At 37.5% G+C, this 576,716-nt stretch overlaps 1 protein-coding gene and 1 long non-coding RNA gene across 2 annotated transcripts; one reads left to right on the top strand and one right to left on the bottom strand.

Annotated features, from left to right (window-relative positions):
- Positions 1 to 375,800: 375,800 nt before the first annotated feature.
- Positions 375,801 to 377,408, bottom strand: LOC130647295 (uncharacterized). The gene is made up of 2 exons (XR_008982843.1): positions 376,554 to 377,408; positions 375,801 to 376,486 (listed from the first exon to the last, which is right to left on the bottom strand). It is a non-coding gene; the product is annotated as an uncharacterized LOC130647295 (long non-coding RNA).
- A 164,020-nt stretch (positions 377,409 to 541,428) lies between these two features.
- LOC130647425 (uncharacterized) lies at positions 541,429 to 544,352 on the top strand. The gene is made up of 2 exons (XM_057453277.1): positions 541,429 to 542,907; positions 542,961 to 544,352. Exons 1-2 carry the CDS (start codon positions 541,429 to 541,431, stop codon positions 544,350 to 544,352), a joined length of 2,871 nt encoding a protein of 956 aa, XP_057309260.1.
- Positions 544,353 to 576,716: the final 32,364 nt, after the last annotated feature.

Consider the following 576,716-nt stretch of genomic DNA (forward strand, 5'->3'; position numbering starts at 1 on the left):
TGGACTCCAAGAAATATCATTCTTCTTAATTTGACATGATTGCCGGAACTCAGCGATTACACTGGGCGCTGTGGCAGCGCTTCATTTAAGAATTTAGATAAATAAGTCATTTTTTACTGAGGGACCAATCCTATCCGTTATCGCGGGTGGAAGAAATAGCGACAGTTTCAAAAACTACATTTCATTGTCTTTCTAACAGTGTCAGTCCGTTTGAGTTACATCGGTTGGGTCACATATTCGTACCAACATGTATTTAGCGATATTTTTTGATATTACTAGGTTGTATCGCTTTTAACAATAAAACGATTGACTGTGGGACTTAATTGAACTGATTATGGACTGTGACCTTAAAAATGTTATAAGTGAGACAAGCGGACTCAAAGAAGTAACATTCTTTTTAATTTGACATGATTGCCGGAACTCAGCAATTACACCGGGCGCTGTGGTAGCGCTTCATTTAAGAATTTAGATAAATTAGTCATTCTTAACTGTGGGACCAATCCTAGCCGTTATCGCGGGTGGAAGAAATAGCGACAGTTTCAAAAACTACATTTCATTGACGTTCTAAGAGTATCAATCCGTTTGAGTTACAACGGTTGAGTCAAATATTCGTACCAACATGTGTTTAGCGATATTTTTTTGATATTACTAAGTTGCATCGCTTTTAACAATGAAACGAATGACTGTGGGACTTAATTGAACTAACTTTGGACTTTAAAATGATAAATGTGATAAATGAGACAGCTGGACTGCAAGAAATAACATTCTTCTTAATTTGACATGATTGCCGGAACTCAGCCATTACACTTGGCGCTGTGGTAGCGCTTAATTTAAAAATTTAGATAAATAAGTCAATTTTTACTGAGGGACCAATCCTATCCGTTATCGCGGGTGGAAGAAATAGCGACAGTTTCAAAAACTACATTTCATTGTCTTTCTAAAAGTGTCAGTCCGTTTGAGTTACATCGGTTGGGTCACATATTCGTACCAACATGTATTTAGCGATATTTTTTGATATTACTAGGTTGTATCGCTGGTAACAATAAAACGATTGACTGTGGGACTTAATTGAACTGATTATGGACTGTGACCTTAAAAATGTTATAAGTGAGACAAGCAGACTCAAAGAAATAACATTCTTTTTAATTTAACATGATTGCCGGAACTCAGCAATTACACCGGGCGCTGTGGTAGCGCTTCATTTAAGAATTTAGATAAATTAGTCATTCTTAACTGTGGGACCAATCCTAGCCGTTATCGCGCGCTGAAGAAATAGCGACAGTTTCAAAAACTACATTTCCTTGACTTTCTAAGAGTATCAATCCGTTTGAGTTACAACGGTTGAGTCAAATATTCGTACCGACATGTATTTCGTGATATTTTTTCGGTACTACTAGGTTGTATGGCTTTTAACAGTGAAACCATTGACTGTGGGACTTAATTGAACTGATTATGGACTGTGACCTTATAAATGTTAAAGTGAGACAATTGGGCTCCAAGAAATAACATTCTTCTTAATTTGACGGGATTTCCGGAACTCAGCTATTACACTGGGCGCTGTGGTAGCGCATCATTTAAAAATTTAGATAAATAAGTCATTCTTTACTGTGGGACCAGTCCTAGCCGTTATCGCGCTCTGAAGAAATATCGGCAGTTTCAAAAACTAAATTTCATTGACTTTCTAACGGTGCCAGTCCGTTTGAGTTACAACGGTTGGGTCACATATTCGTACCAACATGTATTTAACGATATTTTTTTGATATTACTAAGTTGCATCGCTTTTAACAATGAAACGAATGACTGTGGGACTTAATTGAACTAACTTTGGACTGTGACCTGATAAATGTGATAAATGAGACAACTGGACTCCAAGAAATAACATTCTTCTTAATTTGACCTGATTGCCGGAACTCAGCGATTACACTTGGCGCTGTGGTAGCGCTTCATTTAAGAATTTAGATAAATACGTCATTCTTTACTGTGGGACCAATCCTATCCGTTATCACGCGCTGAAAAATTAGAGACAGTTTCAAAAACTACATTTCATTGACTTTTTAAAGGTGTCAGTCCGTTTGAGTTACAACGGTTGGGTCACCTATTCGTACCAACATGTGCTTAGCGATATTTTTCTAATATTACTAGGTTGCATCGCTTTTAACAATGAAACGATTGACTGTGGGACTAAGTTAAACTGATTTTGGACTGTCACCTTATAAATGTTATAAGTGAGACAATTGGACTCCAAGAAATAACATTCTCCTCAATTTGACATGATTGCCGAAACTCAGCGATTACACTGGGCGCTGTGGTAGCGCTTTATTTAAGAATTTAGATAAATAAGTCATTCTTTACTGTGGGACCAATCCTAGCCGTTATCGCGCGCTGAATAAATAGCGACAGTTTCAAAAACTACATTTCATTGGCTTTCTAACAGTATCATCCGTTTGAGTTACAACGGTGGAGTCACATATTCATACCAACATGTATTTCGTGCTATTTTCCGGTATTACTAGGTTGTATGGCTTTTACCAGTGAAACGATTGACTGTTCGACTTAATTGAACTGATTATGGACTGTGACCTTAAAAATGTTACAAGTGAGACAAGCGGACTCAAAGAAATAACATTCTTTTAATTTGACATGATTGCCGGAACTCAGCGATTACACTGGGCGCCGTGGTAGCCCTTCATTAATGAATTTAGATAAATTAGTCATTCTTAACTGTGGGACCAATCCTAGCCGGTTTCGCGCGCTGAAGAAATAGCGAGAGTTCCAAAAATTTCATTTCATTGACTTTCTAAGAGTATCAATCCGTTTGAGTTACAACGGTTGAGTCACATATTCGTACCAACATGTATTTCCTGATATTTTTCTGGTACTACTAGCTTGTATGGCTTTTAACAGTGAAACGATTGACTGTGGGACTTAATTGAACTGATTATGGACTGTGACCTTATAAATGTTAAAGTGAGACAATTGGACTCCAAGAAATTTCATTCTTCCTAATTTGACATGATTGCCGGAACTCAGCGATTACACTGGGCGCTGTGGTAGCGCTTCATTTAAGAATTTAGATAAATAACTCATTCTTTACTGAGGGACAAATCCTATCCGTTATCGCGCGTGAAAGATTTAGCGACAGTTTCAAAAACTACATTTCATTGTCTTTCTAACAGTGTCAGTCCGTTTGAGTTACATCGGTTGGGTCACCTATTCGTACCAACATGTGCTTAGCGATATTTTTCTGATATTACTAGGTTGCATCGCTTTTAACAATGAAACGATTGACTGTGGGACTTAATTGAACTAACTTTTAACTGTGACCTGATAAATGTGATAAATGAGACAATTGGACTCCAAGAAATAACATTCTTCTTAATTTGACGGGATTTCGAGAACTCAGCGATTACACTGGGCGCTGTGGTAGCGCATCATTTAAAAATTTAGATAAATAAGTCATTCTTTACTGTGGGACCAATCCTAGCCGTTATTGCGCGCTGAAGAAATAGCGACAGTTTCAAAAACTACATTTCCTTGACTTTCTAAGAGTATCAATCCGTTTGAGTTACAACGGTTGAGTCAAATATTCGTACCGACATGTATTTCGTGATATTTTTTCGGTACTACTAGGTTGTATGGCTTTTAACAGTGAAACCATTGACTGTGGGACTTAATTGAACTGATTATGGACTGTGACCTTATAAATGTTAAAGTGAGACAATTGGGCTCCAAGAAATAACATTCTTCTTAATTTGACGGGATTTCCGGAACTCAGCTATTACACTGGGCGCTGTGGTAGCGCATCATTTAAAAATTTAGATAAATAAGTCATTCTTTACTGTGGGACCAGTCCTAGCCGTTATCGCGCTCTGAAGAAATATCGGCAGTTTCAAAAACTAAATTTCATTGACTTTCTAACGGTGCCAGTCCGTTTGAGTTACAACGGTTGGGTCACATATTCGTACCAACATGTATTTAACGATATTTTTTTGATATTACTAAGTTGCATCGCTTTTAACAATGAAACGAATGACTGTGGGACTTAATTGAACTAACTTTGGACTGTGACCTGATAAATGTGATAAATGAGACAACTGGACTCCAAGAAATAACATTCTTCTTAATTTGACCTGATTGCCGGAACTCAGCGATTACACTTGGCGCTGTGGTAGCGCTTCATTTAAGAATTTAGATAAATACGTCATTCTTTACTGTGGGACCAATCCTATCCGTTATCACGCGCTGAAAAATTAGAGACAGTTTCAAAAACTACATTTCATTGACTTTTTAAAGGTGTCAGTCCGTTTGAGTTACAACGGTTGGGTCACCTATTCGTACCAACATGTGCTTAGCGATATTTTTCTAATATTACTAGGTTGCATCGCTTTTAACAATGAAACGATTGACTGTGGGACTAAGTTAAACTGATTTTGGACTGTCACCTTATAAATGTTATAAGTGAGACAATTGGACTCCAAGAAATAACATTCTCCTCAATTTGACATGATTGCCGAAACTCAGCGATTACACTGGGCGCTGTGGTAGCGCTTTATTTAAGAATTTAGATAAATAAGTCATTCTTTACTGTGGGACCAATCCTAGCCGTTATCGCGCGCTGAATAAATAGCGACAGTTTCAAAAACTACATTTCATTGGCTTTCTAACAGTATCATCCGTTTGAGTTACAACGGTGGAGTCACATATTCATACCAACATGTATTTCGTGCTATTTTCCGGTATTACTAGGTTGTATGGCTTTTACCAGTGAAACGATTGACTGTTCGACTTAATTGAACTGATTATAGACTGTGACCTTATAAATGTTAAAGTGAGACAATTGGACTCCAAGAAATTTCATTCTTCCTAATTTGACATGATTGCCGGAACTCAGCGATTACACTGGGCGCTGTGGTAGCGCTTCATTTAAGAATTTAGATAAATAACTCATTCTTTACTGAGGGACAAATCCTATCCGTTATCGCGCGTGAAAGATTTAGCGACAGTTTCAAAAACTACATTTCATTGTCTTTCTAACAGTGTCAGTCCGTTTGAGTTACATCGGTTGGGTCACCTATTCGTACCAACATGTGCTTGGCGATATTTTTCTGATATTACTAGGTTGCATCGCTTTTAACAATGAAACGATTGACTGTGGGACTTAATTGAACTAACTTTTAACTGTGACCTGATAAATGTGATAAATGAGACAATTGGACTCCAAGAAATAACATTCTTCTTAATTTGACGGGATTTCGAGAACTCAGCGATTACACTGGGCGCTGTGGTAGCGCATCATTTAAAAATTTAGATAAATAAGTCATTCTTTACTGTGGGACCAATCCTAGCCGTTATTGCGCTCTGAAGAAATATCAGCAGTTTCAAAAACTAAATTTCATTGACTTTCTAACCGTGTCAGTCCGTTTGAGTTACAACGGTTGGGTCACATATTCGTACCAACATGTATTTCGTGCTATTTTCCGGTATTACTAGGTTGTATGGCTTTTACCAGTGAAACGATTGACTGTGGGACTTAATTGAACTGATTATGGACTGTGACTTTAAAAATTTTATAAGTGAGACAAGCGGACTCAAAGAAATAACATTCTTTTTAATTTGACATGATTGCCGGAACTCAGCGATTACACTGGGCGCCATGGTAGCGCTTCATTTATGAATTTAGATAAATTAGTTATTCTTAACTGTGGGACCAATCCTAGCCGTTATCGCGCGCTGAAGAAATAGCGAGAGTTTCAAAAACTTTATTTCATTGAATTTCTAAGAGTATCAATCCGTTTGAGTTGCAACGGTTGAGACACATTTTCGTACCAACATGTATTTCCTGATATTTTTCCGGTACTACTAGCTTGTATGGCTTTTAACAGTGAAACGATTGACTGTGGGACTTAATTGAACTGATTATGGACTGTGACCTTATAAATGTTAAAGTGAGACAATTGGACTCCAAGAAATTTCATTCTTCCTAATTTGACATGATTGCCGGAACTCAGCGGTTACACTGGGCGCTGTGGTAGCGCTTCATTTAAGAATTTAGATAAATAACTTATTCTTTACTGAGGGACAAATCCTATCCGTTATCGCGCGTGGAAGAAATAGCGACAGTTTCAAAAACTACATTTCATTGACTTTTTAAAGGTGTCAGTCCGTTTGAGTTACAACGGTTGGGTCACCTATTCGTACCAACATGTGCTTAGCGATATTTTTCTAATATTACTAGGTTGCATCGCTTTTAACAATGAAGCGATTGACTGTGGGACTAAGTTAAACTGATTTTGGACTGTCACCTTATAAATGTTATAAGTGAGACAATTGGACTCCAAGAAATAACATTCTTCTCAATTTGACATGATTGCCGAAACTCAGCGATTACACTGGGCGCTGTGGTAGCGCTTTATTTAAGAATTTAGATAAATAAGTCATTCTTTACTGTGGGACCAATCCTAGCCGTTATCGCGCGCTGAATAAATAGCGACAGTTTCAAAAACTACATTTCATTGGCTTTCTAACAGTATCATCCGTTTGAGTTACAACGGTGGAGTCACATATTCATACCAACATGTATTTCGTGCTATTTTCCGGTATTACTAGGTTGTATGGCTTTTACCAGTGAAACGATTGACTGTTCGACTTAATTGAACTGATTATGGACTGTGACCTTAAAAATGTTACAAGTGAGACAAGCGGACTCAAAGAAATAACATTCTTTTAATTTGACATGATTGCCGGAACTCAGCGATTACACTGGGCGCCGTGGTAGCGCTTCATTAATGAATTTAGATAAATTAGTCATTCTTAACTGTGGGACCAATCCTAGCCGGTTTCGCGCGCTGAAGAAATAGCGAGAGTTCCAAAAATTTCATTTCATTGACTTTCTAAGAGTATCAATCCGTTTGAGTTACAACGGTTGAGTCACATATTCGTACCAACATGTATTTCCTGATATTTTTCTGGTACTACTAGCTTGTATGGCTTTTAACAGTGAAACGATTGACTGTGGGACTTAATTGAACTGATTATGGACTGTGACCTTATAAATGTTAAAGTGAGACAATTGGACTCCAAGAAATTTCATTCTTCCTAATTTGACATGATTGCCGGAACTCAGCGATTACACTGGGCGCTGTGATAGCGCTTCATTTAAGAATTTAGATAAATAACTCATTCTTTACTGAGGGACAAATCCTATCCGTTATCGCGCGTGAAAGATTTAGCAACAGTTTCAAAAACTACATTTCATTGTCTTTCTAACAGTGTCAGTCCGTTTGAGTTACATCGGTTGGGTCACCTATTCGTACCAACATGTGCTTAGCGATATTTTTCTGATATTACTAGGTTGCATCGCTTTTAACAATGAAACGATTGACTGTGGGACTTAATTGAACTAACTTTTAACTGTGACCTGATAAATGTGATAAATGAGACAATTGGACTCCAAGAAATAACATTCTTCCTAATTTGACGGGATTTCCGGAACTCAGCGATTACACTGGGCGCTGTGGTAGCGCATCATTTAAAAATTTAGATAAATAAGTCATTCTTTACTGTGGGACCAATCCTAGCCGTTATTGCGCTCTGAAGAAATATCAGCAGTTTCAAAAACTAAATTTCATTGACTTTCTAACCGTGTCAGTCCGTTTGAGTTACAACGGTTGGGTCACATATTCGTACCAACATGTATTTCGTGCTATTTTCCGGTATTACTAGGTTGTATGGCTTTTACCAGTGAAACGATTGACTGTGGGACTTAATTGAACTGATTATGGACTGTGACTTTAAAAATGTTATAAGTGAGACAAGCGGACTCAAAGAAATAACATTCTTTTTAATTTGACATGATTGCCGGAACTCAGCGATTACACTGGGCGCCATGGTAGCGCTTCATTTATGAATTTAGATAAATTAGTTATTCTTAACTGTGGGACCAATCCTAGCCGTTATCGCGCGCTGAAGAAATAGCGAGAGTTTCAAAAACTTTATTTCATTGAATTTCTAAGAGTATCAATCCGTTTGAGTTGCAACGGTTGAGACACATTTTCGTACCAACATGTATTTCCTGATATATTTCCGGTACTACTAGCTTGTATGGCTTTTAACAGTGAAACGATTGACTGTGGGACTTAATTGAACTGATTATGGACTGTGACCTTATAAATGTTAAAGTGAGACAATTGGACTCCAAGAAATTTCATTCTTCCTAATTTGACATGATTGCCGGAACTCAGCGGTTACACTGGGCGCTGTGGTAGCGCTTCATTTAAGAATTTAGATAAATAACTCATTCTTTACTGAGGGACAAATCCTATCCGTTATCGCGCGTGGAAGAAATAGCGACAGTTTCAAAAACTACATTTCATTGTCTTTCTAACAGTGTCAGTCCGTTTGAGTTACATCGGTTGGGTCACATATTCGTACCAACATGTATTTAGCGATATTTTTTGATATTACTAGGTTGTATCGCTTTTAACAATGAAACGATTGACTGTGGGACTTTATTGAACTAACTTTGGACTGTGACCTGATAAATGTGAATAATGAGACAATTGGACTCCAAGAAATAACATTCTTCTTAATTTGACGGGATTTCCGGATCTCAGCGATTACACTGGGCGCTGTGGTAGCGCATCATTTAAAAATTTAGATAAATAAGTCATTCTTTACTGTGGGACCAATCCTAGCCGTTATTGCGCTCTGAAGAAATATCGGCAGTTTCAAAAACTAAATTTCATTGACTTTCTAACCGTGTCAGTCCGTTGGAGTTACAACGGTTGGGTCACATATTCGTACCAACATGTATTTAGCGATATTTTTTTGATATTACTAAGTTGCATCGCTTTTAACAATGAAACGAATGACTGTGGGACTTAATTGAACTAACTTTGGACTGTGACCTGATAAATGTGATAAATGAGAAAATTGGACTCCAAGAAATAACATTCTCCTCAATTTGACATGATTGCCGAAACTCAGCGATTACACTGGGCGCTGTGGTAGCGCTTTATTTAAGGATTTAGATAAATAAGTCATTCTTTACTGTGGGACCAATCCTAGCCGTTATCGCGCGCTGAAGAAATAGCGAGAATTTCAAAAACTTCATTTCATTGACTTTCTAAGAGTATCAATCCGTTTGAGTTACAACGGTTGAGTCACATATTCGTATTAACATGTATTTCCTGATATTTTTCGGTACTACTAGCTTGTATGGCTTTTAACAGTGAAACGATTGACTGTGGGACTTAATTGAACTGATTATGGACTGTGACCTTATAAATGTTAAAGTGAGACAATTGGACTCCAAGAAATTTCATTCTTCCTAATTTGACATGATTGCCGGAACTCAGCGGTTACACTGGGCGCTGTGGTAGCGCTTCATTTAAGAATTTAGATAAATAACTCATTCTTTACTGAGGGACAAATCCTATCCGTTATCGCGCGTGGAAGAAATAGCGACAGTTTCAAAAACTACATTTCATTGTCTTTCTAACAGTGTCAGTCCGTTTGAGTTACATCGGTTGGGTCACATATTCGTACCAACATGTATTTAGCGATATTTTTTGATGTTACTAGGTTGTATCGCTTTTAACAATGAAACGATTGACTGTGGGACTTAATTGAACTAACTTTGGACTGTGACCTGATAAATGTGAATAATGAGACAATTGGACTCCAAGAAATAACATTCTTCTTAATTTGACGGGATTTCCGGATCTTAGCGATTACACTGGGCGCTGTGGTAGCGCATCATTTAAAAATTTAGATAAATAAGTCATTCTTTACTGTGGGACCAATCCTAGCCGTTATTGCGCTCTGAAGAAATATCGGCAGTTTCAAAAACTAAATTTCATTGACTTTCTAACCGTGTCAGTCCGTTGGAGTTACAACGGTTGGGTCACATATTCGTACCAACATGTATTTAGCGACATTTTTTTGATATTACTAAGTTGCATCGCTTTTAACAATGAAACGAATGACTGTGGGACTTAATTGAACTAACTTTGGACTGTGACCTGATAAATGTGATAAATGAGAAAATTGGACTCCAAGAAATAACATTCTCCTCAATTTGACATGATTGCCGAAACTCAGCGATTACACTGGGCGCTGTGGTAGCGCTTTATTTAAGGATTTAGATAAATAAGTCATTCTTTACTGTGGGACCAATCCTAGCCGTTATCGCGCGCTGAAGAAATAGCGAGAATTTCAAAAACTTCATTTCATTGACTTTCTAAGAGTATCAATCCGTTTGAGTTACAACGGTTGAGTCACATATTCGTATTAACATGTATTTCCTGATATTTTACGGTACTACTAGCTTGTATGGCTTTTAACAGTGAAACGATTGACTGTGGGACTTAATTGAACTGATTATGGACTGTGACCTTATAAATGTTAAAGTGAGACAATTGGACTCCAAGAAATTTCATTCTTCCTAATTTGACATGATTGCCGGAACTCAGCGATTACACTGGGCGCTGTGGTAGCGCTTCATTTAAGAATTTAGATAAATAACTCATTCTTTACTGAGGGACAAATCCTATCCGTTATCGCGCGTGAAAGATTTAGCGACAGTTTCAAAAACTACATTTCATTGTCTTTCTAACAGTGTCAGTCCGTTTGAGTTACATCGGTTGGGTCACCTATTCGTACCAACATGTGCTTAGCGATATTTTTCTGATATTACTAGGTTGCATCGCTTTTAACAATGAAACGATTGACTGTGGGACTTAATTGAACTAACTTTTAACTGTGACCTGATAAATGTGATAAATGAGACAATTGGACTCCAAGAAATAACATTCTTCTTAATTTGACGGGATTTCCGGAACTCAGCGATTACACTGGGCGCTGTGGTAGCGCATCATTTAAAAATTTAGATAAATAAGTCATTCTTTACTGTGGGACCAATCCTAGCCGTTATTGCGCTCTGAAGAAATATCAGCAGTTTCAAAAACTAAATTTCATTGACTTTCTAACCGTGTCAGTCCGTTTGAGTTACAACGGTTGGGTCACATATTCGTACCAACATGTATTTCGTGCTATTTTCCGGTATTACTAGGTTGTATGGCTTTTAACAGTGAAACGATTGACTGTGGGACTTAATTGAACTGATTATGGACTGTGACCTTTTAAATGTTAAAGTGAGACAATTGGACTCCAAGAAATTTCATTCTTCCTAATTTGACATGATTGCCGGAACTCAGCGGTTACACTGGGCGCTGTGGTAGCGCTTCATTTAAGAATTTAGATAAATAACTCATTCTTTACTGAGGGACAAATCCTATCCGTTATCGCGCGTGGAAGAAATAGCGACAGTTTCAAAAACTACATTTCATTGTCTTTCTAACAGTGTCAGTCCGTTTGAGTTACATCGGTTGGGTCACATATTCGTACCAACATGTATTTAGCGATATTTTTTAATATTACTAGGTTGTATCGCTTTTAACAATGAAACGATTGACTGTGGGACTTAATTGAACTAACTTTGGACTGTGACCTGATAAATGTGAATAATGAGACAATTGGACTCCAAGAAATAACATTCTTCTTAATTTGACGGGATTTCCGGAACTCAGCGATTACACTGGGCGCTGTGGTAGCGCATCATTTAAAAATTTGGATAAATAAGTCATTCTTTACTGTGGGACCAATCCTAGCCGTTATTGCGCTCTGAAGAAATATCGGCAGTTTCAAAAACTAAATTTCATTGACTTTCTAACCGTGTCAGTCCGTTGGAGTTACAACGGTTGGGTCACATATTCGTACCAACATGTATTTAGCGATATTTTTTTGATATTACTAAGTTGCATCGCTTTTAACAATGAAACGAATGACTGTGGGACTTAATTGAACTAACTTTGGACTGTGACCTGATAAAGGTGATAAATGAGAAAATTGGACTCCAAGAAATAACATTCTCCTCAATTTGACATGATTGCCGAAACTCAGCGATTACACTGGGCGCTGTGGTAGCGCTTTATTTAAGGATTTAGATAAATAAGTCATTCTTTACTGTGGGACCAATCCTAGCCGTTATCGCGCGCTGAAGAAATAGCGAGAATTTCAAAAACTTCATTTCATTGACTTTCTAAGAGTATCAATCCGTTTGAGTTACAACGGTTGAGTCACATATTCGTATTAACATGTATTTCCTGATATTTTTCGGTACTACTAGCTTGTATGGCTTTTAACAGTGAAACGATTGACTGTGGGACTTAATTGAACTGATTATGGACTGTGACCTTATAAATGTTAAAGTGAGACAATTGGACTCCAAGAAATTTCATTCTTCCTAATTTGACATGATTGCCGGAACACAGCGATTACACTGGGCGTTGTGGTAGCGCTTCATTTAAGAATTTAGATAAATAACTCATTCTTTACTGAGGGACAAATCCTATCCGTTATCGCGCGTGAAAGAATTAGCGACAGTTTCAAAAACTACATTTCATTGTCTTTCTAACAGTGTCAGTCCGTTTGAGTTACATCGGTTGGATCACATATTCGTACCAACATGTATTTAGCGATATTTTTTGATATTACTAGGTTGTATCGCTTGTAACAATAAAACGATTGACTGTGGGACTTAATGGAACTGATTACGGATTGTGACCTTAAAAATGTTATTAGTGAGACAATTGGACTCCAAGAAATAACATTCTTCCTAATTTGACATGATTGCCGAAACTCAGCAATTACATTGGGCGCTGTGGTAGCGCTTCAATTAAAAATTATGATAAAAAAGTCATTCTTTACTGTAGGACCAATCTTAGCCGTTATCGCGCGCTGAAGAATTAGAGACAGTTTCAAAAACTACATTTCATTGACTTTTTAACGGTGTCAGTCCGTTTCAGTTACAACGGTTGGGTCACCTATTCGTACCAACATGTGCTTAGCGACATTTTTCTGATATTACTAGGTTGCATCGCTTTTAACAATGAAACGATTGACTGTGGGACTTAATTGAACTAACTTTGGACTGTGACCTGATAAATGTAATAAATGAGAAAATTGGACTCCAAGAAATAACATTCTTCTTAATTTGACGGGATTTCCGGAACTCAGCGATTACACTGGGCGCTGTGGTAGCGCATCATTTAAAAATTTAGATAAATAAGTCATTCTTTACTGTGGGACCAATCCTAGCCGTTATTGCGTTCTGAAGAAATATCGGCAGTTTCAAAAACTAAATTTCATTGACTTTCTAACCGTGTCAGTCCGTTTGAGTTACAACGGTTGGGTCACATATTCGTACCAACATGTATTTCGTGCTATTTTCCGGTATTACTAGGTTGTATGGCTTTTACCAGTGAAACGATTGACTGTGGGGCTTAATTGAACTGATTATGGACTGTGACTTTAAAAATGTTATAAGTGAGACAAGCGGACTCAAAGAAATAACATTCTTTTTAATTTGACATGATTGCCGGAACTCAGCAATTACACTGGGCGCCGTGGTAGCGCTTCATTTATGAATTTAGATAAATTAGTCATTCTTAACTGTGGGACCAATCCTAGCCGTTATCGCGCGCTGAGGAAATAGCGAGAGTTTCAAAAACTTCATTTCGTCGACTTTCTAAGAGTATCAATTCGTTTGAGTTACAACGGTTGAGTCACATATTCGTACCAACATGTATTTCCTGATATTTTTCCGGTACTACTAGCTTGTATGGCTTTTAACAGTGAAACGATTGACTGTGGGACTTAATTGAACTGATTATGGACTGTGACCTTATAAATGTTAAAGTGAGACAATTGGACTCCAAGAAATTTCATTCTTCCTAATTTGACATGATTGCCGGAACTCAGCGGTTACACTGGGCGCTGTGGTAGCGCTTCATTTAAGAATTTAGATAAATTAGTCATTCTTAACTGTGGGACCAATCCTAGCCGTTATCGCGCGCTGAGGAAATAGCGAGAGTTTCAAAAACTTCATTTCGTTGACTTTCTAAGAGTATCAATTCGTTTGAGTTACAACGGTTGAGTCACATATTCGTACCAACATGTATTTAGCGATATTTTTTGATATTACTAGGTTGTATCGCTTGTAACAATAAAACGATTGACTGTGGGACTTAATTGAACTGATTACGGACTGCGACCTTAAAAATGTTATAAGTGAGACAATTGGACTCCAAGAAATAACATTCTTCCTAATTTGACATGATTGCCGAAACTCAGAAATTACATTGGGAGCTGTGGTAGCGCTTCAATTAAAAATTAAGATAAAAAAGTCATTCTTTACTGTGGGACCAATCTTAGCCGTTATCGCGCGCTGAAGAATTAGAGACAGTTTCAAAAACTACATTTCATTGACTTTTTAACGGTGTCAGTCCGTTTGAGTTACAACGGTTGGGTCACCTATTCGTACCAACATGTGCTTAGCGATATTTTTCTGATATTACTAGGTTGCATCGCTTTTAACAATGAAACGATTGACTGTGGGACTTAATTGAACTAACTTTGGACTGTGACCTGATAAATGTGATAAATGAGACAATTGGACTCCAAAAAATAACATTCTTCTTAATTTTACGGGATTTCCGGAACTCAGCGATTACACTGGGCGCTGTGGTAGCGCATATTTAAAAATTTAGATAAATAAGTCATTCTTTACTGTGGGACCAATCCTAGACGTTATCGCGCTCTGAAGAAATATCGACAGTTTCGAAAACTAAATTTCATTGACTTTCTAACCGTGTCAGTCCGTTTGAGTTACAACGTTTGGGTCACATATTCGTACCAACATGTATTTAGCGATATTTTTTTTGATATTGCTAAGTTGCATCGCTTTTAACAATGAAACGAATGACTGTGCGACTTAATTGAACTAACTTTGTACTGTGACCTGATAAATGTGATAAATGAGACAACTGGACTCCAAGAAATAACATTCTTCTTAATTTGACATGATTGCCGGAACTCAGCGGTTACACTGGGCGCTGTGATAGCGCTTCATTTAAGAATTTAGATAAATAAGTCATTCTTTACTGTGGGACCAATCCTATCCGTTATCGGCGCTGAAGAAATAGCGACAGTTTCAAAAACTACATTTCATTGTCTTTCTAACAGTGTCAGTCCGTTTGAGTTACATTGGTTGGGTCACATATTCGTACCAACATGTATTTAGCGATATTTTTTTGATATTACTAGGTTGTATCGCTTTTAACAATGAAACGATTGACTGTGGGACTTAATTGAACAAACTTTGGACTATCACCTAATAAATGTGATAAATGAGAAAATTGGACTCCAAGAAATAACATTCTCCTCAATTTGACATGATTGCCGAAACTCAGCGATTACACTGGGCGCTGTGGTAGCGCTTCATTTAAGAATTTAGATAAATAAGTCATTCTTTACTGTGGGACCAATCCTAGCCGTTATCGCGCGCTGAATAAATAGCGACAGTTTCAAAAACCACATTTTATTGGCTTTCTAACAGTATCAATCCGTTTGAGTTACAACGGTTGAGTCACATATTCGTACCAACATGTATTTCGTGCTATTTTCCGGTATTACTAGTTGTATGGCTTTTACCAGTGAAACGATTGACTGTGGGATTTAATTGAACTGATTATGGACTGTGACCATAAAAATGTTATAAGTGAGACAAGCGAACTCAAAGAAATAACATTCTTTTTAATTTGACATGATTGCCGGAACTCAGCGATTACACTGGGTGCCGTGGTAGCGCTTTATTTAAGAATTTAGATAAATTAGTCATTCTTAACTGTGGGACCAATCCTAGCCGTTATCGCGCGCTGAAGAAATAGCGACAGTTTCAAAAACTTCATTTTATTGACTTTCTAAGAGTATCAATCCGTTTGAGTTACAACGGTTGAGTCACATATTCGTACCAACATGTATTTAGCGATATTTTTTGATATTGCTAGGTTGTATCGCTTGTAACAATAAAACGATTGACTGTGGGACTTAATTGAACTGATTATGGACTGTGACCTTAAAAATGTGATAAGTGAAACAAACGGACTCAAAGAAATAACATTATTTTTAATTTGACATGATTGCCGGAACTCAGCGATTACACCGGGTGCTGTGATAGCGCTTCATTTAAGAATTTAGATAAATTAGTCATTCTTAACTTTGGGACCAATCCTAGCCGTTATCGCGCGCTGAAGAAATAGCGACCGTTTCAAAAACTACATTTCAATGACTTTCTAAGAGTATTAATCCGTTTGAGTTACAACGGTTGAGTCACATATTCGTACCAGCATGTATTTCGTGATATTTTTTCGGTACTACTAGCTTGTATGGCTTTTAACAGTGAAACGATTGACTGTGGGACTTAATTGAACTGATTATGGACTGTGATCTTGTAAATGTTAAAGTGAGACAATTGGACTCCAAGATATAACATTCTTCTTAATTTGACATGATTGTCGGAACTCAGCGATTACACTGGGCCCTGTGGTAACGCTTCATTCAAAAATTTAGATAAATAAGTCATTCTTTACTGTGGGACCAATCCTAGCCGTTATTACACGCTGAAGAAATAGCGACAGTTTTAAAAACTAGATTTCATTGACTTTCTAAGAGTATCAATCCGTTTGAGTTACAACGGTTGAGTCACATATTCGTACCAACATGTATTTCGTGATATTTTTCCGGTATTACTAGCTTGTATGGCTTTTAACAGTGAAACGATTGACTGTGGGACTTAATTGAACTGATTATGGACTGTGACCTTATAAATGTTAAAGTGAGACAATTGGACTCCAAGCAATTTCATTCTTCCTAATTTGACATGATTGCCGGAACTCAGCGATTATACTGGGCGCTGTGGTAGCGCTTCAATTAAAAATTAAGATAAAAAAGTCATTCTTTACTGTGGGACCAATCTTAGCCGTTATCGCGCGCTGAAGAATTAGAGACAGTTTCAAAAACTACATTTCATTGACTTTTTAACGGTGTCAGTCCGTTTGAGTTACAACGGTTGGGTCACCTATTCGTACCAACATGTGCTTAGCGATATTTTTCTGATATTACTAGGTTGCATCGCTTTTAACAATGAAACGATTGACTGTGGGACTTAATTGAACTAACTTTGGACTGTGACCTGATAAATGTGATAAATGAGACAATTGGACTCCAAAAAATAACATTCTTCTTAATTTTACGGGATTTCCGGAACTCAGCGATTACACTGGGCGCTGTGGTAGCGCATATTTAAAAATTTAGATAAATAAGTCATTCTTTACTGTGGGACCAATCCTAGACGTTATCGCGCTCTGAAGAAATATCGACAGTTTCAAAAACTAAATTTCATTGACTTTCTAACCGTGTCAGTCCGTTTGAGTTACAACGTTTGGGTCACATATTCGTACCAACATGTATTTAGCGATATTTTTTTTGATATTGCTAAGTTGCATCGCTTTTAACAATGAAACGAATGACTGTGCGACTTAATTGAACTAACTTTGTACTGTGACCTGATAAATGTGATAAATGAGACAACTGGACTCCAAGAAATAACATTCTTCTTAATTTGACATGATTGCCGGAACTCAGCGGTTACACTGGGCGCTGTGATAGCGCTTCATTTAAGAATTTAGATAAATAAGTCATTCTTTACTGTGGGACCAATCCTATCCGTTATCGGCGCTGAAGAAATAGCGACAGTTTCAAAAACTACATTTCATTGTCTTTCTAACAGTGTCAGTCCGTTTGAGTTACATTGGTTGGGTCACATATTCGTACCAACATGTATTTAGCGATATTTTTTTGATATTACTAGGTTGTATCGCTTTTAACAATGAAACGATTGACTGTGGGACTTAATTGAACAAACTTTGGACTATCACCTAATAAATGTGATAAATGAGAAAATTGGACTCCACAAAATAACATTCTCCTCAATTTGACATGATTGCCGAAACTCAGCGATTACACTGGGCGCTGTGGTAGCGCTTCATTTAAGAATTTAGATAACTAAGTCATTCTTTACTGTGGGACCAATCCTAGCCGTTATCGCGCGCTGAATAAATAGCGACAGTTTCAAAAACCACATTTTATTGGCTTTCTAACAGTATCAATCCGTTTGAGTTACAACGGTTGAGTCACATATTCGTACCAACATGTATTTCGTGCTATTTTCCGGTATTACTAGGTTGTATGGCTTTTACCAGTGAAACGATTGACTGTGGGATTTAATTGAACTGATTATGGACTGTGACCATAAAAATGTTATAAGTGAGACAAGCGGACTCAAAGAAATAACATTCTTTTTAATTTGACATGATTGCCGGAACTCAGCGATTACACTGGGTGCCGTGGTAGCGCTTTATTTAAGAATTTAGATAAATTAGTCATTCTTAACTGTGGGACCAATCCTAGCCGTTATCGCGCGCTGAAGAAATAGCGACAGTTTCAAAAACTTCATTTTATTGACTTTCTAAGAGTATCAATCCGTTTGAGTTACAACGGTTGAGTCACATATTCGTACCAACATGTATTTAGCGATATTTTTTGATATTGCTAGGTTGTATCGCTTGTAACAATAAAACGATTGACTGTGGGACTTAATTGAACTGATTATGGACTGTGACCTTAAAAATGTGATAAGTGAAACAAACGGACTCAAAGAAATAACATTATTTTTAATTTGACATGATTGCCGGAACTCAGCGATTACACCGGGTGCTGTGATAGCGCTTCATTTAAGAATTTAGATAAATTAGTCATTCTTAACTTTGGGACCAATCCTAGCCGTTATCGCGCGCTGAAGAAATAGCGACCGTTTCAAAAACTACATTTCAATGACTTTCTAAGAGTATTAATCCGTTTGAGTTACAACGGTTGAGTCACATATTCGTACCAGCATGTATTTCGTGATATTTTTTCGGTACTACTAGCTTGTATGGCTTTTAACAGTGAAACGATTGACTGTGGGACTTAATTGAACTGATTATGGACTGTGATCTTATAAATGTTAAAGTGAGACAATTGGACTCCAAGATATAACATTCTTCTTAATTTGACATGATTGTCGGAACTCAGCGATTACACTGGGCCCTGTGGTAACGCTTCATTCAAAAATTTAGATAAATAAGTCATTCTTTACTGTGGGACCAATCCTAGCCGTTATTACACGCTGAAGAAATAGCGACAGTTTTAAAAACTAGATTTCATTGACTTTCTAAGAGTATCAATCCGTTTGAGTTACAACGGTTGAGTCACATATTCGTACCAACATGTATTTCGTGATATTTTTCCGGTATTACTAGCTTGTATGGCTTTTAACAGTGAAACGATTGACTGTGGGACTTAATTGAACTGATTATGGACTGTGACCTTATAAATGTTAAAGTGAGACCATTGGACTCCAAGCAATTTCATTCTTCCTAATTTGACATGATTGCCGGAACTCAGCGATTATACTGGGCGCTGTGGTAGCGCTTCATTTAAGAATTTAGATAAATAAGTCATTCTTTACTGTGGGACCAATCCTAGCCGTTATTGCACGCTGAAGAAATAGCGACAGTTTTAAAAACTACATTTCATTGACTTTCTAAGAGTATCAATCCGTTTGAGTGACAACGGTTGAGTCAAATATTCGAACCAACATGTATTTCGTGATATTATTTCGGTACTACTAGGTTGTATGGCTTTTAACAGTGAAACGATTGACTGTTGGACTTAATTGAACTGATTATGGACTGTGACCTTATAAATGTTAAAGTGAGACAATTGGGCTCCAAGAAATAACATTCTTCCTAATTTGACATGATTGCCGAAACTCAGCAATTACATTGGGCGCTGTGGTAGCGCTTCAATTGAAAATTAAGATAAAAAAGTAATTCTTTGCTGTGGGACCAATCTTAGCCGTTATCGCGCGCTGAAGAATTACAGACAGTTTCAAAAACTACATTTCATTGACTTTCTAAGGGTGTCAGTCCGTTTGAGTTACAACAGTTGGGTCACCTATTCGTACCAACATGTGCTTAGCGATATTTTTCTGATATTACTAGGTTGCATCGCTTTTAACAATGAAACGATTGCCTGTGGGACTTAATTAAACTAACGTTGGACTGTGACCTAATAAATGTGATAAATGAGACAATTGCACTCCAAGAAATAACATTCTTCTTAATTTGACGGGATTTCCGGAACTCAGCGATTACACTGGGCGCTGTGGTAGCGCATCATTTAAAAATTTAGATAAATAAGTCATTCTTTACTGTGGGACCAATCCAAGCCGTTATTGCGCTCTGAAGAAATATCGGCAGTTTCAAAAACTAATTTTCATTGACTTTCTAACCGTGTCAGTCCGTTTGAGTTACAATAGTTGTGTCACATATTCGTACCAACATGTATTTAGCGATATTTTTTTTGATATTACTAAGTTGCATCGGTTTTAACAATGAAACGAATGACTGTGGGACTTAATTAAACTAACTTTGGACTACCACCTAATAAATGTGATAAATGAGAAAATTGGACTCCAAGAAATAACATTCTTCTCAATTTGACATGATTGCCGAAACTCAGCGATTACACTGGGCCCTGTGGTAGCGCTTCATTTAAGAATTTAGATAAATTTGTCATTCTTAACTGGGGGACCAATCCTAGCCGTTATCGCGCCCTGAATAAATAGCGACAGTTTCAAAAACTTCATTTCATTGACTTTCTAAGAGTATCAATCCGTTTGAGTTACAACGGTTGAGTCACATATTCGTAACAACATGTATTTCGTGATATTTTTCCGGTACTACTAGCTTGTATGGCTTTTAACAGTGAAACGATTGACTGTGGGATTTAATTGAACTGATTATGGGCTGTGACCTTAAAAATGTTATAAGTGAGAGAAGCGGACTAAAAGAAATAACATTCTTTTTAATTTGACATGATTGCCGGAGCTCAGCGATGACACTTGGCGCTGTGGTAGCGCTTCATTTAAGATTTTAGATAAATTAGTCATTCTTAACTGTGGGACCAATCTTAGCCGTTATCGCGCGCTGAAGAAATAGCGACAGTTTCAAAAACTACATTTCATTGACTTTCTAAGAGTATCAATCCGTTTGAGTTACAACGGTTGAGTCACATATTCGTACCAACGTGTATTTCGTGATATTTTTCCGGTACTACTAGCTTTTATGGCTTTTAACAGTGAAACGATTGACTGTGGGACTTAATTGAACTGATTATGGACTGTGACCTTATAAATGTTAAAGTGAGACAATTGGACTCCAAGAAATAACATTCTTCCTAATTTGACATGATTGCCGAAACACAGCGATTACACTGGGCGCTGTGGTAGCGCTTCAATTAAAAATTAAGATAAAAAAGTCTTTCTTTACAGTGGGACCAATCTTAGCCGTTATCTCGCGCTGAAGAATTAGCGACAGTTTCAAAAACTACATTTCATTGACTTTTTAACGGTGTCAGTCCTTTTGAGTTACAACGGTTGGGTCACCTATTCGTACCAACATGTGTTTAGCGATATTTTTCTGATAATACAAGGTTGCATCGCTTTTAACAATGAAACGATTGACTGTGGGACTTAATTGAACAAAACTTGGACTACGACCTAATAAATGTGATAAATGAGAAAATTGGACTCCAAGAAATAACATTCTTCTCAATTTGACATGATTGCCGAACCTCAGCGATTACACTGGGCGCTGTGGTAGCACTTCATTTAAGAATTTAGATAAATAAGTCATTCTTTACTGTGGGACCAATCCTAGCCGTTATCGCGCGCTGAATAAATAGCGACAGTTTCAAAAACTACATTTCATTGGCTTTCTAACAGTATCAATCCGTTTGAGTTACAACGGTTGAGTCACATATTACTACCAACATGTATTTCGTGCTATTTTCCGGTATTACTAGGTTGTATGGCCTTTACCAGTGAAACGATTGACTGTGGGACTTAATTGAACGGATTATGGACTGTGACCTTAAAAATGTTATAAGTGAGACAAGCGGACTCAAAGAAATAACATTCTTTTTAATTTGACATGATTGCCGGAACTCAGCGATTACACTGGGAGCTGTGGTAGCGCTTCAATTAAAAATTAAGATTAAAAAGTCATTTTTTACTGCGGGAGCAATCCTAGGCGTTATCGCGCGCTAAAGAAATAGCGACAGTTTCGAAAACTACATTTCATTGACTTTTTAACGGTGTCAGTCCGTTTGAGTTACAACGGTTGGGTCACCTATTCGTACCAACATGTGTTTAGCGATATTTTTCTGATATTACTAGGTTGCATTGCATTTAACAATGAAACGATTGACTGTGAGACTTAATTGAACTAACTTTGGACTGTGACCTGATAAATGTGATAAATGAGACAATTGGACTCCAAGAAATAACATTCTTCTTAATTTGACGGGATTTCCGGAACTCTTTTTTCTTTTTTTTTTTCAATTTATTTAAAGTCGATTATTCGCATATTTACAATAGTTTCCAAAAAAAAAAAGCAATTAAGAAAACTAATCTAAATCGACTAAATTTTTTTATGTTTACAATAAAAAAAAATCATTTTTTTATTTATATAAACAATAATAACAACAAAGTTCTATAAAGGGACCTTACATTCATCACAGTTACATTTAGATCCGTCCCACATTTTAATCATGCTTTTAAAAACTTTAAGGTTGTCACATCGTTTCAAATGTGATGGTAGGTTATTCCAAATCTTTGGTCCCAGGGCTGATAAGCTATTAGTTCCAAAAGTCGCGGTCCTTTTCTTTGAGACTACCAAATTATTTTTATTTTGTTCTCTGACTGTCCTACCGTTATCATTTAAACAAAATATATCTTTCATAAAAAGAGGGCTGCTGTTATTTATAGTTTTAGAGATTTCTATACACAATGACCGTAAGCGATTTACATTCATGTGACTCTTGCTGGAATTTTTAAGTAAATTTTGGTATGTACTTACCGTATCATTATACAGAAATCTTAATGCTCGTTTTTGTATCATTTCGACTTTAGATAAAGATTTAGAAGAAGAAAAATGCCATATAAGGGAACAATAATTGAAATTTGCGTAGATAAAACTTTGAACTAAAATATATTTTGCTTGAAAGGATAAGAAACTTCTAAATCGAAATAAGGCATTTAGTTGGGCTGATGCTTTGCGACACAAATCACTAACGTGTCTGTCAAAATTTGATTTATTGTCTATAGTCACACCTAGTAATTTCACGTTATTTTCACTTTCAATAGTTTTATTTCCTATGTTAAATTTTAGACCTAAATTATCTGCCTTATTCTTTGTCAGAATTATCGAGTAAAACTTTTCAGGGTTTGCAATCATTTTATTCTCTTTTAACCAGGAGAGGGCAGTTTTAGCTTCGTTTTCTAAAGTATTTATCAAATTAGGAATAGAATTTGAGAAGTTGGATATTGTGTTATCATCAGCGTAATTATGTAGCTTATATTTTTCTATAAAAAGAAACAAATCATTTATAAATATATTGAATATGATAGGTCCCAAAATAGAACCTTGTGGTACACCAGATAAGATAATTTGAAATAGACTATAGATCCCATTTATTCGAGTGGCTTGCTCTCTATCAGTAAGATAAGATAGAATGAATTGAAGAGACTTATTGTCAAATCCGTAAGCAGCTAATTTCGCAATTAGTAAGTCATGTGGTACACAGTCAAAAGCTTTTGAAAGATCCATCAAGATCGCACCCACCACATAATTCTTATCAAGTTTACTCTTCCATTCCTCTATTAAGCGAATTAATACTTGTTGGGTACTATAGCATTTCCTATAGGCGGAGAGAAAGGTCGACAATTTTGATTCCATATAAGCGGTTATTTGTTCTTTCATAACCCTTTCGTAAAATTTAGAAAAAACATTTAAAACACTGACAGGCCTGTAGTTTGATATTTTAGTTTTATCTTTTCCTCCCTTATCCAATGGCGTTACAGCAGCTCGCTTAGCTTTGCTTGGAAATTTGTTTGAAACTATGCTACTATTTATAGCATCTGTTAGTGGCGTTACTAGGTGCCTTTTTGCTAATTTTGTCAGCTTTGATGGTATTGTATCTTCACCTGTTGATACTTTGGTGTTTAAATCATTAAACAGTTTAGAAATTGTATTTTCATCAACTTCTTGGAATGTGAAGTTCTCATTGTTGTTAGAATCATTGATTTCCTTTATTTTAATGATACTTGGATGATTTTCAAAACTATCAACAATTTCTTCAATCATTTTTGACTTATCATTTACATTCTTATATTTTATAGGATTTGGTTTCATGCCACAATAATTTTCTAAAATATTGATGTAGTATTCGTTGAAAAGTTTGGTTAGCTGTTTTTTATCAGTAACTAAACTTTCATTTTGAACGATCGCTATATCTCCTTTGCTTATTCCACTTTTATTTGATATCAAGGGTTTAACAGTTTCCCAAAACGTTTTTTTGGAAATAAAACCTGATTCTGTTACCCTTTTGAAATGGTTTTTGATAGCCTTTTTGCGTAAATTTACACACTTGTTTCTCTGTTTCTTGTACGTGATTTTGTTTTCAGAAGTAGGATTTTTATTGTATTTATTTTTGAACCTAGACCTTGTATATATGGCCTTTTTTAACTCTTTTGTCATAAATGGTGCCTCGTTTCCACGCAGAGTTTTTTGCTTCTGTGGGGCATGCTTTTCTATGATAGATGTGAAAACATTGGTGAGGTTTTCATAATTCAGTTCAGGATCTTTACTATTACAAATAAAATTTGCGTTCTCAACATCACGTAAAAAGTTGGCTTCATTAAAATTTTTGTAACTTCTGTAAATAATTTTCTTGGATGCTAAGCGTGCTAAATGAGATTTTAAAAATGTTGTTACCATTTGATGATGATCACTTAATCCTGTTTCACATGTTAGTGTGTGTTGAAAACATCTGGGTCTATTTGTAAGAATGACATCAATAGCTGTTCCGTTAGGACTAGCAAAACAACTTTTGTTTTTGACAAGATTTTCAAGACTAAAAATATCACAGAAATTATTTAAGGTTTCGAAACCAGAATCGTTCGAGTTATGGCAATCGATATTTATATCACCCATAATTATTATGTTTTCGACTTTAGATAGAGCTTTATTTAAAGCTATCTCTAATTCCTCAAAAAAGTTGTTTAAGTTTGAATAATGAGGTGGTCTATAAATACTGATAACTGTCCATGTCCACTCAGCGATTACACTGGGCGCTGTGGTAGAGCTTCATTGAAAAATTTATATAAATAAGTCATTCTTTACTGTGGGACCAATCCTAGCCGTTATCGCGCGCTGAAGAAATATCGACAGTTTCAGAAACTAAATTTCATTGACTTTCTAACGGTGTCAGTCCGTTTAAATTACAACGGTTGGGTCACATATTCGTACAAACATGTATTTAGCGATATTTTTTTTGATATTACTAAGTTGCATCGCTTTTAACAATGAAACGAATGACTGTGGGACTTAATTGAACTAACTTTGGACTGTGACCTGATAAATGTGACAAATGAGACAACTGGACTCCAAGAAATAACATTCTTCTTAATTTGACGTGATTGCCGAAACTCAGCGATGACACTGGGCGCTGTGGTAGCGCTTCATTTAAGATTTTAGATAAATTAGTCATTCTTAACTGTGGGACCAATCTTAGCCGTTATCGCGCGCTGAAGAAATAGCGACAGTTTCAAAAACTACATTTCATTGACTTTCTAAGAGTATCAATCCGTTTGAGTTACAACGGTTGAGTCACATATTCGTACCAACATGTATTTCGTGATATTTTTCCGGTACTACTAGCTTTTATGGCTTTTAACAGTGAAACGGTTGACTGTGGGACTTAATTGAACTGATTATGGACTACGACCTAATAAATGTGATAAATGAGAAAATTGGACTCCAAGAAATAACATTCTTCTCAATTTGACATGATTGCCGAACCTCAGCGATTACACTGGGCGCTGTGGTAGCACTTCATTTAAGAATTTAGATAAATAAGTCATTTTTTTACTGTGGGACCAATCCTAGCCGTTACCACGCGCTGAACAAAGAGCGATAGTTTCAAAAGCTACATTTCATTGACTTTCTAACGGTGTCAGTCCGTTTGAGTTACAACGGTTGGGTCACATATTCGTGCCAACATGTATTTAGCGATATTTTTCTGATATTACTAGGTTGCATTGCTTTTAACCATGAAACGATTGACTGTGGAACTTAATTGAACTAACTTTGCACTGTCACCTGATAAATGTGATAAATGAGACCATTGGATTCCAAGAAATAACATTCTTCTTAATTTGACGTGATTGTTGGAACTCAGCGATTGCACTGGGCGGTGTGGTAGCGCTTCATTTGAAAATTTAGATATGTAAGTCATTCTTTAATGTGCGAGCAATCCTATCCGTTATCGCGCGCTGAACAAAGAGCGATAGTTTCAAAAGCTACATTTCATTGACTTTCTAACGGTGTCAGTCCGTTTGAGTGGCAACGGTTGGGTCACATATTCGTACCAACATGTATTTAACGATATTTTTCTGATATTACTAGGTTGCATTGCTTTTAACTATGAAACGATTGACTGTGGGACTTAATTGAACTAATTTTGCACTGTCACCTGATAAATGTGATAAAGGAGACAATTGGACTCCAAGAAATAACGTTCTTCTTAATTTGACATGATTGCCGAAACTCAGCGATTACTCTGGGCGCTGTGGTAGCGCTTCATTTAAGAATTATGCCAAAAAAACTCATTTTTTTACTGTGGGACCAATCCTAGCCGTTAACGCGCGGTGAAGAAATTGCAATAGTTTCAAGAACTATATTTCATTGACTTTCTAACGGTGTCAGTCCGTTTGAGTTACAACGGTTAGGTCACATATTCGTACCAACATTTATTTAGCAATATTTATCTGATATTACGAGGTTGCATCGCTTTTAACAGTGAAACGATTGCCTGTGGGACTTAATTGAACTAACTTTGGACTGTAACCTGATAAATGTGATAAATGATACAATTGAACTCCAAGAAATAACATTCTTCTTAATTTGATGTGAATGCCGAAACACAGCGATTACACTGGGCGCTGTTGTAGCGCTTCATTTAAAAATTTGGATAAATAAGTCATTCTTTACTGAGATCCAATCCTAGCCGTTAACGCGCGGTGAAGAAATAGCAATAGTTTCAAGAACTATATTTCATTGACTTTCTAACGGTGTCAGTCCGTTTGAGTTACAACGTTAGGTCACATATTCGTACCAACATGTATTTAGCAATATTTATCTGATATTACGAGGTTGCATCGCTTTTAACAGTGAAACGATTGACTGTGGGACTTAATTGAACTAACTTTGGACTGTAACCTGATAAATGTGATAAATGATACAATTGAACTCCAAGAAATAACAATCTTCTTAATTTGATGCGAATGCCGAAACACAGCGATTACACTGGGCGCTGTTGTAGCGCTTCATATAAAAGTTTGGATAAATAAGTCATTCTTTACTGTGGGACCAATCCTTTCTATTATCGCGCGCTGAAGAAATAGCGATAGTTTCAAAAACTACATTTCATTGACTTTTCTAACGGTGTCAGTCCGTTTGAGTTACAACGATTGGGTCACATATTCGTGCCAACATGTATTTAGCGATATTTTTCTGATATTACTAGGTTGCATCGCTTTTAACCATGAAACGATTGACTGTGGGACTTAATTGAACTAACTTTGCACTGTGACCTGATAAATGTGATAAATGAGACCATTGGATTCCAAGAAATAACTTTCTTCTTAATTTGACGTGATTGTTGGAACTCAGCGATTGCACTGGGCGCTGTGGTAGCGCTTCATTTAAAATTTTAGATATGTAAGTCATTCTTTAATGTGCGACCAATCCTATCCGTTATCGCGCGCTGAAGAAATAGCGAGAGTTTCAAAAACTACATTTCATTGACTTTCTAACGGTGTCAGTCCGTTTCAGTTACAACGGTTGGGTCACATATTCGTGCCAACATGTATTTAGCGATATTTTTCTGATATTACTAGGTTGCATCGCTTTTAACCATGAAACGATTGACTGTGGAACTTAATTGAACTAACTTTGCACTGTCACCTGATAAATGTGATAAAGGAGACAATTGGACTCCAAGAAATAACATTCTTCCTAATTTGACATGATTGCCGAAACTCAGTGATTACACCCGGCGCTGTGGGAGCGCTTCATTTAAGAATTAAGCTGAAAAAGTCATTTTTTTACTGTGGGACCAATCCTAGCCGTTACCACGCGCTGAACAAAGAGCGATAGTTTCAAAAGCTACATTTCATTGACTTTTTAACGGTGTCAGTCCGTTTGAGTGGCAACGGTTGGGTCACATATTCGTACCAACATGTATTTAGCGGTATTTTTCTGATATTACTAGGTTGCATCGCTTTTAACTATGAAACGATTGACTGTGGGACTTAATTGAACTAATTTTGCACTGTCACTTGATAAATGTGATAAAGGAGACAATTGGACTCCAAGAAATAACGTTCTTCTTAATTTGACATGATTGCCGAAACTTAGCGATTACTCTGGGCGCTGTGGGAGCGCTTCATTTAAGAATTATGCCAAAAAAAGTCATTTTTTTACTGTGGGACCAATCCTAGCCGTTAACGCGCGGTGAAGAAATAGCAATAGTTTCAAGAATTACATTTCATTGACTTTCTAACGGTGTCAGTCCGTTTGAGTTACAACGGTCGGGTCACATATTCGTACCAACATGTATTTAACAATATTTATCTGATATTACTAGGTTGCATCGCTTTTAACAGTGAAACGATTGACTGTGGGACTTAATTGAACTAACTTTGGACTGTAACCTGATAAATGTGATAAATGATACAATTGAACTCCAAGAAATAACATTCTTCTTAATTTGATGTGAATGCCGAAACACAGCGATTACACTGGGCGCTGTTGTAGCGCTTCATTTAAAAATTTAGATAAATAAGTCATTCTTTACTGTGGGACCAATCCTTTCCATAATCGCGCACTGAAGAAATAGCGATAGTTTCAAAAACTACATTTCATTGACTTTTCTAACGGTGTCAGTCCGTTTGAGTTACAACGGTTGGGTCACATATTCGTGCCAACATGTATTTAGCGATATTTTTCTGATATTACTAGGTTGCATCGCTTTTAACCATGAAACGATTGACTGTGGGACTTAATTGAACTAACTTTGCACTGTCACCTAATAAATTTTATAAAGGAGACAATTGGACTCCAAGAAATAACATTCTTCTTAATTTGACATGATTGCCGAAACTCAGTGATTACACTGGGCGCTGTGGTAGCGCTTCATTTAAGAATTAAGCTAAAAAAGTTATTTTTTTACTGTGGGACCAATCCTAGCCGTTAGCACGCGCTGAACAAAGAGCGATAGTTTCAAAAGCTACATTTCATTGACTTTCTAACGGTGTCAGTCCGTTTGAGTGGCAACGGTTGGGTCACATATTCGTACCAACATGTATTTAGCGATATTTATCTGATATTACTAGGTTGCATCGCTTTTAACTATGAAACGATTGACTGTGGGACTTAATTGAACTAACTTTGCACTGTCACCTGATAAATGTGATAAAGGAGACAATTGGACTCCAAGAAATAACATTCTTCTTAATTTGACATGATTGCCGAAACTCAGTGATTACACTGGGCGCTGTGGTAGCGCTTCATTTAAGAATTAAGCTAAAAAAGTCATTTTTTACTGTGGGACCAATCCTAGCCGATAACACGCGCTGAACAAAGAGGGATAGTTTCAAATCTACATTTCATTGACTTTCTAACGGTGTCAGTCCGTTTGAGTGGCAACGGTTGGGTCACATATTCGTACCAACATGTATTTAGCGATATTTTTCTGATATTACTAGGTTGCATCGCTTTTAACTATGAAACGATTGACGGTGGGACTTAATTGAACTCATTATGCACTGTCACCTGATAAATGTGATAAAGGAGACAATTGGACCCCCCAGAAATATCGTTCTTCTTAATTTGACATGATTGCCGAAACTTAGCGATTACTCTGGGCGCTGTGGTAGCGCTTTATTTAAGAATTATGCCAAAAAAGTCATTTTTTTACTGTGGGACCAATCCTAGCCGTTAGCGCGCAGTGAAGAAATAGCAATAGTTTCAAGAACTACATTTCATTGACTTTCTAACGGTGTCAGTCCGTTTGAGTTACAACGGTTGGGTCACATATTCGTACCAACATGTGTTTAGCAATATTTATCTGATATTACTAGGTTGCATCGCTTTTAACAGTGAAACGATTGACTGTGGGACTTAATTGAACTAACTTTGGACTGTAACCTGATAAATTTGATAAATGAGACAATTGAACTCCAAGAAATAACATTCTTCTTAATTTGATGTGAATGCCGAAACACAGCGATTACACTGGGCGCTGTTGTAGCGCTTCATTTAAGAATTAAGCTAAAAAAGTTATTTTTTTACTGTGGGACCAATCCTAGCCGTTTGCACGCGCTGAACAAAGAGCGATAGTTTCAAAAGCTACATTTCATTGACTTTCTAACGGTGTCAGTCCGTTTGAGTGGCAACGGTTGGGTCACATATTCGTACCAACATGTATTTAGCGATATTTATCTGATATTACTAGGTTGCATCGCTTTTAACTATGAAACGATTGACTGTGGGACTTAATTGAACTAATTTTGCACTGTCACCTGATAAATGTGATAAAGGAGACAATTGGACTCCAAGAAATAACGTTCTTCTTAATTTGACATGATTGCCGAAACTCAGCGATTACTCTGGGCGCTGTGGTAGCGCTTTATTTAAGAATTATGCCAAAAAAGTCATTTTTTTACTGTGGGACCAATCCTAGCCGTTAGCGCGCAGTGAAGAAATAGCAATAGTTTCAAGAACTACATTTCATTGACTTTCTAACGGTGTCAGTCCGTTTGAGTTACAACGGTTGGGTCACATATTCGTACCAACATGTGTTTAGCAATATTTATCTGATATTACTAGGTTGCATCGCTTTTAACAGTGAAACGATTGACTGTGGGACTTAATTGAACTAACTTTGGACTGTAACCTGATAAATTTGATAAATGAGACAATTGAACTCCAAGAAATAACATTCTTCTTAATTTGATGTGAATGCCGAAACACAGCGATTACACTGGGCGCTGTTGTAGCGCTTCATTTAAGAATTAAGCTAAAAAAGTTATTTTTTTACTGTGGGACCAATCCTAGCCGTTTGCACGCGCTGAACAAAGAGCGATAGTTTCAAAAGCTACATTTCATTGACTTTCTAACGGTGTCAGTCCGTTTGAGTGGCAACGGTTGGGTCACATATTCGTACCAACATGTATTTAGCGATATTTATCTGATATTACTAGGTTGCATCGCTTTTAACTATGAAACGATTGACTGTGGGACTTAATTGAACTAATTTTGCACTGTCACCTGATAAATGTGATAAAGGAGACAATTGGACTCCAAGAAATAACGTTCTTCTTAATTTGACATGATTGCCGAAACTCAGCGATTACTCTGGGCGCTGTGGTAGCGCTTCATTTAAAAATTTAGATAAATAAGTCATTCTTTACTGTGGGACTAATCCTTTCCATTATCGCGCGCTGAAGAAATAGCGATAGTTTCAAAAACTACATTTCATTGACTTTTCTAACGGTGTCAGTCCGGTTGAGTTACAACGGTTGGGTCACATATTCGTGCCAACATGTATTTAGCGATATTTTTCTGATATTACTAGATTGCATCGCTTTTAACCATGAAACGATTGACTGTGGGACTTAATTGAACTAACTTTGCACTGTCACCTGATAAATGTGATAAAGGAGACAATTGGACTCCAAGAAATAACATTCTTCTTAATTTGACATGATTGCCGAAACTCAGTGATTACACTGGGCGCTATGGTAGCGCTTCATTTAAGAATTAAGCTAAAAAAGTCATTTTTTTACTGTGGGACCAATCCTAGCCGATAACACGGGCTGAACAAAGAGGGATAGTTTCAAATCTACATTTCATTGACTTTCTAACGGTGTCAGTCCGTTTGAGTGGCAACGGTTGGGTCACATATTCGTACCAACATGTATTTAGCGATATTTTTCTGATATTACTAGGTTGCATCGCTTTTAACTATGAAACGATTGACGGTGGGACTTAATTGAACTCATTATGCACTGTCACCTGATAAATGTGATAAAGGAGACAATTGGACTCCAAGAAATATCGTTCTTCTTAATTTGACATGATTGCGGAAACTTAGCGATTACTCTGGGCGCTGTGGTAGCGCTTCATTTAAGAATTATGCCAAAAAAGTAATTTTTTTACTGTGGGACCAATCCTAGCCGTTAAAGCGCAGTGAAGAAATAGCAATAGTTTCAAGAACTACATTTCATTGACTTTCTAACGGTGTCAGTCCGTTTGAGTTACAACGGTTGGGTCACATATTCGTACCAACATGTGTTTAGCAATATTTATCTGATATTACTAGGTTGCATCGCTTTTAACAGTGAAACGATTGACTGTGGGACTTAATTGAACTAACTTTGGACTGTAACCTGATAAATTTGATAAATGAGACAATTGAACTCCAAGAAATAACATTCTTCTTAATTTGATGTGAATGCCGAAACACAGCGATTACACTGGGCGCTGTTGTAGCGCTTCATTTTAAAATTTAGATAAATAAGTCATTCTTTACTGTGGGACCAATCCTTTCCATTATCGCGCGCTGAAGAAATAGCGATAGTTTCAAAAACTACATTTCATTGACTTTCTAACGGTGTCAGTCCGTTTCAGTTACAACGGTTGGGTCACATATTTGTGCCAACATGTATTTAGCGATATTTTTCTGATATTACTAGGTTGCATCGCTTTTAACCATGAAACGATTGACTGTGGAACTTAATTGAACTAACTTTGCACTGTCACCTGATAAATGTGATAAAGGAGACAATTGGACTCCAAGAAATAACATTCTTCCTATTTTGACATGATTGCCGAAACTCAGTGATTACACTGGGCGCTGTGGGAGCGCTTCATTTAAGAATTAAGCTAAAAAAGTCATTTTTTTACTGTGGGAACAATCCTAGCCGTTACCACGCGCTGAACAAAGAGCGATAGTTTCAAAAGCTACATTTCATTGACTTTTTAACGGTGTCAGTCCGTTTGAGTGGCAACGGTTGGGTCACATATTCGTACCAACATGTATTTAGCGATATTTTTCTGATATTACTAGGTTGCATCGCTTTTAACTATGAAACGATTGACTGTGGGACTTAATTGAACTAATTTTGCACTGTCACCTGATAAATGTGATAAAGGAGACAATTGGACTCCAAGAAATAACGTTCTTCTTAATTTGACATGATTGCCGAAACTTAGCGATTACTCTGGGCGCTGTGGTAGCGCTTCATTTAAAAATTTAGATAAATAAGTCATTCTTCACTGTGGGACCAATCCTTTCCATTATCGCGCGCTGAAGAAATAGCGATAGTTTCAAAAACTACATTTCATTGACTTTTCTAACGGTGTCAGTCCGTTTGAGTTACAACGGTCGGGTCACATATTCGTGCCAAAATGTATTTAGCGATATTTTTCTGATATTATTAGGTTGCATCGCTTTTAACCATGAAACGATTGACCGTGGGACTTAATTGAACTAACTTTGCACTGACACCTGATAAATGTGATAAATGAGACCATTGGATTACAAGAAATAACATTCTTCTTAATTTGACGTGATTGTTGGAACTCAGCGATTACACTGGGCGCTGTGGTAGCGCTTCATTTAAAAATTTAGATATATAAGTCATTCTTTAATGTGCGACCAATCCTATCCGTTATCGCGCGCTGAAGAAATAGCGAGAGTTTCACAAACTACATTTCATTGACTTTCTAACGGTGTCAGTCCGTTTCAGTTACAACGGTTGGGTCACATATTCGTGCCAACATGTATTTAGCGATTTTTTTCTGATATTACTAGGTTGCATCGCTTTTAACCATGAAACGATTGACTGTGGGACTTAATTGAACTAACTTTGCACTGTCACCTGATAAATGTTATAAAGGAGACAATTGGACTCCAAGAAATAACATTCTTCTTAATTTGACATGATTGCCGAAACTCAGTGATTACACTGGGCACTGTGGTAGCGCTTCATTTAAGAATTAAGCTAAAAAAGTTATTTTTTTACTGTGGGACCAATCCTAGCCGTTAGCACGCGCTGAACAAAGAGCGATAGTTTCAAAAGCTACTTTTCATTGACTTTCTAACGGTGTCAGTCCGTTTGAGTTACAACGGTTGGGTCACATATTCGTACCAACATGTGTTTAACAATATTTATCTGATATTACTAGGTTGCATCGCTGTTAACAGTGAAACGATTGACTGTGGGACTTAATTGAACTAACTTTGGACTGTAACCTGATAAATGTGATAAATGATACAATTGAACTCCAAGAAATAACATTCTTCTTAATTTGATGTGAATGCCGAAACACAGCGATTACACTGGGCGCTGTTGTAGCGCTTCATTTAAAAATTTAGATAAATAAGTCATTCTTTACTGTGGGACCAATCCTTTCCATTATCGCGCGCTGAAGAAATAGCGATAGTTTCAAAAAGTACATTTCATTGACTTTTCTAACGGTGTCAGTCCGTTTGAGTTACAACGGTTGGGTCACATATTCGTGCAAACATGTATTTAGCGATATTTTTCTGATATTACTAGGTTGCATCGCTTTTAACCATGAAACGATTGACCGTGGGACTTAATTGAACTAACTTTGCACTGTCACCTGATAAATGTGATAAATGAGACCATTGGATTACAAGAAATAACATTCTTCTTAATTTGACGTGATTGTTGGAACTCAGCGATTGCACTGGGCGCTGTGGTAGCGCTTCATTTAAAAATTTAGATATATAAGTCATTCTTTAATGTGCGACCAATCCTATCCGTTATCGCGCGCTGACGAAATAGCGACAGTTTCAAAAACTACATTTCATTGACTTTCTAACGGTGTCAGTCCGTTTCAGTTACAACAGTTGGGTCACATATTCGTGCCAACATGTATTTAGCGATATTTTTCTGATATTACTAGGTTGCATCGCTTTTAACCATAAAACGATTGACTGTGGGACTTAATTGAACTAACTTTGCACTGTCACCTGATAAATGTTATAAAGGAGACAATTGGACTCCAAGAAATAACATTCTTCTTAATTTGACATGATTGCTGAAACTCAGTGATTACACTGGGCGCTGTGGTAGCGCTTCATTTAAGAATTAAGCTAAAAAAGTTATTTTTTTACTGTGGGACCAATCCTAGCCGTTAGCACGCGCTGAACAAAGAGCGATAGTTTCAAAAGCTACATTTCATTGACTTTCTAACGGTGTCAGTCCGTTTCAGTGGCAACGGTTGGGTCACATATTCGTACCAACATGTATTTAGCGATATTTATCTGATATTACTAGGTTGCATCGCTTTTAACTATGAAACGATTGACTGTGGGACTTAATTGAACTAATTTTGCACTGTCACCTGATAAATGTGATAAAGGAGACAATTGGACTCCAAGAAATAACGTTCTTCTTAATTTGACATGATTGCCGAAACTCAGCGATTACTCTGGGCGCTGTGGTAGCGCTTCATATAAAAATTTAGATAAATAAGTCATTCTTTACTGTGGGACCAATCCTTTCCATTATCGCGCGCTGAAGAAATAGCGATAGTTTCAAAAACTACATTTCATTGACTTTTCTAACGGTGTCAGTCCGTTTGAGTTACAACGGTTGGGTCACATATTCGTGCCAACATGTATTTAGCGATATTTTTCTGATATTACTAGATTGCATCGCTTTTAACCATGAAACGATTGACTGTGGGTCTTAATTGAACTAACTTTGCACTGTCACCTGATAAATGTGATAAAGAAGACAATTGGACTCCAAGAAATAACATTCTTCTTAATTTGACATGATTGCCGAAACTCAGTGATTACACTGGGCGCTGTGGTAGCGCTTCATTTAAGAATTAAGCTAAAAAAGTCATTTTTTTACTGTGGGACCAATCCTAGCCGATAGCACGCGCTGAACAAAGAGGGATAGTTTCAAAAGCTACATTTCATTGACTTTCTAACGGTGTCAGTCCGTTTGAGTGGCAACGGTTGGGTCACATATTCGTACCAACATGTATTTAGCGATATTTTTCTGATATTACTAGGTTGCATCGCTTTTAACTATGAAACGATTGACGGTGGGACTTAATTGAACTCATTATGCACTGTCACCTGAATAATGTGATAAAGGAGACAATTGGACTCCAAGAAATATCGTTCTTCTTAATTTGACATGATTGCCGAAACTCAGCGATTACTCTGGGCGCTGTGGTAGCGCTTCATTTAAGAATTATGCCAAAAAAAGTCATTTTTTTACTGTGGGACCAATCCTAGCCGTTAGCGCGCAGTGAAGAAATAGCAATAGTTTCAAGAACTACATTTCATTGACTTTCTAACGGTGTCAGTCCGTTTGAGTTACAACGGTTGGGTCACATTTTCGTACCAACATGTATTTAGCAATATTTATCTGATATTACTAGATTGCATCGCTTTTAACAGTGAAACGATTGACTGTGGGACTTAATTGAACTAACTTTGCACTGTCACCTGATAAATGTTATAAAGGAGACAATTGGACTCCAAGAAATAACATTCTTCTTAATTTGACATGATTGCCGAAACTCAGTGATTACACTGGGCGCTGTGGTAGCGCTTTATTTAAGAATTAAGCTAAAAAAGTTATTTTTTTACTGTGGGACCAATCCTAGCCGTTAGCACGCGCTGAACAAAGAGCGATAGTTTCAAAAGCTACATTTCATTGACTTTCTAACGGTGTCAGTCCGTTTGAGTGGCAACGGTTGGGTCACATATTCGTACCAACATGTATTTAGCGATATTTATCTGATATTACTAGGTTGCATCGCTTTTAACTATGAAACGATTGACTGTGGGACTTAATTGAACTAATTTTGCACTGTCACCTGATAAATGTGATAAAGGAGACAATTGGACTCCAAGAAATAACGTTCTTCTTAATTTGACATGATTGCCGAAACTCAGCGATTACTCTGGGCGCTGTGGTAGCGCTTCATTTAAAAATTTAGATAAATAAGTCATTCTTTACTGTGGGACCAATCCTTTCCATTATCGCGCGCTGAAGAAATAGCGATAGTTTCAAAAACTACATTTCATTGACTTTTCTAACGGTGTCAGTCCGTTTGAGTTACAACGGTTGGGTCACATATTCGTGCCAACATGTATTTAGCGATATTTTTCTGATATTACTAGATTGCATCGCTTTTAACCATGAAACGATTGACTGTGGGACTTAATTGAACTAACTTTGCACTGTCACCTGATAAATGTTATAAAGGAGACAATTGGACTCCAAGAAATAACATTCTTCTTAATTTGACATGATTGCCGAAACTCAGTGATTACACTGGGCGCTGTGGTAGCGCTTCCTTTAAGAATTCAGCTAAAAAAGTTATTTTTTTACTGTGGGACCAATCCTAGCCGTTAGCACGCGCTGAACAAAGAGCGATAGTTTCAAAAGCTACATTTCAGTGTCTTTTCTAACGGTGTCAGTCCGTTTGATTTACAACGGTTGGGTCACATATTCGTACCAACATGTATTTAGCGATATTTTTCTGATATTACTAGGTTGCATCGCTTTTAACTATGAAACGATTGACTGTGGGACTTAATTGAACTAAATTTCGACTGTGACCTGATAAATGTGATAAAGGAGACAATTGGATTCCAAGAAATAACATTCTTCTTAATTCGACATGATTGCCGAAATTCAGCGATCAAACTGGGCGCTGTGGTACCGCTTCATTTAAGAATTAAGATAAAAAAAGTCATTTTTTTATTGTGGGACCAATCCTAGCCATTTGCGCACGTTGAATAAATAGAGACAGTTTCAAATACTACATTTCACTGACTTTCTAACGGTGTCAGTCCGTTTGAGATTCAACAGTTGGGTCACATATTCGTACGAACATGTATTTAGCGATATTTTTCTCATATTACTAAATTGCATCGATTTTAACAGTAAAACGATTGACTGTGGGACTAAATTGAACTGATTTTGGACTGTGACCTAATAAATGTTATAAGTGAGACAAGTTGACTCCAAGAAATAACATTCTTCTTAATTTGACATGATTACCGGAACTCAGCGATTACACTGGGCTCTGTTGTAGCGCTTTATTTAAAAATTTAGATAAATAAGTCATTCTTTACCTTCGGATTTATCCTATCCGTTATCGCGCGCTGAAGAAATAGCGACAGTTTAAAAAACTACATTTCATTGACTTTGTAACGGTGTCAGTCCGTTTGAGTTATAACGGTTGGGTCACATATTCATACCAACATGTATTTAGCGATATTTATCTGATATTACTAGGTTGCATCGCTTTTAACAGTGAAACGATTGACTGTGGGACTTAATTGAACTACCTTTGGACTGTGACCTGATAAATGTGATAAATGAGAAAATTGAACTTCAAGAAATAACATTCTTCTTAATTTGACATGATTGCCGGAACTCAGCGATTACACTGGGCGCTGTGGTAGCGCTTTATTTAAACATTTAGATTAATAAGTCATTTTTTACTGTGGGACCAATCCTAGCCGTTATAGCGCGCTGAAGAAATAGCGACAGCTTCAAAAACTACATTTCATTGAATTTCAAACAGTATCAATCCGTTTGAGTTACAACGGTTGAGTCACATATTCGTAGCAACATGTATTTTTTGATATTTTTCAGGTATTACTAGGTTGTATGGCTTTTAACATTGAAACGATTGACGTTGGGACTTAATTTAACTAACTTTGGACTGTGACCTGATAAATGTGATAAATGCGATAATTGGATTCCAAGAAATAAAATTCTTCTTAATTTGACATGATTGCCGGAATTTAGCGATTACACTGGGAGCTGTGGTAACGCTTCAATTAATAATTAAGATAAAAAAGTCATCTTTTGCTGTGGGACTAATCCTGGCCGTTAGCGCGCTGAGAAATAGCGACAGTTTCAAAAACTTCATTTCATTCCTTTTCTAACGGTGTCAGTCCGTTTGAGTTACAACGGTTGGGTCACATATTCGTACCATCCATGTATTTAGCGATATTTTTCTGATGTTACTAGGTTGCATCGCCTTTAACAATGAAACGATTGACTGTGGGACTTAATTGAACTAACTTTGGATTGTGACCTGATAAATGTGATAAAGGAGACAATTGGACTCCAAGAAAAAACATTCTTCTTAATTTGACATGATTGCCGAAACTCAGCGATTACACTTGGCGCTGTGGTAGCGCTTCATTTAAGAATTAAGATAAGAAAGTCATTTTTTCTTACTGTGGGACCAATCCTAGCCGTTATCGCGCGCTGAAGAAATAGCGACAGTTTCAAAAACTACAGTTTATTGACTTTCTAACGGTGTCAGTCCGTTTGAGTTACAACAGTTGGGTCATATATTCGCACCAATATGTATTTAGAGACATTTTTCTGATATTACTAGGTTGCATCGCTTTAAACAATGAAACGATTAACTGTGGGACTTATTTGAACTAACTTTGGACTGTGACCTGATAAATGTGATAAATGAGACAATTGGACTACAAGAAATAACATTCTTCTTAATTTGACGTGATCGCCGGAACTCAACGATTACACTAGGCTCTGTGGTAGCGTTTCATTTAAGAGTTTAGATAAATAAGCCATTCTTTACTGTGGGACCAATCCTAGCAGTTATCGCGCGCTGAAGAAATAGCGACAGCTTCAAAAACTACATTTCATCGAATTTCAAACAGTTTCAATCCGTTTGAGTTACAACGGTTGAGTCACATATTCGTAGCAACATGTATTTTTTGATATTTTTCAGGTATTACTAGGTTGTATGGCTTTTAACATTGAAACAATTGACGTTGGGACTTAATTGAACTAACTTTGGACTGTGACCTGATAAATGTGATAAAGGAGACAATTGGACTCCAAGAAAAAACATTCTTCTTAATTTGACATGATTGCCGAAACTCAGCGATTACACTGGGCGCTGTGGTAGCGCTTCATTTAAGAATTAAGATAAGAAAGTCATTTTTTTTACTGTGGGACCAATCCTAGCCGTTATCGGGCGCTGAAGAAATAGCGACAGTTTCAAAAACTACAATTCATTGACTTTCTAACGGTGTCAGTCCGTTTGAGTTACAACAGTTGGGTCATATATTTGCACCAATATGTATTTAGAGACATTTTTCTGATATTACTAGGTTGCATCGCTTTCAACAATGAAACGATTAACTGTGGGACTTATTTGAACTAACTTTGGACTGTGACCTGATAAATGTGATAAATGAGACAATTGGACTCCAAGAAATAATATTTTTCTTAATTTGACGTGATTGCCGAAACTCAGCGATTACACCGGGCGCTGTGGAAGCGCTTCAATTAAAAATTAAGAAAAGAAAGTCATTTTTTACTTAGGCACCAATCCTAGCTGTTAGCGCCCGCCGAAGAAATAAAAACAGTTTCAAATATTACATTTCACTGACTTTCTAACGGTGTCAGTTCGTTTGAGTTTCAACTCTTGGGTCACATATTCGTACCAACATGTATTTAGAGATATTTATCTGATATTACTAGGATGCATCGCTTTTAACAGTGAAACGATTGACCGTGGGACTTAATTGAACTAACTTTGGACTGCGACCTGATCAATGTGATAAATGAGAAAATTGAACTGCAAGAAAAAAACATTCTTCTTAATTTGACAAGATTGTCGAAACTCAGCGATTACACTAGGCGCTGTGGTAGCGCTTCATTTAAGAATTAAGATAAAAAAAGTCATTTTTTTACTGTGGGACCAATCCTAGCCGATAGCACGCGCTGCACAAAGAGGGATAGTTTCAAAAGCTACATTTCATTGACTTCTAACGGTGTCAGTCCGTTTGAGTGGCAACGGTTGGGTCACATATTCGTACCAACATGTATTTAGCGATATTTTTCTGATATTACTAGGTTGCATCGCTTTTAACTATGAAACGATTGACGGTGGGACTTAATTGAACTCATTATGCACTGTCACCTGATAAATGTGATAAAGGAGACAATTGGACTCCAAGAAATATCGTTCTTCTTAATTTGACATGATGGCCGAAACTCAGCGATTACTCTGGGCGCTGTGGTAGCGCTTCATTTAAGAATTATGCCAAAAAAAGTCATTTTTTTACTGTGAGCCCAATCCTAGCCGTTAGCGCGCAGTGAAGAAATAGCAATAGTTTCAAGAACTACATTTCATTGACTTTCTAACGGTGTCAGTCCGTTTGAGTTGCAACGGTTGGGTCACATATTCGTACCAACATGTATTTAGCAATATTTATCTGATATTACTAGGTTGCATCGCTTTTAACAGTGAAACGATTGACTGTGGGACTTAATTGAAATAACTTTGGACTGTAACCTGATAAATTTGATAAATGAGACAATTGAACTCCAAGAAATAACATTCTTCTTAATTTGATGTGAATGCCGAAACACAGCGATTACACTGGGCGAAAGAAGAAATAGCGACAGTTTCAAAAACTACATTTCATTGACTTTCTAACAGTATCAATCCACTTCAGTTACAACGGTTGCGTCACATATTCGTACCAACATGTATTTAGCGATATTTATCTCATATTACTAGGTTGCATCGCTTTTAACAGTGAAACGATTGACTGTGTGACTAAATTGAACTGATTTTGGACTGTGACCTTGTAAATTTTATAATTTGACATGATTGCCGGAACTCGGCGATTACTCTGGGCGCTGTGGTAGCGCTTCATTTAAGAATTATGCCAAAAAAGTCATTTTTTTACTGTGGGACCAATCCTAGCCGTTAGCGCGCGGTGAAGAAATAGCAATAGTTTCAAGAACTACATTTCATTGACTTTCTAACGGTGTCAGTCCGTTTGAGTTACAACGGTTGGGTCACGTATTCGTACCAACATGTATTTAACAATATTTATCTGATATTACTAGGTTGCATCGCTTTTAACAGTGAAACGATTGACTTTGGGACTTAATTGAACTAACTTTGGACTGTAACCTGATAAATTTGATAAATGAGACAATTGAACTCCAAGAAATAACATTCTTCTTAATTTGATGTGAATGCCCAAACACAGCGAATACACTGGGCGCTATTGTAGCGCTTCATTTAAAAATTTAGATAAATAAGTCATTCTTTACTGTGGGACCAATCCTTTCCATTATCGCTCGCTGAAGAAATAGCGATAGTTTCAAAAACTACATTTCATTGACTTTTCTAACGGTGTCAGTCCGTTTGAGTTACAACGGTTGTGTCACATATTCGTGCCAACATGTACTTAGCGATATTTTTCTGATATTACTAGGTTGCATCGCTTTTAACCATGAAACGATTGACTTTGGGACTTAATTACACTAACTTTGCACTGTCCCATGATAAATGTGATAAATGAGAAAATTGGACTTCAAGAAATAACATTCATTTTTATTTGACATGATTGCCGGAACTAAGAGATTACACTGGGCGCTGTGGTAGCGCTTCGATTCAAAATTAAGCTAAAAAAGTTATTTTTTTACTGTGGGACCAATCCTAGCCGTTAGCACGCGCTGAACAAAGAGCGATAGTTTCAAAAGCTACATTTCATTGACTTTCTAACGGTGTCAGTCCGTTTGAGTGGCAACGGTTGGGTCACATATTCGTACCAACATGTATTTAGCGATATTTATCTGATATTACTAGGTTGCATCGCTTTTAACTATGAAACGATTGACTGTGGGACTTAATTGAACTAATTTTGCACTGTCACCTGATAAATGTGATAAAGGAGACAATTGGACTCCAAGAAATAACGTTCTTCTTAATTTGACATGATTGCCGAAACTCAGCGATTACTCTGGGCGCTGTGGTAGCGCTTCATTTAAAAATTTAGATAAATAAGTCATTCTTTACTGTGGGACCAATCCTTTCCATTATCGCGCGCTGAAGAAATAGCGATAGTTTCAAAAACTACATTTCATTGACTTTTCTAACGGTGTCAGTCCGTTTGAGTTACAACGGTTGGGTCACATATTCGTGCCAACATGTATTTAGCGATATTTTTCTGATATTACTAGATTGCATCGCTTTTAACCATGAAACGATTGACTGTGGGACTTAATTGAACTAACTTTGCACTGTCACCTGATAAATGTTATAAAGGAGACAATTGGACTCCAAGAAATAACATTCTTCTTAATTTGACATGATTGCCGAAACTCAGTGATTACACTGGGCGCTGTGGTAGCGCTTCCTTTAAGAATTAAGCTAAAAAAGTTATTTTTTTACTGTGGGACCAATCCTAGCCGTTAGCACGCGCTGAACAAAGAGCGATAGTTTCAAAAGCTACATTTCATTGACTTTCTAACGGTGTCAGTCCGTTTGAGTGGCAACGGTTGGGTCACATATTCGTACCAACATGTATTTAGCGATATTTATCTGATATTACTAGGTTGCATCGCTTTTAACTATGAAACGATTGACTGTGGGACTTAATTGAACTAATTTTGCACTGTCACCTGATAAATGTGATAAAGGAGACAATTGGACTCCAAGAAATAACGTTCTTCTTAATTTGACATGATTGCCGAAACTCAGCGATTACTCTGGGCGCTGTGGTAGCGCTTCATTTAAAAATTTAGATTAATAAGTCATTCTTTACTGTGGGACCAATCCTTTCCATTATCGCGCGCTGAAGAAATAGCGATTATTTCAAAAACTACATTTCATTGACTTTTCTAACGGTGTCAGTCCGTTTGAGTTACAACGGTTGGGTCACATATTCGTGCCAACATGTATTTAGCGATATTTTTCTGATATTACTAGATTGCATCGCTTTTAACCATGAAACGATTGACTGTGGGACTTAATTGAACTAACTTTGCACTGTCTGAAGAAATAGCAATAGTTTCAAAAACTACATTTCATTGACTTTTCTAACGGTGTCAGTCCGTTTGAGTTACAACGGTTGGGTGACATATTCCTGCCAACATGTACTTAGCGATATTTTTCTGATATTACTAGGTTGCATCGCTTTTAACTATGAAACGATTGACTGTGGGACATAATTGAACTAATTTTGCACTGTCACCTGATAAATGTGATAAAGGAGACAATTGGACTCCAAGAAATAACGTTCTTCTTAATTTGACATGATTGCCGAAACTCAGCGATTACTCTGGGCGCTGTGGTAGCGCTTCATTTAAAAATTTAGATAAATAAGTTATTTTTTGCTGAGGAACCAATCCTAGCCGTTAGCGCGCGCTGAAGAAATACCCATATTTTCAAAAACTACATTTCAGTGTCTTTTCTAACGGTGTCAGTCCGTTTGATTTACAACGGTTGGGTCACATATTCGTACCAACATGTATTTAGCGATATTTTTCTGATATTACTAGGTTGCATCGCTTTTAACTATGAAACGATTGACTGTGGGACTTAATTGAACTAAATTTTGACTGTGACCTGATAAATGTGATAAAGGAGACAATTGGATTCCAAGAAATAACATTCTTCTTAATTCGACATGATTGCCGAAATTCAGCGATCAAACTGGGCGCTGTGGTACCGCTTCATTTAAGAATTAAGATAAAAAAAGTCATTTTTTTATTGTGGGACCAATCCTAGCCATTTGCGCACGTTGAAGAAATAGAGACAGTTTCAAATACTACATTTCACTGACTTTCTAACGGTGTCAGTCCGTTTGAGATTCAACAGTTGGGTCACATATTCGTACCAACATGTATTTAGCGATATTTTTCTCATATTACTAAATTGCATCGATTTTAACAGTAAAACGATTGACTGTGGGACTAAATTGAACTGATTTTGGACTGTGACCTAATAAATGTTATAAGTGAGACAAGTTGACTCCAAGAAATAACATTCTTCTTAATTTGACATGATTACCGGAACTCAGCGATTACACTGGGCTCTGTTGTAGCGCTTTATTTAAAAATTTAGATAAATAAGTCATTCTTTACCTTCGGATTTATCCTATCCGTTATCGCGCGCTGAAGAAATAGCGACAGTTTAAAAAACTACATTTCATTGACTTTGTAACGGTGTCAGTCCGTTTGAGTTATAACGGTTGGGTCACATATTCATACCAACATGTATTTAGCGATATTTATCTGATATTACTAGGTTGCATCGCTTTTAACAGTGAAACGATTGACTGTGGGACTTAATTGAACTACCTTTGGACTGTGACCTGATAAATGTGATAAATGACAAAATTGAACTTCAAGAAATAACATTCTTCTTAATTTGACATGATTGCCGGAACTCAGCGATTACACTGGGCGCTGTGGTAGCGCTTTATTTAAACATTTAGATTAATAAGTCATTTTTTACTGTGGGACCAATCCTAGCCGTTATAGCGCGCTGAAGAAATAGCGACAGCTTCAAAAACTACATTTCATTGAATTTCAAACAGTATCAATCCGTTTGAGTTACAACGGTTGAGTCACATATTCGTAGCAACATGTATTTTTTGATATTTTTCAGGTATTACTAGGTTGTATGGCTTTTAACATTGAAACGATTGACGTTGGGACTTAATTTAACTAACTTTGGACTGTGACCTGATAAATGTGATAAATGCGATAATTGGATTCCAAGAAATAAAATTCTTCTTAATTTGACATGATTGCCGGAATTTAGCGATTACACTGGGAGCTGTGGTAACGCTTCAATTAATAATTAAGATAAAAAAGTCATCTTTTGCTGTGGGACTAATCCTGGCCGTTAGCGCGCTGAGAAATAGCGACAGTTTCAAAAACTTCATTTCATTCCTTTTCTAACGGTGTCAGTCCGTTTGAGTTACAACGGTTGGGTCACATATTCGTACCATCCATGTATTTAGCGATATTTTTCTGATGTTACTAGGTTGCATCGCCTTTAACAATGAAACGATTGACTGTGGGACTTAATTGAACTAACTTTGGACTGTGACCTGATAAATGTGATAAATGAGACAATTGGACTACAAGAAATAACATTCTTCTTAATTTGACGTGATCGCCGGAACTCAACGATTACACTAGGCTCTGTGGTAGCGCTTCATTTAAGAGTTTAGATAAATAAGCCATTCTTTACTGTGGGACCAATCCTAGCAGTTATCGCGCGCTGAAGAAATAGCGACAGCTTCAAAAACTACATTTCATCGAATTTCAAACAGTTTCAATCCGTTTGAGTTACAACGGTTGAGTCACATATTCGTAGCAACATGTATTTTTTGATATTTTTCAGGTATTACTAGGTTGTATGGCTTTTAACATTGAAACGATTGACGTTGGGACTTAATTTAACTAACTTTAGACTGTGACCTGATAAATGTGATAAATGCGATAATTGGATTCCAAGAAATAAAATTCTTCTTAATTTGACATGATTGCCGGAATTTAGCGATTACACTGGGAGCTCTGGTAGCGCTTCAATTAATAATTAAGATAAAAAAGTCATCTTTTGCTGTGGGACTAATCCTGGCCGTTAGCGCGCTGAAGAAATAGCGACAGTTTCAAAAACTTCATTTCATTGACTTTCTAACGGTGTCAGTCCGTTTGAGTTACAACGGTTTGGTCACATATTCGTACCAACATGTATTTAGCGATATTTTTCTGATGTAACTAGGTTGCATCGCCTTTAACAATGAAACGATTGACTGTGGGACTTAATTGAACTAACTTTGGACTGTGACCTGATAAATGTGATAAAGGAGACAATTGGACTCCAAGAAAAACATTCTTCTTAATTTGACATGATTGCCGAAACTCAGCGATTACACTGGGCGCTGTGGTAGCGCTTCATTTAAGAATTAAGATAAGAAAGTCATTTTTTTTACTGTGGGACCAATCCTAGCCGTTATCGGGCGCTGAAGAAATAGCGACAGTTTCAAAAACTACAATTCATTGACTTTCTAACGGTGTCAGTCCGTTTGAATTACAACAGTTGGGTCATATATTTGCACCAATATGTATTTAGAGACATTTTTCTGATATTACTAGGTTGCATCGCTTTCAACAATGAAACGATTAACTGTGGGACTTATTTGAACTAACTTTGGACTGTGACCTGATAAATGTGATAAATGAGACAATTGGACTCCAAGAAATAATATTTTTCTTAATTTGACGTGATTGCCGAAACTCACCGATTACACCGGGCGCTGTGGAAGCGCTTCAATTAAAAATTAAGAAAAGAAAGTCATTTTTTACTTAGGCACCAATCCTAGCTGTTAGCGCCCGCCGAAGAAATAAAAACAGTTTCAAATATTACATTTCACTGACTTTCTAACGGTGTCAGTTCGTTTGAGTTTCAACTCTTGGGTCACATATTCGTACCAACATGTATTTAGAGATATTTATCTGATATTACTAGGATGCATCGCTTTTAACAGTGAAACGATTGACCGTGGGACTTAATTGAACTAACTTTGGACTGCGACCTGATCAATGTGATAAATGAGAAAATTGAACTGCAAGAAAAAAACATTCTTCTTAATTTGACAAGATTGTCGAAACTCAGCGATTACACTAGGCGCTGTGGTAGCGCTTCATTTAAGAATTAAGATAAAAAAAGTCATTTTTTTACTGTGGGACCAATCCTAGCCGATAGCACGCGCTGCACAAAGAGGGATAGTTTCAAATGCTACATTTCATTGACTTCTAACGGTGTCAGTCCGTTTGAGTGGCAACGGTTGGGTCACATATTCGTACCAACATGTATTTAGCGATATTTTTCTGATATTACTAGGTTGCATCGCTTTTAACTATGAAACGATTGACGGTGGGACTTAATTGAACTCATTATGCACTGTCACCTGATAAATGTGATAAAGGAGACAATTGGACTCCAAGAAATATCGTTCTTCTTAATTTGACATGATGGCCGAAACTCAGCGATTACTCTGGGCGCTGTGGTAGCGCTTCATTTAAGAATTATGCCAAAAAAAGTCATTTTTTTACTGTGAGCCCAATCCTAGCCGTTAGCGCGCAGTGAAGAAATAGCAATAGTTTCAAGAACTACATTTCATTGACTTTCTAACGGTGTCAGTCCGTTTGAGTTGCAACGGTTGGGTCACATATTCGTACCAACATGTATTTAGCAATATTTATCTGATATTACTAGGTTGCATCGCTTTTAACAGTGAAACGATTGACTGTGGGACTTAATTGAAATAACTTTGGACTGTAACCTGATAAATTTGATAAATGAGACAATTGAACTCCAAGAAATAACATTCTTCTTAATTTGATGTGAATGCCGAAACACAGCGATTACACTGGGCGAAAGAAGAAATAGCGACAGTTTCAAAAACTACATTTCATTGACTTTCTAACAGTATCAATCCACTTCAGTTACAACGGTTGCGTCACATATTCGTACCAACATGTATTTAGCGATATTTATCTCATATTACTAGGTTGCATCGCTTTTAACAGTGAAACGATTGACTGTGTGACTAAATTGAACTGATTTTGGACTGTGACCTTGTAAATTTTATAATTTGACATGATTGCCGGAACTCGGCGATTACTCTGGGCGCTGTGGTAGCGCTTCATTTAAGAATTATGCCAAAAAAGTCATTTTTTTACTGTGGGACCAATCCTAGCCGTTAGCGCGCGGTGAAGAAATAGCAATAGTTTCAAGAACTACATTTCATTGACTTTCTAACGGTGTCAGTCCGTTTGAGTTACAACGGTTGGGTCACATATTCGTACCAACATGTATTTAGCAATATTTATCTGATATTACTAGGTTGCATCGCTTTTAACAGTGAAACGATTGACTGTGGGACTTAATTGAACTAACTTTGGACTGTAACCTGATAAATTTGATAAATGAGACAATTGAACTCCAAGAAATAACATTCTTCTTAATTTGATGTGAATGCCCAAACACAGCGAATACACTGGGCGCTATTGTAGCGCTTCATTTAAAAATTTAGATAAATAAGTCATTCTTTACTGTGGGACCAATCCTTTCCATTATCGCTCGCTGAAGAAATAGCGATAGTTTCAAAAACTACATTTCATTGACTTTTCTAACGGTGTCAGTCCGTTTGAGTTACAACGGTTGTGTCACATATTCGTGCCAACATGTACTTAGCGATATTTTTCTGATATTACTAGGTTGCATCGCTTTTAACCATGAAACGATTGACTTTGGGACTTAATTACACTAACTTTGCACTGTCCCATGATAAATGTGATAAATGAGAAAATTGGACTTCAAGATATAACATTCATTTTTATTTGACATGATTGCCGGAACTAAGAGATTACACTGGGCGCTGTGGTAGCGCTTCGATTCAAAATTAAGATAAAAAAGTTATTTTTTGCTGAGGAACCAATCCTAGCCGTTAGCGCGCGCTGAAGAAATAGCCATATTTTCAAAAACTACATTTCAGTGTCTTTTCTAACGGTGTCAGTCCTTTTGATTTACAACGGTTGGGTCACATATTCGTACCAACATGTATTTAGCGATATTTTTCTGATATTACTAGGTTGCATCGCTTTTAACTATGAAACGATTGACTGTGGGACTTAATTGAACTAACTTTCGACTGTGACCTGATAAATGTGATAAAGGAGACAATTGGATTCCAAGAAATAACATTCTTCTTAATTCGACATGATTGCCGAAATTCAGCGATCACACTGGGCGCTGTGGTACCGCTTCATTTAAGAATTAAGATAAAAAAAGTCATTTTTTTATTGTGGGACCAATCCTAGCCATTTGCGCGCGTTGAAGAAATAGAGACAGTTTCAAATACTACATTTCACTGACTTTCTAACGGTGTCAGTCCGTTTGAGATTCAACAGTTGGGTCACATATTCGTACCAACATGTATTTAGCGATATTTTTCTCATATTACTAGATTGCATCGTTTTTAACAGCAAAACGATTGACTGTGGGACTAAATTGAACTGATTTTGGACTGTGACCTAATAAATGTTATAAGTGAGACAAGTTGACTCCAAGAAATAACATTCTTTTTAATTTGAAATGATTACCGGAACTCAGCGATTACACTGGGCTCTGTTGTAGCGCTTCATTTAAAAATTTAGATAAATAAGTCATTCTTTACTGTCGGATTTATCCTATCCGTTATCGCGCGCTGAAGAAACAGCGACAGTTTAAAAAACTACATTTCATTGACTTTGTAACGGTGTCAGTCCGTTTGAGTTATAACGGTTGGGTCACATATTCATACCAACATGTATTTAGCGATATTTATCTGATATTACTAGGTTGCATCGCTTTTAACAGTGAAACGATTGACTGTGGGACTTAATTGAACTACCTTTGGACTGTGACCTGATAAATGTGATAAATGAGAAAATTGGAATTCAAGAAATAACATTCATTTTTATTTGACATGATTGCCGGAACTAAGAGATTACACTGGGCGCTGTGGTAGCGCTTCGATTCAAAATTAAGATAAAAAAGTTATTTTTTGCTGAGGAACCAATCCTAGCCGTTAGCGCGCGCTGAAGAAATAGCCATATTTTCAAAAACTACATTTCAGTGTCTTTTCTAACGGTGTCAGTCCTTTTGATTTACAACGGTTGGGTCACATATTCGTACCAACATGTATTTAGCGATATTTTTCTGATATTACTAGGTTGCATCGCTTTTAACTATGAAACGATTGACTGTGGGACTTAATTGAACTAACTTTCGACTGTGACCTGATAAATGTGATAAAGGAGACAATTGGATTCCAAGAAATAACATTCTTCTTAATTCGACATGATTGCCGAAATTCAGCGATCACACTGGGCGCTGTGGTACCGCTTCATTTAAGAATTAAGATAAAAAAAGTCATTTTTTTATTGTGGGACTAATCCTAGCCATTTGCGCGCGTTGAAGAAATAGAGACAGTTTCAAATACTACATTTCACTGACTTTCTAACGGTGTCAGTCCGTTTGAGATTCAACAGTTGGGTCACATATTCGTACCAACATGTATTTAGCGATATTTTTCTCATATTACTAGATTGCATCGATTTTAACAGCAAAACGATTGACTGTGGGACTAAATTGAACTGATTTTGGACTGTGACCTAATAAATGTTATAAGTGAGACAAGTTGACTCCAAGAAATAACATTCTTCTTAATTTGACATGATTACCGGAACTCAGCGATTACACTGGGCTCTGTTGTAGCGCTTCATTTAAAAATTTAGATAAATAAGTCATTCTTTACTGTCGGATTTATCCTATCCGTTATCGCGCGCTGAAGAAACAGCGACAGTTTAAAAAACTACATTTCATTGACTTTGTAACGGTGTCAGTCCGTTTGAGTTATAACGGTTGGGTCACATATTCATACCAACATGTATTTAGCGATATTTATCTGATATTACTAGGTTGCATCGCTTTTAACAGTGAAACGATTGACTGTGGGACTTAATTGAACTACCTTTGGACTGTGACCTGATAAATGTGATAAATGAGAAAATTGAACTTCAAGAAATAACATTCTTCTTAATTTGACATGATTGCCGGAACTCAGCGATTACACTGGGCGCTGTGGTAGCGCTTCATTTAAACATTTAGATTAATAAGTCATTTTTTACTGTGGGACCAATCCTAGCCGTTATAGCGCGCTGAAGAAATAGCGACAGCTTCAAAAACTACATTTCATTGAATTTCAAACAGTATCAATCCGTTTGAGTTACAACGGTTGAGTCACATATTCGTAGCAACATGTATTTTTTGGTATTTTTCAGGTATTACTAGGTTGTATGGCTTTTAACATTGAAACGATTGACGTTGGGACTTAATTTAACTAACTTTGGACTGTGACCTAATAAATGTGATAAATGCGATAATTGGATTCCAAGAAATAAAATTCTTCTTAATTTGACATGATTGCCGGAATTTAGCGATTACACTGGGAGCTGTGGTAGCGCTTCAATTAATAATTAAGATAAAAAAGTCATCTTTTGCTGTGGGACTAATCCTGGCCGTTAGCGCGCTGAGAAATAGCGACAGTTTCAAAAACTTCATTCATTGACTTTCTAACGGTGTCAGTCCGTTTGAGTTACAACGGTTGGGTCACATATTCGTACCAACATGTATTTAGCGATATTTTTCTGATGTTACTAGGTTGCATTGCCTTTAACAATGAAACGATTGACTGTGGGACTTAATTGAACTAACTTTGGACTGTGACCTGATAAATGTGATAAAGGAGACAATTGGACTCCAAGAAAAAACATTCTCCTTAATTTGACATGATTGCCGAAACTCAGCGATTACACTGGGCGCTGTGGTAGCGCTTCATTTAAGAATTAAGATAAGAAAGTCATTTTTTTTACTGTGGGACCAATCCTAGCCGTTATCGGGCGCTGAAGAAATAGCGACAGTTTCAAAAACTACAATTCATTGACTTTCTAACGGTGTCAGTCCGTTTGAGTTACAACAGTTGGGTCATATATTCGCACCAATATGTATTTAGAGACATTTTTCTGATATTACTAGGTTGCATCGCTTTCAACAATGAAACGATTAACTGTGGGACTTATTTGAACTAACTTTGGACTGTGACCTGATAAATGTGATAAATGAGACAATTGGACTCCAAGAAATAATATTCTTCTTAATTTGACGTGATTGCCGAAACTCACCGATTACACCGGGCGCTGTGGAAGCGCTTCAATTAAAATTAAGAAAAGAAAGTCATTTTTTACTTAGGCACCAATCCTAGCTGTTAGCGCGCGCCGGAGAAATTAAAACAGTTTCAAATACTACATTTCACTGACTTTCTAACGCTGTCAGTTCGTTTGAGTTTCAACGCTTGGGTCACATATTCGTACCCACATGTATTTAGAGATATTTATCTGATATTACTAGGATGCATCGCTTTTAACAGTGAAACGATTGACCGTGGGACTTAATTGAACTAACTTTGGACTGCGACCTGATCAATGTGATAAATGAGAAAATTGGACTGCAAGAAAAAAACATTCTTCTTAATTTGACAAGATTGTCGAAACTCACCGATTACACTAGGCGCTGTGGTAGCGCTTCATTTAAGAATTAAGATAAAAATAGTCATTTTTTTACTGTGGGACCAATCCTAGCCCTTAGCGCGCGCTGAAGAAATAGCGACAGTTTTAAAAACTACATTTCATTGACTTCCTAACGCTGTCAGTCCGTTTGAGTTTAAACGGTTGGGTCACATATTCGTACCAACATGTATTTCTTGATACTTTTCGGGTATTACTAGGTTGAATGGCTTTTAACAGCGAAACGATTGACTGCGGGACTTAATTGATCTGATTATGGACTGTGACCCTGTAAATGTGAAAGCGAGACAATTGGACTTCAAGAAATAACATTCTTCTTAATTTGAAATGATTGCCGAAACTCACCGATTACACCGGGCGCTGTGGAAGCGCTTCAATTAAAAATTAAGATAAGAAAGTCATTTTTTACTTAGGCACCAATCCTAGCTGTTAGCGCGCGCCGAAGAAATAAAAACAGTTTCAAATACTACATTTTACTGACTTTCTAACGGTGTCAGTTCGTTTGAGTTTCAACGCTTGGGTCACATATTCGTACTAACATGTATTTAGAGATATTTATCTGATATTACTAGGATGCATCGCTTTTAACAGTGAAACGATTGACCGTGGGACTTAATTGAACTAACTTTGGACTGCGACCTGATCAATGTGATAAATGAGAAAATTGGACTGCAAGAAAAAAACATTCTTCATAATTTGACATGATTGTCGAAACTCAGCAATTACACTAGGCGCTGTGGTAGCGCTTCATTTAAGAATTAAGATAAAAAAAGTCATTTTTTTACTGTGGGACCAATCCTAGCCGTTAGCGCGCGCTGAAGAAATAGCGACAGTTTCAAAAACTACATTTCATTGACTTCCTAACGGTGTCAGTCCGTTTGAGTTTAAACGGTTGGGTCACATATTCGTACCAACATGTATTTCTTGATACTTTTCGGGTATTACTAGGTTGAATGGCTTTTAACAGCGAAACGATTGACTGCGGGACTTAATTGATCTGATTATGGACTGTGACCCTGTAAATGTGAAAGCGAGACAATTGGACTTCAAGAAATAACATTCTTCTTAATTTGAAATGATTGCCGAAACTCAGCGATTACACTGGGCGCTGTGGTAGCGCTTCATTTAAGAATTAAGATAAAAAAGTCATTTTTTTACTGTGGGACCAATCCTAGCCGTTATCGCGCGCTGAAGAAATAGCGACAGTTTCAAAAACTACATTTCATTGAATTTCTAACGGTGTCAGTCCGTTTGAGTTTAAATGGTTGCGTCACATATTTGTACCAGCATGAATTTAGCGATATTTCTCTGATATTATTAGGTTGCATCGCCTTTAACAATGAAACCATTGACTGTGGGACTTAATTGAACTAACTTTGGACTGTGACCTGATAAATGTGATAAAGGAGACAATTGGACTCCAAGAAAAACAATTCTTCCTAATTTGACATGATTGCCGAAACTCAGCGATTACACTGGGCGCTGTGGTAGCGCTTCAATTCAGAATTAAGATAAGAAAGTCATTTTTTACTGAGGGACCAATCCTAGCCGTTAGCGCCCGCTGAAGAAATAGTGAAAGGTTCAAAAACTACATTTCATTGACTTTCTAACGGTGTCAGTCCGTTTAAGTTTCCACGGTTGGGTCATATATTCGTACCAACATGTATTTAGCGATATTCATCTGACATTACTAGACTTCATCGCTTTTAACAGCAAAACGATTGACTGTGGGACTTAATTGAACTAACTTTTGACTATGACCTGATAAATGTGATAAATAAAAAAATTGGACTCCAAGAAATAGCATTCTTCTTAATTTGACATGATTGCATAAATTCAGCAATTACACTGGGCGCTGTTGTAGCGCTTCATTTAAAAATTTAAATTAATAAGTCATTTTTTACTGTGGGACCAATCCTAGCCGTTATCGCGCCCTGAAGAAATAGCGACAGTTTCAGAAACTTCATTTCATTGACTTTCTAACGGTGTCAGTCCGTTTGAGTTACAACGGTTGCGTAACATATTCGTACCAACATGAATTTAGCGATATTTTCCTGATATTACTAGGTTTCATCGCCTTTAACAATAAAATGATTTACTGTGGGACTTAATTGAACTAAATTTTGACTGTGACCTGATAAATGTGATAAATGAAAAAATTGGACTCCAAGAAACAGCATTCTTCTTAATTTGATATGATTGCCTAAACTCAGCGTTTACACTGGGCGCTGTTGTAGCGCTTCATCTAAAAATTTAAATTAATAAGTCATTTTTTACTGTGGGACCAATCTTAGCCGTTATCGCGCACTGAAGAAATAGGGACAGTTTCAAACTTCTTTTCTTTGACTTTCTAACGATGTCAGTCCGTTTGAGTTTCAACGCTTGGGTCACATATTCGTACCAACATGAATTTAGCGATATTTTTCTGATATTACTAGGTTGCATCGCCTTTAACAATGAAACGATTGACTGTAGGACTTAATTAAACTAACTTTGGACTGTGACCTGATAAATGTGATAAATGAGACAATTGGACTCCAAGAAATAACATTCTTCTTAATTTGACGTGATTGCCGGAACTCAACGATTACACTAGGCTCTGTGGTAGCGCTTCATTTAAGAATTTAGATAAATAAGACATTCTTTACTGTGGGACCAATCCTAGCAGTTATCGCGCGCTGAAGAAATAGCGACAGCTTCAAAAACTACATTTCATTGAAATTCAAACAGTATCAATCCATTTGAGTTACAACAGTTGAGCCACATATTCGTAGCAACATGTATTTTTTGATATTTTTCAGGTATCACTAGGTTGTATGGCTTTTAACATTGAAACGATTGACGTTGGGATTTAATTTAACTAACTTTGGACTGTGAACTGATAAATGTGAACTCAGCGATTGCACTGGGTGCTGTGGTAGCCGTTATCGCGCGCTGAAGAAATAGCGACAGTTTCAAAAAATACATTTCATTGACTTTCTAACGGTGTCAGTCCGTTTTAGTTACAACGGTTGGGTCACATATTCGTACCAACATGTATTTCTTGATACTTTTCGGGTATTACTAGGTTGTATGGCTTTTAACAGCGAAACGATTGACTGCGGGACTTAATTGAACTGACTATGGACTGTGACCCTGTAAATGTGAAAGCGAGACAATTGGACTTCAAGAAATAACATTCTTCTTAATTTGAAATGATTGCCGAAACTCACCGATTACACCGGGCGCTGTGGAAGCGCTTCAATTAAAAATTAAGATAAGAAAGTCATTTTTTAATTAGGCACCAATCCTAGCTGTTAGCGCGCGCCAAAGAAATAAAAACAGTTTCAAATACTACATTTCACTGACTTTCTAACGGTGTCAGTTCGTTTGAGTTTCAACGCTTGGGTTACATATTCGTACCAACATGTATTTAGAGATATTTATCTGATATTACTAGGATGCATCGCTTTAAACAGTGAAACAATTGACCGTGGGACTTAATTGAACTAACTTTGGACTGCGACCTGATCAATGTGATAAATGAGAAAATTGGACTGCAAGAAAAACAATTCTTCTTAATTTGACATGATTGCCGAAACTCAGCGATTACACTGGGCGCTGTGGTAGCGCTTCAATTCAGAATTAAGATAAGAAAGTCATTTTTTATTGAGGGACCAATCCTAGCCGTTAGCGCGCGCTGAAGAAATAGTGAAAGGTTCAAAAACTACATTTCATTGACTTTCTAACGGTGTCAGTCCGTTTAAGTTTCCACGGTTGGGTCATATATTCGTACCAACATGTATTTAGCGATATTCATCTGACATTACTAGATTTCATCGCTTTTAACAGCGAAACGATTGACTGTGGGACTTAATTGAACTAACTTTTGACTATGACCTGATAAATGTGATAAATAAAAAAATTGGACTCCAAGAAATAGCATTCTTCTTAATTTGACATGATTGCATAAACTCAGCGATTACACTGGGCGCTGTTGTAGCGCTTCATTTAAAAATTTAAATTAATAAGTCATTTTTTACTGTGGGACCAATCCTAGCCGTTATCGCGCCCTGAAGAAATAGCGACAGTTTCAGAAACTTCATTTCATTGACTTTCTAACGGTGTCAGTCCGTTTGAGTTACAACAGTTGCGTAACATATTCGTACCAACATGAATTTAGCGATATTTTCCTGATATTACTAGGTTTCATCGCCTTTAACAATAAAATGATTGACTGTGGGACTTAATTGAACTAAATTTTGACTGTGACCTGATAAATGTGATAAATGAAAAAATTGGACTCCAAGAAATAGCATTCTTCTTAATTTGATATGATTGCCTAAACTCAGCGTTTACACTGGGCGCTGTTGTAGCGCTTCATCTAAAAATTTAAATTAATAAGTCATTTTTTACTGTGGGACCAATCTTAGCCGTTATCGCGCACTGAAGAAATAGGGACAGTTTCAAACTTCTTTTCATTGACATTCTAACGATGTCAGTCCGTTTGAGTTTCAACGCTTGGGTCACATATTCGTACCAACATGAATTTAGCGATATTTTTCTGATATTACTAGGTTGCATCGCCTTTAACAATGAAACGATTGACTGTAGGACTTAATTAAACTAACTTTGGACTGTGACCTGATAAATGTGATAAATGAGACAATTGGACTCCAAGAAATAACATTCTTCTTAATTTGACGTGATTGCCGGAACTCAACGATTACACTAGGCTCTGTGGTAGCGCTTCATTTAAGAATTTAGATAAATAAGACATTCTTTACTGTGGGACCAATCCTAGCAGTTATCGCGCGCTGAAGAAATAGCGACAGCTTCAAAAACTACATTTCATTAAAATTCAAACAGTATCAATCCGTTTGAGTTACAACAGTTGAGCCACATATTCGAAGCAACATGTATTTTTTGATATTTTTCAGGTATCACTAGGTTGTATGGCTTTTAACATTGAAACGATTGACGTTGGGATTTAATTTAACTAACTTTGGACTGTGACCTGATAAATGTGAACTCAGCGATTGCACTGGGCGCTGTGGTAGCCGTTATCGCGCGCTGAAAAAATAGCGACAGTTTCAAAAAATACATTTCATTGACTTTCTAACGGTGTCAGTCCGTTTTAGTTACAACGGTTGGGTCACATATTCGTACCAACATGTATTTCTTGATACTTTTCGGGTATTACTAGGTTGTATGGCTTTTAACAGCGAAACGATTGACTGCGGGACTTAATTGAACTGACTATGGACTGTGACCCTGTAAATGTGAAAGCGAGACAATTGGACTTTAAGAAATAACATTCTTCTTAATTTGAAATGATTGCCGAAACTCACCGATTACACCGGGCGCTGTGGAAGCGCTTCAATTAAAAATTAAGATAAGAAAGTCATTTTTTACTTAGGCACCAATCCTAGCTGTTAGCGCGCGCCGAAGAAATAAAAACAGTTTCAAATACTACATTTCACTGACTTTCTAACGGTGTCAGTTCGTTTGAGTTTCAACGCTTGGGTCACATATTCGTACCAACATGTATTTAGAGATATTTATCTGATATTACTAGGATGCATCGCTTTTAACAGTGAAACAATTGACCGTGGGACTTAATTGAACTAACTTTGGACTGCGACCTGATCAATGTGATAAATGAGAAAATTGGACTGCAAGAAAAACAATTCTTCTTAATTTGACATGATTGCCGAAACTCAGCGATTACACTGGGCGCTGTGGTAGCGCTTCAATTCAGAATTAAGATAAGAAAGTCATTTTTTACTGTGGGACCAATCCTAGCAGTTATCGCGCCCTGAAGAAATAGCGACAGTTTCAGAAACTTCATTTCATTGACTTTCTAACGGTGTCAGTCCGTTTAAGTTACAATGGTTGCGTAACATTTTCGTACCAACATGAATTTAGCGATATTTTCCTGATATTACTAGGCTTCATCGCCTTTAACAATAAAATGATTGACTGTGGGACTTAATTGAACTAAATTTTGAGTGTGACCTGATAAATGTGATAAATGAAAAAATTGGACTCCAAGAAATAGCATTCTTCTTAATTTGATATGATTGCCTAAACTTAGCGTTTACACTGGGCGCTGTTGTAGCGCTTCATTTCAAAATTAAAATTAATAAGTCATTTTTTACTGTGGGACCAATCTTAGCCGTTATCGCGCGCTGAAGAAATAACGACAGTTTCTAAAACTTCTTTTCATTGACTTTCTAACGATGTCAGTCCGTTTGAGTTACAACGGTTGTGTCACATATTTGTACCAGCATGAACTTAGCGATATTTTTCTGATAATACTAGGTTGCATCGCCTTTAACAATGAAACGATTGACTGTAGGACTTAATTAAACTAACTTTGGACTGTGACCTGATAAATGTGATAAATGAGACAATTGGACTACAAGAAATAACATTTTTCTTAATTTGACGTGATTGCCGGAACTCAACGATTACACTAGGCTCTGTGGTAGCGCTTCATTTAAGAATTTAGATAAATAAGACATTCTTTACTGCGGGACCAATCCTAGCAGTTATCGCGCGCTGAAGAAATAGCGACAGCTTCAAAAACTACATTTCATTGAATTTCAAACAGTATCAATCCGTTTGAGTTACAGCGGTTGAGCCACATATTCGTAGCAACATGTATTTTTTGATATTTTTCAGGTATTACTAGGTTGTATGGCTTTTAACATTGAAACGATTGACGTTGGGATTTAATTTAACTAACTTTGGACTGTGACCTGATAAATGTGAACTCAGCGATTGCACTGGGCGTTGTGGTAGCCGTTATCGCGCGCTGAAGAAATAGCGACAGTTTCAAAAACTACATTTCATTGACTTTCTAACGGTGTCAGTCCGTTTGAGTTACAACGGTTGGGTCACATATTCGCACCAACATGTATTTCTTGATACTTTTCGGGTATTACTAGGTTGTATGGCTTTTAACAGCGAAACGATTGACTGCGGGACTTAATTGAACTGACTATGGACTGTGACCCTGTAAATGTGAAAGCGAGACAATTGGACTTCAAGAAATAATATTCTTCTTAATTTGAAATGATTGCCGAAACTCACCGATTACACCGGGCGCTGTGGAAGCGGTTCAATTAAAAATTAAGATAAGAAAGTCATTTTTTACTTAGGCACCAATCCTAGCTGTTAGCGCGCGCCGAAGAAATAAAAACAGTTTCAAATACTACATTTCACTGACTTTCTAACGGTGTCAGTTCGTTTGAGTTTGAACGCTTGGGTCACATATTCGTACCAACATGTATTTAGAGATATTTATCTGATATTACTAGGATGCATCGCTTTTAACAGTGAAACAATTGACCGTGGGATTTAATTGAACTAACTTTGGACTGCGACCTGATCAATGTGATAAATGAGAAAATTGGAATGCAAGAAAAACAATTCTTCTTAATTTGACACGATTGCCGAAACTCAGCGATTACACTGGGCGCTGTGGTAGCGCTTCAATTTAGAATTAAGATAAGAAAGTCATTTTTTACTGAGGGACCAATCCTAGCCGTTAGCGCGCGCTGAAGAAATAGTGAAAGGTTCAAAAACTACATTTCATTGACTTTCTAACGGTGTCAGTCCGTTTAAGTTTCCACGGTTGGGTCATATATTCGTACCAACATGTATTTAGCGATATTCATCTGACATTACTAGATTTCATCGCTTTTAACAGCGAAACGATTGACTGTGGGACTTAATTGAACTAACTTTTGACTATGACCTGATAAATGTGATAAATAAAAAAATTGGACTCCAAGAAATAGCATTCTTCTTAATTTGACATGATTGCATAAACTCAGCGATTACACTGGGCGCTGTTGTAGCGCTTCATTTAAAAATTTAAATTAATAAGTCATTTTTTACTGTGGGACCAATCCTAGCCGTTATCGCGCCCTGAAGAAATAGCGACAGTTTCAGAAACTTCATTTCATTGACTTTCTAACGGTGTCAGTCCGTTTGAGTTACAACGGTTGCGTAACATTTTCGTACCAACATGAATTTAGCGATATTTTCCTGATATTACTAGGCTTCATCGCCTTTAACAATAAAATGATTGACTGTGGGACTTAATTGAACTAAATTTTGAGTGTGACCTGATAAATGTGATAAATGAAAAATTTGGACTCCAAGAAATAGCATTCTTCTTAATTTGATATGATTGCCTAAACTTAGCGTTTACACTGGGCGCTGTTGTAGCGCTTCATTTAAAAATTTAAATTATTAAGTCATTTTTTACTGTGGGACCAATCTTAGCCGTTATCGCGCGCTGAAGAAATAACGACAGTTTCTAAAACTTCTTTTCATTGACTTTCTAACGATGTCAGTCCGTTTGAGTTACAACGGTTGTGTCACATATTTGTACCAGCATGAACTTAGCGATATTTTTCTGATATTACTAGGTTGCATCGCCTTTAACAATGAAACGATTGACTGTAGGACTTAATTAAACTAACTTTGGACTGTGACCTGATAAATGTGATAAATGAGACAATTGGACTCCAAGAAATAACATTTTTCTTAATTTGACGTGATTGCCGGAACTCAACGATTACACTAGGCTCTGTGGTAGCGCTTCATTTAAGAATTTAGATAAATAAGACATTCTTTACTGCGGGACCAATTCTAGCAGTTATCGCGCGCTGAAGAAATAGCGACAGCTTCAAAAACTACATTTCATTGAATTTCAAACAGTATCAATCCGTTTGAGTTACAGCGGTTGAGCCACATATTCGTAGCAAGATGTATTTTTGATATTTTTCAGGTATTACTAGGTTGTATGGCTTTTAACATTGAAACGATTGACGTTGGGATTTAATTTAACTAACTTTCGACTGTGACCTGATAAATGTGAACTCAGCGATTGCACTGGGCGTTGTGGCAGCCGTTATCGCGCGCTGAAGAAATAGCGAGAGTTTCAAAAACTACATTTCATTGACTTTCTAACGGTGTTAGTCCGTTTGAGTTACAACGGTTGGGTCACATATTCGTACCAACATGTATTTCTTGATACTTTTCGGGTATTACTAGATTGTATGGCTTTTAACAGCGAAACGATTGACTGCGGGACTTAATTGAACTGACTATGGACTGTGACCCTGTAAATGTGAAAGCAAGACAATTGGACTTCAAGAAATAACATTCTTCTTAATTTGAAATGATTGCCGAAACTCACCGATTACACCGGGCGCTGTGGAAGCGCTTTAATTAAAAATGAAGATAAGAAAGTCATTTTTTACTTAGGCACCAATCCTAGCTGTTAGCGCGCGCCGAAGAAATAAAAACAGTTTCAAATACTACATTTCACTGACTTTCTAACGGTGTCAGTTCGTTTGAGTTTGAACGCTTGGGTCACATATTCGTACCAACATGTATTTAGAGATATTTATCTGATATTACTAGGATGCATCGCTTTTAACAGTGAAACAATTGACCGTGGGACTTAATTGAACTAACTTTGGACTGCGACCTGATCAATGTGATAAATGAGAAAATTGGAATGCAAGAAAAACAATTCTTCTTAATTTGACATGATTGCCGAAACTCAGCGATTACACTGGGCGCTGTGGTAGCGCTTCAATTCAGAATTAAGATAAGAAAGTCATTTTTTACTGAGGGACCAATCCTAGCCGTTAGCGCGCGCTGAAGAAATAGTGAAAGGTTCAAAAACTACATTTCATTGACTTTCTAACGGTGTCAGTCCGTTTAAGTTTCCACGGTTGGGTCATATATTCGTACCAACATGTATTTAGCGATATTCATCTGACATTACTAGATTTCATCGCTTTTAACAGCGAAACAATTGACTGTGGGACTTAATTGAACTAACTTTTGACTATGACCAGATAAATGTGATAAATAAAAAAATTGGACTCCAAGAAATAGCATTCTTCTTAATTTGACATGATTGCATAAACTCAGCGATTACACTGGGCGCTGTTGTAGCGCTTCATTTAAAAATTTAAATTAATAAGTCAATTTTTACTGTGGGACCAATCCTAGCCGTTATCGCGCTCTGAAGAAATAGCGACAGTTTCAGAAACTTCATTTCATTGACTTTCTAACGGTGTCAGTCCGTTTGAGTTACAACGGTTGCGTAACATATTCGTACCAACATGAATTTAGCGATATTTTCCTGATATTACTAGGCTTCATCGCCTTTAACAATAAAATGATTGACTGTGGGACTTAATTGAACTAAATTTTGACTGTGACGTGATAAATGTGATAAATAAAAAAATTGGACTCCAAGAAATAGCATTCTTCTTAATTTGATATGATTGCCTAAACTCAGCGTTTACACTGGGCGCTGTTGTAGCGCTTCATTTAAAAATTTAAATTAATAAGTCATTCTTTACTGTGGGACCAATCTTAGCCGTTATCGCGCACTGAAAAAATAGCGACAGTTTCAAAAACTTCTTTTCATTGACTTTCTAACGATGTCAGTCCGTTTGAGTTACAACGGTTGTGTCACATATTTGTACCAGCATGAACTTAGCGATATTTTTCTGATATTACTAGGTTGCATCGCCTTTAACAATGAAACGATTGACTGTAGGACTTAATTAAACTAACTTTGGACTGTGACCTGATAAATGTGATAAATGAGACAATTGGACTCCAAGAAATAACATTCTTCTTAATTTTACGTGATTGCCGGAACTCAACGATTACACTAGGCTCTGTGGTAGCGCTTCATTTAAGAATTTAGATAAATAAGACATTCTTTACTGTGGGACCAATCCTAGCAGTTATCGCGCGCTGAAGAAATAGCGACAGCTTGAAAAACTACATTTCATTGACTTTGTAACGGTGTTAGTCCGTTTGAGTGTAAACGGTTGGGTCACATATTCCTACCAACATTTATTTAGCGATATTCCTCTGACATTACTAGATCGCATCGCTCTTAACAGTGAAATGATTGACTGTGGGACATAATTAAACTAACTTTGGACTGTGACCTGATAAATGTGATAAATGAGAAAATTGAAATTCAAGAAATAACATTCTTCTTAATTTGACATGATTGCCGGAACTCAGCGATTACACTGGGCGCTGTTGTAGCGCTTCATTTAAAAATTTAAATTAATAAGTCATTTTTTACTGTGGGACCAATCCTAGCCGTTATCGCGCCCTGAAGAAATAGCGACAGTTTCAGAAACTTCATTTCATTGACTTTCTAACGGTGTCAGTCCGTTTGAGTTACAACGGTTGCGTAACATTTTCGTACCAACATGAATTTAGCGATATTTTCCTGATATTACTAGGCTTCATCGCCTTTAACAATAAAATGATTGACTGTGGGACTTAATTGAACTAAATTTTGAGTGTGACCTGATAAATGTGATAAATGAAAAATTTGGACTCCAAGAAGTAGCATTCTTCTTAATTTGATATGATTGCCTAAACTTAGCGTTTACACTGGGCGCTGTTGTAGCGCTTCATTTAAAAATTTAAATTATTAAGTCATTTTTTACTGTGGGACCAATCTTAGCCGTTATCGCGCGCTGAAGAAATAACGACAGTTTCTAAAACTTCTTTTCATTGACTTTCTAACGATGTCAGTCCGTTTGAGTTACAACGGTTGTGTCACATATTTGTACCAGCATGAACTTAGCGATATTTTTCTGATATTACTAGGTTGCATCGCCTTTAACAATGAAACGATTGACTGTAGGACTTAATTAAACTAACTTTGGACTGTGACCTGATAAATGTGATAAATGAGACAATTGGACTCCAAGAAATAACATTTTTCTTAATTTGACGTGATTGCCGGAACTCAACGATTACACTAGGCTCTGTGGTAGCGCTCCATTTAAGAATTTAGATAAATAAGACATTCTTTACTGCGGGACCAATTCTAGCAGTTATCGCGCGCTGAAGAAATAGCGACAGCTTCAAAAACTACATTTCATTGAATTTCAAACAGTATCAATCCGTTTGAGTTACAGCGGTTGAGCCACATATTCGTAGCAAGATGTATTTTTGATATTTTTCAGGTATTACTAGGTTGTATGGCTTTTAACATTGAAACGATTGACGTTGGGATTTAATTTAACTAACTTTGGACTGTGACCTGATAAATGTGAACTCAGCGATTGCACTGGGCGTTGTGGCAGCCGTTATCGCGCGCTGAAGAAATAGCGAGAGTTTCAAAAACTACATTTCATTGACTTTCTAACGGTGTTAGTCCGTTTGAGTTACAACGGTTGGGTCACATATTCGTACCAACATGTATTTCTTGATACTTTTCGGGTATTACTAGATTGTATGGCTTTTAACAGCGAAACGATTGACTGCGGGACTTAATTGAACTGACTATGGACTGTGACCCTGTAAATGTGAAAGCAAGACAATTGGACTTCAAGAAATAACATTCTTCTTAATTTGAAATGATTGCCGAAACTCACCGATTACACCGGGCGCTGTGGAAGCGCTTTAATTAAAAATTAAGATAAGAAAGTCATTTTTTACTTAGGCACCAATCCTAGCTGTTAGCGCGCGCCGAAGAAATAAAAACAGTTTCAAATACTACATTTCACTGACTTTCTAACGGTGTCAGTTCGTTTGAGTTTGAACGCTTGGGTCACATATTCGTACCAACATGTATTTAGAGATATTTATCTGATATTACTAGGATGCATCGCTTTTAACAGTGAAACAATTGACCGTGGGACTTAATTGAACTAACTTTGGACTGCGACCTGATCAATGTGATAAATGAGAAAATTGGAATGCAAGAAAAACAATTCTTCTTAATTTGACATGATTGCCGAAACTCAGCGATTACACTGGGCGCTGTGGTAGCGCTTCAATTCAGAATTAAGATAAGAAAGTCATTTTTTACTGAGGGACCAATCCTAGCCGTTAGCGCGCGCTGAAGAAATAGTGAAAGGTTCAAAAACTACATTTCATTGACTTTCTAACGGTGTCAGTCCGTTTAAGTTTCCACGGTTGGGTCATATATTCGTACCAACATGTATTTAGCGATATTCATCTGACATTACTAGATTTCATCGCTTTTAACAGCGAAACAATTGACTGTGGGACTTAATTGAACTAACTTTTGACTATGACCAGATAAATGTGATAAATAAAAAAATTGGACTCCAAGAAATAGCATTCTTCTTAATTTGACATGATTGCATAAACTCAGCGATTACACTGGGCGCTGTTGTAGCGCTTCATTTAAAAATTTAAATTAATAAGTCAATTTTTACTGTGGGACCAATCCTAGCCGTTATCGCGCTCTGAAGAAATAGCGACAGTTTCAGAAACTTCATTTCATTGACTTTCTAACGGTGTCAGTCCGTTTGAGTTACAACGGTTGCGTAACATATTCGTACCAACATGAATTTAGCGATATTTTCCTGATATTACTAGGCTTCATCGCCTTTAACAATAAAATGATTGACTGTGGGACTTAATTGAACTAAATTTTGACTGTGACGTGATAAATGTGATAAATAAAAAAATTGGACTCCAAGAAATAGCATTCTTCTTAATTTGATATGACTGCCTAAACTCAGCGTTTACACTGGGCGCTGTTGTAGCGCTTCATTTAAAAATTTAAATTAATAAGTCATTCTTTACTGTGGGACCAATCTTAGCCGTTATCGCGCACTGAAAAAATAGCGACAGTTTCAAAAACTTCGTTTCATTGACTTTCTAACGATGTCAGTCCGTTTGAGTTACAACGGTTGTGTCACATATTTGTACCAGCATGAACTTAGCGATATTTTTCTGATATTACTAGGTTGCATCGCCTTTAACAATGAAACGATTGACTGTAGGACTTAATTAAACTAACTTTGGACTGTGACCTGATAAATGTGATAAATGAGACAATTGGACTCCAAGAAATAACATTCTTCTTAATTTTACGTGATTGCCGGAACTCAACGATTACACTAGGCTCTGTGGTAGCGCTTCATTTAAGAATTTAGATAAATAAGACATTCTTTACTGTGGGACCAATCCTAGCAGTTATCGCGCGCTGAAGAAATAGCGACAGCTTGAAAAACTACATTTCATTGACTTTGTAACGGTGTTAGTCCGTTTGAGTGTAAACGGTTGGGTCACATATTCCTACCAACATTTATTTAGCGATATTCCTCTGACATTACTAGATCGCATCGCTCTTAACAGTGAAATGATTGACTGTGGGACTTAATTAAACTAACTTTGGACTGTGACCTGATAAATGTGATAAATGAGAAAATTGAAATTCAAGAAATAACATTCTTCTTAATTTGACATGATTGCCGGAACTCAGCGATTACACCGGCCGCTGTGGTAGCGCTTCAATTCAAAATTAAGATAAAATACTCATTTTTTGCTGAGGGACCAATCCTAGCCGTTAGCCCGCGCTGAAGAAATAGTGAAAGGTTCAAAAAATACATTTCATTGACTTTCTAACGGTGTTAGTCCGTTTAAGTTTCAACGGTTGGGTCATATATTCGTACCAACATGTATTTAGCGATATTCATCTGATATTACAAGGTTGCACCGCTTTTAACAGTGAAACGATTGACTGTGGGACTTAATTGAACTAACTTTTGACTATGACCTGATAAATGTGATAAATGAAAAAATTGGACTCCAAGAAATAGCATTCTTCTTAATTTGACGTGATTGCATAAACTCAGCGATTACACTGGGCGCTGTTGTAGCGCTTCATTTAAAAATTTAAATTAATAAGGCATTTTCTACTGTGGGACCAATCCTAGCCCTTATCGCGCCCTGAAGAAATAGCGACAGTTTCAGAAACTTCATTTCATTGACTTTCTAACGGTGTCAGTCCGTTTGAGTTACAACGGTTGCGTAACATATTCGTATCAACATGAATTTAGCGATATTTTCCTGATATTACTAGGTTTCATCGCCTTTAACAATAAAACGATTGACTGTGGGACTTAATTGAACTAACTTTTGACTGTGATCTGATAAATGTGATAAATGAAAAAATTGGACTCCAAGAAATAGCATTCTTCTTAATTTGATATGGTTGCCTAATTCAGCGTTTACACTGGGCGCTGTTGTAGCGCTTCATTTAAAAAGTTTAAATTAATAAGTCATTTTTTACTGTGGGACCAATCCTAGCCGTTGTCACGCACTGAAGAAATAGCGACAGTTTCAAAAACTTCTTTTCATTGACTTTCTAAAGATGTCAGTCCGTTTGTGTTACAAGGATTGCGTCACATATTTGTACCAGCATGAACTTAGCGATATTTTTCTGTATTACTAGGTTGCATCGCCTTTAACAATGAAACGATTGACTGTAGGACTTAGTTAAACTAACTTTGGACTGTGACCTGATAAATGTGATAAAGGAGACAATTGGACTCCAAGAAAAAACATTCTTTTCAATTTGACATGATTGCCGAAACTCAGCGATTACACTGGGCGCTGTGGTAGCGCTTCATTTAAGAATTAAGATAAGAAAGTCATTTTTTACTGTGGGACCAATCCTAGCCGTTATCACGCGCTGAAGAAATAGCGACAGTTTCAAAAACTACATTTCATTGACTTTCTAACGGTGTCAGTCCGTTTGAGTGTAAACGGTTGGGTCACATATTCCTACCAACATGTTATTAGCGATATTCCTCTGACATTACTAGATCGCATCGCTTTTAACAGTGAAATGATTGACTGTGGGACTTAATTGAACTAACTTTGGACTGTGACCTGATAAATGTGATAAATGAGAAAATTGGAATTCAAGAAATAACATTCTTTTTAATTTGACATGGTTGCCGGAACTCAGCGATTACACCGGCCGCTGTGGTAGCGCTTCAATTCAAAATTAAGATAAAAAACTCATTTTTTGCTGAGGGACCAATCCTAGCCGTTAGCGCGCGCTGAAGAAATAGTGACAGTTTCAAAAACTACATTTCACTGACTTTCTAACGGTGTCAGTCCGTTTAAGTTTCAACGATTGGGTTCATATATTCGTACCAACATGTATTTAGCGATATTCATCTGATATTACTAGGCTGCACCGCTTTTAACAGTGAAACGATTGACTATGGGACTTAATTGAACTAACTTTTGACTGTGACCTTATAAATGTGATAAATGAAGAAATTGGACTCCAAGAAATAGTATTCTTCTTAATTTGACATGATTGCATAAACTCAGCGATTACACTGAGCGCTGTTGTAGCGCTTCATTTAAAAATTTAAATTAATAAGTCATTTTTTACTGTGGGACCAATCCTAGCTGTTATCGCGCCCTGAAGAAATAGCGACAGTTTCAGAAACTTCATTTCATTGACTTTCTAACGGTGTCAGTCCGTTTGAGTTACAACGGTTGCGTCACATATTCGTACCAACATGAATTTAGCGATATTTTTCTGATATTACTAGGTTTCATCGCCTTTAACAATAAAATGATTGACTGTGGGACTTAATTGAACTAACTTTTGACTGTGACCTGATAAATGTGATGAATGAAAAAATTGGACTCCAAGAAATAGCATTCTTCCTAATTTGACATGATTGCCTAAACTCAGCGTTTACACTGGGCGCTTTTGTAGCGCTTCCTTTAAAAATTTAAATTAATAAGTCATTTTTTACTGTGGGACCAATCCTAGCCGTTATCGCGCCCTGAAGAAATAGCGACAGTTTCAAAAACTTCTTTTCATTGACTTTCTAACGGTGTCAGTCCGTTTGAGTTACAACGGTTGCGTCACATATTCGTACCAACATGAATTTAGCGATATTTTTCTGATATTCCTAGGTTGCATCGACTTTAACAATTAAACGATTGACTGTGGGACTTAATTGAACTAACTTTGGACTGTGACCTGATAAATGGGATAAATGAGAAAATTGGAATTCAAAAAATAACATTCTTCTTAATTTGACATGATTGCCGGAAATCAGCGATTACACCGGCCGCTGTGGTAGCGCTTCAATTCAAAATTAAGATAAAAAACTCATTTTTTGCTGAGGGACCAATCCTAGCCGTTAGCGCGCGCTGAAGAAATAGTGACAGTTTCAAAAACTACGTTTCACTGACTTTCTAACGGTGTCAGTCCGTTTAAGTTTCAACGGTTGGGTCATATATTCGTACAAACATGTATTTCTTGATATTTTTCAGGTATTACTAAGTTGTATGGCTTTTAACAGCGAAACGATTGACTGTGGGAATTAATTGAACTGAGAATGGACTGTGACCGTATAAATATGAAAGTGAGACAATTGGACTCCAAGAAATAACATTGTTCTTAATTTGACATGATTGCCGAAACTCAGCGACTACACTGGTCGCTGTGGTAACGCTTCATTTAAGAATTAAGATGAAAAAGTCATTTTTTTACTGTGGTACCAATCCTAGCCGTTATCGCGCGCTGAAGAAATAGTGACAGTTTCAAAAACTACATTTCATTGACTTTCTAACGGTGTCAGTCCGTTTGAGTTTCAACGGTTGGGTCACATATTCGTACCAACATGTATTTAGCGATATTTTTCCGATATTACTAGGTTGCATCGCCTTTAACAATGAAACGATTGACTGTGGGACTTAATTGAACTAACTTTGGACTGTGACCTGATGAATGTGATAAATGAGACAATTGGACTCCAAGAAATAACATTGTTCTTAATTTGACATGATTGCCGAAACTCAGCGACTACACTGGTCGCTGTGGTAGCGCTTCATTTAAGAATTAAGATGAAAAAGTCATTTTTTTACTGTGGTACCAATCCTAGCCGTTATCGCGCGCTGAAGAAATAGTGACAGTTTCAAAAACTACATTTCATTGACTTTCTAACGGTGTCAGTCCGTTTGAGTTTCAACGGTTGCGTAACATATTCGTACCAACATGTATTTAGCGATATTTTTCCGATATTACTAGGTTGCATCGCCTTTAACAATGAAACGATTGACTGTGGGACTTAATTGAACTAACTTTGGACTGTGACCTGATGAATGTGATAAATGAGAAAATTGGACTCCAAGAAATAGCATTCTTCTTAATTTGACATGATTGCATAAACTTAGCGATTACACTGAGCGCTGTTGTAGCGCTTCATTTAAAAATTTAAATTAATAAGTCATTTTTTACTGTGGGGCCAATCCTAGCCGTCATCGCGCCCTGAAGAAATAGCGACAGTTTCAGAAACTTTATTTCATTGACTTTCTAACGGTGTGAGTCCGTTTGAGTTACCACAGTTGCCTCACATATTCGTACCAACATGAATTTAGCGATATTTTTCTGATATTACTAGGTTTCATCGCCTTTAACAATAAAATGATTGATTGTGGGACTTAATTGAACTAACTTTTGACTGTGACCTGATAAATGTGATGAATGAAAAAATTGGACTCCAAGAAATAGCATTCTTCTTAATTTGACATGATTGCCTAAACACAGCGTTTACACTGGGCGCTGTGGTAGCGCTTCATTTAAGAATTAAGATAAGAAAGTCATATTTTACCGTGGGACCAATCCTAGCCGTTATCATGCGCTGAAGAAATAGCGACAGTTTCAAAAACTACATTTCATTGACTTTCTAACGGTGTCAGTCCGTTTGAGTTTAAACGGTTGGGTCACATATTCGTACCAACATGTATTTAGCGATATTCATCTGACATTACTAGGTTGCATCGCTTTTAACAGTGAATTGATTGACTGTGGGACTTAATCGAACTAACTTTGGACTGTGACCTGATTAATGTGATAAATGAGAAAATTGGAATTCAAGATAAATCATTCTTCTTAATTTGACATGATTGCCGGAACTCAGCGATTACACCGGCCGTTGTGGTGGCGCTTCAATTCAAAGTTAATATAAAAAACTCATTTTTTGCTGAGGGACCAATCCTAGCCGTTAGCGCGCACTGAAGAAATAGTGACAGTTTCAAAAACTACATTTCATTGACTTTCTAACGGTGTCAGTCCGTTTAAGTTTCAAAGGTTGGGTCATATATTCGTACCAACATGTATTTAGCGATATTCATCTGATATTACTAGGTTGCACCTCTTTTAACAGTGAAACGATTGACTGTGGGACTTAATTGAACTAACTTTTGACTGTGACCTGATAAATGTGATAAATGAAAAAATTTGACTCCAAGAAATAGCACTCGTCTTAATTTGACATGGTTGCCTAAACTCAGCGATTACACTGGGCGCTGTTGTAGCGCTTCATTTAAAAATTTAAATTAATAAGTCAATTTTTACTGTGGGACCAATCCTAGCCGTTATTGCGCCCTGAAGAAATAGCGACAGTTTCAAAAACTACATTTCATTGACTTTCTAACGGTGTCAGTCCGTTTGAGTTGCAACGGTTGCGTCACATATTCGTACCAACATGTATTTAGCGATATTTTTCCGATATTACTAGGTTGCATCGCCTTTAACAATGAAACGATTGACTGTGGGACTTAATTGAACTAACTTTGGACTGTGACCTGATGAATGTGATAAATGAGAAAATTGGACTCCAAGAAATAGCATTCTTCTTAATTTGACATGATTGCATAAACTTAGCGATTACACTGAGCGCTGTTGTAGCGCTTCATTTAAAAATTTAAATTAATAAGTCATTTTTTACTGTGGGGCCAATCCTAGCCGTCATCGCGCCCTGAAGAAATAGCGACAGTTTCAGAAACTTTATTTCATTGACTTTCTAACGGTGTGAGTCCGTTTGAGTTACCACAGTTGCCTCACATATTCGTACCAACATGAATTTAGCGATATTTTTCTGATATTACTAGGTTTCATCGCCTTTAACAATAAAATGATTGATTGTGGGACTTAATTGAACTAACTTTTGACTGTGACCTGATAAATGTGATGAATGAAAAAATTGGACTCCAAGAAATAGCATTCTTCTTAATTTGACATGATTGCCTAAACACAGCGTTTACACTGGGCGCTGTGGTAGCGCTTCATTTAAGAATTAAGATAAGAAAGTCATATTTTACCGTGGGACCAATCCTAGCCGTTATCATGCGCTGAAGAAATAGCGACAGTTTCAAAAACTACATTTCATTGACTTTCTAACGGTGTCAGTCCGTTTGAGTTTAAACGGTTGGGTCACATATTCGTACCAACATGTATTTAGCGATATTCATCTGACATTACTAGGTTGCATCGCTTTTAACAGTGAATTGATTGACTGTGGGACTTAATCGAACTAACTTTGGACTGTGACCTGATTAATGTGATAAATGAGAAAATTGGAATTCAAGATAAATCATTCTTCTTAATTTGACATGATTGCCGGAACTCAGCGATTACACCGGCCGTTGTGGTGGCGCTTCAATTCAAAGTTAATATAAAAAACTCATTTTTTGCTGAGGGACCAATCCTAGCCGTTAGCGCGCACTGAAGAAATAGTGACAGTTTCAAAAACTACATTTCATTGACTTTCTAACGGTGTCAGTCCGTTTAAGTTTCAAAGGTTGGGTCATATATTCGTACCAACATGTATTTAGCGATATTCATCTGATATTACTAGGTTGCACCTCTTTTAACAGTGAAACGATTGACTGTGGGACTTAATTGAACTAACTTTTGACTGTGACCTGATAAATGTGATAAATGAAAAAATTTGACTCCAAGAAATAGCACTCGTCTTAATTTGACATGGTTGCCTAAACTCAGCGATTACACTGGGCGCTGTTGTAGCGCTTCATTTAAAAATTTAAATTAATAAGTCAATTTTTACTGTGGGACCAATCCTAGCCGTTATTGCGCCCTGAAGAAATAGCGACAGTTTCAAAAACTACATTTCATTGACTTTCTAACGGTGTCAGTCCGTTTGAGTTGCAACGGTTGCGTCACATATTCGTACCAACATGTATTTAGCGATATTTTTCCGATATTACTAGGTTGCATCGCCTTTAACAATGAAACGATTGACTGTGGGACTTAATTGAACTAACTTTGGACTGTGACCTGATGAATGTGATAAATGAGAAAATTGGACTCCAAGAAATAGCATTCTTCTTAATTTGACATGATTGCATAAACTCAGCGATTACACTGAGCGCTGTTGTAGCGCTTCATTTAAAAATTAAAATTAATAAGTCATTTTTTACTGTGGGGCCAATCCTAGCCGTCATCGCGCCCTGAAGAAATAGCGACAGTTTCAGAAACTTCATTTCATTGACTTTCTAACGGTGTGAGTCCGTTTGATGTACCACAGTTGCGTCACATATTCGTACCAACATGAATTTAGCGATATTTTTCTGATATTACTAGGTTTCATCGCCTTTAACAATAAAATGATTGATTGTGGGACTTAATTGAACTAACTTTTGACTGTGACCTGATAAATGTGATGAATGAAAAAATTGGACTCCAAGAAATAGCATTCTTCTTAATTTGACATGATTGCCTAAACACAGCGTTTACACTGGGCGCTGTGGTAGCGCTTCATTTAAGAATTAAGATAAGAAAGTCATATTTTACCGTGGGACCAATCCTAGCCGTTATCATGCGCTGAAGAAATAGCGACAGTTTCAAAAACTACATTTCATTGACTTTCTAACGGTGTCAGTCCGTTTGAGTTTAAACGGTTGGGTCACATATTCGTACCAACATGTATTTAGCGATATTCATCTGACATTACTAGGTTGCATCGCTTTTAACAGTGAATTGATTGACTGTGGGACTTAATCGAACTAACTTTGGACTGTGACCTGATTAATGTGATAAATGAGAAAATTGGAATTCAAGATAAATCATTCTTCTTAATTTGACATGATTGCCGGAAGTCAGCGATTACACCGGCCGTTGTGGTGGCGCTTCAATTCAAAGTTAATATAAAAAACTCATTTTTTGCTGAGGGACCAATCCTAGCCGTTAGCGCGCGCTGAAGAAATAGTGACAGTTTCAAAAACTACATTTCATTGACTTTCTAACGGTGTCAGTCCGTTTAAGTTTCAAAGGTTGGGTCATATATTCGTACCAACATGTATTTAGCGATATTCATCTGATATTACTAGGTTGCACCTCTTTTAACAGTGAAACGATTGACTGTGGGACTTAATTGAACTAACTTTTGACTGTGACCTGATAAATGTGATAAATGAAAAAATTTGACTCCAAGAAATAGCACTCGTCTTAATTTGACATGGTTGCCTAAACTCAGCGATTACACTGGGCGCTGTTGTAGCGCTTCATTTAAAAATTTAAATTAATAAGTCAATTTTTACTGTGGGACCAATCCTAGCCGTTATTGCGCCCTGAAGAAATAGCGACAGTTTCAAAAACTACATTTCATTGACTTTCTAACGGTGTCAGTCCGTTTGAGTTGCAACGGTTGCGTCACATATTCGTACCAACATGAATTTAGCGATATTTTTCTGATATTACTAGGTTGCATCGCCTTTAACAATGAAACGATTGATTGTGGGACTTAATTGAACTAACTTTGGACTGTGACATGATGAATGTGATAAATGTGACAATTGGACTCCAAGAAATAACATTGTTCTTAATTTGACATGATTGCCGAAACTCAGCGACTACACTGGTCGCTGTGGTAGCGCTTCAATTAAGAATTAAGATGAAAAAGTCATTTGTTTACTGTGGGACCAATCCTAGCCGTTATCGCGCGCTGAAGAAATAGCGACAGTTTCAAAAACTACATTTCATTGACTTTCTAACGGGGTCAGTCTGTTTGAGTTTTAACGGTTGGGTCACATATTCGTACCAACATGTATTTAGCGATATTTTTCCGATATTACTAGGTTGCATCGCCTTTAACAATGAAACGATTGACTTTGACTTAATTGAACTAACTTTGGACTGTGACCTGATGAATGTGATAAATGAGACAATTGGACTCCAAGAAAAAAACATTGTTCTTAATTTGACATGATTGCCGAAACTCAGCGACTACACTTGGCGCTGTGGTAGCGCTTCATTTAAGAATTAAGATGAAAGAGTCATTTTTTTACTGTGGGACAAATCCTAGCCCTTATCGCGCGCTGAAGAAATAGCGACAGTTTCAAAAACTACATTTCATTGACTTTTAAACAGTATCAATCCGTTTGAGTTACAACGCTTGAGTCACATATTCCTACCAACATGTATTTCTTGATATTTTTCAGGTATTACTAAGTTGTATGGCTTTTAACAGTGAATTGATTGACTGTGGGACTTAATTGAACTAACTTTGGACTGTGACCTGATTAATGTGATAAATGAGAAAATTGGAATTCAAGATAAAACATTCTTCTTAATTTGACAAGATTGTGACTGTGTTAGCGCTTCATTTAAGAATTAAGATAAAAAACTCATTTTTTGCTGAGGGACCAATCCTAGCCGTTAGCGCGCGCTGAAGAAATAGTGACAGTTTCAAAAACTACATTTCACTGACTTTCTAACGGTGTCAGTCCGTTTAAGTTTCAACGGTTGGGTCATATATTCGTACCAACTTGTATTTCTTGATATTTTTCAGGTATTACTAAGTTGTATGGCTTTTAACAGCGAAACGATTGACTGTGGGAATTAATTGAACTGAGAATGGACTGTGACCTTATAAATATGAAAGTGAGACAATTGGACTCCAAGAAATAACATTGTTCTTAATTTGACATGATTGCCGAAACTCAGCGACCACACTGGTCGCTGTGGTAGCGCTTCATTTAAGAATTAAGATGAAAAAGTCATTTTTTTACTGTGGTACCAATCCTAGCCGTTATTGCGCGCTGAAGAAATAGTGACAGTTTCAAAAACTACATTTCATTGACTTTCTAACGGTGTCAGTCCGTTTGAGTTTCAACGGTTGGGTCACATATTCGTACCAACATGTATTTAGCGATATTTTTCCGATATTACTAGGTTGCATCGCCTTTAACAATGAAACGATTGACTGTGGGACTTAATTGAACTAACTTTTGACTGTGACCTTATAAATGTGATAAATGAAAAAATTGGACTCCAAGAAATAATATTCTTCTTAATTTGACATGATTGCATAAACTCAGCGATTACACTGAGCGCTGTTGTAGCGCTTCATTTAAAAATTTAAATTAATAAGTCATTTTTTACTGTGGGACCAATCCTAGCCGCTATCGCGCCCTGAAGAAATAGCGACAGTATCAGAAACTTCATTTCATTGACTTTCTAACGGTGTCAGTCCGTTTAAGTTTCAACGGTTGGGTCATATATTCGTACCAACTTGTATTTCTTGATATTTTTCAGGTATTACTAAGTTGTATGGCTTTTAACAGCGAAACGATTGACTGTGGGAATTAATTGAACTGAGAATGGACTGTGACCTTATAAATATGAAAGTGAGACAATTGGACTCCAAGAAATAACATTGTTCTTAATTTGACATGATAGCCGAAACTCAGCGACTACACTGGTCGCTGTGGTACCGCTTCATTTAAGAATTAACATGAAAAAGACATTTTTTTACTGTGGTACCAATCCTAGCCGTTATCGCGCGCTGAAGAAATAGTGACAGTTTCAAAAACTACATTTCATTGACTTTCTAACGGTGTCAGTCCGTTTGAGTTTCAACGGTTGGGTCACATATTCGTACCAACATGTAGTTAGCGATATTTTTCCGATATTACTAGGTTGCATCGCCTTTAACAATGAAACGATTGACTGTGGGACTTAATTGAACTAACTTTGGACTGTGACCTGATGAATGTGATAAATGAGACAATTGGACTCCAAGAAAAAACATTGTTCTTAATTTGACATGATTGCCGAAACTCAGCGACTACACTGGTCGCTGTGGTAGCGCTTCATTTAAGAAATAACATGAAAAAGTCATTTTTTTACTGTGGGACCAATCCTAGCCGTTATCGCGCTCTGAAGAAATAGCGACAGTTTCGAAAACTAAATTTCATTGACTTTCTAACGGTGTCAGTCCGTTTGAGTTTTAATAGTTGGGTCACATATTCGTACCAACATGTATTTAGCGATATTCATCTGATATTACTAGGTTGCACCGCTTTTAACAGTGAAACGATTGACTGTGGGACTTAATTAAACTAACTTTTGACTGTGACCTGATAAATGTGATAAATGAAAAAATTGGACTCTAAGAAATAGCATTCTTCTTAATTTGACATGATTGCCTAAACACAGCGTGTACACTGGGCGCTGTGGTAGCGCTTCATTTAAGAATTAAGATAAGAAAGTCATATTTTACCGTGGGACCAATCCTAGCCGTTATCATGCGTTGAAGAAATAGCGACAGTTTCAAAAACTACATTTCATTGACTTTCTAACGGTGTCAGTCCGTTTGAGTTTAAACGGTTGGGTCACATATTCGTACCAACATGTATTTAGCGATATTCATCTGACATTACTAGGTTGCATCGCTTTTAACAGTGAATTGATTGACTGTGGGACTTAATTGAACTAACTTTGGACTGTGACCTGATGAATGTGATAAATGAGACAATTGGACTCCAAGAAATAACATTGTTCTTAATTTGACATGATTGCCGAAAGTCAGCGACCACACTGGTCGCTGTGGTAGCGTTTCATTTAAGAATTAAGATGAAAAAGTCATTTTTTACTGTGGTACCAATCCTAGCCGTTATCGCGCGCTGAAGAAATAGTGACAGTTTCAAAAACTACATTTCATTGACTTTCTAACGGTGTCAGTCCGTTTGAGTTTCAACGGTTGGGTCACATATTCGTACCAACATGTATTTAGCGATATTTTTCCGATATTACTAGGTTGCATCGCCTTTAACAATGAAACGATTGACTGTGGGACTTAATTGAACTAACTTTGGACTGTGACCTGATGAATGTGATAAATGAGACAATTGGACTCCAAGAAATAACATTGTTCTTAATTTGACATGATTGCCGAAACTCAGCGACTACACTGGTCGCTGTGGTAGCGCTTCATTTAAGAATTAAGATGAAAAAGTCATTTTTTTACTGTGGTACCAATCCTAGCCGTTATCGCGCGCTGAAGAAATAGTGACAGTTTCAAAAACTTCATTTCATTGACTTTCTAACGGTGTCAGTCCGTTTGAGTTTCAACGGTTGGGTCACATATTCGTACCAACATGTATTTAGCGATATTTTTTCGATATTACTAGGTTGCATCGCCTTTAACAATGAAACGATTGACTGTGGGACTTAATTGAACTAACTTTGGACTGTGACCTGATGAATGTGATAAATGAGACAATTGGACTCCAAGAAAAAACATTGTTCTTAATTTGACATGATTGCCGAAACTCAGCGACTACACTGGTCGCTGTGGTAGCGCTTCATTTAAGAATTAACATGAAAAAGTCATTTTTTTACTGTGGGACCAATCCTAGCCGTTATCGCGCTCTGAAGAAATAGCCACAGTTTCGAAAACTACATTTCATTGACTTTCTAACGGTGTCAGTCCGTTTGAGTTTTAATAGTTGAGTCACATATTCGTACCAACATGTATTTAGCGATATTCATCTGATATTACTAGGTTGCACCGCTTTTAACAGTGAAACGATTGACTGTGAGACTTAATTGAACTAACTTTTGACTGTGACCTGATAAATGTGATAAATGAAAAAATTGGACTCTAAGAAATAGCATTCTTCTTAATTTGACATGATTGCCTAAACACAGCGTGTACACTGGGCGCTGTGGTAGCGCTTCATTTAAGAATTAAGATAAGAAAGTCATATTTTACCGTGGGACCAATCCTAGCCGTTATCATGCGTTGAAGAAATAGCGACAGTTTCAAAAACTACATTTCATTGACTTTCTAACGGTGTCAGTCCGGTTAAGTTTCAACGGTTGGGTCATATATTCGTACCAACATGTATTTAGCGATATTCATCTGATATTACTAGGTTGCACCTCTTTTAACAGTGAAACGATTGACTGTGGGACTTAATTGAACTAACTTTTGACTGTGACCTGATAAATGTGATAAATGAAAAAATTTGACTCCAAGAAATAGCATTCGTCTTAATTTGAGATGGTTGCCTAAACTCAGCGATTACACTGGACGCTGTTGTAGCGCTTCATTTAAAAATTTAAATTAATAAGTCATTTTTTATTGTGGGACCAATCCTAGCCGTCATTGCGCCCTGAAGAAATAGCGACAGTTTCAAAAACTACATTTCATTGACTTTCTAACGGTGTCAGTCCGTTTGAGTTGCAACGGTTGCGTCACATATTCGTACCAACATGTATTTAGCGATATTTTTCCGATATTACTAGGTTGCATCGCCTTTAACAATGAAACGATTGACTGTAGGACTTAATTGAACTAACTTTGGACTGTGACCTGATGAATGTGATAAATGAGACAATTGGACTCCAAGAAAAAAACATTGTTCTTAACTTGACATGATTGCCGAAACTCAGCGACTACACTTGGCGCTGTGGTAGCGCTTCATTTAAGAATTAAGATGAAAAAGTCATTTTTTTACTGTGGGACAAATCCTAGCCGTTATCGCGCGCTGAAGAAATAGCGACAGTTTCAAAAACTACATTTCATTGACTTTTTAACAGTATCAATCCGTTTGAGTTACAACGCTTGAGTCACATATTCCTACCAACATGTATTTCTTGATATTTTTCAGGTATTACTAAGTTGTATGGCTTTTAACAGTAAATTGATTGACTGTGGGACTTAATTGAACAAACTTTGGACTGTGACCTGATTAATGTGATAAATGAGAAAATTGGAATTCAAGATAAAACATTCTTCTTAATTTGACATGATTGCCGGAACTCAGCGATTACTCTGGCCGTTGTGGTGGCGCTTCAATTCAAAATTAATATAAAAAACTCATTTTTTGCTGAGGGACCAATCCTAGCCGTTAGCGCGCGCTGAAGAAATAGTGACAGTTTCAAAAACTACATTTCATTGACTTTCTTACGGTGTCAGTCCGTTTGAGTTGCAACGGTTGCGTCACATATTCGTACCAACATGAATTTAGCGATATTTTTCTGATATTACTAGGTTGCATCGCCTTTAACAATGAAACGATTGACTGTGGGACTTAATTGAACTAACTTTGGACTGTGACCTGATTTCATTGTTAAAGGCGATGCAACCTAGTAATATCGGAAAAATATCGCTAAATACATGTTGGTACGAATATGTGACCCAACCGTTAAAACTCAAACGGACTGACACCGTTAGAAAGTCAATGAATTGTAGTTTTTGAAACTGTCGCTATTTCTTCAGCGCGCGATAACGGCTAGGATTGGTGCCACAGTAAAAAAAATGACTTTTTCATCTTAATTCTTAAATGAAGCGCTACCACAGCGACCAGTGTAGTCGCTGAGTTTCGGCAATTATGTCAAATTAAGAACAATGTTATTTCTTGGAGTCCAATTGTGTCATTTATCACATTCATCAGGTCACAATCCAAAGTTAGTTCAATTAAGTATCACAGTCAATCGTTTCATTGTTAAAGGCGATGCAACCTAGTAATATCAGAAAAATATCGCTAAATTCATGTTGGTACGAATATGTGACGCAACCGTTGTAACTCAAACGGACTGACACCGTTAGAAAGTCAATGAAATGTAGTTTTTGAAACTGTCGCTATTTCTTCAGGGCGCAATAACGGCTAGGATTGGTCCCACAGCAAAAAAATGACTTATTAATTTAATTTTTTAAATAAAGCGCTACAACAGCGCCCAGTGTAAACGCTGAGTTTAGGCAATCATGTCAAATTAAGAAGAATGCTATTTCTTGGAGTCCAATTTTTTCATTTATCACATTTATCAGGTCACAGTCAAAAGTTAGTTCAATTAAGTCCCACAGTCAATCATTTCACTGTTAAAAGCGATGCAACCTAGTAATGTCAGATGAATATCGCTAAATACATGTTGGTACGAATATGTGACCCAACCGTTTAAACTCAAACGGACTGACACCGTTAGAAAGTTAATGAAATGTAGTTTTTGAAACTGTCGCTTTTTTTTAGCGCGAGATAACGGCTAGGATTGGTCCCACGGTAAAATATGACTTTCTTATCTTAATTCTTAAATGAAGCGCTACCACAGCGCCCAGTATAATCGCTGAATTTCGGCAATCATGTCAAATTTAGAAGAATATTTTTTCTTGGAGTCCAATTGTCTCATTTATCACATTCATCAGGTCACAGTTCAAAGTTAGTTCAATTAAGTCCCACAGTCAATCGTTTCATTGTTAAAGGCGATGCAACCTAGTAATATCGGAAAAATATCGCTAAATAAATACATGTTGGTACGAATATGTGACCCAACCGTTAAAACTCAAACGGACTGACACCGTTAGAAAGTCAATGAAATGTAGTTTTTGAAACTGTCGCTATTTCTTCAGCGCGCTATAACGGCTAGGATTGGTCCCACAGTAAAAAAATGACTTTTTCATGTTAATTCTTAAATGAAGCGCTACCACAGCGACCAGTGTAGTCGCTGAGTTTCGGCAATCATGTCAAATTAAGAACAATGGTTTTTCTTGGAGTCCAATTGTCTCATTTATCACATTCATCAGGTCACAGTCCAAAGTTAGTTCAATTAAGTCCCACAGTCAATCGTTTCATTGTTAAAGGCGATGCAACCTAGTAATATCGGAAAAATATCGCTAAATACAAGTTGGTACGAATATGTGACCCAACCGTTGAAACTCAAACGGACTGACACCGTTAGAAAGTCAATGAAATGTAGTTTTTGAAACTGTCGCTACTTCTTCATAGGCGAGAACGGCTAGGATTGGTACCACAGTGAAAAAATGACTTTTTCATCTTAATTCTTAAATGAAGCGCTACCACAGCGACCAGTGCAGTCGCTGAGTTTCGGCAATCATGTCAAATTAAGAACAATGTTATTTCTTGGAGTCCAATTGTCTCACTTTCATATTTATAAGGTCACAGTCCATACTCAGTTCAATTAATTCCCACAGGCAATCGTTTCGCTGTTAAAAGCCATACAACTTAGTAATACCTGAAAAATATCAAAAAATACATGTTGGTAGGAATATGTGACTCAAGCGTTGTAACTCAAACGGATTGATACTGTTAAAAAGTCAATGAAATGTAGTTTTTGAAACTGTTGCTATTTCTTCAGCGCGCGATAACGGCTAGGATTTGTCCCACAGTAAAAAAATGACTTTTTCATCTTAATTCTTAAATAAAGCGCTACCACAGCGCCAAGTGTAGTCGCTGAGTTTCGGCAATCATGTCAAATTAAGAACAATGTTTTTTTCTTGGAGTCCAATTGTCTCATTTATCACATTCATCAGGTCACAGTCCAAAGTTAGTTTAATTAAGTCCCACAGTCAATCGTTTCATTGTTAAAAGCGATGCAACCTAGTAATATTGGAAAAATATCGCTAAATACATGTTGGTACGAATATGTGACCCAACCGTTAAAACTCAAACGGACTGACACCGTTAGAAAGTCAATGAAATGTAGTTTTTGAAACTGTCGCTATTTCTTCAGCGCGCGATAACGGCTAGGATTGGTCCCACAGTAAAAAAATGACTTTTATATGTTAATTCTTAAATGAAGCGCTACCACAGCGACCAGTGTAGTCGCTGAGTTTCGGCAATCATGTCAAATTAAGAACAATGTTTTTTCTTGGAGTCCAATGGCCTCATTTAAGAAAAAACATTATTCTTAGTTTGACATGATTGCCGAAATTCAGCGATTACACTGGGCGCTGTGGTAGCCCCTCATTTAAGAATTAAGATAAGAAAGTCATATTTTTACTGTGGGACCAATCCTAGCCGTTATCGCGCCCTGAAAAAATAGCGACAGTTTCAAAAACTACATTTCATTGACTTTCTAACGGTGTCAGTCCGTTTGAGTTTAAACGGTTGGGTCACATATTCGTACCAACATGTATTTAGCGATATTCATCTGACATTACTAGGTTGCATCGCTTTTAACAGTGAAATGATTGACTGTGGGACTTAATTGAACTAACTTTGGACTGTGACCTGATGAATGTGACAAATGAGACAATTGGACTCCAAGAAAAAACATTGTTCTTAATTTGACATGATTGCCGAAACTCAGTGACTACACTTGGCGCTGTGGTAGCGCTTCATTTAAGAATTAAGATGAAAAAGTAATTTTTTACTGTGGGGCCAATCCTAGCCGTTATCGCGCGCTGAAGAAATAGCGACAGTTTTAAAAACTACATTTCATTGACTTTTTAACAGTATCAATCCGTTTGAGTTACAACGGTTGCGTCACATATTCGTACCAACATGAATTTAGCGATATTTTTTTGATATTACTAGGTTGCATCGCCTTTAACAATGAAACGATTGACTGTGGGACTTAATTGAACTAACTTTGGACTGTGACCTGATGAATGTGATAAATGAGACAATTGGACTCCAAGAAATAACATTGTTCTTAATTTGACATGATTGCCGAAACTCAGCGACTACACTGGTCGCTGTGGTAGCGCTTCATTTAAGAATTAACATGAAAAAGTCATTTTTTTAATGTGGGACCAATCCTAGCCGTTATCGCGCGTTGAAGAAATAGCGACAGTTTCAAAAACTACATTTCATTGACTTTTTAACAGTATCAATCCGTTTGAGTTACAACGCTTGAGTCACATATTCCTACCAACATGTATTTCTTGATATTTTTCAGGTATTACTAATTTGTATGGCTTTTAACAGCGAAACGATTGACTGTGGGAATTAATTGAACTGAGTATGGACTGTGACCTTATAAATATAAAAGTTAGACAATTGGACTCCAAGAGAAAACATTGTTTTTAATTTGACATGATTGCCGAAACTCAGCGACTACATGTATGCAAATTTTAATTATTGTCCCTTAGTTTGGCATTTCTCTTCTTCGAAATCTCTATTGAAAATTGAAAAACTCCACAACAGGGCTTTAAGTTTTATTCATGATGACCCAAGACCAGTTGATTGCTTCCCAAATAAACATTATATGGAATTACTAAGGCACAGATATTTATGCATAGAAATATTTAAAATTCGCAGAAACATCAGTCCTTCTTTCATGAAAGATATTTTCCTTTTTGAGGAAACTGATAGGCCAGTAAGAAGTCAAAACATGAACAACCATCAGTGTAAAAACAAGAGCCTTTGGTCTAAACAGTTTGCGATGTTTAGCCCCAAAAGTTTGGAATAAACGTCCTTTTCATACGAAGAGTTGCAAAGATCTAGTTAAATTTAAGCAAATGATTAAAAAATGGAATGGCTCTCACTGTTCATGCACAGAGTGTCGGCAACTGATTCCATAACTTGCGTAATCAATACGAAAATGGCAGAGGGGGAATGTTTATCCTTTATTTATTATTTATTCATTATTTATCTATTATAGTTTTCATCTAAATTGTAAATATATAAAAATATTTGGTCGGTTTTGATTAGTTTTTTGCAAAATATTACTTTTTTTAAAGAACTATTGTATATAATAACCGACGGTAAATAAATTAAATCAATCAATCAATCAATCAATCATTTGGCGCTGTGGTAGCGCTTCATTTAAGAATTAAGATAAAAAAGTCATTTTTTACTGTGGGACCAATCCTAGCCGTTATCGCGCGCTGAAGAAATAGCGACAGTTTCAAAAACTACATTTCATTGACTTTCTAACGGTGTCCGTACGTTTGAGTTACAACGGTTGCGTCACATATTCGTACCAACATGAATTTAGCGATATTTTTCTGATATTACTAGGTTGCATCGCCTTTAACAATGAAACGATTGACTGTGGGACTTAATTGAACTAACTTTGGACTATGACCTGATGAATGTGATAAATGAGACAATTGGACTCCAAGAAATAACATTGTTCTTAATTTGACATGATTGCCGAAACTTAGCGACTACACTGGTCGCTGTGGTAGCGCTTCATTTAAGAATTAACATGAAAAAGTCATTTTTTACTGTGGGACCAATCCTAGTCGTTATCGCGCGCTGAAGAAATAGCGACAGTTACAAAAACTACATTTCATTGACTTTCTAACGGTTTCAGTCCGTTTGAGTTTTAACGGTTGGGTCACATATTCGTACCAGCATGTATTTAGCGATAATTTTCCGATATTACTAGGTTGCATCGCCTTTAACAATGAAACGATTGACTGTGGGACTTAATTGAACTAACTTTGGACTGTGACCTGATGAATGTGATAAATGAGACAATTGGACTCCAAGAAATAACATTGTTCTTAATTTGACATGATTGCCGAAACTTAGCGACTACACTGGTCGCTGTGGTAGCGCTTCATTTAAGAATTAACATGAAAAAGTCATTTTTTTACTGTGGGACCAATCCTAGCCGTTATCGCGCGCTGAAGAAATAGCGACAGTTACAAAAACTACATTTCATTGACTTTCTAACGGTTTCAGTCCGTTTGAGGTTTAACGGTTGGGTCACATATTCGTACCAGCATGTATTTATTCAGTTTCAAAAACTACATTTCATTGACTTTCTAACGGTGTCAGTGTGTTTGAGTTTTAACGGTTGGGTCACATATTCGTACCAACATGTATTTAGCGATATTTTTCCGATATTACTAGGTTGCATCGCCTTTCACAATGAAACGATTGACTGTGGGACTTAATTGAACTAACTTTGGACTGTGACCTGATGAATGTGATAAATGAGACAATTGGACTCCAAGAAAAAATATTCTTCTTAATTTGACATAATTGCCAAAATTCAGCGATTATACTGGGCGGTGTGGTAGCGCTTCATTTAAGAATTAAGATAAGAAAGTCATATTTTACCGTGGGACCAATCCTAGCCGTTATCTCGCGCTGAAAAAAAAGCGACAGTTTCAAAAACTATATTTCATTGACTTTCTAACGTTGTCAGTCCGTTTGAGTTTAAACGGTTGGGTCACATATTTGTACCAACATGTATTTAGCGATATTCATCTGACATTACTAGGTTGCAACGCTTTTAACAGTGAAACGATTGACTGTGGGACTTAATTGACCTAACTTTGGACTATGACCTGATGAATGTGATAAATGAGACAATTGGACTCCAAGAAATAACATTGTTCTTAATTTGACAGGATTGCCGAAACTTAGCGACTACACTGGTCGCTGTGGTAGCGCTTCATTTAAGAATTAACATGAAAAAGTCATTTTTTTTACTGTGGGACCAATCCTAGACGTTATCGCGCGCTGAAGAAATAGCGACAGTTACAAAAACTACATTTCATTGACTTTCTAACGGTTTCAGTCCGTTTGAGTTTTAACGGTTGGGTCACATATTCGTACCATCATGTATTTAGCGATATTTTTCCGATATTACTAGGTTGCATCGCCTTTAACAATGAAACGATTGACTGTGGGACTTAATTGAACTAACTTTGGACTGTGACCTGATGAATGTGATAAATGAGACAATTGGACTCCAAGAAAAAACATTGTTCTTAATTTGACATGATTGCCGAAACTCAGCGACTACACTGGTCGCTGTGGTAGCGCTTCATTTAAGAATTAACATGAAAAACTCATTTTTTTACTGTGGGACCAATCCTAGCCGTTATCGCGCGTTGAAGAAATAGCGACAGTTTCAAAAACTACATTTCATTGACTTTTTAACAGTATCAATCCGTTTGAGTTACAACGCTTGAGTCACATATTCCTACCAACATGTATTTCTTGATATTTTTCAGGTATTACTAAGTTGTATTGCTTTTAACAGCGAAACGATTGACTGTGGGAATTAATTGAACTGAGTATGGACTGTGACCTTATAAATATAAAAGTGAGACAATTGGACTCTTAGAAATAACATTCTTCTTAATTTGACATGATTGCCGAAACTCAGCGATTACACTGGGCGCTGTGGTAGCGCTTCATTCAAGAATTAAGATAAGAAAGTCATTTTTTGCTGTGGGACCAATCCTAGCCTTTATTGCGCCCTGAAGAAATAGCGACAGTTTCAAAAACTACATTTCATTGACTTTCTAACGGTGTCAGTCCGTTTGAGTTACAACGGTTGCGTCACTTATTTGTACCAACATGAATTTAGCGATATTTTTTTGATATTACTAGGTTGCATCGCCTTTAACAATGAAACGATTGACTGTGGGACTTAATTGAACTAACTTTGGACTGAGACCTGATGAATGTGATAAATGAGACAATTGGACTCCAAGAAATAACATTGTTCTTAATTTGACATGATTGCCGAAACTCAGCGACTACACTGGTCGCTGTGGTAGCGCTTCATTTAAGAATTAACATGAAAAAGTCATTTTTTTACTGTGGGACCAATCCTAGCCGTTATCGCGCGCTGAAGAAATAGCGACAGTTTCAAAAACTACATTTCATTGACTTTCTAACGGTGTCAGTCCGTTTGAGTTTCAACGGTTGGGTCACATATTCGTACCAACATGTATTTAGCGATATTTTTCCGATATTACTAGGTTGCATCGCCTTTAACAATGAAACGATTGACTGTGGGACTTAATTGAACTAACTTTGGACTGTGACCTGATGAATGTGATAAATGAGACAATTGTACTCCAAGAGAAAACATTGTTTTTAATTTGACATGATTGCCGAAATTCAGCGACTACATGTATGCAAATTTTAATTATTGTCCCTTAGTTTGGCATTTCTCTTCTTCGAAATCTCTATTGAAAATTGAAAAACTCCACAACAGGGCTTTAAGTTTTATTCATGATGACCCAAGACCAGTTGATTGCCTCCCAAATAAACATTATATGGAATTACTAAGGCACAGATATTTATGCATAGAAATATTTAAAATTCGGAGAAACATCAGTCCTTCTTTCATGAAAGATATTTTCCTTTTTGAGGAAACTGATAGGCCAGTAAGAAGTCAAAACATGAACAACCATCGGTGTAAAAACAAGAGCCTTTGGTCTAAACAGTTTGCGATGTTTAGCCCCAAAAGATTGGAATAAACTTCCTTTTCATACGAAGAGTTGCGAAGATCTAGTTAAATTTAAGCAAATGATTAAAAAATGGAATGGCTCTCACTGTTCATGCACAGAGTGTCGGCAACTGATTCCATAACTTGCGTAATCAATACGAAAATGGCAGAGGGGGAATGTTTATCTTTTATTTATTATTTATTCATTATTTATTTATTATAGTTTTCATCTAAATTGTAAATATATAAAAATATTTGGTCGGTTTTGATTAGTTTTTGCAAAATATTATTTTTTTTAAAGAACTATTGTATATAATAACCGACGGTAAATAAATTAAATCAATCAATCAATCAATCATTTGGCGCTGTTGTAGCGCTTCATTTAAGAATTAAGATAAAAAAGTCATTTTTTACTGTGGGACCAATCCTAGCCGTTATCGCCCGTGAAGAAATAGCGACAGTTTCAAAAACTACATTTCATTGACTTTTTAACAGTATCAATCCGTTTGAGTTACAACGGTTGCGTCACATATTCGTACCAACATGAATTTAGCGATATTTTTCTGATATTACTAGGTTGCATCGCCTTTAACAATGAAACGATTGACTGTGGGACTTAATTGAACTAACTTTGGACTGTGACCTGATGAATGTGATAAATAAGACAATTGGACTCCAAGAAAAACATTGTTCTTAATTTGACATGATTGCCGAAACTCAGCGACTACACTGGTTGCTGTGGTAGCGCTTCATTTAAGAATTAACATTATTATTATTATTATTATTATTATTATTATTAAACATATATTTGGCATCCATAATTTACAAATGGTTCTTCTGCCTACAAAAAAATAAAAACTATAAAAATCTATAAAATCTTTAAGATCAGTAAAAAAATATATTGAATCTAAGTGCATAATGAAATAAATGGGCTCACAGAGTACGAAATGGTGCCGGTAGAGTAAGTAGACACATTGAACAAGAAAAAAAAAAAAAAAAAAAAGAAGAGACTAATTAAAAATAAATAAATTGATGGCACCGATGTAAGGACACACAAAAAAGGTAGAACTATAATGAAAAGATGGGGGGAAATAGGTAGCCTACATGCATAGAGTTATTCACATTATTTGGATAAAAGTTTGCACAAAGCACTATCGTGTAAAAATAATTTGACTTTTTTGATAAATTCTTTATGGTTGACAACGGAACGAATATTGCCAGGAAGATCATTAAACAACGCTGATGAGCAATCCATAAACGTTTTTCGGAATGTGTCGCTTTGTAGTTTATTTTTGTTTTCTGCATCAGATCGCGGGCTTCGACCATTTTTGTACCATTTCAGTGTAAGGTATTCAGGTGAGCATTCGTCATACAACACCTTGTGTGCCAGTTTTAGTATCGATAAATTTACACGCTCTTGCACTGGCAGCCATTTCAGTATTACTAACACATCGTTAGTGGAAGCATATCTCTGAAGAACAAAGCTGGAAGCGACATTTAGAACTCTTTGTAACCTTTTCATCTGATATTGTGGAATATTATTATAGACAAGATTTCCGTAGTCTATCTTTGATAATATCAGTGCTTCAGCGAGATTCTTTCTCACGTGAAAAGGTGCCAAACGTTTCAATCGCTTTAATGTCTAAATCGTAGCGTATGATGATCTAATGATGTTATTCACATGTGTAGACCACGTCATATGTTCATCGAATGTTATGCCCAGTATTTTGAGAGAGGATACCCGCTCAATCTCAGCACCATTACTATGGAATTTGAATAAGTTACTGAAGTTTAAATTATTTATACAGCTTAACTGGCTTGTCGAGTACATAATTGATTTTGTCTTTATGGAATTAAACATCAGATTGTTTATCTTTGACCATGTTGTTATTTGGTTAATGTCACTTTGAAGCTTTGCTGTTGCGATATCCATTTCTTTTAGTTTGAAGTGTATGTAAAGATTTGTGTCATCTGCGTACTGGATAGAATTACACGACGAATTCAACGATAGGTCAGAGACATAGATGTTGAACAAGATCGGACCAAGAATAGATCCCTGGGGAACACCGTATTTGATCAGCAAGGTGTCCGATTTTTTGTCATCAATTTGCACAAACTGCTGGCGATTTGACAAATAGTTAGAGATCAAATTGATGAATGCAGGAGACATTTGGAGTTTCTTCAACTTATTAATCAGAACGTCATATTTCACAGTATCAAATGCTTTGGAGTAATCTGCTGACACTGATAAAGTTACTTCACCTCTTTGCATAGCCTTCAAAATGTCGTCCTTTAATTTTAAGAGTATCGTGATGCACGAGTGACCTTTGCGAAAACCAGATTGAGTTGAAGCGTAAATGTTATATCTATCAATGAAGTCACAAAGCTGTGATAAAATGACTTTCTCATATACTTTCGACAGTACAGGAAGTATTGATATTGGACGAAAATCTTCTAGTTGTGAAGCACCTGGAACTTTAGGTACCGGACAGATACGTGATTTCTTCCAGCATGTTGGAAATACGTTTGCATCGATGCAGTTATTCAAAATCTTTGTTAGGACTGGCGACAATTGGGCTGCGACTGGTTTTATGAATTTCGCTGGTATGTTATCACCACCAGTAGAGCAATCACTTCTCAATGAATTCAAATGTTTGAGAACATCCTCTTGGGTAGCGTGACGAAGGTCAAATAAATCCATTGCCGGTACAGCCTCATCATTCATGGTGGGAGAAATGTTTAACTCATTTGTATTGCTTAACTTTATTGCAATGGAATTGAAATAATCATTGATGGTATCGGGATTCTGCCTGATTTGTTTAAACTGTGGTTAAATAATAGTTCTTATGGTTTTCCATACTTCCTTTGAACGGTTACTTGATAAAGCCTTTTGATAGAAGGTTCTTCTAGAGTGTTTGATAGCCTTCTTCAATTTATTTCTCGTTTCAACATACTCATGTTTAGCCTCTCTGTCATCACAAGATTTTAATTCACTACGAAGTTCATCAAGTTTCAGTTTCGACGATACAATGGATGGGTCCTTCATCCAGGGAGCTGGTGGTCGTGTAAATTTACACCTTTTCAAAGGAGCATGGCTATTAATGCAGGACAGTATGAGTTCATTCATAACATACAGTTGATCTTCCGGATCATCAAAAGTATCTATCAAGGAAAAAGGAATCTTCTCGATATCACTAATATATTCATCGATGTTCAACTGCTTCTCGTCACGTATAAATTTGTATCGTTTTTCGAATTTATCCTTTTTGATATTCATAACGATATGCGGGGCATCATGGTCAGAAATTTCATCGCACAATAAAACGTTCTCACTAACTACCTTTTCCGGTATATTACTAATAACATGATCAATAAGGGATGTCGATTTTCGGGTTGGTTTTGTAATATGTTGTTTTAGGTCATAAGTCATAAGTGTATCTTGATATAATTCGATTGTGGATTTATCACCTTGTAATAAGTCGATATTGAAGTCACCTGTAATTATGATAATACCGTCCCATTTTGCGGTGATGTGACGCAAAAGAATATCAAATCGTTCTAGCCAATCTTTTTTTTCTCTTTCTATAGAAGATGGCTGATAAAATGTTCCAACTAGATATGAGTAATTTTTATTTCTACCTTTCACTTCGATCCAGACATGTTCGATAGAATTGTCGAGTTTGGTTATGTCGTCTCTAGTTTTGTAAATAAGTTCGTCCTTGATGTACATTCCAACACCACCTCCTCGTTTATCAGTTCTGTTTTTATATTCAAATTGGTATCCTGGAATGTTTACATAATCAATCAATACCTGATTATTTTTTAACCATGTCTCGGACAACGTGATTATGTCAAATTTATGACATTCGAGCATGTATGAGAACTCGTCAAATGTGCTCGGTAAGGATTGCGTATTTAGATGGCAAATTTTCGTATGTTTTGGATTGCTTGGTATGGTTATTAATTCCTCGTATTCACCACCATCACTCAGAATAGATGAGTACAATGCGCAAACATCACGTATATTCGAAAAGGGAAGCACAGTAAAATGGCAATCTGAACAGGTCCAATATTTCGGAATTCTACCATTGAGTACTAAATTTGATTGGTTCAAACAAGCAGCGTGAGTGGTTTCCCAGCATGTATCACAAATGAATCGTCTTTGATTGCATTTAACACATTTCTCACAGATTGAACAAGATGGAGCTTTCAATCCGCGTTGGAGTGCGGGACCAGGATTGCTTTCAACATCGCCACTCATTACAAGTTGTTGCGTGGCACAATGGTTAGCATAATACAATACACGAGATTTACATCTCTTCACTTTTCCGCCATTAGGGGTTTGCGATATAGTATGCTGTTGATCAGTGATAGCAAAATCTGACCCATCGCGATAATTAAATATCAATAGAACTAAAATAATCTGAAAAACACTTGAACTCCATCGTAGATGATTTGTTGCGTGAAGAAAATTATGACAAACTTTTTCGTTTACGTTATTTTACTTTCCATGAGTCAAAAACTGTAATTCTGTAGACAACCAACGATCATAAACCCACTGAATAATAATATCAACTGAATAATAATATCAAATACCAACTAAATCAATATTAATAGTTGCAAGTTCGTGAGTGATTATTATTTGTAGAATGTTCAACAAACATGAAAACATGAAAATATATATATATATATATTTAACATGAAAAAGTCATTTTTTTACTGTGGGACCAATCATAGCCGTTATAGCGCGCTGAAGAAATAGCGACAGTTACGAAAAATACATTTCATTAACTTTCTAACGGTTTCAGTCCGTTTGAGTTTTAACGGTTGGGTCACATATTCGTACCAGCATGTATTTAGCGATATTTTTCCGATATTACTAGGTTGCATCGCCTTTAACAATGAAACGATTGACTGTGGGACTTAATTGAACTAACTTTGGACTGTGACCTGATGAATGTGATAAATGAGACAATTGGACTCCAAGAAAAAATATTCTTCTTAATTTGACATGATTGACAAAATTCAGCGACTATACTGGGCGCTGTGATAGCGCTTCATTTTAGAATTAAGATAAGAAAGTCATATTTTACCGTGGGACCAATCCTAGCCGTTATCTCGCGCTGAAAAAAAACGACAGTTTCAAAAACTATATTTCATTGACTTTCTAACGGTGTCAGTCCGTTTGAGTTTAAACGGTTGGGTCACATATTCGTACCAACATGTATTTAGCGATATTCATCTGACATTACTAGGTTGCATCGCTTTTAACAGTGAAATGATAGACTGTGGGACTTAATTGAACTAACTTTTGACTGTGACATGATAAATGTGATAAATAAAAAAATTGGACTCCAAGAAATAGCATTCTTCTTAATTTGTCATGATTGCCTAAACACAGCGTTTACACTGGGCGCTGTTGTAGCGCTTCATCTAAAAAGTTAAATTAATAAGTCATTTTTTTGCTGTGGGACCAGTCCTAGCCGTTATTGCGCCCTGAAGAAATAGCGACAGTTTCAAAAACTACATTTCATTGACTTTCTAACGGTGTCAGTCCGTTTGAGTTACAACGGTTGGGTCACATGTTCGTACCAGCATGTATTTTGCCATATTTTTCCGATATTACTAGGTTGCATCGCCTTTAACAATGAAACGATTGACTGTGGGACTTAATTGAACTAACTTTGAACTGTGACCTGATGAATGTGATAAATGAGACAATTGGACTCCAAGAAAAAACATTGTTCTTAATTTGACATGATTGCCGAATCTCAGCGACTACACTGGTCGCTGTGGTAGCGCTTTATTTAAGAATTAACATGAAAAAGTCATTTTTTTACTGTGGGACCAATCCTAGCCGTTATCGCGCGCTGAAGAAATAGCGACAGTTTCAAAAACTACATTTCATTGAATTTCTAACGGTGTCAGTCCGTTTGAGTTTTAACGGTTGGGTCACATATTCGTACCAACATGTATTTAGCGATATTTTTCCGATATTACTAGGTTGCATCGCCTTTAACAATGAAACAATTGACTGTGGGACTTAATTGAACTAACTTTGAACTGTGACCTGATGAATGTGATAAATGAGACAATTGGACTCCAAGAAATAACATTGTTCTTAATTTGACATGATTGCCGGAACTCAGCGACTACACTGGGCTGTGGTAGCGCTTCATTTGAAAATTTAAATAAATAAGTCATTTTTACTGTGGGACCAATCCTAGCCGTTATCGCGCGCTGAAGAAATGGCGACAGTTTCAAAAACTACATTTCATTGACTTTCTAACGGTATTAATCCGCTTCAGTTACAACGGTTGCCTCACATATTCGTACCAACATGTATTTAGCGATATCTTTTTCATATTACTAGGTTGCATCGCTTTTAACAGTGAAACGATTAACTGTGGGACTTAATTGAACTGATTTTGGACTGTAAACTTATAAATGTTATAAGTGAGACAATTTGACCCCAAGAAATAACATTCTTCTTAATTTGACATGATTGCCGGAAGTCAGCGATTACACTGGGCGCTGTGGTAGCGCTTTATTTGAAAATTTAGATAAATAAGTCAATGTTTATTGTGGGACGAATCCTAGCCCTTAGCGCGCCCTGAAGAAACAGAGACAGTTTCAAATACTACATGTCATTGATTTTCTAACGGTATCAGTCCGTTTCAACTACAACAGTTGCGTCACATATTCGTACCAACATGTATTTAGTGATTGTTACCGATATTACTAAGTTGTATCGCTTTCATCAGTGAAACGAGTGACTGTGGGACTTAATTGAACTGATTTTGGACTATGACCTTATAAATGTAATAAGTAAGACAATTGGATTCCAAGAAATAACATTTTTCCTAATTTGACATGATTGCCAGAACTCAGCGATTACACTGAGCGCTGGAGTAGCACTTAATTTAAAAATGTAGATAAATAAGTCATTTTGTACTGGGGGACCAATCCTAGCCGTTATCGCGCGTTGACGAATTAGCGACATTTTCAAAAAGTGCATTTCATTGACTTTCTAACGGTGTCAGTTCCTTTGAGTTACAACGGTTGGGTCACATATTCGTACCATCATGTATTTAGCGGTATTTTTCTGGTATTACTAGTTTGCATTGTTTTTAACAATGAAACGATTGACTGTGGGACTTAATTGATCTAACTTTGGACTGTGACGTTATAAATGTTATAAGTGAGACAATTGGACTCCAAGAAATAACATTCCTTTTAATTTGACATGATTGCCGGAACTCAACGATTACACATTGGCGCTGTGGTAGCGCTTCATTTAAAAATTTAGATAAAAATGTCAATTCTCACTGTGGGACCTATCCTAGCCGTTATCGCGCGCTGACGAATTAGCGACAGTTTCAAAAAGTGCATTTCATTGACTTTCTAACGGTTTCAGTTCGTGTGAGTTACAACGGTTGCGTCACATATTCGTACCAACATGTATTTAGCGATATTTATCTGTTAATACTAGGTTGCATCGCTTTTAACAGTGAAACGAATGAATGTGGGACTTAATTGAACTATCTTTGGACTGTGACCTTATGAATGTGATAAATAAGACAATTGGACTCTAAGAAGTAACATTCATCTTAATTTGACATGATTGCCGGAACTCAGCGACTACACTGGGCGCTGTGGTAGCGCTTCATTTAAAATTTAGATAAATAAGTCATTCTTTACCGTGGGACCAATCCTAGCCGTTATTGCGCGCTGAAGAAATGGCGACAGTTTCAAAAACTACATTTCATTGACTTTCTAACGGTATCAATCCGCTTCAGTTACAACGGTTGCGTCACATATTCGTACCAACATGTATTTAGCGATACTTTTTTCATATTACTAGGTTGCATCGCTTTTAACAGTGACACGATTGACTGTGGGAATTAATTGAACTAACTTTGGACTGTGACCTTATAAATGTGATAAATAAGCCATTTGGACTGCAAGAAAAAACATTCTTCTTAATTTGAAGTGATTGCCGGATCTCAGCGATTACACTGGGCGCTGTGGTAGCGCTTCATTTGAAAATTTAAATAAATAAGTCATTTTTACTGTGGGACCAATCCTAGCCGTTATCGCGCGCTGAAGAAATGGCGACAGTTTCAAAAACTACATTTCATTGACTTTCTAACGGTATTAATCCGCTTCAGTTACAACGGTTGCGTCACATATTCGTACCAACATGTATTTAGCGATATCTTTTTCATATTACTAGGTTGCATCGCTTTTAACAGTGAAACGATTGACTGTGGGACTTAATTGAACTGATTTTGGACTGTAAACTTATAAATGTTATAAGTGAGACAATTTGACCCCAAGAAATAACATTCTTCTTAATTTGACATGATTGCCGGAAGTCAGCGATTACACTGGGCGCTGTGGTAGCGCTTTATTTGAAAATTTAGATAAATAAGTCAATGTTTATTGTGGGACCAATCTTAGCCCTTAGCGCGCCCTGAAGAAACAGAGACAGTTTCAAATACTACAAGTCATTGATTTTCTAACGGTATCAGTCCGTTTCAACTACAACAGTTGCGTCACATATTCGTACCAACATGTATTTAGTGATTGTTACCGATATTACTAAGTTGTATCGCTTTCATCAGTGAAACGAGTGACTGTGGGACTTAATTGAACTGATTTTGGACTATGACCTTATAAATGTAATAAGTAAGACAATTGGATTCCAAGAAATAACATTTTTCCTAATTTGACATGATTGCCAGAACTCAGCGATTACACTGAGCGCTGGAGTAGCACTTAATTTAAAAATGTAGATAAATAAGTCATTTTGTACTGGGGGACCAATCCTAGCCGTTATCGCGCGTTGACGAATTAGCGACATTTTCAAAAAGTACATTTCATTGACTTTCTAACAGTGTCAGTTCCTTTGAGTTACAACGGTTGGGTCACATATTCGTACCATCATGTATTTAGCGGTATTTTTCTGGTATTACTAGTTTGCATTGTTTTTAACAATGAAACGATTGACTGTGGGACTTAATTGATCTAACTTTGGACTGTGACGTTATAAATGTTATAAGTGAGACAATTGGACTCCAAGAAATAACATTCCTTTTAATTTGACATGATTGCCGGAACTCAACGATTACACATTGGCGCTGTGGTAGCGCTTCATTTAAAAATTTAGATAAAAATGTCATTTTTTACTTTGGGACCAATCCTAGCCGTTATCGCGCGCAGAAAAAATAGCGACAGTTTCAAAAACTACATTTCAGTGACTTTCTAACGGTGTTAGTCCGTTTGAGTTACAACAGTTGCGTCACTTACTTGTACCAACATGTATTTAGCAATATTTCTCCCATATTACTAGGTTGCATCGCTTTTAACAGTAAAACGATTGACTGTGGGACTTAATTGAACTGATTTTGGACTGTGACGTTACAAATGTTATAAGTGAGACAATTGGACTCCAAGAAAAAACATTCTTCTTAATTTGACGTGATTGCCGGAACTCAGCGATTACACTGGGCGCTGTGGTACCGTTTCAGTTAAAAATTTAGATAAATAAGTCAATTCTCACTGTGGGACCTATCCTAGCCGTTATCGCGCGCGGACGAATTAGCGACAGTTTCAAAAAGTGCATTTCATTGACTTTCTAACGGTTTCAGTTCGTTTGAGTTACAACGGTTGCGTCACATATTCGTACCAACATGTATTTAGCGATATTTATCTGTTATTACTAGGTTGCATCGCTTTTAACAGTGAAACGAATGAATGTGGGACTTAATTGAACTAACTTTGGACTGTGACCTGATAAATGTGATAAATGAGCCATTTGGACTCCAAGAAATAACATTCTTCTTAATTTGAAGTGATTGCCGGATCTCAGCGATTACACTGGGCGCTGTGGTAGCGCTTCATTTGAAAAATTTAGATAAATAAGTCATTTTGTACTGGGGGACCAATCCTAGCCGTTATCGCGCGTTGACGAATTAGCGACATTTTCAAAAAGTGCATTTCATTGACTTTCTAACAGTGTCAGTTCCTTTGAGTTACAACGGTTGGGTCACATATTCGTACCATCATGTATTTAGCGGTATTTTTCTGGTATTACTAGTTTGCATTGTTTTTAACAATGAAACGATTGACTGTGGGACTTAATTGATCTAACTTTGGACTGTGACGTTATAAATGTTATAAGTGAGACAATTGGACTCCAAGAAATAACATTCCTTTTAATTTGACATGATTGCCGGAACTCAACGATTACACATTGGCGCTGTGGTAGCGCTTCATTTAAAAATTTAGATAAAAATGTCATTTTTTACTTTGGGACCAATCCTAGCCGCTATCGCGCGCAGAAAAAATAGCGACAGTTTCAAAAACTACATTTCAGTGACTTTCTAACGGTGTTAGTCCGTTTGAGTTACAACGGTTGCGTCACTTACTTGTACCAACATGTATTTAGCAATATTTCTCTCATATTACTAGGTTGCATCGCTTTTAACAGTAAAACGATTGACTGTGGGACTTAATTGAACTGATTTTGGACTGTGACGTTACAAATGTTATAAGTGAGACAATTGGACTCCAAGAAAAAACATTCTTCTTAATTTGACGTGATTGCCGGAACTCAGCGATTACACTGGGCGCTGTGGTACCGTTTCAGTTAAAAATTTAGATAAATAAGTCAATTCTCACTGTGGGACCTATCCTAGCCGTTATCGCGCGCGGACGAATTAGCGACAGTTTCAAAAAGTGCATTTCATTGACTTTCTAACGGTTTCAGTTCGTTTGAGTTACAACGGTTGCGTCACATATTCGTACCAACATGTATTTAGCGATATTTATCTGTTATTACTAGGTTGCATCGCTTTTAACAGTGAAACGAATGAATGTGGGACTTAATTGAACTAACTTTGGACTGTGACCTGATAAATGTGATAAATGAGCCATTTGGACTCCAAGAAATAACATTCTTCTTAATTTGAAGTGATTGCCGGATCTCAGCGATTACACTGGGCGCTGTGGTAGCGCTTCATTTGAAAAATTTAGTTAAATAAGTCATTTTTTACTTTGGGACCAATCCTAGCCGTTATCGCGCGCTGAAGAAATGGCGACAGTTTCAAAAACTACATTTCATTGACTTTCTAACGGTATCAATCCGATTTAACTACAACAGTTGCATCACATATTCGTACCAACATGTATTTAGTGATTGTTACCGACATTACTAAGTTGTATTGCTTTTAACAGTGAAACGATTGACTGTGGGACTTAATTGAACTGATTTTGGACTGTAATTTTATAAATGTAATAAGTAAGACAATTGGATTCCAAGAAATAACATTTTTCCTAATTTGACATGATTGCCGGAACTCAGCGATTACACTGAGCGCTGGGGTAGCACTTAATTTAAAAATGTAGATAAATAAGTCATTTTGTACTGGGGGACCTATCCTAGCCGTTATCGCGCGCTGACGAATTAGCGACATTTTCAAAAGGTGCATTTCATTGACTTTCTAACGGTGTCAGTTCGTTTGAGTTACAACGGTTGGGTCACACATTCGTACCATCATGTATTTAGCGGTATTTTTCTGGTATTACTAGTTTGCATCGCTTTTAACAATGAAACGATTGACTGTGGGACTTAATTGATCTAACTTTGGACTGTGACGTTATAAATGTTATAAGTGAGACAATTGGACTCCAAGAAATAACATTCCTCTTAATTTGACATGATTGCCGGAACTCAACGATTACACATTGGCGCTGTGGTAGCGCTTCATTTAAAAATTTAGATAAAAATGTCATTTTTTACTTTGGGACCAATCCTAGCTGTTATCGCGCGCAGAAAAAATAGCGACAGTTTCAAAAACTACAATTCATTGACTTTCTAACGGTGTTAGTCCGTTTGAGTTACAACGGTTGCGTCACATACTCGTACCAACATGTATTTAGCAATATTTCTCCCATATTACTAGGTTGCATCGCTTTTAACAGTAAAACGATTGACTGTGGGACTTAATTGAACTGATTTTGCACTGTGACGTTATAAATGTTATAAGTGAGACAATTGGACTCCAAGAAATAACATTCTTCTTGATTTGACATGATTGCCGGAACTCAGCGATAACACTGGGCGCTGTGGTAGCGCTTCATTTAAAAATTTAAATAATTAAGTCATTTTTTACTGTGGGAGCAATCCTAGTTGTTATCCCGCGCTAAAGAAATAGAGACAGTTTCAAAAACTACATTTCATTAACTTTCTAACAGTATCAATCCGTTTGTGTTACAACAGTTGAGTCACATATTCGTACCAACATGTATTTTGTGATATCTTTCCGGTATTACTAGGTTGTATCGCTTTTAACAGTGAATCGATTGACTGTGGGACTTAATTGAACTGATTTTGGACTGTGACGTTATAAATGTTATAAGTGAGACAATTGGACTCCAAGAAATAACATTTTTCCTAATTTGACATGATTGCCGGAACTCAGCGATTACACTGGGCTCTGTGGTAGCGCTTCATTTAAAAATTTAGATAAATAAGTCATTTTTTACTGTGGGACCAATCCTAGCCGTTATCGCGCGCTGAAGAAATGGCGACAGTTTCAAAAACTACATTTCATTGACTTTCTAACGGTATCAATCCGATTTAACTACAACAGTTGCATCACATATTCATACCAACATGTATTTAGTGATTGTTACCGATATTACTAAGTTGTATTGCATTTAACAGTGAAACGATTGACTGTGGGACTTAATTGAACTGATTTTGGACTATGACCTTATAAATGCAATAAGTAAGACAATTGGATTCCAAGAAATAACATTTTTCCTAATTTGACATGATTGCCGGAACTCAACGATTACACATTGGCGATGTGGTAGCGCTTCATTTAAAAATTTAGATAAAAATTTCATTTTTTACTTTGGGACCAATCCTAGCCGTTATCGCGCGCAGAAAAAATAGCGACAGTTTCAAAAACTACATTTCATTGACTTTCTAACGGTGTTAGTCCGTTTGAGTTACAACGGTTGCGTCACATACTCGTACCAACATGTATTTAGCAATATTTCTCCCATATTACTAGGTTGCATCGCTTTTAACAGTAAAACGATTGACTGTGGGACTTAATTGAACTGATTTTGCACTGTGACGTTATAAATGTTATAAGTGAGACAATTGGACTCCAAGAAATAACATTCTTCTTGATTTGACATGATTGCCGGAACTCAGCGATAACACTGGGCGCTGTGGTAGCGCTTCATTTAAAAATTTAAATAATTAAGTCATTTTTTACTGTGGGAGCAATCCTAGCCGTTATCCCGCGCTAAAGAAATAGAGACCGTTTCAAAAACTACATTTCATTAACTTTCTAACAGTATCAATCCGTTTGTGTTACAACAGTTGAGTCACATATTCGTACCAACATGTATTTTCTGATATCTTTCCGGTATTACTAGGTTGTATCGCTTTTAACAGTGAATCGATTGACTGTGGGACTTAATTGAACTGATTTTGGACTGTGACGTTATAAATGTTATAAGTGAGACAATTGGACTCCAAGAAAAAACATTCTTCTTGATTTGACATGATTGCCGGAACTCAGCGATTATACTGGGCTCTGTGGTAGCTCTTCATTTAAAAATTTAGATAAATAAGTCATTTTTTACTGTGGGACCAATCCTAGCCGTTATCACGCGCTAAAGAAATGGCGACAGTTTCAAAAACTACATTTCATTGACTTTCTAACGGTTTCAATCCGATTTAACTACAACAGTTGCATCACATATTCGTACCAACATGTATTTAGTGATTGTTACCGATATTACTAAGTTGTATTGCTTTTAACAGTGAAACGATTGACTGTGGGACTTAATTGAACTGATTTTGGACTATGACCTTATAAATGTAATAAGTGAGACAATTGGACTCCAAGAAATAACATTTTTCCTAATTTGACATGATTGCCGGAACTCAGCGATTACACTGAGCGCTGGGGTAGCATTAATTTAAAAATGTAGATAAATAAGTCATTCTGTACTGGGGGACCAATCCTAGCCGTTATCGCGCGCTGACGAATTCACGACAGTTTCAAAAAGTGCATTTCATTGACTTTCTAACGGTGTCACTTCGTTTGAGTTACAACGGTTGGGTCACATATTCGGACCATCATGTATTTAGCGGTATTTTTCTGGTATTACTAGGTTGCATCGCTTTTAACAATGAAACGATTGACTGTGGGACTTAATTGATCTAACTTTGGACTGTGACGTTATAAATGTTATAAGTGAGACAATTGGACTCCAAGAAATAACATTCCTCTTAATTTGTCATGATTGCCGGAACTCAACGATTACACATTGGCGCTGTGGTAGCGCTTCATTTAAAAATTTAGATAAAAATGTCATTTTTTACTGTGGGACCAATCCTAGCCGTTATCGCGCGCAGAAAAAATAGCGATAGTTTCAAAAACTACATTTCATTGACTTTCTAACGGTGTTAGTCCGTTTGAGTTTCAACGGTTCCGCCACATACCCGTACCAACATGTATTTAGCAATATTTCTCCCATATTACTAGGTTGCATCGCTTTTAACAGTAAAACGCCTGACTGTGGGACTTAATTGAACTGATTTTGGACTGTGACGTTATAAATGTTATAAGTGAGACAATTGGACTCCAAGAAATAACATTCTTCTTGATTTGACATGATTGCCGGAACTCAGCGATTACACTGGGCGCTGTGGTAGCGCTTCATTTAAAAATTTAGATAAATAAGTCAATGTTTATTGTGGGACCAATCCTAGCCCTTAGCGCGCCCTGAAGAAACAGAGACAGTTTCAAATACTACATTTCATTGATTTTCTAACGGTATCAGTCCGTTTCAACTACAACAGTTGCGTCACATATTCGTACCAACATGTATTTAGTGATTGTTACCGATATTACTAAGTTGTATCGCTTTTATCAGTGAAACGATTGACTGTGGGACTTAATTGAACTGATTTTGGACTATGACCTTATAAATGTAATAAGTAAGACAATTGGATTCCAAGAAATACCATTTTTTCTAATTTGACATGATTGCCAGAACTCAGCGATTACACTGAGCGCTGGAGTAGCACTTAATTTAAAAATGTAGATAAATAAGTCATTTTGTACTGGGGGACCAATCCTAGCCGTTATCGCGCGCTGATGAATTAGCGACATTTTCAAAAAGTGCATTTCATTGACTTTCTAACGGTGTCAGTTCGTTTATGTTACAACGGTTGGGTCACATATTCGTACCATCATGTATTTAGCGGTATTTTTCTGGTATTACTAGGTTGTATCGCTTTTAACAGTGAATCGATTGACCGTGGGACTTAATTGAACTGATTTTGTGCTGTGACCTTATAAATGTAAAAGTGAGACAATTGGACTTCAAGAAATAACATTCTTCTTAATTTGACATCATTGCCGCAACTCAGCGATTACACTGGGCGCTCTGGTAGCGCTTCATTTGAAAATTAAGATAAAAAAGTCATTTTTAACTGTTCGACGAATCCTAGCCGTTAGCGCGCGCTGAAGAAATAGAGACAGTTTCAAATGCTACATTTCATTGACTTTCTAACGGTGTTAGTCCGTTTGAGTTACAACGGTTGCCTCACATACTCGTACCAACATGTATTTAGCAATATTTCTCCCATATTACTAGGTTGCATCGCTTTTAACAGTAAAACGCCTGACTGTGGGACTTAATTGAACTGATTTTGGACTGTGACGTTATAAATGTTATAAGTGAGACAATTGGACTCCAAGAAATAACATTCTTCTTGATTTGACATGATTGCCGGAACTCAGCGATTACACTGGGCGCTGTGGTAGCGCTTCATTTCAAAATTTAGATAAATAAGTCAATGTTTATTGTGGGACCAATCCTAGCCCTTAGCGCGCCCTGAAGAAACAGAGACAGTTTCAAATACTACATTTCATTGATTTTCTAACGGTATCAGTCCGTTTCAACTACAACAGTTGCGTCACATATTCGTACCAACATGTATTTAGTGATTGTTACCGATATTACTAAGTTGTATCGCTTTTATCAGTGAAACGATTGACTGTGGGACTTAATTGAACTGATTTTGGACTATGACCTTATAAATGTAATAAGTAAGACAATTGGATTCCAAGAAATACCATTTTTTCTAATTTGACATGATTGCCAGAACTCAGCGATTACACTGAGCGCTGGAGTAGCACTTAATTTAAAAATGTAGATAAATAAGTCATTTTGTACTGGGGGACCAATCCTAGCCGTTATCGCGCGCTGACGAATTAGCGACATTTTCAAAAAGTGCATTTCATTGACTTTCTAACGGTGTCAGTTCGTTTATGTTACAACGGTTGGGTCACATATTCGTACCATCATGTATTTAGCGGTATTTTTCTGGTATTACTAGTTTGCATCGCTTTTAACAATGAAACGATTGACTGTGAGACTTAATTGATCTAACTTTGGACTGTGACGTTATAAATGTTATAAGTGAGACAATTGGACTCCAAGAAATAACATTCTTCTTGATTTGACATGATTGCCGGAACTCAGCGATTACACTGGGCGCTGTGGTAGCGCTTCATTTAAAAATTTAAATAATTAAGTCATTTTTTACTGTGGGACCAATCCTAGCCGTTATCCGCGCTAAAGAAATAGAGACAGTTTGTGATATCTTTCCGGTATTACTAGGTTGCATCGCTTTTAACAATGAAACGATTGACTGTGGGACTTAATTGATCTAACTTTGGACTGTGACGTTATAAATGTTATAAGTGAGACAATTGGACTTCAAGAAATAACATTCCTCTTAATTTGACATGATTGCCGGAACTCAACGATTACACATTGGCGCTGTGGTAGCGCTTCATTTAAAAATTTAGATAAAAATGTCATTTTTTAATTTGGGACCAATCCTAGCCGTTATCGCGCGCAGAAAAAATAGCGACAGTTTCAAAAACTACATTTCAGTGACTTTCTAACGGTGTTAGTCCGTTTGAGTTACAACGGTTGCGTCACATACTCGTACCAACATGTATTTAGCAATATTTCTCCCATATTACTAGGTTGCATCGCTTTTAACAGTAAAACGATTGACTGTGGGACATAATTGAACTGATTTTGGACTGTGACGTTATAAATGTTATGAGTGAGACAATTGGACTCCAAGAAATAACATTCTTCTTGATTTGACATGATTGCCGGAACTCAGCGATTACAATGGGCGGTGTGGTAGCGCTTCATTTAAAAATTTAAATAATTAAGTCATTTTTTACTGTGGGACCAATCCTAGCCGTTATCCGCGCTAAAGAAATAGAGACAGTTTGTGATATCTTTCCGGTATTACTAGGTTGTATCGCTTTTAACAGAGAATCGATTGACTGTGGGACTTAATTGAACTGATTTTGGGCTGTGACCTTATAAATGTAAAAGTGAGACAATTGGACTCCAAGAAATAACACTCTTCTTAATTTGACATCATTGCCGCAACTCAGCGATTACACTGGGCGCTCTGGTAGCGCTTCATTTGTAAATTAAGGTAAAAAAGTCATTTTTAACTGTGGGACGAATCCTAGCCGTTAGCGCGCGCTGAAGAAATAGAGACAGTTTCAAAAACTACATTTCATTGACTTTCTAACGGTGTTAGTCCGTTTGAGTTATAACGGTTGCGTCACATACTCGTACCAACATGTATTTAGCAATATTTCTCCCATATTACTAGGTTGCATCACTTTTAACAGTAAAACGCCTGACTGTGGGTCTTAATTGAACTGATTTTGGACTGTGACGTTATAAATGTTATAAGTGAGACAATTGGACTCCAAGAAATAACATTCTTCTTGATTTGACATGATTGCCGGAACTCAGCGATTACATTGAGCGCTGGGGTAGCACTTAATTTAAAAATGTAGATAAATAAGTCATTTTGTACTGGGGGACCAATCCTAGCCGTTATCGCGCGCTGACGAATTAGCGACAGTTTCAAAAAGTGCATTTCATTGACTTTCTAACGGTGTCAGTTCGTTTGAGTTACAACGCTTGGGTTACATATTCGTACCATCATGTATTTAGCGGTATTTTTCTGGTATTACTAGGTTGCATCGCTTTTAACAATGAAACAATTGACTGTGGGACTTAATTGATCTAACTTTGGACTGTGACATTATAAATGTTATAAGTGAGACAATTGGACTCCAAGAAATAACATTCTTCTTAATTTGACATCATTGCCGCAACTCAGCGATTACACTGGGCGCTCTGGTAGCGCTTCATTTGTAAATTAAGGTAAAAAAGTCATTTTTAACTGTGGGACGAATCCTAGCCGTTAGCGCGCGCTGAAGAAATAGAGACAGTTTCAAAAACTACATTTCATTGACTTTCTAACGATGTTAGCCCGTTTGAGTTATAACGGTTGCGTCACATACTCGTACCAACATGTATTTAGCAATATTTCTCCCATATTACTAGGTTGCATCACTTTTAACAGTAAAACGCCTGACTGTGGGACTTAATTGAACTGATTTTGGACTGTGACGTTATAAATGTTATAAGTGAGACAATTGGACTCCAAGAAATAACATTCTTCTTGATTTGACATGATTGCCGGAACTCAGCGATTACATTGAGCGCTGGGGTAGCACTTAATTTAAAAATGTAGATAAATAAGTCATTTTTTACTGTGGGACCAATCCTAGCCGTTATCCGCGCTAAAGAAATAGAGACAGTTTGTGATATCTTTCCGGTATTACTAGGTTGCATCGCTTTTAACAATGAAACGATTGACTGTGGGACTTAATTGATCTAACTTTGGACTGTGACGTTATAAATGTTATAAGTGAGACAATTGGACTTCAAGAAATAACATTCCTCTTAATTTGACATGATTGCCGGAACTCAACGATTACACATTGGCGCTGTGGTAGCGCTTCATTTAAAAATTTAGATAAAAATGTCATTTTTTAATTTGGGACCAATCCTAGCCGTTATCGCGCGCAGAAAAAATAGCGACAGTTTCAAAAACTACATTTCAGTGACTTTCTAACGGTGTTAGTCCGTTTGAGTTACAACGGTTGCGTCACATACTCGTACCAACATGTATTTAGCAATATTTCTCCCATATTACTAGGTTGCATCGCTTTTAACAGTAAAACGATTGACTGTGGGACATAATTGAACTGATTTTGGACTGTGACGTTATAAATGTTATGAGTGAGACAATTGGACTCCAAGAAATAACATTCTTCTTGATTTGACATGATTGCCGGAACTCAGCGATTACACTGGGCGCTGTGGTAGCGCTTCATTTAAAAATTTAAATAATTAAGTCATTTTTTACTGTGGGACCAATCCTAGCCGTTATCCGCGCTAAAGAAATAGAGACAGTTTGTGATATCTTTCCGGTATTACTAGGTTGTATCGCTTTTAACAGAGAATCGATTGACTGTGGGACTTAATTGAACTGATTTTGGGCTGTGACCTTATAAATGTAAAAGTGAGACAATTGGACTCCAAGAAATAACATTCTTCTTAATTTGACATCATTGCCGCAACTCAGCGATTACACTGGGCGCTCTGGTAGCGCTTCATTTGTAAATTAAGGTAAAAAAGTCATTTTTAACTATGGGACGAATCCTAGCCGTTAGCGCGCGCTGAAGAAATAGAGACAGTTTCAAAAACTACATTTCATTGACTTTCTAACGGTGTTAGTCCGTTTGAGTTATAACGGTTGCGTCACATACTCGTACCAACATGTATTTAGCAATATTTCTCCCATATTACTAGGTTGCATCACTTTTAACAGTAAAACGCCTGACTGTGGGACTTAATTGAACTGATTTTGGACTGTGACGTTATAAATGTTATAAGTGAGACAATTGGACTCCAAGAAATAACATTCTTCTTGATTTGACATGATTGCCGGAACTCAGCGATTACATTGAGCGCTGGGGTAGCACTTAATTTAAAAATGTAGATAAATAAGTCATTTTGTACTGGGGGACCAATCCTAGCCGTTATCGCGCGCTGACGAATTAGCGACAGTTTCAAAAAGTGCATTTCATTGACTTTCTAACGGTGTCAGTTCGTTTGAGTTACAACGCTTGGGTTACATATTCGTACCATCATGTATTTAGCGGTATTTTTCTGGTATTACTAGGTTGCATCGCTTTTAACAATGAAACAATTGACTGTGGGACTTAATTGATCTAACTTTGGACTGTGACATTATAAATGTTATAAGTGAGACAATTGGACTCCAAGAAATAACATTCCTCTTAATTTGTCATGATTGCCGGAACTCAACGATTACACATTGGCGCTGTGGTAGCGCTTCATTTAAAAATTTAGATAAAAATGTCATTTTTTACTGTGGGACAAATCCTAGCCGTTATCGCGCGCAGAAAAAATAGCGACAGTTTCAAAAACTACATTTCATTGACTTTCTAACGGTGTTAGTCCGTTTGAGTTACAACGGTTGCCTCACATACTCGTACCAACATGTATTTAGCAATATTTCTCCCATATTACTAGGTTGCATCGCTTTTAACAGTAAAACGCCTGACTGTGGGACTTAATTGAACTGATTTTGGACTGTGACGTTATAAATGTTATAAGTGAGACAATTGGACTCCAAGAAATAACATTCTTCTTGATTTGACATGATTGCCGGAACTCAGCGATTACACTGGGCGCTGTGGTAGCGCTTCATTTAAAAATTTAGATAAATAAGTCATTTTTTACTGTGGGACCAATCCTAGCTGTTATCCCGCGCTAAAGAAATAGAGACAGTTTCAAAAACTACATTTCATTGACTTTCTAACAATATCAATCCGTTTGTGTTACAACAGTTGAGTCACATATTCGTACCAACATGTATTTCGTGATATCTTTCCGGTATTACTAGGTTGCATCGCTTTTGACAGTGAATCGATTGACTGTGGGACTTAATTGAACTGATTTTGGACTATGACCTTATAAATGTAATAAGTAAGACAATTGGATTCCAAGAAATACCATTTTTTCTAATTTGACATGATTGCCAGAACTCAGCGATTACACTGAGCGCTGGAGTAGCACTTAATTTAAAAATGTAGATAAATAAGTCATTTTGTACTGGGGGACCAATCCTAGCCGTTATCGCGCGCTGACGAATTAGCGACATTTTCAAAAAGTGCATTTCATTGACTTTCTAACGGTGTCAGTTCGTTTATGTTACAACGGTTGGGTCACATATTCGTACCATCATGTATTTAGCGGTATTTTTCTGGTATTACTAGTTTGCATCGCTTTTAACAATGAAACGATTGACTGTGGGACTTAATTGATCTAACTTTGGACTGTGACGTTATAAATGTTATAAGTGAGACAATTGGACTCCAAGAAATAACATTCTTCTTGATTTGACATGATTGCCGGAACTCAGCGATTACACTGGGCGCTGTGGTAGCGCTTCATTTAAAAATTTAAATAATTAAGTCATTTTTTACTGTGGGACCAATCCTAGCCGTTATCCGCGCTAAAGAAATGGAGACAGTTTGTGATATCTTTCCGGTATTACTAGGTTGCATCGCTTTTAACAATGAAACGATTGACTGTGGGACTTGATTGATCTAACTTTGGACTGTGACGTTATAAATGTTATAAGTGAGACAATTGGACTTCAAGAAATAACATTCCTCTTAATTTGACATGATTGCCGGAACTCAACGATTACACATTGGCGCTGTGGTAGCGCTTCATTTAAAAATTTAGATAAAAATGTCATTTTTTACTTTGGGACCAATCCTAGCCGTTATCGCGCGCAGAAAAAATAGCGACAGTTTCAAAAACTACATTTCAGTGACTTTCTAACGGTGTTAGTCCGTTTGAGTTACAACGGTTGCGTCACATACTCGTACCAACATGTATTTAGCAATATTTCTCCCATATTACTAGGTTGCATCGCTTTTAACAGTAAAACGATTGACTGTGGGACATAATTGAACTGATTTTGGACTGTGACGTTATAAATGTTATAAGTGAGACAATTGGACTCCAAGAAATAACATTCTTCTTGATTTGACATGATTGCCGGAACTCAGCGATTACACTGGGCGCTGTGGTAGCGCTTCATTTAAAAATTTAAATAATTAAGTCATTTTTTACTGTGGGACCAATCCTAGCCGTTATCCGCGCTAAAGAAATAGAGACAGTTTGTGATATCTTTCCGGTATTACTAGGTTGTATCGCTTTTAACAGAGAATCGATTGACTGTGGGACTTAATTGAACTGATTTTGGGCTGTGACCTTATAAATGTAAAAGTGAGACAATTGGACTCCAAGAAATAACATTCTTCTTAATTTGACATCATTGCCGCAACTCAGCGATTACACTGGGCGCTCTGGTAGCGCTTCATTTGAAAATTAAGGTAAAAAAGTCATTTTTAACTGTGGGACGAATCCTAGCCGTTAGCGCGCGCTGAAGAAATAGAGACAGTTTCAAAAACTACATTTCATTGACTTTCTAACGGTGTTAGTCCGTTTGAGTTATAACGGTTGCGTCACATACTCGTACCAACATGTATTTAGCAATATTTCTCCCATATTACTAGGCTGCATCACTTTTAACAGTAAAACGCCTGACTGTGGGACTTAATTGAACTGATGTTGGACTGTGACGTTATAAATGTTATAAGTGAGACAATTGGACTCCAAGAAATAACATTCTTCTTGATTTGACATGATTGCCGGAACTCAGCGATTACATTGAGCGCTGGGGTAGCACTTAATTTAAAAACGTAGATAAATAAGTCATTTTGTACTGGGGGACCAATCCTAGCCGTTATCGCGCGCTGACGAATTAGCGACAGTTTCAAAAAGTGCATTTCATTGACTTTCTAACGGTGTCAGTTCGTTTGAGTTACAACGCTTGGGTTACATATTCGTACCATCATGTATTTAGCGGTATTTTTCTGGTATTACTAGGTTGCATCGCTTTTAACAATCAAACGATTGACTGTGGGACTTAATTGATCTAACTTTGGACTGTGACGTTATAAATGTTATAAGTGAGACAATTGGACTCCAAGAAATAACATTCCTCTTAATTTGTCATGATTGCCGGAACTCAACGATTACACATTGGCGCTGTGGTAGCGCTTCATTTAAAAATTTAGATAAAAATGTCATTTTTTACTGTGGGACAAATCCTAGCCGTTATCGCGCGCAGAAAAAATAGCGACAGTTTCAAAAACTACATTTCATTGACTTTCTAACGGTGTTAGTCCGTTTGAGTTACAACGGTTGCGTCACATACTCGTACCAACATGTATTTAGCAATATTTCTCCCATATTACTAGGTTGCATCGCTTTTAACAGTGAAACGATTGACTGTGGGACTTAATTGAACTGATTTTGGACTGTGACGTTATAAATGTTATAAGTGAGACAATTGGACTCCAAGAAATAACATTCTTCTTGATTTGACATGATTGACGGAACTCAGCGATTACACTGGCCGCTGGGGTAGCGCTTCATTTAAAAATTTAGATAAATAAGTGATTTTTTACTGTGGGACCAATCCTAGCCGTTATCCCGCGCTAAAGAAATAGAGACAGTTTCAAAAACTACATTTCATTGACTTTCTAACAGTATCAATCCGTTTGTGTTACAACAGTTGAGTCACAAATTCGTACCAACATGTATTTCGTGATATCTTTCCGGTATTACTAGGTTGAATCGCTTTTAACAGTGAATCGGTTGACTGTGGGACTTAATTGAACTAATTTTGGGCTGTGACCTTATAAATGTAAAAGTGAGACAATTGGACTCCAAGAAATAACATTCTTCTTAATTTGACGTGATTGCCGGAACTCAGCGATTACACTGGGCGCTGTGGTACCGCTTCAGTTAAAAAATTAGATAAATAAGTCAATTCTTACTGTGGGACTTATAAATGTTATTTTCAACAATATTTATGAAGTGGCTATTCAATGTTGTTGCCACTTCATTTTCATCTGTAATCAAATTATCGTTTTGGATTATCGTAATATTTGCATTACTTAAGCAATTTTTATTGGTTACAAAAGGTTTCATAACTTTCGAAAAATTTTTATTTTCGACTGCTCCGGCCTGGGTTATTTTTTTAAAATATTCCTTTAGAGCTATATTTCGTAATTTTACGCATTTTTTTCTTTGTCTTTTATAATTGGCATTGTTTTCCTCAGTTTTATCATTGTTATATTTATTTTTAAACCTTGACCTAGAGTATATAGTCTTTCTTAATTCTTTATTCATGAAGGGAGCATCGTTTCCACGCAATGTTTTCTGTTTCAAAGGAACATGTTTATCTACAATATTTCTAAAAATTACTTGAAGATTTTCATAGTTCAAATCAGGATCGGCAGTGTCACAACAAAAGTCTGCAGCTTTTACATCAGCCAAAAACGTCTTTTCATCGAAATTTTTATAGTTTCTATAGAATATTTTCTTTGGCTGTAAACGGGCTAGATGCATTTTTAAAAATGTAGTTATCATTAGATGATGGTCACTTAACCCTGTTTCAAACGCTGAACTATTTTGAAAAGACCTATACCTGTTTGTCAATAAGACATCAATTGAAGAGCCTTCTGTTCCTGCAAAGCATGTTTTATCTTTAATGAGGTTTTTGAGATTGAAAATATCACAAAGTGACTGCATCTGCCCATAGCCACTATCACTTGGATTATAAAAATCTATATCAATATCACCCAGAACAATAATATTGTCACATTTAGAAAGAGCATTGTTTAGAATTTTTTCCAATTTATAGAAAAATTGTGTTAAGTTCAAATATGAAGGTGGCCGATAAATGCTAATTATAATCCATTTTTTATTTCTAATAGTAATTTCAGAACAGATAATTTCATTCTCTACAATTCCAATATTGTGTAACTGTTTACAAATGACCCCTTCCCAACATACTCAATTAAACCTCCTCCATGTATGTGTCTGTCCTTTCGGGTTCTAATTTCATATCCGTCAATATTAAATTGAGCAGTTGGAAAAGATTCATCCAGTTTAGTTTCTGCAAGTACGAAATAGTCAGGAGAAAATTTAGACATGATCTCTCTGACGTCTATATATATTTAATTTGTTTATATTTAAGTAACCTAAAAGAGGATTATCGGGATTAGCAACTCTAAGTTTACAGATACTATCGAGCGGGCTATCAGGTTCGGAATTTGAATTATGTGTTTGGTTAAGATCATCAATTTCATTTTGTAATAACAAAGGGCCATTTTGTGTTTCACTTGAATCTGAAAAAACTTGTGCCTCTTGTGGTGTCTGAGTGCAAGGACCTATACCCAAGACTGGAAGTGCATGTTGTGGTATAAAAAATGATTAAGATAATATAAATAATTTTTCGCTAACATAGTCTTACCATCGTCTGTAAGGTGGATTCCATCTTTCCATAAAGAAGAGCTTTTTATGTTGTCATTATCAATAAAGGTAACATCTAAAGCCTCGCATCTTTCCTTTAACAATCGGTTAATTTCATCGATTCGACTTTCGTCAACTCGTGAACACGTTATCAAGCTGGATATAAAAACCTCTTCCACACCAGAGTTTGTACATTTTTCCGCAATTTTAATTAATCCGTTCACTATTTCGACATTAGATGCTGCACTTAGATTTTTCGACAGCAAATTATTGATACCGCCATGAATGATAACAATGTCTGGTTGTTCCTCTTCTAGTGTTGGGGTTGAATAATAGTTTAAATGTTGTATGTTGGCACCCGGAAAACATTTCATTCGCGCATAGCCATTATTGAGTACACGGTTGAATTCTTTCAATCTTATCCCCTTTGGAATACTATCGGATATTATTCTGACGACTTTACTCTTTTTATCTTTAAATTTTTTCTGATTATCGTTCCGATTTTGGTTACCAAAGAAATCTTCCCGCTCCGGGTAAGGATTGATGACAGGATTCGGACGTCGACTATTTTTGTTTTGAAATTCATTTTTGTTAGTGTTATTAATTCTACAATTTTCTTTGTCATAATCGTTGACTTGAGGATTCGGGTCTTCGTTGTAAAGACTTTTAAAACGATTATCTACATTAATTTCGCTTTTTGTATGCAAAACCCCCGAAGGAGCTTTTCTAATACTTTTCCATTCATTAGAGGTGTTTGACGGTTTTAGATCACTTGACTGCTTTTTATTAATATTGTTAAATATATCTCGAACAAGACATCGTAGATCTTTGAGTTCGTCTTTCAGAAAACTATTTTCCTCTTTCAAACGATCAACGAGAAAACTCGATTCCTTTGCTCTCAATTTATTTACCTCGTATCCAATATACTCCTTTAAGTCGTTCGTAACTCTAACAAAATTACTTAACAAATCAAAATTTCTGGACTCATTTACCTCGTGATCTAAAATACCATTATCGTAAATTTCTTCCCTATCCAAGTTTTCTTCTGGTTCTTGTAATTCTTCTTCGTGTAAAACATTTTCTACATCGACGACAAAACGGTAACTCGGTAATCCAGATCTTTCAGTTAATTTAATAACATTTTTGTCACATAAATCATCTAAAACTTTGTTTACAACTTCTACATCAAACTTTGTTATCGTTGTATTTATAACATCCTTGCTTGCTCTTTTCTTTTTCCCATGTATTTCTTTTATAGCTTGTATAACATTCAATTCTTCTACTGTATAATCTTCAGCCATATTTCAAAATAAAAATTAAACAAAAGTTATGATTTTTTAAACACGTCAAAACGTGACCGCTCTCCCGAACGAATTTCTCAATATGAAAATAAGATATATATGATAAAATATGATAAAAAGCCTAAGGGGGTCGTCTTTTCTAGAAGAGATGAAGATTTAATAAGAAAGTATCTAACTGTACACCATTTACGGCTTTTTTACCGGTCTACGCAACTTAATATATTACTAAGTTGTATCGCTTTTAACAGTGAAAGGATTGACTGTGGGACTTAATTGAACTGATAAGTGAGACAATTGGATTCCAAGAAATAACATTCTTTTTAATTTGATATGATTGCCGGAACTCAGCGATTACACTGAGCGCTGGGGTAGCACTTTATTTAAAAATGTAGATAAATAAGTCATTTTGTACTGAGGGACCAATCCTAGCCGTTATCGCGCGCTGAAGAATTAGCTACAGTTTCAAAAAGAACACTTCATTGACTTACTAACGGTGTCAGTTCGTTTGAGTTACAACGGTTGGGTCACATATTCGTACCATCATGTATTTAGCGGTATTTCTCTGGTATTACTAGGTTGCATCGCTTTTAACAATGAAACAATTGACTGTGGGACTTAATTGATCTAACTTTGGACTGTGACCTGATAAATGTGATAAATGAGACATTTGGATTCCAAGAAATAACATTCTTCTTAATTTGACGTGATTGCCGGAACTCAGCGATTACACTGGGCGCTGTGGTAGCGCTTCATTTGAAAAGTTAAATAAATAAGTCATTTTTACTGCGGGACCAATCCTAGCCGTTATTATGCGCTGAAGAATTAGCGACAGTTTCAAAAACTACATTTCATTGACATTCTAACGGTGTCAATCCGCTTCAGTTACAACGGTTGCGTCACATATTTGTACCAACAGGTATTTAGCGATATTTTTCTCATAAAACTAGGTTGCATCGCTTTTAACAATGAAACGATTTACTGTGGGATTTAATTGAACTAACTTTGTACTGTGACCTGATAAATGTAATAAATGAGACATTTGGATTCCAAGAAATAACATTCTTCTTAATTTGACGTGATTGCCGGAACTCAGCGATTACACTGGGCGCTGTGGTAGCGCTTCATTTGAAAAGTTAAATAAATAAGTCATTTTTACTGCGGGACCAATCCTAGCCGTTATTACGCGCTGAAGAATTAGCGACAGTTTCAAAAACTACATTTCATTGACATTCTAACGGTGTCAGTTCGTTTGAGTTACAACGGTTGCGTCACATATTTGTACCAACAGGTATTTAGCGATATTTTTCTCATAAAACTAGGTTGCATCGCTTTTAACAATGAAACGATTTACTGTGGGATTTAATTGAACTAACTTTGTACTGTGACCTGATAAATGTAATAAATGAGACATTTGGATTCCAAGAAATAACATTCTTCTTAATTTGACGTGATTGCCGGAACTCAGCGATTACACTGGGCGCTGTGGTAGCGCTTCATTTGAAAAGTTAAATAAATAAGTCATTTTTACTGCGGGACCAATCCTAGCCGTTATTACGCGCTGAAGAATTAGCGACAGTTTCAAAAACTACATTTCATTGACATTCTAACGGTGTCAATCCGCTTCAGTTACAACGGTTGCGTCACATATTTGTACCAACAGGTATTTAGCGATATTTTTCTCATATTACTAGGTTGCATCGCTTTTAACAATGAAACGATTTACTGTGGGACTTAATTGAACTAACTTTGTACTGTGACCTGATAAATGTGATAAATGAGACATTTGAATTCCAAGAAATAACATTCTTCTTAATTTGACGTGATTGCCGGAACTCAGCGATTACACTGGGCGCTGGAGTAGCGCTTCATTTAAAAATTTAGATAAATAAGTCAATTTTTACTGTGGGACCAATTATAGCCGTTAGCGCGCGCTGAAGAAATAGAGACAGTTTCAAATACTACATTTCATTGATTTTTTAACGGTGTCAGTCCGTTTGAGTTACAACGGTTGGGTCACATATTCGTACCGGCATGTATTTAGTGATTGTTACCCATGTTACTAAGTTGTATCGCTTTTAACAATGAAACGATTGACTGTGGGACTTAATTGATCTAACTTTGGACTGTGACCTGATAAATGTGATAAATGAGACAATTGGACTTCAAGAAATAACATTCTTCTTAATTTGACGTGATTGCCGGAACTCAGCGATTACACTGGGCGCTGTGGTAGCGCTTCATTTAAAAAATTAGATAAATAAGTCATTTTTTACTGTGAGACCAATCCTAGCCGTTATAGTGCGCTGAAGAATTAGCGACAGTTTCAAAAAGTACATTTCATTTACTTTCTAACGGTGTCAGTCCGTTTGAGTTACAACGTTTGGGTCACATATTCGTACCAACATGTATTTAGCGATATTTTTCTGATATTACTAAGTTACATCGCTTTTAACAATGAAACGATTTACTGTGGGACTTAATTGAACTAACTTTGGATTGTGACCTGATAAATGTGATAAATGAGACATTTGGACTCCAAGAAAAAACATTCTTTTTAATTTGACGTGATTGTCGAAACTGAGCGATTACACTGGGCGCTGTGGTAGCGCTTCATTTGAAAAGTTAAATAAATAAGTCATTTTTACTGTGGGACCAATCCTAGCCCTTATTGCGCGCTGAAGAAATAGCGACAGTTTCAAAAACTACTTTTCATTGACTTTCTCACGGTGTCAATCCGCTTCAGTTATAACAGTTGCGTCACATATTCGTACCAACATGTATTTAATGATTTTTACCGTTATTACTAAGTTGTATCGCTTTTAACAGTGAAAGGATCGACTGTGGGACTTAATTGAACTCATTTTGGACTATGACCTTAGAAATGTGATAACTGAGACAATTGGACTTCAAGAAATAACATTCTTCCTAATTTGACATGATTGCCGGCACTCAGCGATTACACTGAGCGCTGGGGTAGCACTTTATTTAAAAATGTAGATAAATAAGTCATTTTTTACTGTGAGACCAATCCTAGCCGTTATCGTGCGCTGAAGAATTAGCGACAGTTTCAAAAATTACATTTCATTGACTTTCTAACGGTGTCAGTCCGTTTGAGTTACAACGGTTGGGTTACATATCCGTACCAACATGTATTTAGCGATATTTTTCTGATATTACTAGGTTGCATCGCTTTTAACAATGAAACGATTTACTGTGGGACTTAATTGAACTAACTTTGGATTGTGACCTGATAAATGTGATAAATGAGACATTTGGACTCCAAGAAATAACATTCTTCTTAATTTGACGTGATTGCCGGAACTCAGCGATTACACTGGGCGCTGTGGTAGCGTTTCATTTGAAAAGTTGAATAAATAAGTCATTTTTACTGTGGGACCAATCCCAGCCGTTATCGCGCGCTGAAAAAATAGCGACAGTTTTAAAAACTACATTTCATTGACTCTCTAACGATGTCAATCCGCTTTAGTTACAACGGTTGCGTCACATGTTCGTACCATCATGTATTTAGCGATATTTTTCTGGCATTACTAGGTTGCATCGCTTTTAACAATGAAACGATTGACTGTGGGACTTAATTGATCTAACTTTTGACTGTGACCTGATAAGTGTGATAAATGAGACAATTGGACTCCAAGAAATAACATTCTTCTTATTTTGACGTGATTGCCGAAACTCAGCGACAACATTGGGCGCTGTGGTAGCGCTTCATTTAAAAATTTAGATAAATAAGTTATTTTTACTGTGGGACCAATCCTTGCCGTTATCGCACGCTGAAGAAATAGCGACAGTTTCAAAAACTACATTTTGTTGACTTTCTAACGGTGTTAGTCCGTTTGAGTTACAACGGTTGCGTCACATACTTGTACCAACATGTATTTAGCAATATTTCTCCCATATTACTACGTTGCACCACTTTTAACAATAAAACGATTGACTGTGGGACTTAATTGATCTAACTTTGGACTGTGACCTTATAAATGTGATAAATGAGACAATTGGACTCCACGAAATAACATTCTTCTTAATTTGACGTGATTGCCGGAACTCAGCGATTACACTGGGCGCTGTGGTAGCGCTTCATTTGAAAGGTTAAATAAATAAGTCATTTTTACTGCGGGACCAATCCTAGCCGTTATTACGCGCTGAAGAATTAGCGACAGTTTCAAAAACTACATTTCATTGACTTACTAACGGTGTCAGTTCGTTTGAGTTACAACGGTTGGGTCACATATTCGTACCATCATGTATTTAGCGGTATTTCTCTGGTATTACTAGGTTGCATCGCTTTTAACAATGAAACAATTGACTGTGGGACTTAATTGATCTAACTTTGGACTGGGACCTGATAAATGTGATAAATAAGACTATTGGACTCCAAGAAATAACATTCTTCTTAATTTGACGTGATTTCCGGAACTCAGCGATTGCACTGGGCGCTGTGGTAGCGCTTCATTTAAAAATTTGGATAAATAAGTCATTTTTTACTGTGAGACCAATCCTAGCCGTTATCGCGCGCTGAAGAATTAGCGACAGTTTCAAAAAGTACATTTCATTGACTTTCTAACGGTGTCAATCCGCTTCAGTTACAACGGTTGGGTCACATATTCGTACCATCATGTATTTAGCGATATTTTTTTGGTATTACTAGGTTGCATCGCTTTTAACTATGAAACGATTGACTGTGGGACTTAATTGATCTAACTTTGGACTGTGACCTGATAAATGTGATAACTGAGACAATTGGACTCCAAGAAATAACATTCTTCTTAATTTGACGTGATTGCCGGAACTCAGCGATTACACTGGGCGCTGTGGTAGCGTTTCATTTGAAAAGTTGAATAAATAAGTCATTTTTACTGTGGGACCAATCCCAGCCGTTATCGCGCGCTGAAAAAATAGCGACAGTTTTAAAAACTACATTTCATTGACTCTCTAACGATGTCAATCCGCTTTAGTTACAACGGTTGCGTCACATGTTCGTACCATCATGTATTTAGCGATATTTTTCTGGCATTACTAGGTTGCATCGCTTTTAACAATGAAACGATTGACTGTGGGACTTAATTGATCTAACTTTTGACTGTGACCTGATAAGTGTGATAAATGAGACAATTGGACTCCAAGAAATAACATTCTTCTTATTTTGACGTGATTGCCGAAACTCAGCGACAACATTGGGCGCTGTGGTAGCGCTTCATTTAAAAATTTAGATAAATAAGTTATTTTTACTGTGGGACCAATCCTTGCCGTTATCGCACGCTGAAGAAATAGCGACAGTTTCAAAAACTACATTTTGTTGACTTTCTAACGGTGTTAGTCCGTTTGAGTTACAACGGTTGCGTCACATACTTGTACCAACATGTATTTAGCAATATTTCTCCCATATTACTACGTTGCACCACTTTTAACAATAAAACGATTGACTGTGGGACTTAATTGATCTAACTTTGGACTGTGACCTTATAAATGTGATAAATGAGACAATTGGACTCCACGAAATAACATTCTTCTTAATTTGACGTGATTGCCGGAACTCAGCGATTACACTGGGCGCTGTGGTAGCGCTTCATTTGAAAGGTTAAATAAATAAGTCATTTTTACTGCGGGACCAATCCTAGCCGTTATTACGCGCTGAAGAATTAGCGACAGTTTCAAAAACTACATTTCATTGACTTACTAACGGTGTCAGTTCGTTTGAGTTACAACGGTTGGGTCACATATTCGTACCATCATGTATTTAGCGGTATTTCTCTGGTATTACTAGGTTGCATCGCTTTTAACAATGAAACAATTGACTGTGGGACTTAATTGATCTAACTTTGGACTGGGACCTGATAAATGTGATAAATAAGACTATTGGACTCCAAGAAATAACATTCTTCTTAATTTGACGTGATTTCCGGAACTCAGCGATTGCACTGGGCGCTGTGGTAGCGCTTCATTTAAAAATTTGGATAAATAAGTCATTTTTTACTGTGAGACCAATCCTAGCCGTTATCGCGCGCTGAAGAATTAGCGACAGTTTCAAAAAGTACATTTCATTGACTTTCTAACGGTGTCAATCCGCTTCAGTTACAACGGTTGGGTCACATATTCGTACCATCATGTATTTAGCGATATTTTTTTGGTATTACTAGGTTGCATCGCTTTTAACTATGAAACGATTGACTGTGGGACTTAATTGATCTAACTTTGGACTGTGACCTGATAAATGTGATAACTGAGACAATTGGACTCCAAGAAATAACATTCTTCTTAATTTGACGTGATTGCCGGAATTCAGCGATTGCACTGGCTGCTGTGGTACCGCTTCATTTAAAAATGTAGATAAATAAGTCATTTTGTACAGGGGGACGAATCCTAGCCGTTATCGCGCGCTGAAGAGTTAGCGACAGTTTCAAAAAGTACATTTCATTGACTTTCTAACGGTGTCAGTACGTTTGAGTTACAACGGTTGCGTCACATATTCGTACCATCATGTATTTAGCGATATTTTTTTGGTATTACTAGGTTGCATCGCTTTTAACAATAAAACGATTGACTGTGGGACTTAATTGATCTAACTTTGGACTGTGACCTGATAAATGTAATAAATGAGACAATTGGATTCCCAGAAATAACATTCTTCTTATATTGACGTGATTGCCGGAACTCAGCGATTACTGTGAGCGCTGGGGTAGCGCTTCATTTAAAAATTTGGATAAATAAGTCATTTTTTACTGTGAGACCAATCCTAGCCGTTATCGTGCGCTGAAGAATTAGCGACAGTTTCAAAAATTACATTTCATTGACTTTCTAACGGTGTCAGTCCGTTTGAGTTACAACGGTTGGGTTACATATCCGTACCAACATGTATTTAGCGATATTTTTCTGATATTACTAGGTTGCATCGCTTTTAACAATGAAACGATTTACTGTGGGACTTAATTGAACTAACTTTGGATTGTGACCTGATAAATGTGATAAATGAGACATTTGGACTCCAAGAAATAACATTCTTCTTAATTTGACGTGATTGCCGGAACTCAGCGATTACACTGGGCGCTGTGGTAGCGTTTTTTGAAAAGTTGAATAAATAAGTCATTTTTACTGTGGGACCAATCCCAGCCGTTATCGCGCGCTGAAAAAATAGCGACAGTTTTAAAAACTACATTTCATTGACTTTCTAACGATGTCAATCCGCTTTAGTTACAACGGTTGCGTCACATGTTCGTACCATCATGTATTTAGCGATATTTTTCTGGCATTACTAGGTTGCATCGCTTTTAACAATGAAACGATTGACTGTGGGACTTAATTGATCTAACTTTTGACTGTGACCTGATAAATGTGATAAATGAGACAATTGGACTCCAAGAAATAACATTCTTCTTATTTTGACGTGATTGCCGAAACTCAGCGACAACATTGGGCGCTGTGGTAGCGCTTCATTTAAAAATTTAGATCAATATGTCATTTTTTACTGTTAGACCAATCCTAGCCGTTATCGCGCGCTGAAGAATTAGCAACAGTTTCAAAAAGTACATTTCATTGACTTTCTAACGGTGTCAGTACGTTTGAGTTACAACGGTTGCGTCACATATTCGTACCAACATGTATTTAGCGATATTTTTCTGATATTACTAGGTTGCATCGCTTTTAACAATGAAACGATTTACTGTGGGACTTAATTGAACTAACTTTGTACTGTGACCTGATAAATGTGATAAATGAGACATTTGGATTCTAAGAAATAACATTCTTCTTAATTTGACGTGATTGCCGGAACTCAGCGATTACACTGGGCGCTGTGGTAGCGCTTCATTTGAAAAGTTAAATAAATAAGTCATTTTTACTGTGGGACCAATCTTAGCCGTTATTACGCGCTGAAGAATTAGCGACAGTTTCAAAAACTACATTTCATTGAATTTCTAACGGTGTCAATCCGCTTCAGTTACAACGGTTGCGTCACATATTTGTACCAACAGGTATTTAGCGATATTTTTCTCATATTACTAGGTTGCATTGCTTTTAACAATGAAACTATTTACTGTGGGACTTAATTGAACTAACTTTGTACTGTGACCTGATAAATGTGATAAATGAGACATTTGGATTCCAAGAAATAACATTCTTCTTAATTTGACGTGATTGCCGGAACTCAGCGATTACACTGGGCGCTGGAGTAGCGCTTCATTTAAAAATTTAGATAAATAAGTCAATTTTTACTGTGGGACCAATTATAGCCCTTAGCGCGCGCTGAAGAAATAGAAACAGCTTCAAATACTACATTTCATTGATTTTCTAACGGTGTCAGTCCGTTTGAGTTACAACGGTTGGGTCACATATTCGTACCAACATGTATTTAGTGATTGTTACCCATGTTACTAAGTTGTATCGCTTTTAACAATGAAACGATTGACTGTGGGACTTAATTGATCTAACTTTGGACTGTGACCTAATAAATGTGATAAATGAGACAATTGGACTCAAAGAAATAACATTCTTCTTAATTTGACGTGATTGCCGGAACTCAGCGATTACACTGGGCGCTGTGGTAGCGCTTCATTTAAAAAATTAGATAAACAAGTCATTTTTTACTGTGAGACCAATCCTAGCCGTTATCGTGCGCTGAAGAATTAGCGACAGTTTCAAAAAGTACATTTCATTGACTTTCTAACGGTGTCAGTCCGTTTGAGTTACAACGGTTGGGTCACATATTCGTACCAACATGTATTTAGCGATATTTTTCTGATATTACTAAGTTGCATCGCTTTTAACAATGAAACGATTTACTGTGAGACTTAATTGAACTAACTTTGGATTGTGACCTGATAAATGTGATAAATGAGACATTCGGACTCCAAGAAATAACATTCTTCTTAATTTGACGTGATTGTCGAAACTGAGCGATTACACTGGGCGCTGTGGTAGCGCTTCATTTTAAAAGTTATATAAATAAGTCATTTTTACTGTGGGACCAATCCTAGCCGTTATCGCGCGCTGAAGAAATAGCGACAGTTTCAAAAACTACTTTTCATTGACTTTCTAACGGTGTCAATCCGCTTCAGTTACAACAGTTGCGTCACATATTCGTACCAACATGTATTTAATGATTTTTACCGATATTACTAAATTGTATCGCTTTTAACAGTGAAAGGATTGACTGTGGGACTTAATTGAACTGATTTTGGACTATGACATTAGAAATGTGATAACTGAGACAATTGGACTTCAAGAAATAACATTCTTCTTAATTTGACATGATTGCCGGAACTCAGCGATTACACTGAGCGCTGGGGTAGCGCTTCATTTAAAAAATTAGATAAATAAGTCATTTTTTACTGTGAGACGAATCCTAGCCGTTATCGTGCGCTGAAGAATTAGCGACAGTTTCAAAAAGTACATTTCATTGACTTTCTAACGGTGTCAGTCCGTTTGAGTTACAACGGTTGGGTCACATATTCGTACCAACATGTATTTAGCGATATTTTTCTGATATTACTAAGTTGCATCGCTTTTAAGAATGAAACGATTTACTGTGGGACTTAATTGAACTAACTTTGGATTGTGACCTGATAAATGTGATAAATGAGACATTTGGACTCCAAGAAATAACATTCTTCTTAATTTGACGTGATTGTCGAAACTGAGCGATTACACTGGGCGCTGTGGTAGCGCTACATTTGAAAAGTTAAATAAATAAGTCATTTTTACTGTGGGAGCAATCCTAGCCGTTATCGCGCGCTGAAGAAATAGCGACAGTTTCAAAAACTACTTTTCATTGACTTTCTAACGGTGTCAATCCGCTTCAGTTACAACAGTTGCGTCACATATTCGTACCAACATGTATTTAATGATTTTTACCGATATTACTAAGTTGTATCGCTTTTAACAGTGAAAGGATTGACTGTGGGACTTAATTGAACTGATTTTGGACTATGACCTTAGAAATGTGATAACTGAGACAATTGGACTTCAAGAAATAACATTCTTCTTAATTTGACATGATTGCCGGAACTCAGCGATTACACTGAGCGCTGGGGTAGCACTTTATTTAAAAATGTAGATAAATAAGTCATTTTGTACTGGGGGACCAATCCTAGCCGTTATCGCGCGCTGAAGAATTAGCGACAGTTTCAAAAAGTGCCTTTCATTGACTTTCTAACAGTGTCAGTTCGTTTGAGTTACAACGGTTGCGTCACATATTCGTACCAACATGTATTTAGCGATATTTATCTGTTATTACTAGGTTGCATCGCTTTTAACAGTGAAACGAATGAATGTGGGACTTAATTGAACTAACTTTGGACTGTGACCTGATGAATGTGATAAATAAGACAATTGGACTCTAAGAAGTAACATTCATCTTAATTTGACATGATTGCCCGAACTCAGCGATTACACTGGGCGCTGGAGTAGCGCTTCATTTAAAAATTTAGATAAATAAGTCAATTTTCACGGTGGGACCAATTATAGCCCTTAGCGCGCGCTGAAAAAATAGAGACAGTTTCAAATACTACATTTCATTGATTTTCTAACGGTGTCAGTCCGTTTGAGTTACAACGGTTGGGTCACATATTCGTACCAACATGTATTTAGTGATTGTTACCCATGTTACTAAGTTGTATCGCTTTTAACAGTAAAACGATTGACTGTGGGACTTAATTGATCTAACTTTGGACTGTGACCTGATAAATGTGATAAATGAGACAATTGGACTCCAAGAAATAACATTCTTCTTAATTTGACGTGATTGCCGGAACTCAGCGATTACACTGGGCGCTGTGGTAGCGCTTCATTTAAAAAATTAGATAAATAAGTCATTTTTTACTGTGAGACCAATCCTAGCCGTTATCGTGCGCTGAAGAATTAGCGACAGTTTCAAAAAGTACATTTCATTGACTTTCTAACGGTGTCAGTTCGTTTGAGTTACAACGGTTGGGTCACATATTCGTACCAACATGTATTTAGCGATATTTTTCTGATATTACTAAGTTGCATCGCTTTTAACAATGAAACGATTTACTGTGGGACTTAATTGAACTAACTTTGGATTGTGACCTGATAAATGTGATAAATGAGACATTTGGACTCCAAGAAATAACATTCTTCTTAATTTGACGTGATTGTCGAAACTGAGCGATTACACTGGGCGCTGTGGTAGCGCTTCATTTGAAAAGTTAAATAAATAAGTCATTTTTACTTTGGGACCAATCCTAGCCGTTATCGCGCGCTGAAGAAATAGCGACAGTTTCAAAAACTACTTTTCATTGACTTTCTAAATGTGTCAATCCGCTTCAGTTACAACAGTTGCGTCACATATTCGTACCAACATGTATTTAATGATTTTTACCGATATTACTAAGTAGTATCGCTTTTAACAGTGAAACGATTTACTGTGGGACTTAATTGAACTAACTTTGTACTGTGACCTGATAAATGTGATAAATGAGACATTTGGATTCCAAGAAATAACATTGTCCTTAATTTGACGTGATTGCCGGAACTCAGCGATTACACTGGGCGCTGTGGTAGCGCTTCATTTGAAAAGTTAAATAAATAAGTCATTTTTACTGTGGGACCAATCCTAGCCGTTATTACGCGCTGAAGAATTAGCGACAGTTTCAAAAACTACATTTCATTGACTTTCTAACGGTGTCAATCCGCTTCAGTTACAACGGTTGCGTCACATATTTGTACCAACAGGTATTTAGCGATATTTTTCTCATATTACTAGGTTGCATCGCTTTTACCAATGAAACTATTTACTGTGGGACTTAATTGAACTAACTTTGTACTGTGACCTGATAAATGTGATAAATGAGACATTTGGATTCCAAGAAATAACATTCTTCTTAATTTGACGTGATTGCCGGAACTCAGCGATTACACTGGGCGCTGGAGTAGCGCTTCATTTAAAAATTTAGATAAATAAGTCAATTTTTACTGTGGGACCAATTATAGCCCTTAGCGCGCGCTGAAGAAATAGAGACAGCTTCAAATACTACATTTCATTGATTTTCTAACGGTGTCAGTCCGTTTGAGTTACAACGGTTGGGTCACATATTCGTACCAACATGTATTTAGTGATTGTTACCCATGTTACTAAGTTGTATCGCTTTTAACAATGAAACGATTGACTGTGGGACTTAATTGATCTAACCTTGGACTGTGACCTGATAAATGTGATAAATGAGACAATTGGACTCAAAGAAATAACATTCTTCTTAATTTGACGTGATTGCCGGAACTCAGCGATTACACTGGGCGCTGTGGTAGCGCTTCATTTAAAAAATTAGATAAACAAGTCATTTTTTACTTTGAGACCAATCCTAGCTGTTATCGTGCGCTGAAGAATTAGCGACAGTTTCAAAAAGTACATTTCATTGACTTTCTAACGGTGTCAGTCCGTTTGAGTTACAACGGTTGGGTCACATATTCGTACCAACATGTATTTAGCGATATTTTTCTGATATAACTAAGTTGCATCGCTTTTAACAATGAAACGATTTACTGTGAGACTTAATTGAACTAACTTTGGATTGTGACCTGATAAATGTGATAAATGACACATTCGGACTCCAAGAAATAACATTCTTCTTAATTTGACGTGATTGTCGAAACTGAGCGATTACACTGGGCGCTGTGGTAGCGCTTCATTTTAAAAGTTATATAAATAAGTCATTTTTACTGTGGGACCAATCCTAGCCGTTATCGCGCGCTGAAGAAATAGCGACAGTTTCAAAAACTACTTTTCATTGACTTTCTAACGGTGTCAATCCGCTTCAGTTACAACAGTTGCGTCACATATTCGTACCAACATGTATTTAATGATTTTTACCGATATTACTAAATTGTATCGCTTTTAACAGTGAAGGATTGACTGTGGGACTTAATTGAACTGATTTTGGACTTTGACATTAGAAATGTGATAACTGAGACAATTGGACTTCAAGAAATAACATTCTTCTTAATTTGACATGATTGCCGGAACTCAGCGATTACACTGAGCGCTTGGGTAGCGCTTCATTTAAAAAATTAGATAAATAAGTCATTTTTTACTGTGAGACCAATCCTAGCCGTTATCGTGCGCTGAAGAATTAGCGACAGTTTCAAAAACTACTTTTCATTGACTTTCTAACGGTGTCAATCCGCTTCAGTTACAACAGTTGCGTCACATATTCGTACCAACATGTATTTAATGATTTTTACCGATATTACTAAATTGTATCGCTTTTAACAGTGAAAGGATTGACTGTGGGACTTAATTGAACTGATTTTGGACTATGACATTAGAAATGTGATAACTGAGACAATTGGACTTCAAGAAATAACATTCTTCTTAATTTGACATGATTGCTGGAACTCAGCGATTACACTGAGCGCTGGGGTAGCGCTTCATTTAAAAAATTAGATAAATAAGTCATTTTTTACTGTGAGACCAATCCTATCCGTTATCGTGCGCTGAAGAATTAGCGACAGTTTCAAAAAGTACATTTCATTGACTTTCTAACGGTGTCAGTCCGTTTGAGTTACAACGGTTGGGTCACATATTCGTACCAACATGTATTTAGCGATATTTTTCTGATATTACTAAGTTGCATCGCTTTTAAGAATGAAACGATTTACTGTGGGACTTAATTGAACTAACTTAGGATTGTGACCTGATAAATGTGATAAATGAGACATTTGGACTCCAAGAAATAACATTCTTCTTAATTTGACGTGATTGTCGAAACTGAGCGATTACACTGGGCGCTGTGGTAGCGCTACATTTGAAAAGTTAAATAAATAAGTCATTTTTACTGTGGGACCAATCCTAGCCGTTATCGCGCGCTGAAGAAATAGCGACAGTTTCAAAAACTACTTTTCATTGACTTTCTAACGGTGTCAATCCGCTTCAGTTACAACAGTTGCGTCACATATTCGTACCAACATGTATTTAATAATTTTTACCGATATTACTAAGTTGTATCGCTTTTAACAGTGAAAGGATTGACTGTGGGACTTAATTGAACTGATTTTGGACTATGACCTTAGAAATGTGATAACTGAGACAATTGGACTTCAAGAAATAACATTCTTCTTAATTTGACATGATTGCCGGAACTCAGCGATTACACTGAGCGCTGGGGTAGCACTTTATTTAAAAATGTAGATAAATAAGTCATTTTGTACTGGGGGACCAATCCTAGCCGTTATCGCGCGCTGAAGAATTAGCGACAGTTTCAAAAAGTGCATTTCATTGACTTTCTAACGGTGTCAGTTCGTTTGAGTTACAACGGTTGCGTCACATATTCGTACCAACACGTATTTAGCGATATTTATCTGTTATTACTAGGTTGCATCGCTTTTAACAGTGAAACGAATGAATGTGGGACTTAATTGAACTAACTTTGGACTGTGACCTGATGAATGTGATAAATAAGACAATTGGACTCTAAGAAGTAACATTCATCTTAATTTGACATGATTGCCCGAACTCAGCGATTACACTGGGCGCTGGAGTAGCGCTTCATTTAAAAATTTAGATAAATAAGTCAATTTTCACTGTGGGACCAATTATAGCCCTTAGCGCGCGCTGAAGAAATAGAGACAGTTTCAAATACTACATTTCATTGATTTTCTAACGGTGTCAGTCCGTTTGAGTTACAACGGTTGGGTCACATATTCGTACCAACATGTATTTAGTGATTGTTACCCATGTTACTAAGTTGTATCGCTTTTAACAGTAAAACGATTGACTGTGGGACTTAGTTGATCTAACTTTGGACTGTGACCTGATAAATGTGATAAATGAGACAATTGGACTCCAAGAAATAACATTCTTCTTAATTTGACGTGATTGCCGGAACTCAGCGATTACACTGGGCGCTGTGGTAGCGCTTCATTTAAAAAATTAGATAAATAAGTCATTTTTTACTGTGAGACCAATCCTAGCCGTTATCGTGCGCTGAAGAATTAGCGACAGTTTCAAAAAGTACATTTCATTGACTTTCTAACGGTGTCAGTCCGTTTGAGTTACAACAATTGGGTCACATATTCGTACCAACATGTATTTAGCGATATTTTTCTGATATTACTAAGTTGCATCGCTTTTAACAATGAAACGATTTACTGTGGGACTTAATTGAACTAACTTTGGATTGTGACCTGATAAATGTGATAAATGAGACATTTGGACTCCAAGAAATAATATTCTTCTTAATTTGACGTGATTGTCGAAACTGAGCGATTACACTGGGCGCTGTGGTAGCGCTTCATTTGAAAAGTTAAATAAATAAGTCATTTTTACTTTGGGACCAATCCTAGCCGTTATCGCGCGCTGAAGAAATAGCGACAGTTTCAAAAACTACTTTTCATTGACTTTCTAAATGTGTCAATCCGCTTCAGTTACAACAGTTGCGTCACATATTCGTACCAACATGTATTTAATGATTTTTACCGATATTACTAAGTAGTATCGCTTTTAACAGTGAAAGGATTGACTGTGGGACTTAATTGAACTGATTTTGGACTATGACCTTAGAAATGTGATAACTGAGACAATTGGACTTCAAGAAATAACATTCTTCTTAATTTGACATGATTGCCGGAACTCAGCGATTACACTGAGCGCTGGGGTAGCGCTTCATTTAAAAAATTAGATAAATAAGTCATTTTTTACTGTGAGACCAATCCTAGCCGTTATCGTGCGCTGAAGAATTAGCGACAGTTTCAAAAAGTACATTTCATTGACTTTCTAACGGTGTCAGTCCGTTTGAGTTACAACGGTTCGGTCACATATTCGCACCAACATGTATTTAGCGATATTTTTCTGATATTACTAAGTTGCATCGCTTTTAACAATGAAACGATTTACTGTGGGACTTAATTGAACTGATTTTGGACTATGACCTTATAAATGTGATAAGTGAGTCAATTGGACTCCAAGAAATAACATTCTTCTAAATTTGACATGATTGTCGGAACTCTGAGATTATACTGGGCGCTGTGGGAGCGCTTCATTTAAAAATTTAGATAAAAGAGTCATTTGTTACTGTGGGACTAATCCTAGCCGTTAGCGCGTGCTGAAGAAATAGAGGCAGTTTCAAATGCTACATTTCACTGACTTTCTATCGATGTCAGTCTGTTTGAGTTACAACGGTTGTGTCACATATTTGTACCAACATGTATTTAGCGATGTTTATCTGTTATTACTAGGTTGCATCGCTTTTAACAGTGAAAGGATTGAAAGTGGGACTTAATAGAACTAAATTTGGACTGTAACCTGATAAATGTGATAAATGGGACAATTGGGCTCCAAGAAATAACATTCATCTTAACTTGACATGATTGCCGGAACTCAGCGATTACACTGAGCGCTGTGGTAGCGCTTCATTTAAAAATTTAGATAAATAAGTCATTCTTTACCGTGGGACCAATCCTCGCCGTTATCGCGCGCTGAAGAAATAAAGACAGTTTCAAAAACTACATTTCATTGACTCTCGATTGGTGTCAATGCGTTTGAGTTACAACGGTTGGGTCACATATTCGTACCAACATGTATTTAGCGATATTTTTCGGATATTACTAGGTTGCATCGCTTTTAACAAAGAAACGATTTACTGTGGGACTTAATTGAACTAACTTTGGATTGTGACCTGATAAATGTGATAAATGAGACATTTGGACTCCAAGAAATAACATTCTTCTTAATTTGAATGATTGCCGGAACTCAGCGATTACACTGGGCGCTGTGGTAGCGCTTCATTTAAAAATTTAGATAAGTAAGTCATTTTTTACTGCAAGACCAATCCTAGCCGTTATCGTGCGCTGAAAAATTAGCGACAGTTTCAAAAAGTACATTTCATTGACGTTCTAACGGTGTCAGTCCGTTTGAGTTACAACGGTTGCGTCACATTCTCGTACCAACATGTATTTAGCGATAATTTCCTCATATTACTAGGTTGCATCGCTTTCAACAGTGAAACGATTGACTGTAAGACTTAATTGAACTGATATTGGACTGTGACGTTATAAATGTTATAAGTGAGACAATTGGACTCCAAGAAATAACATTCTTCTAAATTTGACATGATTGCCGGAACTCAGCGATTACACTGGGCGCTGTGGGAGTGCTTAATTTAAAAATTTGGATAAAAAAGTCATTTGTTACTGTGGGACCAATCCTAGCCGTTAGAGCGCGCTGAAGAAATAGAGACAGTTTCAAATGCTAAATTTCACTGACTTTCTATCGATGTCAGTCCGTTTGAGTTACAACGGTTGGGTCACATATTCGTACCAACATGTATTTAGCGATGTTTATCTGTTATTACTAGGTTGCATCGCTTTTAACAGTGAAACGATTGAAAGTGGGACTTAACAGAACTAAGTTTGGACTGTGACCTGATAAATGTGATAAATGAGACAATTGGACTCCAAAAAATAACATTCATCTTAATTTGACATGATAGCCGGAACTCAGCGATTACACTGAGTGTTGTGGTAGCGCTTTATTTAAAAATTTAGAAAAGTAAGTCATTTTTTACTGCGAGACCAATCCTAGCCGTTATCGTGCGCTGAAAAATTAGCGACAGTTTCAAAAAGTACATTTCATTGACGTTCTAACGGTGTCAGTCCGTTTGAGTTACAACGGTTGCGTCACATTCTCGTACCAACATGTATTTAGCGATAATTTCCTCATATTACTAGGTTGCATCGCTTTCAACAGTGAAACGATTGACTGTGGGACTTAATTGAACTGATTTTGGACTGTGACGTTATAAATGTTATAAGTGAGACAATTGGACTCCAAGAAATAACATTCTTCTAAATTTGACATGATTGCCGGAACTCAGCGATTACACTGGGCGCTGTGGGAGTGCTTAATTTAAAAATTTGGATAAAAAAGTCATTTGTTACTGTGGGACCAATCCTAGCCGTTAGAGCGCGCTGAAGAAATAGAGACAGTTTCAAATGCTAAATTTCACTGACTTTCTATCGATGTCAGTCCGTTTGAGTTACAACGGTTGGGTCACATATTCGTACCAACATGTATTTAGCGATGTTTATCTGTTATTACTAGGTTGCATCGCTTTTAACAGTGAAACGATTGAAAGTGGGACTTAATAGAACTAAGTTTGGACTGTGACCTGATAAATGTGATAAATGAGACAATTGGACTCCAAAAAATAACATTCATCTTAATTTGACATGATAGCCGGAACTCAGCGATTACACTGAGTGTTGTGGTAGCGCTTTATTTAAAAATTTAGAAAAGTAAGTCATTTTTTACTGCGAGACCAATCCTAGCCGTTATCGTGCGCTGAAAAATTAGCGACAGTTTCAAAAAGTACATTTCATTGACGTTCTAACGGTGTCAGTCCGTTTGAGTTACAACGGTTGGGTCACATATTCGTACCAACATGTATTTAGCGATATTTTTCGTATATTACTAGGTTGCATCGCTTTTAACAAAGAAACGATTTACTGTGGGACTTAATTGAACTAACTTTGGATTGTGACCTGATAAATGTGATAAATGAGACATTTGGACTCCAAGAAATAACATTCTTCTTAATTTGACGTGATTGCCGGAACTCAGCGATTACACTGGTCGCCATGGTAGCGCTTCATTTGAAAAGTTAAATAAATAAGTCATTTTTACTGTGGGACCAATCCTAGCCGTTATCACGCGCTAAAGAAATAGTGACAGTTTTAAAAACTACATTTCAATGACTTTCTAACGATGTCAATCCGCTTTAGTTACAACGGTTGCGTCACATATTCGTACCATCATGTATTTAGCGATATTTTTCTAGCATTACTAGGTTGCATCGCTTTTAACAATGAAACGATTGACTGTGGGACTTAATTGATCTAACTTTAGACGGTGACCTGATAAATGTGATAAATGAGACAAATGGACTCAAAGAATTAACATTCTTCTTATTTTGACGTGATTGCCGAAACTCAGCGACAACATTGGGCGCTGTGGTAGCGCTTCATTTAAAAATTTTGATAAATAAGTTATTTTTACTGTGGGACCAATCCTTGCCGTTATCGCACGCTGAAGAAATAGCGACAGTTTCAAAAACTACATTTTATTGACTTTCTAACGGTATCAATCCGCTTCAGTTACAACGGTTGCGTCACATTCTCGTACCAACATGTATTTAGCGATAATTTCCTCATATTACTAGGTTGCATCGCTTTTAACAGTGAAACGATTGACTGTGGGACTTAATTGAACTGATTTTGGACTGTGACGTTATAAATGTTATAAGTGAGACAATTGGACTCCAAGAAATAACATTCTTCTAAATCTGACATGATTGCCGGAACTCAGCAATTACACTGGGCGCTGTGGTAGCGCTTCATTTAAAAATTTAGATAAAAAAGTCATTTGTTACTGTGGGACCAATCCTAGCCGTTAGAGCAAGCTGAAAAAATAGAGACAGTTTCAAATGCTAAATTTCACTGACTTTCTATCGATGTCAGTCCGTTTGAGTTACAACGGTTGGGTCACATAATCGTACCAACATGTATTTAGCGATGTTTATCTGTTATTACTAGGTTGCATCGCTTTTAACAGTGAAACGATAGACTGTGGGACTTAATTGAACTGATTTTGGACTGTGACGTTATAAATGTTATAAGTGAGACAATTGGACTCTAAGAAATAACATTCTTCTAAATTTGACATGATTGCCGGAACTCAACGATTACACTGGGCGCTGTGGGAGCGTTTCATTTAAAAATTTAGATAAATAAGTCAATTTTTACTGTGGGACCAATCCTAGCCCTTAGCGCGCGCTGAAGAAATAACGACAGTTTCAAAAACTACATTTCATTGATTTTCTAACGGTATCAGTCCGTTTCAACTACAACAGTTGCGTCACATTATCGTACCAACATGTATTTAGTGATTTTTACCGATATTACTAAGTTGTATCGCTTTTAACAGTAAAAGTATTGACTGTGGGACTTAATTGAACTGATTTTGGACTATGACCTTAGAAATGAGATAAGTGAGACAATTGAACTTCAAGAAATAACATTTTTCTTAATTTGACATGATTGTCGGAACTCAGCGATTACACTGAGCGCTGGGGTAGCACGTTATTTAAAAACTAGCCGGGAAACCCGGCGTCGAAACGCCGAGTTAAGCCACAAGTAAAGGTGTGATCCGGCATTGAACACTCTGTGGAGCGCTTAATAAGAGCCGTAAACTGTCCCACACGATCAGGTGGAGCGCTTTAGTACAGGTATACAGTATGTCGTTAATCATTTGAAGCGCATACACCATTATAGTGTGCGACTGTAACATATTTTTCAAAAAATAACTTTCCCGCAACGATAACTGATATAAAAACAGAGTTTACAAAGTGTTGTTACTCCATCATAGCAAAAACAATCGGTCAATATTATTTTATTTTGTGGAAAAGTCTTTTTAAAAGTTAAAAAATTAATTGTGACACTGGGCTGAGCGCTTAGTACAGTTAAACCGTGTTGCACAGCGTATAGGAATAATACCCTTTTGAAAAAAACTTTCTCGCAGACACAGGGCTGAGCGGTTAGTCCAGGCGTGATTCCCAAGAAAGTTTAAAAATTAATTGTCACAGTGGTGGGCTGACCTTAGTATATACAGGTAAACGGTGTTGCACATGCCCATAGGCGTAACAGCCTTTTACAAAAAACAGTCTGTTTTTAACACTGGGCTAACCGCTTAGTACAGTTAAACACAGTTGAACAGGCGCATAAGGCGTATTACCCTTTTCCAAAAATGTTCATTGCAACTTCGGTTTAAACAAAAACACAGGGAACAGCCTGTCGTTACTCGTCCAGCCAAAACAATCGCTCAGCCATTTCATTTGCAGAAAAATAATAAAATATGTAGCTATACCTAGCTAGCTAACTGCATTTAGCATAAAAATTATATATTGCTTAAGAATATTGTTGTAGCCAAACTGCATTTTTATACTTTCACTTTTTAAGGAGCTAGCTAAATAGCCACAGCCTCAACATAAAAATAAATGTTAGCTAGGATAAAAAGCTCTTATACCATACAGAATAGCAATACGTGAGGCTCTAGCTAGCTAGTAGCTATAGCTAGCTAATCTTCGTTCCTAGCCAAACATCCTAAAACTGGTGCGTTTAAGATCTGTACGTGGCTAAAAAACGTGACAATATATTTATCCTAACATTGAAAACAAACAGAAAACAAATATTACAAATATATAAGGCTTTTAGAAGATAAAAAAGTCAAACAGGCCTACAAACCTCACACACTGACCACAAACACGACCATTATCAAAATGGCCTTCGTTCCGCGAAGATCTTTGATTCTTTCTGGTCGCGAAAATCTTGGTTTTTTTTTAAAGAATCAGGCGTTGTGAATGGTGTTCCACGCGCGAGCGGTCAAAACAAAGTCGGTAAAAATATATCGCATTTGGTATTGGTGCACATTTTAAAAATTTCGTGTTTCCGTTAGGGGACGCGGCTTTCGCGGACACACAGACAGAATACGGCTATTATTAAAGAGATGTAGATAAATAAGTCATTCTATACTGGGGTACCAATCCTAGCCGTTAGCGCGCGCTGAAGAATTAGCAACAGTTTCAAAAAGAACATTTCATTGACTTATTAACAGTGTCAGTTCGTTTGAGTTACAACGGTTGGGTCACATATTCGTACCATCATGTATTTAGCAATATTTTTCTGGCATTACTAGGTTGCGTCGCTTTTAACAATGAAACGATTGACTGTGGGACTTATTTGATCTAACCTTTGACTGTGACCTGATAAATGTGATAAATGAGACAATTGGACTCCAAGAAATAACATTCTTCTTATTTTGTCGTGATTGCCGAAACTCAGCGATTACACTGGGCGCTGTGGTAGCGCTTCATTTAAAAAATTAGATAAATAAGTTATTTTTACTGGTCCCACAGTAAAAATGACTTATTTATTTAAATTTATAAATGAAGCGCTAATACAGCGCCCAGTGTAATCGCAGAGTTCCGGCAATCACGTCAAATTAAGATGAATGTTACTTCTTAGAGTCCAATTGTCTTATTTATCACATTCATCAGGTCAAAGTCCAAAGTTAGTTCAATTAAGTCCCACATTCATTCGTTTCACTGTTAAAAGCGATGCAACCTAGTAATAACAGATAAATATCGCTAAATACATGTTGGTACGAATATGTGACGCAACCGTTGTAACTCAAACGAACTGACACCGTTAGAAAGTCAATTAAATGCACTTTTTGAAACTGTCGCTAATTTGTCAGCGCTGGATAACGGCTAGGATAGGTCCCACAGTAAGAATTGACTTATTTATCTAAATTTTTAACTGAAACGGTTCCGTAGCGCCCAGTGTAATCGCTGAGTTCCGACAATCACGTCAAATTAAGAAGAATGTTATTTCTTGGAGTCCAATTGTCTCTCTTTTACATTTATAAGGTCACAGCCCAAAATCAGTTCAATTAAGTCCCACAGTCAATCGATTCACTGTTAAATGCGATACAACCTAGTAATACCGGAAAGATATCACGAAATACATGTTGGTACGAATATGTGACTCAACTGTTGTAACACAAACGGATTGATACTGTTAGAAAGTCACTGAAATGTAGTTTTTGAAACTGTCTCTATTTCTTTAGCGCGGGATAACGGCTAGGATTAGTCCCACAGTAAAAAATCACTTATTTATCTAAATATTTAAATGGAGCGCTACCACAGCGCCCAGTGTAATCGCTGACTTCCGGCAATCATGTCAAATTAAGAATAATGTTATTTCTTGGAGTCAAATTGTCTCACTTATAACATTTATAAGGTCACAGTCCAAAATCAGTTCAATTAAGTCCCACAGTCAATCGTTTCACTGTTAAAAGCGATGCAACCTAGTAATATAAAAAAATATCGCTAAATACATGTTGGTACAAATATGTGACGCAACCGTTGTAACTGAAGCGAATTGATACCGTTAGTAAGTCAATGAAATGTAGTTTTTGAAACTGTCGCCATTTCTTCAGCGCGCGATAACGGCTAGGTTTGGTCCCACAGTAAAAATGACTTATTTATTTATTTTTCAAATGAAGCGCTACCACAGCGCCCAGTGTAATCGCTGAGTTCCGGCAATCACGTCAAATTAAGAAGAATGTTATTTCTTGGAGTCCAAATGTCTCATTTATCACATTTATCAGGTCACAGTCCAAAGTTAGTTCAATTAAGTCCCACAGTAAATCGTTTCATTGTTAAAAGCGATGCAACCTAGTAACATCAGAAGAATATCGCTAATACGAATATGTGACCCAACCGTTGTAACTCAAACGAACTGACACCGTTAGAAAGTCAATGAAATGTAGTTTTTGAAACTGTCGCTATTTCTTCGGCGCGCGATAAGGGCTAGGATTGGTCCCACGGTAAAGAATGACTTATTTATCTAAATTTTAAATGAAGCGCTACCACAGCGCCCAGTGTAATCGCTGACTTCCGGCAATCATGTCAAATTAAGATGAATGTTATTTCTTGGAGTCCAATTGTCTCATTAATCACTTTCATCAGGTCACAGTCCAAAGTTAGTTCAATTAAGTCCCACATTCATTCGTTTCAATGTTAAAAGCGATGCAACCTAGTAATAACAGATAAATATCGCTAAATACATGTTGGTACGAATATGTGACGCAACCGTTGTAACTCAAACGAACTGACACCGTTAGAAAGTCAATTAAATGCATGTTTTGAAACTGTCGCTAATTTGTCAGCGCGCGATAACGGTTAGGATAGGTCCCACAGTAAAAATTGACTTATTTATCTAAGTTTTTAACTGAAGCGGTACCACAGCGCCCAGAATAATCGCTGAATTCCGGCAATCACGTCAAATTAAGAAGAATGTTATTTCTTGGAGTCCAATTGTCTCACTTTTACATTTATAAGGTCACAGCCCAAAATCAGTTCAATTAAGTCCCACAGTCAATCGATTCACTGTTAAATGCGATACAACCTAGTAATACCGGAAAGATATCACGAAATACATGTTGGTACGAATATGTGACTCAACTGTTGTAACACAAACGGATTGATACTGTTAGAAAGTCAATGAAATGTAGTTTTTGAAACTGTCTCTATTTCTTTAGCGCGGGATAACGGCTAGGATTAGTCCCACAGTAAAAAATCACTTATTTATCTAAATATTTAAATGGAGCGCTACCACAGCGCCCAGTGTAATCGCTGACTTCCGGCAATCATGTCAAATTAAGAATAATGTTATTTCTTGGAGTCAAATTGTCTCACTTATAACATTTATAAGGTCACAGTCCAAAATCAGTTCAATTAAGTCCCACAGTCAATCGTTTCACTGTTAAAAGCGATGCAACCTAGTAATATAAAAAAATATCGCTAAATACATGTTGGTACAAATATGTGACGCAACCGTTGTAACTGAAGCGAATTGATACCGTTAGTAAGTCAATGAAATGTAGTTTTTGAAACTGTCGCCATTTCTTCAGCGCGCGATAACGGCTAGGTTTGGTCCCACAGTAAAAATGACTTATTTATTTATTTTTCAAATGAAGCGCTACCACAGCGCCCAGTGTAATCGCTGAGTTCCGGCAATCACGTCAAATTAAGAAGAATGTTATTTCTTGGAGTCCAAATGTCTCATTTATCACATTTATCAGGTCACAGTCCAAAGTTAGTTCAATTAAGTCCCACAGTAAATCGTTTCATTGTTAAAAGCGATGCAACCTAGTAACATCAGAAGAATATCGCTAATACGAATATGTGACCCAACCGTTGTAACTCAAACGAACTGACACCGTTAGAAAGTCAATGAAATGTAGTTTTTGAAACTGTCGCTATTTCTTCGGCGCGCGATAAGGGCTAGGATTGGTCCCACGGTAAAGAATGACTTATTTATCTAAATTTTAAATGAAGCGCTACCACAGCGCCCAGTGTAATCGCTGACTTCCGGCAATCATGTCAAATTAAGATGAATGTTATTTCTTGGAGTCCAATTGTCTCATTAATCACTTTCATCAGGTCACAGTCCAAAGTTAGTTCAATTAAGTCCCACATTCATTCTTTTCAATGTTAAAAGCGATGCAACCTAGTAATAACAGATAAATATCGCTAAATACATGTTGGTACGAATATGTGACGCAACCGTTGTAACTCAAACGAACTGACACCGTTAGAAAGTCAATTAAATGCATGTTTTGAAACTGTCGCTAATTTGTCAGCGCGCGATAACGGTTAGGATAGGTCCCACAGTAAAAATTGACTTATTTATCTAAGTTTTTAACTGAAGCGGTACCACAGCGCCCAGAATAATCGCTGAATTCCGGCAATCACGTCAAATTAAGAAGAATGTTATTTCTTGGAGTCCAATTGTCTCACTTTTACATTTATAAGGTCACAGCCCAAAATCAGTTCAATTAAGTCCCACAGTCAATCGATTCACTGTTAAATGCGATACAACCTAGTAATACCGGAAAGATATCACGAAATACATGTTGGTACGAATATGTGACTCAACTGTTGTAACACAAACGGATTGATACTGTTAGAAAGTCAATGAAATGTAGTTTTTGAAACTGTCTCTATTTCTTTAGCGCGGGATAACGGCTAGGATTGGTCCCACACTAAAAAATCACTTATTTATCTAAATTTTTAAATGGAGCGCTACCACAGCGCCCAGTGTAATCGCTGACTTCCGGCAATCATGTCAAATTAAGAAGAATGTCATTTCTTGGAGTCAAAATGTCTCATTTATCACATTTATCAGGTCACAGTCCAAAGTTAGTTCAATTAAGTCCCACACTAAATCGTTTCATTGTTAAAAGCGATGCAACCTAGTAATATCAGAAGAATATCGCTAATACGAATATGTGACCCAACCGTTGTAACTCAAACGAACTGACACCGTTAGAAAGTCAATGAAATGCAATTTTTGAAACTGTCGCTAATTCGTCAGCGCGCGATAACAGCTAGGATTGGTCCCCCAGTACAAAATGGCTTATTTATCTACATTTTTAAATTAAGTGCTAGCCCAGCGCTAAGTGTAATCGCTGAATTCCGGCTATCATGTCAAATTAAGAAAAATGTTATTTCTTGGAGTCCAATTGTCTCACTTATTACATTTATAAGGTCATAGTCCAAAATCAGTTCAATTAAGTCCCACAGTCAATCGTTTCACTGTTAAAAGCGATGCAACCTAGTAATATGAAAAAAATATCGCTTAATACATGTTGGTACGAATATGTGACGCAACCGTTGTAACTGAAGCGGATTGATACCGTTAGAAAGTCAATAAAATGTAGTTTTTGAAACTGTCGCCGTTTCTTCAACGCGCAATAACAGCTAGGATTGGTCTCACAGTAAAAATGACTTACTTATTTTAATTTTCAAATGAAGCGCTACCACAGCGCCCAGTGTAATCGCTGAGTTCCGGCAATCACGTCAAATTAAGAAGAATGTTATTTCTTGGAGTCCAATTGTCTCACTTTTACATTTATAAGGTCACAGCCCAAAATCAGTTCAATTAAGTCCCACAGTCAATCGATTCACTGTTAAATGCGATACAACCTAGTAATACCGGAAAGATATCACGAAATACATGTTGGTACGAATATGTGACTCAACTGTTGTAACACAAACGGATTGATACTGTTAGAAAGTCAATGAAATGTGGTTTTTGAAACTGTCTCTATTTCTTTATCGCGGGATAACGGCTAGGATTGGTCCCACACTAAAAAATCACTTATTTATCTAAATTTTTAAATAGAGCGCTACCACAGCGCCCAGTGTAATCGCTGACTTCCGGCAATCATGTCAAATTAAGAAGAATGTTATTTCTTGGAGTCCAAATGTCTCATTTATCACATTTATCAGGTCACAGTCCAAAGTTAGTTCAATTAAGTCCCACAGTAAATCGTTTCATTGTTAAAAGCGATGCAACCTAGTAATATCAGAAGAATATCGCTAATACGAATATGTGACCCAACCGTTGTAACTCAAACGAACTGACACCGTTAGAAAGTCAATGAAATGCAATTTTTGAAACTGTCGCTAATACGTCAGCGCGCGATAACAGCTAGGATTGGTCCCCCAGTACAAAATGGCTTATTTATCTACATTTTTAAATTAAGTGCTACCCCAACGCTAAGTGTAATCGCTGAATTCCGGCTATCATGTCAAATTAAGAAAAATGTTATTTCTTGGAGTCCAATTGTCTCACTTATTACATTTATAAGGTCATAGTCCAAAATCAGTTTAATTAAGTCCCACAGTCAATCGTTTCACTGTTAAAAGCGATACAACTTAGTAATATCGGTAACAATCACTAGATACTTGTTGGTACGAATATGTGACGCAATTGTTGTAGTTGAAACGGACTGATACCGTTAGAAAGTCAATAAAATGTAGTATTTGAAACTGTATCTATTTCTTTAGCGCGCGCTAAAGGGCTAGGATTGGTCCCACAATAAAAATTGACTTATTTATCTAAATTTCTAAATGAACCGCTACCACAGCGCCCAGTGTAATCGCTGAGTTCCGGCAATCATGTCAAATTAAGAATAATGTTATTTCTTGGAGTCAAATTGTCTCACTTATAACATTTATAACGTCACAGTCCAAAATCAGTTCAATTAAGTCCCACAGTCAATCGTTTCACTGTTAAAAGCGATGCAACCTAGTAATATGAAAAAAATATCGCTAAATACATGTTGGTACGAATATGTGACGCAACCGTTGTAACTGAAGCTGATTGATACCGTTAGAAAGTCAATCAAAATGTAGTTTTTGAAACTGTCGCCGTTTCTTCAACGCGCAATAACGGCTAGGATTGGTCTCACAGTAAAAATGACTTACTTATTTAAATTTTCAAATGAAGCGCTACCACAGCGCCCAGTGTAATCGCTGAGTTCCGGCAATCACGTCAAATTAAGATGAATGTTACTTCTTAGAGTCCAATTGTCTTATTTATCACATTCATCAGGTCAAAGTCCAAAGTTAGTTCAATTAAGTCCCACATTCATTCGTTTCACTGTTAAAAGCGATGCAACCTAGTAATATCAGAAGAATATCGCTAATACGAATATGTGACCCAACCGTTGTAACTCAAACGAACTGACACCGTTAAAAAGTCAATGAAATGCAATTTTTGAAACTGTCGCTAATTCGTCAGCGCGCGATAACAGCTAGGATTGGTCCCCCAGTACAAAATGGCTTATTTATCTACATTTTTAAATTAAGTGCTACCCCAGCGCTAAGTGTAATCGCTGAATTCCGGCTATCATGTCAAATTAAGAAAAATGTTATTTCTTGGAGTCCAATTGTCTCACTTATTACATTTATAAGGTCATAGTCCAAAATCAGTTCAATTAAGTCCCACAGTCAATCGTTTCACTGTTAAAAGCGATACAACTTAGTAATATCGGTAACAATCACTAAATACTTGTTGGTACGAATATGTGACGCAATTGTTGTAGTTGAAACGGACTGATACCGTTAGAAAATCAATGAAATTTAGTATTTGAAACTGTCTCTATTTCTTTAGCGCGGGATAACGGCTAGGATTGGTCCCACAGTAAAAAATCACTTATTTATCTAAATTTTTAAATGGAGCGCTACCACAGCGCCCAGTGTAATCGCTGACTTCCGACAATCATGTCAAATTAAGAAGAATGTTATTTCTTGGAGTCCAAATGTCTCATTTATCACATTTATCAGGTCACAGTCAAAAGTTAGTTCAATTAAGTCCCACATTCATTCGTTTCACTGTTAAAAGCGATGCAACCTAGTAATAACAGATAAATATCGCTAAATACATGTTGGTACGAATATGTGACGCAACCGTTGTAACTCAAACAAACTGACACCGTTAGAAAGTCAATTAAATGCATGTTTTGAAACTGTCGCTAATTTGTCAGCGCGCGATAACGGTTAGGATAGGTCCCACAGTAAAAATTGACTTATTTATCTAAGTTTTTAACTGAAGCGGTACCACAGCGCCCAGAATAATCGCTGAATTCCGGCAATCACGTCAAATTAAGAAGAATGTTATTTCTTGGAGTCCAATTGTCTCACTTTTACATTTATAAGGTCACAGCCCAAAATCAGTTCAATTAAGTCCCACAGTCAATCGATTCACTGTTAAATGCGATACAACCTAGTAATACCGGAAAGATATCACGAAATACATGTTGGTACGAATATGTGACTCAACTGTTGTAACACAAACGGATTGATACTGTTAGAAAGTCAATGAAATGTAGTTTTTGAAACTGTCTCTATTTCTTTAGCGCGGGATAACGGCTAGGATTGGTCCCACAGTAAAAAATCACTTATTTATCTAAATTTTTAAATGGAGCGCTACCACAGCGCCCAGTGTAATCGCTGACTTCCGACAATCATGTCAAATTAAGAAGAATGTTATTTCTTGGAGTCCAAATGTCTCATTTATCACATTTATCAGGTCACCGTCCAAAGTTAGTTCAATTAAGTCCCACAGTAAATCGTTTCATTGTTAAAAGCGATGCAACCTAGTAATATCAGAAGAATATCGCTAATACGAATATGTGACCCAACCGTTGTAACTCAAACGAACTGACACCGTTAGAAAGTCAATGAAATGCAATTTTTGAAACTGTCGCTAATTCGTCAGCGCGCGATAACAGCTAGGATTGGTCTTCCAGTACAAAATGGCTTATTTATCTACATTTTTAAATAAAGTGCTACCCCAGCGCTAAGTGTAATCGCTGAATTCCGGCTATCATGTCAAATTAAGAAAAATGTTATTTCTAGGAGTCCAATTGTCTCACTTATTACATTTATAAGGTCATAGTCCAAAATCAGTTCAATTAAGTCCCACAGTCAATCGTTTCACTGTTAAAAGCGATACAACTTAGTAATATTGGTAACAATCACTAAATACTTGTTGGTACGAATATGTGACGCAATTGTTGTAGTTAAAACGGACTGATACCGTTAGAAAATCAATGAAATGTAGTATTTGAAACTGTCTCTATTTCTTTAACGCGCGCTAAGGGCTAGGATTGGTCTCACAATAAAAATTGACTTATTTATCTAAATTTTTAAATGAAGCGCTACCACAGCGCCCAGTGTAATCGCTGAGTTCCGGCAATCATGTCAAATTAAAAATAATGTTATTTCTTGGAGTCAAATTGTCTTACTTATAACATTTATAAATACACAGTCCAAAATCAGTTCAATTAAGTCCCACAGTCAATCGTTTTACTGTTAAAAGCGATGCAACTTAGTAATATCGGTAACAATCACTAAATACTTGTTGGTACGAATATGTGACGCAATTGTTGTAACTGAAGCGGATTGATGCCGTTAGAAAGTCAATGAAATGTAGTTTTTGAAACTGTCGCCATTTCTTCAACGCGCAATAACGGCTAGGATTGGTCTCACAGTAAAAATGACTTACTTATTTAAATATTCAAATGAAGCGCTACCACAGCGCCCAGTGTAATCGCTGAATTGCGGCAATAACGTCAAATTAAGAAGAATGTTATTTCTTGGAGTCCAAATGTGTCATTTATCACATTTATCAGGTCACAGTCCAAAATAAGTTCAATTCAGTCCCACAGTAAATCGTTTGTTAAAAGCGATGCAACCTAGTAATATCAGAGGAATATCGCTAATACGAATATGTGACCCAAACGTTGTAACTCAAACGGACTGACACTGCTAAAAAGTCAATGAAATGTAGTTTTTGAAACTGTCGCTATTTCTTCAGCTCGCGATAAGGGCTGGGATTGGTTCCACGGTAAAGAATGACTTATTTATCTAAATTTTAAATGAAGCGCTACCACAGCGCCCATTGTAATCGCTGAGTTCCGCAATCATGTCAAATTAAGATGAATGTTACTTCTTAGAGTCCAATTGTCTTATTTATCACATTCATCAGGTCACAGTCCAAAGTTAGTTCAATTAAGTCCCACATTCATTCGTTTCACTGTTAAAAGCGATGCAACCTAGTAATAACAGATAAATATCGCTAAATACATGTTGGTACGAATATGTGACGCAACCGTTGTAACTTAAACGAACTAACCCCGTTAGAAAGTCAATGAAATGCACTTTTTGAAACTGTCGCTAATTCGTCAGCGCGCAATAACGGCTAGGATTGGTCCCCCAGTACAAAATGACTTATTTATCTACATTTTTAAATTAAGTGCTACCCTAGCGCTCAGTGTAATCGCTGAGTTCCGGCAATCATGTCAAATTAAGAAGAATGTGAGTTCTTGGAGTCCAATTGTCTCAATTATCACATTTATAAGGTCATAGTCCAAAATCAGTTCAATTAAGTCCCACAGTCAATCGTTTCACTGTTAAAAGCGATACAACTTAGTAATATCGGTAACAATCACTAAATATATGTTGGTACGAATATGTGACGCAACTGTTGTAGTTGAAACGGACTGATACCGTTAGAAAATCAATGAAATGTAGTATTTAAAACTGTCTCTATTTCTTCAGCGCGTGCTAAGGGCTAGGATTGGTCCAACAATAAAAATTGACTTATTTATTTAAATTTTTAAATGAAGCGCTATCACAGCACCCAGTGTAATCGCTGACTTCCGGCAATCATGTCAAATTAAGATGAATGTTATTTCTTGGAGTCCAATTGTCTCATTAATCACTTTCATCAGGTCACAGTCCAAAGTTAGTTCAATTAAGTCCCACATTCATTCGTTTCACTGTTAAAAGCGATGCAACCTAGTAATAACAGATAAATATCGCTAAATACATGTTGGTACGAATATGTGACGCAACCGTTGTAACTCAAACAAAGTGACACCGTTAGAAAGTCAATTAAATGCATGTTTTGGAACTGTCGCTAATATGTCAGCGCGCGATAACGGTTAGGATAGGTCCCACAGTAAAAATTGACTTATTTATCTAAGTTTTTAACTGAAGCGGTACCACAGCGCCCAGAATAATCGCTGAATTCCGGCAATCACGTCAAATTAAGAAGAATGTTATTTCTTGGAGTCCAATTGTCTCACTTTTACATTTATAAGGTCACAGCCCAAAATCAGTTCAATTAAGTCCCACAGTCAATCGATTCACTGTTAAATGCGATACAACCTAGTAATACCGGAAAGATATCACGAAATACTTGTTGGTACGAATATGTGACTCAACTGTTGTAACACAAACGGATTGATACTGTTAGAAAGTCAATGAAATGTAGTTTTTGAAACTGTCTCTATTTCTTTAGCGCGGGATAACGGCTAGGATTGGTCCCACACTAAAAAATCACTTATTTATCTAAATTTTTAAATCAAGCGCTACCACAGCGCCCAGTGTAATCGCTGACTTCCGGCAATCATGTCAAATTAAGAAGAATGTTATTTCTTGGAGTCCAAATGTCTCATTTATCACATTTATCATGTCACAGTCCAAAGTTAGTTCAATTAAGTCCCACACTAAATCGTTTCATTGTTAAAAGCGATGCAACCTAGTAATATCAGAAGAATATTGCTAATACGAATATGTGACCCAACCGTTGTAACTCAAACGAACTGACACCGTTAGAAAGTCAATGAAATGCAATTTTTGAAACTGTTGTTAATTCGTCAGCGCGCGATAACAGCTAGGATTGGTCCCCCAGTACAAAATGGCTTATTTATCTTCATTTTTAAATTAAGTGCTACCCCAGCGCTAAGTGTAATCGCTGAATTCCGGCTATCATGTCAAATTAAGAAAAATGTTATTTCTTGGAGTCCAATTGTCTCACTTATTACATTTATAAGGTCATAGTCCAAAATCAGTTCAATTAAGTCCCACAGTCAATCGTTTCACTGTTAAAAGCGATACAACTTAGTAATATCGGTAACAATCACTAGATACTTGTTGGTACGAATATGTGACGCAATTGTTGTAGTTGAAACGGACTGATACCGTTAGAAAATCAATAAAATGTAGTATTTGAAACTGTCTCTATTTCTTTAGCGCGCGCTAAGGGCTAGGATTGGTCCCACAATAAAAATTGACTTATTTATCTAAATTTCTAAATGAAGCGCAACCACAGCGCCCAGTGTAATCGCTGAGTTCCGGCAATCATGTCAAATTAAGAATAATGTTATTTCTTGGAGTCAAATTGTCTCACTTATAACATTTATAAGGTCACAGTCCAAAATCAGTTCAATTAAGTCCCACAGTCAATCGCTTCACTGTTAAAAGCGATGCAACCTAGTAATATGAAAAAAATATCGCTAAATACATGTTGGTACGAATATGTGACGCAATTGTTGTAACTGAAGCGGATTGATGCCGTTAGAAAGTCAATGAAATGTAGTTTTTGAAACTGTCGCCATTTCTTCAACGCGCAATAACGGCTAGGATTGGTCTCACAGTAAAAATGACTTACTTATTTAAATATTCAAATGAAGCGCTACCACAGCGCCCAGTGTAATCGCTGAATTGCGGCAATAACGTCAAATTAAGAAGAATGTTATTTCTTGGAGTCCAAATGTCTCATTTATCACATTTATCAGGTCACAGTCCAAAATAAGTTCAATTCAGTCCCACAGTAAATCGTTTGTTAAAAGCGATGCAACCTAGTAATATTAGAGGAATATCGCTAATACGAATATGTGACCCAAACGTTGTAACTCAAACGGACTGACACTGCTAGAAAGTCAATGATATGTAGTTTTTGAAACTGTCGCTATTTCTTCAGCTCGCGATAAGGGCTGGGATTGGTTCCACGGTAAAGAATGACTTATTTATCTAAATTTTAAATGAAGCGCTACCATAGCGCCCAGTGTAATCGCTGAGTTCCGCAATCATGTCAAATTAAGATGAATGTTACTTCTTAGAGTCCAGTTGTCTTATTTATCACATTCATCAGGTCACAGTCCAAAATCAGTTCAATTAAGTCCCACAGTCAATCGTTTCACTTTTAAAAGCGATGCAACCTAGTAATATGAAAAAAATATCGCTAAATACATGTTGGTACGAATATGTGACGCAATTGTTGTAACTGAAGCGGATTGATGCCGTTAGAAAGTCAATGAAATGTAGTTTTTGAAACTGTCGCCATTTCTTCAACGCGCAATAACGGCTAGGATTGGTCTCACAGTAAAAATGACTTACTTATTTAAATATTCAAATGAAGCGCTACCACAGCGCCCAGTGTAATCGCTGAATTGCGGCAATAACGTCAAATTAAGAAGAATGTTATTTCTTGGAGTCCAAATGTCTCATTTATCACATTTATCAGGTCACAGTCCAAAATAAGTTCAATTCAGTCCCACAGTAAATCGTTTGTTAAAAGCGATGCAACCTAGTAATATTAGAGGAATATCGCTAATACGAATATGTGACCCAAACGTTGTAACTCAAACGGACTGACACTGCTAGAAAGTCAATGAAATGTAGTTTTTGAAACTGTCGCTATTTCTTCAGCTCGCGATAAGGGCTGGGATTGGTTCCACGGTAAAGAATGACTTATTTATCTAAATTTTAAATGAAGCGCTACCATAGCGCCCAGTGTAATCGCTGAGTTCCGCAATCATGTCAAATTAAGATGAATGTTACTTCTTAGAGTCCAGTTTTCTTATTTATCACATTCATCAGGTCACAGTCCAAAGTTAGTTCAATTAAGTCCCACATTCATTCGTTTCACTGTTAAAAGCGATGCAACCTAGTAATAACAGATAAATATCGCTAAATACATGTTGGTACGAATATGTGACGCAACCGTTGTAACTTAAACGAACTAACCCCGTTAGAAAGTCAATGAAATGCACTTTTTGAAACTGTCGCTAATTCGTCAGCGCGCAATAACGGCTAGGATTGGTCCCCCAGTACAAAATGACTTATTTATCTACATTTTTAAATTAAGTGCTACCCTAGCGCTCAGTGTAATCGCTGAGTTCCGGCAATCATGTCAAATTAAGAAGAATGTGAGTTCTTGGAGTCCAATTGTCTCAATTATCACATTTATAAGGTCATAGTCCAAAATCAGTTCAATTAAGTCCCACAGTCAATCGTTTCACTGTTAAAAGCGATGCAACCTAGTAATATAAAAAAAATATCCCTAATTACATGTTGGTACGAATATGTGACGCAACCATTGTAACTGAAGCGGATTGATACCGTTAGAAAGTCAATGAAATGTAGTTTTTGAAACTGTCGCCATTTCTTCAACGCACGATAACGGCTGGGATTGGTCTCACAGTAAAAATGACTTATTTATTTTAATTTTCAAATGAAGCGCTAGCACAGCGCCCAGTGTAATCGCTGAGTTCCGACAATCACGTCAAATTAAGAAGAATCTTATTTCTTGGAGTCCAAATGTCTCATTTATCACATTTATCAGGTCACAGTCCAAAGTTAGTTCAATCAAGTCCCACAGTAAATCCTTTCATTGTTAAAAAGAAAGCAACCTAGTAATATCAGAAGAATATCGCTAATACGAATATGTGACCCAACCGTTGTAACTCAAACGGACTGACACTGTTAGAAAGTCAATGAAATGTAGTTTTCGAAACTGTCGCTATTTCTTTAGCGCGCGATAAGGGCTAGGATTTGTCCCACGGTAAAGAATGACTTATTTATCCAAATTTTAAATGAAGCGCTACTGCAGCGCCCAGTGTAATCGCTGAGTTCCGGCAATCATGCCAAATTAAGATCAATGTTACTTCTTAGAGTCCAATTGTCTTATTTATCACATTCATCAGGTCACAGTCCAAAGTTAGTTCAATTAAGTCCAGCATTCATTCGTTTCACTGTTAAAAGCGATGCAACCTAGTAATAACAGATAAATATCGCCAAATACATGTTGGTACGAATATGTGACGCAACTGTTGTGACTCAAACGAACTGACACCGTTAGAAAGTCAATGAAATGCACTTTTTGAAACTGTCGCTAATTCGTCAGCGCGCAATAACGGCTAGGATTGGTCCCCCAGTACAAAATGACTTATTTATTTATATTTTCAAATGAAGCGCTACCACAGCGCCCAGTGTAATCGCTGAGTTCCGGCAATAACGTCAAATTAAGAAGAATGTTATTTCTTGGAGTCCAATTGTCTTATTTATCACATTCATCAGGTCAAAGTCCAAAGTTAGTTCAATTAAGTCCCACATTATTCGTTTCACTGTTAAAAGCGATACAACCTAGTAATGCCGGAAAGATATCACGAAATACATGTTGGTGCGAATATGTGACTCAACTGTTGTAACACAAACGGATTGACACTGTTAGAAAGTCAATGAAATGTAGTTTTTGAAACTGTCTCTATTTCTTTAGCGGGGGATAACGGCTAGGATTGTTCCCACAGTAAAAAATCATTTATTTATCTAAATTTTTAAATGGAGCGCTACCACAGCGCCCAGTGTAATCGCTGACTTCCGGCAATCATGTCAAATTAAGAAAAATGTTATTTCTTGGAGTCCAAATGTCTCATTTATCACATTTATCAGGTCACAGTCCAAATTTAGTTCAATTAAGTCCCACAGTAAATCGTTTCATTGTTAAAAGCGATGCAACCTAGTAATATCAGAAGAATATCGCTAATACGAATATGTGACCCAACCGTTGTAACTCAAACGAACTGACACCGTTAGAAATTCAATGAAATGCAATTTTTGAAACTGTCGCTAATTCGTCAGCGCGCGATAACAGCTAGGATTGGTCCCCCAGTACAAATTGGCTCATTTATCTACATTTTTAAATGAAGTGCTACCCCAGCGCTAAGCGTAATCGCTGAATTCCGGCTATCAGGTCAAATTAAGAAAAATGTTATTTCTTGGAGTCCAATTGTCAAACTTATTACATTTATAAGGTCATAGTCCAAAATCAGTTCAATTAAATCCCACAGTCAATCGTTTCACTGTTAAAAGCGATACAACTTAGTAATATCGGTAACAATCACTAAATACATGTTGGTACGAATATGTGACGCAACTGTTGTAGTTGAAACGGACTGATACCGTTATTAAATCAATGAAATGTAGTATTTGAAACTGTCTCTATTTCTTTAGCGCGCGCTAAGGGCTAGGATTGGTCCCACAATAAAAATTGACTTATTTATCTAAATTTTTAAATGATGGGCTACCACAGCGCCCAATGTTATCGCTGACTTCCGGCAATCATGTCAAATTAAGAAAAATGTTACTTCTTGAAGTCAAATTGTCTCACTTATAACATTTATAAGGTCACAGTCCAAAATCAGTTCAATTAATTCCCACAGTCAATCGTTCACTGTTAAAAGCGATACAACCTAGTAATATGAAAAAAATATCGCTAAATACATGTTGGTACGAATATGTGACGCAACCGTTGTAGCTGAAGCGGATTGATACCGTTAGAAAGTCAATGAAATGTAGTTTTTGAAACTGTCGCCGATTCTTCAACGCGCAATAACGGCTAGGATTGGTCTCACAATAAAAATGACTTACTTATTTAAATTTTAAATGAAGCGCTACCACAGCGCCCAATGTAATCGCTGACTTCCGGCAATCATGTCAAATTAAGAAGAATGTTACTTCTTGGAGTCAAATTGTCTCACTTATAACATTTATAAGGTCACAGTCCAAAATAAGTTCAATTAAGTCCCACAGTAAATCGTTTCATTGTTAAAAGCGATGCAACCTAGTAATATCAGAAGAATATCGCTAATACGAATATGTGACCCAAACGTTGTAACTCAAACGGACTGACACAGTTAGAAAGTCAATGAAATGTTGTTTTTGAAACTGTCGCTATTTCTTCAGCGCGCGATAAGGGCTGGGATTGGTCCCACGGTAAAGAATGACTTATTTATCTAAATTTTAAATGAAGCGCTACCACAGCGCCCAGTGTAATCACTGAGTTCCGCAATCATGTCAAATTAAGATGATTGTTACTTCTTAGAGTCTAATTGTCTTATTTATCACATTCATTAGGTCACAGTCCAAAGTTAGTTCAATTAAGTCCCACATTCATTCGTTTCACTGTTAAAAGCGATGCAACCTAGAAATAACAGATAAATATCGCTAAATACATGTTGGTACGAATATGTGACGCAACCGTTGTAGCTCAAACGAGCTAACACCGTTAGAAAGTAAATGAAATACACTTTTTGAAACTGTCGCTAATTCGTCAGCGCGCAATAACGGCTAGGATTGGTCCCCCAGTACAAAATGACTTATTTATCTACATTTTTAAATTAAGTGCTACCCTAGCGCTCAGTGTAATCGCTGAGTTCCGGCAATCATGTCAAATTAAGAAGAATGTGATTTCTTTGAGTCCAATTGTCTCAATTATCACATTTATAAGAGTAAAGATGACTTATTTATCTACATTTTTAAATAAAGGGCTACCACAGCGCCCAGTGTAATCGCTGAGTTCCGGCACTCACGTCAAATTAAGAAGAAAGTTATTTCGTAGAGTCCAATTTTCTTATTTATCACATTCATCAGGTCACAGTCCAAAATTAGTTCAATTAAGTCCCACAGTAAATCGTATCATTGTTAAAAGCGATGCAACCTAGTAATATCAGAAGAATATCGTTAATACGAATATGTGACCCAACCGTTGTAACTCAAACGGACTGACACCGTTAGAAAGTCAATGAAATGTAGTTTTTGAAACTATCGCTATTTCTTCAGCGCGCGATAAGGGCTAGGATTGGTCCCACGGTAAAGAATGACTTATTTATCTAAATTTTAAATGAAGCGCTACCACAGCGCCCAGTGTAATCGCTGAGTTCCGGCAATCATGTCAAATTAAGATGAATGTTACTTCTTAGAGCCCAATTGTCTTATTTATCACAATCATCAGGTCACAGTTCAAAGTTAGGTCAATTAAGTCCCACATTCATTCGTTTCACTGTTAAAAGCGATGCAACCTAGTAATAACAGATAAATATCGCTAAATACATGTTGGTACGAATATGTGACGCAACCGTTGTAGTTAAAACAGACTGATACCGTTAGAAAGTCAATGAAATGTAGTTTTTGAAACTGTCGCTATTTCTTCAGCTCGCGAAAACGGCTAGGATTGGTCCCACGGTAAAGAATGATTTATTTATCTAAATTTTTAAATGAAGCGCTACCACAGCGCTTAGTGTAATCGCTGAGTTCCGCAATCATGTCAAATTAAGATGAATGTTACTTCTTAGAGTCCAATTGTCTTATTTATCACATTCATCAGGTCACAGTCCAAAGTTAGTTCAATTAAGTCCCACAGTAAATCGTTTCATTGTTAAAAGAGATGCAACCTAGTAATATCAGAAGAATATCGCTAATACGAATATGTGACCCAACCGTTGTAATTCAAACGGACTGACACCGTTAGAAAGTCAATGAAATGTAGTTTTTGAAACTGTCGCTATTTCTTCAGCGCGCGATAAGGGCTAGGATTGGTCCCACGGTAAAGAATGACTTATTTATCTAAACTTTAAATGAAGCGCTACCACAGCGCCCAGTGTAATCGCTGAGTTCCGGCAATCATGTCAAATTAAGATGAATGTTACTTCTTAGAGCCCAATTGTCTTATTTATCACAATCATCAGGTCACAGTCCAAAGTTAGGTCAATTAAGTCCCGCAGTCAATCGTTTCACTGATAAAAGCGATACAACTTAGTAATATCGGTAACAATCACTAAATACATGTTGGTACGAATATGTGACGCAACTGTTGTAGTTAAAACGGACTGATACCGTTAGAAAGTCAATGAAATGTAGTTTTTGAAACTGTCGCTATTTCTACAGCGCGCGATAACGGCTAGGATTGGTCCCATGGTAAAGAATGACTTATTTATCTAAATTTTTAAATGAAGCGCTACCACAGCGCCCAGTGTAAACGCTGAGTTCCGGCAATCATGTCAAATTAAGATGAATGTTATTTCTTGGAGTCCAATTGTCTCATTAATCACATTCATCAGGTCACAGTCCAAAGTTAGTTCAATTAAGTCCCACATTCAATCGTTTCACTGTTAAAAGCGATGCAACCTAGTAATAACAGATAAATATCGCTAAATACACGTTGGTACGAATATATGTGACGCAACCGTTGTAACTGAAGCCGATTGATACCGTTAGAAAGTCAATGACGTGTAGTTCTTGAAAGTGCGCTACTTCTTCAGTGCGCGATAACGGCTATGATTGGTCCCACAGTAAAGATGACTTATTTATCTACATTTTTAAATAAAGGGCTACCACAGCGCCCAGTGTAATCGCTGAGTTCCGGCAATCACGTCAAATTAAGAAGAATGTTATTTCTTAGAGTCCAATTGTCTTATTTATCACATTCATCAGGTCACAGTCCAAAATTAGTTCAATTAAGTCCCACAGTAAATCGTATCATTGTTAAAAGCGATGCAACCTAGTAATATCAGAAGAATATCGTTAATACGAATATGTGACCCAACCGTTGTAACTCAAACGGACTGACACCGTTAGAAAGTCAATGAAATGCACTTTTTGAAACTGTCGCTAATTCGTCAGCGCGCAATAACGGCTAGGATTGGTCCCCCAGTACAAAATGACTTATTTATCTACATTTTTAAATTAAGTGCTACCCCAGCGCTCAGTGTAATCGCTGAGTTCCGGCAATCATGTCAAATTAAGAAGAATGTTATTTCTTGGAGTCCAATTGTCTCAATTATCACATTTATAAGGTCATAGTCCAAAATCAGTTCAATTAAGTCCCGCAGTCAATCGTTTCACTGTTAAAAGCGATACAACTTAGTAATATCGGGAACAATCACTAAATACATGTTGGTACGAATATGTGACGCAACTGTTGTAGTTAAAACGGACTGATACCGTTAGAAAGTCAATGAAATGTAGTTTTTGAAACTGTCGCTATTTCTACAGCGCGCTATAGCGGCTAGGATTGGTCCCACGGTAAAGAATGACTTATTTATCTAAATTTTTCAATGAAGCGCTACCACAGCGCCCAGTGTAATCGCTGAGTTCCGGCAATCATGTCAAATTAAGATGAATGTTTTTTCTTGGAGTCCAATTGTCTCATTAATCACATTCATCAGGTCGCAGTCCAAAGTTAGTTCAATTAAGTCCCACATTTAATCGTTTCACTGTTAAAAGCGATGCAACCTAGTAATAACAGATAAATATCGCTAAATACATGTTGGTACGAATATATGTGACGCAACCGTTGTAACTGAAGCGGATTGATACCGTTACAAAGTCAATGACGTGTAGTTCTTGAAAGTGCGCTACTTCTTCAGTGCGCGATAACGGCTATGATTGGTCCCACAGTAAAGATGACTTATTTATCTACATTTTTAAATAAAGGGCTACCACAGCGCCCAGTGTGATCGCTGAGTTCCGGCAATCACGTCAAATTAAGAAGAATGTTATTTCTTAGAGTCCAATTGTCTTATTTATCACATTCATCAGGTCACAGTCCAAAATTAGTTCAATTAAGTCCCACAGTAAATCGTATCATTGTTAAAAGCGATGCAACCTAGTAATATCAGAAAAATATCGCAAAATACATGGTGGTACGAATATGTGACCCAAACATTGTAACTCAAACGGACTGACACCCTTAGAAAGTAAATGAAATGTAGTTTTTGAAACTGTCGCTATTTCTTCAGCTCGCGATAACGGCTAGGATTGGTCCCACGGTAAAGAATGACTTATTTATCTAAATTTTTAAATGAAGCGCTACCACAGCGCCCAGTGTAATCGCTGAGTTCCGCAATCATATCAAATTAAGATGAATGTTACTTCTTAGAGTCCAATTGTCTTATTTATCGCATTCATCAGGTCACAGTCCAAAGTTAGTTCAATTAAGTCCCACATTTATTCGTTTCACTGTTAAAAGCGATGCAACCTAGTAATAACAGATAAATATCGCTAAATACATGTTGGTACGAATATGTGACGCAACCGTTTTAACTCAAACAAAGTGACACCGTTAGAAAGTCAATGAAATGCACTTTTTGAAACTGTCGCTAATTCGTCAGCGCGCAATAACGGCTAGGATTGGTCCCCCAGTACAAAATCGCTTATTTATCTACATTTTTAAAATAAGTGCTATCCCAGCGCTCAGTGTAATCGCTGAGTTCCGGCAATCATGTCAAATTAAGAAGAATGTTATTTCTTGGAGTCCAATTGTCTCAATTATCACATTTATAAGGTCATTGTCCAAAATCAGTCCAATTAAGTCCCACAGTCAATCGTTTCACTGTTGAAGGCGATACAACTTAGTAATATCGGTAACAATCACTAAATACATGTAGGTACGAATATGTGACTCAACTGTTGTAGTTGAAACGGACTGATACCGTTAGAAAGTCAATGAAATGAAGTTTTTGAAACTGTCGCTATTTCTACAGCGCGCGATAACGGCTAGGATTGGTCCCACGGTAAAGAATAACTTATTTATCTAAATTTTTAAATGAAGTGCTACCACAGCGCCCAGTGTAATCGCTGAGTTCCGGCAATCATGTCAAATTAAGATGAATGTTATTTCTTGGAGTCCAATTGTCTCATTAATCACATTCATCAGGTCACAGTCCAAAGTTAGTTCAATTAAGTCCCACATTCAATCGTTTCACTGTTAAAAGCGATGCAACCTAGTAATAACAGATAAATATCGTTAAATACATGTTGGTACGAATATATGTGACCCAACCGTTGTAACTGAAGCGGATTGATACCGTTAGAAAGTCAATGAAATGTAGTTCTTGAAAGTGCGCTATTTCTTCAGTGCGCGATAACGGCTCTGATTGGTCCCACAGTAAAGATGACTTATTTATCTACATTTTTAAATGAAGCGCTACCACAGCGCCCAGTGTAATTGCTGAGTTCTGCAATCATGTCAAGTTAAGATGAATGTTACTTCTTAGAGTTCAATTGTCTTATTTATCACATTCATCAGGTCACAGTCCAACGTTAGTTCAACTAAATCCCACATTCATTCGTTTTACTGTTAAAAGCAATGCAACCTAGTAATAACAGATAAATATTGCTAAATACATGTTGGTACGAATATGTGACGCAACCGTTGTAACTCAAACAAACTGACACCGTTAGAAAGTCAATGAAATGCACTTTTTGAAACTGTCGCTAATTCGTCAGCGCGCAATAACGGCTAGGTTTGGTCCCCCAGTACAAAATGGCTTATTTATCTACATTTTTAAAATAAGTGCTATCCCAGCGCTCAGTGTAATCGCTGAGTTCCGGTAATCATGTCAAATTAGGATGAATGTTATTTCTTGGAGTCCAATTGTCTCATTAATCACATTCATCAGGTCACAGTCCAAAGTTAGTTCAATTAAGTCCCACATTCAATCGTTTCACTGTTAAAAGCGATGCAACGTAGTAATAACAGATAAATATCGCTAAATACATGTCGGTACGAATATATGTGACGCAACCGTTTTAGATAGATAGATAGATGTGCATATTTTACATGGCTAGCCTCACAAATATCGAGGGATATACCTTGTCTATTATTTCCAGGAGGGGCCATGTCTTAGATGGAGAGTCCCAGAGTATTTAATGCTCATTTTAAGCTACGCAGACCCAATTAGTAGGGCCCACGCTCTACTAGATAACTCCCGGCAACATCCAACGGCCCACACAGTGTGCCATCTCCCCAATTTCCCTCAAATGGCTTGGGTTAACCCGGGGCTATAGTAACATTCACTCGCCCATGTTGAATCGCCGTCAAGAGGAATCGAACCCCGGTCTCCCGCACAGAGTACGAAAGCTATAACCACTAATCTACGGCGCCACTGACTGAAGCGGATTGATACCGTTAGAAAGTCAATGACGTGTAGTTCTTGAAAGTGCGCTACTTCTTCAGTGCGCGATAACGGCTATGATTGGTCCCACAGTAAAGATGACTTATTTATCTACATTTTTAAATGAAGAGCTACCACAGCGCCCAGTGTAATCGCTGAGTTCCGGCAATCACGTCAAATTAAGAAGAATGTTATTTCTTGGAGTCCAATTGTCTCATTTCTCACATTTATCAGGTCACAGTCCAAAGTTAGTTCAATTAAGTCCCACAGTAAATCGTTTCATTGGTAAAACCGATGCAATCTAGTAATATCAGAAAAATATCGCAAAATACATGTTGGTACGAATATGTGACCCAACCATTGTAACTCAAACGGATTGACACCCTTAGAAAGTAAATGAAATGTAGTTTTTGAAACTGTCGCTATTTCTTCAGGTCGCGATAACAACTAGGATTGGTCCCACGGTAAAAAATGACTTATTTATCTAAATTTTTTAAATGAAGCGCTACCACAGCACCCAGTGTAATCGCTGAGTTCCGCAATCATGTCAAATTAAGATGAATGTTACTACTTAGAGTCCAATTCTCTTATTTATTGCATTCATCAGGTCACAGTCCAAAGTTAGTTCAATTAAGTCCCACATTCATTCGTTTCACTGTTAAAAGCGATGCAACCTAGTAATAACAGATAAATATCGCTAAATACATGTTGGTACGAATATGTTACGCAACCGTTGTAAGTCAAACGAACTGACACCGTTAGAAAGTCAATTGAATGTAGTTTTTTTAAACTGTCGCTATTTCTTCAGCACCGGATAAAGGCTACGATTGGTCCCGCGGTAAAGAATGACTTATTTATCTAAATTTTAAATGAAGCGCTACCGCAGCGCCCAGTGTAATCGCTGAGTTCCGGCAATCAGGTCAAATTAAGATGAATGTTATTTCTTGGAGTCCAATTGTCTCATTAATCACATTCATCAGGTCATAGTCCAAAATCAGTCCAATTAAGTCCCACAGTCAATCGTTTCACTGTTAAAAGCGATACAACTTAGTAATATCGGTAACAATCACTAAATACATGTTGGTACGAATATGTGACGCAACTGTTGTAGTTGAAACGGACTGATACCGTTAGAAAGTCAATGAAATGTAGTTTTTGAAACTGTCGCTAATTCTACAGCGCGCAATAACGGCTAGGATTGGTCCCACGGTAAAGAATGACTTATTTATCTAAACTTTAAATGAAGCGTTACCACAGCGCCCAGTGTAATCGCTGAGTTCCGCAATCATGTCAAATTAAGAAGAATGTGATTTCTTGGAGTTCAATTGTCTCAATTATCACAGTAATAAGGTCATAGTCCAAAATCAGTTCAATTAAGTCCCACAGTCAACCGTTTCACTGTTAAAAGCGATGGAACTTAGTAATATCGGTAACAATCACTAAATACATGTTGGTACGAATATGTGACGCAAGTGTTGTAGTTGAAACGGTCTGATACCGTTAGAAAATCAATGAAATGTAGTATTTGAAACTGTCTCTATTTCTTCAGCGCGCGCTAAGGGCTAAGATTGGTCCCACAATAAAAATTGACTTATTTATCTAAATTTTTAAATGAAGCGCTACCACAGCGCCCAATGTAATCGCTGACTTCCGGCAATCATGTGAAATTAAGAAGAATGTTATTTCTTGGAGTCCAATTGTCTCAATTATCACATTTATAAGGTCATAGTCCAAAATCAGTTCAATTAAGTCCCACAGTCAATCGTTTCACTGTTAAAAGTGATGCAATTTAGTAATATCGGTAAAAATCACTAAATACATGATGGTACGAATATGTGACGCAAGTGTTGTAGTTGAACCGGTCTGATACCGTTAGAAAATCAATGAAATGTAGTATTTGAAACTGTCTCTATTTCGTCAGCGCGGGCTAAGAGCTAGGATTGGTCCCACAATAAAAATTGACTTATTTATCTAAATTTTTAAATGAAGCGCTACCACAGCGCCCAGTGTAATCGCTGACTTCCGGCAATCATGTGAAATTAAGAAGAATGTTATTTCTTGGAGTCAAATTGTCTCATTTATCACATTTATCAGGTCACAGTCCAAAGTCAGTTCAATTAAGTCCCACAGTCAATCGTTTCATTGTTAAAACCGATGCAACCTAGTAATATGAAAAAAATATCGCTAAATACATGTTGGTACATATATGTGACGCAACCGTTGTAACTGAAGGGGATTGATACCGTTAGAAGGTCAATAAAATGTAGTTTTTGAAACTGTCGCCATTTCTTCAGCGCACGATAACGGCTAGGATTGGTCTTACAGTAAAAATGACTTATTTATTTAAATTTTCAAATGAAGCGCTACCACAGCGCCCAGTGTAATCGCTGAGTTCCGGCAATCACGTCAAATTAAGAAGAATGTTATTTCTTGGAGTCCAAATGTCTCATTTATCACATTTATCAGGTCACAGTCCAAAGTTAGATCAATTAAGTCCCACAGTATATCGTTTCATTGTTAAAAGCGATGCAACCTAGTAATAACAGATAAATATCGCTAAATACATGTTGGTACGAATATATGTGACGCAACCGTTGTAACTGAAGCGGATTGATACCGTTAGAAAGTCAATGACGTGTAGTTGTTGAAAGTGCGCTACTTCTTCAGTACGCAATAACGGCTATGATTGGTCCCACAGTAAAGATGACTTATTTATCTACATTTTTAAATGAAGCGCTACCACAGCGCCCAGTGTAATCGCTGAGTTCCGGCAATCACGTCAAATTAAGAAGAATGTTATTTCTTGGAGTCCAATTGTCTCATTTCTCACATTTATCAGGTCACAGTCCAAAGTTAGTTCAATTAAGTCCCACAGTCAATCGTATCATTGCTAAAACCGATGCAATCTAGTAATATCAGAAAAATATCGCAAAATACATGGTGGTACGAATATGTGACCCAACCATTGTAACTCAAACGGACTGTCACCCTTAGAAGGTAAATGAAATGTAGTTTTTGAAACTGTCGCTATTTCTTCAGCTCGCGATAACGGCTAGGATTGGTCCCACGGTAAAGAATGACTTATTTATCTAAATTTTTAAATGAAGCGCTACCACAGCGCCCAGTGTAATCGCTGAGATCCGCAATCATGTCAAATTAAGATGAATGTTACTTCTTAGAGTCCAATTGTCTTATTTATCGCATTCATCAGGTCACAGTCCAAAGTTAGTTCAATTAAGTCCCACATTCATTCGTTTCACTGTTAAAAGCGATGCAACCTAGTAATAACAGATAAATATCGCTAAATACATGTTGGTACGAATATGTGACGCAACCGTTTTAACTCAAACAAACTGACACCGTTAGAAAGTCAATGAAATGCACTTTTTGAAACTGTCGCTAATTCGTCTGCGCGCAATAACGGCTAGGATTGGTCCCCCAGTACAAAATCGCTTATTTATCTAAATTTTTAAATGAAGCGCTACCACAGCGCCCAGTGTAATCGCTGAGTTCCGGCAATCACGTCAAATTAAGAAGAATGTTATTTCTTGGAGTCCAAATGTCTCATTTATCACATTTATCAGGTCACAGTCCAAAGTTAGATCAATTAAGTCCCACAGTAAATCGTTTCATTGTTAAAAGCGATGCAACCTAGTAATAACAGATAAATATCGCTAAATACATGTTGGTACGAATATATGTGACGCAACCGTTGTAACTCAAACGAACTGACACTGTTAGAAAGTCAATGAAATGCACTTTTTTAAACTGTCGCTAATTCGTCAGCGCGCAATAACGGCTAGGAATGGTTCCCCAGTACAAAATGACTTATTTATCTACATTTTTAAATTAAGTGCTACCCCAGCGCTCAGTGTAATCGCTGAGTTCCGGCAATCATGTCAAATTAAAAAGAATGTGATTTCTTGGAGTCCAATTGTCTTAATTATCACATTTATAAGGTCATAGTCCAAAATCAGTTCAATTAAGTCCCACAGTCAATCGTCTCACTGTTAAAAGCGATGCAACTTAGTAATATCGGTAACAATCACTAAATACATGTTGGTACGAATATGTGACGCAAGTGTTGTAATTGAAACGGTCTGATAAAGTTAGAAAATCAATGAAATGTAGTATTTGAAACTGTCTCTATTTCTTCAGCGCGCGCTAAGGGCTAGGATTGGTCCCACAATAAAAATTGACTTATTTATCTGAATTTTTAAATGAAGCGCTTCCACAGTCCCCAGTGTAATCGCTGAGTTCCGGCAATCATGTCAAATTAAGATGAATGTAACTTCTTAGAGTCCAATTGTCCTATTTATCACATTCATCATGTCACAGTCCAAAGTTAGTTCAATTAAGTCCCACATTCATTCGTTTCACTGTTAAAAGCGATGCAACCTAGTAATAACAGATAAATATCGCTAAATACATGTTGGTACGAATATATGTGACGCAACCGTTGTAACTGAAGCGGATTGATACCGTTAGAAAGTCAATGAAATGTAGTTCTTGAAAGTGCGCTATTTTTTCAGTGCGCGATAACGGCTATGATTGGTTCCACAGTAAAGATGACTTATTTATCTACATTTTTAAATGAAGCGCTACCACAGCGCCCAATGTAATTGCTGAGGTCCGGCAATCACGTCAAATTAAGAAGAATGTTATTTCTTGGAGTCCAATTGTCTCATTTCTCACATTTATCAGGTCACAGTCCAAAGTTAGTTCAATTAAGTCCCACAGTCAATCGTTTCATTGTTAAAACCGATGCAATCTAGTAATATCAGAAAAATATGGCAAAATACATGTTGGTACGAATATGTGACCCAACCATTTTAACTCAAACGGACTAACACCCTTAGAAAGTAAATGAAATGTAGTTTTTGAAACTGTTGCTATTTCTTCAGCTCGCGATAACGGCTAGGAGTGGTCCCACGGTAAAAATGACTTATTTATCTAAATTTTTATATGAAGCGCTACCACATCGCCCAGTGTAATCGCTGAGTTCCGCAATCATGGCAAATTAAGATGAATGTTACTTCTTAGAGTTCAATTGTCTTATTTATCACATTCATCAGGTCACAGTCCAAAGTTAGTTCAACTAAGTCCAACATTCATTCGTTTTACTGTTAAAAGCGATGCAACCTAGTAATAACAGATAAATATCGCTAAATACATGTTGGTACGAATATGTGACGCAACCGTTGTAACTCAAACGAACTGACACCGTTAGAAAGTCAATGAAATGCACTTTTTTAAACTGTCGCTAATTCTTCAGCGCGCAATAACGGCTAGGATTGGTTCCCCAGTACAAAATGACTTATTTATCTACATTTTTAAATTAAGTGCTACCCCAGCGCTCAGTGTAATTGCTGAGTTCCGGCAATCATATCAAATTAAGAAGAATGTGATTTCTTGGAGACCAATTGTCTCAATTATCATATTTATAAGGTCATTGTCCAAAATCAGTTCAATTAAGTCCCACAGTCAATCGTCTCACTGTTAAAAGCGATACAACTTAGTAATATCGGTAACAATCACTAAATACATGTTGGTACGAATATGTGACGCAAGTGTTGTAGTTGAAACGGTCTGATACCGTTAGAAAATCAATGAAATGTAGTATTTGAAACTGTCTCTATTTCTTCAGCGCGCGCTAAGGGCTAGGATTGGTCCCACAATAAAAATTGACTTATTTATCTAAATTTTTAAATGAAGCGCTACCACAGCGCCCAGTGTAATCGCTGACTTCCGGCAATCATGTGAAATTAAGAAGAATGTTATTTCTTGGAGTCACATTGTCTCACTTATAACATTTATAAGGTCACAGTCCAAAATCAGTTCAATTAAGTCCCACAGTCAATCGTTTCACTGTTAAAAGCGATGCAACCTAGTAATATCAGAAGAATATCGCTAATACGAATATGTGACCCAACCGTTGTAACTCAAACGGACTGACACCCTTAGAAGGTAAATGAAATGTAGTTTTTGAAACTGTCGCCATTTCTTCAGCGCACGATAACGGCTAGGATTGGTCCCACGGTAAAAATGACTTATTTATCTAAATTTTTATATGAAGCGCTACCACATCGCCCAGTGTAATCGCTGAGTTCTGCAATCATGTCAAATTAAGATGAATGTTACTTCTTAGAGTTCAATTGTCTTATTCATCACATTCATCAGGACACAGTCCAAAGTTAGTTCAACTGAATCCCACATTCATTCGTTTTTCTGTTAAAAGCGATGCAACCTAGTAATAACAGATAAATATCGCTAAATACATGTTGGTACGAATATGTGACGCAACCGTTGTAACTCAAACGAACTGACACCGTTAGAAAGTCAATGAATTGCACTTATTTAAACTGTCGCTAATTCGTCAGCGCGCAATAACGGCTAGGATTGGTTCCCCAGTACAAAATGACTTATTTATCTACATTTTTAAATTAAGTGCTACCCCAGCGCTCAGTGTAATCGCTGAATTCCGGCAATCATGTCAAATTAAGAAGAATGTGATTTCTTGGAGTCCAATTGTCTCAATTATCACATTTATAAGGTCATAGTCCAAAATCAGTTCAAGTAAGTCCCACAGTCAATCGTTTCACTGTTAAAAGCGATGCAACCTAGTAATATGAAAAAAATATCGCTAAATGCATGTTGGTACGAATATGTGACGCAACCGTTGTAACTGAAGCGGATTGATACCGTTAGAAAGTCAATGAAATGTAGTTTTTGAAACTGTCGCCATTTCTTCAGCGCACGATAACGGCTAGGATTGGTCTCACAGTAAAAATGACTTATTTATTTAAATTTTCAAATGAAGCGCTACCACAGCGCCCAGTGTAATCGCTGAGTTCCGGCAATCACGTCAAATTAAGAAGAATGTTATTTCTTGGAGTCCAAATGTCTCATTTATCACATTTATCAGGTCACAGTCCAAAGGTAGTTCAATTAAGTCCTACAGTAAATCGTTTCATTGTTAAAAGCGATGCAACCTAGTAATATCAGAAGAATATCGCTAATTCGAATATGTGACCCAACCGTTGTAACTCAAACGGACTGACACCCTTAGAAGGTAAATAAAATGTAGTTTTTGAAACTGTCGCCATTTCTTCAGCGCACGATAACGGCTAGGATTGGTCTCACAGTAAAAATGACTTATTTATTTAAATTTTCAAATGAAGCGCTACCACAGCGCCCAGTGTAATCGCTGAGTTCCGGCAATCACGTCAAATTAAAAAGAATGTTATTTCGTGGAGTCCAAATGTCTCATTTATCACATTTATCAGGTCACAGTCCAAAGGTAGTTCAATTAAGTTCTACAGTAAATCGTTTCATTGTTAAAAGCGATGCAACCTAGTAATATCAGAAGAATATCGCTAATACGAATATGTGACCCAACCGTTGTAACTCAAACGGACTGACACCGTTAGAAAGTCAATGAAATGTAGTTTTTAAAACTGTCGCTATTTCTTCAGCGCGCGATAAGGGCTAGGATTGGTCCCACGGTAAAGAATGACTTATTTATCTAAATTTTAAATGAAGCGCTACCACAGCGCCCAGTGTAAACGCTGAGTTCCGGCAATCATGTCACATTAAGATGAATGTTACTTCTTAGAGTCCAATTGTCTTATTTATCACATTCATCAGGTCACAGTCCAAAGTTAGTTCAATTAAGTCCCACATTCATTCGTTTCACTGTTAAAAGCGATGCAACTTAGTAATAACAGATAAATATCGCTAAATACATGTTGGTACGAATATGTGACGCAACCGTTGTAACTCAAACGAACTGACACCGTTAGAAGGTAAATGAAATGTAGTTTTTGAAACTGTCGCTATTTCTTCAGCTCGCGATAACGGCTAGGATTGGTCCCACGGTAAAGAATGACTTATTTATCTAAATTTTTAAATGAAGCGTAAACCCAGTGTAATCGCTGAGTTCCGGCAATCATGTCAAATTAAGAAGAATGTGATTTCTTGGAGTCCAATTGTCTCAATTATCACATTTATAAGGTCATAGTCCAAAATCAGTTCAATTAAGTCCCACAGTCAATCGTTTCACTGTTAAAAGCGATACAACTTAGTAATATCGGTAACAATCACTAAATACATGTTGGTACGAATATGTGACGCAACTGTTGTAGTTGAAACGGACTGATACCGTTAGAAAATCAATGAAATGTAGTATTTGAAACTGTCTCTATTTCTTCAGCGCGCGCTAAGGGCTAGGATTGGTCCCACAATAAAAATTGACTTACTTATCTAAATTTTTAAATGAAGCGCTACCACAGCGCCCAGTGTAATCGCTGACTTCCGGCAATCATGTCAAATTAAGAAGAATGTTACTTCTTGAAGTCAAATTTTCTCACTTATAACATTTATAATGTCACAGTCCAAAATCAGTTCAATTAAGTCCCACAGTCAATCGTTTCACTGTTAAAAGCGATGCAACCTAGTACTGTGAAAAAAAATATCGCTAAATACATGTTGGTACGAATATGTGACGCAACCGTTGTAACTGAAGCGGATTGATACCGTTAGAAAGTCAATGAAATGTAGTTTTTGAAACTGTCGCCATTTCTTCAGCGCACGATAACGGCTAGGATTGGTCTCACAGTAAAAATGACTTATTTATTTAAATTTTCAAATGAAGTGCTACCACAGCGCCCAGAGTAATCGCTGAGTTCCGGCAATCACGTCAAATTAAGAAGAATGTTATTTTTTGGAGTCCAAATGTCTCATTTATCACATTTATCAGGTCGCAGTCCAAAGTTAGTTCAACTAAGTCCCACAGTAAGTCGTTTCATTGTTAAAAGCGATGCAACCTAGTAATATCAGAAGAATATCGCTAATACGAATATGTGACGCAACTGTTGTAGTTGAAACAGACTGATACCGTTAGAAAATCAATGAAATGTAGTATTTGAAACTGTCTCTATTTCTTCAGCGCGCGCTAAGGGCTAGGATTGGTCCCACAATAAAAATTGACTTACTTATCTAAATTTTTAAATGAAGCGCTACCACAGCGCCCAGTGTAATCGCTGAGTTCCGGCAATCATGTCAAATTAAGAACAATGTTATTTCTTGGAGTCCAATTGTCTCAATTATCACATTTATAAGGTCATAGTCCAAAATCAGTTCAATTAAGTCCCACAGTCAATCGTTTCACTGTTAAAAGCGATACAACTTAGTAATATCGGTAACAATCAATAAATACATGTTGGTACGAATATGTGACGCAACTGTTGTAGTTGAAACGGACTGATACCGTTAGAAAGTCAATGAAATGTAGTTTTTGAAACTGTCGCTATTTCTACAGCGCGTGATAACGGCAAGGATTGGTCCCACGGTAAAGAATGACTTATTTATCTAAATGTTTAAATGAAGCGCTACCACAGCGCCCAGTGTAATCGCTGAGTTCCGGCAATCATGTCAAATTAAGATGAATGTTACTTCTTAGAGTCCAATTGTCTCATTAATCACATTCATCAGGTCACAGTCCAAAGTTAGTTCAATTAAGTCCCACATTCAATCGTTTCACTGTTAAAAGCGATGCAACCTAGTAATAACAGATAAATATCGCTAAATACTTGTTGGTACGAATATGTGACGCAACCGTTGTAACTCAAACGAACTGACACCGTTAAAAAGTCAATGAAATGCACTTTTTGAAACTGTCTCTATTTCTTCAGCGCGCGCTACGGTCTAGGATTGGTCCCACAATAAAAATTGACTTATTTATCTAAATTTTTAAATGAAGCGCTACCACAGCGCCCAGTGTAATCGCTGACTTCCGGCAATCATGTCAAATTAAGAAGAATGTTATTTCTTGGAGTCCAATTGTCTCACTTATAACATTTATAATGTCACAGTCCAAAATCAGTTCAATTAAGTCCCACATTTAATCGTTTCACTGTTAAAAGCGATGCAACCTAGTAATATGAAAAAAATATCGCTAAATACATGTTTGTACGAATATGTGACGCAACCGTTGTAACTGAAGCGGATGGATACCGTTAGAAAGTCAATGAAATGTAGTTTTTGAAACTTCGCCATTTCTTCAGCGCGCGATGACGGCTAGGATTGGTCTCACAGTAGAAATGACTTATTTATCGACATTTTTAAATGAAGCGCTACCGCAGCGCCCAGTGTAATCGCTGAGTTTCAGCAATCATGTTAAATTAAGATGAATGTTACTTCTTAGAGCCCAATTGTCTTATTTATCACATTCATCAGTTCACAGTCTAAAGTTAGGTCAACTAATTCCCACATTCATTCGTTTCACTGTTAAAAGCGATGCAACCTAGTAATAACAGATAAGTATCGCTAAATACATGTTGGTACTAATATGTGACGCAACCGTTGTAACTCAAACGAACTGACACCGTTAGAAAGTCAATGAAATGCACTTTTTGAAACTGTCGCTAATTCGTCAGCGCGCAATAACGGCTAGGATTGGTCCACCAGTACAAAATGACTTATTTATCTACATTTTTAAGTTAAGTGCTACCCCAGCGCTCAGTGTAATCGCTGAGTTCCGGCAATCATGTCAAATTAAGAACAATGTTATTTCTTGGAGTCCAATTGTCTCAATTATCACATTTATAAGGTCATAGTCCAAAATCAGTTCAATTAAGTCCCACAGTCAATCGTTTCACTGTTAAAAGCGTTACAACTTAGTAATATCGGTAACAATCAATAAATACATGTTGGTACGAATATGTGACGCAACTGTTGTAGTTGAAACGGACTGATACCGTTAGAAAGTCAATGAAATGTAGTTTTTGAAACTGTCACTATTTCTACAGCGCGTGATAACGGCAAGGATTGGTCCCACGGTAAAGAATGACTTATTTATCTAAATGTTTAAATGAAGCGCTACCACAGCGCCCAGTGTAATCGCTGAGTTCCGGCAATCATGTCAAATTAAGATGAATGTTACTTCTTTGAGTCCAATTGTCTCATTAATCACATTCATCAGGTCACAGTCCAAAGTTAGTTCAATTAAGTCCCACATTCAATCGTTTCACTGTTAAAAGCGATGCAACCTAGTAATAACAGATAAATATCGCTAAATACATGTTGGTACGAATATATGTAACGCAACCGTTGTAACTGAAGCGGATTGATACCGTTAGAAAGTCAATGAAATGTAGTTCTTGAAAGTGCGCTATTTCTTCAGTGCGCGATAACGGCTATGATTGGTCCCACAGTAAAGATGACTTATTTATCGACATTTTAAAATGAAGCGCTACCTCAGCGCCCAATGTAATCGCTGAGTTCCGGTAATCACGTCAAATTAAGAAGAATGTTATTTCTTGGAGTCCAATTGTCTCATTAATCACATTCATCAGGTCACAGTCAAAAGTTAGTTCAATTAAGTCCCACATTCAATGGTTTCACTGTTAAAAGCGATGCAACCTAGTAATAACAGATAAATATTGCTAAATACATGTTGGTACGAATATATGTGACGCAACCGTTGTAACTGAAGCGGATTGATACCGTTAGAAAGTCAATGAAATGTAGTTCTTGAAAGTGCGCTATTTCTTCAGTGCGCGATAACGGCTATGATTGGTCCCACAGTAAAGATGACTTATTTATCTACATTTTTAAATGAAGCGCTACCACAGCGCCCAGTGTAATCGCTGAGGTCCGGCAATCACGTCAAATTAAGAAGAATGTTATTTCTTTGAGTCCAATTGTCTCATTTCTCACATTTATCAGGTCACAGTCCAAAGGTAGTTCAATTAAGTTCTACAGTAAATCGTTTCATTGTTAAAAGTGATGCAACCTAGTAATATCAGAAGAATATCGCTAATACGAATATGTGACCCAACCGTTGTAACTCAAACGGACTGACACCGTTAGAAAGTCAATGAAATGTAGTTTTTAAAACTGTCGCTATTTCTTCAGCGCGCGATAAGGGCTAGGATTGGTCCCACGGTAAAGAATGACTTATTTATCTAAATTTTAAATGAAGCGCTACCACAGCGCCCAGTGTAAACGCTGAGTTCCGGCAATCATGTCAAATTAAGATGAATGTTACTTCTTAGAGTCCAATTGTCTTATTTATCACATTCATCAGGTCACAGTCCAAAGTTAGTTCAATTAAGTCCCACATTCATTCGTTTCACTGTTAAAAGCGATGCAACCTAGTAATAACAGATAAATATCGCTAAATACATGTTGGTACGAATATGTGACGCAACCGTTGTAACTCAAACGAACTGACACCGTTAGAAGGTAAATGAAATGTAGTTTTTGAAACTGTCGCTATTTCTTCAGCTGGCGATAACGGCTAGGATTGGTCCCACGGTAAAGAATGACTTATTTATCTAAATTTTTAAATGAAGCGTAAACCCAGTGTAATCGCTGAGTTCCGGCAATCATGTCAAATTAAGAAGAATGTGATTTCTTGGAGTCCAATTGTCTCAATTATCACATTTATAAGGTCATAGTCCAAAATCAGTTCAATTAAGTCCCACAGTCAATCGTTTCACTGTTAAAAGCGATACAACTTAGTAATATCGGTAACAATCACTAAATACATGTTGGTACGAATATGTGACGCAACTGTTGTAGTTGAAACGGACTGATACCGTTAGAAAATCAATGAAATGTAGTATTTGAAACTGTCTCTATTTCTTCAGCGCGCGCTAAGGGCTAGGATTGGTCCCACAATAAAAATTGACTTACTTATCTAAATTTTTAAATGAAGCGCTACCTTAGCGCCCAGTGTAATCGCTGACTTCCGGCAATCATGTCAAATTAAGAAGAATGTTACTTCTTGGAGTCAAATTTTCTCACTTATAACATTTATAAGGTCACAGTCCAAAATCAGTTCAATTAAGTCCCACAGTCAATCGTTTCACTGTTAAAAGCGATGCAACCTAGTACTGTGAAAAAAAATATCGCTAAATACATGTTGGTACGAATATGTGACGCAACCGTTGTAACTGAAGCGGATTGATACCGTTAGAAAGTCAATGAAATGTAGTTTTTGAAACTGTCTCTATTTCTACAGCGCGTGATAACGGCAAGGATTGGTCCCACGGTAAAGAATGACTTATTTATCTAAATGTTTAAATGAAGCGCTACCACAGCGCCCAGTGTAATCGCTGAGTTCCGGCAATCATGTCAAATTAAGATGAATGTTACTTCTTAGAGTCCATTTGTCTCATTAATCACATTCATCAGGTCACAGTCCAAAGTTAGTTCAATTAAGTCCCACATTCAATCGTTTCACTGTTAAAAGCGATGCAACCTAGTAATAACAGATAAATATCGCTAAATACATGTTGGTACGAATATGTGACGCAACCGTTGTAACTCAAACGAACTGACACCGTTAAAAAGTCAATGAAATGCACTTTTTGAAACTGTCTCTATTTCTTCAGCGCGCGCTACGGTCTAGGATTGGTCCCACAATAAAAATTGACTTATTTATCTAAATTTTTAAATGAAGCGCTACCACAGCGCCCAGTGTAATCGCTGACTTCCGGCAATCATGTCAAATTAAGAAGAATGTTATTTCTTGGAGTCCAATTGTCTCACTTATAACATTTATAAGGTCACAGTCCAAAATTAGTTCAATTAAGTCCCACATTTAATCGTTTCACTGTTAAAAGCGATGCAACCTAGTAATATGAAAAAAATATCGCTAAATACATGTTTGTACGAATATGTGACGCAACCGTTGTAACTGAAGCGGATGGATACCGTTAGAAAGTCAATGAAATGTAGTTTTTGAAACTTCGCCATTTCTTCAGCGCGCGATGACGGCTAGGATTGGTCTCACAGTAAAAATGACTTATTTATCGACATTTTTAAATGAAGCGCTACCGCAGCGCCCAGTGTAATCGCTGAGTTTCAGCAATCATGTCAAATTAAGATGAATGTTACTTCTTAGAGCCCAATTGTCTTATTTATCACAATCATCAGGTCACAGTCTAAAGTTAGGTCAACTAATTCCCACATTCATTCGTTTCACTGTTAAAAGCGATGCAACCTAGTAATAACAGATAAGTATCGCTAAGTACATGTTGGTACTAATATGTGACGCAACCGTTGTAACTCAAACGAACTGACACCGTTAGAAAGTCAATGAAATGCACTTTTTGAAACTGTCGCTAATTCGTCAGCGCGCAATAACGGCTAGGATTGGTCCCACGGTAAAGAATGACTTATTTATCTAAATTTTTAAATGAAGCGTAAACCCAGTGTAATCGCTGAGTTCCGGCAATCATGTCAAATTAAGAAGAATGTGATTTCTTGGAGTCCAATTGTCTCAATTATCACATTTATAAGGTCATAGTCCAAAATCAGTTCAATTAAGTCCCACAGTCAATCGTTTCACTGTTAAAAGCGATACAACTTAGTAATATCGGTAACAATCACTAAATACATGTTGGTACGAATATGTGACGCAACTGTTGTAGTTGAAACGGACTGATACCGTTAGAAAATCAATGAAATGTAGTATTTGAAACTGTCTCTATTTCTTCAGCGCGCGCTAAGGGCTAGGATTGGTCCCACAATAAAAATTGACTTACTTATCTAAATTTTTAAATGAAGTGCTACCACAGCGCCCAGAGTAATCGCTGAGTTCCGGCAATCACGTCAAATTAAGAAGAATGTTATTTCTTGGAGTCCAAATGTCACATTTATCACATTTATAAGGTCACAGTCCAAAATCAGTTCAATTAAGTCCCACAGTCAATCGTTTCACTGTTAAAAGCGATGCAACCTAGTAATAACAGATAAATATCGCTAAATACATGTTGGTACGAATATGTGACGCAACCGTTGTAACTCAAACGAACTGACACCGTTAGAAGGTAAATGAAATGTAGTTTTTGAAACTGTCGCTATTTCTTCAGCTCGCGATAACGGCTAGGATTGGTCCCACGGTAAAGAATGACTTATTTATCTAAATTTTTAAATGAAGCGTAAACCCAGTGTAACCGCTGAGTTCCGGCAATCATGTCAAATTAAGAAGAATGTGATTTCTTGGAGTCCAATTGTCTCAATTATCACATTTATAAGGTCATAGTCAAAAATCAGTTCAATTAAGTCCCACAGTCAATCGTTTCACTGTTAAAAGCGATACAACTTAGTAATATCGGTAACAATCACTAAATACATGTTGGTACGAATATGTGACGCAACTGTTGTAGTTGAAACGGACTGATACCGTTAAAAAGTCAATGAAATGCACTTTTTGAAACTGTCTCTATTTCTTCAGCGCGCGCTACGGTCTAGGATTGGTCCCACAATAAAAATTGACTTATTTATCTAAATTTTTAAATGAAGCGCTACCACAGCGCCCAGTGTAATCGCTGACTTCCGGCAATCATGTCAAATTAAGAAGAATGTTATTTCTTGGAGTCCAATTGTCTCACTTATAACATTTATAAGGTCACAGTCCAAAATCAGTTCAATTAAGTCCCACATTTAATCGTTTCACTGTTAAAAGCGATGCAACCTAGTAATATGAAAAAAATATCGCTAAATACATGTTTGTACGAATATGTGACGCAACCGTTGTAACTGAAGCGGATTGATACCGTTAGAAAGTCAATGAAATGTAGTTTTTGAAACTGTCGCCATTTCTTCAGCGCACGATAACGGCTAGGATTGGTCTCACAGTAAAAATGACTTATTTATTGACATTTTTACATGAAGCGCTACCGCAGCGCCCAGTGTAATCGCTGAGTTTCGGCAATCATGTCAAATTAAGATGAATGTTACTTCTTAGAGCCCAATTGTCTTATTTATCACATTCATCAGGTCACAGTCCAAAGTTAGGTCAATTAAGTCCCGCAGTCAATCGTTTCACTGATAAAAGCGATACAACTTAGTAATATCGGTAACAATCACTAAATACATGTTGGTACGAATATGTGACGCAACTGTTGTAGTTGAAACGGACTGATACCGTAAGAAAGTCAATGAAATGTAGTTTTTGAAACTGTCGCTATTTCTACAGCGCGTGATAACGGCAAGGATTGATCCCACGGTAAAGAATGACTTATTTATCTAAATGTTTAAATGAAGCGCTACCACAGCGCCCAGTGTAATCGCTGAGTTCCGGCAATCATGTCAAATTAAGATGAATGTTACTTCTTAGAGTCCAATTGTCTCATTAATCACATTCATCAGGTCACAGTCCAAAGTTAGTGCAATTAAGTCCCACATTCAATCGTTTCACTGTTAAAGGCGATGCAACCTAGTAATAACAGATAAATATCGCTAAATACATGTTGGTACGAATATATGTAACGCAACCGTTGTAACTGAAGCGGATTGATACCGTTAGAAAGTCAATGAAATGTAGTTCTTGAAAGTGCGCTATTTCTTCAGTGCGCGATAACGGCTATGATTGGTCCCACAGTAAAGATGACTTATTTATTGACATTTTTAAATGAAGCGCTACCTCAGCGCCCAATGTAATCGCTGAGTTCCGGCAATCATGTCAAATTAAGAAGAATGTTATTTCTTGGAGTCCAATTGTCTCATTAATCACATTCATCAAGTCACAGTCCAAAGTTAGTTCAATTAAGTCCCACATTCAATCGTTTCACTGTTAAAAGCGATGCAACCTAGTAATAACAGATAAATATCGCTAAATACATGTTGGTACGAATATATGTGACGCAACCGTTGTAACTGAAGCGGATTGATACCGTTAAAAAGTCAATGAAATGTAGTTCTTGAAAGTGCGCTATTTCTTCAGTGCACGATAACGGCTATGATTGGTCCCACAGTAAAGATGACTTATTTATCTACATTTTTAAATGAAGCGCTACTACAGCGCCCAGTGTAATCGCTGAGGTCCGGCAATCACGTCAAATTAAGAAGAATGTTATTTCTTTGAGTCCAATTGTCTCATTTCTCACATTTATCAGGTCACAGTCCAAAGTTAGTTCAATTAAGTCCCACAGTCAATCGTTTCATTGTTAAAACCGATGCAATCTAGTAATATCAGAAAAATATGGCAAAATACATGTTGGTACGAATATGTGACCCAACCATTTTAACTCAAACGGACTAACACCCTTAGAAGGTAAATGAAATGTAATTTTTGAAACTGTCGCTATTTCTTCAGCTCGCGATAACGTCTAGGATTGGTCCCACGGTAAAAATGACTTTTTTATCTAAATTTTTATATGAAGCGCTACCAAAGCGCCCAGTGTAATCGCTGACTTCCGGCAATCATGTCAAATTAAGAAGAATGTTATTTCTTGGAGTTCAATTGTCTCACTTATAACATTTATAAGGTCACAGTCCAAAATCAGTTCAATTTAGTCCCACATTCATTCGTTTCACTGTTAAAAGCGATGCAACCTAGTAATAACAGATAAATATCGCTAAATACATGTTGGTACGAATATGTGACGCAACTGTTGTAGTTGAAACGGACTGATACCGTTAGAAAATCAATGAAATGTAGTATTTGAAACTGTCTCTATTTCTTCAGCGCGCGCTAAGGGCTAGGATTAGTCCCACAATAAAAATTGACTTAGTTATCTAAATTTTTAAATGAAGCGCTACCACAGCGCCCAGTGTAATCGCTGACTTCCGGCAATCATGTCAAATTAAGAAGAATGTTACTTCTTGGAGTCAAATTTTCTCACTTATAACATTTATAAGGTCACAGTCCAAAATCAGTTCAATTAAGTCCCACAGTCAATCGTTTCACTTTTAAAAGCGATGCAACCTAGTACTGTGAAAAAAATATCGCTAAATACATGTTGGTACGAATATGTGACGCAACCGTTGTAACTGAAGCGGATTGATACCGTTAGAAAGTCAATGAAATGTAGTTTTTGAAACTGTCGCCATTTCTTCAGCGCACGATAACGGCTAGGATTGGTCTCACAGTATAAATGACTTATTTATTTAAATTTTCAAATGAAGTGCAACCACAGCGCCCAGAGTAATCGCTGAGTTCCGGCAATCATGTCAAATTAAGATGAATGTTACTTCTTAGAGTCCAATTGTCTTATTTATCACATTCATCAGGTCACAGTCCAAAATCAGTTCAATTAAGTCCCACATTTAATCGTTTCACTGTTAAAAGCGATGCAACCTATTAATATGAAAAAAATATCGCTAAATACATGTTTGTACGAATATGTGATGCAACCGTTGTAACTTAAGCGGATGGATACCGTTAAAAAGTCAATGAAATGTAGTTTTTGAAACTTCGCCATTTCTTCAGCGCGCGATGACGGCTAGGATTGATCTCACAGTAAAAATGACTTATTTATCGACATTTTTAAATGAAGCGCTACCACAGCGCCCAGTGTAATCGCTGAGTTTCGGCAATCATGTCAAATTAAGATGAATGTTACTTCTTAGAGCCCAATTGTCTTATTTATTACATTCATCAGTTCACAGTCTAAAGTTAGGTCAACTAAGTCCCACATTCATTCGTTTCACTGTTAAAAGCGATGCAACCTAGTAATAACAGATAAGTATCGCTAAATACATGCTGGTACGAATATGTGACGCAACCGTTGTAACTCAAACGAACTGACACCGTTAGAAAGTCAATGAAATACACTTTTTGAGACTGTCGCTAATTCGTCAGCGCGCAATAACGGCTAGGATTGGTCTCCCAGTACAAAATGACATATTTATCTACATTTTTAAGTTAAGTGCTACACCAGCGCTCAGTGTAATCGCTGAGTTCCGGCAATCTTGTCAAATTAAGAACAATGTTATTTCTTGGAGTCCAATTGTCTCAATTATCACATTTATAAGGTCATAGTCCAAAATCAGTTCAATTAAGTGCCACAGTCAATCGTTTCACTGTTAAAAGCGATACAACTTAGTAATATCGGTAACAGTCAATAAATACATGTTGGTACGAATATGTGACGCAACTGTTGTAGTTGAAACGGACTGATACCGTTAGAAAGTCAATGAAATGTAGTTTTTGAAACTGTCGCTATTTCTACAGCGCGTGATAACGGCAAGGATTGGTCCCACGGTAAAAAATGACTTATTTATCTAAATGTTTAAATGAAGCGCTACCACAGCGCCCAGTGTAATCGCTGAGTTCCGGCAATCATGTCAAATTAAGATGAATGTTACTTCTTAGAGTCCAATTGTCTCATTAATCACATTCATCAGGTCACAGTCCAAAGTTAGTTCAATTAAGTCCCACATTCAATCGTTTCACTGTTAAAACCGATGCAACCTAGTAATAACAGATAAATATCGCTAAATACATGTTGGTACGAATATATGTAACGCAACCGTTGTAACTGAAGCGGATTGTTACCGTTAGAAAGTCAATGAAATGTAGTTCTTGAAAGTGCGCTATTTCTTCAGTGCGCTATAACGGCTATGATTGGTCCCACAGTAAAGATGACTTATTTATCGACATTTTTAAATGAAGCGCTACCTCAGCGCCCAATGTAATCGCTGAGTTCCGGCAATCACGTCAAATTAAGAAGAATGTTATTTCTTGGAGTCCAATTATCTCATTAATCACATTCATCAGGTCACAGTCCAAAGTTAGTTCAATTAAGTCCCACATTCAATCGTTTCACTGTTAAAAGCGATGCAACCTAGTAATAACAGATAAATATCGCTAAATACATGTTGGTACGAATATATGTGACGCAACCGTTGTAACTGAAGCGGATTGATACCGTTAGAAAGTCAATGAAATGTAGTTCTTGAAAGTGCGCTATTTCTTCAGTGCGCGATAACGGCTATGATTGGTCCCACAGTAAAGATGACTTATTTATCTACATTTTTAAATGAAGCGCTACCACAGCGCCCAGTGTAATCGCTGAGGTCCGGCAATCACGTCAAATTAAGAAGAATGTTATTTCTTTGAGTCCAATTGTCTCACTTATAACATTTATAAGGTCACAGTCCAAAATCAGTTCAATTAAGTCCCACATTTAATCGTTTCACTGTTAAAAGCGATGCAACCTAGTAATATGAAAAAAATATCGCTAAATACATGTTTGTACGAATATGTGACGCAACCGTTGTAACTGAAGCGGATGGATACCGTTAGAAAGTCAATGAATGTAGTTTTTGAAACTGTCGCCATTTGTTCAGCGCGCAATGACGGCTAGAATTGGTCTCACAGTAAAAATGACTTATTTATTGACATTTTTAAATGAAGCGCTACCACAGCGCCCAGTGTAATCGCTGAGTTCCGGCAATCATGTCAAATTAAGATGAATGTTACTTCTTAGAGCCCAGTTGTCTTATTTATCACATTTATCAGGTCACAGTCCAAAGTTAGGTCAATTAAGTCCCACATTTATTCGTTTCACTGTTAAAAGCGATGCAACCTAGTAATAACAGATAAGTATCGCTAAATACATGTTGGTACGAATATGTGACGCAACCGTTGTAACTTAAACGAACTGACACCGTTAGAAAGTCAATGAAATGTAGTATTTGAAACTGTCTCTATTTCTTTAGCGCGCGCTAAGGGCTAGGATTGGTCCCACAATAAAAATTGACTTACTTATCTAAATTTTTAAATGAAGCGCTACCACAGCGCCCAGTGTAATCGCTGACTTCCGGCAATCATGTCAAATTAAGAAGAATGTTATTTCTTGGAGTCAAATTGTCTCACTTATAACATTTATAAGGTCACAGTCCAAAATCAGTTCAATTAAGTCCCACATTCAATCGTTTCACTGTTAAAAGCGATGCAACCTAGTAATATGAAAAAAATATCGCTAAATACATGTTGGTACGAATATGTGACGCAACCGTTGTAACTGAAGCGGATTGATACCGTTAGAAAGTCAATGAAATGTAGTTTTTGAAACTGCCGCCATTTCTTCAGCGCACGATAACGGCTAGGATTGGTCTCACAGTAAAAATGACTTAATTATTTAAATTTTTAAATGAAGCGCTACCACAGCGCCCAGTGTAATCGCTGAGGTCCGGCAATCACGTCAAATTAAGAAGAATGTTATTTCTTGGAGTCCAAATGTCTCATTTATCACATTTATCAGGTCACAGTCCAAAGTTAGTTCAATTAAGTCCCACAGTAAGTCGTTTCATTGTTAAAAGCGATGCAACCTAGCAATATCAAAAGAATATCGCTAATACGAATATGTGACCCAACCGTTGTAACTCAAACGGACTGACACCGTTAGAAAGTCAATGAAATGTAGTTTTTGAAACTGTCGCTATTTCTTCAGCGCGCGAAAAGGGCTAGGATTGGTCCCACGGTAAAGAATGACTTATTTATCTAAATTTTAAATGAAGTGCTACAACAGCGCCCAGTGTAATAGCTGAGTTCCGGCAATCATGTCAATTTAAGATTAATGTTACTTCTTGGAGTCCAATTGTCTTATTTATCACATTCATCAGGTCTCAGTCTAAAGTTAGTTCAATTAAGTCCCACATTCATTCGTTTCACTGTTAAAAGCGATGCAACCTAATAATAACAGATAATTATCGCTAAATACATGTTGGTACAAATATGTGACGCAACCGTTGTAACTCAAACGAACTGACACCGTTAGAAAGTCAATGAAATGCACTTTTTGAAACTGTCTCTATTTCTTCAGCGCGCGATAACGGCTAGGATTGGTCTCACAGTAAAAATGACTTATTTATTTAAATTTTCAAATGAAGCGCTACCACAGATCTCAGTGTAATCGCTGAGTTCCGGCAATCACGTCAAATTAAGATGAATGTTATTTCTTGGAGTCCAAATGTCTCATTTATCACATTTATCAGGTCACAGTCCAAAGATAGTTCAATTAAGTCCCACAGTAAATCGTTTCATTGCTAAAAGCGATGCAACCTAGTAATATCAGATAAATATCGCTAAATACATGTTGCTACGAATATGTGACGTAACCGTTGTAACTCAAACAAACTGACACCGTTAGAAAGTCAATGAAATGCAATTTTTGAAACTGTCGCTAAATCGCCAGCGCGCAATAACGGCTAGGATTGGTCCCCCAGTAAAAAATGACTTATTTATCTACATTTTTAAATTAAGTGCTACCCCAGCGCCCAGTGTAATCGCTGAGTTCCGGCAATCATGTCAAATTAAGATGAATGTTATTTCTTGGAGTCCAATTGTCTCATTATTCACATTCATCAGGTCACAGTCCAAAGTTAGTTCAATTAAGTCCCACATTCAATCGTTTCACTGTTGAAAGCGATGCAACCTAGTAATAACAGATAAATATCGCTAAATACATGTTGGTACGAATATATGTGACGCAACCGTTGTAACTGAAGCGGATTGATACCGTTAGAAAGTCAATGAAATGTAGTTCTTGAAAGTGCGCTATTTTTTTCAGTGCGTGATAACGGCTATGATTGGTCCCACAGTAAAGATGACTTATTTATCTACATTTTTAAATGAAGCGCTAAAACAGCGCCCAGTGTAATCGCTGAGGTCCGGCAATCACGTCAAATTAAGAAGAATGTTATTTCTTGGAGTCCAAATGTCTCATTTCTCACATTTATCAGGTCACAGTCCAAAGTTAGTTCAATTAAGTCCCACAGTCAATCGTTTCATTGTTAAAAGCGATGCAACCTAGTAATATCAGAAGAATATCGCTAATACGAATATGTGACCCGACCGTTGTAACTCAAACGGACTGACACCGTTAGAAAGTCAATGAAATGTAGTTTTTGAAACTGTCGCTATTTCTTCAGCGCGCGATAAGGGCTAGGATTGGTCGCACGGTAAAGAATGACTTATCTATCTAAATTTTAAATGAAGCGCTACCACAGCGCCCAGTGTAATCGCTGAGTTCCGGCAATCATGTCAAATTAAGATGAATGTTACTTCTTAGAGCCCAGTTGTCTTATTTATCACATTTATCAGGTCACAGTCCAAAGTTAGGTCAATTAAGTCCCACAGTCAATCGTTTCATAGTTAAAAGCGATGCAACCTAGTAATAACAGATAAGTATCGCTAAATACATGTTGGTACGAATATGTGACGCAACCGTTGTAACTTAAACGAACTGACACCGTTAGAAAGTCAATGAATTGTAGTATTTGAAACTGTCTCTATTTCTTCAGCGCGCGCTAAGGGCTAGGATTGGTCCCACAATAAAAATTGACTTACTTATCTAAATTTTTAAATGAAGCGCTACCACAGCGCCCAGTGTAATCGCTGACTTCCGGCAATCATGTCAAATTAAGAAGAATGTTATTTCTTGGAGTCAAATTGTCTCACTTATAACATTTATAAGTTCACAGTCCAAAATCAGTTCAATTAAGTCCCACATTCAATCGTTTCACTGTTAAAAGCGATGCAACCTAGTAATATGAAAAAAATATCGCTAAATACATGTTGGTACGAATATGTGACACAACCGTTGTAACTGAAGCGGATTGATACCGTTAGAAAGTCAATGAAATGTAGTTTTTGAAACTGTCGCCATTTCTTCAGCGCACGATAACGGCTAGGATTGGTCTCACAGTAAAAATGACTTAATTATTTAAATTTTTAAATGAAGCGCTACCACAGCGCCCAGTGTAATCGCTGAGGTCCGGCAATCACGTCAAATTAAGAAGAATGTTATTTCTTGGAGTCCAAATGTCTCATTTATCACATTTATCAGGTCACAGTCCAAAGTTAGTTCAATTAAGTCCCACAGTAAGTCGTTTCATTGTTAAAAGCGATGCAACCTAGTAATATCAGAAGAATATCGCTAATACGAATATGTGACGCAACCGTTGTAACTCAAACGGACTGACACCGTTAGAAAGTCAATGAAATGTAGTTTTTGAAACTGTCGCTATTTCTTCAGCGCGCGAAAAGGGCTAGGATTGGTCCCACGGTAAAGAATGACTTATTTATCTAAATTTTAAATGAAGTGCTACAACAGCGCCCAGTGTAATAGCTGAGTTCCGGCAATCATGTCAATTTAAGATTAATGTTACTTCTTGGAGTCCAATTGTCTTATTTATCACATTCATCAGGTCTCAGTCTAAAGTTAGTTCAATTAAGTCCCACATTCATTCGTTTCACTGTTAAAAGCGATGCAACCTAATAATAACAGATAATTATCGCTAAAATACATGTTGGTACGAATATGTGACGCAACCGTTGTAACTCAAACGAACTGACACCGTTAGAAAGTCAATGAAATGCACTTTTTGAAACTGTCTCTATTTCTTCAGCGCGCGCTACGGTCTAGTATTGGTCCCACAATAAAAATTGACTTATTCATCTACATTTTTAAATGAAGCGCTACCACAGCGCCCAGTGTAATCGCTGACTTCCGGCAATCATGTCAAATTAAGAAGAATGTTATTTCTTAGAGTCCAATTGTCTCACTTATAACATTTATAAGGTCACAGTCCAAAATCAGTTCAATTAAGTCCCACATTTAATCGTTTCACTGTTAAAAGCGATGCAACCTAGTAATATGAATATCGCAAAATACATGTTGGTACGAATATGTGACGCAACCGTTGTAACTGAAGCGGATCGATACCGTTAGAAAGTCAATGAAATGTAGTTTTTGAAACTGTCGCCATTTCTTCAGCGCGCGATGGCGGCTAGGATTGGTCTCACAGTAAAAATGACTTATTTATTTAAACTTTCAAATGAAGCGCTACCACAGCGTCCAGTGTAATCGCTGAGTTCCGGCAATCACGTCAAATTAAGAAGAATGTTATTTCTTGGAGTCCAAATGTCTCATTTATCACATTTATCAGGTCACAGTCCAAAGTTAGTTCAATTAAGTCCCACAGTAAATCGTTTCATTGTTAAAAGCGATGCAACCTAGTAATATCAAAAGAATATCGCTAATACGAATATGTGACGCAACCGTTGTAACTCAAACGAACTGACACCGTTAGAAAGTCAATGAAATGCACTTTTTGAAACTGTCTCTATTTCTTCAGCGCGCGATAACGGCTAGGATTGGTCTCACAGTAAAAATGACTTATTTATTTAAATTTTCAAATGAAGCGCTACCACAGATCTCAGTGTAATCGCTGAGTTCCGGCAATCACGTCAAATTAAGAAGAATGTTATTTCTTGGAGTCCAAATGTCTCATTTATCACATTTATCAGGTCACAGTCCAAAGATAGTTCAATTAAGTCCCACAGTAAATCGTTTCATTGCTAAAAGCGATGCAACCTAGTAATATCAGATAAATATCGCTAAATACATGTTGGTACGAATATGTGACGTAACCGTTGTAACTCAAACAAACTGACACCGTTAGAAAGTCAATGAAATGCAATTTTTGAAACTGCCGCTAAATTGCCAGCGCGCAATAACGGCTAGGATTGGTCCCCCAGTAAAAAATGACTTATTTATCTGCATTTTTAAATTAAGTGCTACCCCAGCGCCCAGTGTAATCGCTGAGTTCCGGCAATCATGTCAAATTAAGATGAATGTTATTTCTTGGAGTCCAATTGTCTCATTAATCACATTCATCAGGTCACAGTCCAAAGTTAGTTCAATTAAGTCCCACATTCAATCGTTTCACTGTTGAAAGCGATGCAACCTAGTAATAACAGATAAATATCGCTAAATACATGTTGGTACGAATATATGTGACGCAACCGTTGTAACTGAAGCGGATTGATACCGTTAGAAAGTCAATGAAATGTAGTTCTTGAAAGTGCGCTATTTTTTTCAGTGCGTGATAACGGCTATGATTGGTCCCACAGTAAAGATGACTTATTTATCTACATTTTTAAATGAAGCGCTAAAACAGCGCCCAGTGTAATCGCTGAGGTCCGGCAATCACGTCAAATTAAGAAGAATGTTATTTCTTGGAGTCCAAATGTCTCATTTCTCACATTTATCAGGTCACAGTCCAAAGTTAGTTCAATTAAGTCCCACAGTAAATCGTTTCATTGTTAAAAGCGATGCAACCTAGTAATATCAGAAGAATATCGCTAATACGAATATGTGACCCGACCGTTGTAACTCAAACGGACTGACACCGTTAGAAAGTCAATGAAATGTAGTTTTTGAAACTGTCGCTATTTCTTCAGCGCGCGATAAGGGCTAGGATTGGTCGCACGGTAAAGAATGACTTATCTATCTAAATTTTAAATGAAGCGCTACCACAGCGCCCAGTGTAATCGCTGAGTTCCGGCAATCATGTCAAATTAAGATGAATGTTACTTCTTAGAGCCCAGTTGTCTTATTTATCACATTTATCAGGTCACAGTCCAAAGTTAGGTCAATTAAGTCCCACAGTCAATCGTTTCATAGTTGAAAGCGATGCAACCTAGTAATAACAGATAAGTATCGCTAAATACATGTTGGTACGAATATGTGACGCAACCGTTGTAACTTAAACGAACTGACACTGTTAGAAAGTCAATGAAATGTAGTATTTGAAACTGTCTCTATTTCTTCAGCGCGCGCTAAGGGCTAGGATTGGTCCCACAATAAAAATTGACTTACTTATCTAAATTTTTAAATGAAGCGCTACCACAGCGCCCAGTGTAATCGCTGACTTCCGGCAATCATGTCAAATTAAGAAGAACGTTATTTCTTGGAGTCAAATTGTCTCACTTATAACATTTATAAGTTCACAGTCCAAAATCAGTTCAATTAAGTCCCACATTCAATCGTTTCACTGTTAAAAGCGATGCAACCTAGTAATATGAAAAAAATATCGCTAAATACATGTTGGTACGAATATGTGACGCAACCGTTGTAACTGAAGCGGATTGATACCGTTAGAAAGTCAATGAAATGTAGTTTTTGAAACTGTCGCCATTTCTTCAGCGCACGATAACGGCTAGGATTGGTCTCACAGTAAAAATGACTTAATTATTTAAATTTTTAAATGAAGCGCTACCACAGCGCCCAGTGTAATCGCTGAGGTCCGGCAATCACGTCAAATTAAGAAGAATGTTATTTCTTGGAGTCCAAATGTCTCATTTATCACATTTATCAGGTCACAGTCCAAAGTTAGTTCAATTAAGTCCCACAGTAAGTCGTTTCATTGTTAAAAGCGATGCAACCTAGTAATATCAGAAGAATATCGCTAATACGAATATGTGACCCAACCGTTGTAACTCAAACGGACTGACACCGTTAGAAAGTCAATGAAATGTAGTTTTTGAAACTGTCGCTATTTCTTCAGCGCGCGAAAAGGGCTAGGATTGGTCCCACGGTAAAGAATGACTTATTTATCTAAATTTTAAATGAAGTGCTACAACAGCGCCCAGTGTAATAGCTGAGTTCCGGCAATCATGTCAAATTAAGAAGAATGTTATTTCTTGGAGTCAAATTGTCTCACTTATAACATTTATAAGTTCACAGTCCAAAATCAGTTCAATTAAGTCCCACATTCAATCGTTTCACTGTTAAAAGCGATGCAACCTAGTAATATGAAAAAAATATCGCTAAATACATGTTGGTACGAAAATGTGACGCAACCGTTGTAACTGAAGCGGATTGATACCGTTAGAAAGTCAATGAAATGTAGTTTTTGAAACTGTCGCCATTTCTTCAGCGCACGATAACGGCTAGGATTGGTCTCACAGTAAAAATGACTTAATTATTTAAATTTTTAAATGAAGCGCTACCACAGCGCCCAGTGTAATCGCTGAGGTCCGGCAATCACGTCAAATTAAGAAGAATGTTATTTCTTGGAGTCCAAATGTCTCATTTATCACATTTATCATTTCACAGTCCAAAGTTAGTTCAATTAAGTCCCACAGTAAGTCGTTTCATTGTTAAAAGCGATGCAACCTAGTAATATCAGAAGAATATCGCTAATACGAATATGTGACCCAACCGTTGTAACTCAAACGGACTGACACCGTTAGAAAGTCAATGAAATGTAGTTTTTGAAACTGTCGCTATTTCTTCAGCGCGCGAAAAGGGCTAGGATTGGTCTCACGGTAAAGAATGACTTATTTATCTAAATTTTAAATGAAGTGCTACAACAGCGCCCAGTGTAATAGCTGAGTTCCGGCAATCATGTCAAATTAAGAAGAATGTTATTTCTTGGAGTGAAATTGTCTCACTTATAACATTTATAAGTTCACAGTCCAAAATCAGTTCAATTAAGTCCCACATTCAATCGTTTCACTGTTAAAAGCGATGCAACCTAGTAATATGAAAAAAATATCGCTAAATACATGTTGGTACGAATATGTGACGCAACCGTTGTAACTGAAGCGGATTGATACCGTTAGAAAGTCAATGAAATGTAGTTTTTGAAACTGTCGCCATTTCTTCAGCGCACGATAACGGCTAGGATTGGTCTCACAGTAAAAATGACTTAATTATTTAAATTTTTAAATGAAGCGCTACCACAGCGCCCAGTGTAATCGCTGAGGTCCGGCAATCACGTCAAATTAAGAAGAATGTTATTTCTTGGAGTCCAAATGTCTCATTTATCACATTTATCAGGTCACAGTCCAAAGTTAGTTCAATTAAGTCCCACAGTAAGTCGTTTCATTGTTAAAAGCGATGCAACCTAGTAATATCAGAAGAATATCGCTAATACGAATATGTGACCCAACCGTTGTAACTCAAACGGACTGACACCGTTAGAAAGTCAATGAAATGTAGTTTTTGAAACTGTCGCTATTTCTTCAGCGCGCGAAAAGGGCTAGGATTGGTCCCACGGTAAAGAATGACTTATTTATCTAAATTTTAAATGAAGTGCTACAACAGCGCCCAGTGTAATAGCAGAGTTCCGGCAATCATGTCAATTTAAGATTAATGTTACTTCTTGGAGTCCAATTGTCTTATTTATCACATTCATCAGGTCTCAGTCTAAAGTTAGTTCAATTAAGTCCCACATTCATTCGTTTCACTGTTAAAAGCGATGCAACCTAATAATAACAGATAATTATCGCTAAATACATGTTGGTACGAATATGTGACGCAATCGTTGTAACTCAAACGAACTGACACCGTTAGAAAGTCAATGAAATGCACTTTTTGAAACTGTCTCTATTTCTTCAGCGCGCACTACGGTCTAGGATTGGTCCCACAATAAAAATTGACTTATTCATCTACATTTTTAAATGAAGCGCTACCACAGCGCCCAGTGTAATCGCTGACTTCCGGCAATCATGTCAAATTAAGAAGAATGTTATTTCTTAGAGTCCAATTGTCTCACTTATAACATTTATAAGGTCACAGTCCAAAATCAGTTCAATTAAGTCCCACATTTAATCGTTTCACTGTTAAAAGCGATGCAACCTAGTAATATGAATATCGCAAAATACATGTTGGTACGAATATGTGACGCAACCGTTGTAACTGAAGCGGATGGATACCGTTAGAAAGTCAATGAAATGTAGTTTTTGAAACTGTCGCCATTTCTTCAGCGCGCGATGGCGGCTAGGATTGGTCTCACAGTAAAAATGACTTATTTATATAAACTTTTAAATGAAGCGCTACTACAGCGTCCAGTGTAATCGCTGAGTTCCGGCAATCACGTCAAATTAAGAAGAATGTTATTTCTTGGAGTCCAAATGTCTCATTTATCACATTTATCAGGTCACAGTCCAAAGTTAGTTCAATTAAGTCCCACAGTAAATCGTTTCATTGTTAAAAGCGATGCAACCTAGTAATATCAGAAGAATATCGCTAATACGAATATGTGACCCAACCGTTGTAACTCAAACGGACTGACACCGTTAGAAAGTCAATGAAATGTAGTTTTTGAAACTGTCGCTATTTCTTCAGCGCGCGATAACGGCTAGGATTGGTCTCACAGTAAAAATGACTTATTTATTTAAATTTTCAAATGAAGCGCTACCACAGCGCCCAGTGTTATTGCTGAGTTCCGGAAATCACGTCAAATTAAGAAGAATGTTATTTCTTGGAGTCAAAATGTCTCATTTATCACATTTATCAGGTCACAGTCCAAAGTTAGTTCAATTAAGTCCCACAGTAAATCGTTTCATTGTTAAAAGCGATGCAACCTAGTAATATCAGAAGAATATCGCTGATACGAATATGTGACCCAACCGTTGTAACTCAAAGGAACTGACACCGTTGGAAAGTCAATGAAATGCACTTTTTGAAACTGTCTCTATTTCTTCAGCGCGCGCTACGGTCTAGGATTGGTCCCACAATAAAAATTGACTTATTCATCTACATTTTTAAATGAAGCGCTACCACAGCGCCCAGTGTAATCGCTGACTTCCGGCAATCATGTCAAATTAAGAAGAATGTTATTTCTTAGAGTCCAATTGTCTCACTTATAACATTTATAAGGTCACAGTCCAAAATCAGTTCAATTAAGTCCCACATTTAATCGTTTCACTGTTAAAAGCGATGCAACCTAGTAATATGAAAAAAATATCGCAAAATACATGTTGGTACGAATATGTGACGCAACCGTTGTAACTGAAGAGGATGGATACCGTTAGAAAGTCAATGAAATGTAGTTTTTGAAACTGTCGCCATTTCTTCAGCGCGCGATGACGGCTAGGATTGGTCTCACAGTAAAAATGACTTATTTATTTAAACTTTCAAATGAAGCGCTAACACAGCGTCCAGTGTAATCGCTGAGTTGCGGCAATCACGTCAAATTAAGAAGAATGTTATTTCTTGGAGTCCAAATGTCTCATTTATCACATTTATCAGGTCACAGTCCAAAGTTAGTTCAATTAAGTCCCACAGTAAATCGTTTCATTGTTAAAAGCGATGCAACCTAGTAATATCAGAAGAATATCGCTAATACGAATATGTGACCCAACCGTTGTAACTCAAACGGACTGACACCGTTAGAAAGTCAAAGAAATGTAGTTTTTGAAACTGTCGCTATTTCTTCAGCGCGCAATAACGGCTAGGATTGGTCTCACAGTAAAAATGACTTATTTATTTAAATTTTCAAATGAAGCGCTACCACAGCGCCCAGTGTAATCGCTGAGTTCCGGAAATCACGTCAAATTAAGAAGAATGTTATTTCTTGGAGTCAAAATGTCTCATTTATCACATTTATCAGGTTACAGTCCAAAGTTAGTTCAATTAAGTCCCACAGTAAATCGTTTCATTGTTAAAAGTGATGCAACCTAGTAATATCAGAAGAATATCGCTAATACGAATATGTGACCCAACCGTTGTAACTCAAACGGACTGACACCGTTGGAAAGTCAATGAATTGTAGTTTTTGAAACTGTCGCTATTTGTTCAGCGCGCGATAAGGGCTAGGATTGGTCGCCACGGTAAAGAATGACTTATTTCTCTAAATTTTAAATGAAGCGCTACAACAGCGCCCAGTGTAATCGCTGAGTTCCGGCAATCATGTTAAATTAAGATGAATGTTACTTCTTAGAGTCCAATTATCTTATTTATCACATTCATCAGGTCACAGTCCAAAATGAGTTCAATTAAGTCCCACATTCATTCGTTTCACTATTAAAAGCGATGCAACCTAGTAATAACAGATAAATATCGCTAAATACATGTTGGTACGAATATGTAACGCAACCGTTGTAACTCAAACGAACTGACACCGTTAGAAAGTCAATGAAATGCACTTTTTGAAACTGTCGGTAATTCGTCAGCGCGCAACAACGGCTAGGATTGGTCCCCCAGTACAAAATGACTTATTTATCTGCATTTTTAAATTAAGTGCTACCCCAGCGCTCAGTGTAATCGCTGAGTTCCGGCAATCATGTCAAATTAAGAAGAATGTTATTTCTTGGAGTCCAATTGTCTAAATTATCACATTTATAAGGTCATGGTCCAAAATCAGTTCAATTAAGTCCCACAGTCAATCGTTTCACTGTTAAAAGCGATACAACTTAGTAATATCGGTAACAATCACTAAATACATGTTGGTACGAATATGTGACCCAACGGTTGTAACTCAAACGGACTGACACCGTTAGAAAGTCAATGAAATGTAGTTTTTGAAACTTTCGCTATTTCTTCAGCGCGCGATAACGGCTAGGATTGGTCTCACAGTAAAAATGACTTATTTATTTAAATTTTCAAATGAAGCGCTACCACAGCGCCCAGTGTAAGCGCTGAGTTCCGGAAATCACGTCAAATTAAGAAGAATGTTATTTCTTGGAGTCAAAATGTCTCATTTATCACATTTATCAGGTCACAGTCCAAAGTTAGTTCAATTAAGTCCCACAGTAAATCGTTTCATTGTTAAAAGTGATGCAACCTAGTAATATCAGAAGAATATCGCTAATACGAATATGTGAACCAGCCGTTGTAACTCAAACGGACTGACACCGTTGGAAAGTCAATGAATTGTAGTTTTTGAAACTGTCGCTATTTGTTCAGCGCGCTATAAGGGCTAGGATTGGTCGCCACGGTAAAGAATGACTTATTTCTCTAAATTTTAAATGAAGCGCTACCACAGCGCCCAGTGTAATCGCTGAGTTCCGGCAATCATGTCAAATTAAGATGAATGTTACTTCTTAGAGTCCAATTATCTTATTTATCACATTCATCAGGTCACAGTCCAAAGTTAGTTCAATTAAGTCCCACATTCAATCGTTTCACTGTTAAAAGCGATGCAACCTAGTAATATCAGATAAATATCGTTAAGTACATGTTGGTACAAATATATGACCCAACCGTTGTAACTCAAACGGACTGACATCGATAGAAAGTCAGTGAAATGTAGCATTGGAAACTGTCTCTATTTCTGCAGCGCGCGCTAACGGCTAGGATTCGTCCCACAGTTAAAAATGAGTTTTTTATCTTAATTTTCAAATGAAGCGCTACCAGAGCGCCCACTGTAATCGCTGAGTTTCGGCAATCATGTCAAATTAAGAAGAATGTTATTTCTTGGAGTCTAATTGTCTCACTTTTACATTTATAAGGCCACAGCCCAAAATCAGTTGAATTAAGTCCCACATTTAATCGTTTCACTGTTAAAAGCGATGCAACCTAGTAATATGAAAAAAATATCGCAAAATACATGTTGGTACGAATATGTGACGCAACCGTTGTAACTGAAGCGGATGGATACCGTTAGAAAGTCAATGAAATGTAGTTTTTGAAACTGTCGCCATTTCTTCAGCGCACGATGACGGCTAGGGTTGGTCTCACAGTAAAAATGACTTATTTATTTAAACTTTCAAATGAAGCGCTACCACAGCGTCCAGTGTAATCGCTGAGTTCCGGCAATCACGTCAAATTAAGAAGAATGTTATTTCTTGGAGTCCAAATGTCTCATTTATCACATTTATCAGGTCACAGTCCAAAGTTAGTTCAATTAAGTCCCACAGTAAATCGTTTCATTGTTAAAAGCGATGCAACCTAGTAATATCAGAAGAATATCGCTAATACGAATATGTGATTCAACCGTTGTAACTCAAACGGACTGACACCGTTAGAAAGTCAATGAAATGTAGTTTTTGAAACTGTCGCTATTTCTTCAGCGCGCGATAACGGCTAGGATTGGTCTCACAGTAAAAATGACTTATTTATTTAAACTTTCAAATGAAGCGCTACCACAGCGCCCAGTGTAATCGCTGAGTTCCGGCAATCACGTCAAATTAAGAAGAATGTTATTTCTTGGAGTCCAAATGTCTCATTTATCACATTTATCAGGTCACAGTCCAAAGTTAGTTCAATTAAGTCCCACAGTAAATCGTTTCATTGTTAAAAGCGATGCAACCTAGTAATATCAGAAGAATATCGCTAATACGAATATGTGACCCAACCGTTGTAACTCAAACGGACTGACACCGTTGGAAAGTCAATGAGTTGTAGTTTTTGAAACTGTCGCTATTTCTTCAGCGCGCGATAAGGGCTAGGATTGGTCGCCACGGTAAAGAATGACTTATTTCTCTAAATTTTAAATGAAGCGCTACCACAGCGCCCAGTGTAATCGCTGAGTTCCGGCAATCATGTCAAATTAAGATGAATGTTACTTCTTAGAGTCCAATTATCTTATTTATCACATTCATCAGGTCACAGTCCAAAGTTAGTTCAATTAAGTCCCACATTCCTTCGTTTCACTATTGAAAGCGATGCAACCTAGTAATAACAGATAAATATCGCTAAATACATGTTGGTACGAATATGTGACGCAACCGTTGTAACTCAAACGAACTGACACCGTTAGAAAGTCAATGAAATGCACTTTTTGAAACTGTCGCTAATTCGTCAGCGCGCAACAACGGCTAGGATTGGTCCCCCAGTACAAAATGACTTATTTATCTACATTTTTAAATTAAGTGCTACCCCAGCGCTCAGTGTAATCGCTGAGTTCCGGCAATCATGTCAAATTAAGAAGAATGTTATTTCTTGGAGTCCAATTGTCTCAATTATCACATTTATAAGGTCATAGTCCAAAATCAGTTCAATTAAGTCCCACAGTCAATCGTTTCACTGTTAAAAACGATACAACTTAGTAATATCGGTAACAATCACTAAATACATGTTGGTACGAATATGTGACGCAATTGTTGTAGTTGAAACGGACTGATACCGTTAGAAAGTCAATGAAATGTAGTTTTTGAAACTGTCGCTATTTCTACAGCGCGCGATTACGGCTAGGATTGGTCCCACGGTAAAGAATGGCTTATTTGTCTAAATTTTTAATTGAAGCGCTACCACAACGCCCAGTGTAATCGCTGGGTTCCGGCAATCATGTCAAATTAAGAGGATTGTTATTTCTTGGAGTCCAATTGTCTCATTAATCACATTCATCAGGTCACAGTCCAAAGTTAGTTCAATTAAGTCCCACATTCAATCGTTTCACTGTTAAAAGCGATGCAACCTAGTAATAACAGATAAATATCGCTAAATACATGTTGGTACGAATATATGTGACGCAACCGTTGTAACTGAAGCGGATTGATACCGTTAGAAAGTCAATGAAATGTAGTTTTAGAAGCTTTCGCTATTTCTTCAGCTCGCGATAACGGCTAGGATTGGTCCCACGGTAAAGAATGACTTATTTATCTAAATTTTTAAATGAAGCGCTACCACAGCGCCCAGTGTAATCGCTGAGTTCTGACAATCATATCAAATTAAGATATATGTTATTTCTTGGAGTCCAATTGTCTCATTTATCACATTTATTAGGTCACAGTCCAAAGTTAGTTCAATTAAGTCCCACATTCAATCGTTTCACTGTTAAAAGCGATGCAACCTAGTAATATCAGATAAATATCGTTAAGTACATGTTGGTACGAATATGTGACCCAACCGTTGTAACTCAAACGGACTGACATCGATAGAAAGTCAGTGAAATGTAGCATTGGAAACTGTCTCTATTTCTGCAGCGCGCGATAACGGCTACGATTGGTCCCACGGTAAAGAATGACTTATTTATCTAAATTTTTAAATGAAGCGCTATTACAGCGCCCAGTGTAATCGCTGAGTTCCGGCAATCATGTCAAATTAAGAAGAATGTTATTTCTTGGAGTCAAATTGTCTCACTTATAACATTTATAAGGTCACAGTCCAAAATCAGTTCAATTAAGTCCCACAGTCAATAGTTTCATTGTTAAAACTGATGCAATCTAGTAATATCAGAAAAATATCGCAAAATAGATGTTGGTACGAATATGTGACCCAACCATTGTAACTCAAACGGACTGACACCCTTAGAAAGTAAATGAAATGTAGTTTTTGAAAATGTCGCTATTTCTTCAGCTCGCGATAACGGCTAGGATTGGTCCCACCGTAAAGAATGACTTATTTATCTACATTTTTAAATGAAGCGCTACCACCGCTCCCAATGTAATCGCTGAGTTCCAACAATCATGTTAAATTAAGATATATGTTATTTCTTGGAGTCCAATTGTCTCATTTATCACATTTATCTGGTCACAGTCCAAAGTTAGTTCAATTAAGTCCCACAGTCAATCGTTTCACTGTTAAAAGCGATGCAACCTAGTAATATGAAAAAAATATCGCTAAATACATGTTGGTACGAATATATGTGACGCAACCGTTGTAACTGAAGCGGATTGATACCGTTAGAAAGTCAATGAAATGTAGTTTTAGAAGCTTTCGCTATTTCTTCAGAGCGCGATAACGGCTAGGATTGGTCTCACAGTAAAAATGACTTATTTATTTAAATTTTCAAATGAAACGCTACCACAGCGCCCAGTGTAATCGCTGAGTTTCGGCAATCACGTCAAATTAAGAAGAATATTATTTCTCGGAGTCCAAATGTCTCATTTATCACATTTATCAGGTCACAATCCAAAGTTAGTTCAATTAAGTCCCACAGTCAATTGTTTCACTGTTAAAAGCGATGCAACCTAGTAATATGAAAGAATATCGCTAAATACATGTTGGTACGAATATGTGACGCAACCGTTGTAACTGAAGCGGATTGATACGGTTAGAAAGTCAATGAAATGTAGTTTTTGAATCTGTCGCCATTTCTTCAGCGCGCGATAACGGCTAGGATTGGTCTCACAGTAAAAATGACTTATTTATTGAAATTTTCAAATGAAGCGCTACCACAGCGCCCAGTGTAATCGCTGAGTTCCGGCAATCACGTCAAATTAAGAAGAATGTTAATTCTTGGAGTCCAAATGTCTCATTTATAACATTTATCAGGTCACAGTCCAAAGTTAGTTCAATTAAGTCCCACAGTAAATCTTTTCATTGTTAAAAGCCATGCAACCTAGTAATATCAGAAGAATATCGCTAATACGAATGTGTGACCCAACCGTTGTAACTCAAATGGACTGACACCGTTAGAAAGTCAATGAAATGTAGTTTTTGAAACTGTCGCTATTTCTTCAGCGCGCGATAAGGGCTAGGATTGGTCGCCACGGTAAAGAATGACTTATTTATTTAAATTTTTAAATGAAGCGCTACCACAGCGCCCAGTGTGATCGCTGAGTTCCGGCAATCACGTCAAATTAAGATGAATGTTACTTCTTAGAGTCCAATTGTCTTATTTATAACATTCATCTGGTCACAGTCCAAAGTTAGTTCAATTAAGTCCCACATTCATTCGTTTCACTGTTAAAAGCCATGCAACCTAGTAATAAAAGATAAATATCGCTAAATACATGTTGGTACGAATATGTGACCCAACCGTTGTAATTCAAACGGACTGACACCGTTAGAAAGTCAATGAAATGTAGTTTCTGAAACTGTCGCTATTTCTTCAGCGCGCGATAAGGGCTAGGATTGGTCGCCACGGTAGAGAATGACTTATTTATCTAAATTTTAAATGAAGCGCTACCACAGCGCCCAGTGTAATCGCTGAGTTCCGGCAATCATGTCAAATTAAGATGAATGTTACTTCTTAGAGTCCAATTGTCTTATTTATCACATTCATCAGGTCACAGTCCAAAGTTAGTTCAATTAAGTCCCACATTCATTCGTTTCACTGTTAAAAGCGATGCAACCTAGTAATAAAAGATAAATATCGCTAAATACATGTTGGTACGAATATGTGACGCAACCGTTGTAACTCAAACGAACTGACACCGTTAGAAAGTCAATGAAATATAGTTCTTGAAAGTGTGGCTATTTCTTCAGTGCGCGATAACAGCTATGATTGGTCCCATAGTAAAGATGACTTATTTGTCTACATTTTTAAATGAAGCGCTACCACAGCGCCCAGTGTAATCGCTGAGTTCCGGCAATCATGTCAATTTAAGAAGAATGTTATTTCTTGGAGTCAAATTGTCTCACTTATAACATTTATAAGGTCACAGTCCAAAATCAGTTCAATTAAGTCCCACAGTCAATAGTTTCATTGTTAAAACTGATGCAATCTAGTAATATCAGAAAAATATCGCAAAATAGATGTTGGTACGAATATGTGACCCAACCATTGTAACTCAAACAGACTGACACCCTTAGAAAGTAAATAAAATGTAGTTTTTGAAAATGTCGCTATTTCTTCAGCTCGCGAAAACGGCTAGGATTGGTCCCACGGTAAAGAATGACTTATTTATCTACATTTTTAAATGAAGCGCTACCACAGCTCCCAGTGAAATCGCTGAGTTCCAACAATCATGTTAAATTAAGATATATGTTATTTCTTGGAGTCCAATTGTCTCATTTATCACATTTATCTGGTCACAGTCCAAAGTTAGTTCAATTAAGCCCCACAGTCAATCGTTTCACTGTTAAAAGCGATGCAACCTAGTAATATGAAAAAAATATCGCTAAATACATGTTGGTACGAATATGTGACGCAACCGTTGTAACTGAAGCGCATTGATACCGTTAGAAAGTCAATGAAATGTAGTTTTTGAAACTGTCCCCATTTCTTCAGCGCGCGATAACGGCTAGGATTGGTCTCACAGTAAAAATGAGTTATTTATTTAAATTTTCAAATGAAACGCTACCACAGCGCCGAGTGTAATCGCTGAGTTTCGGCAATCACGTCAAATTAAGAAGAATATTATTTCTTGGATTCCAAATGTCTCATTTATCACATTTATCAGGTCACAGTCCAAAGTTAGTTCAATTAAGTCCCACAGTCAATTGTTTCACTGTTAAAAGCGATGCAACCTAGTAATATGACAGAATATCCCGAAATACATGTTGGTACGAATATGTGACGCAACCGTTGTAACTGAAGCGGATTGATACCGTTAGAAAGTCAATGAAATGTAGTTTTTGAAACTGTCGCTATTTCTTCAGCGCGCGATAAGGGCTAGGATTGGTCGCCACGGTAAAGAATGACTTATTTATCTAAGTTTTAAATGAAGCGCTACCACAGCGCCCAGTGTAATCGCTGAGTTCCGGCAATCATGTCAAATTAAGATGAATGTAATTTCTTAGAGTCCAATTGTCTTATTTATCATATTCATCAGGTCACAGTCCAAAGTTAGTTCAATTAAGTCCCACATTCATTCGTTTCACTGTTAAAAGCGATGCAACCTAGTAATGAAAGATAAATTTCGCTAAATACATGTTGGTACGAATATGTGACGCAACCGTTGTAACTCAAACGAACTGACACCGTTAGAAAGTCAATGAAATGCAGTTTTTTAAACTGTCGCTATTTCTACAGCGCGCAATAACGGCTAGGATTGGTCCCACGGTAAAGAATGACTTATTTATCTAAATTTTTAAATGAAGCGCTACCACAGCGCCCAGTGTAATCGCTGAGTTCCGGCAATCATGTCAATTTAAGAAGAATGTTATTTCTTGGAGTCAAATTGTCTCACTTATAACATTTATAAGGTCACAGTCCAAAATCAGTTCAATTAAGTCCCACAGTCAATAGTTTCATTGTTAAAACTGATGCAATCTAGTAATATCAGAAAAATATCGCAAAATAGATGTTGGTACGAATATGTGACCCAACCATTGTAACTCAAACAGACTGACACCCTTAGAAAGTAAATAAAATGTAGTTTTTGAAAATGTCGCTATTTCTTCAGCTCGCGAAAACGGCTAGGATTGGTCCCACGGTAAAGAATGACTTATTTATCTACATTTTTAAATGAAGCGCTACCACAGCTCCCAGTGAAATCGCTGAGTTCCAACAATCATGTTAAATTAAGATATATGTTATTTCTTGGAGTCCAATTGTCTCATTTATCACATTTATCTGGTCACAGTCCAAAGTTAGTTCAATTAAGCCCCACAGTCAATCGTTTCACTGTTAAAAGCGATGCAACCTAGTAATATGAAAAAAATATCGCTAAATACATGTTGGTACGAATATGTGACGCAACCGTTGTAACTGAAGCGCATTGATACCGTTAGAAAGTCAATGAAATGTAGTTTTTGAAACTGTCCCCATTTCTTCAGCGCGCGATAACGGCTAGGATTGGTCTCACAGTAAAAATGAGTTATTTATTTAAATTTTCAAATGAAACGCTACCACAGCGCCGAGTGTAATCGCTGAGTTTCGGCAATCACGTCAAATTAAGAAGAATATTATTTCTTGGATTCCAAATGTCTCATTTATCACATTTATCAGGTCACAGTCCAAAGTTAGTTCAATTAAGTCCCACAGTCAATTGTTTCACTGTTAAAAGCGATGCAACCTAGTAATATGACAGAATATCCCGAAATACATGTTGGTACGAATATGTGACGCAACCGTTGTAACTGAAGCGGATTGATACCGTTAGAAAGTCAATGAAATGTAGTTTTTGAAACTGTCGCTATTTCTTCAGCGCGCGATAAGGGCTAGGATTGGTCGCCACGGTAAAGAATGACTTATTTATCTAAGTTTTAAATGAAGCGCTACCACAGCGCCCAGTGTAATCGCTGAGTTCCGGCAATCATGTCAAATTAAGATGAATGTAATTTCTTAGAGTCCAATTGTCTTATTTATCATATTCATCAGGTCACAGTCCAAAGTTAGTTCAATTAAGTCCCACATTCATTCGTTTCACTGTTAAAAGCGATGCAACCTAGTAATGAAAGATAAATTTCGCTAAATACATGTTGGTACGAATATGTGACGCAACCGTTGTAACTCAAACGAACTGACACCGTTAGAAAGTCAATGAAATGCAGTTTTTTAAACTGTCGCTATTTCTACAGCGCGCAATAACGGCTAGGATTGGTCCCACGGTAAAGAATGACTTATTTATCTAAATTTTTAAATGAAGCGCTACCACAGCGCCCAGTGTAATCGCTGGGTTCCGGCAATCATGTCAAATTAAGATGAATGTTATTTCTTGGAGTCCAATTGTCTCATTAATCACATTCATCAGGTCACAGTCCAAAGTTAGTTCAATTAAGTCCCACACTCAATCGTTTCTCAGTTAAAAGCGATGCAACCTAGTAATAACAGATAAATATCGCTAAATACATGTTGGTACGAATATATGTGACGCAACCGTTGTAACTGAAGCGGATTGATACCGTTAGAGAGTCAATGAAATGTAGTTCTTGAAAGTGTGGCTATTTCTTCAGTGCGCGATAACGGCTATGATTGGTCCCATAGTAAAGATGACTTATTTGTCTACATTTTTAAATGAAGCGCTACCACAGCGCCCAGTGTAATCGCTGAGTCCCGGCAATCACGTCAAATTAAGAAGAATGTTATTTCTTGGATTCCAAATGTCTCATTTATCACATTTATCAGGTCACAGTCCAAAATTAGTTCAATTAAGTCCCACATTCATTCGTTTCACTGTTAAAAGCGATGCAACCTAGTAAAAACAGATAAATATCGCTAAATACATGTTGGTACGAATATGTGACGCAACTGTTGTAGTTGAAACGGACTGCTACCGTTAGAAAGTCAATGAAATGTAGTTCTTGAAAGTGTGGCTATTTCTTCAGTGCGCGATAACGGCTATGATTGGTCCCATAGTAAAGATGACTTTTTTGTCTACATTTTTAAATGAAGCGCTACCACAGCGCCAAGTGTAATCGCTGAGTTCCGGCAATCACGTCAAATTAAGAAGAATGTTATTTCTTGGAGTCCAATTGTCTCATCTCTCACATTTATCAGGTCACAGTCCAAAGTTAGTTCAATTAAGTCCCACAGTCAATCGATTCACTGTTAAAAGCGATACAACCTAGTAATACCGGAAAGATATCACGAAATACATGTTGGTACGAATATGTGACTCACCTGTTGTAACACAAATCGATTGATACTGCTAGAAAGTCAATGAAATGTAGTTTTTGAGACTGTCTCTATTTCTTTAGCGAGGGATAACGGCTAGGATTGGTCCCACAGTAAAAAATGACTTATTTATCTAAATTTTTAAATGAAGCGCTACCACAGCGCCAATGTGTAATCGTTGAGTTCCGGCAATCATGTCAAATTAAGAAGAATGTTATTTCTTGGAGTCCAATTGTCTCACTTATAACATTTATAACGTCACAGTCCAAAGTTAGATCAATTAAGTCCCACAGTCAATCGTTTCATTGTTAAAAGCGATACAACTTAGTAATATCGGTAACAATCACTAAATACATGTTGGTACGAATATGTGACGCAAACGTTGTAACTGAAGCGGATTGATACCGTTAGAAAGTCAATGAAATGTGGTTTTTGAAACTGTTGCCATTTCTCCAGCGCGCGATAACGGGTAGGATTGGTCCCACAGTAAAAATGACTTATTTATTTAAATTTTCAAATGAAGCGCTTCCACAGCGCCCAGTGTAATCGCTGAGTTCCGGCAATCACGTCAAATTAAGAAGAATGTTATTTCTTGGAGTCCAAATGTCTTATTTATCACATTTATCAGGTCACAGTCCAAAGTTAGTTCAATTAAGTCCCACAGTAAATCATTTCATTGTTAAAAGCGATGCAACCTAGTATTATTAGAAGAATATCGCTAATACGAATATGTGACCCAACCGTTGTAACTCAAACGTACTGACACCGTTAGAAAGTCAATGAAATGTAGTTTTTCAAACTGTCGCTATTTCTTCAGCGCGCGATAAGGGCTAGGATTGGTCGCACGGTTAAGAATGACTTTTTTATCTAAATTTTAAATGAAGCGCTACCACAGCGCCCAGTGTAATCGCTGAGTTCCGGCAATCATGTCAAATTAAGATGAAAGTTACTTCTTAGAGTCCAATTGTCTCATTTATCACATTCAGCAGGTCACAGTCCAAAGTTAGTTCAATTAAGTCCCATATTCATTCGTTTCACTGTTAAAAGCGATGCAACCTAGTAATAACAGATAAATATCGCTAAATACATGTTGGTACGAATATGTGACGCAACTGTTGTAGTTGAAACGGACTGATACCGTTAGAAAATCAATGAAATGTAGTATTTGAAACTGTCTCTATTTCTTCAACGCGCGCTAAGTGCTAGGATTGGTGCCACAATAAATATTGACTTATTTATCTAAATTTTTAAATGAAGCGCTACCACAGCGCCCAGTGTATTCGCTGAGTTCCGGCAATCATGTCAAATTAAGAAGAATGTTATTTCTTGGAGTCCAATTGTCTCATTTCTCACATTTATCAGGTCACAGTCCAAAGTTCGTTCAATTAAGTCCCACAGTCAATCGTTGCATAGTTAAAAGCGATGCAATCTAGTAATATCAGAAAAATATCGCTAAATACATGTTGGTACGAATATGTGACCCAACCATTGTAACTCAAACGGACTGACACTGTTAGAAAGTCAATGAAATGTAGCATTTGAAACTGTCTCTATTTCTTCAGCGCGCGCTAACGGCTAGGATTCGTCCCGCAGTTAAAAAGTGACTTTTTCATCTTAAGTTTCAAATGAAGCGCTACCACATCGCTCATTGTAATCGCTGAGTAGCGGCAATCATGTCAAATTAAGAAGAATGTTATTTCTTGTAGTCTAATTGTCTCATTTCTCACATTTATCAGGTCACAGTCGAAAGTTAGTTCAATTAAGTCCCACAGTCAATCGTTTCATTGTTAAATGCGATGCAACCTAGTAATATCAGAAGAATATCGCTAATACGAATATGTGACCCAATCGTTGTAACTCAACCGGACTGACACCGTTAGAAAGTCAATGAAATGTAGTTTTTGAAACTGTCGCTATTTCTTCAGCGCGTGATAAGGGCTAGGATTGGTCCCACGGTAAAGAATGACTTATTTATCTAAATTTTAAATGAAGCGCTACCACAGCGCCCAGTGTAATATCTGAGTTCCGGCAATCACGTCAAATTAGAAAGAATGTTATTTCTTGGAGTCCAAATGTCTCATTTATCACATTTATCATGTCACAGTCCAAAGTTAGTTCAATTAAGTCCCACAGTCAATCGTTTCACTGTTAAAAGCGATGCAACCTAGTAATATGAAAAAAATATCGCTAAATACATGTTGGTACGAATATGTGACGCAACCGTTGTAACTGAAGCGCATTGATACCGTTAGAAAGTCAATGAAATGTAGTTTTTGAAACTGTCCCCATTTCTTCAGCGCGCGATAACGGCTAGGATTGGTCTCACAGTAAAAATGAGTTATTTATTTAAATTTTCAAATGAAACGCTACCACAGCGCCCAGTGTAATCGCTGAGTTTCGGCAATCACGTCAAATTAAGAAGAATATTATTTCTTGGATTCCAAATGTCTCATTTATCACATTTATCAGGTCACAGTCCAAAGTTAGTTCAATTAAGTCCCACAGTCAATTGTTTCACTGTTAAAAGCGATGCAACCTAGTAATATGACAGAATATCCCGAAATACATGTTGGTACGAATATGTGACGCAACCGTTGTAACTGAAACGGATTGATACCGTTAGAAAGTCAATGAAATGTAGTTTTTGAATCTGTCGCCATTTCTTCAGCGCGCAATAACGGCTAGGATTGGTCTCACAGTAAAAATGACTTATTTATTTAAATTTTCAAATGAAGCGCTACCACAGCGGCCAGTGTAATTGCTGAGTTCCGGCAATCACGTCAAATTAAGAAGAATGTTAATTCTTGGAGTCCAAATGTCTCATTTATCACACTTATCAGGTCACAGTCCAAAGTTAGTTCAATTAAGTCCCACAGTAAATCGTTTCATTGTTAAAAGCGATGCAACCTAGTAATATCAGAAGAATATCGCTAATACGTATATGTGACCCACCCGTTGTAACTCAAACGGACAGACACCGTTAGAAAGTCAATGAAATGTAGTTTTTGAAACTGTCGCTATTTCTTCAGCGCGCGATAAGGGCTAGGATTGGTCGCCACGGTAAAGAATGACTTATTTATCTAAGTTTTAAATGAAGCGCTACCACAGCGCCCAGTGTAATCGCTGAGTTCCGGCAATCATGTCAAATTAAGATGAATGTAATTTCTTAGAGTCCAATTGTCTTATTTATCACATTCATCAGGTCACAGTCCAAAGTTAGTTCAATTAAGTCCCACATTCATTCGTTTCACTGTTAAAAGCGATGCAACCTAGTAATGAAAGATAAATATCGCTAAATACATGTTGGTACGAATATGTGACGCAACCGTTGTAACTCAAACGAACTGACACCGTTAGAAAGTCAATGAAATGTAGTTTTTTAAACTGTCGCTATTTCTACAGCGCGCAATAATGGCTAGGATTGCTCCCACGGTAAAGAATGACTTATTTATCTAAATTTTTAAATGAAGCGCTACCACAGCGCCCAGTGTAATCGCTGGGTGCCGGCAATCATGTCAAATTAAGATGAATGTTATTTCTTGGAGTCCAATTGTCTCATTAATCACATTCATCAGGTCACAGTCCAAAGTTAGTTCAATTAAGTCCCACACTCAATCGTTTCTCAGTTAAAAGCGATGCAACCTAGTAATAACAGATAAATATCGCTAAATACATGTTGGTACGAATATATGTGACGCAACCGTTGTAACTGAAGCGGATTGATACCGTTAGAGAGTCAATGAAATGTAGTTCTTGAAAGTGTGGCTATTTCTTCAGTGCGCGATAACGGCTATGATTGGTCCCATAGTAAAGATGACTTATTTGTCTACATTTTTAAATGAAGCGCTACCACAGCGCCCAGTGTAATCGCTGAGTCCCGGCAATCACGTCAAATTAAGAAGAATGTTATTTCTTGGAGTCCAAATGTCTCATTTATCACATTTATCAGGTCACAGTCCAAAATTAGTTCAATTAAGTCCCACATTCATTCGTTTCACTGTTAAAAGCGATGCAACCTAGTAAAAACAGATAAATATCGCTAAATACATGTTGGTACGAATATGTGACGCAACTGTTGTAGTTGAAACGGACTGCTACCGTTAGAAAATCAATGAAATGTAGTATTTGAAACTGTCTCTATTTCTTCAGCGCGCGCTAAGGGCTAGGATTGGTGCCACAATAAAAATTGACTTATTTATTTAAATTTTTAAATGAAGCGCTACCACAGCGCCCAGTGTAATCGCTGAGTTCCGGCAATCATGTCAAATTAAGATGAATGTTACTTCTTAGAGTCCAATTGTCTTCTTTATCACATTCATCAGGTCACAGTCCAAAGTTAGTTCAATTAAGTCCCACATTCATTCGTTTCACTGTTAAAAGCGATGGAACCTAGTAATAACAGATAAATATCGCTAAATACATGTTGGTACGAATATGTGACGCAACCGTTGTAACTGAAGCGGATTGATACCGTTAGAAAGTCAATGAAATGTAGTTCTTGAAAGTGTGGCTATTTCTTCAGTGCGCGATAACGGCTATGATTGGTCCCATAGTAAAGATGACTTTTTTGTCTACATTTTTAAATGAAGCGCTACCACAGCGCCCAGTGTAATCGCTGAGTTCCGGCAATCACGTCAAATTAAGAAGAATGTTATTTCTTGGAGTCCAATTGTCTCATCTCTCACATTTATCAGGTCACAGTCCAAAGTTAGTTCAATTAAGTCCCACAGTCAATCGATTCACTGTTAAAAGCGATACAACCTAGTAATACCGGAAAGATATCACGAAATACATGTTGGTACGAATATGTGACTCACCTGTTGTAACACAAATCGATTGATACTGCTAGAAAGTCAATGAAATGTAGTTTTTGAGACTGTCTCTATTTCTTTAGCGAGGGATAACGGCTAGGATTGGTCCCACAGTAAAAAATGACTTATTTATCTAAATTTTTAAATGAAGCGCTACCACAGCGCCAATGTGTAATCGTTGAGTTCCGGCAATCATGTCAAATTAAGAAGAATGTTATTTCTTGGAGTCCAATTGTCTCACTTATAACATTTATAACGTCACAGTCCAAAGTTAGATCAATTAAGTCCCACAGTCAATCGTTTCATTGTTAAAAGCGATACAACTTAGTAATATCGGTAACAATCACTAAATACATGTTGGTACGAATATGTGACGCAAACGTTGTAACTGAAGCGGATTGATACCGTTAGAAAGTCAATGAAATGTAGTTTTTGAAACTGTTGCCATTTCTCCAGCGCGCGATAACGGGTAGGATTGGTCCCACAGTAAAAATGACTTATTTATTTAAATTTTCAAATGAAGCGCTTCCACAGCGCCCAGTGTAATGGCTGAGTTCCGGCAATCACGTCAAATTAAGAAGAATGTTATTTCTTGGAGTCCAAATGTCTTATTTATCACATTTATCAGGTCACAGTCCAAAGTTAGTTCAATTAAGTCCCACAGTAAATCATTTCATTGTTAAAAGCGATGCAACCTAGTATTATTAGAAGAATATCGCTAATACGAATATGTGACCCAACCGTTGTAACTCAAACGTACTGACACCGTTAGAAAGTCAATGAAATGTAGTTTTTCAAACTGTCGCTATTTCTTCAGCGCGCGATAAGGGCTAGGATTGGTCGCACGGTTAAGAATGACTTTTTTATCTAAATTTTAAATGAAGCGCTACCACAGCGCCCAGTGTAATCGCTGAGTTCCGGCAATCATGTCAAATTAAGATGAAAGTTACTTCTTAGAGTCCAATTGTCTCATTTATCACATTCAGCAGTTTACAGTCCAAAGTTAGTTCAATTAAGTCCCATATTCATTCGTTTCACTGTTAAAAGAGATGCAACCTAGTAATAACAGATAAATATCGCTAAATACATGTTGGTACGAATATGTGACGCAACTGTTGTAGTTGAAACGGACTGCTACCGTTAGAAAGTCAATGAAATGTAGTCCTTGAAAGTGTGGCTATTTCTTCAGTGCGCGATAACGGCTATGATTGGTCCCATAGTAAAGATGACTTTTTTGTCTACATTTTTAAATGAAGCGCTAACACAGCGCCAAGTGTAATCGCTGAGTTCCGGCAATCACGTCAAATTAAGAAGAATGTTATTTCTTGGAGTCCAATTGTCTCATCTCTCACATTTATCAGGTCACAGTCCAAAGTTAGTTCAATTAAGTCCCACAGTCAATCGATTCACTGTTAAAAGCGATACAACCTAGTAATACCGGAAAGATATCACGAAATACATGTTGGTACGAATATGTGACTCACCTGTTGTAACACAAATCGATTGATACTGCTAGAAAGTCAATGAAATGTAGTTTTTGAGACTGTCTCTATTTCTTTAGCGAGGGATAACGGCTAGGATTGGTCCCACAGTAAAAAATGACTTATTTATCTAAATTTTTAAATGAAGCGCTACCACAGCGCCAATGTGTAATCGTTGAGTTCCGGCAATCATGTCAAATTAAGAAGAATGTTATTTCTTGGAGTCCAATTGTCTCACTTATAACATTTATAACGTCACAGTCCAAAGTTAGATCAATTAAGTCCCACAGTCAATCGTTTCATTGTTAAAAGCGATACAACTTAGTAATATCGGTAACAATCAGTAAATACATGTTGGTACGAATATGTGACGCAAACGTTGTAACTGAAGCGGATTGATACCGTTAGAAAGTCAATGAAATGTGGTTTTTGAAACTGTTGCCATTTCTCCAGCGCGCGATAACGGGTAGGATTGGTCCCACAGTAAAAATGACTTATTTATTTAAATTTTCAAATGAAGCGCTTCCACAGCGCCCAGTGTAATCGCTGAGTTCCGGCAATCACGTCAAATTAAGAAGAATGTTATTTCTTGGAGTCCAAATGTCTTATTTATCACATTTATCAGGTCACAGTCCAAAGTTAGTTCAATTAAGTCCCACAGTAAATCATTTCATTGTTAAAAGCGATGCAACCTAGTATTATTAGAAGAATATCGCTAATACGAATATGTGACCCAACCGTTGTAACTCAAACGTACTGACACCGTTAGAAAGTCAATGAAATGTACTTTTTCAAACTGTCGCTATTTCTTCAGCGCGCGATAAGGGCTAGGATTGGTCGCACGGTTAAGAATGACTTTTTTATCTAAATTTTAAATGAAGCGCTACCACAGCGCCCAGTGTAATCGCTGAGTTCCGGCAATCATGTCAAATTAAGATGAAAGTTACTTCTTAGAGTCCAATTGTCTCATTTATCACATTCAGCAGTTTACAGTCCAAAGTTAGTTCAATTAAGTCCCATATTCATTCGTTTCACTGTTAAAAGAGATGCAACCTAGTAATAACAGATAAATATCGCTAAATACATGTTGGTACGAATATGTGACGCAACTGTTGTAGTTGAAACGGACTGCTACCGTTAGAAAGTCAATGAAATGTAGTTCTTGAAAGTGTGGCTATTTCTTCAGTGCGCGATAACGGCTATGATTGGTCCCATAGTAAAGATGACTTTTTTGTCTACATTTTTAAATGAAGCGCTAACACAGCGCCAAGTGTAATCGCTGAGTTCCGGCAATCACGTCAAATTAAGAAGAATGTTATTTCTTGGAGTCCAATTGTCTCATCTCTCACATTTATCAGGTCACAGTCCAAAGTTAGTTCAATTAAGTCCCACAGTCAATCGATTCACTGTTAAAAGCGATACAACCTAGTAATACCGGAAAGATATCACGAAATACATGTTGGTACGAATATGTGACTCACCTGTTGTAACACAAATCGATTGATACTGCTAGAAAGTCAATGAAATGTAGTTTTTGAGACTGTCTCTATTTCTTTAGCGAGGGATAACGGCTAGGATTGGTCCCACAGTAAAAAATGACTTATTTATCTAAATTTTTAAATGAAGCGCTACCACAGCGCCAATGTGTAATCGTTGAGTTCCGGCAATCATGTCAAATTAAGAAGAATGTTATTTCTTGGAGTCCAATTGTCTCACTTATAACATTTATAACGTCACAGTCCAAAGTTAGATCAATTAAGTCCCACAGTCAATCGTTTCATTGTTAAAAGCGATACAACTTAGTAATATCGGTAACAATCACTAAATACATGTTGGTACGAATATGTGACGCAAACGTTGTAACTGAAGCGGATTGATACCGTTAGAAAGTCAATGAAATGTGGTTTTTGAAACTGTTGCCATTTCTCCAGCGCGCGATAACGGGTAGGATTGGTCCCACAGTAAAAATGACTTATTTATTTAAATTTTCAAATGAAGCGCTTCCACAGCGCCCAGTGTAATCGCTGAGTTCCGGCAATCACGTCAAATTAAGAAGAATGTTATTTCTTGGAGTCCAAATGTCTTATTTATCACATTTATCAGGTCACAGTCCAAAGTTAGTTCAATTAAGTCCCACAGTAAATCATTTCATTGTTAAAAGCGATGCAACCTAGTATTATTAGAAGAATATCGCTAATACGAATATGTGACCCAACCGTTGTAACTCAAACGTACTGACACCGTTAGAAAGTCAATGAAATGTAGTTTTTCAAACTGTCGCTATTTCTTCAGCGCGCGATAAGGGCTAGGATTGGTCGCACGGTTAAGAATGACTTTTTTATCTAAATTTTAAATGAAGCGCTACCACAGCGCCCAGTGTAATCGCTGAGTTCCGGCAATCATGTCAAATTAAGATGAAAGTTACTTCTTAGAGTCCAATTGTCTCATTTATCACATTCAGCAGGTCACAGTCCAAAGTTAGTTCAATTAAGTCCCATATTCATTCGTTTCACTGTTAAAAGCGATGCAACCTAGTAATAACAGATAAATATCGCTAAATACATGTTGGTACGAATATGTGACGCAACTGTTGTAGTTGAAACGGACTGATACCGTTAGAAAATCAATGAAATGTAGTATTTGAAACTGTCTCTATTTCTTCAACGCGCGCTAAGTGCTAGGATTGGTGCCACAATAAATATTGACTTATTTATCTAAATTTTTAAATGAAGCGCTACCACAGCGCCCAGTGTATTCGCTGAGTTCCGGCAATCATGTCAAATTAAGAAGAATGTTATTTCTTGGAGTCCAATTGTCTCATTTCTCACATTTATCAGGTCACAGTCCAAAGTTCGTTCAATTAAGTCCCACAGTCAATCGTTGCATAGTTAAAAGCGATGCAATCTAGTAATATCAGAAAAATATCGCTAAATACATGTTGGTACGAATATGTGACCCAACCATTGTAACTCAAACGGACTGACACTGTTAGAAAGTCAATGAAATGTAGCATTTGAAACTGTCTCTATTTCTTCAGCGCGCGCTAACGGCTAGGATTCGTCCCGCAGTTAAAAAGTGACTTTTTCATCTTAATTTTCAAATGAAGCGCTACCACATCGCTCATTGCAATCGCTGAGTAGCGGCAATCATGTCAAATTAAGAAGAATGTTATTTCTTGTAGTCTAATTGTCTCATTTCTCACATTTATCAGGTCACAGTCGAAAGTTAGTTCAATTAAGTCCCACAGTCAATCGTTTCATTGTTAAAAGCGATGCAACCTAGTAATATCAGAAGAATATCGCTAATACGAATATGTGACCCAATCGTTGTAACTCAACCGGACTGACACCGTTAGAAAGTCAATGAAATGTAGTTTTTGAAACTGTCGCTATTTCTTCAGCGCGTGATAAGGGCTAGGATTGGTCCCACGGTAAAGAATGACTTATTTATCTAAATTTTAAATGAAGCGCTACCACAGCGCCCAGTGTAATATCTGAGTTCCGGCAATCACGTCAAATTAGAAAGAATGTTATTTCTTGGAGTCCAAATGTCTCATTTATCACATTTATCATGTCACAGTCCAAAGTTAGTTCAATTAAGTCCCACAGTCAATCGTTTCACTGTTAAAAGCGATGCAACCTAGTAATATGAAAAAAATATCGCTAAATACATGTTGGTACGAATATGTGACGCAACCGTTGTAACTGAAGCGCATTGATACCGTTAGAAAGTCAATGAAATGTAGTTTTTGAAACTGTCCCCATTTCTTCAGCGCGCGATAACGGCTAGGATTGGTCTCACAGTAAAAATGAGTTATTTATTTAAATTTTCAAATGAAACGCTACCACAGCGCCCAGTGTAATCGCTGAGTTTCGGCAATCACGTCAAATTAAGAAGAATATTATTTCTTGGATTCCAAATGTCTCATTTATCACATTTATCAGGTCACAGTCCAAAGTTAGTTCAATTAAGTCCCACAGTCAATTGTTTCACTGTTAAAAGCGATGCAACCTAGTAATATGACAGAATATCCCGAAATACATGTTGGTACGAATATGTGACGCAACCGTTGTAACTGAAGCGGATTGATACCGTTAGAAAGTCAATGAAATGTAGTTTTTAAATCTGTCGCTATTTCTTCAGCGCGCGATAAGGGCTAGGATTGGTCGCCACGGTAAAGAATGACTTATTTATCTAAGTTTTAAATGAAGCGCTACCACAGCGCCCAGTGTAATCGCTGAGTTCCGGCAATCATGTCAAATTAAGATGAATGTAATTTCTTAGAGTCCAATTGTCTTATTTATCACATTCATCAGGTCACAGTCCAAAGTTAGTTCAATTAAGTCCCACATTCATTCGTTTCACTGTTAAAAGCGATGCAACCTAGTAATATCAGAAGAATATCGCTAATACGTATATGTGACCCAACCGTTGTAACTCAAACGGACAGACACCGTTAGAAAGTCAATGAAATGTAGTTTTTGAAACTGTCGCTATTTCTTCAGCGCGCGATAAGGGCTAGGATTGGTCGCCACGGTAAAGAATGACTTATTTATCTAAGTTTTAAATGAAGCGCTACCACAGCGCCCAGTGTAATCGCTGAGTTCCGGCAATCATGTCAAATTAAGATGAATGTAATTTCTTAGAGTCCAATTGTCTTATTTATCACATTCATCAGGTCACAGTCCAAAGTTAGTTCAATTAAGTCCCACATTCATTCGTTTCACTGTTAAAAGCGATGCAACCTAGTAATGAAAGATAAATATCGCTAAATACATGTTGGTACGAATATGTGACGCAACCGTTGTAACTCAAACGAACTGACACCGTTAGAAAGTCAATGAAATGTAGTTTTTTAAACTGTCGCTATTTCTACAGCGCGCAATAACGGCTAGGATTGGTCCCACGGTAAAGAATGACTTATTTATCTAAATTTTTAAATGAAGCGCTACCACAGCGCCCAGTGTAATCGCTGGGTGCCGGCAATCATGTCAAATTAAGATGAATGTTATTTCTTGGAGTCCAATTGTCTCATTAATCACATTCATCAGGTCACAGTCCAAAGTTAGTTCAATTAAGTCCCACACTCAATCGTTTCTCAGTTAAAAGCGATGCAACCTAGTAATAACAGATAAATATCGCTAAATACATGTTGGTACGAATATATGTGACGCAACCGTTGTAACTGAAGCGGATTGATACCGTTAGAGAGTCAATGAAATGTAGTTCTTGAAAGTGTGGCTATTTCTTCAGTGCGCGATAACGGCTATGATTGGTCCCATAGTAAAGATGACTTATTTGTCTACATTTTTAAATGAAGCGCTACCACAGCGCCCAGTGTAATCGCTGAGTCCCGGCAATCACGTCAAATTAAGAAGAATGTTATTTCTTGGAGTCCAAATGTCTCATTTATCACATTTATCAGGTCACAGTCCAAAATTAGTTCAATTAAGTCCCACATTCATTCGTTTCACTGTTAAAAGCGATGCAACCTAGTAAAAACAGATAAATATCGCTAAATACATGTTGGTACGAATATGTGACGCAACTGTTGTAGTTGAAACGGACTGCTACCGTTAGAAAATCAATGAAATGTAGTATTTGAAACTGTCTCTATTTCTTCAGCGCGCGCTAAGGGCTAGGATTGGTGCCACAATAAAAATTGACTTATTTATTTAAATTTTTAAATGAAGCGCTACCACAGCGCCCAGTGTAATCGCTGAGTTCCGGCAATCATGTCAAATTAAGATGAATGTTACTTCTTAGAGTCCAATTGTCTTCTTTATCACATTCATCAGGTCACAGTCCAAAGTTAGTTCAATTAAGTCCCACATTCATTCGTTTCACTGTTAAAAGCGATGGAACCTAGTAATAACAGATAAATATCGCTAAATACATGTTGGTACGAATATGTGACGCAACCGTTGTAACTGAAGCGGATTGATACCGTTAGAAAGTCAATGAAATGTAGTTCTTGAAAGTGTGGCTATTTCTTCAGTGCGCGATAACGGCTATGATTGGTCCCATAGTAAAGATGACTTTTTTGTCTACATTTTTAAATGAAGCGCTACCACAGCGCCCAGTGTAATCGCTGAGTTCCGGCAATCACGTCAAATTAAGAAGAATGTTATTTCTTGGAGTCCAATTGTCTCATCTCTCACATTTATCAGGTCACAGTCCAAAGTTAGTTCAATTAAGTCCCACAGTCAATCGATTCACTGTTAAAAGCGATACAACCTAGTAATACCGGAAAGATATCACGAAATACATGTTGGTACGAATATGTGACTCACCTGTTGTAACACAAATCGATTGATACTGCTAGAAAGTCAATGAAATGTAGTTTTTGAGACTGTCTCTATTTCTTTAGCGAGGGATAACGGCTAGGATTGGTCCCACAGTAAAAAATGACTTATTTATCTAAATTTTTAAATGAAGCGCTACCACAGCGCCAATGTGTAATCGTTGAGTTCCGGCAATCATGTCAAATTAAGAAGAATGTTATTTCTTGGAGTCCAATTTTTTCACTTATAACATTTATAACGTCACAGTCCAAAGTTAGATCAATTAAGTCCCACAGTCAATCGTTTCATTGTTAAAAGCGATACAACTTAGTAATATCGGTAACAATCACTAAATACATGTTGGTACGAATATGTGACGCAAACGTTGTAACTGAAGCGGATTGATACCGTTAAAAAGTCAATGAAATGTAGTTTTTCAAACTGTCGCTATTTCTTCAGCGCGCGATAAGGGCTAGGATTGGTCGCACGGTTAAGAATGACTTTTTTATCTAAATTTTAAATGAAGCGCTACCACAGCGCCCAGTGTAATCGCTGAGTTCCGGCAATCATGTCAAATTAAGATGAAAGTTACTTCTTAGAGTCCAATTGTCTCATTTATCACATTCAGCAGTTTACAGTCCAAAGTTAGTTCAATTAAGTCCCATATTCATTCGTTTCACTGTTAAAAGAGATGCAACCTAGTAATAACAGATAAATATCGCTAAATACATGTTGGTACGAATATGTGACGCAACTGTTGTAGTTGAAACGGACTGATACCGTTAGAAAATCAATGAAATGTAGTATTTGAAACTGTCTCTATTTCTTCAACGCGTGCTAAGTGCTAGGATTGGTGCCACAATAAATATTGACTTATTTATCTAAATTTTTAAATGAAGCGCTACCACAGCGCCCAGTGTATTCGCTGAGTTCCGGCAATCATGTCAAATTAAGAAGAATGTTATTTCTTGGAGTCCAATTGTCTCATTTCTCACATTTATCAGGTCACAGTCCAAAGTTCGTTCAATTAAGTCCCACAGTCAATCGTTGCATAGTTAAAAGCGATGCAATCTAGTAATATCAGAAAAATATCGCTAAATACATGTTGGTACGAATATGTGACCCAACCATTGTAACTCAAACGGACTGACACTGTTAGAAAGTCAATGAAATGTAGCATTTGAAACTGTCTCTATTTCTTCAGCGCGCGCTAACGGCTAGGATTCGTCCCGCAGTTAAAAAGTGACTTTTTCATCTTAATTTTCAAACGAAGCGCTACCACATCGCTCATTGTAATCGCTGAGTAGAGGCAATCATGTCAAATTAAGAAGAATGTTATTTCTTGGAGTCTAATTGTCTCATTTCTCACATTTATCAGGTCACAGTCGAAAGTTAGTTCAATTAAGTCCCACAGTCAATCGTTTCATTGTTAAAAGCGATGCAACCTAGTAATATCAGAAGAATATCGCTAATACGAATATGTGACCCAATCGTTGCAACTCAACCGGACTGACACCGTTAGAAAGTCAATGAAATGTAGTTTTTGAAACTGTCGCTATTTCTTCAGCGCGTGATAAGGGCTAGGATTGGTCCCACAATAAAAATTGACTTATTTATCTAAATTTTTAAATGAAGCGCTACCACAGCGCCAATGTGTAATCGTTGAGTTCCGGCAATCATGTCAAATTAAGAAGAATGTTATTTCTTGGAGTCCAATTTTTTCACTTATAACATTTATAACGTCACAGTCCAAAGTTAGATCAATTAAGTCCCACAGTCAATCGTTTCATTGTTAAAAGCGATACAACTTAGTAATATCGGTAACAATCACTAAATACATGTTGGTACGAATATGTGACGCAAACGTTGTAACTGAAGCGGATTGATACCGTTAAAAAGTCAATGAAATGTAGTTTTTCAAACTGTCGCTATTTCTTCAGCGCGCGATAAGGGCTAGGATTGGTCGCACGGTTAAGAATGACTTTTTTATCTAAATTTTAAATGAAGCGCTACCACAGCGCCCAGTGTAATCGCTGAGTTCCGGCAATCATGTCAAATTAAGATGAAAGTTACTTCTTAGAGTCCAATTGTCTCATTTATCACATTCAGCAGTTTACAGTCCAAAGTTAGTTCAATTAAGTCCCATATTCATTCGTTTCACTGTTAAAAGAGATGCAACCTAGTAATAACAGATAAATATCGCTAAATACATGTTGGTACGAATATGTGACGCAACTGTTGTAGTTGAAACGGACTGATACCGTTAGAAAATCAATGAAATGTAGTATTTGAAACTGTCTCTATTTCTTCAACGCGTGCTAAGTGCTAGGATTGGTGCCACAATAAATATTGACTTATTTATCTAAATTTTTAAATGAAGCGCTACCACAGCGCCCAGTGTATTCGCTGAGTTCCGGCAATCATGTCAAATTAAGAAGAATGTTATTTCTTGGAGTCCAATTGTCTCATTTCTCACATTTATCAGGTCACAGTCCAAAGTTCGTTCAATTAAGTCCCACAGTCAATCGTTGCATAGTTAAAAGCGATGCAATCTAGTAATATCAGAAAAATATCGCTAAATACATGTTGGTACGAATATGTGACCCAACCATTGTAACTCAAACGGACTGACACTGTTAGAAAGTCAATGAAATGTAGCATTTGAAACTGTCTCTATTTCTTCAGCGCGCGCTAACGGCTAGGATTCGTCCCGCAGTTAAAAAGTGACTTTTTCATCTTAATTTTCAAACGAAGCGCTACCACATCGCTCATTGTAATCGCTGAGTAGAGGCAATCATGTCAAATTAAGAAGAATGTTATTTCTTGGAGTCTAATTGTCTCATTTCTCACATTTATCAGGTCACAGTCGAAAGTTAGTTCAATTAAGTCCCACAGTCAATCGTTTCATTGTTAAAAGCGATGCAACCTAGTAATATCAGAAGAATATCGCTAATACGAATATGTGACCCAATCGTTGTAACTCAACCGGACTGACACCGTTAGAAAGTCAATGAAATGTAGTTTTTGAAACTGTCGCTATTTCTTCAGCGCGTGATAAGGGCTAGGATTGGTCCCACAATAAAAATTGACTTATTTATCTAAATTTTTAAATGAAGCGCTACCACAGCGCCCAGTGTAATCGCTGAGTTCCCGCAATCATGTCAAATTAAGATGAATGTTATTTCTTGGAGTACAATTGTCTTATTTATCACATTTATCAGGTCACAGTCCAAAGGTAGTTCAATTAAGTCCCACATTCATTCATTTCACTGTTAAAAGCGATGCTACCTAGTAATAACAGATAAATATCGCTAAATACATGTTGGTACGAATATGTGACGCAATTTTTGTAGTTGAAACGGACTGATACCGTTAGAAAGTCAATGAAATGTAATTTTTGAAACTGTCGCTATTTCTTCAGCGCGCGATAAGGGCTAGGATTGATCGCCAAGGTAAAGAATGACTTATTTATCTAAATTTTAAATGAAGCGCTACCACAGCGCCCAGTGTAATCGCTGAGTTCCGGCAATCATGTCAAATTAAGAAGAATGTTATTTCTTGGAGTCCAATTGTCTCAATTATCACATTTATAAGGTCATAGTCCAAAATCAGTTCAATTAAGTCCCACAGTCAATCGTTTCACTGTTAAAAGCGATACAACTTAGTAATCTCGGTAACAATCACTAAATACATGTTGGTACGAATATGTGACGCAATTGTTGTAGTTGAAACGGACTGATACCGTTAGAAAGTCAATGAAATGTAGTTTTTGAAACTGTCGCTATTTCTACAGCGCGCGATAACTTTAGGATTGGTCCCACGGTAAAGAATGACTTATTTATCTAAATTTTTAAATGGAGCGCTACCACAGCGCCCAGTGTAATCGCTGGGTTCCGGCAATCATGTCAAATTAAGATGAATGTTATTTCTTGGAGTCCAATTGTCTCATTAATCACATTCATCAGGTCACAGTCCAAAGTTAGTTCAATTAAGTCCCACATTCAATCGTTTCACTGTTAAAAGCGATGCAACCTAGTAATAACAGATAAATATCGCTAAATACATGTTGATACGAATATATGTGACGCAACCGTTGTAACTGAAGCGGATTGATACCGTTAGGAAGTCAATGAAATGTAGTTCTTGAAAGTGTGGCTATTTCTTCAGTGCACGATAACGGCTATGATTGGTCCCATAGTAAAGATGACTTATTTGTCTACATTTTTAAATGAAGCGCTACCACAGCGCTCAGTGTAATCGTTGAGTTCCGGCAATCACGTCAAATTAAGAAGAATGTTATTTCTTGGAGTCCAATTGTCTCATCTCTCACATTTATCAGGTCACAGTCCAAAGTTAGTTCAATTAAGTCCCACAGTCAATCGATTCACTGTTAAAAGCGATGCAACCTAGTAATACCGGAAATACATCACGAAATACATGTTGGTACGAATATGTGACTCACCTGTTGTAACACAAACGGATTGATACTGCTAGAAAGTCAATGAAATGTAGTTTTTGAGACTGTCTCTATTTCTTTAGCGAGGGAAAACGGCTAGGATTGGTCCCGCAGTAAAAAATGACTTATTTATCTAAATTTTTAAATGAAGCGCTACCACAGCGCCAATGTGTAATCGTTGAGTTCCGGCAATCATGTCAAATTAAGAAGAATGTTATTTCTTGGAGTCCAATTGCCTCACTTATAACATTTATAACGTCACAGTCCAAAGTTAGATCAATTAAGTCCCACAGTCAATCGTTTCATTGTTAAAAGCGATACAACTTAGTAATATCGGTAACAATCACTAAATGCATGTTGGTACGAATATGTGACGCAAACGATGTAACTGAAGCGGATTGATACCGTTAGAAAGTCAATGAAATTTAGTTTTTGAAACTGTTGATATTTCTCCAGCGCGCGATAACGGCTAGGATTGGTCCCACAGTAAAAATGACTTATTTATTTAAATTTTCAAATGAAGCGCTTCCACAGCGCCCAGTGTAATCGCTGAGTTCCGGCAATCACGTCAAATTAAGAAGAATGTTATTTCTTGGAGTCCAAATGTCTCATTTATCACATTTATCAGGTCACAGTCAAAAGTTAGTTCAATTAAGTCCCACAGTCAATCATTTCATTGTTAAAAGCGATGCAACCTAGTAATATCAGAAAAATATCGCTAAATATATGTTGGTACGAATATGTGACCCAACCAATGTAACTCAAACGGACTGACACTGTTAGAAAGTCAATGAAATGTAGCACTTGAAACTGTCTCTATTTCTTCAGCGCGCGCTAACGGCTAGGATTCGTTCCGCAGTTAAAAAGTGACTTTTTCATCTTAATTTTAAAATGAAGCGCTGCAACATCGCTCATTGTAATCGCTGAGTTGCGGCAATCATGTCAAATTAAGAAGAATGTTATTTCTTGCAGCCCAATTGTGTCACCTTTACATTTATCAGGTCACAGCCCAAAATCAGTTCAATTAAGTCCAACAGTCAATCGTTTCACTGTTAAAGGCGATACAACCTAGTAATACCGGAAAGATATCACGAAATACATGTTGGTACGAATATGTGACTCACCTGTTGTAACACAAACGGATTTATACTGTTAGAAAGTCAATGAAATTTAGTTTTTGAATCTGTTGCTATTTCTTCTGCGCGCGATAACGGCTAGGATTGGTCCAACAGCATAAAATAACTTATTTGTCTACATTTTTGAATAAAGCGCTACTCCAGCGACCAGTGTAATCGCTGAGTTCCGGCAATCATGTCAAGTTAAGAATAGTGTTATTTCTTGGAGTCCAATTGTCTCACTTATCACATTTATAAGGTCATAGTCCAAAGTTAGTTCAATTAAGTCCCACAGTCAATCGTTTCATTGTTAAAAGCGATGCAACCTAGTAATACCAGAAAAATATCGCTAAATACATGTTGGTACGAATATGTGACCCAACCGTTGTAACTCAAACGGACTGACACCGTTAGAAAATCAATGAAATGTAGTTTTTGAATCTGTCTCTATTTCTTCAGCGCGTCCTAACGGCTGCGATTGGTCCAACAGCACAAAAAGACATATTTGTCTACATTTTTGAATAAAGCGCTACCCCAGCGCCCAGTGTAATCGCTGAGTTCCGGCAATCACGTCAAATTAAGAAGAATGTTATTTCTTGGAGTCCAAATGTCTCATTTATCACATTTATCAGATCACAGTCCAAAGTTAGTTCAATTAAGTCCCACAGTCAATCGTTTTACTGTTAAAAGCGATGCAACCTAGTAATATGAAAAAAATATCGCTAAATACATGTTGGTACGAATATGTGACGCAACCGTTGTAACTGAAGCGGATTGATACCGTTAGAAAGTCAATGAAATGTAGTATTTGAAACTGTCTCTATTTCTTCAGCGCGCGCTAAGGGCTAGGATTGGTGCCACAATAAAAATTGTCTTATTTATCTAAATTTTTAAATAAAGCGCTACCACAACGCCCAGTGTAATCGCTGAGTTCCGGCAATCATGTCAAATTAAGAAGAATGTTATTTCTTGGAGTCAAATTGTCTCACTTATAACATTTATAAGGTCACAGTCCAAAATCAGTTCAATTAAGTCCCACAGTCAATCATTTCACTGTTAAAAACGATGCAACCTAGTATTATGAAAAAAATATCGCTAAATACATGTTGGTACGAATATGTGACGCAACCGTTGTAACTGAAGCGGATTGATACCGTTAGAAAGTCAATGAAATGTAGTTTTTGAAACTGTCGCCATTTCTTCAGCGCGCGATAAGGGCTAGGATTGGTCCCACGGTAAAGAATGACTTATTTATCTAAATTTTAAATGAAGCGCTACCACAGCGCCCAGTGTAATAGCTGAGTTCCCGCAATCATGTCAAATTAGGATGAATGTTATTTCTTGCAGTACAATTGTCTTATTTATCACATTTATCAGGTCACAGTCCAAAGTTAGCTCAATTAAGTCCCACATTCATTCATTTCACTGTTAAAAGCGATGCAACCTAGTAATAACAGATAAATATCGCTAAATACATGTTGGTACGAATATGTGACGCAAAGGTTGTATCTGAAGCGGATTGATACCGTTAGAAAGTCAATGAAATGTAGTTCTTAAAAGTATCGCTATTTCTTCAGCGCGCGATAACGGCTAGGATTGGTCCACAGTAAAAATGACTTATTTATCTACATTTTTAAATGAAGCGCTACCACAGCGCCCAGTGTAATCGCTGAGTTCCGGCAATCACGTCAAATTAAGAAGAATGTTATTTCTTGGAGTCCAATTGTCTCATTTCTCACATTTATCAGGTCACAGTCCAAAGTTCGTTCAATTCAGTCCTACAGTCAATCGTTGCATAGTTAAAAGCGATGCAATCTAGTAATATCAGAAAAATATCGCTAAATACATGTTGGTACGAATATTTAACACAACCATTGTAACTCAAACGGACTGACACTGTTAGAAAGTCAATGAAATGTAGCATTTGAAACTGTCTCCATTTCTTCAGCGCGCGCTAACGGCTAGGATTCGTGCCGCTGTTAAAAAGTGACTTTTTCATCTTAATTTTCAAATGAAGCGCTACCACATCGCTCATTGTAATCGCTGAGTTGCGGCAATCATGTCAAATTAAGAAGAATGTTTTTTCTTGGAGTCCAATTGTCTCATTTCTCACATTTATCAGGTCACAGTCCAAAGTTAGTTCAATTAAGTCCCACAGTCAATTGTTTCATTGTTAAAAGCGATGCAACCTAGTAATATCAGAAGAACATCGCTAATGCGAATATGTGACCCAACCGTTGTAACTCAAACAGACTGACACCGTTAGAAAGTCAATGAAATGTAGTTTTTGAAATTGTCGCTATTTCTTCAGCGCGCGCTAAGGGCTAGGATTGATCGCCAAGGTAAAGAATGACTTATTTATTTAAATTTTAAATGAAGCGCTACCACAGCGCTCAGTGTAATCGCTGAGTTCCGGCAATCATGTCAAATTAAGATGAATGTTACATCTTAGAGTCCAATTGTCTTATTTATCACATTCATCAGGTCACAGTCCAAAGTTTGTTCAATTAAGTCCCACATTCATTCGTTTCTCTGTTAAAAGCGATGCAACCTAGTAATAACAGATAAATATCGCTAAATACATGTTGGTACGAATATGTGACTCAACCATTGTAACTCAAACGAACTGACACCGTTAGAAAGTCAATGAAATGCACTTTTTGAAACTGTCGCTAATTCGTCAGCGCGCAATAACGGCTAGGATTGGTCCCCCAGTACAAAATGACTTATTTATCTACATTTTTAAGTTAAGTGCTACCCCAGCGCTCAGTGTAATCGCTGAGTTCCGTCAATCATGTCAAGTTAAGAAGAATGTTATTTCTTGGAGTCCAATTGTCTCATTTATTACATTTATAAGGTCATAGTCCAAAATCAGTTCAATTAAGTCCCACAGTCAATCGTTTCACTGTTAAAAGCGATACAACTTAGTAATCTCGGTAACAATCACTAAATACATGTTGGTACGAATATGTGACGCAATTGTTGTAGTTGAAACGGACTGATACCGTTAGAAAGTCAATGAAATGTAGTTTTTGAAACTGTCGCTATTTCTACAGCGCGCGATAACTTTAGGATTGGTCCCACGGTAAAGAATGACTTATTTATCTAAATTTTAAAATGAAGCGCTACCACAGCGCCCAGTGTAATCGCTGGGTTCCGGCAATCATGTCAAATTAAGATGAATGTTATTTCTTGGAGTCCAATTGTCTCATTAATCACATTCATCAGGTCACAGTCCAAAGTTAGTTCAATTAAGTCTCACATTCAATCGTTTCACTGTTAAAAGCGATGCAACCTAGTAATAACAGATAAATATCGCTAAATACATGTTGGTACGAATATATGTGACGCAACCGTTGTAACTGAAGCGGATTGATACCGTTAGGAAGTCAATGAAATGTAGTTCTTGAAAGTGTGGCTATTTCTTCAGTGCGCAATAACGGCTATGATTGGTCCCATATTAAAGATGACTTATTTGTCTACATTTTTAAATGAAGCGCTACCACAGCGCTCAGTGTAATCGCTGAGTCCCGGCAATCACGTCAAATTAAGAAGAATGTTATTTCTTGGAGTCCAATTGTCTCAATTATCACATTTATCAGGTCACAGTCCAAAATCAGTTCAATTAAGTCCCACAGTCAATCGATTCACTGTTAAAAGCGATACAACCTAGTAATACCGGAAAGATATCACGAAATACATGTTGGTACGAATATGTGACTCACCTGTTGTAACACAAACGGGATGATACTGCTAGAAAGTCAATGAAATGTAGTTTTTGAGACTGTCTCTATTTCTTTAGCGAGGGATAACGGCTAGGATTGGTCCCACAGTAAAAAATGACTTATTTATCTAAATTTTTAAATGAAGCGCTACCACAGCGCCAATGTGTAATCGTTGAGTTCCGGCAATCATGTCAAATTAAGAAGAATGTTATTTCTTGGAGTCCAATTGTCTCACTTATAACATTTATAACGTCACAGTCCAAAGTTAGATCAATTAAGTCCCACAGTCAATCGTTTCATTGTTAAAAGCGATACAACTTAGTAATATCGGTAACAATCAATAAATGCATGTTGGTACGAATATGTGACGCAAACGTTGTAACTGAAGCGGATTGATACCGTTAGAAAGTCAATGAAATGTAGTTTTTGAAACTGTTGACATTTCTCCTGCGCGCGATAACGGCTAGGATTGGTCCCACAGTAAAAATGACTTATTTATTTAAATTTTCAAATGAAGCGCTTCCACAGCGCCCAGTGTAATCGCTGAGTTCCGGCAATCACGTCAAATTTAGAAGAATGTTATTTCTTGGAGTCCAAATGTCTCATTTATCACATTTATCAGGTCACAGTCGAAAGTTAGTTCAATTAAGTCCCACAGTCAATCATTTCATTGTTAAAAGCGATGCAACCTAATTTTATCAGAAAAATATCGCTAATACGAATATGTGACCCAACCGTTGTAACTCAAACGGACTGACACTGTTAGAAAGTCAATGAAATGTAGCACTTGAAACTGTCTCTATTTCTTCAGCGCGCGCTAACGGCTAGGATTCGTTCCGCAGTTAAAAAGTAACCTTTTCATCTTAATTTTAAAATGAAGCGCTGCAACATCGCTCATTGTAATCGCTGAGTTGCGGCAATCATGTCAAATTAAGAAGAATGTTATTTCTTGCAGCCCAATTGTGTCACCTTTACATTTATCAGGTCACAGCCCAAAATCAGTTCAATTAAGTCCAACAGTCAATCGTTTCACTGTTAAAGGCGATACAACCTAGTAATACCGGAAAGATATCACGAAATACATGTTGGTATGAATATGTGACTCACCTGTTGTAACACAAACGGATTTATACTGTTAGAAAGTCAATGAAATTTAGTTTTTGAATCTGTTGCTATTTCTTCAGCGCGCGATAACGGCTACGATTGGTCCAACAGCATAAAATAACTTATTTGTCTACATTTTTGAATAAAGCGCTACCCCAGCGACCAGTGTAATCGCTGAGTTCCGGCAATCATGTCAAGTTAAGAATAGTGTTATTTCTTGGAGTCCAATTGTCTCACTTATCACATTTATAAGGTCATAGTCCAAAGTTAGTTCAATTAAGTCCCACAGTCAATCGTTTCATTGTTAAAAGCGATGCAACCTAGTAATACCAGAAAAATATCGCTAAATACAGTCGAAAGTTAGTTCAATTAAGTCCCACAGTCAATCATTTCATTGTTAAAAGCGATGCAACCTAGTTTTATCAGAAAAATATCGCTAATACGAATATGTGACCCAACCGTTGTAACTCAAACGGACTGACACTGTTAGAAAGTCAATGAAATGTAGCACTTGAAACTGTCTCTATTTCTTCAGCGCGCGCTAACGGCTAGGATTCGTTCCGCAGTTAAAAAGTGACTTTTTCACCTTAATTTTAAAATGAAGCGCTGCAACATCGCTCATTGTAATCGCTGAGTTGCGGCAATCATGTCAAATTAAGAAGAATGTTATTTCTTGCAGCCCAATTGTGTCACCTTTACATTTATCAGGTCACAGGCCAAAATCAGTTCAATTAAGTCCAACAGTCAATCGTTTCACTGTTAAAGGCGATACAACCTAGTAATACCGGAAAGATATCACGAAATACATGTTGGTATGAATATGTGACTCACCTGTTGTAACACAAACGGATTTATACTGTTAGAAAGTCAATGAAATTTAGTTTTTGAATCTGTTGCTATTTCTTCAGCGCGCGATAACGGCTACGATTGGTCCAACAGCATAAAATAACTTATTTGTCTACATTTTTGAATAAAGCGCTACCCCAGCGACCAGTGTACTCGCTGAGTTCCGGCAATCATGTCAAGTTAAGAATAGTGTTATTTCTTGGAGTCCAATTGTCTCACTTATCACATTTATAAGGTCATAGTCCAAAGTTAGTTCAATTAAGTCCCACAGTCAATCGTTTCATTGTTAAAAGCGATGCAACCTAGTAATACCAGAAAAATATCGCTAAATACATGTTGGTACGAATATGTGACCCAACCGTTGTAACTCAAACGGACTGACACCGTTAGAAAATCAATGAAATGTAGTTTTTGAATCTGTCTCTATTTCTTCAGCGCGTCCTAACGGCTGCGATTGGTCCCACAGCACAAAATGACATATTTGTCTACATTTTTGAATAAAGCACTACCCCAGCGCCCAGTGTAATCGCTGAGTTCCGGCAATCACGTCAAATTAAGAAGAATGTTATTTCTTGGAGTCCAAATGTCTCATTTATCACATTTATCAGGTCACAGTCCAAAGTTAGTTCAATTAAGTCCCACAGTCAATCGTTTTACTGTTAAAAGCGATGCAACCTAGTAATATGAAAAAAATATCGCTAAATACATGTTGGTACGAATATGTGACGCAACCGTTGTAACTGAAGCGGATTGATACCGTTAAAGTCAATGAAATGTAGTATTTGAAACTGTCTCTATTTCTTCAGCGCGCGCTAAGAGCTAGGATTGGTGCCACAATAAAAATTGTCTTATTTATCTAAATTTTTAAATGAAGCGCTACCACAACGCCCAGTGTAATCGCTGAGTTCCGGCAATCATGTCAAATTAAGAAGAATGTTATTTCTTGGAGTCAAATTGTCTCACTTATAACATTTATAAGTTGACAGTCCAAAATCAGTTCAATTAAGTCCCACAGTCAATCATTTCACTGTTAAAAACGAGGCAACCTAGTAATATGAAAAAAATATCGCTAAATACATGTTGGTACGAATATGTGACGCAACCGTTGTAACTGAAGCGGATTGATACCGTTAGAAAGTCAATGAAATGTAGTTTTTGAAACTGTCGCCATTTCTTCAGCGCGCGATAAGGGCTAGGATTGGTCCCACGGTAAAGAATGACTTATTTATCTAAATTTTAAATGAAGCGCTACCACAGCGCCCAGTGTAATAGCTGAGTTCCCGCAATCATGTCAAATTAAGATGAATGTTATTTCTTGCAGTACAATTGTCTTATTTATCACATTTATCAGGTCACAGTCCAAAGTTAGTTCAATTAAGTCCCACATTCATTCATTTCACTGTTAAAAGCGATGCAACCTAGTAATAACAGATAAATATCGCTAAATACATGTTGGTACGAATATGTGACGCAAAGGTTGTATCTGAAGCGGATTGATACCGTTAGAAAGTCAATGAAATGTAGCTCTTAAAAGTATCGCTATTTCTTCAGCGCGCGATAACGGGTAGGATTGGTCCCACAGTAAAAATGACTTATTTATCTACATTTTTAAATGAAGCGCTACCACAGCGCCCAGTGTAATCGCTGAGTTCCGGCAATCACGTCAAATTAAGAAGAATGTTATTTCTGGGAGTCCAATTGTCTCATTTCTCACATTTATCAGGTCACAGTCCAAAGTTTGTTCAATTCAGTCCCACAGTCAATCGTTGCATAGTTAAAAGCGATGCAATCTAGTAATATCAGAAAAATATCGCTAAATACATGTTGGTACGAATATGTAACACAACCATTGTAACTTAAACGGACTGACACTGTTAGAAAGTCAATGAAATGTAGCATTTGAAACTGTCTCCATTTCTTCAGCGCGCGCTAACGGCTAGGATTCGTCCCGCAGTTAAAAAGTGACATTTTCATCTTAATTTTCAAATGAAGCGCTACCACATCGCTCATTGTAATCGCTGAGTTGCGGCAATCATGTCAAATTAAGAAGAATGTTATTTCTTGCAGTACAATTGTCTTATTTATCACATTTAACAGGTCACAGTCCAAAGTTAGTTCAATTAAGTCCCACATTCATTCATTTCACTGTTAAAAGCGATGCAACCTAGTAATATCAGATAAATATCGCTAAATACATGTTGGTACGAATATGTTACGCAAAGGTTGTATCTGAAGCGGATTGATACCGTTAGAAAGTCAATGAAATGTAGTTCTTAAAAATATCGCTATTTCTTCAGCGCGCGATAACGGCTAGGATTGGTCCCACAGTAAAAATGACTTATTTATCTACATTTTTAAATGAAGCGCTACCACAGCGCCCAGTGTAATCGCTGAGTTCCGGCAATCACGTCAAATTAAGAAGAATGTTATTTCTTGGAGTCCAATTGTCTCATTTCTCACATTTATCAGGTCACAGTCCAAAGTTTGTTCAATTCAGTCCCACAGTCAATCGTTGCATAGTTAAAAGCGATGCAATCTAGTAATATCAGAAAAATATCGCTAAATACATGTTGGTACGAATATGTAACACAACCATTGTAACTTAAACGGACTGACACTGTTAGAAAGTCAATGAAATGTAGCATTTGAAACTGTCTCCATTTCTTCAGCGCGCGCTAACGGCTAGGATTCGTCCCGCAGTTAAAAAGTGACTTTTTCATCTTAATTTTCAAATGAAGCGCTACCACATCGCTCATTGTAATCGCTGAGTTGCGGCAATCATGTCAAATTAAGAAGAATGTTATTTCTTGGAGTCCAATTGTCTCATTTCTTACATTTATCAGGTCACGCCCAAAATCAGTTCAATTAAGTCCCACAGTCAATCGTTTCACTGTTAAAAGCGATACAACCTAGTAATACCGGAAAGATATCACGAAATACATGTTGGTACGAACATGTGACTCACCTGTTGTAACACAAACGGATTTATACTGTTAGAAAGTCAATGAAATTTAGTTTTTGAATCTGTTGCTATTTCTTCAGCGCGCGATAACGGCTACGATTGGTCCAACAGCACAAAATAACTTATTTGTCTATATTTTTGAATAAATCGCTACCCCAGAGCCCAGTGTAATCGCTGAGTTCCGGCAATCATGTCAAATTAAGAAGAATGTTATTTCTTGGAGTCCAAATGTCTTATTTATCATATTTATAAGGTCATAGTCCAAAATCAGTTCAATTAAGTCCCACAGTCAATCGTTTCACTGTTAAAAGCGATACAACCTAGTAATACCGGAAAGATATCACGAAATACATGTTGGTACGAACATGTGACTCACCTGTTGTAACACAAACGGATTTATACTGTTAGAAAGTCAATGAAATTTAGTTTTTGGATCTGTTGCTATTTCTTCAGCGCGCGATAACGGCTAGGATTGGTCCCACGGTAAAGAATGACTTATTTATCTAAATTTTAAATGAAGCGCTACCACAGCGCCCAGTGTAATAGCTGAGTTCCCGCAATCATGTCAAATTAAGATGAATGTTATTTCTTGCAGTACAATTGTCTTATTTATCACATTTATCAGGTCACAGTCCAAAGTTAGTTCAATTAAGTCCCACATTCATTCATTTCACTGTTAAAAGCGATGCAACCTAGTAATAACAGATAAATATCGCTAAATACATGTTGGTACGAATATGTGACGCAAAGGTTGTATCTGAAGCGGATTGATACCGTTAGAAAGTCAATGAAATGTAGTTCTTAAAAGTATCGCTATTTCTTCAGCGCGCGATAACGGGTAGGATTGGTCCCACAGTAAAAATGACTTATTTATCTACATTTTTAAATGAAGCGCTACCACAGCGCCCAGTGTAATCGCTGAGTTCCGGCAATCACGTCAAATTAAGAAGAATGTTATTTCTTGGAGTCCAATTGTCTCATTTCTCACATTTATCAGGTCACAGTCCAAAGTTTGTTCAATTCAGTCCCACAGTCAATCGTTGCATAGTTAAAAGCGATGCAATCTAGTAATATCAGAAAAATATCGCTAAATACATGTTGGTACGAATATGTAACACAACCATTGTAACTTAAACGGACTGACACTGTTAGAAAGTCAATGAAATGTAGCATTTGAAACTGTCTCCATTTCTTCAGCGCGCGCTAACGGCTAGGATTCGTCCCGCAGTTAAAAAGTGACTTTTTCATCTTAATTTTCAAATGAAGCGCTACCACATCGCTGTTTGTAATCGCTGAGTTGCGGCAATCATGTCAAATTAAGAAGAATGTTATTTCTTGCAGTACAATTGTCTTATTTATCACATTTAACAGGTCACAGTCCAAAGTTAGTTCAATTAAGTCCCACATTCATTCATTTCACTGTTAAAAGCGATGCAACCTAGTAATATCAGATAAATATCGCTAAATACATGTTGGTACGAATATGTGACGCAAAGGTTGTATCTGAAGCGGATTGATACCGTTAGAAAGTCAATGAAATGTAGTTCTTAAAAATATCGCTATTTCTTCAGCGCGCGATAACGGCTAGGATTGGTCCCACAGTAAAAATGACTTATTTATCTACATTTTTAAATGAAGCGCTACCACAGCGCCCAGTGTAATCGCTGAGTTCCGGCAATCACGTCAAATTAAGAAGAATGTTATTTCTTGGAGTCCAATTGTCTCATTTCTCACATTTATCAGGTCACAGTCCAAAGTTTGTTCAATTCAGTCCCACAGTCAATCGTTGCATAGTTAAAAGCGATGCAATCTAGTAATATCAGAAAAATATCGCTAAATACATGTTGGTACGAATATGTAACACAACCATTGTAACTTAAACGGACTGACACTGTTAGAAAGTCAATGAAATGTAGCATTTGAAACTGTCTCCATTTCTTCAGCGCGCGCTAACGGCTAGGATTCGTCCCGCAGTTAAAAAGTGACTTTTTCATCTTAATTTTCAAATGAAGCGCTACCACATCGCTCATTGTAATCGCTGAGTTGCGGCAATCATGTCAAATTAAGAAGAATGTTATTTCTTGGAGTCCAATTGTCTCATTTCTTACATTTATCAGGTCACGCCCAAAATCAGTTCAATTAAGTCCCACAGTCAATCGTTTCACTGTTAAAAGCGATACAACCTAGTAATACCGGAAAGATATCACGAAATACATGTTGGTACGAACATGTGACTCACCTGTTGTAACACAAACGGATTTATACTGTTAGAAAGTCAATGAAATTTAGTTTTTGAATCTGTTGCTATTTCTTCAGCGCGCGATAACGGCTACGATTGGTCCAACAGCACAAAATAACTTATTTGTCTATATTTTTGAATAAATCGCTACCCCAGAGCCCAGTGTAATCGCTGAGTTCCGGCAATCATGTCAAATTAAGAAGAATGTTATTTCTTGGAGTCCAAATGTCTTTTTTATCATATTTATAAGGTCATAGTCCAAAATCAGTTCAATTAAGTCCCACAGTCAATCGTTTCACTGTTAAAAACGATACAACTTAGAAATCTCGGAAAAAATCACTAAATACATGTTGGTACGAATATGTGACACAACCGTTGTAACAGAAGCGGATTGATACCGTTACAAAGTCAATGAAATGTAGTTCTTAAAAGTGTCGCTATTTCTTCAGCGAGCGATAACGGCTAGGATTGGTCCCACAGTAAAAATAACTTATTTATCTACATTTTTAAATGAAGCGCTACCAGAGCGCCCAGTGTAATCGCTGAGTTCCGGCAATCACGTCAAATTAAGAAGAATGTTATTTCTTGGAGTCCAATTGTCTCATTTCTTACATTTATCAGGTCACGCCCAAAATCAGTTCAATTAAGTCCCACAGTCAATCGTTTCACTGTTAAAAGCGATACAACCTAGTAATACCGGAAAGATATCACGAAATACATGTTGGTACGAACATGTGACTCACCTGTTGTAACACAAACGGATTTATACTGTTAGAAAGTCAATGAAATTTAGTTTTTGAATCTGTTGCTATTTCTTCAGCGCGCGATAACGGCTACGATTGGTCCAACAGCACAAAATAACTTATTTGTCTATATTTTTGAATAAATCGCTACCCCAGAGCCCAGTGTAATCGCTGAGTTCCGGCAATCATGTCAAATTAAGAAGAATGTTATTTCTTGGAGTCCAATTGTCTCATTTATCACTTTTATCAGGTCACAGTCCAAAGTTAGTTCAATTAAGTCCCACAGTCAATCGTTTTACTGTTAAAAGCGATGCAACCTAGTAATATGAAAAAATATCGCTAAATACATGTTGGTACGAATATGTGACGCAACCGTTGTAACTGAAGCGGATTGATACCGTTAGAAAGTCAATGAAATGTAGTATTTGAAACTGTCTCTATTTCTTCAGCGCGCGCTAAGGGCTAGGATTGGTGCCACAATAAAAATTGTCTTATTTATCTAAATTTTTAAATGAAGCGCTACCACAACGCCCAGTGTAATCGCTGAGTTCCGGCAATCATGTCAAATTAAGAAGAATGTTATTTCTTGGAGTCAAATTGTCTCACTTATAACATTTATAAGGTCACAGTCCAAAATCAGTTCAATTAAGTCCCACAGTCAATCATTTCACTGTTAAAAACGATGCAACCTAGTAATATGAAAAAAATATCGCTAAATACATGTTGGTACGAATATGTGACGCAACCGTTGTAACTGAAGCGGATTGATACCGTTAGAAAGTCAATGAAATGTAGTTTTTGAAACTGTCGCCATTTCTTCAGCGCGCGATAAGGGCTAGGATTGGTCCCACGGTAAAGAATGACTTATTTATCTAAATTTTAAATGAAGCGCTACCACAGCGCCCAGTGTAATAGCTGAGTTCCCGCAATCATGTGAAATTAAGATGAATGTTATTTCTTGCAGTACAATTGTCTTATTTATCACAATTATCAGGTCACAGTCCAAAGTTAGTTCAATTAAGTCCCACATTCATTCATTTCACTGTTAAAAGCGATGCAACCTAGTAATAACAGATAAATATCGCTAAATACATGTTGGTACGAATATGTGACGCAAAGGTTGTATCTGAAGCGGATTGATAACGTTAGAAAGTCAATGAAATGTAGTTCTTAAAAGTATCGCTATTTCTTCAGCGCGCGATAACGGCTAGGATTGGTCCCACAGTAAAAATGACTTATTTATCTACATTTTTAAATGAAGCGCTACCACAGCGCCCAGTGTAATCGCTGAGTTCCGGCAATCACGTCAAATTAAGAAGAATGTTATTTCTTGGAGTCCAATTGTCTCATTTCTTACATTTATCAGGTCACGCCCAAAATCAGTTCAATTAAGTCCCACAGTTAATCGTTTCACTGTTAAAAGCGATACAACCTAGTAATACCGGAAAGATATCACGAAATACATGTTGGTACGAACATGTGACTCACCTGTTGTAACACAAACGGATTTATACTGTTAGAAAGTCAATGAAATTTAGTTTTTGAATCTGTTGCTATTTCTTCAGCGCGCGATAACGGCTACGATTGGTCCAACAGCACAAAATAACTTATTTGTCTATATTTTTGAATAAATCGCTACCCCAGAGCCCAGTGTAATCGCTGAGTTCCGGCAATCATGTCAAATTAAGAAGAATGTTATTTCTTGGAGTCCAAATGTCTTATTTATCATATTTATAAGGTCATAGTCCAAAATCAGTTCAATTAAGTCCCACAGTCAATTGTTTCACTGTTAAAAACGATACAACTTAGTAATCTCGGAAAAAATCACTAAATACATGTTGGTACGAATATGTGACACAACCGTTGTAACAGAAGCGGATTGATACCGTTACAAAGTCAATGAAATGTAGTTCTTAAAAGTGTCGCTATTTCTTCAGCGAGCGATAACGGCTAGGATTGGTCCCACAGTAAAAATAACTTATTTATCTACATTTTTAAATGAAGCGCTACCACAGCGCCCAGTGTAATCGCTGAGTTTCGGCAATCACGTCAAATTAAGAAGAATGTTATTTCTTGGAGTCCAATTGTCTCATTTTTTACATTTATCAGGTCACGCCCAAAATCAGTTCAATTAAGTCCCACAGTCAATCGTTTCACTGTTAAAAGCGATACAACCTAGTAATACCGGAAAGATATCACGAAATACATGTTGGTACGAACATGTGACTCACCTGTTGTAACACAAACGGATTTATACTGTTAGAAAGTCAATGAAATTTAGTTTTTGAATCTGTTGCTATTTCTTCAGCGCGCGATAACGGCTACGATTGGTCCAACAGCACAAAATAACTTATTTGTCTATATTTTTGAATAAATCGCTACCCCAGAGCCCAGTGTAATCGCTGAGTTCCGGCAATCATGTCAAATTAAGAAGAATGTTATTTCTTGGAGTCCAAATGTCTCATTTATCACATTTATCAGGTCACAGTCCAAAGTTAGTTCAATTAAGTCCCACAGTCAATCGTTTTACTGTTAAAAGCGATGCAACCTAGTAATATGAAAAAATATCGCTAAATACATGTTGGTACGAATATGTGACGCAACCGTTGTAACTGAAGCGGATTGATACCGTTAGAAAGACAATGAAATGTAGTATTTGAAACTGTCTCTATTTCTTCAGCGCGCGCTAATGGCTAGGATTGGTGCCACAATAAAAATTGTCTTATTTATCTAAATTTTTAAATGAAGCGCTACCACAACGCCCAGTGTAATCGCTGAGTTCCGGCAATCATGTCAAATTAAGAAGAATGTTATTTCTTGGAGTCAAATTGCCTCACTTATAACATTTATAAGGTCACAGTCCAAAATCAGTTCAATTAAGTCCCACAGTCAATCATTTCACTGTAAAAAACGATGCAACCTAGTAATATGAAAAAAATATCGCTAAATACATGTTGGTACGAATATGTGACGCAAAGGTTGTATCTGAAGCGGATTGATACCGTTAGAAAGTCAATGAAATGTAGTTCTTAAAAGTATCGCTATTTCTTCAGCGCGCGATAACGGCTAGGATTGGTCCCACAGTAAAAATGACATATTTATCTAAATTTTTAAATGAAGCGCTACCACAGCGCCCAGTGTAATCGCTGAGTTCCGGCAATCACGTCAAATTAAGAAGAATGTTATTTCTTGGAGTCCAATTGTCTCATTTCTCACATTTATCAGGTCACAGTCCAAAGTTCGTTCAATTCAGTCCCACAGTCAATCGTTGCATAGTTAAAAGCGATGCAATCTAGTAATATCAGAAAAATATCGCTAAATACATGTTGGTACGAATATGTAACACAACCATTGTAACTCAAACGGACTGACACTGTTAGAAAGTCAATGAAATGTAGCATTTGAAACTGTCTCCATTTCTTCAGCGCGCGCTAACGGCTAGGATTCGTCCCGCAGTTTAAAAAGTGACTTTTTCATCTTAATTTTCAAATGAAGCGCTACCACAGCGCTCATTGTAATCGCTGAATTCCGGCAATCACGTCAAATTAAAAAGAATGTTATTTCTTGGAGTCCAATTGTCTCATTTCTTACATTTATCAGGTCACGCCCAAAATCAGTTCAATTAAGTCCCACAGTCAATCGTTTCACTGTTAAAAGCGATACAACCTAGTAATACCGAAAAGATATCACGAAATACATGTTGGTACGAACATGTGACTCACCTGTTGTAACACAAACGGATTTATACTGTTAGAAAGTCAATGAAATTTAGTTTTTGAATCTGTTGCTATTTCTTCAGCGCGCGATAACGGCTACAATTTGTCCAACAGCACAAAATAACTTATTTGTCTATATTTTTGAATAAATCGCTACCCCAGAGCCCAGTGTAATCGCTGAGTTCCGGCAATCATGTCAAATTAAGAAGAATGTTATTTCTTGGAGTCCAATTGTCTCATTTCTTACATTTATCAGGTCACGCCCAAAATCAGTTCAATTAAGTCCCACAGTCAATCGTTTCACTGTTAATAGCGATGCAACCTAGTAATATGAGAAAAATATGGCTAAAAACATGTTGGTACGAATATGTGACGCAACCGTTGTAACTGAAGCGGATTGATACCCTTAGAAAGTCAATGAAATGTAGTTTTTGAATCTGTCTATATTTCTTCTGCGCGCGCTAACGGCTAGGATTCGTCCCGCAGTTTAAAAAGTGACTTTTTCATCTTAATTTTCAAATGAAGCGCTACCACAGCGCTCATTGTAATCGCTGAATTCCGGCAATCACGTCAAATTAAGAAGAATGTTATTTCTTGGAGTCCAATTGTCTCATTTCTTACATTTATCAGGTCACGCCCAAAATCAGTTCAATTAAGTCCCACAGTAAATCGTTTCACTGTTAATAGCGATACAACCTAGTAATACCGGAAAGATATCACGAAATACATGTTGGTACAAACATGTGACTCACCTGTTGTAACACAAACGGATTTATACTGTTAGAAAGTCAATGAAATTTAGTTTTTGAATCTGTTGCTATTTCTTCAGCGCGCGATAACGGCTACAATTTGTCCAACAGCACAAAATAACTTATTTGTCTATATTTTTGAATAAATCGCTACCCCAGAGCCCAGTGTAATCGCTGAGTTCCGGCAATCATGTCAAATTAAGAAGAATGTTATTTCTTGGAGTCCAATTGTCTCACTTATAACATTTATAACGTCACAGTCCAAAATCAGTTCAATTATGTGCCACAGTCAATCGTTTCACTGGTAAAAGCGATGCAACCTAGTAATATGAGAAAAATATGGCTAAAAACATGTTGGTACGAATATGTGACGCAACCGTTGTAACTGAAGCGGATTGATACCCTTAGAAAGTCAATGAAATGTAGTTTTTGAATCTGTCTATATTTCTTCTGCGCGTCCTAACGGCTACGATTGGTCCCACAGCACAAAATGACTTACTTGTCTACATTTTTGAATAAAGCGCTACCCCAGCGCCCAGTGTAATCGCTGAGTTCCGGCAATCATGTCAAATTAAGAAGAATGTTATTTCTTGGAGTCCAAATGTCTTATTTATCATATTTATAAGGTCATAGTCCAAAATCAGTTCAATTAAGTCCCACAGTCAATCGTTTCACTGTTAAAAACGATACAACTTAGTAATCTCGGAAAAAATCACTAAATACATGTTGGTACGAATATGTGACACAACCGTTGTAACAGAAGCGGATAGATACCGTTACAAAGTCAATGAAATGTAGTTCTTAAAAGTGTCGCTATTTCTTCAGCGAGCGATAACGGCTAGGATTGGTCCCACAGTAAAAATAACTTATTTATCTACATTTTTAAATGAAGCGCTACCACAGCGCCCAGTGTAATCGCTGAGTTCCGGCAATCACGTCAAATTAAGAAGAATGTTATTTCTTGGAAACCAATTGTCTCACTTATAACATTTATAAGGTCACAGTCCAAAATCAGTTCAATTAAGTGCCACAGTCAATCGTTTCACTGTTAAATGCAATGCAACCTAGTAATGTGAGAAAAATATCGCTAAATACATGTTGGCACGAATATGTGACGCAACTGTTGTAACTGAAGCGGATTAATACCGTTAGAAAGTCAATGAAATATAGTTTTTGAAACTGTCGCAATTTCTTCACCGCGCAATAACGGCTAGGATTGGTCCCACAGTAAAAATGACTTATTAATCTAAATTTTTAAATGAAGCGCTACCACAGCGCCCAGTGTAATCGCTGAGTTCCGGCAATCATGTCAAATTAAGAAGAATGTTATTTCTTGGAGTCCAATGGTCTCATTTATCGCATTTATCAGGTCACAGTCCAAAGTTAGTTCAATTAAGTCCCACAGTCAATCGTTGCATAGTTAAAAGCGATGCAACCTAGTAATATGAGAAAAATATCGCTAAATACATGATGGTACGAATATGTGACGCAACTATTGTAGTTGAAACGGACTGAGTTAAAAAGTGACTTTCTCATCTTAATTTTTAAATGAAGCGCTACCACATCGCCCATTGTAATCGCTGAGTTGCGGCGATCATGTCAAATTAAGAAGAATGTTATTTGTTGGAGTCCAATTGTCTCACTTATAACATTTTTTAACGTCACAGTCCAAAATCAGTTCAATTATGTGCCACAATCAATCGTTTCACTGGTAAAAGCGATGCAACCTAGTAATATGAGAAAAATATCGCTAAATACATGATGGTACGAATATGTGACGCAACCATTGTAACTGAAGCGAATTGATACCCTTAGAAAGTCAATGAAATGTAGTTCTTGAATCTGTCTCTATTTCTTCTGCGCGTCCTAACGCCTACGATTGGTCCCACAGCACAAAATGACTTACTTGTCTACATTTTGAATAAAGCGCTACCCCAGCGCCCAGTGTAATCGCTGAGTTCTGGCAATCATGTCAAATTAAGAAGAATGTTATTTCTTGGAGTCCAATTGTCTCACTTATCACATTTATAAGGTCATAGTCCAAAATCAGTTCAATTAAGTCCCACAGTCTATCGTTTCACTGTTAAAAGCGATACAACTTAGTAATCTCGGAAAAAATCACTAAATACATGTTGGTACGAATATGTGACGCAACTGTTGTAGTTGAAACGGACTGATACCGTTAGAAAGTCAATAAAATGTAGTATTTGAAACTGTCTCTATTTCTTCAGCGCGCGCTAAGGGCTAGGATTGGTCCCACAGTAAAAATTGACTTATTTATCTAAGTTTTTAAATGAAGCGCTACCACAGCGCCCAGTATTATCGCTGAGTATTGTTAATCATGTCAAATTAAGAAGAATGTTATTTCTTGGAAACCAATTGTCTCACTTATAACATCTATAAGGTCACAGTCCAAAGGATTGGTCCCAAAGTAAAAATTGACTTATTTATCTAAAATTTTAAATGAAGCGCTACCACAGCCCCCAGTATAATCGCTGAGTTTCGGCAATCATGTCAAACTAAGAAGAATGTTATTTCTTGGAATCCAATTGACTCACTTATAACATTTATAAGGTCACAGTCGAAAATCAGTTCAATTAAGTGCCACAGTCAATCGTTTCACTGTTAAATGCAATGCAACCTAGTAATGTGAGAAAAATATCGCTAAATACATGTTGGCACGAATATGTGACGCAACCGTTGTAACTGAAGCGGATTAATACCGTTAGAAAGTCAATGAAATATAGTTTTTGAAACTGTCGCAATTTCTTCACTGCGCAATAACGGCTAGGATTGGTCCCACAGTAAAAATGACTTATTAATCTAAATTTTTAAATGAAGCGCTACCACAGCGCCCAGTGTAATCGCTGAGTTCCGGCAATCATGTCAAATTAAGAAGAATGTTATTTCTTGGAGTCCAATGGTCTCATTTATCACATTTATCAGGTCACAGTCCAAAGTTAGTTCAATTAAGTCCCACAGTCAATCGTTGCATAGTTAAAAGCGATGCAACCTAGTAATATGAGAAAAATATCGCTAAATACATGATGGTACGAATATGTGACGCAACTGTTGTAGTTGAAACGGACTGATACCGTTAGAAAGTCAATAAAATGTAGTATTTGAAACTGTCTCTATTTTTTCAGCGCGCGCTAAGGGCTAGGATTGGTCCCACAGTAAAAATTGACTTATTTATCTAAATTTTTAAATGAAGCGCTACCACAGCGCCCAGTATTATCGCTGAGTGTCGTTAATCATGTCAAATTAAGAAGAATGTTATTTCTTGGAAACCAATTGTCTCACTTATAACATTTATAAGGTCACAGTCCAAAGGATTGGTCCCAAAGTAAAAATGACTTATTTATATAAACTTTTAAATGAAGCGCTACCACAGCGCCCAGTTTAATCGCTGAGTTCCGGCAATCACGTCAAATTAAGAAGAATGTTATTTCTTGGATCCCAATTGTCTCACTTATCACATTTATAAGGTCATAGTCCAAAATCAGTTCAATTAAGTCCCACAGTCAATCGTTTCACTTTTAAAAGCGATACAACTTAGTAATATCGGAAAAAATCCCTAAATACATGTTGGTACGAATATGTGACGCAACTGTTGTAGTTGAAACGGACTGACACCGTTAGAAAGTCAATAAAAAGTAGTATTTGAAGCTGTCTTGATTTCTTCAGCGCGCGCTAAGGGCTAGGATTGGTCCCACAGTAAAAATTGACTTATTTATCTAAAATTTTAAATGAAGCGCTACCACAGCGCCCAGTATAATCGCTGAGTTTCGGCAATCATGTCAAACTAAGAAGAATGTTATTTCTTGGAGTCCAATTGTCTCACTTATCACATTTTAAAGGTCATAGTCCAAAATCAGTTCAATTAAGTCCCACAGTCTATCGTTTCACTGTTAAAAGCGATACAACTTAGTAATCTCGGAAAAAATCACTAAATACATGTTGGTACGAATATGTGACGCAACTGTTGTAGTTGAAACTGACTGATACCGTTAGAAAGTCAATAAAATGTAGTATGTGAAACTGTCTCTATTTTTTCAGCGCGCTCTAAGGGCTAGGATTGGTCCCACAGTAAAAATTGACTTATTTATCTAAATTTTTAAATGAAGCGCTACCACAGCGCCCAGTATTATCGCTGAGTGTCGTTAATCAAGTCAAATTAAGAAGAATGTTATTTCTTGGAAACCAATTGTCTCACTTATAACATTTATAAGGTCACAGTCCAAAGGATTGGTTCCAAAGTAAAAATGACTTATTTATATAAATTTTTAAATGAAGCGCTACCACAGCGCCCAGTTTAATCGCTGAGTTCCGGCAATCACGTCAAATTAAGAAGAATGTTATTTCTTGGAGCCCAATTGTCTCATTTATCACATTTATAAGGTCATAGTCCAAAATCAGTTCAATTAAGTCCCACAGTCAATCGTTTAACTTTTAAAAGCGATACAACTTAGTAATATCGGAAAAAATCCCTAAATACATGTTGGTACGAATATGTGACGCAACTGTTGTAGTTGAAACGGACTGACACCGTTAGAAAGTCAATAAAATGTAGTATTTGAAACTGTCTTGATATCTTCAGCGCGCGCTAAGGGCTAGGATTGGTCCCACAGTAAAAATTGACTTATTTATCTAAAATTTTAAATGAAGCGCTACCACAGCGCCCAGTATAATCGCTGAGTTTCGGCAATCATGTCAAACTAAGAAGAATGTTATTTCTTGGAGTCCAATTGTCTCACTTATCACATTTATAAGGTCATAGTCCAAAATCAGTTCAATTAAGTCCCACAGTCTATGGTTTTACTGTTAAAAGCGATACAACTTAGTAATCTCGGAAAAAATCACTAAAGACATGTTGGTACGAATATGTGACGCAACTGTTGTAGTTGAAACGGACTGATACCGTTAGAAAGTCAATAAAATGTAGTTTGTGAAACTGTCTCTATTTTTTCAGCGCGCTCTAAGGGCTAGGATTGGTCCCACAGTAAAAATTGACTTATTTATCTAAATTTTTAAATGAAGCGCTACCACAGCGCCCAGTATTATCGCGGAGTGTCGTTAATCATGTCAAATTAAGAAGAATGTTATTTCTTGGAAACCAATTGTCTCACTTATAACATTTATAAGGTCACAGTCCAAAGGATTGGTCCCAAAGTAAAAATGACTTATTTATCTAAATTTTTAAATGAAGCGCTACCACAGCGCCCAGTATAATCGCTGAGTTCCGGCAATCACGTCAAATTAAGAAGAATGTTATTTCTTGGAGCCCAATTGTCTCACTTATCACATTTATAAGGTCATAGTCCAAAATCAGTTCAATTAAGTCCCACAGTCAATCGTTTCACTTTTAAAAGCGATACAACTTAGTATTATCGGAAAAAATCCCTAAATACATGTTGGTACGTATGTGTGACGCAACTGTTGTAGTTGAAACGGACTGTCACCGTTAGAAAGTCAATAAAATGTAGTATTTGAAACTGTCTTGATTTCTTCAGCGCGCGCTAAGGGCTAGGATTGGTCCCACAGTAAAAATTGACTTATTTATCTAAAATTTCAAATGAAGCGCTACCACAGCGCCCAGTATAATCGCTGAGTTTCGGCAATCATGTCAAACTAAGAAGAATGTTATTTCTTGGAATCCAATTGTCTCACTTATAACATTTATAAGGTCACAGTCCAAAATCAGTTCAATTAAGTGCCACAGTCAATCGTTTCACTGTTAAATGCAATGCAACCTAGTAATGTGAGAAAAATATCGCTAAATACATGTTGGTACGAATATGTGACGCAACCGTTGTAACTGAAGCGGATTAATACCGTTAGAAAGTCAATGAAATATAGTTTTTGAAACTGTTGCTATTTCTTCAGCGCACGCTAACGGCTAGGATTCCTCCAACAGTTAAAAAGTGACTTTTTCATCTTAATTTTCAAATGAAGCGCTACCACATCGCCCATTGTAATCGCTGAGTTGCGGTAATCATGTCAAATTAAGAAGAATGTTATTTGTTGGAGTCCAATTGTCTCACTTATAACATTTTTTAACGTCACAGTCCAAAATCAGTTCAATTATGTGCCACAATCAGTCGTTTCACTGGTAAAAGCGATGCAACCTAGTAATATGAGAAAAATATCGCTAAATACATGATGGTACGAATATGTGACGCAACCGTTGTAACTGAAGCGAATTGATACCCTTAGAAAGTCAATGAAATGTAGTTTTTGAATCTGTCTCTATTTCTTCTGCGCGTCCTAACGGCTACGATTGGTCTCACAGCACAAAATGACTTACTTTTCTACATTTTGAATAAAGCGCTACCCCAGCGCCCAGTGTAATCGCTGAGTTCTGGCAATCATGTCAAATTAAGAAGAATGTTATTTCTTGGAGTCCAATTGTCTCACTTATCACATTTATAAGGTCATAGTCCAAAATCAGTTCAATTAAGTCCCACAGTCAATCGTTTCACTTTTAAAAGCGATACAACTTAGTAATATCGGAAAAAATCCCTAAATACATGTTGGTACGAATGTGTGACGCAACTGTTGTAGTTGAGACGGACTGACACCGTTAGAAAGTCAATAAAATGTAGTATTTGAAACTGTCTTGATTTCTTCAGCGCGCGCTAATGGCTAGGATTGGTCCCACAGTAAAAATGACTTATTTATCTAAATTTTTAAATGAAGCGCTACCACAGCGCCCAGTGTAATCGCTGAGTTCCGGCAATCATGTCAAATTAAGAAGAATGTTATTTCTTGGAGTCCAATGGTCTCATTTATCACATTTATCAGGTCACAGTCCAAAGTTAGTTCAATTAAGTCCCACAGTCAATCGTTGCATAGTTAAAAGCGATGAAATCTAGTAACATCAGAGAAATATCGCTAAATACATGTTGGTACGAATATGTGACCCAACCATTGTAACTCAAACGGACTGACACTGTTAGAAAGTCAGTGAAATGTAGCATTTGAAACTGTCTCTATTTCTTCAGCGCACGCTAACGGCTAGGATTCCTCCAACAGTTAAAATTGACTTTTTCATCTAAATTTTCAAATGAAGCGCTACCACATCGCCCATTGTAATTGCTGAGTTGCGGCAATCATGTCAAATTAAGAAGAATGTTATTTGTTGGAGTCCAATTGTCTCACTTATAACATTTTTTAACGTCACAGTCCAAAATCAGTTCAATTATGTGCCACAATCAATCGTTTCACTGGTAAAAGCGATGCAACCTAGTAATATGAGAAAAATATCACTAAATACATGATGGTACGAATATGTGACGCAACCGTTTTAACTGAAGCGAATTGATACCCTTAGAAAGTCAATGAAATGTAGTTTTTTCTGTCTCTATTTCTTCTGCGCGTCCTAACGCCTACGATTGGTCCCACAGCACAAAATGACTTACTTGTCTACATTTTGAATAAAGCGCTACCCCAGCGCCCAGTGTAATCGCTGAGTTCTGGCAATCATGTCAAATTAAGAAGAATGTTATTTCTTGGAGTCCAATTGTCTCACTTATCACATTTATAAGGTCATAGTCCAAAATCAGTTCAATTAAGTCCCACAGTCTATCGTTTTACTGTTAAAAGCGATACAACTTAGTAATCTCGGAAAAAATCACTAAATACATGCTGGTACGAATATGTGACGCAACTGTTGTAGTTGAAACGGACTGATACCGTTAGAAAGTCAATAAAATGTAGTATTTGAAACTGTCTCTATTTCTTCAGCGCGCGATAAGGGCTAGGATTGGTCCCACAGTAAAAATTGACTTATTTATCTAAGTTTTTAAATGAAGCGCTACCACAGCGCCCAGTATTATCGCTGAGTGTTGTTAATCATGTCAAATTAAGAAGAATGTTATTTCTTGGAAACCAATTGTCTCACTTATAACATTTATAAGGTCACACTCCAAAGGATTGGTCCCAAAGTAAAAATGACTTATTTATCTAAATTTTTAAATGAAGCGCTGCCACAGCGCCCAGTGTAATCGCTGAGTTCCGGCAATCACGTCAAATTAAGAAGAATGTTATTTCTTGGAGCCCAATTGTCTCACTTATCACATTTATAAGGTCATAGTCCAAAATCAGTTCAATTAAGTCCCACAGTCAATCGTTTCACTTTTAAAAGCGATACAACTTAGTAATATCGGAAAAAATCCCTAAATACATGATGGTACGAATATGTGACGCAACCGTTGTAACTGAAGCGAATTGATACCCTTAGAAAGTCAATGAAATGTAGTTTTTGAATCTGTCTCTATTTCTTCTGCGCGTCCTAACGCCTACGATTGGTCCCACAGCACAAAATGACTTACTTTTCTACATTTTGAATAAAGCGCTACCCCAGCGCCCAGTGTAATCGCTGAGTTCTGGCAATCATGTCAAATTAAGAAGAATGTTATTTCTTGGAGTCCAATTGTCTCACTTATCACATTTATAAGGTCATAGTCCAAAATCAGTTCAATTAAGTGCCACAGTCAATCGTTTCACTGTTAAATGCAATGCAACCTAGTAATGTGAGAAAAATATCGCTAAATACATGTTGGTACGAATATGTGACGCAACCGTTGTAACTGAAGCGGATTAATACCGTTAGAAAGTCAATGAAATATAGTTTTTGAAACAGTCGCAATTTCTTCACCGCGCAATAACGGCTAGGATTGGTCCCACAGTAAAAATGACTTATTTATCTAAATTTTTAAATGAAGCGCTACCACAGCGCCCAGTGTAATCACTGAGTTCCAGCAATCATGTCAAATTAAGAAGAATGTTATTTCTTGGAGTCCAATGGTCTCATTTATCACATTTATCAGGTCACAGTCCAAAGTTAGTTCAATTAAGTCCCACAGTCAATCGTTGCATAGTTAAAAGCGATGAAATCTAGTAACATCAGAGAAATATCGCTAAATACATGTTGGTACGAATATGTGACCCAACCATTGTAACTCAAACGAACCGACACTGTTAGAAAGTCAGTGAAATGTAGCATTTGAAACTGTCTCTATTTCTTCAGCGCACGCTAACGGCTAGGATTCCTCCAACAGTTAAAAAGTGACTTTTTCATCTTAATTTTCAAATGAAGCGCTACCACATCGCCCATTGTAATTGCTGAGTTGCGGCAATCATGTCAAATTAAGAAGAATGTTATTTGTTGGAGTCCAATTGTCTCACTTATAACATTTTTTAACGTCACAGTCCAAAATCAGTTCAATTATGTGCCACAATCAGTCGTTTCACTGGTAAAAGCGATGCAACCCAGTAATATGAGAAAAATATCGCTAAATACATGATGGTACGAATATGTGACGCAACCGTTGTAACTGAAGCGAATTGATACCCTTAGAAAGTCAATGAAATGTAGTTTTTGAATCTGTCTCTATTTCTTCTGCGCGTCCTAACGCCTACGATTGGTCCCACAGCACAAAATGACTTACTTTTCTACATTTTGAATAAAGCGCTACCCCAGCGCCCAGTGTAATCGCTGAGTTCTGGCAATCATGTCAAATTAAGAAGAATGTTATTTCTTGGAGTCCAATTGTCTCACTTATCACATTTATAAGGTCATAGTCCAAAATCAGTTCAATTAAGTCCCACAGTCAATCGTTTCACTTTTAAAAGCGATACAACTTAGTAATATCGGAAAAAATCCCTAAATACATGTTGGTACGAATGTGTGACGCAACTGTTGTAGTTGAAACGGACTGACACCGTTAGAAAGTCAATAAAATGTAGTATTTGAAACTGTCTTGATTTCTTCAGCGCGCGCTAAGGGCTAGGATTGGTCCCACAGTAAAAATGACTTATTTATCTAAATTTTTAAATGAAGCGCTACCACAGCGCCCAGTGTAATCGCTGAGTTCCGGCAATCATGTCAAATTAAGAAGAATGTTATTTCTTGGAGTCCAATGGTCTCATTTATCACATTTATCAGGTCACAGTCCAAAGTTAGTTCAATTAAGTCCCACAGTCAATCGTTGCATAGTTAAAAGCGATGAAATCTAGTAACATCAGAGAAATATCGCTAAATACATGTTGGTACGAATATGTGACCCAACCATTGTAACTCAAACGGACTGACACTGTTAGAAAGTCAGTGAAATGTAGCATTTGAAACTGTCTCTATTTCTTCAGCGCACGCTAACGGCTAGGATTCCTCCAACAGTTAAAAAGTGACTTTTTCATCTTAATTTTCAAATGAAGCGCTACCACATCGCCCATTGTAATTGCTGAGTTGCGGCAATCATGTCAAATTAAGAAGAATGTTATTTGTTGGAGTCCAATTGTCTCACTTATAACATTTTTTAACGTCACAGTCCAAAATCAGTTCAATTATGTGCCACAATCAATCGTTTCACTGGTAAAAGCGATGCAACCTAGTAATATGAGAAAAATATCGCTAAATACATGATGGTACGAATATGTGACGCAATCGTTTTAACTGAAGCGAATTGATACCCTTAGAAAGTCAATGAAATGTAGTTTTTGAATCTGTCTCTATTTCTTCTGCGCGTCCTAACGCCTACGATTGGTCCCACAGCACAAAATGACTTACTTGTCTACATTTTGAATAAAGCGCTACCCCAGCGCCCAGTGTAATCGCTGAGTTCTGGCAATCATGTCAAATTAAGAAGAATGTTATTTCTTGGAGTCCAATTGTCTCACTTATCACATTTATAAGGTCATAGTCCAAAATCAGTTCAATTAAGTCCCACAGTCTATCGTTTTACTGTTAAAAGCGATACAACTTAGTAATCTCGGAAAAAATCACTAAATACATGTTGGTACGAATATGTGACGCAACTGTTGTAGTTGAAACGGACTGATACCGTTAGAAAGTCAATAAAATGTAGTATTTGAAACTGTTTCTATTTCTTCAGCGCGCGATAAGGGCTAGGATTGGTCCCACAGTAAAAATTGACTTATTTATCTAAGTTTTTAAATGAAGCGCTACCACAGCGCCCAGTATTATCGCTGAGTGTTGTTAATCATGTCAAATTAAGAAGAATGTTATTTCTTGGAAACCAATTGTCTCACTTATAACATTTATAAGGTCACACTCCAAAGGATTGGTCCCAAAGTAAAAATGACTTATTTATCTAAATTTTTAAATGAAGCGCTACCACAGCGCCCAGTGTAATCGCTGAGTTCCGGCAATCACGTCAAAATAAGAAGAATGTTATTTCTTGGAGCCCAATTGTCTCACTTATCACATTTATAAGGTCATAGTCCAAAATCAGTTCAATTAAGTCCCACAGTCAATCGTTTCACTTTTAAAAGCGATACAACTTAGTAATATCGGAAAAAATCCCTAAATACATGTTGGTACGAATGTGTGACGCAACTGTTGTAGTTGAAACGGACTGACACCGTTAGAAAGTCAATAAAATTTAGTATTTGAAACTGTCTTGATTTCTTCAGCGCGCGCTAAGGGCTAGGATTGGTCCCACAGTAAAAATTGACTTATTTATCTAAAATTTTAAATGAAGCGCTACCACAGCGCCCAGTATAATCGCTGAGTTTCGGCAATCATGTCAAACTAAGAAGAATGTTATTTCTTGGAATCCAATTGTCTCAGTTATAACATTTATAAGGTCACAGTCCAAAATCAGTTCAATTAAGTGCCACAGTCAATCGTTTCACTGTTAAATGCAATGCAACCTAGTAATGTGAGAAAAATATCGCTAAATACATGTTGGCACGAATATGTGACGCAACCGTTGTAACTGAAGCGGATTAATACCGTTAGAAAGTCAATGAAATATAGTTTTTGAAACTGTCGCAATTTCTTCACCGCGCAATAAGGGCTAGGATTGGTCCCACAGTAAAAATGACTTATTAATCTAAATTTTTAAATGAAGCGCTACCACAGCGCCCAGTGTAATCGCTGAGTTCCGGCAATCATGTCAAATTGTGAAGAATGTTATTTCTTGGAGTCCAATGGTCTCATTTATCACATTTATCAGGTCACAGTCCAAAGTTAGTTCAATTAAGTCCCACAGTCAATCGTTGCATAGTTAAAAGCGATGAAATCTAGTAACACCAGAGAAATATTGCTAAATACATATTGGTACAAATATGTGACCCAACCATTGTAACTCAAACGGACTGACACTGTTAGAAAGTCAGTGAAATGTAGCATTTGAAACTGTCTCTATTTCTTCAGCGCACGCTAACGGCTAGGATTCCTCCAACAGTTAAAAAGTGACTTTTTCATCTTAATTTTCAAATGAAGCGCTACCACATCGCCCATTGTAATCGCTGAGTTGCGGCAATCATGTCAAACTAAGAAGAATGTTATTTCTTGGAGTCCAATTGTCTCACTTATCACATTTATAAGGTCATAGTCCAAAATCAGTTCAATTAAGTCCCACAGTCTATCGTTTCACTGTTAAAAGCGATACAACTTAGTAATCTCGGAAAATATCACTAAATACATGTTGGTGCGAATATGTGACGCAACTGTTGTAGTTGAAACGGACTGATACCGTTAGAAAGTCAATAAAATGTAGTATGTGAAACTGTCTCTATTTTTTCAGCGCGCTCTAAGGGCTAGGATTGGTCCCACAGTAAAAATTGACTTATTTATCTAAATTTTTAAATGAAGCGCTACCACAGCGCCCAGTATAATCGCTGAGTTCCGGCAATCACGTCAAATTAAGAAGAGTGTTATTTCTTGGAGCCCAATTGTCTCACTTATCACATTTATCAGGTCATAGTCCAAAATCAGTTCAATTAAGTCCCACAGTCAATCGTTTCACTTTTAAAAGCGATACAACTTAGTATTATCGGAAAAAATCCCTAAATACATGTTGGTACGAATGTGTGACGCAACTGTTGTAGTTGAAACGGACTGATACCGTTAGAAAGTCAATAAATTGTAGTATTTGAAACTGTCTTGATTTCTTCAGCGCGCGCTAAGGGCTAGGATTGGTCCCACAGTAAAAATTGACTTAATTATCTAAAATTTTAAATGAAGCGCTACCACAGCGCCCAGTATAATCGCTGAGTTTCGGCAATCATGTCAAACTAAGAAGAATGTTATTTCTTGGAATCCATTTGTCTCACTTATAACATTTATAAGGTCACAGTCCAAAATCAGTTCAATTAAGTGCCACAGTCAATCGTTTCACTGTTAAATGCAATGCAACTTAGTAATGTGAGAAAAATATCGCTAAATACATGTTGGTACGAATATGTGACGCAACCGTTCTAACTGAAGCGGATTAATACCGTTAGAAAGTCAATGAAATATAGTTTTTGAAACAGTCGCAATTTCTTCACTGCGCAATAACGGCTAGGATTGGTCCCACAGTAAAAATGACTTATTTATCTAAATTTTTAAATGAAGCGCTACCACATCGCCCGTTGTAATCGCTGAGTTGCGGCAATCATGTCAAATTAAGAAGAATTTTATTTGTTGGAGTCCAATTGTCTCACTTATAACATTTTTTAACGTCACAGTCCAAAATCAGTTCAATTATGTGCCACAATCAATCGTTTCACTGGTAAAAGCGATGCAACCTAGTAATATGAGAAAAATATCGCTAAATACATGATGGTACGAATATGTGACGCAACCGTTGTAACTGAAGCGAATTGATACCCTTAGAAAGTCAATGAAATGTAGTTTTTGAATCTGTCTCTATTTCTTCTGCGCGTCCTAACGCCTACGATTGGTCCCACAGCACAAAATGACTTACTTGTCTACATTTTGAATAAAGCGCTACCCCAGCGCCCAGTGTAATCGCTGAGTTCTGGCAATCATGTCAAATTAAGAAGAATGTTATTTCTTGGAGTCCAATTGTCTCACTTATCACATTTATAAGGTCATAGTCCAAAATCAGTTCAATTAAGTCCCACAGTCTATCGTTTCACTGTTAAAAGCGATACAACTTAGTAACCTCGGAAAAAATCACTAAATACATGTTGGTACGAATATGTGACGCAACTGTTGTAGTTGAAACGGACTGATACCGTTAGAAAGTCAATAAAATGCAGTATTTGAAACTGTCTCTATTTCTTCAGCGCGCGCTAAAGGCTAGGATTGGTCCCACAGTAAAAATTGACTTATTTATCTAAGTTTTTAAATGAAGCGCTGCCACAGCGCCCAGTATTATCGCTGAGTGTTGTTAATCATGTCAAATTAAGAAGAATGTTATTTCTTGGAAACCAATTGTCTCACTTATAACATTTATAAGGTCACAGTCCAAAGGATTGGTCCCAAAGTAAAAATTGACTTATTTATCTAAAATTTTAAATGAAGCGCTACCACAGCGCCCAGTATAATCGCTGAGTTTCGGCAATCATGTCAAACTAAGAAGAATGTTATTTCTTGGAATCCAATTGTCTCACTTATAACATTTATAAGGTCACAGTCCAAAGGATTGGTCCCAAAGTAAAAATGACTTATTTATCTAAATTTTTAAATGAAGCGCTACCACAGCGCCCAGTGTAATCGCTGAGTTCCGGCAATCACGTCAAATTAAGAACAATGTTATTTCTTGGAGCCCAATTGTCTCACTTATCACATTTATAAGGTCATAGTCCAAAATCAGTTCAATTAAGTCCCACAGTCAATCGTTTCACTTTTAAAAGCGATACAACTTAGTAATATCGGAAAAAATCACTAAATACATGTTGGTACGAATGTGTGACGCAACTGTTGTAGTTGAAACGGACTGACACCGTTAGAAATTCAATAAAATGTAGTATTTGAAACTGTCTTGATTTCTTCAGCGCGCGCTAAGGGCTAGGATTGGTCCCACAGTAAAAATTGACTTATTTATCTAAAATTCTAAATGAAGCGCTACCACAGCGCCCAGTATAATCGCTGAGTTTCGGCAATCATGTCAAACTAAGAAGAATGTTATTTTTTGGAATCCAATTGTCTCACTTATAACATTTATAAGGTCACAGTCCAAAATCAGTTCAATTAAGTGCCACAGTCAATCGTTTCACTGTTAAATGCAATGCAACCTAGTAATGTGAGAAAAATATCGCTAAATACATGTTGGCACGAATATGTGACGCAACCGTTGTAACTGAAGCGGATTAATACCGTTAGAAAGTCAATGAAATGTAGTTTGTGAAACTGTCGCAATTTCTTCACCGCGCAATAACGGCTAGGATTGGTCCCACAGTAAAAATGACTTATTTATCTAAATTTTTAAATGAAGCGCTACCACAGCGCCCAGTGTAATCGCTGAGTTGCGGCAATCATGTCAAATTAAGAAGAATGTTATTTCTTGGAGTCCAATGGTCTCATTTATCACATTTATCAGGTCACAGTCCAAAGTTAGTTCAATTAAGTCCCACAGTCAATCGTTGCATAGTTAAAAGCGATGAAATCTAGTAACATCAGAGAAATATCGCTAAATACATGTTGGTACGAATATGTGACCCAACCATTGTAACTCAAACGGACTGACACTGTTAGAAAGTCAGTGAAATGTAGCATTTGAAACTGTCTCTATTTCTTCAGCGCACGCTAACGGCTAGGATTCCTCCAACAGTTAAAAAGTGACTTTTTCATCTTAATTTTCAAATGAAGCGCTACCACATCGCCCATTGTAATCGCTGAGTTGCGGCAATCATGTCAAATTAAGAAGAATGTTATTTGTTAGAGTCCAATTGTCTCACTTATAACATTTTTTAACGTCACAGTCCAAAATCAGTTCAATTATGTGCCACAATCAATCGTTTCACTGGTAAAAGCGATGCAACCTAATAATATGAGAAAAATATCGCTAAATACATGATGGTACGAATATGTGACGCAACCGTTGTAACTGAAGCGGATTGATACCCTTAGAAAGTCAATGAAATGTAGTTTTTGAATCTGTCTCTATTTCTTCTGCGCGTCCTAACGCCTACGATTGGTCCCACAGCACAAAATGACTTACTTGTCTACATTTTGAATAAAGCGCTACCCCAGCGCCCAGTGTAATCGCTGAGTTCTGGCAATCATGTCAAATTAAGAAGAATGTTATTTCTTGGAGTCCAATTGTCTCACTTATCACATTTTTAAGGTCATAGTCCAAAATCAGTTCAATTAAGTACCAAAGTCAATCGTTTCACTGTTGAAAGCGATACAACTTAGTAATATCGGAAAAAATCCCTAAATACATGTTGGTACGAATGTGTGACGCAACTGTTGTAGTTGAAACGGACTGATACCGTTAGAAAGTCAATAAAATGTAGTATTTGAAACTGTCTTGATTTCTTCAGCGCGAGCTAAGGGCTAGGATTGGTCCCACAGTAAAAATTGACTTATTTATCTAAATTTTTAAATGAAGCGCTACCACAGCGCCCAGTATAATCGCTGAGTTTCGGCAATCATGTCAAACTAAGAAGAATGTTATTTCTTGGAATCCAATTGTCTCACTTATAACATTTATAAGGTCAAAGTCCAAAATCAGTTCAAATAAGTGCCACAGTCAATCGTTTCACTTTTAAATGGGATGCAACCTAGTAATGTGAGAAAAATATCGCTAAATACATGTTGGTACGAATATGTGACGCAACCGTTGTAACTGAAGCGGATTAATACCGTTAGAAAGTCAATGAAACATAGTTTGTGAAACTGTCGCAATTTCTTCACCGCGCGAAAACGGCTAGGATTGGTCCAAGCAAAAATGACTTATTTATCTAAATTTTTAAATGAAGTGCTACCACAGCGCCCAGTGTAATCGCTGAGTTCCGGCAATCACGTCAAATTAAGAAGAATGTTATTTCTTGGAGTCCAATGGTCTCATTTATCACATTTATCAGATCACAGTCCAAAGTTAGTTCAATTAAGGCCCACAGTCCATCGTTTCATTGTTAAATGCGATGCAACCTAGTAATATTAGAAAAATATCGCTCAATACATGTTGGTATGAATATGTGACGCAATCGTGGTAACTCAAACTGACTAACACCCTTAGAAAGTCAATGAAATGTACTTTTTGAAACTGTCGTTAATTCTTCAGCGCGTGATAACGGCTAGGATTGGTCCCACAGTAAAAAATGACTTATTAATCTAAATTTTTAAATGAAGTTCTACTACAGCGCCCAGTATTATCGCTGAGTGTCGGCAATCATGTCAAATTAAGAAGAAAGTTATTTCTTGGAATCCAATTGTCTCACTTATAACATTTATAAGGTCACAGTCCAAAATCAGTTCAATTAAGTGCCACAGTCAATCGTTTCACTGTTAAAAGCGATGCAACCTAGTAATAACAGATAAATATCGCTAAATACATGTTGGTACGAATATGTGACCCAACCATTGTAACTCAAACGGACTGACACTGTTAGAAAGTCAGTGAAATGTAGCATTTGAAACTGTCTCTATTTCTTCAGCGCACGCTAACGGCTAGGATTCTTCCAACAGTTAAAAAGTGACTTTTTCATCTTAATTTTCAAATGAAGCGCTACCACATCGCCCATTGTAATCGCTGAGTTGCGGCAATCATGTCAAATTAAGAAGAATGTTATTTGTTAGAGTCCAATTGTCTCACTTATAACATTTTTTAACGTCACAGTCCAAAATCAGTTCAATTATGTGCCACAATCAATCGTTTCACTGGTAAAAGCGATGCAACCTAATAATATGAGAAAATTATCGCTAAATACATGATGGTACGAATATGTGACGCAACCGTTGTAACTGAAGCGGATTGATACCCTTAGAAAGTCAATGAAATGTAGTTTTTGAATCTGTCTCTATTTCTTCTGCGCGTCCTAACGCCTACGATTGGTCCCACAGCACAAAATGACTTACTTGTCTACATTTTGAATAAAGCGCTACCCCAGCGCCCAGTGTAATCGCTGAGTTCTGGCAATCATGTCAAATTAAGAAGAATGTTATTTCTTGGAGTCCAATTGTCTCAATTATCACATTTTTAAGGTCATAGTCCAAAATCAGTTCAATTAAGTACCAAAGTCAATCGTTTCACTGTTGAAAGCGATACAACTTAGTAATATCGGAAAAAATCCCTAAATACATGTTGGTACGAATGTGTAACGCAACTGTTGTAGTTGAAACGGACTGATACCGTTAGAAAGTCAATAAAATGTAGTATTTGAAACTGTCTTGATTTCTTCAGCGCGAGCTAAGGGCTAGGATTGGTCCCACAGTAAAAATTGACTTATTTATCTAAATTTTTAAATGAAGCGCTACCACAGCGCCCAGTATAATCGCTGAGTTTCGGCAATCATGTCAAACTAAGAAGAATGTTATTTCTTGGAATCCAATTGTCTCACTTATAACATTTATAAGGTCAAAGTCCAAAATCAGTTCAAATAAGTGCCACAGTCAATCGTTTCACTTTTAAATGGGATGCAACCTAGTAATGTGAGAAAAATATCGCTAAATACATGTTGGTACGAATATGTGACGCAACCGTTGTAACTGAAGCGGATTAATACCGTTAGAAAGTCAATGAAACATAGTTTTTGAAACTGTCGCAATTTCTTCACCGCGCGAAAACGGCTAGGATTGGTCCCAGCAAAAATGACTTATTTATCTAAATTTTTAAATGAAGTGCTACCACAGCGCCCAGTGTAATCGCTGAGTTCCGGCAATCACGTCAAATTAAGAAGAATGTTATTTCTTGGAGTCCAATGGTCTCATTTATCACATTTATCAGATCACAGTCCAAAGTTAGTTCAATTAAGGCCCACAGTCCATCGTTTCATTGTTAAATGCGATGCAACCTAGTAATATTAGAAAAATATCGCTCAATACATGTTGGTATGAATATGTGACGCAATCGTGGTAACTCAAACTGACTAACACCCTTAGAAAGTCAATGAAATGTACTTTTTGAAACTGTCGTTAATTCTTCAGCGCGTGATAACGGCTAGGATTGGTCCCACAGTAAAAAATGACTTATTAATCTAAATTTTTAAATGAAGTTCTACTACAGCGCCCAGTATTATCGCTGAGTGTCGGCAATCATGTCAAATTAAGAAGAAAGTTATTTCTTGGAATCCAATTGTCTCACTTATAACATTTATAAGGTCACAGTCCAAAATCAGTTCAATTAAGTGCCACAGTCAATCGTTTCACTGTTAAAAGCGATGCAACCTAGTAATAACAGATAAATATCGCTAAATACATGTTGGTACGAATAAGTGACGCAACCGTTGTAACTGAAGCGGATTGATACCGTTACAAAGTCAATGAAATGTAGTATTTAAAAGTGTCGCTATTTCTTCGGCGCGCGATAACGGCTAGGATTGGTCCCACAGTAAAAATGACTTTTTTATCTAAATTTTTAAATGAAGCGCTACCACAGCGCCCAGTGTAATCGCTGAGTTCCGGCAATCACGTCACATTAAGAAGAATGTTATTTCTTGGAGTCCAATGGTCTCATTTATCACATTTATCAGGTCACAGCTTAAAGTTAGTTCAATTAAGGCCCACAGTCCATCGTTTCATTGTTAAAAGCGATGCAACCTAGTAATATCAGAACAATATCGCTATATACATGTTGGTACGAATATGTGACCCAATCGTTGTAACTCAAACGGACTGACACCCTTAGAAAGTCAATGAAATGTACTTTTTGAAACTGTCGCTAATTCTTCAGCGCGTGATAACGGCTAGGATTGGTCCCACAGTAAAAAATGACTTATTAGTCTAAATTTTTAAATGAAGTGCTACTACAGCGCCCAGTATGATCGCTGAGTGTCGGCAATCATGTCAAATTTAGAAGAAAGTTATTTTTTGGAATCCAATTGTCTCACTTATAACAATTATAAGGTCACAGTCCAAAATCAGTTCCATTATGTGCCACAATCAATCGTTTCACTGGTAAAAGCGATGCAACCTAGTAATATGAGAAAAATATCGCTAAATACATGTTGGTACGAATATGTGACGCAACCGTTGTAACTGAAGCGGATTGATACCCTTAGAAAGTCAATAAAATGTAGTATTTGAAACTGTCTCTATTTCTTCAGCGCGCACTAAGGGTTAGGATTGGTCCGACAGTAAAAATTGACTTACTTATCTAAATTTTTAAATGAAGCGCTACCACAGCGCCCAGTGGTAATGCTCTGTTCCAGCAATCATGCCAAATTAAGAAGAATGTTATTTCTTGGAGTCCAATTGTCTCATTTATCACATTTATAAGTTCATAGTCCAAAATCAGTTCAATTAAGTCCCACAGTCTATCGTTTCACTGTTAAAAGCAATACAACTTAGTAATCTCGGAAAAAATCACTAAATACATATTGGTACGAATATGTGACGCAACTGTTGCAGTTGAAACGGACTGATACTGTTAGAAAGTCAATAAAATGTAGTATTTGAAACTGTCTCTATTTCTTCAGCGCGCGCTAAGGGTTAGGATTGGTCCCACAGTAAAAATTGACTTACTTATCTACATTTTTAAATGAAGCGCTACCACAGCGCCCAGTATTATCGCTGAGTGTCGGCAATCATGTCAAATTAAGAAGAATGTTATTTCTTGGAATCCAATTGTCTCACTTATAACTTTTATAAGGTCACAGTCCAAAGGATTGGTCCCAAAGTAAAAATGACTTATTTATCTAAATGTTTAAATGAAGCGCTACCACAGCGCCCTGTGTAATCGCTGAGTTCCGACAATCGCGTCAAATTAAGAAGAATGTTATTTCTTGGAGCCCAATTTTTTCACTTATCACATTTATAAGGTCATAGTCCAAAATCAGTTCAATTAAGTCCCACAGTCAATCGTTTCACTGTTAAAAGCGATACAACTTAGTAATATCGGAAAAAATCTCTAATTACATGTTGGTACGAATGTGTTACGCAACTGTTGTAGTTAAAACGGACTGACACCGTTAGAAAGTCAATAAAATGTACTATTTGAAACTGTCTTGATTTCTTCAGCGCGCGCTAAGGGCTAGGATTGGTCCCACAGTAAAAATTGACTTATTTATCTAAATTTTTAAATGAAGCGCTACCACAGCGCCCAGTGGTAATGCTCTGTTCCAGCAATCATGCCAAATTAAGAAGAATGTGATTTCTTGGAGTCCAATTGTCTCATTTATCACATTTATAAGTTCAAAGTCCAAAATCAGTTCAATTAAGTCCCACAGTCAATCGTTGCATAGTTAAAGGCGATGCATCCTAGTAATATCATAAAAATATCGCTAAATACATGTTGGTACGAATATGTGGCCCAATAGTTGTAACTCAAACGGACTGACACCCTTAGAAAGTCAATGAAATGTACTTTTTGAAACTGTCGCTAATTCTTCAGCGCGTAATAACGGCTAGGATTGGTCCCACAGTAAAAAATGACTTAATAATCTAAATTTTTTAATGAAGTTCTACCCCAGCGCCCAGTGTAATCGCTGAGTTCCGGCAATCATGTCAAATTAAGAAGAATGTTATTTCTTGGAGTCCAATTGTCTCACTTATCACATTTATAAGGTCATAGTCCAAAATCAGTTCAATTAAGTCCCACAGTCAATCGTTTCACTGTTAAAAGCTATGCAACCTAGTAATAACAGATAAATATCGCTAAATACATGTTGGTACGAATATGTGACGCAATCGTTGTAACTGAAGCGGATTGATACCGTTACAAAGTCAATGAAATGTAGTTCTTAAAAGTGTCGCTATTTCTTCGGCGCACGATAACGGCTAGGATTGGTCCCACAGTAAAAATGACTTATTTATCTACATTTTTAAATGAAGCGCTACCACAGCACCCAGTGTAATCGCTGAGTTCCGGCAATCACGTCAAATTAAGAAGAATGTTATTTCTTGGAGTCCAATTGTCTCATTTCTCACATTTATCAGGTCACAGTCCAAAGTTAGTTCAATTAAGTCCCACAGTCAATCGTTTCACTGTTAAAAGCGATACAACCTAGTAATACTGGAAAGATATCACCAAATACATGTTGGTACGAATATGTGACTCACCTGTTGTAACGCAAACGGATTTATACTGTTAGAAAGTCAATGAAATTTAGTTTTTGAATCTGTTGCTATTTCTTCAGCGCGCGATAACGGCTACGATTGGTCCAACAGCACAAAATGACTTATTTGTCTACATTTTTGAATAAATCGCTACCCCAGAGCCCAGTGTAATCGCCGAGTTCCGGCAATCATGTCAAATTAAGAAGAATGTTATATCTTGGAGTCCAATTGTCTCACTTATAACATTTATAACGTCACAGTCCAAAATAAGTTCAATTGTGTGCCACAATCAATCGCTTCACTGGTGAAAGCGATGCAACCTAGTAATATGAGAAAAATATCGCTAAATACATGTTGGTACGAATGTGTGACGCAACCGTTGTAACTGAAGCGGATTGATAACCTTAGAAAGTCAATGAAATGTAGTTTTTGAATCTGGCTCTATTTCTTCTGCGCGTCCTAACGCCTATGATTGGTCCCACAGCACAAAATGACTTACTTGTCTACATTTTTGAATAAAGCGCAACCCCAGCGCCCAGTGTAATCGCTGAGTTCCGGCAATCATGTCAAATTAAGAAGAATGTTATTTCTTGGAGTCCAATTGTCTCACTTATCACATTTATAAGGTCAAAGTCCAAAATCAGTTCAATTAAGTCCCACAGTCAATCGTTTCACTGTTAAAAGCGATACAACTTAGTAATCTCGGAAAAAATCACTAAATACACGTTGGTACGAATATGTGACGCAACTGTTGTGGTTGAAACGGACTGATACCGTTAGAAAGTCAATAAAATGTAGTATTTGAAACTGTCTCTATTTCTTCAGCGCGCGCTAAGGGCTAGAATTGGTCCCACAGTAAAAATTGATTTATTTATCTAAATTTTTAAATGAAGCGCTACCACAGCGCCCAGTATTATGGCTGAGTGTCGGCAATCATGTCAAATTAAGAAGAATGTCATTTCTTGGAATCCAATTGTCTCACTTATAACATTTATAAGGTCACAGTCCAAAGGATTGGTACCAAAGTAAAAATGACTTATTTATCTAAATTTTTAAATGAAGCGCTACCACAGCGCCCAGTGCAATCGCTGAGTTCCGGCAATCACGTCAAATTAAAAAGAAAGTTAATTCTTGGAGTCCAATTGTCTCATTTCTCACATTTATCAGGTCACAGTCCAAAGTTAGTTCAATTAAGTCCCACAGTCAATCGTTTCACTGTCAAAAGCGATACAACCTAGTAATACCGGAAAGATATCACCAAATACATGTTGGTACGAATATGTGACTCACCTGTTGTAACACAAACGGATTTATACTGTTAGAAAGTCAACGAAATTTAGTTTTTGAATCTGTTGCTATTTCTTCAGCGCGCGATAACGGCTACGATTGGTCCAACAGCACAAAATGACTTATTTGTCTACATTTTTGAATAAATCGCTACCCCAGAGCCCAGTGTAATCGCTGAGTTCCGGCAATCATGTCAAATTAAGAAGAACGTTATTTCTTGGAATCCAATTGTCTCACTTATAACATTTATAAGGTTACAGTCCAAAATCAGTTCAATTAAGTGCCACAGTCAATCGTTTTACTGTTAAAAGCGATGCAACCTAGTAATATGAGAAAAATATCGCTAAATACATGTTGGTACGAATATGTGACGCAACCGTTGTAACTGAAGCGGATTAATACCGTTAGAATGTCAATGAAATGTAGTTTTTGAAACTGTCGCAACTTCTTCAGCGCGCGATAAAGGCTAGGATTGGTCCGCCAGTACAAAATGACTTATTCATCTAAATTTTTAAATGAAGCGCTACCACAGCGCCCAGTGTAATCGCCGAGTTCCGGCAATCACGTGAAATTAAGAAGAATGTTATTTCTTGGAGCTTAATAGTCTCACTTATCACATTTATAAGGTAATAGTCCAAAATCAGTTCAATTAAGTCCCACAGTCAATAGTTTCACTGTTAAAAGCGATGCAACCTAGTAATAACAGATAAATATCGCTAAATACATGTTGGTACGAATATGTGACGCAACCGTTGTAACTGAAGCGGATTAATGCCGTTACAAAGTCAATGAAATGTAGTTCTTAAAAGTGTCGCTATTTCTTCGGCGCGCGATAACGGCTAGGATTGGTCCCACATTAAAAATGACTTATTTATCTACATTTTTAAATGAAGCGCAACCACAGCTCCCAGTGTAATCGCTGAGTTCCGGCAATCACATCAAATTAAGAAGAATGTTATTTCTTGGAGTCCAAATGTCTCATTTATCACATTTATCAGGTTACAGTCCAAAGTTAGTTCAATTAAGTCCCACAGTCAATCGTTGCATAGTTGAAAGCGATGAAATCTAGTAACATCAGAAAAATATCGCTAAATACATGTTGGTACGAATATGTGACCCAACCATTGTAACTCAAACGGACTGACACTGTTAGAAAGTCAGTGAAGTGTAGCATTTGAAACTTTCTCTGTTTCTTCAGCGCGCGCTAGCGGCTAGGATTCCTCCAACAGGTGAAAAGTGACTTTTTCATCTTAATTTTCAATTGAAGCGCTACCACAGCGCCCAGTATTATGGCTGAGTGTCGGCACTCATGTCAAATTAAGAAGAATGTCATTTCTTGGAATCCAATTGTCTCACTTATAACATTTATAAGGTCACAGTCCAAAGGATTGGCACCAAAGTAAAAATGACTTATTTATCTAAATTTTTAAATGAAGCGCTACCACAGCGCCCAGTGCAATCGCTGAGTTCCGGCAATCACGTCAAATTAAAAAGAAAGTTAATTCTTGGAGTCCAATTGTCTCATTTCTCACATTTATCAGGTCACAGTCCAAAGTTAGTTCAATTAAGTCCCACAGTCAATCGTTTCACTGTCAAAAGCGATACAACCTAGTAATACCGGAAAGATATCACCAAATACATGTTGGTACGAATATGTGACTCACCTGTTGTAACACAAACGGATTTATACTGTTAGAAAGTCAACGAAATTTAGTTTTTGAATCTGTTGCTATTTCTTCAGCGCGCGATAACGGCTACGATTGGTCCAACAGCACAAAATGACTTATTTGTCTACATTTTTGAATAAATCGCTACCCCAGAGCCCAGTGTAATCGCTGAGTTCCGGCAATCATGTCAAATTAAGAAGAACGTTATTTCTTGGAATCCAATTGTCTCACTTATAACATTTATAAGGTTACAGTCCAAAATCAGTTCAATTAAGTGCCACAGTCAATCGTTTTACTGTTAAAAGCGATGCAACCTAGTAATATGAGAAAAATATCGCTAAATACATGTTGGTACGAATATGTGACGCAACCGTTGTAACTGAAGCGGATTAATACCGTTAGAATGTCAATGAAATGTAGTTTTTGAAACTGTCGCAACTTCTTCAGCGCGCGATAAAGGCTAGGATTGGTCCGCCAGTACAAAATGACTTATTCATCTAAATTTTTAAATGAAGCGCTACCACAGCGCCCAGTGTAATCGCCGAGTTCCGGCAATCACGTGAAATTAAGAAGAATGTTATTTCTTGGAGCTTAATAGTCTCACTTATCACATTTATAAGGTAATAGTCCAAAATCAGTTCAATTAAGTCCCACAGTCAATAGTTTCACTGTTAAAAGCGATGCAACCTAGTAATAACAGATAAATATCGCTAAATACATGTTGGTACGAATATGTGACGCAACCGTTGTAACTGAAGCGGATTAATGCCGTTACAAAGTCAATGAAATGTAGTTCTTAAAAGTGTCGCTATTTCTTCGGCGCGCGATAACGGCTAGGATTGGTCCCACATTAAAAATGACTTATTTATCTACATTTTTAAATGAAGCGCAACCACAGCTCCCAGTGTAATCGCTGAGTTCCGGCAATCACATCAAATTAAGAAGAATGTTATTTCTTGGAGTCCAAATGTCTCATTTATCACATTTATCAGGTTACAGTCCAAAGTTAGTTCAATTAAGTCCCACAGTCAATCGTTGCATAGTTGAAAGCGATGAAATCTAGTAACATCAGAAAAATATCGCTAAATACATGTTGGTACGAATATGTGACCCAACCATTGTAACTCAAACGGACTGACACTGTTAGAAAGTCAGTGAAGTGTAGCATTTGAAACTTTCTCTGTTTCTTCAGCGCGCGCTAGCGGCTAGGATTCCTCCAACAGGTGAAAAGTGACTTTTTCATCTTAATTTTCAATTGAAGCGCTACCACAGCGCCCAGTATTATCGCTGAGTGTCGGCACTCATGTCAAGTTAAGAAGAATGTTATTTCTTGGAGCCCAATAGTCTCACTTATCACATTTATAAGGTAATAGTCCAAAATCAGTTCAATTAAGTCCCACAGTCAATTGTTTCACTGTTAAAAGCCATGCAACCTAGTAATAACAGATAAATATCGCTAAATACATGTTGGTACGAATATGTGACGCAACCGTTGTAACTGAAGCGGATTAATACCGTTACAATGTCAATGAAATGTAGTTCTTAAAAGTGTCGCTATTTCTTCGGCGCGCGATAACGGCTAGGATTGGTCCCACATTAAAAATGACTTATTTATCTACATTTTTAAATGAAGCGCAACCGCAGCGCCCAGTGTAATCGCTGAGTTCCGGCAATCACATCAAATAAAGAAGAATGTTATTTCTTGGAGTCCAAATGTCTCATTTATCACATTTATCAGGTTACAGTCCAAAATTAGTTCAATTAAGTCCCACAGTCAATCGTTGCATAGTTAAAAGCGATGAAATCTAGTAACATCAGAAAAATATCGCTAAATATATGTTGGTACGAATATGTGACCCAACCATTGTAACTCAAACGGACTGACACTGTTAGAAAGTCAGTGAAGTGTAGCATTTGAAACTGTCTCTGTTTCTTCAGCGCGCGCTAGCGGCTAGGATTCCTCCAACAGGTAAAAAGTGACTTTTTCATCTTAATTTTCAAATGAAGCACTACCACAGCGCCCAGTATTATCGCTGAGTGTCGGCAATCATGTCAAATTAAAAAGAATGTTATTTCTTGGAATCCAATTGTCTCACTTATAACATTTATAAGGTCACAGTCCAAAATCAGTTCAATTAAGTGCCACAGTGAATCGATTCACTGTTAAAAGCGATGCAACCTAGTAATATGAGAAAAATATCGCTAAATACATGTTGGTACGAATATGTGACGCAACCGTTGTAACTGAAGCGGATTAATACCGTTAGAAAGTCAATGAAATGTAGTTTTTGAAACTGTCGCAACTTCTTCAGCGCGCGATAACGGCTAGGATTGGTCCCAAAGTAAAAATGACTTATTTATCTAAATTTTTAGATGAAGCGCTACCACAGGGCCAGTGTAATCGCTGAGTTCCGGCAATCACGTCAAATTAAGAAGAATGTTATTTCTTGGAGCCCAATTGTCTCACTTATCACATTTATAAGGTAATAGTCCAAAATCAGTTCAATTAAGTCCCACAGTCAATCGTTTCACTGTTAAAAGCGATACAACCTAGTAGTATGAGAAAAATATCGCTAAATACATGTTGGTACAAATATGTGACGCAACCGTTGTAACTGAAGCCGATTAATACCGTTAGAAAGTCAATGAAATATAGTTTTTGAAACTGTCGCAATTTCTTCAGCGCGCGATAACAGCTAGGATTGGTCCCACAGTAAAAATGACTTATTTATCTACATTTTTAAATGAAGCGCTACCACAGCGCCCAGTGTAATCGCTGAGTTCCGGCAATCACGTCAAATTAAAAAGAATGTTATTTCTTGGAGTCCAATGGTTTCATTTATCACATTTATCTGGTCACAGTCCAAAGTTAGTTCAAATAAATCCCACAGTCCATCGTTTCATTGTTAAAAGCGATGCAACTTAGTAATATCAGAAAAATATCGCTAAATACATGTTGGTACAAATATGTGATCCAACCATTGTAACTCAAACGGACTGACACTGTTAGAAAGTCAGTGAAATGTAGCATTTGAAACTGTCTCTATTTCTTCAGCGCGCGCTAACGGCTAGGATTCCTCCAACAGTTAAAAAGTGACTTTTTCATCTTAATTTTCAAATGGAGCGCTACCACATCGCCCATTGTAATCGCTGAGTTGCGGCAATCGTGTCAAATTAAGAAGCATGTTATTTCTTGCAGCCCAATTGTGTCACCTTTACATTTATCAGGTCATAGCCCAAAATCAGTTCAATTAAGTCCCACAGTCAATCGTTTCACTGTTAAAAGCGATACAACCTAGTAATACAGGAAAGATGTCACCAAATACATGTTGGTACGAATATGTGACTCACCTGTTGTAACACAAACGGATTTATACTGTTAGAAAGTCAATGAAATTTAGTTTTTGAATCTGTTGCTATTTTTTCAGCGCGCGATAACGGCTACGATTGGTCCAACAGCACAAAATGACTTATATGTCTACATTTTTGAATAAATCGCTACCCCAGAGCCCAGTGTAATCGCTGAGTTCCGGCAATCATGTCAAATTAAGAAGAATGTTATTTCTTGGAGTCCAATTTTCTCACTTATAACATTTATAACGTCACAGTCCAAAATCAGTTCAATTACGTGCCACAGTCAATCGTTTCACTGTTAAAAGCGATACAACTTGGTAATCTCGGAAAAAATCACTAAATACATGTTGGTACGAATATGTGACGCAACTGTTGTGGTTGAAACGGACTGATACCGTTAGAAAGTCAATAAAATGTACTATTTGAAACTGTCTCTATTTCTTCAGCGCGCGCTAAGGGCTAGGATTAATCCCACAGTAAAAATTGACTTATTTATCTAAATTTTGCTACCACAGCGCCCCGTATTATCGCTGAGTGTCGGCAATCATGTCAAATTAAGAAGAATGTTATTTCTTGGAATCCAATTGTATCACTTATACCGTTTATAAGGTCACAGTCCAAAATCAGTTCAATTAAGTGCCACAGTCAATCGTTTCACTGTTAAATGCGATGCAACCTAGTAATGTGAGAAAAATATCGCTAAATACATGTTGGTACGAATATGTAACGCAGCCGTTGTAACTGAAGTGGATTAATACCGTTAGAAAGTCAATGAAATTTAGTTTTGAAACTGTCGCAATTTCTTCAGCGCCCGATAACGGCTAGGATTGGTCGCACAGTAAAAATGACTTATTTGTCTAAATTTTTAAATAAAGCGCTACCACAGTGCCCAGTGTAATCGCTGAGTTGCGGCAATCATGTAAAATTAAGAAGAATGTTATTTCTTGGAGTCCAATTGTCTCACTTATCACATTTATAAGGTCATAGTCCAAAATCAGTTCAATTAAGTCCCACAGTCAATCGTTTCACTGTTAAAAGCGATACAACCTAGTAATACCGGAAAGATATCACGAAATACATTTGGGTACAAATATGTGACTCACTTGTTGTAACTCAAACAGACTGACACCCTTAGAAAGTCAATGAAATGTACTTTTTGAAACTGTCGCTAATTCTTCAGCGCGTGATAACGGCTAGGATTAGTCCCACAGTTAAAAAGTGACTTTTTTATCTTAATTTTCAAATGAAGCGCTACCACATCGCCCATTGTAATCGCTGAGTTGCGGCAATCATGTCAAATTAAGAAGAATCTTATTTCTTGCAGCCCAATTGTGTCACCTTTACATTTATCAGGTCACAGCCTAAAATCAGTTCAATTAAGTCCCACAGTCAATCGTTTCACTGTTAAAAGCGATACAACCTAGTAATACCGGAAAGATATCACGAAATACATTTGGGTACAAATATGTGACTCACTTGTTGTAACACAAACGGATTTATACTGTTAGAAATTCAATGAAATTTAGTTTTTGAATCTGTTGCTATTTCTTCAGCGCGCGATAACGGCTAGGATTGGTACCACAGTAAAAATTGACTTATTTATCTAAATTTTTTAATGAAGCGCTACCCCAGGGCCCAGTGTAATCGCTGAGTTCCGGCAATCATGTCAAGTTATGAAGAATGTTATTTCTTGGAGTGCGATTGTCTCACTTATCACATTTATAAGGTCATAGTCCAAAGTTAGTTCAATTAAGTCCCACAGTCAATTCTTTCATTGTTAAAAGCGATGCAACCAAGTAATACCAGAAAAATATCGCTAAATACATGTTGGTCCGAGCATGTGACCCAACCGTTGTAACTCAAACAAACTGACACCGTTAGAAAGTCAATGAAATGTACTTTTTGAAACTGTCGCTAATTCTTCAGCGCGCAATAGCGGCTAGGATTGGTCCCACACCACAAAATTACTTATTTGTCTACATTTTTGAATAAATCGCTACCCCAGCACCCAGTTTAATCGCTGAGTTCCGACAATCATGTCAAATTAAAAAGAATGTTATTTCTTGGAGACCAATTATCTCACTTATAAAATGTATAACCTCACAGTCCAAAATCAGTTCAATTATGTGTCACAGTCAATCGTTTCACTGGTAAAAGCGATGCAACCTAGTAATATGAGAAACATATCGCTAAATACATGTTGGTAAGAATATGTGACGCAACCGTTGTAACTGAACCGGATTGATACCCTTAGAAAGTCAATGAAATGTAGTTTTTGAATCTGTCTCTATTTCTTCTGCGCGTCCTAACGGCTACGATTGGTCCCACAGCACAAAATGACTTATTTGTCTACATTTTTGAATAAAGCGCTACCCCAGCTCCCAGTGTAATCGCTGAGTTCCGGCAATCAGGTCAAATTAAGAAGAATGTTATTTCTTGGAGTGCAATTGTCTCACTTATCACATTTATGAGGTCATAGTCCAAAATCATATCAATTAAGTCCCACAGTCAATCGTTTCACTGTTAAAAGCGATACAACTTAGTAATCTCGGAAAAATTCACTAAATGCATGTTGGTACGAATATGTGACGCAACTGTTGTAGTTGAAACGGACTGATACCGTCAGAAAGTCAATGAAATGTAGTATTTGAAACTGTCTCTAATTCTTCAGCGCGCGCTAAGGGCTAGGATTGGTTCCACAGTAAAAATTGACTTATTTATCTAAATTTTTTAATGAAGCGCTACCCCAGCGCCCAGTGTAATCGCTGAGTTCCGGCAATCATGTCAAGGTATGAAGAATGTTATTTCTTGGAGTGCGATTGTCTCACTTATCACATTTATAAGGTCATAGTCCAAAGTTAGTTCAATTAAGTCCCGCAGTCAATTCTTTCATTGTTAAAACCGATGCAACCAAGTAATACCAGACAAAATATCGCTAAATACATGTTGGTACGGGCATGTGACCCGACCGTTGTAACTCAAACAAACTGACACCGTTAGAAAGTCAATAAAATGTACTTTTTGAAACTGTCGCTAATTCTTCAGCGCGCAATAGCGGCTAGGATTGGTCCCACACCACAAAATGACTTATTTGTCTACATTTTTGAATAAATCGCTACCCCAGCACCCAGTGTAATCCCTGAGTTCCGGCAATCATGTCAAATTAAAAAGAATGTTATTTCTTGGAGACCAATTGTCTCACTTATAACATTTATAACCTCACAGTCCAAAATCAGTTCAATTATGTGCCACAGTCAATCGTTTCACTGGAAAAAGCGATGCAACCTAGTAATATGAGAAACATATCGCTAAATACATGTTGGTGCGAATATGTGACGCAACCGTTGTAACTGAAGCGGATTGACACCCTTAGAAAGTCAATGATATGTAGTTTTTGAATCTGTCTCTATTTCTTCTGCGCGTCCTAACGGCTACGATTGGTCCCACAGGACAAAATGACTACTTTGTCTACATTTTTGAATAAAGCGCTACCCCAGCGCCCAGTGTAATCGCTGAGTTCCGGCAATCATGTCAAATTAAGAAGAATGTTATTTCTTCGAGTCCAATTGTCTCACTTATCACATTTATAAGGTCATAGTCCAAAATCAAAGTCCCACAGTCAATCGTTTCACTGTTAAAAGCGATGCAACCTAGTAATATGAGAAAAATATCGCTAAATACATGTTGGTACGAATATGTGACCCAATCGTTGTAACTCAAACAGATTGACACCCTTAGAAAGTCAATGTAATGTACTTTTTGAAACTGTCGGTAATTCTTCAGCGCGTGATAACGGCTAGGATTGGTCCTACAGTAAAAATTGACTTTTTTATCTAAATCTTTAAATGAGGCGCTACCACAGCGCCCACTGTAATCGCTGAGTTCCGGCAATCATGTCAAATTAAGAAGAATGTTATTTCTTGGAGTCCAATGGTCTCACTTATAACATTTATCACGTTACAGTCCAAAGTCAGTTCAATTAAGTCCCACACTCAATTGTTTCATTGGTAAAACCGATGCAACCTAGTAATATCAGAAAAATATCGCTAAATATATGTTGGTACGAGTATGTGACCCAATCGTTGTAACTCAAACGGACTGACACCGTTAGAAAGTCAATGAATTGTACTTTTTGAAACTGTCGCTAATTCTTCAGCGCGTCATAACGGCTAGGATTGGTCCCGCAGTAAAAAGTGACTTATTAATCTAAACTTTACAATGAAGTACTACCACAGCGCCCAGTGTAATCGCTGAGTTCCGGTAATCACGTCAAATTAAGAATAATGTTATTTTTTGAAGTCCAATTGTCTCCTTTATGACATTTATCAGGTCACAGTCCAAAGTTAGTTCAATTAAGTCCCACAGTCAATCGTTTCATTGTTAAAAGCGATGCAACCTAGTAATGTCAGAAAAATATCGCTAAATACATGTTGGTACGAATATGTCACGCAACCGTTATAACACAAACGGACTGACACCGTGAGAAAGTCAATGAAATGTAGTTTTTGAAACTTTCGCTCTTTCTTCAGCGCGCGATAACGGCTAGGATTGGCTCCACAGTAAAAATGACTTATTTATCTAACTTTTAAATGAACCGCTACCACAGCGCCCAGGGTAATTGCTGAGTTCTGACAATCACGTCAAATTAAGAAGAATGTTATTTCTTGGAATCCAATTGTCTCACTTATAACATTTACAAAGTCACAGTCCAAAATCAGTTCAATTAAGTGCCACAGTCCATCGTTTCACTGTTAAATGCGATGCACCCTAGTAATGTGAGAAAAAAAATTGCTAAATACATGTTGGTACGAATATGTGACGCAACCGTTGTAACTGAAGTGGATTAATACTGTTAGAAAGTTAATGAAATGTAGTTTTTGGAACTGTCGCAATTTCTTCAGCGCGCGATAACGGCTAGGATTGGTCCCACAGTAAAAATGACTTATTTATCTAAATTTTTAAATAAAGCGCTACCACAGCGCCCAGTGTAATCGCTGAGTTCCGGCAATCACGTCAAATTAAGAAGACTGTTATTTCTTGGAGTCCAATGGTCTCATTTATCACATTTATCAGGTCACAGTCCAAAGTTAGTTCAATTAAGGCCCACAGTCCATCGTTTCATTGTTAAAAGCGATGCAACCTAGTAATATCAGAAAAATATCGCTAAATACATGTTGGTACGAATATTTGACCCAATCGTTGTAACTCAAACAGATTGACACCCTTAGAAAGTCAATGTAATGTACTTTTTGAAACTGTCGGTAATTCTTCAGCGCGTGATAAGGGCTAGGATTAGTCCCACAGTAAAAATTGACTTATTTATCTAAATTTTTAAATGAAGCGCTACCAAAGCGCTCAGAATTATCGCTGAGTGTCGGCAATCATGTCAAATTAAGAAGAATGTTATTTCTTGGAATCCAATTGTCTCCTTTATCAGATTTATCAGGTCACAGTCCAAAGTTAGTTCAATTAAGTCCCACAGTCAATCGTTTCATTGTTAAAAGCAATGCAACCTAGTAATATCAGAAGAATATCGCTAATACGAATATTTGACCCAACCGCTGTAACTCAAACGGACTGACACCGTTAGAAAGTCAATGCAATGTAGTTTTTGAAACTGTCGCTTTTTCTTCAGCGCGCGATAAGGGCTAGGATTGGTCCCACGGTAAAAAATGACTTATTTATCTAAATTTTAAATGAAGCGCTACCACAACGCCCAGTGTAATCGCTGAGTTCCGGCAATCATGTCAAATTAAGATGAATGTTATTTCTTGTAGTCCAATTGTCTTATTTATCACATTCATCAGGTCACAGTCCAAAGTTAGTTCAATTAAGTCCCACATTCATTCGTTTCACTGTTAAAAGCGATTCAACCTAGTAATAACAGATAAATATCGCTAAATACATGTTGGTACGAATATGTGACGCAACCGTTGTAACTGAAGCGGATTGATACTGTTACAATGTAAATGAAATGTAGTTCTTAAAAGTGTCGCTATTTCTTCGGCGCGCGATAACGGCTGGGATTGGTCCCACAGTAAAAATGACTTATTTATCTAAATTTTTAAATGAAGCGCTACCACAGCGCCCAGTGTAATCGCTGAGTTCCGGCAATCACGTCAAATTAAGAAGAATGTTATTTCTTGGAGTCCAATTGTCTCATTTCTCACATTTATCAGGTCACAGTCCAAAGTTAGTTCAATTAAGTCCCACAGTCAATCGTTGCATAGTTAAAAGCGATTCATTCTAGTAATATCAGGAAAATAGCGCTAAATACATGTTGGTACGACTATGTGACCCAACCATTGCAACTCAAACGGACTGACTCTGTTAGAAAGTCAATGAAATGTAGTATTTGAAACTGTCTCTATTTCTTCAGCGCGCGCTAACGGCTAGGATTCGTCCCACAGTTAAAAAGTGACTTTTTCATCTTAATTTTCAAATGAAGCGCTACCACATCGCCCATTGTACTCGCTGAGTTGCGGCAATCGTGTCAAATTAAGAAGAATATTATTTCTTGCAGCCCAATTGTGTCACCTTTACATTTATCAGGTCACAGCCTAAAATCAGTTCAATTAAGTCCCAAAGTCAATCGTTTCACTGTTAAAAGCGATACAAGCTAGTAATACCGGAAAGATATCACGAAATACATTTGGGTACAAATATGTGACTCACTTGTTGTAACACAAACGGATTTATACTGTTAGAAATTCAATGAAATTTAGTTTTTGAATCTGTTGCTATTTCTTCAGAGCGCGATAACGGCTACGATTGGTCCAACAGCACAAAATGACTTATTTGTCTACATTTTTGAATAAAGCGCTACCCCAGCGCCCCGTGTAATCGCTGAGTTCCGGTAATCACGTCAAATTAAGAATAATGTTATTTCTTGAAGTCCAATTGTCTCCTTTATGACATTTATCAGGTCACAGTCCAAAGTTAGTTCAATTAAGTCCCACAGTCAATCGTTTCATTGTTAAAAGAGATGCAAGCTAGTAATGTCAGAAAAATATCGCTAAATACATGTTGGTACGAATATGTCACGCAACCGTTATAACACAAACGGACTGACACCGTGAGAAAGTGAATGAAATCTAGTTTTTGAAACTGTCGCTCTTTCTTCAGCGCGCGATAACGGCTAGGATTGGCCCCACAGTAAAAATGACTTATTTATCTAAATTTTTAAATGAACCGCTACCACAGCGCCCAGTGTAATTGCTGAGTTCTGACAATCACGTCAAATTAAGAAGAATGTTATTTCTTGGAATCCAATTGTCTCACTTATAACATTTATAAGGTCACAGTCCAAAATCAGTTCAATTAAGTGCTACAGTCCATCGTTTTACTGTTAAATGCGATGCAACCTAGTAATGTGAGAAAAAAATCGCTAAATACATGTTGGTACGAATATGTGACGCAACCGTTGTAACTGAAGTGGATTAATACCGTTAGAAAGTCAATGAAATGTAGTTTTTGAAACTGTCGCAATTTCTTCAGCGCGCGATAACGGCTAGGATTGGTCCCACAGTAAAAATGACTTATTTATCTAAATTTTTAAATAAAGCGCTACCACAGCGCCCAGTGTAATCGCTGAGTTCCGGCAATCACGTCAAATTAAGAAGACTGTTATTTCTTGGAGTCCAATGGTCTCATTTATCAGATTTATCAGGTCACAGTCCAAAGTTAGTTCAATTAAGGCCCCAAGTCCATCGTTTCATTGTTAAAAGCGATGCAACCTAGTAATATCAGAAAATATCGCTAAATAAATGTTGGTACGAATATGTGACCCAATCGTTGTAACTCAAACAGATTGACACCCTTAGAAAGTCAATGAAATGTAGTTTTTGAAACTTTCGCTTTTCCTTCAGCGCGCGATAAGGGCTAGGATTGGTCCCACGGTAAAAAATGACTTATTTATCTAAATTTTAAATGAAGCGCTACCACAACGCCCAGTGTAATCGCTGAGTTCCGGCAATCATGTCAAATTAAGATGAATGTTATTTCTTGGAGTCCAATTGTCTCATTTCTCACATTTATCAGGTCACAGTCCAAAGTTAGTTCAATTAAGTCCCACAGTCAATCGTTGCATAGTTAAAAGCGATTCATTCTAGTAATATCAGGAAAATATCGCTAAATACATGTTGGTACGAATATGTGACCCAACCATTGTAACTCAAACGGACTGACACTGTTAGAAAGTCAATGAAATGTAGTATTTGAAACTGTCTCTATTTCTTCTGCGCGCGCTAACGGCTAGGATTCGTCCCACAGTTAAAAAGTGACTTTTTCATCTTAATTTTCAAATGAAGCGCTACCACATCGCCCATTGTACTCGCTGAGTTGCGGCAATCACGTCAAATTAAGAAGAATGTTATTTCTTGGAATCCAATTGTCTCACTTATAACATTTATAAGGTCACAGTCCAAAATCAGTTCAATTAAGTGCTACAGTCCATCGTTTCACTGTTAAATGCGATGCAACCTAGTAATGTGAGAAAAAAATCGCTAAATACATGTTGGAACGAATATGTGACGCAACCGTTGTAACTGAAGTGGATTAATACCGATAGAAAGTCAATGAAATGTAGTATTTGAAACTGTCTCTATTTCTTCAGCGCGCGCTAACGGCTAGGATTCGTCCCACAGTTAAAAAGTGACTTTTTCATCTTAATTTTCAAATGAAGCGCTACCACATCGCCCATTGTACTCGCTGAGTTGCGGCAATCGTGTCAAATTAAGAAGAATCTTATTTCTTGCAGCCCAATTGTGTCACCTTTACATTTATCAGGTCACAGCCTAAAATCAGTTCAATTAAGTCCCAAAGTCAATCGTTTCACTGTTAAAAGCGATACAACCTAGTAATACCGGAAAAATATCACGAAATACATTTGGGTACAAATATGTGACTCACTTGTTGTAACACAAACGGATTTATACTGTTAGAAATTCAATGAAATTTAGTTTTTGAATCTGTTGCTATTTCTTCAGAGCGCGATAACGGCTACGATTGGTCCAACAGCACAAAATGACTTATTTGTCTACATTTTTGAATAAAGCGCTACCCCAGCCCCCGTGTAATCGCTGAGTTCCGGTAATCACGTCAAATTAAGAATAATGTTATTTCTTGAAGTCCAATTGTCTCCTTTATGACATTTATCAGGTCACAGTCCAAAGTTAGTTCAATTAAGTCCCACAGTCAATCGTTTCATTGTTAAAAGAGATGCAAGCTAGTAATGTCAGTAAAATATCGCTAAATACATGTTGGTACGAATATGTCACGCAACCGTTATAACACAAACGGACTGACACCGTGAGAAAGTGAATAAAATCTAGTTTTTGAAACTGTCGCTCTTTCTTCAGCGCGCGATAACGGCTAGGATTGGCCCCACAGTAAAAATGACTTATTTATCTAAATTTTTAAATGAACCGCTACCACAGCGCCCAGTGTAATTGCTGAGTTCTGACAATCACGTGAAATTAAGAAGAATGTTATTTCTTGGAATCCAATTGTCTCACTTATAACATTTATAAGGTCACAGTCCAAAATCAGTTCAATTAAGTGCTACAGTCCATCGTTTCACTGTTAAATGCGATGCAACCTAGTAATGTGAGAAAAAAATCGCTAAATACATGTTGGTACGAATATGTGACGCAACCGTTGTAACTGAAGTGGATTAATACCGTTAGAAAGTCAATGAAATGTAGTTTTTGAAACTGTCGCAATTTCTTCAGCGCGCGATAACGGCTAGGATTGGTCCCACAGTAAAAATGACTTATTTATCTAAATTTTTAAATAAAGCGCTACCACAGTGCCCAGTGTAATCGCTGAGTTCCGGCAATCACGTCAAATTAAGAAGACTGTTATTTCTTGGAGTCCAATGGTCTCATTTATCAGATTTATCAGGTCACAGTCCAAAGTTAGTTCAATTAAGGCCCCAAGTCCATCGTTTCATTGTTAAAAGCGATGCAACCTAGTAATATCAGAGAATATCGCTAAATAAATGTTGGTACGAATATGTGACCCAATCGTTGTAACTCAAACAGATTGACACCCTTAAAAAGTCAATGAAATGTAGTTTTTGAAACTTTCGCTTTTTCTTCAGCGCGCGATAAGGGCTAGGATTGGTCCCACGGTAAAAAATCACTTATTTATCTAAATTTTAAATGAAGCGCTACCACAACGCCCAGTGTAATCGCTGAGTTCCGGCAATCATGTCAAATTAAGATGAATGTTATTTCTTTGAGTCCAATTGTCTTATTTATCACATTCATCAGGTCACAGTCCAAAGTTAGTTCAATTAAGTCCCACATTCATTCGTTTCACTGTTAAAAGCGATTCAACCTAGTAATAACAGATAAATATCGCTAAATACATGTTGGTACGAATATGTGACGCAACCGTTGTAACTGAAGCGGATTGATACTGTTACAATGTAAATGAAATGTAGTTCTTAAAAGTGTCGCTATTTCTTCGGCGCGCGATAACGGCTAGGATTGGTCCCACAGTAAAAATGACTTATTTATCTACATTTTTAAATGAAGCGCTACCACAGCGCCCAGTGTAATCGCTGAGTTCCGGCAATCACGTCAAATTAAGAAGAATGTTATTTCTTGGAGTCCAATTGTCTCATTTCTCACATTTATCAGGTCACAGTCCAAAGTTAGTTCAATTAAGTCCCACAGTCAATCGTTGCATAGTTAAAAGCGATTCATTCTAGTAATATCAGGAAAATATCGCTAAATACATGTTGGTACGAATATGTGACCCAACCATTGTAACTCAAACGGACTGACACTGTTAGAAAGTCAATGAAATGTAGTATTTGAAACTGTCTCTATTTCTTCAGCGCGCGCCAACGGCTAGGATTCGTCCCACAGTTAAAAAGTGACTTTTTCATCTTAATTTTCAAATGAAGCGCTACCACATCGCCCATTGTACTCGCTGAGTTGCGGCAATCACGTCAAATAAGAAGAATGTTATTTCTTGGAATCCAATTGTCTCACTTATAACATTTATAAGGTCACAGTCCAAAATCAGTTCAATTAAGTGCTACAGTCCATCGTTTCACTGTTAAATGCGATGCAACCTAGTAATGTGAGAAAAAAATCGCTAAATACATGTTGGAACGAATATGTGACGCAACCGTTGTAACTGAAGTGGATTAATACCGATAGAAAGTCAATGAAATGTAGTTTTTGAAACTGTCGCAATTTCTTCAGCGCGCGATAACGGCTAGGATTGGTCCCACAGTAAAAATAACTTATTTATCTAAATTTTTAAATAAAGCGCTAGCACAGCGCCCAGTGTAATCGCTGAGTTCCGGCAATCACGTCAAATTAAGAAGACTGTTATTTCTTGGAGTCCAATGGTCTCATTTATCACATTTATCAGGTCACAGTCCAAAGTTAGTTCAATTAAGGCCCACAGTCCATCGTTTCATTGTTAAAAGCGATGCAACCTAGTAATATCAGAAAATATCGCTAAATAAATGTTGGTACGAATATGTGACCCAATCGTTGTAACTCAAACAGATTGACACCCTTAGAAAGTCAATGAAATGTAGTTTTTGAAACTGTCGCTTTTTCTTCAGCGCGCAATAAGGGCTAGGATTGGTCCCACGGTAAAAAATGACTTATTTATCTAAATTTTAAATGAAGCGCTACCACAACGCCCAGTGTAATCGCTGAGTTCCGGCAATCATGTGAAATTTAGAAGAATGTTATTTCTTGGAATCCAATTGTCTCACTTATAACATTTATAAGGTCACAGTCCAAAATCAGTTCAATTAAGTGCTACAGTCCATCGTTTCACTGCTAAATGCGATGCAACCTAGTAATGTGAGAAAAAAATCGCTAAATAAATGTTGGTACGAATATGTGACGCAACCGTTGTAACTGAAGTGGATTAATACCGTTAGAAAGTCAATGAAATGTAGTTTTTGAAACTGTCGCAATTTCTTCAGCGCGCGATAACGGCTAGGATTGGTCCCACAGTAAAAATAACTTATTTATCTAAATTTTTAAATAAAGCGCTACCACAGCGCCCAGTGTAATCGCTGAGTTCCGGCAATCACGTCAAATTAAGAAGACTGTTATTTCTTGGAGTCCAATGGTCTCATTTATCAGATTTATCAGGTCACAGTCCAAAGTTTGTTCAATTAAGGCCCACAGTCCATCGTTTCATTGTTAACAGCGATTCAACCTAGTAATAACAGATAAATATCGCTAAATACATGTTGGTACGAATATGTGACGCAACCGTTGTAACTGAAGCGGATTGATACTGTTACAATGTAAATGAAATGTAGTTCTTAAAAGTGTCGCTACTTCTTCGGCGCGCGATAACGGCTAGGATTGGTCCCACAGTAAAAATGACTTATTTATCTACATTTTTAAATGAAGCGCTACCACAGCGCCCAGTGTAATCGCTGAGTTCCGGCAATCACGTCAAATTAAGAAGAATGTTATTTCTTGGAGTCCAATTGTCTCATTTCTCACATTTATCAGGTCACAGTCCAAAGTTAGTTCAATTAAGTCCCACAGTCAATCGTTGCATAGTTAAAAGCGATTCATTCTAGTAATATCAGGAAAATATCGCTAAATACATGTTGGTACGAATATGTGACCCAACCATTGTAACTCAAACGGACTGACACTGTTAGAAAGTCAATGAAATGTAGTATTTGAAACTGTCTCTATTTCTTCAGCGCGCGCTAACGGCTAGGATTCGTCCCACAGTTAAAAAGTGACTTTTTCATCTTAATTTTCAAATGAAGCGCTACCACATCGCCCATTGTACTCGCTGAGTTGCAGCAATCACGTCAAATTAAGAAGAATGTTATTTCTTGGAATCCAATTGTCTCACTTATAACATTTTTAAGGTCACAGTCCAAAATCAGTTCAATTAAGTGCTACAGTCCATCGTTTCACTGTTAAATGCGATGCAACCTAGTAATGTGAGAAAAAAAATCGCTAAATACATGTTGGAACGAATATGTGACGCAACCATTGTAACTGAAGTGGATTAATACCGATAGAAAGTCAATGAAATGTAGTTTTTGAAACTGTCGCAATTTCTTCAGCGCACGATAACGGCTAGGATTGGTCCCACAGTAAAAATAACTTATTTATCTAAATTTTTAAATAAAGCGCTACCACAGCGCCCAGTGTAATCGCTGAGTTCCGGCAATCACGTCAAATTAAGAAGACTGTTATTTCTTGGAGTCCAATGGTCTCATTTATCACATTTATCAGGTCACAGTCCAAAGTTAGTTCAATTAAGGCCCACAGTCCATCGTTTCATTGTTAAAAGCGATGCAACCTAGTAATATCAGAAAATATCGCTAAATAAATGTTGGTACGAATATGTGACCCAATCGTTATAACTCAAACAGATTGACACCCTTAGAAAGTCAATGAAATGTAGTTTTTGAAACTGTCGCTTTTTCTTCAGCGCGCAATAAGGGCTAGGATTGGTCCCACGGTAAAAAATGACTTATTTATGTAAATTTTAAATCAAGCGCTCCCACAACGCCCAGTGTAATCGCTGAGTTCCGGCAATCATGTGAAATTTAGAATAATGTTATTTCTTGGAATCCAATTGTCTCACTTATAACATTTATAAGGTCACAGTCCAAAATCAGTTCAATTAAGTGCTACAGTCCATCGTTTCACTGCTAAATGCGATGCAACCTAGTAATGTGAGAAAAAAATCGCTAAATACATGTTGGAACGAATATGTGACCCAACCATTGTAACTCAAACGGGGTGACACTGTTAGAAAGTCAATGAAATGTAGTATTTGAAACTGTCTCTATTTCTTCAGCGCGCGCTAACGGCTAGGATTCGTCCCACAGTTAAAAAGTGACTTTTTCATCTTAATTTTCAAATGAAGCGCTACCACATCGCCCATTGTACTCGCTGAGTTGCGGCAATCACGTCAAATTAAGAAGAATGTTATTTCTTGGAATCCAATTGTCTCACTTATAACATTTATAAGGTCACAGTCCAAAATCAGTTCAATTAAGTGCTACAGTCCATCGTTTCACTGTTAAATGCGATGCAACCTAGTAATGTGAGAAAAAAATCGCTAAATACATGTTGGAACGAATATGTGACGCAACCGTTGTAACTGAAGTGGATTAATACCGATAGAAAGTCAATGAAATGTAGTTTTTGAAACTGTCGCAATTTCTTCAGCGCGCGATAATGGCTAGGATTGGTCCCACAGTAAAAATAACTTATTTATCTAAATTTTTAAATAAAGCGCTACCACAGCGCCCAGTGTAATCGCTGAGTTCCGGCAATCACGTCAAATTAAGAAGACTGTTATTTCTTGGAGTCCAATGGTCTCATTTATCACATTTATCAGGTCACAGTCCAAAGTTAGTTCAATTAGGCCCACAGTCCATCGTTTCATTGTTAAAAGCGATGCAACCTAGTAATATCAGAAAATATCGCTAAATAAATGTTGGTACGAATATATGACCCAATCGTTGTAACTCAAACAGATTGACACCCTTAGAAAGTCAATGAAATGTAGTTTTTGAAACTGTCGCTTTTTCTTCAGCGCGCAATAAGGGCTAGGATTGGTCCCACGGTAAAAAATGACTTATTTATCTAAATTTTAAATGAAGCGCTACCACAACGCCCAGTGTAATCGCTGAGTTCCGGCAATCATGTCAAATTAAGATGAATGTTATTTCTTGGAGTCCAATTGTCTCATTTCTCACATTTATCAGGTCACAGTCCAAAGTTAGTTCAATTAAGTCCCACAGTCAATCGTTGCATAGTTAAAAGCGATTCATTCTAGTAATATCAGGAAAATATCGCTGAATACATGTTGGTACGAATATGTGACCCAACCATTGTAACTCAAACGGACTGACACTGTTAGAAAGTCAATGAAATGTAGTATTTGAAACTGTCTCTATTTCTTCAGCGCGCGCTAACGGCTAGGATTCGTCCCACAGTTAAAAACTGACTTTTTCATCTTAATTTTCAAATAAAGCGCTACCACATCGCCCATTGTACTCGCTGAGTTGCGGCAATCATGTCAAATTAAGAAGAATCTTATTTCTTGCAGCCCAATTGTGTCACCTTTACATTTATCAGGTCACAGCCTAAAATCAGTTCAATTAAGTCCCACAGTCAATCGTTTCATTGTTAAAAGCAATGCAACCTAGTAATATCAGAAGAATATCGCTAATACGAATATTTGACCCAACCGCTGTAACTCAAACGGACTGACACTGTTAGAAAGTCAATGAAATGTAGTATTTGAAACTGTCTCTATTTCTTCAGCGCGCGCTAACGGCTAGGATTCGTCCCACAGTTAAAAACTGACTTTTTCATCTTAATTTTCAAATGAAGCGCTACCACATCGCCCATTGTACTCGCTGAGTTGCGGCAATCATGTCAAATTAAGAAGAATCTTATTTCTTGCAGCCCAATTGTGTCACCTTTACATTTATCAGGTCACAGCCTAAAATCAGTTCAATTAAGTCCCACAGTCAATCGTTTCACTGTTAAAAGCGATACAACCTAGTAATACCGGAAAGATATCACGAAATACATTTGGGTGCAAATATGTGACTCACTTGTTGTAACACAAACGGATTTATACTGTTAGAAATTCATTGAAATTTAGTTTTTGAATCTGTTGCTATTTCTTCAGAGCGCGATAACGGCTACGATTGGTCCAACAGCACAAAATGACTTATTTGTCTACATTTTTGAATAAAGCGCTACCCCAGCGCCACGTGTAATCGCTGAGTTCCGGTAATCACGTCAAATTAAGAATAATGTTATTTCTTGAAGTCCAATTGTCTCCTTTATGACATTTATCAGGTCACAGTCCAAAGTTAGTTCAATTAAGTCCCACAGTCAATCGTTTCATTGTTAAAAGCGATGCAAGCTAGTAATGTCAGAAAAATATCGCTAAATACATGTTGGTACGAATATGTCACGCAACCGTTATAACACAAACGGACTGACACCGTGAGAGAGTCAATGAAATCTAGTTTTTGAAACTGTCGCTCTTTCTTCAGCGCGCGATAACGGCTAGGATTGGCCCCACAGTAAAAATGACTTATTTATCTAAATTTTTAAATGAACCGCTACCACAGCGCCCAGTGTAATTGCTGAGTTCTGACAATCACGTCAAATTAAGAAGAATGTTATTTCTTGGAATCCAATTGTCTCACTTATAACATTTATAAGGTCACAGTCCAAAATCAGTTCAATTAAGAGCCACAGTCCATCATTTCACTGTTAAATGAGATGCAACCTAGTAATGTGAGAAAAAAATCGCTAAATACATGTTGGTACGAATATGTGACGCAACCGTTGTAACTGAAGTGGATTAATACCGTTAGAAAGTCAATGAAATGTAGTTTTTGAAACTGTCGCAATTTCTTCAGCGCGCGATAACGGCTAGGATTGGTCCCACAGTAAAAATAACTTATTTATCTAAATTTTTAAAAAAAGCGCTACCACAGCGCCCAGTGTAATCGCTGAGTTCCGGCAATCACGTCAAATTAAGAAGACTGTTAATTCTTGGAGTCCAATGGTCTCATTTATCACATTTATCAGGTCACAGTCCAAAGTTAGTTCAATTAAGGCCCACAGTCCATCGTTTCATTGTTAAAAGCGATGCAACCTAGTAATATCAGAAAAAGATCGCTAAATACATGTTGGTACGAATATGTGACCCAATCGTTGTAACTCAAACAGATTGACACCCTTAGAAAGTCAATGAAATGTACTTTTTGAAACTGTCGCTAATTCTTCAGCGCGTGATAACGGCTAGGATTAGTCCCACAGTAAAAATTGACTGATTTATCTAAATTTTTAAATGAAGCGCTACCAAAGCGCCCAGTATTATCGCTGAGTGTCGGCAATCATGTCAAATTAAGAAGAATGTTATTTCTTGGAATCCAACTGTCTTCTTTATCACATTTATCAGGTCACAGTCCAAAGTTAGTTCAATTAAGTCCCACAGTCAATCGTTTCATTGTTAAAAGCAATGCAACCTAGTAATATCAGAAGAATATCGCTAATACGAATATTTAACCCAACCGCTGTAACTCAAACGGACTGACACCGTTAGAAAGTCAATGAAATCTAGTTTTTGAAACTGTTGCTCTTTCTTCAGCGCGCGATAACGGCTAGGATTGGCCCCACAGTAAAAATGACTTATTTATCTAAATTTTTAAATGAACCGGTACCACAGCGCCCAGTGTAATTGCTGAGTTCTGACAATCACGTCAAATTAAGAAGAATGTTATTTCTTGGAATCCAATTGTCTCACTTATAACATTTATAAGGTCACAGTCCAAAATCAGTTCAATTAAGAGCCACAGTCCATCGTTTCACTGTTAAATGAGATGCAACCTAGTAATGTGAGAAAAAAATCGCTAAATACATGTTGGTACGAATATGTGACGCAACCGTTGTAACTGAAGTGGATTAATACCGTTAGAAAGTCAATGAAATGTAGTTTTTGAAACTGTCGCAATTTCTTCAGCGCGCGATAACGGCTAGGATTGGTCCCACAGTAAAAATAACTTATTTATCTAAATTTTTAAAAAAAGCGCTACCACAGCGCCCAGTGTAATCGCTGAGTTCCGGCAATCACGTCAAATTAAGAAGACTGTTATTTCTTGGAGTCCAATGGTCTCATTTATCACATTTATCAGGTCACAGTCCAAAGTTAGTTCAATTAAGGCCCACAGTCCATCGTTTCATTGTTAAAAGCGATGCAACCTAGTAATATCAGAAAAAGATCGCTAAATACATGTTGGTACGAATATGTCACCCAATCGTTGTAACTCAAACAGATTGACACCCTTAGAAAGTCAATGAAATGTACTTTTTGAAACTGTCGCTAATTCTTCAGCGCGTGATAACGGCTAGGATTAGTCCCACAGTAAAAATTGACTGATTTATCTAAATTTTTAAATGAAGCGCTACCAAAGCGCCCAGTATTATCGCTGAGTGTCGGCAATCATGTCAAATTAAGAAGAATGTTATTTCTTGGAATCCAATTGTCTCCTTTACCACATTTATCAGGTCACAGTCCAAAGTTAGTTCAATTAAGTCCCACATTCATTCGATTCACTGTTAAAAGCGATTCAAAATAGTAATAACAGATAAATATCGCTAAATACATGTTGGTACGAATATGTGACGCAACCGTTGTAACTGAAGCGGATTGATACTGTTACAATGCAAATGAAATGTAGTTCTTAAAAGCGTCGCTATTTCATCGGCGAGCGATAATGGCTAGGATTGGTCCCACAGTAAAAATGACTTATTTATCTAAATTTTTAAATGAAGCGCTACCACAGCGCCCAGTGTAATCGCTGAGTTCCAGCAATCACGTCAAATTAAGAAGCATGTTATTTCTTGGAGTCCAATTGTCTCATTTCTCACATTTATCAGGTCACAGTCCAAAGTTAGTTCAATTAAGTCCCACAGTCAATCGTTTCACTGTTAAAAGCGACACAACCTAGTAATACCGGAAAGATATCACCAAATACATGTTGGTACGAATATGTGACTCACCTGTTGTAACGCAAACGGATTTATACTGTTAGAAAGTCAATGAAATTTAGTTTTTGAATCTGTTGCTATTTCTTCAGCGCGCGATAACGGCTACGATTGGTCCAACAGCACAAAATGACTTATTTGTCTACATTTTTGAATAAATCGCTACCCCAGAGACCAGTGTAATCGCCGAGTTCCGGCAATCATGTCAAATTAAGAAGAATGTTATTTCTTGGAGTCCAATTGTCTCACTTATAACATTTATAACGTCACAGTCCAAAATCAGTTCAATTAAGTGCCACAGTTAATCGTTTCACTGTTAAAAGCGATGCAACCTAGTAATATGACGAAAATATCGCTAAATACATGTTGGTACGAATATGTGACGCAACCGTTGTAACTGAAGCGGATTAATACCGTTAGAAAGTCAATGAAATGTAGTTTTTGAAACTGTCGCAACTTCTTCAGCGCGCGATAACGGCTAGGATTGGTCCGCCAGTACAAAATGACTTATTTATCTAAATTTTTAAATGAAGCGCTACCACAGCGCCCAGTGTAATCGCTGAGTTCCGGCAATCACGTCAAATTAAGAAGAATGTTATTTCTTGGAGCCCAATAGTCTCACTTATCACATTTATAAGGTAATAGTCCAAAATCAGTTCAATTAAGTCCCACAGTCAATCGTTTCACTGTTAAAAGCGATGCAACCTAGTAATAACAAATAAATATCGCTAAATACATGTTGGTACGAATATGTGACGCAACCGTTGAAACTGAAGCGGATTAATACCGTTACAAAGTCAATGAAATGTAGTTCTTAAAAGTGTCGCTATTTCTTCGGCGCGCGATAACGGCTAGGATTGGTCCCACATTAAAAATGACTTATTTATCTACATTTTTAAATGAAGCGCAACCACAGCGCCCAGTGTAATCGCTGAGTTCCGGCAATCACATCAAATTAAGAAGAATGTTATTTCTTGGAGTCCAAATGTCTCATTTATCACATTTATCAGGTTACAGTCCAAAGTTAGTTCAATTAAGTCCCACAGTCAATCGTTGCATAGTTAAAAGCGATGAAATCTAGTAACATCAGAAAAATATCGCTAAATACATGTTGGTACGAATATGTGACCCAACCATTGTAACTCAAACGGACTGACACTCTTAGAAAGTCAGTGAAGTGTAGCATTTGAAACTGTCTCTGTTTCTTCAGCGCGCGCTAGCGGCTAGGATTCCTCCAACAGGTAAAAAGTGACTTTTTCATCTTAATTTTCAAATGAAGCGCTACCACAGCGCCCAGTATTATCGCTGAGTTCCGGCAATCACGTCAAATTAAGAAGAATGTTATTTCTTGGAGCCCAATTGTCTCACTTATCACATTTATAAGGTAATAGTCCAAAATCAGTTCAATTAAGTCCCACAGTCAATCGTTTCACTGTTAAAAGCGATACAACCTAGTAGTATGAGAAAAATATCGCTAAATACATGTTGGTACAAATATGTGACGCAACCGTTGTATCTGAAGCAGATTAATACCGTTAGAAAGTCAATTAAATATAGTTTTTGAAACTGTCGCAATTTCTTCAGCGCGCGATAACGGCTAGGATTGGTCCCACAGTAAAAATGACTTATTTATCTACATTTTTAAATGAAGCGCTACCACAGCGCCCAGTGTAATCGCTGACTTCCGGCAATCACGTCAAATTAAAAAGAATGTTATTTTTTGGAGTCCAATGGTCTCATTTATCACATTTATCTGGTCACAGTCCAAAGTTAGTTCAATTAAGTCCCACAGTCCATCGTTTCATTGTTAAAAGCGATGCAACCTAGTAATATCAGAAAAATATCGCTAAATACATGTTGGTACAAATATGTGATCCAACCATTGTAACTCAAACGGACTGACACTGTTAGAAAGTCAGTGAAATGTAGCATTTGAAACTGTCTCCATTTCTTCAGCGCGCGCTAACGGCTAGAATTCCTCAAACAGTTAAAAAGTGACTTTTTCATCTTAATTTTCAAATGAAGCGCTACCACATCACCCATTCTAATCGCTGAGTTGCGGCAATCGTGTCAAATTAAGAAGCATGTTATTTCTTGCAGCCCAATTGTGTCACCTTTACATTTATCAGGTCATAGCCCAAAATCAGTTCAATTAAGTCCCACAGTCAATCGTTTCACTGTTAAAAGCGATACAACCTAGTAATACCGGAAAGATGTCACCAAATACATGTTGGTACGAATATGTGACTCACCTGTTGTAACACAAACGGATTTATACTGTTAGAAATTCAATGAAATTTAGTTTTTGAATCTGTTGCTATTTCTTCAGCGCGCGATAACGGCTAGGATTGGTCCCAAAGTAAAAATGACTTATTTATCTAAATTTTTAGATGAAGCGCTACCACAGCGCCCAGTGTAATCGCTGAGTTCCGGCAATCACGTCAAATTAAGAAGAATGTTATTTCTTGGAGCCCAATTGTCTCACTTATCACATTTATAAGGTAATAGTCCAAAATCAGTTCAATTAAGTCCCACAGTCAATCGTTTCACTGTTAAAAGCGATACAACCTAGTAGTATGAGAAAAATATCGCTAAATACATGTTGGTACAAATATGTGACGCAACCGTTGTAACTGAAGCAGATTAATACCGTTAGAAAGTCAATTAAATATAGTTTTTGAAACTGTCGCAATTTCTTCAGCGCGTGATAACGGCTAGGATTGGTCCCACAGTAAAAATGACTTATTTATCTACATTTTTAAATGAAGCGCTACCACAGCGCCCAGTGTAATCGCTGACTTCCGGCAATCACGTCAAATTAAAAAGAATGTTATTTCTTGGAGTCCAATGGTCTCATTTATCACATTTATCTGGTCACAGTCCAAAGTTAGTTCAATTAAGTCCCACAGTCCATCGTTTCATTGTTAAAAGCGATGCAACCTAGTAATATCAGAAAAATATCGCTAAATACATGTTGGTACAAATATGTGATCCAATCATTGTAACTCAAACGGACTGACACTGTTAGAAAGTCAGTGAAATGTAGCATTTGAAACTGTCTCCATTTCTTCAGCGCGCGCTAACGGCTAGGATTCCTCAAACAGTTAAAAAGTGACTTTTTCATCTTAATTTTCAAATGAAGCGCTACCACATCGCCCATTCTAATCGCTGAGTTGCGGCAATCGTGTCAAATTAAGAAGCATGTTATTTCTTGCAGCCCAATTGTGTCACCTTTACATTTATCAGGTCATAGCCCAAAATCAGTTCAATTAAGTCCCACAGTCAATCGTTTCACTGTTAAAAGCGATACAACCTAGTAATACCGGAAAGATGTCACCAAATACATGTTGGTACGAATATGTGACTCACCTGTTGTAACACAAACGGATTTATACTGTTAGAAAGTCAATGAAATTTAGTTTTTGAATCTGTTGCTATTTCTTCAGCGCGTGATAACGGCTAGGATTAGTCCCACAGTGAAAATTGACTTATTTATCTGAATTTTTGAATAAATCGCTACCCCAGCACCCAGTGTAATCCCTGAGTTCCGGCAATCATGTCAAATTAAAAAGAATGTTATTTCTTGGAGACCAATTTTCTCACTTATAACATTTATAACATCACAGTCCAAAATCAGTTCAATTATGTGCCACAGTCAATCGTTTCACTGGTAAAAGCGATGCAACCTAGTAATATGAGAAACATATCGCTAAATACATGTTGGTACGAATATGTGACGCAACCGTTGTAACTGAAGCGGATTGATACCCTTAGAAAGTCAATGAAATGTAGTTTTTGAATCTGTCTCTATTTCTTCTGCGCGTCCTAACGGCTACGATTGGTCCCACAGGACAAAATGACTTTTTTGTCTACATTTTTGCATAAAGCGCTACCCCAGCGCCCAGTGTAATCGCTGAGTTCCGGCAATCATGTCAAATTAAGAAGAATGTTATTTCTTCGAGTCCAATTGTCTCACTTATCACATTTATAAGGTCATAGTCCAAAATCAGCTCAATTAAGTGCCACAGTCAATCGTTTCACTGTTAAAAGCGATACAACTTAGTAATCTCGGAAAAAATCACAAAATGCATGTTGGTACGAATATGTGACGCAACTGTTGTAGTTGAAACAGGACTGATACCGTCAGAAAGTCAAGGAAATGTAGTATTTGAAACTGTCTCTAATTCTTCAGCGCGCGCTAAGGGCTAGGATTGGTTCCACAGTAAAAATTGACTTATTTATCTAAATTTTTTAATGAAGCGCTACCCCAGCGCCCAGTGTAATCGCTGAGTTCCGGCAATCATGTCAAGTTATGAAGAATGTTATTTCTTGGAGTGCGATTGTCTCACTTATCACATTTATAAGGTCATAGTCCAAAGTTAGTTCAATTAAGTCCCACAGTCAATTTTTTCATTGTTAAAACCGATGCAACCAAGTAATACCAGAAAAAATATCGCTAAATACATGTTGGTACGAGCATGTGACCCGACCGTTGTAACTCAAACAAACTGACACCGTTAGAAAGTCAATAAAATGTACTTTTTGAAACTGTCGCTAATTCTTCAGCGCGCAATAGCGGCTAGGATTGGTCCCACACCACAAAATGACTTATTTGTTTACATTTTTGAATAAATCGCTACCCCAGCGCCCAGTGTAATCGCTGAGTTCCGGCAATCATGTCAAATTAAAAAGAATGTTATTTCTTGGAGACCAATTTTCTCACTTATAACATTTATAACCTCACAGTCCAAAATCAGTTCAATTATGTGTCACAGTCAATCGTTTCACTGGCAAAAGCGATGCAACCTAGTAATATGAGAAACATATCGCTAAATACATGTTGGTACGAATATGTGACGCAACCGTTGTAACTGAAGCGGATTGATACCCTTAGAAAGTCAATGATATGTAGTTTTTGAATCTGTCTCTATTTCTTCTGCGCGTCCTAACGGCTACGATTGGTCCCACAGGACAAAATGACTACTTTGTCTACATTTTTGAATAAAGCGCTACCCCAGCGCCCAGTGTAATCGCTGAGTTCCGGCAATCATTTCAAATTAAGAAGAATGTTATTTCTTCGAGTGCAATTGTCTCACTTATCACATTTATAAGGTCATAGTCCAAAATCAGCTCAATTAAGTCCCACAGTCAATCGTTTCACTGTTAAAAGCGATACAACTTAGTAATCTCGGAAGAAATCACTAAATGCATGTTGGTACGAATATGTGACGCAACTGTTGTAGTTGAAACGGACTGATACCGTCAGAAAGTCAATGAAATGTAGTATTTGAAACTGTCTCTAATTCTTCAACGCGCGCTAAGGGCTAGGATTGGTTCCACAGTAAAAATTGACTTATTTATCTAAATTTTTTAATGAAGCGCTACCACAGCGCGCAGTATTATCGCTGAGTGTCGGCAATCATGTCAAATTAAGAAGAATGTTGTTTCTTGGAATCCAGTTGTCTCACTTATAACATTTATAAGGTCACAGTCCAAAATCAGTTCAATTAAGTGCTACAGTCAATCTTTTCACTGTTAAAAGCGATGCAACCTAGTAATATGAGAAAAATATCGCTAAATACATGTTGGTACGAATATGTGACGCAACCGTTGTAACTGAAGCGGATTAATACCGTTAGAAAGTCAATGAAATGTAGTTTTTGAAACTGTCGCAACTTCTTCAGCGCGTGATAAGGGCTAGGATTGGTCCCAAAATAAAAATGACTTATTTATCTAAATTTTAAATGAAGCGCTACCACAACGCCCAGTGTAATGGCTGAGTTCCAGCAATCATGTCAAATTAAGATGAATGTTATTTCTTGGAGTCCAATTGTCTTATTTATCACATTCATCAGGTCACAGTACAAAGTTAGTTCAATTAAGTCCCACAGTCAATCGTTTCACTGTTAAAAGCGATACAACTTAGTAATCTCGGAAAAAATCACTAAATGCATGTTGGTACGAATATGTGACGCAACTGTTGTAGTTGAAACGGACTGATACCGTCAGAAAGTCAATGAAATGTAGTATTTGAAACTGTCTCTAATTCTTCAGCGCGCGCTAAAGGCTAGGATTGGTTCCACAGTAAAAATTGACTTATTTATCTAAATTTTTTAATGAAGCGCTACCCCAGCGCCCAGTGTAATCGCTGAGTTCCGGCAATCATGTCAAGTTATGAAGAATGTTATTTCTTGGAGTGCGATTGTCTCACTTATCACATTTATAAGGTCATAGTCCAAAGTTAGTTCAATTAAGTCCCACAGTCAATTCTTTCATTTTTAAAACCGATGCAACCAAGTAATACCAGAAAAAATATCGCTAAATACATGTTGGTACGAGCATGTGACCCGACCGTTGTAACTCAAACAAACTGACACCGTTAGAAAGTCAATAAAATGTACTTTTTGAAACTGTCGCTAATTCTTCAGCGCGCAATAGCGGCTAGGATTGGTCCCACACCACAAAATGACTTATTTGTCTACATTTTTGAATAAGTCGCTACCCCAGCGCCCAGTGTAATCGCTGAGTTCCGGCAATCATGTCAAATTAAAAAGAATGTTATTTCTTGGAGACCAATTGTCTCACTTATAACATTTATAACCTCACAGTCCAAAATCAGTTCAATTATGTGTCACAGTCAATCGTTTCACTGGTAAAAGCGATGCAACCTAGTAATAACAGATAAATATCGCTAAATACATGTTGGTACGAATATGTGACGCAACCGTTGTAACTGAAGCGGATTGATACTGTTACAATGTCAATGAAATGTAGTTCTTAAAAGTGTCGCTATTTCTTCGGCGCGCGATATCGGCTACGATTGGTCGTACAGCACAAAATGACTTATTTGTCTACATTTTTAAATAAAGCGCTACCCCAGCGCCCAGTGTAATCGCTGAGTTCCGGCAATCATGTCAAGTTATAAAGAATGTTATTTCTTGGAGTGCGATTGTCTCACTTATCACATTTATAAGGTCATAGTCCAAAGTTAGTTCAATTAAGTCCCACAGTCAATTCTTTCATTGTTAAAAGCGATGCAACCAAGTAATACCAGAAAAATATCGCTAAATACATGTTGGTACGAGCATGTGACCCAACCGTTGTAACTCAAACAAACTGACACCGTTAGAAAGTCAATGAAATGTACTTTTTGAAACTGTCGCTAATTCTTCAGCGCGCAATAACGGCTAGGATTGGTCCCACACCACAAAATTACTTATTTGTCTACATTTTTGAATAAATCGCTACCCCAGCAACCAGTGTAATCGCTGAGTTCCGACAATCATGTCAAATTAAAAAGAATGTTATTTCTTGGAGACCAATTGTCTCACTTATAAAATTTATAACCTCACAGTCCAAAATCAGTTCAATTATGTGTCACAGTCAATCGTTTCACTGGTAAAAGCGATGCAACCTAGTAATATGAGAAACATATCGCTAAATACATGTTGGTAAGAATATGTGACGCAACCGTTGTAACTGAACCGGATTGATACTCTTAGAAAGTCAATGAAATGTAGTTTTTGAATCTGTCTCTATTTCGTCTGCGCGTCCTAACGGCTACGATTGGTCCCACAGCACAAAATGACTTATTTGTCTACATTTTTGAATAAAGCGCTACCTCAGCGCCCAGTGTAATCGCTGAGTTCCGGCAATCAGGTCAAATTAAGAAGAATGATATTTCTTCGAGTCCAATTGTCTCACTTATCACATTTATAAGGTCATAGTCCAAAATCAGCTCAATTATGTCCCACAGTCAATCGTTTTACTGTTAAAAGCGATACAACTTAGTAATCTCGGAAAAAATCACTAAATGCATTTTGGTACGAATATGTGACGCAACTGTTGTAGTTGAAACGGACTGATACCGTCAGAAAGTCAATGAAATGTAGTATTTGAAACTGTCTCTAATTCTTCAGCGCGCGCTAAGGGCTAGGATTGGTTCCACAGTAAAAATTGACTTATTAATCTAAATTTTACAATGAAGTGCGCTAAGGGCTAGGATAGGTCCCACAGTAAAAAATGACTTATTTATCTAAATTTTTAAATGAAGCGCTACCACAGCGCCCAGTATTATCGCTGAGTGTCGCCAATCATGTCAAATTAAGAAGAATGTTATTTCTTGGAATCCAATTGTCTCACTTATAACATTTATAAGGTCACAGTCCAAAATCAGTTCAATTAAGTCCCACAGTCAATCGTTTCATTGTTAAAAGCGATGCAACATAGTAATGTCAGAAAAATATCGCTAAATACATGTTGGTACGAATATGTCACGCAACCGTTATAACACAAACGGACTGACACCGTGAGAAAGTCAATGAAATCTAGTTTTTGAAACTGTCGCTCTTTCTTCAGCGCGCGATAACGGCTAGGATTGGCTCCACAGTAAAAATGACTTATTTATCTAAATTTTTAAATGAACCGCTACCACAGCGCCCAGTGTAATTGCTGAATTCTAACAATCACGTCAAATTAAGAAGAATGTTATTTCTTGGAATCCAATTGTCTCACTTATAACATTTCCAAGGTCACAGTCCAAAATCAGTTCAATTAAGTGCCACAGTCCATCGTTTCACTGTAAAATGCGATGCAACCTAGTAATGTGAGAAAAAAATCGCTAAATACATGTTGGTACGAATATGTGACGCAACCGTTGTAACTGAAGTGGATTAATACCGTTGGAAAGTCAATGAAATGTAGTTTTTGAAACTGTCGCAATTTCTTCAGCGCGCGATAACGGCTAGGATTGGTCCCACAGTAAAAATGACTTATTTATCTAAATTTTTAAATAAAGCGCTACCACAGCGCAAAGTGTAATCGCTGAGTTCCGGCAATCACGTCAAATTAAGAAGACTGTTATTTCTTGGAGTCCAATGGTCTCCTTTATCACATTTATCAGGTCACAGTCCAAAGTTAGTTCAATTAAGGCCCACAGTCCATTGTTTCATTGTTAAAAGCGATGCAACCTAGTAATATCAGAAAAATATCGCGAAATGCATGTTGGTACGAATATGTGACCCAATCGTTGTAACTCAAACAGATTGACACCCTTAGAAAGTCAATGTAATGTACTTTTTGAAACTGTCGGTAATTCTTCAGCGCGTTATAACGGCTAGGATTGGTCCTACAGTAAAAATTGACTTTTTTATCTAAATCTTTAAATGAGGCGCTACCACAGCGCCCACTGTAATCGCTGAGTCCCGGCAATCATGTCAAATTAAGAAGAATGTTATTTCTTGGAGTCCAATGGTCTCACTTATAACATTTATCACGTTACAGTCCAAAGTCAGTTCAATTAAGTCCCACACTCAATTGTTTCATTGTTAAAACCGATGCAACCTAGTAATATCAGAAAAATATCGCTAAATATATGTTGGTACGAGTATGTGACCCAATCGTTGTAACTCAAACGCACTGACACCGTTAGAAAGTCAATGAATTGTAATTTTTGAAACTGTCGCTAATTCTTCAGCGCGTCATAACGGCTAGGATTGGTCCCACAGTAAAAAATGACTTATTAATCTAAACTTTACAATGAAGTGCTACCACAGCGCCCAGTGTAATCGCTGAGTTCCGGTAATCACGTCAAATTAAGAATAATGTTATTTCTTGAAGTCCAATTGTCTCCTTTATGACATTTATCAGGTCACAGTCCAAAGTTAGTTCAATTAAGTCCCACAGTCAATCGTTTCATTGTTAAAAGCGATGCAACATAGTAATGTCAGAAAAATATCGCTAAATACATGTTGGTACGAATATGTCACGCAACCCTTATAGCACAAACGGACTGACACCGTTAGAAAGTCAATGAAATGTAGTTTTTGAAACTGTTGCTAATTCTTCAGCGGGTCATAACGGGTAGGATTGGTCCCACAGTAAAAAATGACTTATTAATCTAAACTTTACAATGAAGTGCTACCACAGCGCCCAGTGTAATCGCTGAGTTCCGGTAATCACGTCAAATTAAGAAGAATGTTATTTCTTGGAGCCCAATTTTCTCACTTATCACATTTATAAGGTCATAGTCCAAAATCAGTTCAATTAAGTCCCACAGTCAATCGTTTCACTGTTAAAAGCGATACAACTTAGTAATATCGGAAAAAATCCCTAATTACATGTTGGTACGAATGTGTGACGCAACTGTTTTAGTTGAAACGGACTGACACCGTTAGAAAGTCAATAAAATGTAGTATTTGAAACTGTCTTGATTTCTTCAGCGCGCGCTAAGGGCTAGGATTGGTCCCACAGTAAAAATTGACTTATTTATCTAAATTTTTAAATAAAGCGCTACCACAGCGCCCAGTGGTAATGCTCTGTTCCAGCAATCATGCCAAATTAAGAAGAATGTTATTTCTTGGAGTCCAATTGTCTCATTTATCACATTTATAAGTTCAAAGTCCAAAATCAGTTCAATTAAGTCCCACAGTCAATCGTTGCATAGTTAAAAGCGATGCAACCTAGTAATATCAGAAAAATATCGCTAAATACATGTTGGTACGAATATGTGGCCCAATCGTTGTAACTCAAACGGACTGACACCCTTAGAAAGTCAATGAAATGTACTTTTTGAAACTGTCGCTAATTCTTCAGCGCGTAATAACGGCTAGGATTGGTCCCACAGTAAAAAATGACTTAATAATCTAAATTTTTAAATGAAGTTCTACCCCAGCGCCCAGTGTAATCGCTGAGTTCCGGCTATCATGTCAAATTAAGAAGAATGTTATTTCTTGGAGTCCAATTGTCTCACTTATCACATTTATAAGGTCATAGTCCAAAATCAGTTCAATTAAGTCCCACAGTCAAACGTTTCACTGTTAAAAGCTATGCAACCTAGTAATAACAGATAAATATCGCTAAATACATGTTGGTACGAATATGTGACGCAATCGTTGTAACTGAAGCGGACTGATACCGTTACAAAGTCAATGAAATCTAGTTCTTAAAAGTGTCGCTATTTCTTCGGCGCACGATAACGGCTAGGATTGGTCCCACAGTAAAAATGACTTATTTATCTACATTTTTAAATGAAGCGCTACCACAGCACCCAGTGTAATCGCTGAGTTCCGGCAATCACGTCAAATTAAGAAGAATGTTATTTCTTGGAGTCCAATTGTCTCATTTCTCACATTTATCAGGTCACAGTCCAAAGTTAGTTCAATTAAGTCCCACAGTCAATCGTTTCACTGTTAAATGCGACACAAACTAGTAATACCGGAAAGATATCACCAAATACATGTTGGTACGAATATGTGACTCACCTGTTGTAACGCAAACGGATTTATACTGTTAGAAAGTCAATGAAATTTAGTTTTTGAATCTGTTGCTATTTCTTCAGCGCGCAATAACGGCTACGATTGGTCCAACAGCACAAAATGACTTATTTGTCTACATTTTTGAATAAATCGCTACCCCAGAGCCCAGTGTAATCGCCGAGTTCCGGCAATCATGTCAAATTAAGAAGAATGTTATTTCTTGGAGTCCAATTGTCTCACTTATAACATTTATAACGTCACAGTCCAAAATAAGTTCAATTATGTGCCACAATCAATCGCTTCACTGGTGAAAGCGATGCAACCTAGTAATATGAGAAAAATATCGCTAAATACATGTTGGTACGAATGTGTGACGCAACCGTTGTAACTGAAGCGGATTGATAACCTTAGAAAGTCAATGAAATGTAGTTTTTGAATCTGGCTCTATTTCTTCTGCGCGTCCTAACGCCTATGATTGGTCCCACAGCACAAAATGACTTACTTGTCTACATTTTTGAATAAAGCGCTACCCCAGCGCCCAGTGTAATCGCTGAGTTCCGGCAATCATGTCAAATTAAGAAGAATGTTATTTCTTGGAGTCCAATGGTCTCCTTTATCACATTTATCAGGTCACAGTCCAAAGTTAGTTCAATTAAGGCCCACAGTCCATCGTTTCATTGTTAAAAGCGATGCAACCTAGTAATATCAGAAAAATATCGCGAAATGCATGTTGGTACGAATATGTGACCCAATCGTTGTAACTCAAACAGATTGACACCCTTAGAAAGTCAATGTAATGTACTTTTTGAAACTGTCGGTAATTCTTCAGCGCGTTATAACGGCTAGGATTGGTCCTACAGTAAAAATTGACTTTTTTATCTAAATCTTTAAATGAGGCGCTACCACAGCGCCCACTGTAATCGCTGAGTTCCGGCAATCATGTCAAATTAAGAAGAATGTTATTTCTTGGAGTCCAATGGTCTCACTTATAACATTTATCACGTTACAGTCCAAAGTCAGTTCAATTAAGTCCCACACTCAATTGTTTCATTGTTAAAACCGATGCAACCTAGTAATATCAGAAAAATATCGCTAAATATATGTTGGTACGAGTATGTCACGCAACCCTTATAGCACAAACGGACTGACACCGTTAGAAAGTCAATGAAATGTAGTTTTTGAAACTGTTGCTAATTCTTCAGCGGGTCATAACGGGTAGGATTGGTCCCACAGTAAAAAATGACTTATTAATCTAAACTTTACAATGAAGTGCTACCACAGCGCCCAGTGTAATCGCTGAGTTCCGGTAATCACGTCAAATTAAGAATAATGTTATTTCTTGAAGTCCAATTGTCTCCTTTATGACATTTATCAGGTCACAGTCCAAAGTTAGTTCAAATAAGTCCCACAGTCAATCGTTTCATTGTTAAAAGCGATGCAACATAGTAATGTCAGAAAAATATCGCTAAATACATGTTGGTACGAATATGTCACGCAACCCTTATAGCACAAACGGACTGACACCGTTAGAAAGTCAATGAAATGTAGTTTTTGAAACTGTTGCTAATTCTTCAGCGGGTCATAACGGGTAGGATTGGTCCCACAGTAAAAAATGACTTATTAATCTAAACTTTACAATGAAGTGCTACCACAGCGCCCAGTGTAATCGCTGAGTTCCGGTAATCACGTCAAATTAAGAAGAATGTTATTTCTTGGAGCCCAATTTTCTCACTTATCACATTTATAAGGTCATAGTCCAAAATCAGTTCAATTAAGTCCCACAGTCAATCGTTTCACTGTTAAAAGCGATACAACTTAGTAATATCGGAAAAAATCCCTAATTACATGTTGGTACGAATGTGTGACGCAACTGTTGTAGTTGAAACGGACTGACACCGTTAGAAAGTCAATAAAATGTAGTATTTGAAACTGTCTTGATTTCTTCAGCGCGCGCTAAGGGCTAGGATTGGTCCCACAGTAAAAATTGACTTATTTATCTAAATTTTTAAATAAAGCGCTACCACAGCGCCCAGTGGTAATGCTCTGTTCCAGCAATCATGCCAAATTAAGAAGAATGTTATTTCTTGGAGTCCAATTGTCTCATTTATCACATTTATAAGTTCATAGTCCAAAATCAGTTCAATTAAGTCCCACAGTCAATCGTTGCATAGTTAAAAGCGATGCAACCTAGTAATATCAGAAAAATATCGCTAAATACATGTTGGTACGAATATGTGGCCAAATCGTTGTACCTCAAACGGACTGACACCCTTAGAAAGTCAATGAAATGTACTTTTTGAAACTGTCGCTAATTCTTCAGCGCGTAATAACGGCTAGGATTGGTCCCACAGTAAAAAATGACTTAATAATCTAAATTTTTAAATGAAGTTCTACCCCAGCGCCCAGTGTAATCGCTGAGTTCCGGCTATCATGTCAAATTAAGAAGAATGTTATTTCTTGGAGTCCAATTGTCTCACTTATCACATTTATAAGGTCATAGTCCAAAATCAGTTCAATTAAGTCCCACAGTCAAACGTTTCACTGTTAAAAGCTATGCAACCTAGTAATAACAGATAAATATCGCTAAATACATGTTTGTACGAATATGTGACGCAATCGTTGTAACTGAAGCGGATTGATACCGTTACAAAGTCAATGAAATGTAGTTCTTAAAAGTGTCGCTATTTCTTCGGCGCACGATAACGGCTAGGATTGGTCCCACAGTAAAAATGACTTATTTATCTACATTTTTAAATGAAGCGCTACCACAGCACCCAGTGTAATCGCTGAGTTCCGGCAATCACGTCAAATTAAGAAGAATGATATTTCTTGGAGTCCAATTGTCTCATTTCTCACATTTATCAGGTCACAGTCCAAAGTTAGTTCAATTAAGTCCCACAGTCAATCGTTTCACTGTTAAATGCGACACAAACTAGTAATACCGGAAAGATATCACCAAATACATGTTGGTACGAATATGTGACTCACCTGTTGTAACGCAAACGGATTTATACTGTTAGAAAGTCAATGAAATTTAGTTTTTGAATCTGTTGCTATTTCTTCAGCGCGCGATAACGGCTAGGATTGGTCCAACAGCACAAAATGACTTATTTGTCTACATTTTTGAATAAATCGCTACCCCAGAGCCCAGTGTAATCGCCGAGTTCCGGCAATCATGTCAAATTAAGAAGAATGTTATTTCTTGGAGTCCAATTGTCTCACTTATAACATTTATAACGTCACAGTCCAAAATAAGTTCAATTATGTGCCACAATCAATCGCTTCACTGGTGAAAGCGATGCAACCTAGTAATATGAGAAAAATATCGCTAAATACATGTTGGTACGAATGTGTGACGCAACCGTTGTAACTGAAGCGGATTGATAACCTTAGAAAGTCAATGAAATGTAGTTTTTGAATCTGGCTCTATTTCTTCTGCGCGTCCTAACGCCTATGATTGGTCCCACAGCACAAAATGACTTACTTGTCTACATTTTTGAATAAAGCGCTACCCCAGCGCCCAGTGTAATCGCTGAGTTCTGGCAATCATGTCAAATTAAGAAGAATGTTATTTCTTGGAGTCCAATTGTCTCACTTATCACATTTATAAGGTGATAGTCCAAAATCAGTTCAATTAAGTCCCACAGTCAATAGTTTCACTGTTAAAAGCGATACAACTTAGTAATCTCGGAAAAAATCACTTAATACACGTTGGTACGAATATGTGACGCAACTGTTGTGGTTGAAACGGACTGATACCGTTAGAAAGTCAATAAAATGTAGTATTTGAAACTGTCTCTATTTCTTCAGCGCGCGCTAAGGGCTAGGATTGGTCCCACAGTAAAAATTGATTTATTTATCTAAATTTTTAAATGAAGCGCTACCACAGCGCCCAGTATTATCGCTGAGTGTCGGCAATCTTGTCAAATTAAGAAGAATGTCATTTCTTGGAATCCAATTGTCTCACTTATAACATTTATAAGGTCACAATCCAAAGGATTGGTACCAAAGTAAAAATGACTTATTTATCTAAAATTTTAAATGAAGCGCTACCACAGCGCCCAGTGTAATCGCAGAGTTCCGGCAATCACGTCAAATTAAGAAGAATGTTATTTCTTGGAGCCCAATTGTCTCACTTATCACATTTATAAGGTCATAGTCCAAAATCAGTTCAATTAATTCCCACAGTCAATCGTTTCACTTTTAAAAGCGATACAACTTAGTAATATCGGAAAAAATCCCTAAATACATGTTGGTACGAATGTGTGACGCAACTGTTGTAGTTGAAACGGACTAACACCGTTAGAAAGTCAATGAAATATAGTTTTTGAAACTGTCGCAATTTCTTCACCGCGCGATAACGGCTAGGATTGGGCCCACAGTAAAAATGACTTATTTATCTAAATTTTTAAATGAAGCGCTACCACAGCGCCCAGTGTAATCGCTGAGTTCCGGCAATCACGTCAAATTAAGAAGAATGTTATTTCTTGGAGTCCAATGGTCTCATTTATCACATTTATCAGGTCACAGTCCAAAGTTAGTTCAATTAAGGCCCACAGTCCATCGTTTCATTGTTAAAAGCGATGCAACCTAGTAATATCAGAAAAATATCGCTAAATACATGTTGGTACGAATATGTGACACAATCGTTGAAACTCAAACATACTGACACCCTTAGAAAGTCAACGAAATTTAGTTTTTGAATCTGTTGCTATTTCTTCAGCGCGCGATAACGGCTACGATTGGTCCAACAGCACAAAATGACTTATTTGTCTGCATTTTTGAATAAATCGCTACCCCAGAGCCCAGTGTAATCGCTGAGTTCCGGCAATCATGTCAAATTAAGAAGAACGTTATTTCTTGGAATCCAATTGTCTCACTTATAACATTTATAAGGTCACAGTCCAAAATCAGTTCAATTAAGTGCCACAGTCAATCGTTTTACTGTTAAAAGCGATGCAACCTAGTAATATGAGAAAAATATCGCTAAATACATGTTGGTACGAATATGTGACGCAACCGTTGTAACTGAAGCGGATTAATACCGTTAGAAAGTCAATGAAATGTAGTTTTTGAAACTGTCGCAACTTCTTCAGCGCGCGATAAAAGCTAGGATTGGTCCGCCAGTACAAAATGACTTATTTATCTAAATTTTTAAATGAAGCGCTACCACAGCGCCCAGTGTAATCGCCGAGTTCCGGCAATCACGTCAAATTAAGAAGAATGTTATTTCTTGGAGCCCAATAGTCTCACTTATCACATTTATAAAGTAATAGTCCAAAATCAGTTCAATTAAGTCCCACAGTCAATCGTTTCACTGTTAAAAGCGATGCAACCTAGTAATAACAGATAAATATCGCTAAATACATGTTGGTACGAATATGTGACGCAACCGTTGTAACTGAAGCGGATTAATACCGTTACAAAGTCAATGAAATGTAGTTCTTAAAAGTGTCGCTATTTCTTCGGCGCGCGATAACGGCTAGGATTGGTCCCACATTAAAAATGACTTATTTATCTACATTTTTAAATGAAGCGCAACCACAGCGCCCAGTGTAATCGCTGAGTTCCGGCAATCACATCAAATTAAGAAGAATGTTATTTCTTGGAGTCCAAATGTCTCATTTATCACATTTATCAGGTTACAGTCCAAAGTTAGTTCAATTAAGTCCCACAGTCAATCGTTGCATAGTTAAAAGCGATGAAATCTAGTAACATCAGAAAAATATCGCTAAATACATGTTGGTACGAATATGTGACCCAACCATTGTAACTCAAACAGACTGACACTGTTAGAAAGTCAGTGAAGTGTAGCATTTGAAACTGTCTCTGTTTCTTCCGCGCGCTAGCGGCTAGGATTCCTCCAACAGGTAAAAAGTGACTTTTTCATCTTATTTTTCAAATGAACGCTACCACAGCGCCCAGTATTATCGCTGAGTGTCGGCAATCATGTCAAATTAAAAAGAATGTTATTTCTTGGAATCCAATTGTCTCACTTATAACATTTATAAGGTCATAGCCGAAAATCAGTTCAATTAAGTCCCACAGTCAATCGTTTCACTGTTAAAAGCGATACAACCTAGTAATACCGGAAAGATGTCACCAAATACATGTTGGTACGAATATGTGACTCACCTGTTGTAACACAAACGGATTTATACTGTTAGAAAGTCAATGAAATTTAGTTTTTGAATCTGTTGCTATTTCTTCAGCGCGCGATAACGGCTACGATTGGTCCAACAGCACAAAATGACTTATTTGTCTACATTTTTGAATAAATCGCTACCCCAGAGCCCAGTGTAATCGCTGAGTTCCGGCAATCATGTCAAATTAAGAAGACTGTTATTTCTTGGAGTCCAATTGTCTCACTTATCACATTTATCAGGTCACATTCCAAAGTTAGTTCAATTAAGGCCCACAGTCCATCGTTTCATTGTTAAAAGCGATGTAACCTAGTAATATCAGAAAAATATCGCTAAATACATGTTGGTACGAATATGTGACCCAATCGTTGTAACTCAAACAGACTGACACCCTTAGAAAGTCAATGAAATGTACTTTTTGAAACTGTCGCTAATTCTTCAGCGCGTGATAACGGCTAGGATTAGTCCCACAGTGAAAATTGACTTATTTATCTAAATTTTTAAATGAAGCGCTACCACAGCGCCCAGTATTATCGCTGTGTGTCGGCAATCATGTCAAATTAAGAAGAATGTTATTTCTTGGAATCCAATTGTCTCCTTTATCACATTTATCAGGTCACAGTCCAAAGTTAGTTCAATTAAGTCCCACAGTCGATCGTTGCATAGTTAAAAGCGATGCAATCTAGTAATATCAGGAAAATATCGCTAAATACATGTTGGTACGAATATGTGACTGAACCATTGTAACTTAAACGGACTGACACTGTTAGAAAGTCAATGAAAAGTAGCATTTGAAACTGTCTCTATTTCTTCAGCGCGCTAACGGCTAGGATTCGTCCCACAGTTAAAATGTGACTTTTTTATCTTAATTTTCAAATGAAGCGCTACCACATCGCCCATTGTAATCGCTGAGTTGCGGCAATCATGTCAAATTAAGAAGAATCTTATTTCTTGCAGCCCAATTGTGTCACCTTTACATTTATCAGGTCACAGCCTAAAATCAGTTCAATTAAGTCCCACAGTCAATCGTTTCACTGTTAAAAGCGATACAACCTAGTAATACCGGAAAGATATCACGAAATACATTTGGGTACAAATATGTGACTCACTTGTTGTAACACAAACGGATTTATACTGTTAGAAATTCAAGGAAATTTAGTTTTTGAAACTGTCGCTAATTCTTCAGCGCGTGATAACGGCTAGGATTAGTCCCACAGTAAAAATTGACTTATTTATCTAAATTTTTGAATAAATCGCTACCCCAGCACCCAGTGTAATCCCTGAGTTCCGGCAATCATGTCAAATTAAAAAGAATGTTATTTCTTGGAGACCAATTGTCTCACTTATAACATTTATAACCTCACAGTCCAAAATCAGTTCAATTATGTGCCACAGTCAATCGTTTCACTGGTAAAAGCGATGCAACCTAGTAATATGAGAAACATATCGCTAAATACATGTTGGTACGAATATGTGACGCAACTGTTGTAACTGAAGCGGATTGATACCCTTAGAAAGTCAATGAAATGTAGTTTTTGAATCTGTCTCTATTTCTTCTGCGCGTCCTAACGGCTACGATTGGTCCCACAGGACAAAATGACTTTTTTGTCTACATTTTTGCATAAAGCGCTACCCCAGCGCCCAGTGTAATCGCTGAGTTCCGGCAATCATGTCAAATTAAGAAGAATGTTATTTCTTCGAGTCCAATTGTCTCACTTATCACATTTATAAGGTCATAGTCCAAAATCAGCTCAATTAAGTGCCACAGTCAATCGTTTCACTGTTAAAAGCGATACAATTTAGTAATCTCGGAAAAAATCACTAAATGCATGTTGGTACGAATATGTGACGCAACTGTTGTAGTTGAAACGGACTGATACCGTCAGAAAGTTAATGAAATGTAGTATTTGAAACTGTCTCTAATTCTTCAGCGCGCGCTAAGGGCTAGGATTGGTTCCACAGTAAAAATTGACTTATTTATCTAAATTTTTTAATGAAGCGCTACCCCAGCGCCCAGTGTAATCGCTGAGTTCCGGCAATCATGTCAAGTTATAAAGAATGTTATTTCTTGGAGTGCGATTGTCTCACTTACCACATTTATAAGGTCATAGTCCAAAGTTAGTTCAATTAAGTCCCACAGTCAATTCTTTCATTGTTAAAACCGATGCAACCAAGTAATACCAGAAAAAATATCGCTAAATACATGTTGGTACGAGCATGTGACCCGACCGTTGTAACTCAAACAAACTGACACCGTTAGAAAGTCAATAAAATGTACTTTTTGAAACTGTCGCTAATTCTTCAGCGCGCAATAGCGGCTAGGATTGGTCCCACACCACAAAATGACTTATTTGTCTACATTTTTGAATAAATCGCTACCCCAGCGCCCAGTGTAATCGCTGAGTTCCGGCAATCATGTCAAATTAAAAAGAATGTTTTTTCTTGGAGACCAATTGTCTCACTTATAACATTTATAACCTCACAGTCCAAAATCAGTTCAATTATGTGCCACAGTCAATCGTTTCACTGGTAAAAGCGATGCAACCTAGTAATATGAGAAACATATCGCTAAATACATGTTGGTACGAATATGTGACGCAACCGTTGTAACTGAAGCGGATTGATACCCATAGAAAGTCAATGATATGTAGTTTTTGAATCTGTCTCTATTTCTTCTGCGCGTCCTAACGGCTACGATTGGTCCCACAGGACAAAATGACTACTTTGTCTACATTTTTGAATAAAGCGCTACCCCAGCGCCCAGTGTAATCGCTGAGTTCCGGCAATCATGTCAAATTAAGATGAATGTTATTTCTTGGAGTCCAATTGTCTTATTTATCACATTCATCAGGTCACATTCCAAAGTTAGTTCAATTAAGTCCCACATTCATTCGTTTCACTGTTAAAAGCGATTCAACCTAGTAATAACAGATAAATATCGCTAAATACATGTTGGTACGAATATGTGACGCAACCGTTGTAACTGAAGCGGATTGATACTGTTACAATGTCAATGAAATGTAGTTCTTAAAAGTGTCGCTATTTCTTCGGCGCGCGTTATCGGCTACGATTGGTCGTACAGCACAAAATGACTTATTTGTCTACATTTTTAAATAAAGCGCTACCCCAGCGCCCAGTGTAATCGCTGAGTTCCGGCAATCATGTCAAGTTATAAAGAATGTTATTTCTTGAAGTGCGATTGTCTCACTTATCAGATTTATAAGGTCATAGTCCAAAGTTAGTTCAATTAAGTCCCACAGTCAATTCTTTCATTGTTAAAAGCGATGCAACCAAGTTATACCAGAAAAATATCGCTAAATACATGTTGGTACGAGCATGTGACCCAACCGTTGTAACTCAAACAAACTGACACCGTTAGAAAGTCAATGAAATGTACTTTTTGAAACTGTCGCTAATTCTTCAGCGCGCAATAGCGGCTAGGATTGGTCCCACACCACAAAATTACTTATTTGTCTACATTTTTGAATAAATCGCTACCCCAGCACCCAGTGTAATCGCTGAGTTCCGACAATCATGTCAAATTAAAAAGAATGTTATTTCTTGGAGACCAATTGTCTCACTTATAAAATTTATAACCTCACAGTCCAAAATCAGTTCAATTATGTGTCACAGTCAATCGTTTCACTGGTAAAAGCGATGCAACCTAGTAATATGAGAAACATATCGCTAAATGCATGTTGGTACGAATATGTGACGCAACTGTTGTAGTTGAAACGGACTGATACCGTCAGAAAGTCAATGAAATGTAGTATTTGAAACTGTCTCTAATTCTTCAGCGCGCGCTAAGGGCTAGGATTGGTTCCACAGTAAAAATTGACTTATTAATCTAAGTTTTACAATGAAGTGCGCTAAGGGCCAGGATAGGCCCCACAGTAAAAATTGACTTATTTATCTAAATTTTTAAATGAAGCGCTACCACAGCGCCCAGTATTATCGCTGAGTGTCGGCAATCATGTCAAATTAAGAAGAATGTTATTTCTTGGAATCCAATTGTCTCACTAAAAACATTTATAAGGTCACAGTCCAAAATCAGTTCAATTAAGTCCCACAGTCAATCGTTTCATTGTTAAAAGCGATGCAACATAGTAATGTCAGAAAAATATCGCTAAATACATGTTGGTACGAATATGTCACGCAACCGTTATAACACAAACGGACTGACACCGTGAGAAAGTCAATGAAATCTAGTTTTTGAAACTGTCGCAATTTCTTCAGCGCGCGATAACGGCTAGGATTGGCTCCACAGTAAAAATGACTTATTTATCTAAATTTTTAAATGAACCGCTACCACAGCGCCCAGTGTAATTGCTGAGTTCTGACAATCACGTCAAATTAAGAAGAATGTTATTTCTTGGAATCCAATTGTCTCAATTATAACATTTCCAAGGTCACAGTCCAAAATCAGTTCAATTAAGTGCCACAGTCCATCGTTTCACTGTTAAATGCGATGCAACCTAGTAATGTGAGAAAAAAATCGCTAAATACATGTTGGTACGAATATGTGACGCAACCGTTGTAACTGAAGTGGATTAATACCGTTAGAAAGTCAATGAAATGTAGTTTTTGAAACTGTCGCAATTTCTTCAGCGCGCGATAACGGCTAGGATTGGTCCCACAGTAAAAATGACTTATTTATCTAAATTTTTAAATAAAGCGCTACCACAGCGCAAAGTGTAATCGCTGAGTTCCGGCAATCACGTCAAATTAAGAAGACTGTTATTTCTTGGAGTCCAATGGTCTCATTTATCACATTTATCAGGTCACAGTCCAAAGTTAGTTCAATTAAGGCCCACAGTCCATCGTTTCATTATTAAAAGCGATGCAACCTAGTAATATCAGAAAAATATCGCGAAATGCATGTTGGTACGAATATGTGACCCAGTCGTTGTAACTCAAACAGATTGACACCCTTAGAAAGTCAATGTAATGTACTTTTTGAAACTGTCGGTAATTCTTCAGCGCGTTATAACGGCTAGGATTGGTCCTACAGTAAAAATTGACTTTTTTATCTAAATCTTTAAATGAGGCGCTACCACAGCGCCCACTGTAATCGCTGAGTTCCGGCAATCATGTCAAATTAAGAAGAATGTTATTTCTTGGAGTCCAATGGTCTCACTTATAACATTTATCACGTTACAGTCCAAAGTCAGTTCAATTAAGTCCCACACTCAATTGTTTCATTGTTAAAACCGATGCAACCTAGTAATATCAGAAAAATATCGCTAAATATATGTTGGTACGAGTATGTGACCCAATCGTTGTAACTCAAACGGACTGACACCGTTAGAAAGTCAATGAATTGTACTTTTTGAAACTGTCGCTAATTCTTCAGCGCGTCATAACGGCTAGGATTGGTACCACAGTAAAAAATTACTTATTAATCTAAACTTTACAATGAAGTGCTACCACAGCGCCCAGTGTAATCGCTGAGTTCCGGTAATCACGTCAAATTAAGAATAATGTTATTTCTTGAAGTCCAATTGTCTCCTTTATGACATTTATCAGGTCACAGTCGAAAGTTAGTTCAATTAAGTCCCACAGTCAATCGTTTTATTGTTAAAAGCGATGCAACATAGTAATGTCAGAAAAATATCGCTAAATACATGTTGGTACGAATATGTCACGCAACCCTTATAGCACAAACGGACTGACACCGTTAGAAAGTCAATGAAATGTAGTTTTTGAAACTGTTGCCAATTCTTCAGCGGGTCATAACGGGTAGGATTGGTCCCACAGTAAAAAATGACTTTTTTATCTAAATCTTTAAATGAGGCGCTACCACAGCGCCCACTGTAATCGCTGAGTTCCAGCAATCATGTCAAATTAAGAAGAATGTTATTTCTTGGAGTCCAATGGTCTCACTTATAACATTTATCACGTTACAGTCCAAAGTCAGTTCAATTAAGTCCCACACTCAATTGTTTCATTGTTAAAACCGATGCAACCTAGTAATATCAGAAAAATATCGCTAAATATATGTTGGTACGAGTATGTGACCCAATCGTTGTAACTCAAACGGACTGACACCGTTAGAAAGTCAATGAATTGTACTTTTTGAAACTGTCGCTAATTCTTCAGCGCGTCATAACGGCTAGGATTGGTACCACAATAAAAAATGACTTATTAATCTAAACTTTACAATGAAGTGCTACCACAGCGCCCAGTGTAATCGCTGAGTTCCGGTAATCACGTCAAATTAAGAATAATGTTATTTCTTGAAGTCCAATTGTCTCCTTTATGACATTTATCAGGTCACAGTCCAAAGTTAGTTCAATTAAGTCCCACAGTCAATCGTTTTATTGTTAAAAGCGATGCAACATAGTAATGTCAGAAAAATATCGCTAAATACATGTTGGTACGAATATGTCACGCAACCCTTATAGCACAAACGGACTGACACCGTTAGAAAGTCAATGAAATGTAGTTTTTGAAACTGTTGCTAATTCTTCAGCGGGTCATAACGGGTAGGATTGGTCCCACAGTAAAAAATGACTTATTAATCTAAATTTTACAATGAAGTGCTACCACAGCGCCCAGTGTAATCGCTGAGTTCCGGTAATCACGTCAAATTAAGAATAATGTTATTTCTTAATGTCCAATTGTCTCCTTTATGACATTTATCAGGTCACAGTCCAAAATCAGTTCAATTAAGAGCCACAGTCCATCGTTTCACTGTTAAATGCGATGCAACCTAGTAATGTGAGAAAAAAATCGCTAAATACATGTTGGTACGAATATGTGACGCAACCGTTGTAACTGAAGTGGATTAATACCGTTAGAAAGTCAATGAAATGTAGTTTTTGAAACTGTCGCAATTTCTTCAGCGCGCGATAACGGCTAGGATTGGTCCCACAGTAAAAATAACTTATTTATCTAAATTTTTAAATAAAGCGCTACCACAGCGCCCAGTGTAATCGCTGAGTTCCGGCAATCACGTCAAATTAAGAAGACTGTTATTTCTTGGAGTCCAATGGTCTCATTTATCACATTTATCAGGTCACAGTCCAAAGTTAGTTCAATTAAGGCCCACAGTCCATCGTTTCATTGTTAAAAGCGATGCAACCTAGTAATATCAGAAAAAGATCGCTAAATACATGTTGGTACGAATATGTGACCCAATCGTTGTAACTCAAACAGTTTGACACCCTTAGAAAGTCAATGAAATGTACTTTTTGAAACTGTCGCTAACTCTTCAGCGCGTGATAACGGCTAGGATTAGTCCCACAGTAAAAATTGACTGATTTATCTAAATTTTTAAATGAAGCGCTACCAAAGCGCCCAGTATTATCGCTGAGTGTCGGCAATCATGTCAAATGAAGAAGAATGTTATTTCTTGGAATCCAATTGTCTCCTTTATCACATTTATCAGGTCACAGTCCAAAGTTAGTTCAATTAAGTCCCGCAGTCAATCGTTTCATTGTTAAAAGCGATGCAACCTAGTAATATCAGAAGAATATCGCTAATACGAATATTTGACCCAACCGCTGTAACTCAAACGGACTGACACCGTTAGAAAGTCAATGAAATGTAGTTTTTGAAACTGTCGATTTTTCTTCAGCGCGCGATAAGGGCTAGGATTGGTCCCACGGTAAAAAATGACTTATTTATCTAAATTTTAAATGAAGCGCTACCACAACGCCCAGTGTAATCGCTGAGTTCCGGCAATCATGTCAAATTAAGATGAATGTTATTTCTTGGAGTCCAATTGTCTTATTTATCACATTCATCAGGTCACAGTCCAAAGTTAGTTCAATTAAGTCCCACATTCTTTCGTTTCACTGTTAAAAGCGATTCAACCTAGTAATAACAGATAAATATCGCTAAATACATGTTGGTACGAATATGTGACGCAACCGTTGTAACTGAAGCGGATTGATACTGTTACAATGTAAATGAAATGTAGTTCTTAAAAGTGTCGCTATTTCTTCGGCGCGCGATAACGGCTAGGATTGGTCCCACAGTAAAAATGACTTATTTATCTACATTTTTAAATGAAGCGCTACCACAGCGCCCAGTGTAATCGCTGAGTTCCGGCAATCACGTCAAATTAAGAAGAATGTTATTTCTTGGAGTCCAATTGTCTCATTTCTCACATTTATCAGGTCACAGTCCAAAGTTAGTTCAATTAAGTCCCACAGTCAATCGCTGCATAGTTAAAAGCGATTCATTCTAGTAATATCAGGAAAATAGCGCTAAATACATGTTGGTACGAATATGTGACCCAACCATTGCAACTCAAACTGACTGACACTGTTAGAAAGTCAATGAAATGTAGTATTTGAAACTGTCTCTATTTCTTCAGCACGCGCTAACGGCTAGGATTCGTCCCACAGTTAAAAAGTGACTTTTTCATCTTAATTTTCAAATGAAGTCCTACCACATCGCCCATTGTACTCGCTGAGTTGCGGCAATCATGTCAAATTAAGAAGAATCTTATTACTTGCAGCCCAATTGTGTCACCTTTACATTTATCAGGTCACAGCCTAAAATCAGTTCAATTAAGTCCCACAGTCAATCGTTTCACTGTTAAAAGCGATACAACCTAGTAATACCGGAAAGATATCACGAAATACATTTGGGTACAAATATGTGACTCACTTGTTGTAACACAAACGGATTTATACTGTTAGAAATTCAATGAAATTTAGTTTTTGAATCTGTTGCTATTTCTTCAGAGCGCGATAACGGCTACGATTGGTCCAACAACACAAAATGACTTATTTGTCTACATTTTTGAATAAAGCGCTACCCCAGCGCCCCGTGTAATCGCTGAGTTCCGGTAATCACGTCAAATAAAGAATAATGTTATTTCTTGAAGTCCAATTGTCTCCTTTATGACATTTATCAGGTCACAGTCCAAAGTTAGTTCAATTAAGTCCCACAGTCAATCGTTTCATTGTTAAAAGCGATGCAAGCTAGTAATTTCAGAAAAATATCGCTAAATACATGTTGGTACGAATATGTCACGCAACCGTTATAACACAAACGGACTGACACCGTGAGAAAGTGAATGAAATCTAGTTTTTGAAACTGTCGCTCTTTCTTCAGCGCGCGATAACGGCTAGGATTGGCCCCACAGTAAAAATGACTTATTTATCTAAATTTTTAAGTGAACCGCTACCACAGCGCCCAGTGTAATTGCTGAGTTCTGACAATCACGTCAAATTAAGAAGAATGTTATTTCTTGGAATCCAATTGTCTCACTTATAACATTTATAAGGTCACAGTCCAAAATCAGTTCAATTAAGTGCTACAGTCCATCGTTTCACTGTTAAATGCGATGCAACCTAGTAATGTGAGAAAAAAATCGCTAAATACATGTTGGTACGAATATGTGACGCAACAGTTGTAACTGAAGTGGATTAATACCGTTAGAAAGTCAATGAAATGTATTTTTTGAAACTGTCGCAATTTCTTCAGCGCGCGATAACGGCTAGGATTGGTCCCACAGTAAAAATAACTTATTTATCTAAATTTTTAAATAAAGCGCTACCACAGCGCCCAGTGTAATCGCTGAGTTCCGGCAATCACGTCAAATTAAGAAGACTGTTATTTCTTGGAGTCCAATGGTCTCATTTATCAGATTTATCAGGTCACAGTCCAAAGTTAGTTCAATTAAGGCCCACAGTCCATCGTTTCATTGTTAAAAGCGATGCAACCTAGTAATATCAGAAAATATCGCTAAATAAATGTTGGTACGAATATGTGACCCAATCGTTGTAACTCAAACAGATTGACACCCTTAGAAAGTCAATGAATTGTACTTTTTGAAACTTTTGCTTTTTCGTCAGCGCGCGATAAGGGCTAGGATTGGTCCCACGGTAAAAAATGACTTATTTATCTAAATTTTAAATGAAGCGCTACCACAACGCCCAGTGTAATCGCTGAGTTCCGGCAATCATGTCAAATTAAGAAGAATGTTATTTCTTGGAATCCAATTGTCTCACTTATAACATTTATAAGGTCACAGTCCAAAATCAGTTCAATTAAGTGCTACAGTCCATCGTTTCACTGTTAAATGCGATGCAACCTAGTAATGTGAGAAAAAAATCGCTAAATACATGTTGGCACGAATATGTGACGCAACCGTTGTAACTGAAGTGGATTAATACCGTTAGAAAGTCAATGAAATGTAGTTTTTGAAACTGTCGCAATTTCTTCAGCGCGCGATAACGGCTAGGATTGGTCCCACAGTAAAAATAACTTATTTATCTAAATTTTTAAATAAAGCGCTACCACAGCGCCCAGTGTAATCGCTGAGTTCCGGCAATCACGTCAAATTAAGAAGACTGTTATTTCTTGGAGTCCAATGGTCTCATTTATCACATTTATCAGGGCACAGTCCAAAGTTAGTTCAATTAAGGCCCACAGTCCATCGTTCCGTTGTTAAAAGCGATGCAACCTAGTAATATCAGAAAATATCGCTAAATAAATGTTGGTACGAATATGTGACCCAATCGTTGTAACTCAAACAGATTGACACCCTTAGAAAGTCAATGAAATGTAGTTTTTGAAACTGTCGCTTTTTCTTCAGCGCGCGATAAGGGCTAGGATTGGTCCCACGGTAGAAAATGACTTATTTATCTAAATTTTAAATGAAGCGCTACCACAACGTCCAGTGTAATCGCTGAGTTCCGGCAATCATGTCAAATTAAGATGAATGTTATTTCTTGGAGTCCAATTGTCTTATTTATCACATTCATCAGGTCGCAGTCCAAAGTTAGTTCAATTAAGTCCCACATTCATTCGTTTCACTGTTAAAAGCGATTCAACCTAGTAATAACAGATAAATATCGCTAAATACATGTTGGTACGAATATGTGACGCAACCGTTGTAACTGAAGCGGATTGATACTGTTACAATGTAAATGAAATGTAGTTCTTAAAAGTGTCGCTATTTCTTCGGCGCGCGATAACGGCTAGGATTGGTCCCACAGTAAAAATGACTTATTTATCTACATTTTTAAATGAAGCGCTACCACAGCGCCCAGTGTAATCGCTGAGTTCCGGCAATCACGTCAAATTAAGAAGAATGTTATTTCTTGGAGTGCAATTGTCTCATTTCTCACATTTATCAGGTCACAGACCAAAGTTAGTTCAATTAAGTCCCACAGTCAATCGTTGCATAGTTAAAAGCGATTCATTCTAGTAATATCAGGAAAATAGCGCTAAATACATGTTGGTACGAATATGTGACCCAACCATTGCAACTCAAACGGACTGACACTGTTAGAAAGTCAATGAAATGTAGTATTTGAAACTGTCTCTATTTCTTCAGCACGCGCTAACGGCTAGGATTCGTCCCACAGTTAAAAAGTGACTTTTTCATCTTAATTTTCAAATGAAGCGCTACCACATCGCCCATTGTACTCGCTGAGTTGCGGCAATCACGTCAAATTAAGAAGAATGTTATTTCTTGGAATCCAATTGTCTCACTTATAACATTTATAAGGTCACAGTCCAAAATCAGTTCAATTAAGTGCTACAGTCCATCGTTTCACTGTTAAATGCGATGCAACCTAGTAATACCGGAAAAATATCACGAAATACATTTGGGTACAAATATGTGACGCAACTTCAGAGCGCGATAACAAATATGTGACGCAACTTCAGAGCGCGATAACGGCTACGATTGGTCCAACAGCACAAAATGACTTATTTGTCTACATTTTTGAATAAAGCGCTACCCCAGCGCCACGTGTAATCGCTGAGTTCCGGTAATCACGTCAAATTAAGAATAATGTTATTTCTTGAAGACCAATTGTCTCCTTTATGACATTTATCAGGTCACAGTCCAAAGTTAGTTCAATTAAGTCCCACAGTCAATAGTTTCATTGTTAAAAGCGATGCAAGCTAGTAATGTCAGAAAAATATCGCTAAATACATGTTGGTACGAATATGTCAGGCAACTGTTATAACACAAACGGACTGACACCGTGAGAAAGTCAATGAAATCTAGTTTTTGAAACTGTCGCTCTTTCTTCAGCGCGCGATAACGGCTAGGATTGGCCCCACAGTAAAAATAACTTATTTATCTAAATTTTTCAATGAACCGCTACCACAGCGCCCAGTGTAATCGCTGAGTTCCGGCAATCACGTCAAATTAAGAAGACTGTTATTTCTTATATGTGACCCAATCGTTGTAACTCAAACAGTTTGACACCCTTAGAAAGTCAATGAAATGTACTTTTTGAAACTGTCGCTAATTCTTCAGCGCGTGATAACGGCTAGGATTAGTCCCACAGTAAAAATTGACTGATTTATCTAAATTTTTAAATGAAGCGCTACCAAAGCGCCCAGTATTATCGCTGAGTGTCGGCAATCATGTCAAATGAAGAAGAATGTTATTTCTTGGAATCCAATTGTCTCCTTTATCACATTTATCAGGTCACAGTCCAAAGTTAGTTCAATTAAGTCCCGCAGTCAATCGTTTCATTGTTAAAAGCGATGCAACCTAGTAATATCAGAAGAATATCGCTAATACGAATATTTGACCCAACCGCTGTAACTCAAACGGACTGACACCGTTAGAAAGTCAATGAAATGTAGTTTTTGAAACTGTCGATTTTTCTTCAGCGCGCGATAAGGGCTAGGATTGGTCCCACGGTAAAAAATGACTTATTTATCTAAATTTTAAATGAAGCGCTACCACAACGCCCAGTGTAATCGCTGAGTTCCGGCAATCATGTCAAATTAAGATGAATGTTATTTCTTGGAGTCCAATTGTCTTATTTATCACATTCATCAGGTCACAGTCCAAAGTTAGTTCAATTAAGTCCCACATTCTTTCGTTTCACTGTTAAAAGCGATTCAACCTAGTAATAACAGATAAATATCGCTAAATACATGTTGGTACGAATATGTGACGCAACCGTTGTAACTGAAGCGGATTGATACTGTTACAATGTAAATGAAATGTAGTTCTTAAAAGTGTCGCTATTTCTTCGGCGCGCGATAACGGCTAGGATTGGTCCCACAGTAAAAATGACTTATTTATCTACATTTTTAAATGAAGCGCTACCACAGCGCCCAGTGTAATCGCTGAGTTCCGGCAATCACGTCAAATTAAGAAGAATGTTATTTCTTGGAGTCCAATTGTCTCATTTCTCACATTTATCAGGTCACAGTCCAAAGTTAGTTCAATTAAGTCCCACAGTCAATCCTTGCATAGTTAAAAGCGATTCATTCTAGTAATATCAGGAAAATAGCGCTAAATACATGTTGGTACGAATATGTGACCCAACCATTGCAACTCAAACTGACTGACACTGTTAGAAAGTCAATGAAATGTAGTATTTGAAACTGTCTCTATTTCTTCAGCACGCGCTAACGGCTAGGATTCGTCCCACAGTTAAAAAGTGACTTTTTCATCTTAATTTTCAAATGAAGCGCTACCACATCGCCCATTGTACTCGCTGAGTTGCGGCAATCATGTCAAATTAAGAAGAATCTTATTACTTGCAGCCCAATTGTGTCACCTTTACATTTATCAGGTCACAGCCTAAAATCAGTTCAATTAAGTCCCACAGTCAATCGTTTCACTGTTAAAAGCGATACAACCTAGTAATACCGGAAAGATATCACGAAATACATTTGGGTACAAATATGTGACTCACTTGTTGTAACACAAACGGATTTATACTGTTAGAAATTCAATGAAATTTAGTTTTTGAATCTGTTGCTATTTCTTCAGAGCGCGATAACGGCTACGATTGGTCCAACAGCACAAAATGACTTATTTGTCTACATTTTTGAATAAAGCGCTACCCCAGCGCCCCGTGTAATCGCTGAGTTCCGGTAATCACGTCAAATAAAGAATAATGTTATTTCTTGAAGTCCAATTGTCTCCTTTATGACATTTATCAGGTCACAGTCCAAAGTTAGTTCAATTAAGTCCCACAGTCAATCGTTTCATTGTTAAAAGCAATGCAAGCTAGTAATTTCAGAAAAATATCGCTAAATACATGTTGGTACGAATATGTCACGCAACCGTTATAACACAAACGGACTGACACCGTGAGAAAGTGAATGAAATCTAGTTTTTGAAACTGTCGCTCTTTCTTCAGCGCGCGATAACGGCTAGGATTGGCCCCACAGTAAAAATGACTTATTTATCTAAATTTTTAAGTGAACCGCTACCACAGCGCCCAGTGTAATTGCTGAGTTCTGACAATCACGTCAAATTAAGAAAAATGTTATTTCTTGGAATCCAATTGTCTCACTTATAACATTTATAAGGTCACAGTCCAAAATCAGTTCAATTAAGTGCTACAGTCCATCGTTTCACTGTTAAATGCGATGCAACCTAGTAATGTGAGAAAAAAATCGCTAAATACATGTTGGTACGAATATGTGACGCAACAGTTGTAACTGAAGTGGATTAATACCGTTAGAAAGTCAATGAAATGTATTTTTTGAAACTGTCGCAATTTCTTCAGCGCGCGATAACGGCTAGGATTGGTCCCACAGTAAAAATAACTTATTTATCTAAATTTTTAAATAAAGCGCTACCACAGCGCCCAGTGTAATCGCTGAGTTCCGGCAATCACGTCAAATTAAGAAGACTGTTATTTCTTGGAGTCCAATGGTCTCATTTATCAGATTTATCAGGTCACAGTCCAAAGTTAGTTCAATTAAGGCCCACAGTCCATCGTTTCATTGTTAAAAGCGATGCAACCTAGTAATATCAGAAAATATCGCTAAATAAATGTTGGTACGAATATGTGACCCAATCGTTGTAACTCAAACAGATTGACACCCTTAGAAAGTCAATGAATTGTACTTTTTGAAACTTTTGCTTTTTCGTCAGCGCGCGATAAGGGCTAGGATTGATCCCACGGTAAAAAATGACTTATTTATCTAAATTTTAAATGAAGCGCTACCACAACGCCCAGTGTAATCGCTGAGTTCCGGCAATCATGTCAAATTAAGAAGAATGTTATTTCTTGGAATCCAATTGTCTCACTTATAACATTTATAAGGTCACAGTCCAAAATCAGTTCAATTAAGTGCTACAGTCCATCGTTTCACTGTTAAATGCGATGCAACCTAGTAATGTGAGAAAAAAATCGCTAAATACATGTTGGCACGAATATGTGACGCAACCGTTGTAACTGAAGTGGATTAATACCGTTAGAAAGTCAATGAAATGTAGTTTTTGAAACTGTCGCAATTTCTTCAGCGCGCGATAACGGCTAGGATTGGCCCCACAGTAAAAATAACTTATTTATCTAAATTTTTCAATGAACCGCTACCACATCGCCCATTGTACTCGCTGAGTTGCGGCAATCACGTCAAATTAAGAAGACTGTTATTTCTTGGAATCCAATTGTCTCACTTATAACATTTATAAGGTCACAGTCCAAAATCAGTTCAATTAAGTGCTACAGTCCATCGTTTCACTGTTAAATGCGATGCAACCTAGTAATACCGGAAAAATATCACGAAATACATTTGGGTACAAATATGTGACTCACTTGTTGTAACACAAACGGATTTATACTGTTAGAAATTCAATGAAATTGTGTTTTTGAATCTGTTGCTATTTCTTCAGAGCGCGATAACGGCTACGATTGGTCCAACAGCACAAAATGACTTATTTGTCTACATTTTTGAATAAAGCGCTACCCCAGCGCCCCGTGTAATCGCTGAGTTCCGGTAATCACGTCAAATAAAGAATAATGTTATTTCTTGAAGTCCAATTGTCTCCTTTATGACATTTATCAGGTCACAGTCCAAAGTTAGTTCAATTAAGTCCCACAGTCAATCGTTTCATTGTTAAAAGCGATGCAAGCTAGTAATTTCAGAAAAATATCGCTAAATACATGTTGGTACGAATATGTCACGCAACCGTTATAACACAAACGGACTGACACCGTGAGAAAGTGAATGAAATCTAGTTTTTGAAACTGTCGCTCTTTCTTCAGCGCGCGATAACGGCTAGGATTGGCCCCACAGTAAAAATGACTTATTTATCTAAATTTTCAAGTGAACCGCTACCACAGCGCCCAGTGTAATTGCTGAGTTCTGACAATCACGTCAAATTAAGAAGAATGTTATTTCTTGGAATCCAATTGTCTCACTTATAACATTTATAAGGTCACAGTCCAAAATCAGTTCAATTAAGTGCTACAGTCCATCGTTTCACTGTTAAATGCGATGCAACCTAGTAATGTGAGAAAAAAATCGCTAAATACATGTTGGTACGAATATGTGACGCAACAGTTGTAACTGAAGTGGATTAATACCGTTAGAAAGTCAATGAAATGTATTTTTTGAAACTGTCGCAATTTCTTCAGCGCGCGATAACGGCTAGGATTGGTCCCACAGTAAAAATAACTTATTTATCTAAATTTTTAAATAAAGCGCTACCACAGCGCCCAGTGTAATCGCTGAGTTCCGGCAATCACGTCAAATTAAGAAGACTGTTATTTCTTGGAGTCCAATGGTCTCATTTATCAGATTTATCAGGTCACAGTCCAAAGTTAGTTCAATTAAGGCCCACAGTCCATCGTTTCATTGTTAAAAGCGATGCAACCTAGTAATATCAGAAAATATCGCTAAATAAATGTTGGTACGAATATGTGACCCAATCGTTGTAACTCAAACAGATTGACACCCTTAGAAAGTCAATGAATTGTACTTTTTGAAACTTTTGCTTTTTCGTCAGCGCGCGATAAGGGCTAGGATTGGTCCCACGGTAAAAAATGACTTATTTATCTAAATTTTAAATGAAGCGCTACCACAACGCCCAGTGTAATCGCTGAGTTCCGGCAATCATGTCAAATTAAGAAGAATGTTATTTCTTGGAATCCAATTGTCTCACTTATAACATTTATAAGGTCACAGTCCAAAATCAGTTCAATTAAGTGCTACAGTCCATCGTTTCACTGTTAAATGCGATGCAACCTAGTAATGTGAGAAAAAAATCGCTAAATACATGTTGGCACGAATATGTGACGCAACCGTTGTAACTGAAGTGGATTAATACCGTTAGAAAGTCAATGAAATGTAGTTTTTGAAACTGTCGCAATTTCTTCAGCGCGCGATAACGGCTAGGATTGGCCCCACAGTAAAAATAACTTATTTATCTAAATTTTTCAATGAACCGCTACCACATCGCCCATTGTACTCGCTGAGTTGCGGCAATCACGTCAAATTAAGAAGACTGTTATTTCTTGGAATCCAATTGTCTCACTTATAACATTTATAAGGTCACAGTCCAAAATCAGTTCAATTAAGTGCTACAGTCCATCGTTTCACTGTTAAATGCGATGCAACCTAGTAATACCGGAAAAATATCACGAAATACATTTGGGTACAAATATGTGACGCAACTGTTGTAACACAAACGGATTTATACTGTTAGAAATTCATTGAAATTTAGTTTTTGAATCTGTTGCTATTTCTTCAGAGCGCGATAACGGCTACGATTGGTCCAACAGCACAAAATGACTTATTTGTCTACATTTTTGAATAAAGCGCTACCCCAGCGCCACGTGTAATCGCTGAGTTCCGGTAATCACGTCAAATTAAGAATAATGTTATTTCTTGAAGACCAATTGTGTCCTTTATGACATTTATCAGGTCACAGTCCAAAGTTAGTTCAATTAAGTCCCACAGTCAATCGTTTCATTGTTAAAAGCGATGCAAGCTAGTAATGTCAGAAAAATATCGCTAAATACATGTTGGTACGAATATGTCAGGCAACCGTTATAACACAAACGGACTCACACCGTGAGAAAGTCAATGAAATCTAGTTTTTGAAACTGTCGCTCTTTCTTCAGCGCGCGATAACGGCTAGGATTGGCCCCACAGTAAAAATAACTTATTTATCTAAATTTTTCAATGAACCGCTACCACAGCGCCCAGTGTAATCGCTGAGTTCCGGCAATCACGTCAAATTAAGAAGACTGTTATTTCTTGGAGTCCAATGGTCTCATTTATCACATTTATCAGGTCACAGTCCAAAGTTAGTTCAATTAAGGCCCACAGTCCATCGTTTCATTGTTAAAAGCGATGCAACCTAGTAATATCAGAAAAAGATCGCTAAATACATGTTGGTACGAATATGTGACCCAATCGTTGTAACTCAAACAGATTGACACCCTTAGAAAGTCAATGAAATGTACTTTTTGAAACTGTCGCTAATTCTTCAGCGCGTGATAACGGCTAGGATTAGTCCCACAGTAAAAATTGACTGATTTATCTAAATTTTTAAATGAAGCGCTATCAAAGCGCCCAGTATTATCGCTGAGTGTCGGCAATCATGTCAAATTAAGAAGAATGTTATTTCTTGAAATCCAATTGTCTCCTTTATCACATTTATCAGGTCACAGTCCAAAGTTAGTTCAATTAAGTCCCACAGTCAATCGTTTCATTGTTAAAAGTGATGCAACCTAGTAATATCAGAAGAATATCGCTAATACGAATATTTGACCCAACCGCTGTAACTCAAACGGACTGACACCGTTAGAAAGTCAATGAAATGTAGTTTTTGAAACTGTCGCTTTTTCTTCAGCGCGCGATAAGGGCTAGGATTGGTCCCACGGTAAAAAATGACTTATTTATCTAAATTTTTAAATGAAGCGCTACCACAGCGCCCAGTGTAATCGCTGAGTTCCAGCAATCACGTCAAATTAAGAAGAATGTTATTTCTTGGAGTCCAATTGTCTCATTTCTCCCATTTATCAGGTCTCAGTCCAAAGTTAGTTCAATTAACTCCCACAGTCAATCGTTTCACTGTTAAAAGCGATACAACCTAGTAATACCGGAAAGATATCACGAAATACATTTGGGTACAAATATGTGACTCACTCCTTGTAACACAAACGGATTTATACTGTTAGAAATTCAATGAAATTTAGTTTTTGAATCTGTTGCTAATTCTTCAGAGCGCGATAACGGCTACGATTGGTCCAACAGCACAAAATGACTTATTTGTCTACATTTTGGAATAAAGCGCTACCCCAGCGCCCAGTGAAATCGCTGAGTTCCGGCAATCATGTCAAGTTAAGAAGAATGTTATTTCTTGGAGTGCGATTGTCTCACTTATCACATTTATAAGGTCATAGTCCAAAGTTAGTTCAATTAAGTCCCACAGTCAATTCTTTCATTGTTAAAGGCGATGCAACCAAGTAATACCAGAAAAATATCGCTAAATACATGTTGGTACGAGCATGTGACCCGACCGTTGTAACTGAAGCGGATTAATACCGTTAGAAAGTCAATGAAATGTAGTTTTTGAAACTGTCGCAACTTCTTCAGCGCGCAATAAGAGAGATAGGAAAACCCCAATGTTAGGACAGACCCCGTTAGCACTTTACCATTCCACGTCAAATTATGGATCATCCCCGTCAAATCAACGATAGAAGAGTCGATAAAATCAATGTGCACTTTACCACTTTACGTCAAATAAGCGGGCATGCTCTATAATATCTGTCCAAAACCCCCTCCCCGGCCGCGTCCCCCCGGGCCCCTCCCCACCCTCCCCGTCCCATGGGTCCCTACCCACCCTCATCTGTCGTGCCTTATAATTTATAGTGTTATGTGTGTCTATCTTTACCAGAAACAAGTAAAGATGATTGCAACATTGCAAGGTTTAGCGCCACATAATGTCATAACTGAAGAATTGATTTTGATGATTATTTTGAGATTGTTTGAGACCATTTGATCTGACAAAGGCATCACCCTTGAAACTATAATCCTTTAATTCATCACAAAGTCTTGCGGGCAACCATGTCTTATATTTATTTCCCATTCTATCTTGAACCTCCGCATACATAGTTTTTTCAGAAAGAGCACCAGGTCTTGATATTTCCATCTCTTTCACATATTTAACAAGGTAAATATCGTTTTTAGGCAGCTCTCTCCACTTTATGATCGGAGTAACTTGTTCTATGTTTTGTTCAAATTCTTCAACTGTTGGAAAAGCCATTGTGTTTATATTCACGATTACATCTCTTTATACCACTTTATAGATTCTATCGGAAAGCAGTTTTTGTTATCTACCATCTGTCAATCAAACGCTTATAACAATAGGATTTTACATATTTTACATATTTTACATACCAGAAAGTTGTTTACATAAGAAAAAAGTTAAAACGAAAGTAGCCGTTGCTAAGGATATTTGGTATGTAAGGAATGCATTGTTTCTCTATTGTTATTCTGTCTTGATTGGCATTTAATTGACGTCATTCTTTATCTAAACAAATACCATATGAAATAACCTGTTGTCATAACAATCACAAGAGCGACCTTCTCATCTTCGTGTGTAGGAGGAGTATCTTTGTGGTAAGGTGCAGTAATGTGTTTATCTGTAGTAATGTGTTTATCTGTAGTATCCACGTGGTGTACGGTAATGTGTTTATCAGGATGATCGGGTGTTACAGGCTTCTTTTTAGTTATCTTATGTGATTCGGTAACATTGATCTTTCGATTGATACCAATGGTAAGATCTTCACCCGATATCAAAATCTTGCTGTTGTAACCTACCACCCCTGTCTTAATTCTTAGATTCATGTCACTAGGTAACATATAAATACCTTGTCCAACCGAATAATCAACCTTACTTGAAGCGTAGTTTAACGTATCCTGATAACGTTTAATGTCCTCCTGAATATCGACCCTACGGTTAACAATGTCCTCAAGGTTATTCATAAAAACTTTTTGGGCGGTCAGAGCACTTGAATCATTACCGAGGATGGAGGATCGCGCTGAGGCTTGAGAACTAAGAACAAGATATGCATAGGCCCTGACACTGCTCGAGATCTTCACAAGGCCCGTTTTTGTAAATCCATCGGATTTTTCCACAATCCACCGCGTCATGGAGTCGTTTGTGAAATAACTTAACCCCGGAGTCGGATATTCTTTACGTCTTTTTTGATATGAGCTGAAAAAGTTCTGACCCCTGTATTTCATGGGGTTGGGATCAACTCCATAATCGCCGCAGATTTTTAAAAACTCCTCATTTGAATAGGGATTGTCGTATCGATTGAAGCTATCCTCAAAGGGTAGAGGTGTCTGTAGGCGCTTAATGATTCGCCTAATGTGATAATACACATGAAAACGATATATTGACCTGACCATAGATCTACCATCCTTCAGGTGTTCCGAACTTACCCCACAGGCACTTGAAGCGCACCAAGTGGCGAAATTTAGCTGGGTTTGCCATAATCTAAAAGGTTGCTCATTCCAAATTCTCATACGTTGCGCGTTATGACTAAGTTCATAATTGGTAAAAATATTAGGAAAGGAAGCGGGGAAAGAGCCACTTTCAGACACAATAATGGCCTGTTTGTACAGATCCCTAGCGCTCAATATTTGAAGATCCCGCCCCCCATTTGGCTTATATGCCGCATTCGGGTTATATCTGAAAATGTCATCCATTCTTTGATTTAAATATATTCACAATCTCTAATATAATAATGTATATCACAATAAAGGACGTAAATAGCGAGAAGAAAATCTATTTGTATCAACCGATAGACAACTCACATGGTACAAAGGAGGTTGCGATCGTGGAGACGTTTTCAGATAATGTCACATATGTAGCTACAGCTCCAATAGATATACCCTCGGCCGATGGAGTTACCACGGTTAGGTTACAACAGGGTCAGCACTACACGGGTAGGGAGTTGAATTCAATCGTGAGAGGTGATGTAAAATCAACACAACTAGCTAGAAACTCTAAGTTGAGTAAAATATTCAATATGGAGGGTGTAACGGAACTACATTTTAATCTTAATGAATTGGATAACTCGTTAAATCTTAAAGATGGTGAATATAGCAACAACCTGATGACATATCATATATCCGAGTATGGTGGTGATTTTACATATATTGAACCGAAAAATCCGCAATATAAGAAACTAAAGAAAGGTTTACTTCAATCACTTACCATGAGAGTCACAGGTCAGGATGGTAAGGTGCTATGGGGTGGTATGAAGACAGCAGTTACCCTACACATAAGAGATACGGCGGACAGATGATACAATAGCATTAACCGAATTAAAGTAAAATAAAATAAAAGTAATATGGAATAGCATGGAATACGGGAAAAAGTTAAACCCAGAGCGTTCACTTAGGATCGCACATGGCGTAAAAAGGAACGCATCAAAAAGTAATTGTCACTCACAACCCAAGTGAGATTGATCAGAACCAGTTACTCCTGATTAGGTTCCCTAATTTAGGTAACGATGATGTCATTGTTCCTGGTACTTCGAAAATAAGTTTCGACGTTGAACTCGAGTCAAAAGTCGACACGAAGAGAACATTGGTCTCTAACATAGGGAGGGCAATTGTTAAAAAGCTAGCTATCAAGTTCGAGGGTACCGAGATTCTGAGCATTGATGACTTTGATCTTTTCGGGTGCTACAGAGATTTATGGTTAACCAAGTCTGAAAAAAGAAATGCAATAAGACAAGGTATCATCTTTGATGAAGGGTGCACGGAAAATTGCATGAAACTGAGAGTTGGAGCCGCGGATAAAGACGCATCGGAGGTAGCGGACAAAGCAATCTATGATGCATACAAAAACAAGTTCACCATACCGCTGGATTTTGAAATGTTAGATAGCACGATCCCATATTATCAGGCTGGATTAGGTAATAGGCTGTGTTATGAGATAACATTCAACAATTATGACAGGGTAGTATTATCAACACCAACCAAACCTTCCGGTGCCACATCGGCACCCGCGCCGGATGCTAAATACAAAATCTCCAACATATCTCTCGAATATGAGATTGTGACACAACCCACACTCGCCAGATTCATTTCAAATGAATACCAAAACATGGCCGTACTCTATGACAGATTTCTGAGACATAGACAAATTAGGGTGGATAAGTCGGACACAACGTGGAATTGGTCATTCAATACACCGTGCAAGTCCCTGAAGGGTATATTGGTTCTGTTTGAGGAAGAGAAAGCTTACAAACGAGATACCGGTAGGTTCTACAATCCTAAGATCAAAAAGGTATCCGCCATAGTTGAGGGTAAGCCTAACCAACTTTTCGCTCAGGGGATGCAACCGTTTGAGCATTATGGTGAAATATGCAAGTATTTCGCAGAGGGCAAGCAAAAGGACAGCAACGCCGGTGAAATACAGAAACATCTGCAACTACATGATGTGAAGGTCGCGGACTACCTAACCACGAAATATGCTCTATGGCTGGATTTCAGAACCATAGATGAAAACTCACTGCACGGGACCGGCCGACGGATTGAAAATGCGAGCAAGGGGATCACACTGCAAGTTGAAAAGACGGCCGAAACCGCGGGATCCTTAAACGCCTACATATATCTAATCATGGATGCTCAATTAAATATTCAAAACGGTGAAATTATGGATGTACTATATTAAGATGGACTACATGAAAGATCCTCACACGGCACTATTCGTCGGTCCAACGGGCTGCGGAAAATCCAAACGCGTAGTAACACTACTAGAGAGTGAATACTTTGATCACTTCGATTTCATTGTGATTATATGTCCAACATTAAGATGGAACAAGACATATATGGGGAGTAACTGGTTCTGGAGGGATAGATATGTGATTCTAATTGAGCCCATGGGTATGTTGTACGAATGGATTCAAAAGATGACGGATTTCTGTGCCGGATACAAAACATTATTCCTGATCGATGACATCATCGCGGATGAGAAACTGGACAAAAAGAGGCAACCGCTTCTGGAGCTGGCCATCAGCGGTCGGCATCGAAACCACTCCATGTGGCTACTCACACAATCATACACCGCGATACCGAAGAACTTACGAAGGCAGGCAAAAATGTTATATGTGTGGTATCCGAAGGACAGACATGATCTCGCAACCATCCACGAAGAGAATGATGTCATTGAATCGTCGGAGATCCAGAAGGTTAAGGAAAGGTTGAAAGATGGCAAATATACACATTTAGTCATGAGGATGGAACATCCACGAACCCACGTGATTTGCTAGAATTGGCATTTTTTGTTACAAGACTCTTGTAACAAATCTATAGGAAAACTACAGCACTATACTGTAGTACTATGATAGAATATATAAATTTCATATTACTGGTGATAGCTGTAGTGCTATTGCTGGTATTGGTTAGTTTCTGTCTTTTTTGTATTAAAAAATACCTATCGCTATTGAAAATGGCTGAGACCGCAATTGACAACCTAATTTTTATCGATGAACGGGATGACCGGGATGATGGGAAGAGACAGAAATTGCTCGAGTGCGTGCTGACCGGAAATAGCAAGCTATATCTGGGGAAGATGTATACGGAGGCGGAGATCCAGAAGCTCAAGAATGATGAGGTGGATAAACTGTTCACCATATACGAGGCTAAACTATCCGGTCAAATGGTAAAGTCTTTAGGACAGTCAATAATCCACATGTACTCCATGGGCGCCTGTACAGCCCTGGGTATAAAAAATCAAAAGGCTCTGAGTGATGACCTGGAGAATGATCCGTTCCTAAACTCGGCACTCCAAAGGTTCATATGTGATCTATATTATAAGTTCGGATTACTACTATCACCAATCAGCGTAGGTTTAATAACAGGTAGGCATTATATCGCGGGAAAAAATTTAAACAATATCGATACGGATACTAAAGATGTCGGATACTCCAGTTCAGGTGACAACGAAGAATCCTAAAAAGGTTGAGGCCGGTAAGAGGGTGGCCGAATTCAACCGCAAACAGAGGGAAGACTATAAAAGATTGCTCATGGCACAGAAGGAGATACAGTCGGCACCTCAGACACAAACCCCGCCGGCACCTCAGACACACTCAGCACCTCAGACACAGTTGGAGGATCCTAAGGATATTGTCATTGATGATTCTGTGACAGATGGCCCTAAACACGGTGTAGTGAACTACACAATAATGGGTGGTGGTGTGATAGTTATGCTACTAATTGGAGCGTTGGTGGTCTATAAAAATAAGGTGAAGGGTACCCCACCAAGTAACTCAGGTAATAAAAACTATGAGAATAAGTAAGCTTGAAATGGAATAAAGGGATAATATCGCGATACTATAATCTTGAAGTAAATATAAGACATGGATAAGAAAAGTATAGTCAACGATATTTATAAGGCATCGGTCGTATGCGTTTTCGCTGTAGGCTATTCAATGCTTGGGAAAAAGGTATTAAAAATGACACCACCCTCAATTCAGAAGTTTGACCTGGAAGATACCGGAAAGCTTGTAGCCATAGTCGCAGCAAGTGAAATGACAAGAGAATATCTAGTTAAGCAAAAAATTATACCTGAAACTATAAATATATCATGTTGCGAATACTGGAATGGTTGGTCTGGGTTTTATGCCAGCGCAAGAAAGTTGAGAGGATTTTACCCAAGGTGGAATACCTCGATACCGATGTCATCGACTCTGATGTCATAGACTCCGAGGCTATCGTATTAAAATAACGCCACTATATTATACCGGATTATATAAACATGGCTTCAATTGCAATGATGTTGGGAGGTGCCTTCGCGAACGCTTTGGCCTTCACCGGATCAAGCTACCTCTTTTCAAGTTTATCAAAGGATAGGATAGATAAGGAACGGAAGCGGCATGATCTGGCCATAGAGCAGCTGCAAAAGGCTCAGGTTATATGGCAACGTAAAAGACAAGAGAGGGTTGACTTTATCAATAAGAAGCTCAGACTTGAGAAGAAGGCCGAGGGTAAATTCACGGAGCTGGATGACGCGATGCGGGAATATAAAAAAGTATTTGGAGGATCACCTCTCACAGATATTCCGCGCAGGCCTGTATTGAGCGACTTTTATACACCCAGCAATGGCCAGCATGAACGGGAATTGGCATTTATCGCGCTAAGCATGATTGGTGTCGGAGGCGCCGTGTGGTATTTCGAAAAATAGTACCATGCCGCGGGTATTATGTTACATGTGTCATGTAACATATATTCCAGATCCGCTAACGCTTTGTCACCATGTAGGTGTATATCAGACCTCCGATTCCGACTATCAAAGCCCACAGGTTTTGACTCAACCAACCGACGGCTTCCTTTGCTCTATTTAGGATCCACGATACGATGGATCCAATTATACCGGGCAGTGATGCGGCTGCGGCACCGGCTAATCTACCCAGGAGAGATCCCAGCGCGTTCAGCTTGTTCTTTACCCATTCCCTCGCACCACCTTCGGTTTTTTCATGATTTTTTGTATTACCGGTGGATGACCCCCCACCCCCTGGTGTCAAAGTTTCAACTAGAAGGCCGATAACCATACCAAATGCCGTTAGTACACTGACGATGGTGATACCCTGCTCACGGAATAGCGTTCGTATCTTTTCACCCAATGTAGTTTCTTTGCCAAGTACTTTGGTAATCGTCTCCCTGATGCTTTTTATTTGACTGTTAAGTTTACCTTTTAGAATATCGATAATCTCTTGCCGGCCTTTCAACTCATTTTGCAAACCTTTCAACCTTTCTTTCGCTTCATTTTGTTGTTCCTCGGTCATATTTGGTGTGTTTTCCATCTCTTCCAACTTGTTTTTTTCTCTGTCAATATGCTGTTCGAGCTGAACCTTTTTTGCAACTTCATCCTGAAGACTTCCTCTTATGTTTCTCAATGATCTATCCAATCCTAGCAATTCACGCATAGGATATTCAAATAGATCACCGGTCTGGGTTGCTTCATGGTCTACAGATTGTTGTTTGACCAATGAAATTAAATCTTCCGCACTGTTCACAACATCTCCAGACATGGTTTCTAATTCTATATCGGTCGCATTCTCTATTTTATCCGGTGACGGTAGTCTCTCTTCTATTTTGTTTAGCCTAGCGGCCTGTCGGGGGGTTATACTACCTTTCGGTATATCGAACCCCAAACCGCGCAGCCTTTTCTTGCCCAATAGATCTGCAATGGTACCGGTAGACCTTAGAGATCCACCATTTGTCAGAGGTCTGTTATCACCCTTGTAGTATAATTCACGACCACGAGACTCAAACAGATCGGTATGTATCACGCTCGGGTTCTCGTTTGGATATATAGTTAGTAGCTTCTCATAGAGCGATTTAACCAGCTCACTGGTAACTCTGGAGCGCAGAGAGGTTTCTCCACCGAATGATGTCTCCTCATCAGGTGTGTGTATCTGCACACGCGTGCGCTCCCTCGGTACCAGAGGTGTGGAGTCATCGGTACCCTCGTCGGGTTGACCATGGTCACCAAACGGATCAATATCAATGTCCGCCATTATTTTATTTAAAGGATAGTTTTTTCCTAATATAATAGAAATGGCAGAGAGTTCTAGTACCAGAGAAGAAACTTTTAAAACGGATATATCCAATTCCCAACTTGAGGAGCTGGTGAAATTACGAGGCAAGTTCCAAGACAGGATACACGAACACGGAGGATCTCTGATCATATGGTCGATTCTGGAGGGATTATCCGGAACCGCGGCCATTACCGGCTCGATAGCGACCGCGGTGACCATTATTAGAAATTTGGGCGGTACCCATGGAAATTACATGCGGAATTCGGGTATGTGTCTATTGGGCTCGGCTTCCTATGCGGTTACCGCCCAATATGTTAGGACATATCGGGAGAAACTTATCAAATTAAGAGCCGCATATCGCGTTGTGCAAAATGCCATCGATGTTTTCGATAAAACGCTACTCTGGCACACTCGGATCTGTAGAGCCGATTTTGAGAATTTGTGTGATACGTATCATAGAACTCTCAAGGATCTGGATAAACTGGATATAGGTTATTTAGAGTAAAGTTTTTTTTCTTTGTAGTAACCAAATGGCAGAGATTTATCCGAAGCTACCCACGGCTCCCGAGTATTCGAGCGAGCAGGACAAGTTTAATACTAATACTGTGAACTCTCAACTTGGGGAGCTTAGAAAATTACGCGATAAGTTCAATACAAAATATGAGAAATATAACAAGACGCTGCACAGACTGGTGCTTTTAAATGCCAGCGCCACGGCCCTAACCGTCGCTTCGGGCATAGGTTCGGTGGTAACCGGTGCCACGCTCATCGGAATCCCCGCTTCCGTGGGATTGGGAGCCGTAGCACTGTCCGGAACCATTTTCACGGGCTCCGTCATGGCCCTGATTAAAAGATATCGGAGCAAACTTGACAAGGTCATGAAATTATATGATGTTGCGACGTCCGCCATCGCCGTGTTTGAAAACTCCGTCTCGCGGGCTCTGAATAATGACGACATTAGTCACATTGAATTTCAAACCCTGAGCGGTATATACTACGAAGCTCTAAAAAAGATGACGAAAACCGACAGAAAGATGGAGAGCGAAACTCGCAACCAGTTTGAAAAAAGTCTAATGGACGAGGTTCAAAGCCTCAGAAGGACCGTAAATCAAGGTTAGTGATGTGTGCATGTACGCCGCTCGCATATTTCGTGTGGTACGATAAAAATTAATATTAAGGCGGTTTGTGACATTATGCGGCGCGATCGTCCCCCAAAACTGAGCCATAGCGGCCCTATCTGCCGACCGACCCGCGCGATCCCCGGCATCATCTTTACCTGTTTCTGGTAAAGATATCGTCCCCTTTTTCACCAACCTTGCACATAATCAGGAGGTAATTCTGTATCTTCAGGTATTAACATCAATTCCTCTTTTACAAAAGCCCGTCCGGGTCCGTCTTGAACATAGTACATTACACGGTTACCAGGTTGCGCTATTACCTCACGCAATCTATATGTGTTTTTCGACCATATTCTATCGGTTGCCCGTCTCCGCCTATCATCATGCTCTTCACCAGTTTGTAGTAGATATCTATACAGGCCATCTTTAGGTAATTCTACTTCAGGTGGATAGCTCTCTTGATTAACCAAAGGCACCTCTTTCATTATAATAGCATCTTTTGGCTTCATATCAATCATCTGCGTCTTTGTATCGTTTAGCCTATCAATCAGTTTATACAGATGCTTAACCCATGTAGATGATACCTTTTCCGAATCATTCAGTTCTTGGGCATCTTGTATTTTGAATAAATTTTCGGCAAGTATCTTGTTCAACGCCTCAACAAAAGCTGTGTGTGTATGCTTATATTTTGTAGTCGCTCTTTTAATTTCAACCTTATGCTTCTCCAACAGCTTTGATACATCTGCCTTGAATTCTGAACCGTTATCACATTGGAAAGTTTTCGGATAAGTTAATGGTCCCGCCTTGTAGATGTCCTCAATCATAGCGGCAACCTCTTTGGCTTTCTTAGTCCTCAAAGGTCGGGCTACCTTGTATCTGGAAGCAGCATCGATTCCCGACAAAATGTACTTATATTTATTACCATACAGTATGTCACCGGGCATGTACAATAAATCGAATTGATGTAAATCATTAGGGGTGGTAACTTCATAATGTGGTCTTTCAACATGCTTTGGAGCGGGTAAATGTACTTGCCAAAATGCTTGCTTTGATAGCCACTTCTTAATCTCCTTTGGCCTGAAACCGAATCCTCTTAAGCTCTGAACAGCCTTTTGTCCTTTCCATAAATTTTGAGGTTGATAGTAAGTCTCTTGAAGTTTTGACATGTTTTATTTATGCACACCTTTATTTATCTCCTTTTTGTGTTATGATGTGGTACGATAAATGTGCTTAAAGTTTTTCATATATTATATTAATATGTCAGACATGGATACCACACCAGATTATAAATTGATGAAACTGAGAGAGTTGCGAGAGGTTGCCAAATCCCGCGGAATTAAGTATATCGTGGGTATGAGAAAGGCTAAACTGGTTGAGGTGATTGAGAAGAATGATCTCGACCCATCCTACACCATCGATCTGGATACCAAGAAGGAATGGTATGGATACTGTTCAAGGTGGAGGTCGAAAAACAGGGAGGCATATCTAAAAGCTCAAAAACGTTATAACGACAAAAGATCCAAGTGATTGGGTATTTTTTTGTTACTCAGACGAGTAACAAATGTTGGTGGGTGGGTACCCATGGTCTAACCGGTCACGACCCTCTGGGTGTCGGTGGGTGGGTACCCATGGTGGAGCGATGTTGGTATCATAAAACGTGTTTTACCGCCATGGGGTCGGGTGGTTGTCTTGCGAACGAAGCCCCTCACGATCCTCGCAACCCCGGGTGGTTGTCTTGCGAACGAAGCCCCTCACGATCCTCGCGACCTCGGAGGTTGTCTTGCGAACGAAGCCCCTCACGATCCTCGCGACCTCGGAGGTTGTCTTGCGAACGAAGCCCCTCACGATCCTCCACCCCGGTTTACGATTATAAAAACATCTTAAAGATTACAAAATCGTATATCATAGCCAAGCATGTCTTCAGGAATCGTTCTCGATTTGATACACAGTAGAGAATATATTGATGACTTTGATCTTTTCACGGTCCCTGATTTAAGAGCCAGAGCGAGGTACCTTGGCCTACGTGGATACTCGCGGCTCAGAAGGGCTGAGCTTATCGAATTACTGTTATCAACAGTACCCGCAAGATATCCTGATATTACTTTACCGCTCGTAATAGGGATGCTGGACCTCGAAGTGACCGAATTTTCTGGACCCGTGACGAGACCAAATGTATCAGTGCCAAGACCGGTACCAGCACCGATTAGACCAGTACCAGCACGGGTTGAGGTTGATGATGAGTACGACGCAGACGATGACATTGATGAAGATGATAGATGTATCATTTGTCTTTCTAAACGAAAGACCGCCACCATTGTTCATGGTAGAACAGGGCATTTTTGCTGCTGTTTATCGTGCGCAAATAAATTGGAGAAGAGGGGGGATAAATGCCCTATATGTCGCGCATCAATAGATCTTGTCATTAGACAATATATTTGAGGGGTCGGATTGTTAGGGCATTTTTTTGTTACTCGGACGGGTAACAAATGTGATTCACGACCCTCGAGGTGCCAATGGGTGGGTACCCATGGTGTATCGATGTATGTATCACAAAGCGTGTTTTACTACAATTTAGCATGGTGGTTGCCCCACAAACTAGGACACTCACGACCCTCCAACACGGTTTACGATTTTTAGAAAAAATGGCTTAAAGATTACAAAATCGTATATCATAGCCAAACATCTTAAAGATTACAAAATCGTATATCACAACCAAGCATGACTTCGAGAAATACAGTTGTTGAATTAAGAGCTCTCGCTAGAGAACGCGGCCTACGTGGCTACTCAAGGCTCAGAAAGGCCGATCTGATCGAATTATTGACACCCACTACTGTGTCAGCACCCGTACCCGTGCCGAGACCCACTAGACCCGTACCAGCGCCGAGACCCACTAGACCCGTACCAGCGCCGAGACCGGTACCAGCACCCATACCGGCACCGAGACCCACTAGACCCGTACCAGCGCCGAGACCGGTACCAGCACCCATACCGGCACCGAGACCGGGCACTAGCCAACAAGACATGGATTTGAAAAGCAAGTTGATCGAATGGAGAGACTGGTTAATAAATCATGTACCTAAGGCTATTAAGGAGAAAGCGAGCAAAGCTTTCAAAACCATGAATGATAAGATCATGGGTTTGTATGAAAAGGGCAGTGGAGAGGAAGAGGTGGAGGAGGAGGAGGAAGAGGAGGAGGAGGAAGAGGTGGAGGAAGAGGTGGAGGAGAAAAACCCCTATACCCCCATTGAAGAAGCTTTGTAGGTTCATACAAACGTTTCAAAATAAACTCGGATGGTGGGAAGAATGTCAGGGTCTTTCTCGAAAAGGTCGAGCACGTCGTAAATAGGTTGATGAGTGACGTGCTCGGGCAGAAGAAGTCGCTGAAGACTCAGGCGACCTTGTGGGTGAAGTGGGTAAGGGAGGACACCAGCTCGACCGATGCCCCGTGTGTACATGTCGATAAAGCGTTCAATAGCTATATGGAGATACTGCATGCCCACGATGACATTTCTGATGTTTTTGATCGTATGTGTAATAAGATAATCGAGCAGATTGAAAACCCTGCTCTACCCGCCAGTGGGTTCACAATCGATAAAATCTTGCATATGCATGTGGACTTTCATAAGCTAAAATTAACGAGAGGTAGTTCTTACTTGCCACTACCTAAGAATTTCAGTGGAAAGCGATCTGTGATTAACCCTCATAACGAGGATGATGATAAATGTTTCAGATGGGCTATTATCGCTGCTCTCAATCATGATAAGATCGATAATCATCCTGAACGAATCTCAATCCTTAAGAAGCATGACAAGTATAATTGGGATGGTCTAACTTCTCCAATGGCGCTAAACAAGATAGATCTCTTCGAGAGGAGGAACCCCGATGTCGCTGTGCATGTTTTGACAAAGGATGAGGGAGAAGGTATCTACATGTGTCGCAAGTCGAAGCATCTTGACCGTAAGGAGACGGTTGTTTTGTTTTTGCTGTGTGAGGGTGAAAAGAGGCACTACATTGCCGTTAAGAACTTGAGCGGTGTACTGAGCAAGGTTAACTCGAAGGATGGACATAGAGAGCATTATTGCTTGAATTGTCTCTCTGGTTTTACAAGCGAACAGAAAAGGGATGATCACTTTGAGTATTGCAAGAATAACGATGCCGCTAAGATTCAACTCCCTAAGGAGGGTAGCACCCTAACCTTCACCGATGGTAAGTTTCAGCTCAAAGCCCCATTCATCATGTATGCCGATTTCGAAGCTTTTACAAAAGAGTTGCCAGAAGATGAGAGAAAATGCGGATCATCCACCGAGAAAGTTGGTAAACATGTTCCCACCGGATTCTGTTGTTATAGTAAATATGCTCATGGTGAAGTGCCGGACCCTCTGAATCTTTACCGCGGTGAGGACTGTGTTCCGCGCTTTGTAGATCATGTAGTTTCTGAGGCGAAAAGGTTATATAACATGTTTCCTCAGAAAGCAATGGATCCACTGACGGATGAAGAGCGTGACGGTTTCAATAGAGCCAGGGTGTGCCACATTTGCATGGAAGAATTTGATGACAAGGATGACATCAAGGTTAGGGATCACTGCCATTTCACCGGTAAGTTTCGTGGGGCTGCCCATCAGAAATGTAATCTGCGTTACAAGGTTCCTAATTATATTCCGGTTGTCTTCCACAATCTGAGTGGCTACGATGCGCATTTATTCATTAAGGAGCTTGCTAGGAAGTACGGAGAAGATGGTATGGGTGTAATCGCGAAGAATAAGGAGAAATATATCTCTTTCTCTACGGATGTTAAGGTTGGTGAATACTCCGACAAAAATGGGGAGACTAAGGACAGAAAGATACAACTGAGATTCATAGACTCATTTAGATTTATGTCAAGCGGCCTAAGCTCCCTGGCTGACAACTTATCAGATGATCAATGCAAAAACCTTCGAAAATTCTTCAATGGTGACGAATTCAACATAATGAGAAGGAAGGGTGTATACCCATATGAGTATGTTAACTCATTCGATAGGTTTAATGAAACTGAGCTCCCGTCAAAGGATGATTTCTACAGCAAGCTGAACATGAGTCACATCAGTGATGACGATTATGCACATGCCCGTAAGGTGTGGAAGGACATGAAAGTTGAAAATATGGGCGTTTATCATGATATCTATCTCAAGACGGATGTTCTGCTTCTGAGTGATGTGTTTGAGACATTTAGAGAAACATGCTTGAGAAACTACGATCTAGACCCGGCTCACTTTTACACTGCTCCGGGATTAGCCTGGAGGGCGTGTTTGAAAAAGACCAAGGTTAGTCTAGATTTATTGTCGGATATGGAGATGGTCATGTTCATTGAGAGTGGTATTAGGGGTGGATTGTGTCAGGCTGTCCACCGCTACGCCAAGGCCAACAATAAGTATATTGGGGACGAGTACAACACATCGGATGGGAATTGCATGGATTTATTTGAGCAGCAGGAAATGGCTAAAACCGTGCCTTTTGTAAAAAGAAAATTGATTGAATTGAGGTGCTGGTTGATGAAACATGTACCTAGGGTCATCAAGGTGAAAACTGGTAAAGCTTACAGAGCCGTGAAGGATAAGATCATGGGTTTGTATGAAAAGGTATGTTGGGGACCGTCTGTACCGAAAGAGGAAAAACAATATACCACCAAAGCCAACACATCTGAGAGTAAGGAGATGAATAGCTATCTCCAGTACCTAGATGCAAATAATTTGTACGGCTGGGCCATGATTCAGAAGATGCCGACCGGAGGGTTTGAGTGGGTTGATGACGTGGTTTCTGATTTTACACCCGAACTGATTTCACAATTAGCTGTGGAAAACGGTGAAAAGGGGTACATCCTTGAGGTTGATGTTAGCTATCCACGGGAGCTTCATGATTCTCATAACGACCTTCCTTTCATGCCCGAGAGGAAGATCATTAATGGCGTCGAGAAGCTGACACCGTGTCTTTCAGACAAGAAGAAATATATCACTCATATCCGTGCGCTTGATCAAGCGTTGAAGCATGGTCTTGTTCTTGAGAAGGTTCATAGGGTCTTGAGATTTGATCAGAGTGCGTGGTTGAAGTCGTACATAGATTTCAACACTGATTTGCGTACCAAATCAACTAATGACTTCGAAAAGGACTTTTTCAAGCTGATGAATAATTCGGTCTTTGGGAAGACAATGGAGAATCAGCGAAGGCAGAAGGATATACGTTTGGCCACCAACCAAAAGAATTATGAGAAAATGGTGATGAAGCCCAACTTCAAGGGTAGCACGTGGTTCTCGGAAACACTGATGGGCATAGAGATGTCCAAGATCAAGATCAAACTAAACAAGCCAATCTACCTGGGACTGGCAATTCTCGACTTGTCCAAGATGGTTATGTATGAGTTCCACTATGATTACATGAAGCCGAAATATGGTGATGACGTGAAACTGTGTTACATGGATACTGATTCATTCGTATACCACATCAAAACCAACGACTTTTACAAAGATATCGCCGACGATGTGGCTTTGAGATTTGACACTTCGGGGTACGATAAGAAAGATGGTAGACCTCTACCATTAGGTTTGAATAAAAAGATCATTGGTCTGATGAAGGATGAGTTGGGTGGTAAGGTAATGACCGAGTTTGTGGCTCTAAGAGCGAAGACGTACGCATACAAACAGCTATGTGGTAGGGAGGATAAGAGGTGCAAGGGGGTCAAGAAATGTGTGGTGTGGAAGACAATAGGTTTCGATGACTATAAGAGATGCTTGTTGGAGGGTGAAAATGTTTACAGGGAACAGATGACCTTTCGATCCATTAAGCATGATGTTCATACCATAAAAACAAATAAACTCGCTCTCAATGCTGATGATGATAAGCGTATAGTTATGGAAGATGGTATTACCACACTGGCTAGAGGACATTATAGGCACATAACACTATAAATTATAAGGCACGACAGATGAGGGTGGGTAGGGACCCATGGGACGGGGAGGGTGGGGAGGGGCCCGGGGGGACGCGGCCGGGGAGGGGGTTTTGGACAGATATTATAGAGCATGCCCGCTTATTTGACGTAAAGTGGTAAAGTGCACATTGATTTTATCGACTCTTCTATCTTTGATTTGACGGGGATGATCCATAATTTGACGTGGAATGGTAAAGTGCTAACGGGGTCTGTCCTAACATTGGGGTTTTCCTATCTCTATAAGGGCTGGGATTGGCCCCACGGTAAATAATGACTTATTTATCTAAATTTTAAATGAAGCGCTACCACAACGCCCAGTGTAATCGCTGAGTTCCGGCAATCATGTCAAATTAAGATGAATGTTATTTCTTGGAGTCCAATTGTCTTATTTATCACATTCATCAGGTCACAGTCCAAAGTTAGTTCAATTAAGTCCCACATTCATTCGTTTCACTGTTAAAAGCGATTCAACATAGTAATAACAGATAAATATCGCTAAATACATGTTGGTACGAATATGTGACGCAACCGTTGTAACTGAAGCGGATTGATACTGTTACAATGTCAATAAAATGTAGTTCTTAAAAGTGTCGCTATTTCTTCGGCGCGCGATAACGGCTACAATTGGTCCAACAGCACAAAATGACTTATTTGTCTACATTTTGGAGTAAAGCGCTACCCCAGCGCCCAGTGTAATCGCTGAGTTCCGGCAATCATGTCAAGTTAAGAAGAATGTTATTTCTTGGAGTGCGATTGTCTCACTTATCACATTTATAAGGTCATAGTCCAAAGTTAGTTCAATTAAGTCCCACAGTCAATTATTTTTTTGTTAAAAGCGATGCAACCAAGTAATACCAGAAAAATATCGCAAAATACATGTTGGAACGAGCATGTGACCCAACCGTTGTAACTCAAACAAACTGACACCGTTAGAAAGTCAATGAAATGTACTTTTTGAAACTGTCGCTAATTCTTCAGCGCGCGATAACGGCTAGGATCGGTCCCAAAGTAAAAATGACTTATTTATCTAAATTTTTAAATGAAGCGCTACCACAGCGCCCAGTGCAGTCGCTGAGTTCCGGCAATCACGTTAAATTAAGAAGAATGTTATTTCTTGGTGTCCAATTGTCTCACTTATCACATTTATAAGGTCATAGTCAAAAATCAGTTCAATTAAGTCCCACAGTCAATCGTTTCACTGTTGAAAGCGATACAACTTAGTAATATCGGAAAAAATCAATAAATACATGTTGGTACGAATATGTGACGCAACTGTTGTAGTTGAAACGGACTGATACCGTTAGAAAGTCAATAAAATGTAGTATTTGAAACTGTCTCTATTTCTTCAGCGCGCTCTAAGAGCTAGGATTGGTCCCACAGTAAAAATTGACTGATTTATCTAAATTTTTAAATGAAGCACTACCACAGCGCCCAGTATAATCGCTGAGTTTCGGCAATCATGTCAAATTAAGAAGAATGTTATTTCTTGGAATTAGATTGTCTCACTTACAACAATTATAAGGTCACAGCCCAAAATCAGTTCAATTTAGTCCCACAGTCAATCGTTTCATTGTTAAAAGCGATGCAACCTAGTAATATCAGAAAAATATCACTAAATACATGTTGGTACGAATATGTCACGCAACGGTTATAACACAAACGGACTGACACCTTTAGAAAGTCAATGAAATGTAGCTTTTGAAACTGTCGCTAATTCTTCAACGCGTCATAACGGGTAGGATTGGTCCCACAGTAAAAAATGACTTATTAATCTAAATTTTACAATGAAGTGCTACCACAGCGCCCAGTGTAATCGCTGAGTTCCGGTAATCACGTCAAATTAAGAATAATGTTATTTCTTGAAGTCCAATTGTCTCCTTTATGACATTTATCAGGTCATAGTCCAAAATCAGTTCAATTAAGTCCCACAGTCAATCGTTTCACTTTTAAAAGCGATACTTCTTAGTAATATCGGAAAAAATCCCTAAATACATGTTGGTACGAATATGTGACGCAACTGTTGTAGTTGAAACGGACTGACACCGTTAGAAAGTCAATAAAAAGTAGTATTTGAAACTGTCTTGATTTCTTCAGCGCGCGCTAAGGGCTAGGATTGGTCCCACAGTAAAAATTGACTTATTTATCTAAAATTTTAAATGAAGCGCTACCACAGCGCCCAGTATAATCGCTGAGTTTCGGCAATCATGTCAAATTAAGAAGAATGTTATTTCTTGGAGTCCAATTGTCTCACTTATCACATTTTTAAGGTCATAGTCCAAAATCAGTTCAATTAAGTCCCACAGTCAATCGTTTCATTGTTAAAAGCGATGCAACCTAATAAAATCAGAACAATATCGCTAAATACATGTTGGTACGAATATGTGACCAAACCGTTGAAACACTAACGGACTGACACCGTTAGAAAGTCAATGATATGTACTTTTTGAAACTGTCGCAACTTCTTCAGCGCGCGATAACGGCTAGGATTGGTCCCACAGTAAAAATTGACTTTTTTATCTAAATCTTTAAATGAGGCGCTACCACAACGCCCACTGTAATCGCTGAGTTCCGGCAATCATGTCAAATTAAGAAGAATGTCATTTCTTGGAGTCCAATTGTCTCACTTTTAACATTTATCACGTTACAGTCCAAAGTCAGTTCAATTAAGTCCCACACTCAATCGTTTCATTTTTAAAACCGATGCAACCTAGTAATATCAGAAAAATATCGCTAAATACATGTTGGTACGAGTATGTGACACAATCGTTGTAACTCAAACGGACTGACACCGTTAGAAAGTCAATGAAATGTACTTTTTGAAACTGTCGCTAATTCTTCAGCGCGTCATAACGGCTAGGATTGGTCCCACAGTAAAAATGACTTATTAATCTAAATTTTACAATGAAGTGCTACCACAGCGCCCATTGTAATCGCTGAGTTCCGGTAATCACGTCAAATTAAGAATAATGTTATTTCTTGAAGTCCAATTTTCTCCTTTATGACATTTATCAGGTCACAGTCCAAAGTTAGTTCAATTAAGTCCCACAGTCAATCGTTTCATTGTTAAAAGCGATACAACCTAGTAATATCAGAAAAATATCGCTAAATACATGTTGGTACGAATATGTCACGCAACCGTTATAACACAAACGGACTGACACCTTTAGAAAGTCAATGAAATGTAGTTTTTGAAACTGTCGCTAATTCTTCAACGCGTCATAACGGGTAGGATTAGTCCCACAGTAAAAAATGACTTATTAATCTAAATTTTACAATGAAGTGCTACCACAGCGTCCAGTGTAATCGCTGAGTTCCGGTAATCGCGTCAAATTAAGAGTAATGTTATTTCTTGAAGTCCAATTGTCTCCTTTATCACATTTATCAGGTCACAGTCCAAAGTTAGGTCAATTAAATCCCACAGACAATCGATTCATTGTTAAAAGCGATGCAACCTAGTAATATCAGAAAAATATCGCTAAATACATGGTGGTACGAATATGTGACCCAATCGTTTTAACTGAAACGAACTGACACCGTGAGAAAGTCAATGAAATGTACATTTTGAATCTGTCACTAATTCTTCAGCGCGTAATAACGGCTAGGATTGGTCCCACAGTAAAAAATGACTTATTAATCTAAATATTCAAATGAAGTGCTACCACACTAACCCGTGTAATCGCTGAGTACCGGTAATCAGGTCAAATTAAGAAGAATGTTATTTCTTGAAGTCCAATTGTCTCCTGTATCACATTTATCAGGTCACAGTCCAAAGTTAGGTCAATTAAGTCCCACAGTCAATCGTTGCATAGTTAAAAGCGATGAAATCTAGTAACATCAGAAAAATATCGCTAAATACATGTTGGTACGAATATGTGACCCAACCATTGTAACTCAAACGGACTGACACTGTTAGAAAGTCAGTGAAATGTAGCATTTGAAACTGTCTCTATTTCTTCAGCGCGCGCTAGCGGCTAGGATTCCTCCAACAGTTAAAAAGTGACTTTTCTAGCTTAATTTTCAAATGAAGCGCTACCACATCGCCCATTGTGATCGCTGAGTTGCGGCAATCGTGTCAAATTAAGAAGAGTGTTATTTCTTGCAGCCCAATTTTGTCACCATTACATTTATCAGCTCACAGCCCAAAATCAGTTCAATTAAGTCCCACAGTCAATCGTTTCACTGTTAAAAGCGATACAACCTAGTAATACCGGAAAGATATCACTAAATACATGTTGGTACGAATATGTGACGCAACCGTTGTAACTGAAGTGGATTAATACCGTTAGAAAGTCAATGAAATGTAGTTTTTGAAACTGTCGCAATTTCTTCAGCGCGCGATAACGGCTAGGATTGGTCCCACAGTAAAAATGACTTATTTATCTAAATTTTTAAATAAAGCGCTACCACAGCGCCCAGTGTAATCGCTGAGTTCCAGCAATCGCGTCAAATTAAGAAGAATGTTATTTCTTGGAGTCCAATTGTCTCATTTCTCACATTTATCAGGTCACAGTCCAAAGTTAGTTCAATTAAGTCCCACAGACAATCGTTTCATTGTTAAAAGCGATACAACCTAGTAATATCAGAAAAATATCGCTAAATACATGTTGGTACGAATATGTCACGCAACCGTTATAACACAAACGGACTGACACCTTTTGAAAGTCAATGAAATGTAGTTTTTGAAACTGTCGCTAATTCTTCAACGCGTCATAACAAGTAGGATTGGTCCCACAGTAAAAAATGACTTATTAATCTAAATTTTACAATGAAGTGCTACCACAGCGTCCAGTGTAATCGCTGAGTTCCGGTAATCACGTCAAATTAAGAGTAATGTTATTTCTTGAAGTCCAATTGTCTCCTTTATGACATTTATCAGGTCACAGTCCAAAGTTAGTTCAATTAAGTCCCACAGTCAATCGTTTCATTGTTAAAAGCGATGCAACCTAGTAATGTCAGAAAAATATCGCTAAATACATGTTGGTACGAATATGTCACGCAACCGTTATAACACAAACGGACTGACACCGTGAGAAAGTCAATGAAATCTAGTTTTTGAAACTGTCGCAATTTCTTCAGCGCGCCATAACGGCTAGGATTGGTCCCACAGTAAAAGTGACTTATTTATCTAAATTTTTAAATGAAGCGCTACCACAGCGCCCAGTGTAATCGCTGAGTTCTGGCAATCACGTCAAATTAAGAAGAATGTTATTTCTTGGAGTCCAGTTGTCTTTTTTATCCATTTATCAGGTCACAGTCCAAAGTTAGGTCAATTAAATCCCACAGACAATTGATTCATTGTTAAAAGCGATGCAACCTAGTAATATCAGAAAAATATCGCTAAATACATGGTGGTACGAATATGTGACCCAATCGTTTTAACTGAAACGAACTGACACCGTTAGAAAGTCAATGAAATGTACATTTTGAATCTGTCACTAATTCTTCAGCCCGTAATAACGGCTAGGATTGGTCCCACAGTAAATAATGACTTATTAATCTAAATATTCAAATGAAGTGCTACCACAGTAACCCGTGTAATCGCTGAGTACCGGTAATCACGTCAAATTAAGAAGAATGTTATTTCTTGAAGTCCAATTGTCTCCTGTATCACATTTATCAGGTCACAGTCCAAAGTTAGTTCAATTAAGTCCCACAGTCAATCGTTGCATAGTTAAAAGCGATGAAATCTAGTAACATCAGAAAAATATCGCTAAATACATGTTGGTACGAATATGTGACCCAACCATTGTAACTCAAACGGACTGACACTGTTAGAAAGTCAGTGAAATGTAGCATTTGAAACTGTCTCTATTTCTTCAGCGCGCACTAGCGGCTAGGATTCCTCCAACAGTTAAAAAGTGACTTTTTCAGCTTAATTTTCAAATGAAGCGCTATCACATCGCCCATTGTGATCGCTGAGTTGCGGCAATCGTGTCAAATTAAGAAGAGTGTTATTTCTTGCAGCCCAATTTTGTCACCATTACATTTATCAGCGCACAGCCCAAAATCAGTGCAATTAAGTCCCACAGTCAATCGTTTCACTGTTAAAAGCGATACAACCTAGTATTACCGGAAAGGTATCACCAAATACATGTTGGTACGAATATGTGACTCACCTGTTGTAACACAAACGGATTTATACTGTTAGAAAGTCAATGAAATTTAGTATTTGAAACTGTCTCTATTTCTTCAGCGCGCGCTAAGGGCTAGGATTGGTCCCACAGTAAAAATTGACTTATTTATTTAAATTTTAAAATGAAGCGCTACCACAGCGCCCAGTATTATCGCTGAGTGTCAGAAATCATGTCAAATTAAGAAGAATGTTATTTCTTGGAATCCAATTGTATCACTTATAACATTTATAAGGTCACAGTCCAAAATCAGTTCAATTAAGTGCCACAGTCAATCGTTTCACTGTTAAATGCGAAGCAATCTAGTAATATCAGAAAAATATCGCTAAATACATGTTGGTACGAATATGTGACGCAACCGTTGTAACTGAAGTGGATTAATACCGTTAGAAAGTCAATGAAATGTAAGGTGACCCAACCGTTGTAGCTCAAAAGGACTGACACCGTTAAAAAGTCAATGAAATGTAGATTTTGAAACTGTCGGTAATTCTTCAGCGTGCGATAATGGCTAAGATTTGTCCCACAGTAAAGAATGACTTTTTTATCTTAATTTTTATTTGAAGTGCTGCCACAGCGCCCAGCGTAATCGCTGAGTTTCGGCAATCATGTCAAATTAGGAAGAATGTTATTTCTTGGAGTCCAATTGTCTCACTTATAACATTTTTTAAGGTCACAGTCCATAATCAGTTCAATTAAGTCCCACAGTCAATCGTTTCACTGGTAAAAGCCATACAACCTAGTAATACCGGAAAATAGCACAAGTACATGTTGGTACGAATATGTGACTCAACCGTTGCAACTCAAACGGACTGACACCGTTAGAAAGCAAATGAAATGTAGTTTTTGAAACTGTCGCTAATTCTACAGCGCGATAACGGCTAAGATTGGTCCCACAGTAAAGAATGACTTTTTTATCTTAATTTTTAATTGAAGCGCTACCACAGCGCCCTGTGCAATCGCTGAGTTTCGGCAATCATGTCAAATTAGGAAGAATGTTATTTCTTGAAGTCCAATTGTCTCACTTTAACATTTATAAGGACACAGTCCATAATCAGTTCAATTAAGTCCCGCAGTCAATCGTTTCACTGTTAAAAGCCTTACAACCTAGTAGTACCGGAAAAACATCACGAAATACATGTTGGTACGAATATGTGACTCAACCGTTGTAACTCAAACGAATTGATATTCTTAGAAAGTCAATGAAATTTAGTTTTTGAAACTGTCGCTATTTTTTCAGGGCGCGATAACGGCTAGGATTGGTCCCACAGTAAAGAATGACTTTTTTATCTTTATTTTTAATTGAAGCGCTACCACAGCGCCCAGTGTAATCGCTGAGTTCCGGAAATCATGTCAAATTAAAAAGAATGTTATTTCTTGGAGTCCGCTTGTCTCACTTAAAACATTTTTAAGGTCACAGTCCATTGTCAGTTCAATTAAGTCCCACAGTCAATCGTTTCACTGGTAAAAGCCATACAACCTAGTAATACCAGAAAATAGCACGAATACATGTTGGTACGAATATGTGACTCAACCGTTGCAACTCAAACGGATTGATACTGTTAGAAAGCAAATGAAATGTAGTTTTTGAAACTGTCGCTAATTCTTCAGTGCGCGATAACGGCTAAGATTGATCCCACATTAAAGAATGACTTCTTTATCTTAATTTTTTAATTGAAGCGCTACCACAGCGCCCAGTGTAATCGCTAAGTTTCGGCAATCATGTCAAATTAGGAAGAATGTTATTTCTTGGAGTCCAATTGTCTCACTTTAACATTTATAAGGTCACAGTCTATAATCAGTTCAATTAAGTCCCACAGTCAATCGTTTCACTGTTAAAAGCCTTACAACCTAGTAGTACCGGAAAAAATATCACGAAATACATGTTGGTACGAATATGTGACTCAACCGTTGTAACTCAAACGGATTGATATTCTTAGAAAGTCAATGAAATTTAGTTTTTGAAACTTTCGCTATTTCTTTAGCGCGCGATAACGGCTAGGATTGGTCCCACAGTAAAGAATGACTTATTTATCTAAATTCTTAAATGAAGCGCTACCACAGCGCCCAGTGTAATCGCTGAGTTCCGGCAATCATGTCAAATTAAAAAGAATGTTATTTCTTGGAGTCCGCTTGTCTCACTTATAACATATTTAAGGTCACAGTTCATAGTCAGTTCAATTAAGTCCCACAGTCAATCGTTTCACTGGTAAAAGCCATACAACCTAGTAATACCGGAAAATAGCACGAATACATGTTGGTACGAATATGTGACTAAACCGTTTGCAACTCAAACGGATTGATTCTGTTAGAAAGCAAATGAAATGTAGTTTTTGAAACTGTCGCTAATTCTACAGCGCGCGATAACGGCTAAGATTGGTCCCACAGTAAAGAATGACTTTTTTATCTTAATTTTTAATTGAAGCGCTACCACAGCGTCATGTGTAATCGCTGAGTTTCGGCAATCATGTCAAATTAGGAAGAATGTTATTTCTTGGAGTCCAATTGTCTCACTTTAACATTTATAAGGTCACAGTCCATAATCAGTTCAATTAAGTCCCGCAGTCAATCGTTTCACTGTTAAAAGCCTTACAACCTAGTAGTACCGGAAAAACATCACGAAATACATGTTGGTACGAATATGTGACTCAACCGTTGTAACTCAAACGGATTGATATTCTTAGAAAGTCAATGAAATTTAGTTTTTGAAACTGTCGCTATTTCTTCAGCGCGCGATAACGGCTAGGATTGGTCCCACAGTAAAGAATGACTTTTTTATCTTAATTTTTAATTGAAGCGCTACCACAGCGCCCAGTGTAATCGCTGAGTTTCGGCAATCATGTCAAATTGAGAAGAATGTTATTTCTTGGAGTCCAATTTTCTCACTTATCAAATTTATTAGGTTATAGTCCAAAGTTTGTTCAATTAAGTCCCACAGTCAATCGTTTCACTGCTAAAAGCCATACAACCTAGTAGTACCGGAAAAATATCGCTAAACACATGTTGGTACGAATAGGTGACCCAACCGTTGTAGCTCAAAAGGACCGACACCGTTAAAAAGTCAATGAAATGTAGATTTTGAAACTGTCGCTAATTCTTCAGCGTGCGATAACGGCTAAGATTTGTCCCACAGTAAAGAATGACTTTTTTATCTTAATTTTTATTTGAAGCGCTACCACAGCGTCATGTGTAATCGCTGAGTTTCGGCAATCATGTCAAATTAGGAAGAATGTTATTTCTTGGAGTCCAATTGTCTCACTTTAACATTTATAAGGTCACAGTCCATAATCAGTTCAATTAAGTCCCGCAGTCAATCGTTTCACTGTTAAAAGCCTTACAACCTAGTAGTACCGGAAAAACATCACGAAATACATGTTGGTACGAATATGTGACTCAACCGTTGTAACTCAAACGGATTGATATTCTTAGAAAGTCAATGAAATTTAGTTTTTGAAACTGTCGCTATTTCTTCAGCGCGCGATAACGGCTAGGATTGGTCCCACAGTAAAGAATGACTTTTTTATCTTAATTTTTAATTGAAGCGCTACCACAGCGCCCAGTGTAATCGCTGAGTTTCGGCAATCATGTCAAATTGAGAAGAATGTTATTTCTTGGAGTCCAATTTTCTCACTTATCAAATTTATTAGGTTATAGTCCAAAGTTTGTTCAATTAAGTCCCACAGTCAATCGTTTCACTGCTAAAAGCCATACAACCTAGTAGTACCGGAAAAATATCGCTAAACACATGTTGGTACGAATAGGTGACTCAACCGTTGCAACTCAAACGGACTGACACCGTTAGAAAGCAAATGAAATGTAGTTTTTGAAACTGTCGCTAATTCTACAGCGCCATAACGGCTAAGATTGGTCCCACAGTAAAGAATGACTTTTTTATCTTAATTTTTAATTGAAGCGCTACCACAGCGCCCTGTGTAATCGCTGAGTTTCGGCAATCATGTCAAATTAGGAAGAATGTTATTTCTTGGAGTCCAATTGTCTCACTTTAACATTGATAAGGTCACAGTCCATAATCAGTTCAATTAAGTCCCGCAGTCAATCGTTTCACTGTTAAAAGCCTTACAACCTAGTAGTACCGGAAAAACATCACGAAATACATGTTGGTACGAATATGTGACTCAACCGTTGTAACTCAAACGAATTGATATTCTTAGAAAGTCAATGAAATTTAGTTTTTGAAACTGTCGCTATTTTTTCAGCGCGCGATAACGGCTAGGATTGGTCCCACAGTAAAGAATGACTTATTTATCTAAATTTTTTAATTGAAGCGCTACCACAGCGCCCCGTGTAATCGCTGAGTTCCGGCAATCCTGTCAAATTAAGAAGAATGTTATTTCTTGGTGTCCAATTGTCTCATTTATCACATTTATCAGGTCACAGTCCAAAGGTAGTTCAATTAAGTCCCACAGTCCATCGTTTCATTGTTAAAAGCGATGCAACCTAGTAGTATCAAAAAAATATCGCTAAACACATGTCGGTACGAATAGATGACACAACCGTTGTAGCTCAAAAGGACTGACACCGTTAAAAAGTCAATGAAATATAGATTTTGAAACTGTCGCTAATTCTTCAGCGTGCGATAACGGCTAAGATTTGTCCCACAGTAAAGAATGACTTTTTTATCATAATTTTTAATTGAAGTGCTGCCACAGCGCCCAGCGTAATCGCTGAGTTTCGGCAATCATGTCAAATTAGGAAGAATGTTATTTCTTGGAGTCCAATTGTCTCACTTTAACATTTATAAGGTCACAGTCCATAATCAGTTCAATTAAGTCCCGCAGTCAATCGTTTCACTGTTAAAAGCCTTACAACCTAGTAGTACCGGAAAAACATCACGAAATACATGTTGGTACGAATATGTGACTCAACCGTTGTAACGCAAACGGATTGATATTCTTAGAAAGTCAATGAAATTTAGTTTTTGAAACTGTCGCTATTTCTTCAGCGCGCGATAACGGCTAGGATTGGTCCCACAGTAAAGAATGACTTTTTTATCTTAATTTTTAATTGAAGCGCTACCACAGCGCCCAGTGTAATCGCTGAGTTTCGGCAATCATGTCAAATTGAGAAGAATGTTATTTCTTGGAGTCCAATTTTCTCACTTATCAAATTTATTAGGTTATAGTCCAAAGTTTGTTCAATTAAGTCCCACAGTCAATCGTTTCACTGCTAAAAGCCATACAACCTAGTAGTACCGGAAAAATATCGCTAAACACATGTTGGTACGAATAGGTGACCCAACCGTTGTAGCTGAAAAGGACTGACACCGTTAAAAAGTCAATGAAATGTAGATTTTGAAACTGTCGCTAATTCTTCAGCGTGCAATAACGGCTAAGATTTGTCCCACAGTAAAGAATGACTTTTTTATCCTAATTTTTATTTGAAGTGCTGCCACAGCGCCCAGCGTAATCGCTGAGTTTTGGCAATCATGTCAAATTAGGAAGAATGTTATTTCTTGGAGTCCAATTGTCTCATTTATAACATTTTTAAGGTCACAGTCCATAATCAGTTCAATTAAGTCCCACAGTCAATCGTTTCACTGGTAAAAGCCATACAACCTAGTAATACCGGAAAATAGCACAAGTACATGTTGGTACGAATATGTGACTCAACCGTTGCAACTCAAACGGACTGACACCGTTAGAAAGCAAATGAAATGTAGTTTTTGAAACTGTCGCTAATTCTACAGCGCGATAACGGCTAAGATTGGTCCCACAGTAAAGAATGACTTTTTTATCTTAATTTTTAATTGAAGCGCTACCACAGCGCCCTGTGTAATCGCTGAGTTTCGGCAATCATGTCAAATTAGGAAGAATGTTATTTCTTGGAGTCCAATTGTCTCACTTTAACATTTATAAGGTCACAGTCCATAATCAGTTCAATTAAGTCCCGCAGTCAATCGTTTCACTGTTAAAAGCCTTACAACCTAGTAGTACCGGAAAAACATCACGAAATACATGTTGGTACGAATATGTGACTCAACCGTTGTAACTCAAACGAATTGATATTCTTAGAAAGTCAATGAAATTTAGTTTTTGAAACTGTCGCTATTTTTTCAGCGCGCGATAACGGCTAGGATTGGTCCCACAGTAAAGAATGACTTTTTTATCTTTATTTTTAATTGAAGCGCTACCACAGCGCCCAGTGTAATCGCTGAGCTTCGGCAATCATGTCAATATGAGAAGAATGTTATTTCTTGGAGTCCAATTTTCTCATTTATCACATTTATTAGGTTATAGTCCAAAGTTTGTTCAATTAAGTCCCACAGTCAATCGTTTCACTGCTAAAAGCTATACAACCTAGTAGTACCGGAAAAATATCGCTAAATACATGTTGGTACGAATATGTGACCCAACCGTTGTAACTTAAACGGACTGACACTGTTAGAAAGACAATGAAATGTAGTTTTTGTAACTGTCGCTATTTCTTCAGCGCGCGATAACGGCTAGGATTGGTCCCACAGTAAAGAATGACTTATTTATCTAAATTCTTAAATGAAGCGCTACCACAGCAGCTAGAGTAAGGAGGTAATTTAATCCGGTTTTAGGTTTTCGACGGTCAAACCCCTATTAAAAAATGCTGCTTTTAGACCCCCTAAAACAGCTGTGACGTCACAGATTTCATCATGCCTGAAATGAGTGTACAAGTCACGTCATATTCAACAAATTTGCTGACATCATCAAAAATGACGGCACTCGACAAAACTGCTGACAAACGCGCATGCGCAAATCTATTTGAATGGAAAGGGAAATTCCCTACTCAAATTGCAACCGCTGTTAGTTGAAGTCTACACCGGAGTTGTAAAAAGAAGAATGGAACGCTCAAAATGCCTACAGTGTAGACAATTTTTATCCATTGATTAATTCGGATTAAAGGATGATGGGCAGAGGAAAAAATCCTGCATCTGGTGCCTTGAGGCTATACAGGCTGCCGCCCTCGAAGAACGTCGGAAAAAATATGGTAATGGTAAAATGTGCCCCTGTTGCGGGGAGCTTAAATTTGATTTCGAGTATAGGATAATAAACAAAAAGAGCCCAAGATTTAGCACAAATTGTGTCGAGTGCCTGCTTAAGAACGCTTACAGGGATGAGCAAAACCGAAAAAGGTATTTCGATTGGTTATATCGTTGAAAAAGTACGAAGTAGTGAACTTAAGTACATCGACCTCCTCCCACACCTTTTAATCCGCAAATTTGTTTGAATAGGGGAATTCCCTACTCAAATTGCGACCGCTGTTAGTTGAAGTTTGAATCTACTTATAATAAAGAGAAATGAGTTGGTTCAAGAATGCAATTAGTAAATTATATAGCGCTGTCTCAGCGCCAGTAGCAGCAACTCGCGACGCTCTTGCCGATCGCCTGAAGAGTGTACGAGACACTGTTACTTCTTACTATAACAGAGCAAGGGAACAAATTGCTGGAAGGACGACACTGCACGACGAAATCGAAACCGAAGCGCGAGAGGACTTTTACGATGCCGGAGACATACAAGACGAATACAGCGGAGTCGAAGACATCAAACACATGTTCCCACAAGAGAAAAAACGATCCGAAGGCGTCGAAGACATTCAGCATATTTTTGACGAAAATGACACACAGATGTTGGAAGACGGAAATCGTGCTAAGACATGGCGGTTCAACAAGAACCTTAATCAGCCACTGGCGGAGGCCATCATGCGAAACGTTACGCCCTACATAGATATGAGAGTCAAGGTAGTCTACAGTTTTGCTTGCACCATCTACGAAGCAGGAGGTGGCACGGCTCCGTATCACAAGAGCAAGGGAAGCAAAGGATCGCTTACGAGCCTAGCTGACATCGAAGCCTTTATCGAAAAATGCGAAATGCAGCGATTAGATCTAGGAGATCATGAGTTTTGGGGGAAGGCGTACTTGCCACCAGAAAGAACAATCGAGACCCCAGGATCGTACGAAGGGAAAATAATCTTCCAGCATGTGCAGATCAAGATCATCTCCACAAGGGAGCCCCTGTTAGGCTGTGGACCTTTACCAGACTGGTTGCGAAAGAAGAGGTGCATCTACAGCTTTAACAAGGAGGATGAGAGAACCGACAATTTGTGTGTCTGGAGATGTCTTGCCGTACACTCACGTGAAGATAAGAAGCAAAAAGAAAAGTACCTTACAAGGCCAGCTCTCGCGCTAGCACGCGAGTACTACGAGAATCCCAAACTAAAGAGGGAAGATGTACGTGCTACGAAGCTCGTAGACTTTGAGGGGATAGCAAAGCGTTTCAAGATAAACATCAGAGTCTTTGAGCCCCTGACAAACTCTGAAAAGGCACCCTGGAGACTCGTGTACGGTCAGAATCAATACAAAAAAGATTTAGACACGATCAACCTTGGTATGTTGGATGGGCACTGTTTTTACATTAAAAAGATAGATGTTTTAACGCAACACTGGAAGTGCATGGTCTGCAAACAGCGATTCACCAGAGCTGAAAACCTAACAAGGCACACAAAGAAAGAGTGTGAGGGAAAAAAGCCGACTATTATCTGCAAAAGTGAGAAGGTCAAGTGCATGACTAGCAAGTCAGAGAAGGTCTTTTACGATGAGGGCTTCATCTACGCTGCTTCTCAGTGGATAGAATACATGTCGAGGGAAACTGGAAGGCACATACATCACGCGCTATGTGGGCATGGAGGAGAGCGTGTGATACGAAATGATTTTGGGGACGAGGTCTACAAGGTAGACGGCTATGAGCCAGAGACTGAGACAGTCCATGAGTACCACGGTTGCAAGTGGCACGGATGCCCCTGCCAAGGAACAAACATGAACAAAAATCGATATATTGCCACCAAGTCAAAGGAGGAAGGCATCCGAAAACTTGGCTACAACCTCGTGACAGTGTGAGAGTGTGAGAGCCCACCCAAAGCTAAGAGGTACTTCAACAAAGAATTTCGACCCTACCCTCACTACATCGTGTTTGATTTCGAGGCCCTCCTAACACCTTTACACCAGCGGCAAACATCCGATCTAACATACATCTCGGAGCATGTGCCGGTCAGCGTCGCTATTCACGATATTCTGAACGGAGATCCAACGTTCTTGGAGCACGATGATCCTAAGATCTTAGTTAAACGATTTGTGGAGCAGCTCGAAAAGAGACACACCCACATCGTGTATGAAGTGGAGAGAATGTACCCGAGACCCGATGATTTTGACATGCTTTCGGACAAGACTCAGAATGCATGGGACGCGTGGGTAAACCAAGTGCCCGTGATCGGCTTCAACAGTGGAAAGTATGACCTGAACATGATCAAGCGGTACTTTGTCGATCAAATTACCAAAGACGATAGCAAAAAGATCAAAGTGGCGAAGAAAGACAACAACTACATGTTCTTTACGACCTCGAGGTTCAAATTTCTCGATATCAAAAATTTTATAGCTCCTGGCATGAGCTACGACTTATGGTGCAAGTCTCTGGATTGCAAGCTCGAAAAGCTGGTGTTCCCATACGAGTGGCTGACGAGCTATGACAAGCTAAACCACGTCGGCCCGGTGGAGCACAAGAACTTCTATAGCAGTCTTATTGGTAAAAACACCCTCTCTCCTGAAGAGTATGAAACATTCCGTGCAGAGTTTTACAAGCGAGGCTGCGTCACCATGATGGACTGGTTGCGTGAGTACAATTTAGCCGATGTGGAACCCTTCATCGAAGCCGTGGACAAGACAAGGCTGCAGTACTACGACGACGAGATAGATATTTTGAAAGACGCGGTAAGTATTCCAGGCGTATCGATGCGCTACGTCTTGAACAAGTCTCTACGACTGAATCCAAAGCTAGAGCTATACGCTCCAGGAGAGCCTTGTAAGCATAAGTGTAATGAAGACTGCTTCAACACCAACGCGGAACATAGTTCCAAGAGTTGCAAGGCTTGCAAAAAGGTGCAAAAGGCTTGCACTGAGTGCACAAAGAACGAGGCGTATGAACTGCTCCAAACGGGCATGGTCGGTGGGCCTGCCATCGTGTTCTGTAGGTACCACGAGAGAGACGTGACTGGTATCAGATCCCATATCTACCAGGAGCCACGGAAATGCAAAACTGTTTTGGGGCTTGACGCGAACATGCTGTACCCGAGTACGTTGATGCAAGACTTTCCTTGTGGGAAGGAGAAGCTGATCAAGGTGCCTACACCGACAGCGAAACACAATCTCGAGCTACTAACACAAGGTGTGCAAAATGGATCCTTCTTCGGGTTTGCGCAGGTCGACATCGAGGTCCCTCTGGAACTGTATGACAAATTTAGCGAGATGGCTCCGCTATTTGTGGTCAAGGAGATACCCGACGATCAAATCCCTGAGCACATGCACGAGTACCTAAAAGCAACAGGGCGAAAGCGTATGCCTGGTACACGTAAGCTTCTAGGGTTGATGAAAGCTGAAAAGATCTTGCTGTACACGCCCGTGCTGAAATGGTACCTTGACCATGGCCTGAAGGTGACAGCGTTTCACCAGTTCATCAAGTACAAACGAGGTAAACCATTTGCATGGTTTCCGGAAGAAATTGCGGATGCACGACGACAAGCCGATAAAGACCCTGACAAGCGTATTGCGGGAGATACAGCCAAGCTGAAAGGGAACTCGTTCTATGGAAAAATGATCGAAGATCTAGCGAGACACGCGAACACCATCTTTACGAGAGATGAAAAGAAGGTGGATGCAGCGATGAGATCGCCATACCTTGAAGATCTTGAAGAGATAGGTGATGCTTACGAGATCCGAGAAGGAAAGAAAAAGGTGCATATCGACAGAGCGTACCAGTGCGGCATTGCAGTGTACCAGCTGGCCAAATTGCGCATGCTTGAGTTCTATTATGACTTCATTGACAAGTACGTGGATCGTCGAGAGTTTGAATATATTTATATGGATACGGACAGTGCCTATTTTGCCATCTCTGGAGAAGAGTTACGAGATGTCGTTCGCCCTGAACTGCTTGACGAGTACGACAAAGACGTGAAAAACTGGCTCGTCACCGATAAGTACTCGAGTCGAACAGGAGGTCTGTTTAAGCTTGAGTTTATGGGGTTTAGGATGATTGCCACGACAGCCAAGTGCTATTTCGTTGAAGGGAAAGAGGGCACAAAATTCTCCTGTAAAGGCATGTGGAAGAAGCATAACGCTATGACATGGGAGAGGTATAAGAACGCGTTGAATGGCTCTATTGACACTGCGAAAAACGTAGGTTTCCGGGTGCGCAACCAGGGGATGGTTACGTACGAACAAAACAAGCTGGGACTCTCGGCGTTATACGATAAGCGGAAGGTACTCGAGGATGGCATCCACACAGTACCGCTGACGCTGTAAATAGTGAGGTTTCCCTGTCGGGATTTTTGTGAGGTAGTACCTCACAGAAATTAACAAATAAAAAATGGAGGGTTATAAAAAATGTACGCACTGTAATTACTCTTTTTTACTCGACAATTTCAAGAGTCAACGTAACGGTCAATTGACAAAATTGTGTATCAAATGCCGCGATAGTAACAACGCGTCAATAGCACGTAGCAAATGCCCGCATAAAAAAAGAACAACACAATGCCACATATGCGATTTCCCAGGGTATAAGTATGACCTCATTAAGGCCAGGATTCATGCTGCTCTAAGGTATGATACCGAAATAGCCTCTACTGAGTACCTTGGATGCAATATCTGCCCATTTATCGGTCATATCCAGGCCCAATTCAAGGACGGGATGTGCTGGGGAAACCGGGGGCAGTGGCAATTTGATCACAAGGTGCCACTAAAATACAGAGAGAACGGGGAATACCCCAGCGAGGAGGTGCAATTAGCAAGGCTCCACTATACTAACATGCAACCCTTGTGGACCAAGGATAATCAAAGCAAGGGCCATCGATATATATCTGAGTAAAGTAGGCCGCGTTGAAAAATATTTTAAATTTTCTCAAAACTTTGAGTCACTCCTCTTCAGTATGAAGCGGTAGAAACAAGATAAAACTCATTTGCCTCATCCATTCAAAAATGATAAACACATTTCTGAATAATCAAGAGGTTTTCTGCATCACCAGCAAACGAGCTAGCCAGTGATGCGTGAATTTTCACACAGGTAGTACTCAAGGTGATACTGAATAGTTTTATACCAAGCTCGAATTATGGTAAAATTATGGGAGCAGGCTTAGATCCTGGCGGAAGGGTAGGAGTGCGCGGGCGAGAGCACGTCCTAGCTGGAAGCGGCCGTCTCGCCCCGGCTTCTCCCACACAATGTGCCAGTCGGGGAAAATTGCGCCAAAATGTCGGTTAAATGTCAGTGCAAGGAACGGCCTCTGAAAGTGCTCACTTAAAAAGGTGGGTTTCGTTAACGCGTAGTACAAGCACGACATTCTGTATAGAGTATAAAGCGCAGGTGTGCTGAGCCTGCAAAGCAGGACAGCGCTGAAAAACACCTTGGATATGGTGAACCAAAGGCTCTGAGTGGTCTACTCACAGAATCAAAAACCCTCTGGGTTCAAACAACAACAACAAAAACAAAAACCAGAGGGTTCCCTTGCGAGGGTTTTGTTTTGAAAAATAAAAATGATGAACGACATAGGCCTCACCGTAGCAATAATCCTTCCGTACGTCTTGATCGTGCTCTGCTTTTTGCGTTTTAGAAGGGTGTTAATAAAGATGAGTGAGATTACAGCTATATTTGATGTTGTAGACACACCTGCGGAAGCCTTTCAACCCAAAGAAAAACGTATCGACAAACGTCAAGCCTTGAAGGATGCTATACGCAAAGGCAAACAGCATCTCTTGCCGAAGAAATGTACTGAAAGCTTTGTTGACAAGGCATCAGATGAGGTGATCGAAAAAGCGTACGCGGAATTCGTTCAACGTGAAATTTACGAGAAAGGAGAAAAGACCGCCAAGGCACTATCTTCACATGCGATTAGCATGTACGCGAAGGCCGTAGGTAATGTTGTTCAACTCGATAGTGCGGAGGGTCTGAAAAAAGACATCGAGGAAGATCCGATTATCAAGGACTCCATGGCAGATTTGGGGATCCTTGTGTACTCTGCCTTTGGAAAATTTCTAGCGCCACTCTTGGTTGCTGCTCATACCATTAATCACACTCAGCTCTCCGTGAAACATAAGACAGATAAAGAGCGAGATGATGAACAGCAAGAAGAAGATGGGGAGCAGTCAGATAATTAACAAAAAAATTGAAAAGGCAGTATTGGATGGTAGACGAAGACCAGTACCGAAATGTTTTGAGAAAGACTGCAACGCTAGCCGAACTCTCGTAAAGGCGGAAAAACCGCGCATACGTAGAGGAATTTCTAAGAAAAGTCGAAAATTCACTGATTCGTCACTACAAGGAAATTTTGTAAAGCTCTTTACAAAATTTTTAGCCCAAGCCAGCCTTTGGTCGTTTAAAACAGTAGATGGCTTTCCCCTCGTTGTAGGTGGGGTATGAAACGTACCCCACTACCACCCCCGATCTGGGCACTTCAGATAAAGACTTGGAAATGTACACAGCTTTGCCGTCGTTGTAAGGGAGTGGGGTGGCACAGGAATCCTGTGCCACCTCACTCCCAGCTTTAATTGAGCATTTGTAGCTCTTTTTGACTTGCTTCGGCTGCTTCCAAATATCAAATTATAAACCCCAAATTCATTGATATAAATGGCTTACCTTCATTATAGGTCCCTGTTGAATCGACAGTCACCTCTACCCCCAATCGAAGAACCTCAGATAAAAACCTCTTTTCACCTACTATTTTTCCAAGGGCAAGTCTAAATAAATGAGTGAAGAACAATCTAACCAAGTCATAACCAAGAAGAATATGGGTCGTGTTGCTGCTGGCAAGAGACTTGCTGAATGGAATCGCAAGAACAAGGCTGACTTACAGAAGAACTTGGGCAAAAGTACTTCGCAAGAGGGTCAGGAACCTGTCGCAAGTCCTCACAAGTTCCCGGACAGTGCATATCTCTATGGCGCTGGAGGCATTGCCGTACTTGCCGTTTGCGTGGCAGTCTATTACATACGTAAGAAGCCTGCTGAAACCGTCTCCACAGGTGCGCCAGCGGATCGCCTGGCGGCTCAGCATGAGAAAGGGCCGTCTCAACCCACGCAAAAGCAACGCGATCGCCTGGCGACCGTGTCAGCGGAAGGGCGTCATATCGACATTTTCAAGATGCGATAACCTAAATAAATGAGCAGCAAAGAGTATCAGAAAGAAGTCGTCGATTCCTTGTGGGAATCTGTCAGACTAGTATCCTATACTATTGTCTTGGCGCTAGGCGCGAAAAAAGCTCTGGGAGTTTCTAGACCGGGGCCAAGATGGACATGGAGGACGGCTTGAAGCTCGCTGGATATATGACAGGAGCGATATTATTCGACGATTACGCGATAAAACAAGGGTGGTATAAGCGTTCCATGATGCCTCCAAAATAGTTGACCAACGAAAAGACTACACTATACAAATACCCAACCAATGTGGGCAAGCGAGAACATTAGAAAAGGTAACCGCTTCATCTCTAAGTAAGCACCCTAGCATGTCTACCCAAGGCAAACACGAGTAAAATAAAATGACTCTAGACATTGTCAAGGAGCCGCATACGGCAATCCTTACTGGACCGACAAGTTGTGGCAAGACGCAGCGTGTCCTGGATTTGCTTGAGAACGATTATAGGCAGCATTTCGACAACATTCGACAACATACAATCCGCTGGAACAAGACCTATCAAGAGAGATCCTCGCTATGGAGGGATGACTACGTGTTTCTGGTGGACCTCAAGGATCAACTCTTCGAGTGGATCCAAAAACTGTCATTGTTGGCGGGCGAAGAGACGTTGTTTATCGTTAACGATATGATAGCCGACGAGAGTCTCGACAAAACTCGTGGTGCGTTGCTAGAACTAGCTGTTTCGGGTAGACATCGCAATCACATAGTCTCTGGTTACTAACAAAAAGATATAAGAAGATCCCAATAACAGTAAGGGATCAAATGAAACAGCTTTTTGTCTGGTATCCGAAGAATCGGAAGGAGTTTGAGCTCATTCATGAAGAGAACGATGTAATTTCAAGTAGGGAAGAAATTTCCATTAATAAGGCTCAGCTGAAAAAGTCAAAGCATGCTTGCTTGTACGTAAGACTGGAGCATCCTAGAAGTTACAAGATTGTTGGTTAGACTCTTAACATATAAGAAAAGATGGATAATGAGAGCGTAATTAAAGCTGTGTATCAAGCTCTTTTGAGAGCCCACGACAGACTGATAGATGCAGTGCATGATGACGATGAAAGCAAACTGGTAAACACGACTCGGGATATTGAAGAGTTATGCAAAAAATATCCATGGCTTCCTCAGCTTGGTGTTCGTTATTGGATCCAGTAATTTTGTGACTTTTTTCGAATCACAAAAAAACTGTGGTTGAGCCTTGGCGTGTATAAGAAATATGTCTCTTGTGGTTGATTACTTTGAAGGAAAGCAAGTCCGATCATTTCAGTATAAAGGTCAGTATAAAGGTCAATGCATCGTTGCCTCCGATGTTTGGAGAGCCGCGGGCTATAAGCGGGAGGTGGGAGTAAAAGCCCTTCAGAGACTTGTTCCCGACAAGTACAAAATACGGCTTGGCGACGCTTTTTTTGCTGAGCTCGATGAGGTGGACAGATCTGTCCACCCAAACACAGTTTTGCTGACAGAGCCAGGCCTTTACTGCTTCCTCTTGAGGTGCGGTAGACCTGAAGCAGAACCATTTTTGGATTGATTTGTTGAAAAAAAGAAAGCGGAGCTGGTTCTGCGCTACAACGGCTTGAATTACAAGGATCGAACGTTAGTCGCACAAGAGCAAGAAATCATAGAGCTACGACAGCGACATGTTCCATGTGCGCAAGATCCTAGAAAGGATAACGGAATGGTTATAATACAAAAGAATAACGATGATGAATATCCGTATGTCGCTATATGTGGGCAACAAGGCCATGTAGCGCAAAAGATTCGCAACAACTTAACAGATCATCCCAACGGTCAACTCGTCGTTCTTGCAGAAACCCCAAATGCCATTGTACATTACAACTGGCTCCGAGAGCGTGGATGCATTGAAGTAAATCTTGAACGTCCAAGGCACTTTCGATTAGGTCGTAATTATACACATCAGAGATTGATGGAGCTTGTCGAGATCCAGGATTTTTTTTGTAACCCTGATAGATTACAAAAAAAAAATATCGTCAGCTTACCACTCCTTAACATGCTCGGGAGGTACTTCAACATCTTCCGGCACCAGCATCAACTCCTCTGCCACAAAGCTTCGATCAGGTTCATCTGCCAAATAGTACAGAAGACGGCTAGACGGGCTACGACCTTCCGCTGACACGGCCGTCTCAGCAAGAGCACGAACGATTCTATACGTCTTTTTGCTCCACCAGGCGTCAGTAGCACGTCTTTGCGCATCACCATGCTCTTCTCCCGGTTGTAGCAGGTACAAGTTAAGACCGTCCTCAGGTAACGGCTTTTCCTCGGGATATTCCTCGCCTTTCTTAAGTAGGACTTCATCCATCTTGATCGCTTTTGAAGGTTTCATGCCGATCATGGCACGATGGTGTACAGATGTTTCACCCATGTGGTACTAGTCTCATCAGTGACCAACTCTTGTGCATCCTGGGTCTTGAACAGTCTCTCCGCAAGCACCTTGTTATAGGACTCGCCAAAGGCTGTGAACGTATGATGATATTTGGTGGTTGCGCGCTTAATCTCGACCCCTTTGCCCTCTAGCAGTTTTGTCACATCTGACTTAAACTCACTACCGTTGTCACACTGGAAGATCTTCGGATAACGTAAAGGTCCTGCTTTGCCTCCGGGCTTCGCGTAAATGTCTTTGATCATGTCAGCGACTTCGCTGGCTTTCTTCGTTCTCAATGGTCTAGCTACCTTGTATCTCGAGGCTACATCGATCCCTGTGAGGATATATTTGTACACGTTACTGTATACTTTGTTATGAGGCATATAGAGCAAATCAAATTGATGCATTTCATTGGGCTTTGTGATTGTGAAATGCGGGTAGTTGATGCGCTTGGGCCCCTTGATATGTCTGAGCCAGAGCAACTGACGAGATAGCCAGTGTACGACTTTCTTTTTAGGTAGTCCACTGTGCTCAGCGAGCAATTTAACAGCCTTCCGACCAGTCCATAAATTTTCAGGGGTATAGTAAATACTGCTTAATTTTTCTACCTCCTTCTCTGTGGGAATATGTTTCGACATGTTTATTACAAGTCGAAAACATTTGAACTCCTGTGGAGACGTTACGCCCATTTGTACACTGCAAAACCAAGGAGGGCTAAGGATCCAACGATGAACGTTAGCTCACCGTCTTGTTGCAGCTTGCTGGGCGTGTAGAAGTCGGAAAACTTAGGAACCTTCTTGATCGTTGCGATGTAATAGTCTCTCATACCTTCATCGAGCTCCTTCAAGCTCTCTCCATCTTGCCTTTTCAGCTCTCGTTGATGGTTATACCAATCTTTTACCTGCCGATCTCTTCTTACCCACTGTGCTTGAGCAGCTTGAAGTTGTTCGAATTGCTTTATCACGCCTTTTACGCTCGGCCTCGCCATGGCCTGACAGCTTACTGATTAAGTAATTCGATCCGCTAAACGCGAGGGCATTGATTATAGCCCCACCCGTGAGTACTAATATGCTTGCCATCTTTATTTTAATATTCGATACTGTGAAAACGCCCATCTAAGATATTCAGCTGAGCATCTTGAAGTAGGAAAACGTAACATTTAATATCCCCCGTTGTTCCGTCTGCTTTCTTTGTCATATGCAATGTTATACCGTCTGACAATCTCTGTAACGGCCTTCCGGAACCATGGAGACTGTGATCAGGTGATGCTCGGAAATCAACAAACAGGGCATAACGCTCAGTCATGAACTGCCCAATCGTCACCCCCGAATCGTGGCTACCGAGTAAGTTTACGATCTGCTCGAGGTGATCTTTCGGGAGCATCGCGTGCGTGTAGAGCTCATTAGGCTCACCCTCGACAGTGATCGAGATTTTTTCGATCTTTGGGTTGTAGAAGACCTCGTTAGCACCCGAGTAAGCCTTCACTTTTCCAGGGTCTACAAAGAGCAGTAAAACGCCTTTCAAACTTTTTGCAGGCGTATCAATTTGCAAATTTTAGCTTGTGTCAGCCTTTTTCATCGTGACAACCTTGCTACGAAGTACCCTTTCACAGGGTAGGGCGAGACGGCTGTATCTTGACATCATAGCGCTCGCGAGACCCTCGTTATTAACCTTGTCAAACTCTAATGCGATATCAGTGATCTTGTAGGCAGCATCTGGTGGTTTAGCTGCGGTATTTCCAACAGCTGGGGTACCACCATCTTTGATAACGTCACCATATGATGTAAAATGTATAACGAATTGCAGCCTATCGTGTAGCCCTGGCTGGTAGAACGGCAAGTCTCGTGTCAATTCAAACATTTTTCCTAGAGGAACACAAAACGTGCTGCCATAAGCTGCGAAGATCGCTTTTTCCTCGTTCGTGCCTACATGATCAGTCGCTTTTACCTGTAGGGCGCGGATTGTACCGTCATTCGGATTGATCCCCTCTAGGATCAAGTTGTTTTCCCGATCAAATTTTGGTAGCCAGAGATCCCGGTAGACCGCCAGGGTGCTGAAATCGCTAATATTTTGCACCTTGTTGCCATTCAAAGTGATACGAAGATTTTGCACCAGGGCTTTGCCGATATTGCTGACGATAGTGCGCTTCGTGTTTGTTCCCGTAAGTTCCAGATCGAAAAGTAGTTTGATACTGCCTGGAAAAATTACATCGTTCTGCCCCATGTTGGGAATGTCAACATACAAGTCCTCGTTCTGATTAATCGTACTAGGGACATGACTTACTTTTACACGCTGCTTCTTCCCTTTCATAGCCATCATTGTTTTAATCTCCGCGTAGGGATCGAGCTTAGTTCCGAATATGTTACTCATGCTTTATTATTAGCTGATTTACGTTTCAAATAAATGCCGGTTAATCCAATATACGAAGGAGACGACTTTACGCCAGAGGAAAACATTCCAGACGAGGATTTCAGTAGGCCTGATGCCAATTTAACGCCAGATTACCTGGCGGCTCTGCAAGAGCATCAGCAGCAAGATTAGGAACAATCCGGCTCAGCACGAGACACCACGACAAGGCAGAGGGAAGAACTATAAAAATCAAAGGTCGACGATCTTTACGAACACCTTGGTGAGGAGCTGGGGCAGCCAATCGCGAGATATTACAATGAGTTTGAGGCACGAGGAAACCAGCTTCTTTACGATGGTATAGAGATCACGAAAAGGCATGGTGAATTGAGGAGCGTTCCCTAGATAAAGAGGAGGTTAGGTACTTATCGCTTGTGAGCCATGGGGTTTACCGACTATACTACACCAAACAAAGGTAGTAAAGCGATGGCTCAGAAACTCCTTAACGAGATTGTTCATGTTGAACAGAAGGCCGATGATATTGAAATGATGCCGCTGCTCGAGAACGTCCTTGATGAAACGGAGAGCCTGATCGATCGCCTACCGGCTCAGCCAGAGCAAGAGACTCCTTTTGGCGCCAGCTTCACAGAGCGGGAAAGAAGATGGCTCAACCTCGAGCTTCAAACGCTAAAGGGTAACCTAAAGCACTTGAAAAACAAGATGATTTTCTACGACAGCGAGATCGCTAAAGCAGAAGCCAAGGTGAAAAGGCTTGAGACGAAGAAGGGTACACCTGGGGCATCCGAGGAGCAGCTAGCTATCTGAAACGAGGATATCGCGAGGGCTAATGAAGAGCTAGAACGACTCCAAGATCAAAAGGAAGCAGTACGAAAAGCACACGGTTTACTTTCCTCGGATACTCAGAGCCAACTGAAAGCTATTAAGGAGACACTGATGAAAATCACAGAAGACGATAAATCTCTAGCTGAAAAGCTTAGAATCTTGTTCAAGGAGCAGGGGGTTACTATAGCTAGCATCGTGGCGGCTGTTGGTCTACTGATTTCCACCATCGTACTCGCAGTTACAGGTGGAGGTTCCGCAACAGGCGCAGGAGGAAGTGCCGCTGGAAAAAAAGGTTTTATATAAAAACAGCCGGAAAGGCTTGGTATTTTTTTGAAATACCTAGCAGGTAAGGCAGGTGCAGCGCTACCAGGGATTATTGGCACGGTTGTCTCGTTCTTTTTCAGAGTGGCTGCAAAAGTTGTCGAATATGTAGCCAAGCATCTATACATGGCATTCGCTGCCGCTGCTGCTGCTTTTGTTGTGGCATATAAGAGAGGCAAGAAGTCGTAGATGATCTAGTATGTTGACAAAAAAAAACATATTAGATCGCCTTGCGGCTCAGCATGAGCACATATTTTTTAAGCCATAGATATGCTAAGATGAGACCTACTCGCGCAGTAACCAAGGTGGCTTTGGTGTCCTCGTGGGGCTTTCCATCTCCTACACCTGACTGAGGTATCTTTTCAGACCCCCCGGTTAGGGTGGCACCACCCCTCAATATTTTTTGCCCAGGTGACCTGACTCGTTTTAAACCCAGAGGCTGTGTGGTAATGGGCTTGTTGTTTAGGTCTAGCCTTATACCAATCATCGCATTCGCCGGCGCGATCAAGATGTTGTTGTTATACCCCACAATTTTACCAATACGCAGGTTCATATCGGATGGTAGCATGTACATGTGGTGCATCACGGCAAAATTCACTGGGGTCCTGGCATATTGAAGCACCTTTTGAAACTCGGTGATATCGTGGCCTACGTTCTCCTCACGTTGTACCATGGCTTCGAATTTCTGTAGTAGTATCTGTCTCGCTGTAAAATTGTCAGCATCCGAACCTATAAGGGATGCCTTTGCATCAGCTTGGGACCCTAGTAGTAAAATCACGTAAACACGAATACTCTCGCTAAGCTTCGACAGACCTTCCGATTTCAGGCCTTGGCTCGTAGGCATGATAAACTTGGCCCAATCACCATCTACTTGCGGCCACCATCTACCATTTGTGAGCGAGGACATGAGAGCCTTAAACTTGTATTTGGCATTTGGGTCGGCACCATATTCACGACAAATCTGGGCATATCCAGATGTAGAGTAGGGGTTCTCGTATTGAGAAAAGCCGTCATCGTATGGCATGGGTACCTTCATTCTCGCTAGGATACGACGCATGTGGTAATAGACGTGGAATTTAAAGATACTATTGATGAGGGGTACCGAGCTATTCAAGTGTTTGGCGGATATATCCAGGGTGGTGCTAGCGCAATGACAAGCGAAATTAACTTGTATATTCCAGTATCCAAGGGCTTGACCGGTCCAATTTACACTTACGGGGTCGTTCAACAGGTTAGTTGGGACTTTTATTGGGTATTTCGTGAACATCGAGAAGGTCCCGGGAATGTGTGATTCTGTAGAAACGTAGAGGTCTTGATGCTCTAGATTAATTACACCGAGAGGCCATTCGCCTCTATTGGACTTGTATTTTGCCTTGTGGTTATAGCTATAAATGTTCATGTTTCTTTAAAGAAACATGAGACAGCTGTATGTCACGGATATAGAGAAGCCTACGATTTTTGACGATTACCTAGGGCAGGACACGAGAATTGCCCTGAAATCGATAAGTATCAGGCCCGTATGGCTGAACCTTTACAGTAACAACGATTTTACAATACGCAAAGTAGGACCTGATCAGACTGTTACCCGAATTGAAATAATGAACGGCCTGTACAAGATCGAGGATATCGCGGCCATCGTCAACAGTCAAGCACAGGACAAGATTAAGCTGTTTGTCCTGAAAAATGGACTATGTAGGCTTAGGGTTAATGACGGGTATACTGTGGTAATCCATCGAAAACTTCAGGAGCTTATGGGGCTACCCTACGACCCTGCAAAAAAGTACTTTACCAAAGGCGACTATGACAGCTACTACAAAACTGACGTGTACCAAAGATTAAGACTCGTTTGCCCCCAGCTGGATGAAGACGATTGCCTACTGGATGGAAAGAAATCAAAAATTCTTGCTTTGCTTCCCACCAAAGAGTTAAACGCATGGGGAGATATGCTTACATGGAGTTTTGACACTCCAATCTACCTTCCTTTGAAAGGCTCAACAGACAGACTGGAGTTCATGCTGACGGACGAGTATCATCATAAAAAAAATGTTTCGTTCGTCGGAATTACGATGCATTTACTCATAAAATAAATGGCAGATATGAAGCTTTACCCAACTTTGCCGCCAAGTGCGCCTGAGCAGGAGCCTGATCGCCTGGCGGCTCCGCAGGAGCAAGAAAGTCAGGTCTACAGACTAAAAAAGATCGAAGAGGTGGAACAGTACCTGCGGTCTGAGATCAAGGAGAGAGAAAAGCTATACAAAAAGTTAAAGCTTTGGGGGATGGGGCTTCGGTATGCTGATCATGGCATGATTGCTGTTACTGTCATCACCTCCGCAGCAGGTATTGCCACGCTTGCAACCGGATTCAGAGCCCCCATAGCAATTGGTCTTGAAGCCGCGGCTCTTGCAGTGGGCATGGACCAAGTAGGTCTCAAGAATGCCTCGAAGCGACTAGAGCACAAGGTGCACAAGCACGAATGCATCAAACTCCTGGCAGAGTCGAAGCTAGACACTGTATACGATAAGATTTCCAGAGCGATCCAAAATGGTACAATTTCAGACTACGAGTTTACATGGATCATGCAGGAAAAACAGCGCTACATGATACTCAAGGAGCAGATCCGACAACGAACGAGAAAAGCTGTGAAATCCATCAACGAGAATGAACGCGCAGAGTTGGTGGCACAAGGCAGGCAAGAAGCCAAAGATGAAATTTTGAAAAAACTTCAATCTGCGCAGTATGCCAGCGCTAATTAGAGTCTCCACCCGCTTACAGGGTCTAATATGTTGGTCAACATACTAGACAATTTCGATCACTTCTCCCGTATCTTGATCTATGAGCAAGTCGCTATCATGTACGATACGTGGCTGTTTTTTAGCGAGATCCCTCAAATATTGTTCAAGATTTTTCTCCCATGCAATTTTAGCACAAGGCTGGCAGTACGGTCCGTCCGTTTGTGTCGACGCATCCTTATACTTGACTTTGCATATGGCTTCAACAAGGTCTATTCGCTTCAACGTAGAGTACCCTTTGAGACCTAAGGCTTTAGCTTCTTGTCGCAGTTTGTCCATTTGTTTATGTGAACAGCGCCAGGCTTTCGTTATTTTTGTGACTGGAGACAGCCACAAAAGATTACTTTTTAGTCTTCCACTTCCACAAGGTCGTAATCATAGTAAAATTGACCAGGATTCTTCGTAGATTGTTTCCTTCCCAGTGATTTGATGAACATCTGACCTGTTCGACCTATCAAAGCTTCTCTCAGTACACTCGTTGCCCATGCTTGAAATCGTTCACCATCGCAATCGATCAATGTGATGACAGTTGCATCACCTTTTTTGGTCTTGATCTCTTCAACATACTCAATTTTAAATATGATTCCAGTGGGAACATCACGCCACTTCATAATGCTCTCGTGTTCTGATTTCAAGGCGTCAAATTGTTCTGCAGATAGGAAAGGCATCTCTTTATTATAGATTTTTTTTAACCTCAACCAGGATCAAAATACTTGACATTACTTCCATAATTTAGATATCTTGCGCTTTTCTTCCTCATCTAAACACCAATTCCAATATCGATCCGGATGCCACGCCACTGGCAGTACCTCATTCCATAGTTTTGCATAAAAATTACGCTTGTGATGATGCCGCACCAATTTATCATGAATGACATCAAAACCACGCAGCAATACAACAATCTCGATGTGACCATTTTCAGCTGCAAGTCTCATGACCCCATTAAAGTATGTCGCACCCCACTCTTTGCACAGCTTAACAATCTCGATGTGACCATTTTCAGCTGCAAGGTTCATGGCCCAATTAAACTCTGTCGCACCCCACTCTTTGCACAGTTTAACAATCTCAATGTAACCATTTTCAGCTGCTTTTTGCGGAGAGAAGCGGAGGGCGCGTCAGCGCCCGGAGCGTAGCGGAGCCCATTTCCTCATTAAATAAGCCAAATATAAAAGAAAAAGTAAGCACGGTGGAGAGTATATAGGATTTCTATACGATTTCCGCGCCCCGTCCCCCTATACATCAAAAATATCAAAAATCGGTCGTTTTGGGGCCTAGTCTCCCAGCGATTTCATATGGTCATTCTTAAGTACGTTTTTCTAGTGAGCGAGACAACATGTTTTTAGCACGGCGATGGAGTTTTTGTTGTTTTTTAAATATGGTACCAAGCGTAAATGGTGCCGTTTTCAGTTTAGGTTAAATCTGCCTACACTTTTTAGCCACGTGATACATAAATCACTTTTACTAACATCACATGACATTTTCTCGGACACATAGCGCCTTAAACTCAATCTAAGCCATATCGCAACCAACGGAAGGGCTTGTTATGTTCAAGAAAGCGAAGAAAGAAAGGGTATGTAATGAACTCTTTCTTATTCTCACTCACACCTAAGGCTAGCTAGCATAAAACTACTCACTGAGCTGGAATAATAATAGAACTTAAATAGCTAGCTAGAGCTACTTGAATTGAAGAGCTAGCTAGCTAATAGCATAAAAAAGATAAAACAATATCATAATGGCTAGTATAAAACTAGCTAGCTACAAAGAAATAGATTTTCTGGCTATAGCTCTACACAGTGAGTGAGATAATACACTCAATCATAGTGCCGTGTTTAATTTTTAATCTTTAAGAGAAACTTTTTGCATTAAATATTGCGGGGGTTTTTTGCTTAGAGAAGCTAAAAACACGTTATAAACTGTATTTTTATTTTTAAATGTTACAAAATTTTCCACAAAGTATATAAAATTGTTTTAGCTGCGTAGGATAAGAACAGGTTGTTAACTGTCTGTTTGTTTGAACTGAAGTTAGGATAGGTTTTTAGAAATGGGTATTGTGCCGAAACGTATGTGCGAAACAGTATACCTGTACAAATCACTCAGCCCTGTGTTAACAACAAGCTGTTACCTGTGTTTCTATTTAACAGAAGTTTAAGCTAATCTTTTGTTTGAAATGGTATTAAATCTATATGGATGTGCAACATACCTGTACTAAGCACTCACCCTGGATTGAAATTCACTTTTTAAGTTTTGCCAGAAACATTTTGAAAAAATTCGCTAAGATGGGCACAACATATAAACTGTATTTTTGCAAAAAAGTTATTATTTAAAAAATATATTACACCTGAGACATCTTACTGTTATGTGTGCTTCACATAATTTAACATATATATACTGCATGTACTAAAGCGCTCCACGTGAATGTGTGGCACAGTTTACAAAACGTATAAATCGCGCCAGGTGTTATAGTTACTTGTGACTAAACCAGACATAATCAACGCCAGGTCCCCCTGCCTAGTTAGTAAAAAGGCTATGTGAGCATATATAAGATACACATGTAAAGTTTTTCATATATATATATATATATATTCATGCCCTGTTGGTCTAATGGCTATGACACTCATGCAAATGAGAGATCCAGGTTCAAATCCTGGACAGGGCTAGGAAAAACATAATTATCTTGCACCTACAACAATCAGGTAAAAGTATTGCCTTTTTCGTGGACTTCTCTGAATATTTCTATATCTTGACTTTTTAATGTTGTTGTCATTAACCAAGTTAACTTTTAATCTCAGATTTATGAAAAAATGATAGTTTTTTTGGCGTTATGACCGATTGTTTAAATACTTGTATTGGCACATAATTCTGCTAACATTATTCACTGTATATATTGACCCGATATAAATTTGAGACCTTTGTTTAAGCTATTGAATTTGAAATATTTGCAAATGAACTTATAAGTTTTTTTTACAACTAAACGGTCCGTTTAAACTTACCGTGTATTTTAGCCTTTAAAAAACTTATATTTTTTTTTAGCAGAAGAGCTTTATAAATAAAACAAGAAGCCCTGGGGGCTCTAAGAATTTCCGCGCGCTACCAAATTATTTGATGAAAACCTGCTAATTCGTTGTGTTATTGTGCCAAACATTCGAAGGGGTTTGGTGCATGAACCTCTGAAGATAAAGCACACCAGTGACATTATATCTTACAACAAACGCAAACAAAACGAAACGTGTCATAGTAAACTCACATTTTAAAAGAAATTGCTAACAAAAAATACAGCCTATCATTCATGGTTGAAAGTCTTGCGATTGAAACGTTTATGGTCTTAAACGGCATTAGTTGACAAAAAATCAAAATTTTGATGTGACCATCATTTTCAGCATACTTTTTTTATTAACTGTGTCAATTTTTGTCGAAAATAAAGCAGTTTTAATTTTTAGATAAATTTTGACCTGAAATGACATTTAGGTGACAAAAAATCAAACTTTTGTACCATCAACATTTTCAGCATACTTTATTTGTTAACTGTGCCAAATTTTGTCGAAAACAAATACCAATTTTGGCCTGAAGCGTCAATACTGGACTTCCCAGTAGTTAAGGAGCTTGGGTACGAAGCTTACATCTGTGACAGACCAACGTGAAATCCCAGGGTCGATTTTTTCTCAAAAAATGCTCCGAAAGAAAAAAACGACGGTTTTAAAGAATTTCCTACGCCTTCGGGCGCGGAAATTCAATTATAAATGCAACCTTTATGTTTTTTTTAAACCTTCTCCCTAGTATTTATTTGGTTTTGTCATAAAAACTATGGTGAAAGAAACTGCCGTCCGGAACTAATACGGAATTGCAAACATTTTTCCAAAACAAAAATTTTTCGATTTAATTGGATATAATGGGTCACGTGAAGTTTTTGAAACACAAACATTATTCGCTTTGATTGGACAAAATAGATCACGTGGTTTAGCGACCGAAATATACTTTTTCGGCGCCACTTTTTTTTTAAACCCTCTGGTATTTTACCGGAGCGTGTTGGTTTTGTTTGCTGGGATTTTTTTGATACTTCACAGATTATTGGATAAGTATTATTTGATAATTTTTTCTGTGTCTTCTACTAGCAAACAAACAAACATTTAGGTGCAAAGTGCAGCTTGGTGCATCTTTTACTAGATTATTATTTACTGTTCATATCTCATTTAGGTGCAATAACTGCTGCTAGGTGCATCTGTAATACTGATAGTTAAAACACATAGTAAAAAAAAAATAATCATGATATCAGTCCAGGCATATCGTGCCAACATCGGTTCGTTTTATAATGTAGCTGCTATTCATTCCAGTAATGATATTAAGAATAAAACAAATTTCCACAGCCATACAGGAATGTTTTTTGACAATCTGGATAATAGCAACCACTTCATTTATTTTTTGAAAGTTTTTAGTTTATTAATTTTTATGTGTTGTCTAAGCTGTAACATCAATCTTGCATGTTTGAAGTTACTGTTATTGTTATCAGGGGATATTGAAAGCAATCCTGGACCCTTCAATAACAATGATATTGACTTCCAAATAGCACTACAAGAGTCTTATGCTGCCCATCTTTTAAATGAGTCAAATTCTGCAGACCATATAATTGCTTATGCTAGAAGTATTGGTCTGTCAAATATAACATATCGTGAAGTGACAATAGGAGATGGCAACTGTTTTTATAGAGCAGTACTACAGCAACTTGATCGGCCTGAGATCAGACAAATTGTCCCCTCTGAACTTAATTTCCAGAACCATGTTGAACTACGAGCAGCTGTGGTCAAATTTGTCCGTGAAAATAGCAACATAGAAATTTTTCAAAATAGTAGGACCTTTTTAGTAAAAAGCCCTGAAGAGTGGGAACGCGACTTACAAATGCAGTCAAAACCTACTGTTTATGTTGACGAAATTTTCATACGAGCTGCTGCAATAATGCTGGGCGTTAACATTTTGATAACATCTGATACCAGTACTGCAATGCACCCATATACCCTTATTAGTCCTACTTATGATGAAACACATGATATTGCCGGGGAACAGCAATTGGCACATCTATTGTCTGATGGTACCACTGCAGGTGCTTTTATTTTGCTTGGGAGAGTAAATAGAAATCACTACCAATCATTGGTCTTTGATGACAATTTGAGCCTTCCTTCTGTTGCATCATCCCTACCACTCAGTCCACCTAAAAAAATTTCCTGTTTGTCATCAAATAATGTAATTCAACCTAAAGATACAACAAATAAAAAATGTGATAAAAATAAAGTGATTACTTTGATGGAAAAGCAAGATCTTCTAGTGAAAAAAGTAATGAAGTCTCGTATTTCTGTTGTCATACAAAACAGACCTAAAAATAAAAAATTTTTTAATAAAGAACTTGCTCTAAAGCAAAAGTGTCTTCAGTTAAATGTTAAATATGAAGAACCTGAAGTCAATGAGACAACTATCAAGACCAAAAGAAGGCGCAAGCGAATAACTTACAGATGCAAAAAAGCCGTTTGTAAAACACCTGTGGGTAAACAGAAAAATTCAAGTTTAAAAAAGCAGCCTGTGACACTGCCAATTACTACACACAATTTACAAACTACACACTCCATGTCAACAACTCAGTCAACGGCAACAAATGTAACAACTACGCAGACAATACCAAAAAATTTGCCGACCACACAACAGCCAATACCAAAAGATTTACCAACCATACAACAGTCCATACCAACAAATTTGTCAACCCTACAGTCAATCTCGACAGTTGTCACAGGCAACCAGTCCAGTTATCAAGACAACATTTTGGAAAGTGAAACTGCCACCATTCATCAAAATCCCGATGTAGTGGCTGCTGTAATACAGTTTGAGGAAGGTGAGAAATTACATAGTTTATCAACCTGTAAAACTTGTCTTGAAACTCGCCCAGTATTTTATGCAACACCTCCCATAAGACCTACTGCAAAAAATGAAACAAAACCAATTACTGTTAAGCCTTGGAAAATATTCAGCGATGGTAGGTGTGATAGGTGTCACAGGGAGAGTCTTAGTCGTTTTAAAAAGAATGTTAAGACACCTGCTAGATTTTCAGGTATACTGTCAGCTGATGATGACGACTTGGGTCCGTTACACGATAACATTCGTCATAATGATATGCATTTTTTACCAGTACCACCATATCTCCAAAATTTGACCATACTAGAAGTAGCATTAATTCGTCGTATTACTGTCATTATGAATATACACCTCCTGCGGTATGGCATGCTTGCATCAAAAGGTCATTGCATCAGTTTTCCTCAAAGAATGCAAATTGCTACCGAACTGCCATCATTACTGTCAGAAGTTGGAATAGTGGTTATTAAAAAGAAAGGAAGTCAAAATTCAGTTCAACAGTATACTGTGCAAAGGGGTAAAGTTGAAAACGCATTACGGGGACTGTGTTTTGGATACCCAGAAGGGGGTGTTGAAGGTCCAGATACTAAAAATAAACATCAATACAATGGCTCTGATCACATTGACAAACCTTTAAAAGGACGCTACTTCCAGTTCCTGCCGAATGAATACTATAAGGATGTCTCAATAAAATATGACCGCATTCAAAATTTACCAGAGATGCGTTCTGAATTACCTGATTTGCCAGTTGTGGAATTGCCAAATATCATACCAGAAGGAGATAAGGGTCCTGCTGAAAATCAATTTCAACAAAACTTACCTGACGATGACGAGAGTATAACCCGTTCTGGTTTAGTTTGCCCGGTTGAACCTAAAGATGCTGACAAAGAGTTACGAATAGTACTGGAGAAGCTCTTGGGTTCTGAAGATGCAGTTAATCAAGCTCTTCAACATGGCACAGTTGCGAATGCAAATTTAGAATATACACGAGAACAGCCTATTCGGGAATTAAAAACTCCTGGGTTTTTTACTATGGCATACCCAACTGTTTTTATTAATGGAAATTGTGACTTAACTGTTCCAAGGTTAAATAAAATTAACTTTGAGGAATACATCGAACATATATATTATTGTTCTGATAATCGTGTAGCACGTCATCCGTACTTGAAATTTTTCTTATTAAATATGCGTTTGCGAATGCAAGCATTGCAGCAGGGTAGCTTTCTTGTTTCCCAACAATTAAATGATGCTCATCTCACAATCGCTGAACTTCGAGATAATTTACAAAATGATGATGATTCAGTTCCACGTAAAATTATTAGTATTGGAAAAAACCTGGTAAATACCGATCCATACTGGAGAGACCAAAAAAAAAAATTGGATGCCATGCTGTTTTTTAGACGAAATGAATTTGGCGATTTACCAGCATATTTTGATACCAACAGTTGTGCCGAATTTCATTGGAAACCATTGCATGAACTACTTATTAAGTATTATGCGTTAATAAACAATGTAAACGAAGATGCTGTACGCCAGCAAATGGAAAGTGATAATAAATTTAAGCGGGAAATGATTCTACAAAATCTTCATATTGTGACGCAGTATTTCGATGCAAGGACTATAAATTACTTCGCCACAGTTAGTAAGGAAGTATTTCAATATGATGACTATTGGTTGCGATATGAATTTGCTAAAAGTCGAGGTGAGATACATGGACACGCAATAATATCGTCATCTAAACATGCCCGGAAAGTCAAAACTATAATGGATAGCTTGTCTGATGATGTTGCAGACTCACAAGCATTAAAACCTGCAGCGCAAGAACTTCAAAATTGGTTACAAACAACAAATGAAGACAGTAATGACATTTTTTCACCAATGTTTACTTCACTGCATCCTGCTGGTGGAAATGAAATTATAGATACTTCTGGAATTAGAACTTGGGTTCCAAACAAAGATCAATGGGCCAGACCAGAGGGGACTCAAGCTCCACCGGACCATAACCCATTGGCACAAGAACTTTCGGATGTTGCTAGTCATGAAGGTGGTATAAAAGAGCAACATACCCATCTCGTGAACAGAATTGGCCTCCATAATTGTAATTCCAATTGTTTGCGTTATCGCCGTAAGAATAAAAAAGATACTGCTCCACAGAAGTACTGTCGCTTTCATTTTGGCGATCTTGATCCACAAACCAAAAAAACAAGTGGTAAAGAGATTCATCCTTTTAACGCTGTCATAACAGAGGGGGAACATCCTAGATATGAGGGACCACGGGATCATCCTCGCTTGATGATGCATGTAAAAACACGCCTACTTAGTTGGCTAGCAAATTGTGATAGTCAACCCATTATCGATCAGAACCTTCTCGCTCTACAAAAATACATTGCTAGTTATGCTTGCAAAGGTGCTGCTTCAACGGAAGATTTAGTACATGTTTATCGCCATCTCATTGAAAACACTGATGATGGAAGCACTGTTAAAAATTTGGCTCAACGACTACTTCAAAAAATTGCGGGTTTAGTAGATGTTCCAGGTGCTGCGGCGGATTTCATTAATAGTGGTGGTCGTCTGACTAGATGTACCAGGAATTTTCGATACATTGGTATCAGTGGTTTCCGAGCCTTGGATACGTCTGGTGAAGATGGAACTGTTACAAAAAGTAGCGCATTAGACAAATACTTAAGTGATAAGCGGAGAGAAACTGAGCCAGAAATATCATTATGGAACTGGAGCAAAAAGTGTAATTGTACCTGCAAAGTAGATCACGTCCCAGTTTTTACAGGAATATCTACAAAACCTGTCTGGCCTGTTACTGAGGACTATGCAAAAGCTATGCTCATTATATTTTCTGTTGGAACGTGGCACAACACTGAAGATTTGAAGGGACAACATGAGTCATTTGCTGCTGCTTTGGCTTCCCTTGTTCAAACTGAAGAATGCCCATCAATATTAATTGATTCATTGAAAGAGGCTAAACAATCATTCGATAAAAAAAGCGAGAGAACACAAAGTCACACCCGTGCAATCAATATTGAAACCAATACTCAGTCTTCGGATCAATCATCACAATATACAGATGCAAGTTCCCAATGTTCCCAAAATTCTGCCATTGCACAAATGAACATAGGTAGAGCAATAATGAGAGATATTGCTAGGCACCATGTTGCTGATATCAATGAGCCAAATGTACAACAGGTTCTTCCTGATGGTGGGCCTACATTTAATTGGAATAATTATGCAATTCAAAGTTTTGGTAGTCAATGGCCAATTAATGCTGACTTATGGTTACAATCTATATCTGAAGAAGCAGAAAAAAATGAATTGCAGCATGCTGAAGAATGTACTTTACCCCAAATAAACATCTTAAATGCTAATGAATTACAAAGAACAGTCATTGGTATAAATCTTCAGCATTTATTACAAGTCGCAAAAGGAACTGTGCCAACAGGTACCCAGCCAATACGTTTATTAATACAAGGAACAGCCGGTGTCGGGAAAACATTCATCATTACCGCGCTTACTAGAATCGTTCGTCGTATTTTTAAGCGAAATTCTGCTGTTATGAACTTGGCCCCAACTGGGGCAGCATCAGTCCTCATACCTAATGGTCGCACTATACACTCAATGACTCCACCACCACACAAACTTAAAAAAGATAAGAATTTAAATTCTGTCCAGCTTTCTGACTATCCGTTGGGTGATGTAGCTCTAAGAAAGCTAAGAAAATATACAGGCATGCATGAAAACAATGAACTGAAATTGATTCAACTTAATATTGATGAACGTAGCATGCAGTCGAAGCTTCTAGTGGCTTGGTGCAGCCAAAGATTATGTGAGGCAACAGGAGACTTTGATAATTATTATGGAGGTGTACCAACTGTCAATTTCTTTGGGGACCTTGGTCAACTTGGACCAATTCGTGCTTTGGATTTACATCAGCCGCCGAAACATGATGATTCCACAATCAACTTTGCTGGTTATGCAATCTATCGCTCATTTCAAGATGTTATTGTTCTTACAGAAACAATGCGCCAAGGACCAGATCAGTTGGCCCTTCTACAGCGGCTACTTAGAATACGCAATGGATCGATTACTCAACAAGACTGGCAAGATATAAATAGTCGTTATGAAAATGCTTTGCCCCATGCCGAAAAATGTAACTTTTTGCATGGTCGCGTCCTTACATTAATGGAAACATGGAATGAAGTTAATGAAGAAAACCATAATAAATTAGCTAACCTTGGTGTGCCAGTTGCTGTTATTCCATCAAGAGGACGTGGTAAACATCACTCTTTAACTGATAAGCAACTGGGTCAAATACCACTAAGATCTTTAATGGCAGTTGGTGCAACTGTAATCCTTACCAAGAACCAAAAGGGTCTTACAGGCCTTGGCCTAAATAATGGTGCCATGGGAAAAGTAATTGCAATCCTTTATTCACCAAATATGTCACCACCTGAATTTCCAATAGCTGTTGTAGTCGATTTCCCAAATTATAAAGGCCCGTCATGGATTCAAGAACATCCGAAATGGATACCAATTACTGCGGTTGAAGGTCGATGTGAGTCTGATTGTTGCAGCAGAAATGGCCTGCCGTTAATGCCAGGATATGCAATAACTATTGGCAAAAGTCAGGGTATGTCAATTGGAGATGGTAAAACTGCCACCCACATGCGTATCAAGTTACAACAATCAATTCAGATGGAAAAAAATAACCTTGGTACAGCTTACACTGCATTCTCCAGATGCGAAAAAGAAAGAAATTGGGCACTTGTCGAACCAATTACTCAAGAACGACTCTTGTACATTAATACACATCCCCGTATGAAAGCCAGACAAGAGGAAGAGAAACGCCTGAAGGCATTATCGAATAAAACCGTCAAAAAATACAATATCACTATGGAAAAGTATATTAACTTGGTGAAAGAACTTGACCAGTTTTGTGATGATGGTATTGAAGATGCAGTTTGTCCTTCACCATCTGTAAATTGCACATGTATAATATGCCTATCTCATTCATAATGATAATTACAATCTGAATTCACCTATTTTGCAGACAATCACAATCTTGGCCCCTAAAAACCATTCTAATCTGAACAAGGTGCAAATGCAACCTGAACAAGGTGGATTGACATTACAGCATTATACTGATTATTAATGGTGTTGTTGGAGGTGGAGGTGGAGGGTCATAACACAGCCTAACAAAGGTCTGTGATTGTTACATTAACCATGGATACATTTGATATCCAGTTGCATATCTATTTCATCCGTATCACATCGATCATCATACCACAATACCATACCGTTTTGACTTATCGCAATCAACATAATCGTCTGTACCCTACCAATCATACCACAATTACCATACTGCATGACTGAATTCAACCTTGCATTAACATTACACCTTTGTGCTGATTATTAATGGCGTTTAGGCCAATTGCAACCTGAACAAGGTGAACATTACAGCTTTATGCCTATTATTAATGGCGTTGCTGGAGGTGGAGGTGGAGGGTCATAACACAGCCTAACAAAGATCTGTGATTGTTACATTAACCACTGATGCATTTAATATCCAGTTGCATATCTATTTTATCCGTATCACATCGATCGTCATACCACAATTACCGTACCATTTTGACTTATCGCAATCAACATATCGTCTGTACCCTACCGATTATCATACCACAATTACCATGCCACATGACAGAATGCAACCTGAACAAGGTGCATTTCTAATACAGCTTTGTGCTGATTGTTAATGGCGTTGTAAGCCAATTGCAACCTGAACAAGGTGCATTAATATTGCAGCTCTGTGCTGATTATTAATGGCATTGTAAGCCAATTGCAACCTAAACGAGGTGCATTAACATTACAGCTTTGTGCTGATTATTAATGGCGTTGTAAGCCAATTGCAACCTGAACAAGGTGCACATGCAACCTAAACAAGGTGTGCATTACAGCATTGAGCTGATTGCACAATTTTTTTTATAAGCAACTTAGGATTGTAGTCAGATCTTAAGTTATTTTTTACCCAATACCCAGGTCTGAAGGTTCTTAATGGTTGTTTAATTTTATTTAACTAATTTTGGTAATATATCTAAACGGGGGAAATGAAAAGAAGTCATATTGCTGTTAAAAAAAAAATTCTTGAAAAAAAACTGAGAAGTTTTTTAGTTTTCTTTTGTTCAAAAAGTGTGTCTTTTTTCTATTTTCTTAAAAGAAAAAAAATTTTTGCTTATGCTTTTATTTGTACAAAACTAAATTTTTTTAAAATTCAGTTTAGTTGCTTATAAAAAGAATGTGTATTAACATAAAGGTTTAAATTCAAAACCTTACCATACATACAGCCTTATCGCAATCAACATATTGTCTGTACCGTCCCTGTCATACCACGATTACCGTGCTGTTTTGACTTATCGCAATCAAAATCTCGTCTTTACCTTATTGGTCATCATAACACAATTACCATACAATTTCGACTTTTTGCAATCAACATATTGCCTTACCGTACCGATCATCATACCACAATTACCATTTCGACCTAAAGGATTCAACATAAATCGTCAGTACCCATCATACCACAATTACCATACCGTTTTCACTTATCGCAATCAACGTATCGTCTGTACCTTACCGATCATCATAACACAATTACCATACCCTTTCGATTTACCAGATTCAACATATCGCCTGCACCCATTATACCACAATTACCATACCGTTTCGACTTATCCCAATCAACATATCGTTTTACCATACCGATCATTGTACCACAATTACCATACCCTTTCTACTTACCAGATTCAACATATTGTCTGTACCCATTATATCACAATTACTTAAACAAGGTACATTAACATTACAGCTTTGTGCTGATTATTAATGGCGTTGTAGGCCAATTGCAGCCTGAACAAGGTGCATTAACATTACAGCTTTATGCTGATTATTAATGGCGTTGTAAGCCAATTGCAACCTGAACAAGGTGCACATGCAACCTGAACAAGGTGCATTACAGCATTGAGCTGATTGCACAATTTTTTTTATAAGCAAATTGGATTTTGGTCAGATCTCATGTTATTTTTTAGTCAATATCTAAGTCTTATTTTTGTTAAACATATATATAATAAACGGGAAAAAGAAACTAAGTCATATTTTGGTAAAAAAGATATTTCTTAAAAATAAACTGAAGTGTGCAAAAAAAATTATTCTTGCTTGTGCTTATATTTGTCCAGAACTAAAATTGCTTAAAACATTTCAAATCCAGTTCAGTTGCTTAAAAAATGAGTTGCTTATTGAAAAAAATTGTGTATTAACATAATCCAATTTCAAAACCTGAACAAGGTGCATTACTATTACAACATTATGCTGCTTATTACCTTATCGCACCATATGCAACCTAAACAAGGTGCTTTAACGTTACAGCATTATTCAGTCTCATCCGTACCCTACCGATCATCACAGCCCAATCACCCTACCATAATGACTTACAACAATCAACCTACCAGCCATCACACCTCAGTTACTGTAAGTTATGCAACATCAAGTAAACAATTACATCACCAAAATGGGGTAACTCTTTTTTACTTAAAATGTTAATTGCAACATAAATCTGTCCTTTATTTTAGGTATGACCTGCTTAGTCCCATTGGCTACCTTCTCGTGGTGCAGGTTGTCAAGAAGAGCTTGTAGACATATGACATTTTTACTTAGGATATTAAAATTTAATAAATACATGTTGTTTTGAAGTAGAGTAGAAATGTGTCTACACGCTCTTCAACCAACAGCCAGGGCAATAAAACTCTCTTTGCATGAAATGTTTGCAAACATTCTTTTTGTTTTAGTGCTTTTAACTCCCATTAAAAGGTGTTGTATTAGAAATTTACCTATCGCTTAATATTAGTTTTAAATTTATATTTAGTAATAATAATAATTATGAATAACCAAGTTGTTGATGTAAGTATTTTCATAGTTTGCTTTTTACCTTTTCAATACTGAAATTGCATTTCTTTGATGCAAAATTTTGCATTCATATAAAGCTTTTTGTATTAAAATTTAATACTGAGGAAGGTTTGAGACACATTTGTGTCCTATGTTTCTGTGTTATATCTTTACAGCAATTGCTAAAAAATTTGCCACATAACGGCGATGTTACATAGACTAGCTGTTTCTATTTGGTTGGTTTCCTGACTGCCATAGATTGTCATCTCATTATACGTAATAGATAAAATTGTAATTGAAACAGCAAATATATACTACCACTACTACTTTTAGCGGCCAAATGAGATAATATAAAACTTAGTTAGATTAGCATACGAGAATTAGCATATGAAAGTACAGTATTAAATTAATTTGAGAGGAATCTTTATGTAGGAGTTGAAACAGCGAGTTGATTTATTGGAGGGAAAAGTTGCTGAGTTAGAGGAGAAGGTTAAAGTAAGTTATGCACTAGAAATAATTGCTTTGAAGTGTAGAATGTGGTAAAACAGTAAATATAACTTAATGAATGATTAGAAAAGTCGATCAACTTTGCATGTTTTCGGAAGTTTTGAATGTAGCACAATTGGATCGTGTTTTTAGGAATTATCAGCTGAGAAAAAGGACTTATCTTGGGACGCCTTCCGGGACTTTTGTTCCCTAAATAAATCTTTGGGAGCTTATATAAGCTCACAAAATTACAAGTCCTGGAAGGCGTCTGGTGGCTCCCGCACCTTCACGGAGGAGGACGATGTGCGGGAGCGGATGAAGCTGAAGAGGAGCAGTGGAAGTGGAAGAGGAAGAGGAAGAGGAGGGTATCGGTGGTGAAAAAAAATAAAAAAATGCTAAAACTTGCTGTTCTTAATTCATTCCTCTCAACCCATCGCCAGACTTTTCTTCTTATAAATTTTTTCTTTTGCACAACAGCATGCCTTTTTTATATTTAACGTAGTGTATAGTTATATAGTCAGTTAGCAAGCTTAACTTTAGGTTATAAAATTCTTGACTCGTTAATTTCATGGAATAACGTAGTTTGTTTTGATAATAGTCGTTTCTTTACATCTTGGGAAAATTTTCAATAAACATACTTAGTTTTACCTCAAGTTTTGGGATTAAGCCTGAAATACACGATCCTTTAAAACGAAAGGTCAAAACCTAATGGACAGTAACCAATATTTTTTAAAAGCTTAGTTAATTAGACACAAGTGTAAACATTTAAGTATATGTAATTAACAAAATTACATAATTATTACGCTCTGTTGGTCTAATGGCTATGACACTCTTGCAAACGAGAGATCCAGGTTCGAATCCTGGACAGGGCATGAAAAACAATTATCTTGCACCTACAACAACCAGGTTGTATTATATTGGCACATAATTCTGCTAATATGATTCACTGTATATTGACCTTATATAAATGTAATACCTTACATTGAGTACATCTTTGAGTTGTAGGGGGAGAGAGTTTCTATTAAGGTGCCTGCCCTGCCTTGCCGTCCCTTTGCCATTGCCTAACCTTCCTATGCCTTTTCTGTTGCCTGCCTTCTATGGTCTTGTGTTTGCCTACCATGCCTTGCCTACCCCTGCCTTGCTGATTCCTCTTCCTGTTTCCTTGTTCCTCCTCCTGTTTCCTTGCCTGCTTTGCCGTGCTTCTCTGATTATTTCTATATCTTGACTTTTTAATGTTGTAGTCATTGGAACCAAGTTAATCTCAGATTTATCACAAAATAATATGTCGTTATGACCGATTGTTTAAATACTTGTAATGGCACATAATTCTGCTATGATTCACTGTGTATTGACCTGAGATAAATTTGAGACTTTTTTTTGAGATATTGAATTTAAAACATTTGCACCTCAATATTTTCTATACTCCTGGACTAATATGATACTTAACTTAGACATATTGAGTATACGCAATCTTTGAGTTGTAAGGTGGAGATTTTCTACTAAAGTCATGCACGCCTGCCTTGCCGTTCCATTGCCCTGCCAGCACTGTCCGTGCCTTTCTTTGCCTACCCTTCCTATGCCTTTTCTGGTGCCTGCCTACTATGTCCTTGCCTGTGGCTCCCATGCCTTGCCTACCCCTGCCTTCCTGATTCCTCTTCCTATTTCCTTGCATGCCTTTGCCTTGGCAACCTCTCCGCAACACTTTCTATATTGATTTCATGGGCCAATCAAACTCTGTCGCACCCCACTCTTTGCACAGCTTAACAATCTCAATGTGACCATTGACAGCTGCAAATTCCATGGCCCAATTAAAGTCTGTCGCACCCCACTCTTTGCACAGCTTAACAATCTCAATGTGACCATAGACAGCTGCTTTTTTCATGGCCTAATTAAAGTCTGTCGCACCCCACTCTTTGAACATCTTAACCATCTCGATGTGACCATTTTCAGCTGCATTTCGTAGGCCCAATTAAAGTCTGTCGCAACCCACTCTTTGAACATCTTAACCATCTCGATGTGACCATTTTCAGCTGCATTTCGTAGAGCCCAATTAAAGTCTGTCGCACCCCACTCTTTGCACAGCTTAACAATCTCGATGTGACCATTGAGAGCTTCAAGTGCCATCGGCAAATCAAATTCTGTCTCACCCCACTCTTTGCACAGCTTAACAATCTCTATGTGACCATATTTAGCTGCAAGTTCCAAGATTGTATTCTTGAACCAACGCATTTCTCTTTTATTATAAGTATATTCAGACTTCAACTAACAGCGGTCGCAATTTGAGTAGGGAATTTCCCTTTCCATTCAAATAGATTTGCGCATGCGCGTTTGTCAGCAGTTTTGTCGAGTGCCGTCATTTTTGATGATGTCAGCAAATTTGTTGAATATGACGTGACTTGTACACTCATTTGAGGCATGATGAAATCTGTGACGTCACAGCTGTTTTAGGGGGTCTAAAAGCAGCGTTTTTTAATAGGGGTTTGACCGTCAAAAACCTAAAACCGGAATAAATTACCTCCTTACTCTAGCTACAGCGCCCAGTGTAATCGCTGAGTTCCGGCAATCATGTCAAATTGAGAAGAATGTTATTTCTTGGAGTCCAATTTTCTCATTTATCACATTTATTAGGTCACAGTCCAAAGTTTGTTCAATTAAGTCCCACAGTCAATCATTTCATTGTTAAGAGCGATGCAACCTAGTAATATCAAAAAAATATCGCTAAATACATGTTGGTACGAACATGTGACCCAACCGTTGTAACTCAAACGGACTGACACCGTTAGAAAGTCAATGAAATTTAGTTTTTGAAACCGTCGATATTTCTTCAGCGCGCGATAATGGCCAAGATTGGTCCCAGAGTAAAGAATGACTTTTTTATCTTAATTTTTAATTGAAGCGCTACCACAGCGCCCAGTGTAATCGCTGAGTTTCGGCAATCATGTCAAATTAGGAAGAGTGTTATTTCTAGGAGTCCAATTGTCTCACTTTAACATTTATAAGGTCACAGTCCATAATCAGCTCAATTAAGTCCCACTGTCAATCGTTTCACTGTTAAAATCCATACAACCTAGTAGTACCGGAAAAATATCACGAAATACATGTTGGTACGAATATGTGACTCAACCGTTGTAACTTAAACGAATCGATACTCTTAGAAAGTCAATGAAATGCAGTTCTTGAAACTGTCGCTATTTCTTCAGCGCGCGATAACGGCTAGGATTGGTCCCACAGTTAAGAATGACTCATTTATCAATATTCTTAAATGAAACGCTACCACAGCGCCCAGTGTAATCGCTGAATTCCGGCAATCATATCAAATTAAAAAGAATGTCATTTCCTGGAGTACGCTTGCCTCAGTTATAAAATTTTTAAGGTCACAGTCCATAATCAGTTCAACTAAGTCCCACAGGGAATCGTTTCACTGGTAGAAGCCATACAACCTAGTAATACCGGAAAATAGCACGAAATACATGTTGGTACGAATATGTGACTCAACCGTTGTAACTCAAACGGATTGATACTGATAGAAAGCCATTGAAGTGTAGTTTTTGAAACTGTCGCTATTTCTTCAGCGCGCGATAACGGCTAGGATTGGTCCCACAGTATAAAATGACTTCTTTATCTAAAGTCTTAAATGAAGCGCTACCACAGCGCCTAGTGTGATCGCTGAGTTTCGGCAATCATGTCAAGTTGAGAAGAATGTTATTTCTTGGAGCCCAATTTTCACATTTATCACATTTATTAGGTCATAGTCCAAAGTTTGTTCAATAAAGTCCCACAGTCAATAGTTTCATTGTTAAGAGCGATGCAACCTAGTAATATCAAAAAAATATCGCTAAATACATCTTGGTACGAATATGTGACACAACCGTTGTAACTCAAACGGACTGACACTGTTAGAAAGACAATGAAATGTAGTTTTTGAAACTGTCGCTAATTCTTCAGCGCGCGATAACGGCTAGGATTGGTCCCTTAGAAAAAAATGACTTTTTTTATCTTAATTCTTAATTGAAGCGCTACCACAGCGCCCAGTGTATTCATTGAGTTTCGGCAATCATGTCAAATTAGGAAGAATGTTATTTCTTGGAGTCCAATTGTCTCACTTTAACATTTATAAGGTCACAGTCCATAATCAGTTCAATTAAGTCCCACAGTCAATCGTTTCACTGTTAAAAGCCATACAAGCTAGTAGTACCGGAGAAATATCACGAAATACATGTTGGTACGATATGTGACTCAACCGTTGAAACTCAAACGGATTGATACTCTTAGAAAGTCAATGAAATGTAGTTTTTGAAACTGTCGCTATTTCTTCAGCGCGCGAAAACGGCTAGGATTGGTCCCACAGTTAAGAATGACTTATTTACCTAACTTCTTAAAGGAAGCACTATCACAGCGCCCAGTGTAATCGCTGAGTTCCGGCAATCATGTCAAATTGAGAAGAATGTTATTTCTTGGAGTCCAACTTTCTCATTTACACATTTATTAGGTCACAGTCCAAAGTTTGTTCATTTAAGTCCCACAGTCAATCGTTTCATTGTTAAGAGCGATGCAACCTAGTAATATCAAAAAAATATCGCTAAATACATGTTGGTACGAATATGTAACCCAACCGTTGTAACTCAAACGGACTGACACTGTTAGAAAGACAATGATATGTAGTTTTTGAAACTGTCGTTAATTCTTCAGCGCGCGATAACGGCTAGGATTGGTCCCTCAGAAAAAAATGACTTTTTTTATCTTAATTCTTAACTGAAGCGCTACCACAGCGCCCAGTGTATTCATTGAGTTTCGGCAATCATGTCAATTTAGGAAGAATGTTATTTCTTGGAGTCCAATTGTCTCACTTTAACATTTATAAGGTCACAGTCCATAATCAGTTCAATTAAGTCCCACAGTCAGTCGTTTCACTGTTAAAAGCCATACAACCTAGTAGTACCGGAGAAATATCACGAAATGCATGTTGGTACGAATATGTGACTCAACCGTTGTAACTCAAACGGATTGATACTCTTAGAAAGTCAATGAAATGTAGTTTTTGAAACTGTCGCTATTTCTTCAGCGCGCGATAACGGCTAGGATTGGTCCCACAGTTAAGAATGACTTATTTATCTAACTTCTTAAAGGAAGCACTATCACAGTGCCCAGTGTAATCGCTGAGTTCCGGCAATCATGTCAAATTGAGAAGAATGTTATTTCTTGGAGTCCAACTTTCTCATTTACACATTTATTAGGTCACAGTCCAAAGTTTGTTCATTTAAGTCCCACAGTCAATCGTTTCATTGTTAAGAGCGATGCAACCTAGTAATATCAAAAAATATCGCTAAATACATGTTGGTACGAATATGTAACCCAACTGTTGTAACTCAAACGGACTGACACTGTTAGAAAGACAATGAAATGTAGTTTTTGAAACTGTCGCTAATTCTTCAGCACGCGATAACGGCTAGGATTGGTCCCTCAGAAAAAAATGACTTTTTTTATCTTAATTCTTAATTGAAGCGCTACCACAGCACCCAGTGTATTCATTGAGTTTCGGCAATCATGTCAATTTAGGAAGAATGTTATTTCTTGGAGTCCAATTGTCTCACTTTAACATTTATAAGGTCACAGTCCATAATCAGTTCAATTAAGTCCCACAGTCAGTCGTTTCACTGTTAAAAGCCATACAACCTAGTAGTACCGGAGAAATATCACGAAATACATGTTGGTACGAATATGTGACTCAACCGTTGTAACTCAAACGGATTGATACTCTTAGAAAGTCAATGAAATGTAGTTTTTGAAACTGTCGCTATTTCTTCAGCGCGCGATAACGGCTAGGATTGGTCCCACAGTTAAGAATGACTTATTTATCTAACTTCTTAAAGGAAGCACTATCACAGCGCCCAGTGTAATCGCTGAGTTCCGGCAATCATGTCAAATTGAGAAGAATGTTATTTCTTGGAGTCCAACTTTCTCATTTACACATTTATTAGGTCACAGTCCAAAGTTTGTTCATTTAAGTCCCACAGTCAATCGTTTCATTGTTAAGAGCGATGCAACCTAGTAATATCAAAAAAATATCGCTAAATACATGTTGGTACGAATATGTAACCCAACTGTTGTAACTCAAACGGACTGACACTGTTAGAAAGACAATGAAATGTAGTTTTTGAAACTGTCGCTAATTCTTCAGCACGCGATAACGGCTAGGATTGGTCACTCAGAAAAAAATGACTTTTTTTATCTTAATTCTTAATTGAAGCGCTACCACAGCGCCCAGTGTATTCATTGAGTTTCGGCAATCATGTCAATTTAGGAAGAATGTTATTTCTTGGAGTCCAATTGTCTCACTTTAACATTTATAAGGTCACAGTCCATAATCAGTTCAATTAAGTCCCACAGTCAGTCGTTTCACTGTTAAAAGCCATACAACCTAGTAGTACCGGAGAAATATCACGAAATACATGTTGGTACGAATATGTGACTCAACCGTTGTAACTCAAACGGATTGATACTCTTAGAAAGTCAATGAAATGTAGTTTTTGAAACTGTCGCTATTTCTTCAGCGCGCGATAACGGCTAGGATTGGTCCCACAGTTAAGAATGACTTATTTATCTAACTTCTTAAAGGAAGCACTATCACAGCGCCCAGTGTAATCGCTGAGTTCCGGCAATCATTTCAAATTAAGAAGAATGCTATTTCTTGGAGTCTACTTATCTCACTTATAACATTTATAAGGTCACAGTCCAAAATCAGATCAATTTAATACCACAGTCAATCGTTTCATTGTTAAAAGCGATGCAGCCTAGTAATATCAAAAAAAATATCGCTAAATACATGTTGGTGCGAATGTGTGACCCAACCGTTGTAACTTAAACGGACTGACACTGTTAAAAAGACAATGAAATTTAGTTTTTGAAACTGTCGCTCTTTCTTCAGCGCCCGATAACGGCTAGGATTGGTCCCACAGTAAAGAATGACTTATTTATCTAAATTCTTAAATGAGGCGCTACCACAGCGCCCAGTGTAATCGCTGAGTTCCGGCAATCATGTCAAACTGAGAAGAATGTTATTTCTTGGAGTCCAATTTTCTCATTTATCACATTTATTATCCGCAGTCCAAAGTTTGTTTAATTAAGTCCCACAGTCAATCGTTTCATTGTTAATAGCGATGCAACCTAGTAATATCAAAAAAATATCGCTAAATACATGTTGATACGAATATGTGACCCAACTGTTGTAACTCTAACGGACTGACACCGTTAGAAAGTCAATGAAATGTAGCTTTTGAAACTGTCGCTATTTCTTCAGCGCGCGATAACGGTTAGGATTGGTCCCACAGTAAAGAATGACTTATTTACCTAAACTTTTAAATGAAGCGCTACCACAGCGCCCAGTGTAATCGCTGAGTTCCGGCAATCACGTCAAATTAAGAAGAATGTTATTTGTTGGTCTCCAATTGTCTCATTTATCACATTTATCTTGTCACAGTCCAAAGTTAGTTCAATTAAGTCCTACAGTCAATCGTTTCACTGCTAAAAGCGATGCAACTTAGTAATATCAGATAAATATCGCTAAAAACATGTCGGTACAAATATGTGACCCAACCGTTGTAACTGAAATGGATTGATACCGTTAGAAAGTCAATGAAATGAAGTTTTTGAAACTGTCGCTATTTCTTCAGCGCGCGATAACGGTTAGGATTGGTCCCACAGTAAAGAATGACTTATTTACCTAAACTTTTAAATGAAGCGCTACCACAGCGCCCAGTGTAATCGCTGAGCTCCGGCAATTACGTCAAATTAAGAAGAATGTTATTTCTCTGAGTCCAATTGTCTCATTTATCACATTTATCAGGTCACAGTCCTAAATCAGATCAATTTAGTACCACAGTCAATCGTTTTACTGTTAAAAGCGATGCAACCTAGTAATATGAGAAAAATATCGCTAAATACATGTTGGTACGAATACGTGACGCAAACGTTGTAACTGAAGTGGATTGATACCGTTAGAATGTCAATTAAATGTAGTTTTTGAAACTGTCGCTATTTCTTCAGCGCTCGATAACGGTTAGGTTTGGTCCCACAGTAAAGAATGACTTATTTACCTAATCTTTTAAATGAAGCGCTACCACAGCGCCCAGTGTAATCGCTAAGTTCCGGCAATCACGTCAAATTAAGAAGAATGTTATTTGTTGGACTCCAATTGTCTCATTTATCACATTTATCTTGTCACAGTCCAAAGTTAGTTCAATTAAGTCCTACAGTCAATCGTTTCACTGCTAAAAGCGATGCAACTTAGTAATATCAGATAAATATCGCTAAAAACATGTCGGTACAAATATGTGACCCAACCGTTGCAACTCAAACGAACTGACACCGTTACAAAGTCAATGAAATGTAGTTTTTGAAACTATCGCTATTTCTTCAGCGCGCGATAACGGATAGGATTGATCCCACAGTAAAGAATGACTTATTTATCTAAATTTTTAAATGAAGCGTTACTACAGCGCCCAGTGTAATCGCTGAGTTCCGGTAATCATGTCAAATTAAGAAGAATGTTATTTCTTGGAGTCAACTTGTCTCACTTATAACATTTATATGATCACAGTCCAAAATCAGTCCAATTTAGTCCCACAGTCAATCGTTTCACTGTTAAAAGCGATGCAACCTAGTAATATGAGAAAAATATCGCCAAATACATGTTGGTACGAATATGTGACGCAAACATTGTAACTGAAGTGGATTGATACCGTTAGAAAGTCAATGAAATGTAGTTTTTGAAACAGTCGCTCTTTCTTCAGCGCCCGATAACGGCTAGGATTGGTCCCACAGTAAAGAATGACTTATTTATCTAAATTTTTAACTGAAGCGCTAGCACAGCGTCCAGTGCAATCGCTAAATTTCGGCAATCATTTCCATCTAAGAAGAATGATATTTCTTGGAGTCCACTTGTCTCACTTATAACATTTTTAAGGTCACAGTTCATAATCAGTTCAATTAAGTCCCACAGTCAATCGTTTCACTGGTAAAAACCATACAACCTAGTATTACCGGAAAATAGCACGAAATACATGTTGGTACGAATATGTGACTCAACCGTTGTAACTTAAACGGACTGATACTGTTAGAAAGACAATGAAATGTAGTTTTTGAAACTGTCGCTAATTCTTCAGCGCGCGATAACGGCTAGGATTGGTCCCTCAGAAAAAAATGACTTATTTATCTAACTTCTTAAAGGAAGCACTATCACAGCGCCCAGTGTAATCGCTGAGTTCCGGCAATCATGTCAAATTGAGAAGAATGTTATTTCTTGGAGTCCAACTTTCTCATTTACACATTTATTAGGTCACAGTCCAAAGTTTGTTCATTTAAGTCCCACAGTCAATCGTTTCATTGTTGAGAGCGATGCAACCTAGTAATATCAAAAAAATATCGCTAAATACATGTTGGTACGAATATGTAACCCAACTGTTGTAACTCAAACGGACTGACACTGTTAGAAAGACAATGAAATGTAGCTTTTGAAACTGTCCCTAATTCTTCAGCACGCGATAACGGCTAGGATTGGTCCCTCAGAAAAAAATGACTTTTTTTATCTTAATTCTTAATTGAAGCGCTACCACAGCGCCCAGTGTATTCATTGAGTTTCGGCAATCATGTCAATTTAGGAAGAATGTTATTTCTTGGAGTCCAATTGTCTCACTTTAACATTTATAAGGTCACAGTCCATAATCAGTTCAATTAAGTCCCACAGTCAGTCGTTTCACTGTTAAAAGCCATACAACCTAGTAGTACCGGAGAAATATCACGAAATACATGTTGGTACGAATATGTGACTCAACCGTTGTAACTCAAACGGATTGATACTCTTAGAAAGTCAATGAAATGTAGTTTTTGAAACTGTCGCTATTTCATCAGCGCGCGATAACGGCTAGGATTGGTCCCACAGTTAAGAATGACTTATTTATCTAACTTCTTAAAGGAAGCACTATCACAGCGCCCAGTGTAATCGCTGAGTTCCGGCAATCATGTCAAATTGAGAAGAATGTTATTTCTTGGAGTCCAACTTTCTCATTTACACATTTATTAGGTCACAATCCAAAGTTTGTTCATTTAAGTCCCACAGTTAATCGTTTCATTGTTAAGAGCGATGCAACCTAGTAATATCAAAAAAAATATCGCTAAATACATGTTGGTACGAATATGTGACCGAACCGGTGTAACTCAAACGGACTAACACCGTTTGAAAGTCAGTGAAATGTAGTTTTTGACGCTGTCGCTATTTCTTCAGCGCGCGATAACGACTAGGATTAGTCCCGCAGTAAAAAATGACTTTTTTATCTTAATTTTTAGTTGAAGCGCTACCACAGCGTCCAGTGCAATCGCTGAGTTTCGGCAATCATTTCAAATTAAGAAGAATGCTATTTCTTGGAGTCTACTTATCTCACTTATAACATTTATAAGGTCACAGTCCAAAATCAGTTCAATTTAATACCACAGTCAATCGTTTCATTGTTAAAAGCGATGCAGCCCAGTAATATCAAAAAAAATATCGCTAAATACATGTTGGTGCGAATGTGTGACCCAACCGTTGTAACTCAAACGGACTGACACTGTTAAAAAGACAATGAAATTTAGTTTTTGAAACTGTCGCTCTTTCTTCAGCGCCCGATAACGGCTAGGATTGGTCCCACAGTAAAGAATGACTTATTTATCTAAATTCTTAAATGAGACGCTACCACAGCGCCCAGTGTTATCGCTGAGTTCCGGCAATCATGTCAAACTGAGAAGAATGTTATTTCTTGGAGTCCAATTTTCTCATTTATCACATTTATTATCCGCAGTCCAAAGTTTGTTTAATTAAGTCCCACAGTCAATCGTTTCATCGTTAAAAGCGATGCAACCTAGTAATATCAAAAAAATATCGCTAAATACATGTTGATACGAATATGTGACCCAACCGTTGTAACTCTAACGGACTGACACCGTTAGAAAGTCAATGAAATGTAGCTTTTGAAACTGTCGCTATTTCTTCAGCGCGCGATAACGGTTAGGATTGGTCCCACAGTAAAGAATGACTTATTTACCTAAACTTTTAAATGAAGCGCTACCACAGCGCCCAGTGTAATCGCTGTGTTCCGGCAATTACGTCAAATAAAAAAGAATGTTATTTCTCTGAGTCCAATTGTCTCATTTATCACATTTATCAGGTCACAGTCCAAAGTTAGTTCAATTAAGTCCTACAGTCAATCGCTTCACTGCTAAAAGCGATGCAACTTAGTAATATCAGATAAATGTCGCTAAAAACATGTCGGTACGAATATGTGACGCAACTGTTGTAACTGAAATGGATTGATACCGTTAGAAAGTCAATGAAATGAAGTTTTTGAAACTGTCGCTATTTCTTCAGCGCGCGATAACGGTTAGGATTGGTCCCACAGTAAAGAATGACTTATTTACCTAAACTTTTAAATGAAGCGCTACCACAGCGCCCAGTGTAATCGCTAAGCTCCGGCAATTACGTCAAATTAAGAAGAATGTTATTTCTCTGAGTCCAATTGTCTCATTTATCACATTTATCAGGTCACAGTCCTAAATCAGATCAATTTAGTACCACAGTCAATCGTTTTACTGTTAAAAGCGATGCAACCTAGTAATATGAGAAAAATATCGCTAAATACATGTTGGTACGAATACCTGACGCAAACGTTGTAACTGAAGTGGATTGATACCGTTAGAATGTCAATTAAATGTAGTTTTTGAAACTGTCGCTATTTCTTCAGCGCTCGATAACGGTTAGGTTTGGTCCCACAGTAAAGAATGACTTATTTACCTAATCTTTTAAATGAAGCGCTACCACAGCGCCCAGTGTAATCGCTGAGTTCCGGCAATCACGTCAAATTAAGAAGAATGTTATTTCTTGGACTCCAATTGTCTCATTTATCACATTTATCAGGTCACAGTCCAAAGTTAGTTCAATTAAGTCCTACTGTCAATCGTTTCACTGCTAAAAGCGATGCAACTTAGTAATATCAGATAAATATCGCTAAAAACATGTCGGTACAAATATGTGACCCAACCGTTGCAACTCAAACGAACTGACACCGTTACAAAGTCAATGAAATGTAGTTTTTGAAACTATCGCTATTTCTTCAGCGCGCGATAACGGATAGGATTGATCCCACAGTAAAGAATGACTTATTTATCTAAATTTTTAAATGAAGCGTTACTACAGCGCCCAGTGTAATCGCTGAGTTCCGGTAATCATGTCAAATTAAGAAGAATGTTATTTCTTGGAGTCAACTTGTCTCACTTATAACATTTATATGATCACAGTCCAAAATCAGTCCAATTTAGTCCCACAGTCAATCGTTTCACTGTTAAAAGCGATGCAACCTAGTAATATGAGAAAAATATCGCCAAATACATGTTGGTACGAATATGTGACGCAAACATTGTAACTGAAGTGGATTGATACCGTTAGAAAGTCAATGAAATGTAGTTTTTGAAACAGTCGCTCTTTCTTCAGCGCCCGATAACGGCTAGGATTGGTCCCACAGTAAAGAATGACTTATTTATCTAAATTTTTAACTGAAGCGCTAGCACAGCGTCCAGTGCAATCGCTAAATTTCGGCAATCATTTCCATCTAAGAAGAATGATATTTCTTGGAGTCCACTTGTCTCACTTATAACATTTTTAAGGTCACAGTTCATAATCAGTTCAATTAAGTCCCACAGTCAATCGTTTCACTGGTAAAAACCATACAACCTAGTATTACCGGAAAATAGCACGAAATACATGTTGGTACGAATATGTGACTCAACCGTTGTAACTTAAACGGACTGATACTATTAGAAAGCCAATGAAATGTAGTTTTTGAAACTGTCGCTATTTCTTCAGCGTGCAATAACGGCTAGGATTGGTACCACAGTAAAGAATGACTTATTTATCTAAATTCTTAAATGAAGCGCTACCACAGCGCCCAGTGTAATCGCTGAGTTTCGGAAATCCCGTCAATTTAAGAAGAATGTTATTTCTTAGAGTGCAATTGTCTCATTTATCACATATATCAGGTCATAGTCCAAAGTTAGTTCAATTAAGTCCCACAGTCAATCGCTTCATTGTTAAAAGCGATGCAACCTAGTAATAACAGAAAAATATCGTTAAATACATGTTGGTACGAATAGGTGACCCAACCGTTGTAACTGAAGTGGATTGATACCGTTGGAAAGTCAATGAAATGTAGTTTTTGAAACTGTCGCTATTTCTTCAGCGCGCGATAACGGCTAGGATTTGTCCCACAGTAAAGAATGACTTATTTACCTAAACTTTTAAATGAAGCGCTACCACAGCGCCCAGTGTAATCGCTGAGTTTCGGCAATCATGTCAAATTAAGAAGAATGTTATTTCTTGGAGTCAAATTGTCTCATTTATCACATTTATCAGGTCACTGTCCAAAGTTAGTTCAATTAAGTCCCACAGTCAATCGTTTCATTGTTAAAAGCAATGCAACCTAGTAATAACAGAAAAATATTGCTAACACATGTTGGTACGAATAGGTGACCCAACCGTTGTAACTCAAACGGACTGACACCGTTAGAAAGTCAATGAAATGTAGTTTTTGAAACTGTCGATAATTCTTCAGCGCGCGACAACGGCTAGGATTGGTCCCACAGTAAAGAATGACTTATTTATCTTAATTTTTAATTAAAGCGCTACCGCAGCGCCCAGTGTAATCGATGAGTTTCGGAAATCCCGTCAAATTAAGAAGAATGTTATTTCTTAGAGTCCAATTTTCTCATTTATCACATATATCAGGTCACAGGCCAAAGTTAGTTCAATTAAGTCCCACAGTCAATCGTTTCATTGTTAAAAGCTATGCAACCTAGTAATAACAGAAAAATGTTGCTAACACATGTTGGTACGAATAGGTGACCCAACCGTTGTAACTCAAACGGACTGACACCGTTAGAAAGTCAATGAAATGTAGTTTTTGAAACTGTCGATAATTCTTCAGCGCGCGACAACGGCTAGGATTGGTCCCACAGTAAAGAATGACTTATTTATCTAAATTTTTAAATGTAGCGGTACTACAGCGCCCCGTGTAATCGCTGAGTTCCAGCAATCCCGTCAAATTAAGAAGAATGTATTTCTTGGAGTCCAATTGTCTCATTTATCACATTTATCAGGTCACAGTCCAAGGGTAGTTCAATTAAGTCCCACAGTCCATCGTTTTATTGTTAAAAGCGATGCAACCTAGTAGTATCAGAAAAATATCGCTAAACACATGTTGGTACGAATAGGTGACCCAACCGTTGTAACTCAAAAGGACTGACACCGTTAAAAAGTCAATGAAATGCAGTTTTTGAAACTGTCACTAATTCTTCAACGCGCGATAACGGCTAAGATTGGCCCCACAGTAAAAAATGACTTTTTTATCTTAATTTTTAATTAAAGCGCTACCGCAGCGCCCAGTGTAATCGCTGAGTTTCGGAAATCCCGTCAAATTAAGAAGAATGTTATTTCTTAGAGTCCAATTGTCTCATTTATCACATATATCAGGTCACAGGCCAAAGTTAGTTCAATTAAGTCCCACAGTCAATCGTTTCATTGTTAAAAGCTATGCAACCTAGTAATAACAGAAAAATATTGCTAACACATGTTGGTACGAATAGGTGAGCCAACCGTTGTAACTCAAACGGACTGACACCGTTAGAAAGTCAATGAAATGTAGTTTTTGAAACTGTCGATAATTCTTCAGCGCGCGATAACGGCTATGATTGGTCCCACAGTAAAGAATGTCTTATTTATCTAAGTTTTTAAAAGTAGCAGTACCAAAGCGCCCCGTGTAATCGCTGAGTTCCGGCAATCCCGTCAAATTAAGAAGAATGTATTTCTTGTAGTCCAATTGTCTCATTTATCACATTTATCAGGTCACAGTCCAAAGGTAGTTCAATTACGTCCCACAGTCCATCGTTTCATTGTTAAAAGCGATGCAACCTAGTAGTATCAGAAAAATATCGCTAAACACATGTTGGTACGAATAGGTGACCCAACCGTTGTAACTCAAAAGGACTGACACCGTTAAAAAGTCAATGAAATGCAGTTTTTGAAACTGTCACTAATTCTTCAACGCGCAATAACGGCTAAGATTGGCCCCACAGTAAAAAATGTCTTTTTTATCTAAATTTTTAATTGAACCGCTGCCACAGCACCCAGCGTAATCGCTGAGTTTCGGCAATCATGTCAAATTAGGAAGAATGTTATTTCTTGGAGTCCAATTGTCTCACTTTAACATTTATAAGGTCACAGTCCATAATCAGTTCAATTAAGTGCCACAGTCGATCGTTTCACTGTTAAAAGCCATACAAACCTAGCAGTACCGAAAAAAATATCACGAAATACATATTGGTACGAATATGTGACTCAACCGTTGTTACTCAAACGGATTGATATTCTTAGAAAGTCAATGAAATGTAGTTTTTGAAACTGTCGCTATTTCTTCAGCGCGCGATAACGGCTAGAATTGGTCCCACAGTTAAGAATGACTTATTTATCTAAATTCTTAAATGAAGCGCTACCACAGCGCCCAGTGTAATCGCTGAGTTCCGGCAATCATGTCAAATTGAAAGAAATGTTATTTCTTGGAGTCCGCTTGTCTCACTAATAACATTTCTAAGGTCACAATCCATAATCAGTTCAATTAAGTCCCACAGTCAATCGTTTCACTGGTAAAAGCCATACAACCTAGTAAAACCGGTAAATAGCACGAATACATGTTGGTACGAATATGTGACTCAACCGTTGTAACTCAAACGGATTGATACTGTTAGAAAGCCAATGAAATGTAGCTTTTGAAACTGTCGCTATTTCTTCAGCGCGCGATAACGGCTAGGATTGGTCCCACAGTAAAGAATGACTTATTTACCTAAACTTTTAAATGAAGCGCTACCACAGCGCCCAGTGTAATCGCTGAGTTTCGGCAATCATGTCAAATTAAGAAGAATGTTATTTCTTAAAGTCAAATTGTCTCATTTATCACATTTATCAGGTCACTGTCCAAAGTTAGTTCAATTAAGTCCCACAGTCAATCGTTTCATTGTTAAAAGCGATGCTACCTAGTAATAACAGAAAAATATTGCTAACACATGTTGGTACGAATAGGTGACCCAACCGTTGTAACTCAAACGGACTGACACCGTTAGAAAGTCAATGAAATGTAGTTTTTGAAACTGTCGATAATTCTTCAGCGCGCGACAACGGCTAGGATTGGTCCCACAGTAAAGAATGACTTATTTATCTAAATTTTTAAATGTAGCGGTACCACAGCGCCCCGTGTAATCGCTGAGTTCCGGCAATCCCGTCAAATTAAGAAGAATGTATTTCTTGGAGTCCAATTGTCTCATTTATCACATTTATCAGGTCACAGTCCAAAGGTAGTTCAATTAAGTCCCACAGTCCATCGTTTCATTGTTAAAAGCGATGCAATCTAGTAGTACGAGAAAAATATCGCTAAACACTTGTTGGTACAAAAATGTGACTCAACCGTTGTAACTTAAACGGACTGATACTATTAGAAAGCCAATGAAATGGAGTTTTTGAAACTGTCGCTATTTCTTCAGCGTGCAATAACGGCTAGGATTGGAACCACAGTAAAGAATGACTTATTTATCTAAATTCTTAAATGAAGCGCTACCACAGCGCCCAGTGTAATCGCTGAGTTTCGGCAATCATGTCAAATTAGGAAGAATGTTATTTTTTGGAGTCCAATTGTCTCACTTTAACATTTATAAGGTCACAGTCCATAATCAGTTCAATTAAGTGCCACAGTCGATCGTTCAACTGTTAAAAGCCATACAAACCTAGCAGTACCGAAAAAAATATCACGAAATACATAGTGGTACGAATATGTGACTCAACCGTTGTTACTCAAACGGATTGATATTCTTAGAAAGTCAATGAAATGTAGTTTTTGAAACTGTCGCTATTTCTTCAGCGCGCGATAACGGCTAGAATTAGTCCCACAGTTAAGAATGACTTATTTATCTAAATTCTTAAATGAAGCGCTACCACAGCGCCCAGTGTAATCATTGAGTTCCGGCAATCTTGTCAAATTGAAAAGAATGTTATTTCTTGGAGTCCAACTTTCTCATTTACACATTTATTAGGTCACAATCCAAAGTTTGTTCATTTAAGTCCCACAGTCAATCGTTTCATTGTTAAAAGCGATGCTACCTAGTAATAACAGAAAAAGATTGCTAACACATGTTGGTACGAATATGTGACCGAACCGGTGTAACTCAAACGGACTAACACCGTTTGAAAGTCAGTGAAATGTAGTTTTTGACGCTGTCGCTATTTCTTCAGCGCACGATAACGGCTAGGATTAGTCTCGCAGTAAAAAATGACTTTTTTATCTTAATTTTTAGTTGAAGCGCTACAACAGCGTCCAGTGCAATCGCTGAGTTTCGGCAATCATTTCAAATTAAGAAGAATGCTATTTCTTGGAGTCTACTTATCTCACTTATAACATTTATAAGGTCACAGTCCAAAATCAGTTCAATTTAATACCACAGTCAATCGTTTCACTGTTAAAAGCGATGCAACTTAGTAATATGAGAAAAATATCGCTAAATACATGTTAGTCGGAATATGTGACGCAACCGTTGTAACTAAAGTGGATTGATACCGTTAGAAAGTCAATGAAATGTAGTTTTTGAAACTGTCGCTATTTCTTAACGCGCGATAACGGCTAGGATTGGTCTCACAGTAAAAATTGACTTATTTATCTAAATTTTTAAATGAGGCGCTACCACAGCGCCCAGTGTAATCGCTGAGTTCCGCCAATCATGTCAAATTGAGAAGAATGTTATTTCTTGGAGTTCAATTTTCTCATTTATCACATTTATTAGGTCACAGTCCAAAGTTTGTTCAATTAAGTCCCACAGTCAATCGTTTCATTGTTAAAAGCGATGCAGCCTAGTAATATCAAAAAAAATATCGCTAAATACATGTTGGTACGAATGTGTGACCCAACCGTTGTAACTCAAACGGAATGACACTGTTAAAAAGACAATGAAATTTAGTTTTTGAAACTGTCGCTCTTTCTTCAGCGCCCGATAACGGCTAGGATTGGTCCCACAGTAAAGAATGACTTATTTATCTAAATTCTTAAATGAGGCGCTACCACAGCGCCCAGTGTAATCGCTGAGTTCCGGCAATCATGTCAAACTGAGAAGAATGTTATTTCTTGGAGTCCAATTTTCTCATTTATCACATTTATTATCCGCAGTCCAAAGTTTGTTTAATTAAGTCCCACAGTCAATCGTTTCATTGTTAAAAGCGATGCAACCTAGTAATATTAAAAAAATATCGCTAAATACATGTTGATACGAATATGTGACCTAACCGTCGTAACTCTAACGGACTGACACCGTTAGAAAGTCAATGAAATGTAGTTTTTGAAACTGTCGCTATTTCTTCAGCGCCCGATAACGGTTAGGATTGGTCCCACAGTAAAGAATGACTTATTTACCTAAACTTTTAAATGAAGCGCTACCACAGCGCCCAGTGTAATCGCTGAGTTCCGCAATTACGTCAAATTAAGAAGAATGTTATTTCTCTGAGTCCAATTGTCTCATTTATCACATTTATCAGGTCACAGTCCAAAGTTAGTTCAATTAAGTCCTACAGTCAATCGTTTCACTGCTAAAAGCGATGCAACTTAGTAATATCAGATAAATATCGCTAAAAACATGTCGGTACGAATATGTGACGCAACTGTTGTAACTGAAATGGATTGATACCGTTAGAAAGTCAATGAAATGAAGTTTTTGAAACTGTCGCAATTTCTTCAGCGTGCGATAACGGTCAGGATTGGTCCCACAGTAAAGAATGACTTATTTACCTAAACTTTTAAATGAAGCGCTACCACAGCGCCCAGTGTAATCGCTGAGCTCCGGCAATTACGTCAAATTAAGAAGATTGTTATTTCTCTGAGTCCAATTGTCTCATTTATCACATATATCAGGTCACAGTCCTAAATCAGATCAATTTAGTACCACAGTCAATCGTTTTACTGTTAAAAGCGATGCAACCTAGTAATATGAGAAAAATATCGCTAAATTCATGTTGGTACGAATACGTGACGCAAACGTTGTAACTGAAGTGGATTGATACCGTTAGAATGTCAATTAAATGTAGTTTTTGAAACTGTCGCTATTTCTTCAGCGCCCGATAACGGTTAGGTTTGGTCCCACAGTAAAGAATGACTTATTTACCTAAACTTTTAAATGAAGCGCTACCACAGCGCCCAGTGTAACCGCTGAGTTCCGGCAATCACGTCAAATTAAGAAGAATGTTATTTCTTGGACTCCAATTGTCTCATTTATCACATTTATCAGGTCACAGTCCAAAGTTAGTTCAATTAAGTCCTACAGTCAATCGTTTCACTGCTAAAAGCGATGCAACTTAGTAATATCAGATAAATATCGCTAAGAACATGTCGGTACAAATATGTGACCCAACCGTTGCAACTCAAACGAACTGACACCGTTACAAAGTCAATGAAATGTAGTTTTTGAAACTATCGCTATTTCTTCAGCGCGCGATAACGGATAGGATTGATCCCACAGTAAAGAATGACTTATTTATCTAAATTTTTAAATGAAGCGTTACTACAGCGCCCAGTGTAATCGCTGAGTTCCGGTAATCATGTCAAATTAAGAAGAATGTTATTTCTTGGAGTCCACTTGTCTCACTTTTAACATTTATATGATCACAATCCAAAATCAGTCCAATTTTCTCCCACATTCACTTGTTTCACTGTTAAATGCGATGCAACCTAGTAATATGAGAAAAATATCGCTAATTACATGTTGGTACGAATATGTGACCCAACCGTTGAAACTCAAACGGACTGACACCGTTAGAATGTCAGTGAAATGTAGTAATTGAAACTGTCTCTATTTCTTAAGCGCGCTAACGGCTAGGAATGGTCCCACGGTAAAAAATGACTTTTTTTAGCTTAATTCTCAAATGAAGCGCTACCACATCGCCCAGTGTAATCGTTGAGTTTCGGCAATCATGTCAAATTAAGAAGAATGTCATTTCTTGGAGTCAACTTGTCTCACTTATAACATTTATATGATCACAGTTCATAATCAGTTCAATTAAGTCCCACAGTCAATCGTTTCACTGGTAAAAGCCATACAACCTAGTATTACCGGAAAATAGCACGAAATACATGTTGGTACGAATATGTGACTCAACCGTTGTAACTTAAACGGACTGATACTATTAGAAAGCCAATGAAATGTAGTTTTTGAAACTGTCGCTATTTCTTCAGCGCGCGATAACGGCTAGGATTGGTCCCACAGTAAAGAATGACTTATTTACCTAAACTTTTAAATGAAGCGCTACCACAGCGCCCTGTGTAATCGCTGAGTTTCGGCAATCATGTCAAATTAAGAAGAATGTTATTTCTTGGAGTCAAATTGTCTCATTTATCACATTTATCAGGTCACTGTCCAAAGTTAGTTCAATTAAGTCCCACAGTCAATCGTTTCATTGTTAAAAGCGATGCAACCTAGTAATAACAGAAAAATATTGCTAACACATGTTGGTACGAATAGGTGACCCAACCGTTGTAACTCAAACGGACTGACACCGTTAGAAAGTCAATGAAATGTAGTTTTTGAAACTGTCGATAATTCTTCAGCGCGCGACAACGGCTAGGATTGGTCCCACAGTAAAGAATGACTTATTTATCTAAATTTTTAAATGTAGCGGTACCACAGCGCCCTGTGTAATCGCTGAGTTCCGGCAATCCCGTCAAATTAAGAAGAATGTATTTCTTGGAATCCAATTGTCTCATTTATCACATTTATCAGGTCACAGTCCAAAGGTAGTTCAATTAAGTCCCACAGTCCATCGTTTCATTGTTAAAAGCGATGCAACCTAGTAGTATCAGAAAAATATCGCTAAACACATGTTGGTACGAATAGGTGACCCAACCGTTGTAACTCAAAAGGACTGACACCGTTAAAAAGTCAATGAAATGCAGTTTTTGAAACTGTCACTAATTCTTCAACGCGCGATAACGGGTAAGATTGGCCCCACAGTAAAGAATGACTTTTTTATCTTAATTTTTAATTAAAGCGTTACAGCAGCGCCCAGTGTAATCGCTGAGTTTCGGAAATCCCGTCAAATTAAGAAGAATGTTATTTCTTAGAGTCCAATTGTCTCATTTATCACATATATCAGGTCACAGGCCAAAGTTAGTTCAATTAAGTCCCACAGTCAATCGTTTCATTGTTAAAAGCTATGCAACCTAGTAATAACAGAAAAATATTGCTAACACATGTTGGTACGAATAGGTGACGCAACCGTTGTAACTCAAACGGACTGACACCGTTAGAAAGTCAATGAAATGTAGTTTTTGAAACTGTCGATAATTCTTCAGCGCGCGATAACGGCTAGGATTGGTCCCACAGTAAAGAATGACTTATTTATCTAAGTTTTTAAATGTAGCAGTACCAAAGCGCCCCGTGTAATCGCTGAGTTCCGGCAATCCCGTCAAATTAAGAAGAATGTATTTCTTGTAGTCCAATTGTCTCATTTATCACATTTATCAGGTCACAGTCAAAAGGTAGTTCAATTAAGTCCCACAGTCCATCGTTTCATTGTTAAAAGCGATGCAACCTAGTAGTATCAGAAAAATATCGCTAAACACATGTTGGTACGAATAGGTGACCCAACCGTTGTAACTCAAAAGGACTGACACCGTTAAAAAGTCAATGAAATGCAGTTTTTGAAACTGTCACTAATTCTTCAACGCGCAATAACGGCTAAGATTGGCCCCACAGTAAAAAATGTCTTTTTTATCTAAATTTTTAATTGAAGCGCTGCCACAGCACCCAGCGTAATCGCTGAGTTTCGGCAATCATGTCAAATTAGGAAGAATGTTATTTCTTGGAGTCCAATTGTCTCACTTTAACATTTATAAGGTCACAGTCCATAATCAGTTCAATTAAGTGCCACAGTCGATCGTTTCACTGTTAAAAGCCTTACAAACCTAGCAGTACCGAAAAAAATATCACGAAATACATATTGGTACGAATATGTGACTCAACCGTTGTTACTCAAACGGATTGATATTCTTAGAAAGTCAATGAAATGTAGTTTTTGAAACTGTCGCTATTTCTTCAGCGCGCGATAACGGCTAGAATTGGTCCCACAGTTAAGAATGACTTATTTATCTAAATTCTTAAATGAAGCGCTACCACAGCGCCCAGTGTAATCGCTGAGTTCCGGCAATCATGTCAAATTGAAAGGAATGTTATCTCTTGGAGTCCGCTTGTCTCACTAATAACATTTTTAAGGTCACAATCCATAATCAGTTCAATTAAGTCCCACAGTCAATCGATTCACTGGTAAAAGCCATACAACCTAGTAATACCGGTAAATAGCACGAATACATGTTGGTACGAATATGTGACTCAACCGTTGTAACTCAAACGGATTGATACTGTTAGAAAGCCAATGAAATGTAGCTTTTGAAACTGTCGCTATTTCTTCAGCGCGCGATAACGGCTAGGATTGGTCCCACAGTAAAGAATGACTTATTTATCTAAATTCTTAAATGAAGCGGTACCACAGTGCCCAATGTAATCGCTGAGTTCTGGCAATCATGTCAAATTAAAAGGAATTTTTAATACTTGGAGTCCGCTTGTCTCACTAACAACATTTTTAAGGTCACAATCCATAATCAGTTCTATTAAGTCCCACAGTCAGTCGTTTCACTGGTAAAAGCCATACATCCTAGTAATACCGGAAAATAGCACGAATACATGTTGGTACGAATATGTGACTCAACCGTTGTAACTCAAACGGATTGATACTGTTAGAAAGCCAATGAAATGTAGCTTTTGAAACTGTCGCTACTTCTTCAGTGCGCGATAACGGCTAGGATTGGTCCCACAGTAAAGAATGACTTATTTATCTAAATTCTTAAATGAAGCGGTACCACAGTGCCCAATGTAATCGCTGAGTTCTGGCAATCATGTCAAATTAAAAGGAATGTTATTTCTTGGAGTCCGCTTGTCTCACTAACAACATTTTTAAGGTCACAATCCATAATCAGTTCAATTAAGTCCCACAGTCAGTCGTTTCACTGGTAAAAGCCATACATCCTAGTAATACCGGAAAATAGCACGAATACATGTTGGTACGAATATGTGACTCAACCGTTGTAACTCTAACGGACTGACACTGTTAAAAAGTCAATGAAATGTAGTTTTTGAAACTGTCGCTATTTCTTCAGCGCCCGATAACGGTTAGGATTGGTCCCACAGTAAAGAATGACTTATTTACCTAAACTTTTAAATGAAGCGCTACCACAGCGCCCAGTTTAATCGCTGAGTTCCGGCAATTACGTCAAATTAAGAAGAATGTTATTTCTCTGAGTCCAATTGTCTCATTTATCACATTTATCAGGTCACAGTCCAAAGTTAGTTCAATTAAGTCCTACAGTCAATCGTTTCACTGCTAAAAGCGATGCAACTTAGTAATATCAGATAAATATCGCTAAAAACATGTCGGTACGAATATGTGACGCAACTGTTGTAACTGAAATGGATTGATACCGTTAGAAAGTCAATGAAATGAAGTTTTTGAAACTGTCGCTATTTCTTCAGCGCGCGATAACGGTCAGGATTGATCCCACAGTAAAGAATGACTTATTTACCTAAACTTTTAAATGAAGCGCTACCACAGCGCCCAGTGTAATCGCTGAGCTCCGGCAATTACGTCAAATTAAGAAGATTGTTATTTCTCTGAGTCCAATTGTCTCATTTATCACATATATCAGGTCACAGTCCTAAATCAGATCAATTTAGTACCACAGTCAATCGTTTTACTGTTAAAAGCGATGCAACCTAGTAATATGAGAAAAATATCGCTAAATACATGTTGGTACGAATACGTAACGCAAACGTTGTAACTGAAGTGGATTGATACCGTTAGAATGTCAATTAAATGTAGTTTTTGAAACTGTCGCTATTTCTTCAGCGCCCGATAACGGTTAGGTTTGGTCCCACAGTAAAGAATGACTTATTTACCTAAACTTTTAAATGAAGCGCCACCACAGCGCCCAGTGTAATCGCTGAGTTCCGGCAATCACGTCAAATTAAGAAGAATGTCATTTCTTGGACTCCAATTGTCTCATTTATCACATTTATCAGGTCACAGTCCAAAGTTAGTTCAATTAAGTCCTACAGTCAATCGTTTCACTGCTAAAAGCGATGCAACTTAGTAATATCAGATAAATATCGCTAAGAACATGTCGGTACAAATATGTGACCCAACCGTTGCAACTCAAAAGAACTGACACCGTTACAAAGTCAATGAAATGTAGTTTTTGAAACTATCGGTATTTCTTCAGCGCGCGATAACGGATAGGATTGATCCCACAGTAAAGAATGACTTATTTATCTAAATTTTTAAACGAAGCGTTACTATAGCGCCCAGTGTAATCGCTGAGTTCCGGTAATCATGTCAAATTAAGAAGAATGTTATTTCTTGGAGTCCACTTGTCTCACTTTTAACATTTATATGATCACAATCCAAAATCAGTCCAATTTTGTACCACATTCAATCGTTTCACTGTTAAATGCGATGCAACCTAGTAATATGAGAAAAATATCGCTAATTACATGTTGGTACGAATATGTGACCCAACCGTTGAAACTCAAACGGACTGACACCGTTAGAAAGTCAGTGAAATGTAGTAATTGAAACTGTCTCTATTTCTTCAGCGTGCAATAACGGCTAGGATTGGTACCACAGTAAAGAATGACTTATTTATCTAAATTCTTAAATGAAGCGCTACCACAGCGCCCAGTGTAATCGCTGAGTTTCGGAAATCCCGTCAAATTAAGAAGAATGTTATTTCTTAGAGTGCAATTGTCTCATTTATCACATATATCAGGTCATAGTCCAAAGTTAGTTCAATTAAGTCCCACAGTCAATCGCTTCATTGTTAAAAGCGATGCAACCTAGTAATAACAGAAAAATATCGTTAAATACATGTTGGTACGAATAGGTGACCCAACCGTTGTAACTGAAGTGGATTGATACCGTTGGAAAGTCAATGAAATGTAGTTTTTGAAACTGTCGCTATTTCTTCAGCGCGCGATAACGGCTAGGATTGGTCCCACAGTAAAGAATGACTTATTTACCTAAACTTTTAAATGAAGCGCTACCACAGCGCCCTGTGTAATCGCTGAGTTTCGGCAATCATGTCAAATTAAGAAGAATGTTATTTCTTGGATTCAAATTGTCTCATTTATCACTTTTATCAGGTCACTGTCCAAAGTTAGTTCATTTAAGTCCCACAGTCAATCGTTTCATTGTTAAAAGCGATGCAACCTAGTAATAACAGAAAAATATTGCTAACACATGTTGGTACGAATAGGTGACCCAACCGTTGTAACTCAAACGGACTGACACCGTTAGAAAGTCAATGAAATGTAGTTTTTGAAACTGTCGATAATTCTTCAGCGCGCGACAACGGCTAGGATTGGTCCCACAGTAAAGAATGACTTATTTATCTAAATTTTTAAATGTAGCGGTACCTCAGCGCCCTGTGTAATCGCTGAGTTCCGGCAATCCCGTCAAATTAAGAAGAATGTATTTCTCTGAGTCCAATTGTCTCATTTATCACATATATCAGGTCACAGTCCTAAATCAGATCAATTTAGTACCACAGTCAATCGTTTTACTGTTAAAAGCGATGCAACCTAGTAATATGAGAAAAATATCGCTAAATACATGTTGGTACGAATACGTAACGCAAACGTTGTAACTGAAGTGGATTGATACCGTTAGAATGTCAATTAAATGTAGTTTTTGAAACTGTCGCTATTTCTTCAGCGCCCGATAACGGTTAGGTTTGGTCCCACAGTAAAGAATGACTTATTTACCTAAACTTTTAAATGAAGCGCCACCACAGCGCCCAGTGTAATCGCTGAGTTCCGGCAATCACGTCAAATTAAGAAGAATGTCATTTCTTGGACTCCAATTGTCTCATTTATCACATTTATCAGGTCACAGTCCAAAGTTAGTTCAATTAAGTCCTACAGTCAATCGTTTCACTGCTAAAAGCGATGCAACTTAGTAATATCAGATAAATATCGCTAAGAACATGTCGGTACAAATATGTGACCCAACCGTTGCAACTCAAAAGAACTGACACCGTTACAAAGTCAATGAAATGTAGTTTTTGAAACTATCGGTATTTCTTCAGCGCGCGATAACGGATAGGATTGATCCCACAGTAAAGAATGACTTATTTATCTAAATTTTTAAACGAAGCGTTACTATAGCGCCCAGTGTAATCGCTGAGTTCCGGTAATCATGTCAAATTAAGAAGAATGTTATTTCTTGGAGTCCACTTGTCTCACTTTTAACATTTATATGATCACAATCCAAAATCAGTCCAATTTTGTACCACATTCAATCGTTTCACTGTTAAATGCGATGCAACCTAGTAATATGAGAAAAATATCGCTAATTACATGTTGGTACGAATATGTGACCCAACCGTTGAAACTCAAACGGACTGACACCGTTAGAAAGTCAGTGAAATGTAGTAATTGAAACTGTCTCTATTTCTTCAGCGTGCAATAACGGCTAGGATTGGTACCACAGTAAAGAATGACTTATTTATCTAACTTCTTAAATGAAGCGCTACCACAGCGCCCAGTGTAATCGCTGAGTTTCGGAAATCCCGTCAAATTAAGAAGAATGTTATTTCTTAGAGTGCAATTGTCTCATTTATCACATATATCAGGTCATAGTCCAAAGTTAGTTCAATTAAGTCCCACAGTCAATCGCTTCATTGTTAAAAGCGATGCAACCTAGTAATAACAGAAAAATATCGTTAAATACATGTTGGTACGAATAGGTGACCCAACCGTTGTAACTGAAGTGGATTGATACCGTTGGAAAGTCAATGAAATGTAGTTTTTGAAACTGTCGCTATTTCTTCAGCGCGCGATAACGGCTAGGATTGGTCCCACAGTAAAGAATGACTTATTTACCTAAACTTTTAAATGAAGCGCTACCACAGCGCCCTGTGTAATCGCTGAGTTTCGGCAATCATGTCAAATTAAGAAGAATGTTATTTCTTGGAGTCAAATTGTCTCATTTATCACTTTTATCAGGTCACTGTCCAAAGTTAGTTCATTTAAGTCCCACAGTCAATCGTTTCATTGTTAAAAGCGATGCAACCTAGTAATAACAGAAAAATATTGCTAACACATGTTGGTACGAATAGGTGACCCAACCGTTGTAACTCAAACGGACTGACACCGTTAGAAAGTCAATGAAATGTAGTTTTTGAAACTGTCGATAATTCTTCAGCGCGCGACAACGGCTAGGATTGGTCCCACAGTAAAGAATGACTTATTTATCTAAATTTTTAAATGTAGCGGTACCTCAGCGCCCTGTGTAATCGCTGAGTTCCGGCAATCCCGTCAAATTAAGAAGAATGTATTTCTTGGAGTCCAATTGTCTCATTTATCACATTTATCAGGTCACAGTCCAAAGGTAGTTCAATTAAGTCCCACTGTCCATCGTTTCATTGTTAAAAGCGATACAACCTAGTAGTATCAGAAAAATATCGCTAAACACATGTTGGTACGAATAGGTGACCCAACCGTTGTAACTCAAAAGGACTGACACCGTTAAAAAGTCAATGAAATGCAGTTTTTGAAACTGTCACTAATTCTTCAACGCGCGATAACGGCTAAGATTGGCCCCACAGTAAAGAATGACTTTTTTATCTTAATTTTTAATTAAAGCGCTACAGCAGCGCCCAGCGTAATCGCTGAGTTTCGGCAATCATGTCAAATTAGGAAGAATGTTATTTCTTGGAGTCCAATTGTCTCACTTTAACATTTATAAGGTCACAGTCCATAATCAGTTCAATTAAGTGCCACAGTCGATTGTTTAACTGTTAAAAGCCATACAAACCTAGCAGTACCGAAAAAAATATCACGAAATACATATTGGTACGATTATGTGACTCAACTGTTGTTACTCAAACGGATTGATATTCTTAGAAAGTCAATGAAATGTAGTTTTTGAAACTGTCGCTATTTCTTCAGCGCGCGATAACGGCTAGAATTAGTCCCACAGTTAAGAATCACTTATTTATCTAAATTCTTAAATGAAGCGCTACCACAGCGCCCAGTGTAATCGCTGAGTTCCGGCAATCATGTCAAATTGAAAGGAATGTTATTTCTTTGAGTCCGCTTGCCTCACTAATAACATTTTTAAGGTCACAATCCATAATCAGTTCAATTAAGTCCCACAGTCAATCGTTTCACTGGTAAAAGCCATACAACCTAGTAATACCGGTAAATAGCACGAATACATGTTGGTACGAATATGTGATTCAACTGTTGTAACTCAAACGGATTGATACTGTTAGAAAGCCAATGAAATGTAGCTTTTGAAACTGTCGCTATTTCTTCAGCGCGCGATAACGGCTAGGATTGGTCCCACAGTAAAGAATGACTTATTTATCTAAATTCTTAAATGAAGCGCTACCACAGTGCCCAATGTAATCGCTGAGTTCCGGCAATCATGTCAAATTAAAAGGAATGTTATTTCTTGGAGTCCACTTGTCTCACTAACAACATTTTTAAGGTCACAATCCACAATCAGTTCAATTAAGTCCCACAGTCAATCGTTTCACTGGTAAAAGCCATACAACCTAGTAATACCGGAAAATAGCACGAATACATGTTGGTACGAATATGTGACTCAACCGTTGTAACTCAAACGGATTGATATTGTTAGAAAGCCAATGAAATGTAGTTTTTGAAACTGTCGCTATTTCTTCAGCGCGCGATAACGGCTAGGATTGGTCCCACAGTAAAGCATGACTTATTTATCTAAATTCTTAAATGAAGCGCTACCACAGCGTCCTGTGTAACCGCTGAGTTTCGGCAATCATGTCAAAATGAGAAGAATGTTATTTCTTAGAGTCCAATTTTCTCATTTATCACATTTATTAGGTTATAGTCCAAAGTTTGTTCAATTTAGTCCCACAGTCAATCGTTTCATTGTTAAAAGCGATGCATCCTAGTAATAACAGAAAAATATCGTTAAATACATGTTGGTACGAATAGGTGACCCAACCGTTGTAACTGAAGTGGATTGATACCGTTGGAAAGTCAATGAAATGTAGTTTTTGAAACTGTCGCTATTTCTTCAGCGCTCGATAACGGCTAGGATTGGTCCCACAGTAAAGAATGACTTATTTACCTAAACTTTTAAATGAAGCGCTACCACAGCGCCCAGTGTAATCGCTGAGTTTCGGCAATCATGTCAAATTAAGAAGAGTGTTATTTCTTGGAGTCAAATTGTCTCATTTATCACATTTATCAGGTCACTGTCCAAAGTTAGTTCAATTAAGTCCCACAGTCAATCGTTTCATTGTTAAAAGCGATGCAACCTAGTAATAACAGAAAAATATTGCTAACACATGTTGGTACGAATAGGTGACCCAACCGTTGTAACTCAAACGGACTGACACCGTTAGAAAGTCAATGAAATGTAGTTTTTGAAACTGTCGATAATTCTTCAGCGCGCGATAACGGCTAGGATTGGTCCCACAGTAAAGAATGACTTATTTATCTAAATTTTTAAATGTAGCGGTACCACAGCGCCCCGTGTAATCGCTGAGTTCCGGCAATCCCGTCAAATTAAGAAGAATGTATTTTTTGTAGTCCAATTGTCTCATTTATCACATTTATCAGGTCACAGTCCAAAGGTAGTTCAATGAAGTCCCACAGTCCATCGTTTCATTGTTAAAAGCGATGCAACCTAGTAGTATCAGAAAAATATCGCTAAACACATGTTGGTACGAATAGGTGACCCAACCGTTGTAACTCAAAAGAACTGACACCGTTAAAAAGTCAATGAAATGCAGTTTTTGAAACTGTCACTAATTCTTCAACGCGCAATAACGGCTAAGATTGGCCCCACAGTAAAGAATGACTTTTTTATCTAAATTTTTAATTGAAGCGCTGCCACAGCACCCAGCGTAATCGCTGAGTTTCGGCAATCATATCAAATTAGGAAGAATGTTATTTCTTTGAGTCCAATTGTCTCACTTTAACATTTATAAGGTCACAGTCCATAATCAGTTCAATTAAGTGCCACAGTCGATCGTTTAAATGTTAAAAGACTTACAAACCTAGCAGTACCGAAAAAAATATCACGAAATACATGTTGGTACGAATATGTGACTCAACCGTTGTTACTCAAACGGATTGATATTCTTAGAAAGTCAATGAAATGTAGTTTTTGAAACTGTCGCTATTTTTTCAACGCACGATAACGGCTGGAATTGGTCCCACAGTTAAGAATGACTTATTTATCTAAATTCTTAAATGAAGCGCTACCACAGCGCCCAGTGTAATCGCTGAGATCCGGCAATCATGTCAAATTGAAAGGAATGTTATTTCTTGGAGTCCGCTTGTCTCACTAATAACATTTTTAAGGTCACAATCCATAATCAGTTCAATTAAGTCCCACAGTCAATCGTTTCACTGGTAAAAGCCATACAACCTAGTAATACCGGTAAATAGCACGAATACATGTTGGTACGAATATGTGACTCAACCGTTGTAACTTAAACGGATTGACACTGTTAGAAAGCCAATGAAATGTAGCTTTTGAAACTGTCGCTATTTCTTCAGGGCGCGATAACGGCTAGGATTGGTCCCACAGTAAAGAATGACTTATTTATCTAAATTCTTAAATGAAGCGCTACCACAGTGCCCAATGTAATCGCTGAGTTCCGGCAAACATGTCAAATTAAAAGGAATGTTATTTCTTGGAGTCCGCTTGTCTCACTAACAACATTTTTAAGGTCACAATCCATAATCAGTTCAATTAAGTCCCACAGTCAATCGTTTCACTGGTAAAAGCCATACAACCTAGTAATACCGTAAATAGCACGAATACATGTTGGTACGAATATTTGACTCAACCGTTGTAACTCAAACGGATTGATACTGTTAGAAAGCCAATGAAATGTAGTTTTTGAAACTGTCGCTATTTCTTCAGCGCGCGATAACGGCTAGGATTGGTCCCACAGTAAAGAATGACTTATTTATCTAAATTCTTAAATGAAGCGCTACCACAGTGCCCAATGTAATCGCTGAGTTCCGGCAATCATGTCAAATTAAAAGGAATGTTATTTCTTGGAGTCCGCTTGTCTCACTAACAACATTTTTAAGGTCACAATCCATAATCAGTTCAATTAAGTCCCACAGTCAATCGTTTCACTGGTAAAAGTCATACAACCTAGTAATACCGTAAATAGCACGAATACATGTTGGTACAAATATGTGACTCAACCGCTGTTACTCAAACGGATTGATATTCTTAGAAAGTCAAAGAAATGTAGTTTTTGAAACTGTCGCTATTTCTTCAGCTTGCGATAACGGATAGGATTGGTCCCACAGTAAAGAATGACTTATTTATCTAAATTTTTAAATGTAGCGGTACCACAGCGCCCCGTGTAATCGCTGAGTTCCGGCAATCCCGTCAAATTAAGAAGAATGTATTTCTTGTAGTCCAATTGTCTCATTTATCACATTTATCAGGTCACAGTCCAAAGGTAGTTCAATTAAGTCCCACAGTCCATCGTTTCATTGTTAAAAGCCATACAAACCTAGCAGTCCGAAAAAAATATCACGAAATACATGTTGGTACGAATATGTGACTCAACCGCTGTTACTCAAACGGATTGATATTCTTAGAAAGTCAATGAAATGTAGTTTTTGAAACTGTCGCTATTTCTTCAGCGCGCGATAACGGCTAGAATTAGTCCCACAGTTAAGAATCACTTATTTATCTAAATTCTTAAATGAAGCGCTACCACAGCGCCCAGTGTAATCGCTGAGTTCCGGCAATCATGTCAAATTGAAAGGAATGTTATTTCTTTGAGTCCGCTTGCCTCACTAATAACATTTTTAAGGTCACAATCCATAATCAGTTCAATTAAGTCCCACAGTCAATCGTTTCACTGGTAAAAGCCATACAACCTAGTAATACCGGTAAATAGCACGAATACATGTTGGTACGAATATGTGATTCAACTGTTGTAACTCAAACGGATTGATACTGTTAGAAAGCCAATGAAATGTAGCTTTTGAAACTGTCGCTATTTCTTCAGCGCGCGATAACGGCTAGGATTGGTCCCACAGTAAAGAATGACTTATTTATCTAAATTCTTAAATGAAGCGCTACCACAGTGCCCAATGTAATCGCTGAGTTCCGGCAATCATGTCAAATTAAAAGGAATGTTATTTCTTGGAGTCCACTTGTCTCACTAACAACATTTTTAAGGTCACAATCCACAATCAGTTCAATTAAGTCCCACAGTCAATCGTTTCACTGGTAAAAGCCATACAACCTAGTAATACCGGAAAATAGCACGAATACATGTTGGTACGAATATGTGACTCAACCGTTGTAACTCAAACGGATTGATATTGTTAGAAAGCCAATGAAATGTAGTTTTTGAAACTGTCGCTATTTCTTCAGCGCGCGATAACGGCTAGGATTGGTCCCACAGTAAAGCATGACTTATTTATCTAAATTCTTAAATGAAGCGCTACCACAGCGTCCTGTGTAACCGCTGAGTTTCGGCAATCATGTCAAAATGAGAAGAATGTTATTTCTTAGAGTCCAATTTTCTCATTTATCACATTTATTAGGTTATAGTCCAAAGTTTGTTCAATTTAGTCCCACAGTCAATCGTTTCATTGTTAAAAGCGATGCATCCTAGTAATAACAGAAAAATATCGTTAAATACATGTTGGTACGAATAGGTGACCCAACCGTTGTAACTGAAGTGGATTGATACCGTTGGAAAGTCAATGAAATGTAGTTTTTGAAACTGTCGCTATTTCTTCAGCGCTCGATAACGGCTAGGATTGGTCCCAGAGTAAAGAATGACTTATTTACCTAAACTTTTAAATGAAGCGCTACCACAGCGCCCAGTGTAATCGCTGAGTTTCGGCAATCATGTCAAATTAAGAAGAGTGTTATTTCTTGGAGTCAAATTGTCTCATTTATCACATTTATCAGGTCACTGTCCAAAGTTAGTTCAATTAAGTCCCACAGTCAATCGTTTCATTGTTAAAAGCGATGCAACCTAGTAATAACAGAAAAATATTGCTAACACATGTTGGTACGAATAGGTGACCCAACCGTTGTAACTCAAACGGACTGACACCGTTAGAAAGTCAATGAAATGTAGTTTTTGAAACTGTCGATAATTCTTCAGCGCGCGATAACGGCTAGGATTGGTCCCACAGTAAAGAATGACTTATTTATCTAAATTTTTAAATGTAGCGGTACCACAGCGCCCCGTGTAATCGCTGAGTTCCGGCAATCCCGTCAAATTAAGAAGAATGTATTTCTTGTAGTCCAATTGTCTCATTTATCACATTTATCAGGTCACAGTCCAAAGGTAGTTCAATGAAGTCCCACAGTCCATCGTTTCATTGTTAAAAGCGATGCAACCTAGTAGTATCAGAAAAATATCGCTAAACACATGTTGGTACGAATAGGTGACCCAACCGTTGTAACTCAAAAGAACTGACACCGTTAAAAAGTCAATGAAATGCAGTTTTTGAAACTGTCACTAATTCTTCAACGCGCAATAACGGCTAAGATTGGCCCCACAGTAAAGAATGACTTTTTTATCTAAATTTTTAATTGAAGCGCTGCCACAGCACCCAGCGTAATCGCTGAGTTTCGGCAATCATATCAAATTAGGAAGAATGTTATTTCTTTGAGTCCAATTGTCTCACTTTAACATTTATAAGGTCACAGTCCATAATCAGTTCAATTAAGTGCCACAGTCGATCGTTTAAATGTTAAAAGACTTACAAACCTAGCAGTACCGAAAAAAATATCACGAAATACATGTTGGTACGAATATGTGACTCAACCGTTGTTACTCAAACGGATTGATATTCTTAGAAAGTCAATGAAATGTAGTTTTTGAAACTGTCGCTATTTTTTCAACGCACGATAACGGCTGGAATTGGTCCCACAGTTAAGAATGACTTATTTATCTAAATTCTTAAATGAAGCGCTACCACAGCGCCCAGTGTAATCGCTGAGATCCGGCAATCATGTCAAATTGAAAGGAATGTTATTTCTTGGAGTCCGCTTGTCTCACTAATAACATTTTTAAGGTCACAATCCATAATCAGTTCAATTAAGTCCCACAGTCAATCGTTTCACTGGTAAAAGCCATACAACCTAGTAATACCGGTAAATAGCACGAATACATGTTGGTACGAATATGTGACTCAACCGTTGTAACTTAAACGGATTGACACTGTTAGAAAGCCAATGAAATGTAGCTTTTGAAACTGTCGCTATTTCTTCAGGGTGCGATAACGGCTAGGATTGGTCCCACAGTAAAGAATGACTTATTTATCTAAATTCTTAAATGAAGCGCTACCACAGTGCCCAATGTAATCGCTGAGTTCCGGCAAACATGTCAAATTAAAAGGAATGTTATTTCTTGGAGTCCGCTTGTCTCACTAACAACATTTTTAAGGTCACAATCCATAATCAGTTCAATTAAGTCCCACAGTCAATCGTTTCACTGGTAAAAGCCATACAACCTAGTAATACCGTAAATAGCACGAATACATGTTGGTACGAATATTTGACTCAACCGTTGTAACTCAAACGGATTGATACTGTTAGAAAGCCAATGAAATGTAGTTTTTGAAACTGTCGCTATTTCTTCAGCGCGCGATAACGGCTAGGATTGGTCCCACAGTAAAGAATGACTTATTTATCTAAATTCTTAAATGAAGCGCTACCACAGTGCCCAATGTAATCGCTGAGTTCCGGCAATCATGTCAAATTAAAAGGAATGTTATTTCTTGGAGTCCGCTTGTCTCACTAACAACATTTTTAAGGTCACAATCCATAATCAGTTCAATTAAGTCCCACAGTCAATCGTTTCACTGGTAAAAGTCATACAACCTAGTAATACCGTAAATAGCACGAATACATGTTGGTACAAATATGTGACTCAACCGCTGTTACTCAAACGGATTGATATTCTTAGAAAGTCAAAGAAATGTAGTTTTTGAAACTGTCGCTATTTCTTCAGCTTGCGATAACGGATAGGATTGGTCCCACAGTAAAGAATGACTTATTTATCTAAATTTTTAAATGTAGCGGTACCACAGCGCCCCGTGTAATCGCTGAGTTCCGGCAATCCCGTCAAATTAAGAAGAATGTATTTCTTGTAGTCCAATTGTCTCATTTATCACATTTATCAGGTCACAGTCCAAAGGTAGTTCAATTAAGTCCCACAGTCCATCGTTTCATTGTTAAAAGCCATACAAACCTAGCAGTCCGAAAAAAATATCACGAAATACATGTTGGTACGAATATGTGACTCAACCGCTGTTACTCAAACGGATTGATATTCTTAGAAAGTCAAGAAAATGTAGTTTTTGAAACTGTCGCTATTTCTTCAGCGCGCGATAACGGCTAGAATTGGTCCCACAGTTAAGAATGACTTTTTTATCTAAATTCTTAAATGAAGCGCTACCACAGCGCCCAGGGTAACCGCTGAGTTTCGGCAATCATGTCAAATTGAGAAGAATGTTATTTCTTAGAGTCCAATTTTCTCATTTATCACATTTATTAGGTCATAGTCCAAAGTTTGTTCAATTAAGTCCCACAGCCAATCGTTTTATTGTTAAAAGCGATGCAACCTACTATAATCAAAAAAAATATCGCTAAATACATGTTGGTACGAATATGTGACCCAACCGTTGTAACTCAAACGGACTGACACTGTTAGAAAGACAATGAAATGTAGTTTTTGAAACTGTCGCTATTTCTTCAGCTTGCGATTACGGATAGGATTGGTCCCACAGTAAAGAATGACTTATTTATCTAAATTTTTTAATGAAGCGCTACCACAGCGCCCAGTGTAATCGCTGAGTTCCGGCAATCATGTCAAATTGAGAAGAATGTTATTTCTTAGAGTCCAATTTTCTCATTTATCACATTTATTAGGTCACAGTCCAAAGTTTGTTCAATTAAGTCCCACAGTCAATCATTTCATTGTTAAGAGCGATGCAACCTACTAGTACCGGAAAAATATCACGAAATACATGTTGGTACGAATATGTGACTCAACCGTTGTAACTCAAACGGATTGATACTCTTAGAAAGTCAATGAAATGTAGTTTTTGAAACTGTCGCTATTTCTTCAGCGCGCGATAACGGCTAGGATTGGTCCCACAGTAGAAAATGACTTATTAATCTAAATTTTTAAATGAAGCGCTACCAAAACGCCCAATGTAATCGCTGAGTTCCGGCAATAATGTCAAATTAGAAAGAATGTTACTTCTTGGAGTCCAATTGTCTTACTTATAACATTTATAAGGTGACAGTCCAAAATCAGTTTAACTTAGTCCCACAGTCAATCGTTTCACTGTTAAAGGCGATGCAACCTAGTAATATGACAAAAATATCGCTAAATACATGTTGGTACGAATATGTGACGCATCTGTTGTAACTGAAACGGACTGACACCGTTTGAAAGTTAACGAAATGTAGTTTTTGAAACTGTCGCTATTTCTTCAGCGCGCGATAACGGCTAGGATTGGTCCCACAGTTAAGAATGACTTATTTATCAAAATTCTTAAATGAAGCGCTACCACAGCGGCCAGTGTAATCGCTGAGTTCCGGCAATCATGACAAATTAAGAAGAATCTCATTTCTTGGAGTACGCTTGTCTCACTTATAACATTTTTAAGGTCACAGTCCATTATCAGTTCAATTAAGTCCCACAGTCAATCGTTTCACTGTTAAAAGCCATACAAACCTAGCAGTACCGAAAAAAATATCACGAAATACATGTTGGTACGAATATGTGACTCAACCGTTGTAACTCAAACGGATTGATACTGTTAGAAAGCCAATGAAATGTAGTTTTTGAAACTGTCGCTATTTCTTCAGCGCGCGATAACGGCTAGGATTGGTCCCACAGTAAAGAAGGACTTGTTTATCTAAATTCTTAAATGAAGCGCTACCAGAGCGCCCAGTGTAACCGCTGAGTTTCGGCAATCATGTCAAATTGAGAAGAATGATATTTCTTAGAGTCCAATTTTCTCATTTATCACATTTATTAGGTCATGGTCCAAAATCAGTTCAATTTAGTACCACAGTCAATCGTTTCATTGTTAAAAGCGATGCAACCTAGTAATATAAAAAAAAATATCTCTAAATACATGTTGGTACAAATATGTGACCCAACCGTTGTAACTCAAACGGACTGACACTGTTAGAAAGACAATGAAATGTAGTTTTTGAAACTGTCGCTATTTCTTCAGCGCGCGATACCGGATAGGATTGGTCTCACAGTAAAAATGACTTATTTATCTAAATTCTTTAATGAAGCGCTACCACAGCGCCCAGTGTAATTGCTGAGTTCCGGCAATCATGTCAAATTGAGAAGAATGTTATTTCTTGGAGTCCAATTTTCTCATTTATCACATTTATTAGGTTACAGTCCAAAGTTTGTTTCAATTAAGTCCCACAGTCAATCATTTCATTGTTAACAGCGATGCAACCTAGTAGTACCCGAAAAATATCACGAAATACATGTTGGTACGAATATGTGACTCAACCGTTTTAACTCAAACGGATTGATGCTCTTAGAAATTCAATGAAATGTAGTTTTTGAAACTGTCGCTATTTCTTCAGCGCGCGATAACGGATAGGATTGGTCCCACAGTTAAGAATGACTTATTTATCAAAATTCTTAAATGAAGCGCTACCACAGCGCCCAGTGTAATCGCTGAGTTCCGGCAATCATGTCAAATTAAAAAGAATGTCATTTCTTGGAGTACTCTTGTCTCACTTATAACATTTTAAGGTCACAGTCCATAATCAGTTCAATTAAGTCCCACAGTCAGTCGTTTCACTGGTAGAAGCCATACAACCTAGTAATACCGGAAAATAGCACGAAGTACATGTTGGTACGAATATGTGACTCAACTGTTGTAACTCAAACGGATTGATACTGTTAGAAAGCCAATGAAATGTAGTTTTTGAAACTGTCGCTATTTCTTCAGCGCGCGATAACGGCTAGGATTGGTCCCACTGTAAAGAATGACTTCTTCATCTAAATTTTTAAATGAAGCGCTACCACAGCGCCTAGTGTAATCGCTGAGTTCCGGCAATCATGTTAAATTGAGAAGAATGTGATTTCTTGGAGTCCAATTTTTTCATTTATCACATTTTCTAGGTCATAGTCCAAAGTTTGTTCAATTAAGTCCCACAGTCAATCGTTTCATTGTTAAAAGCGATGCAACATAGTGATATCGAAAAATATCGCTAAGTAGATGTTGGTACGAACATGTGTCCCAACCGTTGTAACTCAAACGAACTGACACCGTTAGAAAGTCAATGAAATGTAGTTTTGGAAACTGTCGCTATTTCTTCAGCGTCCGATAACGGTTAGGATTGATCCCACAGTAAAGAATGACTTATTTACCTAAACTTTTAAATGAAGCGCTACCACAGCGTCCAGTGCAATCGCTGAGTTTCGGCAATCACGTCAAATTAACAAGAATGTTATTTCTTGGAGTCCAATTGTCTCACTTATAACATTTATAAGGTCAAAGTCCAAAATCAGTTCAATTTAGTACCACAGTCAATCGTTTCACTGTTAAAAGCGATGCAACCTAGTAATATAAGAAAAATATCGCTAAATACATGTTGGTACGAACATGTGACCCAACCGTTGTAACTCAAACGGACTGACACTGTTAGAAAGTCAATGAAATGTAGTTTTTGAAACTGTCCCTATTTCTTCAGCGCGCGATAACGGTTAGGATTGGTCCCACAGTAAAAAATGACTTATTCACCTAAACTTTGAAATAAAATGCTACCACAGCGTCCAGTGCAATCGCTGAGTTTCGGCAATCACGTCAAATTAAGAAGAATGTTATTTCTTGGATTCCAATTGTCGCATTTATCCCATTTATCAGGTCACAGTCCAAAGTTAGCTTTATTAAGTCCCACAGTCAATCGTTTCATTGTTTAAAGCGATGCAACCTAGTAATATCAGAAACACAATTCGCTAAAAACATGTTGGTACGAATGTGTGACCCAACCGTTGTAACTCAAACGGACTGACACCGTTAGAAAGTCAATGAAATGTAGTTTATGAAACTGTCGATATTTCTTCAGCGCGCGCTAACGGCTAGGATTGGTCCCACAGTACAAAAATGACTTTTTGTAGCTTAATTCTTAAATGAAGGGCTACCACAGCGCCCAGTGTAATCGCTGAGTTCCGGCAATCATGTCAAATTAAAAAGAATGTTATTTCTTGGAGTCCAATTTTCTCATTTATCACATTTATTAGGTCACAGTCCAAAGTTTGTTCAATTAAGTCCCACAGTCAATCGTTTCATTGTTAAGAGGGATGCAACCTAGTAATATCAAAAAAAATTATCGCTAAATACATGTTGGTACGAATATGTGACCCAACCGGTGTAACTCAAACGGACTGACACCTTTAGAAAGTCAATGAAATGTAGTTTTTGACACTGTCGCTATTTCTTCAGCGCGCGATAACGGCTAGGATTGGTCCCGCTGTAAAAAATGACTTTTTTATCCTAATTTTTAATTGAAGCGCTACCACAGCGTCCAGTGCAATCGCTGAGTTTCGTCAATCTTTTCAAATTAAGAAGAATGCTATTTCTTGGAGTCTACTTATCTCACTTATAACATTTATAAGGTCACAGTCCAAAATCAGTTTAATTTAGTACCACAGTCAATCGTTTTACTGTTAAAAGCGATGCAACCTAGTAATAGGAGAAAAATATCGCTAAATACATGTTAGTAAGAATATGTGTCGCAACCGTTGTAACTAAAGTGGATTGATACCGTTAGAAAGTCAATGAAATGTAGTTTTTGAAACTGTCGCTATTTCTTCAGCGCGCGATAACGGTTAGGATTGGTCCCACTGTAAAGAATGACTTATTCACCTAAACTTTGAAATAAAGTGCTACCACAGTGTCCAGTGCAAACGCTGAGTTTCGGCAATCACGTCAAATTAAGAAGAATGTTATTTCTTGGAGTCCAATTGTCGCATTTATCACATTTATCAGGTCACATTCCAAAGTTAGTTTAATTAAGTCCCACAGTCAATCGTTTCATTGTTTAAAGCGATGCAACCTAGTAATATCAGAAAAACAATTCGCTAAAAACATGTTGGTACGAATGTGTGACCCAACAGTTGTAACTCAAACGGACTGACACCGTTAGAAAGTCAATGAAATGTAGTTTTTGAAATTGTCGTTATTTCTTCAGCGCGCGCTAACGGGTAGGATTGGTCCCACAGTAAAAAAATGACTTTTTGTAGCTTAATTCTTAAATGAAGCGCTACCACAGCTCCCAGTGTAATCGCTGAGTTCCGGCAATCATGTCAAATTAAAAAGAATGTTATTTCTAGGAGTCCACTTGTCTCACTTATAACATTTTTAAGATCACAGTCCATAATCAGTTCAATTATGTCCAACAGTCAATTGTTTAACTGTTAAAAGCCATACAACCTAGTAAGACCCGACAAATAGCACGAAATACATGTTGGTACGAATATGTAACTCAACTGTTGTAATTCAAGCGGATTGATACTGTTAGAAAGACAATGAAATGTAGTTTTTGAAACTGTCGCTATTTCTTTAGCGCGCGAAAACGGCTAAGATTGGTCCCACAGTAAAGAATGACTTATTTATCTAAATTCTTAATTAAAGCGCTACCTCAGCGTCCAGTGCAATCGCTGAGTTTCGGCAATCATTTCAAATTAAGAAGATTGCTATTTCTTGGAGTCCACTTGTCTCACTTATAACATTTATATGTTCACAGTCCAAAATCAGTTAAATTTAGTACCACAGTCAATCGTTTCACTGTTAAAAGCGATGCAACCTAGTAATATGAGAAAAATATCGCTAAATACATATTTGTACGAATATGTGAGCCAACCGTTGAAACTCAAACGGACTGACACCGTTAGAAAGTGAGTGAAATGTAGTATTTGAAACTGTCGCTAATTCTTCAGCGCGCGATAAGTGCTAGGATTGATCCCACAGTAAAGAATGACTCATTTATCTAAATTCTTAAATGAAGCGCTACCACAGCGCCCAGGGTAATCGCTGAGTTCCGGCAATCACGTCAAATTAAGAAGAATGTTATTTCTTGGAGTCCAATTGTCTCATTTATCACATTTATCAGGTCACAGTGCAAAGTTAGTTCAATTAAGTGCCACAGTCAATCGTTTCACTGCTAAAAGCGATGCAACTTAGTAATATCAGATAAATGTCGCTAAATACATGTCGGTACGAATATGTGACAAAACCGTTGCAACTCAAACGGACTGACACCGTTACAAAGTCAATGAAATGTAGTTTTCGAAACTATCGCTACTTCATCAGCACGCGATAACGTTAAGGATTGATCCCACAGTAAAGAATGACTTATTTATCTAAATTTTTAAATGAAGCGCTACCACAGCGCCCAGTGTAATCGCTGAGTTCCGGTAATCATGTCAAATTATGAAGAATGGTATTTCTTGGAGTCAAATTGTCTCACTTATAACATTTATATGATCACACTCCAAAATCAGTCCAATTTTGTCCCACAGTCAATCGTTTCACTGTTAAAAGCGATGCAACCTAGTAATATGAGAAAAATATCGCGAAATACATGTTGGTACGAATATGTGACCCAACCGTTGAAACTCAAACAGACTGACACCGTTAGAAAGTCAGTGAAATGTAGTATTTGAGACTGTCACTATTTCTTCAGCGCGCGATAAGGGTTAGGATTGGTCCCACAGTAAAAAAAGACTTATTAATATAAATTTTTAAATGAAGCGCTACCACAACGTCCAGTGTAATCGCTGAGTTCCGGTGATCATGTCAAATTAAGAAGAATGTTATTTCTTGGAGTCAACTTGTCTCACTTATAACATTTATATGATCACAGTCCAAAATCAGTCCAATTTTGTCTCACAGTCAATCCTTTCACTGTTAAAAGCGATGCAACCTAGTAATATGAGAAAAATATCGCGAAATACATGTTGGTACGAATATGTGACCCAACCGTTGAAACTCAAACGGACTGACACCGTTAGAAAGTCAGTGAAATGTAGTATATGAGACTGTCACTATTTCTTCAGCGCGCGATAAGGGTTAGGATTGGTCCCACAGTAAAGAATGACTCATTTATCTAAAATCTTAAATGAAGCGCTACCACAGCGCCCAGTGTAATCGCTGAGTTCCGTCAATCACGTCAAATTTAGAAGAATGTTATTTCTTGGAGTCCAATTGTCTCATTCATCACATTTATCAGGTCACATCCAAAGTTAGTTCAATTAAGTCCCACAGTCAATCGTTTCACTGCTAAAAGAGATGCAACTTAGTAATATCAGATAAATAACGCTAAATACATGTCGGTACAAGATATGTGACACAACCGTTGCAACTCAAACGGACTGACACCGTTACAAAGTCAATGAAATGTAGTTTTTGAAACTATCGCCATTTCTTCAGCGCGCGATAACGGATAGGATTGATCCCACAGTAAAGAAAGACTTATTTATCTAAACTTTTAAATGAACCGCTACCACAGCGCCCAGCGTAATCGCTGAGTTCCGGTAATCATGTCAAATTAAGAAGAATGTTATTTCTTGGAGTTAACTTGTCTCACTTATAACATTTATATGATCACAGTCAAAAATCAGTCCAATTTTGTAACACAGTCAATCGTTTCACTGTTAAAAGCGATGCAACCTAGTAATATGAAAAAATATCGCTAAATACATGGATTGGTCCCACAGTAAAAAATTAATCATTTGTCTAAATTCTTAAATGAAGCGCTACCACAGCGCCTAGGGTAATCGCTGAGTTCCGGCAATCACGTCAAATTAAGAAGAATCTTATTTCTTGGAGTCCAATTGTCTCATTTATCACATTTATCAGGTCACAGTGCAAAGTTAGTTCAATTAAGACCCACAGTCAATCGTTTCACTGCTAAAAGCGATGCAACTTAGTAATATCAGATAAATATCGCTAATTACATGTCGGTACGACTATGTGACACAACCGTTGCAACTCAAACGGAGTGACACCGTTACAAAGTCAATGAAATGTAGTTTTTGAAACTATCGCTATTTCTTCAGCGCGCGATAACGGATAGGATTTATCCCACAGTAAAGAATGACTTATTTATCTAAATTTTTAAATGAAGCGCTACCACAGCGCCCAGTGTAATCGCTGAGTTCCGGTAATCATGTCAAATTAAGAAGAATGTTATTTCTTGGAGTCAACTTGTCTCACTTATAACATTTATATGATCACAGTCCAAAATCAGTTAAATTTTGTCCCACAGTCAATCGTTTCATTGTTAAAAGCGATGCAACCTAGTAATATGAGAAAAATATCGCTAAATACATATTTGTACAAATATGTGAGCCAACCGTTGAAACTCAAACGGACTGACACCGTTAGAAAGTGAGTGAAATGTAGTATTTGAAACTGTCGCTAATTCTTCAGCGCGCGATAAGTGCTAGGATTGATCCCACAGTAAAGAATGACTCATTTATCTAAATTCTTAAATGAAGCGCTACCACAGCGCCCAGGGTAATCGCTGAGTTCTGGCAATCACGTCAAATTAAGAAGAATGTTATTTCTTGGAGTCCAATTGTCTCATTTATCACATTTATCAGGTCACAGTGCAAAGTTAGTTCAATTAAGTGCCACAGTCAATCGTTTCACTGCTAAAAGCGATGCAACTTAGTAATATCAGATAAATGTCGCTAAATACATGTCGGTACAAATATGTGACAAAACCGTTGCAACTCAAACGGACTGACACCGTTACAAAGTCAATGAAATGTAGTTTTTGAAACTATCGCTACTTCTTCAGCACGCGATAACGTTAAGGATTGATCCCACAGTAAAGAATGACTTATTTATCTAAATTTTTAAATGAAGCGCTACCACAGCGCCCAGTGTAATTGCTGAGTTCCGGTAATCATGTCAAATTATGAAGAATGGTATTTCTTGGAGTCAAATTGTCTCACTTATAACATTTATATGATCACACTCCAAAATCAGTCCAATTTTGTCCCACAGTCAATCGTTTCACTGTTAAAAGCGATGCAACCTAGTAATATGAGAAAAATATCGCTAAATACATGTTGGTACGAATATGTGACCCAACCGTTGAAACTCAAACGGACTGACACCGTTAGAAAGACAGTGAAATGTAGTATTTGAAACTGTCTCTATTTCTTAAGCGCGCTAACGGTTAGGATTGGTCCCATAGTGAAAAAATGACTTTTTTTAGCTTAATTCTTAAATGAAGCGCTACCACAGCGCCCAGTGTAATCGTTGAGTTTCGGCAATCATGTCAAATTAAGAAGAATGTTATTTCTTTCGAGTCAACTTGTCTCACTTATCACATTTATATGATCACAGTCCAAAATCAGTCCAATTTTGTCCCACAGTCAATCGTTTCACTGTTAAAAGCGATGCAACCTAGTAATATGAGAAAAATATCGCTAAATACATGTTGGTACGAATATGTGACCCAACCGTTGAAACTCAAACGGACTGACACCGTTACAAAGTCAATGAAATGTAGTTTTCGAAACTATCGCTATTTCTTCAGCACGCGATAACGTTAAGGATTGATCCCACAGTAAAGAATGACTTATTTATCTAAATTTTTAAATGAAGCGCTACCACAGCGCCCAGTGTAATCGTTGAGTTTCGGCAATCATGTCAAATTAAGAAGAATGGTATTTCTGGGAGTCAACTTGTCTCACTTATAACATTTATATGATCACAGTCCAAAATCAGTCCAATTTTGTCCCACAGTCAATCGTTTAACTGTTAAAAGCGATGCAACCTAGTAATATGAGAAAAATATCGCTAAATACATGTTGGTACGAATATGTGACCCAACCGTTGAAACTCAAACGGACTGACACCCTTAGAAAGACAGTGAAATGTAGTATTTGAAACTGTCTCTATTTCTTAAGCGCGCTAACGGCTAGGATTGGTCCCATAGTAAAAAAATGACTTTTTTTAGCTTAATTCTTAAATGAAGCGCTACCACAGCGCCCAGTGTAATCGTTGAGTTTCGGCAATCATGTCAAATTAAGAAGAATGGTATTTCTTGGAGTCAACTTGTCTCACTAATAACATTTATATGATCACAGTCCAAAATCAGTCCAATTTTGTCCCACAGTCAATCGTTTCACTGTTAAAAACGATGCAACCTATTAATATGAGAAAATTATCGCTAAATACATGGTGGTACGAATATGTGACCCAACCGTTGAAACTCAAACGGACTGACACCGTTAGAAAGACAGTGAAATGTAGTATTTGAAAATGTCTCTATTTCTTAGGCGCGCTAACGGCTAGGATTGGTCCCATAGTAAAAAAATGACTTTTTTTAGCTTAATTTTTAAATGAAGCGCTACCACAGCGCCCAGTGTAATCGTTGAGTTTCGGCAATCATGTCAAATTAAGAAGAATGTTATTTCTTGGAGTCAACATGTCTCACTTATAACATTTATAAGGTCACATTCCAAAATCAGTTCAATTTAGTACCACAGTCAATCGTTTCACTGTTAAAAGCAATGCAACCTAGTAATATGAGAAAAATATCGCTAAATACATGTTGGTACGAATATGTGACGCAACCGTTGTAACTTAAGAGGATTGATACCGTTAGAAAGTCAATGAAATGTAGTTTTTGAAACTATCGCTATTTCTTCAGCGCGCGATAACGGATAGGATTTATCCCACAGTAAAAAATGACTTATTTATCTAAATTTTTAAATGAAGCGCTACCACAGCGCCCAGGGTAATCGCTGAGTTCCGGCAATCACGTCAAATTAAGAAGAATGTTATTTCTTGGAGTCCAATTGTCTCATTTATCACATTTATCAGGTCACCGTGCAAAGTTAGTTCAATTAAGTGCCACAGTCAATCGTTTCACTGCTAAAAGCGATGCAACTTAGTAATATCAGATAAATGTCGCTAAATACATGTCGGTACGAATATGTGACAAAACCGTTGCAACTCAAACGGACTGACACCGTTACAAAGTCAATGAAATGTAGTTTTCGAAACTATCGCTACTTCTTCAGCACGCGATAACGTGAAGGATTGATCCCACAGTAAAGAATGACTTATTTATCTAAATTTTTAAATGAAGCGCTACCACAGCGCCCAGTGTAATCGCTGAGTTCCGGTAATCATGTCAAATTAAGAAGAATGGTATTTCTTGGTGTCAAATTGTCTCACTTATAACATTTATATGATCACAGTCCAAAATCAGTCCAATTTTGTCCCACAGTCAATCGTTTCACTGTTAAAAGCGATGCAACCTAGTAATATGAGAAAAATATCGCTAAATACATGTTGGTACGAATATGTGACCCAACCGTTGAAACTCAAACGGACTGACACCGTTAGAAAGACAGTGAAATGTAGTATTTGAAACTGTCTCTATTTCTTAAGCGCGCTAACGGTTAGGATTGGTCCCATAGTGAAAAAATGACTTTTTTTAGCTTAATTCTTAAATAAAGCGCTACCACAGCGCCCAGTGTAATCGTTGAGTTTCGGCAATCATGTCAAATTAAGAAGAATGTTATTTCTTTTGAGTCAACTTGTCTCACATATCACATTTATATGATCACAGTCCAAAATCAGTCCAATTTTGTCCCACAGTCAATCGTTTCACCGTTAAAAGCGATGCAACCTAGTAATATGAGAAAAATATCGCTAAATACATGTTGGTACGAATATGTCACCCAACCGTTGAAACTCAAACGGACTGACACCGTTACAAAGTCAATGAAATGTAGTTTTCGAAACTATCGCTATTTCTTCAGCACGCGATAACGTTAAGGATTGATCCCACAGTAAAGAATGACTTATTTATCTAAATTTTTAAATGAAGCGCTACCACAGCGCCCAGTGTAATCGCTGAGTTCCGGTAATCATGTCAAATTAAGAAGAATGGTATTTCTTGGAGTCAAATTGTCTCACTTATAACATTTATATGATCACAGTCCAAAATCAGTCCAATTTTGTCCCACAGTCAATCGTTTCACTGTTAAAAGCGATGCAACCTAGTAATATGAGAAAAATATCGCTAAATACATGTTGGTACGAATATGTGACCCAACCGTTGAAACTCAAACGGACTGACACCGTTAGAAAGACAGTGAAATGTAGTATTTGAAACTGTCTCTATTTCTTAAGCGCGCTAACGGTTAGGATTGGTCCCATAGTGAAAAAATGACTTTTTTAGCTTAATTCTTAAATGAAGCGCTACCACAGCGCCCAGTGTAATCGTTGAGTTTCGGCAATCATGTCAAATTAAGAAAAATGTTATTTCTTTTGAGTCAACTTGTCTCACATATCACATTTATATGATCACAGTCCAAAATCAGTCCAATTTTGTCCCACAGTCAATCGTTTCACTGTTAAAAGCGATGCAACCTAGTAATATGAAAAAAATATCGCTAATTACATGTTGGTACGAATATGTGACCCAACCGTTGAAACTCAAACGGACTGACACCGTTGCAAAGTCAATGAAATGTAGTTTTCGAAACTATCGCTATTTCTTCAGCACGCGATAACGTTAAGGATTGATCCCACAGTAAAGAATGACTTATTTATCTAAATTCTTAAATGAAGCGCTACCACAGCGCCCAGTGTAATCGCTGAGTTCCGGTAATCATGTCAAATTAAGAAGAATGGTATTTCTTGGAGTCAAATTGTCTCACTTATAACATTTATATGATCACAGTCAAAAATCAGTCCAATTTTGTCCCACAGTCAATCGTTTCACTGTTAAAAGCGATGCAACCTAGTAATATGAGAAAAATATCGCTAAATACATGTTGGTACGAATATGTGACCCAACCGTTGAAACTCAAACGGACTGACACCGTTAGAAAGACAGTGAAATGTAGTATTTGAAACTGTCTCTATTTCTTAAGCGCGCTAACGGTTAGGATTGGTCCCATAGTGAAAAAAAGACTTTTTTTAGCTTAATTCTTAAATGAAGCGCTACCACAGCGCCCAGTGTAATCGTTGAGTTTCGGCAATCATGTCAAATTAAGAAGAATGTTATTTCTTTTGAGTCAACTTGTCTCACTTATCACATTTATATGATCACAGTCCAAAATCAGTCCAATTTTGTCCCACAGTCAATCGTTTCACTGTTAAAAGCGATGCAACCTAGTAATATGAGAAAAATATCGCTAAATACATGTTGGTACGAATATGTGACCCAACCGTTGAAACTCAAACGGACTGACACCGTTACAAAGTCAATGAAATGTAGTTTTCGAAACTATCGCTATTTCTTCAGCACGCGATAACGTTAAGGATTGATCCCACAGTAAAGAATGACTTATTTATCTAAACTTTTAAATGAAGCGCTACCACAGCGCCCACTGTAATCGCTGAGTTCCGGTAATCATGTCAAATTAAGAAGAATGGTATTTCTTGGAGTAAACTTGTCTCACTTATAACATTTAAATGATCACAGTCCAAAATCAGTCCAATTTTGTCCCACAATCAATCGTTTCACTGTTAAAAGCGATGCAACCTAGTATTATGAGAAAAATATCGCTCAATACATGTTGGTACGAATATGTGACCCAACCGTTGAAACTCAAACGGACTGACACCCTTAGAAAGACAGTGAAATGTAGTATTTTAAACTGTCTCTATTTCTTAAGCGCGCTAACGGCTAGGATTGGTCCCATAGTAAAAAAATGACTTTTTTTAGCTGAATTCTTAAATGAAGCGCTACCACAGCGCCAAGTGTAATCGTTGAGTTTCGGCAATCATGTCAAATTAAGAAGAATGCTATTTCTTGGAGTCAACTTGTCTCACTTATAACATTTATATGATCTTAGTCCAAAATCAGTCCAATTTTGTCCCACAGTCAATCGTTTCACTGTTAAAAGCGATGCAACCTAGTAATATGAGAAAAATATCGCTAAATACATGGTGGTACGAATATGTGACCCAACCGTTGAAACTCAAACGGACTGACACCGTTAGAAAGACAGTGAAATGTAGTATTTGAAACTGTCTCTATTTCTTAGGCGCGCTAACGGCTAGGATTGGTCCCATAGTAAAAAAATGACTTTTTTTAGCTTAATTTTTAAATGAAGCGCTACCACAGCGCCCAGTGTAATCGTTGAGTTTCGGCAATCATGTCAAATTAAGAAGAATGTTATTTCTTGGAGTCAACATGTCTCACTTATAACATTTATAAGGTCACATTCCAAAATCAGTTCAATTTAGTACCACAGTCAATCGTTTCACTGTTAAAAGCTGCAACCTAGTAATATGAGAAAAATATCGCTAAATACATGTTGGTACGAATATGTGACGCAAACGTTGTAACTGAAGTGCATTGATACCGTTAGAAAGTCAATGAAATGTAGTTTTTGAAACTGTCGCTATTTCTTTAGCGCCCGATAACGGCTAGGATTGGTCCCACAGTAAAAAATGACTTATTTATCTAAATTTTTAAATGAAGCGCTACCACAGCGCCCAGTGTGATCGCTTAGTTCCGGCAATCCCGTCAAATTAAGAAGAATGTTATTTCTTAGAGTCCAATTGTCTCATTTATCACATTTATATGATCACAGTCCAAGATCAGTCCAATTTTGTCCCACAGTCAATCGTTTCACTGCTAAAAGCGATGCAACTTAGTAATATCACATAAATATCGCTAAATACATGTCGGTACGAATATGTGACACAACCGTTGCAACTCAAACGGACTGACACCGTTACAAAGTCAATATCGCTATTTCTTCAGCGTGGGATAACGGATAGGATTGATCCTACAGTAAAGAATGACTTATTTATCTAAATTTTTAAATGAAGTGCTACCACAGCGCCCAGTGTAATCGCTGAGTTCCGGTAATCATGTCAAATTAAGAAGAATGTTATTTCTTGGAGTCAACTTGTCTCACTTATAACATTTTTATGATCACAGTCCAAAATCAGTCCAATTTTGTCCCACAGTCAATCGTTTCACTGTTAAAAGCGATGCAACCTAGTAATATCAAAAAAACAATTCGCTAAATACATGTTGGTACGAATATGTGACCAAACCGTTGTAACTCAAACGGACTGACACCGTAAAAGTTATTGAAATGTAGTTTTTCAAACTGTCGCTATTTTTTCAGCGCACGCTAACGGCTAGGATTGGTCCCACGGTAAAAAAAATGACTTTTTGTATCTTAATTCTTAAATGAAGCGCTACCACAGCGCCCAGTGTCATCGCTGAGTTCCGGCAATCATGTCAAATTAAAAAGAATGTTATTTCCAGGAATCCACTTGTCTCACTTATAACATTTTTAAGATCACAGTCCATAATCAGTTCAATTAAGTCCAACAGTCAATTGTTTAACTGTTAAAAGCCATACAACCTAGTAAGACCGGACAAATAGCACGAAATACATGTTGGTACGAATATGTGACTCAACGGTTGCATTTCAAACGGATTGATACTGTTAGAAAGTCATTGAAATGTAGTTTTTGAAACTGTCGCTATTTCTTCAGCGCGCGCTATCGGCTAGGATTGGTCCCACAGTAAAAAAATGACTTTTTGTAGCTTAATTTTTAAATGAAGCGGTACCACAGCGCCCAGTGTCATCGCTGAGTTCCGGCAATCATGTCAAATTAAAAAGAATGTTATTTCTAGGAGTCCACTTGTCTCACTTATAACATTTTTAAGATCACAGTCCATAATCAGTTCAATTAAGTCCAACAGTCAACTGTTTAACTGTTAAAAGCCATACAACCTAGTAAGACCGGACAAATAGCACGAAATACATGTTGGTACGAATATGTGACTCAACCGTTGTATTTCAAACGGATTGATACTGTTAGAAAGACAATGAAATGTAGTTTTTGAAACTGTCGCTATTTCTTCAGCGCGCGATAACGGCTAAGATTGGTCCCACAGTAAAGAATGACTTATTTATCTAAATTCTTAATTGAAGCGCTACCACAACGTCCAGTGCAATCGCTGAGTTTCGGCAATCATTTTAAATTAAGAAGATTGCTATTTCTTGGAGTCCACTTGTCTCACTTATAACATTTATAAGGTCACAGTCCAAAGTCAGTTCAATTTAGCACCACAGTCAATCGTTTCACTGTTAAAAGCGATGCAACCTAGTAATATGAGAAAAATATCGCTAAATACATGTTGGTACGAATACGTGACGCAAACGTTGTAACTGAAGTGGATTGTTACCGTCAGAAAGTCAATGAAATGTAGTTTTTGAAACTGTCGCTATTTCTTCAGCGCGCGATAACGGCTAAGATTGGTCCCACAGTAAAGAATGACTTATTTATCTAAATTCTTAATTGAAGCGCTACCACAACGTCCAGTGCAATCACTGAGTTTCGGCAATCATTTCAAATTAAGAAGATTGCTATTTCTTGGAGTCCACTTGTCTCACTTATAACATTTATAAGGTCACAGTCCAAAGTCAGTTCAATTTAGCACCACAGTCAATCGTTTCACTGTTAAAAGCGATGCAACCTAGTAATATGAGAAAAATATCGCTAAATACATGTTGGTACGAATACGTGACGCAAACGTTGTAACTGAAGTGGATTGTTACCGTTAGAAAGTCAATGAAATGTAGTTTTTGAAACTATCGCTATTTCTTCAGCGCGCGATAACGGATAGGATTGATCCCACAGTAAAGAATGACTTATTTATCTAAATTTTAAATCAAGCGTTACCACAGCGCCCAGTGTAATCGCTGAGTTCCGGTAAGCATGTCAAATTAAGAAGAATGTTATTTCTTGGAGTCAACTTGTCTCACTTATAACATTTATATGATCACAGTCCAAAATCAGTCCAATTTTGTCCCACAGTCAATCGTTTCACTGTTAAAAGCGATGCAACGTAGTAATATGAGAAAAATATTGCTAAGTACATGTTGGTACGAATATGTTACCCAACCGTTGAAACTCAAACGGACTGACACCGTTAGAAAGTCAGTCAAATGTAGTATTTGAAACTGTCTCTATTTCTTAAGCGCGCTAACGGCTAGGATTAGTCCCACAGTAAAAAAATGACTTTTTTAGCTTAATTCTTAAATGAAGCGCTACCACAGTGCCCAGTGTAATCGTTGAATTTCGGCAATCATGTCAAATTAAGAAGAATGTTATTTCTTGGAGTCCAATTGTCTCATTTATCACATTTATCAGGTCACAGTCCAATGTTAGTTCAATTAAGTCCCACAGTCAATCGTTTCACTGCTAAAGGCGATGCAACTTAGTAATATCAGATAAATATTGCTAAATACATGTCGGTACGAATATGTGACACAACCGTTGCAACTCAAACGGGCTGACACCGTTACAAAGTCAATGAAATGTAGTTTTTGAAACTATCGCTATTTCTTCAGCGCGCGATAACGGATAGGATTGATCCCACAGTAAAGAATGACTTATTTATCTAAATTTTTAAATGAATCGCCACCACAGCGCCCAGTGTAATCGCTGAGTTCCGGTAATCATGTAAAATTAAGAAGAATGTTATTTCTTGGAGTCAACTTGTCTCACTTATAACATTTATATGATCACAGTCCAAAATCAGTCCAATTTTGTCCCACAGTCAATCGTTTCACTGTTAAAAGCGATGCAACCTAGTAATATGCGAAAAATATCGCTAAATACATGTTGGTACGAATATGTCACCCAACCGTTGAAACTCAAACGGACTGACACAGTTAGAAAGTCAGTGAAATGTAGTATTTGAAACTTTCTCTATTTCTTAAGCGCGCTAATGGCTAGGATTGGTCCCACAGTAAAAAAATGACTTTTTTTAGCTTAATTCTTAAATGAAGCGCTACCACAACGTTCAGTGCAATCGCTGAGTTTCGGCAATCATGTCAAATTAAGAAGATTGCTATTTCTTGGAGTCCACTTGTCTCACTTATAACATTTATAAGGTCACAGTCCAAAGTCAGTTCAATTTAGCACCACAGTCAATCGTTTCACTGTTAAAAGCGATGCAATCTAGTAATATGAGAAAAATATCGCTAAATACATGTTGGTACGAATACGTGACGCAAACGTTGTAACTGAAGTGGATTGTTACCGTTAGAAAGTCAATGAAATGTAGTTTTTGAAACTATCGCTATTTCTTCAGCGCCCGATAACGGCTAGGATTGGTCCCACAGTAAAAAATGACTCATTTATCTAAATTCTTAAATGAAGCGCTACCACAGTGCCCAGTGTAATCGCTGAGTTCCGGCAATCACGTCAAACTAAGAAGAATGTTACTTCTTGGAGTCCAATTGTCTCATTTATGACATTTATCAGGTCACAGTCCAAAGTTAGTTCAATTAAGTCCCACAGTCAATTGTTTCACTGCTAAAAGCGATGCAACTTAGTAATATCAGATAAACATCGCTAAATACATGTCGGTACGGATATGTGACACAACCGTTGCAACTCAAACGGACTGACACCGTTAAAAAGTCAATGAAATGTAGTTTTTGAAACTATTGCTATTTCTTCAGCGCGCGATAACGGATAGGATTGATCCAACAGTAAAGAATGACTTATTTATCTAAATTTTTAAATGAAGCGCTACCACAGCGCCCAATGTAATCGCTGAGTTCCGGTAAGCATGTCAAATTAAGAAGAATGTTATTTCTTGGAGTCAACTTGTCTCACTTATAACATTTATATGATCACAGTCCAAAATCAGTCCAATTTTGTCCCACAGTCATTCGTTTCACTGTTAAAAGCGATGCAACCTAGTAATATGAGAAAAACATCGCTAAATACATGTTGGTACGAATATGTGACCCAACCGTTGAAACTCAAACGGACTGACACCGTTAGAAAGACAGTGAAATGTAGTATTTGAAACTGTCTCTATTTCTTAAGCGCGCTAACGGCTAGGATTGGTCCCATAGTGAAAAAATGACTTTTTTTAGCTTAATTCTTAAATGAAGCGCTACCACAGCGCCCAGTGTAATCGTTGAGTTTCAGCAATCATGTCAAATTAAGAAGAATGCTATTTCTTGGAGTCAACTTGTCTCACTTATAACATTTTTAAGATCACAGTCCATAATCAGTTCAATTAAGTCCAACAGTCAATTGTTTAACTGTTAAAAGCCATACAACCTAGTAAGACCGGACAAATAGCACAAAATACATGTTGGTACGAATATGTGACTCAACGGTTGCATTTCAAACGGATTGTTACCGTCAGAAAGTCAATGAAATGTAGTTTTTGAAACTGTCGCTATTTCTTCAGCGCGCGCTATCGGCTAGGATTGGTCCCACAGTAAAAAAATGACTTTTTGTAGCTTAATTTTTAAATGAAGCGGTACCACAGCGCCCAGTGTCATCGCTGAGTTCCGGCAATCATGTCAAATTAAAAAGAATGTTATTTCTATGAGTCCACTTGTCGCACTTATAACATTTTTAAGATCACAGTCCATAATCAGTTCAATTAAGTCCAACAGTCAACTGTTTAACTGTTAAAAGCCATACAACCTAGTAAGACCGGACAAATAGCACGAAATACATGTTGGTACGAATATGTGACTCAACCGTTGTATTTCAAACGGATTGATACTGTTAGAAAGACAATGAAATGTAGTTTTTGAAACTGTCGCTATTTCTTCCGCGCGCGATAACGGCTAAGATTGGTCCCACAGTAAAGAATGACTTATTTATCTAAATTCTTAATTGAAGCGCTACCACAACGTCCAGTGCAATCGCTGACTTTCGGCAATCATTTTAAATTAAGAAGATTGCTATTTCTTGGAGTCCACTTGTCTCACTTATAACATTTATAAGGTCACAGTCCAAAGTCAGTTCAATTTAGCACCACAGTCAATCGTTTCACTGTTAAAAGCGATGCAACCTAGTAATATGAGAAAAATATCGCTAAATACATGTTGGTACAAATACGTGACGCAAACGTTGTAACTGAAGTGGATTGTTACCGTCAGAAAGTCAATGAAATGTAGTTTTTGAAACTGTCGCTATTTCTTCAGCGCGCGATAACGGCTAAGATTGGTCCCACAGTAAAGAATGACTTATTTATCTAAATTCTTAATTGAAGCGCTACCACAACGTCCAGTGCAATCACTAAGTTTCGGCAATCATTTCAAATTAAGAAGATTGCTATTTCTTGGAGCCCACTTGTCTCACTTATAACATTTATAAGGTCACAGTCCAAAGTCAGTTCAATTTAGCACCACAGTCAATCGTTTCACTGTTAAAAGCGATGCAACCTAGTAATATGAGAAAAATATCGCTAAATACATGTTGGTACGAATACGTGACGCAAACGTTGTAACTGAAGTGGATTGTTACCGTTAGAAAGTCAATGAAATGTAGTTTTTGAAACTATCGCTATTTCTTCAGCGCGCGATAACGGATAGGATTGATCCGACAGTAAAGAATGACTTATTTATCTAAATTTTTAAATCAAGCGTTACCACAGCGCCCAGTGTAATCGCTGAGTTCCGGTAAGCATGTCAAATTAAGAAGAATGTTATTTCTTGGAGTCAACTTGTCTCACTTATAACATTTATATGATCACAGTCCAAAATCAGTCCAATTTTGTCCCACAGTCAATCGTTTCACTGTTAAAAGCGATGCAACGTAGTAATATGAGAAAAATATCGCTAAGTACATGTTGGTACGAATATGTTACCCAACCGTTGAAACTCAAACGGACTGACACCGTTAGAAAGTCAGTCAAATGTAGTATTTGAAACTGTCTCTATTTCTTAAGCGCGCTAACGGCTAGGATTAGTCCCACAGTAAAAAAATGACTTTTTTAGCTTAATTCTTAAATGAAGCGCTACCACAGTGCCCAGTGTAATCGTTGAGTTTCGGCAATCATGTCAAATTAAGAAGAATGTTATTTCTTGGAGTCCAATTGTCTCATTTATCACATTTATCAGGTCACAGTCCAAAGTTAGTTCAATTAAGTCCCACAGTCAATCGTTTCACTGCTAAAGGCGATGCAACTTAGTAATATCAGATAAATGTTGCTAAATACATGTCGGTACGAATATGTGACACAACCGTTGCAACTCAAACGGGCTGACACCGTTACAAAGTCAATGAAATGTAGTTTTTGAAACTATCGCTATTTCTTCAGCGCGCGATAACGGATAGGATTGATCCCACAGTAAAGAATGACTTATTTATCTAAATTTTTAAATGAAGCGCCACCACAGCGCCCAGTGTAATCGCTGAGTTCCGGTAATCATGTAAAATTAAGAAGAATGTTATTTCTTGGAGTCAACTTGTCTCACTTATAACATTTATATGATCACAGTCCAAAATCAGTCCAATTTTGTCCCACAGTCAATCGTTTCACTGTTAAAAGCGATGCAACCTAGTAATATGCGAAAAATATCGCTAAATACATGTTGGTACGAATATGTGACCCAACCGTTGAAACTCAAACGGACTGACACAGTTAGAAAGTCAGTGAAATGTAGTATTTGAAACTTTCTCTATTTCTTAAGCGCGCTAATGGCTAGGATTGGTCCCACAGTAAAAAAATGACTTTTTTTAGCTTAATTCTTAAATGAAGCGCTACCACAACGTTCAGTGCAATCGCTGAGTTTCGGCAATCATGTCAAATTAAGAAGATTGCTATTTCTTTGAGTCCACTTGTCTCACTTATAACATTTATAAGGTCACAGTCCAAAGTCAGTTCAATTTAGCACCACAGTCAATCGTTTCAATGTTAAAAGCGATGCAATCTAGTAATATGAGAAAAATATCGCTAAATACATGTTGGTACGAATACGTGACGCAAACGTTGTAACTGAAGTGGATTGTTACCGGTAGAAAGTCAATGAAATGTAGTTTTTGAAACTATCGCTATTTCTTCAGCGCCCGATAACGGCTAGGATTGGTCCCAAAGTAAAAAATGACTCATTTATCTAAATTCTTAAATGAAGCGCTACCACAGTGCCCAGTGTAATCGCTGAGTTCCGGCAATCACGTCAAACTAAGAAGAATGTTACTTCTTGGAGTCCAATTGTATCATTTATCACATTTATCAGGTCACAGTCCAAAGTTAGTTCAATTAAGTCCCACAGTCAATCGTTTCACTGCTAAAAGCGATGCAACTTAGTAATATCAGATAAACATCGCTAAATACATATCGGTACGGATATGTGACACAACCGTTGCAACTCAAACGGACTGACACCGTTACAAAGTCAATGAAATGTAGTTTTTGAAACTATTGCTATTTCTTCAGCGCGCGATAACGGATAGGATTGATCCCACAGTAAAGAATGACTTATTTATCTAAATTTTTAAATGAAGCGCTACCACAGCGCCCAATGTAATCGCTGAGTTCCGGTAAGCATGTCAAATTAAGAAGAATGTTATTTCTTGGAGTCAACTTGTCTCACTTATAACATTTATATGATCACAGTCCAAAATCAGTCCAATTTTGTCCCACAGTCATTCGTTTCACTGTTAAAAGCGATGCAACTTATTAATATGAGAAAAATATCGCTAAATACATGTTGGTACGAATATGTGACCCAACCGTTGAAACTCAAACGGACTGACACCGTTAGAAAGACAGTGAAATATAGTATTTGAAACTCTCTCTATTTCTTAAGCGCGCTAACGGCTAGGATTGGTCCCATAGTGAAAAAATGACTTTTTTTTAGCTTAATTCTTAAATGAAGCGCTACCACAGCGCCCAGTGTAATCGTTGAGTTTCAGCAATCATGTCAAATTAAGAAGAATGTTATTTCTTTTGAGTCAACTTGTCTCACTTATCACATTTATATGATCACAGTCCAAAGTTAGTTCAATTAAGTCCCACAGTCAATCGTTTCACTGCTAAAGGCGATGCAACTTAGTAATATCAGATAAATATTGCTAAATACATGTCGGTACGAATATGTGACACAACCGTTGCAACTCAAACGGACTGACACCGTTACAAAGTCAATGAAATGTAGTTTTTGAAACTATCGCTATTTCTTCAGCGCGCGGTAACGGATAGGATTGATCCCACAGTAAAGAATGACTTATTTATCTAAATTTTTAAATGAAGCGCCACCACAGCGCCCAGTGTAATCGCTGAGTTCCGGTAATCATATAAAATTAAGAAGAATGTTATTTCTTGGAGTCAACTTGTCTCACTTATAACATTTATATGATCACAGTCCAAAATCATTCCAATTTTGTCCCACAGTCAATCGTTTCACTGTTAAAAGCGATGCAACCTAGTAATATGCGAAAAATATCGCTAAATACATGTTGGTACAAATATGTGATCCAACCGTTGAAACTCAAACGGACTGACACCGTTAGAAAGTCAGTGAAATGTAGTATTTGAAACTGTCTCTATTTCTTAAGCGCGCTAATGGCTAGGATTGGTCCCATAGTAAAAAAATGACTTTTTTTAGCTTAATTCTTAAATGAAGCGCTACCACAGCGCCCAGTGTAATTGTTGAGTTTCGGCAATCATGTCAAATTAAGAAGATTGTTATTTCTTGGAGTCCAATTGTCTCATTTATCACATTTATCAGGCCACAGTCCAAAGTTAGTTCAATTAAGTCCCACATTCAATCGTTTCACTGCTAAAAGCGATGCAACTTAGTAATATCAGATAAGTATTGCTAAATACATGTCGGTACGAATATGTGACACAACCGTTGCAACTCAAACGGACTGACACTGTTAGAAAGTCAATGAAATGTAGTTTTTGAAACTATCGTTATTTCTTCAGTGCGCGACAACGGATAGGATTGATCCCACAGTAAAGAATGACTTATTTATCTAAATTTTTAAATGAAGCGCTACCACAGCGCCCAGTGTAATCGCTGAGTTCCGGTAATCATGTCAAATTAAGAAGAATGTTATTTCTTGGAGTCAACTTGTCTCACTTATAACATTCATATGATCACAGTCCAAAATCAGTCCAATTTTGTCCCACAGTCAATCGTTTCACTGTTAAAAGCGATGCAACCTAGTAATATGAGAAAAATATCGCTAAATGCATTTTTGTGCGAATATGTGACCCAACCGTTGAAACTCAAACGGACTGACACCGTTAGAAAGTCAGTGAAATGTTGTATTTGAAACTGTCGCTATTTCTTCAGCGTGCGATAAGGGCTAGGATTGGTCCCACAGTAAAGAATGACTCATTTATCTAAATTCTTAAATGAAGCGCTACCACAACGCCCTGTGTAATCGCTGAGTTCCGGCAATCACGTCAAATTAAGAAGAATGTTATTTCTTGGAGTCCAATTGTCTCATTTATCACATTTATCAGGCCACAGTCCAAAGTTAGTTCAATTAAGTCCCACAGTCAATCGTTTCACTGCTAAAAGCGATGCAACTTAGTAATATCAGATAAATATCACTAAATACATGTCGGTACGAATATGTGACCCAACCGTTGCAACTCAAACGGACTGACACCGTTAGAAAGTCAATGAAATGTAGTTTTTGAAACTATCGCTATTTCTTCAGCGCGCGATAACGGATAGGATTGATCCCACAGTAAAGAATGACTTATTTATCTAAATTTTTAAATGAAGTGCTACCACAGCGCCCAGTGTAATCGCTAAGTTCCGGTAATCATGTCAAATTAAGAAGAATGTTATTTCTTGGAGTCAACTTGTCTCACTTATAACATTTATACGATCACAGTCCAAAATCAGTCCAATTTTGTCCCACAGTCAATCGTTTCACTGTTAAAAGCGATGCAACCTAGTAATATCAAAAAAACAATTCGCTAAATACATGTTGGTACGAATATGTGACCCAACCGTTGTAACTCAAACGGACTGACACCGTTACAAAGTTATTGAAATGTAGTTTTTGAAACTGTCGCTATTTTTTCAGCACGCGCTAACGGCTAGGATTGGTCCCACAGTAAAAAAATGACTTTTTGTAGCTTAATTCTTAAATGAAGCGCTACCACAGCGCCCAGTGTCATCGCTGAGTTCCGGCAATCATGTCAAATTAAAAAGAATGTTATTTCTAGGAGTCCACTTGTCTCACTTATAACATTTTTAAGATCACAGTCCATAATCAGTTCAATTAAGTCCAACAGTCAATTGTTTAACTGTTAAAAGCTATACAACCTAGTAAGACCGGACAAATAGCACGAAATACATGTTGGTACGAATATGTGACTCAACCGTTGTAATTCAAACGGATTGATACTGTTAGAAAGACAATGAAATGTAGTTTTTGAAACTGTCGCTATTTCTTCAGCGCGCGATAACGGCTAAGATTGGTCCCACAGTAAAGAATGACCTATTTATCTAAATTCTAAATTGAAGCGCTACCACAGCGTCCAGAGCAATCGCTGAGTCTCGGCAATCATTTCAAATTAAGACGACTGGTTTTTCTTGGAGTCCACTTGTCTCACTTATAACATTTATAAGGTCACAGTCCAAAATCAGTTCAATTTAGCACCACAGTCAATCGTTTCACTGTTAAAAGCGATGCAACCTAGTAATATGAGAAAAATATCCGTAAACACATGTTGGTACGAATACGTGACGCAAACGTTGTAACTGAAGTGGATTGTTACCGTTAGAAAGTCAATGAAATGTAGTTTTTGAAACTATCGCTATTTCTTCAGCGCCCGATAACGGCTAGGATTGGTCCCACAGTAAAGAATGACTCATTTATCTAAATTTTTAAATGAAGCGCTACCACAGCGCCCAGTGTAATCGCTGAGTTCCGGCAATCACGTCAAATTAAGAAGAATGTTATTTCTTGGAGTCCAATTGTCTCATTTATCACATTTATCAGGTCACAGTCCAAAGTTAGTTCAATTAAGTCCAACAGTCAATCGTATCACTGCTAAAAGCGATGCAACTTAGTAATATCAGATAAACATCGCTAAATACATGTCGGTACGAATATGTGACACAACCGTTGCAACTCAAACGGACTGACACCGTTACAAAGTCAATGAAATGTAGTTTTTGAAACTATCGCTATATCTTCAGCGCGCGATAACGGATAGGATTGATCCCACAGTAAAGAATGACTTATTTATCTAAATTTTTAAATGAAGCGCTACCGCAGCGCCCAGTGTAATCGCTGAGTTCCGGTAAGCATGTCAAATTAAGAAGAATGTTATTTCTTGGAGTCAACTTGTTTCACTTATAACATTTATATGATCACAGTCCAAAATCAGTCCAATTTTGTCCCACAGTCAATCGTTTCACTGTTAAAAGCGATGCAACGTAGTAATATGAGAAAAATATTGCTAAATACATGTCGGTACGATTATGTGACACAACCGTTGCAACTCAAACGGACTGACACCGTTAGAAAGTCAGTGAAATGTAGTATTTGAAACTGTCGCTATTTCTTCAGCGCGCGATAAGGGCTAGGATTGGTCCCACAGTAAAGAATGACTCATTCATCTAAATTCTTAAATGAAGCGCTACCACAGCGCCCTGTGTAATCGCTGAGTTCCGGCAATCACGTCAAATTAAGAAGAATGTTATTTCTTGGAGTCCAATTGTCTCATTTATCACATTTATCAGGCCACAGTCCAAAGTTAGTTCAATTAAGTCCCACAGTCAATCGTTTCACTGCTAAAAGCGATGCAACTTAGTAATATCAGATAAATATCACTAAATACATGTCGGTACGAATATATGACACAACAGTTGCAACTCAAACGGACTGACACCGTTACAAAGTCAATAAAATGTAGTTTTTGAAACTATCGCTATTTCTTCAGAGCGCGATAACGGATAGCATTGATCCCACAGTAAAGAATAACTTATTTATCTAAATTTTTAAATGAAGTGCTACCACAGCGCCCAGTGTAATCGCTGAGTTCCGGTAATCATGTCAAATTAAGAAGAATGTTATTTCTTGGAGTCAACTTGTCTCACTTATAACATTTATATGATCACAGTCCAAAATCAGTCCAATTTTGTCCCACAGTCAGTCGTTTCACTGTTAAAAGCGATGCAACCTAGTAATATCAAAAAAACAATTCGCTAAATACATGTTGGTATGAATATGTGACCCAACAGTTGTAACTCAAACGGACTGACACCGTTAAAAAGTCATTGAAATGTAGTTTTTGAAACTGTCGCTATTTCTTCAGCGCGCGCTATCGGCTAGGATTGGTCCCACAGTAAAAAAATGACTTTTTGTAGCTTAATTCTTAAATGAAGCGCTACCACAGCGCCCAGTGTCATCGCTGAGTTCCGGGAATCATGTCAAATTAAAAAGAATGTTATTTCTAGCAGTCCACTTGTCTCACTTATAACATTTTTAATATCACAGTCCATAATCAGTTCAATTAAGTCCAACAGTCAATTGTTTCACTGTTAAAAGCGATGCAACCTAGTAATATCAAAAAAACAATTCGCTAAATACATGTTGGTACGTATATGTGACCCAACCGTTGTAACTCAAACGGACTGACACCGTTAGAAAGTCATTGAAATGTAGTTTTTGAAACTGTCGCTATTTCTTCAGCGCGCGCTATCGGCTAGGATTGGTCCCACAGTAAAAAAATGACTTTTTGTAGCTTAATTCTTAAATGAAGCGCTACCACAGCGCCCAGTGTCATCGCTGAGTTCCGGCAATCATGTCAAATTAAAAAGAATTTTATTTCTAGCAGTCCACTTGTCTCACTTATAACATTTCTAATATCACAGTCCATAATCAGTTCAATTAAGTCCAACAGTCAATTGTTTCACTGTTAAAAGCGATGCAACCTAGTAATATCAAAAAAACAATTCGCTAAATACATGTTGGTACGAATATGTTACCCAACCGTTGCAACTCAAACGGACTGACACCGTTACAAAGTCAATAAAATGTAGTTTTTGAAACTATCGCTATTTCTTCAGCGCGCGATAACGGATAGGATTGATCCCACAGTAAAGAATGACTTATTTATCTAAATTTTTAAATGAAGCGCTACCGCAGCGCCCAGTGTAATCGCTGAGTTCCGGTAAGCATGTCAAATTAAGAAGAATGTTATTTCTTGGAGTCAACTTGTTTCATTTATAACATTTATATGATCACAGTCCAAAATCAGTCCAATTTTGTCCCACAGTCAATCGTTTCACTGTTAAAAGCGATGCAACGTAGTAATATGAGAAAAATATTGCTAAATACATGTCGGTACGATTATGTGACACAACCGTTGCAACTCAAACGGACTGACACCGTTAGAAAGTCAGTGAAATGTAGTATTTGAAACTGTCGCTATTTCTTCAGCGCGCGATAAGGGTTAGGATTGGTCCCACAGTAAAGAATGACTCATTCATCTAAATTCTTAAATGAAGCGCTACCACAGCGCCCTGTGTAATCGCTGAGTTCCGGCAATCACGTCAAATTAAGAAGAATGTTATTTCTTGGAGTCCAATTGTCTCATTTATCACATTTATCAGGCCACAGTCCAAAGTTAGTTCAATTAAGTCCCACAGTCAATCGTTTCACTGCTAAAAGCGATGCAACTTAGTAATATCAGATAAATATCACTAAATACATGTCGGTACGAATATATGACACAACCGTTGCAACTCAAACGGACTGACACCGTTACAAAGTCAATAAAATGTAGTTTTTGAAACTATCGCTATTTCTTCAGAGCGCGATAACGGATAGCATTGATCCCACAGTAAAGAATAACTTATTTATCTAAATTTTTAAATGAAGCGCTACCACAGCGCCCAGTGTCATCGCTGAGTTCCGGGAATCATGTCAAATTAAAAAGAATGTTATTTCTAGCAGTCCACTTGTCTCACTTATAACATTTTTAATATCACAGTCCATAATCAGTTCAATTAAGTCCAACAGTCAATTGTTTCACTGTTAAAAGCGATGCAACCTAGTAATATCAAAAAAACAATTCGCTAAATACATGTTGGTACGTATATGTGACCCAACCGTTGTAACTCAAACGGACTGACACCGTTAGAAAGTCATTGAAATGTAGTTTTTGAAACTGTCGCTATTTCTTCAGCGCGCGCTATCGGCTAGGATTGGTCCCACAGTAAAAAAATGACTTTTTGTAGCTTAATTCTTAAATGAAGCGCTACCACAGCGCCCAGTGTCATCGCTGAGTTCCGGCAATCATGTCAAATTAAAAAGAATGTTATTTCTAGCAGTCCACTTGTCTCACTTATAACATTTCTAATATCACAGTCCATAATCAGTTCAATTAAGTCCAACAGTCAATTGTTTCACTGTTAAAAGCGATGCAACCTAGTAATATCAAAAAAACAATTCGCTAAATACATGTTGGTACGAATATGTTACCCAACCGTTGCAACTCAAACGGACTGACACCGTTACAAAGTCAATAAAATGTAGTTTTTGAAACTATCGCTATTTTTTCAGCGCGCGATAACGGATAGGATTGATCCCACAGTAAAGAATGACTTATTTATCTAAATTTTTAAATGAAGCGCTACCGCAGCGCCCAGTGTAATCGCTGAGTTCCGGTAAGCATGTCAAATTAAGAAGAATGTTATTTCTTGGAGTCAACTTGTTTCATTTATAACATTTATATGATCACAGTCCAAAATCAGTCCAATTTTGTCCCACAGTCAATCGTTTCACTGTTAAAAGCGATGCAACGTAGTAATATGAGAAAAATATTGCTAAATACATGTCGGTACGATTATGTGACACAACCGTTGCAACTCAAACGGACTGACACCGTTAGAAAGTCAGTGAAATGTAGTATTTGAAACTGTCGCTATTTCTTCAGCGCGCGATAAGGGCTAGGATTGGTCCCACAGTAAAGAATGACTCATTCATCTAAATTCTTAAATGAAGCGCTACCACAGCGCCCTGTGTAATCGCTGAGTTCCGGCAATCACGTCAAATTAAGAAGAATGTTATTTCTTGGAGTCCAATTGTCTCATTTATCACATTTATCAGGCCACAGTCCAAAGTTAGTTCAATTAAGTCCCACAGTCAATCGTTTCACTGCTAAAAGCGATGCAACTTAGTAATATCAGATAAATATCACTAAATACATGTCGGTACGAATATATGACACAACCGTTGCAACTCAAACGGACTGACACCGTTACAAAGTCAATAAAATGTAGTTTTTGAAACTATCGCTATTTCTTCAGAGCGCGATAACGGATAGCATTGATCCCACAGTAAAGAATAACTTATTTATCTAAATTTTTAAATGAAGTGCTACCACAGCGCCCAGTGTAATCGCTGAGTTCCGGTAATCATGTCAAATTAAGAAGAATGTTATTTCTTGGAGTCAACTTGTCTCACTTATAACATTTATATGATCACAGTCCAAAATCAGTCCAATTTTGTCCCACAGTCAATCGTTTCACTGTTAAAAGCGATGCAACCTAGTAATATCAAAAAAACAATTCGCTAAATACATGTTGGTATGAATATGTGACCCAACAGTTGTAACTCAAACGGACTGACACCGTTAGAAAGTCATTGAAATGTAGTTTTTGAAACTGTCGCTATTTCTTCAGCGCGCGCTATCGGCTAGGATTGGTCCCACAGTAAAAAAATGACTTTTTGTAGCTTAATTCTTAAATGAAGCGCTACCACAGCGCCCAGTGTCATCGCTGAGTTCCGGGAATCATGTCAAATTAAAAAGAATGTTATTTCTAGCAGTCCACTTGTCTCACTTATAACATTTTTAATATCACAGTCCATAATCAGTTCAATTAAGTCCAACAGTCAATTGTTTCACTGTTAAAAGCGATGCAACCTAGTAATATCAAAAAAACAATTCGCTAAATACATGTTGGTACGAATATGTGACCCAACCGTTGTAACTCAAACGGACTGACACCGTTAGAAAGTCATTGAAATGTAGTTTTTGAAACTGTCGCTATTTCTTCAGCGCGCGCTATCGGCTAGGATTGGTCCCACAGTAAAGAATAACTTATTTATCTAAATTTTTAAATGAAGTGCTACCACAGCGCCCAGTGTAATCGCTGAGTTCCGGTAATCATGTCAAATTAAGAAGAATGTTATTTCTTGGAGTCAACTTGTCTCACTTATAACATTTATATGATCACAGTCCAAAATCAGTCCAATTTTGTCCCACAGTCAATCGTTTTACTGTTAAAAGCGATGCAACCTAGTAGTATCTGAAACATATCGCTAAATGCATGTTGGTACGAATATGTAACGCAACCGTTGTACCTCAAACGGACTGATACCGTTAGAAGGTCAATGAAATGTAGTTTTTGAAACAGTGTCTATGTCTTCAGCGTAAGCTAACGGCTAGGATTGGTCCTACATTAAAAAATGGGTTCTCTATATACATTTTTATATAAAGCGCTACCACAGCGACCAGTGTAATTCCTGAGTTTTAGCAATCATGGCAAAGTAAGACGAATGTTATTTCTTGGAGTCCAATTGACTCATTTTTCACATTTATAAGGTCAAAGTCTAAAATTAGTTCAATTAGGTCCCACAGACAATCATTTCACTGTTAAAATCGATGCAACCTAGCAATATCAGAACAATATCGCTAAATACATGTTGGTACGAATATGTTACGCAACTGTTATACCTCAAACGGACTGATACCGTTAGAAAGTCAATGAAATGTAGTTTTTGAAACTGTCTTGATTTCTTCAGTGCGCGTTAACGGTTACGATTGGTTCCACAGGGCAAAATAGCTTATTTATCTACATTTTTATTGAAGCGCTACCACAGCGGTCAGTGTAATCGCTAAGTTCTAGCAATCATGTCAAAGTAAGACGAATGTTATTTCTTGGAGTCCAATTGGCTCATTTTTCACATTTATAAGGTCAAAGTCCAAAATCAGTTTAAATAAGTCCCACAGTCAATCGTTTCACTGTTAAAAGCGATGCAACCTAGTAGTATCAGAAAAATATCGCTAAATACATGTTGGTACGAATATGTTACGCAACTGTTATACCTCAAACGGACTGATACCGTTAGAAAGTCAATGAAATGTAGTTTTTGAAACTGTCTCGATTTTTTCAGTGCGCGTTAACGGTTACGATTGGTTCCACAGGGCAAAATAGCTTATCTATCTACATTTTTATTGAAGCGCTACCACCGCGCCCAGTGTAATCGCTGAGTTCCAGTAATCATGTCAAATTAAGAAGAATGTTATTTCTTGGAGTGGAATTGTCTTATTTATCACATTTATAAGGTCAAAGTCTAAAATCAGTTTAAATAAGTCCCACAGTCAATCGTTTCACTGTTAAAAGCGATGCAACCTAGTAGTATCAGAAAAATATCGCTAAAGACATGTTGGTACGAATATGTTACGCAACCGTTGTAACTCAAAGGGACTGATACCGTTAGAAACTCAATGAAATGTACTTTTTGAAACTGTTTCTATTTCTTCAGCGCGCGCTAACGGCTAGGATTGGTCCCACAGTAAAAAATAGCTTATTTATCTACATTTTTAAATGAAGCGCTACCACAGCGCCCAGTGTAATCGCTAAGTTCTAGCAATCATGTCAAAGTAAGACGAATGTTATTTCTTGGAGTCCAATTGGCTCATTTTTCACATTTATAAGGTCAAAGTCCAAAATCAATTTAAATAAATCCCACAGTCAATCGTTTCACTGTTAAAAGCGATTCAACCTAGTAGTATCAGAAAAATATCGCTAAAGACATGTTGGTACGAATATGTTACGCAACCGTTGTAACTCAAAGGGACTGATACCGTTAGAAACTCAATGAAATGTACTTTTTGAAACTCTTTCTATTTCTTCAGCGCGCGCTAACGGCTAGGATTGGTCCCACAGTAAAAAAAAGCTTATTCATCTACATTTTTAAATGAAGCGCTACCACAGCGCCCAGTGTAATCGCTAAGTTCTAGCAATCATGTCAAAGTAAGACGAATGTTGTTTCTTGGAGTCCAATTGGCTCATTTTTCACATTTATCAGGACAAAGTCCAAAATCAGTTCAAATAAGTCCCACAGTCAATCGTTTTACTGTTAAAAGCGATGCAATCTGGTAATATCTGAAACATATCGCTAAATGCATGTTGGTACGAATATGTGACGCAACTCTTGTACCTCAAACTGACTGATACTGTTAGAAAGTCAATGAAATTTAGTCTTTGAAAAAGGGTCTATTTCTTCAGCGCGCGCTAACGGCTACGATTGGACCCACAGTGCAAAAAGACTTATTTATCTAAATGCTTAAATAAAGCGCTACCACAGCGCCCAGTGTAATCGCGAGGTGCAAGCAATCATGTCAAATTAAGACGAATGTTATTTCTTGGAGACCAATTGGCTCATTTTTTACATTTATAAGGTCAAAGTCCAAAATCAGTTCAAATAAGTCCCACAGTCAATCGTTTTACTGTTAAAAGCGATGCAATCTAGTAATATCTGAAACATATCGCAAAATGCATGTTGGTACAAATATGGGACGCAACCGTTGTACCTCAAACAGACTGATACCGTTAGAAAGTCAATGAAATGTAGTTTTTGAAACAGTGTCCCTGTCTTCAGCGTAAGGTAACGGCTAGGATTGGCCCTACATTAAAAAGTGGGTTCTTTATATAGATTTTTAAATACAGCGCTACCACAGCGACCAGTGTAATCGCTGAGTTTTAGCAATCATGGCAAAGTAAAGCGAATGTTATTTCTTGGAGTCCAATTGGCTCATTTTTCACATTTGTAAGGTCAAAGACCAAAATCAGTTCAAACAGGTCCCACAGTCAATCGTTTTACTGTTAAAAGCGATGCAACCTAGTAGTATCTGAAACATATCGCTAAATGCATGTTGGTACGAATATGTGACGCAACCGTTGTACCTCAAACGGACTGATACCGTTAGAAGGTCAATGAAATGTAGTTTTTGAAACAGTGTCTATGTCTTCAGCGTAAGCTAACGGCTAGGATTGGTCCTACATTAAAAAATGGGTTCTCTATATACAATTTTAAATAAAGCGCTACCACAGCGACCAGTGTAATCGCTGAGTTTTAGCAATCATGGCAAAGTAAGACGAATGTTATTTCTTGGAGTCCAATTGACTCATTTATCACATTTATAAGGTCAAAGTCTAAAATTAGTTCAATAAGGTCCCACAGTCAATCATTTCACTGTTAAAAGCGATGCAACCTAGTAATATCAGAACAATATCGCTAAATACATGTTGGTACGAATATGTTACGCAACTGTTATACCTCAAACGGACTGATACTGTTAGAAAGTCAATGAAATGTAGTTTTTGAAACTGTTTCTATTTCTTCACCGCGCGCTAACGGCTAGGATTGGTCCCACAGTAAAAAATAGCTTATTTATCTACATTTTTAAATGAAGCGCTACCACAGCGCCCAGTGTAATCGCTAAGTTCTAGCAATCATGTCAAAGTAAGACGAATGTTATTTCTTGGAGTCCAATTGGCTCATTTTTCACATTTATAAGGTCAAGGTCCAAAATCAGTTCAAATAAGTCACACAGTCAATCGTTTTACTGTTAAAAGCGATGCAACCTAGTAGTATCTGAAACATATCGCTAAATGCATGTTGGTACGAAAATGTGACGCAACCGTTGTACCTCAAACGGACTGATACCGTTAGAAGGTCAATGAAATGTAGTTTTTGAAACAGTGTCTATGTCTTCAGCGTAAGCTAACGGCTAGGATTGGTCCTACATTAAAAAATGGGTTCTCTATATACAATTTTAAATAAAGCGCTACCACAGCGACCAGTGTAATCGCTGAGTTTTAGCAATCATGGCAAAGTAAGACGAATGTTATTTCTTGGAGTCCAATTGACTCATTTATCACATTTATAAGGTCAAAGTCTAAAATTAGTTCAATTAGGTCCCACAGTCAATCATTTCACTGTTAAAAGCGATGCAACCTAGTAATATCAGAACAATATTGCCAAATACATATTGGTACGAATATGTGACGCAACTTATGTAACTTAAAGGGACTGATACCGTTAGAAACTTAATGAAATGTACTTTTTGAAACTGTTTCTATTTCTTCACCGTGCGCTAACGGCTAGGATTGGTCCCAAAGTAAAAAATAGCTTATTTATCTACATTTTTAAATGAAGCGCTACCACAGCGCCCAGTGTAATCGCTAAGTTCTAGCAATCATGTCAAAGTAAGACGAATGTTATTTCTTGGAGTCCAATTGACTCATTTATCACATTTATAAGTTCAAAGTCTAAAATCAGTTCAATTAAGTCCCACAGTCAATCGTTTCACTGTTAAAAGCGATGCAACCTAGTAGTATCAGGAAAATATTGCCAAATACATGTTGGTACGAATATGTGACGCAACCTATGTAACTCAAAGAGACTGATACCGTTAGAAAGTTAATGAAATGTAGTTTTGAAACTCTTTCTATTTACTCAGCGCGCGCTAACGTCTAGGAATGGTCCCGCAGTAAAGAATAGCTTATTTGTCTACATTTTTAAATGAAGCGCTACCACAGCGCCCAGTGTAATCGCTAAGTTCTACCAATCATGTCAAATTAAGACGAATGTTATTTCTTGGAGTCCAATTGGCTGATTTTTCACATTTATAAGGTCAAAGTCCAAAATCAGTTCAAATAAGTCCCACAGTCAATCGTTTTACTGTTGAAAGCGATGCAATCTAGTAATATCTGAAACATATCGCTAAATGCATGTTTGTACGAATATGTGACGCAACCGTTGTACCTCAAACGGACTGATACCGTTAGAAAGTCAATGAAATGCAATTTTTGAAACAGTGTCTATGTCTTCAGCGTAAGCTAACGTTTAGGAATGGTCCCACAGTAAAAAATAGCTTATTTGTCTACATTTGCAAATAAAGCGCTACCACAGCGCCCAGTGTAATCGTTGAGTTCAAGCAATTATGTCAAATTAGGAAGAATGTTATTTCTTGGAGTCCAAATGTCTCATGTCAAAGTCTAAAATCATTTCAAAGAAGTCCCACAGTCAATCGTTTTACTGTTGAAAGCGATGCAATCTAGTAATATCTGAAACATATCGCTAAATGCATGTTGGTACGAATATGTGACGCAACCGTTGTACCTCAAACGGACTGATACCGTTAGAAGGTCAATGAAATGTAGTTTTTGAAACAGTGTCTATGTCTTCAGCGTAAGCTAACGGCTAGGATGGGTCCTACATTAAAAAATGGGTTCTCTATATACATTTTTAAATAAAGCGCTACCACAGCGACCAGTGTAATCGCTGAGTTTTAGCAATCATGGCAAAGTAAGACGAATGTTATTTCTTGGAGTCCAATTGACTCATTTTTCACATTTATAAGGTCAAAGTCCAAAATCAGTTCAAATAAGTCACACAGTCAGTCGTTTTACTGTTAAAAGCGATGCAATGTAGTAATATCTGAAACATATCGCTAAATGCATGTTGGTACGAATATGTGACGCGACCGTTGTACCTCAAACAGACTTATACCGTTAGAAAGTCAATAAAATGTAGTTTTTGAAACAGTGTCCCTGTCTTTAGCCTAAGGTAACGGCTAGGATTGGCCCTACATTAAAAAGTGGGTTCTTTATATACATTTTTAAATAAAACGCTACCACAGCGACCAGTGTAATTGCTGAGTTTTAGGAATCATGGCAAAGTAAAACGAATGTTATTTCTTGGATTCCAATTGGCTCATTTTTCACATTTATAAGCTCAAAGTCCAAAGTCAGTTCAAACAGGTCCCACAGTCAATCGTTTTACTGTTAAAAGCGATGCAACCTAGTAGTATCTGAAACATATCGCTAAGTGCATGTTGGTACGATTATGTGACGCAACCGTTGTACCTCAAACGGACTGATACCGTTAGAAGGTCAATGAAATGTAGTTTTTGAAACAGTGTCTATGTCTTCAGCGTAACCTAACGGCTAGGATTGGTCCTACATTAAAAAATGGGTTCTCTATATACATTTTTAAATAAAGCGCTACCACAGCGACCAGTGTAATCGCTGAGTTTTAGCAATCATGGCAAAGTAAGACGAATGTTATTTCTTGGAGTCCAATTGGCTCATTTTTCACATTTATAAGGTCAAAGTCCAAAATCAGTTCAAATAAGTCACACAGTCAATCGTTTTACTGTTAAAAGCGATGCAACCTAGTAGTATCTGAAACATATCGCTAAATGCATGTTGGTACGAAAATGTGACGCAACCGTTGTACCTCAAACGGACTGATACCGTTGGAAAGTCAATGAAATGTAATTTTTGAAACAGTGTCTATGTCTTCAGCGTAAGCTAACGGCTAGGAATGGTCCCACAGTAAAAAATAGCTTATTTGTCTACATTTGCAAATAAAGCGCTACCACAGCGCCCAGTGTAATCGTTGAGTTCAAGCAATTATGTCAAATTAGGAAGAATGTTATTTCTTGGAGTCCAAATGTCTCATGTCAAAGTCTAAAATCAGTTCAAAGAAGTCCCACAGTCAATCGTTTTACTGTTGAAAGCGATGCAATCTAGTAATATCTGAAACATATCGCTAAATGCATGTTGGTACGAATATGTGACGCAACCGTTGTACCTCAAACGGACTGATACCGTTAGAAGGTCAATGAAATGTAGTTCTTGAAACAGTGTCTATGTCTTCAGCGTAAGCTAACGGCTAGGATTGGTCCTACATTAAAAAATGGGTTCTCTATATACATTTTTAAATAAAGCGCTACCACAGCGACCAGTGTAATCGCTAAGTTCTAGCAATCATGTCAAAGTAAGACGAATGTTATTTCTTGGAGTCCAATTGACTCATTTATCACATTTATAAGTTCAAAGTCTAAAATCAGTTCAATTAAGTCCCACAGTCAATCGTTTCACTGTTAAAAGCGATGCAACCTAGTAGTATCAGGAAAATATTGCCAAATACATATTGGTACGAATATGTGACGCAACCTATGTAACTCAAAGAGACTGATACCGTTAGAAAGTTAATGAAATGTAGTTTTGAAACTCTTTCTATTTACTCAGCGCGCGCTAACGTCTAGGAATGGTCCCGCAGTAAAGAATAGCTTATTTGTCTACATTTTTAAATGAAGCGCTACCACAGCGCCCAGTGTAATCGCTAAGTTCTACCAATCATGTCAAATTAAGACGAATGTTATTTCTTGGAGTCCAATTGGCTGATTTTTCACATTTATAAGGTCAAAGTCCAAAATCAGTTCAAATAAGTCCCACAGTCAACCGTTTTACTGTTGAAAGCGATGCAATCTAGTAATATCTGAAACATATCGCTAAATGCATGTTTGTACGAATATGTGACGCAACCGTTGTACCTCAAACGGACTGATACCGTTAGAAAGTCAATGAAATGCAATTTTTGAAACAGTGTCTATGTCTTCAGCGTAAGCTAACGGCTAGGAATGGTCCCACAGTAAAAAATAGCTTATTTGTCTACATTTGCAAATAAAGCGCTACCACAGCGCCCAGTGTAATCGTTGAGTTCAAGCAATTATGTCAAATTAGGAAGAATGTTATTTCTTGGAGTCCAAATGTCTCATGTCAAAGTCTAAAATCATTTCAAAGAAGTCCCACAGTCAATCGTTTTACTGTTGAAAGCGATGCAATCTAGTAATATCTGAAACATATCGCTAAATGCATGTTGGTACGAATATGTGACGCAACCGTTGTACCTCAAACGGACTGATACCGTTAGAAAGTCAATGAAATGTAGTTCTTGAAACAGTGTCTATGTCTTCAGCGTAAGCTAACGGCTAGGATTGGTCCTACATTAAAAAATGGGTTCTCTATATACATTTTTAAATAAAGCGCTACCACAGCGACCAGTGTAATCGCTAAGTTCTAGCAATCATGTCAAAGTAAGACGAATGTTATTTCTTGGAGTCCAATTGACTCATTTATCACATTTATAAGTTCAAAGTCTAAAATCAGTTCAATTAAGTCCCACAGTCAATCGTTTCACTGTTAAAAGCGATGCAACCTAGTAGTATCAGGAAAATATTGCCAAATACATATTGGTACGAATATGTGACGCAACCTATGTAACTCAAAGAGACTGATACCGTTAGAAAGTTAATGAAATGTAGTTTTGAAACTCTTTCTATTTACTCAGCGCGCGCTAACGTCTAGGAATGGTCCCGCAGTAAAGAATAGCTTATTTGTCTACATTTTTAAATGAAGCGCTACCACAGCGCCCAGTGTAATCGCTAAGTTCTACCAATCATGTCAAATTAAGACGAATGTTATTTCTTGGAGTCTAATTGGCTGATTTTTCACATTTATAAGGTCAAAGTCCAAAATCAGTTCAAATAAGTCCCACAGTCAATCGTTTTACTGTTGAAAGCGATGCAATCTAGTAATATCTGTAACATATCGCTAAATGCATGTTTGTACGAATATGTGACGCAACCGTTGTACCTCAAACGGACTGATACCGTTAGAAAGTCAATGAAATGCAATTTTTGAAACAGTGTCTATGTCTTCAGCGTAAGCTAACGGCTAGGAATGGTCCCACAGTAAAAAATAGCTTATTTGTCTACATTTGCAAATAAAGCGCTACCACAGCGCCCAGTGTAATCGTTGAGTTCAAGCAATTATGTCAAATTAGGAAGAATGTTATTTCTTGGAGTCCAAATGTCTCATGTCAAAGTCTAAAATCATTTCAAAGAAGTCCCACAGTCAATCGTTTTACTGTTGAAAGCGATGCAATCTAGTAATATCTGAAACATATCGCTAAATGCATGTTGGTACGAATATGTGACGCAACCGTTGTACCTCAAACGGACTGATACCGTTAGAAGGTCAATGAAATGTAGTTTTTGAAACAGTGTCTATGTCTTCAGCGTAAGCTAACGGCTAGGATGGGTCCTACATTAAAAAATGGGTTCTCTATATACATTTTTAAATAAAGCGCTACCACAGCGACCAGTGTAATCGCTGAGTTTTAGCAATCATGGCAAAGTAAGACGAATGTTATTTCTTGGAGTCCAATTGACTCATTTTTCACATTTATAAGGTCAAAGTCCAAAATCAGTTCAAATAAGTCACACAGTCAGTCGTTTTACTGTTAAAAGCGATGCAATGTAGTAATATCTGAAACATATCGCTAAATGCATGTTGGTACGAATATGTGACGCGACCGTTGTACCTCAAACAGACTTATACCGTTAGAAAGTCAATAAAATGTAGTTTTTGAAACAGTGTCCCTGTCTTCAGCCTAAGGTAACGGCTAGGATTGGCCCTACATTAAAAAGTGGGTTCTTTATATACATTTTTAAATAAAACGCTACCACAGCGACCAGTGTAATTGCTGAGTTTTAGGAATCATGGCAAAGTAAAACGAATGTTATTTCTTGGATTCCAATTGGCTCATTTTTCACATTTATAAGCTCAAAGTCCAAAGTCAGTTCAAACCGGTCCCACAGTCAATCGTTTTACTGTTAAAAGCGATGCAACCTAGTAGTATCTGAAACATATCGCTAAGTGCATGTTGGTACGAATATGTGACGCAACCGTTGTACCTCAAACGGACTGATACCGTTAGAAGGTCAATGAAATGTAGTTTTTGAAACAGTGTCTATGTCTTCAGCGTAACCTAACGGCTAGGATTGGTCCTACATTAAAAAATGGGTTCTCTATATACATTTTTAAATAAAGCGCTACCACAGCGACCAGTGTAATCGCTGAGTTTTAGCAATCATGGCAAAGTAAGACGAATGTTATTTCTTGGAGTCCAATTGGCTCATTTTTCACATTTGTAAGGTCAAAGACCAAAATCAGTTCAAACAGGTCCCACAGTCAATCGTTTTACTGTTAAAAGCGATGCAACCTAGTAATATCAGAACAATATCGCTAAATACATGTTGGTACGAATATGTTACGCAACAGTTATACCTCAAACGGACTGATACCGTTGGAAAGTCAATGAAATGTAGTTTTTGAAACTGTTTCTATTTCTTCACCGCGCGCTAACGGCTAGGATTGGTCCCACAGTAAAAAATAGTTTATTTATCTACATTTTTAAATGAAGCGCTACCACAGCGCCCAGTGTAATCGCTAAGTTCTAGCAATCATGTCAAAGTAAGACGAAAGTTATTTCTTGGAGTCCAATTGGCTCATTTTTCACATTTATAAGGTCAAAGTCCAAAATCAGTTCAAATAAGTCACACAGTCAATCGTTTTACTGTTAAAAGCGATGCAACCTAGTAGTATCTGAAACATATCGCTAAATGCATGTTGGTACGAAAATGTGACGCAACCGTTGTACCTCAAACGGACTGATACCGTTAGAAGGTCAATGAAATGTAGTATTTGAAACAGTGTCTATGTCTTCAGCGTAAGCTAACGGCTAGGATTGGTCCTACATTAAAAAATGGGTTCTCTATATACATTTTTAAATAAAGCGCTACCACAGCGACCAGTGTAATCGCTGAGTTTTAGTAATCATGGCAAAGTAAGACGAATGTTATTTCTTGGAGTCCAATTGACTCATTTATCACATTTATAAGGTCAAAGTCTAAAATTAGTTCAATTAGGTCCAACAGTCAATCATTTCACTGTTAAAAGCGATGCAATCTAGTAATATCTGAAACATATCGCTAAATGCATGTTTGTACGAATATGTGACGCAACCGTTGTACCTCAAACCGACTGATACCGTTGGAAAGTCAATGAAATGTAATTTTTGAAACAGTGTCTATGTCTTCAGCGTAAGCTAACGGCTAGGAATGGTCCCACAGTAAAAAATAGCTTATTTGTCTACATTTGCAAATAAAGCGCTACCACAGCGCCCAGTGTAATCGTTGAGTTCAAGCAATTATGTCAAATTAGGAAGAATGTTATTTCTTGGAGTCCAAATGTCTCATGTCAAAGTCTAAAATCAGTTCAAAGAAGTCCCACAGTCAATCGTTTTACTGTTGAAAGCGATGCAATCTAGTAATATCTGAAACATATCGCTAAATGCATGTTGGTACGAATATGTGACGCAACCGTTGTACCTCAAACGGACTGATACCGTTAGAAGGTCAATGAAATGTAGTTCTTGAAACAGTGTCTATGTCTTCAGCGTAAGCTAACGGCTAGGATTGGTCCTACATTAAAAAATGGGTTCTCTATATACATTTTTAAATAAAGCGCTACCACAGCGACCAGTGTAATCGCTGAGTTTTAGCAATCATGGCAAAGTAAGACGAATGTTATTTCTTGGAGTCCAATTGACTCATTTTTCACATTTATAAGGTCAAAGTCCAAAATCAGTTCAAATAAGTCACACAGTCAGTCGTTTTACTGTTAAAAGCGATGCAATCTAGTAATATCTGAAACATATCGCTAAATGCATGTTGGTACGAATATGTGACGCGACCGTTGCACCTCAAACGGACTGATACCGTTAGAAAGTCAATGAAATGTAATTTTTGAAACAGTGTCTATGTCTTCAGCGTAAGCTAACGGCTAGGAATGGTCCCACAGTAAAAAATAGCTAATTTGTCTACATTTTTAAATGAAACGCTACCACAGCGCCCAGTGTAATCGCTAAGTTCAAGCAATCATGTCAAATTAAGACGAATGTTATTTCTTGGAGTCCAATTGGCTCATTTTTCACATTTATAAGGTCAAAGTCCAAAATCAGTTCAAAAGAGTCCCACAGTCAATCGTTTTACTGTTAAAAGCGATGCAATCTGGTAATATCTGAAACATATCGCAAAATGCATGTTGGTACAAATATGTGACGCAACCGTTGTACCTCCAACAGACTGATACCGTTAGAAAGTCAATGAAATGTAGTTTTTGAAACAGTGTCTCTGTCTTCAGCGTAATGTAGCGGCTAGGATTGGCCCAACATTAAAAAGTGGGTTCTTCATATACATTTTTAAACAAAGCGATACGACAGCGCCCAGTGTAATCGCTAAGTTCAAGCAATCATGTCAAATTAAGACGAATGTTATTTCTTGGAGTCCAATTGGCTCATTTTTCACATTTATTAGGTCAAAGTCCAAAATCAGTTCAAAAGAGTCCCACAGTCAATCGTTTTACTGTTAAAAGCGATGCAATCTGGTAATATCTGAAACATATCGCAAAATGCATGTTGGTACAAATATGTGACGCAACCGTTGTACCTCCAACAGACTGATACCGTTAGAAAGTCAATGAAATGTAGTTTTTGAAACAGTGTCTCTGTCTTCAGCGTAATGTAGCGTAGCGTCCAATTGACTCATTTATCACATTTATAAGAACAAAGTCTAAAATTAATTCAATTAGGTCCCACAGTCAATCATTTCACTCTTAAACGCGATGCAACCTAGTAATATAAGAAACATATCGCTAAATACATGTTGGTACAAATTTGTTACGCAATCGTTGTAACTCAAACGGACTGATACTGTTAAAAAGTCAATGAAATGTAGTCTTTGAAACAGGGTCTATTTCTTCAGCGCGCGCTAACGGCTACGATTGGACCCACAGTGCAAAAAGACTTATTTATCTAAATGCTTAATTAAAGCGCTACCACAGCGCCCAGTGTAATCGCAAAGTTCTAGCAATCATGTCAAAGTAAGACGAATGTTATTTCTTGAAGTCCAATTGGCTCATTATTCACATTCATAAGGTCAAAGTCCAAAATCGGTTCAAATAAGTCCCACAGTCAATCGTTTCATTGTTGTGTCATTTATCACATTTATAAGTTCAAAGTCTAAAATCAGTTCAATTAAGTCCCACAGTCAATCGTTTCACTGTTAAAAGCGATGCAACCTAGTAGTATCAGGAAAATATTGCCAAATACATATTGGTACGAATATGTGACGCAACCTATGTAACTCAAAGAGACTGATACCGTTAGAAAGTTAATGAAATGTAGTTTTGAAACTGTTTCTATTTACTCAGCGCGCGCTAACGGCTAGGAATGGTCCCGCAGTAAAGAATAGCTTATTTGTCTACATTTTTAAATGAAGCGCTACCACAGCGACCAGTGTAATCGCTAAGTTCTACCAATCATGTCAAATTAAGACGAATGTTATTTCTTGGAGTCCAATTGGCTGATTTTTCACATTTATAAGGTCAAAGTCAGTTCAAACAGTTCCCACAGTCAATCGTTTTACTGTTAAAAGCGATGCAACCTAGTAGTATCTGAAACATATCGCTAAATGCATGTTGGTACGAATATGTGACGCAACCGTTGTACCTCAAACGGACTGATACCGTTAAAATGTCAACGAAATGTAGTTTTTGAAACAGTGTCTATGTCTTCAGCGTAAGCTAACGGCTAGGATTGGTCCTACATTAAAAAATGGGTTCTCTATATACATTTTTAAATAAAGCGCTACCACAGCGACCAGTGTAATCGCTAAGTTCTAGCAATCATGTCAAAGGAAGACGAATGTTTTTTCTTGAAGTCCAATTGCCTCATTATTCACATCCATAAAATCAAAGTCCAAAATCAGTTCAAATAAGTCCCACAGTCAATCGTTTTACTGTTGAAAGCGATGCAATCTAGTAATATCTGAAACATATCGCAAAATGCATGTTGGTACAAATATGTGACGCAACCGTTGTACCTCAAACAGACTGATACCGTTAGAAAGTCAATGAAATTTAGTTTTTGAAACAGTGTCCCTGTCTTCAGCCTAAGGTAACGGCTAGGATTGGCCCTACATTAAAAAGTGGGTTCTTTATATACATTTTTAAATACAGCGCTACCACAGCGACCAGTGTAATTGCTGAGTTTTAGCAATCATGGCAAAGTAAAACGAATGTTATTTCTTGGATTCAAATTGGCTCATTTTTCACATTTATAAGCTCAAAGTCAAAAATCAGTTCAAACAGGTCCCACAGTCAATCGTTTTACTGTTAAAAGCGATGCAACCTAGTAGTATCTGAAACATATCGCTAAATGCATGTTGGTACGAATATGTGACGCAACCGTTGTACCTCAAACGGACTGATACCGTTAGAAGGTCAATGAAATGTAGTTTTTGAAACAGTGTCTATGTCTTCAGCGTAACCTAACGGCTAGGATTGGTCCTACATTAAAAAATGGGTTCTCTATATACATTTTTAAATAAAGCGCTACCACAGCGACCAGTGTAATCGCTGAGTTTTAGCAATCATGGCAAAGTAAGACGAATGTTATTTCTTGGAGTCCAATTGACTCATTTATCACATTTATAAGGTCAAAGTCTAAAATTAGTTCAATTAGGTCCCACAGTCAATTAATTCACTGTTAAAAGCGATGTAACCTAGTATAATCGGAAAAATATCGCTTAATGCATGTTGGTACGAATATGTGACGCAACTGTTGTAACTCAAACGGATTGATACGGCTATAAAGTCAATGAAATTTAGTATTTGGAGATGTCTCGATTTCTTCAGCGCGAGCTAACGGCTAGGATTGGTCCCACAGTAAAAAATAGCTTATTTATCTACATTTTTAAATGAACCGCTAGCACAGCGCTTAGTGTAATCGCTAAGTTCTAGCAATCATGGCAAAGTAAGACGAATGTTATTTCTTGGAGACCAATTGACTCATTTATCACATTTATAAGGTCAAAGTCTAAAATTAGTTCAATTAGGTCCCACAGTCAATCATTTCACCGTTAAAAGCGATGCAACCTAGTAATATCAGAACAATATCGCTAAATACATGTTGGTACAAATATGTTACGCAACTGTTATACCTCAAACGGACTGATACCGTTAGAAAGTCAATGAAATGTAGTTTTTGAAACTGTCTCGATTTTTTCAGTGCGCGTTAACGGTTACGATTGGTTCCACAGGGCAAAATAGCTTATCTATCTACATTTTTATTGAAGCGCTACCACAGCGCCCAGTGTAATCGCTGAGTTCCAGTAATCATGTCAAATTAAGAAGAATGTTATTTCTTGGAGTCCAATTGTCTCATTTATCACATTTATAAGGTCAAAGTCTAAAATCAGTTTAAATAAGTCCCACAGTCAATCGTTTCACTGTTAAAAGCGATGCAACCTAGTAGTATCAGAAAAATATCGCTAAAGACATGTTGGTACGAATATGTTACGCAACCGTTGTAACTCAAAGGGACTGATACCGTTAGAAAGTCAATGAAATGTAGTTTTTGAAACTGTTTTTATTTCTTCAGCGCGCGCTAACGGCTAGGATTGGTCCCACAGTAAAAAATAGCTTATTTATCTACATTTTTAAATGAAGCGCTACCACAGCGCCCAGTGTAATCGCTAAGTTCTAGCAATCATGTCAAAGTAAGACGAATGTTATTTCTTGGAGTCCAATTGGCTCATTTTTCACATTTATCAGGTCAAAGTCCAAAACCAGTTCAAATAAGTCCCACAGTCAATCGTTTTACTGTTAAAAGCGATGCAATCTGGTAATATCTGAAACATATCGCTAAATGCATGTTGGTACGAATATGTGACGCAACTCTTGTACCTCAAACTGACTGATACTGTTAGAAAGTCAATGAAATTTAGTCTTTGAAAAAGGGTCTAATTCTTTAGCGCGCGCTAACGGCTACGATTGGACCCACAGTGCAAAAAGACTTATTTATCTAAATGCTTAAATAAAGCGCTACCACAGCGCCCAGTGTGATCGCTAAGTTCTAGCAATCATGTCAAAGTAAGACGAATGTTATTTCTGGAAGTCTAATTGGCTCATTATTCACATTCATAAAGTCAAAGTCCAAAATCATTTCAAATAAGTCCCACAGTCAATCGTTTTACTGTTGAAAGCGATGCAATTTAGTAATATCTGAAACATATCGCGAAATGCATGTTGGTACGAATATGTGACGCAACCGTTGTAACTCAAACGGATGGATACGGCTATAAAGTCAATGAAATTTAGTTTTTAGAGATGTCTCTATTTCTTCAGCGCGCGTTAACGGTTACGATTGGTTCCACAGGGCAAAAGAGCTTATCTATCTACATTTTTATTGAAGCGCTACCACAGCGCCCAGTGTAATCGCTAAGTTCTAGCAATCATGGCAAATTAAGAAGAATGTTATTTCTTGGAGTCCAATTGTCTCATTTATCACATTTATAAGGTCAAAGTCTAAAATTAGTTTAAATAAGTCCCACAGTCAATCGTTTCACTGTTAAAAGCGATGCAACCTAGTAGTATCAGAAAAATATCGCTAAAGACATGTTGGTACGAATATGTTACGCAACCGTTGTAACTCAAAGGGACTGATACCGTTAGAAACTCAATGAAATGTACTTTTTGAAACTCTTTCTATTTCTTCAGCGCGCGCTAACGGCTAGGATTGGTCCCACAGTAAAAAATAGCTTATTCATCTACATTTTTAAATGAAGCGCTACCACAGCGCCCAGTGTAATCGCTAAGTTCTAGCAATCATGTCAAAGTAAGACGAATGTTGTTTCTTGGAGTCCAATTGGCTCATTTTTTACATTTATAAGGTCAAAGTCCAAAATCAGTTTAAATAAATCCCACAGTCAATCGTTTCACTGTTAAAAGCGATGCAACCTAGTAGTATCAGAAAAATATCGCTAAAGACATGTTGGTACGAATATGTTACGCAACCGTTGTAACTCAAAGGGACTGATACCGTTAGAAACTCAATGAAATGTACTTTTTGAAACTGTTTCTATTTTTTCAGTGCGCGCTAACGGCTAGGATTGGTCCCACAGTAAAAAATAGCTTATTTATCTACATTTTTTAATGAAGCGCTACCACAGCGCCCAGTGTAATCGTTAAGTTCTAGCAATCATGTCAAAGTAAGACGAATGTTATTTCTTGGAGTCCAATTGGCTCATTTTTCACATTTATAAGGTCAAAAGTCCAAAATCAGTTCAAATAAGTCCCACAGTCAATCGTTTTACTGTTAAAAGCGATGCAATCTGGTAATATCTGAAACATATCGCTAAATGCATGTTGGTACGAACATGTGACGCAACTCTTGTACCTCAAACTGACTGATACTGTTAGAAAGTCAATGAAATTTAGTCTTTGAAAAAGGGTCTAATTCTTCAGCGCGCGCTAACGGCTACGATTGGACCCACAGTGCAAAAAGACTTATTTATCTAACTGCTTAAATAAAGCGCTACCACAGCGCCCAGTGTAATCGCTAAGTTCTAGCAATCATGTGAAAGTAAGACGAATGTTATTTCTGGAAGTCTAATCGGCTCATTATTCACATTCATAAAGTCAAAGTCCAAAATCATTTCAAATAAGTCCCACAGTCAATCGTTTTACTGTTGAAAGCGATGCAATTTAGTAATATCTGAAACATATCGCAAAATGCATGTTGGTACAAATATGTGACGCAACCGTTGTACCTCAAACAGACTGATACCGTTAGAAAGTCAATGAAATGTAGTTTTTGAAACAGTGTCCCTGTCTTCAGCGTAAGCTAACGGCTAGGATTGGCCCTACATTAAAAAGTGGGTTCTTTATATACATTTTTAAATACAGCGCTACCACAGCGACCAGTGTAATCGCTGAGTTTTAGCAATCATGGCAAAGTAAAGCGAATGTTATTTCTTGGAGTCCAATTGGCTCATTTTTCACATTTATAAGGTCAAAGTCCAAAATCTGTTCAAACAGGTCCCACAGTCAATCGTTTTACTGTTAAAAGCGATGCAACCTAGTAGTATCTGAAACATATCGCTAAATGCATGTTGGTACGAATATGTGACGCAACCGTTGTACCTCAAACGGACTGATACCGTTAGAAGGTCAATGAAATGTAGTTTTTGAAACAGTGTCTATGTCTTCAGCGTAAGCTAACGGATAGGATTGGTCCTACATTAAAAAATGGGTTCTCTATATACAATTTTAAATAAAGCGCTACCACAGCGACCAGTGTAATCGCTGAGTTTTAGCAATCATGGCAAAGTAAGACGAATGTTATTTCTTGGAGTCCAATTGACTCATTTATCACATTTATAAGGTCAAAGTCTAAAATTAGTTCAATTAGGTCCCACAGTCAATCATTTCACTGTTAAAAGCGATGCAACCTAGTAATATCAAAACAATATCGCTAAATACATGTTGGTACGAATATGTTACGCGACCGTTGTACCTCAAACGGACTGATACCGTTACAAAGTCAATGAAATGTAATTTTTGAAACAGTGTCTATGTCTTCAGCGTAAGCTAACGGCTAGGAATGGTCCCACAGTAAAAAATAGCTAATTTGTCTACATTTTTAAATGAAACGCTACCACAGCGCCCAGTGTAATCGCTAAGTTCAAGCAATCATGTCAAATTAAGACGAATGTTATTTCTTGGAGTCCAATTGGCTCATTTTTCACATTTATAAGGTCAAAGTCCAAAATCAGTTCAAAAGAGTCCCACATTCAATCGTTTTACTGTTAAAAGCGATGCAATCTGGTAATATCTGAAACATATCGCAAAATGCATGTTGGTACAAATATGTGACGCAACCGTTGTACCTCCAACAGACTGATACCGTTAGAAAGTCAATGAAATGTAGTTTTTGAAACAGTGTCCCTGTCTTCAGCGTAAGCTAACGGCTAGGATTGGCCCTACATTAAAAAGTGGGTTCTTTATATACATTTTTAAATACAGCGCTACCACAGCGACCAGTGTAATCGCTGAGTTTTAGCAATCATGGCAAAGTAAAGCGAATGTTATTTCTTGGAGTCCAATTGGCTCATTTTTCACATTTATAAGGTCAAAGTCCAAAATCTGTTCAAACAGGTCCCACAGTCAATCGTTTTACTGTTAAAAGCGATGCAACCTAGTAGTATCTGAAACATATCGCTAAATGCATGTTGGTACGAATATGTGACGCAACCGTTGTACCTCAAACGGACTGATACCGTTAGAAGGTCAATGAAATGTAGTTTTTGAAACAGTGTCTATGTCTTCAGCGTAAGCTAACGGATAGGATTGGTCCTACATTAAAAAATGGGTTCTCTATATACAATTTTAAATAAAGCGCTACCACAGCGACCAGTGTAATCGCTGAGTTTTAGCAATCATGGCAAAGTAAGACGAATGTTATTTCTTGGAGTCCAATTGACTCATTTATCACATTTATAAGGTCAAAGTCTAAAATTAGTTCAATTAGGTCCCACAGTCAATCATTTCACTGTTAAAAGCGATGCAACCTAGTAATATCAAAACAATATCGCTAAATACATGTTGGTACGAATATGTTACGCGACCGTTGTACCTCAAACGGACTGATACCGTTACAAAGTCAATGAAATGTAATTTTTGAAACAGTGTCTATGTCTTCAGCGTAAGCTAACGGCTAGGAATGGTCCCACAGTAAAAAATAGCTAATTTGTCTACATTTTTAAATGAAACGCTACCACAGCGCCCAGTGTAATCGCTAAGTTCAAGCAATCATGTCAAATTAAGATGAATGTTATTTCTTGGAGTCCAATTGGCTCATTTTTCACATTTATAAGGTCAAAGTCCAAAATCAGTTCAAAAGAGTCCCACAGTCAATCGTTTTACTGTTAAAAGCGATGCAATCTGGTAATATCTGAAACATATCGCAAAATGCATGTTGGTACAAATATGTGACGCAACCGTTGTACCTCCAACAGACTGATACCGTTAGAAAGTCAATGAAATGTAGTTTTTGAAACAGTGTCTCTGTCTTCAGCGTAATGTAGCGGCTAGGATTGGCCCGACATTAAAAAGTGGGTTCTTCATATACATTTTTAAACAAAGCGATACGACAGCGCCCAGTGTAATCGCTAAGTTCAAGCAATCAGGTCAAATTAAGACGAATGTTATTTCTTGGAGTCCAATTGACTCATTTATCACATTTATAAGAACAAAGTCTAAAATTAATTCAATTAGGTCCCACAGTCAATCATTTCACTCTTAAACGCGATGCAACCTAGTAATATAAGAAACATATCCCTAAATACATGTTGGTACAAATTTGTTACGCAATTGTTGCAACTCAAACGGACTGATACTGTTAGAAAGTCAATGAAATTTAGTCTTTGAAACAGGGTCTATTTCTTCAGCGCGCGCTAACGGCTACGATTGGACCCACAGTGCAAAAAGACTTATTTATCTAAATGCTTAATAAAGCTCTACCACAGCGCCCAGTGTAATCGCAAAGTTCCAGCAATCATGTCAAAGTAAAGCGAATGTTATTTCTTGGAGTCCAATTGGCTCATTTTTTACATTTATAAGGTCAAAGTCCAAAATCAGTTCAAACAGGTCCCACAGTCAATCGTTTTACTGTTAAAAGTGATGCAACCTAGTAGTATCTGAAACATATCGCTAAATGCATGTTGGTACGAATATGTGGCGCAACCGTTGTACCTCAAACGGACTGATACCGTTAGAAGGTCAATGAAATTTAGTTTTTGAAACAGTGTCTATGTCTTCAGCGTAAGCTAGCGCCTAGGATTGGTCCTACATTAAAAAATGGGTTCTCTAGATACAATTTTAAATAAAGCGCTACAACAGCGACCAGTGTAATCGCTGAGTTTTAGCAATCATGGCAAAGTAAGACGAATGTTATTTCTTGGAGTCCAATTGACTCATTTATCACATTTATAAGGTCAAAGTCTAAAATTAGTTCAATTAGGTCCCACAGTCAATCATTTCACTGTTAAAAGCGATGCAACCTAGTAATATCAGAACAATATCGCTAAATACATGTTGGTACGAATATGTTACGCAACTGTTATACCTCAAACGGACTAATACCGTTAGAAAGTCAATGAAATATAGTTTTTGAAACTGTTTCTATTTCTTCACCGCGCGCTAACGGCTAGGATTGGTCCCACAGTAAAAAATAGCTTATTTATCTACATTTTTAAATGAAGCGCTACCACAGCGCCCAGTGTAATCGCTAAGTTCTAGCAATCATGTCAAAGTAAGACGAATGTTATTTCTTGGAGTCCAATTCGCTCATTTTTCACATTTATAAGGTCAAAGTCCAAAATCAGTTCAAATAAATCCCACAGTCAATCGTTTTACTGTTGAAAGCGATGCAATCTAGTAATATCTGAAACATATCGCTAAATGCATGTTGGTACGAATATGTGACGCAACCGTTGTACCTCAAACGGACTGATACCGTTAGAAAGTCAATGAAATGTAATTTTTGAAACAGTGTCTATGTCTTCAGCGTAAGCTAACGGCTAGGAATGGTCCCACAGTAAAAAATAGCTTATTTGTCTACATTTGCAAATAAAGCGCTACCACAGCGCCCAGTGTAATCGTTGAGTTCAGGCAATTATGTCAAATTAGGAAGAATGTTATTTCTTGGAGTCCAAATGTCTCATGTCAAAGTCTAAAATCAGTTCAAAGAAGTCCCACAGTCAATCGTTTTACTGTTGAAAGCGATGCAATCTAGTAATATCTGAAACATATCGCTAAATGCATGTTGGTACGAATATGTGACGCAACCGTTGTACCTCAAACGGACTGATACCGTTAGAAGGTCAATGAAATGTAGTTTTTGAAACAGTGTCTATGTCTTCAGCGTAAGCTAACGGCTAGGATTGGTCCTACATTAAAAAATGGGTTCTCTATATACATTTTTAAATAAGGCGCTACCACAGCGACCAGTGTAATCGCTGAGTTTTAGCAATCATGGCAAAGTAAGACGAATGTTATTTCTTGGAGTCCAATTGACTCATTTTTCACATTTATAAGGTCAAAGTCCAAAATCAGTTCAAATAAGTCACACAGTCAGTCGTTTTACTGTTAAAAGCGATGCAATCTAGTAATATCTGAAACATATCGCTAAATGCATGTTGGTACGAATATGTGACGCGACCGTTGTACCTCAAACGGACTGATACCGTTAGAAAGTCAATGAAATGTAATTTTTGAAACAGTGTCTATGTCTTCAGCGTAAGCTAACGGCTAGGAATGGTCCCACAGTAAAAAATAGCTAATTTGTCTACATTTTTAAATGAAACGCTACCACAGCGCCCAGTGTAATCGCTAAGTTCAAGCAATCATGTCAAATTAAGACGAATGTTATTTCTTGGAGTCCAATTGGCTCATTTTTCACATTTATAAGGTCAAAGTCCAAAATCAGTTCAAAAGAGTCCCACAGTCAATCGTTTTACTGTTAAAAGCGATGCAATCTGGTAATATCTGAAACATATCGCAAAATGCATGTTGGTACAAATATGTGACGCAACCGTTGTACCTCCAACAGACTGATACCGTTAGAAAGTCAATGAAATGTAGTTTTTGAAACAGTGTCTCTGTTTTCAGCGTAATGTAGCGGCTAGGATTGGCCCTACAATAAAAAGTGGGTTCTTCATATACATTTTTAAACAAAGCGATACGAGAGCGCCCAGTGTAATCGCTAAGTTCAAGCAATCATGTCAAATTAAGACGAATGTTATTTCTTGGAGTCCAATTGACTCATTTATCACATTTATAAGAACAAAGTCTAAAATTAATTCAATTAGGTCCCACAGTCAATCATTTCAATCTTAAACGCGATGCAACCTAGTAATATAAGAAACATATCGCTAAATACATGTTGGTACAAATTTGTTACGCAATCGTTGTAACTCAAACGGACTGATACTGTTAGAAAGTCAATGAAATGTAGTCTTTGAAACAGGGTCTATTTCTTCAGCGCGCGCTAACGGCTACGATTGGACCCACAGTGTAAAAAGACTTATTTATCTAAATGCTTAAATAAAGCGCTACCACAGCGCCCAGTGTAATCGCAAAGTTCTAGCAATCATGTCAAACTAAGACGAATGTTATTTCTTGAAGTCCAATTGGCTCATTATTCACATTCATAAGGTCAAAGTCCAAAATCGGTTTAAATAAGTCCCACAGTCAATCGTTTCATTGTTGTGTCATTTATCACATTTATAAGTTCAAAGTCTAAAATCAGTTCAATTAAGTCACACAGTCAATCGTTTTACTGTTAAAAGCGATGCAACCTAGAAGTATCAGGAAAATATTGCCAAATACATATTGGTACGAATATGTGACGCAACCTATGTAACTCAAAGAGACTGATACCGTTAGAAAGTTAATGAAATGTAGTTTTGAAACTCTTTCTATTTACTCAGCGCGCGCTAACGTCTAGGAATGGTCCCGCAGTAAAGAATAGCTTATTTGTCTACATTTTTAAATGAAGCGCTACCACAGCGCCCAGTGTAATCGCTAAGTTCTACCAATCATGTCAAATTAAGACGAATGTTATTTCTTGGAGTCCAATTGGCTGATTTTTCACATTTATAAGGTCAAAGTCCAAAATCAGTTCAAATAAGTCCCACAGTCAATCGTTTTACTGTTGAAAGCGATGCAATCTAGTAATATCTGAAACATATCGCTAAATGCATGTTGGTACGAATATGTGACGCAACCGTTGTACCTCAAACGGACTGATACCGTTAGAAAGTCAATGAAATATAATTTTTGAAACAGTGTCTATGTCTTCAGTGTAAGCTAACGGCTAGGAATGGTCCCACAGTAAAAAATAGCTTATTTGTCTACATTTGCAAATAAAGCGCTACCACAGCGCCCAGTGTAATCGTTGAGTTCAAGCAATTATGTCAAATTAGTAAGAATGTTATTTCTTGGAGTCCAAATGTCTCATGTCAAAGTCTAAAATCAGTTCAAAGAAGTCCCACAGTCAATCGTTTTACTGTTGAAAGCGATGCAATCTAGTAATATCTGAAACATATCGCTAAAAGCATGTTGGTACAAATATGTGACGCAACCGTTGTACCTCAAACGGACTGATACCGTTAGAAGGTCAATGAAATGTAGTTTTTGAAACAGTGTCTCTGTCTTCAGCGTAAGCTAACGGCTAGGAATGGTCCCACAGTAAAATATAGCTAATTTGTCTACATTTTTAAATGAAACGCTACCACAGCGCCCAGTGTAATCGCTAAGTTCAAGCAATCATGTCAAATTAAGACGAATGTTATTTCTTGGAGTCCATTTGGCTCATTTTTCACATTTATAACGTCAAAGTCCAAAATCAGTTCAAAAGAGTCCCACAGTCAATCGTTTTACTGTTAAAAGCGATGCAATCTGGTAATATCTGAAACATATCGCAAAATGCATGTTGGTACAAATATGTGACACAACCGTTGTACCTCCAACAGACTGATGCCGTTAGAAAGTCAATGAAATGTAGTTTTTGAAACAGTGTCTCTGTCTTCAGCGTAATGTAGCGGCTAGGATTGGCCCTACATTAAAAAGTGGGTTCTTCATATACATTTTTAAACAAAGCGATACGACAGCGCCCAGTGTAATCGCTAAGTTCAAGCAATCATGTCAAATTAAGACGAATGTTATTTCTTGGAGTCCAATTGACTCATTTATCACATTTATAAGAATAAAGTCTAAAATTAATTCAATTAGGTCCCACAGTCAATCATTTCACTCTTAAACGCGATGCAACCTAGTAATGTAAGAAACATATCGCTAAATACATGTTGGTACAAATTTGTTACGCAATCGTTGTAACTCAAACGGACTGATACTGTTAGAAAGTCAATGAAATGTAGTCTTTGAAACAGGGTCTATGTCTTCAGCGTAAGCTAACGGCTAGGAATGGTCCCACAGTAAAAAATAGCTTATTTATTTACATTTTTAAATGAACCGCTAGCACAGCGCTTAGTGTAATCGCTAAGTTCTAGCAATCATGGCAAAGTAAGACGAATGTTATTTCTTGGAGTCCAATTGACTCATTAATCACATTTATAAGGTCAAAGTCTAAAATTAGTTCAATTAGGTCCCACAGTCAATCATTTCACTGTTAAAAGCGATGCAACCTAGTAATATCAGAACAATATCGCTAAATACATGTTGGTACGAATATGTTACGCAACTGTTATACCTCAAACGGACTGATACCGTTAGAAAGTCAATGAAATGTAGTTTTTGAAACTGTCTCGATTTCTTCAGTGCGCGTTAACGGTTACGATTGGTTCCACAGGGCAAAATAGCGTATCTATCTACATTTTTATTGAAGCGCTACCTCAGCGGTCAGTGTAATCGCTAAGTTCTAGCAATCATGTCAAAGTAAGACGAATGTTATTTCTTGGAGTCCAATTGACTCATTTATCACATTTATAAGGTCAAAGTCTAAAATCAGTTTAAATAAGTCCCACAGTCAATCGTTTCACTGTTAATAGCGATGCAACCTAGTAGTATGAGAAAAATATCGCTAAAGACATGTTGGTAGGAATATGTTACGCAACCGTTGTAACTCAAAGGGACTGATACCGTTAGAAACTCAATGAAATATACTTTTTGAAACTGTTTCTATTTCTTCAGCGCACGCTAACGGCTAGGATTGGTCCCACAGTAAAAAATAGCTTACTTATCTACATTTTTAAATGAAGCGCTACCACAGCGCCCAGTGTAATCGCTAAGTTCTAGCAATCATGTCAAAGTAAGACGAATGTTATTTCTTGGAGTCCAATTGGCTCATTTTTTACATTCATAAGGTCAAAGTCCAAAATCAGTTTAAATAAATCCCACAGTCAATCGTTTCACTGTTAAAAGCGATGCAACCTAGTAGTATCAGAAAAATATCGCTAAAGACATGTTGGTACGAATATGTTACGCAACCGTTGTAACTCAAAGGGACTGATACCGTTAGAAACTCAATGAAATGTACTTTTTGAAACTGTTTCTATTTTTTCAGTGCGCGCTAACGGCTAGGATTGGTCCCACAGTAAAAAATAGCTTATTTATCTACATTTTTTAATGAAGCGCTACCACAGCGCCCAGTGTAATCGTTAAGTTCTAGCAATCATGTCAAAGTAAGACGAATGTTATTTCTTGGAGTCCAATTGGCTCATTTTTCACATTTATAAGGTCAAAAGTCCAAAATCAGTTCAAATAAGTCCCACAGTCAATCGTTTTACTGTTAAAAGCGATGCAATCTGGTAATATCTGAAACATATCGCTAAATGCATGTTGGTACGAATATGTGACGCAACTCTTGTAACTCAAACTGACTGATACTGTTGGAAAGTCAATGAAATTTAGTCTTTGAAACAGGGTCTATTTCTTCAGCGCGCGCTAACGGCTGCGATTGGACCCACAGTGCAAAAAGACTTATTTATCTAATTGCTTAAATAAAGCGCTACCACAGCGCCCAGGGTAATCGCTAAGTTCTAGCAATCATGTCAAAGTAAGACGAATGTTATTTCTTGAAGTCCAATTGGCTCATTATTCACATTCATAAAGTCAAAGTCCAAAATCAGTTCAAATAAATCCCACAGTCAATCGTTTTACTGTTAAAAGCGATGCAACCTAGTAGTATCTGAAACATATCGCTAAATGCATGTTGGTACGAATATGTGACGCAACCGTTGTACCTCAAACGGACTGATACCGTTAGAAGGTCAATGAAATGTAGTTTTTGACACAGTGTCTATGTCTTCAGCGTAAGCTAACGGCTAGGATTGGTCCTACATTAAAGAATGGGTTCTCTATATACATTTTTAAATAAAACGCTACCACAGCGACCAGTGTAATCGCTGAGTTTTAGCAATCATGGCAAAGTAAGACGAATGTTATTTCTTGGAGTCCAATTGACTCATTTATCACATTTATAAGGTCAAAGTCTAAAATTAGTTCAATTAGGTCCCACAGTCATTTAATTCACTGTTAAAAGCGATGTAACCTAGTATAATCGGAAAAATGTCGCTTAATGCATGTTGGTACGAATATGTGACGCAACCGTTGTAACTCAAACGGATTGATACGGCTATAAAGTCAATGAAATTTAGTTTTTGGAGATGTCTCTATTTCTTCAGCGCGAGCTAACGGCTAGGATTGGTCCCACAGTAAAAAATAGCTTATTTATCTACATTTTTAAATGAACCGCTAGCACAGCGCTTAGTGTAATCGCTAAGTTCTAGGAATCATGGCAAAGTAAGACGAATGTTATTTCTTGGAGTCCAATTGACTCATTTATCACATTTATAAGGTCAAAGTCTAACATTAGTTCAATTAGGTCCCACAGTCAATCATTTCACTGTTAAAAGCGATGCAACCTAGTAATATCAGAACAATATCGCTAAATACATGTTGGTACGAATATGTTACGCAACTGTTATACCTCAAACGGACTGATACCGTTAGAAAGTCAATGAAATGTAGTTTTTGAAACTGTCTCGATTTCTTCAGTGCGCGTTAACGGTTACGATTGGTTCCACAGGACAAAATAGCTTATCTATCTACATTTTTATTGAAGCGCTACCTCAGCGGTCAGTGTAATCGCTAAGTTCTAGCAATCATGTCAAAGTAAGACGAATGTTATTTCTTGGAGTCAAATTGACTCATTTATCACATTTATAAGGTCAAAGTCTAAAATCAGTTTAAATAAGTCCCACAGTCAATCGTTTCACTGTTAAAAGCGATGCAACCTAGTAGTATGAGAAAAATATCGCTAAAGACATGTTGGTACGAATATGTTACGCAACCGTTGTAACTCAAAGGGACTGATACCGTTAGAAACTCAATGAAATGTACTTTTTGAAACTGTTTCTATTTCTTCAGCGCACGCTAACGGCTAGGATTGGTCCCACAGTAAAAAATAGCTTACTTATCTACATTTTTAAATGAAGCACTACCACAGCGCCCAGTGTAATCGCTAAGTTCTAGCAATCATGTCAAAGTAAGACGAATGTTATTTCTTGGAGTCCAATTGGCTCATTTTTTACATTTATAAGGTTAAAGTCCAAAATAAGTTTAAATAAATGCCACAGTCAATCGTTTCACTGTTAAAAGCGATGCAACCTAGTAGTATCAGAAAAATATCGCTAAAGACATGTTGGTACGAATATGTTACGCAACCGTTGTAACTCAAAGGGACTGATACCGTTAGAAACTCAATGAAATGTAGTTTTTGAAACTGTCTCGATTTCTTCAGTGCGCGTTAACGGTTACGATTGGTTCCACAGGGCAAAATAGCTTATCTATCTACATTTTTATTGAAGCGCTACCTCAGCGGTCAGTGTAATCGCTAAGTTCTAGCAATCATGTCAAAGTAAGACGAATGTTATTTCTTGGAGTCCAATTGACTCATTTATCACATTTATAAGGTCAAAGTCTAAAATCAGTTTAAATAAGTCCCACAGTCAATCATTTCACTGTTAAAAGCGATGCAACCTAGTAGTATGAGAAAAATATCGCTAAAGACATGTTGGTACGATTATGTTACGCAACCGTTGTAACTCAAAGGGACTGATACCGTTAGAAACTCAATGAAATGTACTTTTTGAAACTGTTTCTATTTCTTCAGCGCACGCTAACGGCTAGGATTGGTCCCACAGTAAAAAATAGCTTACTTATCTACATTTTTAAATGAAGCGCTACCACAGCGCCCAGTGTAATTGCTAAGTTCTAGCAATCATGTCAAAGTAAGACGAATGTTATTTCTTGGAGTCCAATTGGCTCATTTTTCACATTTATAAGGTCAAAGTCCAAAATCAGTTTAAATAAATCCCACAGTCAATCGTTTCACTGTTAAAAGCGATGCAACCTAGTAGTATCAGAAAAATATCGCTAAAGACATGTTGGTACGAATATGTTACGCAACCGTTGTAACTCAAAGGGACTGATACCGTTAGAAACTCAATGAAATGTACTTTTTGAAACTGTTTCTATTTTTTCAGTGCGCGCTAACGGCTAGGATTGGTCCCACAGTAAAAAATAGCTTATTTATCTACATTTTTAAATGAAGCGCTACCACAGCGCCCAGTGTAATCGCAAAGTTCTAGCAATCATGTCAAAGTAAGACGAATGTTATTTCTTGGAGTCCAATTGGCTCATTTTTCACATTTATAAGGTCAAAGTCCAAAATCAGTTTAAATAAATCCCACAGTCAATCGTTTCACTGTTAAAAGCGATGCTACCTAGTAGTATCAGAAAAATATCGCTAAGGACATGTTGGTACGAATATGTGACGCAACCGTTGTAACTCAAAGGGACTGATACCGTTAGAAACTCAATGAAATGTACTTTTTGAAACTGTTTCTATTTTTTCAGTGCGCGCTAACGGCTAGGATTGGTCCCACAGTAAAAAATAGCTTATTTATCTACATTTTTAAATGAAGCGCTACCACAGCGCCCAGTGTAATCGCTAAGTTCTAGCAATCATGTCAAAGTAAGACGAATGTTATTTCTTGGAGTCCAATTGGCTCATTTTTCACATTTATAAGGTCAAAGTCCAAAATCAGTTCAAATAAGTCCCACAGTCAATCGTTTTACTGTTAAAAGCGATGCAATCTGGTAATATCTGAAACATATCGCTAAATGCATGTTGGTACGAATATGTGACGCAACTTTTGTACCTCAAACTGACTGATACTGTTGGAAAGTCAATGAAATTTAGTCTTTGAAACAGGGTCTATTTCTTCAGCGCGCGCTAACGGCTGCGATTGGACCGACAGTGCAAAAAGACTTATTTATCTAATTGCTTAAATAAAGCGCTACCACAGCGCCCAGGGTAATCGCTAAGTTCTAGCAATCATGTCAAAGTAAGACGAATGTTATTTCTTGAAGTCCAATTGGCTCATTATTCACATTCATAAAGTCAAAGTCCAAAATCAGTTCAAATGAGTCCCACAGTCAATCGTTTTACTGTTGAAAGCGATGCAATTTAGTAATATCTGAAACATATCGCGAAATGCATGTTGGTACGAATATGTGACGCAACCGTTGTACCTTACACGTACTGATACCGTTAGAAAGTCACTGAAATGTAGATTTTGAAACAGTGTCTATGTCTTCAGCGTAAGGTAACGGCTAGGAATGTTCCCACAGTAAAAAATAGCTTATTTGTCTACATTTTTAAATGAAACGCTACCACAGCGCCCAGTGTTATCGCGAAGTTCAAGCAATCATGTCAAATTAAGACGAATGTTATTTCTTGGAGTCCAATTGGCTTATTTTTCACATTTATAAGGTCAACGTCCAAAATCAGTTGAAACAGGTCCCACAGTCAATCGTTTTACTGTTAAAAGCGATGCAACCTAGTAGTATCTGAAACATATCGCTAAATACATGTTGGTAGGAATATGTTACGCAACTGTTATACCTCAAACGGACTGATACCGTTAGAAAGTCAATGAAATGTAGTTTTTGAAACTGTCTCGATTTCTTCAGTGCGCGTTAACGGTTACGATTAGTTCCACAGGGCAAAATAGCTTATCTATCTACATTTTTATTGAAGCGCTACCACAGCGGTCTGTGTAATCGCTAAGTTCTAGCAATCATGTCAAAGTAAGACGAATGTTCTTTCTTGGAGTCCAATTGGCTCATTTTTCACATTTATAAGGTCAAAGTCCAAAATCAGTTTAAATAAGTCCCACAGTCAATCGTTTCACTGTTAAAAGCGATGCAACCTAGTAGAATCAGAAAAATATCGCTAAAGACATGTTGGTACGAATATGTTACGCAACCGTTGTAACTCAAAGGGACTGATACCGTTAGAAACTCAATGAAATGTACTTTTTGAAACTGTTTCTATTTCTTCACCGTGCGCTAACGGCTAGGAGTGGTCCCACAGTAAAAAATAGCTTATTTATCTACATTTTTAAATGAAGCGCTACCACAGCGCCCAGTGTAATCGCTAAGTTCTAGCAATCATGTCAAAGTAAGACGAATGTTATCTCTTGGAGTCCAATTGGCTCATTTTTCACATTTATAAGGTCAAAGTCCAAAATCAGTTCAAATAAGTCCCACAGTAAATCGTTTTACTGTTAAAAGCGATGCAATCTGGTAATATCTGAAACATATCGCTAAATGCATGTTGGTACGAATATGTGACGCAACTCTTGTACCTCAAACTGACTGATACTGTTGGAAAGTCAATGAAATTTAGTCTTTGAAACAGGGTCTATTTCTTCAGCGCGCGCTAACGACTGCGATTGGACCCACAGTGCAAGAAGACTTATTTATCTAATTGCTTAAATAAAGCGCTACCACAGCGCCCAGTGTAATCGCTAAGTTCTAGCAATCATGTCAAAGTAAGACGAATGTTATTTCTTGGAGTCCAATTGGCTCATTTTTCACATTTATAAGGTCAAAGTCCAAAATCAGTTTAAATAAATCCCACAGTCAATCGTTTCACTGTTAAAAGCGATGCTACCTAGTAGTATCAGAAAAATATCGCTAAGGACATGTTGGTACGAATATGTGACGCAACCGTTGTAACTCAAAGGGACTGATACCGTTAGAAACTCAATGAAATGTACTTTTTGAAACTGTTTCTATTTTTTCAGTGCGCGCTAACGGCTAGGATTGGTCCCACAGTAAAAAATAGCTTATTTATCTACATTTTTAAATGAAGCGCTACCACAGCGCCCAGTGTAATCACTAAGTTCTAGCAATCATGTCAAAGTAAGACGAATGTTATTTCTTGGAGTCCAATTGGCTCATTTTTCACATTTATAAGGTCAAAGTCCAAAATCAGTTCAAATAAGTCCCACAGTCAATCGTTTTACTAATAAAAGCGATGCAATCTGGTAATATCTGAAACATATCGCTAAATGCATGTTGGTACGAATATGTGACGCAACTTTTGTACCTCAAACTGACTGATACTGTTGGAAAGTCAATGAAATTTAGTCTTTGAAACAGGGTCTATTTCTTCAGCGCGCGCTAACGGCTGCGATTGGACCCACAGTGCAAAAAGACTTATTTATCTAATTGCTTAAATAAAGCGCTACCACAGCGCCCAGGGTAATCGCTAAGTTCTAGCAATCATGTCAAAGTAAGACGAATGTTATTTCTTGAAGTCCAATTGGCTCATTATTCACATTCATAAAGTCAAAGTCCAAAATCAGTTCAAATGAGTCCCACAGTCAATCGTTTTACTGTTGAAAGCGATGCAATTTAGTAATATCTGAAACATATCGCGAAATGCATGTTGGTACGAATATGTGACGCAACCGTTGTACCTTACACGTACTGATACCGTTAGAAAGTCACTGAAATGTAGATTTTGAAACAGTGTCTATGTCTACAGCGTAAGGTAACGGCTAGGAATGTTCCCACAGTAAAAAATAGCTTATTTGTCTACATTTTTAAATGAAACGCTACCACAGCGCCCAGTGTTATCGCGAAGTTCAAGCAATCATGTCAAATTAAGACGAATGTTATTTCTTGGAGTCCAATTGGCTCATTATTCACATTCATAAAGTCAAAGTCCAAAATCAGTTCAAATGAGTCCCACAGTCAATCGTTTTACTGTTGAAAGCGATGCAATTTAGTAATATCTGAAACATATCGCGAAATGCATGTTGGTACGAATATGTGACGCAACCGTTGTACCTTACACGTACTGATACCGTTAGAAAGTCACTGAAATGTAGATTTTTAAACAGTGTCTATGTCTTCAGCGTAAGGTAACGGCTAGGAATGTTCCCACAGTAAAAAATAGCTTATTTGTCTACATTTTTAAATGAAACGCTACCACAGCGCCCAGTGTTATCGCGAAGTTCAAGCAATCATGTCAAATTAAGACGAATGTTATTTCTTGGAGTCCAATTGGCTTATTTTTCACATTTATAAGGTCAACGTCCAAAATCAGTTGAAACAGGTCCCACAGTCAATCGTTTTACTGTTAAAAGAGATGCAACCTAGTAGTATCTGAAACATATCGCTAAATACATGTTGGTAGGAATATGTTACGCAACTGTTATACCTCAAACGGACTGATACCGTTAGAAAGTCAATGAAATGTAGTTTTTGAAACTGTCTCGATTTCTTCAGTGCGCGTTAACGGTTACGATTGGTTCCACAGGGCAAAATAGCTTATCTATCTACATTTTTATTGAAGCGCTACCACAGCGGTCAGTGTAATCGCTAAGTTCTAGCAATCATGTCAAAGTAAGACGAATGTTCTTTCTTGGAGTCCAATTGGCTCATTTTTCACATTTATAAGGTCAAAGTCCAAAATCAGTTTAAATAAGTCCCACAGTCAATCGTTTCACTGTTAAAAGCGATGCAACCTAGTAGAATCAGAAAAATATCGCTAAAGACATGTTGGTACGAATATGTTACGCAACCGTTGTAACTCAAAGGGACTGATACCGTTAGAAACTCAATGAAATGTACTTTTTGAAACTGTTTCTATTTCTTCACCGTGCGCTAACGGCTAGGAGTGGTCCCACAGTAAAAAATAGCTTATTTATCTACATTTTTAAATGAAGCGCTACCACAGCGCCCAGTGTAATCGCTAAGTTCTAGCAATCATGTCAAAGTAAGACGAATGTTATTTCTTGGAGTCCAATTGGCTCATTTTTCACATTTATAAGGTCAAAGACCAAAATCAGTTCAAATAAGTCACACAGTCAGTCGTTTTACTGTTAAAAGCGATGCAATCTAGTAATATCTGAAACATATCGCTAAGTGGATGTTGGTACGAATATGTGACGCGACCGTGGTACCTCAAATGGACTGATACCGTTGGAAAGTCAATGAAATGTACTTTTTGAAACTGTTTCTATTTCTTCAGCGCACGCTAACGGCTAGGATTGGTCCCACTGTAAAAAACAGCTTACTTATCTACATTTTTAAATGAAGCGCTACCACAGCGCCCAGTGTAATCGCGAAGTTCAAGCAATCATGTCAAATTAAGACGAATGTTATTTCTTGGAGTCCAATTGGCTTATTTTTCACATTTATAAGGTCAACGTCCAAAATCAGTTGAAACAGGTCCCACAGTCAATCGTTTTACTGTTAAAAGCGATGCAACCTAGTAGTATCTGAAACATATCGCTAAATACATGTTGGTACGAATATGCTACGCAACTGTTATAACTCAAACGGACTGATACCGTTAGAAAGTCAATGAAATGTAGTTTTTTAAACTGTCTCGATTTCTTCAGTGCGCGTTAACGGTTACGATTGGTCCCACAGGGCAAAATAGCTTATCTATCTACATTTTTATTGAAGCGCTACCACAGCGGTCAGTGTAATCGCTAAGTTCTAGCAATCATGTCAAAGTAGGACGAATGTTCTTTCTTGGAGTCCAATTGGCTCATTTTTCACATTTATAAGGTCAAAGTCCAAAATCAGTTTAAAGTCCCACAGTCAATCGTTTCACTGTTAAAAGCGATGCAACCTAGTAGAATCAGAAAAATATCGCTAAAGACATGTTGGTACGAATATGTTACGCAACCGTTGTAACTCAAAGGGACTGATACCGTTAGAAACTCAATGAAATGTACTTTTTGAAACTGTTTCTATTTCTTCTTCGTGCGCTAACGGCTAGGATTGGTCCCACAGTAAAAAATAGCTTATTTATCTACATTTTTAAATGAAGCGCTACCACAGCGCCCAGTGTAATCGCTAAGTTCTAGCAATCATGTCAAAGTAAGACGAATGTTATTTCTTGGAGTCCAATTGGCTCATTTTTCACATTTATAAGGTCAAAGACAAAAATCAGTTCAAATAAGTCACACAGTCAGTCGTTTTACTGTTAAAAGCGATGCAATCTAGTAATATCTGAAACATATCGCTAAGTGGATGTTGGTACGAATATGTGACGAAACCGTTGTAACTCAAACGGATTGATACGGCTATAAAGTCAATGAAATTTAGTTTTTGGAGATGTCTCTATTTCTTCAGCGCGAGTTAACGGCTAGGATTGGTCCCACAGTAAAAAATAGCTTATTTATCTACATTTTTAAATGAACCGCTAGCACAGCGCTTAGTGTAATCGCTAAGTTCTAGGAATCATGGCAAAGTAAGACGAATGTTATTTCTTGGAGTCCAATTGACTCATTTATCACATTTATAAGGTCAAAGTCTAACATTAGTTCAATTAGGTCCCACAGTCAATCATTTCACTGTTAAAAGCGATGCAACCTAGTAATATCAGAACAATATCGCTAAATACATGTTGGTACGAATATGTTACGCAACTGTTATACCTCAAACGGACTGATACCGTTAGAAAGTCAATGAAATGTAGTTTTTGAAACTGTCTCGATTTCTTCAGTGCGCGTTAACGGTTACGATTGGTTCCACAGGACAAAATAGCTTATCTATCTACATTTTTATTGAAGCGCTACCTCAGCGGTCAGTGTAATCGCTAAGTTCTAGCAATCATGTCAAAGTAAGACGAATGTTATTTCTTGGAGTCAAATTGACTCATTTATCACATTTATAAGGTCAAAGTCTAAAATCAGTTTAAATAAGTCCCACAGTCAATCGTTTCACTGTTAAAAGCGATGCAACCTAGTAGTATGAGAAAAATATCGCTAAAGACATGTTGGTACGAATATGTTACGCAACCGTTGTAACTCAAAGGGACTGATACCGTTAGAAACTCAATGAAATGTACTTTTTGAAACTGTTTCTATTTCTTCAGCGCACGCTAACGGCTAGGATTGGTCCCACAGTAAAAAATAGCTTACTTATCTACATTTTTAAATGAAGCGCTACCACAGCGCCCAGTGTAATCGCTAAGTTCTAGCAATCATGTCAAAGTAAGACGAATGTTATTTCTTGGAGTCCAATTGGCTCATTTTTTACATTTATAAGGTTAAAGTCCAAAATCAGTTTAAATAAATCCCACAGTCAATCGTTTCACTGTTAAAAGCGATGCAACCTAGTAGTATCAGAAAAATATCGCTAAAGACATGTTGGTACGAATATGTTACGCAACCGTTGTAACTCAAAGGGACTGATACCGTTAGAAACTCAATGAAATGTAGTTTTTGAAACTGTCTCGATTTCTTCAGTGCGCGTTAACGGTTACGATTGGTTCCACAGGGCAAAATAGCTTATCTATCTACATTTTTATTGAAGCGCTACCTCAGCGGTCAGTGTAATCGCTAAGTTCTAGCAATCATGTCAAAGTAAGACGAATGTTATTTCTTGGAGTCCAATTGACTCATTTATCACATTTATAAGGTCAAAGTCTAAAATCAGTTTAAATAAGTCCCACAGTCAATCATTTCACTGTTAAAAGCGATGCAACCTAGTAGTATGAGAAAAATATCGCTAAAGACATGTTGGTACGATTATGTTACGCAACCGTTGTAACTCAAAGGGACTGATACCGTTAGAAACTCAATGAAATGTACTTTTTGAAACTGTTTCTATTTCTTCAGCGCACGCTAACGGCTAGGATTGGTCCCACAGTAAAAAATAGCTTACTTATCTACATTTTTAAATGAAGCGCTACCACAGCGCCCAGTGTAATCGCTAAGTTCTAGCAATCATGTCAAAGTAAGACGAATGTTATTTCTTGGAGTCCAATTGGCTCATTTTTCACATTTATAAGGTCAAAGTCCAAAATCAGTTTAAATAAATCCCACAGTCAATCGTTTCACTGTTAAAAGCGATGCAACCTAGTAGTATCAGAAAAATATCGCTAAAGACATGTTGGTACGAATATGTTACGCAACCGTTGTAACTCAAAGGGACTGATACCGTTAGAAACTCAATGAAATGTACTTTTTGAAACTGTTTCTATTTTTTCAGTGCGCGCTAACGGCTAGGATTGGTCCCACAGTAAAAAATAGCTTATTTATCTACATTTTTAAATGAAGCGCTACCACAGCGCCCAGTGTAATCGCAAAGTTCTAGCAATCATGTCAAAGTAAGACGAATGTTATTTCTTGGAGTCCAATTGGCTCATTTTTCACATTTATAAGGTCAAAGTCCAAAATCAGTTCAAATAAGTCCCACAGTCAATCGTTTTACTGTTAAAAGCGATGCAATCTGGTAATATCTGAAACATATCGCTAAATGCATGTTGGTACGAATATGTGACGCAACTCTTGTACCTCAAACTGACTGATACTGTTGGAAAGTCAATGAAATTTAGTCTTTGAAACAGGGTCTATTTCTTCAGCGCGCGCTAACGACTGCAATTGGACCCACAGTGCAAGAAGACTTATTTATCTAATTGCTTAAATAAAGCGCTACCACAGCGCCCAGTGTAATCGCTAAGTTCTAGCAATCATGTCAAAGTAAGACGAATGTTATTTCTTGGAGTCCAATTGGCTCATTTTTCACATTTATAAGGTCAAAGTCCAAAATCAGTTTAAATAAATCCCACAGTCAATCGTTTCACTGTTAAAAGCGATGCTACCTAGTAGTATCAGAAAAATATCGCTAAGGACATGTTGGTACGAATATGTGACGCAACCGTTGTAACTCAAAGGGACTGATACCGTTAGAAACTCAATGAAATGTACTTTTTGAAACTGTTTCTATTTTTTCAGTGCGCGCTAACGGCTAGGATTGGTCCCACAGTAAAAAATAGCTTATTTATCTACATTTTTAAATGAAGCGCTACCACAGTGCCCAGTGTAATCGCTAAGTTCTTGCAATCATGTCAAAGTAAGACGAATGTTATTTCTTGGAGTCCAATTGGCTCATTTTTCACATTTATAAGGTCAAAGTCCAAAATCAGTTCAAATAAGTCCCACAGTCAATCGTTTTACTGTTAAAAGCGATGCAATCTGGTAATATCTGAAACATATCGCTAAATGCATGTTGGTACGAATATGTGACGCAACTTTTGTACCTCAAACTGACTGATACTGTTGGAAAGTCAATGAAATTTAGTCTTTGAAACAGGGTCTATTTCTTCAGCGCGCGCTAACGGCTGCGATTGGACCCAGAGTGCAAAAAGACTTATTTATCTAATTGCTTAAATAAAGCGCTACCACAGCGCCCAGGGTAATCGCTAAGTTCTAGCAATCATGTCAAAGTAAGACGAATGTTATTTCTTGAAGTCCAATTGGCTCATTATTCACATTCATAAAGTCAAAGTCCAAAATCAGTTCAAATAAGTCCCACAGTCAATCGTTTTACTGTTGAAAATGATGCAAGTTAGTAATATCTGAAACATATCGCGAAATGCATGTTGGTACGAATATGTGACGCAACCGTTGTACCTTACACGTACTGATACCGTTAGAAAGTCACTGAAATGTAGATTTTGAAACAGTGTCTATGTCTTCAGCGTAAGGTAACGGCTAGGAATGTTCCCACAGTAAAAAATAGCTTATTTGTCTACATTTTTAAATGAAACGCTACCACAGCGCCCAGTGTTATCGCGAAGTTCAAGCAATCATGTCAAATTAAGACGAATGTTATTTCTTGGAGTCCAATTGGCTTATTTTTCACATTTATAAGGTCAACGTCCAAAATCAGTTGAAACAGGTCCCACAGTCAATCGTTTGACTGTTAAAAGCGATGCAACCTAGTAGTATCTGAAACATATCGCTAAATACATGTTGGTAGGAATATGTTACGCAACTGTTATACCTCAAACGGACTGATACCGTTAGAAAGTCAATGAAATGTAGTTTTTGAAACTGTCTCGATTTCTTCAGTGCGCGTTAACGGTTACGATTGGTTCCACAGGGCAAAATAGCTTATCTATCTACATTTTTATTGAAGCGCTACCACAGCGGTCAGTGTAATCGCTAAGTTCTAGCAATCATGTCAAAGTAAGACGAATGTTCTTTCTTGGAGTCCAATTGGCTCATTTTTCACATTTATAAGGTCAAAGTCCAAAATCAGTTTAAATAAGTCCCACAGTCAATCGTTTCACTGTTAAAAGCGATGCAACCTAGTAGAATCAGAAAAATATCGCTAAAGACATGTTGGTACGAATATGTTACGCAACCGTTGTAACTCAAAGGGACTGATACCGTTAGAAACTCAATGAAATGTACTTTTTGAAACTGTTTCTATTTCTTCACCGTGCGCTAACGGCTAGGAGTGGTCCCACAGTAAAAAATAGCTTATTTATCTACATTTTTAAATGAAGCGCTACCACAGCGCCCAGTGTAATCGCTAAGTTCTAGCAATCATGTCAAAGTAAGACGAATGTTATTTCTTGGAGTCCAATTGGCTCATTTTTCACATTTATAAGGTCAAAGACCAAAATCAGTTCAAATAAGTCACACAGTCAGTCGTTTTACTGTTAAAAGCGATGCAATCTAGTAATATCTGAAACATATCGCTAAGTGGATGTTGGTACGAATATGTGACGCGACCGTGGTACCTCAAATGGACTGATACCGTTAGAAAGTCAATGAAATGTACTTTTTGAAACTGTTTCTATTTCTTCAGCGCACGCTAACGGCTAGGATTGGTCCCACAGTAAAAAACAGCTTACTTATCTACATTTTTAAATGAAGCGCTACCACAGCGCCCAGTGTAATCGCTAAGTTCTAGCAATCATGTCAAAGTAAGACGAATGTGATTTCTTGGAGTCCAATTGGCTCATTTTTCACATTTATAAGGTCAAAGTCCAAAATCAGTTTAAATAAATCCCACAGTCAATCGTTTCACTGTTAAAAGCGATGCAACCTAGTAGTATCAGAAAAATATCGCTAAAGACATGTTGGTACGAATATGTTACGCAACCGTTGTATTTCAAAGGGACTGATACCGTTAGAAACTCAATGAAATGTACTTTTTGAAACTGTTTCTATTTTTTCAGTGCGCGCTAACGGCTAGGATTGGTCCCACAGTAAAAAATAGCTTATTTATCTACATTTTTAAATGAAGCGCTACCACAGCGCCCAGTGTAATCGCTAAGTTCTAGCAATCATGTCAAAGTAAGACGAATGTTATTTCTTGGAGTCCAATTGGCTCATTTTTCACATTTATAAGGTCAAAGTCCAAAATCAGTTCAAATAAGTCCCACAGTCAATCGTTTTACTGTTAAAAGCGATGCAATCTGGTAATATCTGAAACATATCGCTAAATGCATGTTGGTACGAATATGTGACGCAACGTTTGTACCTCAAACTGACTGATACTGTTGGAAAGTCAATGAAATTTAGTCTTTGAAACAGGGTCTATTTCTTCAGCGCGCGCTAACGGCTAAGATTGGACCCACAGTGCAAAAAGACTTATTTATCTAATTGCTTAAATAAAGCGCTACCACAGCGCCCAGGGTAATCGCTAAGTTCTAGCAATCATGTCAAAGTAAGACGAATGTTATTTCTTGAATTCCAATTGGCTCATTATTCACATTCATAAAGTCAAAGTCCAAAATCAGTTCAAATAAGTCCCACAGTCAATCGTTTTACTGCTGAAAGCGATGCAATTTAGTAATATCTGAAACATATCGCGAAATGCATGTTGGTACGAATATGTGACGCAACCGTTGTACCTTACACGGACTGATACCGTTAGAAAGTCAATGAAATGTAGATTTTGAAACAGTGTCTATGTCTTCAGCGTAAGCTAACGGCTAGGAATCTTCCCACAGTAAAAAATAACTTATTTGTCTACATTTTTAAATGAAACGCTACCACAGCGCCCAGTGTAATCGCGAAGTTCAAGCAATCATGTCAAATTAAGACGAATGTTATTTCTTGGAGTCCAATTGGCTTATTTTTCACATTTATAAGGTCAACGTCCAAAATCAGTTGAAACAGGTCCCACAGTCAATCGTTTTACTGTTAAAAGCGATGCAACCTAGTAGTATCTGAAACATATCGCTAAATACATGTTGGTACGAATATGCTACGCAACTGTTATAACTCAAACGGACTGATACCGTTAGAAAGTCAATGAAATGTAGTTTTTTAAACTGTCTCGATTTCTTCAGTGCGCGTTAACGGTTACGATTGGTGCCACAGGGCAAAATAGCTTATCTATCGACATTTTTATTGAAGCGCTACCACAGCGGTCAGTGTAATCGCTAAGTTCTAGCAATCATGTCAAAGTAGGACGAATGTTCTTTCTTGGAGTCCAATTGGCTCATTTTTCACATTTATAACGTCAAAGTCCAAAATCAGTTTAAAGTCCCACAGTCAATCGTTTCACTGTTAAAAGCGATGCAACCTAGTAGAATCAGAAAAATATCGCTAAAGACATGTTGGTACGAATATGTTACGCAACCGTTGTAACTCAAAGGGACTGATACCGTTAGAAACTCAATGAAATGTACTTTTTGAAACTGTTTCTATTTCTTCACCGTGCGCTAACGGCTAGGATTGGTCCCACAGTAAAAAATAGCTTATTTATCTACATTTTTAAATGAAGCGCTACCACAGCGCCCAGTGTAATCGCTAAGTTCTAGCAATCATGTCAAAGTAAGACGAATGTTATTTCTTGGAGTCCAATTGGCTCATTTTTCACATTTATAAGGTCAAAGACAAAAATCAGTTCAAATAAGTCACACAGTCAGTCGTTTTACTGTTAAAAGCGATGCAATCTAGTAATATCTGAAACATATCGCTAAATGTATGTTGGTACGAATATGTGACGCGACCGTTGTACCTCAAAGGGACTGATTCCGTTAGAAAGTCAATGAAATGTAATTTTTGAAACACTGTCTATGTCTTCAGCGTAAGCTAACGGCTAGGAATGGTCCCACAGTAAAAAATAGCTTATTTTTCTACATTTTTAAATGAAACGCTACCACAGCGCCCAGTGTAATCGCTAAGTTCAAGCAATCATGTCAAATTAAGACGAATGTTATTTCTTGGAGTCCAAAATGGCTCATTTCTCACATTTATAAGGTCAAAGTCCAAAATCAGTTCAAAAGAGTCCCACAGTCAATCGTTTTACTGTTAAAAGGGATGCAATTTGGTAATATCTGAAACATATCGCAAAATGCATGTTGGTACAAATATGTGACGCAACCGTTGTACCTCCAACAGACTGATACCGTTAGAAAGTCAATGAAATGTAGTTTTTGAAACAGTGTCTCTGTCTTCAGCGTAATGTAGCGGCTAGGATTGGCCCTACATTAAAAAGTGGGTTCTTCATATACATTTTTAAACAAAGCGATACGACAGCGCCCAGTGTAATCGCTAAGTTCAAGCAATTATGTCAAATTAAGACGAATGTTATTTCTTGGAGTCCAATTGACTCATTTATCACATTTATAAGAACAAAGTCTAAAATTAATTCAATTAGGTCCCACAGTCAATCATTTCACTCTTAAACGCGATGCAACCTAGTAATATAAGAAACATATCGCTAAATACATGTTGGTACAAATTTGTTACGCAATCGTTGTAACTCAAACGGACTGATACTGTTAAAAAGGCAATGAAATTTAGTCTTTGAAACAGGGTCTACTTCTTCAGCGCGCACTAACGGCTACGATTGGACCCACGGTGCAAAAAGACTTATTTATCTAAATGCTTAAATAAAGCGCTACCACAGCGCCCAGTGTAATCGCAAAGTTCTAGCAATCATGTCAAACTAAGACGAATGTTATTTCTTGAAGTCCAATTGGCTCATTATTCACATTCATAAAGTCAAAGTCCAAAATCAGTTCAAATAAGTCCCACAATCAATCGTTTCATTGTTGTGTCATTTATCACATTTATAAGTTCAAAGTCTAAAATCAGTTCAATTAAGTCCCACAGTCAATCGTTTCACTGTTAAAAGCGATGCAACCTAGTAGTATCAGGAAAATATCGCCAAATACATATTGGTACGAATATGTGACGCAACCTATGTAACTCAAAGAGACTGATACCGTTAGAAAGTTAATGAAATGTAGTTTTGAAACTGTTTCTATTTACTCAATGCGCGCTAACGGCTAGGAATGGTCCCGCAGTAAAGAATAGCTTATTTGTCTACATTTTTAAATGAAGCGCTACCACAGCGCCCAGTGTAATCGCTAAGTTCTACCAATCATGTCAAATTAAGACGAATGTTATTTCTTGGAGTCCAATTGGCTGATTTTTCACATTTATAAGGTCAAAGTCCAAAATCAGTTCAAATAAGTCCCACAGTCAATCGTTTTACTGTTGAAAGCGATGCAATCTAGTAATATCTGAAACATATCGCAAAATGCATGTTGGTACGAATATGTGACGCAACCGTTGTACCTCAAACGGACTGATACCGTTAGAAAGTCAATGAAATGTACTTTTTGAAACAGTGTCTATGTCTTCAGCGTAAGTTAACGGCTAAGAATGGTCCCACAGTAAAAAATAGCTTATTTGTCTACATTTTCAAATAAAGCGCCACCACAGCGCCCAGTGTAATCGTTGAGTTCAAGCAATTATGTCAAATTAGGAAGAATGTTATTTCTTGGAGTCCAAATGTCTCATGTCAAAGTCTAAAATCAGTTCAAAGAAGTCTCACAGTCAATCGCTTCACTGTTAAAAGCGATGTAACCTAGTAATATCGGAAAAATATCGCTTAATGCATGTTGGTACGAATATGTGACGCAACCGTTGTAACTCAAACGCATTGATACGGCTAGAAAGTCAATGAAATTAAGCTTTTAGAAATGTCTCTATTTCTTCAGCGCGAGCTAACGGCTAGGACTGGTCCCACAGTAAAAAATGACTTATTTATCTACATTTTTTAAAAAAGCGCTATCACAGCGCCAGTGTAATCGTTGAGTTCAAGCAAATAGATCAAATTAGGAAGAATGTTATTTCTTGGAGTCCAAATGTCTCATGTCAAAGTCTAAAATCAGTTCAATTAAGACCCACAGTGAATCGTTTCACTGTTAAAAGCGATGTAACCTAGTAATATCGGAAAAATATCGCATAAGGCATGTTGGTACGATTATGTGACGCAACCGTTGTAACTCAAACGCACTGATACGGCTAGAAAGTCAATGAAATTAAGTTTTTAGAAATGTCTCTATTTCTTTAGCGCGCGCTAACGGCTAGGATTGGTCCCACAGTAAGAAATGACTTATTTAACTGAATTTTTAAATAAAGCGCTACCACAGCGCCCAGTGTAATCGCTGAGTTCCAGCAATAATGTGAAATTAAGAAGAATGTTATTTCTTGGAATTCAATTGTCTCATTTATCACATTTATAAGGTCAAAGTCTAAAATCAGTTCAAATAAGTCCCACAGTCAATCGTTTTACTGTTGAAAGCGATGCAATCTAGTAATATCTGAAACATATCGCAAAATGCATGTTGGTACGAATATGTGACGCAACCGTTGTACCTCAAACGGACTGATACCGTTAGAAAGTCAATGAAATGTAATTTTTGAAACAGTGTCTATGTCTTCAGCGTAAGCTAACGGCTAGGAATGGTCCCGCAGTAAAGAATAGCTTATTTGTCTACATTTTTAAATGAAGCGCTACCACAGCGCCCAGTGTAATCGCTAAGTTCTACCAATCATGTCAAATTAAGACGAATGTTATTTCTTGGAGTCCAATTGGCTGATTTTTCACATTTATAAGGTCAAAGTCCAAAATCAGTTCAAATAAGTCCCACAGTCAATCGTTTTACTGTTGAAAGCGATGCAATCTAGTAATATCTGAAACATATCGCAAAATGCATGTTGGTACGAATATGTGACGCAACCGTTGTACCTCAAACGGACTGATACCGTTAGAAAGTCAATGAAATGTAATTTTTGAAACAGTGTCTATGTCTTCAGCGTAAGCTAACGGCTAGGAATGGTCCCACAGTAAAAAATAGCTTATTTGTCTACATTTTCAAATAAAGCGCCACCACAGCGCCCAGTGTAATCGTTGAGTTCAAGCAATTATGTCAAATTAGGAAGAATGTTATTTCTTGGAGTCCAAATGTCTCATGTCAAAGTCTACAATCAGTTCAAAGAAGTCTCACAGTCAATCGCTTCACTGTTAAAAGCGATGTAACCTAGTAATATCGGAAAAATATCGCTTAATGCATGTTGGTACGAATATGTGACGCAACCGTTGTAACTCAAACGCATTGATACGGCTAGAAAGTCAATGAAATTAAGCTTTTAGAAATGTCTCTATTTCTCCAGCGCGAGCTAACGGCTAGGACTGGTCCCACAGTAAAAAATGACTTATTTATCTACATTTTTTAAAAAAGCGCTATCACAGCGCCCAGTGTAATCGTTGAGTTCAAGCAAATATATGAAATTAGGAAGAATGTTATTTCTTGGAGTCCAAATGTCTCATGTCAAAGTCTAAAATCAGTTCAATTAAGACCCACAGTGAATCGTTTCACTGTTAAAAGCGATGTAACCTAGTAATATCGGAAAAATATCGCATAAGGCATGTTGGTACGATTATGTGACGCAACCGTTGTAACTCAAACGCACTGATACGGCTAGAAAGTCAATGAAATTAAGTTTTTAGAAATGTCTCTATTTCTTTAGCGCGCGCTAACGGCTAGGATTGGTCCCACAGTAAGAAATGACTTATTTAACTGAATTTTTAAATAAAGCGCTACCACAGCGCCCAGTGTAATCGCTGAGTTCCAGCAATAATGTGAAATTAAGAAGAATGTTATTTCTTGGAATTCAATTGTCTCATTTATCACATTTATAAGGTCAAAGTCTAAAATCAGTTCAAATAAGTCACACAGTCAATCGTTTTACTGTTGAAAGCGATGCAATCTAGTAATATCTGAAACATATCGCAAAATGCATGTTGGTACGAATATGTGACGCAACCGTTGTACCTCAAACGGACTTATACCGTTAGAAAGTCAATGAAATGTAATTTTTGAAACAGTGTCTATGTCTTCAGCGTAAGCTAACGGCTAGGAATGGTCCCACAGTAAAAAATAGCTTATTTGTCTACATTTTCAAATAAAGCGCCACCACAGCGCCCAGTGTAATCGTTGAGTTCAAGCAATTATGTCAAATTAGGAAGAATGTTATTTCTTGGAGTCCAAATGTCTCATGTCAAAGTCTAAAATCAGTTCAAAGATGTCTCACAGTCAATCGCTTCACTGTTAAAAGCGATGTAACCTAGTAATATCGGAAAAATATCGCTTAATGCATGTTGGTACGAATATGTGACGCAACCGTTGTAACTCAAACGCATTGATACGGCTAGAAAGTCAATGAAATATAGTTTTTGAAACTGTCTCGAATTCTTCAGCGCGCTAACGGCTAGGATTGGTCCCACAGTAAAAATTGACTTATTTATCTACATTTTCAAATAAAGCGCTACCACAGCGCCCAGTGTAATCGTTGAGTTCAAGCAAATATGTCAAATTAGGAAGAATGTTATTTCTTGGAGTCCAAATGTCTCATGTCAAAGTCTAAAATCAGTTCAATTAAGACCCACAGTCAATCATTTCACTCTTAAACGCGATGAAACCTAGTAATATAAGAAACATATCGCTAATTACATGTTGGTACAAATTTGTTACGCAATCGTTGTAACTCAAGCGGAATGATACCGTTAGAAACTCAATGAAATGTAGTTTTTGAAACTGTCTCGATTTATTCAGTGCGCGCTAACGGCTGCGATTGGACCCACAGTGCAAAAAGACTTATTTATCTAAATGCTTAAATAAAGCGCTACCACAGCGCCCACTGTAATTGCTCAGTTCCAGCAATCATTTCAAATTAAGAAGAATATTACTTCTTGGAGTTCAATTGTCTAATTTATCACATTTATAAGGTCAAAGTGCAAAGGCGTTCAATTAAGTCCCACAGTCAATCCTTTCACTGTTAAAAGCGATTTAACCTAGTATAATCGGAAAAATATCGCTTAATGCATGTTGGTACGAATATGTGACGCAACCATTGTAACTCAAACGGATTGATACGGCTAGAAAGTCAATGAAATATAGTTTCTGGAAATGTCTCTATTTCTTCAGCGCGAGCTAACGGCTAGGATTGGTCCCACAGTAAAAAATGACTTATTTATCTACATTTGTTTATAAAGCGCTATCACAGCGCCCAATGTAATCGTTGAGTTCAAGCAACCATGTCAAAGTAAGAAGAATGTTATTTCTTGCACTCGAAATGTCTCATTTATCACATTTATAAGGTCAAAGTCCAAAATCAGTTCAAATAAGTCCCACAATCAATCGTTTCATTGTTGTGTCATTTATCACATTTATAAGTTCAAAGTCTAAAATCAGTTCAATTAAGTCCCACAGTCAATCGTTTCACTGTTAAAAGCGATGCAACCTAGTAGTATCAGGAAAATATCGCCAAATACATATTGGTACGAATATGTGACGCAACCTATGTAACTCAAAGAGACTGATACCGTTAGAAAGTTAATGAAATGTAGTTTTGAAACTGTTTCTATTTACTCAATGCGCGCTAACGGCTAGGAATGGTCCCGCAGTAAAGAATAGCTTATTTGTCTACATTTTTAAATGAAGCGCTACCACAGCGCCCAGTGTAATCGCTAAGTTCTACCAATCATGTCAAATTAAGACGAATGTTATTTCTTGGAGTCCAATTGGCTGATTTTTCACATTTATAAGGTCAAAGTCCAAAATCAGTTCAAATAAGTCCCACAGTCAATCGTTTTACTGTTGAAAGCGATGCAATCTAGTAATATCTGAAACATATCGCAAAATGCATGTTGGTACGAATATGTGACGCAACCGTTGTACCTCAAACGGACTGATACCGTTAGAAAGTCAATGAAATGTACTTTTTGAAACAGTGTCTATGTCTTCAGCGTAAGTTAACGGCTAAGAATGGTCCCACAGTAAAAAATAGCTTATTTGTCTACATTTTCAAATAAAGCGCCACCACAGCGCCCAGTGTAATCGTTGAGTTCAAGCAATTATGTCAAATTAGGAAGAATGTTATTTCTTGGAGTCCAAATGTCTCATGTCAAAGTCTAAAATCAGTTCAAAGAAGTCTCACAGTCAATCGCTTCACTGTTAAAAGCGATGTAACCTAGTAATATCGGAAAAATATCGCCTAATGCATGTTGGTACGAATATGTGACGCAACTGTTGTAACTCAAACGCATTGATACGGCTAGAAATTCAATGAAATTAAGCTTTTAGAAATGTCTCTATTTCTTCAGCGCGAGCTAACGGCTAGGACTGGTCCCACAGTAAAAAATGACTTATTTATCTACATTTTTTAAAAAAGCGCTATCACAGCGCCCAGTGTAATCGTTGAGTTCAAGCAAATATATCAAATTAGGAAGAATGTTATTTCTTTGAGTCCAAATGTCTCATGTCAAAGTCTAAAATCAGTTCAATTAAGACCCACAGTGAATCGTTTCACTGTTAAAAGCGATGTAACCTAGTAATATCGGAAAAATATCGCATAAGGCATGTTGGTACGATTATGTGACGCAACCGTTGTAACTCAAACGCATTGATACGGCTAGAAAGTCAATGAAATTAAGTTTTTAGAAATGTCTCTATTTCTTTAGCGCGCGCTAACGGCTAGGATTGGTCCCACAGTAAGAAATGACTTATTTAACTGAATTTTTAAATAAAGCGCTACCACAGCGCCCAGTGTAATCGCTGAGTTCCAGCAATAATGTGAAATTAAGAAGAATGTTATTTCTTGGAATTCAATTGTCTCATTTATCACATTTAAAGGTCAAAGTCTAAAATCAGTTCAAATAAGTCCCACAGTCAATCGTTTTACTGTTGAAAGCGATGCAATCTAGTAATATCTGAAACATATCGCAAAATGCATGTTGGTACGAATATGTGACGCAACCGTTGTACCTCAAACGGACTGATACCGTTAGAAAGTCAATGAAATGTAATTTTTGAAACAGTGTCTATGTCTTCAGCGTAAGCTAACGGCTAGGAATGGTCCCGCAGTAAAGAATAGCTTATTTGTCTACATTTTTAAATGAAGCGCTACCACAGCGCCCAGTGTAATCGCTAAGTTCTACCAATCATGTCAAATTAAGACGAATGTTATTTCTTGGAGTCCAATTGGCTGATTTTTCACATTTATAAGGTCAAAGTCCAAAATCAGTTCAAATAAGTCCCACAGTCAATCGTTTTACTGTTGAAAGCGATGCAATCTAGTAATATCTGAAACATATCGCAAAATGCATGTTGGTACGAATATGTGACGCAACCGTTGTACCTCAAACGGACTGATACCGTTAGAAAGTCAATGAAATGTAATTTTTGAAACAGTGTCTATGTCTTCAGCGTAAGCTAACGGCTAGGAATGGTCCCACAGTAAAAAATAGCTTATTTGTCTACATTTTCAAATAAAGCGCCACCACAGCGCCCAGTGTAATCGTTGAGTTCAAGCAATTATGTCAAATTAGGAAGAATGTTATTTCTTGGAGTCCAAATGTCTCATGTCAAAGTCTACAATCAGTTCAAAGAAGTCTCACAGTGAATCGCTTCACTGTTAAAAGCGATGTAACCTAGTAATATCGGAAAAATATCGCTTAATGCATGTTGGTACGAATATGTGACGCAACCGTTGTAACTCAAACGCATTGATACGGCTAGAAAGTCAATGAAATTAAGCTTTTAGAAATGTCTCTATTTCTCCAGCGCGAGCTAACGGCTAGGACTGGTCCCACAGTAAAAAATGACTTATTTATCTACATTTTTTAAAAAAGCGCTATCACAGCGCCCAGTGTAATCGTTGAGTTCAAGCAAATATATGAAATTAGGAAGAATGTTATTTCTTGGAGTCCAAATGTCTCATGTCAAAGTCTAAAATCAGTTCAATTAAGACCCACAGTGAATCGTTTCACTGTTAAAAGCGATGTAACCTAGTAATATCGGAAAAATATCGCATAAGGCATGTTGGTACGATTATGTGACGCAACCGTTGTAACTCAAACGCACTGATACGGCTAGAAAGTCAATGAAATTAAGTTTTTAGAAATGTCTCTATTTCTTTAGCGCGCGCTAACGGCTAGGATTGGTCCCACAGTAAGAAATGACTTATTTAACTGAAATTTTAAATAAAGCGCTACCACAGCGCCCAGTGTAATCGCTGAGTTCCAGCAATAATGTGAAATTAAGAAGAATGTTATTTCTTGGAATTCAATTGTCTCATTTATCACATTTATAAGGTCAAAGTCTAAAATAAGTTCAAATAAGTCCCACAGTCAATCGTTTTACTGTTGAAAGCGATGCAATCTAGTAATATCTGAAACATATCGCAAAATGCATGTTGGTACGAATATGTGACGCAACCGTTGTACCTCAAACGGACTTATACCGTTAGAAAGTCAATGAAATGTAATTTTTGAAACAGTGTCTATGTCTTCAGCGTAAGCTAACGGCTAGGAATGGTCCCACAGTAAAAAATAGCTTATTTGTCTACATTTTCAAATAAAGCGCCACCACAGCGCCCAGTGTAATCGTTGAGTTCAAGCAATTATGTCAAATTAGGAAGAATGTTATTTCTTGGAGTCCAAATGTCTCATGTCAAAGTCTAAAATCAGTTCAAAGAAGTCTCACAGTCAATCGCTTCACTGTTAAAAGCGATGTAACCTAGTAATATCGGAAAAATATCGCTTAATGCATGTTGGTACGAATATGTGACGCAACCGTTGTAACTCAAACGCATTGATACGGCTAGAAAGTCAATGAAATTAAGTTTTTAGAAATGTCTCTATTTCTTCAGTGCGCGTTAACGGCTACGATTGGTCCCACAGTAAGAAATGACTTATTTAACTGAATTTTTAAATAAAGCGCTACCACAGCGCCCAGTGTAATCGCTGAGTTCCAGCAATAATGTGAAATTAAGAAGAATGTTATTTCTTGGAATTCAATTGTCTCATTTATCACATTTATAAGGTCAAAGTCTAAAATCAGTTCAATTAAGTCCCACAATCAATCGTTTCACTGTTAAAAGCGATGCAACCTAGTAATATCAGAAAAACATCACTAAATACATGTTGGTACGAATACGTGACGCAACCGTTGTACCTCAAACGGACAGATACCGTTAGAAAGTCAATGAAATATAGTTTTTGAAACTGTCTCGAATTCTTCAGCGCGCTAACGGCTAGGATTGGTCCCACAGTAAAAATTGACTTATTTATTTACATTTTCAAATAAAGCGCTACCACAGCGCCCAGTGTAATCGTTGAGTTCAAGCAAATATGTCAAATTAGGAAGAATGTTATTTCTTGGAGTCCAAATGTCTCATGTCAAAGTCTAAAATCAGTTCAATTAAGACCCACAGTCAATCATTTCACTCTTAAACGCGATGAAACCTAGTAATATAAGAAACATATCGCTAATTACATGTTGGTACAAATTTGTTACGCAATCGTTGTAACTCAAGCGGAATGATACCGTTAGAAACTCAATGAAATGTAGTTTTTGAAACTGTCTCGATTTATTCAGTGCGCGCTAACGGCTGCGATTGGACCCACAGTGCAAAAAGACTTATTTATCTAAATGCTTAAATAAAGCGCTACCACAGCGCCCACTGTAATTGCTCAGTTCCAGCAATCATTTCAAATTAAGAAGAATATTACTTCTTGGAGTTCAATTGTCTAATTTATCACATTTATAAGGTCAAAGTGCAAAGGCGTTCAATTAAGTCCCACAGTCAATCCTTTCACTGTTAAAAGCGATTTAACCTAGTATAATCGGAAAAATATCGCTTAATGCATGTTGGTACGAATATGTGACGCAACCATTGTAACTCAAACGGATTGATACGGCTAGAAAGTCAATGAAATATAGTTTCTGGAAATGTCTCTATTTCTTCAGCGCGAGCTAACGGCTAGGATTGGTCCCTCAGTAAAAAATGACTTATTTATCTACATTTGTTTATAAAGCGCTATCACAGCGCCCAGTGTAATCGTTGAGTTCAAGCAACCATGTCAAAGTAAGAAGAATGTTATTTCTTGCACTCGAAATGTCTCATTTATCACATTTATAAGGTCAAAGTCCAAAATCAGTTCAAATAAGTCCCACAATCAATCGTTTAAGTTTTAAAAGCGATGCAACCTAGTAGTATCAGAAAAATATCGCTAACTACATGTTGGTACAAATATGAGACGCAACCGTTGTAACTCAAACGGATTTATACCGCTAGAAAGCCAATGAAATGAACTTTTTGAAAATGTTTCTATTTCTTTAGCGCGCGCTAACGGCTAGGAATTGTCCCACAGTAAGAAATGACTTATTTATCTGAATTTTTTAATAAAGCGCTACCACAGCGCCCAGTATAATCGCTGAGTTCCTGCAATAATGTGAAATTAAGAAGAATGTTATTTCTTGGAATTCAATTGTCTCATTTATCATATTTATAAGGTCAAAGTCTAAGGTCATTTCAATTAAGTCCCACACTCGATCGTTTCACTGTTAAAGGCGATGCAACCTAGTAATATCAAAAAAATATCGCTAAATACATGTTGGTACGAATATGTGACGCAACCGTTGTACCTTAAACGGACAAATACCGTTAGAGACGCAATGAAATGTAGTTTTTGAAACTGTCTCTATTTCTTCACCGCGCGCTAACGGCTAGGAATTGTCCCACAGTAAGAAATGACTTATTTATCAGAATTTTTTAATAAAGCGCTACCACAGCGCCCAGTGTAATCGCTGAGTTCCAGCAATAATGTGAAATTAAGAAGAATGTTATTTCTTGGAATTCAATTGTCTCATTTATCATATTTATAAGGTCAAAGTCTAAGGTCATTTCAATTAAGTCCCACACTCGATCGTTTCACTGTTAAAAGCGATGCAACCTAGCAATATCAGATAAACATCGCTAAATACATGTTGGTACGAATAAGTGACGCAACCGTTGTACCTCAAACGGACGGATAGCGTTAGAAAGTCAATGAAAGTAGTTTTTGAAACTGTCTCGATTTCTTCACCGCGCTAACGGCTAGGATTGGTCCCACAGGGCAAAATAGCTTATCTATCTACATTTTTATTGAAGCGCTACCACAGCGGTCAGTGTAATCTCTAAGTTCTAGCAATCATGTCAAAGTAAGACGAATGTTCTTTCTTGGAGTCCAATTGGTTCATTTTTCACATTTATAAGGTCAAAGTCCAAAATCAGTTTAAATAAGTCCCACAGTCAATCGTTTCACTGTTAAAAGCGATGCAACCTAGTAGAATCAGAAAAATATCGCTAAAGACATGTTGGTACGAATATGTTACGCAACCGTTGTAACTTAAAGGGACTGATACCGTTAGAAACTCAATGAAATGTACTTTTTGAAACTGTTTCTATTTCTTCACCGTGCGCTAACGGCTAGGATTGGTCCCAAAGTAAAAAATAGCTTATTTATCTACATTTTTAAATGAAGCGCTACCACAGCGCCCAGTGTAATCGCTAAGTTCTAGCAATCATGTCAAAGTAAGACGAATGTTATTTCTTGGAGTCTAATTGGCTCATTATTCACATTCATAAAGTCAAAGTCCAAAATGATTTCAAATAAGTCCCACAGTCAATCGTTTTACTGTTAAAAGCGATGCAATCTAGTAATATCTGAAACATATCGCTAAGTGGATGTTGGTACGAATATGTGACGCGACCGTGGTACCTCAAATGGACTGATACCGTTAGAAAGTCGATGAAATGTACTTTTTGAAACTGTTTCTATTTCTTCAGCGCACGCTAACGGCTAGGATTGGTCCCACAGTAAAAAATAGCTTACTTATCTACATTTTTAAATGAAGCGCTACCACAGCGCCCAGTGTAATCGCTAAGTTCTAGCAATCATGTCAAAGTAAGACGAATGTGATTTCTTGGAGTCCAATTGGCTCATTTTTCACATTTATAAGGTCAAAGTCCAAAATCAGTTTAAATAAATCCCACAGTCAATCGTTTCACTGTTAAAAGCGATGCAACCTAGTAGTATCAGAAAAATATCGCTAAAGACATGTTGGTACGAATATGTTACGCAACCGTTGTAACTCAAAGGGACTGATACCGTTAGAAACTCAATGAAATGTACTTTTTGAAACTGTTTCTATTTTTTCAGTGCGCGCTAACGGCTAGGATTGGTCCCACAGTAAAAAATAGCTTATTTATCTACATTTTTAAATGAAGCGCTACCACAGCGCCCAGTGTAATCGCTAAGTTCTACCAATCATGTCAAAGTAAGACAAATGTTATTTCTTGGAGTCCAATTGGCTCATTTTTCACATTTATAAGGTCAAAGTCTAAAATCAGTTCAATTAAGTCCCACAATCAATCGTTTCACTGTTAAAAGCGATGCAACCTAGTAATATCAGAAAAACATCGCTAAATACATGTTGGTACGAATACGTGACGCAACCGTTGTACCTCAAACGGACAGATACCGTTAGAAAGTCAATGAAATATAGTTTTTCAAACTGTCTCGAATTCTTCAGCGCGCTAACGGCTAGGATTGGTCCCACAGTAAAAATTGACTTATTTATCTACATTTTCAAATAAAGCGCTACCACAACGCCCAGTGTAATCGTTGAGTTCAAGCAAATATGTCAAATTAGGAAGAATGTTATTTCTTGGAGTCCAAATGTCTCATGTCAAAGTCTAAAATCAGTTCAATTAAGACCCACAGTCAGTCATTTCACTCTTAAACGCGATGAAACCTAGTAATATAAGAAACATATCGCTAGATACATGTTGGTACAAATTTGTTACGCAATCGTTGTAACTCAAGCGGACTGATACCGTTAGAAACTCAATGAATTGTAGTTTTTGAAACTGTCTCGATTTATTCAGTGCGCGCTAACGGCTGCGATTGGACCCACAGTGCAAAAAGACTTATTTATCTAAATGCTTAAATAAAGCGCTACCACAGCGCCCACTGTAATTGCTCAGTTCCAGCAATCATTTCAAATTAAGAAGAATATTACTTCTTGGAGTTCAATTGTCTAATTTATCACATTTATAAGGTCAAAGTGCAAAGGCGTTCAATTAAGTCCCACAGTCAATCCTTTCACTGTTAAAAGCGATTTAACCTAGTATAATCGGAAAAATATCGCTTAATGCATGTTGGTACGAATATGTGACGCAACCATTGTAACTCAAACGGATTGATACGGCTAGAAAGTCAATGAAATATAGTTTCTGGAAATGTCTCTATTTCTTCAGCGCGAGCTAACATCTAGGATTGGTCCCACAGTAAAAAATGACTTATTTATCTACATTTGTTTATAAAGCGCTATCACAGCGGCCAGTGTAATCGTTGAGTTCAAGCAACCATGTCAAAGTAAGAAGAATGTTATTTCTTGCACTCGAAATGTCTCATTTATCACATTTATAAGGTCAAAGTCCAAAATCAGTTCAAATAAGTCCCACAATCAATCGTTTAAGTTTTAAAAGCGATGCAACCTAGTAGTATCAGAAAAATATCGCTAACTACATGTTGGTACAAATATGAGACGCAACCGTTGTAACTCAAACGGATTTATACCGCTAGAAAGCCAATGAAATGAACTTTTTGAAAATGTTTCTATTTCTTTAGCGCGCGCTAACGGCTAGGAATTGTCCCACAGTAAGAAATGACTTATTTATCTGAATTTTTTAATAAAGCGCTACCACAGCGCCCAGTATAATCGCTGAGTTCCTGCAATAATGTGAAATTAAGAAGAATGTTATTTCTTGGAATTCAATTGTCTCATTTATCATATTTATAAGGTCAAAGTCTAAGGTCATTTCAATTAAGTCCCACACTCGATCGTTTCACTGTTAAAGGCGATGCAACCTAGTAATATCAAAAAAATATCGCTAAATACATGTTGGTACGAATATGTGACGCAACCGTTGTACCTTAAACGGACAAATACCGTTAGAGACGCAATGAAATGTAGTTTTTGAAACTGTCTCTATTTCTTCACCGCGCGCTAACGGCTAGGAATTGTCCCACAGTAAGAAATGACTTATTTATCAGAATTTTTTAATAAAGCGCTACCACAGCGCCCAGTGTAATCGCTGAGTTCCAGCAATAATGTGAAATTAAGAAGAATGTTATTTCTTGGAATTCAATTGTCTCATTTATCATATTTATAAGGTCAAAGTCTAAGGTCATTTCAATTAAGTCCCACACTCGATCGTTTCACTGTTAAAAGCGATGCAACCTAGCAATATCAGATAAACATCGCTAAATACATGTTGGTACGAATAAGTGACGCAACCGTTGTACCTCAAACGGACGGATACCGTTAGAAAGTCAACGAAAGTAGTTTTTGAAACTGTCTCGATTTCTTCACCGCGCTAACGGCTAGGATTGGTCCCACAGGGCAAAATAGCTTATCTATCTACATTTTTATTGAAGCGCTACCACAGCGGTCAGTGTAATCGCTAAGTTCTAGCAATCATGTCAAAGTAAGACGAATGTTCTTTCTTGGAGTCCAATTGGTTCATTTTTCACATTTATAAGGTCAAAGTCCAAAATCAGTTTAAATAAGTCCCACAGTCAATCGTTTCACTGTTAAAAGCGATGCAACCTAGTAGAATAAGAAAAATATCGCTAAAGACATGTTGGTACGAATATGTTACGCAACCGTTGTAACTTAAAGGGACTGATACCGTTAGAAACTCAATGAAATGTACTTTTTGAAACTGTTTCTATTTCTTCACCGTGCGCTAACGGCTAGGATTGGTCCCAAAGTAAAAAATAGCTTATTTATCTACATTTTTAAATGAAGCGCTACCACAGCGCCCAGTGTAATCGCTAAGTTCTAGCAATCATGTGAAAGTAAGACGAATGTTATTTCTTGGAGTCCAATTGGCTCATTTTTCACATTTATAAGGTCAAAGACCAAAATCAGTTCAAATAAGTCACACAGTCAGTCGTTTTACTGTTAAAAGCGATGCAATCTAGTAATATCTGAAACATATCGCTAAGTGGATGTTGGTACGAATATGTGACGCGACCGTGGTACCTCAAATGGACTGATACCGTTAGAAAGTCAATGAAATGTACTTTTTGAAACTGTTTCTATTTCTTCAGCGCACGCTAACGGCTAGGATTGGTCCCACAGTAAAAAATAGCTTACTTATCTACATTTTTAAATGAAGCGCTACCACAGCGCCCAGTGTAATCGCTAAGTTCTAGCAATCATGTCAAAGTAAGACGAATGTGATTTCTTGGTGTCCAATTGGCTCATTTTTCACATTTATAAGGTCAAAGTCTAAAATCAGTTTAAATAAATCCCACAGTCAATCGTTTCACTGTTAAAAGCGATGCAACCTAGTAGTATCAGAAAAATATCGCTAAAGACATGTTGGTACGAATATGTTACGCAACTGTTGTAACTCAAAGGGACTGATCCCGTTAGAAACTCAATGAAATGTACTTTTTGAAACTGTTTCTATTTTTTCAGTGCGCGCTAACGGCTAGGATTGGTCCCACAGTAAAAAATAGCTTATTTATCTACATTTTTAAATGAAGCGCTACCACAGCGCCCAGTGTAATCGCTAAGTTCTAGCAATCATGTCAAAGTAAGACGAATGTTATTTCTTGGAGTCCAATTGGCTCATTTTTCACATTTATAAGGTCAAAGTCTAAAATCAGTTCAATTAAGTCCCACAATCAATCGTTTCACTGTTAAAAGCGATGCAACCTAGTAATATCAGAAAAACATCGCTAAATACATGTTGGTACGAATACGTGACGCAACCGTTGTACCTCAAACGGACAGATACCGTTAGAAAGTCAATGAAATATAGTTTTTGAAACTGTCTCGAATTCTTCAGCGCGCTAACGGCTAGGATTGGTCCCACAGTAAAAATTGACTTATTTATCTACATTTTCAAATAAAGCGCTACCACAACGCCCAGTGTAATCGTTGAGTTCAAGCAAATATGTCAAATTAGGAAGAATGTTATTTCTTGGAGTCCAAATGTCTCATGTCAAAGTCTAAAATCAGTTCAATTAAGACCCACAGTCAGTCATTTCACTCTTAAACGCGATGAAACCTAGTAATATAAGAAACATATCGCTAGATACATGTTGGTACAAATTTGTTACGCAATCGTTGTAACTCAAGCGGACTGATACCGTTAGAAACTCAATGAAATGTAGTTTTTGAAACTGTCTCGATTTATTCAGTGCGCGCTAACGGCTGCGATTGGACCCACAGTGCAAAAAGACTTATTTATCTAAATGCTTAAATAAAGCGCTACCACAGCGCCCACTGTAATTGCTCAGTTCCAGCAATCATTTCAAATTAAGAAGAATATTACTTCTTGGAGTTCAATTGTCTAATTTATCACATTTATAAGGTCAAAGTGCAAAGGCGTTCAATTAAGTCCCACAGTCAATCCTTTCACTGTTAAAAGCGATGCAACCTAGCAATATCAGATAAACATCGCTAAATACATGTTGGTACGAATAAGTGACGCAACCGTTGTACCTCAAACGGACGGATACCGTTAGAAAGTCAACGAAAGTAGTTTTTGAAACTGTCTCGATTTCTTCACCGCGCTAACGGCTAGGATTGGTCCCACAGGGCAAAATAGCTTATCTATCTACATTTTTATTGAAGCGCTACCACAGCGGTCAGTGTAATCGCTAAGTTCTAGCAATCATGTCAAAGTAAGACGAATGTTCTTTCTTGGAGTCCAATTGGTTCATTTTTCACATTTATAAGGTCAAAGTCCAAAATCAGTTTAAATAAGTCCCACAGTCAATCGTTTCACTGTTAAAAGCGATGCAACCTAGTAGAATCAGAAAAATATCGCTAAAGACATGTTGGTACGAATATGTTACGCAACCGTTGTAACTTAAAGGGACTGATACCGTTAGAAACTCAATGAAATGTACTTTTTGAAACTGTTTCTATTTCTTCACCGTGCGCTAACGGCTAGGATTGGTCCCAAAGTAAAAAATAGCTTATTTATCTACATTTTTAAATGAAGCGCTACCACAGCGCCCAGTGTAATCGCTAAGTTCTAGCAATCATGTCAAAGTAAGACGAATGTTATTTCTTGGAGTCCAATTGGCTCATTTTTCACATTTATAAGGTCAAAGACCAAAATCAGTTCAAATAAGTCACACAGTCAGTCGTTTTACTGTTAAAAGCGATGCAATCTAGTAATATCTGAAACATATCGCTAAGTGGATGTTGGTACGAATATGTGACGCGACCGTGGTACCTCAAATGGACTGATACCGTTAGAAAGTCAATGAAATGTACTTTTTGAAACTGTTTCTATTTCTTCAGCGCACGCTAACGGCTAGGATTGGTCCCACAGTAAAAAATAGCTTACTTATCTACATTTTTAAATGAAGCGCTACCACAGCGCCCAGTGTAATCGCTAAGTTCTAGCAATCATGTCAAAGTAAGACGAATGTGATTTCTTGGAGTCCAATTGGCTCATTTTTCACATTTATAAGGTCAAAGTCCAAAATCAGTTTAAATAAATCCCACAGTCAATCGTTTCACTGTTAAAAGCGATGCAACCTAGTAGTATCAGAAAAATATCGCTAAAGACATGTTGGTACGAATATGTTACGCAACTGTTGTAACTCAAAGGGACTGATACCGTTAGAAACTCAATGAAATGTACTTTTTGAAACTGTTTCTATTTTTTCAGTGCGCGCTAACGGCTAGGATTGGTCCCACAGTAAAAAATAGCTTATTTATCTACATTTTTAAATGAAGCGCTACCACAGCGCCCAGTGTAATCGCTAAGTTCTAGCAATCATGTCAAAGTAAGACGAATGTTATTTCTTGGAGTCCAATTGGCTCATTTTTCACATTTATAAGGTCAAAGTCTAAAATCAGTTCAATTAAGTCCCACAATCAATCGTTTCACTGTTAAAAGCGATGCAACCTAGTAATATCAGAAAAACATCGCTAAATACATGTTGGTACAAATTTGTTACGCAATCGTTGTAACTCAAGCGGACTGATACCGTTAGAAACTCAATGAAATGTAGTTTTTGAAACTGTCTCGATTTATTCAGTGCGCGCTAACGGCTGCGATTGGACCCACAGTGCAAAAAGACTTATTTATCTAAATGCTTAAATAAAGCGCTACCACAGCCCCCACTGTAATTGCTCAGTTCCAGCAATAATGTGAAATTAAGAAGAATGTTATTTCTTGCACTCGAAATATCTCATTTATCACATTTATAAGGTCAAAGTCCAAAATCAGTTCAAATAAGTCCCACAATCAATCGTTTAAGTTTTAAAAGCGATGCAACCTAGTAGTATCAGAAAAATATCGCTAACTACATGTTGGTACAAATATGAGACGCAACCGTTGTAACTCAAACGGATTTATACCGCTAGAAAGCCAATGAAATGCACTTTTTGAAAATGTTTCTATTTCTTTAGCGCGCGCTAACGGCTAGGAATTGTTCCACAGTAAGAAATGACTTATTTATCTGAATTTTTTAATAAAGCGCTACCACAGCGCCCAGTGTAATCGCTGAGTTCCTGCAATAATGTGAAATTAAGAAGAATGTTATTTCTTGGAATTCAATTGTCTCATTTATCATATTTATAAGGTCAAAGTCTAAGGTCATTTCAATTAAGTCCCACACTCGATCGTTTCACTGTTAAAGGCGATGCAACCTAGTAATATCAAAAAAATATCGCTAAATACATGTTGGTACGAATATGTGACGCAACCGTTGTACCTTAAACGGACAAATACCGTTAGAGACGCAATGAAATGTAGTTTTTGAAACTGTCTCTATTTCTTCACCGCGCGCTAACGGCTAGGAATTGTCCCACAGTAAGAAATGACTTATTTATCAGAATTTTTTAATAAAGCGCTACCACAGCGCCCAGTGTAATCGCTGAGTTCCAGCAATAATGTGAAATTAAGAAGAATGTTATTTCTTGGAATTTAATTGTCTCATTTATCATATTTATAAGGTCAAAGTCTAAGGTCATTTCAATTAAGTCCCACACTCGATCGTTTCACTGTTAAAAGCGATGCAACCTAGCAATATCAGATAAACATCGCTAAATACATGTTGGTACGAATAAGTGACGCAATTGTTGTACCTCAAACGGACGGATACCGTTAGAAAGTCAATGAAAGTAGTTTTTGAAACTGTCTCGATTTCTTCACCGCGCTAACGGCTAGGATTGGTCCCACAGGGCAAAATAGCTTATCTATCTACATTTTTATTGAAGCGCTACCACAGCGGTCAGTGTAATCGCTAAGTTCTAGCAATCATGTCAAAGTAAGACGAATGTTCTTTCTTGGAGTCCAATTGGCTCATTTTTCACATTTATAAGGTCAAAGTCCAAAATCAGTTTAAATAAGTCCCACAGTCAATCGTTTCACTGTTAAAAGCGATGCAACCTAGTAGAATCAGAAAAATATCGCTAAAGACATGTTGGTACGAATATGTTACGCAACCGTTGTAACGTAAAGGGACTGATACCGTTAGAAACTCAATGAAATGTACTTTTTGAAACTGTTTCTATTTCTTCACCGTGCGCTAACGGCTAGGATTGGTCCCACAGTAAAAAATAGCTTATTTATCTACATTTTTAAATGAAGCGCTACCACAGCGCCCAGTGTAATCGCTAAGTTCTAGCAATCATGTCAAAGTAAGACGAATGTTATTTCTTGGAGTCCAATTGGCTCATTTTTCACATTTATAAGGTCAAAGACCAAAATCAGTTCAAATAAGTCACACAGTCAGTCGTTTTACTGTTAAAAGCGATGCAATCTAGTAATATCTGAAACATATCGCTAAGTGGATGTTGGTACGAATATGTGACGCGACCGTGGTACCTCAAATGGACTGATAGCGTTAGAAAGTCAATGAAATGTACTTTTTGAAACTGTTTCTATTTCTTCAGCGCACGCTAACGGCTAGGATTGGTCCCACAGTAAAAAATAGCTTACTTATCTACATTTTTAAATGAAGCGCTACCACAGCGCCCAGTGTAATCGCTAAGTTCTAGCAATCATGTCAAAGTAAGACGAATGTGATTTCTTGGAGTCCAATTGGCTCATTTTTCACATTTATAAGGTCAAAGTCCAAAATCAGTTTAAATAAATCCCACAGTCAATCGTTTCACTGTTAAAAGCGATGCAACCTAGTAGTATCAGAAAAATATCGCTAAAGACATGTTGGTACGAATATGTTACGCAACCGTTGTAACTCAAAGGGACTGATACCGTTAGAAACTCAATGAAATGTACTTTTTGAAACTGTTTCTATTTTTTCAGTGCGCGCTAACGGCTAGGATTGGTCCCACAGTAAAAAATAGCTTATTTAACTACATTTTTAAATGAAGCGCTACCACAGCGCCCAGTGTAATCGCTAAGTTCTAGCAATCATGTCAAAGTAAGACGAATGTTATTTCTTGGAGTCCAATTGGCTCATTTTTCACATTTATAAGGTCAAAGTCCAAAATCAGTTCAAATAAGTCCCACAGTAAATCGTTTTACTGTTAAAAGCGATGCAATCTGGTAATATCTGAAACATATCGCTAAATGCATGTTGGTACGAATATGTGACGCAACTCTTGTACCTCAAACTGACTGATACTGTTGGAAAGTCAATGAAATTTAGTCTTTGAAACAGGGTCTATTTCTTCAGCGCGCGCTAACGGCTGCGATTGGACCCACAGTGCAAAAAGACTTATTTATCTAATTGCTTAAATAAAGCGCTACCACAGCGCCCAGGGTAATCGCTAAGTTCTAGCAATCATGTCAAAGTAAGACGAATGTTATTTCTTGAAGTCCAATTGGCTCATTATTCACATTCATAAAGTCAAAGTCCAAAATCAGTTCAAATAAGTCCCACAGTCAATCGTTTTACTGTTGAAAGCGATGCAATTTAGTAATATCTGAAACATATCGCGAAATGCATGTTGGTACGAATATGTGACGCAACCGTTGTACCTTACACAGACTGATACCGTTAGAAAGTCAATGAAATGTAGATTTTGAAACAGTGTCTATGTCTTCAGCGTAAGCTAACGGCTAGGAATGTTCCCACAGTAAAAAATAGCTTATTTGTCTACATTTTTAAATGAAACGCTACCACAGCGCCCAGTGTAATCGCGAAGTTCAAGCAATCATGTCAAATTAAGACGAATGTTCTTTCTTGGAGTCCAATTGGCTCATTTTTCACATTTATAAGGTCAAAGTCCAAAATCAGTTTAAATAAGTCCCACAGTCAATCGTTTTACTGTTAAAAGCGATGCAACCTAGTAGTATCTGAAACATATCGCTAAATACATGTTGGTACGAATATGTTACGCAACTGTTATAACTCAAACGGACTGATACCGTTAGAAAGTCAATGAAATGTAGTTTTTGAAACTGTCTCGATTTCTTCAGTGCGCGTTAACGGTTACGATTGGTCCCACAGGGCAAAATAGCTTATCTATCTACATTTTTATTGAAGCGCTACCACAGCGGTCAGTGTAATCGCTAAGTTCTAGCAATCATGTCAAAGTAGGACGAATGTTCTTTCTTGGAGTCCAATTGGCTCATTTTTCACATTTATAAGGTCAAAGTCAAAAATCAGTTTAAATAAGTCCCACAGTCAATCGTTTCACTGTTAAAAGCGATGCAACCTAGTAGAATCAGAAAAATATCGCTAAAGACATGTTGGTACGAATATGTTACGCAACCGTTGAAACTCAAAGGGACTGATACCGTTAGAAACTCAATGAAATGTACTTTTTGAAACTGTTTCTATTTCTTCACTGTGCGCTAACGGCTATGATTGGTCCCACAGTAAAAAATAGCTTATTTATCTACATTTTTAAATGAAGCGCTACCACAGCGCCCAGTGTAATCGCTAAGTTCTAGCAATCATGTCAAAGTAAGACGAATGTTATTTCTTGGAGTCCAATTGGCTCATTTTTCACATTTATAAGGTCAAAGACCAAAATCAGTTCAAATAAGTCACACAGTCAGTCGTTTTACTGTTAAAAGCGATGCAATCTAGTAATATCTGAAACATATCGCTAAGTGGATGTTGGTACGAATATGTGACGCGACCGTGGTACCTCAAATGGACTGATACCGTTAGAAAGTCAATGAAATGTAATTTTTGAAACAGTGTCTATGTCTTCAGCGTAAGCTAACGGCTAGGATAGGTCCCACAGTAAAAAATAGCTTATTTGTCTACATTTTTAAATGAAACGCTACCACAGCGCCCAGTGTAATCGCTAAGTTCAAGCAATCATGTCAAATTAAGACGAATGTTATTTCTTGGAGTCCAATTGGCTCATTTTTCACATTTATAAGGTCAAAGTCCAAAATCAGTTCAAAAGAGTCCCACAGTCAATCGTTTTACTGTTAAAAGCGATGCAATCTGGTAATATCTGAAACATATCGCAAAATGCATGTTGGTACAAATATGTGACGCAACCGTTGTACCTCCAACAGACTGATACCGTTAGAAAGTCAATGAAATGTAGTTTTTGAAACAGTGTCTCTGTCTTCAGCGTAATGTAGCGGCTAGGATTGGCCCTACATTAAAAAGTGGGTTTTTTATATACATTTTTAAACAAAGCGATACGACAGCGCCCAGTGTAATCTCTAAGTTCAAGCAATCATGTCAAATTAAGACGAATGTTATTTCTTGGAGTCCAATTGACTCATTTATCACATTTATAAGAACAAAGTCTAAAATTAATTCAATTAGGTCCCACAGTCAATCATTTCACTCTTAAACGCGATGCAACCTAGTAATATAAGAAACATATCGCTAAATACATGTTGGTACAAATTTGTTACGCAATCGTTGTAACTCAAACGGACTGATACTGTTAGAAAGTCAATGAAATTTAGTCTTTGGAACAGGGTCTATTTCTTCAGCGCGCGTTAACGGCTACGATTGGACCCACAGTGCAAAAAGACTTATTTATCTAAATGCTTAAATAAAGCGCTACCACAGTGCCCAGTGTAATCGCAAAGTTCTAGCAATCATCTCAAAGTAAGACGAATGTTATTTCTTGAAGTCCAATTGGCTCATTATTCACATTCATAAGGTCAAAGTCCAAAATCGGTTCAAATAAGTCCCACAGTCAATCGTTTCATTGTTGTATCATTTATCACATTTATAAGTTCAAAGTCTAAAATCAGTTCAATTAAGTCCCACAGTCAATCGTTTCACTGTTAAAAGCGATGCAACCTAGTAGTATCAGGAAAATATCGCCAAATACATATTGGTACGAATATGTGACGCAACCTATGTAACTCAAAGAGACTGATACCGTTAGAAAGTTAATGAAATGTAGTTTTGAAACTGTTTCTGTTTACTCAGCGCGCGCTAACGGCTAGGAATGGTCCCGCAGTAAAGAATAGCTTATTTGTCTACATTTTTAAATGAAGCGCTACCACAGCGCTCAGTGTAATCGCTAAGTTCTAGCAATCATTTCAAACTAAGACGAATGTTATTTCTTGGAGTCCAATTGGCTGATTTTTCACATTTATAAGGTCAAAGTCCAAAATCAGTTCAAATAAGTCCCACAGTCAATCGTTTTACTTTTGAAAGCGATGCAATCTAGTAATATCTGAAACATATCGCTAAATGCATGTTGGTACGAATATGTGACGCAACCGTTGTACCTCAAACGAACTGATACCGTTAGAAAGTCAATGAAATGTAATTTTTGAAACAGTGTCTATGTCTTCAGCGTAAGCTAACGGCTAGGAATGGTCCCACAGTAAAAAATAGCTTATTTGTCTACATTTTCAAATAAACCGCTACCACAGCGCCCAGTGTAATCGTTGAGCTCAAGCAATTATGTCAAATTAGGAAGAATGTTATTTCTTGGAGTCCAAATGTCTCATGTCAAAGTCTAAAATCAGTTCAAAGAAGTCCCACAGTCAATCGTTTTACTGTTGAAAGCGATGCAATCTAGTAATATCTGAAACATATCGCTAAATGCATGTTGGTACGAATATGTGACGCAACCGTTGTACCTCAAACGGACTGATACCGTTAGAAGGTCAATGAAATGTAGTTTTTGAAACAGTGTCTATGTCTTCAGCGTAAGCTAACGGCTAGGATTGGTCCTACATTAAAAAATGGGTTCTCTATATATATTTTTAAATAAAGCGCTACCACAGCGACCAGTGTAATCGCTGAGTTTTAGCAATCATGGCAAAGTAAGACGAATGTTATTTCTTGGAGTCCAATTGACTCATTTATCACATTTATAAGGTCAAAGTCTAAAATTAGTTCAATTAGGTCCCACAGTCAATCATTTCACTGTTAAAAGCGATGCAACCTAGTAATATCAGAACAATATCGCTAAATACATGATGGTACGAATATGTTACGCAACTGTTATACCTCAAACGGACTGATACTGTTAGAAAGTCAATGAAATGTAGTTTTTGAAACTGTTTCGATTTCTTCAGTGCGCGTTGACGGTTACGATTGGTCCCACAGGGCAAAATAGCTTATCTATCTACATTTTTAATGAAGCGCTACCACAGCGGTCAGTGTAATCGCTAAGTTCTAGCAATCATGTCAAAGTAAGCCGAATGTTCTTTCTTGGAGTCCAATTGGCTCATTTTTCACATTTATAAGGTCAAAGTCCAAAATCAGTTTAAATAAGTCCCACAGTCAATCGTTTCACTGTTAAAAGCGATGCAACCTAGTAGAATCAGAAAAATATCGCTAAAGACATGTTGGTACGAATATGTTACGCAACCGTTGTAACTCAAAGGGACTGATACCGTTAGAAACTCAATGAAATGTACTTTTTGAAACTGTTCCTATTTCTTCAGCCGGCGCTAACGGCTAGGATTGGTCCCACAGTAAAAAATAGCTTATTTATCTACATTTTTAAATGAAGCGCTACCACAGCGCCCAGTGTAATCGCTAAGTTCTAGCAATCATGTCAAAGTAAGACGAATGTTATTTCTTGGAGTCCAATTGGCTCATTTTTCACATTTATAAGGTCAAAGTCCAAAATCAGTTCAAATAAGTCACACAGTCAGTCGTTTTACTGTTAAAAGCGATGCAATCTAGTAATATCTGAAACATATCGCTAAATGCATGTTGGTACGAATATGTGACGCGACCGTTGTACCTCAAACGGACTGATACCGTTAGAAAGTCAATGAAATGTATTTTTTGAAACACTGTCTATGTCTTCAGCGTAAGCTAACGGCTAGGAATGGTCCCACAGTAAAAAATAGCTTATTTGTCTACATTTTTAAATGAAACGCTACCACAGCGCCCAGTGTAATCGCTAAGTTCAAGCAATCATGTCAAATTAAGACGAATGTTATTTCTTGGAGTCCAAAATGGCTCATTTTTCACATTTATAAGGTCAAAGTCCAAAATCAGTTCAAAAGAGTCCCACAGTCAATCGTTTTACTGTTAAAAGCAATGCAATCTGGTAATATCTGAAACATATCGCAAAATGCATGTTGGTACAAATATGTGACGCAACCGTTGTACCTCCAACAGACTGATACCGTTAGAAAGTCAATGAAATGTAGTTTTTGAAACAGTGTCTCTGTCTTCAGCGTAATGTAGCGGCTAGGATTGGCCCTACATTAAAAAGTGGGTTCTTCATATACATTTTTAAACAAAGCGATACGACAGCGCCCAGTGTAATCGCTAAGTTCAAGCAATTATGTCAAATTAAGACGAATGTTATTTCTTGGAGTCCAATTGACTCATTTATCACATTTATAAGAACAAAGTCTAAAATTAATTCAATTAGGTCCCACAGTCAATCGTTTTACTGTTAAAAGCAATGCAATCTGGTAATATCTGAAACATATCGCAAAATGCATGTTGGTACAAATATGTGACGCAACCGTTGTACCTCCAACAGACTGATACCGTTAGAAAGTCAATGAAATGTAGTTTTTGAAACAGTGTCTCTGTCTTCAGCGTAATGTAGCGGCTAGGATTGGCCCTACATTAAAAAGTGGGTTCTTCATATACATTTTCAAATAAAGCGCCACCACAGCGCCCAGTGTAATCGTTGAGTTCAAGCAATTATGTCAAATTAAGAAGAATGTTATTTCTTGGAGTCCAAATGTCTCATGTCAAAGTCTAAAATCAGTTCAAAGAAGTCTCACAGTCAATCGCTTCACTGTTAAAAGCGATGTAAACTAGTAATATCGGAAAAATATCGCTTAATGCATGTTGGTACGAATATGTGACGCAACCGTTGTAACTCAAACGCATTGATACGGCTAGAAAGTCAATGAAATTAAGCTTTTAGAAATGTCTCTATTTCTTCAGCGCGAGCTAACGGCTAGGACTGGTCCCACAGTAAAAAATGACTTATTTATCTACATTTTTTAAAAAAGCGCTATCACAGCGCCCAGTGTAATCGTTGAGTTCAAGCAAATATATCAAATTAGGAAGAATGTTATTTCTTGGAGTCCAAATGTCTCATGTCAAAGTCTAAAATCAGTTCAATTAAGACCCACAGTGAATCGTTTCACTGTTAAAAGCGATGTAACCTAGTAATATCGGAAAAATATCGCATAAGGCATGTTGGTACGATTATGTGACGCAACCGCTGTAACTCAAACGCATTGATACGGCTAGAAAGTCAATGAAATTAAGTTTTTAGAAATGTCTCTATTTCTTTAGCGCGCGCTAACGGCTAGGATTGGTCCCACAGTAAGAAATGACTTATTTAACTGAATTTTTAAATAAAGCGCTACCACAGCGCCCAGTGTAATCGCTGAGTTCCAGCAATAATGTGAAATTAAGAAGAATGTTATTTCTCGGAATTCAATTGTCTCATTTATCACATTTATAAGGTCAAAGTCCAAAATCAGTTCAATTAAGTCCCACAATCAATCGTTTCACTGTTAAAAGCGATGCAACCTAGTAATATCAGAAAAACATCGCTAAATACATGTTGGTACGAATACGTGACGCAACCGTTGTACCTCAAACGGACAGATACCGTTAGAAAGTCAATGAAATATAGTTTTTGAAACTGTCTCGAATTCTTCAGCGTGCTAACGGCTAGGATTGGTCCCACAGTAAAAATTGACTTATTTATCTACATTTTCAAATAAAGCGCTACCACAGCGCCCAGTGTAATCGTTGAGTTCAAGCAAATATGTCAAATTAGGAAGAATGTTATTTCTTGGAGTCCAAATGTCTCATGTCAAAGTCTAAAATCAGTTCAATTAAGACCCACAGTCAATCATTTCACTCTTAAACGCGATGAAACCTAGTAATATAAGAAACATATCGCTAATTACATGTTGGTACAAATGTGTTACGCAATCGTTGTAACTCAAGCGGACTGATACCGTTAGAAACTCAATGAAATGTAGTTTTTGAAACTGTCTCGATTTATTCAGTGCGCGCTAACGGCTGCGATTGGACCCACAGTGCAAAAAAACTTATTTATCTAAATGCTTAAATAAAGCGCTACCACAGCGCCCACTGTAATTGCTCAGTTCCAGCAATCATTTCAAATTAAGAAGAATATTACTTCTTGGAATTCAATTGTCTAATTTATCACATTTATAAGGTCAAAGTGCAAAGGCGTTCAATTAAGTCCCACAGTCAATCCTTTCACTGTTAAAAGCGATTTAACCTAGTATAATCGGAAAGATATCGCTTAATGCATGTTGGTACGAATATGTGACGCAACCGTTGTAACTCAAACGGATTGATACGGCTAGAAAGTCAATGAAATATAGTTTCTGGAAATGTCTCTATTTCTTCAGCGCGAGCTAACGGCTAGGATTGGTCCCACAGTAAAAAATGACTTATTTATCTACATTTGTTTATAAAGCGCTATCACAGCGCCCAGTGTAATCGTTGAGTTCAAGCAACCATGTCAAAGTAAGAAGAATGTTATTTCTTGCACTCGAAATGTCTCATTTATCACATTTATAAGGTCAAAGTCCAAAATCAGTTCAAATAAGTCCCACAATCAATCGTTTAAGTTTTAAAAGCGGTGCAACCTAGTAGTATCAGAAAAATATCGCTAACTACATGTTGGTACGAATATGAGACGCAACCGTTGTAACTCAAACGGATTTATACCGCTAGAAAGCCAATGAAATGCACTTTTTGAAAATGTTTCTATTTCTTTAGCGCGCGCTAACGGCTAGGAATTGTCCCACAGTAAGAACTGACTTATTTATCTGAATTTTTTAATAAAGCGCTACCACAGCGCCCAGTGTAATCGCTGAGTTCCTGCAATAATGTGAAATTAAGAAGAATGTTATTTCTTGGAATTCAATTGTCTCATTTATCATATTTATAAGGTCAAAGTCTTAGGTCATTTCAATTAAGTCCCACATTCGATCGTTTCACTGTTAAAGGCGATGCAACCTAGTAATATCAAAAAAATATCGCTAAATACATGTTGGTACGAATATGTGACGCAACCGTTGTACCTTAAACGGACAAATACCGTTAGAGACGCAATGAAATGTAGTTTTTGAAACTGTCTCTATTTCTTCACCGCGCGCTAACGGCTAGGAATTGTCCCACAGTAAGAAATGACTTATTTATCAGAATTTTTTAATAAAGCGCTACCACAGCGCCCATTGTAATCGCTGAGTTCCAGCAATAATGTGAAATTAAGAAGAATGTTATTTCTTGGAATTCAATTGTCTCATTTATCATATTTATAAGGTCAAAGTCTAAGGCCATTTCAATTAAGTCCCACACTCGATCGTTTCACTGTTAAAAGCGATGCAACCTAGCAATATCAGATAAACATCGCTAAATACATGTTGGTACGAATAAGTGACGCAACCGTTGTACCTCAAACGGACGGATACCGTTAGAAAGTCAATGAAAGTAGTTTTTGAAACTGTCTCGATTTCTTCACCGCGCTAACGGCTAGGATTGGTCCCACAGTAAAAAATGACTTATTTATCTACATTTTCAAATAAAACGCTACCACAGCGCCCAGTGTAATCGTTGAGTTCAAGCAATTATGTCAAATTAAGAAGAATATTATTTCTTGGAGTTCAATTGGCTCATTTTTCACATTCATATGTTCAAAGTCCAAAATCAGTTCAATTAAGTTCCACACTCGATCGTTTTACTGTTAAAAGCGATGCAATCTAGTAATGTCTGAAACATATCGCTAAATGCATGTTGGTACGAATATGTGACGATACCGTTGTACCTCAAACGGACTGACACCGTTAGAAAATCAATGAAATGTAGTTTTTGAAACAGTATCTATGTCTTTAGCGTAAGCGAACGGCTAGGATTGGTCCTACATTGAAAAGTGGGTTATTTATATACATTTTTGAATAAAGCGCTACCACTGCGATAAGTGTAATCGCTGAGTTTTAGCAATCATGGCAAAGTAGGACGGATGTTATTTCTTGGAGTCAATTGACTCATTTATCACATTTATTAGGTCAAAGTCTAAAATTAGTTCAATTAGGTCCCACAGTCAATCATTTCACTGTTAAAAGCGATGCAACCTAGTAATATCAAAAAAATATCACTAAATACATGTTGGTACGAATATGTGACGCAACCGTTGTACCTTAAACGGACAAATACCGTTAGAGACGCAATGAAATGTAGTTTTTAAAACTGTCTCTATTTCTTCACCGCGCCCTAACGGCCAGGATTTGTCCCACAGTAAAAAATGACTTGTTTATCTAAATTTTTTTATGAAGCTCTACCATAGCGCCCAGTGTAATCGCTGTGTTCCAGTAATCATGTCAAATTACAAAGAATGTTATTTTTTGGAGTCCAATTGATTCATTTATCACATTTATAAGGTCAAAGTCTAAAATCAGTTCAATTAAGTCCCACAATCAATCGTTTCACTGTTAAAAGCGATGCAACCTAGTAATATCAGAAAAACATCGCTAAATACATGTTGGTACGAATAAGTGACGATACCGTTGTACCTCAAACGGACTGACACCGTTAGAAAGTCAATGAAATGTAGTTTTTGAAACAGTATCTATGTCTTCAGCGAAAGCGAACGGCTAGGATTGGTCCTACATTGAAAAGTGGGTTCTTTATATACATTTTTGAATAAAGCGCTACCACTGCGATAAGTGTAATCGCTGAGTTTTAGCAATCATGGCAAAGTAGGACGGATGTTATTTCTTGGAATCCAATTGACTCATTTATCACATTTACTAGTTCAAAGTCTAAAATTAGTTCAATTAGGTCCCACAGTCAATCATTTCACTGTTAAAAGCGATGCAACCTAGTAATATCAAAAAAATATCGCTAAATACATGTTGGTACGAATATGTGACGCAACCGTTGTACCTTAAACGGACAAATACCGTTAGAGACGCAATGAAATGTAGTTTTTAAAACTGTCTCTATTTCTTCACCGCGCCCTAACGGCTAGGATTTGTCCCACAGTAAAAAATGACTTGTTTATCTAAATTTTTTTATGAAGCTCTACCATAGCGCTCAGTGTAATCGCTGTGTTCCAGTAATCATGTCAAATTACAAAGAATGTTATTTTTTGGAGTCCAATTGTCTCATTTATCACATTTATAAGGTCAAAGTCTAAAATCAGTTCCATTAAGTCCCACAATCAATCGTTTCACTGTTAAAAGCGATGCAACCTAGTAAGATCAGAAAAACATCGTAAATACATGTTGGTACGAATAAGTGACGCAACCGTTGTACATCAAACGGACGGATTCCGTTAGAAAGTCAATGAAATGTAGTTTTTGAAACTGTCTCGATTTCTTCAGCGCGCTAACGGCTAGGATTGGTCCCACAGTAAAAAATGACTTATTTATCTACATTTTCAAATAAAACGCTACCACAGCGCCCAGTGTAATCGTTGAGTTCAAGCAATTATGTCAAATTAAGAAGATGATTATTTCTTGGAGTTCAATTGGCTCATTTTTCACATTCATAAGTTCAAAGTCCAAAATCGTTTCAATTAAGTCCCACAGTCAATTGTTTCACTGTTAAAAGCAATGTAACCTAGTAATATCGGAAAAATATCGCCTAATGCATGTTGGTACGAATATGTGACGCAACCGTTGTAACTCAAACGCATTGATACGGCTAGAAAGTCAATGAAATTAAATTTTTGGAAATGTCTCCATTTCTTCAGCGCGAGCTAACGGCTAGGACTGGTCCCACAGTAAGAAATGACTTATTTAACTGAATTTTTAAATAAAGCGCTACCACAGCGCCCAGTGTAATCGTTGAGTTCAAGCAAATATGTCAAATTAGGAAGAATGTTATTTCTTGGAGTCCAAATGTCTCATGTCAAAGTCTAAAATCAGTTCAATTAAGACCCACAGTCAATCGTTTCACTGTTAAAAGTGATGCAACCTAGTAACATCGGAAGTTTATCCCTAAATGCATGTTGGTACGAATATGTGACGCAACCGTTGTAACTCAAACGGATTGATACCGCTAGAAAGCCAATGAAATGCACTTTTTGGAAATGTTTCTATTTCTTTAGCGCGCGCTGACGGCTAGGATTGGTCCCACAGTAAGAAATGACTTATTTAACTGAATTTTTAAATAAAGCGCTACCACAGCGCCCAGTGTAATTGCTGAGTTCCAGCAATAATGTGAAATTAAGAAGAATGTTATTTCTTGAAATTCAATTGTCTCATTTATCACATTTATAAGGTCAAAGTCTAAAATCAGTTCAATTATGTTCCACACTCGATCGTTTTACTGTTAAAAGCGATGCAACCTAGTAATATAAGAAACATATCGCTCAATACATGTTGGTACAAATATGTGACGCAACCCTTGTACCTCAAACGGACTGATACCGTTAGAAATTCAATGAAATATAGTTTTTGAAACAGTCTCTATTTCTTCAGCGCGCGCTAACGGCTACGATTGGACCCACAGTGCAAAAAGACTGATTTATCTAAATGCTTAACAAAAGCGCTATCACAGCGCCCAGTGTAATCGCTAAGTTCTAGCAATAATGTCAAAGTAAGACGAATGTTATTTCTTGGAGTCAAATTGGCTCATTTTTCACATTCATAAGTTCAAAGTCCAAAATCGTTACAATTAAGTCCCACAGTCAATCGTTTCACTGTTAAAAGCGATGCAACCTAGTAATATTAGAAAAATATCGCTAAATACATATTGGTACGAAGATGTGACGCAACCGTTGTAACTCAAAGTGACTGATACCGTTAGAAACTCAATGAAATGTAGTTTTTGAAACTGTTCCTATTTCTTCAGCCCGCGCTAACGGCTAGGTTTGGTCCCGCAGTAAAAAATAGCTGATTTATCTACATATTTATATGAAGCGCTAGCACAGTGCTCAATGTAATCGCTAAGTTCTAGCAATCATGTCAAAGTAAGACGATTGTTATTTCTTGGAGTCCAATTGACTCATCTTTCACATTTATAACGTCAAAGTCTAAAATCGGTTCAATTAAGTCCCACAGTCAATCGTTTCACTGTTAAAAGCGATGCAACCTAGTAATATTAGAAAAATAGTGCTAAATATATATTGGTACGAATATGTGACGCAACCGTAGTAACTCAAAGGTACTGATACCGTTAGAAACTCAATGAAATGTAGTTTTTGAAACTGTTCCTATTTCTTCAGCCCGCGCTAACGGCTAGGATTGGTCCCGCAGTAAAAAATAGCTAATTTATCTACATATTTATATGAAGCGCTAGCACAGCGCTCAATGTAATCGCTAAGTTCTAGCAATTATGTCAAAGTAAGACGATTGTTATTTCTTGGAGTCCAATTGACTCATTTTTCACATTTATAACGTCAATGTCCAAAGTCGGTTCAATTAAGTCACACAGTCAATCGTTTCACTGTTAAAAGCGATGCAACCTAGTAATATTAGAAAAATAGTGCTAAATATATATTGGTACGAATATGTGACGCAACCGTAGTAACTCAAAGGGACTGATACTGTTTGAAACTCAATGAAATGTAGTTTTTAAAACTGTTCCTATTTCTTCAACCCGCGCTAACGGCTAGGATTAGTCCCACAGTACAAAATGACTTATTTATCTAAATGTTTAAATAAAGCGCTGCGACAGCGCCCAGTGTAATTGCTAACTTCCGGCAATCATTTCAAATTAAGAAGAACGTTATTTCTTGGAGTCCAGTTGTCTCATTTATCACATCTATAAGGTCACATTCCAAAATCAGTTCAATTAAGTCCCACAGTCAATCGTTTTACTGTTAATAGCGATGCAACCTTGTAATAACAGAAACATATCGCTAAGTACATGTTGGTACTAATATGTGACGCAACAGTTGTACCTCAAACGGACTGATACCGTTAGATAGTCAATGTAATGTAGTTTTTGAAACTGCCTCTATTTCTTCAGCGCGAGCTAACGGCAAGGATTTGTACCACGGTAAAAAAATGACTAATTTAATAAAATTGTTGAATGAAGCGCTTACACAGTGCCCAATGTAATTGTTGAGTTCCAGCAACTATGTCAAATTATGTAGAATGTGATTTCTTGGAGTTCAATTTTCTCTTTTCTCACATTCATAAGATCAAAGTCCAAGGCAGTTCAATTAAGTGCCACAGTCAATCGTTTCACTGTTAGAAGTGATGCAACCTAGTTTTACCAGAAAAACATCGCTAAATACATGTTTATACGAACATGTGACGCAACCGTTGTACTTCAAGCGGACGGATACCGTTAGAAACTCAATGAAATGTAGTTTTTGAAACTGTTCCTATTTCTTCAGCCCGCGCTAACGGCTAGGATTGGTCCCACAGTACAAAATGACTTATTTATCTAAATTTTTTAAGTAAAGCGCCACCACAGCGCCCAGTGTAATCGTTGAGTTCAAGCAATCATGTCAAATTAAGAAGAATGTCATTTCTTGGAGTCCAATTGTCTCATTTATCACATTTATAAGTTCAAAGTCTAAAATCAGTTCAATTAAGTCCCACAGTCAATCGTTTCACTGTTAAAAGCGATGCAACCTAGTAACATCGGAAAAATAACGCTAAATACATGTTGGTACAAATATGTCACGCAACCGTTGTATCTCAAACGGACGGATACTTCTAGAAAGACAATGAAATGTAGTTTTTGAAAATGTCTCTATTTCTTTAGCGCTCGCTAACGGCTAGGATTGGTCCCAAAGTAAAAAAAGACTTATTTATCTAAATTTTTAAATGAAGCGCTACCACACCGCACAGTGTAATCGCTGATTCCAGCAATCAGGTCAAGTTAAGAAGAATGTTATTTCTTGGAGTCCAATTGTCTCATTGATGACCTTTATAACGTCAAAGTCTAAAATCAGTTCAATTAAATCCCACAGTCAATCGTTTTACTGTTAAAAGCTATGCAGCCTAGTAACATCGGAAAAATATCGCTAAGTACATGTTGGTACGAATATGTGACGCAACTGTTGTAACTCAAACGGATTGATACCGCTAGAACGTCAATGAAATGCACTTTTTGAAAATGTCTCTATTTCTTCAGCGCGCGTTAACGGCTAGGATTGGTCCCACAGTAAAAAAAGACTTATTTATCTAACATTTTAAATGAAGCGCTACCACACCGCACAGTGTAATCGCTGAGTTCCAGCAATCAGGTCAAATTAAGAAGAATGTTATTTCTTGGAGTCCAATTGTCACATTGATGACCCTTTTAAACTCAAAGTCTAAAATCAATTCAATAAATTCCCACAGTCAATCGCTTCACTGTTGTGTCATTTATCACATTCATAAGGTCAAAGACTAAAATCAGTTCAATTAAGACCAACAATCAATCGTTTCACTGTTAAAAGCGATGCAACCTAGTTATATCAGAAAAATATCGCTAAATATATGTTAGTACAAATATGTGACGCAACCGTTGTACCTCAAACGGACGGATACTTCTAGAAAGACAATGAAATGTAGTTTTTGAAAATGTCTCTATTTCTTTAGCGCTCGCTAACGGCTAGGATTGGTCCCAAAGTAAAAAAAGACTTATTTATCTAAATTTTTAAATAAAGCGCTACCACACCGCACAGTGTAATCGCTGATTCCAGCAATCAGGTCAAGTTAAGAAGAATGTTATTTCTTGGAGTCCAAATGTCTCATTGATGACCTTTATAACGTCAAAGTCTAAAATCAGTTCAATTAAATCCCACAGTCAATCGTTTTACTGTTAAAAGCTATACAGCCTAGTAACATCGGAAAAATATCGCTAAGTACATGTTGGTACGAATATGTGACGCAACTGTTGTAACTCAAACGGATTGATACCGCTAGAACGTCAATGAAATGCACTTTTTGAAAATGTCTCTATTTCTTCAGCGCGCGTAAACGGCTAGGATTGGTCCCACAGTAAAAAAAGACTTATTTATCTAAATTTTTAAATGAAGCGCAACCACACTGCACAGTGTAATCGCTGAGTTCCAGCAATCAGGTCAAATTAAGAAGAATGTTTTTTCTTTGGTCCCAATGAAATGCACTTTTTGAAAATGTCTCTATTTCTTCAGCGCGCGTAAACGGCTAGGATTGGTCCCACAGTAAAAAAAGACTTATTTATCTAAATTTTTAAATGAAGCGCAACCACACTGCACAGTGTAATCGCTGAGTTCCAGCAATCAGGTCTAATTAAGAAGAATGTTTTTTCTTGGAATCCAATTGTCACATTGATGACCCTTTTAAGCTCAAAGTCTAAAATCAATTCAATAAATTCCCACAGTCAATCGCTTCACTGTTGTTTCATTTATCACATTCATAAGGTCAAAGACTAAAATCAGTTAAATTAAGACCAACAATCAATCGTTTCACTGTTAAAAGCGATGCAACCTAGTTATATCAGAAAAATATCGCTAAATATATGTTGGTACAAATATGTGACGCAACCGTTGTACCTCAAACGGACGGATACTTCTAGAAAGACAATGAAATGTAGTTTTTGAAAATGTCTCTATTTCTTTAGCGCTCGCTAACGGCTAGGATTGGTCCCAAAGTAAAAAAAGACTTATTTATCTAAATTTTTAAATGAAGCGCTACCACACCGCACAGTGTAATCGCTGATTCCAGCAATCAGGTCAAGTTAAGAAGAATGTTATTCCTTGGAGTCCAATTGTCTCATTGATGACCTTTATAACGTCAAAGTCTAAAATCAGTTCAATTAAATCCCACAGTCAATCGTTTTACTGTTAAAAGCTATGCAGCCTAGTAACATCGGAAAAATATCGCTAAGTACATGTTGGTACGAATATGTGACGCAACTGTTGTAACTCAAACGGATTGATACCGCTAGAACGTCAATGAAATGCACTTTTTGAAAATGTCTCTATTTCTTCAGCGCGCGTAAACGGCTAGGATTGGTCCCACAGTAAAAAAAGACTTATTTATCTAAATTTTTAAATGATGCGCTACCACACCGCACAGTGTAATCGCTGAGTTCCAGCAATCAGGTCAAATTAAGAAGAATGTTTTTTCTTGGAGTCCAATTGTCACATTGATGACCCTTTTAAGCTCAAAGTCTAAAATCAATTCAATAAATTCCCACAGTCAATCGCTTCACTGTTGTTTCATTTATCACATTCATAAGGTCAAAGACTAAAATCAGTTCAATTAAGTCCCACAGTCAATCCTTTCACTGTTAAAAGTGATGCAACCTAGTAGTATCAGAGAAATATCGCTAAATACATATTGGTACGAATATGTGACGCAACCGTTGTAACTCAAAGGGACTGATACCTTTAGAAACTCAATGAAATGTGGTTTTGAAACTGTTTCTATTTCTTCAGCGCGCTAACGGCTAGGAATGGTCTCACAGTAAAAAATAGCTTATTTGTCTACATTTTTAAATGAAGCGCTACCACAGCGCCCAGTGTAATCCCTAAGTTCTAGCAATTATGTCAAATTAAGACGAATTTTTTTTCTTGCAGTCCAATTGGCTCAGTTTTCACATTTATAACGTCAAAGTCCAAAATCAGTTCAAATAAGTCCCACAGTCAATCGTTTCAGTTTTAAAAGCGATGCAATCTAGTAATATCTGAAACATATCGCTAAATGTATGTTGGTACGAATATATGACGCAACCGTTGTACCCCAAACGGACGAATACCGTTAGAGACGCAATGAAATCTAGTTTTTGAAACTGTCTCTATTTCTTCAGCGCGCGCTAACGGCTAAGATTGGTCCCACAGTAAAGAATGACTTATTTATTTAAACTTTAAAATAAAGCGCAACAACAGCGCCCAGTGTAATTGTTGAGTTCAAGCAAATATGTCAAATTAAGAAGAATGTTATTTCTTGGAGTCCAAATGTCTCATGTCAAAGTCTAAAATCAGTTCAATAATGACCCACAGTCAATCGTTTCACTGTTAAAAGTGATGCAACCTAGTAACATCGGAAAATTATCGCTAAATACATGTTACTACGAATATGTGACGCAACCGTTGTAACTCAAACGGATTGATACCGCTAGAAAGCCAATGAAATGCACTTTTTGAAAATGTTTCTATTTCTTTAGCGCGCGCTAACGGCTAGGATTGGTCCCACAGTAAGAAATGACTTATTTATCTGAATTTTTAAACGAAGTGCTAACACAGCGCCCAGTGTAATCGCTGAGTTCCAGCAATAATGTGAAATTAAGAAGAATGTTATTTCTTGGAATTCAATTATCTCATTTATCATATTTATAAGGTCAAAGTCTAAGGTCATTTCAATTAAGTCCCACACTCGATTGTTTCACTGTTAAAAGCGATGCAACCTAGTAATATCAAAAAAATATCGCTAAAAATATGTTGGTACGAATATGTGACGCAACCGTTGTACCTCAAACGGACGAATACCGTTAGAGACGCAATGAAATCTAGTTTTTGGAACTGTCTCTGTTTCTTCACCGCGCCCTAACGGCTAGAATTTGTCCCACAGTAAAAAATGACTTGTTTATCTAAATTTTTTTATGAAGCTCTACCATAGCGCCCACTGTAATCGCTAAGTTCCAGTAATCATGTCAAATTAAAAAGAATGTTATTTCTTGGAGTCCAATTGTCTCACTTATCACATTTATAAGGTCAAAGTCTAAAATCAGTTACATTAAGTCGCACAATCAATCGTTTCACTGTTAAAAGCGATGCAACCTAATAATATCAGAAAAATATCGCTAAATACATGTTGGTACGAATATGTGACGCAACCGTTGTACCTCAAACGGACGGATACTGCTAGAAAACTCAATGAAATGTAATTTTTGAAACTGTCTCTATTTCTTTAGCGCGCGCTAACGGCTAAGATTGGTCCCACAGTAAAAAATGACTTATTTGTCTAAACTTTAAAATAAAGCGCAACCACAGCGCCCAGTGTAATCGCTATGTTCCAGCAATCATGTCAAACTAACAGGAATTTTACTTCTTGGAATCCAATTGCCTCATTTATCACATTTATAAGGTCAAAGTCCAAAATCAGTTCAAATAAATCCCACAGTCAATCGTTTCAGTTTTAAAAGCGATGCAATCTAGTAATATCTGAAACATATCGCTAAATGCATGTTGGTACAAATATATGACGCAACCGTTGTACCTCAAACGGACTGATACCGTTAGAAAGTCAATGAAATGTAGTTTTTGAAACAGTGTCTATGTCTTCAGCGTAAGCTAACGGCTAGGAATAGTCCCACAGTAAAAAATAGCTTATTTGTCTACATTTTTAAATGAAACGCTACCACAGCGCCCAGTGTAATCGCTAAGTTCAAGCAATCATGTTAAATTAAGACGAATGTTATTTCTTGGAGTCCAATTGGCTCATTTTTCACATTTATAAGGTCAAAGTCTAAAATCAGTTACATTAAGTCCCACAATCAATCGTTTCACTGTTAAAAGCGATGCAACCTAATAATATCAGAAAAATATCGCTAAATACATGTTGGTACGAATATGTGACGCAACCGTTGTACCTCAAACGGACGGATACTGCTAGAAAACTCAATGAAATGTAGTTTTTGAAACTGTCTCTATTTCTTCAGCGCGCGCTAACGGCTAAGATTGGTCCCACAATAAAGAATGACTTATTTGTCTAAACTTTAAAATAAAGCGCAACCACAGCGCCCAGTGTAATCGCTATGTTCCAGCAATCATGTCAAACTAACAGGAATTTTACTTCTTGGAGTCCAATTGTCTCATTTATCACATTTATCAGGTCAAAGTCCAAAATCAGTTCAAATAAGTCCCACAGTCAATCGTTTCAGTTTTAAAAGCGATGCAATCTAGTAATATCTGAAACATATCGCTAAATGCATGTTGGTACGAATATATGACGCAACCGTTGTACCTCAAACGGACGAATACCGTTAGAGACGCAATGAAATCTAGTTTTTGAAACTGTCTCTATTTCTTCAGCGCGCGCTAACGGCTAAGATTGGTCCCACAGTAAAGAATGACTTATTTATTTAAACTTTAAAATAAAGCGCAACCACAGCGCCCAGTGTAATCGCTATGTTCCAGCAATCATGTCAAACTAACAGGAATTTTACTTCTTGGAATCCAATTGTCTCATTTATCACATTTATAACGTCAAAGTCCAAAATCAGTTCAAATAAATCCCACAGTCAATCGTTTCAGTTTTAAAAGCGATGCAATCTAGTAATATCTGAAACATATCGCTAAATGCATGTTGGTACAAATATATGACGCAACCGTTGTACCTCAAACGGACTGATACCGTTAGAAAGTCAATGAAATGTAGTTTTTGAAACAGTGTCTATGTCTTCAGCGTAAGCTAACGGCTAGGAATAGTCCCACAGTAAAAAATAGCTTATTTGTCTACATTTTTAAATGAAACGCTACCACAGCGCCCAGTGTAATCGCTAAGTTCAAGCAATCATGTCAAATTAAGACGAATGTTATTTCTTGGAGTCCAATTGGCTAATTTTTCACATTTATAAGGTCAAAGTCTAAAATCAGTTACATTAAGTCCCACAATCAATCGTTTCACTGTTAAAAGCGATGCAACCTAATAATATCAGAAAAATATCGCTAAATACATGTTGGTACGAATATGTGACGCAACCGTTGTACCTCAAACGGACGGATACTGCTAGAAAACTCAATGAAATGTAGTTTTTGAAACTGTCTCTATTTCTTCAGCGCGCGCTAACGGCTAAGATTGGTCCCACAGTAAAGAATGACTTATTTGTCTAAACTTTAAAATAAAGCGCAACCACAGCGCCCAGTGTAATCGCTATGTTCCAGCAATCATGTCAAACTAACAGGAATTTTACTTCTTGGAGTCCAATTGTCTCATTTATCACATTTATCAGGTCAAAGTCCAAAATCAGATCAAATAAGTCCCACAGTCAACCGTTTCAGTTTTAAAAGCGATGCAATCTAGTAATATCTGAAACATATCGCTAAATGCATGTTGGTACGAATATATGACGCAACCGTTGTACCTCAAACGGACGAATACCGTTAGAGACGCAATGAAATCTAGTTTTTGAAACTGTCTCTATTTCTTCAGCGCGCGCTAACGGCTAAGATTGGTCCCACAGTAAAGAATGACTTATTTATTTAAACTTTAAAATAAAGCGCAACCACAGCGCCCAGTGTAATCGCTATGTTCCAGCAATCATGTCAAACTAACAGGAATTTTACTTCTTGGAATCCAATTGTCTCATTTATCACATTTATAAGGTCAAAGTCCAAAATCAGTTCAAATAAATCCCACAGTCAATCGTTTCAGTTTTAAAAGCGATGCAATCTAGTAATATCTGAAACATATCGTTAAATGCATGTTGGTACAAATATATGACGCAACCGTTGTACCTCAAACGGACTGATACCGTTAGAAAGTCAATGAAATGTAGTTTTTGAAACAGTGTCTATGTCTTCAGCGTAAGCTAACGGCTAGGAATAGTCCCACAGTAAAAAATAGCTTGATTGTCTACATTTTTAAATGAAACGCTACCACAGGGCCCAGTGTAATCGCTAAGTTCAAGCAATCATGTCAAATTAAGACGAATGTTATTTCTTGGAGTCCAATTGGCTCATTTTTCACATTTATAAGGTCAAAGTCTAAAATCAGTTACATTAAGTCCCACAATCAATCGTTTCACTGTTAAAAGCGATGCAACCTAATAATATCAGAAAAATATCGCTAAATACATGTTGGTACGAATATGTGACGCAACCGTTGTACCTCAAACGGACGGATACTGCTAGAAAACTCAATGAAATGTAGTTTTTGAAACTGTCTCTATTTCTTCAGCGCGCGCTAACGGCTAAGATTGGTCCCACAGTAAAGAATGACTTATTTGTCTAAACTTTAAAATAAAGCGCAACCACAGCGCCCAGTGTAATCGCTATGTTCCAGCAATCATGTCAAACTAACAGGAATTTTACTTCTTGGAGTCCAATTGTCTCATTTATCACATTTATCAGGTCAAAGTCCAAAATCAGTTCAAATAAGTCCCACAGTCAACCGTTTCAGTTTTAAAAGCGATGCAATCTAGTAATATCTGAAACATATCGCTAAATGCATGTTGGTACGAATATATGACGCAACCGTTGTACCTCAAACGGACGAATACCGTTAGAGACGCAATGAAATCTAGTTTTTGAAACTGTCTCTATTTCTTCAGCGCGCGCTAACGGCTAAGATTGGTCCCACAGTAAAGAATGACTTATTTATTTAAACTTTAAAATAAAGCGCAACCACAGCGCCCAGTGTAATCGCTATGTTCCAGCAATCATGTCAAACTAACAGGAATTTTACTTCTTGGAATCCAATTGTCTCATTTATCACATTTATAAGGTCAAAGTCCAAAATCAGTTCAAATAAATCCCACAGTCAATCGTTTCAGTTTTAAAAGCGATGCAATCTAGTAATATCTGAAACATATCGTTAAATGCATGTTGGTACAAATATATGACGCAACCGTTGTACCTCAAACGGACTGATACCGTTAGAAAGTCAATGAAATGTAGTTTTTGAAACAGTGTCTATGTCTTCAGCGTAAGCTAACGGCTAGGAATAGTCCCACAGTAAAAAATAGCTTATTTGTCTACATTTTTAAATGAAACGCTACCACAGCGCCCAGTGTAATCGCTAAGTTCAAGCAATCATGTCAAATTAAGACGAATGTTATTTCTTGGAGTCCAATTGGCTCATTTTTCACATTTATAAGGTCAAAGTCTAAAATCAGTTACATTAAGTCCCACAATCAATCGTTTCACTGTTAAAAGCGATGCAACCTAATAATATCAGAAAAATATCGCTAAATACATGTTGGTACGAATATGTGACGCAACCGTTGTACCTCAAACGGACGGATACTGCTAGAAAACTCAATGAAATCTAGTTTTTGAAACTGTCTCGATTTATTCATTACGCGCTAATGACTACGATTGGACCCACAGTGCAAAAAGACTTATTTATCTAAATGCTTAAATAAAGCGCTACCACAGCGCCCACTGTAATTGCTCAGTTCAAGCAATCATTTCAAATTAAGAAGAATATTATTTCTTGGAGTTCAATTGTCTCATTTATCACATTTATAAGGTCAAAGTCCAAAGCCGTTCAATTAAGTCCCACAGTCAATCCCTTCACTGCTAAAAGCGATGTAATCTAGCAATATCGGAAAATTATCGCTTAATGCATGTTGGTACGAATATGTGACGCAACCGTTGTAACTGAAACGGATTGATACGACTAGAAAGTCAATGAAATTAAGTTTTTGGAAATGTCTCTATTTCTTCAGCGCGAGGTAACGGCTAGGACTGGTCCCACAGTAAGAAATGATTTATTTATATGGAATTTTTAAATGAAGCGCTAACACAGCGCCCAGTGTAATCGCTGAGTTCCAACACTAATGTGAAATTAAGAAGAATGTTATTTCTTGGAATTCAATTATCTCATTTATCATATTTATAAGGTCAAAGTCTAAGGTCATTTCAATTAAGTCCCACACTCGATCGTTTCACTGTTAAAAGCGATGCAACCTAGTAATATCAAAAAAATATCGTTAAATACATGTTGGTACGAATATGTTACGCAAGTGTTGTACCTAAAACGGACTGATACCGTTAGAAAGTCAATGAAATGTAGTTTTTGAAACTGTCTCGAATTCTTCAGTGCGCGTTAACGGTTACGATTGGTCCCCCAGGGCAAAATAGCTTATTTATCTACATTTTTAAATGAAGCGCTTCCACAGCGGTCAGTGTAATCGCTAAGTTCTAACAATCATGTCAAAGTAAGACGAATGTTATTTCTTGGAGTCCAATTGGCTCATTTTTCACATTTATAAGGTCAAAGTCCAAAATCAGTTTAAATAAGACCCACAATCAATCGTTTCACCTTTAAAGGCGATGTAACCTAGTAGTATCAGAAAAATATCGCTAAAGACATGTTGGTACGAATATGTTACGCAACCGTTGTACCTCAAACGGACTGATACCGTTAGAAAGTCAATGAAAGGTACTTTTTGAAACTGTTTCTATTTCTTCAGCGCGCGCTAACGGCTCGGATTGGTCCCACAGTAAAAAATAGCTTATTTATCTACATTTTTAAATGAAGCGCTACCACAGCGCTCAATGTAATCGCTAAGTTCTAGCAATCATGTCAAAGTAAGACGAATGTTATTTCTTGTAGTCCAATTGGCTCATTTTTCACATTTATGATGTCAAAGTCCAAAATCAGTTCAAATAAGCCCCACAGTCAATCGTTTTACAGTTAAAAGCGATGCAACCTAGTAATATCAGAAAAATATCGCTAAATATATGTTGGTACAAATATGTGACGCAACCGTTGTACCTCAAACGGACGGATACTTCTAGAAAGACAATGAAATGTAGTTTTTGAAAATGTCTCTATTTCTTTAGCGCTCGCTAACGGCTAGGATTGGTCCCAAAGTAAAAAAAGACTTATTTATCTAAATTTTTAAATGAAGCGCTACCACACCGCACAGTGTAATCGCTGATTCCAGCAATCAGGTCAAGTTAAGAAGAATGTTATTTCTTGGAGTCCAATTGTCTCATTGATGACCTTTATAACGTCAAAGTCTAAAATCAGTTCAATTAAATCCCACAGTCAATCGTTTCAGTTTTAAAAGCGATGCAATCTAGTAATATCTGAAACATATCGCTAAATGCATGTTGGTACGAATATATGACGCAACTGTTGTATCTCAAAGGGACTGATACCGTTAGAAACTCAATGAAATGTAGTTTTTGAAACTGTTTCTATTTCTTCAGCGCGCGCTAACGGCTAGGATTGGTCCCACAGTAAAAAATAGCTTATTTCTCTACATTTTTAAATGAAGCGCTACCACAGGCCCCAGTCTAATCGCAAAGTTCTAGCAATCATGTCAAATTAAGACGAATTTTATTTCTTGGATTCCAATTGGCTCATTTTTCACATTTATAAGGTCAAAGTCCAAAATCAGTTCAAAAAAGTCCCACAGTCCATCGTTTTACTGTTAAAAGCGATGCAATCTAGTATTATTTGAAACATATTGCTAAATGCATGTTGGTACGAATATGTGACGCAACCGTTGTACCTCAAACGGACTGATACCGTTAGAAAGTCAATGAAATGTAGTTTTTGAAACAGTGTCTATGTCTTCCGCGTAAGCTAACGGCTAGGATTGGTCCTACATTAAAAAATGGGTTCTCTATATACATTTTTAAATAAAGCGCTACCACAGCGACCAGTGTAATCGCTGAGTTTTAGCAATCATGGCAAAGTAAAGACGAATGTCATTTTTGGAGTCCAATTGACTCATTTATCAGATTTATAAGGTCAAAGGGTGAAATTAGTTCCATTAGGTCCGACAGTCAATCATTTCACTGTTAAAAGCGATGCAACCTAGTAATATCAGAAAAATATCGCTAAATACATGTTGGTACGAATATGTTACGCAAGTGTTGTACCTAAAATGGACTGATACCGTTAGAAAGTCAATGAAATGTAGTTTTTGAAACTGTCTCGAATTCTTCAGTGCGCGTTAACGGTTACGATTGGTCCCCCAGGGCAAAATAGCTTATTTATCTACATTTTTAAATGAAGCGCTACCACAGCGGTCAGTGTAATCGCTAAGTTCTAACAATCATGTCAAAGTAAGACGAATGTTATTTCTTGGAGTCCAATTGGCTCATTTTTCACATTTATAAGGTCAAAGTCCAAAATCAGTTTAAATAAGACCCACAATCAATCGTTTCACCTTTAAAGGCGATGTAACCTAGTAGTATCAGAAAAATATCGCTAAAGACATGTTGGTACGAATATGTTACGCAACCGTTGTACCTCAAACGGACTGATACCGTTAGAAAGTCAATGAAAGGTACTTTTTGAAACTGTTTCTATTTCTTCAGCGCGCGCTAACGGCTCGGATTGGTCCCACAGTAAAAAATAGCTTATTTATCTACATTTTTAAATGAAGCGCTACCACAGCGCTCAATGTAATCGCTAAGTTCTAGCAATCATGTCAAAGTAAGACGAATGTTATTTCTTGTAGTCCAATTGGCTCATTTTTCACATTTATGATGTCAAAGTCCAAAATCAGTTCAAATAAGCCCCACAGTCAATCGTTTTACAGTTAAAAGCGATGCAACCTAGTAATATCAGAAAAATATCGCTAAATATATGTTGGTACAAATATGTGACGCAACCGTTGTACCTCAAACGGACGGATACTTCTAGAAAGACAATGAAATGTAGTTTTTGAAAATGTCTCTATTTCTTTAGCGCTCGCTAACGGGTAGGATTGGTCCCAAAGTAAAAAAAGACTTATTTATCTAAATTTTTAAATGAAGCGCTACCACACCGCACAGTGTAATCGCTGATTCCAGCAATCAGGTCAAGTTAAGAAGAATGTTATTTCTTGGAGTCCAATTGTCTCATTGATGACCTTTATAACGTCAAAGTCTAAAATCAGTTCAATTAAATCCCACAGTCAATCGTTTCAGTTTTAGAAGCGATGCAATCTAGTAATATCTGAAACATATCGCTTAATGCATGTTGGTACGAATATATGACGCAACCGTTGTACCTCAAACGGACGAATACCGTTAGAGACGCAATGAAATCTAGTTTTTGAAACTGTCTCTATTTCTTCAGCGCGCGCTAACGGCTAAGATTGGTCCCACAGTAAATAATGACTTATTTATTCAAACTTTAAAATAAAGCGCAACCACAGCGCCCAGTGTAATCGCTATGTTCCAGCAATCATGTCAAACTAACAGGAATTTTACTTCTTGGAGTCCAATTGTCTCATTTATCACATTTATAAGGTCAAAGTCCAAAATCAGTTCAAATAAATCCCACAGTCAATCGTTTCAGTTTTAAAAGCGATGCAATCTAGTAATATCTGAAACATATCGCTAAATGCATGTTGGTACGAATATATGACGCAACCGTTGTACCTCAAACGGACTGATACCGTTAGAAAGTCAATGAAATGTAGTTTTTGAAACAGTGTCTATGTCTTCAGCGTAAGCTAACGGCTAGGAATGGTCCCACATTAAAAAATAGCTTATTTGTCTACATTTTTAAATGAAACGCTACCACAGCGCCCAGTGTAATCGCTAAGTTCAAGCAATCATGTCAAATTAAGACGAATGTTATTTCTTGGAGTCCAATTGGCTCATTTTCACATTTATAAGAACAAAGTCTAAGGTCATTTCAATTAAGTCCCACACTCGATCGTTTCACTGTTAAAAGCGATGCAACCTAGTAATATCAAAAAAATATCGCTAAATATATGTTGGTACGAATATGTGACGCAACTGTTGTACCTCAAACGGACGAATACCGTTAGAGACGCATTGAAATCTAGTTTTTGAAACTGTCCCTGTTTCTTCACCGCGCCCTAACGGCTAGGATTTGTCCCACAATAAAAAAATAGCTTGTTTATCTAAATTTTTTTATGAAGCTCTACCATAGCGCCCGGTGTAATTGCTGAGTTCCAGCAATCATGTCAAATTAAGAAGAATGTTACATCTTGGAATCCAATTGTCTCATTTATCACATTTATAAGGTCAAAGTCCAAAATCAGTCCAAATAAGTCCCTCAGTCAATCGTTTCACTGTTAAAAGCGATGCAACCTAGTAGTATCAGAAAAATATCGCTAAAGACATGTTGGTACGAATATGTTACGCAACTGTTGTATCTCAAAGGGACTGATACCGTTAGAAACTCAATGAAATGTAGTTTTTGAAACTGTTTCTATTTCTTCAGCGCGCGCTAACGGCTAGGATAGGTCCCACAGTAAAAAATAGCTTATTTCTCTACATTTTTAAATGAAGTGCTACCACAGGCCCCAGTCTAATCGCAAAGTTCTAGCAATCATGTCAAATTAAGACGAATTTTATTTCTGGGAGTCCAATTGACTCATTTTTCACATTTCTAAGGTCAAAGTCCAAAATCAGTTCAAATAAGTCCCACAGTCAATCGTTTTACTGGTAAAAGCGATGCAATCTAGTATTATCTGAAACATATTGCTAAATGCATGTTGGTACGAATATGTGACGCAACCGTTGTACCTCAAACGGACTGATACCGTTAGAAAGTCAATGAAATGTAGTTTTTGAAACTGTCTTGAATTCTTCAGTGCGCGTTAATGGTTACGATTGGTCGCCCAGGGCAAAATAGCTTATTTATCTACATTTTTAAATGAAGCGCTACCACAGCGCTCAATGTAATCGCTAAGTTCTAGCAATCATGTCAAAGTAAGACGAATGTTATTTCTTGTACTCCAATTGGCTCATTTTTCACATTTATGATGTCAAAGTCCAAACTCAGTTCAAATAAGCCCACAGTCAATCGTTTTACTGTTAAAAGCGATGCAACCTAGTAAAATCAGAAAAATATCGCTAAAGACATGTTGGTACGAATATGTTACGCAACCGTTGTACCTCAAACGGACTGATACCGTTAGAAAGTCAATGAAAGGTACTATTTGAAACTGTTTCTATTTCTTCAGCGCGCGCTAACGGCTCGGATTGGTCCCAAAGTAAAAAAAGACTTATTTATCTAAATTTTTAAATGAAGCGCTACCACACCGCACAGTGTAATCGCTGATTCCAGCAATCAGGTCAAGTTAAGAAGAATGTTATTTCTTGGAGTCCAATTGTCTCATTGATGACCTTTATAACGTCAAAGTCTAAAATCAGTTCAATTAAAGCCCACAGTCAATCGTTTCAGTTTTAAAAGCGATGCAATCTAGTAATATCTGAAACATATCGTTAAATGCATGTCGGTACGAATATGTGACGCAACCGTTGTACCTCAAACGGACGGATACTTCTAGAAAGACAATGAAATGTAGTTTTTGAAAATGTCTCTATTTCTTTAGCGCTCGCTAACGGCTAGGATTGGTCCCAAAGTAAAAAAAGACTTATTTATCTAAATTTTTAAATGAAGCGCTACCACACCGCACAGTGTAATCGCTGATTCCAGCAATCAGGTCAAGTTAAAAAGAATGTTATTTCTTGGAGTCCAATTGTCTCATTGATGACCTTTATAACGTCAAAGTCTAAAATCAGTTCAATTAAATCCCACAGTCAATCGTTTCAGTTTTAAAAGCGATGCAATCTAGTAATATCTGAAACATATCGCTAAATGCATGTTGGTACGAATATATGACGCAACCGTTGTACCTCAAACGGACTGATACCGTTAGAAAGTCAATGAAATGTAGTTTTTGAAACAGTGTCTATGTCTTCAGCGTAAGCTAACGGCTAGGAATGGTCCCACATTAAAAAATAGCTTATTTGTCTACATTTTTAAATGAAACTCTACCACAGCGCACAGTGTAATCGCTGAGTTCCAGCAATCAGGTCAAATTAAGAAGAATGTTATTTCTTGGAGTCCAATTGTCTCATTGATGACCCTTTTAAGCTCAAAGTCTAAAATCAATTCAATAAATTCCCACAGTGAATCGCTTCACTGTTGTGTCATTTATCACATTCATAAGGTCAAAGACTAAAATCAGTTCAATTAAGTCCCACAGTCAATCCTTTCACTGTTAAAAGCGATGCAACCTAGTAGTATCAGAGAAATATCGCTAAATACATATTGGTACGAATATGTGACGCAACCGTTATAACTCAAAGGGACTGATACCTTTAGAAACTCAATGAAATGTAGTTTTGAAACTGTTTCTATTTCTTCAGCGCGCGCTAACGGCTAGGAATGGTCTCACAGTAAAAAATAGCTTATTTGTCTACATTTTTAAACGAAGCGCTACCACAGCGCCCAGTGTAATCCCTAAGTTCTAGCAATTATGTCAAATTAAGACGAATTTTTTTTCTTGGAGTCCAATTGGCTCAGTTTTCACATTGATAACGTCAAAGTCCAAAATCAGTTCAAATAAGTCCCACAGTCAATCGTTTTACTGTTAAAACGATGCAACCTATTAATATAAGAAACATATCGCTAAATCCATGTTGGTACAAATATGTTATGCAATCGTTGAAACTCAAACGGACTGATACCGTTAGAAACTCAATGAAATCTAGTTTTTGAAACTGTCTCGATTTATTCAGTACGCGCTAATGGCTACGATTGGACCCACAGCGCAAAAAGACTTATTTATCTACATTTTTTAATAAAGCGCTATCACAGCGCCCAGTGTAATCGTTGAGTTCAAGCAAATATGTCAAATTAAGAAGAATGTTATTTCTTGGAGTCCAAATGTCTCATGTCAAAGTCTAAAATCAGTTCAATAATGACCCACAGTCAATCGTTTCACTGCTAAAAGTGATGCAACCTAGTAACATCGGAAAATTATCGCTAAATACATGTTGCTACGAATATGTGACGCAACCGTTGTAACTCAAACGGATTGATACCGCTAGAAAGCTAATGAAATGCACTTTTTGAAAATGTTTCTATTTCTTTAGCGCGCGCTAACGGCTAGGATTGGTCCCACAGTAAGAAATGACTTATTTATCTGAATTTTTAAACGAAGCGCTAACACAGCGCCCACTGTAATCGCTGAGTTCCAGCAATAATGTGAAATTAAGAAGAATGTTATTTCTTGGAATTCAATTATCTCATTTATCATATTTATAAGGTCAAAGTCTAAGATCATTTCAATTAAGTCCCACACTCGATTGTTTCACTGTTAAAAGCGATGCAACCTAGTAATATCAAAAAAATATCGCTAAAAATATGTTGGTACGAATATGTGACGCAACCGTTGTACCTCAAACGGACGAATACCGTTAGAGACGCAATGAAATCTAGTTTTTGAAACTGTCTCTGTTTCTTCACCGCGCCCTAACGGCTAGAATTTGTCCCACAGTAAAAAATGACTTGTTTATCTAAATTTTTTTATGAAGCTCTACCATAGCGCCCACTGTAATCGCTGAGTTCCAGTAATCATGTCAAATTAAAAAGAATGTTATTTCTTGGAGTCCAATTGTCTCACTTATCACATTTATATGGTCAAAGTCTAAAATCAGTTACATTAAGTCCCACAATCAATCGTTTCACTGTTAAAAGCAATGCAACCTAATAATATCAGAAAAATATCGCTAAATACATGTTGGTACGAATATGTGACGCAACCGTTGTACCTCAAACGGACGGATACTGCTAGAAAACTCAATGAAATATAGTTTTTGAAACTGTCTCTATTTCTTCAGCGCGCGCTAACGGCTAAGATTAGTCCCACAGTAAAGAATGACTTATTTGTATAAACTTGAAAATAAAGCGCAACCACAGCGCCCAGTGTAATCGCTATGTTCCAGCAATCATGTCAAACTAACAGGAATTTTACTTCTTGGAGTCCAATTGTCTCATTTATCACATTTATAAGGTCAAAGTCCAAAATCAGTTCAAATAAGTCCCACAGTCAATCGTTTCAGTTTTAAAAGCGATGCAATCTAGTAATATCTGAAACATATCGCTAAATGCCTGTTGGTACGAATATATGACGCAACCGTTGTACCTCAAACGGACGAATACCGTTAGAGACGCAATGAAATCTAGTTTTTGAAACTGTCTCTATTTCTTCAGCGCGCGCTAACGGCTAAGATTGGTCCCACAGTAAAGAATGACTTATTTATTTAAACTTTAAAATGAAGCGCAACCACAGCGCCCAGTGTAATCGCTATGTTCCAGCAATCATGTCAAACTAACAGGAATTTTACTTCTTGGAGTCCAATTGTCTCATTTATCACATTTATAAGGTCAAAGTCCAAAATCAGTTCAAATAAATCCCACAGTCAATCGTTTCAGTTTTAAAAGCGATGCAATCTAGTAATATCTGAAACATATCGCTAAATGCATGTTGGTACGAATATATGACGCAACCGTTGTACCTCAAACGGAGTGATACCGTTAGAAAGTCAATGAAATGTAGTTTTTGAAACAGTGTCTATGTCTTCAGCGTAAGCTAACGGCTAGGAATGGTCCCACATTAAAAAATAGCTTATTTGTCTACATTTTTAAATGAAACGCTACCACAGCGCCCAGTGTGATCGCTAAGTTCAAGCAATCATGTCAAATTAAGACGAATGTTATTACTTGGAGTCCAATTGGCTCATTTTCACATTTATAAGAACAAAGTCTAAAATTAGTTCAATTAGGTCCCACAGTCAATCATTTCACTGTTAAACGCGATGCAACCTAGTAATATAAGAAACATATCGCTAAATACATGTTGGTACAAATATGTTACGCAATCGTTGAAACTCAAATGGACTGATACCGTTAGAAACTCAATGAAATCTAGTTTTTGAAACTGTCTCGATTTATTCAGTACGCGCTAACGGCTACGATTGGACCCACAGTGCAAAAAGACTTATTTATCTAAATGCTTAAATAAAGCGCTACCACAGCGCCCACTGTAATTGCTCAGTTCAAGCAATCATTTCAAATTAAGAAGAATATTATTTCTTGGAGTTCAATTGTCTCATTTATCACATTTATAAGGTCAAAGTCCAAAGCCGTTCAAATAAGTCCCACAGTCAATCCCTTCACTGCTAAAAGCGATGTAATCTAGTAATATCGGAAAATTATCGCTTAATGCATGTTGGTACGAATATGTGACGCAACCGTTGTAACTGAAACGGATTGATACGACTAGAAAGTCAATGAAATTAAGTTTTTGGAAATGCCTCTATTTCTTCAGCGCGAGCTAACGGCTAGGACTGGTCCCACAGTAAGAAATGATTTATTTATCTGAATTTTTAAATGAAGCGCTAACACAGCGCCCAGTGTAATCGCTGAGTTCCAGCAATTATGTCAAATTAAGAAGAATATTATTTCTTGGACTCCAATTGTCTCATTTATCACATTTACAAGGTCAAAGTCTAAAATTAGTTCAATTAGGTCCCACAGTCAATCATTTCACTGTTAAAAGCGATGCAACCTAGTAATATCAGAAAAATATCGCTAAATACATGTTGGTATGAATATGTTACGCAACTGTTGTATCTCAAACGGACTGATACCGTTAGAAAGTCAATGAAATGTGGTTTTTAAAACTGTCTCGATTTCTTAGGCGCGCGCTAACGGATAGGATTGGTCCCACAGTAAAAATGACTTCATTATCTAAATTTTTAAATAAAGCGCTATCACAGCGCCCGGTGTAATTGCTGAGTTCCAGCAATCATGTCAAATTAAGAAGAATGTTACATCTTGGAATCCAATTGTCTCATTTATCACATTTATAAGGTCAAAGTCCAAAATCAGTCCAAATAAGTCCCTCAGTCAATCGTTTCACTGTTAAAAGCGATGCAACCTAGTAGTATCAGAAAAATATCGCTAAAGACATGTTGTTACGAATATGTTACGCAACTGTTGTATCTCAAAGGGACTGATACCGTTAGAAACTCAATGAAATGTAGTTTTTGAAACTGTTTCTATTTGTTCAGCGCGCGCTAACGGCTAGGATTGGTCCCACAGTAAAAAATAGCTTATTTCTCTACATTTTTAAATGAAGCGCTACTACAGGCCTCAGTCTAATCGCAAAGTTCTAGAAATCATGTCAAATTAAGACGAATTCTTGGAGTCCAATTGGCTCATTTTTCACATTTATAAGGTCAAAGTCCAAAATCGGTTCAAATAAGTCCCACAGTCAATCCTTTTACTGTTAAAAGCGATGCAATCTAGTATTATCTGAAACATATCGCTAAATGCATGTTGGTACGAATATGTGACGCAACCTTTGTACCTCAAACGGACTGATACCGTTAGAAAATCAATGAAATGAAGTTTTTGAAACAGTGTCTATGTCTTCAGCGTAAGCTAACGGCTAGGATTGGTCCTACATTAAAAAATGGGTTCTCTATATACATTTTTAAATAAAGCGCTACCACAGCGACCAGTGTAATCGCTGAGTTTTAGCAATCATGGCAAAGTAAAGACGAATGTTATTTTTTGGAGTCCAATATACTCATTTATCACATTTATAAGGTCAAAGGGTAAAATTAGTTCAATTAGGTCCGACAGTCAATCATTTCACTGTTAAAAGCCATGCAACCTAGTAATATCAGAAAAATATCGCTAAATACATGTTGGTACGAATATGTTACGCAAGTGTTGTACCTTAAACGGACTGATACTGTTAGAAAGTCAATGAAATTAAGTCTTTGAAACAGGGTCTTTTTCTTCAGCGCGCGCTAACGGTTACGATTGGACCCACAGTGCAAAAAGACTTACTTATCTGAATGCTTAAATAAAGCTCTACCACAGCACCCAGTGTAATCGCTAAGTTCTAGCAATCATGTCAAAGTAAGACGAATGTTATTTCTTGAAGTCCAATTGGCTTATTATTCACATTCATAAGATCAAAGTCCAACATCGGTTCAATTAAGTCCCACAGTCAATCGTTTCACTGTTAAAAGCGATGCAACTTAGTAATATCAGAAAAACATCGCTAAATAGATGTTGGTACGAATACGTTACACAACCGTTGTAGCTCAAAGGGACTGATACCGTTAGAAAGTCAATGAAATGTAGTTTTTGAAACTGTCTCCACTTCTTCAGCGCGCGCTAACGGCTGGGAATGGTCCCAAAGTAAAAAATAGCTTATTTGTCTACATTTTTAAATGAAGCGCTACCACAGCGCCCAGTGTAATCGCTAAGTTCTAGCAATCATGTCAAATTAAGACGAACGTTATTTCGTGGAGTCCAATTGGCTCATTTTTCACATTTATAAGGTCAAAGTCCAAAATCAGTTCAAATAAGTCCCACAGTCAATCGTTTTACTGTTAAAAGCGATGCAACCTAGTAATATCAGAAAAATATCGCTAAATACATGTTGGTACGAATATGTTACGCAACTGTTGTACCTAAAACGGACTGATACCGTTAGAAAGTCAATGAAATGTAGTTTTTGAAACTGTCTCGATTTCTTCAGTGCGTGTTAACGGTTACGATTGGTCCCACAGGGCAAAATAGCTTATTTATCTACATTTTTAAATGAAGCGCTACCACAGCGGTCAGTGTAATCGCAAAGTTCTAGCAATCATGTCAAAGTAAGACGAATGTTATTTCTTGGAGTCCAATTGGCTCACTTTTCACATTTATAAGGTCAAAGTCCAAAATCGGTTTAAATAAGTCCCACATTCAATTGTTTCACTGTTAATAAGCATAAGTCTTCACCTTACGGAAGATGGCAGACGTGTTTAGCACAACTCTTAATGAATTATTGTTAAATGATATCAACTCATCTTTACCGGTTAAACTAAATCATGATGTTTCAATCAGAAGTGTCACGACAGAAGAGGAATGTAACGATGAAAAGTGTTCTAAATTAGAGACTTTCATCGACGAGAGATATGATGAAATTGTGAAGTCAAAGTCCAGAACTGTTTTGTGTACGGAAATAAAACGTATTGTGCTAGATGAAATGGATTCGTTAAAATCAAAGGTTTTGAAGGATGTGGCCTCAGAAACAAACCTAAATACCACTATACGCAACTTGGAAAAAGAGATAATATTTTTAAAAGAAGAGATGAGTTTTAAAAATACATGTATTGAAACTTTACTAGCGAAGAAATCACTGATGCATAAAAACCGATATATTTCTTCTTGTAAGTCTCTTTTTAATCGAACAAATTGCAGTGAATTTCCCGATTGCGTACCATTAAACGCTCCACCATCACTTTCAGAGGTTGTGGATGAACATGGCGATTATGAACACATTAACGAAACACCTGAGAAGGAGACAAACGATCATTTAAAGCATCAACTTGAGGAGATCAGAAAAAAGAAACGATTAGAGTATATAAAATATATGAAATTGAATGGTCTCATTCAAAATAGTAATGAAGAGAAATTAGCAGATGTGAGAAATGAGTTAAATTATAAATACAGAGAATACAAATCAACAGTTAAAACGTCATTGAAATACAGATTAGAAAAAATGGCAAACTACCATAATTATATGACAAAATATGATGGAAAAAGCTCGCTTCAAAAAAGCAACGTTAGTGAAGATTATCCATCAAAAACCAAGACCATAACAAAAAGACCGAAAATACAGTACACTTGTATTATAGGTGATAGTATTTTGAAAGACGTAAAAGCACCTAAAATTGAAAGCAAATTAACAAACAGTCATAAAGTACTAATGGAATGTCACAAAGGCACAACTACAGCACGGATAAAGCAACATGTTAAAACATCACTTGAGAAGAAACCTGATCGAGTGATTATTCATGTAGGAACAAATGACTTAAATACGGAAGCTACAGAACAACAGATTGCTCAGTCGATAGTAGACCTAGCTTCATTTGCCAACACTAATAGTACAAGCGTTGCAATTTCTAACATTACACATCGTGAAGATAAATGGCTGAAAAAAGCTAATAAGGTGAACAGTTTAATGAAACAGATGTGTTCAGAAAGAAATATTTGCTATATCGTCAACAACAACATCAACAAAATTCATCTTAATGGTAGCAACTAACATCTGAACAAAAATGGTACTAAATTATTAACAAAAAATCTAGCTGAAGTTATAAACAAATATTGATATCCTTCGAGCAACATTGAGTTGATGGCCCCTGAGCAACCAGATTTGGAGAATAATATTGATAAAATGCATCGTTTACGTCGAGACCAACCAAAAAATGTTTTTATTGGTTATATAAACATCAACTCAATTCGTAATAAGTTTGAGAGTTTCAAGTGTGTTATGGGTGATCTCTTTGACGTCATAACAGTTGCAGAAACAAAGCTGGATAGTTCATTTCCTTCAAGTCAATTTGTAATGGATGGTTACTCGAATCCATATCGTTTAGACATCAGCGCGAATAGAGGTGGATTGTTAACTTTTGTTAAGAGTGACATCCCATCACGTCGTCTTGAGCAGTTTATCTTAAACCCTAATATTCAAGTTACAATTGTTGAATTAAGACTACGAAAACAAAAATGGTTAGTATGCAGTATTTATAGACCACCAAGTCAAAACTCCAAATATTTTTTGTCTCAACTTTCAGAAGCTCTAGATTTCTATAATTATGATAATATCTTGATAAATGGTGATTTCAACCTAGATCCAGCTGATACTGATTTAGGGGAGTTTTTACTAACTCACTCCCTTTATAATCACATGAAGGAGAAAACTTGTTGGAAGTCCTCTTCAGGATCTTGCATTGATTTGATTCCTTCCAACAGGAAACACTCTCTCATGCATACAGGAGCGGCTGTAACTGGGTTGAGTGATTATCATTCCTTAGTTTATACAATGCTTAAAACACAATATGTCAAACTACCACCACTTAAAATTAGTTACCGGTGCAATAAGAATTTTGATGAAACTTATTTTTTAGAGGATATTTCTCGGTCTATGACCAATATCTCAAATTATGATGATTTTCATAGTATATTTACATCTTTATTAGATAGGCATGCTCCATTGAAAACCACGTTTCTCAGGGCAAATAATAGGCCCCATGTCTCTAAAACTCTCAGAAAAGCGATCATGAAACGTTCGCGTCTTAAAAGGGTAGCTAACACTTCCGGGAAAGACGATGATGTGAGAGCATTTAAAAAACAAAGAAACTTGGTGGTCAATATAAATAGGCAGGACAAGAAAACTTTCTTTTCCAACTTTGCCCGAAGTAATATGAGTAAAGGTTTTTGGAAATCGGTAAAACCTTTGTTTAATGAAAAAGCCAAATATGGTAAAGAAAGAATTACTCTTGTTGACAAAGACATATTATATAATAATGATAGTGATATTGCAAACATATTTAATGAATATTTTAATAAAATTACTGACAACCTTAACATGCCACACATTCCTCAAGCTCTTTCATCCGAGTGTGATGCTGTTCTTGCTGCAGTTGAGAATTATGCGTCTCACCCTAGTGTCCTCTTCATTAAATCGAAGAAACAGACACATACTTTTGAGTTGTCTCCAATTTGTGAGGATGTCATGTTTAAGGAAATTCTTGCGTTAGATGATAGCAAGAAAGTCAGTGGTTCGATTCCAACGAAGATGCTTAAATTAGCTGCTAGATATTGTGTTCCAGTACTTACAAAATGTTTTAACAGTTCTATTATTGACAGTTCTGTTTTTCCTAGTCTTTATATAATAAGGGTAGCTCCACAGACAAGGTAAATTATAGACCTGTCAGGTTGTTACCAACTGTTTCCAAAGTATTTGAGAGAATTTTAGCCAAACAACTGTTACCATTCTTCAACACCTTTTTGTCTAAATATCTTTGTGGATTTCGAAAGAGTTACAGCTGTCAGTATGCTATTTTAAATATGCTTCAAAAGTGGCAAGAATGTCTCTCAAAATCTAAAAAAGTCGGTGCAATTTTGATGGATTTATCCAAAGCGTTTGATTGTCTCCCTTTTGGTCTTTTAATTGCAAAACTGGAGGCATATGGCGTTGGATATAATACATTAAAAATTGTACTGAGCTATCTATCAAACAGGAAACATCGAGTGAGGTTAGGCTCCTCGGTTAGTGAGTGGTTAGAAACTTTGTTAGGAGTTCCTCAAGGCTCTGTCCTAGGACCGATATTATTCAATGTGTTTATTAATAATTTGTTGTTCCTGTTATTAGAGGGTGATATCTGCAACTTTGCCGACGACAACACCATTTTTAGTTGTAAGAGTAGCATTACTGCTGTTCTAGAAAGTTTGCACTCTGACATAGTCAAAGTGGTAAACTGGTTCAACTCAAATGGTATGGTTGCAAATCCAAGCAAGTTTCAGATGATAATTCTGGGAGCTGATGTTGGCAATATCAGCATTCAGATTGGCTCATCTTCTATTGCTCCATCCAAACAATTTAAGTTACTAGGTATTACTCTGGATGAAAAACTTTCATTTTACCCTCACGTAAAAGGGATGTGCAAAAGTGCTTCCTCAAAGACAAAAGCACTCCTGAGGATACGAAATTTTCTCAAACAGGATCAGATTGATTTATTATTTAACTCATTTATTTTACCTTGTTTCAATTATTGCCCCATTGTATGGATGTTCTGCAGCAAACAGGCACACAATCTCATTTCGGCAACCCATAAAAGAACGTTGTGTGCAAAAACTGGTCTGGTGCAGAAAACCTATACAGAAATACTGGAAATATCTAGTATGATGCCTATCCATGATAGAAATCTGAAAAGCCTTGTAACTGAAGTTTATAAGTGTCTTCATGGATTGAACCCTGAACTAATGTGGGATATTTTTCGAAAGAAGGAGATTACTTACAGTCTTAGGCGTGGTACTGTACTGGTCATTCCACCTTCTAAAAGCAGTATCGGGCAGAATTCTTTTCAATTTCGCGCTAGCCTAGCCTGGAATTACCTACCTGCGTGTGTCAAAAATGTGACAGATCTAAAAGAATTCAAATCTGTTATCAGGCACGTTGAAATATACTGCCAATGTAAACTCTGTGCTGCTCATTCGGGGATCAATATACACTTAGTATTTACATGTTTTAATTTGATAGTTGGTGTAAATTAGTACTTTGTAACTATACTGGATCCAACTTTAAATAAAGAAATAAATAAAAAAAAAAAAAAAAAAAAAAGGCGATGTAACCTAGTAGTATCAGAAAAATATCGCTAAAGACATGTTGGTACGAATATGTTACGCAACCGTTGTAACTCAAACGGACTGATACCGTTAGAAACTCAATGAAAGGTGCTTTTTGAAACTGTTTCTATTTCTTCAGCGCGCGCTTACGGCTAGAATTGGTCCCACAGTAAAAAATAGGTTATTTATCTACATTTTTAAATGAAGCGCTACCACAGCGCTCAGTGTAATCGCTAAGTTCTAGCAATCATGTCAAAGTAAGACGAATGTTATTTCTTGTAGTCCAATTGGCTCATTTTTCACATTTATAAGGTCAAAGTCCAACATCGGTTCAATTAAGTCCCACAGTCAATCGGTTCACTGTTAAAGGGCGATGCAACCTAGTAATACAAGAAAAACATGGCTAAATAGATGTTGGTACGAATATGTTACGCAACTGTCGTACCTAAAACGGACTGATACCGTTAGAAAGTCAATGAAATGTAGTTTTTGAAACTGTCTCGATTTCTTCAGTGCGCGTTAACGGCTACGATTGGACCCACAGTGCAAAAAGACTTATTTATCTAAATGCTTAAATAAAGCGCTACCACAGCGCCAAGTGTAATCGCTAAGTTCTAGCAATCATGTCAAAGTAAGACAAATGTTGTTTCTTGAAGTCCAATTGGCTCATTATTCACATTCATAAGGTCAAAGTTTAACATCGGTTCAATTAAGTCCCACAGTCAATCGTTTCACTGTTAAAGGGCGATGCAACCTAGTAATATCAGAAAAACATCGCTAAATAGATGTTGGTACGAATACGTTACGCAACCGTTGTAACTCAAAGGGACTGATACCGTTAGAAAGTCAATGAAATGTAGTTTTTGAAACTGTCTCTACTTCTTCAGCGCGCGCTAACGGCTAGGAATGGTCCCACAGTAAAAAATAGCTTATTTGTCTACATTTTTAAATGAAGCGCTACCACAGCGCCCAGTGTAATCGCTAAGTTCTAGCAATCATGTCAAATTAAGACGAATGTTATTTCTTGGAGTCCAATTGTCTCATTTATCACATTTATAAGGCCAAAGTCCAAAATCAGTTCAAATAAGTCCCACAGTCAATCGTTTCAGTTTTAAAAGCGATGCAACCTATTAGTATCAGAAAAATATCGCTAAATACATGTTGGTACGAATATGTGATGCAACCGTTGTACCACAAACGGACGGATACTGCGAGAAACTCAATGAAATGTAGTTTTTGAAACTGTCTCTATCTCTTCAGCACGCGCTAACGGCTAAGATTGGTCCCACAGTAACGAATGACTTATTTATCTAAACTTTAAAATAAAGCGCAAACACAGCGCCCAGTGTAATCGCTAAGTTCTATCAATCATGTCAAATTAAGACGAATGTTATTTCTTGGAGTCCAATTGTCTCATTTATCACATTTATAAGGCCAAAGTCCAAAATCAGTTCAAATAAGTCCCACAGTCAATCGTTTCAGTTTTAAAAGCGATGCAACCTAGTAGTATCAGAAAAATATCGCTAAATACATGTTGGTAAGAATATGTTACGCAAGTGTTGTACCTCAAACGGACTGATACCGTCGGAAAGTCAATGAAATATAGTTTTTGAAACTGTCTCTATTTCCTCAGCGCGCGATAACGGCTAGGATTGGTCCCACAGTAAAAAATGACTAATTAATCTACATTTTCAAATAAAGTGGTACCACAGCGCCCATTGTAATCGCTAAGTTCTAGCAATCATGTCAAATTAAGACGAATGTTATTTCTTGGAGTCCAATCGGCTCATTTTTCACATTTATAAGGTCAAAGTCCAAAATCAGTTCAAATAAGTCCCACAGTCAATCGTTTTAATGCTGAAAGCGATGCAATCTAGTAATATCTGAAACATACCGCTAAATGCATGTTGGTACGAATATGTGACGCAACCGTTGTACCTCAAACGGACTGATACCGTTAAAAAGTCAATGAAATGCAGTTTTTGAAACAGTGTCTATGTCTTCAGCGTAAGCTAACGGCTAGGAATGGTCCCACAGTAAAAAATAGCTTATTTGTCTACATTTTCAAATAAAGTGCTACCACAGCGCCCATTGTAATCGTTGAGTTCAAGCAAATATGTCAAGTTAAGAAGAATGTTATTTCTTGGAGTCCAAATGTCTCATGTCAAAGTCTAAAATCAGTTCAATTAAGACCCACAGTCAATCGTTTCACTGTTAAAAATGATGCAACCTAGTAACATCGGAAAATTATCGCTAAATACATGTTGGTACGAATATGTGACTTAACCGTTGTAACTCAAACGGATTGATACCGCTAGAAAGCCCATGAAATGCACTTTTTGAAAATGTTTCTATTTCTTTAGCGCGCGCTAACGGCCAGGATTGGTCCCACAGTAAGAAATGACTTATTTATCAGAATTTTTAAATAAAGCGCTACCACAGCGCCAAGTGTAATCGCAGAGTTCCAGCAATAATGTGAAATTAAGAAGAATGTTGTTTCTTGGAATTCAATTGTCTCATTTATCACATTTATAAGGTCAAAGTCTAAAATCACTTCAATTAAGTCCCACAATCAATCGTTTCACTGTTAAAAGCGATGCAACCTAATAATATCAGAAAAACATCGCTAAATACATGTTGGTACGAATATGTGATGCAACCGTTGTACCACAAACGGACGGATACTGCTAGAAACTCAGTGAAATGTAGTTTTTGAAACTGTCTCTATCTCTTCAGCGCGCGCTAACGGCTAACATTGGTCCCACAGTAACGAATGACTTATTTATCAAAACTTTAAAATAAAGCGCAAACACAGCGGCCAGTGTAATCACTGAGTTCCAGCAATCATGTCTAACTAAGAGGAATTTTACTTCTTGGAGTCCAATTGTCTCATTTATCACATTTATGAGGCCAAAGTCCAAAATCAGTTCAAATAAGTCCCACAGTCAATCGTTTCAGTTTTAAAAGCGATGCAACCTAGTAATATCAGAAAAATATCGCTAAATACATGTTGGTACGAATATGTTACGCAAGTGTTGTACCTCAAACGGACTGATACCGTCGGAAAGTCAATGAAATATAGTTTTTGAAACTGTCTCTATTTCCTCAGCGCGCGATAACGGCTAGGATTGGTCCCACAGTAAAAAATGACTAATTAATCTACATTTTCAAATAAAGTGGTACCACAGCGCCCATTGTAATCGTTGAGTTCAAGCAAATATGTCAAATTAAAAAGAATGTTATTTCTTGGAGTCCAAATGTCTCATGTCAAAGTCTAAAATCAGTTCAATTATGACCCACAGTCAATCGTTTCACTGTTAAAAGCGATGCAACCTAGTAATATCAGAAAAACATCGCTAAATAGATGTTGGTACGAATACGTTACACAACCGTTGTAACTCAAAGGGACTGATACCGTTAGAAAGTCAATGAAATGTAGTTTTTGAAACTGTCTCTACTTCTTCAGCGCGTGGTAACGGCTAGGAATGGTCCCACAGTAAAAAATAGCTTATTTGTCTACATTTTTAAATGAAGCGCTACCACAGCGCCCAGTGTAATCGCTAAGTTCTAGCAATCATGTCAAATTAAGACGAATGTTATTTCTTGGAGTCCAACTGGTTCATTTTTCACATTTATAAGGTCAAAGTCCAAAATCAGTTCAAATAAGTCCCACAGTCAATCGTTTTACTGTTAAAAGCGATGCAATCTAGTATTATCTGGAACATATCGCTAAATGCATGTTGGTACGAATATGTGACGCAACCGTTGTACCTCAAACGGACTGATACCGTTAGAAAGTCAATGAAATGTAGTTTTTGAAACAGTGTCTATGTCTTCAGCGTAAGCTAACGGCTAGGATTCGTCTTACATTAAAAAATGGGTTCTCTATATACATTTCTAAATAAAGCGCTACCACAGCGACCAGTGTAATCGCTGAGTTTTAGCAATCATGGCAAAGTAAGACGAATGTTATTTTTTGGAGTCCAATTGACTCATTTATCACATTTATAAGGTCAAAGGGTAAAATTAGTTCAATTAGGTCCCACAGTCAATCATTTCACTGTTAAAAGCGATGCAACCTAGTAATATCAGAAAAATATCGCTAAATACATGTTGGTACGCATATGTTACGCAACTGTTGTACCTAAAACGGACTGATACCGTTAGAAAGTCAATGAAATATAGTTTTTGAAATTGTCTCTACTTCTTCAGCGCGCGCTAACGGCTAGGAATGGTCTCACAGTAAAAAATAGCGTATTTGTCTACATTTTTAAATGAAGCGCTACCACAGCGCCCAGTGTAATCGCTAAGTTCTAGCAATCATGTCAAATTAAGACGAATGTTATTTCTTGGAGTCCAATTGGCTCATTTTTCACATTTATAAGGTCAAAGTCCAAAATCAGTTCAAATAAGTCCCACAGTCAATCGTTTTAATGCTGAAAGCGATGCAATCTAGTAATATCTGAAACATACCGCTAAATGCATGTTGGTACGAATATGTGACGCAACCGTTGTACCTCAAACGGACTGATACCGTTAAAAAGTCAATGAAATGCAGTTTTTGAAACAGTGTCTATGTCTTCAGCGTAAGCTAACGGCTAGGAATGGTCCCACAGTAAAAAATAGCTTATTTGTCTACATTTTCAAATAAAGTGCTACCACAGCGCCCATTGTAATCGTTGAGTTCAAGCAAATATGTCAAGTTAAGAAGAATGTTATTTCTTGGAGTCCAAATGTCTCATGTCAAAGTCTAAAATCAGTTCAATTAAGACCCACAGTCAATCGTTTCACTGTTAAAAATGATGCAACCTAGTAACATCGGAAAATTATCGCTAAATACATGTTGGTACGAATATGTGACTTAACCGTTGTAACTGAAACGGATTGATACCGCTAGAAAGCCCATGAAATGCACTTTTTGAAAATGTTTCTATTTCTTTAGCGCGCGCTAACGGCCAGGATTGGTCCCACAGTAAGAAATGACTTATTTATCAGAATTTTTAAATAAAGCGCTACCACAGCGCCAAGTGTAATCGCAGAGTTCCAGCAATAATGTGAAATTAAGAAGAATGTTGTTTCTTGGAATTCAATTATCTCATTTATCACATTTATAAGGTCAAAGTCTAAAATCACTTCAATTAAGTCCCACAATCAATCGTTTCACTGTTAAAAGCGATGCAACCTAGTAATATCAGAAAAACATCGCTAAATACATGTTGGTACCAATATGTGATGCAACCGTTGTACCACAAACAGACGGATACTGCTAGAAACTCAGTGAAATGTAGTTTTTGAAACTGTCTCTATCTCTTCAGCGCGCGCTAACGGCTAACATTGGTCCCACAGTAACGAATGACTTATTTATCTAAACTTTAAAATAAAGCGCAAACACAGCGCCCAGTGTAATCACTGAGTTCCAGCAATCATGTCTAACTAAGAGGAATTTTACTTCTTGGAGTCCAATTGTCTCATTTATCACATTTATAAGGCCAAAGTCCAAAATCAGTTCAAATAAGTCCCACAGTCAATCGTTTCAGTTTTAAAAGCGATGCAACCTACTAATATCAGAAAAATATCACTAAATACATGTTGGTACGAATATGTTACGCAAGTGTTGTACCTCAAACGGACTGATACCGTTGGAAAGTCAATGAAATATAGTTTTTGAAACAGTCTCTATTTCCTCAGCGCGCGATAACTGCTAGGATTGGTCCCACAGTAAAAAATGACTTATTAATCTACATTTTCAAATAAAGTGCTACCACAGCGCCCATTGTAATCGTTGAGTTCAAGCAAATATGTCAAATTAAGAAGAATGTTATTTCTTGGAGTCCAAATGTCTCATGTCAAAGTCTAAAATCAGTTCAATTAAGACCCACAGTCAATTGTTTCTCTGTTAAAAGTGATGCAACCTAGTAACATCGGAAAATTATCGCTAAATACATGTTGGTACGAAAATGTGACTTAACTGTTGTAACTCAAACGGATTGATACCGCCAATGAAATGCACTTTTTGAAAATGTTTCTATTTCTTTAGCGCGCGCTAACGGCTAGGAATTGTCCCACAGTAAGAAATGACTTATTTATCTGAATTTTTTAATAAAGCGCTACCACAGCGCCCAGTGTAATCGCTGAGTTCCAGCAATAATGTGAAATTAAGAAGAATGTTATTTCTTGGAATTCAATTGTCTCATTTATCATATTTATAAGGTCAAAGTCTAAGATCATTTCCAATAAGTCCCACACTCGATCGTTTCGCTGTTAAAAGCGATGCAACCTAGTAATATCAAAAAAATATCGCTAAGTACATGTTGGTACGAATATGTGACGCAACCGTTGTACCTTAAACGCACAAATACCGTAAGAGACGCAATGAATTGTAATTTTTGAAACTGTCTCTATTTCTTCACCGCGCCCTAACGGCTAGGATTTGTCCCACAGTAAAAAATGACTTGTTTATCTAAATTTTTTTATGAAGCTCTACCATAGCGCCCAGTGTAATCGCTGTGTTCCAGTAATCATGTCAAATTACAAAGAATGTTATTTTTGGAGTCCAATTGTCTCATTTATCACAATTATAAGGTCAAAATCTAAAATCAGTTCAATTAAGTCCCACAATCAATCGTTTCACTGTTAAAAGCGATGCAACCCAGTAATATCAGAAAAATATCGCTAAATACATGTTGGTACGAATATGTGATGCAACCGTTGTACCTCAAACGGACGGATACTGCTAGAAACTCAATGAAATGTAGTTTTTGAAACTGTCTCTATTTCCTCAGCGCGCGATTACGGCTAGGATAGGTCCCACAGTAAAAATGATTTATTTATCTAAATTTTTATATGAAGCGCTACCATAGCGCCCAGTGTAATCGCTGAGTTCCAGTAATCATGTCTAACTAAGAGGAATTTTACTTCTTGGAGTCCAATTGTCTCATTTATCACATTTATCAGATCAAAGTCCAAAATCAGTTCAAATAAGTCCCACAGTCAATCGTTCCACTGTTACAAGCGATGCAACCTAGTAGTATCAGAAAAATATCGCTAAATACATGTTGGTACGAATATGTTACGCAAGTGTTGTAACTCAAAGGGACTGATACCGTTAGAAACTCAATGAAATGTAGTTTTTGAAACTGTCTCTACTTCTTCAGCGCGTGCTAACGGCTAGGATTGGTCCCGCAGTTAAAAATAGTTTATTTATCTACATATTTATATGAAGCGCTAGCAAAGCGCTCAGTGTAATCAGTAAGTTCTAGCAATCATGTCAAAGTAAGACGAATGTTATTTCTTGGAGTCCATTTGGCTCATTTTTCACATTTATAACGTCAAAGTCCAAAATCGGCTCAATTAAGTCCCACATACAATCGTTTCACTGTTGTGTCATTTATCACATTTATAAGGTCAAAGTCTAAAATCAGTTCAATTAAGTCCCACAGTCAATCGTTTCACTGTTAAAAGCGATGCAACCTAGTAGTATCAGAAAAATATCGCTAAATACATGTTGGTACGAATATGTTACGCAAGTGTTGTAACTCAAAGGGACTGATACCGTTAGAAAGTCAATGAAATATAGTTTTTGAAGCTGTCTCCCTTTCCTCAGCGCGCGATAACGGCTAGGATAGGTCCCACAGTAAAAATGATATATTTATCTAAATTTTTATATGAAGCGCTACTACAGCGCCCAGTGTAATCGCTGAGTTCCAGCAAATATGTCAAATTAAGAAGAATGTTATTTCTTGGAGTCCAAATGTCTCATGTCAAAGTCTAAAATCAGTTCAATTAAGACACACAGTCAATTGTTTCACTGTTAAAAGTGATGCAACCTAGTAACATCGAAAAATTATCGCTAAATACATGTTGGTACGAACATGAGACGCAACCGTTGTAACTCAAACGGATTTATACCGCTAGAAAGCCAATGAAATGCACTTTTTGAAAATGTTTCTATTTTTTTAGCGCGCTAACGGCTAGGAATTGTCCCACAGTATAAAATAGAATACTTATCTCCATTTTTAAATGCAGTGCTACCACAGCACTCAGTGTAATCGCAAAGTTCTGGCAATCATGTCAAAGTAAGACGAATGTTATTTCTTGGAGTCCAATTGGCTCATTTTTCACATTTATCAGGTCAAAGTCCTAAATCAGTTCAAAAAAGTCCCACAACCTATCGTTCTACTTTTAAAAGCGATGCAACCTAGTAATATCTGAAACATATCGCTAAATGCATGTTGGTACGAAAATGTGACGCAACCCTTGTACCTCAAACGGACTGATACCGCTAGAAATTCAATGAAATATAGTTTTCGAAACAGTGTCTATTTCTTCAGCGCGCGCAAACGGCTACGATTGGACCCACAGTACAAAAAGACTTATTTATCTAAATGCTTAACAAAAGCGCTACCACAGCGCTCAGTGTAATCGCTAAGTTCTAGCAATCATGTCAAAGTAAGACGATTGTTATTTCTTGGAGTCCATTTGGCTCATTTTTCACATTTATAACATCAAAGTCCAAAATCGGTTTAATTAAGTCCCACAATCAATCGTTTCACTGTTAAAAGCGATGCAACTTAGTAATATTAGAAAATTATCGCTAAATACATATTGGTACGAATATGTGACGCAACCGTTGTAACTCAAAGGAACTGATACCGTTAGAAACTCAATGAAATGTAGTTTTTGAAACTGTTCCTTCTTCTTCAGCCTGCGCTAACGGCTAGGATTGGTCCCACAGTACAAAATGACTTATTTATCTAAATGTTTAAATAAAGCGCTGCGACAGCGCCCAGTGTAATTGCTCACTTCCGGCAATCAATTCAATTTAAGAATAACGTTATTTCTTGGAGTCTAGTTGTCTCATTTATCACATCTATAAGGTCACAGTCCAAAATCAGTTCAATTAAGTCCCACAGTCAATCGTTTCACTGTTAAAAGCGATGCAACCTAGTAATACTAGAAAAATATCGCTAAATAAATATTGGTACGAATATGTGACGCAACTGTTGCAACTCAAAGGGACTGATAGCGTTAGAAACTCAATGAAATGTAGTTTTTGAAACTGCTCCTATTTCTTCAGCCCGCGCTAACGGGTAGGATTGGTCCCACATTAAAAAATAGCTTATTTATCTACATATTTATATGAAGCGCTAGCACAGCGCTCAGTGTAATCGCTAAGTTCTAGCAATCATGTCAAAGTAAGACGATTGTTGTTTCTTGGAGTCCATTTGGATCATTTTTCACATTTATTACGTCAAAGTCCAAAATCGGTTCAATTAAGTCCCACAATCAATCGTTTCACTGTTAAAAGCGATGCAACCTAGTAATATTAGAAAATTATCGCTAAATACATATTGGTACGAATATGTGACGCAACCGTTGTAACTCAAAGGGACTGATACCGTTAGAAACTCAATGAAATGTAGTTTTTGAAACTGCTCCTATTTCTTCAGCCCGCGCTAACGGGTAGGATTGGTCCCACATTAAAAAATAGCTTATTTATCTACATATTTATATGAAGCGCTAGCACAGCGCTCAGTGTAATCGCTAAGTTCTAGCAATCATGTCAAAATAAGACGATTGTTATTTCTTGGAGTCCAATTGGCTCATTTTTCACATTTATAACGTCAAAGTCCACAATCGGTTTAATTAAGTCCCACAGTCAATCGTTTTACTGTTAAAAGCGATGCAATCTAGTAATGTCTGAAACATATCGCTAAATGCATGTTGGTACGAATATGTGACGATACCGTTGTACCTTAAACGGACTGATACCGTTAGAAAGTCAATGAAATGTAGTTTTTGAAGCAGTGTCTATGTCTTCAGCGTAAGCAAACGGCTAGGATTGGTCCTACATTGAAAAGTGGGTTCTTTATATACATTTTTGAATAAAGCGCTACCGCTGCCATAAGTGTAATCGCTGAGTTTTAAAAATCATGGCAAATTAAGACGGATGTTATTTCTTGGAGTCCAATTCACTCATTTATCGCATTTATTAGGTCAAGGTCTAAAATTAGTTCAATTGGGTCCCACAGTCAATCATTTTACTGTTAAAAGCGATACAACCTAGTAATATAACAAACATATCGCTCAATACATGTTGGTACAAATATGTGACGCAATCGTTGTAACTCAAATGGACTAATACCGTTAGAAACTCAATGAAATGTAGTTTTTGAAACTGTCTCGATTTCTTCAGCGCGCGCAAAATGATAGGGTTGGTCCCACAGTAAAAAATGACTTTATCATCTAAATTTTTAAACGTAAAGCTGCCACTGCGCCCAGTGTAACCGCTGAGTTTCAGCAATCAAGTCAAATTACGAAGAATGTTATATCTTGTAGTCCAATTGTCTCATTTTTCACATTCATAAGGTCAAAGTTCAAAATCGTTTGAATTAAATCCAACAGTCAATCGCTTCACTGTTAAAAGCAATGCAACCTAGTAATATCAGAAAAATATCGCTAAATAGATGTTGGTACGAAAATGTTACGCAACTGTTGTACCTTAAACGGACTGATACCGTTAGAAAGTCAATGAAATGTAGTTTTTGAAACTGTCTCTACTTCTTCAGCGCGCGCTAGCGGCTAGGATTGGTCCCGCAGTAAAACATAGTTTATTTATCTACATATTTATATGAAGCGCTATCACAGCGCTCAGTGTAATCAGTAAGTTCTAGCAATCATGTCAAAGTAAGACGAATGTTATTTCTTGGAGTCCAATTGGCTCATTTTTCACATTTATCAGGTCAAAGTCCAAAATCAGTTCAAATAAGTCCCACAACCTATCGTTTTACTTTTAAAAGCGATGCAACCTAGTAATATCTGAAACATATCGCTAAATGCATGTTGGTACGAATATGTGACGCAACCCTTGTACCTCAAACGGACTGATACCGCTAGAAATTCAATGAAATATAGTTTTTGAAACAGTGTCTATTTCTTCAGCGCGCGCAAACGGCTACGATTGGAGCCACAGTACAAAAAGACTTATTTATCTAAATGCTTAACAAAAGCGCTACCACAGCGCCCAGTGTAATCGCTAAGTTCTGGCAATCATGTCAAAGTAAGACGAAAGTTATTTCTTGGAGTCCAATTGGCTCATTTTTCACATTCATAAGGTCAAAGTTCAAAATCGTTTGAATTAAATCCCACAGTCAATCGCTTCACTGTTAAAAGCAATGCAACCTAGTAATATCAGAAAAATATCGCTAAATAGATGTTGGTACGAAAATGTTACGCAACTGTTGTACCTTAAACGGACTGATACCGTTAGAAAGTCAATGAAATGTAGTTTTTGAAACTGTCTCTACTTCTTCAGCGCGCGCTAGCGGCTAGGATTGGTCCCGCAGTAAAACATAGTTTATTTATCTACATATTTATATGAAGCGCTATCACAGCACTCAGTGTAATCAGTAAGTTCTAGCAATCATGTCAAAGTAAGACGAATGTTATTTCTTGGAGTCCAATTGGCTCATTTTTCACATTTATAACGTCAAAGTCCAAAATCGGTTCAATTAAGTGCCACATACAATCGTTTCACTGTTGTGTCATTTATCACATTTATAAGGTCAAAGTCTAAAATCAGTTCAATTAAGTCCCACAGTCAATCGTTTCACTGTTAAAAGCGATGCAACCTAGTAATATTAGAAAAATATCGCTAAATACGTATTAGTACGAATATGTGACGCAACCGTTGTAACTCAAAGGGACTGATACTGTTAGAAACTCAATGAAATGTAGTTTTTGAAACTGTTCCTATTTCTTTAGCCCGCGCTAACGGCTAGGATTGATCCCACAGTACAAAAAGACTTGTTTTTCTAAATGTTTAAAGAAAGCGCTGCAACAGTGCCAATGTAATTGCTCACTTCCGGCAATCATTTCAAATTAAGAAGAACGTTATTTCTTGGAGTCCAGTTGTCTCATTTATCACATCTATAAGGTCAAAATCTAAAATCAGTTCAATTAAGTCACACAGTCAATTGTTTCACTGTTAAAAACGATGAAAGCCAGTAATATTAGAATAATATCGCTAAATACATATTGGTACGATTATGTGACGCAACCGTTGTAACTCAAAGGGACTGATACCGTTAGAAACTCAATGAAATGTACTTTTTGAAACTGTTTCTATTTCTTCAGCGCGCACTAACGGCTAGGATTGGTCCCACAGTAAAAAATAGCTTATTTATCTACATTTTTAAATGAAGCGCTACCACAGCGCTCATTGTAATCGCTAAGTTCTAGCAATCATGTCAAAGTAAGACGAATGTTATTTCTAGGAGTCCAATTGGCTCATTTTTCACATTCATAAGGTCAAAGTCCAAAATCGGTTCAATTAAGTCCCACATTCAATCGTTTCACTGTTGTGTCATTTATCACATTTACAAGGTCAAAGTCTAAAATCAGTTCAATTAAGTCCCACAGTCAATTGTTTCTCTGTTAAAAGCGATTCAACCTAGTAGTATCAGAGAAATATCGCTAAACACATATTGGTACGGTTATGTTACGCAACTGTTGTAACTCAAAGGGACTGATACCGTTAGAAACTCAATGAAATGTAGTTTTTGAGACTGTCTCTATTTCTTCAGTGCGCTCTAACGACTACGACTGGTCCCACAGCACAAAATGACTTATCTATCTAAATTTTTAAATAAAGCGCTACCACAGCGCTCAGTGTAATTGCTTAGTTCTAGGAATCATTTCAAGTTTAGAAAAACGTTACTTCTTGGAGACCAGTTGTCTCATTTATCACATTTATAAGTTCAAAGTCTAAAATCAGTTCAATTAAGACCCACAGTCAATCGTCTCACTGTTAAAAGCGATGCAACCTAGTATCATCGGAAAATATCGCTAAATACATATTGATACGAATATGTAACGCAACCGTTGTAACTCAAAGGGACTGATACCGCTAGAAATTCAATGAAATATAGTTTTTTATACAGTGTCTATTTCTTCAGCGCGCGCAAACGGCTACAATTGGACCCACAGTACAAAAAGACTTATTTATCTAAATGCTTAACACAAGCGCTACCACAGCGCCCAGTGTAATCGCTAAGTTCTAGCAATCATGTCAAAGTAAGACGAATGTTATTTCTTGGAGTCAAATTGGCTCATTTTTCACATTCATAAGGTCAAAGTTCAAAATCGTTTGAATTAAGTCCCACAGTCAATCGCTTCACTGTTAAAAGCAATGCAACCTAGTAATATCAGAAAAATATCGCTAAATAGATGTTGGTACGAAAATATTACGCAACTGTTGTACCTCAAACGGACTGATACCGTTAGAAAGTCAATGAAATGTAGTTTTTGAAACTGTCTCTACTTCTTCAGCGCGCGCTAACGGCTAGGATTGGTTTCGCAGTAAAAAATAGTTTATTTATCTACATATTTATATGAAACGCTAGCACAGCGCTCAGTGTAATCAGTAAGTTCTAGCAATCATGTCAAAGTAAGACGAATTTTATTTCTTGGAGTCCATTTGGCTCATTTTTCACATTTATAACGTCAAAGTCCAAAATCGGTTCAATTAAGTCCCACATACAATCGTTTCACTGTTGTGTCATTTATCACATTTATAAGGTCAAAGTCTAAAATCAGTTCAATTAAGTCCCACAGTTAACCGTTTCACTGTTAAAAGCGATGCAACCTAGTAATACTAGAAAAATATCGCTAAATACATATTGGTACGAATATGTGACGCAACCGTTGCAACACAAAGAGACTGATACCGTTAGAAACTCAATGAAATGTAGTTTTTGAAACTGTTCCTTCTTCTTCAGCCTGTGCTAACGGCTGGGATTGGTCCCACAGTACAAAATGACTTATTTATCTAAATGTTTAAATAAAGCGCTGCGACAGCGCCCAGTGTAATTGCTCACTTCCGGCAATCAATTCAAATTAAGAAGAACGTTATTTCTTGGAGTCCAATTGACTCATTTTTCACATTTATAACGGCAAAGTCCACAATCGGTTTAATTAAGTCATACAGTCAATCGTTTCACTGTTAAAAGCGATGCAACCAAGTAATAACAGAAGCATATCGCTAAATACATGTTGGTGCTAATATGTGACGCAACAGTTGTACCTCGAACGGACTGATACCGTTAGAAACTCATTGAAATGTAGTTTTTGAAACTGTCTCTATTTCTTCAGCACGAGCTAAGGGCTAGGATTGGTTCCACGGTTTAAAATGACTTATTTATCTACATTCTTTGATAAAGCGCTTTCACAGCGCCCAGTGTAATCGTTGAGTTCAAGCAATCATGTCAAATTAAGAAGAATGTTACTTCTTGGAGTCCAATTGTCTCATTTATCACATTTATAAGTTCAAAGTCTAAAATCAGTTCAATTAAGACCCACAGTCAATCGTTTCACTGTTAAAAGCGTTTCAACCTAGTTTCATCGGAAAAATATCGCTATATACATATTGGTACGAGTATGGGACGCAACCGTTGTAACTCAAAGGGACTGATACCGTTAGATACTCAATGAAATGAAGTTTTTGAAACTGTTCCTATTTCTTCAGCCCGCGCTAACGGCTAGGATTGGTCCCACAGTAAAAAATAGCTTATTTATCTACATTATTAAATGAAGCGCTACCACAGCGCTCAGTGTAATCCCAGAGTTACAGCAATCATGTCAAATTAAGAGGAATGTTATTTCTTGGTGTTCAATTCGCTCATTTATCACAGTTATAAGGTCAAAGTCCAAAATCAGTTCAATTAAGACCCACAGTCAATCGTTTCACTGTTGTAACTCAAACGGACTGATACCGTTATATAGTCAATATAATGCAGTTTTTAAAACTGTCTCTATTTCTTCAGCGCGAGCTAACGACAAGGATTGGTACCACGGTAAAAAAATGACTAATTTAATAAGTTTTTTGAATGAAGCGCTTACACAGTGCCCAGTGTAATTGTTGAGTTCCAGCAACCATGTCAAATTAAGTAGAATTTTATTTCTTGGAGTTCCATTTTCTCTTTTCTCACATTCATAAGATCAAAGTCCAAGGCAGTTCAATTAAGTGCCACAGTCAATCGTTTCACTGTTAGAAGTGATGCAACCTAGTAATACCAGAAAGATATCGCTAAATACATGTTTGTACGAATATGTGACGCAACCGTTGTACTTCAAGCGGACGGATACCGTTAGAAACTCATTGAAATGTAGTTTTTGAAACTGTCTCTATTTCTTCAGCACGAGCTAAGGGCTAGGATTGGTTCCACGGTTTAAAATGACTTATTTATCTACATTTTTTAATAAAGCGCTTTCACAGCGCCCAGTGTAATCGTTGAGTTCAAGCAATCATGTCAAATTAAGAAGAATGTTACTTCTTGAACTCCAATTGTCTCATTTATCACATTTATAAGTTCAAAGTCTAAAATCAGTTCAATTAAGACCCACAGTCAATCGTTTCACTGTTAAAAGCGATTCAACCTAGTTTCATCGGAAAAATATCGCTATATACATATTGTTACAAATATGGGACGCAACCGTTGTAACTCAAAGGGACTGATACCGTTAGATACTCAATGAAATATAGTTTTTGAAACTGTTCCTATTTCTTCAGCCCGCGCTAACGGCTAGGATTGGTCCCACAGTAAAAAATAGCTTATTTATCTACATTATTAAATGAAGCGCTACCACAGCGCTCAGTGTAATCCCAGAGTTACAGCAATCATGTCAAATTAAGAAGAATGTTATTTCTTGGTGTTCAATTCGCTCATTTATCACAGTTATAAGGTCAAAGTCCAAAATCAGTTCAATTAAGACCCACAGTCAATCGTTTCACTGTTGTAACTCAAACGGACTGATACCGTTAGATTGTCAATATAATGCAGTTTTTGAAACTGTCTCTATTTTTTCAGCGCGAGCTAACGACAAGGATTGGTACCACGGTAAAAAAATGACTTATTTATTAAAATTTTTGAATGAAGCGCTTCCACAGTGCCCAGTGTAATCGTTGAGTTCCAGCAACCATGTCAAAGTAAGTAGAATATTATTACTTGGAGTGCAATTGTCTCATTGATGACCTTTATCAGGTCAAGGTCTAAAATCAATTCAATTAAGTCCCACAGTCAATCGTTTTACTGTTAATAGCGATGCAACCTTGTAATAACAGAAACATATCGCTAAATACATGTTGGTACTAATATGTGACGCTACAGTTGTAACTCAAACAGATTGATACCGCTAGAACGTCAATGAAATGCACTTTTTAAAAATGTCTCTATTTCTTCAGTGCGCGCAAACAGCTAGGATTGGTCCAACAGTAAAAAATTACTGATTTATTTAAATATTTAAATGAAGCGCTACCACACCGCACAGTGTAATCGCTGAGTTCCAGCAATCAGGTCAAATTAAGAAGAATGTTTTTATTGGAGTCCAATTGTCTCATTGATGACCTTTATAAGGTCAAAGTCTAAAATCAGTTCAATTAAGTCCCACAGTTAATCGTTTTACTGTTAAAAGGGATGCAGCCTAGTGACATCGGAAAAATATCGCTAAATACTTGTTGGTACGAATATGTCACGCAACTGTTGTAACTCAAACGGATTGATACCGCTAGAACTTCAATGAAATGCACTTTTTTAAAATGTCTCTATTTCTTTAGCACGCGCAAACAGCTAGGATTGGTGCAACAGTAAAAAAAGACTGATTTATCTAAATTTTTAAATGTGGCGCTACCACACCGCACAGTGTAATGGCTGAGTTCCAGCAATCAGGTCAAATAAAGAAGAATGTTTTTCTTGGAGTCCAATTGTCTCATTGATGACCTTTATAAGGTCAAAGTCTAAAATCAGTTCAATTAAGTCCCACAGTCAATCACTTTACTGTTAAAAGCGATGCAGCCTAGTGACATCAATTGTCCAATTGTCTCATTGATAACCTTTATAAGGTCAAAGTCTAAAATCAGTTCAATTAAGTCCCACAGTCAATCGTTTTACTGTTAAAAACGATGCAGCCTAGTGACATCGGAAAAATATCGCTAAATACATGTTGGTACGAATATGTCACGCAACTGTTGTAACTCAAACAGATTGATACCGCTAGAACGTCAATGAAATGCACTTTTTAAAAATGTCTCTATTTCTTCAGTGCGCGCAAACAGCTAGGATTGGTCCAACAGTAAAAAATGACTGATTTATTTAAATATTTAAATGAAGCGCTACCACACCGCACAGTGTAATCGCTGAGTTCCAGCAATCAGGTCAAATTAAGAAGAATGTTTTTATTGGAGTCCAATTGTCTCATTGATGACCTTTATAAGGTCAAAGTCTAAAATCAGTTCAATTAAGTCCCACAGTTAATCGTTTTACTGTTAAAAGGGATGCAGCCTAGTGACATCGGAAAAATATCGCTAAATACTTGTTGGTACGAATATGTCACGCAACTGTTGTAACTCAAACGGATTGATACCGCTAGAACTTCAATGAAATGCACTTTTTAAAAATGTCTCTATTTCTTTAGCGCGCGCAAACAGCTAGGATTGGTCCAACAGTAAAAAAAGACTGATTTATCTAAATTTTTAAATGTAGCGCTACCACACCGCACAGTGTAATGGCTGAGTTCCAGCAATCAGGTCAAATAAAGAAGAATGTTTTTCTTGGAGTCCAATTGTCTCATTGATGACCTTTATTAAGGTCAAAGTCTAAAATCAGTTCAATTAAGTCCCACAGTCAATCGCTTTACTGTTAAAAGCGATGCAGCCTAGTGACATCAATTGTCCAATTGTCTCATTGATAACCTTTATAAGGTCAAAGTCTAAAATCAGTTCAATTAAGTCCCACAGTCAATCGTTTTACTGTTAAAAACGATGCAGCCTAGTGACATCGGAAAAATATCGCTAAATACATGTTGGTACGAATATGTCACGCAACTGTTGTAACTCAAACGGATTGAAACCGCCAGAACGTCAATGAAATGCACTTTTTAAAAATGTCTCTATTTCTTCAATGCGCGCAAACAGCTAGGATTGGTCCAACAGTAAAAAAAGACTTATTGATCTAATTTTTTAAATGTGGCGCTACCACACCGCACAGTGTAATGGCTGAGTTCCAGCAATCAGGTCAAATAAAGAAGAATGTTTTTCTTGGAGTCCAATTGTCTCATTGATGACCTTTATAAGGTCAAAGTCTAAAATCAGTTCAATTAAGTCCCACAGTCAATCGCTTTACTGTTAAAAGCGATGCAGCCTAGTGACATCAATTGTCCAATTGTCTCATTGATAACCTTTATAAGGTCAAAGTCTAAAATCAGTTCAATTAAGTCCCACAGTCAATCGTTTTACTGTTAAAAACGATGCAGCCTAGTGACATCGGAAAAATATCGCTAAATACATGTTGGTACGAATATGTCACGCAACTGTTGTAACTCAAACAGATTGATACCGCTAGAACGTCAATGAAATGCACTTTTTAAAAATGTCTCTATTTCTTCAGTGCGCGCAAACAGCTAGGATTGGTCCAACAGTAAAAAATGACTGATTTATTTAAATATTTAAATGAAGCGCTACCACACCGCACAGTGTAATCGCTGAGTTCCAGCAATCAGGTCAAATTAAGAAGAATGTTTTTATTGGAGTCCAATTGTCTCATTGATGACCTTTATAAGGTCAAAGTCTAAAATCAGTTCAATTAAGTCCCACAGTTAATCGTTTTACTGTTAAAAGGGATGCAGCCTAGTGACATCGGAAAAATATCGCTAAATACTTGTTGGTACGAATATGTCACGCAACTGTTGTAACTCAAACGGATTGATACCGCTAGAACTTCAATGAAATGCACTTTTTAAAAATGTCTCTATTTCTTTAGCGCGCGCAAACAGCTAGGATTGGTCCAACAGTAAAAAAAGACTGATTTATCTAAATTTTTAAATGTAGCGCTACCACACCGCACAGTGTAATGGCTGAGTTCCAGCAATCAGGTCAAATAAAGAAGAATGTTTTTCTTGGAGTCCAATTGTCTCATTGATAACCTTTATAAGGTCAAAGTCTAAAATCAGTTCAATTAAGTCCCACAGTCAATCGTTTTACTGTTAAAAACGATGCAGCCTAGTGACATCGGAAAAATATCGCTAAATACATGTTGGTACGAATATGTCACGCAACTGTTGTAACTCAAACAGATTGATACCGCTAGAACGTCAATGAAATGCACTTTTTAAAAATGTCTCTATTTCTTCAGTGCGCGCAAACAGCTAGGATTGGTCCAACAGTAAAAAATGACTGATTTATTTAAATATTTAAATGAAGCGCTACCACACCGCACAGTGTAATCGCTGAGTTCCAGCAATCAGGTCAAATTAAGAAGAATGTTTTTATTGGAGTCCAATTGTCTCATTGATGACCTTTATAAGGTCAAAGTCTAAAATCAGTTCAATTAAGTCCCACAGTTAATCGTTTTACTGTTAAAAGGGATGCAGCCTAGTGACATCGGAAAAATATCGCTAAATACTTGTTGGTACGAATATGTCACGCAACTGTTGTAACTCAAACGGATTGATACCGCTAGAACTTCAATGAAATGCACTTTTTAAAAATGTCTCTATTTCTTTAGCGCGCGCAAACAGCTAGGATTGGTCCAACAGTAAAAAAAGACTGATTTATCTAAATTTTTAAATGTAGCGCTACCACACCACACAGTGTAATGGCTGAGTTCCAGCAATCAGGTCAAATAAAGAAGAATGTTTTTCTTGGAGTCCAATTGTCTCATTGATGACCTTTATTAAGGTCAAAGTCTAAAATCAGTTCAATTAAGTCCCACAGTCAATCGCTTTACTGTTAAAAGCGATGCAGCCTAGTGACATCAATTGTCCAATTGTCTCATTGATAACCTTTATAAGGTCAAAGTCTAAAATCAGTTCAATTAAGTCCCACAGTCAATCGTTTTACTGTTAAAAACGATGCAGCCTAGTGACATCGGAAAAATATCGCTAAATACATGTTGGTACGAATATGTCACGCAACTGTTGTAACTCAAACGGATTGAAACCGCCAGAACGTCAATGAAATGCACTTTTTAAAAATGTCTCTATTTCTTCAATGCGCGCAAACAGCTAGGATTGGTCCAACAGTAAAAAAAGACTTATTGATCTAATTTTTTAAATGTGGCGCTACCACACCGCACAGTGTAATGGCTGAGTTCCAGCAATCAGGTCAAATAAAGAAGAATGTTTTTCTTGGAGTCCAATTGTCTCATTGATGACCTTTATAAGGTCAAAGTCTAAAATCAGTTCAATTAAGTCCCACAGTCAATCGCTTTACTGTTAAAAGCGATGCAGCCTAGTGACATCAATTGTCCAATTGTCTCATTGATAACCTTTATAAGGTCAAAGTCTAAAATCAGTTCAATTAAGTCCCACAGTCAATCGTTTTACTGTTAAAAACGATGCAGCCTAGTGACATCGGAAAAATATCGCTAAATACATGTTGGTACGAATATGTCACGCAACTGTTGTAACTCAAACAGATTGATACCGCTAGAACGTCAATGAAATGCACTTTTTAAAAATGTCTCTATTTCTTCAGTGCGCGCAAACAGCTAGGATTGGTCCAACAGTAAAAAATGACTGATTTATTTAAATATTTAAATGAAGCGCTACCACACCGCACAGTGTAATCGCTGAGTTCCAGCAATCAGGTCAAATTAAGAAGAATGTTTTTATTGGAGTCCAATTGTCTCATTGATGACCTTTATAAGGTCAAAGTCTAAAATCAGTTCAATTAAGTCCCACAGTTAATCGTTTTACTGTTAAAAGGGATGCAGCCTAGTGACATCGGAAAAATATCGCTAAATACTTGTTGGTACGAATATGTCACGCAACTGTTGTAACTCAAACGGATTGATACCGCTAGAACTTCAATGAAATGCACTTTTTAAAAATGTCTCTATTTCTTTAGCGCGCGCAAACAGCTAGGATTGGTCCAACAGTAAAAAAAGACTGATTTATCTAAATTTTTAAATGTAGCGCTACCACACCGCACAGTGTAATGGCTGAGTTCCAGCAATCAGGTCAAATAAAGAAGAATGTTTTTCTTGGAGTCCAATTGTCTCATTGATGACCTTTATTAAGGTCAAAGTCTAAAATCAGTTCAATTAAGTCCCACAGTCAATCGCTTTACTGTTAAAAGCGATGCAGCCTAGTGACATCAATTGTCCAATTGTCTCATTGATAACCTTTATAAGGTCAAAGTCTAAAATCAGTTCAATTAAGTCCCACAGTCAATCGTTTTACTGTTAAAAACGATGCAGCCTAGTGACATCGGAAAAATATCGCTAAATACATGTTGGTACGAATATGTCACGCAACTGTTGTAACTCAAACGGATTGAAACCGCCAGAACGTCAATGAAATGCACTTTTTAAAAATGTCTCTATTTCTTCAATGCGCGCAAACAGCTAGGATTGGTCCAACAGTAAAAAAAGACTTATTGATCTAATTTTTTAAATGTAGCGCTACCACACCGCACAGTGTAATGGCTGAGTTCCAGCAATCAGGTCAAATTAAGAAGAATGTATTTCTTGGAGTCCAATTGTCTCATTGATGACCTTTACAAGGTTAAAGTCTAAAATCAGTTCAATTAAATCCCACAGTCAATCGTTTTACTGTTAAAAGCGATGCAGCCTAGTGACATCGGAAAAATATCGCTAAATACATGTTGGTACGAACATGTCACGCAACTGTTGTTACTCAAACGGATTGATACCGCTAGAACGTCAATGAAATGCACTTTTTAAAAATGTCTCTATTTCTTCAGCGGGCACAAACGGCTAGGATTGGTCCCAAAGTAAAAAAAGACTTATTTATCTAAATTTTTAAATGAAGCGCTACCACACCGCACAGTGTAATTGCTGAGTTCCAGCAATCAGGTCAAATTAAGAAGAATGTTTTTGTTGGAGTCCAATTGTCTCATTGATGACCTTTATAAGGTCGAAGTCTAAAATCAATTCGATTAAGTCCCACAGTCAATCCTTTTACTTTTAATAGCGATGCAACCTAGTAATGTCAGAAACATATGGCTAAATGCATGTTGGTACGAATATGTGACGCAACCGTTGTAACTCAAACAGATTGATACCGCTAGAAAGCCAATGAAATGCACTTTTTGAAAGTGTCTCCATTTTTTCAGCGCGTGTTAACAGCTGGGATTGGTCCCACAGTTAAAAATGACTTATTTATTTAAATATTTAAACAAAGCGCTACCACAGCGCACAGTGTAATCGCTGAGTTCCAGCAATCAGGTCACATTAAGAAGAATGTTATTTCTTGGAGTCCAATTGTCTCCGTGATGACCTATATAACGTAAAAGTCTAAAATCAGTTCAATTAAGTCCCACAGTCAATCGTTTTACTGTTAAAAGCGATGCAGCCTAGTGACATAGGAAAAATATCGCTAAATACATGTTGGTACGAATATGTCACGCAACTGTTGTTACTCAAACAGATTGATACCGCTAGAACGTCAATGAAATGCACTTTTTAAAAATGTCTCTATTTCTACAGCGCACGCAAACGGCTAGGATTGGTCCCACAGTAAAAAGAGACTTATTTATCTAAATTTTTAAATGAAGCGCTACCACACCGCACAGTGTAATCGCTAAGTTCCAGCAATCAGGTCAAATTAAGAAGAATGTTATTTCTTGGATTTCAATTGTCTCATTGATGACCTTTATAAGGTCAAAGTCTAAAATCAATTCAATTAAGTCCCACAGTCAATCGTTTCACTGTTAGAAGCGATGCAACCTAGTAATACCAGAAAAATATCGCTAAATACATGTTTGTACGAATATGTGAGGCAACCGTTGTAACTCAAAGGGATTGATACCGCTAGAAAGTCAATGAAATGTAGTTTTTGAAAATGTCTCTATTTCTTCAGAGCGTGCTAGCGGCTAGGATTGGTCCCACAGTAAAAAATTACTTATTTATCTACATTTTCAAATAAAGCGTACCACAGCGCCCAGTGTAATCGTTGAGTTCAAGCAATCATGACAAATTAAGAAGAATATTATTTCTTGGAGTTCAATTGTCTCATTTATCAGATTTATAAGGTCAAAGTCCAAAGCAGTTCAATTAAGTCCCACAGTCAATCGTTTTACTGTTAATAGCGATGCAACCTTGTAATAACAGAAACATATCGCTAATTACATGGTGGTACTAATATGTGACGCAACAGTTGTAACTCAAGCGGACTGAGCCGTTAGATAGACAATATGATGTAGTTTTTGAAACTGTCTCTATTTCTTTAGCACGAGCTAACGGCAAAGATTGGTACCACGGTAAGAAAATGACTTATTTATTAAAATTTTTGAATGAAGCGCTTCCACAGTGCCCAGTGTAATCGTTCAGTTCCAGCAACCATGTCAAATTAAGTAGAATGTTATTTCTTGGAGTTCAATTTTCTCTTTTCTCACATTCATAAGATCAAAGTCCAAGGCAGTTCAATTAAGTGCCACAGTCAATCGTTTCACTGTTAGAAGCAAAGCAACCTAGTAATACCAGAAAAATATCGTTAAATTGATGTTTGTACGAATATGTTGCGCAATCGTTGTACTTTAAGCGGGCGGATACCGTTAGAAACTCAATGAAATGTTGTTTTTGAAACTGTCTCTATTTCTTCAGCGAAAGCTAACGGCTAGGATTGGTCCCACAGTAAAAAATTACTTATTCATCTACATTTTCAAATAAAGCGTACCACAGCGCCCAGTGTAATCGTTGAGTTCAAGCAATCATGACAAATTAAGAAGAATATTATTTCTTGGAGTTCATTTGTCTCATTTATCAGATTTATAAGGTCAAAGTCCAAAGCAGTTCAATTAAGTCCCACAGTCAATCGTTTTACTGTTAATAGCGATGCAGCCTTGTAATAACTGAAACATATCGCTAATTACATGGTGGTACTAATATGTCACGCAACTTTTGTTACTCAAACAGATTGATACCGCTAGAACGTCAATGAAATGCACTTTTTAAAAATGTCTCTATTTCTACAGCGCGCGCAAACGGCTAGGATTGGTCCCACAGTAAAAAGAGACTTATTTATCTAAATTTTTAAATGAAGCGCTACCACACCGCACAGTGTAATCGCTAAGTTCCAGCAATCAGGTCAAATTAAGAAGAATGTTATTTCTTGGATTTCAATTGTCTCATTGATGACCTTTATAACGTAAAAGTCTAAAATCAGTTCAATTAAGTCCCACAGTCAATCGTTTTACTGTTAAAAGCGATGCAGCCTAGTGACATAGGAAAAATATCGCTAAATACATGTTGGTACGAATATGTCACGCAACTGTTGTTACTCAAACAGATTGATACCGCTAGAACGTCAATGAAATGCACTTTTTAAAAATGTCTCTATTTCTACAGCGCGCGCAAACGGCTAGGATTGGTCCCACAGTAAAAAGAGACTTATTTATCTAAATTTTTAAATGAAGCGCTACCACACCGCACAGTGTAATCGCTAAGTTCCAGCAATCAGGTCAAATTAAGAAGAATGTTATTTCTTGGATTTCAATTGTCTCATTGATGACCTTTATAAGGTCAAAGTCTAAAATCAATTCAATTAAGTCCCACAGTCAATCGTTTCACTGTTAGAAGCGATGCAACCTAGTAATACCAGAAAAATATCGCTAAATACATGTTTGTACGAATATGTGAGGCAACCGTTGTAACTCAAAGGGATTGATACCGCTAGAAAGTCAATGAAATGTAGTTTTTGAAAATGTCTCTATTTCTTCAGAGCGTGCTAGCGGCTAGGATTGGTCCCACAGTAAAAAATTACTTATTTATCTACATTTTCAAATAAAGCGTACCACAGCGCCCAGTGTAATCGTTGAGTTCAAGCAATCATGACAAATTAAGAAGAATATTATTTCTTGGAGTTCAATTGTCTCATTTATCAGATTTATAAGGTCAAAGTCCAAAGCAGTTCAATTAAGTCCCACAGTCAATCGTTTTAGTGTTAATAGCGATGCAACCTTGTAATAACAGAAACATATCGCTAATTACATGGTGGTACTAATATGTGACGCAACAGTTGTAACTCAAGCGGACTGAGCCGTTAGATAGACAATATGATGTAGTTTTTGAAACTGTCTCTATTTCTTTAGCACGAGCTAACGGCAAAGATTGGTACCACGGTAAGAAAATGACTTATTTATTAAAATTTTTGAATGAAGCGCTTCCACAGTGCCCAGTGTAATCGTTCAGTTCCAGCAACCATGTCAAATTAAGTAGAATGTTATTTCTTGGAGTTCAATTTTCTCTTTTCTCACATTCATAAGATCAAAGTCCAAGGCAGTTCAATTAAGTGCCACAGTCAATCGTTTCACTGTTAGAAGCAAAGCAACCTAGTAATACCAGAAAAATATCGTTAAATTGATGTTTGTACGAATATGTTGCGCAATCGTTGTACTTTAAGCGGGCGGATACCGTTAGAAACTCAATGAAATGTTGTTTTTGAAACTGTCTCTATTTCTTCAGCGAAAGCTAACGGCTAGGATTGGTCCCACAGTAAAAAATTACTTATTCATCTACATTTTCAAATAAAGCGTACCACAGCGCCCAGTGTAATCGTTGAGTTCAAGCAATCATGACAAATTAAGAAGAATATTATTTCTTGGAGTTCATTTGTCTCATTTATCAGATTTATAAGGTCAAAGTCCAAAGCAGTTCAATTAAGTCCCACAGTCAATCGTTTTACTGTTAATAGCGATGCAACCTTGTAATAACTGAAACATATCGCTAATTACATGGTGGTACTAATATGTCACGCAACTTTTGTTACTCAAACAGATTGATACCGCTAGAACGTCAATGAAATGCACTTTTTGAAAGTGTCTCCATTTTTTCAGCGCGTGTTAACAGCTGGGATTGGTCCCACAGTTAAAAATGACTTATTTATTTAAATATTTAAACAAAGCGCTACCACAGCGCACAGTGTAATCGCTGAGTTCCAGCAATCAGGTCACATTAAGAAGAATGTTATTTCTTGGAGTCCAATTGTCTCCGTGATGACCTATATAACGTAAAAGTCTAAAATCAGTTCAATTAAGTCCCACAGTCAATCGTTTTACTGTTAAAAGCGATGCAGCCTAGTGACATAGGAAAAATATCGCTAAATACATGTTGGTACGAATATGTCACGCAACTGTTGTTACTCAAACAGATTGATACCGCTAGAACGTCAATGAAATGCACTTTTTAAAAATGTCTCTATTTCTACAGCGCGCGCAAACGGCTAGGATTGGTCCCACAGTAAAAAGAGACTTATTTATCTAAATTTTTAAATGAAGCGCTACCACACCGCACAGTGTAATCGCTAAGTTCCAGCAATCAGGTCAAATTAAGAAGAATGTTATTTCTTGGATTTCAATTGTCTCATTGATGACCTTTATAAGGTCAAAGTCTAAAATCAATTCAATTAAGTCCCACAGTCAATCGTTTCACTGTTAGAAGCGATGCAACCTAGTAATACCAGAAAAATATCGCTAAATACATGTTTGTACGAATATGTGAGGCAACCGTTGTAACTCAAAGGGATTGATACCGCTAGAAAGTCAATGAAATGTAGTTTTTGAAAATGTCTCTATTTCTTCAGAGCGTGCTAGCGGCTAGGATTGGTCCCACAGTAAAAAATTACTTATTTATCTACATTTTCAAATAAAGCGTACCACAGCGCCCAGTGTAATCGTTGAGTTCAAGCAATCATGACAAATTAAGAAGAATATTATTTCTTGGAGTTCAATTGTCTCATTTATCAGATTTATAAGGTCAAAGTCCAAAGCAGTTCATTTAAGTCCCAAAGTCAATCGTTTTACTGTTAATAGCGATGCAACCTTGTAATAACAGAAACATATCGCTAATTACATGGTGGTACTAATATGTGACGCAACAGTTGTAACTCAAGCGGACTGAGCCGTTAGATAGACAATATGATGTAGTTTTTGAAACTGTCTCTATTTCTTTAGCGCGAGCTAACGGCAAAGATTGGTACCACGGTAAGAAAATGACTTATTTATTAAAATTTTTGAATGAAGCGCTTCCACAGTGCCCAGTGTAATCGTTCAGTTCCAGCAACCATGTCAAATTAAGTAGAATGTTATTTCTTGGAGTTCAATTTTCTCTTTTCTCACATTCATAAGATCAAAGCGCAAGGCAGTTCAATTAAGTGCCACAGTCAATCGTTTCGCTGTTAGAAGCGATGCAACCTAGTAATACCAGAAAAATATCGCTAAATACATGTTTGTACGAATATGTGAGGCAACCGTTGTAGTTCAAAGGGTTTGATACCGCTAGAAAGTTAATGAAATGTAGCTTTTCAAAATGTCTCTATTTCTTCAGAGCGTGCTAACGGCTAGGATTGGTCCCACAGTAAAAAATTACTTATTTATCTACATTTTCAATTAAAGCGTACCACAGGGTCAGAGTAATCGTTGAGTTCAAGCAATCATGACAAATTAAGAAGAATATTATTTCTTGGAGTTCAATTGTCTCATTTATCAGATTTATAAGGTCAAAGTCCAAAGCAGTTCAATTAAGTCGCACAGTCAATCGTTTCCCTGTTAAAAGCGTTGCAACTTAGTAATATCGGAAAAACATCGCTTAAGGCAAGTTGGTACGAATATGTGACGCAACCGTTGTAACTCAGACGGATTGGTACCGCTAGAAAGTCAAAGAAATTAGTTTCTAGAAATGTCTCTATTTCTTTAGCGAGAGCTAACGGCTAGGATTGGTCCCACAGTAAAAAATGACTACTTAATCTAAATTTTTATATGAAGCGCTGCCATAGCGCCCATTGTAATCGCTGAGTTCCAGTAATCATGTCAAATTAAGAAGAATGTTATTTTTTGGAGTCCAATTGTTTCATTTATCACTTTTATAAGTTCAAAGTCCAAAGCAGTTCAATTAAGTCCCACAGTCAATCGTTTTACTGTTAATAGCGATGCAACCTTGTAATAACAGAAACATATCGCTAAATACATGTTGGTACTAATATGTGATGCAACAGTTGTAACTCAAGCGGACTGATACCGTTAGATAGTCAATATGATATAGTTTTTGAAACTGTCTCTACTTCTTCAGCGCGCGCCAACGGCTAGGATTGGTCCCACAGTAAAAAATGACTTATTTATCTACATTTTTTAATTAAGCGCTATCACAGCGCGCAGTGTAATCGTTAAGTTCAAGCAATCATGTCAAGTTGAGAAGGATGTTATTTCTTGGAGACCAAATGTCTCATTTATCACATTTATTAGTTCAAAGTCTAAAATCAGTTCAATTAAGAGCTACAATCAATTGTTTCACTGTTAAAAGCGATGCAACCTAGTAACATCGGAAAAAAATCGCTAAATGCATGTTGGTACGAATATGTGACGCAACCGTTGTAACTCAAACGGATTGATACCGCTAGAAAGTCAATGAAATACACTTTTTGAAAATGTTTCTATTTCTTTAGTGCGCGCTAACGGCTAGGATTGGTCCCACAGTAAAGAATGACTAAGTTATCTAAGTTTTTATATGAAGCGCTACCATAGCGCCCAGTGTAATCGCTGAGTTCCAGTAATCATGTCAAATTAAGAAGAATGTTATTTTTCGGAGTCCAATTGTCTCATTTATCACATTTATAAGGCCAAAGTCTAAAATCAGTTCCAGCAAGTCCCACAATCAATCGTTTCACTGTTAAAAGCGATGCAACCTAGTAACATCGGAATAATATCGCTAAATACATGTTGGTACGAATATGTGACGCAACTGTTGTACCTCAAACGGACGGATGCTGCTAGAAAGACAATGAAATGTAGTTTTTGAATATGTCTCTATTTCTTTAGCGCGCGCTAACGGCTAGGATTGGTCCCACAGTAAGAAATGACTAATTTATCAAAATTTTTTAATGAAGCCCTACCACAGCGCCCAGTGTAATCGCTGAGTTCCAGCAATCATGTCAAATTAAGGAGAATGTTATTTCTTGGAGTCAAATTGTCTCATTGATCACATTTAAAAGGTCAAAGTCTAAAGTAAGTTCAATTAAGTCCCACAGTAAATCGTTTCTCTGTTAGAAGCTATGCAACCTAGTAATAGGGGAAACAAATCTCTAAATACATGTTGGTACGAATACTTGACGCAACCGTTGTAACTCAAACGGACTGATACCGTTAGAAACTCAATGAAATGTTGTTTTTGAAACTGTGTCTATTTCTTCAGCGCGCGCTAACGGCTAGGATTGGTCCCACAGTAAAAAATGACTTATTTATCTACATTTTTTAATAAAGCGCTATCACAGCGCCCAGTGTAATCGTTAAGTTCAAGCAATCATGTCAAGTTAAGAAGAATGTTATTTCTTGGAGACCAATTGTCTCATTTATCACATTTATAAGTTCAAAGTCTAAAATCAGTTCAATTAAGTCCCACAGTCAATCGTTTTACTGTTAATAGCGATGCAACCTTGTAATAACAGAAACATATCGCTAATTACATGTTGGTACTAATATGTGACGCAACAGTTGTAACTCAAGCGGACTGATCCGTTAGATAGACAATATGCTGTAGTTTTTGAAACTGTCTCTATTTTTTCAGCACGAGCTAACGGCAAGGATTGGTACCACGGTAAGAAAATGACTTATTTATTAAAATTTTTGAATGAAGCGCTTCTACAGTGCCCAGTGTAATCATTCAGTTCCAGCAACCATGTCAAATTAAGTAGAATGTTATTTCTTGGAGTTCAATTTTCTCTTTTCTCACATTCATAAGATCAAAGTCCAAGGCAGTTCAATTAAGTGCCACAGTCAATCGTTTCGCTGTTAGAAGCAATGCAACCTAGTAATACCAGAAAAATATGGCTAAATACATGTTTGTACGAATATGTGAGGCAACCGTTGTAATTCAAAGGGTTTGATACCGCTAGAAAGTCAATGAAATGTAGTTTTTGAAAATGTCTCTATTTCTTCAGAGCGTGCTAACGGCTAGAATTGGTCCCACAGTAAAAAATTACTTATTTATCTACATTTTCAATTAAAGCGTACCACAGCGCCCAGTGTAATCGTTGAGTTCAAGCAATCATGACAAATTAAGAAGAATATTATTTCTTGGAGTTCAATTGTCTCATTTATCAGATTTATAAGGTCAAAGTCCAAAGCAGTTCAATTAAGTCGCACAGTCAATCGTTTCCCTGTTAAAAGCGTTGCAACTTAGTAATATCGGAAAAACATCGCCTAATGCATGTTGGTACGAATATGTGGCGCAACCGTTGTAACTCAGACGGATTGGTACCGCTAGAAAGTCAAAGAAATTTAGTTTCTAGAAATGTCTCTATTTCTTCAGCGAGAACTAACGGCCAGGATTGGTCCCACAGTAAAAAATGACTACTTTATCTAAATTTTTATATGAAGCGCTACCATAGCACCCAGTGTAATCGCTGAGTTCCAGTAATCATGTCAAATTAAGAAGAATGTTATTTCTTGGAGTCCAATTGTCTCATTTATCATTTTTATAAGTTCAAAGTCCAAAGCAGTTCAATTAAGTCCCACAGTCAATCGTTTTACTGTTAATAGCGATGCAACCTTGTAATAACAGAAACATATCGCTAAATACATGTTGGTACTAATATGTGATGCAACAGTTGTAACTCAAGCGGACTGATACCGTTAGATAGTCAATATGATGTAGTTTTTGAAACTGTCTCTACTTCTTCAGCGCGCGCCAACGGCTAGGATTGGTCCAACAGTAAAAAATGACTTATTTATCTACATTTTTTAATAAAGCGCTATCACAGCGCGCAGTGTAATCGTTAAGTTCAAGCAATCATGTCAAGTTGAGAAGAATGTTATTTCCTGGAGACCAATTGTCTCATTTATCACATTTATAAGTTCAAAGTCTAAAATCAGTTCAATTAAGACCTACAATCAATCGTTTCACTGTTAAAAGCGATGCAACCTAGTAACATCGGAAAAAAATCGCTAAATGCATGTTGGTACGAATATGTGACGCAACCGTTGTAACTCAAACGGATTGATACCGCTAGAAATTCAATGAAATACACTTTTTGAAAATGTGTCTATTTCTTCAGCGCGCGCTAACGGCTAGGATTGGTCCCACAGTAAAAAATGACTAATTCATCTAAATTTTTATATGAAGCGCTACCATAGCGCCCAGTGTAATCGCTGAGTTCCAGTAATCATGTCAAATTAAGAAGAATGTTATTTCTTGGAGTCCAATTGTCTCATTTATCACATTTATGAGGCCAAAGTCTAAAATCAGTTCCAGCAAGTCCCACAATCAATCGTTTCACTGTTAAAAGCGATGCAACCTAGTAACATCGGAATAATATCGCTAAATACATGTTGGTATGAATATGTGACGCAACCGTTGTACCTCAAACGGACGGATACTGCTAGAAAGACAATGAAATAAAGTTTTTGAATATGTCTCTATTTCTTTAGCGCGCGCTAACGGCTAGGATTGGTCCCACAGTAAGAAATGACTAATTTATCAAAATTTTTAAATGAAGCCCTACCACAGCGCCCAGTGTAATCGCTGAATTCCAGCAATCATGTCAAATTAAGAAGAATGTTATTTCTTGGAGTCAAATTGTCTCATTGATCACATTTAAAAGGTCAAAGTCTAAAGTAAGTTCAATTAAGTCCCACAGTAAATCGTTTCTCTGTTAGAAGCTATGCAACCTAGTAATAGGGGAAACAAATCTCTAAATACATGTTGGTACGAATACTTGACGCAACCGTTGTAACTCAAACGGACTGATACCGTTAGAAATTCAATGAAATGTTGTTTTTGAAACTGTGTCTATTTCTTCAGCGCGCGCTAACGGCTAGGATTGGTCCCACAGTAAAAAATGACTTATTTATCTACATTTTTTAATAAAGCGCTATCACAGCGCCCAGTGTAATCGTTAAGTTCAAGCAATCATGTCAAGTTAAGAAGAATGTTATTTCTTGGAGACCAATTGTCTCATTTATCACATTTATAAGTTCAAAGTCTAAAATCAGTTCAATTAAGTCCCACAGTCAATCGTTTTACTGTTAATAGCGATGCAACCTTGTAATAACAGAAACATATCGCTAATTACATGTTGGTACTAATATGTGACGCAACAGTTGTAACTCAAGCGGACTGATCCGTTAGATAGACAATATGATGTAGTTTTTGAAACTGTCTCTATTTTTTCAGCACGAGCTAACGGCAAGGATTGGTACCACGGTAAGAAAATGACTTATTTATTAAAATTTTTGAATGAAGCGCTTCTACAGTGCCCAGTGTAATCATTCAGTTCCAGCAACCATGT

The sequence above is a fragment of the Hydractinia symbiolongicarpus genome, chromosome 6, assembly GCF_029227915.1.
Source record: "Hydractinia symbiolongicarpus strain clone_291-10 chromosome 6, HSymV2.1, whole genome shotgun sequence".
In the NCBI taxonomy this organism is placed as follows: Eukaryota; Metazoa; Cnidaria; class Hydrozoa; order Anthoathecata; family Hydractiniidae; genus Hydractinia; species Hydractinia symbiolongicarpus.

Bases quoted from the DNA above. Each gene is read 5' to 3' on its own strand.
- LOC130647425 (XM_057453277.1), top strand. From the start codon at position 541,429: ATGGCCCCTGAGCAACCAGATTTGGAGAATAATATTGATAAAATGCAT. The intron at 542,908-542,960 runs GTACTTACAAAA...TGTTTTTCCTAG, and splicing joins CTGCTAGATATTGTGTTCCA to TCTTTATATAATAAGGGTAG.